At 42.4% G+C, this 576,716-nt stretch overlaps 4 protein-coding genes and 1 long non-coding RNA gene across 8 annotated transcripts; 2 read left to right on the forward strand and 3 right to left on the reverse strand.

Moving 5' to 3' along the window:
* Positions 1 to 9,498: 9,498 nt before the first annotated feature.
* On the reverse strand, positions 9,499 to 404,907 carry LOC141144255 (LIM zinc-binding domain-containing Nebulette). The gene is made up of 7 exons (XM_073629752.1): positions 404,572 to 404,907; positions 355,142 to 355,236; positions 262,414 to 262,498; positions 190,885 to 190,992; positions 36,929 to 37,100; positions 18,919 to 19,043; positions 9,499 to 13,969 (listed from the first exon to the last, which is right to left on the reverse strand). The coding sequence occupies exons 1-7, from the start codon at positions 404,638 to 404,640 to the stop codon at positions 13,793 to 13,795; spliced, it is 831 nt and encodes a 276-aa protein (XP_073485853.1). The 5' UTR covers positions 404,641 to 404,907; the 3' UTR covers positions 9,499 to 13,792.
* Positions 37,113 to 184,556, reverse strand: LOC141144254 (uncharacterized). 2 transcript variants are annotated; one of them, XM_073629751.1, is made up of 23 exons: positions 161,199 to 161,548; positions 161,053 to 161,124; positions 134,238 to 134,333; positions 123,347 to 123,457; positions 113,479 to 113,589; positions 94,969 to 95,070; positions 93,905 to 94,006; positions 87,489 to 87,602; positions 79,317 to 79,418; positions 75,928 to 76,032; positions 75,113 to 75,220; positions 69,490 to 69,600; positions 69,281 to 69,391; positions 65,689 to 65,799; positions 55,837 to 55,947; positions 52,492 to 52,602; positions 44,490 to 44,600; positions 44,152 to 44,256; positions 42,123 to 42,215; positions 41,256 to 41,348; positions 41,071 to 41,163; positions 40,402 to 40,494; positions 37,113 to 38,640 (listed from the first exon to the last, which is right to left on the reverse strand). In XM_073629751.1, exons 1-23 carry the CDS (start codon positions 161,253 to 161,255, stop codon positions 38,422 to 38,424), a joined length of 2,442 nt encoding a protein of 813 aa, XP_073485852.1. In that variant the 5' UTR covers positions 161,256 to 161,548; the 3' UTR covers positions 37,113 to 38,421. The 2 variants fall into 2 exon arrangements, with proteins under 2 accessions (XP_073485852.1, XP_073485851.1); XM_073629750.1 differs by lacking the exons at positions 161,053 to 161,124; positions 161,199 to 161,548 and adding an exon at positions 182,775 to 184,556.
* LOC141145731 (uncharacterized) lies at positions 402,520 to 403,332 on the forward strand (the record flags this gene model as incomplete). The annotated part of the gene is given in 1 exon segment (XM_073632622.1): positions 402,520 to 403,332. A coding segment is annotated over 1 exon segment (813 nt), but the record flags the coding sequence as incomplete, so codon positions are not given.
* Positions 404,908 to 542,449: 137,542 nt separating the features above from the next.
* SKIDA1 (SKI/DACH domain containing 1) lies at positions 542,450 to 564,862 on the reverse strand. Of its 3 annotated transcripts, none has more exons than XR_012244369.1 (2): positions 563,638 to 564,862; positions 542,450 to 544,063 (listed from the first exon to the last, which is right to left on the reverse strand). XR_012244369.1 is itself a non-coding variant. In XM_073629753.1 (2 exons), exons 1-2 carry the CDS (start codon positions 562,754 to 562,756, stop codon positions 544,044 to 544,046), a joined length of 2,007 nt encoding a protein of 668 aa, XP_073485854.1. In that variant the 5' UTR covers positions 562,757 to 563,287; the 3' UTR covers positions 542,450 to 544,043. The 3 variants fall into 3 exon arrangements, 1 of the variants encoding a protein (XP_073485854.1); XR_012244368.1 differs by lacking the exon at positions 563,638 to 564,862 and adding an exon at positions 559,153 to 563,292; XM_073629753.1 differs by lacking the exon at positions 563,638 to 564,862 and adding an exon at positions 560,770 to 563,287.
* Positions 560,989 to 564,901, forward strand: LOC141144257 (uncharacterized). The gene is made up of 2 exons (XR_012244370.1): positions 560,989 to 562,012; positions 564,565 to 564,901. It is a non-coding gene; the product is annotated as an uncharacterized lncRNA (long non-coding RNA).
* The last annotated feature ends 11,815 nt before the right edge of the window (positions 564,902 to 576,716 follow it).

A 576,716-nucleotide genomic window follows, 5' to 3' on the forward strand; every position in this document is an offset into this window, starting at 1 on the left:
CCTGACAGAAAACTTCTAATCTAACAATAAAAGGGGCCCTTGAGTCTATGTGTCTGTCTGTCTCCAGTATTGCCATCCCCCTCAGCTCGGTCTGCAGGTCAGTCATAAACTGGTTAAACAGGGTCAAAGTCATTTTATGTCTGCATAAATCCTCCCCATCCTGCCAGGTTGCTTCATGTGTATTCATTAACTGTGTCACAAATCTACAGAAAACAGCTGGCTTTACTATAATGCATGTATCAGTGCGTACGGGAGCTACAGTTTCTGAATGAAATTCTTATACTCCACAAACCTGAAAAAAAAAAAAAAAAAAAACATTCTCTACCCTTAAGTACAGGATATATCTTGTGTGGTTTACGTTCTATGTCAGTATATGGGGGTGGGATGGTTGAACTAAGATTATTTAAAATTTCAACATTTTTTGTTCTTCTGTCTTTCATATCCCAACCATCACAATCTGGATTATGTTTCCACCCCTCTTCTTTTTCTCTATTTGAAACCTTAATTAAGCATTGAACCTGACGCATCCATTGCTTCTCTAACACCTCTCCTTGTCTGTCCCTTTTTATTTCACTTTTTTTTTTTTTTTTTTTCACTATTTCACTCCATACATCCGGGTCTAAACCCGCTGCTCCTTTCACCTTAAATTTACAAAGGACATCCTTTAAGTCCCGTGCTTCATCTTCTCCACAGATGTTTTTAATTATCTGTGGCACTGTGTAATGTGCTACAATTCCTTGACGGGGTTTTGTGTTCCTCTGGCCCATTCTAACAGTCCTGACTAGGTAGCGTGTGGGACACTTAGTGTACAATATAATGCGGCTACAACATATACAAGAATGAATAATTACTTTATATGCTAGCCCAATAGCAAACCAGCTAAGTTACACTAGTTCCTCGTTGCCTTCCTCCTAGGGTGCTAGAATTCTAGAAACCTCTCCGGAATGAGATTTCTGAAACCAAATTACTTTATATGCTAGCCCAAAAATAAATAATTACTTTATATGCTAGCCCAATAACAAACCAGAATGCGGCTACAACATATACAAAAATGCGGCTACAACATATACAAGCATTCCTTTAAGTGGCCAGGTATCCGACTAGATCTCGGGACTTTGTTGAGACCTTATTCCCCCCTCGTATCTGGGAATCCCTCTCATACACTCTTATCCCTGCTTTATGGAGCAGACAGGGCTTATACTCTCAACCCGTCTATGGTTTATGAGTTAGATGTGAGGTTAAGCATAAGCGTCAGACCCCCAAGCTCACAAGCCCTCAGGTTCCCAATCGTGTGAGGTAAGGCGCATTCTGTTGCTTAGTTCGGCAATCCCCTTCTAACTCATACCATCCTTGACAAGGCTCATTCACTTTCTCAACAAGACAGACAAGACTAACACAGATAACAAAAACAAACAAATAATTCCAGCAATATAAACTAAAATATGCAGTAATTCTAGACTCACCACTACAGAGGCTGGTGTTTTAAAACCAGGAGAACCGTAACTGACAGAACGGATAGGCACAAATCAGGGGAGCACAGAATATAAGAAAAATAAAGCTTTTTCTTACCTGCGCAGGTTTTTTGATCTGTGGTTCCCGGAATGCCTGCCTTTTGTTCCGTCAGCGTAGCTCATCCACCTCTTGTAGTATCATCGGTGAGTCCCTCGTCCGGGCGCCAAAATGTTAAATGCAACTGTTAAATAAGTTGCTTATAGTTTATATTGCTTTGCCAAATTATTGCTTCATATAGGAATTAAGACACAGAGTCAGAAATCCGTGTATCAGTTCTTGAGCATAATGGACTGCTGCTCTTTAATCTTTCCAAGGCCTTTTATACAAACAATAGCATTAGCACAACCCCCCACACAGGGCAAGGGTAAACAACAACAGGAGTCACCTGGGCTACGAACACAAGCTTCAACACCATGGCAATATAGTTACAGAAAACAAAAGCAGCTTCAACAGCCAAAAAGTGAAAAACAGATTTACATGTAGGCATCATATTAAGTGAGAACTCTAAATTAAATCCCTGACCTTATCAAAGCTTTAATGGCAGCACCAGCCATTCCTTTTATATTCTTGTGTATGGGTATGGATTGACCCACATTCTGTGTTTGCAGCAGTTGTTTGTATTTATATTCACATAATAGCTCAGGAATATATTTACTTTTTACCTACACTGACCTACCTACACTAACCTACACACACTGACCTACCTACACTGACCTACACACACTGACCTACCTGACCAGGAGACAGTCCAGACTTCATGTTGTGTCCTGCAGCAGCAGCTCAGCTGTGGTGTGCGAGGCAGCCAGAGGAGGAGAGCCGCCCACCCGAGCGCCGAGCGGGGATCGATGTGGCACAGCGTCCGCATTGTAATTCCCGCCTTCTGGAGGCTGCAGTGCCTATGATTGACGTCACACGTCCCGCAGTTCCGCCATTGGACCAGTGGGACGTCCATCATCATGCAGACTAAAGAAGGCGGGACCTGCTATGTGAATCGGCCGCACTCGGCGGTGCTCGGCGGCACTTGGGATTGGATCGGTCCCCGCTCGGCGGAGCTCGGGCCTAACTATTAAATTGTGCATGTCTGACACCCGGGGCTTTTCGGGGACCCATTTGGGGCTCCAGTCCCCCCCCCCGACGCCCCTGGTGGGTGGGTAAGAGGATGGGAGGGGTGGGGTGAGCCCATGCATCTGTTATGACCTCCTTAAATGCACCCCTCACATTTTTGTAAATATTTTATTATATCTTTTTATGTGACAACACTGAAGAAATGACAATTTGCTACAATGTAAAGTAGTGAATGTATAGCTTGTATAACAGTGTAAATTTGCAAAAAATTTGGCAAAAAAAAGTGAGTACACCCATAAGTGAAAATGTCCAAATTGGGCGCACTTAGCCATTTTCCCTCCCTGGTGTTATGTGACTCGTTAGTGTTACAAGATCTCAGGTGTGAATGGGGAGCAGGTTTGTTAAATTTGATGTTATCGCTCTCACTTTCTCATACTGGTCACTGGAAGTTCAACATGGCACCTCATGGCAGAGAACTCTCTGAGCATCTGAAAAAAAGAATTGTTGCTCTACATAAAGATGGCCTAGGCTATAAGAAGATTACCAAGACCCTGAAACTGAGCTACAGCACGCTGGCCAAGACCATACAGCAGTTTAACAGGACAGGTTTTACTCAGAACAGGCCTTGCCATGGTCGAACAAAAAAGTTGAGTGCACATGCTCAGTGTCATATCCAGAGGTTGTCTTTGGGAAATAGATGTATGAGTGCTGCCAGCATTGCTGCAGAGGTTGAAGGGGTGGGGGGTAAGCCTGTCAGTGCTCAGACCTTACTCCGCACACTGCATCAAATGGGTATGCATGTCTGTCGTCCCAGAAGGAAGCCTCTTCTGAAGATGATGCACAAGAAAGCCTGCAAACAGTTTGCTGAAGACAAGCAGACTAAGGACATGGATTACTGGAACCATGTCCTGTGGTCTGATGAGACCAAGATAAACTTATTTGGTTCAGATGGTGTCAAGTGTGTGTGGCGGCAACCAGGTGAGGAGTACAAAGACAAGCGTGTCTTGCCCACAGTCAAGCATGGTGGTGGGAGTGTCATGGTCTGGGGCTGCATGAATGCTGCTGGCACTGGGGAACTACAGTTCATTGAGGGAACCATGAATGCCAACATGTACTGTGACATACTGAAGCAGAGCATGATCCCCTCCCTTCGGAGACTGGGCCACAGGGCATTATTCCAACATGATAGCGACCCCAAACACACCTCCAAGATGACCACTGCCTTGCTAAAGAAGCTGAGGGTAAAGGTGATGGACTGGCCAAGCATGTCTCCAGACCTAAACCCTATTGAGCATAAGTGGGGCATCCTCAAACGGAAAATAGAGGAGCGCAAGGTCTCTAAAATCCACCAGCTCCGTGATGTCATCATGGAGGAGTGGAAGAGGATTCCAGTGGCAACCTGTGAAGTTCTGGCAGTGCTGGAAAATAATGGTGGCCACACAAAATATTGACATTTTGGGCCCAATTTGGACATTTTCACTTAGGGGTGTACTCACTTTTGTTGCCAGCGGTTTAGACATTAATGGCTGTGTGTTGAGTTATTTTGAGGGGACAGCAAATTTACACTGTTATACAAGCTGTACACTCACTACTTTACATTGTAGCAAAGTGTCATTTCTTCAGTGTTGTCACATGAAAATATATAATAAAATATTTACAAAAATATGAGGGCTGTACTCACTTTTGTGAGATACTGTATATATATAATATTTGTGTGTGTAATGATCTTTTTAAATGCACCTGTGCCAGCAATCTGGTTCCAATTTAGATGTAAGTCTTATGTCCATTCCATTATACTTTAATATTATCCTTTTTGAAAAGAATACTCAGTGGGTAAGCCTTTTGTGCACTAGGGTACACTTTTTGGCATCTACTCTATTGGCTAATAATTAAGCTCTCTTATTAGTATTGACTACTCTATTCACATTTCAGGTGCATATGTGGGCCCCATCTTACTTTCCTCCCACTCAGCAGATGTGATCTCTCGTAGGCTTAATTTGGGCCCCAGTGTGTCTCCTTGTTGGGTGACCGTTCTGAAACCCACCTGCTTGGGAGTTTTTTAGCATGCTCTGGTCACCTGTAACCTCTCCATTAAATGTATGATCATTGATGGTCACTGCATAAATGTTAATTGAATACAGTATGAACACATATGATGTTGGTTTCTCTGTGTTTAAACATATTTTTACTTTATATGTTTCATGATTTGGATGTCCTTATCCCCCTGAGGATGATTTAAAATAGCATAAATCGAAACAGGTTGGAAGTTCTTGAGCAGTATATCAAGTTTGATATATATATATATTATTGTTTATCTACAGTATGCCATTAGGACATCCTGTTTAGTATAGAGGATACATATACCAGAGCTCATGTTTTTATAATTGCACTTTCTTTTTGAAACTTTATGCAATTTTGTATCAATAAAATATATTTTTTATATATCCAATTAACTTATTTTGTTTTTTTTTGCTGCCTAAAAGTCCCTGGAAGTTTTTTGTCTCTGTTACATAATTTGGGATGAGCAGCACTTTTTCACCCATATGGATGGGCTCCTCTATCTATTAGTCTTACCTCTTCACCTATATTCCCCGCGCGACCAGGTTTTTCTGCACCACCAGGTACTCCAGGCTCTCTTTGCAAAGAATATATATATTTAGCTAACATGACCTCCTTTAGAGCATGCCAGGGTCCTCCATAGATCCCCCTTTAGAGCAGAGTCCCCATAGATCTCCCTTTAGAGCAGGCGGGGCTGCAGGTCCCCCATAGAATAGATCCCCTTTTAGTCTTTTTACACTTACCTTTTCACCTGTATATTGCCCAGGTTTTCCTGCACCACACTCCGGGCTCTCCCCCTGCAAAGAATATATACAGGCATACCCACTTTTAAGTACACAATGGGACCAGAGCTTGTATGTAAAACGAAAATGTACTTAAAGTGAAGCAATACCTTTTTTCACTTCTCAATGCATGTAAATACACTAGCTCGATGGGAAATCTTGGTCAGCTTGGCATGGCACTTCTCCCGATTCTTAAAGGAGTTGTAAAGGCAAGAGGTTTTTTTATCTTAATGCATTCTATGCATTAAGATATAAAACCTTCTGTGTGTAGCAGCCACCTCAGCACCCCCCTAATTACCTACCTGAGCCCCTTCTCTCTCCAGCGATGTCCAGGAAACTCCTCCTGATTGGCTGTGACAGGGAAGTGGTGCCCTTGGCTCCCACGGCTGTCAATCAAAGTCAGTCAGCCAGCCAGCCAGCCAGGGGGTGGGGCCAGGTCGGGGCTCCATGTCTGATTGGATACACGGAGCTCTGACTTGGCTTGGGTGTCCCCTGTAGCAAGCTGCTGGCAGAGGGGCACTCAAAGGAGGGAGGGGCTAGGAGCAGCAAAGAGGTACCTGAGAAGAGGAGGATCTGGGCTGCTCTGTGCAAAACCAACTGCACAGAGGAGGCAAGTATAACATGTTTATTATTAAAAAAAAAAAAAAAAAAAAAAAAAAAAAAGCCTTTACAATCTCTTTAACATTGACGTCTATGGGAAATCTTGGTCAGCTTGACATGGCACTGTTCCCGAACCATATGTGACAGGGACACCAAACTTGGGGAGCACGTTAAGGGGACCCAGGACTACAACATGATAGATAACCTAGGCAAGCTGGCCAGCCCCAAAATCGCATATGTTGTAGTCCCGGGCAGTCATGTACTGGCCATGGGGACTACCGGGAGTTTCCCGGTGGGCCGATGGCTCAGTGGGCCGGTTTTAGTGACAGAAATGCCTTCTTTTTTTTTGTGTAGCGGGTGCCTGTGGCCCCGCATCTTCCTCCGGCTGCCATGTAGCTGTCACAGGCACAAATTGGGTCTCTAAAGCGAGATTTCCAAACTGGTTGCTAGCCGCCTGCCGCCTAGCGTGTAGCAACCAGTGACATCAGGCACACAGACACAGGAGGAGGCTGAGACCTGCCCCAGCATTCATAACGGAGCAGGATTTAACTTTCTCCTCCGCGCTGAGTACTTAGCTCCACCCACCTCCTCCTCTGCTCCGGTGACATGCTCTCAGAGAGGAAGTGCTGTGTGTGATCCTCTTTTTCTGCTGCCCGTGCTTGACTTTTCTGCACTGCCTGAGTGTTGTCCGAGGGATCCGAGAGGGAGAGTAGACCTTCCTATGCCTGCTGTGTCCCCACTGCTCGTTTCCCTGCTACCTGTTGCTGTTCGGGATCTGCAGGCAGCTGTCACTATGTCAGGTGACATCAGGCATTCTAGCTCCCGAACTACAGCACTGTTTTGACCAATGGGGAAACAAGCAGAAAGTAGCAGGAAATATGACAAGTGAGCCTGAGGGGACATCAACAACAAGGTAATTGATCAGTGAAAAGTGTGAGAATGGTTTTAGTGGTAAGCTCTGTAACAATAAACAAAACTAGTTCTGAATGAAAGCTGTGAACCCATAGGGGTTAACTTAGTTACCCTCCATAGTGACTGAAGGGGTTAGTTTGTACCTCTCTGATTTAAGATAAGAGTCAGTGGCAGCTTCTCTCTCCCCTTATCTTAGTTTGCAAGTTTTGCTGTATTGCTGCTTCAACTTCAAGAGCTCTGGTGTGGCTGACCAAAGTGTCCAGAATCATTACCTGAGGGTCAGTATTCAGGATGTGTTTGAAATGTGGAGAGATAACATTATTTTATCACTATAGTAGAGCCACAGTATTTTATGCCATTGATAACAAACACATGGGGACTCTAGTCAAGTCACAAACAGCATTGCCTGGGTATCCATGGATGTGCTATATGTTTAAACCATTTATTTCTCCAATGATCTATTAGGGCCAGTTCACACTGCTGCGATGGGAGAACCTTGCGAATCCATTGCAGGTTCCCGCATCGCATGTTTCCATGTGGCAGTTCACACTGCCCTATGCCAACTGCTGGGAGTGTCAATTAAAGTTAAGGACACCCCCAAATCAGTTTGCAAATCGCAGTGTGGTCTGCAAACTTGGACAAGAATCAGATCGCATGGGTGTGAACACCCATGCGATCCGATTCTGCCGCGGACAAAAAAGGGTCCTGTGCGAGTTTGATGCAAATTCAGCAATACAATCTTTTTGGCTGAAATCGCATCGCACAGAGATTGCATGTGATTTTCACTGCAGTGCGAATCACATCCGATCTCTGACATTGCAGCAGTGTGAACCGGCCCTTACTCCATGCTGTCATGTTAGGTTGCAGTAGATTTATATAAGAACAGGAATAAAGTATCTGCTTTCTACTGAAAAGTCTAATAAGAGCAGTATTAGGATGCACTAATTTTCTTTTCCTCAGACCATGTACACTAACATGAGAGCATGTTCTTTTATTTACCCCCTGTAGATCCCATTTGCGAAAGAGGGTGGGGGGGTTAGGGCAGCCCAACATGCCCTAAAGGTTGAAGATCTGTTTAAAGTCTGGCAAATCATTGATTATTGCTGCTTCTTCCTGAGATAGCTGCTCAGTAGCAAAAATGTATAACTTTTACTGTTCTGACAGTTACAAGCCTGAACTCTCACAGACCAGTTATTAATCAGGGGAGTCCATTTTATACCTCCTGTGCATCTCGTGCTACCAAAGTAGTGACTACATGGGCCAAATCTGGATAGTGCAACTATAGACAATTCATAGACTGCAATACAGAGTTAGCCGCAGGACATGGGTGTCCACAGGTAGGGGCAAAGGGTGTCAATTGCCTCCCCTCGCCCAGAAACAGGGATCGGATCGGCACTGTTAAATTCAGCACAGTGGCTTAGCTATGGGGGTGCCGGCAGCCCGCACCTGGGTGCCACCCACCAGTCAGGTGATACCATCAAGGTGCTGTCAAGCCCCCCCCATCAGTGTAGTGTGACTGCGGGCTCTTTTCCCTGCTCAGTCCAGCAGAGAACTTGGCAGCGCTGTGACAGGAGAAAGGCAAGCTGCGGGCTGTCAAAGGTTTCCCCAGCTCGCCCCCCCTTTCTCCTGTCAGGGAGAAGAGGCGACGGCACCCATTAGGTTTCGCCGCCCAGCTTCCTGCCCACTCCTTTCCTTCCCCATTGGCCATAACTGAGAGACAATCAAAGGAGACTAGTAGAGGAGAGCATCATGGGACATGTAGTCCCGAAGATTGGCGGCTCCATTTTCCACAGGGAGGAGACTACAGCTCGATCAAGAGAGAGATTGAGAGACTGCAGCCTGGAAAAAAGCTGAGGGAGTGAGTGCTACAGGACAAAGAAAGAGGAGTGTGCTGGGTGGAAACCAGAGAGAGACATACACTGCCCAGCGCCACTAGAGCGAGAGCCACGCTGTCCAGCGCCACCAGAGAGAGAAAGACTGAGCCACTGCCAGGGTACAGACATGCTACACTACTGACTAGAGTGGCCCCGGGGAACCCAGAGTGAGCGATCGTCCAGCCGGAGGGATCACTGCTGTAGTTTCGCTGAGTCTGGTAAGAGGGTCTATCGGCCATTATCCATTACTTATCCCAGGGACTGTAGTACGTTTGCAGTCTCTGACCATGATAATGTGATAATGACATTGAAGAAAAGGGGCGGCGCATGGGTGACCCTAAAATGATGCCCCCCCCAAAAAAGTTCTGCGGACGCCCATGCCGCAGTAGACAGTGTTGGTGTGAAGGTTAGCAGAAGGAACAAATGAGCGCGGCTGGTGACCATGGAGCTTGACCTTTCCGGACGTTTCAATTTTCAAGCAGAATTCAGGGGACATTTTCTTAGGATCAGAGCAGTATTTGGCAGCAGGGAGATAATTCTTGTATATTTTCTCTACAGGTGCATGCGTGCTTCAGAGTTCTTAATCATGTGACAGGGTCTCTTTTTAAAGGATCCAACATGTTTTAAAATGGTTCTTAAATGATCATTTCCCGCCCAGTAAATATGCATATGTAAATAATGATAATGAAAACAACTTTAATTGCAGTTGGTTTACCAGTTTTTAATAATACACGTTAGCAAAAGATATAGATACCACAGTTTATTTCTTGTTTTTGAACTGCATATAAAGTGTCTTTAGTTTTATTAAAAATAATACATCATTTAACACCACCACCCAGATATAGTCTGTATAATAATATTTTCTGCCTAAAAGTCTAGTAGTGTCACTAACTGCTACATAGTCCATGGTGTATCATATACATGACATCTTCAGCATACAGCCCTCCGATGTCCATATATCAGCAATACTAATAACATGATAGAATAATCCGATACACATAATCTACTTCATCCAACTGGGACTTTCACGGAAGTATTCCAGTGTTTATTATCTTTGTTAGCTGCTAAGCAATTACACAGCCAGCCAGTAGTATCATTCAGGTATTAAAGCTTAAGTAAATTTAAAGCAGCACTGCAATAGAAAGTGGCTATTGAACTTTGGTGGGTATCCTACATATGCCTTGTGCTTTATTTTTCTATGTTTTTGAGAATAATTATTTAGAAAGAGGAATGGAATAAGTGTTTGTACCATATCATGCCAGCAACAGGTTCACTTTGCAGCAGTACATGCTCCTCTTCCCTTTGCATCTCCACCACACTGATTGAGAGCCAAGAAAAATACCTTGTACTTAACGGTATAGGGCAGTATGCCCTCATGTGAGTGATGGTGCTTGGTGACTGCACTCTCAGGCCCCAACTCTATCACATGGATTAAATGAGAGAATCCTGAGCCCTTTCAAAGCTTGGGCTAGGATCTACTTGAACCTTACACAAGATGTCTTTACTTTCCTTTCAACAACGAATGGTGTGGTGGGGTTGGAGGGGTGGGAGTGAAGAAAAGGTGAGTACAAATTGCTGCAGGGGTTAACTTTAGGGAAAACTTGATACATTGGCAAATCACAGATTTTAAGGAGTAATATAGCTACACACCTTACAATCTGATTGTAAAGTCTCCGTACAACATTAGTGGCATTTAACCAATAGGTATGTAGAGTAGTCTGAGGGCCTGTTTAAATAGTTAATTCAGTTTATGTCCAGTAATGTAGACCCTCAAAATGCATAATTGTTAACAAGTTTAAAGGAGACTGAATCAGTTCTAACATGAGTGGCCATCTCTAATCGCTTCAAAGTAAATTTGTACCTAGAAATTACCAGGGGCTTTGTGGAAGCACAAACCATGACAGCAGAACTTCTTGTAGTACCATTGGTACAAGTCCCACCATATATGAAACCCAGTACTGAGAGAAATACTGGGGCTACTATTGCAGACCATCATCATTTATGATCTGCAATAAGCATGGAATAAATGAAGTTACAACTCCTGATCTGCACATATGTTCCAGGTCAGTGGCTCAAAACGTATAGAAGCCATTGGATCAGCAGTGTATTTCCAAAAGGAGAGATTGGCAATGTCAGTCTCCTTTGTTATAATTGTTTTTGGTCAATCATTTGATTTTTTTTTGGTTAAAAAAAATTCTCATTTATCTAAAACTGGTCATACACTGTAAGAATTTTAGCCAGTTCCTGAGAAATTGGATGAAATTCGCTCAGTGGTTGATGTCGTTTACTGCCTCCTGCCCAACATCCCTTGATAGAAAAATCAGAACAGCCGGACGGAAAATTGCAACCACTATCCAGGTATTTTGGACAACTGGAGGAGCCATATGTAAAAAAAAAATAGCCACAGCTGGAGTTTTACCCATCTACGCTGTATCTACGCTGTATAGTGTCTAATGTCCAGCCTAATTCTCTTTTTTTTTAAAGGGGGCATTCAGTTTTTAATGCAAGCTGGGCTTTCTCATATCTGCAGTCTTTGGGGAAATGGCCGAGGTTGTACCTCAGCTAAGTGAGTAGTTTCTGGATATAGCGTTCTTTCCTCTGCTATATACAACACTTGGTAGCAGTTGGGAGTCTAGGAAGCCCAGCAATAACAGGCAAGCTCTGGTCTTATCAAGACTGTGGGGAGCATCTTGAAGCCATAGCCTGAACCCCTTCATACGTCCCTGTGAAGGTAAATGAAGGTATATTGTATTACATTATTGTTTAAGCATAATGCGTGTGCCTGATTCTGTAAAGAGAATCAAACCTCTCAGATGTATTAATTGACATAAAGTGACTTGGATAGAAAGGGGGAAAAAATTCTAAACAATATGCAAACATTTTGTTTTTCTCTGTGAACTCAGAGTACAACCCAATAAAGTATCAGCCCACGTTTTGTTTATAGTATTAATAATATAGTCAAAAATGCTAATGTGGATATTACAAGATGGTCCTACACACCCTGCTGTGTTTTAAAGACACTTCATGAAGAGAAATGGTATCTCCACAAGATGAATGGAAACACCAGAGCTACCTGGTAAGTAGACCTGGGAACTATGGCAGGGAGACTTACTGAGTAGTCCATGAACCAGAGGGTGACCACTCCTTCTAAACACTACCTGGAAAGGAAAAAAAAAAGTTGTACTAGCCCACTCGAAAGTACAACTTTTTATAGTACATTATTTATACAGTATATATATATATTTGTATGGGACATTTTGTTGGCACTCTTTCCTTTTTGTCTTGTTAGTTGCCTTACTGTCACACCTAACGTATATGAAAAATTCCTGGAGACAGACTGTCCTAGAAGGAACAAAATATTAGAAAATAGTATGTGTCACAAGAATTCATAAACTTGTGTTAATGGTAAAGTGGTTCTTTGCCTTTTAAAAAAAAAAAATCAACTTTGCTGGTCTTCGGCATGTTTAATGTGGGCAGCTGGCTGTTATCCCTCGCAGCTTCACAGTCAGCTGCCCACTGCACATGCGCAAGCTTCGCAGCTCATTGTGGATGGTCCCGCAATCTTTTGGCACATGTGGCGTGTCCCAGAAGGTTGCGGGAGGAGAACTTCCGGTGAATTGCCTCTGAGATCCAACCTGAAGTGGGAGCTGGTATCCGGCAAAACCAGGTACCTGTCCCCTCCAAAAAAGTGCCAAAAATAGAAGGGGGGGGGGACATACAGCAGAACTCCCCTCCAGTCTATTTTGGAGGAATTTTGGTAGAATTTGGTCACTAGCGTATTAGAGTTCTCCTGGATGCCAGCAAAGTGTACCCTTCTTCTCCCAGAGATCTCAGTTCTTACTAGGCAAAATAGATACTTAAAAAACCAATGCAATATGAGGAAGCCAGACAGATGATTACTTTTCTTATTGGATTATTCCACTGTTTTGGTTCTCATGATTAGCCAGAAATTATTCTTTAAAAGGGGTTTTTACTTTTCCTTTGGAGCCTTTCACTGTATTGATTGTTATAAAACAAGGATTGGAATTTTTGCTAGATATAAGGTTTTCGTACTATCACTGACCCCTTTCGTTTATGTTCTTCCCCTATAGTACTGGGCAAAAAACTTCAGCCTACTATCTCAAAAATGATTGCTTTTGCTTCCGAAGAATGTGGAAAAGTTGACAGTATCAATTTTTCCAATCAGTGGGCTGGGAACTCTCACACATCATTAACTGATCCAGGGAGTAACTTTTATATTTTTTTGGAAAAGTCCTATGTTGCCAGGCAGAGGAGTGAGGTAGGAGACCAAAGCTACAGATGACAATAACATATGTGTCCCTCTATCTCCCTCCATCTTTTTCTCATTCAGTCATGTGACGTCCTTTAAAAGGAAGTTAAAACACTAAAAAAAGTTATTCAAATCACATTTAAAAATATTATCAAACTATTTTTTTTCTTTAGTTTAATTAGAAGTAAAATAATTAAGAGGTTAGATTCCTTGTAATAGCAGTGACATGTTAAATGATGCACACCTTGCAAGTAGATCAGAATATAGCAAAAGCCGAAGGATAAGATTATCAATGCTTTCCCGTTTATATGATGACCCGGCTATAATCAAGATTGTCAGCACATAACAGCCCTCTGAGTTAAAAGTAGGAAAGTATTTCTGTTTGGTAGAAATAAAAATCCTCTAAAATCCCATTAAATAATTCAGTAGAACACTCCGCTACAGCTACAGGTATTTGTCTTTTTTTTTTTTTTTTTTTTTAGGTCCACTTCTCACGGGTTTATAAGCAGCACAGCTTTTATCTAAGTGCTTTTTTTGTAAGATTTTTATGCCGCCATTTGAACGTTTGTCCTAGAATTTTATGCTAGTGCTTAAAAAATAAGCATGTAAGCTTAAAGATAATTTTGAGAGTTTTAAAACAATGATCGTCAATAAACAATTCATGATCCTCACAAATAAAAGCGCTGCTCGGTGTTGGAACGTGCGTCAAGGCACAGCTCTCAGTTAACTGGCTCGATGTAATTGGCTGGAAGCATTCCCGTCTTCCCTGTTCTTTGCACAGTTCCATACATCCATCCTTCATCAATGGGCTGCACGTTAACAATATAGTCACCGTCCCTAAAGGAAACTTCGTCTTCATCTTGAGCGCTGTAGTCGTACATGGCTCTGTATGTTCTCTAAACGAGAGGCAATAAAAAAAAAATTTTAAACAGGAAACCTCATTAACCACAACAGTATATTAAAATAACAAGCTGCAGACTTCCTGAGTAAGATTGTTAGAGAGGAGCTCCAGGCAAACATAAAAAACATACAAAAGGTAATTCCACCAATGTATTAATTAGAAAAGTGTTACATGTATTTTTAAAGTTTATCTAGAAAAATGATCAGCATCAGTGACATAAAAATAACTTTTTTTTTTTAGGCCATATACAGACTAGAACAGTGTTTATAAAAACAAAGTTCCCTTTTGGGTCGATCATGAGCCTGCATTGTAGAAGCTGCCATTTAATCCATGAAGTCCCTAGCGTTCTGGTCATCTGGTGGTAATTACCAGGTTTTGATAGGCAGCTGAGGCACGTTAAAAAACACACAGCTTGTTTGCCACAGTGGCAAAACCTATGTGAAGGGGGTCTAATGCCCCGTACACACGATGGGATTTTCCACCAACAAAACCATGGATTTTTGTTCGAAGGTTGTTGGCTCAAACTTGTCTTACATACACACGGTCACACAAATGTTGGTCAACAATCCTGAACGTCAAGAACGCGGTGACGTATAAGATGTACGACAAGCCGAGAAAAAGGAAGTTCAATAGCCAGTGCGGCTCCTTCTGCTTGATTCCGAACATGCGTGCACTTTTGTGCGATGGACTTGTGTACAAAGTTTTGTTGGTGGAAAATTTGAGAACTTGCTAGCAAACATTTGAAAGTCCGACAGCAAATGTTCGATGGAGTATACACACGGTCGGACTTTCCGACAACAAGCTCACATCCAACATTTCCCTTAGGAAAATCCAACTGTGTGTACATGGCATTAGAGTTGTCAAAATGAGGAATGGACAGAAGTTAGTTCTGGCCATCTATTTAGATTCAAGGAAGAAAAAAGCCACCGCACACCAATGATGTCACATGGTTCCAGGCTTATTTGCACAAGCAGTCCCTGCCTTTGGGCGGCTCTTTTCTTCCTTCACTGTGTGTTTGGAGCTGCATCCAGATTTTGAGGCAGAGTGGAAGGTGGAAGGACTCAACTTAGGAGCGGAGGAGAAAATTACTACATACATCCTACATCTCTAGATTTTTTGAAAAACATATGGATGTTTTTCTAAATGCACAAATGGCGATTCATTTTTTGAAAAAACATTGTAGCCTGTTAATTCAGGAAATGTCCAACTGTCTTAGGGTATCAGGATATACACAATATGTTTTTACCCTAATCGAGAATTGGACCGTGTTTTATAAGGGAATTTTGCCTTCTCCTGGGACAACTGCAGGTTCTGAGGATGCATGTTTTTAATGTAGTTATTTTTGTCTTGTGGTTAAACCCGGTGGACATACACCATTCTTAAACTAAGCAGGTTACAATTTTTTTACAAACTGTTGCAGCATTTGCTTTAAGATAGATGATCCGTGCAAGGAAGAGGGATTGCAGCCAGTAACAATCAACAGATCTGTAATATATTCTTGATGGCCACTAGATGGTGTTAAAAACACGACAAGATGTTTTGCTTTGATGTATACTTTATGATTTTCTGCTTATGCTGAAGAGTATTTTATTTTATTTATTTATTATATATTACAGGTATTTATATAGTGCTGACAATTTAGGCAACACTTTACATACTGTATATATTGTACATTCACTTTTAAATAAATTACTTCCATTTCAGGTAAATACTTGGGAAAATGTGGTAAAGGAGAAGTACAGCCAAAGCTTGTTTGGCTGTACTTCTGTGCATCACAGAAGTGCAGTTCGTTCTGCACTCTGTGACCTGTTTTCAGCAGACAGCGGGGTGAAGCCTGCTGTCGGCTGAAGTCACAGAGCCAGTCCAGGCTTGGGCAAGTTCATGACAATGAAGTCGGGATCCGCCCATAAGCCTGGACCAGCACCCGACTCAGCCTCTCAGCGAGCCGTTGAGAGTCTGAGCTGGCCACCCCGCCCCCTCCACAGCCCAGTGCTTCAGTGAGCGCAGGGGGGCCCTGAGAATCGAATCGAGTGATGAGAGGTGTTAGATCGCTAGGTTCTCAGTGTTATGCCGTGTACACACGAGCGGACTTTCCGGCAGACTGGACACCGTCGGGTTATTCGATCGTGTGTGGGCTCCAGCAGACTTTTTTTTCCCAAAAGTCCAATGGTCCTAGAAATAAAACATGTTTCAAATCTTTCTGACGGACTCGAGTCCTGTCAAAAAATCCGCTCGCCTGTATGCTAGTCCGACGGACTAAAACCCATGCTAGGGCAGCTATTGGCTACTGGCTATCAACTTCCTTATTTTAGTCCGGTCGTACGTCATCAAGTACGAATCCGTCGGACTTTGGTGTGATCATGTGTGGGCAAGCCCGTTCGTTAGAAACTCCGTCAGACCAGTCCGGTCGAAAAGTCCACCCGTGTGTACGCGGCATTAGAGGCGCCGGGGGACAAATACAGCATCCACCTAGGTAAGTATAATATAAAAAACTCATACATCTCTTTTAAAGAACAATTATAGTGTATCCTCATTGAATATAGTACATTCATATTTATTATTATATTGTTAATGTTAATTCTCACCATAACCATTGTATTACAATGTAAACAGGCTGCGAAAGAGTTGCGTTCCACTGGATGTCACCTACTGTAAAACCCAGGCCTGGTATGTCTAAGAAAGGTTGCAAAAGACTTGGAGAAATGTTCCCAAACCAATTTTTTTTTGGCATGACGACCACCAAATCTAAAGCCTCGTAAACACGGTTGGCCAAGATTGTTGGTCAACCGAGCGTCTGATTTTTGTCAAAAGGGCATGTGCCAGGATCTTGTCTTGCATACTAATGGTACACAATTGTTGTGCCACAAACACGAACGTAGTGACGTACTACGAGGATTTCAGCTCTTGAGCGCCACCCTTTGGGCCCCTTCTGCTAATTTCGTGTTTGGTGAGCATTGATTCAGAGCATGCGTGTTTGTACTTTCGACTTTTGTGTGATGGATTTATGCACTGACCATATGAAAATCTGACATCAAATTTACAAAAAATTAAAAAAAAATTTACTAGCCTGTCATCCAACATTTGTTGGCAAAAATTGCACAACCATTATCAAAAGGAGCATGCTAATGGTAAGATTTTAGGATAACAGCCTGTCAACAGACAATCCCCTGCCAACAATCGTACTGTGTGTACGAGGCTTTAAACAGCAAGTTGTGAGAAATTTATAAAATAAATACTGCACTTACACTAATTTGCATGAGCTGCAACTAAAAAGTAGTAAACCATATAATCTAATAAAATTCAAAAAGTCGCGCTAAAAAACTGAGAGTGGCAACAAACAAGTGCCCAAAAGCCTCATAAAAATATGAGGATTAGTGGTCACTGAGCAAATATTTCAATGCTAGTCAGTGTATGAATGCACCATAATAAAAATAAATTTGTAGGGCACAGATAATGCTCCTACGTCCCGAGCTACGTCCCAACGACACCGCGATTCGAACACCCAGGAGACACGGGTTGCCTTGGAACCGGCCGGCTTTTCTATACGTTTTTTTATGCTACTGATTCTGTAAGTGCAATCTTTACTTTTTTATTCAATAAAACATTGGATTTTATGCTATGTGGAGCACTTTATTTCTTTCATGGGGACACATCCTATCCATGGTGATGTGATTGGTGGAGAGAGTTCCTGGATTCGGATGACAAGTGCCTGTTGTACAGATCCCTGGCTGGGGTTGTAGCCGTCCGCCCTTTCAGGTCTCCTATAACTAAGAGACCAATTTTTTCTGGTAAGAGGCAGCAGTTTTTGAGAGGTGGAGGTCTGTCTACGCACCTTATTTCACTACAGCAAGTTTTTGTTCCAGTATTCACTCAGCACTTGGGGACACTTATCATTTTGTTTTGCATGCGTGTTACAAAGCATGTACGGACTATAATCATTATCGTTTCTGTACAGCCATGGACTTTTTTTGGGTTTTATAATTTTGTTTATCTCTACACTGATTATTCATTTTATGTTTTGGCACAGATATATATTTGTCACATTATTATATTTTGCCTCAGTGTTTTGAGACATTCACTTGTTGTTTGCATCTAGTCACGCATTATTGAGTGTTTCTTTTTCTTTTTTCTGTTTTCTTTTTTTTTTTTTTCCTTTTTTTCACGGACATAGGAAGCATTATCTGTGTCCTACAAATTTATTTTTATTATGGTGCATTCATACACTGACTAGCATTGAAATATTTGCTCAGTGACCACTACTTATCCTCATATTTTTATGAGGCTTTTGGGCACTTGTTTGTTGCCAGTTTTTTAGCGCAACTTTTTGAATTTTATAAGTTGTGAGAAATTCCATGAACGACCCTGTCACAGAGCCATCAAAAGATACAACCAGGCAAATAAAGTTAATTATATCTAATAAAACCAAGCTCTCCCCCTGTCATGTAGACACCCAATGTGGCAGACAAAGCAAAATAATCGAATCAAAGTGATAAGACCTACCCTCCCACATGTCTGTGATACTTCATCAACACAACGGCGCAGTCCTCTAGGAAGAAGTTTGAACCAACCACGTAGCTAACAAGGAGAGGGCTGCAGTGATAGCCAGTGCCTGTCTCCTGCACCAAACACTTTCCCGACAGCAAGCTGTTTTTACTGTCCCCCAACTACAGGTGTAAACGTGACATAAGGTCCTCTGTTATGAAGTATGATGAATTACTCCACAGCACTTGCAGCTACAAAGGTCTATGACAGCATATGTAAAAGGTCATTTACTACTGGTACTTGCCAAACATATGCAAATACTTCAATGCCTATAGCTTGGCCACAAAGAAAACAACAAAAAGTTAAATTGCCAAATTTTGTAGACATTTAGTGGATAGTATAAAGATAGTATACAGTTTTCAAGAGAAGATAATTTTCTAGAAAAAAAAAAACAATACTCACCAGGCTCTGTGAAGGAGAATGTGCATGTGGAGAGTGCATTGACCTCATAGAGGACATACTTGCAGGCTGCATGTACCCATAGCCTTGAGTTGGAGAGGTGTGGTATGCACCAGGAAGCACTGGGGCTGCAGACAAAACACAAAGGTAAATACATGGCAAAGAGCATATAAACATCCCAATAATTTTTAACTTAATCCCTTTAGGGATTGTAGAGAACATAAGACTTGAACATTTTTCCAGACTTCCCTTTGTCCAGACTGAGTCACCAGCTGTTAATGGATCATAATAGAGAATTCCCTTTACTGTTGGGATGCATGGAACATCTTCTGGTGCAGCCTCCTGAATGAATGACTGAATTAATAACTTATATAGCACTACATATGCGAACTAAATCGCCTTAAGGCGATCCTAAGATCGTCTGTGTGAAATGCTCATACCATCTCAACCGGTATCTCTTGAACTTCCACAATCCACACCTTATTAAACAATAAACCAGCAATCCTGAACAGAAAAATCATTTTGGTTGCCTGCACCTATGACTTTTTTATTTTAGTCAATAGCCATAGCTTGGGACTATGGAGTATACAGACATACACTGAACAACAACAAGCAAGCTTTGTCTGCAATCCCAGCATACACTTCCTTACTGCAGACTGCTACAGGATCCACAAAACTGTAGCCATGGTCTAAACCCTCCTATCAGTCTTCAACTTTCTCTTTGCACCTATTGTAAGAAGTATTCCAAGGTACATGAACCCTCATAGAAGATGGAAACATATTCAGCCTTACATAAACGGAACCTGCGTATGCTTTGTGTAAACTGCCATTGCTGACTTGGTTTTCATGGTGCAAGCTCCAGGGCTTTCTTCCTAATCCAAGCTCTGCTATGTTAGAAGTCACCAATATATCCAGTGAAATATGAAAAGTTCTGAATTCCTGTCCTGAATTCTTGCTCTGTATGTATAATTACTTTGTATCTCTCAGTGCAAAGAGCAGGCAAACTGCAGTAACCCATAACTACTATTGTGTCTGAAGGTTCTCATTTATCCAGGTCATGGCTCAGTGGTGGTCAACTTGCTAGACATGGGGAGCCTCGAGAGCAGCCCCTGACATCACCAAAGGCCCACACATAAAATTCAGTAAATATTCATTATCAGAGACAGCAGACACACGACAGGATATAGTTAAAGACTATGGGCATGATACAAGAGATGGTCAGAGACTGTGGATCTAATACAGGAGATGGTCAGAGACTGTGGTCATGATACAAAGACTATGAGCATGATACAAGAGATGGTCAGAGACTGTGGATATAATACAGGAGATGGTCAGAGACTGTGGTCATGATATAAAATATGGTCAGAGACTGTGGATATGCTGCAGGAGACTGCCAGAGACTGTGAACATGCTATAAGAGTTGTTGGAGACAACTGGGGATATGCTTCAGGAGACAGTCATACATTGGAGAAATATTACATGAGGCCGATAGAAATCACTACTATAACAGGGCAATAAGGAAACACAGATTTGTGTCTCCAGAGGCTCCTGAGGGCCACACATAAAATGCCAAAGGGTCGTATGTGGCACCTGGGCCACAGGTTGGGCACCAGGGGTATAGCTAGTAGTAGTTAGTTCCATTTAACTGTTCTATAATGTTTAAGACTTCCAGTAGCTTATCCAAGCGAGTTTCCTCAGTTCAGAATAGCAACTATTCATCTTTTATTGATCTGAGTACAATAAAGTCATTGATTGCTAGGAGTCTTCTCACCATCACTGCTTTGGACTAACTTACTAAATAAACTAAGATATTCCAAAAGGTGAAAAATGGTTCAATCTAGGGGACTGAACCATCCTTACATTAGAGACTGTCCAGCTGCCACACACAGCGGGCTCAATTCACAAAGCTAGCCATACACACACACACATTTCTCCATCCATGCTAAACAGTGTGGGTGAAGGAATCCTCCCTGCCGGCTATTGGATTTAGGCAGCCACAGCACCCATTGATGTCTGAATATCTGAACACGATGCAGTCATTGTCTGGCCGACAATTTTCCACCCAGCTAAACTTACAATTGATGTCTGTCAAGCTGGCCACGCTGTGGACACGGCCATCCATGGTTCAGATTCTGGCTGACTGAGCAGGAATGGGATCAAATTCTAGCTGCATATGGCCAGCTTAACACCACAAGGAGAAGGATTTTAAAAAAGGGACAGTTATTTTCAGCTGAGTCCACTGCGAATTGAACATTTCACACACAATGCTGAAATAAGGATTCTTATCCTTGTGTTAGACTTTTGTGCATTCAGCATAATACAATTCCTGCTGCACACAATCTCTTTCTCTCTGTACTTCTATGGTCCATTAAATGAGCATCTAATCATCCTCACAGGCCCGCACCCCAGAGCCCAGTTGTCCAATGGGATCTGGGGAAGGGTTCCATGTGTAAGGAATCGCTCTCCTGACCAGTCTCAGCTATACTGCCCATATAAATGGGCACCTCACCTCTTGCCACTAGAGCTGCCTTTTCTGAGTAAGCACAAGGGAAATAGTGAAAAAAAAACCTACAACAATGTGCTATAAGCATTTGAAAAATGCAGTTCAAGACAGTAAAGGCAGCGCATCCATTTTCGGTGTGCTTTTATATGCACGGTGGTGTGTATAAGCTCTAAAGAGCAAAGCTGTCTGTATTCAGGGAACAAAACAGAACAAATCTATGACAATCAGTAGGATAAAACACACACTAAAACAGGAAAATGTGCAAAGTTAGGATTCATAGGTATAATTTCTGGTTAGTTTGCCTACTACACATTTTCAACTTTTTTTGCAGAGCAAAGCAATGGCGAATAACCAAATTCATGAGAGAGGATATTTTAAAAATACTTTAACATTGCAAGATGAATGAGGTTAAACCAAACCATATAATTTCAAAGGTTAGTCAAAATGTTAAAAAAGCAAACTGGAACTCACCTAATAAGTTCACACTTAAAAAACCACCAACCAACACAATTTCTTTTTTTTTTAATATTCAGAAACTAGGTACAGAACTGAAATCCATGGCAGTGAGCTTCTTGATATACAAAGGACCAATGATTTCTATAGGCACCTTCTTAAATAAAATAGTGATTGTAAAGAGAAGCCAGAACTATAGATGTCTGTGTGCACCTTCTCCTTTCCAAAAATGTTTATTTTCATGCCTGCAGCTACACCTCCAATATCTTCAGAAGGTTGGATGATGCCTAGCTCTGATGTCTTTAGCCAGCTTAGAAGTGTATTTTAAGTAGAACTCTAGGAAAAACGTTTTCTTTTTCATTTTGGATAGTGTAAGGGAGGATTATAACCCCTGTGATTTTTTTTTCACCATCTCTGTCCCATTGTGAAGATTTCCCTTTACTTTCTGTCCCATAGACACAACAGGAAGTGAGAGGAAATCCCTGTAAATCAAGGGAACTCCTTGGGGACCCCAAGGTCACCAGAACGAGTGTCCCCATTGGAAGATTTTCCCACTATTACTTTTCAGGGGACAACACAAAATTTGGGAATTTCTTTTACTTTCCCTTTTAATGATAATGGTAAGCATGAAAAATAGAGAGGGTGAATCTCTTTAATTGGGGGTGCAGATGGCAATAAAACCTGACAGGTGCTCTAATCCCTCTCCACAATGTCTAAAACGATATATATATAATAATACAAATAAAAACATTAAAAATATAACAATAAACAATTTAAAGTGTCCACTAAAGCAAAAACGGTAATTTTGCAGTAAAATCAGTTTAACCTAGACCACTCCACACATCTCTATAAGTGACTTTGCCCGCACTTAGATCCTACCCCAACCATCAATTCAGTCCCAGAAATAGCAGCAGATCCTGAAGGAAGCCTGAACTGGGTCAAAGGTAAGTATTTCAGCTGCATTTTTAATACTTTAAGGGGGTATAATTAGCATGGCTGTATTTTTGGGTCCAACTCTGAGTATTTGCATTATGGAGCACCACTATGGATTTTAAGGCATGCATGGTAGGTGAAAAACTAACTCCTTACACTCCTAGGTGCCTGCTATACATGTATGCTGCCAATGATATACTTTTAAAGGTCCCTGTTAGACCCCTTTCACACTGAGGCGGTTTTCAGGCATTTTAACGTTACAAATAGGCTTTTAAAGTGGAGTTCCACCCTAAAAAAGGAAATAGCATTAAAATTCATAAAAAAAAAAAAAAAAATTAACTTACCTGAAACCCCTGTTGCTAGGCATTCTTCCTAATCTGCATCTTCCTATTCTGCAGCGCTTCCTCCTCCTAAGGTGAGTGGCCCTGTTGCCTTCTGGGACATGTGTGTGTCCCAGGAAACAACGGGGCCATTCAAAGAGCGCCGTGCCACTCGCGCATGCGCAGTAGGAAAATGGCAGTGAAGCCGCAAGGCTCCACTGCCTGTCTCCCTTAGTTAGGATGGAGGAGCCGCCGGCCGATCCGATGGACGGATCGGCCTCGGGGGGGCCGACATCGCGGGCTCGCTGGACAGGTAAGTATCCTTATTAAAAGTCAGTAGCTACAGTGTTTGTAGCTGCTGACTTTAAAAAAAAAAAAAAACGTCCAGAACGCCCCTTTAAATAGCACTTGAAAACCACTTTTTATTCATTTTAGTGTGTCAATTCACACTCTGGCCGTGCACTTGCGGGATGTTAGGAAAAGTTGTGCAAGCAGCATCTTTGGAGCGGTTTGGGAGTGGGGTTAAAAGCATCCCGCTAGCAGGCAAAAAGGGCCACTTAACCGCTTTCAGACCAGCCGCCGCAGTAATACTGCTGTAGGTTGGCTCCCCTGCGTGAAAGCACGTAGCTGTACGGCGGCTCACGGGGCCTGGATAGCAGGCGTGCGCCGGCGGAGGCGCACGCACGCTCGCTGCACAGCGGGGATGCCGATGCGGTCATCACGTCCATCGGCCACAGGGCGATCGTGAGCAGGAGACACAGAACAGGGACGAGTGTATGTAAACACACACTTCCTTGTTCTGTTCTGACAGGAGTGATAGATCTTGTGTTCCTATCAGCTAGGAACCACGATCCGTCGCTTCCTCTAGTTGGTCCCCTCCCCCTTCAGTTAGAATCACCTCCCAGGGAACACAGTTAACCCCTTTACCGCCCCCTAGTGTTAACCCCTTCACTGAAAGTAACATTTTTACAGTAATCAATGCATTTTTAATCGCACTGATCGCTGTATTAATGCCAATGGTTCCAAAAATGTGTCAAAAGTATCCGATGTGTCCGCCATAATGTTGCAGTCACAATAAAAATCGCAGATCACCGCCATTACTAGTAAAAATAAATAAATAAATAAAAATGCTATAAATCTATCCCCTATTTTGTAGACGCTATAACTTTTGAGCAAACCAATAAATATACGCTTATTGCGATTTTTTTTTAACCAAAAATATGTAGAAGAATACATATTGGCCTAAACTGAGAAAAAAATGAGCTTTTTTAAAAAAAAAATGGGGATATTTATTATAGCAAAAAGTACAAAATATTGTGTTTTTTTCAAAATTGTCGCTCTATTTTTGTTTATAGCGCAAAAAATAAAAACCGCAGAGGCGATCAAATACCACCAAAAGAAAGCTCTATTTGTGGGAAAAAAAGGACATCAATTTTGTTTGGGTACAACGTCGCACGACCACGCTATTGTCAGTTAAAGCGACGCAGTGCCGAATCACAAAAAACTCTCTGGTCAGGAAGGGGGTAAATTCTTCCGAGGCTGAAGTGGTTAAAGAGCGCTAAAACGAGTGGCCCTTTAGCGCTAACAGGGCCACGGCTCAGTATGAAAGGGTCTTAAACTAGCAATTTTGTAGCAGAGATTTGTAGCAGTTCCTTCCTCTTATTTTCTATGTTGTTTTGTAGCTGGATAGAGTTGCAGCTTTAACTAGTGATAATCCTTTTATGTGTAGCTGCAAATGGCTGGGTGCCATGATGATCAGCAGCTGCCCTGGATAACATGAAGAGTTACTGAAGCTGGCGATTCTGTCGCTAAGCTCTGAATGCTGCAAAAAGTAAATTGCTCAGCTACAAATTGCTTGGAATTTCAATGACACAGGCCTTTCATTGATTACAATGCATTTTTCTCCTAGCAAACAAAAATTCTAAGGAGACTGATCATGTAGCTGCTACAAATCACTCTTATGAAATTACCAGTGTGACACGGGCCAAAGTGGAAACTGAATCAATTTAAATCCATATACTAGATCAATATTAATAGTACCCAACAAAAACAAGGCCCCCTAGAGTACTTGAAACAAGAAAAGGCAGCTCTGGCTGCAGTGCTCCTCTCCTCTCTGGCATTGTTCTTGCAGTGACTCCTGTTTCTTTTTTTTTTTTTTTTATAAACAGACAAAACAAACAGACAAAACAAGACATCATACACATTGGACCAAAATATTAGTGCAAATTCAAGTTTGTTTCACATTGCATAGCAGCCATCAATTCAGAAATAGAAGATAAAATAAAAAAAATAAAAGAAAATAAAATCGAATAATTAGCAAAAGAGAACCATACCGTTTATCAAATTAAAGCGGAGCTCCACCCTAAAGTGAAACTTCTGCTCATCGGATCCCCCCCCCCCCCCTCCGGTGTCACACTTGGCACCTTTCAGGGGGGAGGGGGGTGCAGATACCTGGCTAATACAGGTATCTGCACCAACTTCCGGGTATAGATAGCCGCAGAATATCCGCAGATGCTTACCCTCCCCGCCCCCTCGTTGTGTTCTGGGAAACACACCGTTCCCAGAACACAACAGGGACCAGTGAAGATGCGCAGCGCAACTCGCGCATGCGCAGTAGGGAACTGGGCAGTGAAGCCGCAACGCTTCACTTCCTGATTCCCTGACGGCGGATGCCGGTGGGGGCAGATGAGCGATCGAACGGCTTCAGCTGCCGACATCGCTGGACCCTGGGATAGGTAAGTGTCCATTTATTAAAAGTCAGAAGCTGCAGTATTTGTAGCTGCTGGCTTTTAATATTTTTTTTTAAGGTGGAGCTCCCCTTTAAATATCAGTTCACACCTGGTAAGAATAAACTTTGTTCCCTTCTATCCACAGTGGCCCTGAGCATGCTGTATATAGAAATATTATAATCCATAACCCCCATGGGCATTAAATGCCGTTTACGGCTTATCCAGCCACTTTGCCCAGAGTTTGTCGTACTTACCAGGACAACCCTTATTCATGTATGTATCTCTATACAGTGGGAGATTATTATTTACCAATTGTTTCCAGTATAAAAGTGTGGGAGAAAAGGATTTCTTCCAATGTAAAGCAATAGCTTTTCTCCCATAAAATAATGTAGTATTAGCAAACACTCACTCAGACACTGTGGGGAGAGTAGCCTCCACCAGTCCCAACAACGATACAGACATTGAGACCGGCAGAGGAGCGGAAGTAATAGAATTCAACAAATCCACCACTTCCACACAAAATATAACTATATATGGACAGGTCCAGAAGATGTGTGGGGAAGAATGAGGACTGAGACTGAGACTCAGTGTGAGGGGCAATATCTGCACTCACAGTGTAATGATGCAGAAGACTGAGGACACAGTGTGAGTGCAGGACATAATGGTCCACCACCATAGACCATTCTGCTCTCACAGGGTAATGATGCAGTAGACTGAGGGCACAGTGTGAGTGCAAGGTTTAATGAGACAACACCAACATTCTGTTCTCACATGGTAATAGCAGAGAGAGTGATATTGAAGGCATCACATTGGCAGCCCTCTAATTGAATATCGCTCACCACCAGAGAAGGGAAGAGGATCCTGCGTGTGACTGGTTTGAAGGCTTCTTCAAGAATGTAAATATTAAACAAAATTTCGTCCTTAATCACAGCACTTAAACCATCAACCCCAAACTATACCAAATGATACTAAATTATAAAAATTGGAAGAATGAGTGAGTGTTGGGCTTTAACACAAACCAGTTTAATATCTAACAAAACCCATAAACTGGAACGATCACCTTTCATGTTTTCTCATTAGGACCTACTGTTTACTGTGTTCTTAAAGTGGACATAAACCCGATTCATGGCATTTGAGCTGGGCACATATATCTGTAGTGTTTTCTTATCTCTCTTCAAAGCACTGAGCCCTGTAGCTTTCTCCTGCTCAGTAGCTCTGTTATCAGCCTGATAACTTCTGACAAGTTCTCGGAGATGGCAGCCTGAAGTGTGTGTCGTGGGAGGTTGCTATAAATAGATTAGCAGACAGCTTGCCATCTCAGAGCACAGCTCTGCACATTCCTTTCTTCCTTTCAGCTGTCTTGGCTGTATGCCAATAATCCACTCCCAGTGCTGACCAGGAAGAGAAAATCTGTAACACGAAGAGCACTTTCTAAATGATATATACAGCTGAAGACAGCAGATTTACATGTAAAACTTATGTAGGGAGATTTGTTTCATCTCTGTGTATCATCTGAGGCTGTTCACTTCACTGGGTATATGTGAGGGTTTACATCCACTTTAACGATCTACAGAACCACGGGCTTATCAAATTGTTTTTATATCACAAGTAACACTTTTAATCTGTAGCTTTTAGTAACTTTGTTATTTGTGTTAACCATGACTGGAGCGAGTTGTAACACAATGTTAGTGGTTGTTACAGGTGAAGCTCTGCACAGCATTCAGGTGCCACTCTTATTTAATGCAGCTGTCCTTGGTACATAACTCCTAAGAACTCAACAACTGTTACTTACAAGGTGAACTAGAACCTTAAATCTCTATATTGTTGTATATAGAAATGTGTGTCAGACATTTCCAATCAAAAGCACTTAAAGGGAACATCTACTGAGGAATACAAATGAGGTCAAGGTTCAGTCCGAATGTTTGTTTGTTTTTTTTGCTTGTTTAGCAGCAGGTGAACTTCATATATAGTAACGTATATCTACTGCTACTATAAATGACAGCTTCCTTCCCATCAATGGTTTCTAAGGAAGCAGTGGGTGCAGGCACCCACTGCATCCTTAGCAACTAGTGACATCATCTGAACCAGTGATGGCCCCACTCTTTGACTGACCAGGAATAGGGATCCCTGGCCATGTAAACAAAAGGGTGGGGATAGCATGCTATCACTGACCAAATATGGTCATATGGCCATATCTGAGCAATGACCTTAACCAAATATAGCCATGGCCCTGTTTTACCAATAATTTTCTAGCCAGCTACTTTGAATTTTTTTAATTATAAGAGCTCAGGCAGGAAGAGGCTGCAAGGGCCACCCACAAAGTGAATTTTGGAAGATTGGACAAATTACAGATTTAACCTAGTAAAGAAGGACAGCTGCTTTAAACTTGAAATGGTCAGTATCTGTTACCTCTTTCATCAGATGCCCTTGTTCCCTCACTGCAGTAAGAGAAACTAGGATTCATCTCAGACATCTCTGACCTGTCATCACCCTGACTCACTACAGCCGGGCCAGCAGAGTGACAGGAGTGCCTGGTGCCAAGGCTCGCTCTATCTAGAAATGAACAAATTCCATTGTGACTGCAACTAAAAAACACTGAGAAGCATGCAGTAATAAGAACTAAATAAAGTAGCAATACAAAGAAAAAAAGTGCCAGTTCATTTTGAATAGCTCCCCAGAGCACTAAATCAATGCATAGTTGCCAACACTCCCAAATTTCCCAGGACATTCCTGGTATTTAGACCCTTGTCCCGGTCTTACTGTCCTGGGAAATTTCACGGGATTTTTTGCCAGAGTCCACGCTAGAGGTCCGGTACTAGTGAATTGTCTCCGCCGCCATTTTACAGAATACCAGCTCTCGTGAGGAAGAAACAAGAGGCGAAGCCCGGGTGACAATGAAAGTGGCTGCCAATAGAAATAGAGCTGCTCCATTTCTATTGGCAGCCACTTTCATTGCCACCCAGGCTCCGCCTCTTTTTTCTTCCCTTCGGTCTCCACGAGAGCTGGTCTTCTGTAAATGGCACGGAGACCAAATCACCAATACAGAGCAGCATGGACTAACTGCATCTGTGGTGACAAAGTGAAAAGCTGTATCTGTTGTGACACACTGTATCTGTGGTGACAAGTGAGCGCTGTATCTGTGATGACAAGTGACAAGCTGTCTCTGTTGTGACAAGCTGTATCTGTGGTGACTAGTGAAAAGCTGTATCTGTACTGACAAGTGAGCGCTGTATCGGTGGTGACAAGTGAGCTCTGTATCTGTGGTGACAAGTGAGCGCTACACCCGGGGTGACAAGTGAACGCTACATCTGTGATGACAAGTGAGCGCTGTATCTGTGGTGACAAGTTAGCCCTACATCTGTGGTGACAAGTGAGCGCTGTATCTGTGGTGACAAGTGAGCGCTGTATCTGTGGTGACAAGTGACAAGCTGTATCTGTTGTGACAAGTGACAAGCTGTATCTGATGTGACAAGCTGTATCTGTGGTGACTAGTGAAAAGCTGTATCTGTACTGACAAGTGAGTGCTGTATCAGTGGTGACAAGTGAGCTCTGTATCTGTGGTGACAAGTGAGCGCTACACCCGGGGTGACAAGTGAATGCTACATCTGTGGTGACAAGTGAGCGCTACATCTGTGGTGACAAGTGAGCGCTGTATCTGTGATGACAAGTGAGCGCTGTATCTGTGGTGACAAGTGAGCGCTGTATCTGTGATGACAAGTGAGCGCTGTATCTGTGGTGACAAGTGAGCGCTGTATCTGTGGTGACAAGTGAGTGCTGTATCTGTGGTGACAAGTGAGCGCCACATCTGTGGTGACAAGTGAGCGCTACACCCGGGGTGACAAGTGATCGCTACATCTGTGGTGACAAGTGAGCGCTGCATCTGTGGTGACAAGTGAGCGCTACATCTGTGGTGACAAGTGAGCACTGTATGTGTGGTGACAAGTGACACGTTGTATCTGTGGTGACAAGTGAGCGCTGTATCTGTGATGACAAGTGAGCACTACACTCGGGGTGACAAGTGAGCGCTACATCTGTGGTGACAAGTGAGTGCTACATCTGTGGTGACAAGTGAGCGCTACATCTGTGGTGACAAGTGAGCACTGTATCTGTGGTGACAAGTGAGCACTGCATCTGTGGTGACAAGTGAGCGCTGCATCTGTGGTGACAAGTGAGCACTGTATGTGTGGTGACAAGTGACATGCTGTATCTGTGGTGACAAGTGAGTGCTGCATCTGTGGTGACAAGTGAGTGCTACATCTGTGGTGACAAGTGAGCGCTAGGGTGACAAGTGAGCGCTGTATGTGTGGTGACAACTGACATGCTGTATCTGTGGTGACAAGTGACACAAATTGCATCTAGTGACAAGTGAGCCAAGCTGCATCTGGTGGTAGGCTACAGTGGCAAGTGACACACTCAGGGCTCCCACCGATGCTGCATTATGGTGAGTTGAACTATTTCATTTTATATTACAATGTAATAATAGAAAGAATGCGCTTCAATCATCCTGACACCATAACAACCATGGTGCCGTGATGATTGAAGCACCAACACCAGATTTTTGCAGTTTCTTTATCTGCTAAATTTATTAAGCTGTATCTGTTGTGACAAGTGACAAGCTGTATCTGTTGTGACAAGCTGTATCTGTGGTGACTAGTGAAAAGCTGTATCTGTACTGACAAGTGAGTGCTGTATCAGTGGTGACAAGTGAGCTCTGTATCTGTGGTGACAAGTGAGCGCTACACCCGGGGTGACAAGTGAATGCTACATCTGTGGTGACAAGTGAGCGCTACATCTGTGGTGACAAGTGAGCACTGTATCTGTGATGACAAGTGAGCGCTGTATCTGTGGTGACAAGTTAGCGCTACATCTGTGGTGACAAGTGAGCGATGTATCTGTGGTGACAAGTGAGCGCTACATCTGTGGTAACAAGTGAGTGCTGTATCTGTGGTGACAAGTGAGCGCCACATCTGTGGTGACAAGTGAGCGCCACATCTGTGGTGACAAGTGAGCGCTACACCCGGGGTGACAAGTGATCGCTACATCTGTGGTGCCAAGTGAGCGCTGCATCTGTGGTGACAAGTGAGCGCTACATCTGTGGTGACAAGTGAGCACTGTATGTGTGGTGACAAGTGACACGTTGTATCTGTGGTGACAAGTGAGTGCTGTATCTGTGATGACAAGTGAGCGCTACACTCGGGGTGACAAGTGAGTGCTACATCTGTGGTGACAAGTGAGCGCTACATCTGTGGTGACAAGTGAGCACTGTATCTGTGGTGACAAGTGAGTGCTACATCTGTGGTGACAAGTGAGCGCTACATCTGTGATGACAAGTGAGCGCTACACTCGGGGTGACAAGTGAGCGCTACATCTGTGGTGACAAGTGAGCACTGTATCTGTGGTGACAAGTGAGCACTGTATCTGTGGTGACAAGTGAGCGCTGCATCTGTGGTGACAAGTGAGCGCTGCATCTGTGGTGACAAGTGAGCTCTGTATGTGTGGTGACAAGTGACATGCTGTATCTGTGGTGACAAGTGAGTGCTGCATCTGTGGTGACAAGTGAGTGCTACATCTGTGGTGACAAGTGAGCGCTAGGGTGACAAGTGAGCGATGTATGTGTGGTGACAACTGACACGCTGTATCTGTGGTGACAAGTGAGTGCTGCATCTGTGGTGACAAGTGAGCGCTGCATCTGTGGTGACAAGTGAGCGCTGCATCTGTGGTGACAAGTGAGCGCTGCATCTGTGGTGACAAGTGAGCGCTGCATCTGTGATGACAAGTGAGCGCTGTATCTTTGGTGACAAGTGAGCGCTACATCTGTGGTGACAAGTGAGCGATGTATCTGTGGTGACAAGTGAGCGCTACATCTGTGGTGACAAGTGAGTGCTGTATCTGTGGTGACAAGTGAGCGCCACATCTGTGGTGACAAGTGAGCGCCACATCTGTGGTGACAAGTGAGCGCTACATCTGTGGTGACAAGTGATCGCTACATCTGTGGTGACAAGTGAGCGCTGCATCTGTGGTGACAAGTGAGCGCTGCATCTGTGGTGACAAGTGAACACTGTATGTGTGGTAACAAGTGACACGTTGTATCTGTGGTGACAAGTGAGCTCTGTATCTGTGATGACAAGTGAGCGCTACACTCGGGGTGACAAGTGAGTGCTACATCTGTGGTGACAAGTGAGCGCTACATCTGTGGTGACAAGTGAGCACTGTATCTGTGGTGACAAGTGAGCGCTGCATCTGTGGTGACAATTGAGCGCTGCGTCTGTGGTGACAAGTGAGCGCTGTATGTGTGGTGACAACTGACACGCTGTATCTGTGGTGACAAGTGAGCGCTGCATCTGTGGTGGAAAGTGAGCGCTACATCTGTGGTGACAAGTGAGCGCTACACCCGGGGTGACAAGTGAGCGCTACATCTGTGGTGACAAGTGAGCGCTGCATCTGTGGTGGAAAGTGAGCGCTACATCTGTGGTGACAAGTGAGCGCTACATCTGTGGTGACAAGTGAGTACTACACCCGGGGTCACAAGTGAGCGCTACATCTGTGGTGACAAGTGAGCACTGTATGTGTGGTGACATGCTGTATCTGTGGTGACAAGTGAGTGCTGCATCTGTGGTGACAAGTGAGTGCTACATCTGTGGTGACAAGTGAGTGCTACATCTGTGGTGACAAGTGAGCGCTAGGGTGACAAGTGAGCGCTGTATGTGTGGTGACAACTGACACGCTGTATCTGTGGTGACAAGTGAGTGCTGCATCTGTGGTGACAAGTGAGTGCTGCATCTGTGGTGACAAGTGAGTGCTGCATCTGTGGTGACAAGTGAGTGCTGCATCTGTGGTGACAAGTGAGTGCTGCATCTGTGGTGACAAGTGAGCGCTACACCCGGGGTGACAAGTGAGTGCTACATCTGTGGCGACAAGTGAGTACTACACCCGGGGTCACAAGTGAGCGCTACATCTATGGTGACAAGTGAGCACTGTATCTGTGATGACAAGTGACACGCTGTATCTGTGGTGACAAGTGACACAAATTGCATCTAGTGACAAGTGAGCCAAGCTGCATCTGGTGGTAGGCTACAGTGGCAAGTGACACACTCAGGGCTCCCACCGATGCTGCATTATGGTGAGTTTAACTATTTCATTTTATATTACAATGTAATAATAGAAAGAATGCGCTTCAATCATCCTGACACCATAACAACCATGGTGCCGTGATGATTGAAGCACCAACACCAGATTTTTGCAGTTTCTTTATCTGCTAAATTTATTAAACTTTCTGGAGTACACATATTTCTATTGTGGTGTAGGATCTGGGTCTGCTGTCCCTCCACCCCTCTATCCTTCCTTCTTTCTTTCCTTCCTTCCTTCTCCCCTCCCTATATCTTTCTTTCTCTCTCCCTTTCTTTCTCCCTCCATCCCTCTCTACTTTCTCCCCCATCCCTCTTTCATCTCAGACCTAAACCACACCCCATTTTAGTCACACCCAATATTTAGTTTGGACCATGCCCCTTTTTTGCCCCTACGCATATTGTATCATTATTGGCCCATTCCCCAGCCCAGTCCTCCCTTAGGTCCACTTTACAGCTAAATCCTAAACATGTAATCTGCATTTAGGTAGCTACTTCCAATCATCTAGAAGTATTTCAAAGGAGCCCTAAGGGTGGCCATCTGTTGAACATGAGTTTGTACCACCCAAAGGTATCAAAGAGTGGTCAGATCTAACAAACCCTGCAAAGCATGCCAAAAATTGCATGGACAGCATATGACTATATAATATTATTAGTAATAATAATAATAATAATATTCTAAAGATCAAATATGCTGCAAAGAAATGTGACTTTCAACAGTTATTATTTCCCCTTGTACCTACAGTAAGTAGTATTTTTATGTACCTACAGTATATTACATATGCTCTAGCATCTATGTTGTAGCTGAATAACAGAACCAACCCTCAGAGGAAAAATGATTCACTATAAAATTATATACTACAATTGGCTATTCTTTTACTGTACCATATGATGGCCATAGACATTGAAATAATGTGTTTGCCTGTTTTGCCCTGGAATGAAAATAACAACAATGATTTGCTGTACCCGTTAACATACGGAGGCTCCGAGACTGAATATTGTCCTCCAGTGGGTCAATGTCGAAGATGGAGCCTGGGTCAGTGCGCCAAACTTTAAGGTCTTTTGATGAGAAAATGAAACATACAATGAAGGATAATAAAAGGAAGAAGAGAGAGAGAGAGATAGTGAAAGACAAAAATGAAAATACCAGTGGACAGGTACATATGAAATGTATAGAAGTTCATGGAAGAAGACAATCTCTGCAACTTTTGTGATATGTCAGAGAAAAAAACAAAGGGAGGGCACAGCAACCAGGATTCGAGTACATGTAATCACAGGCTTTGATAATCAAGCAAGGTATAGTAGATGGATAGGACAAAAGTAAAACATTTTAGAATTTCCAAAAATAAATGTCCACAGCACACTAGGACGTCACATGTCTCATTCCATCACATAACCCAAAAATTAAGGGACCATGCCTCATTTCCATATAACGAGCAGAGTCATGAATATCATTCCTTTTTATCCCTTGGCTTACTCTACATTTTGAACTGGGGTCTACAAATACAGCCTAACATTAAAGAGCTAATCATTCCACATTGCATACTACTGTTTCAGGTTTGTTGGCTATTATCAGTTCAGTGCATGGAAACAATGCTTTACATGAAAAAATGTTTGTGTGAGGCAGCCTTAAGCCAGCCATAGATGGTTTGAATCATAGCTGGTTCCGCGGGGACCAGCCAAAATTTCAACTATGGGCAGGCTGATTATACTCAAGTTAAGCGATCAATCAACTTGGGTACAAGCAGCATGTCGGATTTTTCACCATCACCTATAGCCACTAGCAATAATCACTGCATTCTCCTGGCACAGACGGCACCTCGCGCCCCCCTGCCAGGAGAACACAATAGTCCTGCAGGAGGGATTCCCCCATCAACACTGACTATGTTGATGGGGGAATCAAGTGGTTCCACTGTGGTGGAAGGAAAGAAAATCGTATCATCTATGGCCAGCCCTAGACCTTACCGGTGGTGTATAGGTCTGTGACCACCCACCTCATGGATGGTCCTCAGTGTGGTGTGAAGATTGGGAAGGTAGATGATGTAGCTCTGTGCATGAAAAGAAAGTCTTAAACTCCAGCTCAGTGTTTCTCAACTCCAGTCCTCAAGGCGCACCAACAGGTCATGTTTTCAGGATTTCCACTATTTTGCACAGGTGATTTGATCAGTTTTCACTGCCTTAGTAATTACCACAGTCGTTTCATCTGAGGGAAATCCTGAAAACATGACCTGTTGGTGCGCCTTGAGGACTGGAGTTGAGAAACACTGCTCCAGCTAGTTGGAGAACACTGATCTTTCTACTGGAGTATGACAAAAAACATATCTAACGTTTTAAGGGCTCTGGTAGGGTTAGATCAGTTAGTTGTGAGGACTGCAGTTTGTGTTCTAAAATCATATTGGTATTATATTATATTATATTGGTCTGTTGTGCCTGCAATGGCGGAAAAAAAAACACTCACAAGCCACCACAATGTTCTATAGAGAAGCAACAAGTTTACTTACACAAACTCCCATCACCATCTAGATCATGGGTGTCAAACTCAATTTCATAGTGGGGCGCATCAGCATTATGACCATTGACCAAATAGAAAAATTAGCTGCACGCCAACATCTGTCCAACAGGTTTATTGAAAGACTGCCACCAGGACTATGACAATGGACTAAGGAGTGATGACATTTCACACATACATTGAGCTTCTTCTCAGTCTCTGAGTCTCTTCCCTCCTCCTCCTAGGCATCCAATAGGATCGCCTGTCCTTTCAGGAAATCGGGTGATGGGTTTCCCTGCTTCCTGATTAGCTGGGAGAAGGATCAGTGTGAAAAACAACTGGGCGGGCTCTGAGCCCAGTGCTCTGCGCCACAAGCCCACCCTATTTTGAAGCCTATTAGAGCCTCTGGCTCTAATCACGTGCTTCACAAAAAACACCCCCCACCCCATTGGAATCCATGTATCTGGCATCCTGTATGTAGATCAGGGGGCTGGACGCATGCGCCCCTAGTGGGTGTGCCGCCACTGCTGGGGGGATATAAATAGTCTGGGGTCTGGAGCAGCCCTGTTCTTGTCCTGCTGGAGTAGTTCCTGCCCCCAGGGGCTGCTGCCCCTTTGAAACAGTTCTGCTGGAGTCTGCTGGTGTTCATCCAGGTCCCAGCTATAGCAGAGCTAGGGAACCTATTTCTAATTGCCTTTGGAGCTAACTAAGCAGTTTCATGTAAGAATCTGGTCTGGAGAACTCATTAATGAGTGCCTGATGGATGCTGGAAGGTGGGTAGCTGCCTACAGACATTGTAAGTACTGGCCTGAGCACAGGATCCTAGTGACTGTGAGCTGTTCTACTTTTGGGGTGCCAGCAGTAGCTCTCTCTGACACAGCTCTTACAGGACCTCTGTTCTGGCCTTCCCATTTGTTTCTGGCTTAAAGAGGTTTCACCTAGTGAAGTATGTCCTCCTGTTACAAGTCATCATTTTTGAAGTATCCCATATCACCCCAACCCCTCTCTTGTTACAAGTTCTACAAGCAATACATCTTAAAAAGACATCTCCTAGACCTAGACTGTTTAATGGAGCCAGAGTGAATGGAGTGTTGTCTGTGTTATTGGTAGCTTTTGCACTGTTTGGGGAAGAACCAATTAAAACCAGTGGCTTCTACTGGTTCATTTTACCTGCAGTTTACCTCCTTCTGACTTGCATTTGACCTCCTTCATTCCCCTGCTTTTGAGTTTCTTTTGCATTACCATTGACTTTTAGGGGTAGAGCAGAAATTCTGACAAAAACAAAAGCCCGTCAACACAATATCTTGCCTGTGCAAAATTCACATATCATGACCACCTTTTTTTCTTTCTTATATCATTAGCTCCCTGAAATATTTTAATTATTATTGGTTGTCCGCTTCCTACCTAGAAGACAGGTAAACAATAAACAATGTGAAAGGAGAAATTATTTTAATAAAACTCACCAACAATTACCCCCGGTCTCCTGTCCATCTCCACTACATGAGGGTGAACTCCTTTATAGGCAGCATCACTGACAATCTGTGTGTTTTTTCTTGCTCGCTCCAACACTGGATCATCTACAACTGGGGTAAAACCTCTGCCTTTTGTCTTCTCAAAATCTTCATGGTATTTTATCTAAAAACATATTAAAAAAAAAAAGATACATCTAACTACAGGCTGAAATGACTCCCAACATGCTTAACAAATATGGAATAACTTGTATATATTGTACAACTTCAGTTAGTTCAATAGTCAGTCCACCCAAACCTCAAGATTCGGTAACTAAGGGACAGGTGGGCTGAACCAACCACTGGCTTCTAGAGGCTCTACAAGTGATGACTCCCAGGTCTGCCCACAAAGACATGGAGTCCTCCTACTGTAGCAAGGTGAGCCTCATTGTTCCTAAAGAATTCTCAGTCATGCAAAAAAAATTATACAACAGGGTGAGTGAATGCTTCCAAATAAACAACGGGACAAGCAAGTGAGCCTCAGAACATCCTCACAGGACTCAACAGTGAAGTAGGGTTGGAGGATGGAACCACCATTAGACATAGATATCCAACAATCAAGAAAGAAGTGTCAAATGTCAAGGAGACTAGTTGAAGTGCTAGAGTGGACAGGATGTAGGAGACACGGCTAGCCAGACAGATGAGTACACTACCTAACAGTTACTGAATTACTAACTAGTTACTAACAGTTACTAAATTGGTAAGACCACAATGCTGATTTCCTGGGTCTGCACCTGCTGGGGGACCTGCTGTGGCTATTATATTTCCCCCTCTCCCTGATAGATTTTTGTAGTTATTTTATATTATGGAAAAGTAAAAGGAGGAGCTGGAACACACCAAGGTGAGCAGAACACCCACAACTCCCAGCTGGGCAGGAACGGTGTCGAGAATTATGAAAAGGAGAATTCACTATTGGGGTGTCCCAAGAAAATTTAGGAAGCCAAGGGCTGACTCAGAGTTCTACCTTCAACTGAAATACAGAATTGGGTGGACTGACCCTTTAATGTACAAGTAGTCTGCCTTATTTATCAATTTGTGCTCAATAATGAACCTAATTACCGTAGTTGCTTTGCTACTAATATTACATCACTTTGCTCACAACATATTAACAGCATATAAAAATGTTTTTGTTTTTTTTTTCAAAAGTGCAACAAGGCAAATGTTGTGCCGTAATCCATAGTAACTAGTCAGCTTTAATAGTTTAGCACAGTCACACTAGGGAAAAACATGCACTGATTGGAAAAGTGTATTTCTCTAATAAAATCAAAGCCAGTTTTACAGAATTGACAGACACTTATTCAGACTTGTGTCACACACCATGCAGCACGCTCACTCTGTGTCAGGTTCAGTCTTTTGGTGTTAATATAAAACGCACAGAAAGAAGTTAGTGAACACATTTTATTAGGTTTCAGTTGTCATATTCAGCATTCCTGTGCAGCTTACTAGTTTCAACATCGCAAGGCTGTGAACTTCTCCCAGTGAGGATAGTCAATGTGGTTTATGAGTATAAGGTGACGGTGATAAACATGCCCTGCTAACTGCACAAATATGCTGCTTCCTACCATGGATATTTTGTTTTGTGCTTCTTTCACATGTCTCAATTCTGGTGTATCTAGAATGAGACTAGGTCTACCTTTCTGTTGCTGCAAATCACTGCTGTACTTCACCTGTAAGAAAACACATATTAGATATGCTTTGTATTGTAATTGGCTTCACTATAGAAACAACCACTGTAATAAGCACATGAGGCTGCTTCATGTACACCCCTAATTTAAAAGCTCATCTGGTGGTACTTCCACCCTCAATGAAGGGTGACATAGGCACTTATGTCACATGAGCGATCCTGTAGCTATTGAAAACTCACCAGCAACATGGTTTCTAACAAATGACATACCTATTGCTATGGAGTGGATCCATTGCAAGCTTAACCAGAGAGATATTGCAAAGTTGCTGCTCCCTTACTAGCATGAAAGGTACAGCATTGCTCTAGGCCAGTGGTCTCCAAACTGCGGCTCTTAGCTTGCCTTTATCTGGTCCTTGGCGCACCATTCCATCCACTGACACCAACAATGGGGCATAATTCCTGTCAGAGCACAATTCCTCCCAATGACACCAACGATGGGACACACTTCCTTCCATTGATACCAACAATCGGGTACTATTCCTTCCATTGATACCAACGGTGGGCCACTATTCCTCCCACTAACACCAACGATGGGGCAGAATTCTTTCAATTGACACCAATGATGGGCACTATTCCTCCAACTGATATCAACAATGGGGCACGAGTCTTCTCACTGACATCAATGATAAGGCACTAGTCCTCCCACTGACACCAAATATAAGACATGGTTTATTCGCACTGGACGCCAGGACATTTTCTACTCCCACTGGCCCTTGACCGGCCCCCCTAAAGTCTGAAGGACAGTAAACTGGCCCTTTGTTTAGGGAGTGGGGCCAATGAGGGAGGGATCTTATTGAGGTAAGTGGAAGTTTATTTTCTGAGATACATCACATCACGTGACATGGACCTTAGAATGATAGTGATAACTCCCAGAATGTTGGTTTTCAGTGCTGCTATTTCTCAAACAGGGCATTGCTCTGGTCTGCCCTACATTTTTGCACTAATTTAATCATCCTGCTGGGCACCAACTTTATCAGGCTTTTCTATGCCAAAATTGCCACCAAAAGCTCTCCATCCTGCACTGAGAGCCACCAAATCAGGATCTCGGTGCTAAGAACAAATATCACTAATTTCATTACATCCCCCGCCAGACTTTAGCTAACAACACAATTAAAGAAGAATTAAACCTTTCATTAAATCAGCTAAATATATTTCAGGTGCATCAAAAAAAAGGTTTTCAATGTTTTATAGTTCACTTTCTTTCTAAAGCAGCCACAGTCTGAGTAGAAAAGTCTGTCCCCGCCTAGCAGCTACAGATTGGGACCCTTGCTTTCTGTGTAGAGGCAGTGGTCTCGCTGCTGAGGTCTGACAAACCCCATACTAAGTCAGACCTATAGCTCTGAAATCTGCTAAGCTCATACTCCCTGCTGATTGGAGAGCTCTAGCCCTGACTATGCAGGGGGCTTGTTGGACCTCTGCATATATATCACTGCCAGCAGGAAAATTGTTGGACCTCTGCAGAGAGATCACCACTTCCACATAAGGATAAAGGTCCCACTCTCCACAAAGCAGGCAGGGGACAGGCTTTCCTACTCAGGCTGTTGCTGCTTTCTAAAGAAACACCTTTTCATTTGATGCTCCTGAAATGTATTTATCTCAACTTCAGTTGGGCCTTAATTCTACGTAACAAAACACTTGTGACCTCCATAGTCCACTTAATGGATGTGCACATCTACACTACTATGATCCATTCTTGTCTACTGCTGGTCATCCTCTAATGTACAGTAAATCAACAGCAACTTGCCGAACTAATATTTTCTTGGTTCTTTTTAACTCTTTCCATCTCCGGAGTAAGACTGACTGCTGTGACCTTCCCAATTTTCTCTTTATAGTGAACCTGAAAAAAGGAAAGAAATTTAATTAAATTATAATTTCAGCTTTTCAGTGAGGCTGTAGATCGCATACAGCTCATTAATCCAGAACTCCAGGCAGATAAAAAACAAAACAAAACAAAACACAGATTAATGCAGGTATATGGTAATTAAAAAAAAATATTATTTTTTAAATGAACTAGTTTAATTAACTGAATCTGACCTGGTATTAGCCTATTGTAGTCCCTATACAGCAGAACTCAGACTGGAAGAATCAGAAAAAGGATAAGCAGCCAATCAGTAACAGCATAACAGATTGCCATGGTATTTTAGACTTTTTGCCCACTGTAAAAGATAACTTAAGGTCCTCTGTGTGATCGCATTTTCAGCTAAACTCCAAACAAACAGCTCATGGGTTGGTATATGTTGCTGGGGATGTGGGGAGGGGGAGTGTTAAAGCAAACCCATTGATTTTCCCTACATAAGTATAGGCTTGCTTTAAGGGTTTGTAGGTGACACACAGCAAAAGCCCTGTAGCTAAGTGAACTGTGTTGCAAGAATAAAGACTAATTGCAGTATCAATCTATGGCACACGCTCTTGCCGTGCTTAAATGCTCCTGGTTCTTCTTAGCAAGTTCCATTTCTGGCGTCATGCTGACTGGTGTAGCTTTTCTCAGAGGCTCTTTATATTGGACCTGTCAATCAGCAGAAAAGCACATGGGTCAGCATAGCACTAGGAAGCACTGAATACAAAACTTCTTAAATTAGATAGGTCAATTCCACTTACATTGCTAATGTTCTTTTGGGTTTCTTTTGCTCTCTGGATTTCTGGTAGGTCGGGTATGGCTGTAGCGGGTCCAATTTCATCTTTATACTTCACCTGCGACAATCCATGAAGGCACAAATGAGTAAATGTAACTCATATGACAAAGATTAGCCGACAAAGTGACGGTGTTACTCTATCTCTATAATAAAAAAAACAGATACCGTATATACTCGAGTATAAGCCGAGTTTTTCAGCACATTTTTTATACTATACTATATTTCTTATACTCGAGTCAAGCACTTTTCTGCAGCAGAGAATGACATTTTCCAAACTGACTTTGGGGCTAGGAACCCCAAATTTGGTGTGCAAACCCAGTGGAACTAGCACTACAACATATCCAAAAGATGGGGTTCCTAGCACCAAGTGGCGCCGAGATACAGGGCCCCAAAGTCGGTTTGGAAAATGTCATTCTCTGCTGCAAAGTGCTTGACATTTTCCTGGGTTCCTAGCACCAAGTGGCCCTGAGATACGGGTCAAGTCGGTCAACTGTGTCCATCTGGACCCTTTGGGTCCAGAGACCTCAAATTTTGGCTGCAGCTAGGGGGCATCTAGGAACCCTTAACTACCGAGTTTGAATTTCGGGGGACCTATGGCTGCAAACGGGCACAGTGAGGCTGCAAATGGGCATTGTTGACCCTCTTTTACACTTACAGTAGCTGCGCATTTCTCACTCTAGGCTTATACTCGAGTCAATACGTTTTCCCAGTTTTTTGTGCTAAAATTAGGTGCCTCGGCTTATATTCGGGTCGGCTTATACTTGAGTATATATGGCAATTAATAAATATAATCATTAGAAAAAAACGGATCACATTTTCTGACCCAACTTACCGCACTGATATTTTTCTGAGTGACCTTCGCTCTTTCCATTTCTGGCGTCTCTCTCACAGCTGTGCCAGCTCCCAATCCTTTTCTGTAGAATACCTGGAAAATGCCCAAAATGTACCAGTAAAAATAGTGCAGTTTATTGCATGTGCAAATTTGTTATAGCTTTGCAGGCATCATACTCATCTATGGCTGTATATTTTTTTAAGGTATAAGAAAAGATGGACAGGAATATTTTGTGTATAACGAAAAGAAATTAAGTATCTGGCGATATAGAGGTTGATTTACTAAGGCTGGAGAATGCAAAATCTGGTGCAGCTGTGCATGGTAGCCAATCAGCTTCTAACTTCAGCTTGTTCAATTAAGCTTCGACAAAACAATCTGGAAGCTGATTGGTTACTATGCAGAGCTGCACCACATTTTGCACTCTCCAGTTTTAGTAAATCAACCCCATAGTGACTGGCATTAGAATGGCAGAGGTAGTAGTAAGGCTTACTTCTTCTTCATGCCAGGTCACATGATCTTCTTATTTAAAGCCATTGTATGGGAACACTTTAAAGTGAGTCAAGGTGCACTTTAAAAGAAGTTTTCCATGCAAGTGTAAAAATGATACCTACCTATATGAGGCTCTAAACAATCCAAACCCTAAGGACCACAAATGTATTTTTGCCATTAGAATTCCCAACAAGTAACCCTTTGTGTAATTAAAAACAACATGGATTTGCTGTATGCTTGCAGTCTTACATAGGTATAAAATGTTTTAAGATAATGTAACCAGAGACAGGCAGAAACACTGTAATCTTAGACCGGGGTCTCTTAGGCTTTTCCACAGATCCAGGCCTGGTTGAGCACAGGCCGGCACCATGGATCCTATATGTGCTAAATACATAGGCAGCTATGGTGCATGACCTTCCACATAAGAGCTTCTGTAGTCAGACTTTTGTTTTTTGCCTCTGACATGACTTTGTAAACCTGTTAGTAAGGTCAGGACTCTGTGCAGACCAGTCAAGTTCCTCCACCCCAACCTCGCTCGTCCATATCTAGATGGGCTTTGCTTTGTACACTGGTCCAAATCATTTGGTGGTGGGGGGATTAGGGTGTGGGGTTGTTTTTCAGGGGTTGGGCTTGACCTCTTAGTCCCAGTGAAGGGAACTCTTAAGGCATCAGCACACCAAGACATTTTGGATAATTTAATGCTCCCAACTTTGTGGGAACAGTTTGGGGATGGCCCCTTTTTGTTCCAACATGACTGTGCACCAGTGCACAAAGCAAGGTCCATAAAGACATGGATGAGCAAGTTTGGGGTGAAGGAACTTGATTGGCCTGCATAGAGTCCTGACCTTAACCCAATAGAACACCTTTGGGATGAATTAGACCGAAGACTGAGAGCCAGGCCTTCTCGTCAACTTTAGAGCCTGACCTCACAAAATGCCCTTCTGGAAGAATGTTTAAACATGCCTATAGACACACTCCTAAACCTTCTGGACACTTCCCAGAAAAGTTGAAGCTGTTTTATAGCTGCAAAGGGTGGGCCAACTCAATATTGAACTCTACGGACTAAGACTGGGATGCCATTAAAGTTAATGTGCGTGTAAAGGCAGGTGTCCCAATACTTTTGACAATATAGTGAAGGTAGCCTTAGCTTCCACTTTGTTACTGCACCTGTAGAAGGAACATTAAAGCTCCAATAGCCACTAAAAGACATCACTGTGACAATATTTTTGTCTTCTCTGCCATTGCTTATATGGTGCATCCTTTTTTTGCCTTCTACCCTCTTTGTAAAGTAAAGTAAATATACTCTTTCACTACCACAGGTGTTACACAAATCCATTCATTCAACCTATAAATGATTGCATTTGTTAATCAGGAAAGAGAATATAAAGGAAAAGTAGTGTTACAAAAAGCGCCTATGTACTAAACCAATAATTTTTCACATAATAATTCTTTATGTCCCATGTTACTGAGGCAGTGTCCTTTGTCTAGAAAATGTTTGCTAGTATCCCAAAAAGTCGGGAGGTATGGTGGTTATACTTACAGCACTTATGGATTTCTGTGCATTCTTTACTCTTTCCATCTCAGGAGTATCAGCCCCTAAAGAATACATAGACATCATCTTCTCTGCTTCATCCTTGTATTTTTTCTGTAGATAACATAAAAAACAGAAAACAAAAAAAGCATAAGAATGTATTATAACTACTTCACTCCTAGCAGTCTTTCTAAAGTAAACCTTTGCCCATGACCATTCAGCAGCAAATATTTTGACTTTTCATGTAGAAAATGAAAAAATTGGCAGCTGCATGATATTTTTTCTTCTAAAATGTTATAAAAAAAATATCTGAAGCTTAGCAGAGAAAACAAGAATTTGCCACTTACCTGACTTGCAAACTCAGAGGCTCTTTTGGCTCTTTGTAGCTCAGGGATATCTGGGCCCACCTGCATCCCTTTCCCTTTTATCTCAGTTTCCAGATCCTTTTTATACCCTTTCTGTAAAGAAAATCACAATACAATAATATGCAGGCCAGTGGGTCTCATTTATCCCCACCCCTGAATGGCTCCATATTCCTGAACAGTGATGAGCACAGGTTTGGTCCGAACTTTTTCAGACGGAACCCAGAAGGAAGGAAGCTCCTCCCCACTGACATCCAATCAACTGCTGCCAAGGCATTCCTTACCCCGCAACTGCGCATACACAAAGCAGCAGGGATGCTCATGACATGATTGACTCATGATTGGCTACATGACCCAAACCCATGCTAATGCTTACTCCTGAACAGCATTTTAACATCTGGAAATGCAAACATTTACCTAGTTAGTCAGGTTGAAAAACACACATTTCCATCAAGTTCAGCCCATAGGAAAAAAATAAACAGAATAAATAAATAGAAAACAGAATCCTATTCCCACTGTTAATCCAGAGAAAGGCAAATAAAGCCATGGTCCAATTTGCTCCAGCGGGGGAAAAATAAATTCCTTCCTTATCCTCCAGAAGGCAATCACGTATTCCCTGTATCAACATTTTAACATTTATAACCTATAAATGTTAATATCCAGTTATATTTTGTGAATTTACAAATGCATCCAGCTCATTTTTAGAACAATCTATTGAGCTGGCCAGAACTAGTTCCTGAGGGAGTCTATTCCACATTTAACAGCTCTTACTCTAAAGAAGCCTTTCCATATGTGAAGGTTAAATCTCTTTTCCTCCAGACATAAAGAGTGCCCCATTGTCTTTTGTAATGACCTGAAAGTGCATAACTCTACACCAAGTTTATGTCTTGAGAACCTGTGTATTGCCTTGTTGAGTATTAGTGTCAGGAAGCTAGTTGTTAGGTAATTTGAACAGAATATAATCCCAAATCCTCATTAAATTAGTAGGTACGATGCCCGGTGGGTGTTGAGATGCGACTCGGTGTACATCTTGCGGCATGTATGTATTCTTTGATCATCCGTTCGAGGGCGAATACTGCTGTGCAAAATGTAAGCACATTGTTTCCCTGGAATCCCAGGTTCTGAATCTGGGGAAGCAACTGTCAACACTGAGAAGTCCCTCCATACTAAAGGAGAGCCAGGAACGTACACGGCAGGTGGCGGCAGGGGCCAGCACAGAGGCGGGTGTAGACAAAGAGGTGCAGGCACTAGGAAAGAGTAGATGGTTGACAGTCAGGAAGTGTAGAGGGGGAAGTGCAAGGGAGGTCGATCCAGGGCTGGAGCATCCCAATAAGTACGCTCCATTGAGTGACATTGGTGAAACCAGTCAGGGACCAGCACTGCTGGAGCTGAAGGACTCTCCTAGGTGCCGGGGGAAGAACTCCTCCAGTGAGAGTGGGGGGGAAGTGAATGGAAAGGAAAGACTTGTTCTGGTGGTAGGGGACTCAATTCTTAGGACAGAGAGGACAATCTGTAACAAAGACCTGAAGCGCCGAACTGTATGTTGTCTACCGGACGCTCGGGTTTGGCACATTATGGATCTGGTGGACAGATTACTGGGAGGGGCTGGGGAAGACCCGGCTGTCATGGTGCACATTGGCACCAATGACAAAGTCAGAGGCAGATGGAGTGTCCTAAAGAACAATTTTAGGGACTTGGGAGCTAAATTGAGGAAAGGGACCTGCAAGGTAGTATTCTCAGGAATACTACCGGTACATCGAGCCACACCAGAAAGGCAGAGGGAGATTAGGGAAGTAAACAAGTGGCTGAAGAGCTGGTGTAGTAAGGAGGGGTTTGGGTTCCTGGAGGACTGGGCCGACTTCTCAGTCGATCACCAGTACTATAGAAGGAACAGACTGCACCTAAATGAGGAGGGTGCAGATCAGCTGGGAGTAAAGATGCCCAAGAAGTTAGAGGGTTTTTTAAACTAGGTGAGGGGGGGGAATTAAAGCGTTACTGGGTCTACTGATTACCAACATACAGACCTAATCACGGATGTGGAAATACGAGGCAATTTAGGAAACAGCAATCACAGGTCAATTGGCTTTAGTATAAATCACACAAATAGGAAACATAAGGGGAATACAAAGACACTGAATTTCAAAAGAGCCAACTTCCCTAAACTACGAACCTTGTTAGAAGGCATGAATTGGGATAAAATCTTAGGAACAAAGAACAAGTAGGAGAGATGGGTTTGCTTTAAGAGCATATTAAATAAGAGCATTAGCCAATGCATCCCATTGTGTAATAAATTTAAAAGAGCGAACAAAAGTCCTGGATGGCTTAACTCCAATGTAAAAATGCATATAAAAGCAAAGGAGAAGGCCTTCAAAAAATACACGGTTGGGGGATCATCATCAGCATTCAGACTTTATAAAGAATGCAACAAGAAATGTAAGGGTGCAATTAGGGCGGCTAAGATAGAACACGAAAGACACATAGCGAAGGAGAGCAAAAAAAATTCCAAGAAATTCTTTAAGTATGTAAACAGTAAAAAAGGGGCGACAGACCATATTGGCCCCATAAAGAATGAGGAAGGACATCTGGTACAAAGGATGGGGAGAAAGCGAAGGTATTGAATTTATTCTTCTCCTCAGTCTTCACGAGGGACTCGGGGGGCTTCAGTAACCAAAACGGCAATGTTTATCCTTATGACACTGGGACAAGATGGCTTGCATCCGAGGGTACTTAGGGAACTCAGTCAAGTAATTGCCAGACCATTGTTCCTAATTTTTACTGATAGTCTACTGACTGGAATGGTACCAGGTGATTGGAGAAAAGCCAATGTAGCACCAATATTTAAAAAGGGCCCAAAATACATCCCTCGGAATTACAGATCAGTTAGCCTAACATCAATAGTATGCAAGCTCTTGGAGGGGGTGATAAGGGACTATATACAAGATTTTAGTAACGAGAACGGTATCATTAGCAGTAATCAGCATGGATTCATGAAAAATCGTTCTTGCCAAACCAATCTATTAACCTTCTATGAGGAGGTGAGTTACCATCTAGATAAAAGAAGGCCCGTAGTCATGGTGTATCTGGATTTTGCAAAAGCATTTGACACAGTTTCCCATAAACGTTTACTGTACAAAATAAGATCCGTTGGCATGGACCATAGGGTGAGTACATGGATTGAAATCTGGCTACAGGGGCAAGTTCAGAGGGTGGTGATAAATGGGGAGTACTCGGAATGGTCAAAGGTGGGTAGTGGGGGCCCCCCGGGTTCTGTCCTGGGACCAATCCTATTTATTTTGTTCATAAACAACCTGGAGGATGGGGTAAATAGTTCAATCTCTGTATTTGTGGACGATACTAAGCTAAGCAGGGCAATAACTTCTCTGCAGGATGTGGAAACCTTGCAAAAAGATCTGAACAAATTGATGGGGTGGGCAACTACATGGCAAATGAGGTTTAATGTAGAAAAATGTAAAATAATGCATTTGGGTGGCAAAAATATGAATGCAATCTATACACTGGGGGGAGAACCTCTGGGGGAATCTAGGATGCAAAAGGACCTGGGGGGCTCAGCAATGGCATGCAATGCAATGCCAAGATGCTGCTAACAAAGCAAACAGAATATTGGCATGCATTAAAAAGGGGATCAACTCCAGAGATAAAACGATAATTCTCCCACTCTACAAGACTCCGGACCAGCCGCACCGGGAGTATGATGTCCAGTTCTGGGCACCAGTCCTCAAGAAGGATGTACTGGAAATGGAGCGAGTACAAAGAAGGGCAACAAAGCTAATAAAGGGTCTGGAGGATCTTAGTTATGAAGAAAGGTTGCGAGCACTGAACTTGTTCTCTCTGGAGAAGAGACGCTTGAGAGGAGATATGATTTCAATTTACAAATACCATACTGGTGACCCAACAATAGGTATAAAAAAAAATTGCGGAAGGGAGCTTAACAAGACACGTGGCCACTCATTAAACTTAGAAGAAAAGAGGTTTAACCATAAACTACGTAAAGGGTTCTTTACTGTAAGAACGTTAAGGATGTGGAATTCCCTTCCACAGGCAGTGATCTCAGCAGGGGGCATCGATAGTTTCAAAAAACGGTTAGATAAGCACCTGAACGACCATATGATCATATGATGACATATAATCACACACATAGGTTGGACTTGATGGACTTGTGTCCTTTTTCAACCTCACCGACTATGTAACTATGTAAAGGCAAATGGACTGTGTACTTTGCAAACTGCAGTTGCACTTTGTTAGAGCAGTTGCTCAAGAGCTTAGTAAATGAGCTAAAGCTCTGCTAACTTCCATTATCCAATCATGTGCAAGCACAATTGCTGTTTTTTTTTATTTTCCTTTGCACGTGATTGAGTATTTTTTTCAAAGTGAAGCTTTACCTAATTTACTAAGTTCTGGAGCAACTGCACTTGCAGAGTCTATTTGCAATTAGTAAATTAACCCCTATACCTCTTTTCTGGTTCAATATTTTTTATTGCAGGAATATCCTTAACATATGTGGTAACACCAAAGCATCAAGTCTGCCCATACAGGGGCTATGATTGGTGACAGAAAGAACACAACATACACAGCGTAAACAAAGGAGGGAAGATCCCCAATTTAACGAGAACAGAAATCTTAAGTGGAACTTACATATAGCTAGGGATTAACCCATTGAGTGCAAAAGTAGACAGGACTGGTATCTTTAAAACTCTGTTTTGACCGCTTCTGGACTGCCCCACGTACATTTACTGCCCAGGTGTGCTAAATCATGTACCTGTAAGTGATTTCGTGCACTCGGTTTAGGGGGCCGGCGCGCCACTGCCACTATGATTGGACACAAGAGAGACGGAGCAGCGGTGAACAAAGCACACTGCCGATCTGTCAGGGAAGAAAAGTGAGAGATAAGGTGTTTCAGCTAAGCTGAATCGTCATCTCTCTTTTCCTCCAGTGAATCCACTCCCTCCACAGTTAGAAACTTGAAACTTCACCTCCCAGAGAACATATTTAACCCCTTGATTGCCCCCTACTGTTAACCCCTTCCCTGCCAGTGTCATCTACAGTATACAGGGATCGGTGCATTTTTACCACTGTATTGGTGTCACTGGTCCCCAAAAAGTGTCACTTAGTGTCAGATTTGTCCGCCGCAATGTCGCAGTCCCACTAAAAATCACAGATCGCCGCCATTACCAGTAAAAAATAAAAAAATAAAAGTCCCTAAATCTATCCTGCAGTTTTAGATGCTATAACTTTTGCGCAAACCAATCAATATACGCTTATTGGGATTTTTTTACTAAAAACTATGTAGCAGAATACATATTGGCCTAAATTGATGAAGACATTTTTTTTTTTACATTTTTATTTTTGGATATGTATTATAGCAGAAAGTAAAAGATATGTTTGTTTTTTTCAAAATTGACGGCCTTTTTTTGTTTATAGCGCAAAAAATAAAAACCGCAGAGGTGATCAAATACCACCAAAAGAAAGCTCTGTTTGTGGGAAAAATTGGGCATCAATTTTATTTGGGTACAGCGTCGCACAACCGCGTAATTGTGAAATTGTTAAATCGTTGCAGTGGCGTATCGCAAAAAATGGCCCGGTCAGGAAGTGGGTAAAACCCTCCGGGGCTGAAGTGGTTAAATAGTCCTGGGCATCTATAGACAACTAAGGTGGGCTTAAGAGCCCTATACGAGAAAAAGAACAGAGAGAAAAGAGAAGGATAAGGTAAAGATAAGATAAAAGAGAAAGTGAAAGAATAGGGGATCCGGGATTGCACAAGATACCAGTTGGAGCCAACCCACACTTGCCAGAGGGAGATCAGGGAAAGCATACGTCAACTATGGTTCCCAGACTTTAAGGAAGTGTGTTTTTAAGAATACTGGACATTTGTTCATTAACCATCATGGCCGTCAAGCGGTCTCTCACTCCCTGGAAAGGAACCGTAGATTTCTTCAATGCCTGGGCAAGCAAATAGGCCTGGGATGCGGCAATGTAGCAAATCAAATTTAGTCTCCTTTCGGATGTTCAAATGAAACAGGGAATACAGCAAACCAAACAATCGGAAAAGGAATCCCACCAACTGGGGGCAGGTCCACCAAGTATCTGGAACATCCCTGAGATGGCCACACCCCCGGAAACAGCGATCACTAGAAGCCGGGTTGGCATGAGCAATACGTGCTGGAACCCAGTACCATGGTAACAACACCTTGTATGCCGCCTCCAAGGTGGCAGTATTGAAGAAGCATTTAGCAATCGAAGGCCAAGCCCTGCTCCAGTCCGCTGCAGTATCAAAATCTCGTTCCCAATGGGCTAAATAGGAAAGTGAGGTGAAGGAAGACTGACCATTCAAGGACGCTTAGAGGGTGGAGATAAGACCCCGGGAACCCAGGGAATGCTCACAGATGTGTTCGAAAGTGGTTTTCTGAAACGGATAGGAGGAGGTACGCCGAAGTTATGCTAGCCAGTGTTGAAGCTGAAGAAAGCAAAAGAACTCTGACTGGGGAACTTCATGGGCCTCACAGAAGGCAGATCACATCGGTGGAGCCCGTGTGTTCAACAGATGTCCTACATGGGTATGTGTTGCGTTTCATATAAAATATGATTTTTTATTATAGGGCTGGAACAGCATTCTCGTTTCACAGACACAGAACTTCTCAAACAAATGCTGTTGGATACAATGGGAATGTAGATACCATTGTGGTATTCAATTGACAGTTTGAACATGCTATTGTCTCTATAGCTTCAGTAAACAGGTAAGAGAGGGTCTCTCAAACTGAAAGAATGACAGATTTCTTTCTGTTAGTCGGTTGTTATGGAAAACAACCTGAGCTATATAAAGGTTGCCAGGCATAAGCTGGAAGCCACTCATCATGCATTAACACCAAAACACTCTCATCTATAATAAGCGAACAAGAAGGTGCCTGATCTCCAGAAACCTCGTTGTCAGTAACTGGAGATAACTTTTAAGTGTATTTCTACTGTTACAGACCATAGGCTGTTTATTTGCTAGGCATTTTGCTTGTTATAGATATCTGTCATTCTTGTACTATATTCCTAATATTGTAATAGTTTTATATGTACAGCATTTTTGTTCAGTAAAAGCACATTTACACACTGTAGAGGTCTGAGTTTCCTTGCTTATACCGCAAAGTAACCTTGCTAGATAGACGCAAACAAAACAGGGTAAGACCCCAAGAGGTCCACCACACGACCGCCTGAGGTTGGTCAAGGCCAGGAGGAAATAGGGGGTTATTATTAATAGATAACAGGGGCAGAAAGGGAGACATAAGGGAACTTGCTATACCTCTTTTAATACAAGAAAGTTTTTTGCTCGCTTTAGAAGCGGCTTGGCATTGCATGCTATTATTAATTATTATTATTTATTATTATTAAGTCTATGATCTACCAGAACACCCAGATCTTCTCGACAATTTACTTTTCCAGTTGTTCTCCTCCTAGAATGTATTATGCATTCATGTTTTTAGTCGGTAAGTGCATAACTTTACAGTTATCAACATTAAACCTAATCAAACAGTGCATTAAGGTCAACTTGAAAGTTGAAGACATCCTGAATGGACATTCCACAGCATAGTTTGGTGTCATTTGTAAATTTTGAAATGGTACTTTTAATCCCAGACTCTATATCATTGATAAATTTGTTAAAAAGTTAATAGTTACTGAGTCAGTCATTAAAAAGTCTGTAAACTTTGACATAACAGAACTCAACTTTTTTTGCAGTGACTTTTTGATACAAAATAGCACAATAATGAGCACACACCAATGCATAAAGCGAAGTCATCTGATTTGTGTGATAAAACCTTAGTTAATCATTTTCAATGACTAAATATACAATTAATACACAATAATTAAAACAATGGATCATGCTTTAGTAAATTGATCCTTAAGTGGCTGATTTGGCTGTTTGGTGCTGATTGAGAATAACACAATAGATAACCTCTGATTTCCAATGCGGGCATCCAGTACCAACCTGGCTCATAAATTCTGTGACTTTCTTTGCATGCTGTATCTCTGGCAAGTCAGCATCTATTTGCATTCCCTTCCCTCTTATCTCTGTTTCAAAGTCTTTCTTGTATTCTTTCTAATGAAATGGGAAAAAAGAAGCTTCTTTACATTTGGAAAAAAAACCTCTACATCCAGCTTAGACATAACTTTGTTCTTTGGTGGGCATCTATAGGAAAGTTACTTGAATCTTCATATCTTTGTCTTTCTCACAATACATTCTATAACTAATAAGACTTTTAATACAAAAACATAACAGAATAACAGACTTTATTTTACAGACTCTCCAATGTCTATCTAATGTCGTTTTTACACACTGTAGAGGTCTGAGTTTCCTTGCTTATACCGCAAAGTAATCTTGCTAGATAGACGCAAACAAAACAGGGTAAGACCCCAAGAGGTCCACCACACGACCGCCTGAGGTTGGTCAAGACCAGGAGGAAATAGGGGGTTATTATTAATAGATAACAGGGGCAGAAAGGGAGACATAAGGGAACTTGCCCCTATACCTCTTTTAATACGAGAAAGTTTTTTGCTCGCTTTAGAAACCGCAGCTTGGCATTGCATGCTATTATTAATTATTATTATTAATTATTAAGTCTATGATCTACCAGAACACCCAGATCTTCTCGGCGATTTACTTTTCCAGTTGTTCTCCTCCTAGAATGTATTATGCATTCATGGTTTTAGTCGGCAAGTGCATAACTTTACAGTTATCAACATTAAACCTAATCAAACAGTGCATTAAGGTCAATTTGAAAGTTGAAGACATCCTGTATGGACATTCCACAGCATAGTTTGGTGTCATTTGTAAATTTTGAAATGGTACTTTTAATCCCAGACTCTATATCATTGATAAATTTGTTAAAAAGTAAGGGTCCCGACATTGAACCTTGGGGTACACCACTAATAACCTCAGACCATTCAGAGTATAAATCATTAAAGGACTGTGACCGCGCAATACCCCTGTAGGGGTGAGGCTATTCGGTGACTGTATGCACATTAGGAGCACGATTAAGCAGCACCATCACCGAGCCAGTACTGGAACAAGAAGATCCGCTTTTAACAATATTGTTTTCCTAGAGGGATTAATTCTTTCTAAGCACAAAACCATTTGTGCACACAGAAAGACTTTTTAAAGCAATATTGTTTTTCCAGCAAGCACTGGCTTTTATTGTTTTGAGCACAAGTCACTTTGTCCATCTGCTAATTAGCAACCCCCCCCCCTTTTTTCACTAAGAACTTTCCTGTATATGCACTTTGTTATCAGGTCCACTAATGTACTGTATGTTATATTGGGCATATGTTACATAATTTTTCATATATTTTTGTAGACATTAGTATTAATCAAATGTCTGGCTGTTATTCACATGGGATAATTCACACACGGAATATTAGTAACGAATTAGTCCCTTTATCTATTGTTACCACATTTCTAAATAGCCACCAGAGGTTGCAACACCACCCAGATACTATCACAACACACTGCCAGTCAATAGTGGTTTATCACTAATTATTCACCCTACCAGAACAGCGCCACACCTACATCCATTTTACTCTTACTTTTAGTAAAATGTTACACCTATATTAAGGGTGTAACATGTTACTAAGGCACCTGCCTGGTCCATGAACCGTTCCTCCATTGTGATCGGGGGAGGGGGGATCCTCTCCCCGCACCCGCTGTCACAACTCAAAAACAGCGTAGCCATTGGGGGCTCCATCTACACAACTGTGTCACTCATTCACAGAGTTCTGTTAATTAAAGTGGAGTTCCACCCAAAAAAAAAAATCATTAAATGTGCATGAAAAAAAAAAAAAAAATTTGGAGAAATTTTTTTTTTTTACTCACCTCTTTAATGCCTGTTGCTAGGGGGTCCCTCACTTCCCTCGGCGTGGGAAGGGAGTTCAGCTCTCCCTCCTCCCTCTAGGCAATTATCTGGGACACGTGACAGGTCCAAGATGATTGCGCGGCCAGTCACAGCGCGGGGCGCGGCTCGCGCATGCACAGTGGGTGCCCGGCTGTGAAGCCACAACCGGGCACCCACAGTTAAAATGTCGGCGCTGCTGAGCGGAGGGGGGAGACGAGCGGGGCTTCATTCCCCCGCATCGCTGGACCCTGGGACAGGTAAGTGTCCGATTATTAAAAGTCAGCAGCTGCAGTATTTGTAGCTGCTGACTTTTAATTTTTTTTTTTTAAGCGGAACCCCTGCCTTAATGAAATACAATTATCGTTGGCCACCACGGCAGACAGCTTGTAGTTCTCAATGAACTACGAGGGCACTGATGAGCGCTCTCGTAGTTCATTGATCTTCCCAGACTTCAATAACTGTCTGCCCCTACAGGCTACTTTACAGGCTCCTAAGAATAAAAACGCACTTTTTTTACCTGCAAAAAGTGTGCATTTATTTTTATTTTTTAAAGTTAATTTATCCTTTATGTGTCGGGGTGGGGCGAGCGCGAAAATACCATCCCTTCTACAGAGGCACTATTCCGTAAATATATGCAAATGTAAATAACTTATACTTTAATCACCACTCTCAGAATATGGTCTTTGAGCCAGTTTTCTATCTATCCACAAATTGAATTTTCTAAGCCTGTAGACTTTAATCTGCACATTAGCTGCATGTGGAGAACTGTGTCAAACACTTTTGAAAAGTCCAGCTATTCTATATCCTTTGTCTAAGGTTTTGATTACTGCCTCATAAAAAGAAATTAGATTTGTTTGATAACTTCTTTTGTGAATCCATGCTGACTATTGCTTAAAATATCGTTATCTAGCAAAATCTCTTCTATGTGGTCTTTTATCAAACTCTCAAGTATCTTTCTGACTACAGACAATAAACTAACTGGTCTATTACTATTTATTTCAGGTACTTATATAGCGCCATCAATTTACGCAGCGCTTTACATATACATTGTACATTCACATCATTACTAAAGTAAAGACTTTGATCCCTTTTTAAATATAGGCACCACATCAGCCTTACACCCATCTATAGTTACTGAGTCAGTCATTAAAAAAAAGTCTGTAAACTTTAACATAACAGAACTCAACTTTTTTTGCAGTGACTTTTTGATACAAAATAGCACAGTAATGAGTACACACCAGCGCATAAAGCGAAGTCATCTGATTTGTGTGATAAAACCTTAGTTAATCATTTTCAATGACTAAAAATATACAATTAATACACAATAATTAAAACACTGCATGGATCATGCTTTAGTAAATTGATCCTTAAGTGGCTGATTTGGCTGTTTGGTGAATAGCACAATAGATAACCTCTGATTTCCAATGCGGGCATCCAGTACCAACCTGGCTCATAAATTCTGTGACTTTCTTTGCATGCTGTATCTCCGGCAAGTCAGCATCTATTTGCATTCCCTTCCCTCTTATCTCTGTTTCAAAGTCTTTCTTGTATTCTTTCTAATGAAATGGGAAAAAAGAAGCATCTTTACATTTGGAAAAAAAACCTCTACAATACATCCAGCTTAGACATAACTTTGCTCTTTGGTGAGCATCTATAGGAAAGTTACTTGAATCTTCATATCTTTGTCTTTCTCACAATGCATTCTATAACTAAGACTTTTAATACAAAAACATAAGAGACTTTATTTTACAGACTCTCCAATGTCTATCTAATGTCGTTTTTAAAGCCAATTGAAAGCTGTCAACATGGATTTAATAGCATTCTTTCAATATTTTCCCATGCATGACTTTAAAACTGAATACCAGGCTCAAGACAATATTACCCTTGCAATTTGCTTCTTTCCACACTGCTAAGGTTAACTGCTCAGTTTGTCTAGAGAATGATGAATTATATACTTATTCCTTATTCCTCATCCTCCTGCAGTGAACACTCCTCTGCCACTGACTCTGCATTGTACGTGATTATATTGGAGAGCAGAGACCGTGGACCACAAAAAGGAGCAGCTTCGAGGAACTAGAAGGGGGCCCACATGTGGGAGGAATAAAATAAGGGAAGTATTTCACATAAATGTGGCCTCACACCTGTAGAAATTCATTAGGAAATTTTCATTCTCAGAATGTTCGTTCGATTATCTAAAATATAAAAGGGGATGATTCAAAAATCAGTTTCGACCAGAGCGTGGAAAAAAAAAATTGAAGGATAAGAATGGAAATTTTTTGGCAATCAAGTGGAAACAAACATTTCCAATCGTTGAATTCACTACCGGCTGAAAAAACTAGTAACTGTAACTAGTCTTATGCACTTGTCAAAGTTAATCTTACCAAAATCGAGACACTGACATGTTACTTGAATGAAAAGTCTTTTGAAATTAGTAGAAAGTACCATTAAATAGTAAGACAAGCATTTTTATACTTTCTCGTACGAACATTCAAATAAAATTCTACAGGTGTATGGCCGGCATTCCCCCAGACAAAATGAGCAGGTAACCCTTGCAGTCCATAAGGGAGCCATTGCAGGGATAACTTTTAATGCAGCCAGACTTCATTTTCTTGCCAAGATGCTCTACATGTTGAAAACCCTAAATGTAATCCTTAAGGCTCGGTTCACATATATCCGGGCATGGTTTTATATGATTTTTCAAAGGAGTATGGTGCAGTTTGGTTCATCGGTTCTGGTGTGATTCAGGTGTGAATTTGTATGACACTTGAAAATCGCGTCTGAAGCAGACCTAAAATCATACAGGACTCTTTTGAAAATCACACTGACACCGGCCTGCAGATATGTGAACCGGCTCCATAGAAAGCTGTTTTGGTTCATATGTCATGCAAATCGGATGCGGTTCAAAATGTATCCAATTCGCATATATGTGAACCGAGCATAATAACCAGTTAGCATATTAATATTTTTTTACTGGAAGTTACAGTTTTAATTACCCACCAAAGGCTGGCCATACATATCAAAATCTGTGTAGCTCACAGTTTGCAGTGAAATCAAAGTAAGCTATTTCAGTACAGGAGAGGAGACTGTACCACTCCACTGTGCAAGACTTGTTGTAAAGGCAGAAGGCTTTTCATCTTAATGCATTCTATGCATTAAGATAAAAAAACCTTCTGTGTGTAGCAGCCTCTCCAGCACCCCCCTAATTACCTACCCGACCTCCTTCTCTCTCCAGTGATGTCCACAATACCCTCAGCCATCCAGTACACTCCTCCTGATTGGCGGAGACAGAGCAGCGGCGCTATTGGCCCCCGCGGCTGTCAATCAAAGTCAGTCAGCCAATCAGGGGAGAGAGGGGGTGGGGCCAGGTTGGGGCTCCATGCCTGAATGGATACACGGAGCTATGACTCAGCTTGGGTGACATCCTGTAACAAGCTGCTGGCTGAGGGGCACTCTAAGGAGGGAGGGGCTAGGAGCAGCAAAGAGGGACCCGAGAAGAGGAGGGTCTGAGCTTTTCTGTGCAAAACCAACTGCACAGAGGAGGTAAGTACAGGCATTCCCCACTTTTAAGTACACAATGGGGTTTATTAACTAAAGCTGGAAAGTGCAAAATCAGGCTCACTTCTGCATAGAAACCAATCAGCTTCCAGGTTTTATTACCAAAGCTTAATTGAACAAGCTGGGGTTTGAAGCTCATTGGTTTCTATGCAGAAGTGAGCCTGATTTTGCACTTTTTAGCTTTAGTAAATAAACCCCATTGTGTACTTAAAAGTGGGGTATGCCTATATAACGTGTATATGTATATGTTTGGGTTTTTTTTAAAGCGAGCCTTTACAATCACTTTAAAATGTTACTAAACCCAGGACCCTGCATTTACTATACCTGGAGTCCCACAATACAGTACACAGAACATGGAAATACAATTATTTTAGTGAATATAAACTGCTAAATACCAGCAGTATATAGCAGTCTTGTGACTTCTATCAGTGTCAGGTTAAAGCTTGTAAGAGGAGTTTTCATTCTCCTCTGACTGTCCTATAAGGGTGCATGACCCCTGACCCTCTGTCTGGACAGTGCTGATCACATGCAACTTTCCCCAAAAAAGACTCTCTTGTAATACACACCAAACTGAGCATGTGCAGAGTGAAAGGCTCTTTATTAACAGCAGATGGATTGGGGACAGTAAAAGAAGCCTTTTTACACAATACGGAGGATTAACCCCTTAGGTTCCACAGTAAGTATAACAGGCATGCTTTACTGTATATACAGACAGATTTTACTGTTGTGGGTTTAGTAAGAATTTAAGGGAAGATTGGAATTTACCTATAAATCATATTTTACTCTGTGGCTCACAGTCTGTAAGAAGGAGGAATAAGTGGCTTGTGGCTATGCACAAGGAGCACTGATACATGTGTTGCCACTACCATGGCATATAAAATGCCACTTTCTAGCTTGTAGGTAAAGGCTGCCATGATGGCAGTACACTAGGCACAGTGATGTCATGTGTGAGCCGCCAAGTAATCATAGCTCCCAGCTGTCCCTGATTTGGAACAAAGTCCCTCTGTCTCTCTTTCCTCCTCATTTTGGTCTGATCTCTATATAGTTGTATATAAAATGCACTTTTTTATCTTTCAAAAAGTGTTTCTCAGTGCTAAACCTTTCATTCAATTTCTAAATTGCTGCATTTGTAAATTGCAAAAGCCAATATTAAGCAATAATAGTGCTAAAGAAAGAACTTGTGGGTTTAAATAATACTTTTTTTTTGTATATTTCATTATTAAGGGGGCGTGGCCGGGGGTGTGTCCTATGCCTGCATACTTTTTCTAATAGCTGTCCCTCGATCCCATCTCAAAAAGTTGGGAGGTATGTGTAATCCAGGAATTAATTGCCTGATGAGATCAAGATGCCAGCACAGAGACACTGGGGTTGATTTACTAAAACTGGAGAGTGCAAAATCTGGTGCAGCTGTATATGGCAGTCAATGAGCTTCTAACTTCAGCTTATTCAGTTAATCTCCCTGGCGGTATTCCTGAGTGTGGTCCGGGGCGAATTTTCATTACCAAAAGCGGTAACCCCGAACCACACTCGGGATCGCATCGCAGGATCCAGGCAAAGTTACCTTGTCCCCAGGATCCTGTGATGTCTCCCCACTGTGTGTGCGAGCCGTGTCCTCCGCTTGATCTATCACTGTGCCGGGCTCCGTTCCCTGCGAGCGTTGCAAGGCATGGGGACGGAGCCCGGCTCCAAATTCAAGAAGTCAAAAACACATAACACATACAGTAAACTGTAATCTTACAGATTACATTACTCTATGAAATCATTTCAGATCCATTTTGTCCCTAGTGCTTTATCCAGTGCCCTGCATGTAGTTTTATATTATATATACTGTTTTTCTGCCTGGAAACTTGAGACTGTCCATAACAACCAAAACTGTCCCTTTACGTCAAAAGCGATTTTAGACTAGCTAGAGAACAGCGATAATAAATTAGAATAACTTGCAGAATTGAGTAATAGTGATTTGTGGGGAAATTCGTCATCAAAACTGAAAGTAATGACAGCTATACAGTGCCTTGCAAAAGTATTCACCCCCCCCTTGGCATTTTTTGTGTTTTGTTGCCTCACAACCTGGAATTAACATGGATTGTTTGAGGATTTGCATCATTTAATTTACAGAACATGCCCACAACTTTGAAGATTTTTTTTTTATTATTGTGAAGCAAACAACAAATAGGACAAAATAACAGAAAAAGTCAATGTGCATAAATATTCATCCCCCTAAAGTCAATACTTTGTAGAGCCAACATTTGCAGCTATCACAGCTCCAAGTCGCTTTGGATAAGTCTCTATGAGCTTGCCACATCTTACCACTGGGATTTTTGCCCATTCCTCCTTGTAAAACTGCTCCAGCTCCTTCAAGTTGGATGGTTTGCGCTTTTGAACAGCAATCTTTAAGTCTGACCACAGATTTTCTATTGGATTGAGGTCTGGGCTTTGACTAGGCCATTCCAACACATTTGCATGTTTCCCCTTAAACCACTCAAGTGTTGCTTTAGCAGTGTGTTTGGGGTCATTGTCCTGCTGGAAGGTGAGCCTCCGTCCTAGCCTCAAATCACACACACAGTGGTACAGGTTTTGCTCAAGAATATCCCTGTATTTAGCACCATCCATCTTTCCCTCAACCCTGACCAGTTTCCCAGTCCCGACTTGGTATTTTTTGGGTGATGTGATGAGTTGGGTTTGCGCCAGACATAGCATTTTCTTTGATGGCCAAAATGTTCAATTTTAGTCTCATCAGACCAGAGCACCTTCCTCCATACATTTTGGGAGTCTCCCACATGCCTTTTCGCAAACTCAAAATATGCCATTTTGTTTTTTGTTGAAAGTAATGGCTTTCTTCTGGCCACTCTGCCATAAAGCCCAACTCTATCAAGCGTACGGCTTATTGTCTTCCTATGTAAAGATACTCCAGTCTCTGCTGTGGAACTCTGCAGCTCCTCCAGGGTTACCTTAGGTCTCTGTGCTGCCTCTCTGATTAATGCCCTCCTTGCCCGGTCCGTGAGTTTTGGTGTGCAGCCGTCTCTTAGCAGGTTTGCTGTTGTGCCATATTCTTTTCATATGGTTATGATAGATTTGATGGTGCTCCTAGGGATCATCAAAGATTTGGATATTTTTTTATAACCTAACCCTGACTTGTACTTCTCAACAACATTGTCCCTTACTTGTTTGGAGAGTTCCTTGGTCTTCATGGCAGTGTTTGGTTAGTGGTGCCTTTTGCTTAGGTGTTGCAGCCTCTGGGGCCTTTCAAAAAGGTGTGTATATGTAATGACAGATCATGTGACACTTAGATTGCACACAGGTGGACATTATTTCACTAATTATGTGACTTCTGAAGGTAATTGGTTGCACCTGAGCTTTTTATGGGTTTCATAACAAAGGGGGTGAATACATACGCACATGTCAATTATCATTTTTTTATTTCTGAAAAATAGTTTTATGTATATATGTTTCTAATTTTACTTCACCAACTTAGACTATTGTGTTCTGATCCATCACATATAATTCAGATTAAAAAAACATTGAACTAAAGGCTGTAATGTAACAAAATAGGTAAAAAGCCAAGGGGGGTGAATACTTTTGCAAGGCACTGTAATTCTGATACTGAGCAAATTTCATTTTTTTTTATTTGATTACATTATTGAATAAATTTTATTATTATTTGTTATAAATATTTATAGTTATTTATTATATTATAATTTATGATTTCGTGTTTTAAACTTTATCATACTCGGGATGTCTACTAGACTCTTGTTTGGACAGATTTAAGTGAGTGTTTCCTAAGAATTACAGGCCTACAATATAAAACGCCAAATTTCTATGCAAAAACATTGTACCGCTCTGAGCATCATAATAATCATACCGCCAGGGAGGTTAAGCTTTGACAAAAAAAAAACTGGAAGCTGATTGGTTTTCTATGCAGAGCTGCAATAGATGTTGCACACTTCAGTTTTAGTAAGTCAACCGCATATCTAAACAGACTGGAAAGTTAGTAGAAGAAAAAGTCTTTATTTTATTGACCATACTGCCCATGTATGTATATATTTTTGTAACACTGTTACGTTACGGTTCGACTTTCATTGAGAGAATAAAAGATCACCATTGGCATGTTGACTGGGAAGCAAACACATCTCTGAACCAGAAAGTTCAACTTGTACTTTTCTGCCACGGTTTCCTCCCAGTACCATATTTCCTGCCCAAACTTTCACAGTTTGTTCCCAGGGGCAAAAAGGTTCAAATGGATACCTTTTGAGCCTGCAGGCTCCGCTTTGTCCTTCTCTTCTCTCCTCAGCGGTGTGGAGCTCTAACAATGCATGTCTTCTCCGCTAGGCTCCGCCTCCTGCCCCTCTCAACTTGTACTTTTAAAGCCATTTTGTCTGCTATGAAATTTTTGACATCCTTAAGTGTTTATGGCAAAATTAGTTTCAATGTATATTGTAAAAGGCTTGTGTTTTGAGTGCGAGGAACATTGGTGCATTACATGTAATAAAGTCCAATGTAATGGTACAGAACGTATTTCCAGCATCAGATGGAACACACTGTTGCTCTCAGCGATAGATCCAAGCCGAGGACAGAGTAATTTCCTCTTAGGAAAAGCCTCATTTGTACCCATTAGTACGATTACAGTAATTACACATGGCCTTTATCTGAGTAGTATGAAGAGGAAATAATTAGAACAATTATTACAATGATCTATCTAACCTCCTACAACACTAATCTATTTTGGGTCCACGAAGAGGCACAAAAATGTAAAATAGTACATAGTTCATACGAGGACACCGAGCCACGGATGTTTTGTATTTGGATGATTCAAAAACCTTGATGAAAAAAGGTCATGACACACATGATCATGTCACCTCCAGCACACCTACACCTTTTGTCTACTGAATATTTGTTGCTTTGCTGAAATACTAGATCTTCTGTGCAAAAGTGTCTAAAGGAAAAAAAGTGCATATAGTTGCTGATCAGATTTTATCTACTGTGATTCCAGTGCAATATGATCATGTGAAAGTTTCTGCTTTGGGCAACTATTATTTCTTTAGACATGCATTAAAATACGTGTGACATGTTTTATGTAGGTTCATACAAATGTATATTGTTTTCTTTACCCACTTAAAGACCGAGCCTCTTTCTGAGATTTGTTGTTTACAAGTTAAAAGCATTTTTTTTTGCTAGAAAAGTACTTAGAACCCCCAAAAATTATACATTTTTTTTTCTAACATCCTAGAGAATAAAATGGCGGTCGTTGCAATACTTTGTCAGATCGTATTTGCGCAGTGGTCTTACAAGCGCACTTTTTTTGAAAAAATACACATTTTGAATTAAAAAATAAGACAACAATAAAGTTAGCCCAATTTTTTTTTTATATTGTGAAAGATAATGTTACGCCAAGTAAATTGATACCCAACATGTCACGCTTCAAAATTGCGCCCGCTCGTGGAATGGCGACAAACTTTTACCCTTAAAAATCTCCATAGGCGACAGTTAAAAAATTCTACAGGTTGCATGTTTTGAGTTACAGGGAGGTCTAGAATTATTGCTCTCACTCTACCGATCGCGGCGATACCCCACATGTGTGGTTTGAACACCGTTTTCATATTCGGGCGCTACTCACGTATGCGTTCGCTTCTGCACGCAAGCTCGGAACGGGGCGCATTTAAATTTTTTTTTTCTTATTTATTTTACCTTTTATTTTTACACTGTTACACTCTTTTTAAAAAGAAAAAAAAACATGTCACTTTTATTCCTGTTACAAGGAATGTAATAGTAAAAAAAGCATGACAGGACATCTTAAATATGAGATCTGGGGTCAAACAGACCTCAGATCTTAAATGTACACTAAAATGCAACAAAAAAAAAATGTCATTTAAAAAAATACAAAAAAAAAAGCGGGCCCTTTAAGAGCTATGGGCGAAAGTGAGGTTTTGACGTCGCTTCCGCCCTGCAATGATATGGAGACGGGTGGGGGCCATCTTCCCCTCACTCATCTCCATGTCACACTGGGGAGAACATGCAATCGCCTCCGCCGCTGCCGAAGGCTGCGGTAAGGGGCGGAGGGCACCGGAGCGCGTCGGGAAGGGGGGGACCCTCTCCCGCCCCCGATAAACGTGATTTCGCGGTGAATCCGCCGCAGAGGCCACTTTTATCTTGAACCGGACCGCCCGCTGAAGAGGAGGATACCGGGGTTATGGCAGATAGCTGCTGCCATAACAATGATACCCCTCTTCAAAGTACCAACATACAATGACGGTGGGCGGTCTGGAAGTGGTTAGCTCTTAAGCCTCGTACACACAATCAGTTTTTCCATCTGGAATTGTGTGTTAACAGACTGTTGGCCTAAAATCCGACCGTTTGTATGCTCCATCGGACAATTGTTGTCTAATTTTCCGCGGACAAATGTTGGATGGCAAGCTTATAAAATTTTCCAAAAACAATGGTCTGTTGTCAGATTTTCTGATCGTGTGTACACAAGTCCGTCAGACAAAAGTCCAAAGTACAAACACGCATGCTCGGAATCAATGCTCACCAAACACAAAATTAGCAGAAGGAGCCCAAAAAGTGGCGCTAAAGAGCTGAAAAGCCACGCAGTACGTCACTACATTCGTGTTTGTTAGCCGACAATTGTGTACCGTTTGTATGCAAGACAAGTTCATGGCCATCGCCCTTCGGGAAAAAGTCTGACGCTTTGTCTGTGGAAAATCCAATCGTGTGTACGAGGCTTTAGATACAGAAATACAGAACTGCTTCCACCAAAAAGAATACAAATAAAGAATACTTTAGGGACGTCAAGCACAAAATTCCCCAATGGGGTCACCCCAATCTAGTGGCAATTATTATTAATTAATCATTATCTACATTCCTACCCTTTTCAGTACTGGATGGCGCTAGTGCAAACTATTCCTAGTCTAAAATAACATGTAATAGAGGCTTCTCGTGTGACTTAATTAGAATGACACTATACCAACGATATGTCAAGTTATGTAATGAAGTCCGTTTTAATCTGTCATATCCCTACTGTGCCTAAAAGTATGCTGTAGTTGCTTCTCAGCTGCGCCTAAGAAACTGTTATATTTCATTGTGTGGCTGTATTTATGCTACAATCCTAAATAAAAACAGTCTTTAAAAAAAACAAAGAATTTAGAATATTGAACATTTTAAAATCTAGTATATTCCCTTATGTGCAGCCTATGTGATCATCCATTTTAGGCTAAAAAAGGCTAACAAGTGATAAAGAGTGGCATTTGTAGCAAACAATGAATTTCTCTGATTTGCCCCATTTGGTGTGCTAAATATACTATTAAAAGCAGCTTGTTGTATTTGTTCAATAAGTGCAAAAAAAAAACACCTGTTGACCTTGCAAGAAATCCAGTTAACTCATAACCTCATGTAGATTCAGCCTCTGTGTCACTGAAATCCCAAGTACTAATTAACAATACCCAGTTCTCCTCTATAAAGAGGGGGGATGTTCTGTAATCCTAATGCATTTCCTGTCCTAGGGTGACAACAGTGCCCCTCCACGAATACAGTACAATGAGTGAGTGCTGTCACCCTACAACAGGAAGTGTATTACTGGCAGGATCACTCTGTAAAAAATAAAGGGGGAAAAGCCTGGAAAAAAAAGGAAAGGAATGCAGCTACAACATCTAAAGACTGGTAAGCTTCAATATATCACATTTTTGCTGAATTTAGATATCCCAAAAAAGCAGTAAATTGATATTTGTTTATCATTTAAATTTTTTTCTTACTTGACTAAGGATTTCAGATGCCCGCTTAGCTCGGATCATATAAGGGATGTCTGCACTCAACTCCATGCCTTTTCCTTTAATGTCATTTTCCAGATCCTTACGGTATTCTTTCTTATAAGAAGAAAACACAACTTGTTACTCTGATGATTTTTATTCATTTATTTACTTCATTGAGTTCATTGGGAAACGCAGCATAACATAACAGCATTAGCTATACTCATGGTAGATTGAAAAAAACGTACCCCTATTGGCTAAAACCCCTGAAAGGCAAACAGTAGAAAATGGTGGGCAATTCAGGAGAGAAGACGCTCTATTCCAACATGAGACGTGCATAACTTAATCAACTACACTACAGAGAGAAAAAAAGTATATACAGTGTATATGTGTATATATATATATATATATATATATATATATATATATATATATATACACACACACTATATTACAAAAAGTATTGGGACACCTGCCTTTACACGCACATGAACTTTAATGACATCTCAGGTCCCAGTCTTAGTCCGTAGGGTTCAATATTGAGTTGGTCCACCCTTTGCAGCTATAACAGCTTCAACTCTTCTGGGAAGGCTGTCCACAAGGTTTAGTAGTGTGTCTATGGGAAAGTTTGACCATTCTTCCAGAAGTGCATTTGTGAGGGGAAGCACTAATGTTGGCTGAGAAGGCCTGGCTCGCAGTCTCCGCTCCAATTCATCCCAAAGGTGTTCAATTGGGTTGAGATTAGGTCTCTGTGCAGGCCAGTCAAGTTCCTCCACCCCAAATTTGCTCATCCATGTCTTTATGGACCTTGCTTTGTGCACTGGTCCAAATCATTTGGTGGAGGGGGGATTATGATGTGGGGTTGTTTTTCAGGGGTTGGGCTTGGCCCCTTAGTTCCAGTGAAGGGAACTCTTAAGGCGTCAGCATACCGAGACATTTTGGACAATTTCATGCTCCCAACTTTGTGGGAACAGTTTGGGGATGGCCCCTTCCTGTTCTAACATGAATGCACACCAGTGCACAAAGCAAGGTCCATTTTGATACTTTTGATAATCTAGTATATATGTATGTATGTATATATATGTATGGATGTATGTATGTATGTATGTATGTATGTATGTATGTATATATATATATATATATATATATATATATATATATATATATATATATATATATATATATATAAAAACAGCTGCACCTACTTGCAATGCCAAGCATCAGCATAGCCATGTGGGAGGAAGGGAAGTGATTCACACGCTCCTCCATACCTAGAAGTACCATGTGTTTCTCACCATTCTCTACATGGGCAAAGCACAAGTTCACGTTAATCCTGGATTAGACACAGAAAATTCAATAACTTGTTTTAGCTTCTGAGGCAACACGACCTTCACATGGAATCAGAAAAAAAGGCATCCACATTTCAAAAATAAGACATAGCCGAACAGCCCTGACAATGTCAAAATTGTGATTCAACTTCTAAAGTGTGAGATAGATGAAGGTAAGCCCAGGCAACAGGGCCCCCAGGAGGAAGATAGCTGGAGTACTCCAAATCAGGTAGTCACTTGGTGGGAAGCCTACAATGGCATGTCACAGATCCATAGTTTAGCTCAGAAGAGGATGTTTGCATCTTCTCTTTCTAGTATAGAGAGCACTATAAAATAAAAAACCACTGACATACCCAGTAAGCATCCAGTAGGAATAAAAAAAAGAAAGAAAAGAAACACAATAGTACAGGAAATGCACCTTGTACATTGGGCTAAAAAACAGACAGGTGCTGCTTTCCAGGGTGTTATAGCCCATAGAAGTGGAATTTTCCTTCATACCACCTATCCTTCTATACACAGGACTAATCACCCAGAAGTCTGTGTCTAACCCCAGATCTTGATGACCCACTCTAGTCCAACATAGTAATCTTGCATTTAAACTGAATGAGTGCAAACAATCAGAATGGTCTATATCGTATACAGCTGGCTGCCTACTAACTAATCTCTATCACTGCCTGTATATTCATCTCTCAAATTGCGCTCTTCTTTCAAAAATGTATTCTAGTGTTCTTATTGGTTCATATGCTTTCAGGGCTTGCAAAGCTACACTAACTGGAGCATAGAGAAGGTTGTATAATGCAAAAAGTCATATGTATGTAATTACTATAGTATGCATTTAAAGTGTATACAAACACTTACATTAAACCTCTCTTGTTCCGCTTTGGTCTGCTCAGTTTATCTACAGACTACAGAACACCCCTCCCCCAATGTTTTAGGGATGATGAGGATGGAGGGTGTTTCTGAAGTCCTAGTAAACTTCCTGTACTAAGGTGACAAATAAGTAAATGTTTTCACTCTTCAACAGGAAGTGTGTTATTGGCTCATCAGGTGAAACTAAATAAAAAAGAACTGGAAAAAACAAATGTATCCACCACATCTAAGCTGCAATATATTATGTTTTGTGCTCCTCACAATCACTGAATGTGCCCAAATAAAGTGCTAAATAAATTGCAATAACATAATAAATAATCAAAATATGACAACCAAAACGTGCTATGTAATGTCCTTAAAAAGTGCTTCGTGCAATACACAAAAAATTCCAAGTCCAAAAAAGTCCCCAATAAAGTGCTTGCCGTTCAATAAAGCGCTTGCCATTCAATAAAGTGCTTGCTGCAATTATTAATAAAAGTGCTTGCTGTTAATCTATACCAAAATGTTGACTTGGTGACAGATAAAATCCACCAATCTGTGCTCCCAGGTGACATCACTCCGCACTTACCAGAAGAATTTGACCCCTTTTCTCAAAGAAGGTCAAACAGCACTCTCAGGTAAGTGTGTCTTCAAATGGAGCTGAGGTCACTCATCCATCGATATCCTGGATAGTATAGGGCAATAGAACAGTCACCATTGGACCATATGATATTCCTCTCCCTTTGTTTAGTTCCACCATTGTCTCTCCCTGGTACAGCCCACTCTCTGCCCTCCCCCGGTCTTTCTCTGTGGTCTGGTTGCTCTGCCATGGGTTCAAATTTTTCTGGTAAGTGCCGAGTGATGTCACCTGGGAGCACAGATTGGCGGATTTTATCTGTCCCCAAGTCACCATTTTGGTATAGATTCACAGCAAGCACTTTTATTAATAATTGCAGCAAGCACTTTATTGAACAACAAGCACTTTATTGAGGACTTTATTGGACTTATGAATTATTTGTCTTTTGCACAAAGCAACTTTTAAGGACATTACATAGCACGTTTTGGTTGCCACATTTTGATTACTTATTATGTTATTGCAATTTACTTAGCACTTTATAGTTTGGGCACATTCAGTGATTGTGAGGAGCGAGATTCTTGTCTTTTTTTATGGTCAACATTACTCGGCTTTTATAGCTGTAAGTTAAACAGCTCTTCGGTAAGGGTGGTATTCTAATTTTGTGCAGGTACCTAACATTATTATATATTACATTTTGTACTTGGGTTTAGATAGTCTTTACATTACGGGGAGAAATTGGAATACCAAGAAAAAACCCTAAACACTGAGAACATACAACCACTCTGCAGAATGTGTCCTCATGGTTGCTGAACCCCTGAACTTTATAATTACTTTATCAGTTTACCTCATTTAGTATGTGTGCTGCATTTCTAACTCTTATCGAATCAGGAGTGTCTTCCAGACCAGTCAGTCCCTTTCCTTTGATGCTTTCTTCTAGATCTTTCCTGTATTCTTTCTAGAGATGAAAACAATAAAACAAAAATGAAAAGCTTATCAAACAGTCATTATGCACATATATGAAAAGATAACACTATAATGTTGTGTGAGTCATACCTCACTGAGCAGACTAGTAGCATGTTTTGCATGCAGGAAGCTGGGTGTAAGGTCCAGGTCCACTGACGCTTTCCCTTTTATGGCTTCCTCAAAGTCTTTCCGATATAATTTCTGATCACAAAATAAAATGCTGTTAAATCGCTCAATATCTTGCAGAGAAATGTAACTTTCCGTGTAAAACTCAAAAATGCATTCTATTTATTTAGTTTTAAAAAGGCTTCAGTGTTCCTCAATGACTTTAAAGGTCTCATTGACACCAGCAAGGAGATGTCCCTTCACCAACGTACAGCTGTGACAGACTATACTCTATTTCTAAACAATAATAGTCAATTTTTTTGCTAATCAGCTGATTCAATAAACAGATTATTGATATACAAAACCAGCAAATTTTTATTTGATATTTTATATATTTATGAGGGTAGCATGTAACATTCAAAGTGTGTATTTCAATAGTTAAAACAGTTTTTTTGTTTTGGATAGGGTAGAGATGGATTAGAATCCTTTCCAAGCTTTTATTTTTTTTGGCTTTCTGTGCCCATTAGGGAGATACAACAGGAACTGAGTGGAAATCACTCCAAAGTGAGGGCAAACACTCCTGTAGCACCCTGATGTTTATGTAGGGTTGCTAGTAAATTTATTTGCCAAGTGATAGTTGCCTTGGCCAATTGATAGGAGGTCAATTGATTTCACCCTAATTCTGGGATTGCTGTACTTCTCTCTTCTGTCACTAGATGGCCGGGTATCTGGTGGCTTTAGATAAGACAAGGGCATTGCAAGGACAGATTAGGAATGAATGGGGTGTCTCAGCCAATGGGCAGGGATTTTCTTGGTCCCTTGGCCTGCTGGGAGAGCCTATTTATTTGATGAGATCAGGTAATCGGGGTTCTGTGCCACATGGAAGGCTTTCTGGGAGGATGTGTGTTGTATTGCCCCAGGCTGCTAGGCCAGAGCCTGAGGCCTATCCTGGGGACATCTGGTTGCTAGGCTGTCTAAGGGCCTATCCAGAAGTAAGAGAGCAGCGCAGGGTTGGGACTGCGGCTTGCAGTCCAACCAAAAGTGACAGTTCTGCCGGTCAGAGAACCTGACGTGTTCAGAGGTAGAGGGGAAGCTGTTGCCACTGAGGGACCATCCAACTTGTTACCCGGGACCTCAGCGAGTAGCTGAAGCAAGTACTAGAGCAGAATTCTCACCAACCGGGGACGGTGAAGAATTGGGAAACTTCAGCAGTGGTCAAGCCAGGGACCCAGCCAGCGGAGGTGACACTTGCAGAGCAGTCTTGTGTGCCAAGCCAGGGACCAAGCAGGGACACGGGGGTGACGCTTGAGGAAGATACTGTGTGCGAAGGTTGGAAGAGCTCAGGAGATCCAGTGGCAGTGGATCAGCAAGTCTAATGAAAGAGAGACTGGGAGCTCAGTGGAATGAAGATCTACAAGAGGAGATTGTAGAAGAAGTAAAGGAGTTTGTTACAAATTGTGTTAGAAACTGTTGTAAGACTGTTGCCATAGGATACAGCGATCCTATTCATGCAGATGTGGTGTCTTGATGATGCTTTTCCATGCATGGCTTTCTGCCTATAGAAGTCTCTGAGTCATCCAAATCAACATAGCAACTACTAAAGGGTGTCCTGGCCCTAACCCTCTCTCCCCCAGGTCTGTTCAAGAGAAAATAAATCTCTTTTTGCATTCAAGAAGTGTCTGACACCCATGAATCTACCTTGCATTACACCCACCATGCCTCGTAACCCCTTCTACATATAAGGATGTCAGCTGTCCTTAACTCTGGAGGTCACCATTAGGCCCCAGGGGCCCTGGGACCTCGCTACACTCACTTAGAGTTAGACAGTTGTCATTATAACAGATGCCCCCATTAACATTTCCCCTCGCTTACTGTTTTGGTTACAACTGCAAAACTTTGGATTTTGCAGTCCCAATGACAGTGGTCAATAGGACAAATTGAAGGGGTGAATCTCTCCATTAGGGACATAGTAAAGACCAAACAGATATTCTAACCCTTTCCCTGATCTAAAACCAAAAAAACATTTTGACAAGAGATACACTATTTCTATCATGGCATATAGTAGTAATGGCTCACATTTTGGTGTAGCTAATATTCTATTAATTCAAATATTCTTTCTACATACTTCACATTTTTGCCCACCCATACCCGATTCAACTAAGTAAATAGCCAAGCTGTCTTATAAGTTTAAAGTCCTGAAGCGAGTCTTGCTCCAGTGGAGCAAACAGTTGTAACTAAAAGTGAGGAAGAAGTAGACAACTGTGGTCCATTATAGGTTTACAGCTGAACTCTAGGTATGACCCTTATTGCATACTGTAGTTACTTTGGTCCAGCCTAAACCAATGAGGGTATGTTTATCTCATACCTCATGGGCAGCTGGGGATGCAATCACTGTAGAAGATAGCATATTACAGTTATAGCCACTATCTTCTGGGACTTGTGCCGAGTAGCACAAGGACCACAGAGGGTCGATCTCCTGAGTCGCTTGCTGGACATTGCCACCATTTACAAAATGCCTTGAGTTTTTTTCATGAATACATGGCATTCTTTGATCAGAGAAGATGGAGAGGAGGTGCAATGATGTCACAATCTGCACCTCATTCAATCCTAAAACACCTTGTATCCATTGCAAAAGTCTAAGCAGCTCTGTGAATGAAGGCAGTGCCTAGTGGGCGACCCCCTGTGGTCAGTGTGAAGATGGGAAGATGCTCTGCACAGGTTTCATAAGCGGACAGCTATTGTCAGCTTCCCCAGCAGCCCATCTGGTATGAGATATGTATACTTAAATTGTGCCAAAATGGATCAAAGTAACTATGCAATTAAGATCTAACCTGGAGTTCAGCTTTAAATTTATGATAAATATGATGATATAAAGTATGAGTGTATATAAAAAGTTTGGTGAATGGTATCAGAAAACAAACAAAACAGAAGATGCAAACAAATGACCTTTATTTGCCTTCAAAACAATCGCCATCCTTCACAACACACTTTTGTCAACGTTCATAAAGCTTGCGGAAACTGTCAGCAAAGGCATCTTTAGGAATCGATTGCAGAACCGCTGTCACACATTCTTGGATTGCCGCCACGACCGCAAAACGTGCACCTTTCATAACGCTCTTCAGGCGGGGAAACAGAAAGGAGCCCACAGGCACCTCTTTTTGGGTCGCAGGGAAGACGGTAAATGCCATTCAATTGATTGCCGCTTGGTTTCCAAATCAAACTGTAGCACCAGGTCTCGTCCCTGTGACGATGGTTTGCATAAAGGATGGATCCTGGTCACACATGGTAATGAAATCTCCAGAGGTTTCCATCCGTTTTGCTTTCTGCTCATTTATCAGCTTGTGCGGAACAAACCAGGAACAGATCTTCCGCTTACCCAAATCTTTGCGGACTATGGTGCGCACCATGTCCTTGTTAATGCCCAATTCCTCCAAAATCAATCGTAGAGTCAGTCGCCAATCTCGTGCCAGCATTTGTTGCACTCGCTCGATCATGTCTGGGCTTCTGCATGTCGGCGGCCGACCCGAATGTGGCTCATCCTCAGTTATTTCTTTCCCATCGTGAAAATGCTTGAACTAGTAAACACATTTTCTACTTACGGCTTCCGTCCCGTACACTTGCACCAACATTTCATGCGTCTCGGTCGCCTTTTTCCCCAATTTGTAGCTGAACTTGATGTTAACCCATTGTTCCATTGCATTGTGACTCTACCTCTCACACTGACTACGTTCGACTGCCCACAGCGGGTTTACCCTGACGTGTCACATGTACTCAACACTAGGTGGTGCTTCCCAACGTGTCTCTGGATAGCCATGTGCATGCGCACGCACATGATCCATGTTGCCACTGAGATATCGGACCATTCACTGAAATGTTTAGACACACCTCGTATAGTATGGTAAAGTAACCTTTGTTATATGTGTAGCAAGGTCCCAGGCCTCCTTCGGTCTAATGAGAACCTCCAGGGCCAGAGATAGCTGACATCCTTCTGTATATAGTGGGTTGTGAGGCATGGTGGGTGCAAAATATTTAAAGTCATTGGGCGTCAGACACTTCTTGAATGCAAAAGAATTTTATTTCTCTTAAAAAAATTTTTTGGGGGGAAAGAGGATTAGGGACAGGACACCCTTAAGTAGTAGCAAGTTCAATTGGCAGACTACGAGACTTCAATAGGAGGACAGCCATGCAGGGAAAAGCATCCAGCAAGACGCCACATCTGCATGTGCGGGAATGCCATCTCCTACGGCAACAGTCTTTAACAGTTCCTAACACAAAGCTCAACAGTTCCTTTCACTTCCACAACAATCTCTCCTTCTTCAGCCCACTGAGCTCCTGGTCTCTTACTAGACCCGCTGATTCACTGCCACTGAATCCCGTGAGCTCCTCCAATCTTCACTGTAGTATCTTCCTCAAGCGTCACCCCCGCTTCTCTGCTGGGTCCCTAGCTTGCCACTCAAGATACCTCTCAAGCTTCACCCCACTGGCCTGCTCGTGGCTTGACACACAAGGCTGCTCTGCAAGCATCACCTCCGCTGGCTGGGTCCCTGGCTTGATACCCACTGAAGTTTCCAGAGTCTTCACCCTTTGGTGAGAATGCTGCTCCGGTACTTGCTTCAGTTACTCACTGTGGTCCCTGGTAATAAGGTGGTTGACCCCTTAGTGGTGACAGCTTCCCTTCTACCTCCGACCTTGACAGGTTCTCTGGCTGGCAGAACTGTCACTTTTCGTTGGACTGCAAACTGCAGTCCCAGCCCTGCGCTGCTCTCCTGCTTCTGGATAGGCCCTCAGACAGCCTAGCAGCCAGATGTGCCCGGGATAGGCCCAATCTCCAGCCTAGCAGCCCGGGCAATACAATACACGTTCACCCAGACAGCCGTCCAAGTGGCAGAGAACATAGATCACCTGACTCTACCTGAATATATAGGTTCTCCCAGCAGACCAAATGATTCAAGAAAACCCCTGCCCATTGGCTGAGATACCCCATATACCCATAACCTGACCTTGCGTTGCCCTTCTCGTATCTAGTACCACCAAGTACCCGGCCACCTAGTGGCAAAAAAGAAAAGTTCAACAAGGCCAAACTTAGGGAGAAATCAATAGATCTCTAACAATCAAACAGGATAATTATTCCTGGCAAGTAAATTTGTGAGGATCAACCCTGCCTAAACTCCACTGAATATGTACTACATATGTATTACACATGTACTGTATGTACATATGTAATAATCAGTATATTATATAGATAATTTGAATATCATTGAGGATTTCTTAGCCTTCAAAGTCTTACTATGGAGAATCCACGAAAGGACAACAGTTCACCTGTAGTGGGCTCACCCATGGATGCCAGCCACCTATACTACATAGTCTGTAGTTGCCAGTGGGATGTAACATTTCTCTGATGGTGGAGGAACAAATATTCCCACTCCATCCAAAACTTTAAAGTGTATTTAAAGTAGAATGCTATTCACAAACTAAAATATTTTTATTCTCTTGCAAAAAGTACATCCTGTCACTACCACAGATTCTTATTAAAGGTTACTGTATATTGCACCATTTTTCATATTGGTATCCCATATACTGTAAAACAAGGTCAGCACTATATACCAACCTCACTTTGCATTTTCTGAGCCTCCTTGGAGACGTAATATGATGGGGTGTCAACAAACTCCAGCATGGATTTACCCTTTGATTTTTCATAATTCTCCTTATATTTTACCTATAAATAACAAAAACATATAACACTGCTGGAAGAAATGACAATCACATTTGTGCTAGTTGTAATCAAAAAGTATTTTCTGTGAGCCTTTTAGAGGTCTGCGCTACGTCATCCGCGGGAGTGTGCCCGCAGGTCCCGCGTACTCAGTGTCTGCCGTTGGTCCGCGATCGTGGCACGGAGAGGCAGAACAGGGAGATGCCTATGTAAACAAGGCATTTCCCTGTTCTGCCTAGCAAAATGACAGGGATCTACAGCTCCCAGTGATCGGGAGCAGTGATCTCTGTCATGTTCTAGTGAGCCCATCCCCCCTACAGTTAGAACATGCTGAGGGAACACAGTTAACCCCTTAATCGCCCCCTAGTGTTTAACCCCTTCTCTGCCAGTGTCATTTACACAGTAATCAGTGCATTTTTATAGCACTGATCGCTGTATAAATGCCAATGGTCCCAAAATAGTGTCAAAAGTGTCCAATCTGTCCGCCGCAATGTCGCAGTTACAATAAAAATCACAGATCGCCGCCATTACTAATAAAAAAAAATCATTAATAAAAATGCCATAAATCTATCCCCTATTTTGTAAAAAAAAAAAAAAAGTCTGAAAATTGGTTAGAGGCCGGGGGGAGGAAATTGAAGGCCCACTTTAGTTTCAGGAAAGCTTGCAACCGTGCTAATTATTATTATTATCATCATCATCATTATTGCTATTACCTGGCTCTGGAGCACAGCATTTTCTTTATGATGAATTTGCTCTGCTGTACCCAAACCAAAATGGTAGTTCCCCTTGTTTTCTTCAAACTGTTTCTTGTAGGTGGTCTGTAAGGAATAACAAACAATATAGGAAAATGTTTAAAAACACAGCTAAAACAGAATTTGATTTGAAATTCTTCTATCTGCATGTTATAAGGAAATGTTTTTTCAAATAGCAAAACCCATTTACATTGCTGAAGAAATGGGGATCTCACAAAGAAGGCACTGAACTCATGATTCTTGCTAAGTCAATGAACTTTTGACTCTGACATAGTTTAAACAGTTATGCTGGCTGGTGCACTCGGCTGACTGTCAATACCCTGGGAGCCTTTATTAGAAATGAACTCTGGAAGATGTGCCCAAAATAAGGCAAGCAGAGGGCAAAGGACCAGTTGCCGACATTTCCTGTGGTCTCCTTGCAGGTGGTCTTTTCACATTACTGACTTACCAAGCCTTGTTCTGCACAGTGTCTCTGTATGGAGACAACCATCTTGGTAGAGGCAGGGCTTTGCTTCCTCATGTCAGAACCTCCAACGTGGAGAACAATGAGCAGCACAGTAATGACATCACCAAATCTCACTCCAAATCTCCTAAACTAGCAGTCAGAGGCAGCAGTGCCTTGGATCTGACACTTCAGATATATAGTCAGGGCTATTTTTTCAGTGGGAACGTGGGGGGATGACGTTCCGGCACCTCCAGCACTGAATGTATATAATGGCAAGGGGTGCTGGGGTGTGTGCTGAAGGGTCCATTGATGCTGGCTGCTGGGGGATCTTTTGATCCTGAAGAAGATCTATTTTTGCATGATGTTCTAATATTGCTGGGGAGGTCTATTATTGTTGCTGGTGAGGAATCTGTTGTTGCTGGTTAAGTTTATTTTGTTGAGGGGTCAATTGTTGCTGGAAGGAATCTACTGTTGACTGAGGGGGTCTATGGGGTCCATTGTTCCTGGGGGAATCTATTGTTGCTGGGAAGGGTCTATTGCTGCTGACTGTGGTAAATCTACTTTACTGCTTTTCTTGTCATTAACAAATTCCATACAAATTACTTAGCACCACAAAATCATACTTGGTTCTGTATAATCTAAAAGGGGCGATACTGGGAGGTGGGTAGGGGGTGGAACCAAGGGATGGTGCTTGGAGGTGGGTAGGGGGCGGAGAAAAGAAGTGACTCAGAAGGGGGGAGTTCCTACCCCTATTTTCTGAGGAAAAAAAGCCCTGTATATAGTTATGAGGTTAAAAACAGGATTGCCTAAGCACACTCATATACCAGCAATTGCATAGCTATTTTTCAAGAGAAAGTCCAGACTAAAGGTATTTTACAGGATAGGTAAAACATTTCTAGAAGTTCCCTATAACACAACAAGTCTTTTTGAGTTATTTTCCTCTTTACCAATGACCAATGATTCAGCAGTGGACACTTTTGGGATTCCCCTTTTTCAGTAAGAAGTACATTGATCAGTCCTATCAGAAGATATCGTTTTTTTAAACCAGTAGTTTAATGACACTGGATCTAAGGCCCCATGCACACAGGACATTTGCAAACTCTCCTAGAAGTCTTTTCCTCCTGGCAGCAGTCTTTGCAGGAAAAACACCTGACAGTTCTAAAAGTGTCTAACGCTTTTACAACCCTTTAGGCACATTTACAGCATCAAGTACTTGGGCATTAATTCAACAACAATGTATTCTGGCCATTAAAAGTGCTAAACGCGCCTAGCGTTAACAATCGTTTGCAAGCATCAAGCATTTTTTTCTGCCAAAACTCTGCTTCTCCTGTTTGCACTGGCAGAGGGTTTTTTTTTCCTGCTTCTGAACTCTCCTGCCACTAAATTCTGCTAAAAGTCTATGTGTGTATGGATACATAGGCTAATATGCAGGGGAGTTTAGAGGCAGGGGAACAAAAACACCAGATGCCACTAGGAGCAGCTGTTAAAATGCCCAGTGTGCATGAATAGAACCTATAATAAAAAGAAGTTTTATTTCATGCATCATAAAGGTAAATATTAAAGGATAGCTTAAAGTGATACTAAAGGTCCTTTTTCTTTATTATTGAAATAAAAAGAAATGATACCTCTTCTTTAACAGGCCCCTGCTGACACTGTCCGCATCCTCTCCCTGCAAGAGCCCCTATAGCAAGTGAACTGTTGTGGGGGCAATTGTTCAGGCATACTTCTGAGCCGGGCTGTGTGTGTCCATAGACACACACACACACAGCATGGCTCAGCCAACCCACCCTCTCCCCAGCCACGCCAATGGCTCCCACTACTAACAGTGAAGCCTGTGAGAGCAGGAAGGGGAGAGAGGAGACCTGAAGCTTAGCACAGCACTGAAGTAGGAGCCAGGTAAGTCTTTAGGGGCAGTGGGGGGGGCGGGAGCTAGCTGTTTTTTCCCTAAAATGTAAGGAAGGTAACAACAAGAAAAACGTTTAGATTTAAAGTGGACCTTCACCCTCACAAGGAAGATCCTTCCCCCCTTCCTCTGCAGCAATAGGGCTTTTTTTTTTCTTTTGTTTATGTCTTTTTTTTTGTTGAATGTCCACCCCGCCTCCCTATGCAGGTCACTCACCTAAGGCGAATGACGCACACGCTGCCCACTGTGCCTCCCGGGATAAGTACACCACATATCCCAGCAGGCTTAGCCTTTCATCGAAGAACAGGAGGAGGTTTCTGGCCTATCGGCGCATCATCGAGAAGCCCACCCACTGTACCCGGAAGAGCCCGCAGGCCTCTCAATGATGTCAGAAAGAACATGGCAGCACGGGACAGAGCTGTGGCCGGGCATGAAATGATCTCAGCGGGTCAACGCTGGATCCACTGGATGGGTGAGTATATGAAATGTGCAAATACCACCATCAGGTAAGCGGGGAAAAAGAAAAAGAAAATGGGGAGGTTGGCTGGAGTTCCTCTTTAAGAACCACTTTAATTAATTTTAAAAAATGTAGTGTTCTTTTTTTCAGGTTCCCCATCCTCCCTCATTTTCACTTGATTATCTTGCAAATAACACGCTTCCTGTTCTAGGGTGGCTATGCTCATTCCTCTACTGCTTCCATGGAGGATGCCATGGTTTATACAGCTGGACTTCTAAAATGTCTTCCTCTCTTTCTATTTTTATCCAGTAACGAGCGCTGTGTGTGCTGCACTGCTGAAATGCTTCATGCCTAATTTTTGCTCTGTTACATTAGACAGACCATTCAAATAAATGGCCTACCGTAATGCAATGCACAGTTAATGCAACACAGCGGACCAGATTTGTGTAAAAGGCCCTTTAATGTTATGTAAGCACACATTTTGAAAGCAGAAAGCACTTTTTAAACCCAAAGAAGAACACACATTTTAACTCAAATGCATTTACATTGCTCTGCATCTTGCTGGTCTTCAGGGTGTGTTCCAAATGAAGAAGGTTTGGGATGTCTACTGAAGGGTCATATAAGCTCTGCTTGTCCTTATATTTCACCTGAAAAATACAGCACATATAAGCAAATCAACAAATCAACCCAGGGCCAGTTAACAGTCCTTTTTTTTAATCTCTTAAAAGCATAAATTCTCAGCAAACTGCTACATACACATTTGAAATGTTTCTCTATTTTTATTTTATTATTTTTTCTCTTATCCATAATCGATCTGAGGTGGATATAAGAATGTATGTACCTTTTATGTTGCTTTTTCTCTTTTTATTATTTTCTTTGCATCCAAGCCTACCAAACAACATATTTTGGGATATTGATGGCACTTTATTATGGAGCATCGCTACTATTTTTGTTTTTCTTCTTTCCCCCTCTAATTTTCTTATTGTACTGATGAATATTGTACCATGTATATATAGCATCCCTTCGTTGGGATCCTCCCCTTTATCTCATGTCTGATGTAACCATCACTCTGTTGCACTTATTTGTTGTATTTATTTTTCTACCAATAAACCAGTAAAAGAAATGTTTCTCTATTTTACCTGCAAAAAGGATTTTAATCTCTGTCCAGCCAGTCCCTAGACTACAGCCAGGTTGGCGACCTGAGTTTACTGTGGGCAGCCGTCTGTAATTCCGAGCTGCACTGGGCTTTGTGAATGGTCCCACAGCCTTCTAGGACCTGTGATATGTCCCAGGGGAGAGAACTTATGGTGGATCAAAACCAGGTACCCCCCCCCCCAAAAAAAACCTGCCAAAGACAGAAGAGGGGGAGAAGATGTCACTGGTATCACTGGTCATATGAGATGGAAGCAGCGCTCTCCACGGGGGTGATCCAGTCCAAGCACGAGATCCTCTCACAGGTGCCATTGCTCGGTGTGTCCTTGCACACTAAATCAGCATACAGAAATAGAGAGAGCCAGCAACACTGTGATCCCTTAAAATGTACTTTATTGGTTACATCAGAGTGACAATAAAATGGTAGCGCTGATGTGTTTTGGCAAAGAGCCTTAGTCATAGCGTAGTCTGAGTTTTATTGTCACTCTGATGTAACCAATAAAATACATTTTAAAGCAGGGATCCTCAAACTACGGCCCTCCAGCTGTTGCGGAACTACACATCGCATGAGGCATTGTAAAACTCTGAAACTCTGACATTCACAGACATGACTAGGCATGATGGGAATTGTAGTTCCTGAAAGTGGGGTTCCACCCAAAAAACAAAAATACCTGTAAAAATTCTTAAAAAAAAAACAAAAAAACATTTGGATATTTTTTTTTTTTTCACTTACCTCTAAATGCCTGTTGCTAGGGTGTCCCTCGTAGTCTGCCTGTTCCTTTGCCTGGGCTGGTGACATCACTTCCCCCCAGGCACAAGAAGGGCTCCGCTCTGCTCCCTCCTTCCTGTCAATCATCTGGGACCCAATACAGGTCCCAGGTGATTGAGCCGCCAATCACGGTGCGCGCCGCCGCTCGAGCATGCGCAGTGGGTGCCAGGCTGTGAAGCCACAGCCCGGCGTCCACAGTTGAAATGCCGGCGCCGACGAGCGGAGGGGGGGGGACGAGCGGGGCTTCGATCCCCCACATCGCTGGACCCAGGGACAGGTAAGTGTCCAATTAAAAGTCAGCAGCTGCAGTATTTGTAGCTGCTGACTTTTAATTTTTTTTTTTTTTTGACGGCCCCCCTGGGTGGAACTCCTCTTGACCAACTGGAGGGCCATAGTTTGAAGACCCCTGTTTTAAAGGAACACAGTGTTGCCGACTCTCTCCATTTCTGTATCACTGGTCATAGTAGGAGATTTCACAAACAAAATTAAGTTATGAATATTTAGATTTTCTTTAGCCAATCAAGTAGGAGGTTTATGCCACTGATATATGCTGGGGGGGGAGATATAAATATTTGGGAGAGGCTCTCTTCCACCGGGCTGAGGTCTAGGGGGTTGCTGCTGAATGGAGCTCTGCTGTTAGGCCCAATAGCCTGTTTTGGGGCCTAATGTGTGCTGAAGTGGTCCTGAAGCTGTTCTGCCTGGTCTGGAGGAAGCTGTGCCAAGGGGAGACCCAGGGGAGGCCCCTTGCTGGAGAGAGCCAGGAAGAGGGTTGGCCTCTCAGAAGAGCCTGGTGACTTGGAGGAAGCCATGAAATTAGGGAATGTGCTTACAGTGTTGCCGAGTTGGCTTAAAGGTTCTGACACTGTGAAGCTGGACAGTCTGATCTGGAGTCTAGTCTGTAAGTGATTTGCTACGGTATCTGGAACCCCCAACCCTTACCTCCTTAACCATTCTGCAATAAAACTTTAAAAAGACAAAAGTGACTGGCACACAATATCCTTGCTCAGTTCCCCATTTTAGCCATGGACTCAGTCCTGGCTCAAAATGCTAGCTTGCCCCTGGTCTCTGGAGGTGCCAGGTATCAGAGGGGTGCTACACTAAAAAATCAACTAAATTATAAATCTGAACTACTGATATAAAGACCCAAATGAATGCATCTATGTATTCATTAAAACATCAATAAAAGTATTTTTTGTGTGTAAGTACCTAGATTTGACTTGGTATCAGTCTCCTGCGATCCCTTTAGAACAGAGCTTGGAATCGGAGAGGGAGAAGCAGTACAAGTAGTCCTTCAGTTGTGTTGCAGTGAGTGCTCATGTGCTAACAAGGTATGTGTTGATAAGAGGAGAGAACAGAGTGACAGAATGATGAACTCATAGGTCTGCTGCTTCTTTTTTACAGTCCAGTTACAAGCTGGGGGGGGGGGGGGGGTGACAAGACCTGTAAGTGATATGCAACTGCAGCAGACAAAAAAATCAGGTCTTCTGTCCAACTGTTTGCCCGGAGCTCAGTCTTAAGCCTGGTACACACGATGAGATTTTTGGACAAATGGTTGTTCGTTTTTTTTTTTTTTTGCATGCTAATATCATATTGAAAATGAAGAGTTTACTAAAGTTACGAAAATTCTCGTTAAAAAATTTGTAAGTGATGTAATGTATTGTATTTTCTATGTTTTTTTGAAAGACAACTGTACTGATTAAATGAAAATCGTACAATCTGGGATCATACAATCTGGTATCATATGAGAAAAATTTTCGTGCTTGTCCCATCGGATAATTTCACATGAATTGTCGTGATCGTCTCTCGCATGCTGTGTACTAACAATCAGATTTTGATACAATCGTTTTGAAAGCGCCATTTTTCGTGCGATTTTCTGATTGTGTGTACAGGCTATCAGCAGATAACACTGCACTATTATAGCAGTTCAAGAGTGGAGATTCAGATTACAAAAAATGCCCATAGGTGACTGGTTCTCTTTAACATCAGAGCCACCTCAATGTGAATAATATTTTTTCTTTTATTGTAGTTTGATTTTGCTTGGAAAAATTTGACAACAGCTGATGAGTCATTTTCCATCCAGCAGCTTCTCAAGGTTGAGCACTAAACGCACCCTATCATTTCCATTTTAACAAGCATTCAAAAACGAACACAACCATACCTTGTAAACACATGAATGTTTTTATTATGTTGGCATACACTGTTATTTCTTTCACACTCACCTAGGGAGGCCAATTGGCTGAAAGAACAAATTAAGGCATTTTCTTTAGAATCCAGCTTCTATAAAGACATGCCTGGAGCTGAGAAGGAACATAGTCAGCATAGGGCATACATGACAGGGTGGAAGGGGAACCAGGCATAAGGGGGGTTAAATAATTCAGGATGGCATGGCTAGTACGGACTCTTACCTGATTGGCCCATGAGACGGGTGATGGGGAGGAGCGGTAAGATATGTTGCTGGGTAGGAGGGGTCAGGGCAGGAGCAGAGCAAAAATCGGTGGATAAACATCCCTTCCTCCTGCCCTTATTGTTTTTCTATTACTGTTGTGGGTGTTAATTGCCATTTGGCGGTTTGGGGTCCTTGATGGCAGTCTAAAATCTGGTCATTGGGTAAACGGTGGGGAACCATCTGAGGTGTGGTATCCTCAAGTTCGTATGGTTCACTGCAAAGTGACCGGGTAGTGGTAAGAACCCTGGGTGGCTGAGGTCAGCTGGGTTGGGCCCCAAGCCAGTTTTTGCTGCTGGGGTCGCAACTCAGCTATCTGGTGCCTCAGACACACGTTATTGATAGGTGGTACGGTCAAGGATCTCAAAGCGTTGTTTCAGGTTTAAAGCATTAATTATGTTCTGTTATGTATATAAAGTTTATGTGAATAAAAGGCCGTCTCCGGTCATTTTACCCCACTTAAGAGTTGTGTTTTTTTTCTATAAGTGGGGTAAGGTGGAACGTGGGGAATACTGGGGGGGAGTATATGTTAGTTTGGGGTGGTGAGCTCTGATCTACCCTAGTCATGTTACGTAATGATCTCCAGCAGCCACAAATTGACCCACTTTACCATTATGAAACATTATATGCAGGCATTTCAAATGCTTTTTATTTTTTGGTCTTGTTAACATGCCTGAATTTCCATGTCTCTCAAAAACCTCACTATAGATGGACAGATTAACACCTGATCCAAAAGTTTTCTGTGAAGCTGTGTGATAATTTATTGTGGGCAAATAATTATACTGGCTGACTGCAGAGACTAAAGATGGCGGTGTGAACAGGCCAGCCTAGAAGAAGAGAATATTTTGTTTGATATTATAGTATATTATAGCCATGTTAACTAATAAAGCAGAGAGAAAAGAGATAACATGTCGCCCTTCATTATTGCTGTATAGGCAGGAAACCCAACCTGTACTGAATAGTGGATGCATTAAAGACTTACTATGGAGAAAAATATTGGTATGAATTGTTTTTTTATGACCTCTATTGATCCATCGGACTGGAACAAAGCCTGGTCCTCCAATGTAAAGTGCTCCTTCAGCACGACTACCCTTGAAGCTACATATAAGGTTCTTCTACGATGGTACTGGTTCCCGGTTTGAATAGCGAGTTCAAACCCATCCTATAGTGACAGGTGCTTCAGGGGTTGTGGCCAACGAGGGGATGTTGTACACATTTGGTGCTCCTGTCCCTGTCTCACAGGGTTCTGATCCAGGGTGTTCCATATACCCATGCACAATGATGCCAAAATTGCCTTGCTGCACTGCCCGATCCAGGGATTGTTCCCACACCAACAAAGCTGGCGTCTTATCTGTTCATAGCTGCTAAACAGGCGATATCCAGAGCTTGTGAGAAACCCCCTGTCTTATGATTAATGAAAAAATGTCTAGCATCTTACATGGTTTCCACTCTAAATTCTTTAAAATATGGTCGCCCTGGTGGGCTTACCCTCTCCCCACCTTGGATCCAAAAAGTCTGGGTCCCCCCTCCTTTTTTAATTCTTCTCTTCTTTTGTCTCTCTCCTTCTTTTCCTCTCTCTCTGTTGCCGATACTGAGCTTATGGCAGCCCTCCATCTCCCCCTTTTTTAAGGGAGACCCTGAATCCCGGACCTTTTTTGCTGACTTGCAGCTAACACCTCTAGGTCTAAAATCCATTTTGCACTTTTTCAACTAACTATTCACCCTGACCCCGTCGGTAGCATCCTGTGGTCCTGCACACATATTACCTCTGATGCAAACTAGTGCACCTGCAACACGGACTCTCCTTGTTGACCCTGGGGCCTAGGCGACATATGTGGACCTTTGGTTTGTTCCCCTAGGTCGCTCAGTGGACATTTAGTATTTATAAAAGTTACCTGCTCATGTTCTTTCAGCCCATGCCTTTCCGTTGTGTTTGTGTGAAAGGGGTCTTAGTAAGCACTCCCAGTGAACACATTTAACCCTTTGATCGCCCCTGATGTTAACCCCTTCTCTGCCAGTGTCATTAGTGCAGTGATGGTGCATTTTTTTTAGCACTGATCACTGTATTAGTGTCACTGATCCCCAAAAAGTGTCACTTAGTGTCAGATTTATCCGTCACAATTTCGCAGTCCTGCTAAAAATCACTGATCGTCGCCATTACTACTAAAAAATATAAAAAAATAAAAATTCCATAAATCTATCCCATAGTTTGTAGATGCAACTTTTGTGCAAACCAATCAATATACGCTTATTGGGATTTTTTTTTACCAAAAATATGTAGCAGAATACAGATTGGCCTAAATTGATGAAGAAATTCGATTTTTTACTGCTTAAAAGGAGCTAGCTGGAGTTATGGCCCGTACACGTGATCCGAAAATCGGAGGAAAAATACCGCTTTCTAAGCGATCGTGCGATAATCGGATCCTTAGTACAGAGCTTTCGAGAGCCAATCACGACCGTTTATCAGATATCATCCGATCGTACAAACACAAAAAAATTTCTTATATGATACCAGATCGTTAGATTTTCGTTTAATCAGTACAGTTGTCGTCCAAAAATACAATAGAAAAACACTACAACATATGACATCACTTCCGACTTTTTTATTTTGTCGTACCTTAATTTTTGTCACTTTAGTAACCTCTCCATTTTTGATATGCGACTAGCATGCAAAAAAAAAAAAAAAAACGTACGATCTGTTGTCCGATTTTCGGATCTTGTTTACGGGCCATTAGGCTTCAATTTCAACATTATTCAACCAGGGTTCCACCACAGGTACCTAGGGGCAGACTGATCCCCCGCCAACACCCCAAACAGCAGAATTTTACACTTCCATTGGTCACTTCTACATTGATCATCAATGCAAGGGGCACGTTTCTATTGATCCACAATGTAATGCCCCGTAAACACAATTCGATTATCGGACGAATGATCGCCTGTTTTTTTTTGCTTGCTGATCTCACGTCAAATCTGATGAGTTTACTAAAGTCACGTAAATTCCCGTACGACAGCATAAAAATTCGGAAGTGATGTCATGTGTTGTAATGCATTTGTATTGCATTTTCGAACGATAGGTGTACTGATGAAACGAAAATCGTACGATCTGGCATCGTACGAAAAAAATTTCCGTGCATGTCCGATAGAATAATATCAGATGAACTGTCCTGATCGGCTCTCGAAAGCTCTGTACTAACGATCCGATTATCGTACGATCGATTCGAATGCGGCATTTTTCGTACGATTTTCGGATCGTGTGTACGGGGCATAAGCGAGTCACTTCTCAACTGACCGCCAATGGTTGTGTTTATCTACAGACCTTCAAAGTAAATAGGGTGATTAGCTTCCCTAGGCCCAACGAGAGCCGTGCCACATCCAATAATTACATATATATGAGAAAAGACAGTTCCCCTGGGTGGACTTTACCGGCACTTGCTAACAAATATCAAATAGTGAGTAGGTGTAACGAGATATATAAAGTAAAAAGATTTTTATTTTAACATAGCATAGATTAAAAACATATTACAACATAAATTCAACGGAACATAGTACAGAAGCAATAGATAACAATATTGTTACATATTTTGTTACATATTTTGTACATATTCTGTAACAATATTGTTATCTATTGCTTCACTATGTTCCGTTGAATTTATGTTGTAATATGTTTTTTATCTATGCTATGTTAAAATAAAAATCTTTTTACTTTATATATCTCGTTACACCTACTCGCTATTTGATATTTGTTAGCAAGTGCCGGTAAAGTCCAACCAGGGGAACTGTCTTTTCTCATATATAGACCTTCAAAGTAAGGAGGCATTTCTCTATGACTAGTGTAGGGGAACACTACATTTTTCATTGTCAGTGTTTATTATTTTTTCATTACATTATTTTACAGGAAGTTATTTTGTTGTATAGAGCAGGAGAGTGTTACCAAATTATCTCTAGTGGTAGTCAAATATTCTGCATATGTCACATTTTTCTTTACAACTTTGCAATCACTCTTATGTACTTTGAGCTGCAGATAAAAATAATTTTCTCCCGGGATTCCCAAAAAATTATTTCCAGCATTCCTCTGGTGTAAAAAGGTTGATAAAGACTGATCTAAGATTACCCTGTCCAGGGTGAGAATGGTGCTGTGAAATTTTACTGGAAAACTAACAGCATTGTCACCCTGTTAATAGAAGTGGTAAATCAAGGATCTACTGACAGGATCACCAGGTAAAAAAGCTATATTTCAGGGAGACTCATAATAACAAAAACAGCTGCATTAACTCAGACTGCACCATATACATCAATTTTTATATTGCCCATAGTTGCACTTTAAATAGGATTTTAACCTATTTAAATACTTACATCACTAGCCAGTGCTGAAGCAATCTGAGCCTGCTTGAAGGCAGCGCTATCTGATGGGTTATAACAAGACTTTTTACTCTTCATTTCTTTATCAAATTTTTCTTTGTATTTAACCTAAAAAAAAAAAAAAAAAAGAGATTAATAATTATTGTTAGTATTGAATATTCAAATACAATGGAATGCAAATTGTTAATTTAAAGAAAACTGTAATGTTTTAGGGCCTAGCTTTACTCAAAATGTATTTTATGATTTATATTAGGAGATATCAGTGGTGGCCAGTGCTTAAACAATCAAGGACCGAGCCTCTTTCTGAGATTTGTTGTTTACAAATTAAAAACAGGTTTTTTTGCTAGAAAATTACTTAGAACCCCCAAACATTATACATTTTTTTTTCTAACACCCTAGAGGATAAAATGGCGGTCGTTGCAATACTTTCTGTCACACCGTATTTGCGCAGTGGTCTTACAATCGCACTTTTTTTGGAAAAAATACACTTTTTTTTAATTAAAAAATAAGACAACAGTAAAGTTAGCCCAATTTTTTTTTATGTTGTGAAAGATAAATGTTATGCCGAGTAGACTGATACCCAACATGTCACGCTTCAAAATTGCGCCCGCTCGTGGAATCGCGACAAACTTTTACCCTTAAAAATTTCCAAAAGCAACATTTAAAAAATTCTACAGGTTGTATGTTTTGAGTTACAGAGGAGGTCTAGGGCTAGAATTATTGCTCTCGCTCTACCGATCACATCAACACCTCACCTGTGTGGTTTGGACACCGTTTTCATAAGCGGGCACGTATGCGTTCGCTTCCGCACGCGAGCTCGGCAGGACGGGGTGCGTTTAAAAAATTTTTGGTTATTTATTTTACCTTTAGTTTTTTATTTTTACACTGTTCTTAAAAAAAAAAAATGTGTCACTTTTATTCCTATTACAAGGGATGTAAACATCCCTTGTAATAGAAAAAAACCATGACAGGACCTCTTAAATATGAGATCTGGGGTCAAAAAGACCTCAGATCTCACATCTACACTAAAAAGCAATAAAAAAATGTAATTTGAAAAAAAAATGGCCCTTTAAGAGCTATGGGCGGAAGTCGCTTCTGCCCTACAATGGTATGGAGACGAATGGGGGCCATCTTCCCCTTACTCATCTCCATGCCTCTTCTGATGGCTCTGGTAAGCGGCAGTGGGCAACGTAGCGCGGCTGGAGGGGGGGGGGCCCTCTCCCGCAGCCGATAAAAATGATCTTGCAGCGAATCTACCGCAGAGACCACAATTTTCTGGAATCTGGACCGCCAGCCAAAGAAGAATATACCGGGGTTATGGCAGCTATCAGAAGATACCGGCCTCCCGCGATCACTCGTGACAGAGTGAGAACCGGGATCTGTGTATGTAAACTTTCAGGGGAGAGGAGACAGATCGTGTGTTCATACTATGTATGAACACCGATCTCTCTCTCCTCCTAGACAGTCCCATCCCCTCACAGTTAGAAACACACATAGGGAACACAGTTAACCCCTTGATCGTCCCCTAGTGTTAACCCTTTCTCTGCCAGTGACATTTACTCAGTAATCAGTGCATTTTTATAGCACTGATCGCTGTATGATTATCAATGGTTTAAAAAATGTGTCAAAAGTGTTCGATGTGTCCGATGTGTTCGATGCGTAGCAGATCGCCACCATTACTAGTAAAGAAAAAAAAAATAATAATAATAATATCATCCAATCATGTGCAAGCTAAAATGCTGTTTTTTATTTTCCTTGCATGTCCCCCTCGGATCTACAGAGACTGCACTTCCAAGTGCACTTGTCGTGCAAAGTGGATTTGGCTTTCGCAAATAACCCCCACTGTGTTTTTTTCAAAATTGTCGCTCTTCTTTTGTTTATAGCGCAAAAAATAAAAACCGAAGAGGTGATCTAATGCCAACAAAAGAAAGCTCTATTTGTGGGAAAAAAATTATGTCAATTTTGTTTGGGTACAGCGTTGCATGACCGCGCAATTGTCAGTTAACGCAACGCAGTGCCAAATCGCAAAAAATGGCCTGGTCATTGAGCAGCCAAATCTTCCGGGGCTGAAGCGGTTAATAACTCCTTACAACAAATAAGGATAGGTAAGAAAAAACAGTAAATTTGTGAAGTAAAAGCTCCAGTTCTGAACAGGATATAAGAAAGTTAAATATTCACATGCAAAGATACAGTACAGAATATTAACATGTTTTACTCCTGAATATAAAAAAATACAATATATACAAAACATCTACAAAAGCACCTTTAAATATATTCCTAACTGGTCTATTTTAGGGCAATTTGTGACAAGAGGTGGTATCATCTAGGGGCTATCCCAAGAAAAGTGTCAGTAGGGGACATTAAGAAGTGATCAGTGAAGCAGCAGCATACAACAAGCATGCAGTGCCTCATATGTGTAGTTAAAGTAGAACTATAGGCAAAACTTCCATTTTGGATAGAGTAAGGGAGGGTTACAACCCCTGCAAGGTTTATTTTTGCTATTTTTGTCGCATTGGGGAGATTTACCTTCACTTTCTGGGCCATAAGCAAACAGGAAGTGGGAGGAAATCCCTGCAAATTAAGGGAATCCCTTGGGGTCCCTCAGGTCACCAAAACTAGTGTCCCTAAGAAAATTTCCCCTCTTTACTTTTTCTTTTGACAACCCAAATTTTGGGATCTTCTATTACTTTCTCTTTCAGCGATAATGATAAACAGGAAAAATAGAGAGGGTGAATCTCCTTAATAGGGACACAGACAGCGATTAAAAACTGGCAGGTGTTCTACCCTTTTTCCCCTCTTTCCTCTATCCAAAACAGAAAAAAAACTTTTGCCTTTAGTTATACTTTAATTTACTTTTAGAAACAAGAGCAGATTTACTGCAGCAGATGACATGGCTCCCTAAATCATCACGGACTGTGGAAAATTTTGCATTTCATTTGGAAATCAAGGTCCTAGAGTCTGGAGGAAGAGTGGAGAGGCACAGAATCCAAGTTGCATGAGTCCAGTGTGAAGTTTTCGCAGCCAGTGATGATTTGGGGAGCCATGTCATCTGCTGGTGTTGGTCCACTGTGTTTTATCAAGTCCAAAGTCAGCGCAGCCCTCTACCAGGAAATTCTAGAACACTTCATGCTTCCCTCTGCTGACCAGCTTTATGGAGATGCTGATTTCATTTTCCAGCAAGACTTGGCACCTGCCCACACTGCCAAATGTACCAATACCTGGTTTAATGATCATGGCATCACTGTGCTTGATTGGCCAGCAAAGTCACCTGACCTAAACCCCATAGAGAATCTGTGGGGTATTGCCAAGAGGAAGATGAGGGACACCAGACCCAACAATGCAGATGAGCTGAAGGCCGCTATCAAAGCAACCTGGGCTTCCATAACACCTCAGCAGAGCCACAGGCCACAGGTGGATCGCCTCCATGCCACGCTGCATTGATGCAGTAATTCATGCAAAAGGAGCCTAGACCAAGTGTTGAGTGCATACTATACTGTACATACTTTTCAGTAAGCCAATATTTCTGTATTAAAAATCATTTTTTTTATTGGTCTTATGTAATATTCTAATTTTCTGAGATACAGAATTTGGGGTTTTCACTAGCTGTAAGCCATAATCATCAAAATTAAAATAAAGAAATGTTTGAAATATACCACTCTGTGTGTAACACATATATATAAAATATATGAGTTCACTTTTTGAATTGGATTACTGAAATAAATAAAATTTTTGATGATATTCTAATTTTATGAGTTGCACCTGTATACAGTTGAGCTCATAAGGTTACTTACCCTGGCAGAATTTATTTTCTTGGCCATTTTTTCAGAGAATATGAATGAAAAAAACAACTTTTCTATCACTCATGGTTAGTGTTTGGCTGAAGCCATTTATTATCAATCCACTGTGTTTACTCTTTTTAAATCATAATGACAACAGAAGCTAGCCAAATGACCCTGATCAAAAGTTTACATACCCCAGTTCTTAATACCGTGTATTGCCCCCTTTAACCTCCCTGGCGGTATGATTATTTCAGATTTTAGGTGCTGAAAGTAGTACAATTATTTTGCAAGGAAATTTGGCATTTTATATTGTAGGCCTGTAATTCTTAGAAATAACTCACTTAAATCTGTCCAAACAAGAGTCTAGTAGACATGCCGTGTATGATAACGTTTGTAAAATTAAATAAAAAATTATAATATAATAAATAACTATAAATAATTATAAAAAATAATAATAAAATAATAATAAAAATTATTCAATAATGTAATCAAATCAAAAACACTGAAATTTGCTCAGTTGCAGAATTGTTGCTGTCATTACTTTTAGTGTTTGATGACGAATTTCCCCACGAATCACTATCGCTCAATTCTGCAAGTGATTCTAATTTATTATCGCTGTTTTATAGCTGGTCTAAAAGCACTTTTGACGTAAACTGACATTTTTTGGTTGCTATGGACAATCTCCAGTTTCCTGGCAGAAAGAATAGTATTTATAATATAAAACTGCATGCAGGACACTGGACAGAGCACTAGGGACAAAGGGGATGTGTAATTATTTGATACAGTACTGTAATCTGTAAGATTACAGTATACTGTATTTATACAGTGTTTTTTACTGTTTGAATTTGGCACCGAACTTCGTCCCCGTGCGTCGCAACGCTCGCAGGGAATGGAGCTTGGCACTGTAAATCGAGCGAGACACGGTGGCTCGCAGATCACAGCGGAGAGACATCGCAGGATCCAGGGGACAAGGTAAGTGAGCTCTACATGGATCCTGCAATGCGATCCCGAGTCTGGCTCGGGGTTACTGCTTTTGGTACTGAAAATCCACCCCGAGCCAGACTCGGGAATACCGCCAGGGAGGTTAACATCAATGACAGCTTAAAGTCTTTTGTGGTCTTTGTGGATGAGGCTCTTTATCTTCTCAGATGGTAAAGCTACCCATTCCTCTTGGCAAAAAGCCTCCAGTTCCTGTAAATTTTTGGGCTGTCTTGCATGAACTGCACGTTTGAGATCTCCCCAGAGTGGCTCAATGATATTGAGGTCAGGAGACTGAGATGGCCACTCTAGAACCTTCACTTTATTCTGCTAATGACAGCCAATGACAGGTCGACTTGGCCTTGTGTTTTGGATCATTGTCATGTTGGAATGTCCAAGTATGTCCCATGCACAGCTTCCTGGCTGATGAATGCAAATGTTTCTCCAGTATTTTTTGATAACATACTGCATTCATCTTGCCATCAACTTTGACCAAATTTCCTGTGCCTTTGTAGCTCACACATCTCCAAAACATCAGTCATCCACCTCTGTTTTTCACAGTAGGAACGGTGTACCTTTCATCATAGGCCTTGTTGACTCCTCTCCAAATGTAGTGTTTATGGTTTTGGCCAAAAGATAAATTTTGGTCTCATCACTCCAAATGACTTTGTGCCAGAAGGTTTGAGGCTTGTCTCTGAAACAGCCACACCACATGTTTTCAGTCCTGTATTTCATCTGAAGTTATTTGTGGGTTTTTTCTTTGCATCCCGAACAATCTTCCTGGCAGTTGTGGCTGAAATTTTAGTTGGTCTACCTGACCGTGTTAGGTTTCAACAGAACCCCTCATTTTCCACTTCTTGATCTTAAGTTTGAACACTACTGATTGGCATTCTCAATTTCTTGGATATCTTTTTATGTGCCTTTCCTGTTTCATACGGTTCAACTACCTTTTCCCACAGATCCTTTGACAAGTCTTTTGCTTTCCCCATGACTCATAATCCCGAAACGTCAGTGCAGCACTAGATGCAAGATGCAAGGGTCTGTCAGAAGTCCAGAAACTCATTGACCTTTTATACATACTAAATACAAGCAAACAGATCACAGGTGAGGATGGTTACCTTTAATAGCCATTCAAACCCTCTTGTGTCAACTTGTGTGCATCTTATCAGGCCAAAATCACCAGGGTATGTAAACTTTTGATCAGGGTCATTTGGCTAGTCTCTGTTGTGATTTAAAAAGAGTAAACACAGTTGATTGATAATAAAGGGCTTCAGCCAAACACTAACCATGAGTGAAAGAAATGTGTTTGTGCTATCATTCATATTTTCTGAAAAATGGCCAAGAAATCATAAATTCTGCTAGGGTATGTAAACTTATGGGCACAACTGTATGTGCCTGACAGCTAGACTGTATTGTTGGGACAGGTATCAAAACCTATATACACCTTCAGTATATGAAAGATTTGCCTGTGAGGTCTACAATCTTTCTCTGACCAAGAAAGCACAAATTAAATATATTCACAGATGCAGGAACTGAATGCTCAGTGTCCCAACTACAAGAAGGGACCTGTATATTGTCTACTTTGTTAAATGCAGTTTAATATCTTAGCAGGGAGTGGAGGAGTCATTACAGAACATTAAGATATTATCTTACCTGGCTGGTGATCTTTGACACTTCCTTTGCATGTTCAAAATCAGGTCTTCCTAAAACCATAGACTTCTTGGTCAGATCCCCTCTGCCTTTCTTATAATCAGCCTACAATTAAAAGCAGACACACTCAATGTTATAGTAAACTTCAAACATGGAATGGCAAAGGGTGTCCGTGCAAATACCCACTGGCCACTTTTTAAGGACCTGTCAAGACTGACAAGGTGTCCTTCAGTGCAGAATATGCTTAGTTAACCCTGCATTAGCTGGCCATTGCACAAAATGCCTATGTGGCTGTCTTATTGAAGTCACTAGCCCCAAATAAACAATTAGCTCATGGATATCACCACAGTTTTGCAGGATTAACAGTCACCATCAGTCATATGCTGAGCTCTCTCAGCTGCTTTGTGTGCATGGTTTCCCAAAATCCATAGACTCTTTTGACTATTTATTGCCCTCTAATCTAAAGAATCCAGCTCTTCACTGATGACATTTTACATGTTGCATTTCCCAACCTTTGGGAATCTATGGGACTTATGACTGCTGGAGATGCCACAAGTATGGATTCTTGGTTTGGGCAAGCATACATGGTTAGGAAAAGCAAAGGACACCTTCTGTATTGGCTTATCACTAGGTAAACAATAACCCGTCCAATTGTTTTTCTTCATGGAAAGTGTCTAGCTGCCATGTCCATAGGCACCCAGTGGGGCTCATGAGAGGTAAACTCAGATCCAAGAAATGCCTGATAATCACCCACTACATGTTTAGTTCTGTATTCATGCAAATATACAAAACCATTTGAATACATTTTTAATTTTATGGAAAATGGAAATCTTCTAACTGGAACCCTCACCTCATGAAGGAACCCACATCCTTTTCTGTAAATAATATTGGGAGCTCTAGTTATACAGTGCTTGGCAAACAAAAGTCAAACCATAGAAAATATAATCGTTCCCATAGAGAACCATTGTATAGGTCAGGTTATTCCACTTTACTTGTAAATCCCCTTTCAGAGATCATATACTCTATCCAATATGCACAGTAAGATGTAAAACAAGGTCAGTAATTACATTGCTGATGAACTTTGAATTCTCTGTAGCCTTCTGAATGTCTAGTCTGTTCACCACTTCGGTGTATTTGTGAGTATCTTGTACATCTTTTTTATAGGATACCTAAAATCAAAAATATAACCCAAAATTAATATACATATTTCAAGACATACAACAAATCAAGGATTGAAGCAACCCATCAGGTCCACATATCAAAAAAATTTCACTTTTCCGTGGACTCAAAGCCATTTTACAATAACAATTATCAATTCTAATGCCTATTGTTCTGGTAACAAATTCATTCTTTTCCATGCATTTATTACTCTCTCCTGGCTGAAAAGATTTCTGCTGATCCTGCCAGAAATCTTATAAGCTGGTACCTTCCCGTGCTCGTCGCCTTTGTAGCATTGTTTTCAGCTACATTGTTCCCAGCTATTCCTGTGGACCACAAAACAGCTCCCTTATGCTATAAATAAAAGAAGAGGAGGTGTTCTGCAGTCCTAACATACTGTCTGCCCTAGGGTAACTATGCTGCTTTCTTAAAGATGCATTGACATGTTTTCTCTTTAAGACAGAAAGTGTGTCACCGGCAGGATCAGGAGGTAAAAATAAAGAAACAAATCCTGATAATAAAAAACAAAACTGATGCAGCCAGCACATCTTACCAGCGCATGACTGGTAAGTTGCAATATATTAAATTTTGGTTGTGGGTTTGGATAGGTTTTAACGGTAAAAAGTCAGACTGAGAAGTGAATGGTTGTACTCGATTTTAAACTTTGTGGTGGCCTAGTGAATTAGTCCATTTCACTTTCCATTGCAGAGTTTGGGTGCAAGTAGCTGTGTTTCTGAAGATTAAAAGAATAATGCCCTGTACACACGACAGGTTTTGCCGTCGGAATAAACTCCGAAGGTTTCTCCGAGGAACTCTGACGGAATTCCATTCAAGCGGTCTTGCCTACACACGGTCAAACCAAAGTCTGACCAAAGTCCGACCATCCAGAACGCGGTGACGTACAGCGCGTACGACGGGACTAGAAAAAGGAATTTCAAAAGCCCGTAGCCAATAGCTTCCGTCTCGTACTTGCTTCAGAGCATGCGTCGTTTTTGGTCCATCAGAACAGCATACAGACGATCGGTTTTCCTGATAGGAATTGGTTCAATCGGAAATATTTAGAACATGTTCCATTTCTAGGTCCGTCAGAATTTTCAGAAAAAAAAAAGTCCGATGAGGCCTACACACGATCAGAATAGACGATAAAAAGCTTCTGTTGGACTTTTTCTGTCGGACATTCCGCTCGTGTGTACGCAGCTTAAGGTCCATCATAAAATACTCCAAATCTTCACATTATAAACGTGCATGAATTCATCACGCGATTGTCCCTTTAAAAGATTGCTGCGCCAGTGCTCAAAAAATACCACGTGACAATCTACCATCCATGCCCCCCACTAGGGTATGCACTCACCCGCAGGAGTTGACCCCTTAAACATATACTGGGGTGGGTCACACAAGCTTTAATGCAATATATCCCTCAACGTGGTGTCACATTCCAGTTAGCCCATATATAAAAAAAAACCATGGGGAACATCATAGCGCATCAACTTGACTTTAGCGAAACAAATAAGCCCATAAAAACAAATGCACTCACAAGAATAGTGCCATACCCAGTGTCCTGACAAAATAGGCAACTCAGCAGAAAATCGAACCACGTCATTTCCGCTTTCTTTAAACCATCAGTAATTGCTGATTTGGACAAATTGGTGTTTGGACCAATTCAGCGGATACCCCCACGGATAGCTGCTTTCCACGGGTGAAAAACCTTAAGGCTTTAGAACCACTTTAACTACCTGTACCCCCTCCCTCCCATCCCTAAGCACTTACCTGAGTCCTGTCACTAATCAAGCACTGTCCCAGTTGCAGCCCTGCTCTCCTCTCTTTCAAGTCCCACAGGAGACACTGCGAGCTGCAGGAGTTATAGGCTCCTGCTGCTATCAGTCAAACGTCTGTGAAGATGGAGAGGGGGCGTGGCTTTCTGACACTTTGTGTTCCTATCAACGCGTGCAGCCCACACGGGAGCCCCTTTAGCATCCAGCTTGCTGAGGGGGCACTCTGAGGAAGAAGGAGTGGACAGTGCCAGTGGGGGACTGCCAAAGAGGTAAGGGGCCGTTCTGCGTGATATCATTGCCCAGACCAGGTAAGTATAACACCTTAAAATTGCCTTTAATATCACTTTAAGATGAACAGTTCCAGGCAATCGGAGGGAGATCTCTTTAGGATCATATCGTCAAACTATGAGCTCAAGCCCCATAGCACTACAGGCATTGTGACAAAGCGCAAAGCGAAGGTAACATCTCTAAGCTCTGTTGTGCACAAAAATGGGGGGGTCCTTGGCAGCTCTTAGGATTGCATTCAGAGTATTCCTTTAATGCCTATGTGAACAAGGCCTAACTGTGTTAAAGTGTCTCAGCTCGTAATATACAGTAATGAATAAAACAAACATAAATCTTTTCAAAACTAATTAAGTGAGTCTCGCTAATGACCAGGGAAGATTAGACATGCTGCTCAGAGCTGAATGAACTTACTAGAAAAGTTCCTATTATCCACTGAAATTACATATTACGTGCTGAACAGCCTGTGCTGTACTCCCCATTAAAATGCTAATTGAAACTATAGTTAACTTATTCAATGTGATCCTTATGGGAAATTTAGAATGGCAGAGTGGGAACACTGGGGCTTTATGTGCACCATTTAATGTTTTTTTTATGTTGTCCATGGTGTAACAACAGCACATGCGGCTGCTATGGGGCCTGAGGGTGGGGGAGGGCCCCATTAGAGGGGCTGTTGAGACATTTACAATGCAGAAAATCTGTGAGCATGGAGGTAACAAGTCCAGTCATCAATAAGTCGATCATTAAGGACTGCAAATGAGTCAGCTGACCCTGACTCCACTCCGTGACATTTAAAGCATAGAAGAGCTGAAATCAGACATACAATTTCAAATCCTCTTTGTAGACTATGTAGTAAGATTAACGTGTTTAGTGGTCTTAGTAGTGAAGATTTATTGCCCTCAGATCTTCTGGTCATCCTGACCAGCACTGAAATGAGTCCTATCCTGGCTGCATCATACTCTCTACCATTCCTTTATGTCAGGGGTGTCCAAACTTTTTTCAAAGAGGGCCAGATTTGATGAAGTGAACATGCGTGAGGGCCGACCATTTGTCTGACACTCTTTAAACCATTAAAATTAGGTCTAAAGCCTCGTACACATGATCGGATTGTTGGCCAACAAAATCGTGGACTTTTTTCCGAAGGGCGTTGGCCCAAACTTGTCTTGCATACAAACGGCAAGGAATTGTCGGCCAATAAATACGAACATAGTGACGTACTACATTGTTTTTCAGACCTTTAGTGCTACCCTTTGGGCTCCTTCTGCTGATTTCGTGTTAGTAGAAGTTTGGTGAGTGTTGATTCGTGCTTTTCATTTTGCACTTTTCATTTCGCACTTTTCATTTTGCGCTTTTCAGTTAGTTTCTGAACGGCCGTTTGACAATCAGACATGTTGCGGAATCGGAGGAGATAACATGTTATTTATTATTGGCCTTGGAGTTATTGCTTTGACATTATTTTTTTGGTTGGATAATGATTTGATTTGGTATATTTTCTATATTTTTGGATGCATAGAATGCACTTATTGGTTAAGTTCTGTTGGCAGATAGCATGTCTAATTTTATTTGTTTTCTTTTTTTAATGCACAATAAAAAAATTGTGGAGAATAATACTTGCCTATGTGTTTTACTTCAAATGACAGTTTGGGAGTAGGCAGTTACATTTAAAAAAATACAATGTAAAATTGACAAGGGATACCAACATAGTTGTAACTTTGATCTTAAAAACTACGGGATAATGGTGTTGTGGTAACTTGCACAAATAAAAAAAAAAAAAAAAAACATAATATTATTCTTGATATCACTAGAAAAAAAAGTCTTTGAAAATTAATTTGCAATAACTCCATCAGTATCACCAGCAAAGCAGCTTCATTATTATCCCATTAAAGAAGAAGAGAATTGTGCGCTGCAGTTCTGGCTTCCGAGCATGCGTGTTTGTACTTTGGACTTTTGTCTGATGGACTTGTGTACACACGCTTGGAAAATCCAACAACACACATTTGTCCGCGGAAAATCCAACAACAATTGTCCGATGGAGCATACACACGGTCGGATTTTCCGCCAACAGCATGTCATCCAACATTTCCCGCCGGAAAATTTGACCGTGTGTACGAGGCTTAAGTGTGTTCGTCCGAGCACTAATACACCGCCCAACAATTCTCTTGCCTTTGTGACTGTGTGTGGTGAAGAGATGAGCTTGGGTGTGTTATTTGGATATACCGTATTTATCTTCTTCTAACAGGCACCTTCACTTTAAAAAGAAAGTTTCAGGAAAAAATCTTAAATTTTAAATAAAGACCTGTGAAGCAAAATAAGGGTCAGTGCCCATCAATGCAGCCCAATGATTGCCCATCTGCAGCCTCACAAGTGCCATGAATGCAGCACCCACATTGCCATGAATGCAAACTCACCAATGCCATCAGTGCAGCCTGAATCATGCCCATCTGCAGCCTTGGAGTAGACAGGGAGGGGGGCGGGACTAGCGCCAAAAGATTTGGCGGCCTCTTTAATAGAAAGTCCCGCCTCCTATTATGGACAGAACAGTCGTCCAATGGCAGCGCAGGAAACGGGACTTCCTTTTACAGAGGCCGCTGAGTAAACAGGAAATTCTCCTGTATGTACAGCACTCATCACTCCCCATCCCCTCCAAGGCAGCCAGCATATATATATCTTTTGTGGCCCCCTGGCGCTCGGGGATTTGTTGGGGGCCACATAAGATATACATGTCAAAATTAGCAGGCGGCTCGTCCGAAACCGGAACCCAGGCCGCGATTGGCCCGTGGGCTGGAATTTGGACATGCCTGCTCTATGTCATCCCCTTCTTTTCTTGATCTCCCTCTCTACCCTCCTGCCTCCACATTGAGATGTTACTGCCCTTTGTGATTCTGCCACAAACTCACTGTTTAACCACTTAAGGACCGGAAAGGATTTGCCCCCTTAATGACCAGGCCATTTTTTGCGATACGGCACTGCGTTGCTTTAACTGACAATTGCGTGGTCGTGCGACGATGTACCCAAACAAAATGTATGTCGTTTTTTTCCCATAAATAGAGCTTTCTTTTGGTGGTATGTGATCACCTCTGCGTTTTTTTTTGCGCTATAAACAAAAAAGACAGACAATTTTGAAGAAAAAAACCTATATTTTTAAAATTTTGCTCTAAGGCCCCTTACACTGGGGTGGTGGGTGCGTCGGCGGTAAAGCGCCGCTATTTTTAGTGGCGCTTTACTGTCAATTTTGTGGCCTTATTCAGTGCTTTACAGGCGCTACAGTGCTAAAAATAGCGCCTGCATAGCGCCTGTAAAGAGGCGCTCCTGTCTCTCCAGTGTGAAAGCCCGAGTGCTTTCACACTGGAGCGGTGCAAGCAGCATCTTTGGCGCTGTGTATACACACCGCTTAATCCTTTCTGGGCCGCTAGCGGGGGTAAAAGCGCCCCGCTAGTGGCCCAGAAAGGGTTAAAACCACCGCAAAGCACTACTGCAGCGGCGCTATGCCAGCGGTATAGCTGCGCTGCTCATTCATTTCAGTGGGCAGGAGCGGTGTGTATACATCGCTCCAAAGATGCTGCTTGCACCGCTCCAGTGTGAAAGCACAGGAGAGCCTCTTTACAGGCGCTATGCAAGCGCTATTTTTAGTACTGTAGCGCCTGTAAAGCGCTTCAGTGTGAAAGGGGTCTAATAAATATCCCCCCAAAAAATATAAAAAAACGAATTTCTTCATCAGTTCAGGCCAATACCTATTTTTCTACATATTTTTGTAAAAAAAATCGCAATATGCGTATATTAATAGGTTTGCGCAAAAGTTATAGCGTCTACAAAATAGGGGATATATTTGCCACGGAACGTCCCACACTCTGCTTGAGTGCTTCCGTCATATACCGCTTCCTAAGTTCTGGAACACGAGTCCAATGGATCTGGCTATAGGAACCCCAAGAACTAGACAACACCAGTCTTGGAGTACATCAGAACTAACTCTTTATTTGAGATCTCACACACATTTATACACCAGGCTGACTCAAAGCTAACCTAATTAACCTAATTAACATGAGCTCCAATAGGAGTCGTCCCGTCTCCTACATTGTATAGAGGACAATGTGATCAGCTCATTCAATTAACATACATTACCATAAACATCAACACAGGGTTAATTAGAACAAACAACAATGAGTTGAATACCCTTAGAACCTAGACTAAACTTATTTACATTAAACCCATTATAGCTGACATCAGACAGGTGAGTGGAGTTGATGACATTAGCATCTCCTCACAGGATGTGTCCCAACAGTATAATTCAGTCTTATCATTCTAATATGGCATATAACGGGTTCCAGAGTCTGTGTGTTTTGGGGGGACATGGAGCTGAAACCAAAGTAACACCAACCCCAGGGTCCCCAGGCATACAGCTCACAGAGAGCACCATTCCCCCAAATGCTAGGGCCCATAATCGGTGGGCAAGAGGCTTGCGTTCAGTCCCCTCACAATATTTATGGCATTTTTATTATTATTATTTTTTTTTACTAGTAATGGTGATGATCTGCGATTTTTAGTGGGATTTCGACATTGCGGCGGACAGATCGGACACTTTTCACACTTTTTTGGGACCACTGACATTTATACAGCGATCAGAGCTAAAATAGCCACTGATTACTGTATAAATGTCACTGGCAGGGAAGGGGTTAACTGGAGGAGGAGAGAGATTGATGTTCCTAATTACTAGCAACAGCAGATCTGTCTCTCCTCCCGTCAGAACAGAGATCTGTCTGTTTAGATTGACAGATCCCCGTTCTGTCTCTCTCAGGAGTGATTGCGGGTGGCCAGGAGACATCTCAGCCTCCAGTGTCACGTCGCGGCCACCCACACGCCCCTTAGAGAGCTTAAAGCGGCCGACATACAATGAGGCCGTTTCGCCCAGGAGATCCAATCTTCCGCAGTACAACTGCGGCAGCTGGTCTTAAAGTGGTTTAGGAAAGGTTAACTCAGCAAGGCAAGGAGAAAAAGTGTAGTTGCTATGGGTAACCAAGTTGAAGAACAGGCTACAAGCAATCAGTCATCAGGCATTGTACCCGGTAAGGTGAACTGTCCTCCAGTAGTGAGGGGTCGTTGACCCTTCCTAGCTCTTGGTTACAGAGATCTATGGCCTGGTCACGAGGTACGGGGAGTGAAGGAGTTAATATGAGGATGCATGAGGTCCGTGCTATGTGCTAGTTGGGACCCTATTCTGAAGCTGGGAGTGAGGTAACAGAGGTACGCTGGACTGGTGGAGGGGGCGCAGACTTGGCACATCCCTCCTAATGCAACTTACAAGTCACAGGGTGTAATGATATGGGACAAGTCGCTTTTCAGAGGAACTCTGTACATTTATTACTGCACACATTGTAAAGCTCATCTCTAGGCCAGTGAATTGCCTTAATGTTAGATTCTTCACATGACCGCACTCTCAGCCTGGTCCCAGGCACTGATGAGTGCTCTCTGCACGAAGGGTACCCCCATGTGCACGTGTGCAAATGACCCTGCCCACATTTACATGAATGGCTGTGCACAGCTGTATTGGTGTATACACCGGTGCTTGCATAAACATGAGTAAAGTGTACAGGCATATGCAAAAAATATCACTGTCAGGAAAGTCCCAACTGGGCTTTCTTGGCAGTGGCAAATACTGTACACTGGAGCTGACGTTTCACAGGCTCAGAGGGCTTGTATGCGAGAGGCCTATACAGAAGCACATGTAGCGGTACCCCCCTGGGGCTGCTGGTAGATGTGGTCCGCATCTCACCCTGCCCAGCCAGGCACACAAATCTTCAGACACTCAGTAGTCAAGAAGCAGTCCTTGTACTTTGTTTTTTTATGTTTTATTGAGGGGATTGTAACTTGAATGGGGATAGGGTAAATACGGGATGCCCAACTGATCGAAACAGATAATGTAGGGACTGAGAACTATATTCACCTCCGGTATATACAACGTCCTCTCTTCCTCCAGCACAAACTTGCCTGCATACTATCACTCCCAGGACCAGCTAGCACTGAATTACAGGCCTGACACTGGCTCAGCCAGGCCCAAAGCAGAAGTGCCCTTTGCAGGCAGGGACCGCGTGCCCCTATGGTGTAGCAAAACTGGTAGTCCCAGTGCTAGCTGTCCCACATGGCTACTGATCCCAGCACCACCTCTTCAGGCCCTGCCAGCCCTCCTTGCTGCAGCTGCCTCTTTCCACTGCCCATGCCACCGCAGTCCTCTCCACTGGCTCTGCACCCATCCCAGACTGTTTGCTCCTAGTCCTCCCAGGCGTGCTTCCCCAGTCCTTCCTGACTGTGTGTCACTCACCAGCCCTCCTGACTGGAACTTGTTGTTCCTCCTGGAGACTTGCCTGGCAGTGTTCTCCTGCTGTGCTCTCCTTGCTCCCTTGCCACCTGTCCAGGTGTCTTTAAAGGGTCCTGTCCACACCTGAACCCAGGCCCAAGATCACCCCCAGACTGGGGAGCTCCCTCAAAGGCCATGACAGCCTAACACTCCATCTCCAGCTTCCACCCGAACAACTCCTCCTCCAGCTGGGCTGACCCTGAGTATTTGAGGAAGCCTGCCCCTGCCAATCCATGTTGGGGATTGGTCAGGGCCCTCAGAATACTCCAGGCAGCTCCACCTCACTTCTCCTCCTTTCTTTCCAGAAGGTTCCAACACGTTCTGGAAATAAGTGGGAGGTCCCGGTGATGCTGCCTGTGAGTCACCCAGCCCTCCCTGAGTCATTCAAACCCTGACCCAGAAACAAAAACAAGCAGGCCTGACTGCCAGCCAAGCCAGCATAAATTTGCCTACACTGACAAAAACCTATCTCTCACACCTAGCACACTGCACTTTCTAAAGAATATATAAAGCTAAAGACAGCAGATATACAAGTAAAACTTATGTAGGGAGATTTGTTTCACCCCTCTGTATCATCTGAGGCTGTTCACTTCACTGAGTATATTATTATTATTATACAGAATTTATATAGCGCCAACAGTTTACGCAGCACTTTACAATATAAAAGGGAGACAATACAGTTATAATACAATAAAATACAAGAGGATTAAGAGGGCCCTGCTCAGAAGAGCTTACAATCTAATAGGGTGGGGCAGGTGGTACAAAAGGTTGTAACTGTGGGGAATGAGCTGTTGGAAGTGGTAGGAGATTAGTTGGAGACGTGATAGGCTTTCCTAAAGAGATGAGTTTTCAGGGATCGCCTGAAGGTAGCAAGAGTAGGGGATAGCCGGATAGATGGAGGTAGCGAGTTCCAGAGGATGGGAGAGGCTCTGGAGAAATCCTGGAGATGAGCATGGGAGGAGGAGATGAGAGAGCTTGAAAGCAGGAGGTCTTGAGAAGAGCTGAGAGGTCGATTTGGGTGATATTTGGAGACAAAATTGGTGATGTAGCTCGGGGCAGAGTTGTGAATGGCTTTGTATGTTGTGGTTAGTATTTTTAATTTAATTCGCTGGGTGATTGGGAGCCAGTGTAGGGATTGGAGTAGAGGGTTGGCAGACACTGACCGGTTGGTAAGGTGGATAAGTCTGGCAGCAGCATTCATGACTGAAGAGGGGATAGCCTATGGACAGGTAGGCCAATGAGAAGGGAGTTGCAATAGTCAAGGCGAGAGATAACAAGGGAATGAATGAGGAGCTTGGTGGTTTCATTTGTTAAAAAGGGGCAAATTTTAGAGATGTTACGGAGGTGAATTCCACAAACTTTTGACAACGATTGAATTTGAGGCTGAAATGACAAGTCAGAGTCTAGGATTACACCTAGTACCCTGGCGTGAGAGGAGGGACTGATGGTTGCATTGTTGATTTTAATGGAAAAGTCATGGAGGGGGGAAACGGGGGAATATTAATAGCTCAGTTTTACAGAGATTTAGTTTAGGGAATGGTGTGACATCCATGCTGATATGTCAGTTAGTAAGTTAGTAATGCGAGAGGAGACTGAAGGAGTGACTTGAGGAGTAGACAGATAGATTTGGGTGTCATCAGTGTATAAGTGGTATTGGAAGCCGTGGGCGGTTATTAAGTGACCAAGGGAGGAGGTGTAGATAGAGAAGAGAAGGGGTCCAAGAACAGAGCCTTGGGGGACCACCACAGAAAGGGGCAATGGAGAGGAGGAGACAGAGTTGTAGGTGACACTGAAGGAGCGCTGTGATAAATAGGCAGAGAACCAGGATAGAGCAGAATCTTGCCAAGGGAATGTAGTTTATTGAGAAGGAGCGGGTGGTCAACAGTATCAAAGGCTGCAGAGAGGTCAAGTAGTAGGAGTATGGAGTACTGGCTGTTGGTTTTAGCAGTTAGTAAATCGTTAGTGAGTTTTAATAAGGCAGTTTCCGTGGAGTGCTGCGAGCGAAAGCCAGACTGTAAGGGGTCAAGAAGGTTATTTTTACCGAGGTAGGAGCTAAGACAGTTGTAGACTAAGCGTTCTTGAAGTTTAGAGGTGAATGGGAGCAATGAGATGGGTCTTAAGTTGTTCAGGTCGGTAGGGTCCAGTGAGGGCTTTTTAAGAATGGGAGTGATCTGCGCATGTTTTAGAGGGGAGGGGAAGATGCCACTAGAGAGGGAGAGATTGAAGATGTGGGTGAGGGAGCATAGGATAGAAGAAGAGGGTGACCATAGTAGTTGTGAGGGAACAGGATCCAAGGGACAATTGGTTAGGTGGGCATCCGAGAAAAGTTTTGTAACCTCTTCAGTAGTAGCCAATTCAAAAGAGGAGAGTGTTGAATGTGCTGCTAGGCAAGGTATGTTGGGTGGGGAAGATGTACGCACAGTGGAGGTATCCTCACGAATTGCATCGATTTTGTCTTTGAAGTGATTGGCAATCTCTTGGGCAGTGAGTGAGTTAGTGGGTAGAGGGGGTGGGGGACGAAGCAGAGAGTTAAAGGTTGAGAAGAACCGATAGGGACTGGATGACAAGGAATTAATAAGATAGACAAAGTATGCTTGTTTGGCAGCATGGAGGCATGAATTGTATTTTAGAAGGGCAGATTTATATAGGGTGAAGTCTTGCAGGCATTTGGTTTTACGCCACAGTCCTTCAAGAGCACGGCAATGTCTCTTGAGATTTCTAGTGTTGTCAGTTTGCCAGGGTTGTAACGGTCGGGGCCTGATTCTGCATGTGGTTAGAGGAGCAAGTGCATCTAGTGATGATGAGAGTGAACTGTTGTAGACAGAGGGGGCCAGGTCAGGACAGGATTATGTCATATAGGTGGTCAGTAGCAGAATAGAGAAGAGAAGGGTTAAAGTGGCAAAGGTTTCTACAAGTAATTGTTTGCTGCTTGGAGGGATGGGTGGTTGGAGGCAAGGATACAGTGAAAGTAATGAGGTTGTGATCAGAGAGAGGAAAGGGGGAGTTGGTGAGGTTGCCAGGGTTGCAGAGATGGGAGAATACAAGGTCAAGGGTATTACCATTGGAGTGATTGGAAGTATGTGTCCATTGGGTTAGGTCAAAAGATGAGGTTAAATTGAGAAGTTTAGCTGTGGTTGGGCTGTTAACATTAACAGGAATGTTGAAGTCACCAAGAATAATGGTGGGTATTTCAGAGGAGAGAAAGTAGGGTAGCCAGGCAGCAAAGTCATCAAGAAAGCGCGATACCGGTCCCGGAGGCCGATAAATTGCTGCAATCCTCAGAGAAATGGGAGAAAACAGACGAATACAGTGCATCTCGAAAAAAGAGAGGGATAGAGAGGGAGGGACAGGAAGGACTTGGAAGGTGCTTTGTGGGGATAGAAGGAAGCCAACTCCACCTCCTTTCTGTCTGTTGGGTCTGGTGGAGTGAGTCCAATGGAGACCACCATGGGAGAGGGCAGCAGGAGAAGCTGAGTCAAAAATATAAAAGTATATGTGAGGGTTTACATCCACTTTAAGGCCCGTTCACACGGGCGGACCGATTGGGTTCGCATGTCAGTTTTTTTTGGTGGATACGATTGGACCACCCATTGCCCTCTATAGAGCGGCGGATATCAATGGACATGTGTCCGTGGACACATCCGATCCTATTAACAAAAAACAAACGGTGGGGGGATCCGTTTCCCATCTGTCTGGTGGATCGGATGACAGTCAGATGGAAACAGACAGGTGATCTGTTTCCATCTGACTGCCCATAGAGGAAAGCGGGCTGCGTCTATGTCTGCTCTGCATCAGTGTAGCGGACACGGACCGGTCATCCACCTGCTCAGCAGACGGATCCGCTGGCGGACTCAGTCAGTGTGAAAGGAGCCTTACCCTCCTCAACCCTAACACTTGCCCAGCCCAAGGAACTTCTGTGGCAGCAGCAAGCAGATTTATTGCCCAAAGCATTCTAATTTCAGCTTGTTTAATTAAGGTTGGCCATACATTATACAACTTTCTTGTACAATTTTCCTTTAGATTTACCAAAACCATATAATAAGAGATCAAACCTAAACACTTTCAATTTGTGTGAAGTCAGGCAGACCCTTACACTACATAGTTGAAGGTAAATCTAATGGAAATTGAACAAGAAAGTTGTTTAATGTATGGCCAGCTTAACTGGAAGCTGTATGGTTTTTATGCAAAGCTGCACTATTTTACACTCTCCAGTTTTAGTAAATCATTACCTTTGTGTTAATGCAGGTTGTTTCACGGATGCTGTCAAATATTTTTGCATATACTCCATCGCACTATTGATCGTCTTTACATTGAATTGGAAACTGAAGGTCAATGTATTCTAAGTGCATCATGCAGGGCTTCAGCACAAAAGCATCACAACTCGACAAATTAGCGAAAAGGCGTGCTACAGAAGACGACGCATGTCCTCCCCTCCATAAATGTCAACAGAGTTCTTTGATTAGTCACGGAGTTGGGAGTGGGTACACAACTTGGGAGGAATTACACATTCCTTTAAAGCCTAATTAAACTTTCAGTATAAATATATTCAGCTTCATACATTCCGGGTGCATTAAAAAACAGGTGTTCAATATCTCACGGTTGGTTTTCTTTGGTTTTCAATACTTTTTATTAGGAATTTAAAAAAAAATATGTATTGTATGATGATTCACAAAAGTTACAAAGCCACAAATCTTCCAGATGCATAAGGCATTTACATAAGATAATACGAGGAGGTCTTCCCTGTCCAGAGTCTCAGAAAACCTAATTGCATATGCATAGAAAGTATAGTGCTGGTAATGAGACCACTGCTTTCCCATAGAGAGCAGGGGCCCCACTCTGCACCTGCTGACAAGGGCAGGCTTTTCTACTCAAGCTGTAGCTGACTTAGAAATAAAATGAACTGTAATGCCGCGTACACACGGTCGGACTTTTCGTCTACAAAAGTCCGACAGCCTGTCCGACAGACTTCCGGCGGACTTTCGGCGGACTTGCAGCAGACTTTCTAACGAACGGACTTGCCTACACACGACCACACAAAAGTCCGACGGATTTGTACGTGATGACGTACACCGGACTAAAATAAGGAAGTTCATAGCCAGTAGCCAATAGCTGCCCTAGCATGGGTTTTTGTCCGTCGGACTAGCACACAGACGAGCGGATTTCGGGTCCGTCGTAGTTACGACATAAAGATTTGAAGCATGTTTCAAATCTAAAGTCCGTCGGATTTGAGGCTGAAAAAGTCTGCTGAAAGTCCGGGGAAGCCCACACACGAACGGATTACCAGCCAGCTTTAGTCCGTTGGCGTCCGTTGGACTTTTGTAGACGAAAAGTCCGACCGTGTGTACGCGGCATAAGTCATTGAGCAACTTTTGTTTTAATCTACCTGGGAATGTATTTAGCTGATTTAAATTGGGGGGATCAATTGGACATTGGCAAATGTCATGACTAGGATTAACATGTCGGAGGAGATGCAGGAAGGAAAAAAAAGACACCGCACTCCAATGACATCACATACATCCTGGTTTATTAGAAATAAATGCCAAAAGACAGTCCCAGCCCATGAGACCTCCCCCCTCTAATGCCCCGTACACACGATCGGATTTTCCGACAATAAAACCGTGGATTTTTTTCTGAAGGATATTGGCTCAAACTTGTCTTGCACACACACGGTCACACAAATGTTGGCCAAAAATTCAGAACGTGAGAATGTGGTGACGTACAACACGTACGACGAGTCGAGAAAAAAGAAGTTCAATAGCCAGTGCGGCTCCTTCTGCTTGATTCGGAGCATGCGTGGAACTTTTGTGCGACGGACTTGTGTACACACGATCGGACTTTCCGACAACAAGTTTTTTTGACGGAAAATTTGAGAACCTGCTCTCAAACATTTGTGTGCAGAAATTCTGACAGCAAATGTTCAATGGAGCATACACACGGTCTGACTTTCCGACAAAAAGCTCATATCGAATATTTCCCTTCGGAAAGTCCGATTGTGTGTATGCGGCATAACACTTTTCACCCAACAGGGCCAAAGCAAAGTAGAGCAAAGTAACTCAGAGCAAACTAAGGAAACGCGTTAAAGGGAAGGTCCCATCGGGGGACTGTCTTTGTCTCTCTGCTCTCTTCACACAATCCTCTCAGTTTGACAAAGTAAGGTGCCCAGTGTGTGTGCTTTATAAAACAAATGCCTTTCTTTACTTTATTTCAGAGCACTCACGTGACTGGCCGCCTCTCTCCTCTTAATCTGACAGCTGCATGGGGAGGGGCCGAGAATCCCCCGCTGACGTCAGTCGGGAGGAGAGAGGCGGCCAGTCACGCGTGCGCCGACCGGAACTCCAAAATAAGGTATAGAATGGCATTATATTTATAAAGCACACACACGGAGACACCTTACTTCATCAAACACAGAGGATTGTGTAAAAGTAATTTCAGCAGCAAGAGGGGAATGGGTGGGCACTGTCACTAGCTGACAGGCAGGGAGGGAGGGGGAGAGTAGGGTAGAGGAGGACAGAGGAGAGCTGCGGATGTCGGAGGCACGTAAAATGACCACAGTGTCAGGGCTCAGCAGCCATGATAAACCGTGGTCAGTTTAAAGGGGGGAGGTGAGAGCCAGGCAGGGTCAGCCAGATATTTCAGGTGAGACAAAGGGCCAACTGACACAGCACAAGCACTGTGCGGTGTAACATGCTTTAAAGGAACAAGATCCTTTTTTTTAGGGTAACAAACACTTTAAGAACAAGAATTATCAAATAATTACTTTGATATGGTAATATAGGTCCTTCCCATGTGTTTGACTTGGAAGTATGGAAAGGGAGGGTTGCATCATGGCTCTTCTTGCCTGTCCCCTTATCACTACTGAGTCCCTTATTGATTGAGGGGCAGACTGTAGGATCCAGAGCCCACAGTAGAAGATGTTTGGAGGTAGGAGGTATTCTTCAATGCTAAAGGCCTTCCAGAGACAGTAACCCCTGTAAGGTTTATTTTTGCCAAATGTGCCCCATTGGGGAGATTTACCTTCACTTCCTGTCCTATATCCAAAACAGGAAGTGAGGAAATCCCTGCAAATTAAGGGAATCTTTTGGGGTCCCTCAGGTCACCAGAATTAGTGTCCCCATTGGAAGATTTCCCCTCTATTACTTTTCTGGGGACAAGCCAAAATTTGTGATTTTCTTTTACTTTCAATGATAATGGTAAACAGGACAAATAGAGAGGGTGAATCTCCCTAACAGGGACACAGACAGCAATAGGAACTGACAAGTGCTCTAATCCCTCTCCACTCCATCCCAAACAAAAAAATCCAACAGAAACGAAAATGAAACTGGCCAATGAGCTTTGAGTGATTATTAAGGTAAAATAGGCTTGATGTCCAGTTGGGTTATATTTATATGAATCTTGGTTCTCACATAAGACTTAAAGAGGTTCTAAAGGCACAAGTTTTTTTTTTTTTTTTTTTACCTTCATGCATTCTATGCACAAAGGTAGAAAAAACTTCTGTGCGCTGCTCCACCCCACAGCCCCCCTAATACTTACCTGAGCCCCCTCTCGATCCGGCGATGTGCACGAGAGCTGCTTGCTCTTGGGGCACTTGTCAGGAGGGAGGGTCAGGAGTGCCGAGAAGAGGAGGATCGGGGCTGCTCTGTGCAAAACCACTGCACAGAGCAAATTAGTATGACATGTTATTTTTAAAAAAATATATTGATTTAAATATATTGTTATTTATGTATTCGTATGTTAATGTAGAGCCACCTTTTTAGCAATTGTGGCTCATATCACATTGTGTACAATATACATTTTTTGTATATACAGTTATTGCGTGTTCTTTCTCTGACAAGCCACCTCTGAACTTGGAGGAGAACTTTATTCTAATATAAATTTGCTGTGCCTGTTATCTATAATTCTCACAAAACTAGAAATGCTACACAATGCATGAGGACACAATCACCGGGTACAAGCACTGATGCAGCAGTTTTTTAATTCACAGTTAAATAAACTCCTGTTTATTCTGTAAATTCCCCCCTGAAATGTAGGCTCTAATTAGACGTATAAATATCGAGGACAAATGTGCTCCTTCCGTGCCCGTCAGAGATGAGCGGTAAAAATAGCTGATTGCGTCTCTGTCAATTCACGCCGATGTTTTTCACAGCAGGTGTTAGCACCTCACCACATCTGACTGGAAGAATGGATGTGCACATGATGCTCTGCCTGATAAAAACGCCTTTATATTTTCCCATGGCTCAGTACATTAAGCAGAATATATTACACTGCGGTGGCAACACCCCAGCAGGGCCATGTTTAGAAATCGCCCTGCACCCAGTACATTCCTTATAAAAACAGGCCGCTTGTTATTTGCATTAAAGGATTAGTGCCAGAAATATCAGTACACACAATAAAAATTTCTGTTGCATGTGTAATATACTTATCACACTCAAAAAACTATTTCTCATGGGCAAAAAGTCACTTTGTTAATGTCGGTGTTGATTTCTTTTCCCCATACAAGTCATTGAGAATGCAGAAGCAGCTTAATGCAGCTTAGGAGGTGGTCAGATGCCCCTGTGAAGGAACTCAGGAGTCTCACTGATCTTAAGCCCTGGTTCACATTGGAGTGATTTGGCATGTCAAATCGCATGCCAAATCGATGACAATTGACAGCAATGGCAACGTCCGAATCGGTGGGACGCCGCATTTGCAGCACTGCACTGATTCCCAAAAGTAGTTTTTGTACTACTTTTGGTGACTTGTGGGTGCAATTTCCATAGACATCTATCGGAGTTATGGGCTGTGATCGTGCCTCGGCAGCTTTGCTACACACAGCTGGTAAAAAGGAGCTGGCAGGCTGTGGGAAGGTGAGAGTCTGGTGTAGTTTTTTAGTTGGGGGGGTGTCGTTTTTTATTGGGGGGGTTGGGAGAGTCTCCTGGTGTAGTATGGGAGGGATAGGGGAGCCCCCCTTTCTCTCACCACCACCTTTCAACCCTCCCTCTCTCTCCCTCCATCACTTTTCCTCCTCCATCTCTAACCCCCGCTCTCTCCCCCCATCTCTTCCCCCCTTCCTCTCTCACCCCCTCTCGCTTTCTTACCCTGCCTCTCTCTCAACCCCCTCTCTCCCACCCCCCTCTCTCCCACCCCCCTCTCTCCCCCTATCTCTTCCCCCTTCCTCTCTCACCCCACCTCTCCCCCCCTTTCTCTTTCTCCCCCTCTCACTTTCTCACCCTGCTTCTCTCCCTCACCCTCTCTCTCCCAGCCGTCTCTCTCTCACCCCCTTCTCTCTCTCACCCCCTCTCGCTTTCTCACCCTGCCTCTCTCCCTCACCCCCTCTCTCTCACCCCCTTCTCTCTCTCATTCCCCCTATCACGCCCCTCTCTCTCACCCCCTTCTCTCTCTCACCCCCTTCTCTCTCACCCCCCTCTCTCTCACCCCCTTCTCTCTCTCACCCCCCTCTCTCTCACCCCCTTCTCTCTCACCCCCCCTCTCTCTCACCCCCTTCTCTCTCACCCCCTCTCTCTCACCCCCTCTCTCTCACCCCCTTCTCTCTCTCACCCCCCTCTCTCTCACCCCCTTCTCTCTCACCCCCCTCTCTCTCACCCCCTTCTCTCTCACCCCCCCTCACCCCCTTCTCTCTCTCACCCCCATCTCTCTCACCCCCTTCTCTCTCACCCCCCTCTCTCTCACCCCCTTCTCTCTCACCCCCCTCTCTCTCACCCCCTTCTCTCTCTCACGCGTCCCTGAACACAGACAGTGTGCGTTCCGGGACGCGCACCCCCACATCTGTCAAACTGGGACCAGCGGCTGTCTCTGTGCAGCAACTACGTCCCAATAGACGCGAACGGGACTATAGATGTGCACGACAGAAAAATTTGTTTAGTTTAATTTCAGATTAATTTGTTATGTTAATCATTTCCCTTCGTCATATTTGTTATGTTAGAATGATTTGTTCTTTTCATTTCATTTATTCTGATTCGTTTTGTATATTAGTTGTTCTAAAATTTCAGATTTGTGAAATAAAAATTGTAGTTACTCACATTGCTCTGGTGTTTGTTTACTTCTTTTGCATGCTTCAAATCAGGAGGCTCGAGCATTTGCGCATAATTCGATTTCCCCTTTTCTGCATCATGTTTCTGCTTGTATAGAAACTGCACAAAAAAAAAAAAAAAAAGATAAGTCATCTCAAGCCCAAACTACAAGAGCTACTTTACACAATCTTCAGCTCCAATACTACAAATGTGAGTGATTAATCGAAGATAATCATGGAGTGATTGCAGCTAAATTTAATTCTCTTTTAATTGCAGCAGAAGTATTTTTTGATCAGGTTGGAGCTTTCTCAGAGCAAGGAATGACTTGAAACACATACCTCCCAACGTTTTGACATGGGAATGAGGGACACCTACTAACAAATGTATGTAGGCATAGGACACACCCCTGCCACACCCCCTTAAAGGAGAATTAACCCAAAAAAATGTTAATTAAATCCACAAGGGCTTTTTTGTACCACTACTATTCCTTTATATTGGCTTTTAAAATGTACAAATGCAGCAATTTATAAGTTGGGTGAAAGGTTTAGCACTGGGAAACACTTTTTGAAAGATAAAAAGTGCATTTTATATACAACTATATAGATCAGACCAAAATGAGTGACAAATGAGGAGGAAAGAGGGACAGAGGGACATTGCTCCAAATCAGGGACAGTTGGGAGCTATGAAAATGGACTAGTGTTAGAGATATTATTTTATGTTAAGTGTGTGTGTGCTAAGTAATGTGTTAGGGCCCTTTTACATTGATCAGTTTTTGATGCAATTTTGGTGTTTAAACAGCAGCACAAAAATGCATAAAAAATGTATCTCTGTAAATCCTATGGAATGTTTCACATCAATGCGCTGCGGGTTTTTAAAAGTCCTGCATGCTGTATATTTGGTGCATGTTTAAAAAGCGCTCCAAAAATGCACCTCCCTATTGAAATGAATGGAAAAAGCATTGAAAAAGTACCTGCAGTGCATTTTTGGTGCATTTTTTCAGTGACATGTTCACGTTTTACAGGTGCATGCTGGGAGTCAGGAATTCAGATAACGCACCAAAAATGCATTAAAAATATATAAAAACACATAAGCTTTTTATTTTAGGTTTTTTAGAGTAAAATTACTATATGTATTACAATTTATGATGTTTGATATGCAGCTATGAGATTGTAAATGTCTCCTTTCCTTATGGTTTTAAACAAGGAAAATCTATATGTGTCTTCCACTCTTCTTTTTGTGCAAAAAACTAAAATTTAGATACTTTTATATACCGTGTGTGTCATTGAGTTGGGTGGTTATCACAAATATTCCCATTTTTCTTTGTGATTTGAGTACTAGAGGGCTAGAACATTTGCCTGGTTTTTACTGCTGCCTGTGTCCCTGTTCTGGAGATCCGCCCTAACTTCCTGTCCCGATGACACCTGAAACATCCTGTCACTGAGACAGGAAACAAGAGGAGATCTCAACAAGAAGAACACAGGTAGCAATAAAAACATGACTGATGTTCGAACACTAAACCACTCTATTGAAAACTAAAACAAACGTTTTGGCTGGATTGGCTTTTATTGGTTCAATGTTGCTACTGTATTTCTGGCCCTTTAAGAAGCACAGCAGAGCATCTCCACCATGATCATGACAGAGTGCAGGGAGACAGGAGACCAAGAAGGATGCTGAATGGCCGCAGCCTTGGACTGGAGCCCATCTGACCTACAGAGCAGAGCGACCAGAGAGAGAGAAAAGGGGGCCTACCGGGAGCCAGGGGAGTGGCTGTGTGTGTTGGGGACCCTGTGGGGAGAGGAGGGAAAATGGACAGCAAAAGTGCAGCCAGCCAGCACGGAAATGGCTTGCTAGGCACCAGGGAGAGCCAGGTATTGTGTGCTCTCCACAGATCCATGTGGACCACTAGAGAAGCCAGCCAGAGAAGAGGAAAAGTGAAGGCTTGAGGAGGGAGACCCAGGGTATTACAGGCTGCCTTTGGCCTGGCCCATTCCCCAAAGGCATTCCTAGAGTGCGAAGATGCACTAGAAAAAGTGCAGACTACAAATCGTCATCCATCATCATCCTGCAAGAAAGTAGTGCCACCTACTGCCATCCATCTTCACATTGACTGTAGGAGTGGCCATTTAGTAGCATTCTGTACCCAGGAGGACCTCACCAGAGCATCAATGTGGTGAAAGGCCTATTAACCCCCACTTTGTATTTAGTTGTCTGCTGTTTGCTAACACTTTGCTACTATTAGAGAAGTTCTACCAAAGGGGATAACATCATTGTTACTTTTTTCTGTGGATTACAAGTGCTCTCATTGTAGAGTGAGCACTCCACAAAGCGTTAAAGGGGTCCAGTGCCCTGTAGCTAATCCTTTACTTGCCATTGGTTTAGGCAGGGCCATATAGCAATAGATAAGCCACTCTACATCATGTTTATTTTGTCTTAATTTATCCTGCCTGGAAATTGCTTGTGCTAAAGTTGTGTTAATGCTGTATTATTTGGTGCCTTTGCTCAACTGAACTTCGTTGCGGGCCTTGTTCCTGCTTTAATAAAGCCCATTCGATTGGTACTGTTGTGTCGGCGGTTGAGTCCAGGTATTGGGCTGGTCATCACTGGAAATGGTAGGAGAACCCAAAGATTCCAGCGGCTCCTTAAGTAGTCAAAGCCACATTACATAAGCAACAAGCAAAATTCTTCCCAAGCTATGAGCCATTATCATACCCTGCACCTTTTATTCAGCACAGCCTCTCTGTGAATCTTCTGATTATCCTTTCCCTCAATCTACATAAACCTATAAACTCTGCATATTTAGGGATGCAATATTTCAGCCAGGGCTTTTTTTTTTTTTAATGCTAACGTGGGGGGAACACAGTTCCGGCACCTCCAGCACTGACTGTATGTAATGGTAAAGGGTGCTAGGGTGTGCTGCATTGTCTATTGATGCCAGCTGCTGAGGGATCTATTCTAGCTGGAGGGGATCTATTTTTGCAGGGGGGTCTATTGTTGCTGGTAGACCTTCAGTGTCAGGACAAGGCTATCCAGCGCCCAGGGCGAAATGCACCTCCTACTTTCCCTTAGGGTCAGGGCACCCACATCCCTGCAATAAACCATTGTACCCAGGGCAGCCGTCCCTCTTGCCCACCCTTTGTCCTGAACCTAGGTGCCTTATATTGCTGGGGGGTCAGTTATTGCTAGGAGAGATCTACTGTTGAGAGAGAGGTCTATTGTTGCTGGCGGCCTGAGAGTCTATTGATTCTGGCTGTGGGGAGATCTGTTGTTGCTGCCGGGGGTCTATTGTTGCTACCAGGGGGATTTTGTTTAGTCCATTGTTGTTGGGGGGGGTGTTGTTGCTGGAAGGGGCTCTATTGTTACTCAGGGTTCTATTTTTACTGCTTTTCTTGTTATCATAAACAAATTCCATACCACCACAAAATTAAACTTGGTTCTGTATTCTCTAAAAGGGCAGTAATGGGAGGTGGGTAGAGGGGTGGAACCAAGAAACGGTGATCAGAGATGGGTAGGGGCGGAAAAAAGGGGTGATTTAGAAAGGATGAGTTCCTGCACCTGATTACAGCTAGTGAAAAAAAAATTTACCATTAGATCAAGTTATGGGAAAATTACTTTCACCGCCAGAGCCATCATTTAAGCCAATTCCAGCTGAACTTTATTTCAGTGATGTCATGTGAGTGTGAAATAAGTAATATAGTGTCCATTTCATGACTAATTGTATGCCAGCGCTTTATACACACAATCCTTATTTATGACAGAGAAAATATTCGCATTGCCAAAAGTATCCTTCATTTTTACAATGACAAAGAGAAAGCTCTTCTATCGACGTAGTTGTCTGTGGTTCATTTTTCTTCAGCAGATGGCTTTCCCGTGAAATGTGCCTGCCACATTTGTCTGAAGCCTTGTAAATTAATGTAGCATTTAAAAAAGAAAACCCTGTGTGTCATATTGGAGGGGACAGAAGACAAAGCATGTGCTATAATACATCACAAGGAGTTGACTTTTAGTCTTTCGTTTTAATATTTGGCAGGACAAGAGACTCAACCTCCCTGAGGCTTCCAGGAACCTCTTATGGATACGGAGACATGTCCAGGTTCAAAGTTCTCGAGCCCAAACACTTTGAAACTTTAAACTAGGATAATTCTAAGACAGGGTGTTCAGAGTAAGATTCTTGTTAGAAAATGTAATAAAAAAAAATGTGTCTAATCTTCCATTGACATAGGCAAAAGTTAACAGAACCTCTCTTTCATAAAGTAACTTTTAGTTTACTCACCCGTTAAAGTGAACCTGTCAGGTTTGGAAAACTAGTAATACGGCTTTGTGCCTTTGAAAACCTCCAGATCATGTTGGGTGCGCTGAGGGGGGTATTCAAAGCTGCCACACTGTCCTGTTGCATGCATTATTGTGTAGCTAAACCCAAGAACAAAAATTTAACATATTGAAGCCATCAACATCGCCCTCCCGGGCCACCAGTAGTCCATCACCACCTAAGCTTGTCTGACCCCACTCGGCGTATGCCCTGTTGGGTCCACCGATTCTGGTAAGCCTCTTCACTTTTGGGTGGTGTGGTGCATGTTTCTACTCCAGATGGTTTACATACTTGATGTGTTCAGTTCCTGAAGATTTCTCATCTCTTCCCTAAGGATGTCCTTCCTTTGGCAACTATATTTTGAACTGTCAGTTTAAAGATTTTTACATTGGACCTTTTTTTTCATAGCGCTACACTTATTTTGTCTCTGTATTGTTTACATCTTGTTGGTTGTGTTAGCTGCTTGTTTCTCCTCTGGCAGCGCAGAATTATTTTGTATATATAACATATTGAAGCCTACCAGGACTTAGATGTGGTGGCTGCATTCGTTTTCTTGTTTCAAGCTTTTTTATTTTTTGATTATTATTTGGAGATCCTACCAGTAACACATTTTTTGTGTGGGGAGGTGCAGCACGGTGTGGCGGCAGTAATTACACAGACACCGCACAGAACTTGCACTAATGCAGAACCCAGTAATTCACAACAGACCCGGCGGGAAGGCACCCAACCGGGAACGAACTCTCATGGCAAGTAATGGCAACGTGTAGCAGAGCAGGTCTCAGATGTGCCGACAGCATCTGTCTCGAGGAGCGGAATGAGACCTAGCCGGTCCGGACTCAAATAAGGAGTGTTCCAGGTAGGATGGTGTGTCCCTATCCTTTCCCTACTTGTCAGGAACCTCTCCCTGCTGCTAATCACTGTCCCTGTCAGATGGATGATCTGTCCCTAGACTACTCACACCCAAAATGCATGCGATACGATGCCTGGGAGCCAGGGCCTTAAATAGGCTCTGTCTGACCCAAGATGCCTGCTAGAGTCACATGGGGTGGAAGCATCCAATCGGATAGTTTCCCCAGTGACCCTGTAAACCATAGAGGAACCATGTTCCTCTTGACTTCCTCTCCCCTGCATTGCCGCTGCAGTTGAGCGCCACCTGCAGTGGAGAAAGTAGCCTGCACCTGCCTACACCAGTCCCAGTCCTGTACTACACTCATACACTGTGAGTGTCTATGGACTTACAGGGTAGTCACCCTAGTACAGAAAGTGTGTTAGGACCATAGTAAGTAAGGATTATAATGAGGAAAGGTTCTGTATTCCACAGGGAGAACTGGGAACAATATTTACTGATAAGAGTCAACGTCCACAGGAAGTTTTTTGTTGACTGGATTTTTAGAATGATCAACTGGTATTTTTTTATTATTCACTTTGTTTATTGGTTTTACAAAGGGAATCTGCAACAATTTTCATTGTCAAAAGAGATTATAGATATTTCCATGACATAGAAGATTTTACATTTTGTAATGTTTGGAAAATAGTTCACAGAAAAAGGGTGCATAAAAGATATGTTGAACTTGCCACAAGCAGATGGTATGAGTGTATGGGTACAATGTGGAGTGAAAAGAGGGAGATAGAAATCAGCTTATAATATATGAGTTATTTGGAGGGATGTGATGAGGAAGGGAATGCAGATAGATGGTTTTGTTGAATCAACTTGGGATAGGGGGAAACATTGGTGGTAAAGAGTGTAGAGCTGGGGCAGGATTGAATGGGTATTCCCAACTGACACACTACCCCCTAGAGTACTTAGGGGGTCTAGGTTGAATCCAATGGGCATTTTTTGTATTTGTTGAACAGATATAACAAAATGTTGTTTGTTGTTAGGATTTACATACACTCAGGGCTTTTTTTCTCAGAGAATAGGTGCAGGAACTCCCCCTTTTGGGAGTTACCCATTGTCTTTGCCCCTACCTACCTCTGAGCACCAGTCCTTGGTTCCATCCCCTACCCACCTCCCAGCACTGCCCCTTTTAGAGAATACAGAACCAAGTAACATTTGTGGTACTAAGTAATTTGTATGGAATTTGTTATTGATAACAAGAAAACCCCCACAGCCAACAACAATAGATCCACCAGCAACAATATCCCCCCCCCCCACTGCAACAATGGACCTCCTACAACAAAATACCACTCAGCAACAATAGACCCTCTAGCAGCCAGCTATAATAGACTGCTCCCTCAACAGTAAATCCCTCCCAGCGATAACTGACCCCCCAGGAACATAAGACTCACCCCAGAAACAATAGATCCCCCACCAGCAACAATAGACCTTCCTAGCAGCAATCAACCCTTCTGCAGAAATAGATCCCCTCCAGCAACAATAGATCCATCAGCAGCCAGCATCAATAGACACTGTAGAACAACCCAGCACTCCTTGCCATTACATACATTCAGTGGTGGAGGTGCCGGAACTGCGTTCCCCCGCGTTCCCGCTGAAAAAAATCCCTGTATACACTATTATACTACACTGAAAACCAAGAATCAAAGGGCTCTTCAAAGTACTTCTATAAACCAACAAATACATTTCAGTGCACCTAACGAAGTCTCCTGCAGAACAAAGCCACCAACCAAATCATTACACCGGACACACATCCAGGAACGTTGGATGCCTGTGGCCCTCACCACTCTGTGGTTCTATCCCCTGTCCCCTCCATCAATGCAGGACACAGTAGTGATGTACGGGCCAATGCATGGCTCCATAGCGGTGGACACAGGAATCCAGCAGACCCGAAAGGGTGTTGTATGTGAAAATTATCCCGATGCTCCAAAATGTGGCAACTAGACTTCCAAGACCTCTGGGCATGAAAGGATTAAAGAAGAGATTCTTCTCTATATGCTCATTATTTCTAAAACCCTGATTAAACCGAACAAAAAAAAAAAAAAAATCATGCTTTAACCTAACAGGAAACATAAATCCTAGACACAGCTACAAAACCTTTTCAGGCCTAATTAATGATCTTTTCTCCCCCAAATTATAAAAATCCAAGAAACACTTAAAGTTTAATTTATAAACTCTTAAAAATATATATTTTTTAATGCAGTTTTGAATGGTCACTAGGGGGGATTTAGCTTATGACATAAGGCCAGTATTTATTAATCGTGTATAGACTTTTTTTTTCAGGTGTTGCCTGAGAAACCTGGCAGAAGTACAACATGCAGCTATCCGTAACAAAGATTCTTCTGTGGCTGAGAGCCGTGCCACAGTCCGCCAACTGACTCCGCAAGGTGTCTGCCAGTGTTTGTTTTTGCCACTTGAGTTGTTAGCCAACAAGTAAAATAAAAGTCAACATTCCGTAAGTAATACAGACTATATATATATATATATATATATATATATATATATATATATATATATATATATATATATATATATATATATATTATATATATATATATATATATATATATATATATATATATATATATATATATATTTTTTTTTTTTTTTTTTTTTTTAAAGCAAACCTAAATCTCAATATTATTTTCAAGCTACAGTAACAGTTTTGCTGGGATGAACAAATGAATAATAATATGTAGATTGAAATGCCTTTCCTAGAGAACATGTTGTTCTAGACTCAATTCGACACAGACCAAAGCATAGGTATTCCATCATGTGATCTCTTTTGAAGATGAGGATCACAGATCGAAGCAAACCCACCCATCCATCCATGTCTCCATGCTTTATTTTGTTAAGAAATCACTTTGAAAAACACCCCCCCTTACATTTCTAGCCGTGGCCATCTTGGGTAAGGGTAGCGTTTACTTCCTGTATTCCATCAGCCCTTAGCTCAGACATGCAGACATGAGGGTGTGCTTAGCTGAGAAAGTCACTCCTCCAGATGAAGGAAAAAAAATGCCCATGAAAGACTCCTGGGATATACAGTAAAACCTTGGATTGCGAGCATAATTCGTTCCAGAAACATGCTTGTAATCCAAAGCACTTGTATATTAAAGCAAATTTCCCCATAAGAAATAATGGAAACTCAAATGGTTTGTTCTACAACCATTTATTCATAAGTCCTTCAGTTTATAGTCCATAAAAAAAGATTATAGCAATGTGATAGGTTGTGTAACCATAAAATGTCCATCCACAAATGGAAGCTTCCACAAGGGGATTAGAAGCAAAATCCAGCAGGAGCTACAGAGTATAAAAGAGAAGAGAGGCGCCTCTAAGTGTACATCTAAATATGCAGGCATCCAGTGTAAAGCTGTCCACACAGACCATCCTCCTCACCGTCGGCTCTCACCGCTGTCAGTCTGCAATCGTGACCGGAAAGACTACCCTGCAGTACAGCGATGTGAAAGCAAAGCTTGGAGCACTTGTGGAGCGCAGCATGGAAGGGATGACGTTGATGGTGGTGCGGAGGATGGTCTATGTGGACCGCTTTACCCTGGATGCCTGCATACTTAGATGTGCCTCTTTTAATCATCAACCATGTGAGTTGCTAAATGTTGTGCCTTCATTAAATGTAACCATGTTGCTACACTTAGAGGCGCCTCTCTTCTTTTTCATACTCAGTTGTGACATGCCGCTACTTGTATATCAAGTCAAAATTTATTTAAACATTTTGCTTGTCTTGCAAAACGCTCTCAAACCAAGTTATTCTTAAACCAAGGTTTTACTGTATATGACATCATTTTGGCCTAGAATGAAAACCAGGAAGCAACTGAAGAAATTTAAAAAAAAGTTTAAAGACAAGTAAATATAATCTACCTTCCTATTTATTTAGTAAAGCTAACAGCATAAGGATTAAAAAAAATGGTTCCTCTTTCAGCAGAGATCATGTGATTAAATTCCTGGGCATTTTACAAATGGGCAATACATCAGAAAAATATTTCAGCCCTTTTGTTACACTTTATGTATCCACCTCAAGAAGACTGGTAATCTCGCTTTAAAGAGACAATGGGGTTGATTTACTAAAGTCAAATAGACTTTACAAAGTACAGTTGTACTCTGCAAGTGCAGTTGCTCCAGAGCTTAGTAAATGAGTTAAAGTTTCACTTTACAAAGAATACCCAATCACATGCTTCCACATGATTGGATGATGAGAGCAACTGCTCTTGCAACTGCATTTTGCAAAGTGCACAGTATATTTGCCTTTAGTAAATCATCCCCTATGGGTTAGGTTCACTAAAGACAAACAGATTGTTCATTTTGCAAGTAAAGTTGCACTTTGCACTCAGAATTTTCCCCAGAGCTAAGTGAAAGAGATGAAGCTCTGCTGACTTCCATCATCCAATCATGTGCAAGCAAAAATGCAGTTTTTATTTTCCTTGCACATAAATGGGTATTCTTTACTGGGTGTAATTTCACCACATTCGCTAAGCTCTGGGGAAAATTCCCTTGCAAAGAGCAATTTCCCTTGCAAAGTGAACAGCCTAATTTCCTTTCCAACGCCACTTCATTGGATATGTATGTTTCAGGCCAGTTGCACATGGACGTAAGAATTTACTGTTTATACTCTGGATCTTGTTGACAGAAAGATCCGGATTAAAATATTTTGTTGATGATACCTCGCTCTGGAGCTGGGATACTTGTTTTGCGAAGACGCTGTCCAATGTTGCTGGCATCTGCATGTACAGGGGGTTGGACAATCCTTTCTTTCCAGCTTCTTTGTATTTCGTCTTGAAGAAAAAAAAAATGGTAAATATTACAGATGCTGTGAAGATTTAAACTAAAAAGATTCAAAGAAATGAACCATGGACTTCAGTTCATTTATTAAAGTGGTTCTAAAGGCTGAAGGTTTTTTACCTTCACGCATTCTATGCATGGAGGTAAAAACCTTCTGTGTGCAGCAGCCCCCCCCCCAATACTTACCTGAGCTCCAATCTCGATCCAGCGATGTGCACCAGAGCATTGGCTCTCCAGGGACTCTGCCTCCTCATTGGCTCCTGCTGCTGTCAATCACAGCCAGTGAGCCAATGAGGAGAGAGGGGGCGGGGCCAAGCCACAGCTTCACGTCTGATGTAAACTGAATCAGTTTTTTCTTTGAAAAAATGTGACAAAACAGATAATGCCTATGTGAAGGGGCCTAAGTGCACTCCTATGACCCACAAGAGAAGTATGGCCAAAAAAACTTCTGATTTGGGGGGAGTGTCTGTTACTTATCTATGCCAACACAGACCACTGGAACGGGAGAAAAGGAAGTGCATTTGCATTAAAAGGAAAAGGTATTTGAAGGCATTTCCAAATAAAAATCATTTAAAAAACATAACAAGTAGCAGTACAGGACTATAATTGAAGAAAAAAAGTGTGAGACTTTAATCGGGCTTTAACCACTTGCCGACCGCGCTATAGCAAAATGACGGCTACAGTGCAGTCGGCCAGTTCTGGGAGGGCATCATATGACATCCTCCTGTGTTCGCGCCCGCTGCGGTCCTCCAGACAGCTGATCACAGCTCGGGGTAAAGAGCCAATCACAGCGGCTCTTTACTATGTGATCAGCTGTGTCAAAATAACAGTGGATCATGATGTAAAAACACACTTGCCGGTTATCAGCATTCCTTTCCTCAGGCTGTCACAGCGTGAGGAGAGGAGAGAGCCGATAACCAGCTAGCGTGAAAGTGTCCTGATGATCAGTGCAGCCCCAACAGTGCCCATCAGGGCCGCCTATCAGTGCCAATCAGTGCCCATCAGTGATGCCAGTGTTGCCTATCAGTGCCCATCAGTGTTGCCTATCAGTGCCCATCAGTGCCACATATCAGTGCCCATCAGTGCAGCCTATCAGTGCCCATCAGTGCCCATCAGTGCAGCCTATCAGTGCCCATCAGTGCAGCCTCATCAAGGCACATCAGTGAAGGAGAAAAATTACCCGCTAGCACAATTTTATAACAGAAACTAAGAAAAACTTTTTTTTTGTTTTTTTTCTCAAAATTTTCAGGTTTTTTTTTGTTTGTTTAGCAAAAAATAAAAAGTCGAGTGGTGATTGAATACCACCAGAAGATTACATTGTACAAATATATCAAAGGTGATTTCAGTAACTCTTAAAAATTGTTTACTCTAAGGTCCCTAAAAAGGACACGCAGACACAATTTGAGGTTAGAAGAAAGGAGATTTAACCTTGGATTGCGGAAAGGGTTCTTTACTGTTAGAGCAGTAAAAAAGTGACCCCCCCCAGGAAGTGGTACTAGCTGAGAGTGTCGACAACTTCAAAAAACTTTTAGATGTCTTTCTCAGGAAGCAGAATATACAGGGCTATGAGAATTGTTGGAGAATAAAAATCACACGCTCATACACACATGTATTGGATTGGACCTGTGTCTTTTTTTCAACCTTATTTAAATGATGTTACCCACTACTTTGGTTATAAAATCCAAAACTTTTTTATTCAATAGATTTTTGTTAGTTTTGTGAAGTTTTCAAAGAGAAACCATACAAATAGATTAAACATAAGTAAGTGGCAATAGTAGAAAGAACATTACCATCTGAAAGCATTGTTACATCTCAATACATGGCATAAGGTCACATTTCATTTAAAAGAGCAAAAGGAACAAGGAATGTTCTGTGAAGCAGTGTAGGTCCAAATGGGCCATCTATGGTGTATGGGAAGAATGACTTAATTTTACACTCAAGGTGTGTGAAGTAGTGCTTGGGGAAAAACAAATGTATTTTGGCAGTAAAGAAAGAAGACGAAGGGGAACTAAAAAAAAGAGGCGGAGAAGAAAAAGGATTGGGGGTAGGAAGGGATACAAAGGGTGGAGGGAGGGAAGGGTAGGGACAATGAGAAAAGAGATGAAGCCTAGGTAAGTAGGAGATTCCTGACTGGGAATGGACAATGGAGGCATAGAACAATACTCCACCCCATTTCCCCCCAGTCATATGTGGAGAGCACAGGGTTGGAATGGGCTCATAGGGGTTGATTTACTATGGGAAAATAGACTGTGCACTTTACAAAGTGCAGTTGCTCCAGAGCTAAGTAAATGGGGTAAATCTTCACTTTGCAAAGAATATCCAATCATATGCAAGGAAAACAAAAAAAACAAAAAAACAAAAATTTTTGCTTGCACATGATTGGATAATGGAAATCAGCAGAGCTTCTGATTCTCATTTACTAAGCTCTGGGGCAACTGCACTTGCAGAGTGCACAGTCTATTTGCCTTTAGTAAATCAACCCCATAGTGTCAAAAAGGGGTTGATTTAAGGGTAAATAGACTGTGCACAGTTGCTCCAGAGCTTAGTAAATGAGCAGAAGCTCTGCTGACTTCCATTATCCAATCATGTGAAAGCAAAAATACTGGGTTTTTAAAATTTCCTTGCATCTGATTGGGTATTCTTTGTAAAGTGAAGCTTTACCTCATTTACTAAGCTTCGGAGCAATTGCACTTTGCAAAGCGCAAACTCAGTCTATTTGCTATTAGTAAATCAACCCTACAGACTCTACTGATCTATCCATGTCCAGATACTCCTGAATTTGTTCATAGAATCATTCCGTTGTGCTGTAAGTTTCTAAAAAAAAAAAACTATAGTGTGCAACATTAACCACTAGCCGACCAGCGCATGACGATGTACGTCGGCACAATGGCACGGCTGGGTAAACGGGAGTACAGGTACGTCCCCTTTAAATCGTGGCATTGTGGGCACGCGTCCGCCGCGTTCATCCGTGACCGTGCCCGCAGACTTGATGCCCGCCGGGAGCCCGCAGTCGTGTCACGGTGCGGGAGAACGGGGAGATGCCTTTGTAAACAAGACATTTCCCCGTTCTGCCTAGTGACATGACAGAGATCACTGCTCACTGTCATCGGGAGCAGTGATCGCTGTCATGTCAGTGGTAGCCCACCCCCCCCCCCCCACAGTTAGAACACCTCCCTAAGACACACTTAACCCCTTGATCGCCCCCTAGTGTTTAACTCCTTCCCTGCCAGTGTTATTTACACAGTAATCAGTGCATTTTAATAGCACTGATCGCTGTATAAATGACAATGGTCCCAAAATGGTGTCAAAAGTGTCCGACGTGTCCGCCATAATGTTGCAGTCATGATAAAAATCACAGATCACCGCCATTACTAATAAAAAAAAAAATGAATAATAAAAATGCCATAAAACTATCCCCTATTTTGTAGACGCTATAACTTTTGCGCAAACCAATCAATATACGCTTATTGGGATTTTTTTTTACCAAAAATATGTAGAAGAATACATATCGCCTAAACTGAGAAAGAAAATAGTTTTTTTTATATATTTTTTGGGGATATTTATTATAGCAAAAAGTAAAAAATATTGCTTTTCTTTCAAAATTGTCGCTCTTTTTTTGTTTATAGCGCAAAAAATAAAAAACGCAGAGGTGATCAAATACCACCAAAAGAAAGCTCTGTTTGTGGGAAAAAAAGGACGTTAATTTTGTTTGGGTGCAACGTCGCATGACTGCGCAATTGTCAGTTAAAGCGACGCAGTGCCGAACCGCAAAATGTGCTCTGGTCAGGAAGGGGGTAAATCCTTCCGGGGCTGAAGTAGTTAAAGCGGAGCGCCGCCGAAAAATTTTTTTTAAAAAGTCAGCAGCTACAAATACTGCAGCTGCTGACTTTTAAAACATGGACACTTACCTGTCCAGGGCGCCCGCGATGTCGGCACCCGAGGCCGAACCGTCTCTCCGTCCTCGGGTGCTGCCGCCTCCATCTTCGGTAAGGGAATCAGGAAATGAAGCCGTGCGGCTTCACTTCCCGGTTCCCTACTGCGCATGCGCGAGTCGCGCAGCGCAATACGGATGGTCCCTGCTGCCTCTGGGACCCGTGTGTTTCCCAGCAGGCAGCGGGGAGGGAGCAGAAAGTGGCGTAAATAACCGCAGATTCTGCAGCTATCTGCACCCCCCTCCCCCCTGAAAGGTGCCAACTGTGACACCGGAGGGGGGGAGGAATCTGATGAGTGGAAGTTCCACTTTTGGGTGGAACTCCACTTTAAATATTTGAAATGCCAGCAAGCACTTGGGCAAAAAACTTTTTCTTTTTCATTTTTAATAGAGCAGGGATGGGTTATTAACCATTTCAGGTTTTAGATTTTCCTTTCTTTTTTTTCTCTGTCTGCATCCTCACTAGGAACCCTCTCTATGTGTCCAGGTGACCATTCGGACTAAAAGAGGGAGAAAATCATACATTTTTAGTTGTCACTGGAACATGAATAGGGCAGAAATCTTCCACTGGGGACAATTTATAAGGTGACATCTATATAAGGAGAATTCTCTTCACTTTGGAGATATTTCCACTGTCAATGGGACAGAAAGTAAAGTGGGACACGGATAGCAAAAACAAAAAAAACCTAAGGGGGGTTTTAAGGCCTTCCTTGCTCTATCCAAAACTGAAAAAAAAAGGTTTCGTTTAAGGAGCTTCAAATAATACAAATTCATTTTCTACCTCTCTCTCTCCTTATGAAGCACAAGCAGCTCTAATGAACTCCTGTCAAGTGATCACAAGCAACATGTAATCGTCAAATCCTTAATGGAAACATAATTTGTTGTATAATGGGAAGGCAGATAAATCAGACAAGGTACATTAAATGAGAGTGTGACTACCCAACATCAAGAAAATTAAATCAAAGCCTTGTCCGTGCATGACTTGGTTTTCTGGTATATTGGATGTAAACCCCACAATACACAAAACTCTTGTCTCACCATTAAGGCAAAACTCTGCAAAGCACTAGGTCTATCTAGGTAATATTTTTGCCACTCATACTATGTTCACACTATGAGCTTTTTTGTGCATTTCTGTTTTGCGGAAAGGCACTACAGTCCATTTAACATATTTTCCTATGGTACATGTTCACATCTATGCGTTTTTCAACCAGTGCGTTTTTGGAAAGGGTCAGGGACTTATTTTCACGCAGCAGATTGCGTTTTGTGTGTAATAGAGTTCAATGGAGTTGCACTAGAAATGCAAGTGTTGCATTTTTGATGCATTTTTTTTTAATGCGTTTTGCATTTTGTGGTTTTTTTTTTCCCCCTTTAAAAACATATTATATAGCTGGTTGCTAAGAAGCAGGCCTGGGAAGCCAGCCTCCTTAAAGAGGAACTGCAGTCTGCTCACATAATTTGTAATAACAACATCTTTGCCATTCTGAAGCTTCCTTCCAACCACTTTGCATATTATTTAATATATACTGTGATTCTGTACTTGCCAAATTTGCTGCATAAATCTCTCTCCACTAAGTTTGGCTGCATCCATTTTAACTGTAGGCAGTTGAAACTTCTGCCTGTTCACTTCCTGGATTTACACAGACACACCTCCAGCTCTGCAGCTCTCATTGGTCCTCTTATGACTCATCCCCCCTCCCTTCCCCTCCCTTCCTGGCATACTCTCACTAATGACCATACAAGAAACAGGAAGTGGGCTGTATAAGGTATTTACTGGCAGAAAAAAAAAAGTACTACCCAAAATTAAAACAAGGGCAGAAGATTTTATAGATGGAAAGATGAAAAAATTACTGAAGTTACGCTTTAACAACTGATCAGTCAATGTAAAAAAAGTATTTGCGACTACAAAATTCAAGAAAAAAGAGGCGTGGGGTCTTTGGGGTCTGGTATGGATTTGGAGGGGAAACCCACGCCAAAATAGTTAAAAAAATGGCGTGGGGTCCCCCCAAATCCATACCAGACCTTATCTGAGCATGCAGCCCAGCAGGTCAGGAAAGGGAGGGGGAGAGGGGGAGTAGGGGGGAGCGGGCCAAAAAAAAGTGTCACATAGAAAAAAATATTTTAGTAAAAATCAAAAAACAATGCCCTCCGAAGTAGATCCAATGGTAATTACGTTGTCTGTCGCACCCGAAAAAATAAGGCTAACCGCCGACTGCCCATTCCTCCATCTGACAGTTCTTGAACAGGTAAGAGGCAGGGCCACCCAGCAACATCACCTGGTGACCCCCGCCCCCTTGTGACACCACTGCCCGGAGCAGCCCCCCACTCGCAGACCCCAACAACCACAGCCTAGGGTTGTGGGGAAGATCAACATGGGGAAAAGGTGCTGTGGGCGAAGCGGGGGTGGCAGAGCCCATGTTGAGGGCATGCGGCCTGGTATGGTTTCGGGGGGGGGCGCTCGCCTGAAAAACGCATCAACCGCATAGATGTGAACCTAGACTGAATCATGTTTTCTTGGACACCATGACTGCATGATAAAGGCGCATCTCTGCACAGTTGCTTCATCTGGTCTCTGTATTCAAAATATAACACAAAGGGGTTGATTTACTAAAACTAGAGAGTGCAAAATCTGGTGCAGCTCTGCATAGAAACCAATCAGCTTCCATTTTTTTTTTTGTTTTTTTTGTCAAAGCTTAATTGAACAAGCTGAAGTTAGAAGTTGATTGGCTACCATGCACAGTTGCACCAGATTTTTCACTCTCCAGTTTTAGTAAATCAACCCCACAGTAGCTTTTTTTACAGCTTCATAGGTTTTGTATTTCCTTTGAAGCAACCTAGAAGACAGGGAAACCTTATGCCGCGTACACACGATCAGAATTTCCGTCAGGAAATGTTCGATGTGAGCTTGTTGTCAGAAAGTCAGACCGTGTGTATGCTCCATCGAACATTTGTTGTCGGAAATCCGCACACAAATGTTTGAGAGCAGGTTCTCAAACTTTCCCACAACAAAACTTGTTTGTCGGAAATTCCGAGCGTGTGTACACAAAAGTCCGACGCACAAAATTCCACGCATGCTCAGAATCAAGTATGAGTGGCGCACTGGCTATTGAACTTCCTTTTTATAGTCCCGTCGTACGTGTTGTTCGTCACGGCGTTCTTGGCGATCGGAATTTCCGAAAACATTTGTGTGACCGTGTGTATGCAAGACAAGTTTGAGCCAACATCGTTCGGGAAAAAATCCACGGTTTTGTTGTCAGAATGTCCGATCGTGTGTACGCGGCATAAGACTAAAGGCCAAACAAAACCAACTAACCCTCTTTTATGCAGTGCCAGGAGAAGGTCCTGTGGCCCCCAAGGCAAAATTCGCCCCCATCCAGGGAGCTGAAAAGGATGAGGCTTGCACGTGTGAATCAATAGGGTTGCTAAAGGCAAATAGTCTGTTCATTTTGCAAGGAAAATTTCCCTTAGCTTAGTAAATGAGGCGAAGCTCCGCTGACTTCCTTCACTCGATCATGTAAATGTTCACCAAAATTACTAAGCTAAGGGAAAATTCTCTTGCAAAGTAAACAGCTTACTTGCCTTTAGTAAATCAACCCCAAAGTATCGAAATTCCTTTTTTTTTTTTAATCTTCCTATACATAGGAGAAGTAAGGATTAACATGTCAAAACAGAAGAAAACAGAAAAACAGATGAAAGGTTTCCTATTACCATCATTTATGGGAAAATAGCAAAAAAAATGTTCTCTCTAAGTTTCACATTGCTGTCATCAATCAGAGTTTAGTAAGTAATATAATGATTCCCGTCTACCATCATCAGGCCTTAAAATCAATTACTCGACTCGGCAAGAGATGTTGTTAAAATCCTAAACACATCGATGCCATTACCAAAACTACCTGCAGTTGTTCGGCATAAATCAGAATTATATACCGCTCATATGGTTACTATTGTCCGGTGTGTGTGTGGCCTATTCTACATTTTCTACTTTGCTTCAATGAACAGCTGACCCTAAAATATATGTCAAAAGCATCAACATTTTTATTAGAACCAATATATAACTCTTTCTTAAGGCACAGCTGCATCTGCTCAGCAAATTCAGCTTTTTATTTAGTTGATCGTATAATGAAATATAAACCCCTTAGTAACACAAGGCATCTTAGTGACAAACAAAAAGTACATTGCCTATATGGAAAGAATCCCGCGTGCAAGGAGTTACAAATGTCTTCTTTATATGAGGCACGAATAAAGATATTATACTTGAGAACATATTGAAATCGATATTTTATAAGGTGGAAAATTAGCAGATAAGCATACAAGTACACACATGTGCAGCTGTGAGGATTTTGTTTGTCATTCCTCTGTATCACCAAGCCACAATTAACTGATTTATTAGGCGAATATATGTGCCTCCATGCAGTCACTTAAATGGACCTGTCAACGTACTTCTGAAAGAACCAATAAATTCAGGGTTGAACACTGGGGAACTAAAGAGACTACGCTTGCAGTGATATTAGACCTTTAATAACAGCCATGTACTCTTTTGAAACTGATGGAGCACAGATTGTGGGGAGGCCAGAAATTGACAGTTACGAACCAGGAAGTGATCAGAGCTGATCGCTTCTGGGTTCATACCACCCAGAGGAGATAGGCCGGTGATTGGATGTTCGCTCATCTCCTTTCATGGTGACTGCATTGAATAGAGAGGAACCACATGGGATGTTACAGGGGCCCCTTTAACTGGTTGGGCTTTTTTGCAGTTCTAGCAACTTCTCATTGGCTATGATGGCTCAACTTTTAACTAACTCAAATCTCCACGTGCTTACTTGTCATTTACATAGATTGAGCTACTGACTGTTATTTCATTCTGGAGGAGCAGTAGAGAAGGAAGGTCTTTTCATGTTTGTTTGTTTTTTTGGTGTTTTTTTATCGGCCTGAGCTGGCTAGCTAGGCCATTGCTTATGTATTTTAATTATTCAATACATTTTTAAAGTTGATAATTTATTTGGGTAGACCCTTTATAAAGCATCATGGACTTTTGGCCACTTTGAACCAAATTTATAGTGACTGTGTATTTTATTTATTTGTAATAATTCTTGTTATTGCACATCTGATGTACCAATCCAGGAGGCTAATGCCCCGTACACACGATCGGAAATGCCGCCAGCAAAAGACCAATGTGAGCTTTTGGTCAGAAAATGCAACCGTGTGTATGCTCCATCAGACTTTTGCTGGCGGAATTCCAGCCAGCAAAAGATTGAGAGCATGTTCTCTATTTTTCCGTCGGAAAAAGTTCCTATCCGAAAATGCGATTGTCTGTATGCAATTCCGACGTGCAAAAAACCACGCATGCTCCGAAACAATTTGACGCATGCTCGGAAGCACTGAACTTCGTTTTCTCAGCTCGTCGTAGTGTTGCGTTCTTGACGGTCGAAAGTTCAGAGAACTTTTGTGTGACCGTGTGTATGCAAGACAAGCTTGAGCGGAATTCCGTCGAAAAAACCATCCAAGATTGTTCCAACGGAAATTCCGCTCGTGTGTACAGGGCATTAGAATATTAAATCAATGGCATTGAAACCTTAGAATTTTGGTATGTGAAGCTAAAGTGCCGGAAGATTATTGTATCAATGGTATGCTGATAGTGTCCCTGTAAAGCTCCTGAGTGACATACAGGCTGTTCTCTCCATTGAGAAACTACCATGAAGACCCAGAGATGAAAAGACAACAATTTAAAGTGGAGTTCCCATTTAAAAAAAAAAATGAAAAGTCAGCAGCTACAAATACTGCTGCTGACTTTTAATCGGACACTTACCTGTCCCAGGGCCCAGCGATGCGGGGGATCGAAGCCCTGCTCGTCCCCCCCTCCGCTCGGCGGCACCGGCATTTTAACTGTGGGTGCCCGGCTGTGGCTTCACAGCCAGGCACCCACTGCGCATGTGTGATCCGCGCCGCACGCTGTCACTGGCCCCGTAATCATCTGGGACTGGTCACGTGTCCCAGATGATTGACAAGAGGGAGGGTGGAGAGGCGATCTCCCTTCCTGTGCCGAGGGAAGTGATGTCACTAGCCCAGGCACTGAAGGAGGCAGACTACAAGGGACCCCCTAGCAACAGCCATTTAGAGGTGAGTAAAAAAAAAAAAAAAATGTCTCCAAATGTTTTTTTTTAATTTTTTTTAAGCACGTTACTAATTTTTTTTTTTTTTTGGAATGGAACTCCACTTTAATCTGAAATCGAAGTGCCACATTGGAATGTTAGAGTCCAAAGTAAGAATAGTTACTTTGAATAGTTTCAAACCAGCTGCTGAACTTTACCAAGTTCTTTTTTTTGACAACAAACCACAGTCACAGTATAAACCACTGTCCATACAAATAGATCATAAGCCCCAATGAAGGGGTAAATGTGTGGCCCCCAAAACACATTGGTTCTTGTACCAAAATTATGTTTGGAATAATACCTTACTTTGGACTCTAACATTATTGAGTGACCCACCCAGGAGGGACAGGGAAGCCTGAGATGCATGGGAGTCAGGGATGGGGGCTGCGTATAAAAGTGATTGGGTGGCTACTAGAAAGCTGACAGCTCCCTGTAAAAAGGTAAACAACCTCACTTCAGCGGCAGCATAAAGGGAAAGAGCATGTAATGAGTAAATATACCAAGTAGGGACACAAACAGCAATCAAAACTGGTCTAACTATTTTCTTTTCCATCCAGAAGCCAACCAAAAAAAAGCTTTTGGCTTCACATACACTATAATTACTGACACAGATACCAAAGCTTGCAGCCAATGCTGAACGCAGGAGGTTAGCCTGGAGGGCAAACATTCATACAAATAAGGAGAGCTTTATCTTACCTCTGAGATGAAGTCTGTTACAGCTTTCAGTTTTGCTGTGTCAGGGACAAACTCACTCTTGCCCTTGGATTTTTTATATTGCTCTTTATAGCTTATCTGTAAAATAAAAAACACAGTCATTTTTAGCTGTGTGCCTTAAATTAGGCACAGTTGTGGTAAAGACTTTTTTTTTAAAGACTCAATTCAACCAAAAACTGATACTACAGTTGTGTGAAAAAGTATTTGCCCCCTTCCTGTTTTTTTTTTTTTTTTTTTCATATTTCTCACATTTAAATGATACAGATCATCAAACGAATTTTAAGATTATACAAAGATAACCCAAGTAAATCCAAGATGCAGTTTTCACATTATTATTTCATTTATTAAGGGAAAAAAGCTTTTCAAACCTGCCTGGCCCTATGTGAAAAAGTAATTGCCCCCTCCCATGCTGAATCGTGAATGAACTGTGATTAACCACTTTTTTTGGAAAGCTGAGTTAAATTTCACTTGCCACACCCAGGTCTGATTACTGCCAGACTTGTTGAATCAAGAAATCACATATATAAAAGCTGTCTGACAAAGTGAAGCATGTTAACAGATCACAAAAAGCCACACATCATGCCACAATCCAAAAAAATTCAAGAACAGATTAGAAACAGTAAGGTACATGTAACAGTCTAGGAAGGGTTTCAAAGCCATTTCTAAGGCTTTGGAACTCCAGTGAACCGCGGGGAGAGCCATTATACACAAACGGAGAAAACTTGGAACAGTGGTGAACCTTCCCAGGAGTGGCCGGCCTACAAAAATTACTCCAAGAGCATGACGACGACCCATCCAGAAGGTCATAAAAGAACTCAGAACAACATTTAAAGAACTGCAGGCCTCACTTGCCTCGGGTAAGATCAGTGTTCATGATTCAACAATAAGAAAGAGACTGGGCAAAAATGGCATCCATGTGAGAGTTTCAAGGCCAAAGCCACTGCTGACCAAAAAGAACACAAAGGCTCATCTCACATTTACCAAAAAAGATCTTGATTAGCGCCAAGACTTTTGGCAAATATTCTGTGGACTGATGAGACAAACATTTTTTGGAAGGTGTGCGTCCCGTTACATCTAGCATAAAACAAATACAGCATTTCATAACAAGAACATCATACCAACAGGCAGACATAGCGGTGGTAGCGTGATGGTCTAGTACTGCGTTACAGCTTCAGGACCTGGACAACTTACCATAATTGATGGAACCATGAATTCTGAGCTCTACCAGAAAATCCTAAAGGAGAAAGACTGGCCATCAGTTTGTGACCTCAAGCTCAAGTGCACTTGGGTTATGCAGTAGGACAATGATACGAAACACAACAGCAAGTCCACCTCCAAATGGTTCAAACAAAGCACAATTTAGGTTTTGTAGTGGCGTAGTCAAAGCCCAGACTTAAATCCAATTGAGATGCTGTATCATGACCTTAAAAAAACGATCAAGGGGTTAATATGGCGCACAATGGAGGTAGCCGAGTACATATAACTAAAAATGGTGGGGGGAAGGGGGTGGGTTGGGGGTTCCTGAGAGGGGGAACTTGATGGTGGTAGTTAATGTTTCACAACAAGTTCGGGTATTAGTCCATGTAAGGATAAAATGATGCTGAATAAATGGAAGGCAGCCAGTCTATAAAAGCTAGAAGAAGCTCTGGAACAAATAAAAAAGAAAGAAGGACGGCGCCCTCTAAGTGCAGCATGTATGTTAAAAATATTTATTACAATAGATAAAAACACTCACATTTGAGTTGCTAAAAACCAGCATGTAAAGTAGTTTCATCCGCGTGCTCTCGGGGGATGTGGGTGTCACGGGCCAGTTCAGGGGTTCCTGGGATGTGAGTCCTGTAACCTGGGTCCTGGTAGCTGTTCCGGTGGTGCCAAGGGTCCTCAGAGCCTCCGGGCGGCCAGGATATCGGTCATGGATCCTCCGTGGAGCGCCGTGCTGACCTGCGTCTTCACTTCCGGGAGCGGGGTGAGGCGGGCGGTGCTTCGCGTTCGGAGCATGCGTGCTCCTTCATCAGGCTATGCTGGTGGCCATATTCAGTGTGGGAATTTATACCATAGGCAATGGGAGGGGTGGAGAGGTAATTGAGAGGAGGGCGGGACTATGTATAATGATTGGGCACGTAGGTAACCATGGAGATGGGGTGTACACAATGTGGAAGGGGAGTGGAGGGAGACGGGGAGTGGGCGGGGCGGGGAGTGAGGAGGGGGGGGAAAAAAAAAAAAAAAGGAGATATGCAAATGAGTGTGTTGTGGTAAGAACATATATGTGTGTATATGGAATGTGGGGTAAGGAGAAGGCGGTCTATAGGAAGAGGAATGTTGTATTAATCATAGTGGACGGGAACAAAATATATATACATATATACACGTATACATATATACATACATATACATACACATACATACACACATATCTACATATATACATACACGTCAACATATATGGGAAGGGAATACAAAAATGCAGAAAATGGTATATAATTAAATAGGTATACAATTATAGGGAGAGATTGGTGGTATATATGAGAAGAAATGACGCAATGATGGAAAAGGGATAAAACATGTACAATGTATATACGTGTGTAAACACAAAGAACCGTTTAAAAAGGATCCCTTCACACACACATACACATATATACACATTTAAATGACGCGTAAGATTGGGACAAAAGAAGGGGGGGAGTGTGTTTCCAGACGGGTATTTGGGAATGAGAGGAATGTTATGGGAAATACAGGGAAATAAATAAATAAAAGTAAAAATAATAAAAATAATAAAAATATATAGAAATATAAATAAAAATAAAGATAAATATAAATATATATATATATGTAAAAATACAAGTACAAATAAATAAAAAATAAATAAAATTAAAAAATATATAAAAAAATAAGGAAATTAAAAATAAAATATTTTTTAATAAGAATAAAAATAAAAATAAAAAATAAAGATAGGAATAAAAATAAAAATGGTATGTGTTATATACTAGGGCTATGTGGATAGGGGTAATGGGTGGGAGACGGGTATACCCATACACGTGCTCCACGTGGACTGTAAGTTAATGGGGTAGTGACTAGATGATGGATAAAACAATAAATGAGACAACAGGTAGGACAAAGGATGAAACAATACGTGGTGAATTGGGATGAGATGATGTGATGAGGCAGGGATATGGTTGGGGTCACAGCAAAATGTTAATTTCAATGCCTTCATTGAGGCCTCCTGGCGATAAAGTGTCCAGTGTGTATATCCAGTAGTTTTCTCTTTCACACAACCTTTTGTAGCGTTCAGCGGTAGGGAGGGTGGGTGGGATAGACTCAATAACCCACACGCGTAGCCCTGAAGATGTTTGTCCATGATGTTCTTTAAAATGTCTTGGTACACTATGCTTGTCAATGCCCTTCTCTACAAGGTTACGATGCTCACCAAACCTTTTGCGGAGTGGGCGTATAGTGCGGCCTACGTATAGTAGGCCGCAGGGGCATGTGAGGCAATAGACCACATAATCTGAACCACAATTGAAGAAGTCGGGGATGACATATAGTTTACCCTTATGGTGGAAGTCTTTTTGCCTATGTGTAACATGGGCGCATGTGAGGCAGAGGGGCTTCCTACATTGATACATGCCTTTGATGTTAAAGAAGGTTAAGGGGGCACTGACGGTGGGGCGTGCTGTTTTCACTTTGCTTGGTGCTATTTGGGCCTTTATATTCTTAGCCCGTCTGTAGGTGACCAGTGGTTTATCACTTATGGTGGGTTTTAGATGCGGATCCTCACGCAGAATGGACCAGTGTTTGGTGAAGATCTTTTCCATTTGCTTAAATCTGTTGTGGTATTGTGTCACAAATCTGACGGGTTGGGTAGTGTCGTCTGTACTGGTTTGTCTCTTGTCCTTCGCGTTTTCACTGAGATAGTATTGGAAGGCATCTTCTATGATGTGGTCTGGATAACCCTTGTCTTTGAATTTGGCTTTGAGTAGTAGGCCGTGTGTTTCATAGTCCTGTAGGCGCGTGCAATTGTGTTTCAGGCGGCAGAACTGGCTTTTTGGGATGTTTTTAACCCATCGTGGGTGATGGCAACTGTTAAAGTGTAGGTAAGAATTTCCTGAGGTGGATTTTGTATAATTCTGGGCACAGATGGTGTTTTCATAGTGGAAGAGTTCCAGATCCAAAAAGGCCAGTTTGTTATTGTCTGTGACTGATGTGAATGATAGACCCATGGAGTTGTTGTTGCAGTGTTGGACGAAGGGTAGGATGGTGGTTTCTGGACCATCCCAGATAATGACTACGTCATCTATGTAGCGCCCGTAATAGACTATGTGGGGCGCATATGGGTTATTGTTGTGTATATATTGTAGCTCCCAGTAACCCATGGTAAGGTTCGCGTAGCTGGGAGCAAAATTGGCCCCCATGGCAGTTCCTTTTGTTTGAATATAGAAGTCTCCGTGGGATTCAAAATAATTATGGGTTAGGCAGAATTCTAATATTTCCAGTAAGAATTGGTTCTGACGTGGGTTGAGTGATGGGTCATTGTTGAGGTAGTGTCGTACAGCTTGTAAACCAATGTTATGGGGAATGGACGTGTATAGTGAGACCACATCTAGCGAGAGCCAGCGGTATGTCGGTTCCCAGGAGTAGTATCGTAGCATGTTCAGAAGGTGGATGCTGTCTTTAATGTAGGAAGGTAGGTTCTGTACTATACCTTGTAGAAAATGATCAATGTAGATAGAGAAGTAGCTGGTTACGCTTTCCATGGCCGCCACTATTGGTCTACCAGGAGGGTGTGTGGGGTCTTTGTGCACCTTCGGAAGGTGGTAAAAGTAGGGCCTTTTGTAAAAGTCGTGTTTAAGAAATGAGGCTTCGGATGCAGTAACTATACCATCTGCTTGTGCTCGATCTATTAAGTTGTGAGCTTCAATAGAGAATTTGGGTAAGGGATCTCCGGAAAGTTTTTTGTATGTGGATGTGTCCGATAGGAGTCTAGTTGTTTCCAGCATGTAGTCTGCACGGTTCTGGACTACGATACCACCTCCTTTATCTGCGGGCTTAATAACCAGTTGTCTGTTGTTGGTGAGTGATTTAAGAGCCGTGCGTTCTGCTGGGGTTAAGTTAGATGGTGGATTGGAACGTGAGTTGGACATTTGACACATTCGTAGTATATCAGCATATACAACCTGATAGAAGGTCTGGACGTAAGGTCCTTTGGCAAATGTGGGATAAAAGATAGATTTCGGTTTGAAATTAGTGTGTAAGATGGGTGGAGAGGTAGGTGGATGTTGAGTTAGAGATTCAATCTGGTCGTCAATGTAGAGATCTTCCAACTGGTCTAGGGCTATGAGTTCTGCGGGTCCTAGGGTGGAGGAGTCTTCTGTAGTAGTACTGCATTCAGCGTGGTCATTAGTAGTATATGGAGTAGTGTTTGGGGTAATGTTTGGGGTACCATTACCCTTCTTAGTGTCTTGAATGTTGAAATATCGTTTGATGGTGATATTTCTAATGAACCTATTGAGATCCAAGAAGAGAGTGAAAGGGTTGGGAGATGCTGTGGGGGCGAAGGTGAGCCCGCGTGCTAGTAGAGATTTTTCAGGCATGGATAAAGTGTGATCAGAGAGGTTGAAGATTTTTACAGTCTGCGCAATTTCTCCCTCCTTTTTGTGTCTGTGTCTCCCCCCTCTCCTGCCTCGTCGGTGAGCTTTCTTTTTGGGCAGGGTTGGGGGGTGATCACTAAAAAAGAGGGGGTAGGGGTGGGAGATATATGTTTGTTGGTCGGACTGTAAATGGGGGGTGATGAGATGGCGTGGATACTGGGGTGGTCCATGGTGGGCCCAGATGCTTGAGTGATCTTGGGCTGTGCGGTGTGTAGATTCCCAATACCAAAATCCAGAGTGGATGACTGGGGGTCCTCATAAGTGCTGTGATCTGATATGGCACTGCCGGTCTGTGTTTCTTTGAGGGTAACCGGTATGGGAGGGATTGAGGTAAGGATGCCAGTGTGGGGTTTCTTCTTTATACTCTTGGAAGTTTTGGGTGTACTGGAGGAAGAAACTGGCACGGGGGGTGGTGGACGATGATGGTCCTCTTTTGGTGTGGGTGTGGGCTGTGGCCGTCTGGAAGGTGCCGGTGGCCTATGTGGTTTATAAGGCTTGGTGGAGGGGCCTTGAAAGGATAAGAGGGCCGTGGTGGGCCTAGGTACACATTCCATCAGGGGGACTGGGGCGTGGTTCTCTTGCCCTGATGGGGTGTGGAGATTGGGGTGGTTGTTAACTTTGGGGGGGTGTGTATTGCGTCTGGGTTTTTTCCAACAGTGGATCCTGTTGGAGTTGTAATCGTCAAAGTCTCTGCGTATCTTCTGTAATTTACATTTGATGAGGCAATCCTCTTGGTACTTAGTGTTAAGTTTCAGTTTTTTGTACCATGAGGTGGGTAGGGGTGTAATGTATGATCTTAGTTCATCTATAAGATTGGTTAATTTGGACGATAATGAGTTGAATAGGGTATCCCTTTGCTTGATGATGATTTCCATCCATTTTTGAGTGCAGAATTCGGATATGGTGGACCATTCAGCAGCTAAATCTGCGCCCAGGAATGAGCAAGTCTTTTGGTTTCTGAGACCTCTGGGAGAAATTTTGTAGTTCAAATACAGTTCCAAGAAGAACTTATCCCACCATTGTTGGTTGATGTTATTGATGGTGTCCTCTATTTTGCGAAACTTCGCACATATGTGTCTGTATTCCAGACGGGGGATATTTGCTGATGGGAGGAAGTATCCATCTGGGAAGTGTGCGTATAAGTCATCTAATATGGTGTACTTGACTGATTCTATTTTTTGTATAATTTCCATGGTTACTATACAGCATAGGCTTGAAGTATTAGGTATGTAAACTGGGGGGGAAGTAAATCACATAAACATGATGGGGCTGAAGATGAATGTACAATAATAATAATTGGCATAGATCCAGAGGCTGCGCATATATGTGAACTTCTTAAGAGGAGATAAAAAAACGATCAAGGGGTTAATATGGCGCACAATGGAGGTAGCCGAGTACATATAACTAAAAATGGTGGGGGGAAGGGGGTGGGTTGGGGGTTCCTGAGAGGGGGAACTTGATGGTGGTAGTTAATGTTTCACAACAAGTTCGGGTATTAGTCCATGTAAGGATAAAATGATGCTGAATAAATGGAAGGCAGCCAGTCTATAAAAGCTAGAAGAAGCTCTGGAACAAATAAAAAAGAAAGAAGGACGGCGCCCTCTAAGTGCAGCATGTATGTTAAAAATATTTATTACAATAGATAAAAACACTCACATTTGAGTTGCTAAAAACCAGCATGTAAAGTAGTTTCATCCGCGTGCTCTCGGGGGATGTGGGTGTCACGGGCCAGTTCAGGGGTTCCTGGGATGTGAGTCCTGTAACCTGGGTCCTGGTAGCTGTTCCGGTGGTGCCAAGGGTCCTCAGAGCCTCCGGGCGGCCAGGATATCGGTCATGGATCCTCCGTGGAGCGCCGTGCTGACCTGCGTCTTCACTTCCGGGAGCGGGGTGAGGCGGGCGGTGCTTCGCGTTCGGAGCATGCGTGCTCCTTCATCAGGCTATGCTGGTGGCCATATTCAGTGTGGGAATTTATACCATAGGCAATGGGAGGGGTGGAGAGGTAATTGAGAGGAGGGCGGGACTATGTATAATGATTGGGCACGTAGGTAACCATGGAGATGGGGTGTACACAATGTGGAAGGGGAGTGGAGGGAGACGGGGAGTGGGCGGGGCGGGGAGTGAGGAGGGGGGGGAAAAAAAAAAAAAAGGAGATATGCAAATGAGTGTGTTGTGGTAAGAACATATATGTGTGTATATGGAATGTGGGGTAAGGAGAAGGCGGTCTATAGGAAGAGGAATGTTGTATTAATCATAGTGGACGGGAACAAAATATATATACATATATACACGTATACATATATACATACATATACATACACATACATACACACATATCTACATATATACATACACGTCAACATATATGGGAAGGGAATACAAAAATGCAGAAAATGGTATATAATTAAATAGGTATACAATTATAGGGAGAGATTGGTGGTATATATGAGAAGAAATGACGCAATGATGGAAAAGGGATAAAACATGTACAATGTATATACGTGTGTAAACACAAAGAACCGTTTAAAAAGGATCCCTTCACACACACATACACATATATACACATTTAAATGACGCGTAAGATTGGGACAAAAGAAGGGGGGGAGTGTGTTTCCAGACGGGTATTTGGGAATGAGAGGAATGTTATGGGAAATACAGGGAAATAAATAAATAAAAGTAAAAATAATAAAAATAATAAAAATATATAGAAATATAAATAAAAATAAAGATAAATATAAATATATATATATATGTAAAAATACAAGTACAAATAAATAAAAAATAAATAAAATTAAAAAATATATAAAAAAATAAGGAAATTAAAAATAAAATATTTTTTAATAAGAATAAAAATAAAAATAAAAAATAAAGATAGGAATAAAAATAAAAATGGTATGTGTTATATACTAGGGCTATGTGGATAGGGGTAATGGGTGGGAGACGGGTATACCCATACACGTGCTCCACGTGGACTGTAAGTTAATGGGGTAGTGACTAGATGATGGATAAAACAATAAATGAGACAACAGGTAGGACAAAGGATGAAACAATACGTGGTGAATTGGGATGAGATGATGTGATGAGGCAGGGATATGGTTGGGGTCACAGCAAAATGTTAATTTCAATGCCTTCATTGAGGCCTCCTGGCGATAAAGTGTCCAGTGTGTATATCCAGTAGTTTTCTCTTTCACACAACCTTTTGTAGCGTTCAGCGGTAGGGAGGGTGGGTGGGATAGACTCAATAACCCACACGCGTAGCCCTGAAGATGTTTGTCCATGATGTTCTTTAAAATGTCTTGGTACACTATGCTTGTCAATGCCCTTCTCTACAAGGTTACGATGCTCACCAAACCTTTTGCGGAGTGGGCGTATAGTGCGGCCTACGTATAGTAGGCCGCAGGGGCATGTGAGGCAATAGACCACATAATCTGAACCACAATTGAAGAAGTCGGGGATGACATATAGTTTACCCTTATGGTGGAAGTCTTTTTGCCTATGTGTAACATGGGCGCATGTGAGGCAGAGGGGCTTCCTACATTGATACATGCCTTTGATGTTAAAGAAGGTTAAGGGGGCACTGACGGTGGGGCGTGCTGTTTTCACTTTGCTTGGTGCTATTTGGGCCTTTATATTCTTAGCCCGTCTGTAGGTGACCAGTGGTTTATCACTTATGGTGGGTTTTAGATGCGGATCCTCACGCAGAATGGACCAGTGTTTGGTGAAGATCTTTTCCATTTGCTTAAATCTGTTGTGGTATTGTGTCACAAATCTGACGGGTTGGGTAGTGTCGTCTGTACTGGTTTGTCTCTTGTCCTTCGCGTTTTCACTGAGATAGTATTGGAAGGCATCTTCTATGATGTGGTCTGGATAACCCTTGTCTTTGAATTTGGCTTTGAGTAGTAGGCCGTGTGTTTCATAGTCCTGTAGGCGCGTGCAATTGTGTTTCAGGCGGCAGAACTGGCTTTTTGGGATGTTTTTAACCCATCGTGGGTGATGGCAACTGTTAAAGTGTAGGTAAGAATTTCCTGAGGTGGATTTTGTATAATTCTGGGCACAGATGGTGTTTTCATAGTGGAAGAGTTCCAGATCCAAAAAGGCCAGTTTGTTATTGTCTGTGACTGATGTGAATGATAGACCCATGGAGTTGTTGTTGCAGTGTTGGACGAAGGGTAGGATGGTGGTTTCTGGACCATCCCAGATAATGACTACGTCATCTATGTAGCGCCCGTAATAGACTATGTGGGGCGCATATGGGTTATTGTTGTGTATATATTGTAGCTCCCAGTAACCCATGGTAAGGTTCGCGTAGCTGGGAGCAAATTTAGGTTTTGTAGTGGCGTAGTCAAAGCCCAGACTTAAATCCAATTGAGATGCTGTATCATGACCTTACACAGGCCGTTCATGCTTGAAAACCCTTCAATGTGGCTGAATTAAAACAATTCTGCAAAGACGAGTGGGCCAAAACTGCTCCACAGCAATGTGAAAGACTCATTGGCAGTTATCGCAAAAGCTTGATTGCCGCCAAGGGTAGCACAACCAGTTATTAGGTTCAGGGAGCAATTACTTTTTCCACATAAAGATAGGCAGGTTTGGACAGCTTTTTTGCCTTAATAAATGAAAAAATCATTTAAAAAAGGCATTTTGTATTTACTCGGGTTATCTTTGTGTAATAATACTTGATTTGATTGTAGCCGTATTAGTGCAATTGTGACAGAGAAAATTGAGTACTGTCCGTACTGTCCTTTGTATGCACTAACATACAATTTTTCAGGACAAGCTTTCGGGGTATGTCCCCTTCTTCAAGGTCCAAGCAGTACTGCTTGGACCTTGAAGAAGGGGACATACCCCGAAAGCTTGTCCTGAAAAATTGTATGTTAGTGCAAATAAAAAAAGTATCACGGACAGTACTCAATTTTCTTTGTGTAATAATAAAATTTGTTTGATGATCTGAGTCATTTAAGTGTGACAAATATGCAAAAAAAATCAGAAAGGGGGCAAATACTTTTTCACACAACTGTATATGGCCAAAAGTTTATGAACACCCAGCCATCATAGCTTTATGAGCACAATGGACATTCCATTCCAAAATCACATGCATCAATATGGGTTTGGCCCTCGATTTGAGGCTATATGGGCCTCCACTCTTCCTGTAAAGCTTTCCACAACATTTTTGAGTGTCTGTAGGGATTTATCTCCATTCAGTCTAAAGAGCATTTGTGAGGTCAGATACTGATGTTGGACAACTAGTCCTCGATCACAGTTGGGGTTGATTTACTGAAGTAAAATAGACTGTGCACTTTGCAAAGTGCAGATGCATTCTACAAATGCAGTTACTCCTAGGCTTAGTAAATGAGCAGAAGCTCTGCTGACTTTCATCACCCAATCACACCACGTGATTTGGTATTCTATGCAAAATTAAGCTTTACCTCATTTACTCTACTAAGCTCTGGAGCAACTTTGCAAAGTGCACAGTCTATTTGCCTTTAGTAAATAAAACCCCTAGGTGTTTAAATTCATTTCAGTTATTAAGTAGGATTGAGGTTAGGGGTCTGTGAAAGACACTTGAGTTCCTTCCCACCACCACTGGGGCGGGTGTCAGCGGATTTAAGCTGTAATGGCGACGCTTTTCGGTCATTAGCAGGGCGCTTTTAGTGGTTTTAAAAGGGTTTAAAGCGCCGCTGCCAAAGTGTTTTGCAGGCACTTCGTCAGCGGTGCCCATTGGTTCCAATGGCAGGGGCGGTGGAGGAGTGGTGTGTACACTGCTCCCGCACCGCCCGAAAGATGCTGCTTGCAGGACTTTTCCTAACGTCGGGCTTTCACACTGGGGCTGCAGGGGAGGCGTTTTTCAGGCACTTTACAGGCGCTATTTTTTAGCCCAAAAGCGCCTGAAAAACGCCCCAATGTGAAAGGGGTCTTAAAGAGGAGGTCCGCCCACCCCTGCAAAAATTAAAAGCCAGCAGCTAAACATACTGCAGGTGCTCACTTTTAATAATAGGACACTTACCTTCCCTCCTGCTCACCCCTTGTCCCGGCCTTGTGTGGAGCAGCTGCACTCGCAGAGTGCAACTGCACTTTACAAAGTGCACAGTCTTTGCCTTTAGTAAATTTGTGTCCTTCTCTAGCCACCCACTAGGAGCTATGTTACCAGTGGTGCATGCTGGGGAAAGATATAAATATTTGGGTTAACCTTTAGAGCCCTTTCACACTGGGGCGGTTTGCAGGCGCTATTGCGCTAATAATAGCGCCTGCAAACCGACCCAAAAGTGCCGCTGCATGTATTCCTGTGTGAAAGCCCCGAGGGCTTTCACACTGGAGCGATGCGCTGGCAGGACGGTAAAAAAAGTCCTGCCAGCAGCATCTTCGGAGCGGTGAAGGAGCGGTGTGTATACCGCTCCTTTACCGCTCCTGCCCATTGAAATCAATAGGACAGCGCGGCTATACCGCCGGCAAAGCGCCTCTGCAGAGGCACTTTGCGGTGGTATTTAACCCTTTCTCGGTCGCTAACGGGGGGTAAAACCGCCCCGCTAGCGGCCGCATACCGACGGTAAAACGCCGCTAATAATAGCGGCGTTTTACCGCCGACGCCGCCCCCCGCCCCAGTGTGAAAGGGCTCTTAGAAAATTATTGTTTACATCCAGACTTAGGACTGGGTTGGAGTGGCATCGGTCAGGCCTGCTTCCTAGGAGGGCTACAAGTGTTTGAAGGTGAAGCCTGTGTCAAGGTCTGGAGTTGTCCTGCCTGGAATGGTGGAAGCTATACTCAAGCAGCTGGAGCCTCTCAGAGGACTGGTAACTTGCTTGAAGAATGGTTAGAGCCCTCCGCTCATCAGCCAAGGTACTGCTAAATTACAGAAATGCCAGAGTAGGCTTAAAGGCACATATTCTAAAAAGCTGGAAGTGGATTGTACAATCTGTGCAGAACTGTGTTCTGGATATCTGGAGGCCTAAACCCTCCCTTCTTTTGATCAAAGTGATCAAACATCCCCTACTATTCACCTTGGACTCAGCCCTGGGTTAAAATAATAGCCCAAACTGTCTCTGGGGGTCCCTAATATGCCTGTGGGGGTCAGGAGGGTGCTACATTTGAGAGGTCTTTGTATGGTGAAACATTAATAGTGCCCTTCACTGGAAACACCTGCATTGAATCGTTTAGTGGGGTGTTAACACACTCTTTGTCGTATAGCATATTGTTTTGATTTGAGTGGGCATTTTGACCTGAATCACTGGCTGGCTTTCTTTTTGTCCCAACGCATTTCTATAGAAAGCACCATTTCAATGCATATTGTCAAATGCAACATCTTCAAGGTCAAACCAAATCTCACATCTTAGACAGTACATAGAGATCTGAATAACAATTGTTCTATGCATCTTGCTTCACTATGTTTCCAGTGACTGGCCTGGACGAGGTCTCTAGCAAGCAAAGTAAGAACTCTTTATTTACATATGTGTTCTACAGCACTGAGGCCGAAGGATCAGCATGACAGACTAGCAGCAATTCTTTTTAGAAAAAAAAAGCTTGTCAATGATAGCATCTCATTTCTCCCATGGCAGGTTTTCTTGGACATTCTTAAGCCTCATACGCACGATCAGATTGTTGGCCAACAAAACCGTGGAATTTTGTCCGAAGGGCGTTGGCCCAAACTTGTCTTGCATACACACGGTCACACAAATGTTGGCCAACAATTACGAACATAGTGACGTACTACGTTGTTTTTCAGCTCTTTAGCGCCACCCTTTGGGCTCCTTCTGCTAATTTCGTGTTAGTAGAAGTTTGGTGAGTGTTGATTCGCACTTTTCATTTTGCACTTTTTATTTCACACTTTTAATTTTGCACTTTTCAGTTCGTTTCTGAAAATACAATGTAAAATTGACAAAGAACACCAACATAGCTATATCTTTGATCTTAAAAACTACGGGATAATGGTGTGTTGGTAACTTGCCCAAATAAAAAAAAAAAAGCATAATAATATTATTCTTGATATCACTAGAAAAAAAAAGCCTTTGAAAATTTGCAATAACTCCATCAGTATCATTAGCAAAGCAGCTTCATTATTATCCCATTAGAGAAGAAGAGAATTGTGCGCTGCATTTGGAGATTTCATAATTTGCTGCGTCACGAATGTGAATTCTCCATTACAAATGCTAGTTTACAAGACCAACCGCTTCTGGCTCGTCCTTGCTACTGAGCATGCGTGTTTGTACTTTGGACTTTTGTCCGACAGACTTGTGTACACACGCTCGGAAAATCCAACAACAGACATTTGTCCGCTGAAAATTTATAAACCTGCCATCCAACATTTGTCCGCGGAAAGTCGGCCAACAATTGTCCGATGGAGTGTACAAACGGACGGATTTTCCGCCAACAGCCTGACATCTAACATTTCCCGTCAGAAAATAAGATCGTGTGTATGAGGCTTTAGTGCCATTTGGTGTTTGAACTTTATATTCCCTGTAAAATGAATTAGACAACTAGTAATATAGCAAACTCAGTGGTAAGTATTAGATAATGCACAGAACAGCAATCTATATTAGGGTGACCAGATGTCCCCGGGTTTCTGGGACCAATCCCCAATTTTACAGAGCTATCCCTAGTGGAAAAATGTTCATGATTTTGTGAATGTGTCCCCAATTTCTTTCCAGTTCTGATAATGGTGTCCCAGGCCCAGGCAATTGCAGGGCAATCCACCTTAGCAACATGTCACTTATTGGCCTAGTGCAGGAGGAGGGAGGTAAGGGGTGTGTCTGTTCCCGGCTATGTCCTGGTTTATTGATGATGCCACATGCCAACATTACATGGTCGTCACAGTCCCTTTCCTATCAGCTTGTGCAAACTTGTGGGAGGTAAAGATGTGGATCATTTGCTGCCTTGCCCTTGCTTGTGATGGTGACTTTGCAGGGCACACCTGAGCCTGCACTCTTGACCCAGAGCAAAGTGGGTTCAGGTGTTGCCTTCCAATGCTGCTTGCAGCAATGGCCAGTTATTGGTGGGGACAGTGGCTTTCTTTTTTGTATTACTGTTATATTGGTCAGGCAACGCACTGACATCTTTGCAGCCATTGCACTGGGTGCTCAATGTGCCCCTGTACCTTTAAGAAGGGGTAGGATCCCTTGAGTCCATCTGCCCTCCATCTATCCATCAGAATGCATGTGCTTTCATTGTGGAGTCACTCATAAGCTAGTGATAGGACTACAGATACCAGGGTGCCTTGGGGGGGGGGGGGGGGGGGGCTCTGTAGCTTACGCATTTATTTGCAAATGTGTGCAGACTAAACCCCTGTTTTTAACGCATACTGTTAGACAGGTTAGTTTGGTTGTCTGCAGGCTGGTCGGTAAGTAAGCTTGGAGTTTTCCTTGGTTTTATCCTTGGCCTTTTTTTCTAACATATGTTGCCTTCCAATGCTGCTTGGTGCAATGGCCAGGTATAGGTGGGGGCAGTGATACTTTTTTGTATCAAGTGTTATTAAATCATACTCCTTTAAACCCCTCCCACTGTTAGCATAATTTCACTACAGCCAACATTTAATGTGGTACACTTCACATGCCACTATTACCCCCTGCTTTGCCCCTGTCTGATCCCCAATAACAGTGGATGTGGAGAGTAGAATGTCCCGGGACTTCATTTTGAAATTCTGGTCACCTCAATCTATATACCATTTGGGAATGAGCAGTGCGCACTTGTGCACAATGGCAGTTCTGTGTCTGTACGGTCTCTGACAGACTAGCAATCAGAAATCAGCGTGGTTGCTGATCATGTGATCACCATATTGGCTATGACAAGGTGATCACACGGTTTTGTTTGTAAAAAGCTGTCACTGACAGTGCAGAGTTTTTCTTTCCATGTTTTAATTAAAAAAACAATAAAGTGTTGTCACCCGGGTGATTCCGCTATTGGCAACACATCAGCAGCAGATTAATCCGGGGAGAGGTTTGCACTACCGTTATGGATGCTTCCTCACTGGCCTCAAACACTACCGAATCTCAGTGAGGAAGTGACATCTCATTGGTTGATATAGCAAGGGATAAATGTATAAAAATTCCTTTAACCACTTCAGCCCCGGAAGAATTTACCCCCTTACTGACCAGAGCACTTTTTGCGAATCGGCACTGCGTCGCTTTAACTGAGAATTGCGCGGTCATGCGACGTTACACCAAAACAAAATTGACGTCCTTTTTTTCCCACAAATAGAGCTTTCTTTTGGTGGTATTTGATCACCTCTGCGGTTTTTATTTTTTTTGCGCTATAAACAAAAAAAGCGACAATTTTGAAAAAAAAAGCACTATTTTTTACTTTTTGCTATAATAAATATCCCCCAAAAATATATAAAAAAAACAATTTTTTTCCTCAGTTGAGGCCAATATGTATTCTACATATTTCTGGTTAAAAAAAACAAAAAACGCAATAAGCATATATTGATTGGTTTGCGCAAAAGTTATAGCGTCTACAAAATAGGGAATAGTTTTATGGCATTTTTATTATAATTTTTTTTTATTAGTAATGGCAGCGATCTGCGATTTTTATCGTGACTGCGACATTATGGCAGACACGTTTGACACTATTTTGGGACCATTGTCATTTATACAGCAATCAGTGCTATAAAAAAGGCACTGATTACTGTGTAAATGACACTGGCACTGAAGGGGTTATCACTAGGGGGTGATCAAGGGCTTGTGTGTCCTAGGGAGTGATTCTAACTGTATGGGGGGGGGCTACCACTGACATGACAGCGATCACTGCTCCTGATGACAGGGAGCAGTAGATCTCTGTCATGTCACTAGACAGAACAGGGAAATGCCTTGTTTACATAGGCATCTCCCCGTTCTGCAGCACGATCACGGGATGCCAGCGAACATTGAGTCAGCGGAACCCACTGCCACAGTCACACTGTACGCGGCAGGCACGCGTGCCCGCTAGCCCCGCCAATTAAAAGGGGACGTACAGCTACACTCATTTGCCCACCGCTGCCATTCTGCCGACGTATATCGGCGTGCAGCGGTCAGCAAGTGGTTAAAAAAGTTAAGTGGTTTGTTAGCGATCCTGCCACTGTCGAGTTGTTGTCAGTGGTGATATGACTCATAATTAATAAAGTTAGAAAAAAAAATAATGGGGTTGATTTACTAAAGGCAGACAGACTGTGCATTTTGTAAGTGTAGTTGCCCCAGAGCTTATTAAATGAGGTGAAGCTTCACTTTGTCAAAAATACCCAATCACATGCAAAATAAATTTAAAAAAAACAGCATTTTTGTTGCACATGATTGGATGATGGAAGACAACAGAATTTCACCTTATTTACTAAGCTCCGGAGCAACTGCACTTGCAAAGTGCACAGTCTTTTTGCCTTTAGCAAATCAACCCCATTGCTTCCTTTTTTCCTCATTTGTCAGCTTATAATAATAATAATAATAATAAATCTTAGGTACTTATAAAAAAAAAAAAAAAATGTACAAAAGCTTTAAATGTCAATGCACGACAATATAAAAAATTCTTAGGAAGGCAAATTAGTCATCATTGTTGTCAAGTTAACTCATGTTGCTAAATTTGGTCTGAGTATGAAAAATGTTTTGTGTTCAGCTATAGGTTTAACCGAACGCAACACAACTACTGACCACTAGAGGGGGGAGTCCACAAGGAAAGATGAGAGCTGATGGTCTATTTATTAGAACCAATCCCATCCTCTCTTTATTGTACAGCATGGGGTCACTCTGCATCCAGCTCAGCAAATCTGCCCTGATGTAGGATATCTACATACTGGCTGGGAGTTATCCTAGGGATTTTCTGTTTTCCTGTTATATGTACTAACATTATGACTTCACAGGTGACTTTCCTGCCCAAATGGCTGTGCGTTCTGTCTATGGATCCATTCATACCCACTTAGATTTAGAGAACACAATGGGTGGAGTTACAAATGAAAAGACAACACTTTTGGCAACAAAAAAAAAAACTAAAAAAGGGTTATAACCCTCCTTTCTTTACTCTCCAACAGGGCACAGACAGCAATAAAGACCTGGCATGGGTTTTAACCCCCTCATTCCAACCAGATCTAAAAAAAAAAATGCCTTTAGTTGTAACTTAAGGGCCCATTGTGGCTTCTCCATTGCAAGGTTCTGCAGCAGAGAAATGTCTGCCCCGTGTCAGCCCCGTGCACACTGTAGAGCTGCGGTGATTCTGGTCACATAACTGCACCTAATCCTCCAGCCTGTCTGTTGCCAAAGCACAGGGTGCTGGAGAGTCCAGAGGGCTGGTGTACATTTATATCTGAGTGCAGATGCCTATTCACCCATCTGATTGAAGCCTTAAAATAGAATTAAATTCAAAACCTGTTGAGTCTGCAGGACAGGAAGTGAAGGGAAATCTCTCTAATGAGACACAGATGGTAAACAGAACCCAACAGCAATTTTAACCCTTCCCTATTCAATACAAAATAAAAAAATAAAAAAAGTTTGGGCTTAGATATACAGGGAGATAAAATACACACATTACTGCCATACTTTTTCATTAAAGTGGAATTCCAGCTTAACCTTAAGTACTCTTAAAACTGTTCTGTATCCCCCTCTTAACACCTATACTTACTAACCTGTGTAAGAAAGATGTATATATTTACCACTCAGGTCTGATCAAGTGATCTCCTCTGTGTCAACCAGCGGCAGCTGCAGGGGAGAGGAGAGAGCGCTCTGACAACAGCTGGTAAAGCCTGGAGTGGTGGCACCCATAAGCTTCAAAGGCCCATCCATCATAGATGCTCCCTCCTATCAACTGCAGCGGCGCTGGCTGACACAGGAAAGCTGTATCTTGTGACAGGACCAGAGAGGCCTAAACATTGGTAAGTATGTACATATCTTTTACACAGGTTAGTGAGTACAGGAGTTAGGAGGGGAATACGGAACCCACTTTAATACAGCATTAAAAGTTAAAGTGTTACTAAACCCAGTAAGATAAAAAATAGTTCATATGCCCCCCCTCCACAGTGCCCACAGCTTATAAATCTTCTTTTTACATTAAAATATTGCCAGTATATACCTTTATGGCGGATCTGTATACCACGGTCAGTGATAAACTACAGAGTATATCCAGTGCTGAGAGTTCAGGTAGGAGGAGATATTCACTGCAGCCTGTATACACGCCCACATGTGTGATGTCAATATCATGTGACCTGGCTATCGCTGAGAACAAGTAAATGTTCTCTCCAGCATAAAAGACACAACTGAGCATGTGCAGGTTGGCTACTCTGCCTGCATTAGCTGGGCTTCCCCAGATAGACAGTGCAGGGAGGGGAGGATCTATGCATACAGGATAAAACAGCCTTTTTACACAATGCAGAGGATTAACCCCTTAAGTTCCACAGTGAGTATAACAAGCATGCTATGCTGCATAGCATGCTGATTTTACTGCTGTGGGTTTAGTTCATGCATGCTATGTTCAATGTGCATTTATTTTATTTTTTCTTGGGAGCCTGTAAAGCATTCCACCCACAATCAGCAGATGCAATGTCAGGCTCTCAGTACACTGTCTGCCTGTACTTCCAATATGAGAAGTTACTGAAGTCCAGGAAGCTCAATGGACTACAAGAGCGCTCACTGGCACCCTTGCAGTTCATTGAGAACTACAAGCCATCATGCGCAATGGCTGATGGTAGTTGTAGTTCATTTGTTCATAGAACTCTGTGAGTGAATGATATACTGTTTTCAAATTGTGACAGCGGGTGTGGGGAGAAAGTTTCCCACCCGCTGTCACAGAAAGGGGGCGGATTGGAGGTGAGGTGGTGGATGCTCAACAAGTTACAAGCTACACCCCAAATACAGGTGTATCATGTAGAAAGGTAAACTTATCCTTAAAGTGGATGTAAACCCTCACATATACCCAGTGAAGTAAACAGCCTCAGATGATACACGGGGATGAAACAAATCTCCCTACATACGTTTTACATGTATATCTTCTGTCTTGAGCTTTATAAACTTTTTAGAAAGTGCATATCCTATTAGAATTTTCTCTTCCTGATTCACCTTTGGGTATGGATTCTTGCCATACACCGGGAGACAGCTGACTGGAGGAAAGGCAGAGCTGTGCTGTGAATAGGCCAGCTCTCTGCTAGTCTATTTATAGCACCCTCCCTGACACAAAATTCATGGTTTTATCACAGTTGACGGAGAACTTGTCAGAAGTTATCTGTCATGGTTATGCAATAGAGTTTTGTCTGTCAGCTTACCTGTCTCCATATGTTCATCTCTAGAGACCAACTGACTCTCACCTGACTGCTTTTATAATCTCTCCTCTAGCATGGCTCCACCCCAGCTCCTATTAGAGAACTCTATATTATTATATACCTTGGTGTGTTCTCAACTATTCCTGTCTGCTCGTGACCCTGACCTTTGACGTGTCCCCAACTATCCCTGTTTGCCTGTGACCCTGAACCTTTGGCGTGAACTCTGTTGTCCTTGTCTGCTTGTGGCCCCAACCTTGGCTTATTCCCTTACTATCCCTATTCTTAAACCTCCTGTTGCCTACTGTGGGTGTGAGCTGGGGGACCCTGGGGGTCACGACCTGGAGCCAGTTGCAGCCCAGTCCATCCTCACCACTAGAGGCTCTGGTGAACACCTGTTGGCTCTTAGACTCCGCGCCCTAGGGAATCTTACGCTCTAACCCCGGTGGGATCCGTGTTGGTGTTCCAGTAGCCCTGCCTTCCTTACCACCCTGACTCCCATCCGCAGCAGTCAGCCGTAGGGTCCACTACCTTGCGGTGCACTCCTGATGTGGTGTGCATCTGTCACCTAGCCTCAAGGTGACCTGACAGTTTGATCAGCCATGGACCCGGCTGATGTGCCGCTTCCTGCAGCCAATCCATTGCAGGGCATAGTTTGCAGACTCGAGATCCAGGAATCTAATCAGACTCAGTTGATGCGATTCCTTCAAAATCTGGCTTCCCGCTTCAAGCAGCTCCAGGCCTCCTTGGGAAACCCAAACCTGCAGCCTCAAGTACAATCAGTAGCTGCACCTATAACACCAGTCACAGCCACGCATTCATTATTACTGCCAGCTCCGGCCTGTTTCTCTGGGGACTCCAAGGCCTGCAGGGGCTTCCTCAGCCAATGCACCATTCATTTTGAGTTCCAGCCTCAAAACTTTCTGTCTGATCGGGCTAAGGTAGCCTATATCATTTCCCTCCTCTCCGGTGAAGCTTTAGACTGGGCTGCCCCCCGTGGTAGAAGAATGACCCGGTGGTTTCCAGTCTGTCCGACTTCTTGAAGCTCTTTCATAATATCTTCGAAGAGCCAGCTTGGGTGTCTTCGCGGCTAGTGCCCTTTTACGCCTTCGCCAAGAATCTTGTTCAGTGGGACAATATGCGCTTCAGTTCCGTATCCTCACAGTTGAATTGAGCTGGAACACTGAGGCCCTGGTCGCAACCTTTTTACATGGCCTCTCTGACCAAGTGAAGGATGAATTAGCAGGAAGAGCCATCCCCGCCAGTTTGGACAATGTAATTTCCTTGTGCATTCAGATTGACATTCGTTTCCAGGAGAGGTCCCTAGAAAAAAGAGCCAGCAGGTGTTCACCAGAACCTCTAGGTGAGGATGGACTGGGCTGCAACTGGCTCCAGGTCGCGACCCCCAGGGTCCCCCAGCTGACACCCACAGTAGGCAACAGGAGAATAGGGATAGTAAGGGAATAAGCCAAGGTTGGGGCCACAAGCAGACAAGGACAACAGAGTTCACGCCAAAGGTTCAGGGTCACAGGCAAACAGGGATAGTCAGGGACACGTCAAAGGTCAGGGTCACGAGCAGACAGGAATAGTTGAGAACACGCCAAGGTCGGTAACAGAAACAAACGTAGAGCACACGGCAGGCAGGAAACTGGAAGCAAACATACAAAGGTTGCTCAGCAAGGCTGGCCTGCAGTGCAGAGGTTAATATAGAGTTCTCTGATAGGAGCTGGGCTGGAGCCATGCTAGAGGAGAGATTATAAAAGCAGTCAGGTGAGAGTCAGCTGGTCTCTAGAGATGAACACATGGAGACAGGTAAGCTGACAGACAAAACTCTATTGCATAACCATGAAATAATCATGCTGACAACAGAACGGAGCAGCAGAAAGACACTGGACTTAGGGCTTTGAAGAGAGATAAAAAAAACACTGCAGATATATGTGCCCAGCTCAAATTTCATGAATGGGGTTTACATCCACTTTAATGTTTTTGTTTAACCACTTAAGGACCGCCCGCCGTGGTTATACGTCGGTACTTTGAAGAGGGATATCGTTGTTATGGCAGCAGCTAGCTACCATAACCCCGGTATCCTCTTCTTCATAGGACGGTCCACTTTCAGATAAAAAACAACATGTAAGTGTGAGCGCTGGGTTCAACACAATTAAAACAATTAAAACCCCCCAACCTTATCCTTCCTAATAAGGAGCGGGTGTTCAGAAAAATAATAAACAACTACAAACATGAATAAAAGGCTGGGGCTAAGACAATGTAATGGGTAATATAGGCAAAACAGGCTATTATCTGCTTAACGTCCATGTAAGCTGAAATATAGTCCATTGCCTGTGGAAGCAACTATAGAAGGCAGCCCCGTTTGTATGGAAGAAGCAGTCCTCTGGGTGCTTAGAGTGGCGCCTCTGTTCTTCTTCTCCGCTTTCAGATAAAAGTGGTCTCTGAGGCTGATTTGCCGCGAGATCACTTCTATCGGCGGCGGGAGAGGGCCTCCTCTCCTGCCGCGCTCCGGCGCCCTTTGCCACTTATCGGAGCCGCCAGCAGCGGCGGAGGCGATCGGGTTCTTCTCTCTGTTCAGTATGCAGACGAGTGAGGGGAAGATGGCCCCCACCCGTCTCCATACCATTGCAGGGAGGAAACGACGTCAAAACGTCACTTCCATCCATAGCTCTTAAAGAGACTTTTTTTTTTTTAAACAACATTTATTTTTTATTTTTTTTTTATTGCATTTTAGTGTAAATATGAGATCTGAGGTCTTTTTGCCCACAGATCTCATATTCAAGAGGTCCTGTCATGCTTTTTTTCTATTATAAGGGATGTTTACATTGTAACACAACAATGTAAAAATAAAAAATAAAAGGTAAAATAAATAAGAAAAAACAAAAAATTATTTTTAAACGTGCCCCATCCCACCAAGCTCGCGTGAAGAAGCGAACGCATACGTGAGCAGCGCCTGCTTATGAAAACAGTATTTAAACCACACATGTGAGGTATCGTTGTGATCTTTAGAGCGAGAGAAATAATTCTAGCCCTAGATCTCCTCTGTAACTCAAAACATGCAACCTCCTTTAGAATTTTTTAAACTCCGCCTATGGAGAGTTTTAGGGGAAAAGTATGTCGCTATTCCACAGGCGGGAGCAATTTTGAAGCGTGACATGTTGGATATCAATTTACTCGGCATAACATTATCTTTCACAATATAAAAAAAATTTGGCTAACTTTACTGTTGTCTTATTTTTTTAATTCAAAAAAGTGTATTTTTTCCCAAAAAAGTGCGCTTGTAAGACCGCTGCGCAACTACAGTGTGACAGAAAGTATTGCAATGACTGCCATTTTATTCTCTAGGGTGTTGTAAATATATATATATAATGTTTGGGGGTTCTAAGTAATTTTATAAACATCAAATCTCAGAAAGAGTTTGAGCACCTGAATCTGACCTGGTATCTGCCTCTTGCAGTCCCTGTACAGCAGACCTCAGACTGAGGGAGGGAGAAACAGCACAAGGAGTAAAGCTGTTGTGCTGCATGGCAAGGAGCCTGCTGACAAAGCAGAGTGACAAGGAGATGAGCTCAGTATGCTGCTTCTCTATTCATTGTCCAATCACAAGCTGAGGGAGGGACAAGACCTGTAATTGTTACTAAACTGGAGCAGAGAAAAAAACAGCACTGTACGGAGTGGCAGAGCTGTGTAATTCTCAAAATTGGATGGAAACAAATACAAATCCTTTGTCAGGTAAATCAGCTCCCCTAAATGTGTTCCAGCTGTGTATATTCTTTCCTGGAGTTCATTTATAAGAAACTTTTACATTCAGCCCTGGTTCACATTGATACGATATGGCATGTCAAATCAGTGGCAATTGCCGGCAATGACACCGTCCGAACCGGTGTAACGCAACATTTGCGGCGCCGCACCGATTACCAAAAGTAGTTTCTGTACTAATTTTGGTGATTTTCGGGGTGCGATTTCCATTGACATCTGTGCAGAAAGCCGCACAGATGTCTCTGAAATCGACCAACCCGAAATCGGAACTGACGTGCGGGAATGAAATCGTGCGAATTCCCCGGAACTTGCGCAATTTCATTCCCGCAGTCAGTGTGAACCAGGGCTCAAAGCGGTAGTAAAGCCCGCTTTGTGATTTTTAGCTGAAGGTTATGCCTATAATAAGACTTACCTGCAGGTAAAATGAATATCTGCACAGTTTAGGAGATTTTCACCCTGCATGCAGCCGCTGGCGTCAGCGGAGCTTCTTGAACTTCTGAGCTTCTTGCCGGAACCGAGGGCTTCTGCGCACATGCCCGGGAGTGACGGCATCACGGCTCCGGCCAATCACAGCGCCGGAGCCCGCGATCCCAGAAGAAAGGACGGGGGAAGAGGTCAGCCCTCTCAGCGGTGACTGGGCACCGCTGAGAAGGCTTCATTCTAAGGTGAGTATTTCATAATGTGCTAGTATGCAATGCATACTAGCACATTATGCCTTTGTCTTACAGGTTTTTTTTCCTAGGTTTACAACTGCTTTAAGTGCTTGCTATGCCATACACTTTCTTTATCTAACAGCCATCTGTATGTCACTAAAGTAATTCAGCCTCACTGGTTAACAACTGCTCCTTGGCCACAAAAGGAGTGCATTGCTTTCAGTCCGTCAGATCTGACTGTAAAGCCTCGTACATACGATCGGATTATTGGCCAACAAAACCGTGGAAATTTGTCTGAAGGGCGTTGGCCCAAACTTGTCTTGCATACACACGGCCACACAATTGTTGGCCAACAAATATGAATGTAGTGACGTACTACGTGGTTTTTCAGCTCTTTAGCGTCACCCTTTGGGCTCCTTCTGCTAATTACGTGTTAGTAGAAGTTTGGTGAGTGTTGATTTGCGCTTTTCTTTTCACGTTTTTCATTTAACGCTTTTCAGTTAGTTTTTGAACGGCCGTTCGTCAACCAGCCATGTTGCAGAATCAGAGGAGGTAACGTGTTATTTATTATTGGCCTTGGAGTTATTGCTTTGACATTATTTTTTTGGATGAATAATAATGATTTGATTTAGTATATTTTCTATATTTTTGGATGCAACTATTTGGTTAAGTTCTATTGGCAGATAGCATGTCTAATTTTATTTGTTTTCTTTTTTTAATGCACAATAACAAAAATTGTGGAGAATAATACTTGGCTATGTGTTTTACTTCAAATGACAGTTTGGGAGTAGGCAGTTACTTTTAAAAAATACAATGTAAAATTGACAAGGGACACCAACATAGTTGTATCTTTGATCTTAAAAACTACAGGATAATGGTGTTGTGGTAACTTGCCCAAATTTAAAAAAAAAGCATAATAATATTATTCTTGACATCACTAGAAAAAAAAGCCTTTGAAAATTTGTTTGCAATAACTCCATCAGTATCACCAGCAAAGCAGCTTCATTATTATCCCATTAACCTCCCTGGCGGTATTCCCGAGTGTGGCTCGGGGTTAAAATTCAGTACCATTAGCGGTAACCCCGAGCCACACTCGGGATCGCATTGCAGGATCCTGGGGCGGCTTTACTTACCTTGTCCCCGGGATCCTGCGATGTCCCCCGCAGTGTCCGAGGGCTCCGTCCTCCTCCGAAGCCTCTCCGTGCCAGGCTCCGTTCCCTGCGAGCGGCGCGACACACGGGGGCGGAGCCTGGCGGCAAATTCAAAAAAATGTCAAAATCATAACACATACAGTACTGTAATCTTACAGATTACAGTACTGTATGAAATGATTTCACATCCCTTTTGTCCCCAGTGCTCTGGCCCATGCCCTGCATGCAGTTTTACATGATATACACTGTTCTTTCTGCCTGGAAACTGGAGATTGTCCATAGCAACCAAAAAGTGTCCCTTTACGTCAAAAGTGGCTTTAGACCAGCTAGAAAACAGCGATAGTAAATTAGAACACTTGCAGAATTGAGCGATAGTGAATTGTGGGGAAATTTATTTTATTACTATTTTTTTTAATTTTTTTTAATTATTTATTTTTATTTATTATATTATAATTTATGTTTTTGTGTTTCAAACTTTATCATACCCGGGATATCTACTAGACTCTGGTTTGGACAGATTTAAGTGTGTTATTGTTAAGAATTACAGGCCTACAATATAAAACGCCAAATTTCCATGCAAAATAATTGTACCGCTTTCAGCACCTAAAATCCGAAAGAATCATACCGCCAGGGAGGTTAAAGAAGAAGAGAATTGTGCGCTGCATTTCGAGATTTCATAATTTGCCGCATCACAAATGTTAATTCTCCATTACGAACGCTAGTTTACAAGACTGACCGCTTCTGGCTCGTCCTTGCTTCCGAGCATGCATTTTTGTACTTTGGACTTGTGTGACGGACTTGTGTACACACGCTTGGAAAATCCGACAACACACATTTGTCCGCGGAAAATTTGAAAACCTGCCATCCAACATTTGTCTGCGGAAAATCCGACAACAATTGTCTGATGGAGCGTACACATGGTTGAATTTACCGACAACAGCCTGTCATCACACATTTCCCGTCAGAAAGTCTGATCGTGTGTACGCGGCTGTAGACTTGTACAGGCAGTGAAGAATAGTAAAGCACAGCCACCATGCCAAGTTGGAAACGGGGAGATGAGTAGAAATGGTGTTTCCCATGTGCATGTCTAATTACAAATGAAGTTCACAAAATATTAACATGTCATACATTTTTTTTACAGAACGCAGATTTATATATATATATATATATATATATATATATATATATATATATATATATATATATCTATCTACAGTTTATACTACATATAATGAAAAAATACAAAGTCTGCTTTCCTATATATTAGAGATAAATGATGGACAGCTGTAGAAAGCTGAGGATTGAGGGATTTGGATCAGAACAGTCAGGGACTAGAGTCAAGGTTTTGCTTTCATATGAGGCTTTAAAAAAAAGTCAATGCCTTCTACTTACGTCACTGATGAATTCGCTGCATTTCTTAGCAAATTCAACATTTCTGTCTTCCAGGACGGGCTTGGGGAAGAACTGAAAAAGAAAAATCGCAGATTATTTTTCCAGCTAATGACAACGCTAAGATCCAGGAAAAGTCAGACAATTACCCTTTCCTCGCCATCGCTGTCATCTGCCCCCGAGTCGATAATAATTGGGATTTTCATCTCTAAAGATTAAGTCCTGAATATAGGTATCTGTATGATACAGAAGCGGGATGGAGGTGCAGAGCAGTGCGGCAGGCTGGAACAATGGGCTAAGTAATGACTGGTGTCTGGTTAGTTGGGCTTATCAAGCGCCCGGCCCCTATATGGTGCTGGATGGTCTTATCACAGCAGCTCCATGATAGTGAGCAGGACAGGGTACGTGTCAGCCTGGTAGAATGCAGTCAGTTATTTTCTACTGATAATTTATATTTAGATGGTCGATTACAGCACAATGGTCTCCTACATAGATCCGTACTATAAAATTCTCAATCGTACTATCTTTTTAACCCCCCCAATATAAAAATAATCAGTGCACATGCATCTCATTCACCCTTTTTAATATCACTTCTTATTAAAGTATATGTAAAAACAGAATGAATGGTATTTCATTTGATAAAAACACTTTGTGTAATAGACAATTGTAATAAGGAGAGCTGGCAAAACTGTAATCCTTGAAGTGTCGTTTATTGGTACATCAGAGTGACAATAAAACAATAAAGCTGACGCGTTTCGGCAATAGCCTTAGTCGTAGCTACGACTAAGGCTATTGCCGAAACGCATCAGCTTTATTGTTTTATTGTCACTCTGATGTACCAATAAACGACACTTCAAGGATTACAGTTTTGCCGGCTCTCCGGCTCTCCTTATTACTGTTGCATTGGAGTGTGTTGGGACACATTGAGCCTCGGCACCTGTGAATGGACCTGGTGTATGGATTGAGTTTTTCCTGCAGAGAGCGCTGTTACTTTTCTTCTTTTCCATGCTTTTTTTTCATAAACACTTTTTTTATTTTATTTTTATCCTTTTTTGTATTTCAGCATTACTGATTTTCTCCAGCCTCCTTTACCCACTTCCTATCTAGATACTCTCACTCCAGCATAAGTATTACCTGGTACACACTTGACTACAGTGTGTACACAGCTCCGGTCAGAGCCACTGTACTAACTATGTGAGGATAGTCCAGCGATCTCCCCGCTGAGCTGTTGTGTTACCCTGCCCCCCCGTCAGAACACTCCGAGATCAGCGATCTCTGCCTTTGGCTAAGTCGGCTGCTTGTTTTCCAGCATGCACATCCGACAGAGGCCAGCCGAATGTCAGAATGTCGGGCGGTATTTTTTGTACCAGCAAATGTCTCCCGACATTCTGTCCATGTGTACGGGGCTTAAAGTGCTTGTAAAGGTTTGTTTTTTGTTAATAACAAACATGTCATACATACCTCCTCTGTGCAGTTTGTTTTGCACAGAGTGGCCCCGATCCTCCTCTTCTGGGGTCCCCCGGCGGCGCTATCAGCTTCTCCCTGCATTGTATAACCCCCTAGGAGAAGCACTCTCTCGGGGGTTACCTTGCGGGCACGCTCCTAAGTAAAGCATTTGCGTGCATAGACACAGAATGCCGGGCTCGGCTCCGCCCCCCAGGTCATTGGATTTGATTGACAGCAGCGGGAGCCAATGGCTGCGCTGCTATCAATCTATCCAATCAAGAGCCGAGAACCCCAGGCAGAGAGGTCCAGCGCGTCTCCGCCTAGGGATTGAAGGGCTCAGGTGAGTAAAACGGGGGGGGCTGGGGGCTGCTGCACTACAGAAGTTTTTTCACCTTAACCACTTCAGCCCGGGAGGATTTTACCCCCTTCCTGACCATAGCACTTTTTGCGATTCGGCACCGCATCGCTTTAACTAACAATTGCGCGGGCGTGCGACGTTGTACTCAAACATAATTGACATCCTTTTTTTCCCACAAATAGAGCTTTCTTTTGGTGGCATTTGATCGCCTCTGCGGTTTTTATTTTTTGCGCTATAAACAAAAAAAGAGCAACAATTTTGTAAAAACACAATATTTTTTTACATTTTGCTATAATAAATATCCCCCAAAAATATATAAAAAAAAATATATTTTTTCTTCAGTTTAGGCCGATACGTATTCTTCTACATAATTTTGGTAAAAAAAAAAAAAAAAAATCGCAATAAGCGTATATTGATTGGTTTGCGCAAAATTTAGGTCGTCTACAAAATAGGGGATAGTTTTATGGCATTTTTTTTTTTTATTAGTAATGCCGGCGAACTGCGTTTTTTTCGAGACTGCGACATTATGGCGGACATTTTTTACACTATTTTTGGACCATTGTCATTTATACAGCGATCGATGCTATAAAATTGCATTGATTACTGTGTAAATGACACTGGCAGTGAAGGGGTTAACTACTAGGGGGCAGTGAAGGGGTTAAGTGTGTCCTAGGGAGTGATTCTAACAGTGAGGGGGCTGGGCTTCAACAAAGAGGATGGTGATCACTACTCTCGATGAGAGAGAGCTGTGATCACTGTCCTGTCACTAGGCAGAATGGGAAATGCTTTGTTTACAAAAGCATCTCCCCGTTCTTCCTCTCCGGGACACGATCGCGGGCACCCAGCGGACATCAAGTCCACGGGACCCACGGTCACAGAGACTGCGGCGCGTGCCCGCCACACCGCTTCTTAAAGGGGACGTACCTGTACACCCTTTTGTCTACCAGCGCCATTCTGCCGACGTACATCGGCGAGCCCTGGTCGGCAAGCGGTTAAAGCGGAGTTCCGCTTAAAAAAAAAATTAAAAGTCAGCAGCTACAAATACTGCAGCTGCTGACTTTTAATAATCGGACAATTACCTGTCCCAGGGTCCAGCAATGTGGGGGAGCGAAACCCCGCTCGTCTCCCCCTCCTCTCCGTGGCGCCGGCATTGTCATCAGTGTGGTCGAAAACAAACACTGATTTGACTCCACTAATGACTCAAAGTTTGAACAAATGCTCTTAAAATTTAAATTTTTGAATGAAATTCTACTGGTGGATGGTCAGCTTTACACAGCCTTGGACCAGCTTCCCGATAGTGACAATAGTAAGCCATGCCTGTGTCAGAACAGCGACCATTGACGCATGATACAGGGTGACAACACAGGTGCTCAGTAGGGAGATGGGGAGAGAATGTTGTCATCCTATAAACAGGAAATATCCTGAACAAGGCCTTTCATGGCCGCGTCACCGAGTGTGGGCTGCCAAACACATGGAACCACGCAAAAATGAGTGCACGTCTATATTATTTAGACACAACTCTTTAGGAATGAGAAAAGGAAGCACAGCAGAAAGCAGCATTGTCAGTCCGGGGAAAGGGTAGTGTTAACTGTATTAGCAAATTTAGATACACTAACAAATTGAAGCCAAAATCCAACTTACACTTTATAATCTGTTATACCAAACAGTTTTTTTTTCCTTTTGGGATAAAGGTTTTTACATGAATAAATAAAAGCTGATCATTTTATTCACCACTGTCAGTGTTAAGTGGTTGGACTCATCCATGTAAACTGACACATTCTGCTGGAGAGCTTGAGCTTGTGAAACACAACAGACTTGCTGGCTGGATCACCGGATGAAAATAGAAGAAAGAAAGACTAAAAAGGAAACTAATGCAGCTGTTACACAAGTATTGGTAAGCTGCAATATAATAAATGTTTGCTTTTGGGTTTAATACCGCTTAAATGGCACCTACGCATGTCTCTCAAAAATGTGTTTAAAATGAAGATTGAGTAAGAACATTAAGGGGTTGATTTACTAAAACTAGAGAGTACAAAATGTGGTGCAGCTCTGCATAGAAACCAACCAGCTTCCAGGTTCTTTTGTCAAAGCTTAGATGAATAAGCCAAAGTTAGAAACTGATTGGGTACTTTGCACAGCTGCACCAGACTTTGCACTCCCCTTTTAGTAAATCAACCCCTAAATGTTTATTAATTATGCAGTCTTTAAAAAAAAAGGATTCAAATTACTATATATTAGCAGTTATACTGTGAGCCTAAAGCAGACCTCTCAGTAACGTTACAATTTTTTAATAAAAAAGAAGTATGGGTCTAACAAAAAAAAAACATTTATACTCACCTAGGTGAATGCAGCATCGATTTTATACTGCATCTATCCACTGCCGCTTCTAAGACTGAGAACTGAGAACTGTCAGTTACCGCTCTGCACTCTGCCCCTCCAGTGCTCACTGGAGCTCCAGGCTGTGGAGGGGCCTGGAGGGGGGCTGTGGAGGGGGCAGGTGCAGCTGGCTCAGTCTCTCAGCGGCTTGCCGATAGGCTGAGCCAGCTACCGGTCCAGGCATCTGGATGGATCCCGATTGTAAAGTCAGGATCGATCAAGAGCCTGAACCGGCTATGGAGTGCATAATATACTGCACTTCTGTGATCCCCAGGAGAAGTACCGCCAAAATAGCTTTGGCTATACCTCTCCTTTATTAAATTCATGTCATCATTTTTCATAAAAACCACACCTTTTTTAAAAAAGCTCCAGTCAAGTGATTTTGTCTAGACTAAGATGATGTCATCAGTCTGCTGCAGGCAGGAAAAAGCATTTTCTCAGTCTCCTCTCTCCCAGTCTTCACTGAGCCTGATCTGATCCAGCGATGTGCATGAGCACAGCAGCTGCAGCTGCCGTCGCTCTCCTCATTGGACAAATTAATAGCAGCAGGAGCCATTGGCTACCACTGCTGTCAATCAAAAGCTGTGACACGGGGGCAGTGCCGAGTTCTGCTGTCGGTATCAATGGACGCAGCAGGACGACCGCACGGATGCCCCCATGGGCACCCAATGAAGAGGAGGGCCCTGGAGCGCTAGCGGGGGACCCCAAAAGAAGAGGATCGGGGTTGCACTGTGCAAAACCATTGCACAGAGCAGGTAAGTATAGGCATGTTTGTTATTTAAAAAAAAATTAAAGTTTACAACCACTTTAACACCAAGTCACAAGACGATAGGATGAATCAGGGGCTGATCTATGTCAGACATTTGTGAACAAAGCCCCAAGCTACACAGACACAAAGGAATTACAAGACTGATCCACCCTTAAGCCAGCATCTCAGTTTAGGTATAAATGCCTGAACAAAGATGGCTCTGTCTTTCTGGAGAGAAAATAAGATGAAGGCATTGTCGGGGGGAGCACTGTGATCTCTGTGAGAGATAATAAGTACGCTTACAAATAATATGCATGCCCTAAACATAAAAGATATGTCTCCTGTTACCTCCACCAGGTTCTTGTTTGTCTTGAGTGTCACTAATCCAGTATGAGCTTTAGCAAGAAAAAAAAAAGATTAAAAGTTGTGAATTGCCCAGAAAATGGCGGAGCGGGCACAGCAGCAGGCATGAATGATATCAAGGAACGCAGCGGCTCTTTCCGAGATAAACTTGGCATGGAAGGAAGGACAGAGGCCATTCAAATGAAGCATGTACTGCAGAAAAACAGAGTACTTGAACAGTGCATAACTCATCCTCCGAGTGGCCAGCAGCACTTCAAAGTAGGTTAATATTTAATATGGTAAATAAATTTTCCGCCTAGCCAGAACATTTCCAGAGAACCAATTTAAAGGCTCTGCTTTTTTTATCCACTTTTTATAGTAGTAGAATTTTGTAGAAAGAAAAAAATCTAATAATGCATAGAACGAACATAATTTATAAACAAAAACAAAGCACTGAAAGGGCTCCTTCACACATGCGGCCTGGGGAAGGGGGGGACGATTTTACCACCACCCACTTGAACACAGACACGCAGCCGCTCAGAGCTGTACATATGCCACGGCAAAAATTAAACAGCATGTCACATTCAGCAGAGTTACCTCCCACCAAACGCGGTTGCCGTGCAATGGTGTGGCATTTACAGGGTTAAATCGTGCAGCGAGGAGGTGACATATCATCTCCCTACTACCTGTCAAATGCCTCTGAGAAGCGATGCATCGCAGGCGCGCTTTTCAGATTGGTGGCAAGGGCTGCCGCACTTGGGAACAAGCTCCAGTGGCGTATCATCCATTGGTGTAATGTGTGCGGTGCACACTGGTTCCAAGGGAGGGGGCCAGTGTGCCCTCAAACACTGCACATCATTGTCTGGGCAAGGAAGCAGGCTGCACATAACAGTTAACCCTCTGCCTGGTGGGGCCTAGGGGAGCCGAATTTACTAATCCCCGATCTCTGTTTCACCTCCTACTGATAATATCTACTATGAGCACTCACCCTTGTCAGGAACCATGAATCAGACGAAGACAGAAAATGCAGTATAAATCACACCTTTTAATATAATGGTAAAAAATGTACAGTAGCCAAAGCGGGTAGTCAGAACAAGCCAGTAAATCAGGAAGCCAGAGATCAGCATACTCGGTGGCAGCAGACAGGATCAGGAACCAGAAGGAACGTCAGCCAGGCAAGTCTTCAACAGGAACACAGCAGAAAGTTTCCAGATATGTTTGACTAAAGGCGAAGGAACGAAAGGAATGAACCAGGCAGTTTAAATAGCCAGAAGGGGCTGGCTGATGAGCAGGAAATGATCACCAGGTGAACCACTGTGGAACGATGGATGCTGGTAATTAACCGACAGCTGACCAACCTGAGCACTGAGAAGGGAGAGCTGAGCCCAGCCCTGACAGTACCCCTCCTCAAGGACCCCTCCCCCCTCGGAGGGCCTCCAGGTTTGAGGGGAAAATCTCTATGGAAAGCACAGAGGAGGACAGGAGCATGTATGTCCGAGGATGAGACCCAAGAGCATTCCTCCGGACCATACCCTTTCCAATGAATCAGGTACTGTATGCACCCACGGAACCTACGGGATTCAATGATCGATTGTATCTCATACTCCTCATGGTTCTCAACCTGAACCCGGCGAGGATGTGGTACCAAGATGATGAAGCGGCTGCACACCAAAGGTTTTAAAAAGGAGACATGGAATACATTCGAAATACACATGTGAGAAGGAATGTCTAATGCGTAATCCACTGGGTTGATCTTACGGAGAATACAGAAAGGCCCAATAAACCGTGGTGCCAGTTTCAGTGAGGGACTCTTGGACCTCCACCCAAGTGGAACAAAGATCATGGAGATGCTCCTCTAATGCAGGAATTCTTTGAGGAACAAATGAGTCAGGCAACATGCATGGTTGGAAACCATAATTCGCCATAAACGGAGACAACCGGGAAGCTGTATTGACAGCACTATTGTGAGCAAACTCCACCCAAGGTAAGAGGTCTGACCAGTTCTTATGGTGATCAGAAATATAGCAATTTAAAAACTGCTCAAAGGCTTGGTTGGCTCGTTCTGCGGCCCCATTGGACTGCGGGTGATACGCAGAGGAGAAGGAAAGCTGAATTCCCAACTGTGCACAAAAGGCTCGCCAAAACCTGAAGACAAACTGGCTACCCCTGTCCGAGATGATAACCTTGGGTAGCCCATGTAATCGAAAGATCTCCTGAGGAAAAATGGATGCCAGTTCTTTGGATGTATGCAACTTCTTAAGTGAAATACAATGTGACATTTTTAAGAACCAGTGAACCACCATAAGAACATTTGTGTTGCTCTGAGAGTTGGGTAACTCCACAATAAAATCCATAGATGGGTGGGTCCAAGGCCTCTCTCCATTGGGTGTGGGTTGAAGGATGCCCACTGGATAGTGTTGCTGTGTCTTACTCTGAGCACACAGGGAACAAGCCGCTACGAAGGCGGCTACATCAGCACGGAGACTAGACCACCAGAATTGTTGAGAAATAGCCGTAATAAGTTGATTCTTGTCTGGGTGGCCAGTTGCTTTGGGAGAGTAGTAAGACTGGAACAAAGCAGTGTGGAGATTCTCAGGGACAAAGCAGCGGTCACAAGGTTTCTCGGGAAGAGAATGGATCTGAGTGGCAAGAATTCTGTCACCAAAAGGTGATGTGAGACTAATACGAACAGTGGCCAGAATACGATCGGTAGGTATCACAGGAGCAGGAACCGACTCCATCTTGGAAGCGGAGGAAAACTGTTGCGACAATGCATCAGCCATTACATTCTTAGTACCGGGTAAGAATGAGACTATGTAATTGAAGCTTGACAGAAAAAGAGCCCATTGTGCCCTTCTGGGGGATAAGGGTTTTGCCTCAGACAAGATTTGTCTACCATTTTGGGTGAAAGAACCTTTTAAATGAGGGAAACCACATAATTTTAGGGACAGCACTTAGTGTAGAGAGAGGTTCCAGACGAGCAGGGATAACTTAGGGAAGACTCCCCCAACATGTCATTCACTTTGGTGATCGGTACGGGATCGTCTCGACATTGCAGGTTGCTGAAACCACTCTTCAGGGACTCTTTCAAGGGACATTACTGTAACTAAAGCCATCCTTCGGTAACACATCTTGCTGATGCAAATGTTGAAGTTTCACTGAACTATTGTATCACGTGCCAAGGGCTTGCCTATTGGTAATACTAATAAGCCAGTTCAAGGTCAATACAGAATATATCAGTGCACTATATACTGTGTGTGTTATTCCTCCCAAAACCTCACTTAGACATCGCCTACATGTATCCTGGCCAATCAACTCTGCCTGAAATGATTCATAGCAACATGTTTCATTCCCCTGGTACAACACCACTGGTTGCCATAGACAACCACAGATTTTTTGCCAGTCTGATATATCACAGATTGGTGACAAGCCATTGCAGCCTGCAGCAAAAACAGGCAAGGTGGCCGTTCCAACATCAGGCACTGCTTTAAAGAAAACTGACACTTTGGAGTAGAATGAACCCTGAATTAATAGCCTCTTTACAAGCGCACACAGAGAGTTATCGTAAGCCGCTATGTTGGTCCCTGGGCGGAGTGAGCTCTTTTTCCTTATGTGAGGCCTGCTGGGTTTCTGATTGCCTGCAGCAGCCTTAATCTAAACAACGACTGTAACCAATTTAGAGCGGAGAACGTGGAGGTCATTCCAAGCCAGCAGGTAGAGCGTATAACAAGAGCAGAGAGACAAATGCTGCCAAGAGTGAGGTAATGTTCTGGGCTGCATGACAAATTTACTGGATTTATGGGATGGAGATATCGTGCTGGTGCGAAATGGATCAGACTGTGAATATAAGAGATATTAAATATTAACAATTCAAAATAAATTCATAATACTGTATTTTATCAGGATAATTAAAATTGGGCTAAGGGGCAACTCTACCCAAACCTTTGTTTCAGTTTCAGGTGGGATCTGGTTGCCTATATTCTTAGCTCCTTATGTTTCTTTCCAGTGGAGAGATTTTCCCCAGTAGTCTGTGATTCTCATAGGGCTTATTTACATGTGCGGCTATACTGCCGCCCCCTTGAAAAGCGATCAGCAGTGGATTGCTTTTTGGAGGTTGTTTGACAGGCAGAAAGAAGGGGATATGTTTCTCCCTCACCACCTGCTTTAACTCTCAATGCCGCACCACTGCACTGCAACCATGTGCATTGCAAGCAGTTGCAGAGTAGCGCCCCCCCCTATCGCATGTAAACAAGCCCTTAATCTGGACCTTTACAAAGCCCAGATTCTTATTATTGGGTTGCAAAAACACACAGCTTGTAGGCAGGTGCATTATGTACTCCCCACTGCAGGTGGTGCTCAACTGAAGCGGCAATGCAGAAGGGGAAGGAAGTTGTAAGGAACTTGGTTCCTCTATGACCTCCTGCGGTCACAAGGAGACAGCTGTCCGATTGGACACTAATGCCCCATGTGACTCCAGCGGCCATCTTGGATCAGGCAGAGTCCTGGGTTTGGCATGCTTTATGCAAATGACTAGTGTAGGTACAGGTTCCCCATCTTGCAGGGATAGTACTTAGAGGTAGGGAAAGGTTCCGGAAGAGTAGGGACAGTGTTAGGGACTGCGTCTATCTCGCTCCAGGAAGCCTTTCCTTTAGGGGTGTGGACCAGCCAGGCCACATTCTGCTCTTCATTGCAGACACTGCTGGCATCTTCAAGTCTTCAAACCGCTGTCACAGTTCCTAAGTGGCTCCGAACGGGTGTGCCTACCCACCGGGCCTAATAGAGTTGTGCTGAACTTTTCTACAATATAATGCTATTGCCTAAATTGGACTCTGTGTGTTCACTGCCTGCCACACCACGTTGCACCTTGCTCACAAGCTGAAGGCACTCCTATGCACAAAGGGTGAAGTTATAGCAAGATGTCAGCTCGGGGCAGGAGTGGTGGTGGTCAGCAGTGGAGGGCTCTGAGGGGGGATGGTCCACAGGGTCAAGACGCATCTCTTCTGGGCAGCTGGGTTACTGTAACCAGTACCCGGCTTCACTGCAAAGCATGGCCCAGGGACCTATCTAAAACCTCAATATAGTGAGGCCTCACAAGTGTCCATAGGGATGTGTGTGCTCCTGCCTTGCCTTACGGTCTATAGTTGTCATGGACCCTGTATGTGAGGAAGAGAGCTGATAGGAAGGCTTGGGCTATGCTCTTCTCCTATTGAAATGCATAAATGACAAAAAGCCGGTTCCATGCTTTGCAACCTGGCTTGAAGATTATAATGTATTGTATACTGGTGGTTCCATCCCCATGTAAGGCCCCCCTTCCATGACACTGCAAGCCACAGTGCTAAATACTTAGAATACTCATAGCTGGATTGATTACTGCAATCAGTGCTTCCGATCTAACCATGAATTATAATTAGGCTAACTGTGACCTTCCTGGGAATGATAAACTGCTTCCAGCTGTCTATGCAGAAGACACAAAGGTCACAGTAGCACACATATGATAAAAGTAGTGGGTCATAGTGATAAGTGGTCCATTCAAGGGCAGGAAGACATCTCCCAGCATGTTGCCCTTATTAAGATATCTGCCTATCCGTCACCTACCTTATCTCCCATACCTGCCCATTTTACAAGCAATAATGCTTACATCTGTAGAAATCAATTTAAAAGGGTCAGTCCAACCAAAAGTGATATGTTAGTAATCAGTGGAATCTGGTGGGCTAAGCCCCTTAGTGCAGTGCTGATTTCTTTTACAAGATCTACCTGTCGCATAGGTGTGTGTACGGGGTGTACCAGTTGTGCCTGGGCACACCCTAATAACCCAGTGTGGCACAAATTCCCCTGCTGCCTGGGCTCCTGTGTCCATTCATAAATGAAGCATAGTAAACTCTGTTTACTATGCTTCAGTGTGTGAATGAGCAGGAAACAGCTCAGCACGGAGCACTTCCTATTCATTCATTGTCCAGTGCAGCTGCGACTGCAGGGAAAGGGACTGGGGAATCTCTGTCCTCAGTATCTTTCTCTTTATCTTTCTCTGTCTCAAAAGTGATACATCTGGGGTCTGTTTAGACGGGGATCCTAAATTTTTTTTTTAAATACTAACAAATAATAATAATAAAAAAAAAATACTGACACCATCACGTTTGTAAAATGCTGCGCAAACTGTGGGCGCTATATAAATCCTATATTATAATAATAATAATCTACTGCCCGACTGACACCGTCCACTGCTCTACTGACTGACACCATCCATTGTCCTACTGACACCAACCTCAGCTCTTCTGACACCATACACTGCTCTGTTGACACTGTTCATGTTTTAATTAATTTTAAAATGTTTGTTTACATTTATTTATAAGGGTGTGTGTGTACAGTATATATATATATATATATATATATATATATATATATATATATATACCGTATTTATTGGCATATAACACGCACTTTTCCCCCATAAAATAGGGGGGAAATCGTATGTGCGTGTTATACTGCTGCCACCGAGGGGAAGGAGGGGACGAGCGCAGCCGAAATAGACAGAGCCGGATCTCCTGTGTACTCGGCTCAGCTCGCAGTCACACTCAGTCCCGGCCCCTGGATGGCTCCTAGCATTGACGTCCCGGCATTGGACTGGCATTATGTCCATCATAGGATCCGGACGAAGGGGCGGGACTAGGTGTGACGCCGAGCCGAGTACACAGGAGATCCGGCTCTGTCTATTTCGGCAAGGCTGCAGATGGACTTTGAGCAGGCTGCATTAAGGGGCAATGCTGCAGATGGGCACTAATCAGGCTGCAGTGAGGAGCAAGGCTGCAGATGGGCACTGATTAGGCTGCAGATGGGCACTGATTAGGCTGCAGATGGGCACTGATTAGGCTGCAGATGGGCACTGATTAGACTGCAGTGAGGAGCAAGGCTGCAGATGGGTACAGATCAGGCTGCACTGAAGCTGCAGATGGGCACTAATCAGGCTGCATTGATGCTCACTGATCATTATTTTGCTTCAAAGTGGTTTATTTAAAAAAAAAAAAAAGTTTTTTAGCCTGAAACTTCCCTCTTAAATTGGGGTGTGTGTTATACACCGGCGTGTGTTATAAATACGGTATATTATATATATATATATATATATATATATATATATATATGTACACATACATTGAAATATCAGTTTTGGGTGGACTTACCCTTTAAAACAAATACTATGTGTAAATGAAGGCACAAGATATGTGTAAATGGATAACACTGCAAATTTAGCCTCATTAGTACTCATCGAGCAGTATATTCATTAATGCAGTACTTACTTTTTACAGGCCTATTGACCCCTGTTGAGATGAACATATATTGTGTTATTCCAATTACACTGAGGATAAGGGAGATGCTGGTTCTTGGCTTAGATCTGGCACAGTGCATGATAGCTGGAAATAGCTCACTTAATGACATCTGAGCTTGTCACCTTTAGAGGTGTTGTAGCAGAATAGGGGAAATATTCCAAGATTTTGTTGCTAAAAATACATTTGTCAGAATTAATGTTGCTGCGGATTTCTGCATTATACGTTTATCTAAACTTACACAAAAATGACATCCTAACAGCAGCCAATGTGCGCTCATTCATGCTTCTGATCTATTTGCAGCTTTCACCTTTATCTCCTTCTATCCCACTGGGGGAGCATGAAATTCTTTAGATACCATTCCCAGTGGTAGTCACAGGGTTTCCTCTCTTCCTCACTCTAGGTTAAAGAGACCCTGTCACCAACTTGAAAAAACTCCAAGTAAAGGCTCATAAAAATCAAGTATTTTAAGGCTTCATTCACATGGTCTTAAAATTAATGCGTATACAAGTGTTTTTTTTTTTTTTTCATTATGAATCTGAATGGAGCTGCATTGTTTTCAATGGAGCTATTCACACAGGTGCCGTAAGCATGAGCTTCTTTCAGATCCATGACACAGAATAGAAAAATCTGCATCTAAGAACACGTGCTTTACTTACTTACATGTATAAATTCATGTATACACATTTGTAAACATGTAAATTAAGTCTAATCAGAAATAAAGTATCATAAAAACAAATTATGTATGCATACGCCTGTTTACATTTGTAGCACCCCCTAGCATTTCTAGAGTGCTAGAGGTGAGATTTTTGTTTGAGTGTAGGTAAATTTGTGCAGGCTTGGCTGTGTTTTTCCTGGGTTTCTAGAATGTAGAATGTACTTCAACCTTCTAGAAAGATGGGAGGGGAAGTAAGGTGGAGCTGCCTGGAGTATTCTGAGGGCCCTGACCAATCCCCAACTTGGGCTGGCAGGCCCCCTCAAATACTCTGGGTCAGCCCAGATTGGGGGGGGGAGTTCAAGTGGAAGCTGGAGATGGAGTGTTAGACTGTCAGGGCCTTGGAGGAAGCTCCCCAGTCTAAGGGGGGTGACCTTGGGCCTGGGCTCTGGTGCAGATCAGACCTTCTCAAAACCCACGGAGGTGTCCTGGCCAGGGGGCACTGGGAACAAGGAGAGGACAGAGGGAGAACACTGTCGGGCAAGTCTCCAGGAGGAACAGAAACAGCCAAGAAGGCTGGTGAGTGACAGACAGTCAGAAGGACTGGGAGGCATGCCTGAGAAAACTGGGATGGAGAAGTTTGGGATGAGTGCAGAGCCATTCGGGAGGACTGTGGTGACACGGGCAGTGGAAAGGGGCAGCTGCAGCCAGGAGGGCTGGCAGTGCCTGAAGAGGTGGTGCTGGGAGCAGTAGCCACAGATATGACAGCTAGAAACAAAGATTTCCATTTTTGCTACACCATAGTCCCTGCCTGCAAATGGCACTTGCCTGGGTCTGAGTGAATCAATATCAGATCCTCACATCAGTGCTAGCTGGTCATGGGAGTGATAGTTTGCAAGCAAGTGTGTGCTGGAGGTAGAAGAGGAAAGAGTGCATATACTGTACTATATATATAGTTGAGTCCCTATAAGTTTTCTTCAATCAAGCGGGCATCCCATATGTACCATATCCCCATCCAAGTTCTATTCTCCTAAATAAAACAAAAAAACAAAAGTTGCAAGGACTGCTGCTTGACTCTGAGTGGTTGGAAATTCATGTGGGGAGATGAACTACTTTCACCAGCAGCCCCTAGGGGGGTAGCACTACACGTGTGTATATGTGTATATGTGTATGTGTTTGTAAGTGCGTCGGGACCCTACGGGTAAAGGACCGCGCTATATCAAGATGCAACTCAACTCAATTCAACGTGTTTAAATGCATTTATACTTAGAGTGATTGTAAACGATCACCTTGTAAAACCACCCATTCAGTTTAAAACTAAAATGAAAGGCAAAACATTTGTTTATAAACATAAAAAAAACAAACATTATAAATATCTTATTTTCCTTTTTTATAGGTAATCAAATAATCTCTGTTCTCACCTGCATAAATGCTGGGGGAGGAGAAGCAACAGCACACTGAACTCTACAGTGAATGACTGTGCAGGAGAGGGGGTGTCAGGACAAGTCTTATCATTGGAGGAGAGCAGGATGAGTTCCCAGCATAGCTAAAGACCACAGTGTGTTCTCCTGCTTAGTGTGGTCAGTTTTAATAAGAAAGCAGGGGGACTGGAAGGAACACCAGAGATTTTACACAAAGGAAGCAATATAAATAGAACAGGATACTTTTCCCAAGTACAGGCAGTCCCCGAGTTACGAACACAATAGGGACTATAGGTTTGTTCGTAAGTCGAAGTTGTTCGTAGGTCGCAACACTGCATTTGTAAGTGTAACTTCCGGTCGGAACACTGCATTCATAAGTGTAACTGCCACCTGTGCATGGATTTGGGATGTTCCGGGCGCTTGTTATGTTATCTGGGGCATAGTACAGCAGTGTGGGATTTGTTCAGAAGTGCTCGAAAGGTATCCAGGACCCGCGTGGAGCAAAAGTGGCGGGCATTTGAGGCCATTCATAAGTAGGAGTCGTTCGTAACTCGGGGACTGCCTGTACATGGTACAGCAGGCACATATCAGGAATATGAAATGCTGGGGTAACAAACACTTTAAAGTGGTTGTTAAGCAACTCTAACCTGAATACACCATCAGCACTGCCTCATATTGTAGTATCCCCCTCTGTGTGTGAGTTATAAAAATACACGCTGCAAATACCTAATTTCACTGCCGAGATTGTGTTCACATGACTGGCCAGCTTTCACCTTTCCTCCTCTGAGAGATTCAGTGGGCGGGGCTGAGATTCCTCTGCTGTCAGTCTGGAGGGGAGGAGGGGAGGAGAGGAGGTGGAGAGGAAGAGAAAGCTGGCTGGTCATGTGATTGCAATCTTGGCTCTTAAGTGAGGTATTTACAGCATTTATATTTATAATTAATCTACAGAGGGGGACACTGGAATAGGAGGCAGTGCTGATGGTGTATACAGGTTTGTGTTATGAGAGCAGCAGGAGGGGGGGAGCGGCGGCTAACACATAGACAGAGAGGGGAGGGTGAGGAGGACACAAGAGCAGATAGCAGGCTGCTGATGACAGAGGCGCGTAAACTGACCACGGTGTCTGGTCTCAGCAGCCATGATTACCGTGGTCAGTTTACAGTGAGGTAGGGAGAAACTGGCTGGATCAGCCAGGTTTTTTAGGGGTTACGGGGGAGCAAAGGACACAGGACAAGCACTGTGTCATATAGCACGCTTTAAAGGAGCAGGATCCATTTTTTTTTTTTTTGGGGTTAGCAAACACTTTAGGAACTTTTCTCCCAGAAAACACACGTGTAATAACATCAGTAGATTTTTTACAGCCATGTGAATGAGGCCAAAATGTTTTCTAGCAGTGTTATCCCCTCCCACAAGGCTCGGTTCACACTGTAGACCGCATTTGAATTGCACAGGAACCGCACCGCATTTCTGCGCAATACACATGTGTTTCAGTATTGTGCAATTTGAGCCCATTAATTTTGAAGAAGTGTATGCACCTTTTTTGGAGCCGCACCAAACCAGATCACATGGTCGTTCAGTACTATGCGCTCCAGTGCATGCAAACACACAGCATTTGCGACCTGTGTTTACTTTGAAGTGTCATCACCTTTGTATTGACACCCGCAAAAGATCGCAAGGGCAGCGCGATTGCAATGCGGTCCGGGAAATGTGTGCGGGCCACAGCATTTCCTGCACCACATAGGTGTTAAGCTAGCCCAAATGTTTTTTTTTCACTTGCAATGTGCCTTTGAACTTGCTAGAACTTATGACAACTCTAGGAAGAGTCATTTCCTAGAACAGTCCCTTCCTCCTTGCATTCTACCCTCTTCTGGGAGTGGATTGGTTGGATAAAGACAAGAACAAGAACTCTCACAGAATATCAAACATTTCAAGATGGAGGATTTTAGAGCCCTTCGATAGCTCATGCTTCTCTTAGATGAGAATGATGGCTCTAACACCTCCAATATAACAGCATGTATGATGTAACACCAATTCCCTTAAACAAATTCAAATTAAAATAAAAAAAACTTTCCAGATCTTACTACCAATACCCAGGCCTGGCATTTCTACGAAATGCAGTGAGTGACATCAAACACCTTGATGTCATCCCCAAAGAGACTAACTTGACACAGACACAATGACAGACTATTTTGAAGCTACAGAACCACCCTGATCTAGTGATCAAAGTGGCAGATAAGAGAGGAAACATCATGCTCATGACCAAATCCAACTATGAAAAAATGTGTTTCAATATTTTGTCTAATTCCCAATGGTATCGTTGAATACCCACATCCATACCTCCTCGTTTAAAAATAAATACTTTGCCATTATCAATTATGCCTTTCATGAGGGCCTTATCGATCAAGACCTATATAATTACCTGGATGTTTGATCTCCCAGGGTGGAGACATTCTATGCATATCCTAAAGTGCATAAGAATCCCTTGTTGCCCCCTTGTAGACCGATAATTTCGGGTATCGGTTCACTTACAGAGAACGCCAGCAAGCTAGTGGACTCAGTGCTATTGCCTCACGTTATTTGTTTACCATCCTATAAAAAATATACACTTGCCCTCCTCAAACAGATTGAGGGGATGGTCATTCCTCCCAATGCCCTGCTCGTGACTTTGGATGTGGAAGCTTTATATTCTAGCATCCCACACGAGCAGGGTGTCAGGACAATTCGGACCTTCCTCTATGAGGAGGACCATCACAGATGGAAATTCAATGAATTCATCCTGAATCTCCTCCGTTTCATACTGACCCACAATTGGCCCAGTTTTAAAGACTCCCACTACCTCAAGATACAGGGTGTGGCTAGGAGTACGTGCTATGCACCTGCCTATGGAAACCTGTATCTGGGGGGGTGGGGGGGTGGAAGCATGATCTCTTTGCCAATGAACATCTGTCCAATAATATTAATATAATATTAATATAATATATAATATTTTGTGCTGGATGCGCTACATTGATGACGTATATTTATCATTTGGACAGACACCAAAGCCTCATTGGATGCTTTCATTGAGTCACTGAAACAAAATCTGTATAATCTCAAATGTACTCATAATTGTGATAGTCAAATCAAGAAAAGTAGTTTTTTGCCTATTTTTATAGATGAGGACAATTATCTAGCAACCGATTTATTACATAAAACAACGGCTGGAAATACGCTGCTACGCGCCTCAAGCGCACATCCACCAGCTTTAATACGAAGCATAACTTACGCTCAGTATATTAGGTTGCGGCATAACTGCACACACTTAGATGTAGATTTTCAAAACCAGGCAAAACTATTATGAGCATGTTTACTATCCAGAGGATATAGCAAGTCCTTATTACAGAAAGCCTATAACAAAGCAGTACGACAAACACGAAATGAGCTTCTATTTAAATCAAAAATTCCCACTACAAAATCTACAGTTAAATACATTACGAGATTTTCCTCCCACCATGCTGAATTTAGAAACATTATGGCCACCCATTGGCACCTTCTACAGGAGCATCCGATCTTAAACAAATACATTGGCCAACAGCCAGAGATAGTTTTTAGACAAGCCAAATCACTTCGCGATAAACTTGTCTCTAGCCATTACACTGGGGGTACTCACCCTCCCAAATTATCTAAAGGTGTATCGAGATGTGGGAGGTGCACGTTCTGCCCCTGGGTTCACCCGGGCTGAAGGTTCACACTCCCCAATGGTGATATCTTTTATCCCAAATTCTCTGCTAATTGTGGAACACAGGGCCTAGTATATCTTACGGTCTGTAAATGTGGGGCCTTCTATGTGGGGAAGACAGCCAGACAACTGAGACAGAGGATAAACGACCATATTTACTATTCGAGTAACGGTAAAATGCTTACCCCTGTTAGCCGGGACTTAGACCTTTAACATAAGTTTGATACTTCCTCTGTTTCTTTCTTTGTTCTGGCTGTCATCCCAAAGAATCCAAGAGGGGGTGAATAGGACAAACGCATTCTCCAACAAGAAACCCTATGGATTGAACACCTTGCCACCATTTATTCTCCAGGATTGAATGAGACTCAATCCTACAAACTTTTTTTATAAGATGTTGTCATAATGTTATCTTAGTTCAGCTAATTGTTGGGTCCTTTTCCCTCCCACCACCCAAATCCTCCGCCTCCCCCCCTTCTTCTTTCCCTTCCATCCCTTCTTTTTCTCTCCTTGTTTTTTCTTTTTCTTCTTTCCTCCCCTTCCCAATTTTCCACCCCCACCTCCCTCATTGTTCAGACTGGACCCATTGTTTCATTTCCATCCTGTAGTGCATATAATAATGTTATCAATGCTATGCCTGCAGGATGTGCCACAAACTGGAGCTTACTGCATTTGAGAGCCAAGGTGCTCACTTAGTATGAGGAAATCATTCCTGTGTATGCATTTTGTCCCATTGGTTTGTACATCTCATTGTACCTACAACAAAAAGACACAGGGGTTGATTTACTAAAGGCAAATTCACTTTGCACTACAAGTACAGTGCAAATGCACTTGGAAGTGCAGTCACTGTAGATCTGAGGGGAGGATCTAAAAATCATGGGAAGCTCTGCTGATTTTATCCTCCAATCATGCAGTTGATTTCCTTCTGACCTGCATTTGATCTGCTTCAAGCAGGTTTTGCATCACCATAGACTTATATGCAAATGCAAGACCCACTTAACACAAATAAAAAACCCATCAACTGAGTTCTTAAGCAGTTTGAGGAGCACAAGGAAGGGGAGTACGTGCAGATGATGGGGCCAGACAGGCACAGCACAAGATCACTTTAACTGTGCAGACTTTAGTGCATCTTCCCACAAATAAAAACTTGACATCATTGTAATTCCCCCCCTTCCTTAATTACAAGCAGACACTTTTTGTGTGTTTGTGTTTTTATTTATCCACAGTCCACCCCACCCCCACCTCACTTAGGCGAGCATTACCTGCATGACATGATCCCTGCTCCTGCAGCCTCCTGGGTTATTATGTCACGTATCCCTGGGGGGCACCACCTGAGGCATCAGGTTCCATGCAGCACTAAAGGAACGACCTGGCACTGTGTCATCAGGGGGGCTGTTGTAGGAAACTGGAGGTGACGGCTCACAATGTTGAAAAAAAGGAATATGGCAGTGCAGGGCCAGGTGTAAAATAGTGGAGCTGTAGATCAAAGCAGTAGAACGCTGGATTCACTGAATATGTGAGTATATTTATTAAGGATAACCCAGCAAAACATGTAAAACAGGATTGTAAAAAAAGAATTGAAAACGGGGGTGAAGTTCCTATTTAACCCAGTCCCTAAATCTAATACTTTAACACTGACCTACCTGTAAATGTAAACCGAACTTCAGGCAGATAAAAAATTATCCCTTGCAGTGGGGCTGTGCCCCCACTGCAAGGTCAACAACTTGTTTTGTCTAGGGAAGAGGAGATACAGTTTTACTTAACTGATCCTCCACTCCCCTGACAGGTAGTGCTCCTCCACGTTCCAGCGATGGACTGTCCCTCAGCATCCTCACATCCAGAGCAGGGTTATGGACACTGCTCTGGGCTTGATGATGTCAGGACCCTAGAGTGTGAGGGTGCAGAAGCTGGGGGGGACCGGTCTAGCAGTGGGGAGGAGCTGAGGATTGGGTAAGTATATCTCTATTTCTTGTTACCCTAAATATAAATAAGCGATTAACCCTTGCAGTGCAGGCACAACCCCACTGCAAGGGATCATTTTTTTATTTGCCCGGAGTTGGGCTTTAATGCTTAAAGATTTTAAAAGAGAAAACTGTCGCTGCAACTGCTAAAAAGTGCCATCTGGAATTAGGATTTTTTTGTTGGTTACTTAATGTAGTTCTAAAGGCTGAATGTTTTTCAGTGCAGCTCCCCCCCAGCCCTCCTTGTACTTACCTGAGGCCGATCTCAATCCAGTAATGTGCATGAAAGCAGAATCTCTCGCAGCTCTCTCCCACCTCATAGGCTCAGAGACAGCAGTGGTAGCCATTGGTTTCCTCCTCTCCCTCTTCACAGCCAATGAGGAGAGTGTGGGTGGCAGGGCCGAAACACAATCTGTGTGTCTATGGACACAAAGGGGTGTGTTTACTACAGCTAGAAAGGGCAAAATTAGTTACAATTCTGCAGAGAAACCAATCAGCTTCCGGGTTTTGTTGCTAAAGCTTAATTAAACAAACTGAGGTTAGACGCTGGTTGGTTTCTCTGCAGAATTGTAACAAATTTTGCCCTTTCTAGCTTTAGTAAATAAACCCCACAGAGACAGCTTGGGAGCGAACCCGCATAGCAAGCGGCTTGCTATGGTGGGCACTTGGCGGGAAGGAGGAGCCAAAAGGACCAGCGAGGGACCCGAGAAGAGGAAGATTGGGGCTGCTCTTTGCAATACCACTGCACAGAGCAGGTAAGTATACCATGTTTGTTATTTTTTTTTTTAATTAAGGGTTTACAATCACTTTAAAATACACCTAAAACTACATGTTTATCAACAATACAGTGATTTCCTGTTACAGAAAGTTGCAAAATACCAAATCGGCTGGCAGGATAACATTTGTAAAATTATGACACAAGAGAAAAAGGACAGAAAGACAAAAATGCTCTTTTATTGCTAGTGACAGTCTGCAGCATATGTCTATTTTGATTTTGCTCAGAGTCCCACTTTCGTTTTTAACTATAACAGGAATATAGGACTATACCTTTAAATTGAGTTGCTGAGCAACCCTGACCAGTTATCACTGTGATGGTAATTATGGTACCTTGACGTGCTATGACAGTCGTCCATTTCTAGTTTATCCCCCACAGAAACAAGAGAAACATACAAAGTGCAAATGACACAGCCAAGGCCTTTCAAAGCCCCTGTTTGCCAGATTGAGAAAATAAGACACCACATCTTAAAATTCAGAGGAGCTCCCGGGCCTGCAGAAAGGACACTGATGGCACAAAAGGCCCATTTAGCTCATGAGAGTCTGCTTTCAGCATTAGCATTCCCCTGGAAACCATCCACTGATTTTCTCAAGTAGATCCCATTTCCTTACCTCAGAAACCTTGCCAGGTGTCCCTTTTGAGTTTGACCATATCGCAGAGGGGACAGGACAATTATTTCCTTTTAGTCCTCAGCTTTCCACTTGTTAAACTCTTTCTGATGTCTTTTTCACTGGAGGGGTAGTCTGAAATATGGAGTGAGATATGTTAGAGTGGATAATGATTCAGTTAGTGCAATGTACATGAAAACATTTTTTTATTTTATTCAAGAAATTAAAGCAAATTTTGTTTTTTGTTTTTTTTTTTGTTTTTTTTATCTTTTTGTTACTACAGTGTTTTCAAAATGTGATTTACTAATAGTCACAATCAGATGGCAACCTTAATAGAAAAGTACTAGCTGGCTCTACAAATTTCAGAAAAGTGGTTAGATCAACTTTTCCCAGGCCTTTTAACATAGATGAACCCTTAAAATAGCTTTTAGGTCTCAAAGAACGACTGCTGATAATAATTTTCAATAATAATAATAAAATTAAACTAATAACATTCATGGCCCAAAAAGAAATACAAATCATGAAAATTGTAGTGGTCACTCATAATGATGGTCACTGGAGAAATGCACACTCATGTTGATGGTTAGTTGAGATGTGCCCCCTTTTATTAGTGGTCATTGAAATGCCCTATTATATTATTGGTCAGGGAAATGCACCTATAAATTGGTGGTCAGTGGGAGAAGGACCTCCTTACACTGCTTACACTCGTAATCAGTGGTTGAAAGTCCCCTGGTGGTCTGTGGGAAAAATTATCAGTGGGAAGAATGCTTTCAACATTGATGATCAGTGGGAAGAATGCCTCCTTACCTATCAGAAATTGCTCATTACTCAAGGAACCCCTAGCAATCTCCAGAGGAACCCTAGGGTTCCATGAAATCCTGGTTGAGAAAGGCTGGCTTCAATAATAAGCATTGATTGGAAAACTCTCACAACTGACTTCAACCAATCAGGGTACTCAAAGTCAGACTTGAAATCTGACATTTGTTGCCCTGTACTCTGCCTGAAACCACCACTGTCTCCTAGCTCCCTGGAGTACATATCAGTATCAAATACCTGAGCCCTGTAATTCAGTGATGGCCAATTTACATGATATAGGGCTTCTGACTTCAAAGTGCCACATATAAAATCCAGTTAATGTAATGCTACAGAAAGCTGTCAGGGACTATAGACACACAATAGGAGATGTTCAGAGACAATGGGTATGCTACAAGTACATTTTAGAAACTACAAACATGTTATAGGATATGAGCATGGACTTTGAACATGTTACAGGAGCTTTTGGAGACAAGGAACATCCTTTAGGAGACACTCATAGACTGGAAATACGTTACATGTGATTACTAGAAACTATTGCGATTAAAGTTACTTTTCAAATCATTGCTTCCACAGTTGTGCCCCATACAGCCCCCTAAAGCTAATCTGTGAGGAAAAAAAAAAAAAAGAACCTTGTAGTGGTGCTCTCCGCACTGCAAAGGTTATCTGCTCTTTAAGTTTAGGCATAGAAGAATAAACTGTAATACCTTGTCATCATAGGTATACCTCAACTATGAGAGACAAAATGTGGAAACAAGTCCAGACAATCACATTGTCTGATTTTTGAAAGAATTTATTTGCAAATTATGGTGGAAAATAAGTGTTTGGTCAATATCAAAAGTTCATCTCAATACTTTGTTATATAATATGTTCCAAGTCTCTGATCATATCATGTAGCATGTTTGCAGTCTCAAATATTTACCTGTAGCTAGGGCTAGGGAAAAAATCGATTTGAATCTTGAATCGAGTTGAGAGGTCAAATCGATTCAAATTTTCAGCAAATCGATTTTTTAGATTTTTTTTTTTTTCACTAGGACCGGCGTTGACACCGCTCCGGTCCTGTGGAGCTGCGGGCAGGAGTTTTTAGGCGAGGCCGCAGCTTCGGCCTAGTCCGCGAGGCTAGACGCCACTGACTAGGCCGAAGCCGCGGCCTTGCCTAAAAACTCCTGCCTGCAGTTCCCCAGGACCGGTGTTCTGCCGAGAAAGTTCCGCTCGGCGGATAAGAACCTCTAGCGGGGAGGGGCCCAGATTGACACTCAGGGAGGAGTGTTCAGGGGCAGTGGCGGCTGGTGTTTTTTTTGGGGGGCTGCAAACAATCCACCCACTGATCCTCCCATCACGGATGGGACAAAGCCCCCCCATTGGTCAGTGAGTCAATCAGGGCCCGCAGCGGTATTTCCTCCCTCGGTTCCCCCAGCATCTACTCCCTCCTCCTCGTGGAGGCCAATCCGATCTTATCTCCTTTCATGACCCGCTTCCTAATTGGGAGGAGGATCAGTGTGAGAATAGCAAATATTCACTCGCTATTGTCACACAACTGGGTGGGCTCGGGGCGCATTGCTCTGCGCCCCAAGCCCACCCTTTTTTGAAGCCTATTAGAGCCTCTGGCTCTAATCACATGCTTCAACCCCCCCCCCCCATTGGAATCCATGGTTCGGCACCCTGTATGTAAATCAGGGGGCCAGACGCCCCTAATGGAGGGGCCGCCACTGTTCAGGGGCCACACCACAACCAACCATTGGCTGCAGCCTGCAGAGAGACTACACATGGCCGGGGGAGAGCCAGAACCACATTACTGAGGTACAGAGAGAGCTCCAGGGGGTCCAGAGAGAGGGAGATACAATATAGGGAGAGAGAGAGATACAGCATATAGAGGGAGATACAGTATATGGAGAGAGAGAAATACAGTATATAGAGAGGGATATACAGTATACAGAGAAGGAAATACAGTATAAAGAGAAAGAGAGATACAGTATATATAGAGAGAGAAATACAGTATATATATATAGAGAGAGAGATAAAGTATATAGAGAATGGAAAATACAGTATATATAGAGAGAGGGAGATACATTATATAGTGAGAGGGAGATACAGTATAGAGAGGGAGAGATACAGTATATAGAGAGAGGGAGATACAGTATATAGAGAGAGGGAGATAACGTATATAGAGAGATGGAAATACAGTATATAGAGAAATATTTGGAAGTCATATCCCCAAAAATTCTAAGTAGTATCTTTTTTTTAACCTCCCTGGCGGTAATCCCGAGTCTGACTCGGGGTGGATTTTCAAAACCAAAAGCGGTAACCCAGAGCCAGACTCAGGATCGCATCGCAGGATCCATGTAGAGGTTACTTACCTTGTCCCCTGGATCCTGCGATGTCTCCCCGCTGTGATCTGCAAGCCGCCGTGTCTCGCTCGATTCACAGTGTCGAGCTCCGTTCCCTGCGACCGTTGCGACGCACGGGGACAGAGTTCGGCGCCAAATTCAAAAATTAAAAAACACAGTATAGATACAGTATACTGTAATCTTACAGATTACAGTACTGTATCAAATAATTACACATCCCCTTTGTCCCTAGTGGTTTCTCCAGTGCCCTGCATGCAGTTTTATATTATAAATGCTGTTCTTTCTGCCAGGAAACTGGAGATTGTCCATAGCAACCAAAAAAGTCAGTTTACGTCAAAAGGGGTTTTAGACCAGCTAGAAAACAGCGATGATAAATTAGAATCACTTGCAGAATTGAGCGATAGTGATTTGTGGGGAAATCCGTCATCAAACACTGAAAGTAACAAAAGCGACAATTCTGAAACTGAGCAAATTTCAGTGTTTTTGATTTGATTACATTATTGAATAATTTTTATTATTATTATTTGTTATAATTATTTATAGTTATTTATTATATTATAATTTTTGATTTTGTTTTTCAAACTTTATCATACCCAGGATGTCTACTAGACTCTTGTTTGGACAGGTTTAAGTGAGTTATTCCTAAGAATTACAGGCCTACAATATATAAATGCCAAATTTCTGTGCAAAATAATTATACCGCTTTCAGCATCAAAAATCTGAAATAATCATACCGCCAAGGAGGTTAAATCTCATTGACGAACTGTGAGAAATAACGTATATATCATACAATCATTCCATAAACACATACCACATACACTGCATATATAATTTGAGAAAAATATGCTCATAAAATAGTTTACCATTTGCCAATAAAAAAAAAATATGCCCTCGGATTTCATTTTAAAAATCTGGTCACCTTTAGCATAAGGGGAACTGTAAGTATCACTCTCAGCTGAAAGCTGCTGTAGGGCTGGATAAATCACCAAGTGCTACTAACATTAGTGTGCACCCAGCGACGGATGCTTGAAATGCAAGTAGTCTTTCACCCACCAGAGTCTCATTCACCACGGCTAAATATCCAGTGTGCATGAGGCCTAACACATTAAGACCTCTATTTTATTAGATTAGGGAAGCGTCAGGTCTTTATTGCTGTCTGTATCTTCATGTCCCCCCTACTTCCTGTCTCAGCGACAACCATGTAACAGGGAGTTAGGAGAAATGTTTCCATGGGGATACAGACAATAAAAAAAAACAACTTACAGAGGTTTTAACTCTTCTCCACAGTTTCCAAAACTAAAACAAAGTTAGGCTTTAAATTGAGCCTGTGCTCTTTTTACAATTCTTCAACTCTAAAGTCTAACCTAACAACAAGCACCACAAGATGCTGGCTATCACTTTTATTAGCCAATAAAACTCCTTCTGTGCCCTCGTGCTCTATACAATATGTTTGTGAAATCTTTGGTTCCAGCTTCAAAGCAGATTATAAAAGGTGTATGGCCAGCTAATGTTTCCTCTGTTACTAGTGCCTGACTCTCGTTAACTTCGTGGTTAAGTAATGTCATCTGCCATGGCAGCTGGTACCTCTAACACCTACCTTTGGATCACCCATCAAGGCCACAAGCTTCATTTGAGACCAAGCTGGTTCATTCATCTGGAGCCACTGCTTATCAGAGCTGTGGTGGATTGTCGGGAAGTGGGAGTTCAGTTTTCTGGATGCGTCAGTGTTCTTAACAGTGGGGCGTCGTCTTGTAGTTTACCACAGGAGTGCGAGTTAAGCATGACAACGCTGTTGTGTAAATGTATAGAAAACCAGTATTGTCACTCTTACACAGAAAGTCCCGGATTCATTTTATAATTTTTTAAGACAAACCTCCAGCCAGAAGGCAGAAAATAAATAAAAAGTTAGATATACCACACAGTATTTAACAATAAATATATTTTTTAACATAAGATATACTTTAAGATTGCAATGGAAAGGCCAAATGCATAATTACAGATCTTTGTTGTTTGAGAAAACCTGGGACCCCTTTGGCTTACCAGACAGAACTTTCCTGCAATTTGAACATGGAAAATAGCATTATATAGCTTTTAAAACATTTTAAAAATTAGGTTCAATAATCAGGTTAAAATTAAAGCCACTATCCAAAAATCTGGAAAGTATTACCTTGTCATTCTCCATCTCCAACTCCCTGGCTCCTCTTCTGTGGTCCTGTAGACACAAGTCTGGTGTTGATGCAGGAGCAATGCTGGGACCTTGCCCTGCTAAGTCACATACTTCAGCCACAATTTTCCATGTTTGATCCAGCAGATTATTCAATTCTTGATAACTGTAATGTTAATCCAGACCTCTGGAACTCTGACAATAGCTGACATTTCCTTAAAGTCAAACAAATCTTTTTTATATAATTATCACAGGTAAATTATTGTGGCCCTTGGAGAGGTGTTAGAAATGGAGGTGCAAAGGACTTTCTGCTAGCAAGCCAAAACTTACTACAACAGATATACCACAAGGAACAAATAAAAGCACTCTCCGTCAGTGTTTATGCACAACAAAGGATAATCTCTTTTAACTTCATGCCAAGTTCTCTATTCTAGCTGAGAATACAGAAATAGGATCTGTTAGGAGTGGACTACAATGGTATAATAGATTTAAAAAAAAAAAGCCTTTACATGCCCATTAGCTAGAAGGATGCTCTTTTAGCATTCAGCATCTGCACTCAAATATTACTTACTATCTTCAAAAGCAAAGGAAACAGCTTAGACAACAGAAAAGAAAAGATAAAATGCACACATCTCATTTTACATTTATTAAAACATACTTCTGAACCATCTATATAGAGTAGACTATATTGTGCATAAGTGAGAGTTATGAAAAGTTTGGCCTATTTATTCCCTAGCACTTATTCAGAAACTGTGCCAGCAATGGTTGCCAGCTCATTCCAGACTTCTCTTTTCCTGGCCATTACCTTTGGCTGTTTCTGGAGGATTCTAGAGTGTTTCTGGGCTTACTGATAAGCACAGCCCTTTGGGTCTAACCCAGGACCTCCTTACGAGACATGTAGTGACCAAACCACCTATATAGTCAACTTTAGAGATTAATGTGGCAGCAGCTTTGCTTTAACCTCCCAAGGCTGTCTCACTCTGTTTCCTATCATGGAAAGCATGAATATTAATGCTAAGAGAATCTTTTGGTCAGTACTCATCACTCTTGACTTGAGATTTGCATAGTAATGTTGGTTAACCAGTAATTTTCAAGCCTTGTTCAAAAAATTAGCTCACGCTCCCATACCACAGACAAGTACTGAACCTGTAAAACTGCAGGCTCTGAGATAATCCATTCACTTTTCTGCTACTTTATGCTCATTATGTAATCCTAGAGATGTAAATACATGCATGCACTGCTAGAATTGTTTTAGACTTTAAATATACTCATCACGCTATTTTTGAAAGAGGTTTTGCTGTCTTTGTCTAATAACCAGTGCTTGGAAACCTATGAATCTATTGGAAACCAAGGTCTTTTGGTCTTTATTTAGGGGGCTGGTCAACCTAAAACTGATCTGTCAGTTTTGGATAGTTGGTGGCAGAAACTCTGACAATTGGTTCACTACATCAGAATGCCCAGGTCCACCCACCTACAACAGCCATTACTTTTATTATTATTTAGTGGTCTGATCTGGTTGCTGAATGATTATTCCCAAAGTTATGTTTGCATGGGCATACAACCTTCTAAAGCACAAGCTTGCACATCTATAAAATGAGAAAACAGCCCAAATGTCAACTTTATGTTGGTCAGGAATATCCAATTTGGCCAACCGAACCTTTCCTCAAGATGAATAATCAGTGTATCTGCTCATGTCAGAGGGTGATGATAACTATATTTACGTATATGATACAGCTGACAATTACTTTACTAGGTAACAATCATTGAATGTCTACAGATACCTTTAGTGTTGGACTTTTTATTTGTTTTATTTTCCTGGCATCACATCAGAAGGTGTGAAAATCCACGGAGGGTAGCATAGCTGTTAACTCTAGAGGGGAGATCTTGGTATTAGAATCTCTGATATATAGCAGAAACCAATGGGTGATTCATCCCAGCAGCATCCACTCATAACTAAAAATTACATTTTAGTGTTTGGTGGAACACCTTACTCCCACTGTGGCAGAACGTATGTTGGCTAGTCTACTTCTTTTTTACGCTACAAAAGCTATAGAGTTATACTGGAAGAAGTCTTCACACTCTCAATTTCATTTTGGAAACAATTGGTGAATAGCTGTCTGCCTCTCTATATAGATACCTACACTAATAGAGGGTGCCCTAGAAAATATGATAGAGTCTGGTCCAAATGGTTGGCTGATCCCTCCACAGCTTCAGAGATGACCGTCTTATAGTTTGAATGTCTTAGCCTCAGATTTACATGTGTGTATCTGCCATGGGGACCCCTCTTTTCTTTACTGCATTTCCTCTGAGCTATACCTTGTTGACTCTAAGGTACCATTGTTTCTGTGTGCCGCACCACCTTTGACACCTTAGGTGTACGCCCACACATTATCTCCCTTAAGTTATGCCACTCCTCTGTTGTTGCCCCTTGCACTACTGTGAATTGATATATTTTGTTATTGTATGTGATGTGTCTGTTGAAACTCAATAAAGTTTTCAAAAAAATAAATAAAAAAATGACATTTTAGACAGACTGACTCTTTAATAAGGCAAATAGCAGTAATGGGCAAAATAATTTATCTACCAGTACCTACCAGTTGGCCTTTTCTTGAGCTCACAAAGGACCACAAACCTTTATCATTTATAGGCAAACCTGTTGATTAAATGACACCAAGTGAACCTGACACACATTCACACAGCCATACACATCCAATCAGTGGATCTCATCAAACACATAGTCTGGAAAAACAATACTTTGCATTCTTTTGGAGTTGAAAATGCCCCATACATTACTGATCTGTTCCTGGGTTTTTTTGAGTCTCTGTAGCTCAGGCGTGTCTGTGACGATGCTGAAGCCTTTTCCTTTACTTTCTTCAAAGTCTCTCTTGTATTTTACCTGAAATAACACATTTATATATTAGCTCAAACCCAGAATTTTCAATGTGAGAATAACATTTTCAAATAGCTAAAGTTAGTGACTAATATACAGTATTTGTCATGTCTGATTTATGGTACAGAGTCTGAGATTTCTAACCTTGTATTTACCTTTTTCCCAGACAGCCCAGTACAGCCTACTGTTCAATGTTGGCAGTCATATTAGACCAGAGAGACAGTTTCTGCCTCCTTTTGGCATTTTAGCAGGAAGTAGATGTGTATTTCAGCATTTTTATTTTTTTGGACAGGTTTTTTTCCTCTGCCAGAATTGTAGCCTGCCCATTGGTTCGGAATTATTCGGAATCAAGGCAGTGCTATATCCCAAGTATACAGTAATAAACAATGAAAATATCACCTAATAAGTGTCCATATAAATCTGTGAATAATAACATACACAATACAATTTGATAAAAAGTGCAGCTTAAAAAAGTAGTGAAAAGAGATCCAGGAATAAAGTGCATACAGCTATGGAGACGTATAATGCTTCACAGAAAAGCCACAACTTCCACCATTCCACCTCTTGTAAATAAAGGCTCCAAAAAGGCTTACCAGAGCCCCACGACCCTCCAGATATGAGTGGTCATGAAAGGCATATGTGTAATATTCTGAGTTTTGGCTGTACTACCATCCACCCAGCTAATATACACCAAGGCTCAAGGTATCATCCAGACTTCTACTACAGTTGGATGTAACAGTATCTTGTGCAAAAAACAAAAGTGCTTGCAATAGTGTAAAAATCTCTTATTAAAATGTATCATTTCATAAGGTTACACTCACCTAATAATGTCAGTTTATGATGGAACACTATGCAATGAAAAGGAACATCACCCAGGGGGTGCAGGCACAGCAGCCAGGGAGTGAAATAAAACTTTCCCTGTGGGGTACAGACAAAATAGCAAGGAAGTGAAAGGAAATATCCCCAAAGGGATATATTCACAAATGCGAGGAAATGTAAAGAAAAAAAATCCAGGGAGAACAAGCACAACAACCAGGGAGTGAAAGAAAATATCCCCGGTGCTGCCGGCACAACAGCCAGGCAATAAAAGGAAATATTCCCAAAGACGTACAGGCACAAGTGCCAGCAAATGAAGGAGATACCCCCAGGGGGAACAAGGACAACAGCCAAGGTATGAAAAAAAAAATTCCCCAAGGGGGCACAGACACAACAGTAAGGGAGTGAAAGGAAATATTCCCAAGGGAGTGAAAGAAATTATTCCTAAGGGAGTGAAAGGAAATATTCCCAAGGGGGTATAGGTACAAAAGCCAGGTAGTAAGGAAAAATATATGGTAATACACGCACAAAGCGGGAAAGTGAAAAGAAATATCCCTGAGGGTTATAGGCACAGCAGCCAGGGCGTAATAGGTATGGACTAGGGATAAACCCGCATTTCTAGTCGAACATAAGTTCGACTCGAACATCGGGTGTTCGTTTGTTCTAAAACGAACCAAGCATATGGGGCGTTCGCGGGAAATTCGAGCGCCACGGAATGCCCTATAATGGACTGAGGCTCTCTCAGCAGAGTGCGCTATGATTGGCCAAAGCATGCAGGTCAGGTGCATGCTATGGCCAATCACAGCGCACTCTGCTGAGAAAGCCATAATTGGCCAAAGGCAGGGTGCCTTTAGTCAATCATGGCTCAGGGGAACTAAGTCCATGCCCCACACTATATAAGGCTACTTACATAGCGGCCATGTATAGTATGTGGACGGAGATAGCTTGAGCTAGATTAAGCAGGCAAGTTAGGTAGTGGTAGATATTCAGTGTAGACTCTATATTCAAGTCAGTGCCAGCAGTGTATTTGATATATATATATATATATATATATATATATATATATATATATATATAAACACAGTCTAATATATATATATATATATATATATATATATATATATATATATATTCTGCATTCAGGGTAGCAGCCTTTTCACAGTGACAGCCGTTATATAGCCAAGGGCGGGGCCACCCGGTGATGTAACCGGGTGACCCCGCCCCTTCTGACATCATGTGATGTCAGATGGGGTGGGTTCAACCATTTTCATCACCGGGTGGCCCCGCCCTTGGCTATTTAACAGCTGTCAAAGCAAAAAAACGGCAGTGGGTGGGACGGCTCCCATGGAGGCTGACTGTTTTTTTTTTCTTTTTTTTTTTTTTTCTTTTTTTTTTCGGGACTGTCAGGGTCGTGATTGAGGATGGATTTACATCGTGGGACACTTTTTTTTTTTTAATAAAGGAATTGTCAAAAACTGTCTGCTGTTGTTTTTACCTTTTTGACACTTTTTTGGTTAATGGGTAGGGGTATTTTTATTTTTTTATTTATTTATTTATTTTATTTTATTTATTTTATTTATTTTATTTTTATTTAATTATTTTATTTATTTTATTTTATTTTATTTTATTTTATTTTTTTCTTTACTTTTGTTTTTAGTATTTTTTTGTCATTTTTAATTTTGGAAATTTTCCTTCATAATACCAGCGCTGCTGGTGTAGATGTGTTTTTTAAATAAAGTGGCCATACGTTATTACGCTATGGAAGCTCTCCTTTTTTTCCTAAATATATGAGTGGAAGCAATATCCTCAAGGATTCAAGAGCACAGGAGACATCCAGCATAATACCTGGCAGCAAGGCGATCCATTTCCCAAACACAGGTGAATTACCCTGCTGGGGGGCTTGGGGAGCTGATTACCACATAAGGATCTATCAGACGGAAGTAACCCAGCGTATCATACCATAAGCGTTATACCCCTGCTGGGGTTTTGGGAGCTGGTGAGTAAGCAACCAAAGGGGGAGCACGAGAGTCACCTGACAAATTATTGCAGCACCAAGTCACCTGTGGGAATCTACACAAATCATTTAACATCAATATATGGGACTGTTACAATATTTGTTGAAAATCTAATTGCTGTTGTTTCCTGGGCTATTGAGTAGTTTTTGGTCTATGTAATTGTAACCTAGGATGATTATATGTAACGTATCAGATTAGGATACATCACCGTATTGCTATATGGTTCCTAGTAAATGCACTATATGGAATCCAGTTTCTGGTCCCTTTTCCAGATACAGTAGGATCCAGTAAGCTGTGCGACACCTGTTGCCCATTATAATCGCTTGAACATTTGAGCATTAGAAACGTACCTACTTAGCGGTTGTGGCACTACCCATATTGTAAATAAGGGGGGCTTTTATAAACTGCATACCTCTTAGATTTACAACTAAAAGTAGGAGGTGCCACATTATAGGCTATCTCAGTATTTAATTATATTGGTCAATTTATGACTCTCTTTAGGTAGCGCCAATATACCCAATCCTTTATTTTCAATGGGTAGGGGTACGGTTCAGGAGGGGGGGCACTCTCTCGTCCCCCCCCTTTTCCTATTGGAATCTGGAAGCCCCCTTTAACAAGGGGACCCCCAGATCTCACCTCCCCATGTGAATGGGTAGGGGTACAATGTACCCCTACCCATTCACCAAAAAAGTGTCAAAAAGTAAAAACAATAGAAGTTTATGACAGTTTTTGACAATTCCTTTATTAAAAAATAAAAAAGTGTCCTGAGATGTAAATCCATCGTCAATCACGGCGCCGACAGTCCAGAGGAAAAAAAAACACGTGACCCCCGACATGAGATCAGAAGGGGCGTGGTCACCTGGTTATGCCCTTGGCTTTATAACAGCTGTCACTGCGAAAAGGCTGCAGTTGGCGCGACGCCTCCTATAGAGGTGGAGTTTTATTTTTTTTGTTTTATTTTTCTCGGGATCGTCGGCGCCATGATTGAAGATGGGTGGACATCGCGGGCCTTTTTTTTTTTTTCTTTAATAAAGGAATTATCAAAATGTACCTGATACCCATACACATGGGGGGGTGCTTGTTAAAGGGGGCTTCCAGATTCCGATAAGCCCTCCGCCCGCAGACCCCCACAACCACCAGGCAAGGGCTGTGGGGATGAGGCCCTTGTCCCCATCAACATAGGGACAAGGTGCTTTGGGGGATCCCAAAGCACCCTCCCCATGTTGAGGGCATGTGGCCTGTTATGGTTCAGGAGGGGGGGGCGCTCTCTCGTCCGCCCCCCTTTTCCTGCGGCCTGCCAGGTTGCATGCTCAGATAAGGGTCTGGTATGGATTTTGGGGGGGGGACTCCCACACCATTTTGGCGTGGGGTTCCCCTTAAAACCTACACCAGACCTGAAGGGCCTGGTATGAATTTTGGGGGGGACCACACGCCATTTTTTATTAATTTTGATTCGGGGTTCCTCTTAAAAGGGCCTGGTATGGATTTTGGGGGGGAACCCCACCAATTTATTTTTTTTGGCATAGGGTTCCCCTTAACCACTTCAATACACTGTATTATATAAACTACACTGCCTGCATTGACTGAATATAGAGTCTACACTGAATATATAGGCTACCCTGAATGCAGAGTATATATCAAATACACTGCCACTAACTAACCTGCCTGCCTAATCTAGCTCAAACTATCTCTGTCCACACACTATACACGGCCGCTATGTAAGCAGCCTTATCTAGTGTGGGGCATGGTGGACTTAGTCCCCCTGAGCCATGATTGGCCAAAGGCACCCTGCCTTTGGCCAATTATGGCTCTCTCAGCAGAGCACTCTGTGATTGGCCAAAGCATGCATGCGTGCACACTGTGGCCAATCATCATACAGCAATGCACTGCGGTCCCGCAGTGCATTATGGGGCGTTCCGCAACGCTCTAATTTCCAGAGAACGCCCCATTTGTTCGATTTGTTTTAGAACAAACGAACACCCGATGTTCGAGTCAAATTTACATTTGACTCGAACCGCGGGCTCATCCCTAATAGAAGCCACACCATAGAAGCCACACCAAGGTTCTAAACCTTCCAAAAACATTTTCACAGAATACAGTTTATTTAAACAGTTTGGACTTCTTAGAAAAACTACCTGAAACTATTTATTGCTTATTAATGTCTTGTTCTATTAATGTTTGTCATTCCAAAATAGGAAAGAGAATATACACAGCTTTTCTGTAATCTCTAAATTTCCTTTGAGAATCACCTTAATAAAAGTCTTTCACATTAAATGAATAATTACAGAGCAGTTGTAATATGTTCAAGCTACAGGCAGCTCATTTGTTGGTAAGGGATTACTTAAACACAGTATACGCCTGATCTCTTGTTGGAAAGATACAGTACACAGGTTTTGAAAAGCATTCAATGTTATCTGGAAAAATATGTAAAAAACAAAAACAAAAAACTCTACAAAAGTCCACAAGTACTAAACAAAAAAAAAAACAAAAAACTGTGACTTTCACACCTATGCAGCTTGCTTTTGATCTGTTTCTGCAGTGCTTTTTACGATGCATTTTGCATTTTTGCATGCATGTTTTTCACGCGTTTTTGATCCATTTTTCGTTTTGCATCTTTTATGCTTTTTTTGGCCAATTTGTTGTTGGGCAGATTGGGCAAACTGCAGTAAACTTGCAGCAAAATCATGACAAAAACGCACTACCTGCTTTCCTGCAGCTTCTCTATTGAAGTCTATAGAACCAAAAATGCACTGTTTTGCTTCCCTGACACTTTCCAAAAATGCAGCGGCTGAAAAAAAGATGTGAATGTGTACCATAGGAAACCATGTTAAATGGACTGGAGTGCATTTATGTAAAAAGCGTTAAAAAATGCATAGGTTTGAACCTAGCCTTAAATAATAACTTCAGGAAAGGAAGCTGTGCATGTTTGCATAGCATGTACAATATTCTGCTCTCCTGGTCTTGTCACTCCACCACCTTCATTTCAGGGCTCATCTGTCAGTCATCCTGCTTATTCCACCCACCATCACCATCTTTGTTAACACATGAGTGCTGTAAGACAACTCACTGTGCTGCTTCTCTCTCTCAGTCTAAGCTCCATTGCACTGGGGATAGTTAGAGGCTGAAACTAAGCCAAATATAGGTGCTCACCCTGCTTGCATTTAAAGTGAACACCCTGCTTGCATTTAAAGTGAACACCCTGCTTGTATTTAAAGTGAACTTTTAAGGTTCACTTTAAAAAACAAAAATAGATAAATACACTTTTTGTTTGCAGAGCATTGCATTTGCGATCAGCAGATTGCGGGTGCAATGTCAGGCTCCTGCAGACTCTCAGTACAGTGAGGTATGGGCAGGCAGTTACTGATGTCCAGGAAGAATCACTGAACTAGGAGGATGCTCACCAGCACCCTCGCAGTTCATTGAGAACAACAAGCCCTCTGCCACGGTGGAAGATGGGACTTGTAGTTCATTCATCCACAGAACTCTGTGAATGAATGTTGCGGCTGTGTTGGTGGAGCCCTGCACAGCCACACTGTTTTTAAATTGTGTTAATGGGTACAGAGAGGGGATCCCCCATCTGCTGTCATGGGGAAGGGGGGGGTTGCACCCTAAAAAGGGGTGTAACATGTTCAGAGTGTTCTAGAGTGAGGATTTTTCTATAGGGTAGGATAATTTAGGTAGGTCTAGCTGGTGGCTTGGCCTGTTTGTTTTCATTCTTGGCTGGGAGTGGCTCAGGGCAGGGCTGGGTGACTCACAGGTAGCATCACTGTCACCTTCCTCTTATTTATAGAAGGTGCTAGAAAGAGAGGAGGAGAGGAGAGGTGGAGTTGCCTGGGGTATTATTAAGGAGCCTTGACCAATCCCCAACTTGGATTGGCAGGGGGCAGGCATCCTTAAATACCTAGGGTCAGAAGAGCTGGAGTGAGAGAGTGTGGAGGCTGTCGGGGCCCACTGGGAGCTCCCCAATTTGGGGGGGGGGGGGGGGGTTGGTGACTTTGGGCCTGGGCTCGAGTGCATCCATAAGGAGAGAAGAAATCCTGGGAAAGAGGCACATTAGAGAGCAAGGAGAGGACAGCGGGAGAGAACACTACTAACAGGTTCCAGGGAGGACAACTAGTCGCAGCCAGGAGGGCTGGTGAGTGAGCATAGTTGGGAGGACTGGGGAGGCACGCCTGAGAGAACTGGAAGTTTGCAGTTTGAGATGGATGCAGAACCAGAAGAGTGGACTGTGGGAAGGGCAGTGGAGAGAGGTTGTTGCAGATATGCTGGCTGGCAGAGCCTGAAGGGAGCTTTCTGGGATTAGTAGCTGGATAGAGAACAGTTAGCACCTGAACTATTTCTATTTTCTTTCTTTCTATAACTATTTCTATGCCATAGGGGTCCATAAGTGAAGTGCTGGAGAAGTAACGGTCTGCAGCAAGTGAAGTGCTGGAGGAGTGAAAGGAAAGAGGTCTTAAGCAAGAGTTCTGCTGGGGAGAAGACTGGAGTGTATATACAGGAGTGTATATAGTAGTCACAAGTAGGGATGAGCCGAACACCCCCCCGGTTCGGTTCGTGGCAGAACATGCGAACAGGCAAAAAATTTGTACAAACACGCGAACACCGTTAAAGTCTATGGGACTCGAACGCGAAAAATCAAAAGTGCTAATTTTAAAGGCTAATATGCAAGTTATTGTCATAAAAAGTGTTTGGGGACCCGGGTCCTGCCCCAGGGGACATGTATCAATGCAAAAAAGTTTTTAAAACAGATGTTCATTCGGGAGCAGTGATTTAAATAATGCATAAAGTGGAACAAGAAAAGTGAAATATTCCTTTAAATATAGTGTCTGGGGGGCAGCTATAGTACGCCTGTAAAGTGGCACATTTTTCCCGTGTTTAGAACAGTCCCTGCACAAAATGACATTTCTAAAGGAATAAAAGTCATTTAAAACTGCTTGCGGCTGTAATGTAATGACGGGTCCCGGCAATATAGATGAAAATCATTGAGAGAAACGGCATGGGTACCCCCCCCCCCCCAGCCCATTACCAGGCCCTTTGGGTCTGGTATTGATATAAGGGGAACCCTGCACCCAAAAAAAAAAGGCGTGGGGCACCCAGGACCTATATACTCTGAACAGTAGTATACAGGTGGTACCCGGGTTACAAACAAGATAGGGACTGTAGGTTTGTTCTTAAGTTGAATCTGTTTGTAATGTGGAACAGGTACATTTTTAAAGTGTAGCTCCAGCCAAAAAATCTATTTTTAAGCTTTTTGGATAACATAGGGAAGGGTTATCACCCCTGTAACTTTTGTTTTGCTGTCTGTGCCCCTGTTCAGAAGATTTCACCTCACTTTCTGTCCCAATGAGAATTGGATTTTGAAAATTTGGGGTTATTAGGGAAACTAGGATTTGTGATAAAGCATCAGTGGAGACACCTTTTTCCCATATTAACTCTTACAGGAGAAAAAATTCCCTTCCTAGGGGTAGATTTCCTCTCACTTCCTGTTTTCTCCCTCCGTGTGTAAGTAGGAGTCGTTTGTAAGTCGGATGTTTGAAAATAGGGGATCGCCTGTATATACTATACGGCCTGCCTCAGGTGTTGGTGGTACCAGAACACTGTAAGCCCTCACAGTTACTTATGGTGGGCGCTGGAACGGGCCCTGCTGTGAAATATTATATCAAGAATTGTAATTACATGTCCCTGTTAAACAGGGGCAGAAAAATTGGGCCTTAGGCGGTGGTGGTGGTGGCACAACACTGTGAAGCCTCACAGATACTCTTGTTGAGCGCAGCAATGGACCCTGCTGTGAAATATTAGAACAAAAATTTTAATTACATGCCCCTGTTAAACAGGGGCAGAAAAATTGGGCCTTAGGTGGTGGTGGTGGCACAACACTGTAAAGCCTCACAAATACTTTTGTTGAGCGCAAGAACGGGCCCTGCTGCGAAATATTAGATCAAGAATTGTAATTACGCGCCCCTGTTAAACAGGGGCAGAAAAATTGGGCCTTGGGCAGTGGTGGTGGTGCCACAACACTGTAACCCCTCACAGGTTCTCTTGTTGAGCGCAGGAACCGGCCCTGCTGTGAAATATTAAGAGCAAAAATTTTAATTACACGCCCCTGTTAAACAGGGCCAGAAAAATTGGGCCTTAGGCAGTGGTGGTGGTGCCCTGAACCAAAAATATTCTTAGAAGCTATCATCATGAAGATAGAGGAGGAATAGGATAGTCACTCAGCATAATAGGATAGTCACTCAGCATATGCAGTCTTCAAGGGATCCCACATCCATAGAATAATCAATTGGTTACATCAGCATCAGGTGCTTGGTAGCTGGTGATCCAAGACTGATTCATTTTTCTGAATGTGAGTTAATCAACAGAGTCTGTGGACAGGCATACTCTGTGATCGGTTACAAAGCCTCCAGCAGCACTGAATGTGCGTTCAGAAAGAATGCTGGATGCAGGACAGGCCAGTAGCTCAATTGCATATTGAGCAAGCTCTGGACAGTGGTCCATCCTCAAGACCCAGTAACCCAGGGGATGTTCTGTTGGAAAGGTCTCCAAGTCTGATCTCGCACCTAGATATTCCTGCACCATGTAATTCAGACGCTGGCAATGGTTGCTGGAACCGATCAGACCTTGGTGCTGAGGACTGAAGAATTGTCTGAAGGCATCAGTCAGCCGGCCACCTTCTCCACCGATCTTTCTGTGACTGAACGAAGCCTCAGCAACACGTTGTCCAGCACCAGGAAATTGTAACCTCCCAGGCTCTGGAAACGCATTGTACAAACTTTTCTGCAAGACCTCCCGAAGATGTTTCATCCTCTGCTCCCTCTGCGAAGGCTGGATAAGTTCTGCAAACTTACCCTTGTAACGTGGATCAAGAAGGGTTGCCAGCCAGTAATGATCCCTCTCCTTGATACCATGAATCCTAGGGTCCTTTATCAGGCTTTGCAGGATCAGGGAGATCATACAGCGTAAGTTTGCAGAGGCATTCGATCCTGAGTTCTCTGGGTCACTAAGGATCACATTATCCTCAACCACCTCCTCCCAGCTACGTACAACTCCATGGGTTTCTGGGGACTGAAAACGATCCCTTGAAGACTGCTGCTGAGTGTTATCCTCGACCTCCATGCTGACACAATCCTCCTCCTCCTCTTCTTTCTGTGTGATCGGCAGGCCCACAGGAATACTATCTGGATAAAGGGGCCTTGAGAGGTAAGGAAGTCCTCCTCCTACTCCAGCTGTTCTGACTTAAGTGCCCTGTCCATTATTCCACGAAGACTAGAGGGACAGTATCACTGATGCATGCACTGTCACTGCTCACCATCCTCGTGGCCTCCTCAAATGGTGACAGGACAGTGCATGCATCCTTGATCAGTAGCCACTGGCATGGCGAAAAAAAGCCAAGCTTCCCTGTCCTGGTGCCATACTCACACAGGTACTCATTGATGGCCCTCTGCTGCGTGTGCAGCTACTGCAGCATTGCCAACGTTGAGTTCCACCTGGTGGGCATGTCACAAATGAGGCGGTTCTTGGGCAGGTTGCATTCTCTTTGAATGTCAGCCAGCCGAGCACTGGCATTATATGACGGGCGGAAATCATCCTCATCATCCCCTCCCTCCTCGTCACTGGAGCAAACTTGGCAGTATGCTGCAGCTGGGGGAAAATGACTGCCAGTTTCTTGACCTTCTTGGGCACCCCTCTCTCTAGGCTCACGTTACTCCCTTCCTCAACCTAGGTGCCATCATCGGAGCCTTCAAGTCACTGCGCATCCTCCTGCAGCATGAACCTGACACTGTGGTCGAATAGTTCGGGGGACTCCTCCGTGCATGATGGTGGGGCTAGGGAAGGAGTGACTGTTGACATGGAGCCGATGGAATAGGCCGCTTTGGCAGCTGCATTGGCAGGCAAACTACTCTGAGCCTGGGTGACAGAGGATGAGGACAGCTTTGTTATCCATTCCACCAACTCTTCTGCATGTTGTGGCTCAATAACATGGCCAGCTGCAGAAAAAAAGGACAAGCGTGCCTCACGGTCACGTGCTGAGGATGCACCGTGTCCATGACCAGCACTGTTGACTGAAGACACAGAGCTTGCTTTCCCTCTTTTAGTGGCCTGTGAGCATCTGCCTCTCCTTGGTGGCCTTCCGGACATGCTGTAAATTTTGTTTAGCAAAATCACACTACACTGTATTGTGTACTGTGTACACCACCAGAAAAGTAGTAGCAACTGCACTAGGGGTGCAGAGTACTGTGTACACCAACAGAAGTGTAATAACAACTATTGGTGTACTGTATGTATTGTGTACACCACCAGAAAAGTAGTAGCAACTGCACTATGGGTGCACGGTATTGTGTACACCAACAGAAGTGTAATAACAACTATGGGTGCACTGTATGTATTGTGTACACCACCAGAAAAGTAGTAGCAACTGCACTAGGGGTGAACGGTATTGTGTACACCACCAGAAGTCTAATAGCAACTATGGGTGCACTGTATGTATTGTGTACACCACCAGAAAAGTAGTAGCAACTGCACTAGCGGTGAACTGTATTGTGTACACCACCAGAAATCTAATAGCAACTACTGGTGCACTGTATTTATTGTGTACTGTGTACACCACCAGAAAAGTAGTAGCAACTGCACTAGCGGTACACAGTACTGTGCACACTGTACATCAGGGATATGCAATTAGCGGACCTCCAGCTGTTGCAAAACCACAAGTCCCATCATGCCTCTGCCTCTGGGTGTCATGCTTGTGGCTGTCAGAAACTTGCTAGGCCTCATGGGACTTGTAGTTCTGCAACAGCTGGAGGTCTGCTAATTGCATATCCCTGCTGTACACCAACAGAAGTGTAATAACAACTATGGGTGTACTGTATTGTGTATACCACCAGAAAAGTAGTGGCAACTGCACTATGGATGCACGGTACTGTGTACTGTGTACACCGCCTGAAGTATATTAGAAAAAGTACACAAGGAATGGCCTGCAGTCAGATATAGGCTTGGCTACACTGGATATATATATATATCTATAGATATATAGATATCTATAGATATAGATATAGATATATATACATATATATATATATTAAATACACTGCAGCTAACTGAATAACCTGCCTGCCTGAAGTATATTAGAAAAAGCACACCAGGAATGGCCTGCAGTCAGATGTAGCTAAACTGGATGCAGTGGATATATATATATATATATATATATATATATATATATATATATATATATACACACACACACACACACACAAGACTGTCTGTATATATATATATATATATATATATATATATATATATATATATATATATATATACAGTGGCTTGCGAAAGTATTCGGCCCCCTTGAACTTTTCAACCTTTTGCCACATTTCAGGCTTCAAACATAAAGATATAAAATTTTTATTTTTTGTGAAGAATCACCAACAAGTGGGACACAATTGTGAAGTGGAACGAAATCTTTTGGATTTTTGAAACTTTTTTAACTAATAAAAAAATGAAAAGTGGGGCATGCAAAATTATTTGGCCCCCTTGCGTTAATACTTTGTAGAGCTACCTTTTGCTGCGATTACAGCTGCAAGTCGTTTGGGGTATGTCTCTATCACTTTTGCACATCGAGAGACTGAAATTCTTGCCCATTCTTCCTTGCAAAACAGCTCGAGCTCAGTGAGATGGATGGAGAGCATTTGTGAACAGCAGTTTTCAGCTCTTTCCACAGATTCTCGATTGGATTCAGGTCTGGACTTTGACTTGGCCATTCTAACACCTGGATACGTTTATTTGTGAACCATTCCTTTGTAGATTTTGCTGTATGTTTGGGATCATTGTCTTGTTGGAAGATAAATCTCCGTCCCAGTTTCAGGTCTTTTGCAGACTCCAACAGGTTTTCATCCAGAATGGTCCTGTATTTGGCTGCATCCATCTTCCCCTCAATTTTAACCATCTTCCCTGTCCCTGCTGAAGAAAAGCAGGCCCAAACCATGATGCTGCCACCACCATGTTTGACAGTGGGGATGGTGTGTTGAGTGTGATGAGCTGTGTTGCTTTTACGCCAAACATATTGTTTTGCATTGTGGCCAAAAAGTTCGATTTTGGTTTCATCGGACCAGAGCACCTTCTTCCACGTGTTTGGTGTGTCTCCCAGGTGGCTTGTGGCAAACTTTAGACAAGACTTTTTTATGGATATCTTTGAGAAATGGCTTTCTTCTTGCCACTCTTCCATAAAGGCCAGATTTGTGCAGTGTACGACTGATTGTTGTCCTATGGACAGACTCTCCCACCTCAGCTGTAGTTCTCTGCAGTTCATCCAGAGTGATCATGGGCCTCTTGGCTGCATCTCTGATCAGTCTTCTCCTTGTCTGAGCTGAAAGTTTAGAGGGACAGCCAGGTCTTGGTAGATTTGCAGTGGTCTGATACTCCTTCCATTTCAAAATGATCGCTTGCACAGTGCTCCTTGGGATGTTTAAAGCTTGGGAAATCTTTTTGTATCCAAATCCGGCTTTAAACTTCTCCACAACAGTATTACGGACCTGCCTGGTGTGTTCCTTGGTCTTCATAATGCTCTCTGCGCTTTCAACAGAACCCTGAGACTATCACAGAGCAGGTGCATTTATACAGAGACTTGATTACACACAGGTGGATTCTATTTATCACCATCTGTCATTTAGGACAACATTGGATCATTCAGAGATCCTCGCTGAACTTCTGGAGTGAGTTTTCTGCACTGAAAGTAAAGGGGCCGAATAATTTTGCACGCACCACTTTTCAGTTTTTTAATTGCTAAAAAAGTTTAAAATATCCAAAAGATTTCGTTCCACTTCACAATTGTGTCCAACTTGTTGGTGATTCTTCACAAAAAATTAAAATTTTATATCTTTATGTTTGAAGCCTGAAATGTGGCAAAAGGTTGAAAAGTTCAAGGGGGCCGAATACTTTCGCAAGCCACTGTATATTAAATACACTGCAGCTAACTGAATAACCTGTCTGCCTGCTCAATCTAAATGACACTCTCTCTTCGTCCACACCAACAACACACTACACAACACACTACACGGGGCCGATGTGCAGGCAGCCTTATATAGTGTGGGGCGTGGACTTAGTCCCCCTGAGCCATGATTGGCCAAAGGCACCCTGCCTTTGGCCAATTATGGCTCTCTTAGCTGAGGGCGCTGGGATTGGCCATGCAGGTCATGGTGCATGCTTTGGCCAATCATCATACAGCAATGCACTGCGTTCCTGCAGTGCATTATGGGGTGTTACGTGGAGCACGAATGCCCCATAATGTTCGGTTTTCGACGAACGGGCGAACAGCCAATGTTCGAGTTGAACTCATGTTCGACCCGAACATAAAGCTCATTCCTAGTCCCAAGCAAGTTGCACTAAATCTTTCCGGGAACCCCATAATTTCCCATTCCCATTCGAGTTCAATCCGGTCAATAAATAAAAAAAAACAAAGCTTATGGACTGGTCTATGTCTCTGAGCACCTAAGAGATGGATGTCCGACTGGGCAGGGTGACAGGTGAACCACAATATTCAGCAACCCCTACGGAGGGCATGGCTACACATGAAACAAGACAGAGCTTTGCTATACTATTCAATTAAACCTGTCAATCATTTTTAGGTAGATGAGGCAATAAATCAATCAGTGTGCTGTATAATTCTCTATAAGTACAAGATACGAGCAACCGCCCTAAACATTAACAGTGAACAAAGCACATACTTTACCCTTTGATGAACATTATACCTCCTATTCTGAATTTCAGGAATTTCTTGTGTAACTTTTATCTCAAGGGTTATTCACCCTTGAAGAAAATGAGGATAACAAAAATATGTCATGTTAAAGCCTAAGCAGTCATACGCAGTCATAGGCAATGCAATGCATATCGACAGCTATGAAATATGCCAGACTATTCTCAGAACTTGCAGACTATAAAATTACACAGTTTATTTATTTAATATTTTGCACTTTGCATTTGAATTAGTTTGTTACTTATAGGTATTAGATATATTCACCTATAATAATGTATTCATGTATTGGCTGAATTATCTAGCACTGTTATTACATATACTTTTGTTAATATCTGATATTTTACAGCTGCTCTAAGAACACTTAAAGTGGTTCTAAAGGCAGAAGTTTTTTTTTTTTTTTTTACCTTAAAGTGGTAATAAAGGTTCAACTTTAAAAAAAAAAAAAAAAAAAAAAAAACATGTTATACTCCTACTGCTTTCTCAGCCAATAAGGAGAGGGACAGCTGAGGCTCTTGTGCACATTACTAGATCGAGTGAGAGCTCAGGTGAGTATTGGGGGCCTGTGGGTGGAGCAGCACATGGAAGTTTTTTTAGCTTCATGTACAGAAAAGAGTCCAAATTAATTTATTGGTTTACACTGAAAAAAAATGTAGCAAGGTCTCCGGCCTCCTTCAGTCTAATGAGAACCCCCAGAGCCAAAGATGGCTCACATCCTTTTGTATGTAGTGGGTTGTGAGGCATAGTGGGTGCAAGGTGGAAGTTATTGGGCACCAGACACTTCTTGAATGCAAAAGAGATGTTTATTTCTCTTACAAACTTTTATGGGGGAAAGAGGGTTAGGGCCAGGACACCCTTAAGTAGTTGCAAGTTCAGTTAGCAGACTCTGAGACTTCAACAGGAGGACAGCCATGCAGGGAAAAGCCTCCAGCAAGAAGCCACATCTGTATGTGCAGGAATGCTGTCTCCTATGGCAACAGTCTTTAACAGTTCCTAACGCAAAGTGTAACAGTTCTTTCACCTTCACCTTCTTTCACCTTCACTACAACTTCTTTCACTGTTCCTACAACAAGGAGTTGCAATTCTTCAGCCCAATGAGCTACCGGTCTCTCACTAGACCCTCTGATTCACTGCCACTGAACCCCTTGAGCTCCTCCAATCTTCACGGTGGTATCTCCCTCAAGCGTCACCCCCGCCTCTCTGCTGGGTCCCTAGCTTGGCATTCCTGATACTTCTCAAGCTTCACCCCACTGACCTGCTCAGACCCTGGCTTCACACACAAGGCTGCTCTGCAAGCGTCACCTCCGCTGGCTACGTCCCAGACTGTTCAGTGAGAATACTGCTTCGGTACTTGCTTCAGTTACTCACTGTGGTCCCCAGTAATAAGGTGGTTAGTCCCTTAGTGGCGACAGCTTTCCTTCTACCTCTGACCACTGACAAGTTCTCCGGCCGGCAGAACTGTCACTTCTGGTTGGACTGCAAGTTACAATCACAACCCTGCGCTGCTCTCTTGCTTCTTGACAGGCCCTCAGACAGCCTAGCAGCCAGATGCCCCCGGAATAGGCCCAATCTCTGGCCTAGCAGCCCGGAGAAACACGACACATGTCCACCCAGACAGCTGTCCAGGTGGCACAGAACATAGATCACCTGTCTCCACCCTTATATATGGGCTCTCCCAGCATGCCAAGGAATTTAAGAAAACCCCTGCCCATTGGCTGAGATACCCCATAACCTGACCTAGAGTTGCCCTTCTCGTATCTAGTACCACCAAGTACCCGGCCTTGGTGGTACTAGATACGAGAAGGGCAAATCTAGGTCAGGTTATGGGTATATGGGGTATCTCAGCCAATGGGCAGGGGTTTTCTTAAATTCCTTATTATAGGGTTACCTATAAGTAAAAGTTGTAGAGGAACGTTTACTTCCTCTTTAAAAAATAGAAATTAACAATAAAGCTGCCCTGCCCCCCCCCTGTTTAGCTGATGAGGCCTGGGCCCAGTACAACAGGACCAGTTGTTTTGCCTTATCAGCGACCCTATCTGAGACACTGCTACAGCTCCCAAATCAGCAGGGAGCTTGAACTTTGTTGACCGGAAAGCTCTATCTATAATTCAGCAAGGAGTGTACCAGACTTCTGCAGACAAACCACTGCTTTCACCAAGATGCAACAGTCCTTCACTAAAGCATGCTGACAGGGTAGGTGCGCTTGTAACCTTTGGGCTAGTTTAAAAAAAAATGAGCTAAAAGACTTTGCACACTTTTTGTTTTGATGCCCCAGGAACGTATTAACCTAATTTAAACTAAAAGTTGTCTTTAAGGCCTCATTTACATGGCGGTAAAAAAAACCATCGGTTTTACCCCCCGCTAGTGGCCGAGAAAGGGTTAAAAACCACCGCAAAGCACCTCTGCAGAGGCGCTTTGCCGGCGGTATAGCCGCGCCGTCCCATTGATTTCAATGGGCAGGAGTGGTGAAGGAGCAGTATACACTCCGCTCCTTCACCGCTCCGAAGATGCTGCTAGCAGGACTTTTTCTCTCGTCCTGCTAGCGCACCGCTCCAGTGTGAAAGCCGCACAGCAGCAGCCGTTTCGGGTCGGTTTGCAGATCCCCCCAGTGTGAAAGGGGCCTTAGGTACAGTAGGTAAGTGTCTAGGAGCATCAAAGACAAAGAGCCTTCTTTTCTCGTATAATTTATGGGCGCACATTTTTTTTTTTTATCATCAGTAGAAATAATCATCTCACATAAACTCATTGAAAGATTATAACAAGATTCCAAGCCAGGATAGGGCCAGAAAAATGTCAATGTTATTGTCTTCATTACTGGCTGATTTATTCTACTGTATAGTCATAATATAATCCAAAGAATATTAGTGAACATTGGTGAATGAGCATCACAAGATTGGCTTACATCTAATAAATCCCACATTGAAGCTAGAAAGGACTGTACACTGTTGCTGCTGATCGGTAATCCATTTTTTTTTTTTTTTGGTTTTCCATGGAAGATCTTTTTAATATATTTTCATAAAGAACTTTTCATTTCAAACTGACAGACAACCAACATGGTAACGCACACCAAAAATGTTAAAAATGGCCTATCAGTAAATTTACAAAGCTGTGCGAATAAATTGTTGATGCTTCGCAATATATGCCCCCCATTATGTCACTTCTGACGAAACATGTAGGTCTGAACTAACCACACCATCCGAGCTTGTATACAAGTCATTTTTAACCTAGGAACAACTATTTTAACTGCTGACTTTTTACTGGATTATGTGTTTAATAACCTTTTTTCATAATAAAGTGCTTTACGGTTTTACATTATGTGGACCCCTTTTTCTTCCTTATTTGGTCATGTCTGAGGAACACTGGGGGATTGGTTTTTGGATCACTGTCCAAATGCTTGTCTCTAGACTCCTATAACGTAGAGTCTAGAGATCTGGTAAGCCTACGTATTTATCACGGTGGAGGTGCACCTGGTGGGTATTTATCTAAACCATCACTTTTATTTAGTTTTTACTTCAATGGACTTTTTTATTAATTTGTCACTACTCACTTCAATGTTTAAAGCACCTTATGGACTATTTAATTTTTGAATATTTTTTATTTTGTTCGCATTATATGGCAACAGTTTATTTTTCAAAAAAGTTAATTCTCAATTCACAATTCTTAGTAAAAGAAAATGTAACAATCCATTGCTCTCACTGCAATCCTCACCCTATCTCCAGTGCTGTCCCCACACAGACCACTGCTCTTGGGCTCCCAGCATCATTCAAAGCACTTAGGCTCGGTTCACACTAGTGAGATTTCTGATGCGACTTGAGTCCCACAGAATCGCATGACAATAGAAATAGCATTGTCTTCAATAGTGGCCGTTCACATCAATACAACGCAACTATGATGTGAGTTTGGGTAAGGGTCCTGTGCTACTTTGGTGCAAAGCAGTGTGATTTTGTAGCAACCCAAGCCATAAAATCATATCCAAAATCAGACAACAGTAAAATTGCATCAAAATCGCAAAACACACACACACTACCCACACTGCATAATCGCACCTCTAATCGTATTTAAAACTCATGGCGCATCATCATGTGGCCCAGGACTTACTGTGACACCAGGCAGTCAAGAACATGCCTCCTGGTGTGCATCATCAAGCCATCCTGGGGTTTACAGGAGAATGCTACAGTTAATGGCGCCACATAATCCTACCGCTCTCTGCAGTATTTGGGACCCACCCATCACTGGAGTAAGGGGTCACATGATTGGGCCAAAAAGTGCATAGAGTGTTCTAAGGAAGGAGGGACAGGAAACCAAGGGGTTAGGGAACCTGGAGTTGGGTTTGAAAACAGGCCTACCATAAATTTTTACAGATTATGTGTGTGTAAAAGATGTAACTGTGTGTAACAGATGTAACTACAAATAATGGCACCACGAAGAAAAATTTAGATGGGGTCCGCTGGCAACCTCCCTATTGTCATTATTTCTATACTGGCGAGAGGTAGCAGGAGAGCTGTCAGTGTGGTCAGACTACTAAAGACCAGTGCTGTAGATAGAAGTTGTCAGGGAATAGGAGGGTGCAGTACAGCAAATTAAAGCATATGTAAACCCAACATATCACATTCCTGATATATGCCTGCTGTACCATGTACTTGTATGAAAATGTATCCTGTTCTCTTTGTATTGCTTTCCTCATGTGAAATCCCTGGTGTTCCTGCCAGTCCCTCTGCTTTCCTATTAAAAACTGACCACACTAAGCAGGACAATACACCTTGGCCAGTTCTCTAGCTATGCTGGGAACTTGGTGGGCTCCCCTCCAATAATCAGACTTGTCCTGATATGCCCCCCCCCACACAGTCATTCACTGGGAAGATCAATGTGCTGCTGATTCTCCTCCCCCAGCTCTTATGCAGCTGAGAAAAGGGGGAATGTGATCCCATATAAAAAAATAGGGGAAAAAAAGGTATTTATAATGTTTTTATTTCTATTGTGGCAGGTCTAGCACATGCCACTGGTTACAATGGTGGTCTAGGACAGATTTTGTAGGCACACTAATGTGCTGCATTAATGTTAGAGCCAGAGTTAGAGGTCAGTGACCTCCCCCTCCCGAGGGGGTCAGTGTGTGAAGGGAGCTGTGAAAGGTGCTGGTGTGCACCATGGTGTCTAGGTCGGGATAGGTCGATGCCTGAGCAAGAGTCCATGAGGGACAGAGCAGCTAAGAAGCTGTAAGGAAGACCCAGAGCTGAAGTGCAGTGTCTGCGCATAAACACTGGGATGTGTTTCATGGTCAGGAGGACCCTGAAGAGGTACTCAGAGCAGTAAAGCTGCCACAAGAATGACACAGGGGAAAAGTATTGAATACATGAAGAACGGGAGGTGCAAAAAGGCATGGAAAGCCAAGACACCAGCTTAAATTCATCAGTAATTAGAAAGCAATCCTGCCCCTTGTCAGTGTAAATTAATATCAGCTGGTTAAGCCGCAGCTGATGGCCTATAAAAAGGTGTCTTATTACCAAGGTGTCACCCAAGAAACATCTCATGATGGGTAAAAGCTATCTCAAGACCTTTGCAACCTTATTGTTGCAAAACATACTGATGGCATTGGTTACAGAAGGATTTCTAAATTTCTGAACGTTCCAGTGAGCACTCTTGGGGCCATAATCTGGAAGTGGAAAGAACTTAATTTCACCATAAACCAGCCACAACCAGGTGCTCCTTGCAATATTTCTAACAGAGGAATGAACAGAATTATCAGAAGAGTTGTCCAAGAGCCAAGGACCACGTGGAGAGCTTCACAAAGACCTGGAATTAGCAGGTACATTGTTTCAAAGAAAACAATAAGTAATGCACTCAACCGCCATGGCCTGTATGCACGCTTAACACACAAGACTCCATTGCTGCAAAAAAAGCATATTGAAGCTCGTTTAAAGTTTGCTACACAACATTTAGACAATCCTGTGAAATACTGGGAGAATATAGTCTGGTCAGATGAGAACAAAATGTAATTCTTTGGATACCATAATACACACCATGTTTGGAGGTCAAATGCCACTGCACATCACCCCAAAAACACTCCATACCAACAGTGAAGTTTGGCGGTGGGAACATCATGGTGTGGGGCTGTTTTTCAGCATACGATAATGACAAACTTAATTTCATTAAAGGAAGGATATATAGAAAAATGTATCAAGACATTCTTAATAAACATCTGCTGCCATCTACCAGGATGATGAAGATGAAACAAGGGTGGACATTTCAGCAAGACAATGGGGGTGATTTATGAAAGCCGTGCACCATCAGTGGAGGTGCAACGCACTTTTCCATATTTACAAAATGGTGCGCCGGTAACATCACTCGAATCCCCAATTTACTATAGCGGTCTCGGTGCACGGGAGAATGCAATCTGTGCTCCACTATGCACTTTTTCAAAGAAAGCCTGCTGTGCCTGCAAGTATGTTTAGAACTGCGTGAGATCAATGTAAGCCAGTGGTTCTCAACTCCAGTCCTCGGGACCCACCAACAGGCCAGATTGTAAGTATTACCTTGGGGAGATGCAGACTAGAATACTGCAATCACTGAGCAGCAAATTATATCACCTGTGATGTATTTCAGTTATCTTGCAAACCTGGCCTGTTAGTGGGTCCTGAGGACAGAAGTTGAGAACCACTGATGTAAGCAGTGTGCATGAGCAAGCAGCTCTTGCGCTTGTTCACCTGAGTTTGTTCACTGAGTGGCCAAAATCTTAGTAAATGTTAAGCAACATGCATGCAATTGCATGGGTTGAACGGGCACACCTCTAAACTTGACAATTTTTTTTTTTACGCTGGTTCACCTTTATGTATTTTAAGGAGATTTGCACACAGGTCATGTTAGCATGTTACCTTGCCAACATGTGACATGTACCTTGTTAAAATTATGTAAAAAGACTCTCGCCCCTCTAGCTCCTTCTAAAAGGGCATTTAACCTTCCCCCTCTAATGCATATGATTTCCTTGGGCTAGCTTTTGCTTTTAAAGGGGAACTCCACATTCCATTCTCCAATGCTCTTGTCTCCCCCTCTAATCCCTTGGATTTCCATGAGCTAACTTTTGCTTTTAAAGCGGAACTCCACACTCCACTCCATTCTCAAAAGGCTGTGAGCTGCTTTCACCAATCCAAAGCACATCCTTTTTCAGAGCATACAACAGGGCCAGCTAGGAAAGAGGCGAGAAGAGCGATCGCCCAACCCTCTCCTGAACCATACAAGGCCACATGCACTCAACATAGCTGGCTGCCTTTGGGGCATGTTGGGCTCAGCCCAATACCAACCACAAAGCACCTTGTACCCACTAGTTTAACCTCCCTGGCGGTATGATTCTTTCGGATTTTAGGTGCTGAAAGCGGTACAATTATTTTGCATGGAAATTTGGCGTTTTATATTGTAGGTCTGTAAATCTTAACAATAACACACTTAAATCTGTCCAAACCAGAGTCTAGTAGATATCCCGGGTATGATAAAGTTTGAAACACAAAAACATAAATTATAATATAATAAATAAAAATAATTAATTTAAAAAAATAAAAAAAAATAGTAATAAAATAAATTTCCCCACAATTCACTATCGCTCAATTCTGCAAGTGTTCTAATTTACTATAGCTGTTTTCTAACTGGTCTAAAGCCACTTTTGACGTAAAGGGACACTTTTTGGTTGCTATGGACAATCTCCAGTTTCCAGGCAGAAAGAACAGTGTATATCATGTAAAACTGCATGCAGGGCATAGGACAAAGCACTGGGGACAAAAGGGATGTGAAATCATTTCATACAGTACTGTAATCTGTAAGATTACAGTACTGTATGTGTTATGATTTTTTACTTTTTTTGAATTTGCCGCCAGGCTCCGCCCCCGTGCGTCGCGCCGCTCGCAGGGAACGGAGCCTGGCACGGAGAGGCTTCGGAGGAGGACGGAGCCCTCGGACAGTGCGGGGGACATCGCAGGATCCCGGGGACAAGGTAAGTAAAGCCGCCCCAGGATCCTGCAATGCGATCCCGAGTGTGGCTCGGGGTTACCGCTAATAGTACTGAATTTTAACCCCGAGCCACACTCGGGAATACCGCCAGGGAGGCTACAGGGCTTTCCACATTCCGTAAAGCCCCCTGTCTGCAGAACCCCCCCCCCCCCAACCCCAGCCTAGGGTTGTGTGGAAGAGAATATGGGAAAAGGTGGATGACTTTTAAGGTAATTTTTAACTTTCATTTTCTAGCTAACTTCTCTGTTCTCACTAGCTCACCATCTCATACCTTAGAATTCTAGTACTTCCTTCCCAATCCCCTACCACAGCAAGCAAGAAAGAGTTTTAGCAATAATATTAATAATCATTCTAATATTTTATATTATGACACAATTGTTAGCACTACTCCACACAATAAGTCTATAACTCTAATACAAACTTCTTAAAATAATAGTAAATGCCGCATTTTGATTTTTACCTACAGGTAAGCTTATGATATACAGCGGCTAGATGACCCTGCTGTGCCAGATTACGTACCTAGTATGTAATCCAGTACTTCCAGGTAGGGGGTGCGTGCGCACCGCCAGTGACCCGGCCATGCTGTGATTAGACACAGCATATGTCGATCAGCGGGTGCCAGCCAATAGCTCACCGCCGGCACCCACTGATCGTCCAAAAAACACACAGGACAGGGCTCTGCCTATGTAAATATAGCAAGGTCTCCGGCCTTGTCCAGTCTAATGAGGACCTCCAAGGCCAAATATAGCTGACATCCTTCAATATGTAGTGGGTTGTAAGGCATAGTGAGTGCAAAGATAGTGAAAGTCATTGGGCGCCAGACACTTCTTGGATGTAAAAGAGGTTTTGTTTCTTTTGACAGTCCTTTTTGTATTTTTGGGGGAAAGTAGGGTTAGGGCCAGGACACCCTTAAGTAGTTACAGATTCAATTAGCAGACTCCGAGACTTCAATAGGAGGACAGCCGTGCAGGGAAAGGCCCCAGCAAGGCGCCACTTCTGCACATGCAGGAATGCTGTCTCCTATGGCAACAGTCCTTTAACAGTTCCTAACTCAAACGTAACAGTTCTTTCAGCTCCACTACAACTGTCTCTTGTAGTTCTTCAACACTGAGTTCCAGGTCTCTCACTAGACCCTTTGATTCACTGGCTCTGAATCCCTTGAGCTCCTCCAAGGTTGGCGGTGGTATCTCCCTCAAGCATCACCCAAGCTTCCCTGCTGGGTCCCTAGCTTGGCACTCCAGATACTTCTCAAGCTTCACCCCTGCTAACTAGTGAGGTCCTTGGCTAGACTCACAAGGCTGCTCTGCAAGCATCTCCTCCGCAGGTTGGGTCGCTGACTTGATCACCGCCTGAAGTTTCCCGATTCTCCACCGTACCCATTCGGTGAGAATATGGTTCCGGTACTTTCTTCAGTTACTCACTGTGGTCCCTGGTAAAGGTGGTTAGTCCCTTTGTGGCGACAGCTTCCCCTCTCCAACCACTGACAGGTTCTCTGGTCAACAGAACAGAACCGTACAAGCTGCAGTCCCAACCCTATGCTACCCTCTTACTTCTGGATAGGCCCTCACACAGCCTGGCAGACAGATACCCCCGGAATAGGCCCAATCGCTGGCCTAGCAGCCCAGGGCAACACACAACACCGATCATCTGACCTCACCCGAATATACAGGTTCTCCCAGCAGGCCAAGGGATTCAAGAAAACCCCTGCCCATTGACCAAGATGACTACTCTTAGCAAATAAAATTGTGATAAACTCCCTGACTAAACCCCAGGGTGCTATATAAACAAAGCAGAGCCCTGTCCTGTCAGTGGGGAAGTGCTGGATTTCTTTTTCCCCGCAAAACAGGGAAAGAAATCCGTTACTTCCCTCAGTGAAAGCACCACACACAGTGTACACAAACACTGGCTAGGCACACATTTAACCTTTTAATTGCCTTAGTACAGTACAGTGACAGTGCATATTTATAGCACTGATCACTATATTAGTGTCACTGGTTCCCACAAAGTGTCAGAATGTCCGTCACAATATTGCAGTCTAGGGATCGACCGTTATCGTTTTTTCGGTGCCGATACGATACCAATATTTCGGCTACCTATCCTGCCTATAGCCGATATTATTTGACGATATTTTGTAAATTAAAATTTTTTCAAAAATAATACAAATTTTATGCACAAATCTGTTATAAATTGAACATATTAATGTTTATTAAAAATTAAACATTAAGGGCTTGTTGTTCACACCATACCTGCATGAAAACTGATGGAAAAAAAACAGTAAAACACAGATTTCAAAACTGACATCTCTGTCTGCAGTGCACCATGGTGTGATGATTTGAACAAGGTCTAAAAGTAAACTGGGAAAAATAAAGTGCTTGAAAAACAATAACTTCTTAAATGTCTTCCCAAAACATAGAAAAAATATAATGTTACTGCAATGCACTGCACTGCACTGATTAAATTTAAATCATTACAGTCTCTGATGAGTCCAAGGCAGCGGTGATCCTGGAAGCAGCACGTTTGGGGTCTTATGAGGCGCTACGGAACCTACTTTACTGGGGCCCTAGAGCTCCCTTCCCTCTTACATTGGCAATGAGGACGGTCATATGGGCATGGTCAGTGGCAAATTCACTACGCCCCATACCTTCCCGGGCACATTTCCCCCTATAGCCCTCTTTGGTTTAACCCGAAATTGCCAGAATTCGGGTCCATTCCCGACCCTGGGGTATGGGCATGCAAGGGCATCAAATAAATAAATCAAATTTGTCTTGAGGGCAGAATACAAACCTTTGACAGGTTGAAGCAACAGTATAATTTACCTAACTCACACCTGTTTAGATTCCTGCAGCTTAGGCATGCCTTCAACACTCAGTTTGAAAATGCTCCTGTGGCCTTTTACACCTAGAATCTGGAGACTCTGCTCAGAGATGAAGCTCTATCTAAGCCCTTATCTACCATATATAAAGCACTACTCCCTAACGTCAGCGCGGGGCTAGAAAACCTTAAGGCACAGTGGGAGGTAGATTTCCCTACACTAGATACAGAAGATTGGGAAGAAATATGGGAATACCCCTTTTCACAACTAGTATCAGCTAGAGATAAATTGGTGCAATTTAAAATAGTACATAAGGTGTATTACACACCCGTGCGCTTACATAGAATCTATCCATCTATCTCCGCCTCTTGTTGGAGATGCAACTCAGCCTCAGCGGATTTCACTCATATTTTTTGGAACTGTCCTCATATTGAATTTTTTTGGGTTGAGGTAACCAAATTTATTTTGACTGTCACCACCGTCCCCGTGCCATTGTCTATAGAGGTATGTCTGCTGTGACTGGTTGAACCACTGGCCCCACGCCGGGCAATCAGAACCCTGCTAGGATTATTACTTTACTACGCCCGTAAATCTATAGTACTCAGATGGAAGGCCTCATCTGCACCTTCATTAAATTTCTGGAAGAAGTTAGTGAATGCGGCTCTACCATTGTACAAAGCTACTTACCTGTCACGTGGCTGTGGCAAAAAATTCCACAAAATATGGGATATTTGGATGGAATCCCTGTCCACTAACGCAGATTCGATTGATGATTAGTTCACTCTATTAGTACCGGGAATGGCACAAGTGGCACCCCTGATCTCATGAACGTCATTGGGCTGCTCAGTCGATAGTTTATGGGGAGGGGGGGAATATGGATATGAATATGCTATTGTAATGTGCATCTCATTTCATGAATGACTAAAGTGGGCATTACAGGATATACATGGAATTAGAGAACTACTTTGAATATTCTGTGCAGGTGGTTGAGCGTACAGTGGTTTAGTTAGAATATATATTTCTCTATATATATGTTTTGTTTTTTTCTCTTCTTTTTGTATTAGTGTGTAGTTCTTATGACCAAGCCTCTTATGACCAAGCCTGGGTATGCCCAATAGGCTCCGTTTTGTTTTTGTATTTACCTTGAAATTACAATAAAAACAACTTTAAAAAAAAAAAAAAAAATTTAAATCACTACTGCAGTGCAAAAAACTAGACAGTGGACAGGACACACTGACACTACACTTTCTTTAATACTCCTAGTTAAGGAGAACAATATTATAGTGCAGAAAGCACAACATTTCAGTATGTTCACCTGTTAAACGGGTTCTTTTTTTTCAAACGGTATATTGCTGACACTTCACTGAAAACACGCTTACTTGGTACAGATGAAGGAGGAGCAGAGAGGTATCTTCTAGCATGAGAGGCAAGTCTTTTGTAGCGTGCCTCATTTTCTTTCCACCACTGAAGAGGATCACCACTTCTGTCAATTATTGGTTCCTTCAAATAGAGATGAAGTTCATCATCCAGGCTGATTATTGATGCACGTTCAGAAGAATCCTCCACATGAGGCCCCAATAACCCGCTGAACATGGCATCAATTTGACCACGATGAAGATTCTCTTCTGCTCGTTGTCTTTTTTGACGATTGTCTGTTTTTGCAGCATCCTGCTCTTCCACATTAGTAACATCATGCTCTTCCAAACTTGACCTTTCTGCAGGAACTTCCAGCAGCATGTGTTGATCTTCTGTCAGCCATTGTTTTGAACTGGCTAATACATCATCAGAAGCGAAAGCATGATTCTTGTATCGAGGATCCAAGACATGCCAGCACAACATTTTTATTCTCTTCATGCTTCTCAAAGCGTTTGGTGAGGCTGTCCCTCATGACCTGCCTGAATGTTTTAATGACACGTGTTGGGTCCTTCATTCTCTTGAAGAAGCATCTTCAGCACTCTCACACATGGGATGACAGATGACACAGATGAGTCGTAATGACTCACCTCTAGTGTCACTTCCTCTATGTCGAAGAGGGTCTCAATTACATTGGCTACAATGTCCCACTGATCAGCAGTAGGACAATTATATGCTCCATGTTCGCCTGAATAGATGCTCAGAGCTCGCTTCTGTTCCAGCATTCTTTGCAGCATGTGAAGTGTTGAATTCCAACGTGTTGGAACAGCCTGAATTAGGCTGTTTTTGGGTAAGCCAAGGTCTGCCTGAATGCACCTCAGTCGCTGCCTGGCAAGGACTGAATGGTGGAAATGGCATGCGCACCTCTTCAGCATGCCAATTATATCTATCAAAGCTCTTTGGCTTGACAGACCATCATTTTTCTCAAGTTGCAGGGTGTGTGCCATGCAACTGAGGTCGGACACTTCAGCAAGCCTCATTCCTTTCACCATCTTTGAGCCGCTGTCACGCAGCACAAGCATCACTCGGTCTTTGTTTATTCCCCAGTCTTTAAGCATGCCTAGAAACATTTCCCTAATGTACTCCTAGTGTGGGATCCTTGCATCACCTTTGTATTCAACACCAATTGTCTTTTTGTCCAACCGCTGTCAATGAAGTGGCATGTAAGACTCATTAGTGACTCCGTTGGTCCTGACCAGCAGTCAGTCATGAATGTGAGTGGCTTGCCAGCATGCTCTGGTTGCAGAGTAGCCTTTACTTTCTCAAATACCTTTTGGTAAATTTTTCCCAGCATTTCGGTTCAGTAATACTTTTCACTCTTCAGTGGGTACCTTGGCTCAGCTATGGACATCAACCACTGAAATCCAGAGTCAGAAACCATTGTAAATGGCTGGTTATCCGTAACCATCATCTCTGTGATTGCTTTGCCCAGCTGTTGGGATCTTCCACCCGAATTTAGCCACTTAGCTTTTTTTTTTAAACATATCTTTTATTGTTGTTTGGTGGGATTGTGATTCACTTTGTTTTCTCTGTGCTTCATTATATAATTCAACATGATGAACTCTTATGCCCCGTACACATGGTCGGACATTGATCGGACATTCCGACAACAAAATCCTAGGATTTTTTCCGAAGGATGTTGGCTCAAACTTGTCTTGCATACACACGGTCACACAAAGTTGTCGAAAAATCCGATCATTCTGAACGCGGTGACGTAAAACACGTACGTCGGGACTATAAACGGGGCAGTAGCCAATAGCTTTCATCTCTTTATTGATTCTGAGCATGCGTGGCACTTTGTGTACACTCGATCGGAAATTCCGACAACGGATTTTGTTGTCGGAAAATTTTATAGCCTGCTCTCAAACTTTGTGTGTCGGAAAATCCGATGAAAAATGTGTGATGGAGCCCACACACGGTCGGAATTTCCGACAACAAGGTCCTATCACACATTTTCCGTAGGAAAATCTGACCGTGTGTACGGGGCATTAGATGGGACGTATTTTTGTTTTTTGCAGTTGTTGATCCCATGCTCACATTGTTTGTGCATGTGTTGAACACTGCTGCTTTTCCTGGAGATGGTTGAGAAGACAAATAGTCCCAGACCACACTTTTACCTTTTCTCTCTGCATCCATCTGCATTGAAATTTGAAACTGAAAGAATAAGGTTAAAAATGCTGGCACCCTGCTGTGAGTGGGCTTGCTGACTGGAACCCTGCTGTGGATGGCTGGCTAGCACCCTGCTGTCTGTGGGTGGCTTGCTGGCTGGCACCCTGCTGTGGGTGGGCTTGCTGGCACCCTGCTGTGGGTGGCTGGCTAGCACCCTACTGTCTGTGGGTTGCTTGCTGGCTGGCACCCTGCTGTGGGTGACTTACTGGCTGGCACCTTGCTGTGGGTGGCTGCTGGCTGGCACCTTGCTGTGGGTGGGTGGCCTCTTGCTGTGGGCAGGTGGGTGGCTGCTGGCTGGCACCTTGTTTTTGGTGGCTGTTGGCTGGCACCTTGCTGTGGTTGGCTGCTGGCTGGCACCTTGCTGTGGGTGGGTGGCTAGCACCTTGCTGTGGGCAGGTGGCTGGCACTTTGCTGTGGGTGGGTGGCTGCTGGCCTGGCACCTTGCTGTGTGTGGGTGGCTGCTGGCTGGCCTAGGTGGCCTGGCACTTTGCTGTGGGTGGGTGAGTGGCTGCTGGCTGGCCTGGCACCTTGCTGTGGGTGGGTGGCTGTTGGCTGGCCTCAGTGGCCTGGCACCTTGCTGTGGGTGGGTTGCTGCTGGCTGGACTCAGTGGCCTGGCACCTTACTGTGGGTAGGTGGCTGGCATGTCCGTCCGAGTGTCAAGGCGAGGCGACTCGATGGGTCCAGTGCACGGATGGGTAATGACGTCATGTGCCTGTCCCTCGCGCCCCTGCACACTGGGTTTGCACTCTCCAGGCTTCTGGACCCCAAAAACATGGCCGCGGCCCTTGGAGACCAATATTGGTAATTTCGGTCTAGTTTGCGATCAATGCCGATTTTCTTGAAAATGCTGATATCAGCCTGCAATTATCGGCCGTACCGATAATCGGTCGATCCCTATTGCTGTCCTACTATAAGTTGCTAAATGCCGCCATTACTAGTTTAAAAAAATAAAAATTCCGGGGACAGGAGGCGGAGCCTAGCGGAGCAGACATGCATTGTTAGAGCTCCGCACCGCTGAGGAGAGAAGAGAAGGACAAAGCGGAGCCTGCAGGCTCAAAAGGTATCCATTTGAACCTTTTTGCCCCAGGGAACAAACTGTGAAAGTTTGGGCAGGAAATATGGTACTGGGAGGAAACCGTGGCAGAAATAAAAATCACCTCACAAAGAGCTCACAGGCACTCACTGCAACTAAAGCAGCTCCAGTCACCTCACAATATACAGCATCAGGGCGCTCTCACAGACAGAAAATGTCACAGCAGGACTCTCCATTTGAGTCAGATACAGAACAAATCCTCTCACAAACTTCTCCACAAGCCTCCTCAGCATCCCCAGTAATATTATTACAATTTGAAAAGATGCTTCATAAGGCTTTAAAACAAACCTCAGACCAAATAACAAAAAGCCTAACCAAAGAAATAAGAGAGCTGGGAAACCGCACCGCAGCCTTAGAAATAAAAATGGATGAAATTGAAATTACAACCCAAGAAAATATAACAGAATTGGAACAATTAAAAGAAGAGAATTTAATACTTCAAACTAAGCTCGAAGATTATGAAAATAGAGCCAGACGTTCAAACTTGCGCATAAGGGGAATACCTGAAACTGTGACAGACCTGCAATCTACTATTACTGCTCTATTACAAGAACTAAAACCAGATATCCCTATTGAACGTTTAGAACTGGACAGAGTACACAGAGCCCTCACAGCCAAAAAGAAAGATGGACCCCCACGTGATATAATCACAAAATTTCATTATTACAGAAAGAAAGAACAAATACTAATTGCTGCAAGAGAAAAAAAGGAACTTAATTTTCAAGGACACAATTATCAAATTTTTGCTGACCTATCCCAACTTACTATTACAAAAAGATGATCCATGAAACCCCAACTAATGGAACTGCAACGCCACAACATTATGTATCAATGGGGCTTCCCCTTTTCAGTCAGATTTAACTACCAAGGTACAATTTACAGAAGCAGATCAGCAGATGAACTACAACAAACCCTTTTAAAATTAAATCTGACAGAACCCACAAGCAGCAACTCTCCCACACGCAGAAGAATGGCATCATCTTCACCTTCAGGCAGCACCCAGAAAATTTCAGAACAAAATGGGAATCATCATTCTCACAAAAGAGGCCGTTATGCCACATCATCCATGGACCAAGAAGATTCAATGGACTGAAATCCTATTTCCTGATATGTCTTCATTTATTATACTAAGAGATGGTTCTCTATAAAAAAAACTGTATTTATAACTGAATGTAACTGCATTCTGATAGTCACACACTGTATGGGATCATGTTACATTCCAGTTATATTTCTTATTACTTCTGATTCATATAGCCTTAGAATATATAAGTGAAATAAGGAAATTCTTGTTCAGTTATATATTTTCAGTTAATAACAATAGATTTATTACTTTTTAGGACAAATATGTTCAATAATCCAGAAGTAATGGAAGCTTTTTCTTTCTTTTCTTAAAACAAATATATTATTACCTAACTAGTTCCTAGAACTATGTTTTTGTTTATTCTAATCTGAAGCAATACAACCTCAATTTTATGAGTTAACATATCTAAACAGTTACATATGAATAAAATATGTAATTGTTTACTCTAAAAGGGTTAAAATCCCCAAATAATTCAAACTATCTTCATCAATACCAAAGTTATTAACAGTACCTTTCTAACTGAATTATTTAGCCTAGGGCAAGACTAACCATATACAACCACCCTGCAATAAATAATTTCAACAAAAACTATATTCTGCACTCCAATTAATGAATCATCATTTTGATGTCTTTTGACATAGCACTTCTCTCCTGTAAGCGGAAGATCCGTGTACCCCCATTAGCCCTCCTCATTCTCCCAACCATATTATGTGGGAGTGTGACGAAGGCACTTATTCCCCTGAGAGAGATATTTATTCTCTTTCACGGGTAAATTGTGATTACTTGCAAAAAATAATTTATACAATGTATCATCTAATCTCATATGTTTTTTGTTTACTCTTTACTCCAGAATTCACTGGTTTCTTTTCTATCTTTTCATCTCTTCAGTCCACACAGGTTGATCTACGCAGTCAGCTCTGCATAACAAAAAGTAAGTCAAAACTATTTGATCTGTTACCATGGCACCACTGAATATACTTTCCCTGAATGTTCAGGGAATAAATGTCCCTCAAAAAAGGACCAAAGCCTTCCGTACTTTCCATAACAAGAAGGCTCACATAGTATGCCTCCAAGAAACACACTTCACCAAAGATTCTACTCCAAAATATATTTCTCCTTTTTATCAACAAATTTACACGGCTTCTGCCTGTACCAAACAAAGGGGTACTCTAATTGCATTTCACCGATCCACACCATTCACCTTATCATCAGAAATTAAAGACCCAGCAGGTAGATACCCGATACTCATGGGTTATATAATGGATACAGCAATCACGGTGATTTCCTAGTACACTCCTAACAAACAACCTACACCATTCCTCTCACATATATTACAAGTGATTAATACACACAAAATAGGAACAGTGATAATGTGCGGGGATTCGAACCAGGTCCTCCTCCCATTTCTAGATAAATCACCTTTTACACCATCCAAAATAACCTCTAGATTACCTTTTTCTCAACTTCTTTCCAAATACAATCTGGTAGATTCGTGGAGAGAAAGTAACCCAATGAAAAAGAAATTCACTTATTTCTCGCACCCTCATCAAACCTTCACCAGAATAGAGCATATTTTTCTAACAATAGGAATGATACCAGAAATTATTGCATCAGATATAATTCCGATTCCGTGGTCTGACCATAATGCAGTATACACTACTATAGCCTCAGCCATACCAAAAGCGCATGACCCAACGTGGTACTTACCGGACATAATGCTCAAACACCCACTACATCAGATGGCCATTGAACAAGCTTTAAAGGAATACATATCAATTAATAATACAACAGACATTTCCCCAATAACACTGTGGGAAGCTCATAAGCCTGTCTTGCGTGGTACAATACAAAGACAAATGGCACTATTTAAACGGGAACGCAAAAATCTAGCAAAAAAACTAGAATTCAATTTTAATGCAGCCTACATATCATTCCAAGATAATCCATCTCAGAGTACAAAATCTCATCTGGTAAAAACTAGATTGGAATACGATCTATTTCTCACTGAGTCAGTTGATAAATCCCTCAAACGCACCAAACACAATTTCTACATGAATACAAACAAACCAGGTACATATTTGGCTCGGGCATTAAATTCAACTAACAAATCTTTCAAACCAATACGTTTGAAATTATCAAAAAATGTTTATACTTGTAATCCAGTTAAAATAGTCCATAAATTTCACTCACATCTCGCAACTTTATACAAGACAAACAATGAATTTAATCCTACAGAGGCTGAATCCTTCTTGTCAAAAATAACCTTACCTGAGTTGTCTCAGAATCAAAAAAGCAGTTTGGATGAGCCTATAACTATAGATGAAGTTGCTAATGCCATAAAAGACCTAAAACTTAACTAAAGACCAGGCACAGACGGCTACTCGGCTTTATACTATAAAACATTCTCAGAAATACCCTCTCCCATTCTCACTGAAACTTTTAACAAACTTCTAGAAGGACATTCTTTTCGGCAAGAAACACTAATGGCAATTGTTTGTATGATCCCAAAACCCCTTTCTGATGGTACTTCCTGTGTGAATTATCGGCCTATCTCTCTGTTAAACCTTGATATTAAATTATTAGCAAAAATAATAGCAAAACGCCTCAATAGCATTATAGGAAAATTAATACATAGAGATCAAGTAGGCTTCATGCCAAATAGACAGGCAGGCGATAATATACGCAGGGCAGTGTTATTGGCACATATTGCTAAAAAACGGAAAATCCCTTTATGTTTTCTATCTCTCGATATTAAGAGGGCATTTGACACAGTATCCTGGCAATATATGCAATATTCATTACAAAAATGGGGTTTTGGACCCCACTTTTTAACATGGATCAAAGCATTATATAATAAACCCAAAGCCTATATAAAATACGCTGGATACAAATCTGATGCCTTTAATATCGAAAGAGGTACCCGACAGGGTTGCCCATTATCTCCCTTATTATTTGCCCTTATACTCGAACCCATGGCCCAATACATCAGAACAAACCAAACTATAACTGGCATTGAAGTAGGAGGTATTACACACAAATTATGTATATTTGCAGACGATATATTACTTTTTCTATCATCACCACAGGTCTCTGGTCCTAACTTAATACCAGCTCTTGATGGATTTGCAGCCCTATCCGGCCTTATGATTAATCCTAAGAAATGCCTAGTGCTTAATATTTCGCTCACAAACATGGAATTGATCCCGGCTAGGGCTGCACTCCCATTCACATGGGCAGAAAAATCAATCCCATATCTTGGAATTCATTTAACAGCATCTCATTCTGACTTATTCTCAACCAATTATCCTCCTGTATTAAGACAGATCACAAATCTAATAAAACAATGGTCGCAACTTCCTTTATCCTGGATAGGGAAGATTAATGCAATCAAAATGACTATTCTACCCAAATTGCTTTATCTATTCAGAGTCCTCCCTATTCCAATTCCTTCCTATTTTTTGAGAATAGTACAAAAAAGAGCAACTTCATTTATATGGGGCTCTTCTAAACCACGTATACCTATACACACACTACATCTTCCCAAAAATAAAGGAGGCCTGGGATACCCTAATTTTACTAACTACTACAGAGCAGCACATTTGGCCAGTCTGTCCAAATACCATGCAAAACAGGAAATCCCATTATGGGTATTTATAGAGGCTTCAGAAAATGACCCTCTATTAATATCAAACTTGTTATGGCTTGATCCTAAAGACCGCTTTAAAATTCATAATCCCATAACTAAACACTTCTTATCTCTCTGGGATAAACTAAAAACCAAATATCAGTTACAATCTCCACACAATCCTCTCCTTTCTTTTATCAGAAATCCGGCCTTTTATCCGGCATGGATCTACCCAAATTCTTTTAAAGCTTGGACAACATCAGGCATTCAGACACTAAATGACTTCATAGCATCTTAATCATTCCTTTCATTCCCATCGCTTAGAGAAAAATATGATCTACCAAACTCTGAGATATTTAGATATCTCCAAATCAAAAATTTCTATACACCATTCCTAAAGGGGGATACACCATTATCCCAATTATCCATTTTTGAATCAACCTGTACAAAAGATCCATTTGCTAAAGGTACAATTTCATCACTTTATAATCAATTATATGGAGTAGTAAATCTTAATAGACCCTCTTACGTTCAGAGGTGGGAGGAGGACCTGGGACGAACTTTAGAAGACACGGACTGGTCTAACATATGGCTCACATCTAAGTCATCTTCACCCAACATCTTAGCACTGGAGACAAATTATAAAGTCCTAACTCGCTGGTACCTTGTACCCCCTAGAGTGGCAAAATATTCACCTAATACCTCAGCTCTTTGTTTTCGAGGATGCCCAGAAATAGGCACATATTTACACATATGGTGGACGTGCCCAGCAATCCAAACCTTCTGGAAGGAAGTCTTCGTGATTGCATCTAAAATATTTTAAAAAATAATACAACCAGATCCATATATAACTTTACTTAATCTAAAACTGGAATGGTTAACACTCTCTCAATTCAAACTTATGATCCAACTAATAACGGCTGCAAAACAAACAGTGGCCAAGGCATGGAAATCTCCTACGTTGGTACTAGCAGAAACAATTCACAGAATGAATAATACAATGTCCCATGCTAAGATGGTAGCCATCGATCAAAATCAAATTCCAAAATTTGAAAAACTTTGGCATCCTTGGATAAAACAACAGTTCCTGTCAAATTTTAATGACTCTGTCCTGTTGCCATGGTAACAGATTAAATGACTTACAGAGACACCCATTCTAAGGCTTCAAAGAGAACTAAAAAGAATAATAAACTGACTAGCGGGACAACCTTGTGGACCATACCTCTGCCTTTCTACCCTTTTTCTTCTTTCTCTTTCCTTTTCTCCACCTTACGATTAAAGCTCATTATCAGAATTTATTTGACCTATATACACTCTACCTGTAAACAATATGTATAGTAGGTATAAATCATTTAAATACCCACAAAAGTAACTAAGGAAATGATATATATCTTTAATTTAGGTTTACGTGAACCCAATGTTTAATATTTGAAATTTCATGATATTTACCTATATAATCCCTACTGTAAAACAATGAGCTTACTTTATAGATCCTTGTAAACTTACTTTATGTATCTTTATAATATTGTATACTCAATAAACTTCTTTTGACAAGGAAAAAAATAAAAATTCCAGTATATATGCGTTCTTTGTAGACACTATAACTTTTGCATAAACCAATTAATATATGCATAAATATGTAGCAGAATACATATTGGCCTAAATTCATGCCGACATTTTTTTTTTTTTTACATTTTTTATTGGGTATGTTTTATAGCAGAAGGTAAACAATACTGTTTTAAAAAAAAAAATTGATCTTTTTTTTGTTTATGGCACAAAAATAAAAAATGCAGTGGCGATCAAATACCACCAAAAGAAGGCTCTATTTGAGGGAAAAAAAGGACATAAATATAATTTATGTACAGCGTTGCATTACTGCGCAATTCTCGGTTAAAGTAACGCAGTGCCGTATTGCAAAAAATGTCCTGGTCATGAAAGGGGGTAAATCTTCTGGCGGTCAAGTGAACATGTAAACCCAACATTTCACATTCCTGATACATACCTCCCAACAGTCCTGGATTGGGGAAGACATTCCCGCATCTTCACCTTTGTCCCGGGGTCCCGCTGTGCAGGAGGCTTGTCCCCCATCATTGTTTTGCAGCCTCGATTAGCTGTGTGCACAGCTCAGCGCTTTCACTTTAAAACACAGAAGCCTGGCTTCTGTGTTAGAAAGTGAAAATAAAAACTCTCCCGTGATTCCTACAGCAGCCTGCCTATTCTGCACAGGGGACAAGTGCTGCTATGGCAGTGTTCAGAATGTTCAATGGCAGGAGGGAGGAAAGCGTTTGGTGAGCTGCAACATGATCACCATTCTCCTATCTGGTAGGGGAAGCTCTGGAGCCGACAATTAGTGTGCACTTAGTGCACTGAAAGGGAAGATTATGCTGCAGTGGATGGAAGAGCCAGAAAGGTAACCATGGGGACGATGGTATAGCTTTGGTGGGGGGGGGGCTAAAGATTAGGGGAGAGGAGAGGAGCTGTGTTGGGGGGTGCAGAGGTTATTGCTGAGCAGGGGTGTAGTAATAAGATGTGGATGGACTCTGTACCAAGGCATACTGTAGCTCATCCAGAACCCTGCATTCTATATGTAGCTCATGCCAGAACCCTGCACTCTGTATGTAGCTCATCCCAGAACCCTGTAACCTGAAAATAGCTCATCCCAGAACCCTGGACCCTGTTCACAAGTTCCTCCTTGACTGTAAGGTTGAGATCAGCAATAGAAGCTTTGAAGGTTGATCTCAAAGCTCTATAGGTTCTCTGGACAGTCGTCGAACCTTGAGAGGCTTATGTTAATGAGCTTGCTTTGAATCATATATCTGGCAAAGTCAGACAGGTCTGATCTCTCACTCTTTGTGACTTGTGGGAACCCTTGGGCGTGGAAGTTCTCTGGTGAATAAGGGTGAATAAGGGTGAGGTTTACCAGGATAAAATGATGTTCAAGAGCATTTAGCTGTGGTTTAGTCTCTAAGGTTTCTGTTGGCTGTTGCTTAAACTGTGGCTTGTTGTTAGGAGCCACCTTGTCATTGGCAGGAGGTGATGTGGTTCGCTGTATAAATGCACTTGCTTTGTGGACTTGAAGAGGCTCAAGCTTGTGCAGGTTGGAGGTCTCTGTGTTGAAAGTCCTAACAGTAATGTTAGTAGGCGGTACAGGAGATGATTCTGTATCATTGCAAACACTATGCCTTAGCACATATTCACTGGTGAGTTCAATTGGATCTTCCACTTCTGCTGGAATAGAATAGTCTGAGTTAGTCCTTTCTCCCATAGCTTGTTCAAGGACCTTTAGGCCTCATGTACAATGCTGCTGGTGAACGGACATTTAGGAGCAGTTGGGCGTTTTTTTCAGCTGCCCCTGAACTCTCCTCTATGTTATCTTATCGGTACATGTACACAGGATCGTTTATAGTTGTTTCTAGGCAGTTAAGTTTAGAAGCATTTTTTGGAACGCAAAAAGACGATCTAGAAGAACAGGCTGTGAGCTTAGTAGATATGGATTTGTGAGATCTGGTCTCCTGCAGTTGAGCAATGCGGAGTTCCGCCTTATCCTTGGCATCTTGCACTAAGAGATCTTCTTGTTGGTTTAGTTCATCTGTCTTAGTCAGTTCTGCTAAAGAGCCCTCTATATTAGAGTCCTTTAAGAAAGCTGTGTATTTTGCAGACAACCGCTGGTAGCGTTTGTACGCTGTACAAGCTTGATTGAAGCGTGGCAAAACTGACATGCAGTATGTAATTTTGTCCCACAGTTCTGACAGATTGCTAGAAAACTCATCTCTAGTGGTTTTCTCTAAGTTTCTGTGTTGCTATCATTGTATGTTTGGGTCTTACACTTTGCTCTGCGATATCTGCAGAATCTGCTCCCTGTACATCTGTGTGGTCAGAGGCATATTGTATCTGTGTTGATTCAGCGATAAGAGTGCTCAGAGGCTTGTCTAGACATTTTTTCAAGTTTTGCAGAAAATAGTTACTGTCTCTTTAAGAAGATGAACAGCAGCTTAGACAAGTGGGATACCCAGTTCAATGCAGAAAACAGTTTTCAACATTCAGAGATAATGTGCAGTAAGCTTTTGCGACCATGTGCTTTCACAAGATGGCACTGAGCTTGATTGCAGATTAAACTTACACATCTACACAGCAGGCTGTAGGATTTCTACCACATTTTGACTATTCTGACTCTAACTGTTGTAATAGTGACTTATCCCTTGCTGAGACCTCTATGCCTGGCCTGTATAAGCAGTTGTAATCACAGCTGACAGTCTTTATTAGATAGCTTGAACTCACCAGACACCGTTCTTCCATAAGCGTGGGTTTTATTGCAAGCAGCAGTTATAGCAGACAACAAAATGTGGCAGATGATTGAAAGACGGCATCTGCAGGTCAGAACATGGTAATGTGTTCCCAGATGCGAGCAAATGGCATGAGGCCTATACTAGGGTTGCCACCTCATCCCTTTAAACCCGAACACATATTAATTACACAGGTTCTGTGGCTGATTAAGATGGTAATTAAAGGGGTTGTAAAGATGTTTTTTTTTTTTTTTTTAAATAACAAACATGTTATACTTACCTTCACTGTGCAGCTCGTTCTGCACAGAGTGGCCCCGAACCTGGTCTTCTGGGGTCCCTCGGCGGCTGTTTCAGCTCCTCCCCGCAAGCATTTACCACCTTCATGCGAGCTCCCTCGCACGGTGGTGAGTGCTTGCGGGCGCGCTCCCGTGATACAGCCGGCGGCTATAGCCGCTCGCTGTATCACTCGGCCCCGCCCCCCGGCGCGCCGCGTCATCGGATGTGATTGACAGCAGCGCGAGCCAATGGCTGCGCTGCTTTCAATCCATCCACTGCAGCCAATCAGCGACCAGGCTGAGCTGCAATGAAGATGACGAGGACGAGGAGCGAAGATTCGAGGCGTCAGGTAAGTAAAACGGGGGGGCTGGGGGCGGCGGTACTGTCAAAAGTTTTTTCACCTTAATGCATAGAATGCATTAAGGTGAAAAAATTTTTACCTTTACAACCCCTTTAAACTCAATTGGTGCCTTATCTGCATTTAATTAGCCTCAGAACCTGTGTAATTCAAAGGTGTTCGGGTTTAAAGGGATGAGGTGGCAACTCTAGCCTATACAGAAGTGGCCATCTCTTCTTCACAAGACAGAGTGAAGAAACAGGAAAGGGAAGTACATCATAATGTGGGAGGGGACACGCATAATAAACAGAAAAGGATGGTGCTATAAGCAAAATAACCACAAGATGGCAGTATAATAACCAATTATGTAAACATTACCAAGACTTTAAATAGCATACATTTTACTCAACAGGTGTAACAGCACACACGTTTTATATGTATACACAAAGTTTTGCCTTTAATTTCTATTTTAAGCTGAATGGGTTGTTTTACAAGGTGATCGTTTACATATACTTTAAGGAAAATTTTATTTTCTTCATAAAAGAGGGAGTGATCCTTTCATTGCAGTTATGCTGAGACATTTTGTTAGTAAGTGTCCACCCGCAATAAATTATATATTGCAAAAAGAGTCTTTGATCCATGTCAATTTCAGGAACTTATTAGAACCTGAGTTGGCTAAAATGAAGGAGAACAAGGAAAGGCATTTTCCATTGGAATCCCATAAAAAATTACTCACTACTTCAACACTTGTTAAACACTCAACAATGATTAACCACTTGCTTACTGGGAACTTTTACCTCCTTCCTGACCAGGCCAATTTCCAGCTTTCACGCTTTGAATGACGATTGTGCGGTCATGCTACACTGTACCCAAATCACATTTTTAGAATTTTTTTCACACAAATATAGCTTTCTTTTGTTGGTGGCATTTAATCACCACTGGGTTTTTTTTTTTTGCTAAACAAACAAAAAAAGACCGAAAATAGTTTTTCATATTTTGTTATAAAATTTTGCAAACAGGTAATTTTTCTCCTTCACTGATGGACACTGATGAGGTGGCACTGATGGGCACTGATAGGGTGCACTGATGGGCACTGATGATGCAGAACTGATGGGCACTGATAGGTGGCACTGATTGGACAGCAGTGGTGGGCACTGATCAGGAGGCACTGATGAGGCTGCACTGATAGGTGGCACTGATGGGCACTGATAGGGGCACTTATAGGTGGCATTGACAGGCGGCAATGATTGGAACTGATAGGTGGCACTGATGGGCACTGATCAGGGGGCGCTGATGATGAGGCACTGATTGGCAGCACTGATGGGCACTGAATAGCAGTACTGATGGGCACTGATAGATGGGACTGGTGGGCACGGATTTGCAGCACTGGAGGGCACTGATTAGCAGCACTGGTTGGCACTTAGGGGACCAATGTCCCTCTAACAGAAGCCGGTAACTGATAGCGTGAAAGAAAAAAACGGCGCAGACGGTGTGAAAACGGGAGGATGTACGTGGACGCAATCCTGTCATTTGACGTCCACACTATAGCTGTCTTTCGGCTATAGCCCGGACGTCAAGTGGTTAACATGGATTCTAGTGGCCCTAGTTCACACCAGTGCTGTGCGTTCTGCAGTCAACAAAAGTAGAACATGTTGCATTTTTTCAGTATGGAACAGAGCAAAAGCATCAAAAATGTACTAGAACGCACATGTTCTCAATTATTCTCAACTGAGATGAAGAAAAAAAAGGGGGAAAACGCACTGGAAGGCTTATAAAAATGCATCAAAAGATGTACCAGAATGAAACAAACGTGCATGCACAAATATATTCATCAATTGGCCCACATGATACACTGTAAGCCCCCATTCACACTAGTGAGACTTGTCATGCGATTTGACAGTTCAAAATTGCATGACAAGTCGCAACTTCTTTGTGCCTATAAAACCATTCAAATAGGTGCAACTCTGCCTTGATTTGACCGATTTGAAAACGGTTCTATCTTTGGCAATTTCATATGCGACTTGCATTGAGATCTGTGCATGAAATCACACAGATGTTGGCAACCCGCACATGAAACTGCACTAACCGGCGGCAGTAGCGTGATTTCAAAGCTGCATTAAATGTGAAAGGGGGCTTAATCCATTCTCTGTGCACAAAGTGCCTTACCTTGAAAAAGTTGCAGTAACGTCATTACTGTTCTGTACATAGCCTGTGCAGAACGCACAGCTGTGGGAGGGGCCCAGCAGGCTCCACCCACTACAGGCTACCTGCAGAAAACTATAGGAGGGGGCGGAGACAAGACCAGTCACCCTGCACAAGGAGAGAGAGCAGCAGTGACCAGTCTTTATTACAGGAAGCGCTTACACTGGTGAGAAGTTTCACACTGGATTACAGGTCTGGAAGAAATACACAATCACACCAAAATTTAAGAAGAATACACACGATGAATGTATTTAGAGAATATCTGCTTATCCCAGAGTTCAGATGTAGGGGTGCTTTTTTTTTTTTTTTTTCCTTTCCACTGTGTAGTGCTGCAGTTCATTGCTGCATGCACTTTAACATATGGCGTTTCACACATTACTACAGTAGCATACCTCCCAACATTTTGAGATGAGAATGAGGGACACCTACTAACAAACGTATGTAGGCATAAGACACGCCCCCTGTCACACCCCCTTAAAGGAGAGTTAACCAAAAAAAAAAAGGTTAATTAAATCCACAAGTGCTTTTTTTTACCACTACTATTCCTTTATATTGGCTTTTACATTTACAAATACAGCTATTTAGAAATCGGATGAAAGGTTTAGCACCAGGAAACAATTTTTGAAAGATAAAAAGTGCATTTTATATACAACTATATGGATCAGATCAAAATTAGGGACAAATGAGGGGGGAAGAGGGACAGAGGGACATTGCTCCAAATCAGGGACAGTCCCTCGAAATCAGGGACAATTGGGAGCTATGCAGTAGGTGTTGTGGTAGGGCGGCTCATTCAATTTGAATGGGCTATTAATACACCACTTCTAAGGTATTAAAGAGCCTGCACCATTTTTGTAATGCAACGCACCACAATGCACAGCATATGTACAGTACTGTGTTGCAGTGCAGGTGCATTGCCAACACCTGTTCTTGTGTGTTGGGGTGCCATTCTAAATGAAAGGTACAGCGCAACTTATGCGTTATGTGATACCACACAGCACTTTGAGTTTTGCATTGCGGTGCATGCGCTCAGGTATGAAGCCAACCTTTTAAAGAGCAACTGTCATGCCTTAGCTGGAAGCTGCCTGGATGCATCTGGCTTCAATACTGCTAAGGCTTAGTTCAGTCTATGTGTGGCGTGGGGCACAGTAGGGGGTCCAGTGCGTCCCTGTTCACCTCTTCAGGTCCAAATTTGGTATGAATTTTTGCCTGCATTCGGACCTGAAATGGAGCCAAAGACGTACTGGACCCTTCTGATGTGCGCTCCGCGCCCCACCCCACCCCCCCGGAGCTGTGTGAACCGGCTTCATTGAGAGCCGGTCACACTCTCCTGTCATGTGAAGTGGATGCGCAGAAACCCACATCCAATTCGCATCAGTGCGAACCCAGCCTAAGGCTTTGGTCTGGGGTTGCCACCTTTTCTTCCAGTCAAACCCGAAAACTTTAGCAGCGCACAGCAATTTTTTTATGGTATAAACTATAGATATACTTTGCGATTAAATAACATTTCCAATCATATAAAGTTAATCACAAGAGTCCCCCTTTACATCAGAGTCCACAGAGTTCCCCCTTTATATCAGTGTCCACAGAGTTCCCCCTTTATTTCAGAGTCCACAGAGTTCCCCCTTTACATCAGAGTCCACAGAGTTCCCCCTTTACATCAGAGTCCACAGAGTTCCCCCTTTACATCAGAGTCCACAGAGTTCCCCCTTTACATCAGAGTCCACAGAGTTCCCCCTTTACATCAGAGTCCACAGAGTTCCCCCTTTACATCAGAGTCCACAGAGTTCCCCTTTACATCAGAGTCCACAGAGATCCCCTTTACATCAGAGTCCACAGAGATCCCCTTTACATCAGAGTCCACAGAGATCCCCCTTTACATCAGAGTCCACAGAGATCCCCTTTACATCAGAGTCCACAGAGATTCCCCTTTACATCAGAGTCCACAGACATTCCCCTTTACATCAGAGTCCACAGAGATTCCCCTTTACATCAGAGTCCACAGAGATCCCCCTTTACATGAAAGTCCACGGAGTCCCCCTTTTACATCTGAATCCACAAAGTCCCCCTTTACATCTGAACCTGCAGATTTCCCTTACACTGTAGATTCTGATGTAAGGGAGAACTCTGGGGACTCTGATATAAGGGATGCTCTGGGAACCCTGATTTAAGGGGGAACACTGAGAAGTCTGATGTATGGAGAGGACTCTGATGTAAGGGGGAACATTGCTGCCTCTGGTGTAAAGGGGAACTCTGATGTAAGGGGTGCTCTGAGAACCCTGATTTACCTTAGTGTACTCACTCAGAGGCAGGAGAGAAAACGGGGGAGGGAGGGGGAGACTTCAGTCACAGACAGGGACTCTCATCTAGATGTATCTGCGGCTGAGAGGGGTTTGGTTGGGAGGAAGAGGTGCAGATCAATCCCTCTCTCCTCTCCCATCTGTATGTGCGGGGGGGTGTTAGTGCTGGGCAGTGTGGGAGAGAGTGTAACAGACACTTCTGGCTTAGACAACTGCAGCCAGCAACCCTGCTGGGTGGTCATAGTCCAGTGTGAATAATGTGTCCGGGTTCCAGGCAGTTTGAAACCCGGACACATGATTCCAAACCTGAACTGTCCGGGTGAATCCCGGACAGGTGGCAACCCTACTTTGGTCACACCAGTGTATTACAGCGTTCGCCTGTGCTGGGCCATGCTTGCCCACACAGGGATGCACAGGTGTTCCATGCATCTCCATGCAGGCAGTCCTATTCATGTCAATTGAGACGCAGAGGCTACAGAGATACAGCCTCTGCACCCACTTTGACATCCATGCAGGTGGACATAGCCGCTGCTCCCAATCTGGCATCTGTTTGGGTGCACGGCCCTGAATGCAGCCACACAGATGCCAGATTGGGAGGAGCAGCGATGGTGTCTATGCAGCCGCTGCTTACGAACTGACAAAAATGGGACTGTCTGCACAGGGATGTATGGAACCCCTGTGCATTCCCCTGTGGGTAAGCCATCGCCCGGGTACACACTGCGGTACACCCATGTGATTGAGGCCTAAATTACCAACCCAAAACAGCAGGCACACTTTAAAGGTTTGCTTATCCTTTAAAAATATGTTAAAACCATTTTCTGGGTTTCTACATGAAGAGGTCGTAAATGTATTCGGATCTTTTTCTTCATCACATGAATAAATAAATACAGTTTTATTTAACAAATGGCCATTTCAGTTGCCATGTTTTTATTGAACAAATTCATAAATCACAAGCTAACGGCATAGTAAATATGTCTGTTTTCACGACTAGCAGACTGCATCCGGAATGATGTGTTACTCGGCTACTTGTGCCGTCTTGAATATGAAGCAGAATCTTTGCAGGAGGTAAAATTCATCCTGGGATAAGCTATGCTTTGATGAGAAGCTGAATTTCGAGCTGTGGATGCGTGCTGAATTTATAACACAGCTAAATATATAATGTGAGCAGCCAGCACTACATTGTCATGGATATGAGTCACCACGATTGTCAAGCATGATCGTTTTCTTTCAACTAATATCCAAAACTGATTCATACATATGTATCACCTTAGAGAAAGTCATGTTCCAAAAGGAATTCAGCATGGAAGGAATACAGAGGCTGTCATTGCTGACTCTTCTTCTGAACATGCCCGTTCTCTGGCTCTTATGCTGATCCAGTGACTTCAGTACTCTCTAAAGCCGCGTACACACGAGCGGAATGTCCGACAGAAAAAGTCCGATGGAAGCTTTTCATCGTCTATTTCGATCGTGTGTAGGCCTCATCAGACTTTTCTTTTCGAAAATTCTGACGGACCTAGAAATGGAACATGTTCTAAATATTTCCGACGGAACCAATTCCTATCGGGAAAACCGATCGTCTGTATGCTGTTCCGACGGACCAAAAACGACGCATGCTCTGAAGCAAGTACGAGACGGAAGCTATTGGCTACTGGCTATTGAACTTCCTTTTTCTAGTCCCGTCGTAAGTGTTGTACGTCACCGCGTTCTTGACGGTCGGACTTTGGTTTGACTGTGTGTAGGCAAGACCGCTTGAATGGAATTCCATCGGAGAAACCTTCAGAGTTTATTCCGACAGCAAAACCGGTTGTGTGTACAGGCCATAAGGCTCCATTCACACCTATGCATGTTGCTTTTGAGCGTTTCTGCAGTGCCTTTTGCTGTGCTTTTCGCATTTTTGGACATGCGTTTTTGATGTGTTTTTGATTTTTTTTTCTTTTTATTTGGCAAATTTGTTGATGGGCAGATTAACCACGGCACTGATGGGTGGCACTGGTGGGCACTGATAGGTGGCACTGATAGGTGGCACTGATGGACATTGATAGGTGGCACTGGTCGGCGGCACTGATGGGCATTGATGGGTGGCACTGATGGGCATTGATGGGCAGCAATGATGGGCATTGATGGGTAGCACTGATAACCAGCACTGATAGCCAGCACTGACTAGCATCACTAATGGGCACTGATTGCTGGCACTGGTGGAGTGTTATTGTAATCAGGACACTGATGATCAGTGCCCTGATTACATGTCTTGATGTTCCCTGGGAGGAGATGCCGCTGATCGGCTCTCCTCGCCACACACTCTGTCAGTGTGAGGCGATAAGAGCCGATTACCAGCATCTCTGTGTTTACATTTGGCCGGCTATGATTGGACACATGCGTCCTAGCAACACGGCACGGCCATATGTCGTCGTCCCAGAACGAGAGCTGTACCACCCCTCCATCATTTGACGGTGGGCGCGCAGCAAGCGGTTAAATAATGCAAAACACATCAAAAACGCACTACATGCTTTTCTGCAGCATCTCCATTGAAGTCTATTGAACCAAAAAAAAAAAAAAAAAGGCAGCATTTCACATTTTAAAAATTCCCTGACCCTTTCCAAAAATGCAGAGGCACAAAAATGTATTGACGTGAACGTGTTCCATAGGAACCCATGTTAAAAAACATGTCCTCTGTTTCTGCAAAAAGCATTAAAAAACATATTGGTGTGAATGGAGCCTAAGTCCCTGACTCAGAAAATGTACATGGGTGAGTCAATAATTATCTGTACTCGATCTCTATAATATATTAGAACATTAGAAAACACAGAGTTACATTTTTCCTTGTCAAAAGAAGTTTATTGAGTATACAATGTTATAAAGATACATAAAGTAAGTTTACAAGGATCTATAAACTAAGCTCATTGTTTTACAGTAGGGTTTATATAGGTAAATATCATGAAATTTCAAATATTAAACATTGGGTTCACATAAACCTAAATTAAAGATATATATCATTTCCTTAGTTACTTTTGTAGGTATTTAAATGATTTATACCTACTATACATATTGTTTACAAGTAGAGTGTATATAGGTCAAATAAATTCTGATAATGAGCTTTAATCGTAAGGTGGAGAAAAGGAAAGAGAAAGAAGAAAAAGGGTTGAAAGGTAGAGGTATGGTCCACAAGGTTGTCCCGCTCGTCAGTTTATTATTCTTTTTAGTTCTCTTTGAAGCCTTAGAATGGGTGTCTCTGTAAGTCATTTAATCTGTTACCATGGCAACAGGACAGAGTCATTGAAGTTTGACAGGAACTGTTGTTTTATCCAAGGATGCCAAAGTTTTTCAAATTTTGGAATTTGATTTTGATCGATGGCTACCATCTTAGCATGGGACATTGTATTATTCATTCTGTGAATTGTTTCTGCTAGTACCAATGTAGGAGATTTCCATGCCTTGGCCACTGTTTGTTTTGCAGCCGTTATTAGTTGGATCATAAGTTTGAATTGAGAGAGTGTTAACCATTCCGGTTTTAGATTAAGTAAAGTTAAATATGGATCTGGTTGTATTATTTTTTTATATATTTTAGATGCAATCACGAAGACTTCCTTCCAGAAGGTTTGGATTACTGGGCACGTCCACCATATGTGTAAATATGTGCCTATTTCTGGGCATCCTCGAAAACAAAGAGCTGAGGTATTAGGTGAATATTTTGCCACTCTAGCGGGTACAAGGTACCAGCGAGTTAGGACTTTATAATTTGTCTCCAGTGCTAAGATGTTGGGTGAAGATGACTTAGATGTGAGCTATATGTTAGACCAGTCCGTGTCTTCTAAAGTTCGTCCCAGGTCCTCCTCCCACCTCTGAACGTAAGAGGGTCTATTAAAATTTGCTACTCCATATAATTGATTATAAAGTGATGAAATTGTACCTTTAGCAAATGGATCTTTTGTACAGATTGATTCAAAAATGGATAATTGGGATAATGGTGTATCCCACTTTACGAATGGTGTATAGAAATTTTTGATTTGATTTGGAGATATCTAAATATCTCAGAGTTTGGTAGATCATATTTTTCTCTAAGCGATGGGAATGAAAGGAATGATTTAGATGCTATGAATCATTTAGTGTCTGAATGCCTGATGTTGTCCAAGCTTTAAAAGAATTTGGGTAGATCCATGCCGGATAAAAGGCCGGATTTCTGATAAAAGAAAGGAGAGGATTGTGTGGAGATTGTAACTGATATTTGGTTTTTAGTTTATCCCAGAGAGATAAGAAGTGTTTAGTTATGGGATTATGAATTTTAAAGCAGTCTTTAGGATCAAGCCATAATAAATTTGATATTAATAGAGGGTCATTTTCTGAAGCCTCTATAAATACCCATAATGGGATTTCCTGTTTTGCATGGCATTTGGACAGACTGGCCAAATGTGCTGCTCTGTAGTAGTTAGTAAAATTAGGGTATCCCAGGCCTCCTTTATTTTTGGGAAGATGTAGTGTGTGTATAGGTATACGTGGTTTAGAAGAGCCCCATATAAACGAAGTTGCTCTTTTTTGTACTATTCTCAAAAAATAGGAAGGAATTGGAATAGGGAGGACTCTGAATAGATAAAGCAATTTGGGTAGAATAGTCATTTTGATTGCATTAATCTTCCCTATCCAGGATAAAGGAAGTTGCGACCATTGTTTTATTAGATTTGTGATCTGTCTTAATACAGGAGGATAATTGGTTGAGAATAAGTCAGAATGGGATGCTGTTAAATGAATTCCAAGATATGGGATTGATTTTTCTGCCCATGTGAATGGGAGTGCAGCCCTAGCCGGGATCAATTCCATGTTTGTGAGTGAAATATTAAGCACTAGGCATTTCTTAGGATTAATCATAAGGCCGGATAGGGCTGCAAATCCATCAAGAGCTGGTATTAAGTTAGGACCAGAGACCTGTGGTGATGATAGAAAAAGTAATATATCGTCTGCAAATATACATAATTTGTGTGTAATACCTCCTACTTCAATGCCAGTTATAGTTTGGTTTGTTCTGATGTATTGGGCCATGGGTTCGAGTATAAGGGCAAATAATAAGGGAGATAATGGGCAACCCTGTCGGGTACCTCTTTCGATATTAAAGGCTTCAGATTTGTATCCAGCATATTTTATATAGGCTTTGGGTTTATTATATAATGCTTTGATCCATGTTAAAAAGTGGGGTCCAAAACCCCATTTTTGTAATGAATATTGCATATATTGCCAGGATACTGTGTCAAATGCCCTCTTAATATCGAGAGATAGAAAACATAAAGGGATTTTCCGTTTTTTAGCAATATGTGCCAATAACACTGCCCTGCGTAAATTATCGCCTGCCTGTCTATTTGGCATGAAGCCTACTTGATCTCTATGTATTAATTTTCCTATAATGCTATTGAGGCGTTTTGCTATTATTTTTGCTAATAATTTAATATCGAGGTTTAACAGAGAGATAGGCCGATAATTCACACAGGAAGTATCATCAGAAAGGGGTTTTGGGATCATACAAACAATTGCCATTAGTGTTTCTTGCCGAAAAGAATGTCCATCTAGAAGTTTGTTAAAAGTTTCAGTGAGAATGGGAGAGAGTATTTCTGAGAATGTTTTATAGTATAAAGCCGAGTAGCCGTCTGGGCCTGGTCTTTTGTTAAGTTTTAGGTCTTTTATGGCGTTAGCAACTTCATCTATAGTTATAGGCTCATCCAAACTGCTTTTTTGATTCTGAGATAACTCAGGTAAGGTTATTTTTGAGAAGAAGGATTCAGTCTCTGTAGGATTAAATTCATTGTTTGTCTTGTATAAAGTTGCGAGATGTGAGTGAAATTTATGGACTATTTTAACTGGATTACAAGTGTAAACATTTTTTGATAATTTCAAACGTATTGGTTTGAAAGATTTGTTAGTTGAATTTAATGCCCGAGCCAAATATGTACCTGGTTTGTTTGTATTCATGTAGAAATTGTGTTTGGAGCGTTTGAGGGATTTATCAACTGACTCAGTGAGAAATAGATCGTATTCCAATCTAGATTTTTCCAGATGAGATTTTGTACTCTGAGATGGATTATCTTGAAATGATATGTAGGCTGCATTAAAATTGAGTTCTAGTTTTTTTGCTAGATTTTTGCGTTCTCGTTTAAATAGTGCCATTTGTCTTTGTATTGTACCACGCAAGACAGGCTTATGAGCTTCCCACAGTGTTATTGGGGAGATGTCTGTTGTATTATTAATTGATATGTATTCCTTTAAAGCTTGTTCAATGGCCATCTGATGTAGTGGGTGTTTGAGCATTATGTCCGGTAAGTACCACGTTGGGTCATGCGCTTTTGGTATGGCTGAGGCTATAGTAGTGTATACTGCATTATGGTCAGACCACGGAATCGGAATTATATCTGATGCAATAATTTCTGGTATCATTCCTATTGTTAGAAAAATATGCTCTATTCTGGTGAAGGTTTGATGAGGGTGCGAGAAATAAGTGAATTTCTTTTTCATTGGGTTACTTTCTCTCCACGAATCCACCAGATTGTATTTGGAAAGAAGTTGAGAAAACGGTAATCTAGAGGTTATTTTGGATGGTGTAAAAGGTGATTTATCTAGAAATGGGAGGAGGACCTGGTTCGAATCCCCACACATTATCACTGTTCCTATTTTGTGTGTATTAATCACTTGTAATATATGTGAGAGGAATGGTGTAGGTTGTTTGTTAGGAGCGTAGTAGGAAATCACCGTGATTGCTGTATCCATTATATAACCCATGAGTATCAGGTATCTACCTTCTGGGTCTTTAATTTCTGATGATAAGGTGAATGGTGTGGATCGGTGAAATGCAATTAGAGTTCCCCTTTGCTTGGTACAGGCAGAAGCCGTGTAAATTTGTTGATAAAAAGAAGAAATATATTTTGGAGTAGAATCTTTGGTGAAGTGTGTTTCTTGGAGGCATACTATGTGAGCCTTCTTGTTATGGAAAGTACGGAAGGCTTTGGTCCTTTTTTGAGGGACATTTATTCCCTGAACATTCAGGGAAAGTATATTCAGTGGTGCCATGGCAACAGATCAAATAGTTTTGACTTACTTTTTGTTATGCAGAGCTGACTGTGCAGATCAACCTGTGTGGACTGAAGAGATGAAAAGATAGAAAAGAAACCAGTGAATTCTGGAGTAAAGAGTAAACAAAAAACATATGAGATTAGATGATACATTGTATAAATTATTTTTTGCAAGTAATCACAATTTACCCGTGAAAGAGAATAAATATCTCTCTCAGGGGAATAAGTGCCTTCGTCACACTCCCACATACTATGGTTGGGAGAATGAGGAGGGCTAATGGGGGTACACAGATCTTTCGCTTACAGGAGAGAAGTGCTATGTCAAAAGACATCAAAATGATGTTTCATTAATTGGAGTGCAGAATATAGTTTTTGTTAAAATTATTTATTCCAGGGTGGTTGTATATGGTTAGTCTTGCCCTAGGCTAAATAATTCAGTTAGAAAGGTACTGTTAATAACTTTGGTATTGATGAAGATAGTTTGAATTATTTTGGGATTTTAACCCTTTTAGAGTAAACAATTACATATTTTATTCATATGTAACTGTTTAGATATGTTAACTCATAAAATTGAGGTTGTATTGCTTCAGATTAGAATAAACAAAAACATAATTCTAGGAACTAGTTAGGTAATAATATATTTGTTTTAAGAAAAGAAAGAAAAAGCTTCCATTACTTCTGGATTATTGAACATATTTGTCCTAAAAAGTAATAAATCTATTGTTATTACCTGATAATATATAACTGAACAAGAATTTCCTTATTTCACTTATATATTCTAAGGATATATGAATCAGAAGTAATAAGAAATATAACTGGAATGCAGTTACATTCAGTTATAAATACAGGTTTTTTATAGAGAACCATCTCTTAGTATAATAAATGAAGAGATATCAGGAATTAGGATGTCAGTCCATTGAATCTTCTTGGTCCATGGATGATGTGGCATAACGGCCTCTTTTGTGAGAATGATGATTCCCATTTTGTTCTGATATTTTCTGGGTGCTGCCTGAAGGTGAAGATGACGCCATTCTTCTGCGTGTGGGAGTGTTGCTGCTTGTGGGTTCTGTCAGATTTAATTTTAAAAGGGTTTGTTGTAGTTCATCTGCTGATCTGCTTCTGTAAATTGTATCTTGGTAGTTAAATCTGACTGAAAAGGGGAAGCCCCATTGATACATAATGTTGTGGCGTTGCAGTTCCATTAGTTGGGGTTTCATGGATCGTCTTTTAGTAATAGTAAGTTGGGATAGGTCAGCAAAAATTTGATAATTGTGTCCTTGAAAATTAAGTTCCTTTTTTTCTCTTGCAGCAATTAGTATTTGTTCTTTCGTTCTGTAATAATGAAATTTTGTGATTATATCACGTGGGGGTCCATCTTTCTTTTTGGCTGTGAGGGCTCTGTGTACTCTGTCCAGTTCTAAACGTTCAATAGGGATATCTGGCTTTAGTTCTTGTAATAGAGCAGTAATAGTAGATTGCAGGTCTGTCACAGTTTCAGGTATTCCCCTTATGCGCAAGTTTGAACGTCTGGCTCTATTTTCGTAATCTTCGAGCTTAGTTTGAAGTATTAAATTCTCTTCTTTTAATTGTTCCAATTCTGTTATATTTACTTGGGTTGTAATTTCAATTTCAGCCATTTTTATTTCTAAGGCTGCAGTGCTGTTTCCCAGCTCTCTTATTTCTTTGGTTAGGCTTTTTGTTATTTGGTCTGAGGTTTGTTTTAAAGCCTTATGAAGCATCTTTTCAAATTGTAATAATATTACTGGGGATGCTGAGGAGGCTTGTGGAGAAGTTTGTGAGAGGATTTGTTCTGTATCTGACTCAAATGGAGAGTCTTGCTGTGACATTTTCTGTCTGTGAGAGCGCCCTGATGCTGTATCTTGTGAGGTGACTGGAGCTGCTTCAGCTGCAGTGAGTGCCTGTGAGCTCTTTGTGAGGCGATTTTTATTTCTGCCACGGTTTCCTCCCAGTACCATATTTCCTGCCCAAACTTTCACAGTTTGTTCCCTGGGGCAAAAAGGCTCAAATGGATACCTTTTGAGCCTGCAGGCTCCGCTTTGTCCTTCTCTTCTCTCCTCAGTGGTGCGGAGCTCTAACAATGCATGTCTGCTCCGCTAGGCTCCGCCCATCTCCCTCACAGTTACATTTTTCAACATAGTCCCTTTGCTTTACAATGCACTAGTTTTAAAAATGTTTTGGTCATCCCTCAGCCACGCAGGCACTGCTTCTTGCACATGCTGGTCTATGACAAATCAATGACCTCTTGGCATTTGGTTCAAATGATGAATCCATGTTTCAGCACCAGTGACTATTCTTTTCAAAAAAGCTCCACCTTAAAGTAGAACTATATGCAAAAGTTTTTATTTTATTTTTTTCATTTTGCATAGCGTAAGGGAGGGTCATAACCCTTGTCAGTTTTTTTGTTTTTTTTTGCCATCTGTGTCCCATTGGGGAGATTTACCTTCACTTCCTGTCCCATAGCCAAAACAGCAATAGAATGGAAATCCTTGCAAATTATGGAAATTCCTTGGGGACCCCCAGGTCATCAGAACTAGTGTCCCCATTGGAATATTTCCCCTCTAATACTTTTCTGGGGACAACCCAAAATCTGGGATTTTCTTTTACTTTTACTTTCACTTTCGACGATAATGGTAAACAGGACAAATAGAGAGAGTAAATACCCTTAACAGGGGCACATATAGCAATAACAACTTCATGGGTTTTCAAATCCATCACCACTCCATCCAAAACTAAAAAAAAGTTTTGCCTATAGTTATATTTTAATTAGCATAGTGGTCCAGTATGGGTTGACAGATGGCCAAACAATTGGGCTGTGCTCTTCGGTAAGCTGTTTCGGAACCCATCTTGTACAAACCTTATGAAAGTAAAGCCTGTTAAGGATAATCTCTAAGGCAAAACCATGGATAACTTGCATATGATTTCTTTACACTTCATCAATAGTCACTAGTTGTGTGTTACCTACTCTTGACCCCTGCACTCTCTGCGTAACTCATTCCTAAATCTCTGCAATCTGTGTCTCTTATTTTTTGAAATTTTTGTTTTACTTACTCGTGACCTCAGACATCTGCGTGTTACTTACTCCTGACACCGGCACCCTGTGCATTACCTATTCCTGACTCCTGTGCTCCCTTTGTTATTTACTTCTGATTCCTGCACTCCGTGCATTAACTACCCCTGATCCCTGCACTCCTGGGCCCCATACACTGTATGTTACTTACCTCTGACTCCTCCACTCTGTGTGTCACAAACTCCTGACTAGGGATGAGCCGAACACCCCCCGGTTCGGTTCGCACCAGAACCTGCGAACGGACCGAAAGTTCGCACGAACGTTAGAACCCCATTGACGTCTATGGGACTCGAACGTTCGAAATCAAAAGTGCTCATTTTAAAGGCTAATTTGCATGGTATTGTCCTAAAAAGGGTTTGGGGACCCGGGTCCTACCCCAGGGGACATGTATCAATGCAAAAAAAACTTTTAAAAACGGCCGTTTTTTCGGGAGCAGTGATTTTAATGATGCTTAAAGTAAAAAAAAAAAGTGAAATATTCCTTTAAATATCGTACCTGAGGGGTGTCTATAGTATGCCTGTAAAGTGACGCGTGTTTCCCGTGTTTAGAACAGTCCCTGCACCAAATGTCATTTTTAAAGGAAAAAATCTCATTTAAAACTGCTTGCGGGTTTAATGTAATGTCGGGTCCTGGCAATATGGATGAAAATCAGTGAGACAAACGGCATGGGTACCCCCCAGTCCATTACCAGGCCCTTTGGGTCTTGTATGGATATTAAGGGGAACCCCGCACCCAAATTAAAATAAGGAAAGGTGTGGGGCCACCAGGCCCTATATACTCTGAACAGCAGTATACAGGCTGTAGGTTTGTTGTTAAGTAGAATCTCTTTGTAATTTTGAACGGGTACATTTTTAACGTGTTTAGCTCCAGCCAAAAAATCTTTTTTAAGCTTTTTGGAAAACATAGGGAAGGGTTATCACCCCTGTGACATTTGTTTTGCTGTCTTTCCTCCTCTTCAGAAGATTTCACCTCACTTTTTGTCCCAATGGATTGGAAAGCATCAGTGGAAAGGAGAAATGTTTTTCCCATATTAACTCTTACAGGAGAGAATTTCCCTTCCTAGGGGTAGATTTATTCTCACTTCCTGTTGTCTCCTTCCGTTTGCAAGTAGGAGTCGTTTGTAAGTTAGTTGTTTGAAAGTAGGGTCCTGCCCTATATACTCAGCAGAAATTTGGGCCTTAGGTGTTGCTGTGGCCACAACACTGTAAGCCCTCACAGGGCTCTGCTGTGAAATATTAGATCAAGAATTGTAATTACATGCCCCTGTTGAACAGGAGCTGAAAAATTAGGCCTTAGGCACTGGTGCTGGTGCCACAACACTGCAACCCCTCACAGACACTCTAGTTGGAATGCAGGAACGAGCCCTGCTGCAAAGTATTGCATCAAAAATTGTAATTACACGCCCCTGTTAAACAAGGGCTGAAAAATTGGGCCTTAGGCACTGGTGCTGGTGCCACAACACTGCAACCCCTCACAGACACTCTAGTTGGAATGCAGGAACGAGCCCTGCTGCAAAGTATTACATCAAAAATCGTAATTACACGCCCCTGTTAAACAGGGGCTGAAAAATTGTGCCTTAGGCACTGGTGGTGGCACCCAGAACCAAAAATGTTCTTACAAGCTATCAGCGTGATGATTGAGGAGGAAGAGGATAATTACTCAGGGATAGTCACTCAGCATCAGCATAGGCAGTCTTTGAAGGGATCTGAGATTTCAAAAAAAATTATTCGGTTACATCAGCATCAGGTGCTTGGTAGCTGGTGGTGATCCAAGACTCATTCATTTTTATGAAGGTCAGTCGATCGACCGAGTCAGTGGACAGACGCACCCTGTGATCGGTTACCACGCCTCCAGCAGCACTGAATGTGCGTTCCGAAAGAACGCTGGATGCAGGACAGGCCAGTAGCTCAATTGCATACTGTGCAAGCTCTGGCCAGTGATCCATCCTCAAGACCCAGTAACCCAGAGGATTTTCGGTGGGAAAGGTGTCCAAGTCTGATCTTGCCCCTAGGTATTCCTGCACCATGTAAAACAGACGCTGGCGATGGTTGCTGGAACCGATCATACCTTGGGGCTGCGGACCAAAAAATTGTCTGAACGCATCGGTCAGACGGCCACCTTCTCCACCGCTCCTTCTTTGACTGACCGAAGCCTCAGCAACACGTTGTCCAGAAACAGGAGTTTGTAACCTCCCAGTCTCTGGGAACGCGTTGCACAGACCTTTCTGCAAGGCCTCCCGAAGATGTTTCATCCTCTGCTCCCTCTGCGATGGCAAGATAAGGTCCGCAACCTTACCCTTGTAACGTGGATCAAGGAGGGTTGCCAGCCAGTATTGGTCCTTCTCCTTGATACCACGAATACGAGGATCCTTACGCAGGCTTTGCAGGATCAGGGAGGCCATGCAGCGTAGGTTTGCTGAGGCATTCGGTCCGGAGTCCTCTGGGTCACTAAGGACGACATGGTCCGCAGCCACCTCCTCCCAGCCACGTACAAGTCCATGTGTTTCTTGGGACTGATCCCTTAAAGACTGCTGCTGATGCTGAGTGCCAGGCTCCACCTCCATACTGACACAATCTTCCTCCTCCTCCTCCTCCTCTTCCTCCTCGTCCTCTTCCTGTGTGATCTGCGGGCACGCAGGAACACTGTCTGGATAAAGGGGGCCTTGAGAGCTAAGGAAGTCCTCCTCTTCCTGCCTCTGTTCTGCCTCAAGTGCCCTGTCCATTATTCCACGCAGCGTGTGCTCCAACAGGTGGACAAGGGGGACAGTGTCACTGATGCATGCACTGTCACTGCTCACCATCCTCGTGGCCTCCTCAAATGGTGACAGGACAGTGCATGCATCCCTGATCATGGCCCACTGGCGTGGGGAAAAAAAACAAGCTCCCCTGACCCTGTCCTGGTGCCATAGTCGCACAGGCACTCATTGATGGCCCTCTGCTGCGTGTGCAGCCGCTGCAGCATGGCCAACGTTGAGTTCCACCTGGTGGGCATGTCACAGATTAGGCGGTTCTTGGGCAGGTTAAACTCCTTTTGGAGGTCCGTCAGCCGAGCACTGGCATTATATGACCGGCGGAAATGCACACAGACTTTCCTGGCCTGCCTCAGGACATCCTGTAAGCCCGGGTACCTGCCCAAGAACCGCTGCACCACCAAGTTAAGGACGTGAGCCAAACAGGGCACATGGGTCATTTGTCCCTGTCGGAGGGCAGAGAGGAGGTTGGTGCCATTGTCGCAAACCACCATTCCTGCCTTAAGTTGGCGTGGCGTCAACCACCTCTGAACCTGCCCCTGCAGAGCTGACAGAACCTCTGCCCCAGTGTGGCTCCTGTCCCCCAAGCACACCAGCTCAAGCACCGCATGGCATCTTTTGGCCTGCGTACTTGCGTAGCCCCTTGAACGACTACGGAGCACCGCTGGTTCCGAGGAAGAGGCCATGGAGGAAGAAGAAGAGGAGGGGGTGGAGGAGAGAGGTGTGTCACAATCATTAGCATTTTGGAGGCGTGGTGGCGGAACAACCTCCAACACTACTGCACCTTGTCCTGCATCCTTCCCAGCTGCCAGCAGAGTCACCCAATGCGCCGTGAAACTTAGGTAACGTCCCTGTCCATGCCTGCTGGACCATGAGTCAGCGGTAATATGCACCTTACCGCTGACCGCCCTGTCCAGCGAGGCATGGACATTGCCTTCCACATGCTGGTAGAGAGCCGGAATCGCCTTCCGTGAGAAAAAGTGGCGTTTGGGTACCTGCCACTGAGGAACCGCACATTCCACAAACTCACGGAAGGGGGCAGAGTCTACCAACTGAAAAGGCAGCAGTTGAAGTGCTAGCAATTTTGCCAAGCTAGCATTCAACCGTTGGGCATGTGGATGGCTGGGAGCAAACTTCTTTCGGCGGTGCAGCAGCTGGGGCAGGGAAATTTGCCTGGTACAATCTGATGTCGGTGTACCAAAATCAGATTGCCCACAAGTACGTGGCTGTGACACACCTAATTCTACACCTTCATTCCTCTCAGTGCAGGTCTCAGAGAGGACTGAAGGTCTAGTGGGGTTGGAAATCTCAGCTGATGAGGAGCAAGCAGAGGTCCTCTTTGTTCTTTGGTGTGGGTCTTTTAGATACGCTTGCCAATGAACTGCATGGCAGGTCAACATATGTCTGGTCAAGCATGTGGTACCCAAGCGGGAGATGTTTTGGCCACGCGAGATACGCTTGAGACATATGTTGCAAATAGCAGCGGTGCGATCTGATGCACTCATCTCAAAAAAGGCCCACACCAAAGAACTTTTTGAATAACGCGCAGAGACTGCAGCGCCCTGCACATGTGGAGCTTTGGGGTGTGATGCAGTCAATGTGCTGCCCTTAGGCTGGCCCCTGGAGGGCATCCTGCCTTGTTGGTGATGTGCCGCCTCCTCCTCCTCCTCCTCTCTCCTATCAGGCACCACGTTGAGTCAGTGACCTCATCATCCCCTCCCTCCTCATCACTGGAGCAAACCTGGCAGTATGCTGCAGCAGGGGGAGCATGACTGCCAGATTGCTGTCCTTCTTGGGCACCCCCTCTGTCCGTGCTCGTGTTACTGCCTTCATCGAGCTCAGTATCATCATCAGAGCCTTCCAAACGCTGGGCATCCTCCTGGAGCATGTACCCAACACTGTGGTCAAACAGTTCGAGGGACTCCTCAGGAGGACATGGTGGGGCTAGGGAAGGAGTCACTGATGACATTGAGCCGAGGGAAGAGGCCGCTGCTTTGCCAGACAAAGTACCCTGGGCATGGGTGAGAGAGGATGAGGAGGATGAGGACGGCTTGGTCATCCACTCGACCAAGTCTTCCGCATGTTGCGGCTCAACATGGCCAGCTGCCGAAAAAAAGGCCAAGCATGTCCCATGGCCACGTGCTGATGAGGATGCACCGTCTCCACGACCAGCACTAGACACAGAGCCTGCTTGCCCTCTCTTATTGGCTTGTGACTGACTGCCTCTCCTTCTTGGCCTTCCAGACATACTAATGGCCTGTAGCTGCACTAAGCTGGGATATATATATATATATATATATGTACTGATACTGCAGCTAGCAAAATCAACTGCCTGCCTGTAGTATGAGAACACCACCAACCTTCTACAGGTAGCTTTAGCTGAACACTGTGAGGTGGACGCACCCCACTAACTTGTAGGTTTAGCAGAACACTGTGAGCAGGACGCACTGCACTAACTGTAAATAATCTAGCTGCCTGACTGTGATACTAATAGGATCAAAAGAACACCAGCAATTTTCTTCAGGTAGCTGTATTTACTGTAACAAGACAAGCCTGCCTGTCAGTAAGAAGATAACAGAAACGGATCTAGCTGAACACTGTGAGCAGGACGCACCCCACTAGCTTGTAGGTTTAGCTGAACACTGTGAGGTGGACGCACCCCACTAACTTGTAGGTTTAGCTGAACACTGTGAGCAGGACGCACCCCACTAACTTGTAGGTTTAGCAGAACACTGTGAGCAGGACGCACTGCACTAACTGTAAATAGTCTAGCTGCCTGACTGTGGTACTAATAGGATCAAAAGAACATCAGTAATTTTCTTTAAAATACTGTAACAAGACAAGCCTGCCTGTCAGTAAGAAGATAACAGGAACGGATCTAGCTGAACACTGTGAGCAGGACGCACCCCACTAGCTTGTAGGTTTAGCTGAACACTGTGAGGTGGACGCACCCCACTAACTTGTAGGTTTAGCTGAACACTGTGAGCAGGATGCACCCCACTAACTTGTAGGTTTAGCAGAACACTGTGAGCAGGACGCACTGCACTAACTGTAAATAGTCTAGCTGCCTGACTGTGGTACTAATAGGATCAAAAGAACACCAGCAATTTTCTTTAAAATACTGTAACAAGACAAGCCTGCCTGTCAGTAAGAAGATAACAGGAACGGATCTAGCTGAACACTGTGAGCAGGACGCACCCCACTAACTTGTAGGTTTAGCAGAACACTGTGAGCAGGACGCACTGCACTAACTGTAAATAGTCTAGCTGCCTGACTGTGGTACTAATAGGATCAAAAGAACACCAGCAATTTTCTTCAGGTAGCTGTATTTACTGTAACAAGACAAGCCTGCCTGTCAGTAAGAAGATAACAGAAACGGATCTAGCTGAACACTGTGAGCAGGACGCACCCCACTAGCTTGTAGGTTTAGCTGAACACTGTGAGGTGGACGCACCCCACTAACTTGTAGGTTTAGCTGAACACTGTGAGCAGGACGCACCCCACTAACTTGTAGGTTTAGCAGAACACTGTGAGCAGGGCGCACTGCACTAACTGTAAATAGTCTAGCTGCCTGACTGTGGTACTAATAGGATCAAAAGAACACCAGCAATTTTCTTCAGGTAGCTGTATTTGCTGTAACAAGACAAGCCTGCCTGTCAGTAAGAAGATAACAGGAACGGATCTAGCTGAACACTGTGAGCAGGACGCACCCCGCTAGCTTGTAGGTTTAGCTGAACACTGTGAGGTGGACGCACCCCACTAACTTGTAGGTTTAGCTGAACACTGTGAGCAGGACGCACCCCACTAACTTGTAGGTTTAGCAGAACACTGTGAGCAGGACGCACTGCACTAACTGTAAATAGTCTAGCTGCCTGACTGTGGTACTAATAGGATCAAAAGAACACCAGCAATTTTCTTCAGGTAGCTGTATTTACTGTAACAAGACAAGCCTGCCTGTTAGTAAGAAGATAACAGAAACGGATCTAGCTGAACACTGTGAGCAGGACGCACCCCACTAGCTTGTAGGTTTAGCTGAACACTGTGAGCAGGACGCACCCCACTTACTTGTAGGTTTAGCAGAACACTGTGGGCAGGACGCACTGCACTAACTGTAAATAGTCTAGCTGCCTGACTGTGGTACTAATAGGATCAAAAGAACACCAGTAATTTTCTTTAAAATACTGTAACAAGACAAGCCTGCCTGTCAGTAAGAAGATAACAGGAACGGATCTAGCTGAACACTGTGAGCAGGACGCACTGCACTAAATGTAAATAGTCTAGCTGCCTGACTGTGGTACTAATAGGATCAAAAGAACACCAGTAATTTTCTTCAAAATACTGTAACAAGACAAGCCTGCCTGTCAGTAGGAATATAACAGGAACGGATCTAGCTGAACACTGTGAGCAGGACGCACTGCACTAAATGTAAATAGTCTAGAAGATAACAGGAACGGATCTAGCTAAACTGAATACAGTGTATATATATATATATATATGCAACACCTGGGATGCATATATATACACAATACACTTTAAGTGCAGCTAACTGACTGACTGTCCTGCCTAATCTAGCTAACTCAAATGAAATGACACTGTCTCTCTCTCTCTAAGCACACCGGAACACACTGCACAGGGCCGCCGTGCAGGCGGCCTTATATAGTGTGGGGCGTGTACTAAATCCCCTGAGCCATAATTGGCCAAAGCCTCCTTGGCTTTGGCCAATTATGGCTCTCTGTTAAGGCGGCGCTGTGATTGGCCAAGCATGCGGGTCATAGTGCATGCTTGGCCAATCATCAGCAAGCAATGCACTGCGATGCCGCAGTGAATTATGGGCCGTGACGCGCCACACGAATTTGGCGCGAACGGCCCATATCGTTCGCAATTCGGCGAACGATCGAACAGCCGATGTTCGAGTCGAACATGGGTTCGACTCGAACACGAAGCTCATCCCTACTCCTGACCCCTGTATTCTATGTGGCTTGTGTTACTTGCTCCTGACTTCTGCATCCTGTGCATTATTTACTTCTGATCTCTGCACTCTTTGCATTACTTACCTCTGCACTCTGTAGCCAATCAGCTGCAGTCACTATTTAAGTATTCTAACAGCCACAGAGCAGGCTCAGGTTTTATTTAACCATGTCTTTTAAGTTCCTCTAACTGTTACTGCAACTTGGAAAAAGTTGTAGCCTCTGGGGGTATAGATTAGGTATAAACAAAATATGGAGTACTATTGTCAAATTAAGGCAAATTGAAGAAGCCCCCTTCCTTTCCCTCCCTCCTCTGTTCCCCCTCCCCCCTCCTCCCTTTACCTACCCCCCCCCTCCCCTTCTATCCCCATTTTCCATCCCCTTCCTCCTTCCCTCCCCCCTCCCTCCCATTTCCCTCCTTTTCACTCTCTTCTTCCCATTCCCCCTTTTTTTCTTTCCCTCTTTATGGCTGTTTTACGGTTGTATAATATTTATACATTATTACCATTGAATTTACATAGATGTCCATTGTTTGCACGTCCCCCTTAGCCGCCGTGGGGGAACCCTGGTGGGTTCTGGGTTGCGGGTAGGTAACAGTGCTCTATTCCCCTTTTTCCCTTATGCTTTATTAAACAAACCTTTCACATTTTACAATTTTCAGATTTTTTGCCCAATATTCTATCGATCAATTACAGATATTCTCCTGATGAAGTGGTAATAAGACCGCGAAAGAATTGCAATATCCATGAATACTCATCATAATGTGACTCTCCCTTCCGGGGGACCATAATGTTGGTGATACACATGGATTGCTATCAAGCATTTTTATGTTGTACATAAATGATGTGTTTTTTAATTGTGTATTAATAAATATTATCCATTTGATTATTGCAAACTGTGTTTATTCTGCCTAAGTCAGTACTGAGATAGTCCTTTGTTCTCCTTTTCGGTGATCGGCTGGGGACCGATCTCCCAGCTTCTTCAATATTATTGCAACTTGGCTAGACCCACAGTTTCCCATGCCATGCTATCAGTGGCGCATTATTTTTTTGCTTTGGGTGCCAGGAGAATTTAGTCTTTATAAAGAATAAAGTACAGCGCTGTGTTTAAACTGAAAAAAAGGGAAAAAAATAGCAGCCAACACACCTATAGACTAAAGGTAAGTAATATATAAAAATAATAATAAAAGTGTAGCGCTATAATTCACATTTACAAACGTGTGTATCACAATACGTATGTGCGTACAAAAATAGTGATTGCTACCAAAACATGTATGACCATGATATGGATAAATGACAAATAATTAAACCGTGTTAATCGCATGAAAAATTAAAAATTAAGATGAGCAATAATAAAGGTTAGTGATCAAATGTGCCAGTGGTAAGAAACTAATACTGGTTACATAAAACAAACATCAAACAAAGTAAAATCATAAATAGTAACTGTCCATATTGTGTAGAAAAAATAGTGAAGAAAACATCAGCATAGTTCTATGGGGGTGATGAGTGGCCAGATGGTGGAAAAAACTCCCAAATTCACAGATGGATGATTGCACCAGATCTGACGAATAGGTAGAAAGAAGACCACAAGTGTGTATGGATTGTACATCAGTGCCGGGACCAACACCAGAAGTAGAGGAGGTTTACCGGAACTAGTTGACCTGTAATGGCGTACGCCAGACAAGTCAAAAAGGCTTAGTAACCACTGGTTCTGAAAGATGTGTCTTGTCAGATGTCACCAACACATGGTGGGGAAGGGGACATCAGCACGGCTTCCTCGCCCAAGGATAATCCAGCTCCTTTCTCACATGTTACTTCAGAATGTTAGCATTCTCACATGTTACTTCAGAATGTTAGCATTCTGAAGTAACATGTGAGAAAGGAGCTGGATTATCCTTGGGCGAGGAAGCCGTGCTGATGTCCCCTTCCCCACCATGTGTTGGTGACATCTGACAAGACACATCTTTCAGAACCAGTGGTTACTAAGCCTTTTTGACTTGTCTGGCGTACGCCATTACAGGTCAACTAGTTCCGGTAAGCCTCCTCTACTTCTGAATTTTGTCTTTATGCATTAAAGGTCTACCTCTTATTCCAAAATTCTGTGACAAATTGTTTGAGGGCATGTTAAAAGTGATGTCATGATTCTGTGGGCGTAGTTAAAAGCGAGCATGGTCAGTAGGTCATCCCCAGACGATCTTCATTTTGAAAATCTGGTAGCCTTAGACAAGCAGAAGAATAGGATGTGGAAAGTCCAATGCCTAAAGTATTGTTGTGCCATGGTTGCAATAAAAAAAAAAAATGGCAGGTTTAGAAAATGATATCTGGCTACAGATTGAACAGGAAAGTGACATTTTAATAACATTAAATTTCGAAATAATTTTTGTAGTGATTATATGTTTTATACCAATGTTTTACTTAAAGTAACATTTTCCTTTAAGCTCTACAGCTGAGGTGCACATTTCCTTCTAAATGAACATCAACGCCCAAGATAAATTACTTCAGGGTGGAGTACAGTCCTTGTGAAGCATTACGCAGTGATGTACAGGATATCTTAAATTCTAAAACTCATAATAAAATATGTACAGTAGTCACCAGGAGGGAAGGGAGGTGTTTCCTTTTCTATTTATAAAGTTAGTGGGTGAGTCGGAATGACTTCAGCACTTGGATAGTTACAGTCAGGCTTAACTATAAAGCAGTGCACAAAGTGCATAGAAAGCAATTGGAATTTGCTTTACATAAGTCAGACTAGTATAAAATAGATTTGGATTGGTTATTGTGAGTTGTACTGTACTATGAGCCTAATGGCCCGTACACACGATCCGAATATCATACGACACATCGTCCGACCTTTTCCGCTTAATAGTCGCAAGTAGAAATTGAATAGGTAAATAAAGTCACGAAAATTCTCGTACGACAGAAAAAAAAATAGGAAGTGATGTCATGTGTTGTAATGTATTTGTGTTGGATTTTCGGACGACAACTATACTGACTAAACGAAAATTGTACGATCTAGTATAGTACGAGGAAAATTTTCATGCTTGTCCAATTGAATAATATTGGATGAACTGTCGTGATCGGCTCTCGAAAGTAGTGTACACATGATCCGAAAATCGTATGATTCTTCCTCGGACGACAGTTTTCGTACGATAATTGGATCGTGTGTACGGGCCATTACTTTAGACCCCTTTCACACTGGGGCGGTATGCAGGCACTATTGCGCTAAAAACAGCGCCTGCAAACCGACCTGAAACAGCCGCTGCTGTGTCTCGGCTTTCACACTGGAGCGGTGCTCTAGCAGGACGGGAAAAAAAAGTCCTGCTAGCAGAAACCTCGGAGCGGTGAAGGAGCGGTGTATACACCGCTCCTTCACCGCTCCTGCCCATTGAAATCAATGGGGCAGCGCGGCTATACCGCCGGCAAAGCGCCTCTGCAGAGACACTTTGCAGTGGTTTTTAACCCTTTCTCGGCCGCTAGCGGGGGGTAAAACCCTCCCGCTAGCGGGCAAATACCGCTACAGTATACCGCTACTGAACGACAGTAAAGCGCCGCTAATAATAGCGGCACTTTACCACCAACGCACCTTCCGCCCCAGTGTGAAAGGGCCTTAGTGCTGGAAAGTTAAACCAGCTGACAGTTTCTTCTTGAGGATTTTATTTGTGACATCTCTGTGCTGGATTCCCCAGTCTGCACACCTGCTATGGCCATTAGGAGAGGTTCCCATTCTTCCATTTAGATTTTTTAAAATGTATTTTGTACTATGGAGATACTGCAGTAGATAATGGAACACACACAAAGGTGGAAGGAAACACTCAAAATTCCCAGGTATGGTGGAACATAGTTACATAGTCAGTTGGTTTGAAAAAAAGACCATACAATTCAACCAATAGAAAAAATAAATAATTAAAAAAAAAACCCTCCATATGCACAATCGTGGACCCTGAAGCTTGATTCAATTTGCTCGAGCAGGGAAATCACAACAGAGAGCTCTTGCTGTTGAATCCAGTCTACTGTGCTCCACTGAGAATTACAGTGGGACTGAGCATGCAAGAAAAATGTAGACAATCAATCATAGGGCTTTGATATTAGATACCATTATGGAAATGGAACACTATCCAGGTGTCTTTGCTGTCTATAGCAACTAATCAGGTTTCCCTTGTCACATATCCAGTGAAGATTAAAGTGTTTGTCTTTTCCTCATGAATCCTTCAAGGTCTACCCACCCAGGTGCCCAAGGTGTCTTTTACCTGAATAATGATTTCATCTTTCTTGTCTTTGAAAGTTGGGAGATACTGTATATGATTTTCCACTATGTAACCTCCAAACAAGCGAGCAAGGAAACTAATAAGGATTTTCACAAGCTGACACTCAGGGCTATTTGAAAGATAAGACCCATTTTTAGGTTATTCCATGGCAAGAAGCCTTTGTGACCACACAATTCCCATGCCATTCATATAAAATAATGATGTATAATTTCCATTTAGTTATATATACAGACTTAGTATTGTTTTATCCTTGAAGGCAAATGCATACCACTTGCAAATCCTGATCTTCAGGTTTTAGTAATTGGGTGGGGTTAATCAAAGATAAGTATGGCCTGCCCAAACATAGTGCAATTGGTGGTAGAACCTGTACATACGAGGGGTGGCGATTAATGTATCCCAGATTTTCATTTTTGAACAGCAGGGGGTGGGAATATATTAAGATAAGGACATTTTTACACTGGTACAAGATACTTTTTTGCAAATCCAATGTGTAAAGTCCAAACATAGAGTCCATACAAGCAATCAAAAGTCAATTGAAACAATAACATTCTGATAACAAAAATCAATGCACTTTAAGGATTATAGGTTTTAAGGGCTGCAGGTCAAGAGAATATTCTGACTGCTTAGCGACTGTTGCAAGTTTTCGATCAGTTATATCTATACATTAAACTGCAGTCCAAATCATATCCTACTTAATAGCCTGCAGCCATGATAACGAGGGAATTTCTATGCAAAAAGTGTTTGTTTTTTTTTATTCAGGATGTTTTTGATTACTAAACAGACTTTTATGTTTGAACTTGAAATTTAGTTTGATGTTCTTTTTTCCTGGATGCAAATGTTTCTGCTTGAAGCACCATCTTATGACCATTTTCAGAGTAAGAGCATTCTTGCCAAGATTCTTTTCGGTTTCAGAAATCGACTACATAACCACATTTATGGAGCATTTCATTTGCATTTGACATCAGTTTGAGATGCTTCTGAGAGCATTCACAGTTCAATGACTGGTGCATTTGACCTGCAGTTGTCCTCCATCCAACCTACATTTGACCTGATTTAAAGAGGTTGTAAACCTCAGAAAAATGATGCCCTGAATCGGAGTCGGCACTCTGAGTACAGGGTGGACATCTTAAACCGGAGTTACTTCCGGGTTTCCAGGCTCCGGCGCTATGATTGGCCGGAGCCGCGATGACATCACTCCCGCGTATGCACAGTACGGCTACTGAAGAAACGGCACCAGCGCCCCGTTTCTTCAGTGCGCATGCCCCAATGATGTCGGCAGCAGCGCATATACGGAATATCTCCTAAACTGTGCAAATTTAGGAGATATTCACAGGACCTACAGGTAAGTCTTGTTATAGGATTACCTGTAGGTAAAAGTGGTGTAACAAAATTTACAACCACTTTAAAGCTTCATTAGCCTGCGTCTTCAGTTCTAAGTTCTTAAGTAGGGATGAGCTCAGGATTGTTCAGATCCTAGTCTACTTGAGCTGTCTACTGGAGCTATCCCACCAGTAAGGTGCCACAGCTTAAAGTGGTTGTAAACCCTGTTACACCACTATTACATACAGGTAAGCCTATAACAAGGCTTAACTATAGGTACCGTGAATATATCCAAAACCTCCACAGTTTAGGAGATATTCAGTATACGCCTTGCTGCCGACGTCATTGGCGCATGTGCACTGAAGAAACGGGCCGCTGGTGGCGTTTCTTCAGGACTCGTGCCATGACCAGCGGTGACGTCATTGCGGCTCCGGGCTAATCACAGCGCCGGAGCCGCGAACCCGGAAGTAACTCCAGTGGGAGATGTCTGCCGTGTACTCGGAGTGCCGACGCCGATTCAGGCCATCGTTCTGAGGTAAGTATTTCATAAAGAGCTAGTATGCAATGCATACTAGCTCATTATGCATTTGTCTTGCAGGGTTTTTTTTTTTTGAGGTTTACAACCTCTTTAAAGCCAATTGTACTGTATATGTGCAGCTGCAGGGCAAGACTGCAGACTGCAATGAAAGCTCGCTGGCTAGCTTTCTGGCTAGCTAGCTAGGATAGCTCAGGTGGGTTCAGACTAGGATCCAAACACGCATTAGCTCATGCCTATTATCAAGATCCAGCAGCACCCAACCTGCATACATTTCCACAAATTCAGGCTTGGTACTGTTGAGATTTTTGTTTTTGTAGTATGGGTAGAGGTAGACCCCTGTCAGGTTTTTACTGCTGTCTGTGATCCTGTTGAGGAACTTCACTTCCTTTTTTTCCCCCACAAAGGAATAGAGAGAATAGCTCCCTAATACCAATACACCTCAACAAACCTCATTTAAAGTCCCAAGCCTTTCCATTTATACAAATAAATCTCAAGATGGACTACTGATGATCCTACAGAAATCTACCTCAACATTGCAGCAGGCAGTGGCTGTGGAAGGTATTCATCCAGGCTCTGGAAGGTTGGTTTTATATCAGGGTAGTTAGGTAAATAGAATGAGAGTACTTTATATGAAAGTACACCTATCTTTTAGCCATCATAACTTTTAATTTCCTTTGGGCTCTTGCTGACTACCAGGAGGCACGTCTGCAGTGGGAGCTCACACAGATTCTGTCATAGGGCAAAACTCAGTGAGCAGGCAGAGCCACAGATTGGCTATTCTTGCAGAAACATAATCATTCGTTTTGCCAGCAGACAGATCTAGCATTGAAGTAAGGATTTTTTTCACTTTGAAGGAAATCCATCATGTAAAAACAAAAAACGCAGCTAATACTAGCCCCCATGTGGCTTTCATTGTAAATACATTGTCTTCATTGCAGCCAGGAAGCCTCCAAACCTGGGTGCACTCAGCAGTCAGGCCTTGACTTAGCTCCAAGATGGGACTCTAGCACAACCAGTGGGAGTATATTTGTGTTAACCAGTGGAATAACTACAAGATGCCTACTGGAATACCTAGTGTTTATTGGGCAGGTGTACAATATGGCCAAATGTTTGTAGAAACCTGACCATCATACCTAATAAGGTGTACAATATGGCCAAATGTTTGTAGAAACCTGACCATCATACCTAATTGTATTTTGTGCAACAACTACTGTACATCAGTATTTAGTAGAAATATATTTTTCATCCAGTAGATGGCAGTGTTTCTAAGTTTGTAGCTGCATCTATGGTATGCTCTATGTCTTATCTCTGTAATAAAGTTTCCTGTCTGCAGTTAAGCAGCAAAGCCCATGTGGACTGTGCATTGTCCGTTTTGAAGGGATATATACAGAATCTCCAACAGGTTATGGGTCCAGGCATAGCCCAGACACCCACCCAGAGAAAAGCTGAGAACCCAGTCATAACGTAATCACATCCAGCTACAGCAGATAAGTATAAGATACAAAAAGAATGACTGTGCAAGTGGAATAAAAATTAGTCCATGTGATCAAACAATGAAATGCGCCAGCTGTATAAAAGGAAAAACAACAAGAAAAGTCTTTCCAAAGCAGAGTAACAGCAGAGCAAAGAAACCTCTGGACTTAATTCATTCAGATCTTTGCAGTCCAATGGAAAAATTGACTCCAGGAAAGAAGACTTTTTTCTCACGTTTATAGATGATTACTCCAGGTATACCACACTATATCTGTTACACAACAAACGCGAAGTACCAGAGAAACTTGAACAGTATTTGGCTCAAGTAAGCAACAAATTTGGCAAAATGCAGAGTGTATTGCGTACAGACAATGGAACTGAATATACAGGTGATAACACACAGGCGATTCTCAGAAAGCATATCATAATATTTCAAACTAGTGTACCATACAACCCAGAACTAAACCGGGTTGCAGAAAGAATGAACCATGCCATATGTGGGAGTGGAAGAACCACACTGTTTGACATTGACATGCCAACCACATACTGGGGGGGAGGCAATTATGACCACATGCTATCTCCAAAATCAACTAACAATACCTATATGAGCTTGTTGTACAAAATCATTGTCAATTAGTTGTGGCCACACACACACAAATGGCCGTACAGCCTCCACTCTTCTGGGAAACCTTCCTACAAGGTTTTTGATGTATGTCTCTATGGAAAGTTGCGCCCATTCTGCTTAAAGTGGTTGTAAAGGCACAAGGTTTTTTTCCTTCATGCATTCTATGCATGAAGGTAAAAAACCTTCTGTGTGCAGCCAACCTCCCCCCATACTTAAGCCCAATCTCCATCCAGCGATGTCCAGGAGAGCCTTGCCTCTCCAGGAACTCGCACTCCTGATCGGCTCCTGATCTGCTGTCAATCACAACCAGTGAGGCAATCAGCAGACTGAGGGGGTGGGGCCGAGCCACAGCTCCGTATCTGAAGCGAGACACAGAGCACCGGCTCGGCTCGGGTGTTCTCATAGCAAGTTAAGCTCCTTGCTGTGGGGGCACTCGGCAGGAGGGAGGGGCCAGGAGCACCGACATGGGATCCGAGAAGGATCTGGACTGCTCTGTGCAAAATCACTGCACAGGGCAGGTAAGTATTACATGTTTGTTTGTTTTTTTATTAAAAAAGGAGACTTTAATATAACTTTAAAGAACATTTATGAAGTCAGGTGCGGTGCAAATGTTGTATGAGATGCCCTGGCTCAAAATTGACGTTCCAATTCATCCCAAAGATATTCGGTAGGGTCGGGTCAGGACTGTGTGCAGATTACTCCAGGTCCTCTACACCAAACTCATCAAACGATGTCTTTATAGTCCTGGTTTTGTGCACATGGGCGCAGTTACGTCATGCTGGGACAAAAAAAAAAAAAAAAGGGTTTTCCCCAAACTGGTGCCACAAAAAGCGCACAATTGCTCAATTTTTCACATACAGTACTTTTGGCCATATAGGTAGGTGTGAAGGTCAGGTGTCCACAAACACAACTGCAATTTTAATGTGGAAGTTCCCTTTAAAAACCTGAGGTTCACACGAAAACAAAAGAATAGAAGAGGATAACATGACCCTTTAAGAAAGCCTGGGGCTTAGTATTCCACACGGAGAAAGCTGTACCTCCATTTGCCTTGCAGTGCAGGCAGGACTCATAATTCCTTTCTATAGGGTAACATATGGCAAGTGAACCAGTAATAATCAGATGTGCGGGGTAACACTATCCTTTGGCAGGACTGTACTAAACATTGTCTGGTTGGTGATAGAAGTGTTCAGTGCTAGAATTACCTGGCTCTGAAGTTCACTCTGTTGTTTCAGTCGTAGATTTTCTGGAGTATCCGCCACTGTGGTAAACGACTGTTTTGGATAGTGTCTGCAATAAAAATAATTCTATATGTTATAAACTGGATATGTAATTAGCAGTAACCATTTTTTAGCTGTCCATGTGATTGTGTACTGTGAAATAACCCATCGCTCCCACGTATGCTGTCCCTATTCAGGACCCATATTTCTTTTTATCTTTTTCCTTTTTGTATCTCCCACGCAGTTGACAATTTCCTGAATGCTGTCAGTAATATTATTATACTACAAGAGGTTCTGTTAGGATTAAAAAAAAAAAAAAAAACATTTTATATAAGCTTCTGGGTTGTTTCAGACTGTATTTTGTATCAAATAGTTGAAGTCTATAGCAGCAGTTCTCAACCATTTTTTAGGCATGACACCTTTTAAAGTGGAAATACACATCTGAGCACCACAAACCATAAACTGCTATTTAATTTATTTTTAATATTCAAAGATATCTCCCCCATCCATCAATGTGTCCAACTCTCCATGCTTTATTTTGCTGAGAAACCACTTTGAAAAACCCCCCCTTGAGTAAGGGCAAATGATTCGTGTAACATTTACTTCCTGGAATCCATCTTCCCTTAGCTCAGGCATGCAGGTTGGAGTTTGTGCTAAGCTGAGAAAACACATCATCCCCTCCTGAAAACTCCTGGGATGTATGACATCATTTGCATAAGGCTTGGAAACCAGGGAATAGCTGAAGAAACGTAAAAAAAAAAAAAAACTGTAAAACAAGTATGATATTCTTTTCTATCTATTTACTAATGCTAGCAGCATAAGGATTAAAAATAGCCAATGCTGAGTTCCACTTTTAGGGCTGATTTACACGGGCACAGAGGCCTATACTGCCATTTGTTTATGCGTCCGGAGCATGGTGGAGTTGCACGCAGGTAGCCTGTGTTAGTTATTAGAGACACAGCAGCTGTACAGACTACTAACAGACATACGGACCATTACCTAACACAGCCTGCCTCCCTGTGAGACCAGCTACATTAACCACTTGACGACCAGCCGCCGCGGTCTTACTGCGGCAGAATGGCACGGCTGGACGAAACGAGGTTATGTTACGTTGCTTCGCTCTGTGGCCACTAGGGGCATGCGTCCGCTGCCCTCCCCCGGAGCCGATGCGAGTGGCTCCCGCCAGGCTCCCGCGATCGCTGCTGACACACTGAGAACCGGGATCTGTGTGTGTAAACACACACTTTCCGGTTCTCTGAGGGGAGAACAGACGGATCGTCTGTTCATACAGAGTATGAACAGCGATCTGTCATCTCCCCTACACAGTCCCCTCCCCCTTCAGTTAGCACACACACTAGGGAACAAAATTAACCCCTTGATCGCCCCCTAGTGTTAACCTCTTCCCTGCCAGTGACATTTTTACAGTAATCAATGCATTTTTATAGCACTGATCGCTGTATAAATGCCAATGGTCCCAAAAATGTGTCAAAAGTGTCTGATGTGTCCACCATAATGTTGCAGCCCCGATAAAAATCGCAGATCGCCGCCATTACTAGTAAAAAAAGAAATAATAATAAAAATGCCATAAAACTATCCCCTATTTTGTAGCCGCTATAACTTTTGCGCAAACCAATCAATATACTCTTATTACGATTTTTTTACCAAAAATATGTAGAAGAATACATATTGGCCTAAACTGAGGAAAAAATTGTTTTATATATATATATATATATATATATATATATATATATATATATATATATATATATATATATTTTTTTTTTTTTTTTTTGGGGGGGGATATTTTTTTTTTTTTTAATTGTCGCTCTTTTTTTGTTTATAGCGTAAAAAATAAAACCGCAGAGGTGATCAAATGCCACCAAAAGAAAGCTCTATTTGTGGGGAAAAAAGCATGTCAATTTTCTTTGGGTACAAAGTCGCACGACCGCGCAATTTTCAGTTAACGCAGTGCCGAATCGCAAAAAGTGCTCTGGTCAGGAAGGGGGGAAAATCTTCCGAGACTGAAGCGGTTAAATTTAAAGAATTGAAAGAAATGGCTGCACACCACAGTAATGATCCAAGATCCTTTATTGGACATCCCAAGTGACACCACAGGACCAGAATGCCTGGTAGATGCGTTTCACACAGTTCAGATGTGCTTAATCATAGGAATGATTGGTAATGATTAAGCACATCTGAACTGTGTGAAACGCGTCTACCAGGCATTCTGGTCCAGTGGTGTCATTTGGGATGTCTAATAAAGGACCTTGGATCATTACTGTGGTGTGCAGCCATTTCCTTTACTGGCGAGCCGGGTGGGCACCCACCATTTCCATTAGGCTTCTTCATCTCACCTGGAGCGGCGAGTCTTTCTTGTTGAGACCAGCTACATGCTGCCCTGAATGCATGGCTGTACAGGCCTCTGCACCCCTGTGAATGAGCTCTAAAAGTATGCAAAATCTCAAGGAACAACAGGGGAATTATACCCTGTTTTTTCAGGACAAATCAGGCCTTTTATTTGGTGGTAAGTGTTAATGGATATCTCCTGATTTTTTTTTGTTTGTTATCAAAGGAAAACTGCCCCAAAATAGTACAAAAATATAATTTTGTAGGGCCAATAGTGTGCATTTTGCTTTTTAATCCTACCTTGACACACTGACGCTAAAAATAAAACATTTTTTCCATATTTTAAAACACTAATGCCTCGTACACACGGTCGGACTTTGTTCGGACATTCCGACAACAAAATCCTAGGATTTTTTCAGACGGATGTTGGCTCAAACTTGTCTTGCATACACACGGTCACACAAAGTTGTCGGAAAATCCGATCGTTCTAAACGCGGTGACGTAAAACACGTACATCGGGACTATAAACGGGGCAGTGGCCAATAGCTTTCATCTCTTTATTTATTCTGAGCATGCGTGGCACTTTGTCCGTCGGATTTGTGTACACACGATCGGAATTTCCGACAACGGATTTTGTTGTCGGAAAATTTTATCTCCTGCTCTCCAACTTTGTGTGTCGGAAAATCCGATGGAAAATGTCCGATGGAGCCCACACACGGTCGGAATTTCCGACAACACGCTCCGATCGGACATTTTCCATCGGAAAATCCGACCGTGTGTACGGGGCATAACACTTATGCCCTGTACACACGACCGGTTTTCCCGTCGGAATAAACTCTGAAGGTTTTTCCGACGGAGTTCGGCTCAAGCAGTCTTGCATACACACGGTCACACCAAATTCCGACCATCCAGAACAACACGTACAACGGGACTAGAAAACGGAAGTTCAATAGCCAGTAGCCAATAGCTTCCATCTCGTACTTGCTTCAGAGCATGCATATTTTTTGGTACATCGGAACAGCATACAGACGATCGTTTTCCTGATAGGAATTGGTTCCATCGGAAAAATTTAGAACATGTTTTCTTTCTAGGTCCATCAGAATTTTCAACGTAAAAAGTCCGATGGGGCATACACACGGTCGGAATATACGATGAAAAGCTCCCATCGGACTTTTTCTGTCGGACATTCCGCTCGTGTGTACACGGCATAACTCTGACTTTGACACTATCGCTAACACCAACAATAACCTAGATCAAGCCCAGACCTAACTATTTTTTTTGTAACCACTTCAGCCCCGGAAGGATTTACTCATTTCCTGACCATATATTAAATATATATATTAAAAAATGTATTTATCAGTTTAGGCCAATATGTATTCTGCTACATATTTTTGGTAAAAAAGAGGATGATTCTTTTTTATACCCATTGTATATATCTGTACATACCAATATACAGGTATATTTCACATCGGTCAAACATCAATAATGTATCAAGAATACTATACCAAGTCCAAAGCTTGCAAAAGTACAGATTCAAAAATTAACAATATACTAGATCATCTGATTTTTATGGAATGCTGTCACCCTAGGATAGTAAGTGTGTTACTAGCAGGATCATCAGGTGAAAATAAAGAAAAAAAACCTGAAAAAAAGAAAGCTAATGCAGCCACCACATCTAATGACTGTTAAGGCAAAGTTCCAGCCTGTAAATAAAATAAAATAGAAGTCAGGAGCTACAAATACTGAAGCTGTTGACTTTTAATATAAGGACACTTGCCTGTCCAGGTATCCCACGATATCGGCACCCCTAGCCGATTCGTCAAGTGGCATCTTCACTAAGGGAAACAGGAAGTTATGCATTGCGGCTTCACAGCCAGTTTCCTACTTTTCATTCGCCAGTCACGCTCCTCTTTCTGAATGGTCCCGCTGTCTTCTGGGAGCCATGTGTTTCCCAGAAGGTAGCAGGGAGGAAGGGCCGGAAATGTTGTAGATTGCTGCGATCATTGTGCGGCAATCTTACCTGGAAGTGGGAGCGGGTATTTGGTTTTGACAGGTATCCGCTCCCTCTCCCCCCCCAAAAAAAGTGCCAAATGTGGCAGTGTAGGGGGAGCAGAGGGTGCGAACAAGCGGAGCTTCCTCTTTTGGGTGGAGCTCCGCTTTAAGTTGCATTAAATTAAAAAATGCAGTTCTTATGTTTAGAAACACTTGATAGCAAACCCCTCATCTACATACAGTATGTGTTTCAGGTCAGTACGTCAGATGATACTAAAGCCATTGGATCAGCATAGCAGTCAGGTACACAGCATTAGAATTCTCACATAGCACCAGAAATAGAAACAGAAATACACACAAAATCACATAGAGAATTAAAATGGTCATTTTTAAGACAAGATAATGAGAACTTCATAATAACACACAAGAAACACCCAAATTTTTTTCATGGGGATAAAGATGGCGCGCCACTTTAAATAGTACATGGCTATGCGCCATGCTTGCAGGAACCTGCAGTCTGCACAGAGAGGGGTAGAAGCATAAGGCACAGGACATTTTTGGCCATATGCTTCCTAGCAGCTGGGAGGAACGCCAAGCAATGTGGCGCAGCAGGATTTATTTGTTTTCTATTTTGTATATTTTGTGACACAGAACACAGATGGTCAGATATTACATGTGATGAGAAGTGACAGCTCCGCGGTGTCATTGCCCAGCATTTTCATATCATGCAGTGCTGTACCGTCGCTGCAAGCTAATAGCAGAGAAAAGTCACACTGAGCCAATGTGGGAATGACAAACAATGGCACACAGTCTCTCTGGCTTATTCGGAGCAAGGAGTTATGATACTTTCCAAAGTATAGGAACCCAAAGCGACTGGATTTCACTTCTTCTGTCAGATCGGTGACAAGTACGGTACTTTCCTATTGGTTGCTAATGTTATTCTGCACACTGCTTTGTACTGCCTTTTGGCAGGGCTGTCTTAATAGAACCATGGGCCCCTGGGCAAAGTAATGCACTGGGACCCCTACCATTCCGCCCAATTTATGCACCTACTCTCAAAAATGTAAGTATAAATAGTTGATAGAATTAAACATATATTTATTAGTACTTTCAGTAAAATCAATTTTAAACCATAAGAAAACATGCCATAAATCAAAGACTAATCATTACAGGGGTGGAGACAGGAGGGCACAGTACAAGAAGGGTCAGGAGGGCACAGTACTGAGATCAGGAGGGCACAGTACAAGGGTGGAGGCAGGAGGGCACAGTACAAGGAGGGTCAGGAGGGCACAGTACTGGGATCGGGAGGGCACAGTACAGGGGTGGAGGTAGAAGGGCACAGTACAGGGAGGGTCAGGGGGGCACAGTACTGGGATCAGGAGGGCACAGTACAGGGGTGGAGGCAGGAGGGCACAGTACTGGGATCAGGAGGGCACAGTACAAGGAGGGTCAGGAGGGCACAGTACTGGGATCAGGAGGGCACAGTACAAGGAGGGTCAGGAGGGCACAGTACTGGGATCAGGAGGGCATAGTACAGGGGTGGAGGCAGAAGGGCACAGAACAGGGAGGGTCAGGAGGGCACAGTACAGGAAGACTCAAGAGGGCACAGTACTGGGATAAGGTGGGCACAGTACAGGGGTGGAGCCAGGAGAGCACAGTATAGGGAGGGTCAGGAGGGCACAGTACAGGGGTGGAGGCAGGAGGGCACAGTACTGGGATCAGGAGGGCACAGTACAGGGGTGGAGGCAGAAGGGCACAGAACAGGGAGGGTCAGGAGGGCACAGTACAGGAAGACTCAAGAGGGCACAGTACTGGGATAAGGTGGGCACAGTACAGGGGTGGAGCCAGGAGAGCACAGTATAGGGAGGGTCAGGAGGGCACAGTACAGGGGTGGAGGCAGGAGGGCACTGTACAGGGAGGGTCATGAGAGCACAGTACTGGGATCAGGAGGGCACAGTACAGGGGGGAAAGCAGATGGGCATAGTACAGGGAGGGTCAGGAGGGCACAATACTGGGATCAGGAGGGCACAGTACATGTTCTGGGATGGTTACTGGGACACAGCCATTTAGTAAAATGCATGAGTGTCCCGACAAACCTGGGACAGCTGGCAAGTATGAGGCAATGCAGGATTATCATGGGGACAACATGCACCTGGGACCCCTAGGCATTGCTCAGGGATGCCCATTAAGACAGCCCTACCTTATGGAACATATTATTATCACTGCAGTCTCAAAACCGCGCTCCATCTCCGAAGCCAAACACAAAGTAGGTGTAAAGGTCGGTGCTACAGCCCAGGGTGCTGATCTCCAACAAACAAAACCAGTCCAAGACACACACACTACATGTGTCCTTTCTATGACATTCCTTTTATAAGCACAACTGATAAAACTGCAGAAGCTTACATGTGTCGGCAAACAGTCTTAATATGCCAACATAGCATAGTTGCCCTTGGAAAACAGACAAGCAGATATCTGTGTGTCTTGTAGCTTGTTTAGATGTTGATCATGGCAGTCTCTTGGCTGCTGATCAGACCAGACAGCTAAATGTCACAAAGATCAGTGCAATAAGCCTTTAAACTGAGAGTAAACTCCCATGGTTGACATTTATCTATAGGTAAGGCTTACCTATAGGTACAGTAAATATCTTGTTTCTCGTCACTATCTCGTCACTGGCCCCTTTACTTGTAAAGGGGCCAGTGACATCACTGGCACATGCCCTCCTTCAGAGCAGAGGCCTGTGCCCTAAAAAGATTTTCCTGCGTGCATGTGCGTGAGTGACATAATCACAGCGTGGCCAATCAGACGGCCGGAGGACGCAAACCGGAAGGAAGACCGGGTGCCCGGGTGTGATGCATACTAGCACATTATAACTTTACCTTGCAGGTTTAAAAAAAAAAAGGCATGGTGGTTTACTACCGCTTTAAAGCCGAACACCAGCTTTCTGTCACTTTAAAATAGTTTGGACCAAGCTAATCCAAACAAACTATTTCCCTCACTAACGCATGCACCAGGTGTGAGCACCGTATAAACTGTATATAGCATCAGCAACCTACAGTATACAGTGTTGTGTTCCAGCAGCAGAACAAGGACCTTCCGTCCCACTTCCAGAACAAAACCGTGTTAGGTTGAGCGTTGCTCAGCCATTCACAGGAAGCTTTGCAGTTTCTGAATAAGTACAAGTCTTCCTCTGATTGGCTGGGGTGGAGATTGTGATATCATTCAACCGTCTCTCCAGCTCAGCCAATCAGAAAAATCTTTATATTCAGTGTCCGCCACCCCTCTCTGCAAATTCCTTCCACTGGCTTTCATTCACCAAATGAATACAATTCAGAATACAAACAATGACATGCAAAGCCATTCACAACTATGCCCTGAGCTACACCATTACGTCAGTTGTACATCAGCTACAAACTTCTCCACTTCGCTCCTTCCAAGGCCTCCTGCTTTTCAGCCCCCTCATCACCAACCCCATGCTCACCCCCAGGACTTTTTCAGAGCCTCTCCTATCCTCTGGAACTTCCTGTTCTGCTATCTCCTAATCTGTCCTCCTTTAGGTGATCCCTGAAAACTCTTCTATTCGGGGAGGCCTATCCTACCTCCACCTAATAAACTGTTCTTTTTTTTCTCAGTCAGCTCTTCCCTCACAGTTATTACCTTTTCTAGACTCTCCTTCTATCACTTGAGATTGTACATTTTCAAGAGCAGGTTGATTACTCTTGTATTGAATTGTACTGTAACTGTACGGTCTCTCTTTATTTTGTAAAACACTGCACAAACTGTTATTTAAAGTGGAGTTCCACCCAAAAATGTAAGCTCCGCTTATCTGACTCCTTCCCCCTTCCAGGGCCACATTTGGCACCTTTTTGGGGGGTGCGGGTACCTGTTTTTGACAGGTACCTGTCCCCACTGCCGGGAGATCGCGCCGTGGTGCGATCACCCGGAGGTTTGGCCCCACTTCTTCTACCCCGGCCGCCGGGCCATTCAGAAAGTGCAGCGCGCTTCACGCATTCGTAGTAGGGAGCCAGCTGTGAAGCCGCAAGGCTTCACTGCTGGGCTCCCATACTACAAATAGCAGCGGCAGCACCCAAGAGCCAATGGATACATCGGCTGGGTTGCCGACATTGCTGGATTCCAGGACAGGTAAGTGTCCTAATATTAAAAGTCAGCAGCTACAGTATGTGTAGCTGCTGACTTTAAATGTTTCGCTTGGGGGGAGACGGAACTCCACTTTAAAGCGGAAGTAAACCCATCGATTTAACAGTTTCAAAAAACTGTTACATTCCTGGCACGTGCTGGGAATGTAACTGTCACATTGGTTGTGCTCTCAACCAAATTGTCAAACCATCCAATGTCTGGTGTCATAACTGATCACATGTGCAGCATTATGGCAGTTGAAGATTAAACAGAGGCCAAGATGGCAGTTTCCTTGGCTGAAAACAATAGGAGGGTTTACTTCCACTTTAACATTTCAATACTAGGCACTTCCTGCCCAGGCCAATTTTCAGCTTTCAGTGCTGTCGCACTTTGAATGACAATTGCGCGGTCATCCAACACTGTACCCAAACCAAATTTGTATCATTTTGTTCACACAAGTAGTGCTTTCTTTTGGTGGTATTTAATCGCCACTGGACTTTTCCTTTCTTTTTTTTTGATAAACAAATAAAAAAAGACAGAAAATTTTGAAAAAAAACTTTTTCTTTGTTTCTGTTATAAAACTGTGTAAATAAGTAAGTTTTCTCCTTCACTGATGGGCACTGATGAGGCTGCACTGACAGGCACTGATAAGGCATCACTAATGGGCACCAATGAGGTGGCACCAATGAGTTGGCACTGATAAGGTGGCAATGATGGGAACTAATATGCAGCACTGATGGGACTGATAGGTGGCACTGATATGCAGCACTGATGGGCACTCATAGGCGGCACTGATGGGAACTCATAGGTAGCACTGATTGGCACTGATAGGCGACACCGATGGACACTGAAAGGTGACACTGATGGGTACTTATGGGTGGCACTAATGGGCACTTATAGGTGGCACTGATGGACACTGATAGATGGCACTGATGGGCATCACTGATAAGCAGGCACTGACAGGCATTACTGATGCATCATTTATGGGTGCTGATTGGCATCCCTGGTGGTCATGGGTGGCATACCTGGTGGTCATCAGTGGTGGGCATCCCTGGTGGTCCTGGGTGGGCATCCTGGGGGGGCTGCGCTGATAATCAATCAGCGCAGCCCCCCCTCCCTCAGGAGAGCCACCAATCGGCTTTCCTCTACTCGCGTCTGTCAGACTGAGTGAGGAAAAGCTGATACACAGTTCTTTCTGTTTACCCTGAGATCAGCTGTGATTGGACACAGCTGATCACGTGGTAAAGAGTCTCTTACCGAGATCGGGGTTTCAGTGTGTCAGACTGACACGCAGCACCACCAATCGCCACGATGCACGCCCCTGCGGGTGCACACTGGCTGTTAGCCTGAAAGACGTCATATGATGTCCATTGACGTCATATGACGATGTCATTTTGCTATAGGCTGGGCGAGAAGTGATTAAAGTGGTTGTACACCCTTACATATACCCAGTAACGTGAATGGCAGAGATACACAGAGATTAAACAAATCCTCCTACATAAGTTGTACCTGTTTTGCAGCAGCCGTTTTTCTCTACATTCGTTCAAAGTGCTCAATATTAAAGCTTGTCTGAGAGTTCAAAAAAAAAGTGGAGGAAAGCTGTCACACACTGCTGAGCTCAGTAAGGAGAGCTCCGACAACTGATTGGAGGGAAGAGACACACCAGCTTCCACGCAGCACACAGGAACAAAGCTGATGCTGTCGATCAGCTGGAGGTCCCTCCTCTGTCACCATTTTTCTCTTGGTGTCAGGAAACCACTGGTGTCAGGATTCATGCTGGTAGCAGAGGAACAAAGCACCAGACACACTATAGAGGGATATGCTTTGTTTATATTTCACATCTGAGGTTTACAACCACTTTAACTTTATAGCAATAATTAAAAACAGAAAAAAAAGGGTGCAAACGCCTAGTGCATTACCTTAGACACCTTAAAAAAAAAAATATTTACAAAATGCCAAAAGCATACTCACAAACATAAAAGGATAAAACGCATTTCATGTACAACCCCAGTGTCTTTGCAGTTGGACAGCTGATGCGTTTCAGGAGACAAGCTCCCTTCCTCAGAGATGTGTAATCCTTGACATGGAGTTGTACATGAAATGCGTTTTATCCTTTTATGTCTGTGAGTATGCTTTTGGCGTTTTGTAAATAAAATTTTTTAAGGTGTGTAAGGTAATGCACTAGGCGTTTGCTTTTTTCCTGTTTTTCTGTTTTTTAGTGATTTGGAGTTTGCCTACTCAAGGAGAGCAGCATCGCTAACAACACCATCCTTAACAGAGCGAGCGCTGAGGTTTGATTTTCTTATAGCAATAATTACCTTGGACTTTGGGGGAGGCATTTTAGGTACCTAGATAAGCTGACTGTTGTGCTCTATTTTTTTTTTTTTTTTAATACTGAATAAAATGCAGAACTGAATTATTACAAATTAGTGGTTAATGTGTTCAGACTACAAATGCCTGTATACAAATCCGTTGGCAAGCAATTATGAAAATCTTATATAATAAGCTAGTCCTGTAGAAAAACACAAAACAGAAGATGACTCATCTCAGCTTATTTTGCAAATTACCAAAAATGTAAATTCTGATTCTAACGTAGTCACCTCCCTCAGAAAATCATACCTGGAGATACCCGAACCAGATAAATGCTATGTTGAGAAAGTGGGTGTGTGTTTAAGGGGGTTGATCAAAGATAAATAATGTGTGAGGACATTAGATACTAAAGTGCTGCTAATTGAAAGTGCATCTTGAATTGTGTAGGAAGTGGTTAAAACCCCTATCAGATTATCTCCTCTTAGACAATTGTCACAGAAACAGATTTCCCCATTGAAAGATTTTCCCTCTATTCCTGTTGTGGTAACAATTCAAAATTTAACATTTTCCCTCACTTATAGTTCCTTTTAGATTGGTTACCAGTAGGGATGAGCTAAGGTTTGAGCCAAATTCAGCTGAGACCAAACCTTTGGTAGACTGTGGTCGCAACTGTAGACTTGGCCCAATCAGCCGTAGAATTCCCCACCCCACCTCCGCATGTAAAAATGGGCTGGGCTGCTCATGACTCCATTGACCTAACACGGCAACATGACCATATTTGAACAATGTCACTGGCAAAATATGGTCATGTGGTAATATTAGGTCATCTATGTCACCAGCATCCCTGCCCCTTGCAAAAGTAGCAGTAATACAGCATAAAAGGATGCCAGGGGCCCATTCACAACAGGGAGAATCAAAGGTAAGAGGAGACCACTGGCTGTTGGGGGAGCAAAGGGTAAGGTAAGTAAAACTGCTTTACAAAAGGTACCCCACTGCAAGGGTAATTTGGAATTTTTCACAGAGCTCAGCTTTAAAAGGATAAAACAAAAGGAAATTGAACATATTAATAGCACTCCTTATCTTTCACAAAGGACGTCCAGTAAAGACCTATCATCTCACTATAGAATACACAAGACTTCTATAGTATCAGATACATCAAGAAACATGGCCAGATGAACTTACAAAATAGCCTTTTCCCCAAGATTTACCATCATGTAGTCCATGAATTGTTTAGATGGTGTTAGGTTGTACAAAAAGACACACTGATCAGGAGATGCAGTCAAAGATGTCACTCTATAATACAAATATATTATACCAAACCATGCCCTTAACTGAGCCACACATGAAACCAAACAAGCCCCATTTGTAATAACATATACTGATTTACATGAGAAAAAAACACTTGGAGGAAACCATTTTTCATACATCCTCTGTTCAAGCCTGTAGAACTTACTGCCCTTCCAGGTAGGAACATCACACGTGTAATTCTTGTAGCTCATACACATATATTGCCCAGTCTGGTGGCTAGTGATTATGCATCCCCTTTCCCAGTCTTCTATTTCTTTGGTGGGTGTTTGTACATGAATATAAACGGAATCTATTGTATACTTGGTTCTGCGAAGAAAAAGTCCAACTCCTAGCCAAGGGCAGACCCCACAAAAACCTTTATCAGGAGACTCACACCTACTTGTCACATATTCTTTTCTGAAGCCCTAGTTCTCCCACAAGGGCCCAGGTCACACTTCTCATTCTGTGAACTACTCTCTCCCCTACTCTGCTCCTCCTTACTATTTTATACCTCTAACTGAAAGGGCAGTGAGGAACCCTAGAAGGAACTAAATAGAATACACCCCTAATCATATAACAGAGCTTCAGCCCACTGTCTGCTAAAAACAGGTCAAAGGAGTGCAGAACAAACTGAAGTCCTGTGATCCACAGGAGAAGTACATCCAAACAAGCTTTGGCTGTACTTCTCCTTTAAGTTTAAGTATGTGAAGCACTAGCAGTGATGAAGTACAATCAAAGACTTTGTCTAAGTCCAGAGAACAAAGCATATCATAATGGCCATACTGCTATATTGTACGATAAAAGATATATCTAAATGAGTACTTCTCACTGTTTACACAATGTTAGCACTGCATACCACAGCATACGCTGCTCTCCGTATTGGGTTTGTCCCTCACATGACCTCCTTCAAGGACATCATTCCAATTGTCAAGACAGCCCCTGGAACCAGTTCAGTATACAGTATATACTGTATGTGTGTTGCAGAGGTTTCTTTAAACCCAGACACATGGCATTTTCAGCATTCTTCCACTGGCTCTATAATGAGTCTAGGGGTTTTGGTTTTGTGTTTTTATTGGGGAACAAGAAACATGCATGTGGATGGGGAACGTGAGATACCCCAAACTGTAGAAAGTGAAGAACTTTGAGGGCTGCTAGGTCCCTGGCCGTCTTGCACTGCTCCTGGCTGTACTAAGCACTGTCTCTGAATGCCGTGCTCCTGATTGTCTTGCACAACTTCTGGCTGCACCCGGTATTGACTTGTAGAGTCAATCACCCCACATTCACTTCTCCAATGAGAAGCTGGATCAATTAGTCATCCAATCCCAGGAAATGATCGGGTATGAAAAGAGCTTCTTCATATATTCACCGTGTGGTGACAGTAATGAATATTTTCAATATGCTAATGTCTCATTGAATACAATGTGTACAATGTTTTAATACAATTTGTCTTTAAATAAAAATTTGTTAATTTTTAATACTCTGCTATACTCCTTTAATACATGTAATTTCTTAAAAGTGCCTTAAAAGTCCGCTTAGGGGAACCCATCTCTATATGAATCCCAGAAAATGGAGCTTCCTCGCTCCTGATCTCCTGGCTCTTTATCCAAGCGCTGACCCAGTCTCTCTCTTCCTCTCTAGTAGGGTCCCCAGCTAGTCCTAACTGGGACATTAAAGGGGTTGTAAACCCTCAAGTTTTTTCACCTTAATGCATCCTATGCATTAAGGTGAAAAAACTTCTGACACTGACCGGCCCCCTAGCCCCCCCGTTTTACTCACCTAAGCTTGTTCATTCCCTCGGCAGAGACGCGTTGTACCTCTCTGCCCGGGGGTTCATGGCTCTTGATTGGATAGATTGATAGCAGCGCGTGGGCGCCAGAGGGCGGAGCCGAGTCCAGCATTCTGTGTCTAAGGATGCAAATGCTGGACTCGGGAGTGTGCCTGCAAGGTAACCCCCAGGGGAAGCGATTCTCCTAGGGGGTTTACCGATGCGAGGAGGAGCCGCGAGCGCCGTTGGGGGACCCCAGAAGACGATGATCAGGGCCACACTGTGCAAAACAAACTGCACAGTGGAGGTAAGTATGATATGTTTGTTATTTATTTAAAAAAAAACATAGGGTTTACAACCCCTTTAAGGGCTGCACCAGACTCCTGAGGCACCTCGTCCTTCTCCCTGCCCCAGGGGCAGCGCCCCCAGCACAGGGGTCTCCTCCAGATAGCTGGACCCTGGAACTCTGCACCCTGGCTGCCAGGCCTCAGAATATTTATAGACTCCCCAGCAACCTACTGGACCACCCTCACCAGGTGTTGGCTAGGGATCCACAAACATTCAGGCTGCTGGTTCTACCCTACCTCCCACTATACTTCTGGAAACATTTAAGAAGACAGGAGGAAGTAGTAGAACAGCAACCTGTGAGACACTGACCAGTCCAAAACAATCAATCCCTGCTCCTCTGCTTGCAGAGGAGCTAACTATATGTACCTTTACTGCCTGCTCTAAACTAGGAGGTTGCTACATCATCTTACAGGAAGTACATGGACACTGCATTTCAAAATCAACAGGTATTTTCTGCATTTGCCAAACAAATTCCTAGCCTTAAAAGAAAATTAATGCAGCCATGACATTGAAGACTGTTAAGATGCAATTAATTACATTTTTGTTCTTGGGTTTAGTTATCCTTTAAGCACATCTGTAGAATCCCTGTTGACCAGGTATTACCAGAAATGTATCGGAACAATGACTTCACTCTTATTTACAACAGTGAGAGATTGTTTAAAAAGCGATTCAGCTTTTGACTCCCACTGCTCTCTCACACCTCCATACGTGGGTCATAAATATAAGAGATGCCATGGTAACTAAGTCATTAGCAGGTGGCATCACTTTGAAAGAATTGCACACATTGCGTGGCAAGAGGTATTAGCACCAGGTAACAATAGCAAACTGCAAAATCCCAAAGCGAGCCGATATAGTTCATCGCAGTGAAGATGTAGAAAGTGACATTGAACTTGAAGAAATTATGGAAGGCTCTCTTTCTCTCTCTCTCTCTCTCTCTATATATATATATATATATATACACAGGACCATAACAGGGATGGTTGCTGCCACCTGAGGCAGCCATTTTTAAAACCTGCTAAAAGTGGAGGCTCAGTGCCCAGCCGCTGTGCCTGTCATACATGATGCTGAACCTGCAAAGGCTCCACGTCACTAAAGAGGCTCAGCCTGTGTATCTAGCTAAGTGATTAGGCCAGTAACACTGCAATGTGGCCTCAATGCCACCCCGCACTGTACCTTCATGAGTCCCACCTCAACTGGCCTCATGGGTGGCATGGTCCTCTATATAAATATTTAGTTGATTCATTTAAATTGTATTATGTGCACACATACCAAGTCTTTGTCATACTTTTGTATCTAAAGGGTTAGATCAGAAAAAATGAAAGGGTGAACTAACACCCTCCCCACCCAGTCCCCACTGTACATTCCTCCATGGGTGATGAGCTGTCATTGTCCCCACAGCTGGTGCAGTGGTCCGGGGCTTTGGAATCCCCACTCTTCTTCCTCTTCTTTCAGAGCAATTCTGATCCATCTTGGAAGCACTGATCAAAGAAGAGGGGGAAGAGCGGGGATTTTAAATCCATGGACTGCTGCACTGGCTGCATGGACACCGACAGCTCATTACCCATGGGGGTAAGTATAGCAGGCACCGGGGGATGGTTATACAGTGTTAGTTTACCTTTTTATTTTTTCTGAATAAGTTGAACTTACACTTTAATTGCAATGGCTTTTTTTACTTCTGAGATTTGATAATGAAATAAAAAAAGGTACCTTTTCCCTAAAAACACCAGCCTAGCACACCAGGCATACAGGCTGGTATCCTGACCAGGGCCGGATTTGCCACAAGGCCACCGAGGCCAGGCCTCGGGGCGGCAGTGGTGTAGGGGCGGCGCCGCTCCTGCAGCGACTTCGCGGCCGCCCCCCCTTTCGTGCTGCCCATTAAAGTCTATTATGGGCACCAGTGCCCATAGAAAAGATGGCCGCGAGCCGACCACGCAACTGCGCATGCGCCGTTCCGAAGCCGGCCGGGCTCAGGAAAGCTCGTAAGCGCTTGGCTGGGCGGCGCATGCGCAGTAGCGCCATTTTTGAAAAAATCGAGAGTAGCTAGTAATGTTAGCGGTGCAGCAGCGGGGGAGAGAGATGATATCTCTCATTGCCCGCACCGCTGTTCCGCCCTCCTCCTTCTGATGGCAGGCAGCATGGCAAGGGACATCCCAATCTGGTGGCAAGTGACATCCCCATCTGGTGGCAGGCATAGTGGCAAGTGACATCCCCATCTGGTGGCAGGCATGGTGGCAAGTGACATCCCCATCTGGTGGCAGGCATGGTGGCAAGTGACATCCCCATCTGGTGGCAGGCATGGTGGCAAGTGACATCCCCATCTTCTGGCAGGCAGCGTGGCAAGTGACATCCCCATCTGGTGGCAGGCATGGTGGCAAGTGACATCCCCATCTGGTGGCAGGCATGGTGGCAAGTGACATCCCCATCTGGTGGCAGGCAGCGTGGCAAGTGACATCCCCATCTGGTGGCAGGCATGGTGGCAAGTGACATCCCCATCTGGTGGCAGGCATGGTGGCAAGTGACATCCCCATCTTCTGGCAGGCAGCGTGGCAAGTGACATCCCCATCTGGTGGCAGGCAGCGTGGCAAGTGACATCCCCATCTGGTGGCAGGCAGCGTGGCAAGTGACATCCCCATCTGGTGGCAGGCAGCGTGGCAAGTGACATCCCCATCTGGTGGCAGGCAGTGTGTGTCAGGGAAGACAGGCTTTCCATGTAGGCACCCGGCGTGCACGCATGCGTACTAGCACTTTAAGACACACACCTGTCACTAATACTGAAGTCAGGCGGGCTATTTAAACAGGGCTCCTACAGAGGTTCATTGCTGCCTTGTCTGCCAGCTCAGCTCATATCGCTCTGCCTGTTTCCTTCCAACTACCGGGAAGAACCGTATCTGCGATCCGCTAAACGCCTCAAACCAGGCCAAGCTCGCTGGGCACTCTTTTTCTCAAGATTCTCATTCCATATTACGTACAGGCCCGGATCAAAGAACACTAAGCCTGATGCGTTGTCGCGCATGTTCGAAGATCCAAGAAACATCCTAATACCAGACACCATTTTACCAGCTGGAAATTTCCTACTATTACACACTGACCTTATGTCTCAGTTACAGCAAGCTTCTGCAGAAACACCCAGTCCTCCAGGGGTCACACTACAAGCAAAGAATGGGCTATTATGGAGGGGTAAGCAGATTTTTGTACCTAAAAAGGTTCGAGCAATGATCTTGGGGGTTTGTCATGACCACCCTTTGGCAGGCCATTTTGGGGTTCATAAGACTGTCGAACTTGTACAACGCTCATTTTGGTGGCCAGGTTTGGAGAAAGACTGCAGAGCCTATGTAAATGCATGCACCACCTGCACCCGGAGTAAAAATTCCCGTAACAAAGCTTGGGGATTACTCAGACCTTTGCCTATACCTGACAGACAGTGGAAGATGATTGCTATGGATTTTATAGTTGAACTTCCACCTTCTGAAGAATGTACCGCTATCTTTGTGGTAGTGGATCGCTTAACTAAGATGGCTCATTTCATTCATCTAAAGAGTACACCATCAGCTGCAGAAACCGCCCGGGTGTTTATAAAAGAAATTGTCAGACTCCATGGAGTCCCCGCAAATATTGTGTCTGATCGCGGAGTCCAGTTCACATCCAGATTTTGGAAGGCCTTGTGTGAGACCCTACAGATTGAACTCTCATTCTCTTCTGCTTACCACCCACAAACTAATGGGCAGACGGAGAGGACTAATCAAACCCTAGAACAATACATCCGTTGTTTTACTTCTTTTGTCCAGGATGATTGGGTATCATTATTACCACTGGCGGAATTTGCCTATAATAATGCCACCCATTCTGCCACCAAGCAATCTCCGTTCTTTGCTAATTATGGATTCCATCCCACCTTCTTACCTAATCTTGTCACAGAATCTTTCGTTCCAGCCATCCAGGATACTGTGGACTTTTTCTCTCGCAATAATAGGTTGTTACAGGAAACCATCGCGAAAGCGCAGGAGGACAGCAAGAAATCATTTGACAAGAAAAGAAGGGGAGAACTGATCTTGCAACCAGGAGATCAAGTATGGCTTTCAACAACAAATTTGAAGATGCTATGTCCTTCAAGGAAGCTGGCACCAAGGTTCATAGGACCATTTCCGGTAAGGAGAAAAATGAATGATGTTTCTTTTGAATTAACCTTACCTGAGTCTTTTAAAATCCACCCAGTGTTTCATGTATCCTTGCTAAAGCCTGTTGTGCCAGATCCATTTCCGGATCATAGACCAGGTCCTCCCGCACCTATTATTATTGATGGGGATGAGGAATTTGAGGTTGAGGCTGTTTTAGACTGCAGGAAAAGAAGGGGGCAGACACAATATTTAATCAAGTGGAAGGGTTATGGTCCAGAGGAAAATTCCTGGGAACCCGCACGAAATGTACATGCCACAGACTTGATCCGTGTCTTCTTCCGCAGGAACCCGCAAAAGAGGAACCGGTTGGGCACCCGGAGGTTGCCCGTAGGGAGGGGGCAATGTCAGGGAAGACAGGCTTTCCATGTAAGCACCCGGCGTGCACGCATGCGTACTAGCACTTTAAGACACACACCTGTCACTAATACTGAAGTCAGGCGGGCTATTTAAACAGGGCTCCTACAGAGGTTCATTGCGGTTTGGTCTGCAGCTCCTGTGTTGTATCCTGTTTCCTGTGTGACCTCTGATTCTGATCCAGCTTGTTGTTACCTGTGATTGCCTGCTGCCTGTTCTGATCCCGGCTTCCCATAGACTCTGATCCTGCCTGCTGATTCTGTCTGCTGATCTTCTGGTACTACTTGGCTTGTGACCTGACCTCTCTTCTGCCTACCGTCTATGCCTGATCTGCCTGATTATTACCGACCCGGCCTGTCTGACCCTGCATCTCACTCATCCAGCCTGCTACAGCTCCCAGCCCTGCAAGCCTGCATCTGGTACTGCTCTGTGGTTCATCCCAGCCTGCCACCAGTCAAGCATCGTGTCAGCTCATCTACTATCTGCCTGCTGATCACCGCTACTACATGGACTATTAAACTGTTTACAGGCACTCATACCCCACCGTGCTCCTGTGGCTGCTGTATCACTACCAGTGTTTCGCGAGCCGGAGTTGTGCGAGAGGCCTTCCTCTACACGTCAGGCTCACATCCCAGGTACGTAACAGTGTGGCAAGTGACATCCCCATCTGGTGGCAGGCAGTGTGGCAAGTGACATCCCCATCTGGTGGCAGGCATGGTGGCAAGTGACATCCCCATCTGGTGGCAGGCAGCGTGGCAAGTGACATCCCCATCTGGTGGCGGGCATGGTGGCAAGTGACATCCCCATCTGGTGGCAGGCATGGTGGCAAGTGACATCCCCATCTGGTGGCAGGCAGCGTGGCAAGTGACATCCCCATCTGGTGGCAGGCAGCGTGGCAAGTGACATCCCCATCTAGTGGCAGGCATGGTGGCAAGTGACATCCCCATCTGGTGGCAGGCAGCGTGGCAAGAGACATCCCCATCTGGTGGCAGGCAGCGTGGCAAGGGACATCCCCATCTGGTGGCAGGCATGGTGGCAAGTGACATCCCCATCTGGTGGCAGGCAGCGTGGCAAGAGACATCCCCATCTGGTGGCAGGCAGCGTGGCAAGGGACATCCCCATCTGGTGGCAGGCAGCGTGGCAAGTGACATCCCCATCTGGTGGCAGGCAGCGTGGCAAGAGACATCCCCATCTGATGGAAGGCAGCGTAGCAAGTGACATCTCCATCTGGTGGCAGGCAGCGTGGCAAGTGACATCCCCATCTGGTGGCAGGCAGCGTAGCAAGTGACATCTCCATCTGGTGGCAGGCATGGTGGCAAGTGACATCCCCATCTGGTGGCAGGCATGGTGGCAAGTGACATCCCCATCTGGTGGCAGGCAGCGTGGCAAGTGACATCCCCATCTGGTGGCAGGCATGGTGGCAAGTGACATCCCCATCTGGTGGCAGGCAGTGTGGCAAGTGACATCCCCATCTGGTGGCAGGCAGCGTGGCAAGTGACATCCCCATCTGGTGGCAGGCAGCGTAGCAAGTGACATCTCCATCTGGTGGCAGGGAGCGTGGCAAGTGACATCCCCATCTGGTGGCAGGCAGTGTGGCAAGTGACATCCCCATTTGGTGGCAGGCATGGTGGCAAGTGACATCTCCATCTGGTGGCAGGCAGCGTAGCAAGTGACATCTCCATCTGGTGGCAGGCATAGTGGCAAGTGACAAGAGATGGTGGCAAGTGACACGCTCAGGGCTCCCAATGATTCTGCATTATGGTGAGTTGAACTATTTCAGTTTATATTACAATGTAATGATAGAAATAATGTGTTTCAATCATCCTGACACCATAACAACCATGGTGCCGGGGATGATTGAAGCACTAACACCAGCCATTGCCTTGAAAATTTGCCTGCGAAAAATCCTTACCCCTCGAGCGCTTACCCTGAAGTATTTTTAGTCTGTACAATTAAAGCCAGTTATTTTCAGTGTTCTCGTGTATGGAGATATGTTTTTAATTGATCTATTGTAGAAATCATCGATAAAGGACGTGGTGTGTGTATGTGTGTGTGTGTGTGTGGGGGGGGGGGGGGGGGCGGCATTGAAGGACCCGGCCTTGGGGCGGCAAAGGGAGAAAATCCGGGCCTGATCCTGACGTCTGATGGGTTGTAAAGGTGTCAACGCCCATGCTAGTTTAAGCCCATATATTTACATGCAACTTAATCACCTTAAGCTTCACAATGACTGATTTTAGCTGGTTTTAACTCTGAAGAATTATGGTAGCAACCAAAATATAGGACTGTGGGCAAAAAGTCCAGTTACTTATCACCAATGGATTGGTTCATCCATTCAATGTGAACCATCGTGGTCACATTGTTTTCAGTTCAGCCATAAAAGATTATGTAACGGGCTGTGTGAACAGGCTTTTGTTCATTTCAAGCAGGTATTGCATCCCTATACAAGTCTACAGGAATGCAAAACGCACTTGAAGCCAATAAAATGGAGGTCAGAAGGATGTTAACTTCAGGCCGAATGCATCTTTCAATGAATTCTGAATGATTTTGGAAGAGTCTCAGTCTGATGTCAAACTGATGCCATCAACACAAGTCCAAAGCTGATCTATATAGGCCTTTACTGCACTTTGTGGTATATCCTTAAATATATCATGCAGTAGATTATGGATGAGATGTGGGCTCCTGCAGACATGTCCTCTGGCTTTCAGCTTGTACCTCTGTATGGGCTTTCTGTTTGAAAGCTGGCGGACATGTCAGTGGACTACGAGAGTGCTCATCAGTGTCCTCGCAGCCTATTAAAACTACAGGTCGGTCTGCTGAAGTGGAAGACAGTACCTGTAGTTTATTGATTCACAGGAATCTCTGAATGAATGACACAGCTGTGTGGGTGGAACCGCACTGTTTTAAAATTGTGACAGCAGGTGCTGGGAAGAAGAACCCCCACCCACTGTCACAGGTTGTGGGGGATCAGGGGAGAGAGGGCAGGAGCATGTTGCATGTTCCACCCTACATACACATGGAATATATACATAACATGTTCCAAAGGTGACCTAAGGTATAAATCCAGCCCAAATTGGTTTGGGCTTTTAATTAGGGGCGAAGGTTTAGAACCACTGTCAAGTTTTTACTGCTACCTGTGTCTCCATAAGGAAGGCTAGAGCCCCCACCACCTTTTTTTTTTTTTTTTTGCTGGCTGTGTCCTTGTTGGAGATTTCTTTGCCCAGTAGCACTGCTGTCAGGAAGTGAAGGTAAATCTCCCCAGTGAGTCCTTAGATGGTAATAATAATAACCAGGCAGCAGATCTATCCTTTCCTCACACTATCTACAACTAAAATGTATTATTAACCACTTCAGCCCCGTAAGATTTGGCTGCTCAATGACCAGGCCATTTTTTGCGATACGGCATTGCGTCACTTTAACTTACAATTGCGTGGTCATGCGACGCTGTACCCAAACAAAATTGACGTAATTTTTTTCCAACAAATAGAGCTTTCTTTTGGTGACCTCTGTGTTTTATTTTTTTTTTTTTTTCATACATTTTTATTTTTTGCACTATTAACAAAAGAAGAGCAACAATTTTGAAAAAAAAAAAACACAATATCTTTTACTTTTTGCTATAATAAATATCCCACATTTAAAAAAAAAAAAAAACCAACAAATTTTTTTCCTCAGTTTAGGCCAATACGTATTCTTCTACATATTTTTGGTAAAAAAAAAAAATCGCAATAAGCGTATATTGATTGGTTTGTGCAAAAGTTATCGCGTCTACAAAATAGGGGATAGATTTATGGTATTTTTATTAATATTATTTTTTTTTTTACTAGTAATGGCGGTGATCTTTATTGCGAACTGCGATATTGTGGCAGACAGATTGGACACTTTTGACACATTTTTGGGACCATTGACAATTATACAGCGATCAGTGCTATAAAAATACACTGATTGCTGTATAAATGTCACTGGCAGTGAAGATGTTAACACTAGAGGGCGATCAGGGGTTTAACTGTGTTCCCTGGGTGTGTTCTAACTGTGGGGGGGATGGGACTGACTAGGGGAGAGAGAGATCGGTGTTCATACTTAGTATGAACACACGGTCTCTCTCCTCTCCCCTGAGAGAACAGGGATTTGTGTGTTTACACACACAGATCACGGTTCACGCTCGGTCACGAGCGATCACGGGTGCCTGGCGATCATCGCGCCGTACAGTGTCTTAAAGGGCCGACGTACAGCTACGATTGCTCGCCCATAGGAGCCATTCTGCCGCAGTATAACTGCGGCGGCCGGTCGGGAAGCGGTTAAAAAACATGCTATCAAAGGCACATGATAATGCAGTTTTTTAATCACTAATACATCATCAAATGTTCATTTTAAATGCAAGCATTGCACGGTAAGTACCTGAATGTGACCTGATATCAGTTTCTTGCAGGCTTATGTACAACAGAGCTCAGAGAGCTGGGCTACAGTACAGGGAGCAGGGTGACAGAGAGATGAGCTCATTAGTATACTGCTTCTCATTTCAATGTCCAGTCCCATGGTGGAGAAGACTTGTAAGTAAAAGTGAAACTGCAGCATATTCACCATCTAGACAGATCTGTGCTAAGGGGCAGAGCTATGTAAATCCCAAGACTGCATGGACACAAATACAAAACCTCTGACAGGTTAAACTGCTCTCATATATGTATTTTGATCTGGTTTTTTTTTTTTAGGGGATTGCCTGCAGTTCACCTTTCACATTCAGCAAGGAGCGATGAAAGATGTCTGACCTGTCATTCACTGGGGATACCAACTATGCACAGGAGAAATGCATTCACCCTTAATCGCAACCTTATCTCAAAGGCTTTCATTTCCGATAAGCTCCTAAAATTCTTTGTGTACGTTTAACAGCCATATTAGCCTTCTTATAAGGCAGCTTGTACATTAGGTTTAGTGGGACTGGTAAATCCTAGGAATGCCACCCACCGCTTTCATAAATACAGTTTGCCTTTCCGTAATCCCATTTACAATAAAAAGTTCATATTCTCAGTTGTTAGTTATGTGAAACAGGTCACAGAGCCTGAACAAAAACTGTGTAACTATTATCATTTGTATCTTCCTATAAACTGCTACCGGTCATGTATGACCGTGTAATCTCTATTTGCTTATTCATGCTTATAACAAGTGATGTGCTGAAAGGGCAAAAAAAAAAAAGGAACACAGTGAACCATTGTAGGAACTAATAGTTTGCTAAAAGAACCATGCAGGAAACTGGCCTGACCAATAACAAAAAATAATAACACATCTATAGGAACTCGATCTCTACACAAAAAGTAGTGGCAAAGAGTTGCAAGGTTCCTGGAGCAAGGCACGTATTGTGACCCCTGACCCATGCACGCAACTGTTAAAAACGTCCTTTCGATCAAAAGAAGCGACACTAAAACTGCACTCCTATAATCATTAGCTGGATGTATAGCTAACAGCCACCAGCCCATCCAAGGTGCACCTTTCATAAAGCATTCTGCAGCACATGGGATGTTACAAACAGTGTCGGGACAAGGTCTTCTAGAGCCCAGGGCGAACAACTGCCCCCTCCCCCCCCCCCCCCCCCCAGATGTATAAGCATTATGTGTCAGCAAAATTCCCCCCACAAAAAACACTGAGCACTAATCTGTATGCTTACCCTCTAAGCATAAATTCCCCCTCCTCCCAGTACAAATCCTCCCCCTTGCTGAAATCCCCCCTCTCAGCACAAATGTTGCCTCCCCATCCCCAACCCCCCCCCCCCCCCAGCTCTAATGCCCACCTCCCCAAAATAAAAAAGAACTACCACCCCTTCTGGCACAAAGCCTCTACCCCTAACATCCTCACTCCTAACACCAAGCACCTTAGATAACCATTCTTAGCACCCTTCCCCAAATTTCCCTTTCTAAAACAATACTTACCCCCTGATGCCCCCAAATTCCCCCTTCCAACACAACCCCCCCCCCTCAATCTCCTTGTGGTGCCCCACCCCCCACCCCCACCTCACTTGATACCATAGTACCCAGGGTTGCCACCCCTCCTGCCCACCCCTTGCCCTTGCCCTGGCCTGGTTACAACTGAATTTAAATGGGCAACAGCATGGTCACTGTCAGTGCAATGGGCAGAGCAGCTGTCACTTATCAGGGACAATGGCTGTACAAGTTGTAATGCAGAGAGAATCCCCAATTGACTATAAACTCTATACTTGCATCACTTATTTAAAATACAGATCTACTGCAGAGCTGCAGAACTAGAAGAATACAGCTACAAAAATAGAATCAGCCCCCCTTCCCTTTTTCCAACGACCACGGCAGCAAAAAACTTTTCAGCAGCCCATGTTCCTATCATCCCTAGACAGCAAAAATATGTCATTATCAGGATGGACTTATTGCAGCCCATATTGCCACAAGAATGATCAGGCAGAATGCACAGAGCTTGTGCTTTATAAGTGCTGGCACTCACCTCAAAGAAACTGATTCTGCTGCTCATGATATTCCATGGGGAAGTCCTCGCCAGCAGGCCATGTGTATCCAGCTGGTGCAGGCAGCGCCCAGCCCAGAGAGTACGCTGCCAAAGGTGACAACAGAGCAAGGGGATCCCTGCCTGGACAAGCCAGGGCTTATATTGCAGCAGTCCTCGTGTTCTGTATCGGAAAGTGATAAACATCAGTAGCACTGTGCCTTATCCCTGGAAAACCCACCCAACCTATATTTTTTAAAAGATTTTGAGCCCCTAAGAATTTTGCGCCCTGGGCACCTCCCCTGTGGCCCCACCCATGCTACGCCACTGACATTATGTGACCAAATGTTTGTAAACACCTGACCATCACACCTATATACTGTATGCTTGTTGGATATCCTAATTTAAAACCATGAGCAATAATATGGAAATGGTCCCCACTTTGCAGTTATAGCAACCTTCACTACAAGGTTTTGGAATGTACAGTGCCTTGAAAAAGTATTCACACCCCTTGAAATTTTCCACAGTTTGTCATGTTACAACCAAAAACATAAATGTATTTTATTGGGATTTGATGTGATAGACCAACACGAAGTGGCACATAATTGTGAAGTGGGAGGAAAATTATTTTACAAATAAATATCTGGAAAGTAATATGGCGTGCATTTGTATTCAGCCCCCCGAGTCAATACTTTGTAGAACCACCTTTCGCTGCAATTATTATTACTATTATACAGGCTTTATATAGCGCCAACATTTTGCGCAGCACTTTACAACATCGGGGAAGACAGTACAATTACAATACAACTCAATACAGGAGGGATCAGAGGGCCCTGCTCGTTAGAGCTTACAATCTAGAAAGGAGGGTCAAGTGGAACAAAGGGTAGTAGCTGTGGGGGATGATCAGATGGACAAAATTAAAATACAGTTGTTTTCAGGGATCATCTAAAAGCTAATAGAGTAGGAGATAGACGGACAGATTGGGGTAAGGAGTTCCATAGGGTTAGAGAGGCTACAGAAAAGTCCTGGAGACGAGCATGGGAGGAGGTGATGAAAGAGCTAGAGAGCAGGAGGTCTTGAGAAGAACGAAGAGAACGATTAGGTTGGTATTTTGAGACTAGGTCAGTGATGTAGCTGGGGCAGAGTTGTGGATTGCTTTGTAGGTAGTTGTTAGTATTTTGAATTTAATTTGTTGTGTGAGTGGAAGCCAGTGGAGAGATTGACAGAGAAGAGTAGCAGAGACAGAGCAGTTGGTAAGGTGGACGAGTCTGGCAGCAGCATTCATGATGGACTGAAGGGGGATAGAGTATGCAGAGGTGGGCCAATGAGGAGGGAGCTGCAGTAATCGAGGCGAGAGATGACCAGGGAGTGAATTAAGAGCAATTACAGCTGCAAGTCTTTTTGGGGATGTGTCTACCAGCTTTGCTCATCTAGAGAGTGACATTTTTGCCCATTCTTCTTTGCAAAATAGCTCAAGCTCTGTCAGAGCAATTTTCAAGTCTTGCCACAGATTCTCAAGTGTATTTAGGTCTGGACTTTGACTGGGCCATTCTAACATATGAATATGCTTTGATATAAACCATTCCATTGTAGCTCTGGCTGTATGTTTAGGGTTGTTGTTCTGCTGGAAGGTGACCCTCTGCTCCAGTTTCAAGTCTTTTGCAGACTCTTAACAGGTTTTCTTCTAAGATTTCCCTGTATTTAGCTCCATTCATCTTCCTATCAACTCTGACCAGCTTCCTTGTCCCTGCTGAAGAAAACTATCCCCACAACACGATGCTGTCACCACCGTGTTTCACGGTGAGGATGGTGTGTTGAGGGTGATGTGCAGTGTTAGTTTTCCACCACACATAGCGTTTTGCTTATAGGCCAAAAAGTTCAATTTTGGTCTCATCTGACCAGAGCACCTTCATCCACGTGTTTGCTGTGTCCTCCACATGACTTCTCGCAAACTGCAAACAGGACTTCTCATGGCTCTCTTCAACAAAGGCTTTGTTCTTGCTACTCTTTCATAAAGGCCAGATTTGTGGAGTGCATCAATAGTTGTCCTGTGGACAGACTCTCCCACCTGAATTGTGGATCTCTGCAGCTCCCCCAGAGTTACCATGGACCTCTTTTTTTGATTCTCTGATCAATGCTCTCCTTGCCTGGCCTGTCAGTTTAGGTGGACGGCCATGTTTTGGTAGGTTTGCAGTTGTGCCATACTCTTTACATTTTCAGATGATGGACTGAACAGTGCCCCATGAGATGTTCAAAGCTTGGGATATTTTTTTTATAACCTAACCCTGCTTTAAACCTCTCCAAAAAATATCCCTGACCTATCTGGTGTATTCCTTGGCCTTCATGATGCTGTTTGTCCACTAAGGTTCTCTAACAAACCTCTGAGGGCTTCACAGAACAGCTGTATTTAGACTGAGATTAAATTACACACAGGTGGACTCTATTTACTAACTAGGTGACTTCTGAAGGCAATCGGTTCCACTAGATTTAAGTTAGGAGTATAAGAGTAAAGGGGGCTGAATACAAACGCACGTCAATATTTTTCAGATATTTATTTGTAAAAACTTTTGAAAACTATTTATCATTTTCCTTTCATTTTACAATTGAGTGCCACTTTGTGTTGGTCTATCACATCAAATCCCAATAGAATACATTCACATTTTTGGTTGTAACATGACAAAATGTGGAAAATTTCAAGGGGTATGAATACTTTTTCAAGGCACTGTCCATTCCAAAACCTTGTAGTGAAGGTTGCTATAACTGCAAAGTGGGGGCCATTTCCATATTATTGCTCATGGTTTTAAATTAGGATATCCAACAAGCATACAGTATATAGGTGTGATGGTCAGGTGTTTACAAACATACTTTTTCAAGGCACTGTATTTGTAGGTAATTGTGCCCATTCTGAACGTTTGTGAGGTCGGGTACTGATGTTGGATGAGAAGACCTGGTTTATAATCAGCATTCAAGTTCATACCAGGTTGAGGTTAAGTTGGGGCCTCTTGAGTTCCTCCACACCTATGAATCCCTGTGCGGATAAACACGGCCCTAGCACAGGTGTATATTGTAGTATGCCCATGTCAATAACGTCTAATTGTGTTTTTTAATGTATTCAGGACTAGTAAAAGTTCTGAGATATCTACATCGACTGTGTTGTAAACCTTATCTGCTGGCTGAGAGTCATTCATATTGCAAACCATAAGGCTTGCCTTGCCTTAAGCCCCGTACACACGGGCCGAATGTAAGGCACCTGGTCCGAAAGAAGCCGGCCAAACCAGCAGCCGACTGACTCCCGATCAGTCCTCTCGGCCAATGGCAGACAGCACTGATCTGAGTGTTCTAGCTGAGGCCGTCCCCCTATCAGAACACAATATTGTTACTACAACTTTATATATTGTGATACTTTCAACACCTTCTAAACAGTAATATCCCTGCAGCCCTAGCCCAACAAGAACAACCTGCAATTATAATATTTTCTTAATTCTCAGGCGTGCCCGATTAATTCCCACACTCGTGCAGAATCAGTTCCAACCAAACCCATTAAGAAAAACAAATGCGAGTTAGTCATAGAACAGACATAGGGGTTTTATTGTGGAGCACCATTTCTACCTGATGTTTATGTATCTGTCACAGCTAGAGTTGTATGTGTGCAGATGACTCCTTAGGGAATGAGGTACACTTGAGTTGGTAATTATGATTTTCGGTGCGCAATGGACTGGGCTCCCACTGTATAATGCATCTGGCAAAAGCAATTAGTACAAATGCAGTAGTACAAATGGTTTTCGGAGATCTGATTATATTTCTCCAGGGTTCACTTAACCATAATGTCTTGGTAATAACGGCTTTGTTACTGCAATGGCTTTGACGGTCTTTTATGGTAACAGTTTAAAGCATTTTGTCAACATAGACTTTTAATGTAGTCACTTTTCTGCACTGCATGCTTAAAAAAACCTTGTCAACGAGAAAATAATCCTTGGATGTGTAACACTTGACAAAGGAATCTAAAATGTTTCTGCTGTGTTCACATTTACATCACACTGTAAATAATTAAAATGATTTAGGGGACAGATATTTTGAATAGTTACAAAGAGTGTATAGGAAGCTCTGGTTTGGAGTTATATGAGCACATGCAGTTTATTGTAATCACTCTTGGCATGCTTTTTTTTACAAAGGGGGGAAGAGCAGAATAATATAACTGATAGTCATCAATAAACCCCATGTACTAACCTGTGCCAACCTTCTATAATAATTTTGATGTTTGACAGCACTTCAAAATGCAGGCATGTCCCCCCTGAGCATTTATTAAAATGGAACAAAAGCCATGTATGTAACCAGTGACCCAAAGTCCACCATGCCCATCAACTATATATATATATATATATATATATATATATATATATATATATATTTATATGTATATACAGGACATTTTCTCAAACAATAGGTGTTGGAACTTAACCACGTCCCAGCAAAACCCCTCCCCCTACACACACCCTCGAAATCACACCATATAGTGGGTGTGTTCAGTCAAATTTCATGAAAACAGTAGGAGGGTCTTAAAGGGGCATTAATTACCAGGTTTGCATTACATACAGAGCGCAGAGCTGTCACTTGTAAACACAGAAACCAGACTTGATTGAAGTGAAGTGATTGTGGTGAGCAGGCACCAAAGGGTCTGAGCCAGAGGTGGTGGAACTGAGTTCCACCAAGTTCCCCCTGAAAAAAAGCCCTGTATATATATATATATATATATATATATATATATATATTAATTACACAGTTGTGCTCAGAAGTTTACATACCCTGGCAGAATTTATAATTTCTAGGCCATTTTTTAGAGAATATGAATGATAAAACAAAAACTTTTTTTTCACTGATGGTTAGTGTTTGACTGAAGCCATTTATTATCAATCAGCTGTGTTTACTCTTTTTAAATCATAATGACAACAGACAATACCCAAATGACCCTGATCAAAAGTTTACATACCCTGGTGATTTTGGCCTGATAACATGCACACAAGTTGACACAAAGCGGTTTGAATAGCTTTTAACCACTTGACAACTGGGCACTTAAACCCCCTTTCTAACCAGATCAATTTTCAGTTTTCAGTGCTCTCACACTTTTAATGACAATTACTCAGTCATGCAACACTGTACCCATATGCAATTTTTGTCCTTTTTTTCACACAAATTGAGCTTTCTTTTGGCGCCATTTAATCACCGATGGGTTTTTTATTTTTTGCATTATAAATGAAAAAAGAACGAAAATTCTGTAAAAAAAAAAAAAAAAATTTCTTTGTTTCTGTTATACAATTTTGCAAATTAAGAATTTTTCTTCATACATTTTGGCCAAGTTTTTTTTACTGCTACATATCTTTGGTAAAAATAATCCAAATCAGTGTATATTATTTGGTCTGTGCAAAAGTTATAGAGTCCACAAGCTATGGTGCAAATCACTGAAAATTGATCACACCTGATGTACTGACGGCCTATTTCTTGAGACCCTAACAAGCCAGGACAGTACAAACACCCCCCAAAGGTCCCCTTTTTGGAAAGTAGACATTCCAAGGTATTTCGAAGGAGGCATGGTGAGTTTTTTGAAGTTGTATTTTTTTCCCACAATTCCTTGCAAAATCAATTTTTTTTTTCTTTTTCTTTTTTTTTTCACAAAAGTGTCATAATATCAGGTTATTTCTCACACACAGCATATGCATACCACAAATTACACCCCAAAATACATTCTACTACTCCTCCTGAATATGGCAATACCACATGTGTGAGACTTTTACGCAGCCTGGTCACATACAGAGGCCCAACATGCAGGGAGCACCATCAGGCATTCTAGGAGCATAAATTACACATCTAATTTCTTGACTACCTCTTACACTTTTGAAGGCCCTGGAGCACCAGGACAATAAAAACGGCCAAAAAATGACCCCATTATGGAAAGAAAACACCCCAACGTATAAATTATGAGGCATATTGAGTCTTTTGAACATGTCATTTTTTTCTAGAAGTTTTTGGAAAATGTGGAAAGAAAGTGAAAATGCATTTTTTTTCAACAAAGTTGTCCATTTTTTGCAATATTTGTAACAGATAGCATGTAAATACAAAAAATTACACCCCAAAATAGATTCTCCTACACCTCCTGAGTACGGCGATACCACATGTGGGAGACTTTTACACAGTCTGGTCACATACAGAGGCCCAACATGCAGGGAGCACCATCAAGCGTTCTAGGGACATACATTTCAAATCTAATTTGACTACCTATTACAGTTTGAGGCACTGTAGTGGCATGGATGAGCCGTGGATGGGGATGGCTAAGCATGTTTGAGCCATGAATGCGGGTGGCTGGGTATGGCTGAGTATGAATGGAATGGCTGAGTATAGCTGAGTGTGGATGGGATGGCTGGGTATGGATGGGATGGCTGGGTATGGCTGAGTGTGGCTGGGTGGGTATGGCTGAGTATGTATGGGATGGCTGGGTATGGATGGAATGGCTGGGTATAGCTGAGTATTGCTAAGTGGGTATGGCTGAGTTGGGTATGGCTGAGTATGGCTGGGTGGGTATGTCTGAGTATGGATGGATGGATGAGTATTGCTGAGTATGGCTGGATATAGATGGCTGAGCATGGATGGATGGATGAGTATTGCTGAGTATGGATTGATGCATGGATGGATGGATGAGTATTGCTGAGCATGAATGGATGGATGAGTATTGCTGAGAATGGATGGATGGATGAGTATTTATGAGCATAGATGAGTATGGATGGGGTGGATGGATGGATATTTCTGAGCATGGATGGGATGGATGAGTATTTCTGAGCATGGATAGGATGGATAAATGAGTATTTCTGAGCATGGATGGGAGAGTATTTCTGAGCATGGATGGGATGGATGGATGAGTGTTTCTGAGCATGGATGGGATGGATGAGTATTTCTGAGCATGGATGGGAGAGTATTTTTGAGCATGGATGGGATGGATGGATGGCTGGAATGGGCACAGATAAGCGCTGCGCTGGACCACAGATACCATGGTGCCGTGACGAGGCTCTGTGGCTTACGCATGCATTTGCAAATGCGTGCGGACTAAACCCCTGTTTTTTAACGCATACTGTTAGACAGGTTAATTCGGTTGTCTGCGAGCTGGTTGGTAAGTAGGCTTGGGTTTTTTCCTGGGCATTCCCCAGGCTTTGTTGTTACAGATAAGCGCTGTGGGCAGTACACATCCAGCCCACAGCGCTGCTGCACCAGATCTCTCCCCTCTCCCCTCGCACTGTACCAATAGGTACGGGGAGGGGAGAGGGGAACCAGACGTGATGCCGGTTTGTTTACAAGTGATCACTCCGTCATTTGACGGAGTGATCACGTGGTAAACGGCCGCTGTCAGCGGCCATTTACCGTGATTCGTGATGCGACGGGTCCTCTGGACCTGGCGGTCACGGATATTCCCAGGTGCGTGCCCCAGGGGGCGCGCGGGAACAAAATTCTGGGAGGATGTCCATGGACGCCCTCCCAGAATAAGCCTACCGCGCTGTAGCCGTCTTTCGGCTGTGGCCCAATCAGCATGTGGTTAAAGGTAACCATCCTCACCTATGATCTGTTTACTTGTAATTAGTGTGTGTGTATAAAAGGTCAATGAGTTTCTGGACTCCTGACAGACGCTTGCATCTTTCATCTAGTGCTGCGCTGACATTTCGGGATTCTGAGTCATGGAGAAAGCAAAAAAATTGTCAAAGAATCTGCAGGAAAAGGTTGTTGAACATAAAACAGGAAAGAGATATAAAAAGATATCCAAGGAATTGAGAATGCCAATCAGCAGTGTTCAAACTCTAATCAAGAAGTGGAAAATGAGGGGTGGGTTCTGTTGAAACTAAACCACGGTCAGATAGACCAACTAAAATTTCAGCCACAACTGCCAGGAAAATTGTTCGGGATGCAAAGAAAAACCCACAAATAACTTCAGGTGAAATACAGGTCTTTCTGAAAACATGTGGTGTGGCTTTTTCAAGATGCACAATAAGGAGGCACTTGAAGAAAGATGGGCTGCATGGTCGAGTCACAAGAAGAAAGCCATTACTATGCAAATGCCACAAAGTATCCCACTTACAATACGCCAAACAGCACAGGGACAAGCCTCAAACCTTCTGGCACAAAGTCATTTGGAGTGATGAGACCAAAATTGAGCTTTTTGGCCACAACCATAAACGCTTCATTTGGAGAGGAGTCAGCAAGGCCTACGATGAAAGGTACACCATTCCTACTGTGAAACATGGAAGTGAATTGCTGATGTTTTGGGGATGTGTGAGCTACAAAGGCACAGGAAATTTGGTCAAAATTGATGGCAAGATGAATGCAGTATGTTATCAAATACTGGAGGAACATTTGCATTCATCAGCCAGAAAGCTGAGCATGGGGCGTACTTGGACATTCCAACATGACAATGGTTTAAAACACAAGGCCAAGTCGACCTGTGATTGGCTACAGCAGAATAAAGTGAAGGTTCTGGAGTGGCCATCCCAGTCTCCTGACCTCAATATCATTGAGCCACTCTGGGGAGATCTCAAACGTGCAGTTCATGCAAGACAGCCCAAAAATTTACAGGAACTGGAGGCTTTTTGCCAAGAGGATTGGGCAGCTTTACCATCTAAAAAGGAAAAGAGCCTCATCCATAAATACCACAAAAGACTGGGGTATGTAAACTTTTGATCAGGGTCCTTTGGGTAGTTTCTGTTGTCATTATGATTTAAAAAAAGAGTAAACAGCTGATTGATAATAAATGGCTTCAGTCAAACACTAACCATGAGTGAAAGAAAAGTGATTGTGTTATCATTCATATTCTCTGAACAATGGCCAACTTATGTAAAGGGTATGTAAACTTATGAGCACACTGTTTATATATATATATATATATATATATATATATATATATATATATATATATACACTGAGCAAATTTATGAATGCAACACCTTTGTGTTTACCCCTATTTATCATGAGCTGAACTCAAAGATCTACGACTTTTTCTATGTACACAAAAGGCCTATTTCTCTCAAATATTCTTCACAAATCTGTCTAAATCTGTATTAGTGAGCACTTCTCCTTTGACGAGATAATCCATCCACCTTACAGGTGTGGCATATCAAGATGCTGATTCGACAGCATAATTATTGCACAGGTGTGCCTTAGACTGGCCACAATAAAAGGCCACTCTAAAATGTGCAGTTTTATCACACAGCACAATGCCACAAATGTCGCAAGTTTTGAGGGAGTTTTGAGGGAGAGTGCAATTGGCATGCTGACTGCAGGAATGTCCACCAGAGCTGTTGCCCTTGAATTGAATGTTCATTTCTCTACCATAAGCCGTCTCCAAAGGCGTTGCAGAGAATTTGGCAGTACATCCAACCGACCTCACAACCGCAGACGACGTGTAACCACATGAGCCCAGGACCTCCACATCCAGCATCTTCACCTCCAAGATCGTTTAAGACCAGCCACCCGGACAGCTGCTGCAACAATCAGTTTGCATAACCAAAGAATTTCTGCACAAACTGTAAGAAACCGTCTCAGGGAAGCTCTTCTGCATGCTCATCGTCCTCATCTGGGTCTCGACCTTACTGCAGTTATTCATCGACTTGAGTGGGCAAATGTTCACATTCAATGGTGTCTGGCACTTTGGAGAGGTGTTCTCTTCACGGACAAATCCCAGTTTTTACTGTACAGGGCAGATGCAAGACAGCGTGTATGGTGTTGTGTGGGCGAGCGGTTTGCTGATGTCAATGTTGTGGATCGAGTGGCCCATGGTGGGGGTGTGGTTATGGTATGGGCAGGCGTATGCTTTGAACACTGAACACAGGTGCATTTTATTGATGGCATTTTGAATGCACAGAGATACCGTGACATGAACCTGAGGCTCATTGTTGTGCCATTTATCCACGACCATCACCTCATGTTGCAGCATGATAATGCATGGCCCCATATTGCAAGGATCTGTACACAATTCCTGGAAGCTGAAAACATCCCAGTTCTTGCATGGCCAGCATAGTCACCGGACATGTCACCCATTGAGCATGTTTGGGATGCTCTGGATCGGCGTATACAACAGCGTGTTCCAGTTCCTGCCAATATCCAGCAACTTTGCACAGCCATTGAAGAGGAATGGGCCAACATTCCACAGACCACAATCAACAACCTGATCAACTCTATGCGAAGGAGATGTGCTGCACTGCGTGAGGCAAATGGTAGTCACACCAGATACTGACTGGTTTTTGGACCCCCGGACTCCCGACCCCCCAATACAGTAAAACTGCATGTTTTAGAGTGGCCTTTTATTGTGGCCAGCCTAAGGCACACCTGTGCAATAATCATTCTGTCTAATCAGCATCTTGATATGCCACACCTGTGAGGTGGATGGATTATCTCGGCAAAGGAGAAGTGCTCATTAACACAGTTAAGTCTGATGCTTCACTGACTGCTTCACTGTCTTTTTCTCAAACACATGAAACTCTAACCGTGAATGTGCCTTTCATTAGTATTGTATTGAAACCTGTTTATTATGTCTGGGATTTCATTCAAATACTAGGTCTGGCCAAAATTTTAGGAGCTTTGGAACAAAACTGGTGACTCAGTGATGCCAAGAAAGAATGTTCTGACAAACAATTTTTCCACGAACGTTTGAATGAAAATCTAGCCATGTAGTGTCAGCATTTTTTTTACATCCTGGAGTTTAAGTGGTTAAATCTCAATGATGCCTGCAGCTGCAGGAATCATTCAGATATCATATTTTTCTGCTGGAGATTCCCTATAACGTAAAAACAATCATAGCAGCTCCGGTGCTTCTACAGGCTCGCCCGAGCAATCGGCGAGCCGGAGAATGAAGCGGCGGCCTCGGCAGTCTCTTTGACCTTCGGAGGCCGGGCCAGGCGCGACATTATGATGCCATGATCGGCCTTGGCAGATGTAAACACTACTGTTTCCTCGGCTGGGAAGCCGAGATTGTTTTTTATTAGGGCTGTTACTGATTAAAATTTTTGTGTTCGATGAATTGATTTTTTTTTTTTAATCGATTAATCGACTAATTTGAATTAATTATAATGCATATACAGATCCAACTACTTTTAGCTGATTTAGCACCGTTGTTATGGCAACAGCCAAATCCGGACATAGCGGGGCATGGCTAGGACGTCACACACCATAAACTCAGCCTCACCGTGCCCATAATATCAGCCTTACCGTGCCCATAATCGCAGCCTTACCATGCCCTTAATGCAGTCTCACCTTGCCCATAATCTCTGACTTACCTTCCCATAATCGCAGCCCCCCCTGTCCCCATAATGCAGTCTTACCATGCCCATAATCGCAGCCTCACCGTGCCCATAATGCTGTCTCACCATGCCCATAATCGCAGCCTCGCCGTGCCCATAATCGCAGCCTCGCCGTGCCCATAATCACAGCCTCACCGTGCCCATAATCGCAGTCTCCCCGTGCCCATAATGCTGTCTCACCGTGCCCATAATCAAAGCCTCACTGTAGTCAGTGCCTGTGCCTGGATTACACAGTCTGCGGGCATCTCCCGCTGTGTGTCTCGGAGCTGAGTGTGAAAACTTTGAACGCGCTGTGAGAAAAGTCCCGCCTTCCTCCTAGATCAGCTCGTGTGATAGACAAAACACTGCATCTATCACACGAGCTGATCTAGGAGGAGGGCGGGACTTTTCTCACAGCGCGGCCAAAGTTTTCACACTCAGCTCCGAGACAGACAGCGGGAGATGCCCGCAGACTGTGTATGACATATAGTGGAGGAGGAGGAGGGAGCAGAGCACTGCGCTGCAGCCACAGCTTGGCCCAAAGCGGCCCCAGGGCAGGCAGCCTACCGATCAAAAAATTTTGATCGATAAAAAAAATTAACGATTAATCGAGGAATTAATCGTTAATTTCCACAGCCCTATTTTTTATTTCTGGCTTTCCAGCCTAGAGGCGAGATCTGGGGACTTATAAACCCCAGATCTTGCTGTAAAGAGGACCTGTCATGCCCTACTCCTATTACAAGGGATGTTTACATTCTTTCTAATAGGAATAAAAGTGATCAAGAAAAAAAATGAAAGGGAAAGTGTCAAAATAAAAAACTAAAACTAAAATAAACAATAAAAAAAAAAAAATTTGAAGCGCCCCCATCCCCACATGCTCGCACGCAGAAGCAAACACATACGTACATCGCGCCCGCATATGTAAACCGCATTCAAACTACACATGTGAGGTATCACTGTGAACGTTAGAGCAAGAGCAATAATTCTAGCCCAAGAACTCCTCTGTAAATTTAAACAGGTAACATGTACAAAATTTTAATTCGTCGCCTATGGAGATTTTTAAGTACCGAAGTTTGGCGCCATTCCACAAGTGTGTGCAATTTTAAAGCGTGACATGTTAGGTATCTATTTACTCTGCGTAACATCATCTTTCACATTATACAAAAAATCAGGCTAACTTTAGTGTTTTGTTTTTTTTTAAATTCATAAAACAGTTTTTTTCCAAAAAACAAAACACGTTCAAAAAATTGCTGTGCAAATACTGTGTGACATAAAAAGTTGCAATGACCACCAATTTATTTCCTAGGGTCTCTGCTAAAAAAAAACATATATAATGTTTGGGGGTTCTGAGTAATTTTCTAGCAAAAAAAAATATGATTTTTACAGGTAGGGAAGGAGTGCCCGAATAGGCCCAGTATGGAAGTGGTTAAACTGCAACAAATAGGGGTTGATTTACTAAAGGCCAATAGACTGTGCACCTTGGAAAGTGCAATTGCACTCTGCAAGTGCAGTTGTTCCAGAGCTTAGTAAATGAGGTAAAGTTTCACTTTGCAAAGAATACCCAATAACATGCAAGGAAAATAAAAAAAACAGCATTTTTGCTTGCACATGATTGGATGATGAAAGTCAGCAGAGCTTCTGCTCATTTACTAAACTATGGAGCAACTGCTCTTGCCGTGTGCAACTGCACTTTCCAAAGTGCACAGTCTTTTTGCCTTTAGTAAATCAACCCCATTGCTGTTACTAGTGTAGAGTGCTACACAGTCAGTTTGTAGTGTAGGAAAATCTAGGCTAAGAGCCAGGCTGGGTTGAATCTGGGCCAGGGTATGTGACACAGGGAGGCTGGATGACTCATTAGGCAGCACTTCTGATACCTCTCCCTACTTGCTGGAACCTTTTAGAAGCTTCCAGGTGAATGGGAGGGAGGTTGGGAAGATCTGCCTGGAGTATTGAGTAGGGCCCCAGCCAAATCCCAGCAAGTGGGCTGGCGGGGGGTGGGCACCTCTAAAATACTCTGGGTCATGCCAGCAGGGGGCAGTCAGGTGGAAGCTGGAGATGAGTGCTAAGGAGGCTGTCGGAGGCCCTTGAGGGAGCCCCCTAGTCTGGGGGTGGGTGACTTCGGGCCTGGGGCTCGGGTGCTGGAGGGATCCTCTACAACACATGGAGGAGTCCTGCCCTGGATGCATGGGAGCAGGAGTGAGGACATCGGGGAGATCTCCAGAAGACAGCTGGGTGGCTGGTGAGTGAGCAGTCAGAGAGGACTATGGAGAAGTAGCCAGGCTAGTAAAAGGGGCAGCTGCAGCCAGGTGGACTGGCAGTGCCTGAAGAGGTGGTGCTGGGATCACTAGCCACAGGCATGTAGCTGGACACTGGACTTTTTCTCTACACACCAAAGGGGCCTGGGTCCCTGCCTCTAAAGGGCTTTTGCTAATCTGCTTTTTGTAAGATTTACTAAAGTGTCTCAGCTGAGTCTGTGTTTTCTGCAAGCAAGTGCATGCTGGAGGAAGAGGAGTGTATATAGCCTTATATAGGAAGAATTGTCCCTGAAGTTTCTGAAGTCAAGTAGGCATCCCATAATATCCTTATTCCCTATCCATGTTTTATCCACTCAGAAAAATACAAAAAGCAAGCACTGGACTGTTTCTTGACTCTGGGAGGTCGTGAAGATTTGGTGTGCCTGGCTGTGTAGGGTGGGGGTCTCTATTCACCAGCCGCTCTTATGTGGGGTGCTCTACACTAGCAGGATCTCCAGGTAAGAAACTTTGCAACAGATTCACAAAAAATCACCACATACAGATAGGCATTATGCCAAACATACTAAGAAATAGTATTAGAGTTTATTATCCACTTGAATGTCCCCAACATTTCTACTAAAGCAAAGAAAATGAATGAGTTTATCATCAATGACACTTTTCTGTGCCCACACTAAAAAATGGTGGAAGTTATAATAACAGTAAGTGGGAGGACTTGAAGGCGTAATTAAAAACATAACAAAGGTGTGCAAAACAAGCATCTTATCTGTCCTAGGTGTGGACTAACCATCATTGCATCATTTTTTCTGCGCCTATATTGAAAGACACTAATTATCAGTCTGTATCATTAGTTCTTAGGATTCTGTGTAATCATCTTGGGTAGGGCATGTTTTTTTGTTTATTTGTTTTGTTTTTCAAACTTTTTTTTTAAATAAAAAGAGGAAATGATCTCATTTTGTGATAATTACAGACCTTAACCATTGTTCAGTGAGTCATTTCAACAATCAACAATACTTTGCGATACCACAAGGTGCAAAGTGGGGCTTAGTAAAAATAGCATTTTTAATCCCACTACTGGGAACAATATTACAAATTGTTCCTTAATGCTGTAAAACATAATCAATCATGTTTTTTTTCCTCAGTCGTGGCATTTTTGTTATAGTGGGGATTTTAGTTCATCAAGAATGAATCATGTGAAGAGGAATCATCATTTACAATATACTAATTTTTGTAGCTAAAGCGAACCTTCACTCAAAAGTGAAAGTGCCGCTATTCCTCCCTACTGTCCCTAACACTTTGGATTTTTTTTTTTAATGGGGAGCAGGTACCTTTTTTTCAGGTTCCTGCTCCCACTTCCTCGGTTCTCACCTAGGCAAGAAGGATGTGCGCTTAGGCATGCCCCCACCTGCAGCTTCCTGCGACAGGTCACACATCCTAGCAGTGGCGACTGGTGCTCAATATTTTGCTGGGGCCGCAAACGAACCCCCCCTTACTCGGACGGCCTTACCTTAGGAGATGACAAAGATCGAGGACGAGGGGTAGGGCCACTGCCCCTCGCTCCAGCCGAAGGAAGAGCCAGGGCTTACCCTCCCGGTCGACCAGGTGTTGCTTCTTCTCCTGGCCGAACAGGAAGTGGGTCCTGGGACTTGATTGGCCAATCAGGCCTCAGGACCCGCTTCCTGATTGACTGGGAGGAAAATCAGGAAGACAATAGCGACTATTCATTTGTTATTGTCACACAACTGGGTGGGCTCAGTGCGCAGTGCTTTGCACCCCAAGCCCACCCTTTTTTGAGGCCAATTAGATGCTCATGCTCTAATCACATGCTTCAAAAAAAAAAAACCCATTGGAATCCATGCATCCGGCGCCCTGCATGGAGATTAGGGGCCGGGCGCAAGGATTAGAGAGGGCCTGCGCCTCTAATGGACAGGCCGCCACTGCATCTTAGAAAGCTGCAAGACCCAGTTCTGCAGAGCCACGCTATCTCATACATGTGCAGTGGGGAGCCGGCTATAATTTCTTAAGAAGTCACAGCCCGCTCCCATATTCACGTTGGCTGTGCTGGGGACCCACAACAGTAAGAACCGGCTGCAGGAAGACAGGGCTGGACTCCAGGCGCAGGTAAGTACATGATTTTTAAAAGTCAGCAATACTACAATATTTGGTAGCTGCTGACTTTTCATTTTTTAAAAGAAGACTGAATTTCCTTTTTAAAGTAAACCTGTGACAGAGCTTTTTGCTCTGATGAAGAGGGAATACACCTCAAAACACGTAAGCCGAATAGATCCAGGTAGCGTCTTCACAAGCTAAGGAGCACGGGCAGTGGAATAAGCAATATGGTCTTTGATGACTTTGATGAACTTGTGGTTCACAGTTGTTTGTGAGTATAAATCCATTTGCTTTTATCAATAAATGGTCTATTAAGGTAATGTGCACCCTCTCTTTTTTTGCTTTGGTTGTATTATGATATCGGGGCATCCCCAGTCCTAAAGGGCAGCAAAGCACGGTGTTCTCTTTTTCAATATTTGGAGAAGTGGACGAGTGAGAAGCATCGAGATCCAAACATCAAACTTGTGCACAGGAGGTTGTAGCTATTGTCTAAACCTGTGACAAACCTGGAGAATTCAAATTGGGAATACAATTAGGAATGCATAAAGTGAAATAATGTTCCTTCCCTTCCATATTCAAAATCCCTCTTAAAAATTGAAGTAAAAGTGTCATAAATCTGGGAAAAACATTTGTCAAAACCATCAGTAGATTTAGATACAGGCAGCTGAAATGATATCCAAGTAACTACCTTCCCTGTAAAAGTTGAACTTGGCCCTTCACCTCCTTGCCTAATCATCTCATTATGTGATGTGTAGTCTGGAAGCATGGGGCCAAGCTCAACTATTACAGGTGGTAAAGTTAAGATTTGTGTGCAAAATTAGCTGTTTTTTCCCATAAAAGTTCAGCTTGGTCTCACCCATTCTGCCTCCAGAACCTTCACAAAAAGGGACCAAAAGGGAGGTCCCAAGAAGTGAAGATGACAAGGCCAGATTTTGACTAAAGGGGAAGTCAAGATCTCCATATAATTCCAGCTGCCTGTATCTATCTGCAGATGATTTTGATAGTTTTCTTTAAAGGCACATACGTTTCTGCTTATGTACTTAGTTTTTCAGGCTTTTGAAACATCAACTTTAACTTTTAAAAGGTACCTGGTAAAACAATAACTCTAATGCCCCGTACACACGGTCGGACATTGATCGGACATTCCGACAACAAAATCCTAGGATTTTTTCCGACGGATGTTGGCTCAAACTTGTCTTGCATACACACGGTCACACAAAGTTGTCGGAAAATCCGATCATTCTGAACGCAGTGACGTAAAACACGTACGTCGGGACTATAAACAGGGCAGTAGCCAATAGCTTTCATCTCTTAATTTATTCTGATCACGCGTGGCACTTTGTCGGTCGGATTTGTGTACACACGATCGGAAATTCCGACAACGGATTTTGTTGTCGGAAAATTTTATAGCCTGCTCTCAAACTTTGTGTGTCGGAAAATCCGATGGAAAATGTGTGATGGAGCCTACACACGGTCGGAATTTCCGACAACAAGGTCCTATCACACATTTTCCATCGGAAAATCCGACCGTGTGTACGGGGCATTACTATTAGGACTAAAAAGGTGGGGACTTTCAATTTTGGCATATACAACTATACAAACACATGTATTTGAAATACTTGGTGTAACAACCTTAATATAAAATATGTAATAGAGTTTATGTCATACAAAAAAAGCTATGCTACAAACATATCTGACAACGAGGAATATATCAATCTCCCATTCAAACGTACATACGGTAATCATAAATAGATCATGATCCAACACAGACCTCCCATTTTCAAACTCATTCATAAAAACAGGTCCGTAGCAGCTCACTTGTCTGTGGGTCTATGCATTTCAAGGCTGGTTCACAGCAGACCGCACTTCGCAATGTACCTTTTCCGCACTATGTTCTGGTGTGAATTAGCCTTGAAATGCACAGACAAGTAGGTGAACAGACTGCCCTTGCGATCTGCATGTGGATGCCAGTGTATTGTTAATGGCACTCCATATGCAGTAGTGTGCGGTTTGGTGCAGTGCATTTTTAAAGGTAGTGGAAACACTACTTTTTTCTACGGTACAGTGCGATTTGCTAACCTGTTTATGAATGAGCTGTCAAAACACACCGCATGGGAATGCGTGAGATTTGCACAGGAACTTGTGCGTTTCTGTGCCATCCTTGTGTGGACTAAACCTCAAAGAAACAAGTCTGCTTCTTCAGGACCTCAGAACTTGCATTCAATATGCTTTGTTGATTAGGTTTCATCAGCAGGTGGCCTTAGATTTGGACATATATATCAGTTAAAACCATGAAACAAATAAACTCTCAAGATACATAAAAACAGAGGGCGCACTGGCCTAGTGCAATATCCAACACAATTTTATTAAAAGTAGGGCTGTTACTGATTAAAATTTTTGTGTTCGATTAATCGTTTTTTTTTAATCAATTAATCGACTAATTTCGATTAATTATAACGCACATACAGATCCAACTACTTTTAGCTGATCTCCTTGCATTGCAACTCTGCATTAGTCAGTGATAAATGTGGTATACACTATATACAATCACCCGACACTAGTTAGTTTCCACAATCCATGACTTAACTTCACACTTCACACAAATACGTTTTAAATTCAAACTGTAGCACTGACGTAAGTAATTTTTTTTTATTAAACTTTAAGAAAAACGTAGAAAGTTAGTTTAACTTTAATTATAAAACTTATCTAGTATATTGCAATGGCCGAAGCCGGACATAGCGGGGCATGGCTAGGACGTCACAATCAAAAGCAAGCACCGCCGTCATGGCAACAGCAGAAGCCGATCCACACGGCAAAAATATCACAGCTTATCAGCCTCTAAGGACAACAATGTTAAAAACGGAGGTTATCAAATTTGCCTACACTTAGCTCACTGAATGATCCCAGTTAACCACATCCATATTTACCATCACTGTCCAGGCTATCCGGTGATGTCACGGACATCGACGTCACCGGACTCCTCCCCCCTTCCCTTCGTTAGCAGACGGAGGCACAGCCTGGACAGTGATGGTAAATATGGACGGACAGCGACATCACCGGATCTCCGATGGAACTCCCTGAAGACTCGGAAGCCGGCGGAGAGGTGAGTACCGATCAAAAGAATTTTGATCGATCAAAAAAATTAAACGGTGACATGTCCGATGACATCCGACCCGCTCTGATCCGAAAAAGTGTAACGGAGGAAAAACTTACTTTTCCATTCGTTTTCGGATCGGATCGAGTGACGACAGACTCTACGGTCCGTCGTCATCCGATCCCCCATAGGGGAGAGCAACGGACCTGTCATCTGCCTGCTCAGCGGGGACCCACGGAGCGATCCCCGCTGAGCAAGCGGATGTTCACAGGGCGGATCATCACTGATCCGTCCCGTGTGAAAGGACCCTTACAGTTATTTTGTACATTACTGAAATACCTACTGGCAGGTGATAAATAATGATAAATAAGTGATGCGTGATAAATAATGAATGTGTGTGTTCTTTAATAAATTGACTTTAATGATTTATCTTTTTTTTTTTGCTGTATTTACCTCACATTCGATATTTTATTTTTATGAATTGACACTTTTATTATCTCATGCAATATTTCAGAAAAATGGGTCACGTGACCTTCATATCGCATGCTGTAACCTTTAGTGAATTGCGTCTTTTGATACAGACGTATGCTCCTCTGTTCAATTTAGTATCAATATGTTTTGGTATCTTACTACTACCAAAGTGAAAATAAGCAAACAGATTTGCTGAATGGGTAGGTATGCAATTTTTATATAAGTAGACCCCCAGAGCAATCTTAACAGACCTACCAGTATTATTCGCTTTCCCCCACTGTATATGTCTGCTGCAGCTAGAGAGTCCAGTCACTGTGCTACAATGAACTTGCTAAGCATTGCTCCTCCACTGATGACAGCTTAAGCTATCAGCGCTTGGCACACATTTACTTAGAGAAATCTGGATCCAATAATAACTCGTACAGTTATTGCTAAATCCCATTATTCATAAACCAGTCTCCTGACTCCAGTTTGTAAGATATAAATGAATTTTGCTGTTACTATGTATGAAGTTCTCTTGCCTCCAACTGTCATAATAAAGAATCAAAAAAAGAACCTGTGTATGACTTCTTCTCTACATCATATCCATCAAGGGCTGACACAGACGGGAAGACATTGACAACAGTCTTTAACCACTTCAGCTCCGGAAGGTTTACCCCCCTTCATGACAAGGCCACATTTTACGATACGGCACTGCGTAACTGGCAATTGCGTTGGGCGTGTGACACTGTACCCAAATAAAATTTATGTCCTTTTTTTTCCCACAAATAGAGCTTTTTTTTTTTTTCTTTTTTTTTTTGGTGGTATTTGATTACCTCTGCATTTTTTATATTTTGTGCTATATACAAAAAATGACTGACAATTTCCCAATAGAAACATTTTTTATAAAAATGAATATAATAAAAAAAATGTAAAAAAATATTTTTTTCATCAATTTAGGCCAATATGTATTCTGCTACATATATTTGGTAAAAAAAAAATCCCAATACGTGTATATTGATTGGTTTACGCAAAAGTTATAGTGGCTACAAACTATGGTATAATTTTGTTAATTTTTCTTTTATTATTAGTAATGTCGGTGATCAGCGACTTGGATATTGCGGCGGACAAATCGGACACCTAATTGACACTTTTGACACTTTTTGGGGACCAGTGACACAGTGCCACAGTGCTAAAAAAATATGCACTGTTACTGTACTAATGACACTGGCAGGGAAGGGATTAACATCAGGGGCTAAGGGTTAAATGTGTTCCCTGGGTGTGCTTACTAACTGTGGGAGATGTGCTTAGACTGGGGGAATGTAAAGATCCCTGATTAGCAGGAACCAGGGCTTTTTTTCAGCAGGAACTAGGGGGAACTCAGTTCCACCACCTCTGGCTCGGGTGTTCTGCTCCCTGCTCACCACTATCACTTGGTAACACTGAAGTCCAGCTTCTGCATTTACAAGTGATAGCTTATCTCCCAGTAGCTCCCACAGGTCATATCTCCTGCGCAGATCCCACTGAGTGCCAGACAGGGACAAGGGAGATACAGAACAGGTGCCCAGGGTTCAGTGCAGTCATGGGCAGGAGAGGGTGTGTGGTAGGCTGCACCCTCTGTGGTCTCCATTTTTTCCCCTGGTGACCAGTTGTTGATGCTTCTACTGCATGATCTCCCTTGCAAGTGACTGTAGTATAGTATAGTATGCTGGGAGGTACTACAGCCGAATAGGTGCTTCAGCTTAATATTGCAACAAAGGTAAGACATATGACAGATGGTGGAGCTTTTAAGGAGGGGGGAGAAGATGAGGGCAGTGGAGAGAGGAGTTGTATGCAGAGGGAAGAGCTACTATTTGATGCCATTTGGCAGGTATGTAGGTTTGGCAGGCATGGTTGAGTTCCTGCACCTTTTCTCTGAGAAAAAAAGCCCTGGCAGGAACACAGGATCAGTACATTCCCCTGTCACAAAACGGCCTTTCTTCTGACACAGCAGGAGCCAATCAGCAGGTCCGGTGGACGCGATGTCCGCTGGGACCCACCGATCATTCAGAAGAAAAGCCATTCTGAGGGTCACCGGCGGTGGGCGTGCCCCAGACCCGGAAGTGTCAGATCACGTACTAAGTACGTGGTCTGGCACAGAGCGGCCGCCCTGTTGCAGTAACTGTATGTGGGGCAGCCGCTAAGCGACCATGCTAGTTGCATAAAAAAATCCAACGGAAGCTTCCCTGCATTAGAAGAGGTATTATACTCACCTCAATATAACATATAGAGGTTGATTTACTAAAGGCAATCAGCCTGTGCACTTTGCAGTTGCACTCATTTTTCTCTGTGAATGTAGATGTGCCAAAAGGTTCACTTTGTAAAGAATACCCAATCACACGCAAGAAAAACTTAAAAACAAAAAACATTTTTGCTTGCACATGATTGGATGATGTATATCAGCAGAGCTTCACACTTTTACTAAGCTCCTGGAACAATGAGTGCAACTGCATCTCTAAGTGAGTTTTTCTTTGGATGCTTATCATATAAAGTGATCAGTGTTTGTTGCAATATTGCACAGAGTGCCTCTAATTCAGAAAACACATTGCTTCAAGCATGGCATAAAGAAAAGTCAGCCAAGGACAGCCTTTGCTTGCAGTCTGTACTCTATTTACGATGGGAGAGAACAGTAGACCGTTTTATATTTAATTTAATGTCATAAGCTGGGTGTGTACCCATCAGATTTCAGCATTTTCTGCCATCTGACTGAAATACCAACTATTTAAAGTCTGCTAAGTGCTTTTTGCAACTAAAGTAACCACAGGCAGCCACCGGTAGAAAAATAAACCCGCATTCAATAATAACTCATAAACCAAAGATCGGAAGACTGAAGCAAGCAGCTACCACGGGGATCCAGTATTGGCTCTGCCAGGCACTTCTGAAACCCAAGAGGACAAGCAGACAGCATGCCTGCCACTGACTTAAAGGACCGGTTACACTCCCTAAGCTGGGTGGCTTACTTATCTTAGTTGCAGAACTTTGCACACTTAGTGCCCTTAGGTTTTAAATGGACTTGTACTGTATACCAAGTCTTACTTTATAGCCTATTCAAGCATATGCACCATTGCAGAGTTGAATCTGAAATTCAGTCACTATGGCCCTAAATGCAACTTAACCCGAGCGTACGCAGATGTGCGTACTCGGCTTTCTGGGGCTATACCGGGATAATGGCCGCAGCTGCAGGCATTATCCCGGTACTGTTTTTTAGAGCGATCGGCGATCGGCTATCCAGTTATATCAACCGATGCGGCTGAAAGCCGCTCGGCTGTTATACCGGAGGAGTGGGAGGGGATGTTTCCCCCCCTCCCGCCGCCTCCCGCCGCTCTTACCGGGCCCCCCATTCCATCGGGAGGCCCGATGACCAATCGGCCCGGACTGGAACGAAGCTGTGAATGGCTTCGTTCCAGCCTCCTAATAGTAAACATGGAAGCGACATCATGACGTCACTTCCCGCTTACTCGGCTGCCAATGGCGCTGGTTTTAAAAAAATACACAGTATTCAGAATCGCCGTTTTCGGCGATCTGAATACTTTGAAGTGCAAAGGAGGGATCGGGGGTCTTTTAGACCCCCGATCCCTCCATAAAGAGTACCTGTCACCACCTATTACTGTCATAAGGGATGTTTACATTGCTTGTGACAGCAATAAAAGTGATCATTTTAAAAAAAAAAAACACAATTAATAAATATAAAATTAAATCAAATAAATAAGAAAATTTTTTTTTTTAAAGCGCCCCCATCCCCGCGAGCTCGTGCAGCAAAGAAAAACGCATACGGAAGTCGCACCTGCATATGTAACATGTGTTCAAATCACACATGTAAGGTATTGCCGCGATCGTCAGAGCAAGAGCAATAATTCTAGAACTAGACCTCCTCTGTAACTCTAACCTGGTAACCGTAAAAAAATTTAAAGCGTCGCCTATGGAGATTTTTAGGTACCATAGTTTGTCACCATTCCACGAGTGCGTGCAATTATAAAGCGTGACATGTTTGGTATCTATTTACTCGGCGTAACATCATCTTTCACATTATACAAAAAAATTGGGGTAACTTTACTGTTTGTTTTTTTTTTAATTCATGAAAGTGTCCCTTTTCCCAAAAAGTTGCGTTTAAAACACCGCTGCACAAATACCGTGTGACATAAAATATTGCAACAATCGCCATTTTAGTCTCTAGATTCTCTGCTAAAAATATATATATATATATATATAATGTTTGAGGACTCTAAGTAATTTTCTAGCAAAAAATACGGGTTTTAAATTGTAAACACCAAATTTCAAAAATAGGCTTAGTCATGAAAGGGTTAAGATCTATGCTCAGGCTTCCCAAGTCCCGTTTAGTGGGTTCAGCTGAATGGTGCAGGCTGGAACCGAGTCCATCCCGACTCAGAACATACTATAGAGGCATAGAAAATGTTCTAGTAACTGCACACCATACCAAGCCCTATGTCAGAGAGATGGCAGCAGCCTCAGCTCACTTGGTCTAGACCACATCGCTGACGCATTTTGGCTTGCCCCCACGGCTTAGCCATGGAGGTCAAAAATCCAATCAGCACCCTTTTTAACTTTTTAATAGGGTAGAGAAGGGTTTGAACTTTTGTCAGGTTCTTATTGTTTTTTTGAGCAATCAGAAAGTTTTTCCTTATTTTTTTAGATAAAAGGGGTCAGCTGGACAGGAAGGCAGTAGTAAAAAAACCTTACAGAGATTTCAACGTTTCCCTACTCTACTAAAGTGATGTCTCCTAAGCAGGAGAGGAAGTGACAAGAAATAATCCACAATGGAGACCCAGGCAGAAATAAAAGCCTAAGGCCCCTTGCACACGGGGTCGTCGAGCTGCTGTGCATTCCTCTCTCAGGTCTTCTGTATTCTGGGAATTTGTCCTTGAACACATAGGGCTGTAAACACAAGTACCACAAGTACCACTGGGTACAGAGATTAGCTCTGTGATGGATTGCCCAGCATCCAGCTTGGGTGCCTTCATCAGGATAGAGCTTCCTCCAGTCTGGAACCAGGTATTATAGCTGAGTACCCAAGGACTAGACAACACTAGGTGCACACTGGAGCTCTCTTTATTGTAAACTCACACAGAATGTATAGTACATAAGCTCAGGTAAGGGCCTGATCACCTTATCCTAAGCAATTAGCACATCTAAGGAACATCCAACATAAATAGTATGCTAATCCACATCTAGCAACTAATAGCTGACAGTGATCTAATTAAAGTGAACGAATAACCAAACTGGTCACCTAGACAAGCCTAGGTGACTCGAGTCATTGACCACCCAGACAGTTCTGCACCAATATTCAAGAAGACCCAGGCCTGTCCAAATCTCATTAACCAGCTTTCTTTTCACATACATCTTCTCACTGAGTTTCAAGTTGGCAGAGACCATGATGGCTTCCTTGACTGTTAAATGTAACAATTGTCCTCTTGCATTATATAACAGGACATTTTCCTAAATGCTTGTAGCTCCCTCAAATGCCAGGGCCCATAGTCAGTAGGTAAGAGGCTACCCTGCAGTCTCCTCTAAAAGCCCCTATCCCGGTTGGGTCTGTCACAAGCCCCATCCAGCTACAATTTGCCATAGACTGACAAACTGCAGTTAGCAGTATTCAACACTGCACTTTTCCCTCCTAGGCACACTAAAATGCTGGGAGGAACGCACAGCAGCTGGATGTGTAACGGTCACAATGTAAAATCATATATTAATTTCCACATTGGATTTCAATTATTTCTAGCCGACTCCTATTAATCTGAATGATCTTGAAGTTTGTAAACTCACTTTGTGACATCCTGGGTTGTGGCCGGCCAAGACAGGAAATAATGACAAAAATAAATTTAGCAAACTTCTGTTTTCATTGCTGTCTGCATCTTCCTGTCTCTGTGACAACTGCACCCCACCCCCACCCCCTTTTTCTGCTTTTTGACGCCACAGAGACAGGAAGTGAGGAGAAAATCTCCCCAATGGAGTCACAGACAGAAATAAAAAATGACAAAACTGTATGATTTTTCTATTTGATCCAACAGTATATTTTAAAGATGGCTGGAATCAGGCTTTAGCTGTATGAAGGAGGAGATTAGTACTTGATAGGAACTGAATGTAACATGCAGGATAACATTTGTTTGTTTTTTTAATATAACACAGGGTCAATAATGGCCATCAAGAATGTCCATCTGGCTTCAAAACAGCCAACCAAAAATTCTAGTGGTCAGCATTCCACTTCCTATTCTTCCAATTTTGATGCCAGGGTTACATTACGGTCAGTACAATACAATACTGCTTATTTGCACCTGGATCTGTAGGACTTTTTCATACTATTTCCTGAGTCCCTGCTATAAACTGCTGATCGCCTATTGTTGGAGGGACATGGATTTTGGCACAGATTTTTCTGCTGTAATTTGCTGAAGCACACATTGGCCAGTGCACAGCCCGGCTGGTAACACAATACTATCAGCTGCTGAAAGGTCAATAAGCTGGAAGAATTAAACTGACTGTTAGTTGTGTCATTGATCATACCAGAGCATTCACTCACTGAATCCATTATTCTACAGTACAGGTTAGAAAGTTCCTTTCAGTGGAACAAAGAGCTACAGAATTAAAAGCATATAGAACAGCAGAATTTTCTATACTTCCAACATCAATTTAACTTTATATAGTCATGCACTCGTGCATACCGAAATCCTATAACTGTCCCTTGCTTTATCAGTGTAAAGAACTGAATAATACTGCAACCATTTACATTTTTTTTTCTCCGTTAATGGCCACACAATTGCTATTAACATAAAAACAGCTTCACCTTGACTTTACATTGTGAAACTCCACAGAAAAGATTAGCGTGTATCATCTTTGGTCAAAATGTAAAATTATATATTTATTTCCATTTCAATTATTTCTAGTCCACTCCTTTTAATTTGAACAATCTTGAAGTTGTTAACTTCCTTTGTGAAGATCCCCACATATTTACTTCCTGGAATTCTGTGACACATAGGGGTTGATTTACTAAAGGCAAATAGACTGTGCATTTTTGGAAAGTGCAGTTCCACTCTGCTCCAGAATTTAGTAAATAAACAGAAGCTCTGCTGCGTTCCATCATCCAATCACGTGCAAGCAAATATGCAGTTTTTTTTTTTATTTTCCTTGCACGTGATTGGGTATTCTTTGCAAAGTAAAGCTTTACCTTATTACTAAGCTCTAGAGAACAACTGCACTTGCAGTCTACCTTTAGTAAGTCAACCCCATAGTCTCAATCCCTTGTGAGAAAGCACTGCTGTGTCACACATTTCTCAGAGCCTGCTACTGATCTACAGAATAGGGCGACCATGTGTCCCGGATTGCCCGGGACAGTCCTGCATTTTTCATGCCGGTTCTGGCACCTTCATTCCAGGATAATACCATGTCCTGGAATGAAACTGACACAGCCACCCTGCACAGTGTATTCTGCGCCCTGATTGGGCAGAGCTTTGCCAATCAGGGTGCAGTAACAGCTGGTTGTTAAAGCGGAAGTCCCGCGAATTTTTTTTTTTTTTTAAGTCAGCAGCTACACTTACTGCAGCTGCTGATTTTTAAAGAAAGGACACTTACCTGTCCAGGATGCACCTGCCCTATTTGGAGTGCTTACTCTGTTATAAATATCAGTTTTTAAATCAAAGATGTATGCTTTGATGAAGACTTCTTAGCCGAAACGCGTCAACGTAGCCTGTTCCCGTGTACCCATTTAACCCATTAAAGGACTTCTACTCAAGAGCATCCGAGTCGCCAGCCCTTTTCTGATTCAAGTACGGCATTTTGGGGCCTGAACGTCCTGGCTAGAGCACCAGATCACAGTTCATAGATTATCATATTGGCAGTGGAGCTGGGGTATCATTTTGTTTCACTTACCTGTCCAGGGCGCCCGCGATGTCGGCACCCGAGGCCGAACCGTCCCTCGGTCCTCGGATGCTGCCGCTGCCATCTTCGGTAAGGGAATCAGGAAATGAAGCCTTGCGGCTTCACTTCCCGGTTCCCTACTGCGCATGCGCGAGTTGTGCTGCACAATCCGAATGGTTTCTGCTGTCTCTGGGACCCGTGTGTGTCCCAGCAGACAGCGGGGGGGGGGACAGAAAGAGGTGTATACTCTGCGGGAGTCTATGCCCGGAAGTGGGTGCAAATACCTGTCTTAGACAGGTATCTGCACCCCCCTCCCCCCTGAAAGGTGCCAAATGTGACACCGGAGGGGGGGGGGAGGGTTCCAAAAAGCGAAAGTTCAATTTTTGTGTGAACCTCCGCTTTAAGAAGCAGGGTCGGGAAGCCAGCCTGAGCGTTCTTAACAACCGATGAGTCATTAGCTGTCAATGGGTTTCCCCCCTGACAGCTGATTTATAAAAAATTGCAGGTTAAAAAAGAAAAAAAAAAACGGTGTAGGGTCTGCCTGCTCCGCCGTGTGACAGTTCTTATATAGGGAAGGGGCGGCACCACCCAGCAATGTCATCTGGTGGTCCTGCCCCTTGTGATGTCACCGACTGGTGCATGCTGCATCCCTTCCCTATATAAGAACTGTCACATGGCGGACCCCTGATATCTCACCAAAGCCATCCTCAACAGGGCTGATAAAAAAAAAAAATTAAAGGGTAAATTGTAAAAATAATAAATAATAACACCGTTCACCCCCCCCCCCCCAAGAAGGAAGGCATTGTAAAAAAAAAAATAATAATAATAATAATAAATATAAAAAAATATATATTAATTGTAAAAGATAATGAAAAAATTAATTGTAAAAAATGTAAGTATAAAAAAATAATGAAATAAAAATTAAAAAACTACTGACACCATCCATGACTATACCCTCATTTTCAATATACTGTCATTGAGACTGGAAGTGATGGGAATCTCCCCAAAAGGGAACATATATGGTTAAAAGGATCTGATAGATGTTATCGTGGATGATTTACTAAAGGGGCAGAGTGTTCACATTTCAAAGTGAATGTTCACTAATCTTTTTCAAAAAGGGCGAAGCTGTGCTAGGTTTGAACAACCAATCATGTACAAGGAAAGTTTTTGCTTGACATGACGGGATGATTAAAGTGAACAAAGCTTCACCTGATCTCTTAAGAGAAGTGAAAATGTACTTTGCATAATGTACATTCTCTCCTTTAGTAAACCACCCCCATAGTCCTCCAGCATTCTGATAAAAGTGCTTTTTTAAGAGAGACGCAGAAAAGAAAAAAACTGACAGTAGGTCTTATGCCGTGTACACACGGTCGGACTTGCAACGGGATAACCTCCGTCGGCATTTCCAACGGAAAAATTTAGAACATGTTTTCTATCTAAGTCTGTCAGAAATGCCGACAGAAAAAGTCCGGTGGGGCATACACACTGTCGGAATATCCGACCAAAAGCTCCCATCGGACTTTTTCTGTTGGAAATTCCGACCGTGTGTACGGGGCATAACCCTACTAAATCTATTTCTAAATCAATTTCTGAAGAGTAGTGATCAAATAAAACTACTACTAACCAATTATCTCAAACCTAAGGTGGACCTTGCACTAAAAAGGAAGGTCTGCCTATTATATCATGGGTGCCGTACCTTAACAATATAGACACATTAAAATGTAAAAAGTAAAACCTGCAGGGAAAATGTTAGTAAATATACTTGCCTTCTACCCTGCTCCCACTTGTGGTGCCTAGGAGAGGATAACATCACAATCCTTCTGGCAAGATCCTAAAATCACTATAAATCCCAAACCTCATGTGAAGATGCTTCTGCACTATGCTGGAGAAATAAAGAATCTTGTTATGAGATTTTAGATACTTGTCATTCCTTGGACCGCCTCGGAAGGATGGTGACGTCACCATTTAGAGTGCAGAAGGCAGGTGTCTACATTAATGTGGTGATTTGTTTTGGTGAATGGGGGCTCTGATGTAAGAAGTATACCTTGCCGTTGAGTGCAATGTCCGCTTTAGGCCATACCCAGCCCTTTAAAGGCAATTGAAGTGACAAATTGGGGTTTATTTACTGAAGCTAGAGAGGGCAAAAGTAGTCACACTTCTGCAGAGAAACCAATCAGCTTCTAACCTCAGGTTGTTTTATTAGGCTTTATCAATAAAACCTGGAAGCTGATTGGTTTCTCTGCAAAATTGTGACTACTTTTGCCCTCTCTAGCTTCAGTAAATAAACCCCAATGAGTTTTGGAACAGTAAATGATCATGGTCACACCAAAGATATCTTTAGAGTTGACAATAAATTCTTTCTTTTTCTGAGAAAAAGCAAATTAAGCTTTCACTGTGTATGCGACACATATCTGCTGACCGGGTCATGTAAAGTGTTGTTCCTAAAGCTTGTTCCTCTCTCTGTTCCCATGTCACTGATCACTTTCAGGACATCTTTGAATCACATTCGTAAACTTCTCAGTACTGGTGTTTTTTCTACATCAGGTTTCTATTATATGAGCCGCAGCAAGAAACCTGTAGTGGGTGTAGCACTGTCCCCGTAGGGCTTGCTGAATGTTGACTTCATAGGTCTCTCTCTGGTTACCTGCAGCTGGTTGCCAATGGTTCCCACTTAGGTGCAGAGGGTTCCTATTTAGGTGCAGAGAGTTTCCACTTAGGTACAGAGGGCTCCCGCTATGTTGCTGAGGGTCCACGCTTGGTTGCTAAGGATTTCCCACTATGTTGCTATGGGTACCCGCTTGGTTGCTGAGGATTACCCACTATGTTGCTACGGGTTCCCTCTTGGTTGCTGAGAGCTCCTGTTTGTTTGCTAGAAGCTCTCACTTATTACACCCTTACTCCCGCTTGCTCGTTACTCCAAGACCAGTCAAGGGTATTTGGGTTTTTGTGTATTATTTGGAACTTGGATGGGAGAAGGGATGAGTGAGACACTCCAACTTGAACTATTCACAATAGATGATAACAACTCTTACTTGGCCTCGCTGGATTATCTGTGGAAGCAGACACACTGCTTGAACCATACAGCCACATGTATGGAAGGGTTAAGTCTTCTTGCTCTCACTAGCAGCAGACTTGATGCACTAAATTATCTTCAGGGTAGTCTCTAGCATCCCCTTTATTGACACCCTTCCACTGACTCTTCTAGCTGAAGGGGGCGGCCCTCACTCGATAGGCCCCAAAGACATAGATCTGTACTCACAGTAGGCAGAATCAGATCCTTCCTGGTGTCTACCTTACAGTCAACTCTGCAGGACCTCTGGGTTCAGCTTCTCTCTCTCTAGGCCCCTGGGTCGACCACCCAGGGCTGCACAACTGCCTCCCCGGAGGAGAGGGCAGCCACACCTTTCCCTCCTGAGCTTTGTTCCCCAGCTCAACGAACTTTCAGCACATGTACCCTGAGCTTTTATACAGTATCCCACAATGCAATGCAGCACTTCTGCCAACTGCCAGGGCTGTAACAAACCCAGTGCACTCACTTGCCAAGCCCACTCCCACTGTCCAATATGCCTCCCTATTGGACCAATGGGGGACAGTCAGAACAAGCTGAGCTGCACCTGAGTACAATGAGCAGACCTAAGTAACGGATCCTGCTCCCTGGTAGGCAGAGAGCACACTACGTTTTACCGGACCATCTTCCTGGTAAGCAGAAAGACCAAAAAACTATACACTCTTCTAGCACCTACCTAGGAAGGTACTACATGGGTGTGTTTGGGAATAACTCTCCTGCTTCACAAGCTGGGGGTTTCTAGATCATTAAACCAAACTGGAGCATTACAGCAATACCTGGATGACAAAATGAAGTAGTGAGCTCTTAGCCTGTGCAACCCGTATGCATCTCAAAGTTTCATTTTCTATGTCATTCGAAATTTCAAATGAAATTGCCTACTTTAAATTGTATCCATCTTGCATGTCTGCTCTTGTATGATGAGAAGGGAAGTGTGTATTATAACTATATTACATGATAAAAACTACAACACAAGAGGGAAATGTTAAATATTTCTGCAGTTTGAGAGGGACCTTCCAGCTCCTTGAAGGAAAGAAAGTGTTTTTTTCTTTCATATTTTGATGGATGAGTCATGATGATTTTAATAAACATAATAACATAATCGCTTTTTTTCTCCTATTCATGAATATGCTCCAAAGAATCCAATACTAAGATGGAGCGTCGGCAGCGGAGAAAAGACTGAACACAATGGGGTGACTCAGTTTCCTAAATCTTTACAGTTTCATCGAGGCCTGTCATATGAAACATGACAAAAGTAATGGTCAGTAGCTTCAATGAGTCACACTGTTCCAGAAATCTGGCCTGCTTTATTAGAAAGTGTTTCAAATTAGACAGATATGTCATTGTTAAAGGGGATTTTCAAGAAAAATGGAATAGCAGTAATATGGTAGGGTTTCCACTTTCCATAGCTGTCTTGTAAAAAGCATTTGGTAAATGGAAATTTGTCTAGATTTGATCCAGTGTTGAGATTATCACACTTGGAAAATTCTGAATTGGTCCGCAATTGGGAAGGAGAAATGTGCACCTCTAAATTAAAGATGTAGCCCAACTGTTTAAAGCTCTTCTCTAGGCAAATTTGTTCCCCCACTCAATCTCTCTGTCCCCTTCACCAATTCACTATGCTTTTTTTTAAACCCTCTAAAAGGTTTTCTGTTCACCACCATACCACCCTCTACAGTGTCACTTTCAATAGTAAAGTCCAGTGATCTGCCACTACATCACATCATCATGTACCTGCTGGAGTCTTCCAGGCCCCTAAGGCCCCTTTCACATGAAGGGTCTGATAAAGTCCACCTGTCAGTTTTTCAGGCGGACCTGATCGGGCGATCCATTCACCTCTATGGACTGGCGGGTGGAAACAGACTTGTGTTCATTTACAACCGCCTACCTCCAATCTGATCCGATCCACTAAAAAACAGAAGAGGATCCATCCCCCTCCATCTACACAGATCTGATTGGAGGGCAGATCAGCAGACAGATCCCCTGCTGATCTAATCAGAGCCTGCCCTGTGTGAAAGGGGACTAACTCTTTCAGTACAGGATCTCTCGATTTTGCAAGCCTGGGAGGCACAGACCTTTAACACTTGCTCATTTTCTTTAACCGTCCAGGAGGTAAGGACCCTTCCCAAGGTCACACCACAAATTTATATCCTTCCGCAGCATGCGCCAATGGCAATACACCTTGTAGGGATTTGCCAGAGAGACATAAATAATCATCTTAGTAATATTGCTTCTTCTTGCTCTATCTGCTAGGTAAAGTCCAATGCAACCGGCAGAAGCAAACCATAGTGTGGAGGTATGGAAAACCCAACAAACACAGGAACAGTAACAATTTCAGACTGACCACAGCCCAGCTTCCCAATGAAATTTGAACTAGGGACACACCAGTTTAAGGCAGGTTCCTTATATTTACACATTCTGTGCTGTGTTTGTGGGTATCAGTGAGTTAATAGGGTCAGGTGGCAGTCTTCTCATTCCCAGCAATGTGGCAGGTTTCAGTGTGAAATATAACAGTCCATTTTTTCCCCAACGCTCGCTGATTTTTGAAAGTGTAGAATATGAGGCAGTGTTATTTTTTCCCAGAAAAGGTCTTGAGCCGGCTCTGCCTGCTGGCAGTGATATTATTGTGGGTCTTGTGCACTGGCTGGTGTGAAACTATCAGTTCTATTTATACTGTTTCAGTAGCATTGGTTTCTTAAAATAAGATGCATTTTAAATGGCAAAATTTCTATCAATGGGTTTTGTTCCTAAATTAAGAGTACTGTAGTTGGTGGAATCATGCAAATCCTTCTGAGCAAATTGTCCAACTGTGCATCGGGAGCCATGATGATGTCACTCCCACGCATACATGCGGGAGTCATGCCCATGGCACAGCGCTCTGAAGGAACAGCATGGGCATTCTGTTCCTTCAGAGCACATGTGCTGGTGACATCACTGCCTGCCAAAAGAGCGAATATCTCCTAAACGCGCATTTAGGAGGTACTCATTTTACCTAGAGCTGCACGATTAACCGTCACAAATTTGAGATCACGATTCAACCCCCCTCGCTATCTTAACCAATTGCCGACCACTGTACATCGATATACGTCTGCACAATGGCAGCAGTGAGCAAATGGGCCTACCTGTACATCCTCTTTAATTGGCGGGGCTAGCGGGCATGCGCACGTCCGCGGGATACAGCGTGACCGTATCCGCGGAACCCGCGGATTCGATGTCAGCCGGTGTCCCGGCGATCGTGTCATGGAGCCTCAGAACGGGGAAGTGCCTATGTAAACAAGATGTTTCCCCATTTTGCCTTGTGACATGACAGAGATCACTTGTCCCTGTCATCAGGAGCAGTGATCGCTGTCATGTCATGAGTGGAAGCCCATCCCCCCCAAGTTGGAATCACTCCCTAGGACACACTTAACCCCTTGCTCGCCCCCTAGTGTTTAACCCCTTCCCTGCCAGTGTCATTTACACAGTAATCAGTACATTTTTATAACACTGATCGCTGTATATATGACAATGGTCCCAAAATAGTGTTAAAAGTGTCCGATGTGTCCGCCATAATGTCGCAGTCACGATAAAAATCGCAGATCGCCGCCATTACTAATAAAAAAAAAATAATAATAAAAATGCCATAAAACTATCCCCTATTTTGTAGACGCTTTAACTTTTGCACAAACCAATCAATATATGCTTATTGCGATTTTTTTACTAAAAATATGTAGAAGAATACGTATCGACCTAAACTGAGGAAAAAATGTGTTTTTTTATATATTTTTGTGGGATATTTATTATAGCAAAAAGTAAAAAATATTGCTTTTTTTCCTAAATTGCTGCTCATTTTTTGTTTTTAGCGCAAAAAATAAAAACCGCAGAGGTGATCAAATACCACCAAAAGAAAGCTCTATTTGTGGGAAAAAAAGGACGTCAATTTTGTTTGGGTGCAACGTCGCACGACAACGCAATTGTCAGTTAAAGCAACGCAGTGCCGAATCGCAAAAAGTGCTCTGGTCAGAAAGGGGGTTAAATCTTCCAGGGCTGAAGTGGTTAACACAGCATTTCCTCAATTCAGTGCAGAGAGTTCTCTGCTCATGCCGACAGCTGTAAAAAAAGAACAAAAAAAAAAAACAGGTAGCATGCCAAGTTTATCACAACATTGCTTAGGTGGAGATACAGTGCCTTGCAAAAGTATTCACCCCCTTGGCATTTTTCTTGTTTTGTTGCCTCACAATCTGGAATTAACACGGATTGTTTGAGGATTTGCATCATTTAATTTAGAGAACATGCCACAACTTTGAAGACTTTTTTTATTGTGAAGCAAACAAATAGGACATAATAAGTCAAAGTCAATGTGCATAACTATTCACACCCCTAAAGTCAATACTTTGTAGAGCCACCTTTTGCGGCTATCACAGCTCCAAGTCCATTTGGATAAGTCTCTATGAGCTTGCCACATCTTACCACTGGGATTTTTGCCCATTCCTCCTTGCAAAACTGCTCCAGCTCCTTCAAGTTGGATGGTTTGCGCTTGTGAACAGCAATCTTTAAGTCTGACCACAGATTTTCTACTGGATTGAGGTCTGGGCTTTGACTAGGCCATTCCAACACATTTACATGTTTCCCCTTAAACCACTCAAGTATTACTTTAGCAGTGTGTTTGGGGTCATTGTCCTGCTGGAAGGTGAACCTCCATTCTAGCCTCAAATCACACACAGAGTGGTACAGGTTTTGCTCAAGAATATCCCTGTATTTAGCACCATCCATCTTTCCCTCAACTCTGACCAGTTTTCCAGTCCCGACTGCTGAAAAACATCCCCAGAGCATGATGCTGCCACCACCATGTTTCACTGTGGGGATGGTGTTCTTTGGGTGATGTGATGTGTTGGGTTTGTGCCAGACATAGCATTTACTTTGATGGCCAAAGAGTTAAATTTTAGTCTCATCAGACCAGAGCACCTTCCTCCATACATTTTGGGAGTCTCCCACGTGCCTTTTCGCAAACTCAAAATGTGCCATTTTGTTTTTTGCTGAAAGTAATGGCTTTCTTCTGGCCACTCTGCCATAAAGCCCAACTCTATGGAGCGTACAACTTATTGTCATCCTTTGTACAGATACTCCAGTCTCTGCTGTGGAACTCTGCAGCTCCTCCAGGGTTACCTTAGGTCTCTGTGCTGCCTCTCTGATTAATGCCCTCCTTGCCCGGTCTGTGAGTTTTGGTGTGCGGCCGTCTCTTGGCAGGTTTGCTATTGTGCCATGTTTTTTCCATTTGGTTATGACAGATTTGCTGGTGTTCCTAGGGATCATCAAAGAATTTGATATTTTTTTATAACCTAACCCTGACTTGTACTTCTCAACAACATTGTCCCTTACTTGTTTGGAGAGTTCCTTGGTCTTTATGGCAGTGTTTGGTTAGTGGTGCCTCTTGCTTAGGTGTTGCAGCCTCTGGGGCCTTTCAAAAAGGTATGTATATGTAATGACAGATCATGTGAAACTTAGATTGCACACAGGTGGACATCATTTCCCTAATTATGTGACTTCTGAAGGTAATTGGTTGCACCAGAGCTTTTTATGGGTTTCATAACAAAGGGGATGAATACAGGCAGGTCCATAAATATTGGGACATCGACACAAATCTAATCTCTTTTTCCCTCATTATCCCATTGACAAGAGCAGATAAAAGGTCCAGAGTTCATTTCAATTGTGCTATTTGTATTTGGAATCTGTTGCTGTCAACTCTCAATATGAGATCCAAAGAGCTGTCACTATCAGTAAAGCAAGCCATCATTAGGCTGAAAAAACAAAACAAACCCATCAGAGAGATAGCAAAAACATTAGGTGTGGCCAAATCAACTGTTTGGAACATCCTTAAAAAGAAAGAACGCACCGGTGAGCTCAGCAACACCAAAAGACCTGGAAGACCACGGAAAACAACTGTGGTGGATGAATAAAAGAATTCTTTCCCTGGTGAATAAAACACCCTTCACAACAGTTGGTCAGATCAAGAACACTCTCCAGGAGGTAGGTGTATGTGTGTCAAAGTCAACAATCAAGAGAAGACTTCACCAGAGTGAATACAGAGGGTTCACCACAAGGTGTAAACCATTGGTGAGCCTCAAAAACAGGAAGGCCAGATTAGAGTTTGCCAAACAACATCTAAAAAATCCTTCACAGTTCTGGAACAACATCCTATGGACAGATGAGACCAAGATCAACTTGTACCAGAGTGATAGAAAGAGAAGAGTATGGAGAAGGAAAGGAACTGCTCATGATCCAAAGCATACCACCTCATCAGTGAAGCATGGTGGTTGTAGTGTCATGGCGTGGGCATGTATGGCTGCCAATGGAACTGGTTCTCTTGTATTTATTGATGATGTGACTGCTGACAAAAGCAGCAGGATGAATTCTGAAGTGTTTTGGTCAATATTATCTGCTCATATTTAGCAAAATGCTTCAGAACTCATTGGACGGCGCTTCACAGTGCAGATGGACAATGACCCGAAGCATACTGCAAAAGCAACCAAAGACTTTTTTAAGGGAAAGAAGTGGAATGTTATGCAATGGCCAAGTCAATCATCTGACCTGAATTCGATTGAGCATGAATTTTGCTTGCTGAAGACAAAACTGAAGGGAAAATGCCCCAAGAACAAGCAGGAACTGAAGACAGTTGCAGTAGAGGCCTGGCAGAGCATCACCAGGTATGAAACCCAGCGTCTGGTGATGTCTATGCGTTCCAGACCTCAGACTGTAATTGACTGCAAAGGATTTGCAACCAAGTATTAAAAAGTGAAAGTTTGATGGATGTTTGTTAATCTGTCCCATTACTTTTGGTCCCTTAAAAAGTGAGAGGCACATATACATGTTGTAATTCCTACACCGTTCACCTGATTTGGATGTAAATACCCTCAAATTAAAGCTGAAAGTCTGCAGTTAAAGCACATCTTGTTCATTTCATTTCAAATCCATTGTGGTGGTGTATAGAGCCAAAAAGATTAGAATTGTGTTGATGTCCCAGTATTTATGGACCTGACTGTACATACGCACATGCCAATTATCAGTTTTTAATTTCTGAAAAATAGTTTTATGTATATATTTTTCTAATTTTATTTCACCAACTTAGACTATTGTGTTCTGATCCATCACATATAATTCAGATTAAAAAAACATTGAACTAAAGGCTGTAATGTAACAAAATAGGTAAAAAGCCAAGGGGGGTGAATACTTTTGCAAGGCACTGTATAGAGAAACATTGTAACATTTAGTTCTTAGATCAAAGGAATGAACTTCTGTCTGTAGATGAGGGCAGTTTAACCACTTAAAGACTAAATCTTTTGCTGACACTTGTTGCTTACAAGTTAAAATCAGTACTTTTTGCTAGAAAATTACTTAGAACCCCCAAACATTATATATATATTTTAGGAGAGACCCTACAGAATAAAATGGCACCTGTTGCAATATTTTATGTCACAATGTATTTGCTCAGCGGTCTTTCAAATGCAATATTTTTGGAAAAAATATACTTTATTGAATTTAAAAAAACTAAACAGTAAAGTTAGCCCAATTGTTTTGTATAATGTGAACGATGATGTTAGAGAATCGTGATCTTTATTCTAAGCAAAAAAATTGTCATTCTCATTTAAGCCAGAATCGTGCAGCTCTACCCACAGGTAAACTTTATTATAAGCTTACATGTAGGTAAAAATCACAATGAGGACTTTACTACCGCTTTAAGAAAATGCAGATGCCTTATGAATGTCAGATTATGGCTGCACATCTAAACACTGAGTGGGAAGATTTTCCCTTTAAAGTATAGTTACTTCTTAAGCATGTGGTGCTTAGAGGTCCCATCATTAGATAAAGTAGCACATCAGAGATCACTAAAGAACAGGCAGCCATATAGCAGAGAGAGCTGGAGAGCCTTTCCCCCTTTAGGAGTTGCCGGAAGGTCTAGAGCAGGGATCTTCAAACTACAGCCCTCCAGCTGTTGCAGAACTACACATCCCATGAGGCATTGTAAAACTCTGACATTCACAGACATGACTAGGCATGATGGGAATTGTAGTTCCTGAACAACTGGAGGGCCGTAGTTTGAAGACCCCTGGTCTAGAGCCTAAAGATGACATGAGTAAGTGAGCACCACAATACTTCCTCCTGCATAGTGCTAATGGGTCAACTTCAAACTATTTAGCCAACTTTTGGGAAGTTTATGCCAATAACTTTAGGACTTATGCCAACATGCGGACTGCGTTGGACTTTATGTAAACATATGCCTGTAGTTTATCTTAAGCATTGCACAATACAGTTTACAAAAATAAGCTACTGCAATGCCTCGTAACTGACCATAGATGCAAGATAAAGGGAGTGATGTGTCCATAAAAGAGAACAGATGCACTACGATGAAAAGGTGAATAAGGTGCAATGGTGAAGACATTTTTTAAAGTGTGAAGGGTAAACATGATCTATCAAAGAGCTGGGGATGGCTAGCTGGATTGGGGTTAACCCTCATGGGGATTGGTTAGGACCCCTGATGTTGTGTCATGCACCAGGTGGCTTAGGCCCCATGTCACACGAGCCTCATGCATTGGAAATAACCAATAAAAATACTATCACCATACACAGTAATGGAGAAGTAATGGTAATACAGGACTGCTAGTTAGGGTTGCCACCTCAGCCCTTTAAAACCAAACACATAATAATTACACAGGTTCTGGGGCTAGTTTAATGCAGATAAGGCACTATGTGAGTTTAATTACCACCTTAATCAGCCACAGAACCTTTGTAATTAATATGATGTGTTCGGTTTTAAAGGGATAAGGTGGCAGCCCTACTACTAATTCGGGACTAACCTCGTAGCCCAAGCTTGAACCAAGGAATATGCACAGTGTGCTCCAGATGTAAAAACAGGATGTGGACCAGGACTGCACGATACATTCCATTGATGTGTGTTTTGAGCACCTGGACTGGTTTACAAACCAGTTCCAGGGTGACTCATTTTACTGTAGGGTTCAGTCATGTGGAGCAGCTAGGGACCACATACAACTGTTCACTGCTACAGTCTCCAATGTTAAGTTGTTATACAAATACAGCCTTATTATATTCAGCTGTTTGTACTGGTATTCAGATGTAGTTTGACCCTCTCAGAGCAGAAATATTAGCCCAGTGTCAGGCTGCTGAGCCACAATGAAGACTTACCAGTCAGATGAGGGCTAATAAATGATATTCGTGGCTTTTGGAGGATGATAAAACTATCAGTTATCAAAGCCTATATATAGTTTTCCTTAATGCAAACCAACAGACAGTGTTTTATGAGTATCTGTTATCTGAGCTGTGGCAAGAGATAGGATGGTTCTACATCTGGACTCTCAGGCTGGCACTTCAGAAAGAGAATACAAGTAGGCACTCCAAAGTCAGGCAATCCCTGTCACTAATTTAACAATTTAAGTTTGAACATTTACATTATTACAAATATCTATTAATGGTGGGTTTTGTTTAAGCGATAGAGACCATAAGTAACATATCTTTAGTAGGTAGACTGAAACCTCCTTTGCGAGCCACCAGCTAGAAAGGGTCACATTGCAGTTATGTATAGGATTATTAAATAAGTTATTTGCTGTAAAATTATTTGCAGATCACACAGACGTGGTGCATGGGTTTACACATGTAACACTAACTAACGTACCAGAGTGTGCTTGTTACCAGGCAACTGTCTCTTGGGGCTTGTGTAATGAATGTGACATTTCTTACCACTTTACAAATTAAATTCCTCATCTGTCATCATCATGTTAAGGAAGGCATGTGTATACCTCACTCATATTCCTTCAACGGCCTTAAAGTACTTTTTCAGCTTGGCTGGTGTAATTTCCTGAAATCCTGGTTTCTGCTGAGTTGTTCTCGTGCAGAATGTTAAATTCGGACCGGCAATTGCTGTTCTGTGAGCTGATGGGCAGACGGGTGGAAGGTACTTAGATACGTTTACTAAAGGGACTGAGGTCAGGGCAGGTGTCACAAATGATGATGCAAACCAGAAGATCGAAGAGACTGTAGGGGAAAGGGCAAGCATGTATTTTTATAAACCCACAGGAACTTATAAGTGTTGTCCTATTTCTTTTACTATACAGCAGGGGTGTCCAAGCTTTTGACTTTCCTGAGCCACATTTGAAGAAGAGGAATTGTCTTGGGCCACACATAAAATACACTAACAATAAGGATAGCATATGAGCAGAAAAAGTTGGGCAGATCACATGTTAATGATCAAAGATATATATTATGTATTTACATATATATATATATATATATATATATATATATACACACACAGTACCTCACAAAAGTGAGTACACTTCTCACATTTTTGTAGATATTTTATTATAACTTTTTATGTGACAAGAAATGACACTTTGCTACAATGTAAAGTAGTGAGTGTACAGCTTGTATAACAGTGTAAATTTGCTGTCCCCTCAAAATAACTCAACACACAGCCAATAAGGTCTGGCAACAAAAGTGAGTACACCTCTAAGTAAAAATGTCCAAATTGGGCCCAAAGTGTCAATATTTTGTGTGGCCGTAAAATAAAACCAAAGAGTTTCCAAGCTCAACTTACCAACCAGCCTGCGACCAACCGAATTAACCTGCCTAACAGTATGCATTAAAAACAGGGGTTTAGCTGCACACATTTGCAAATACATGCATAAGCTACAGGCCACGGCAAGGCACCCTGTATCCTGCAGACCCTAACTGTAACTTTGAAGAGTCTCCACAGTGGGAGCACATGTATTCTAATGGATAGATGAAGGGTAGATGACTGGAAGGAGCCCAACCCTGCTTAAAGGCGCAGGAGCACACTGAACACCCAGCACATTGCACAATGGCAGCAAAGGTGTCAGTGCGTTGCCTGACCAATATGTCAACAGTACAAAAAAAGGTCACTGCCCCCACCTATAACTGGTCTTCACAGCAAGGAGCATTGGTGAGGCAACGCACTGACACCTTTGCTGCCATTGTGCAATGTGCTATCTTCTTCCAGCTCTTTTGCTAGCGGGGGCCCGGTCTGCTGCCGCTGTCTGGTTCATCTCTGGTATCTTCTGCCGGACTCCCCCGCTATCGTCTTCCAGCTCTTTTGCTAGGTGGGGCCCGGTCTGCTGCTGCTGTCTTGTCGCCTCTTCTCTTCTTCTCTTCTCTTCTTCCGATGTTGACACGACGCTCTCTCCTGCTGGAATGCTGTGTGCGAGCTGCCCAGCCATTTATATAAGCAGTGACCCAGCCCCCTTGTGACGTCACAGTCCCAGCATGCGCAGGGACTCTGGGGTCATGCCCCCTTATGACACCACGCTCATGAACTTTAATGGCATCCCAGTCTTAGTCAGTAGGGTTCAATATTGAGTTGGCCCACCCTTTGCAGCTATAACAGCTTCAACTCTTCTGGGAAGGCTGTCCACAAGGTTTGGGAGTGTTTCTATGGAAATGTTTAACCATTCTTCCAGAAGCGCATTTGTGAGGTCAGGCACTGATGTGGACGAGAAGGCCTGGCTCGCAGTCTCGGCTCTAATTCATGCCAAAGGTGTTCTATCGGATTGAGGTCAGGACTCTCTGCAGGCCAGTCAAGTTCCTCCACTCCACACTCGCTCATCCATGTCTTTATGGACCTTGCTTTGTTCACTGGTCCAAATGATTTGGTGGAGGCGGGATTGTGGTGTGAGGTTGTTTTTCACAACTTCAGTCAGCCAATCAGTGGTCTGGAATTCTAAGAGCCCAACACAGAAATCTGGTAGGCTTGCAGAAAAATCTGGAACCTTCAGGTAAAAATCAGAGAGTTTAGAAGTGTGCTGATTTGTGTTAGACAATACATACATATATGCGAAAACAAAAGTGCAGCGCCTAAGGGATCAAGAATGAATATAACAATCTTATAATCAAAAACCAAAGTGTAAATAATATACTGTACGTATGACAAAAATAACCATCAAAAACTTGACTTTAAAAAGTGCATAAAAAGTCCCACAAACACGTGACTCTTCTTAGTGGTAAATACGGTAATAATTCCAGCAGTTGTCCATGTATATTGTCCATTCAACAGTCCAAATATATCACCATGTGCTGCTCCAAACCACCACCTCTGCAAAATCACCAGCTATTAAGCTGCATAAGAAAGGCAGCAAAAAGCGCATCACAGTATCCATCCGCATTGTGATCCTCCACTCGCACAGGGGGCCACCAGCATCACCAATATATCAAGTCTAGGAGGAACACTAACCACACAGGAATCACAAAAAAGGGAATTGAGTGTAGTAATTTGTGCATAAAATCAGCTTAAATCCATCCATTAAATCTATACACCAAAGTTTATAGGTATAGCAGAGTGTAAATCCACCATGTGGGGACATTCACTGACTAAGATGGTCGCCGGAAGTTGCGGCGTGACGTCAGCACACGTTTTTTGCGCATGCACGTCTTTGGGGGATACTAGAGACATGTACATATAAACATAGCCAGAACATAAAGGCTACGGTATAGGGTACCAGGATTTACATGACTGTATCATGTCTGCATGAACATTTTCAACGTAGACACTGATGCTGCACGATTTCTAAACACAGATGGCACTGGCCTTCTGGGGGGGGGGGGGGGGAGAAAGATGAAGGCATAGCCAACAAAGAGGTAGTAATGTTATTAATAATTATAGGTGCAACACTTACACATAACATGCATACTTTGAACGTAAAAAATATACCTGTATGTCTAGTGAAAAGCATGCTTTATGCAGTTAGGCTAGAGTTTCCTTTAATACCTTGCTGCTGTGTAGCACACAACTCTTTCATGATAAGATAGATTACATGCTACACAGCTGACAATTTGTTATTGCCCTAATAAGCTACCCATACATGAGCAGATCAAGCCACCATGCACAATTTCTTTTGTTACAATTTGTAACAGATGGACCATCCGCAATCAAAAATGTTGTGCATTTTTATCATACATACAGTTGCTCTGTGTCACTTTCTGTATTTGAATGTGGCTCATGAAGAAGGCGGAGGTCCTCCATACTGGGTTTGCTTTAAAGTACTCTACTCTGCTCTCTTGGGATTAGCGGATAAAATGGTGACATGGCATTATTGGGACACTTGCCGCTAAAGCAAGGGCTGCCGGATAAAATCATTAGCGCGGTTTGGAGGGCTTTGATTTCCACAAATATGTTTAGATACAAGACCATATTGTAATGAATATTTATAAATTTGTCAGCATGTTGTCCTTGGGTTTCCCGACAGGATGGAAGTCTAATCCAGAATTTATTATTAGGATGTGTCACCAAGAGTAATACAAACATTTATCAAGCTTATGCTGAAATCACTTCACTTCCAAGAGATTTGGATAATATTAGGCAGAACCATTGACAGTTAGGTCTATTTCTGAACATCTGAAGATTTTATAAATGGTTACTGTACCATCTACTTCAGTGGTTCTTAACCTCAGTCCTCAAGTACTCCGAACAGGCCATGTTTTTAGATTTTCCCTTATCTTGCACAGGTGCTTTAAATCAGAGTCAATGGCTTGGTATTTCAGACAGCTATTTTATCTAATGCCCTGTACACACAACCGGCTTTGCCGTCGGAATAAACTCTGAAGGTTTTTACGACGGAGTTCCGACCGAATTCCGCTCAAGCTGTCTTGCATACACACGATCACACCAAATTCCGACCATCCAGAACGCGGTGATGTACAACACGTACGACAGGACTAGAAAAAGGAAGTTCAATAGCCAGTAGCCAATAGCTTCCGTCTCGTACTTGCTTCAGAGCATGCGTCGTTTTTGGTGCATCGGAACAGCATACAGACGATCGTTTTTTCCGATAGTAATTTGTTCCATCGGAAAAATATAGAACATGTTCTCCATCTAAGTCCGTCTGAATTTTAGACGGAAAAAGTCCGATGGGGCATACACACGGTTGGAATATACGATGAAGAGCTCCCATCTGACTCTTTCTGTCGGAAATTGTGTGTACGCGGCATAAGCGAAATTCCCAAAACATGGCCTGGTACTTGAGGACCGAGGTTGAGAACCACTGGTCTACTTGACATAGTGATACTTTAATTTTTAGATCCTACAATTATTTCTTTAAAGAAGCTCTGTCATATTGCCCATTTAATCAAAGTGGCAGAGCCTTTTTAAAGCCCTTTTTTGCAACCTCCTCTAAGGATGCAGTGCTTGGGCCTGAGTGGGCAATCACTAGGCCCAAACACTGTCACAAGGCAAAGAGGACATCATTAACCCCCTGAAACACCATACAACATTTAGCTTTCACTGTGTGTGAAGTCCTCGCTCAGAATGAGCAAAAGATTAGTGGTGAGGCAGGATAACGGTTAGTTGAACAGGGTCAGGGTTGTGGGTAGGTACAGCTTGATGCGGCAGGCAGAAAACACATGGAGTCCAAGTGCAGCAATAATAATATATTGAAACAGAGGTTCAGCAATACACAACAGACCCAGCAAGAAGGTAACCTGTCTGGGAGAACTCACAAGTTGTACAGCAATTCGACAGCAGATTGGTGGCTCAGAGGTGTCAACAGCATCTGTCTTGGGGAGCAGAATGCGGCCTGACCGATCTGTACCCAAATGGGAGCCTTCCAGGAAGGATGGCATGTCCCTGCACTTTCCCTCCCTGCACCTTTCCCTGACACAAAGCACTGACCCTGATAAATAAATGACCTATCCCTAAACTAGCCACTCGCAAAATGTGCGCCAAACCCAGGAGCCAGGGTCTGAGGCTTAATTTAACTCAGCTTAATCCAAGATGGCCACCAAAGTCACCTGGGATGCCAGTATCCAATCGAATAGCTGCCTCCCTGTGATTGAGGAAACCATAGAGAAACCTGTTTCCTCTCGCCTTCCTCCCCCAACTGTGTTGTTGCTGCGGACAGCACCACCTGCAGTGGAGAAAATACACTGCGCCTGCCTAACGGGAATTGTCCTGAATGGGTAAAGTCTCAGGCATCATAAAAATGATTTGGTGTAAATTCTACATTTACTATTTCTTTATTATCTGACTGTAACTCAGTTAAAATTATAATTTAAAAAATAATGAACAAGAAAAAAAAAACATTAGTATATGCTATGCACAGACATGCAAAATTTTCAGTTTTTTTTAAAAAACCTTAAAACCTATTCTACATACACAACCATTTCTCAGCCACTCCTAACATACTATACATGGAAAATCATCATGCTCATTGCTCAATGAACGGGCATATCTCTGATCACTGAAGAGGAGACTCTTTTGCATTCAGATATGACATTGCTATTAAGGATCACAACATACTTAATATTGTAGACTGCGGGGGAGATGGCACCAGAGAAAATTAGGAAAGAGTGTGAGTTTATTGGACCTAACTATATTAGCTGTTTAAAACTGTAATTTTATGGTTACAGTTCCACTTTAAGGACTTTCAACAGCATTATAACTTGCTAACACATGTTCAAATTCTGAGCTTTCGCCATTGGCATGGCCACCATATTATTTTCCATATTTTATGCACAGCAAAGTATATTTTAGATGCTAGGCTTGTCACTTCTCTACTCACGTCAAACTCTTGTATTTGTGTAATACCCTTTACCTTAGGTAGGTAGGTTGCTAGAGTAGTGTTTTTGTTTGTACTGCCAGAGCAGGTAAATTTAGGCAGGCCTAGCTGTGAGCTAGGCCTGTTTGTTTTTGATCTGGGGGCTGGTGAGTGGTTTAGTGTAGCAGCAGGTGACTGACATGTACTAAAATCTCTCTGGCGCCTCTTCTGTTTCCAGAGGGTTCTGGAAAAGAGGCAGGGCAGAGGATGAGAGTGGCATGGAGTATATCTGGGAGCCCTGACCAATCCCCAACTAGGCTTGGCGGGGGGCAGGCCTCCTATATATACTCATGGAGTTGTCAGGTGGAAAAACTGAATGATGGAGTGTTAGACTGTCGTGGCCCTTGAGGGAACCCCTTTCTGGGGGGGGCGGGGGGGGTGAACTTGGGTCTGGAGCTTGGGAGCTGGTAGGGAGCCTCTCTCTACATGGTCATTGAGAGGTGTCCTGGAACAGGAGCAGGAGGAGGACAGTGGGGAGTACGGTCATCGGGCAAGTCATACAGAAGGGATCCAAGTTTAATCCCCTAAATAAAACAACAACAAAAAACAAGCTAAAGACTGTTCACTGACTGGCAAAGTGTGTCTGAAATGAAAGTGTGGCCAAGCAGGGTGACGCGTGGAACTAGAACACGCAGCGACCCCACGGGGGCACCACTACATTTGTTTAGCCTTTGTTTAAAACACAGAGCTGCACAATAGGTTGGTGCTTTGTAAATAGAGGATCGAAGAAGTGAAAGTTCAACCTTGTCATCAGTGACCACGCATTGCTCTGGATCCTGATGAATTAGTACCTTATTTTTAGAACAGACAAACACCTGTCCATTCAGTGTTCTCAAGGAGATATCTGCCCACATAAAGCTGGCCATTCACTGAGTAGATGTCAACAGTGCCTGAACCTGCTGAAATTCACTCAGTGGGTGGCCTTGTCGACACCCTCCCGCCCAACCACAAAAAAAATCTAAGGAGCCAGACAGAAATACAGTGCCCTTAAAAGTATTCATACCCCTTGAAATTTTCAACATTTTGTCATATTACAACCCAAAATGTAAATGTATTTTATTGGGATTTTTTGTGATAGATCAACACAAAGTGGCACATAATTGTGAAGTAGAAGTAAAATAAAAAATGGTTTTCATTTTTTTTTTTATAAATAAACATATGAAAAGTGTGGCGTGCATTTGTATTCTAAACGGAGTCAATTCTTTGTAGAAACACCTTTTGTTGCAATTTCAGCTGCAAGTCTTTTTGGGGATGTCTCTACCAGCTTTGCACATCTAGAGAGTGACATTTTTGCCCATTCTTCTTTGCAACATAGCTCAAGCTCTATCAGATTGGATGGAGAGTGTCTGAACAATTTTCAAGTGGCACATCAGGCAGGGGGACAGACTGCGGCAGGCATCTTGCAGCGTCTTCCGTGTCCTTCCGAGATCACGGCGGCTTCCGCCGTGCCTCTCCTCCCCTCCTTGCAGGCGTCCAATAGGATCGCCTAACTTTTCAGCCAATTGGGAAAAAGGTAACAGATGCTTCCCGACTGGCGGAGAGGCGATTCAGTGTTAGAAAAGCAAATATTCTAACACATCTGGATGGACTCCAAGCGCAATGCCTCTCCGAGGCCACCTTTTTTGAAGACTATTAGAGCCTATGGCTTTAATTAGGTGCTTCAAAAGAAAAATCCCCGCCACTGTAATTCATGCACCCGGCATCCAAAAAGGGGCCGGACACCTGAATAGAGGGTAGCATGAATCTATCCATTATGCATATAGGGGGGTGGCGAGGATAGAGGGGGCAGCGCTGGTGCATTTTCCACAGAATCTCAATTGGATTTAGGTCTGGACTTTGACTGGGCCATTCTAACACATGAATATGCTTTGATCTAAACCATTCCATTGTAGCTCTGGCTGTATGTTTAGGGTCGCTGTCCTGCTGGAAGGTGAACCTCTGCCCCAGTCTCAAGTCTTTGACAGGCTCTTCTAGAAGAAACAGGTTTTCTTCTAAGATTGCCCTGTATTTGGCTTCATTCATCTTCCCATCAACTCTGACCAGTTTCCCTGTCAGTGCTGAAGAAAAGCATCCCCACAACATGATGCTGCCACCACCATGTTTCACAGTGGGGATGGTGTGTTCAGGGTGATGTGCAGTGTTAGTTTTCTGCCACACAATTTGCGTGGCAAGTCTCTAGCAAGAGCAAAGTTGCAGTGGTGGGTCTACAGCAAGAGCTCGGCAAGTCAACAGCATGAAAATTTAGCCAGAGTGACCCCTGTAGTGGGATGACTATATCACAACATAATTGAATCAGAACATGCAGCAGACATGCAGAATGTTTGCAAAGAAAGTTGAGCTGGAATCATGCAGTGCGGACTTGCTGCAATTGTGCAACAAACCTGTGAAGCCTGGCAAGTCTAGCAATAGCTTAGCAAGTCATTTTCCTTGTCAAAAGAAGTTTATTGAGTATACAATGTTATAAAGATACATAAAGTAAGTTTACAAGGATCTATAAAGTAAGCTCATTGTTTTACAGTAGGGTTTATATAGGTAAATATCATGAAATTTCAAATATTAAACATTGGGTTCACGTAAACCTAAATTAAAGATATATATCATTTCCTTAGTTGCTTTTGTAGGTATTTAAATGATTTATACCTACTATACATATTGTTTACAAGTAGAGTGTATATAGGTCAAATAAATTCTGATAATGAGCTTTAATCGTAAGGTGGAGAAAAGGAAAGAGAAAGAAGAAAAAGGGTTGAAAGGTAGAGGTATGGTCCACAAGGTTGTCCCGCTCGTCAGTTTATTATTCTTTTTAGTTCTCTTTGAAGCCTTAGAATGGGTGTCTCTGTAAGTCATTTAATCTGTTACCATGGCAACAGGACAGAGTCATTGAAGTTTGACAGGAACTTTTGTTTTATCCAAGGATGCCAAAGTTTTTCAAATTTTGGAATTTGATTTTGATCGATGGCTAGCATCTTAGCATGGGACATTGTATTATTCATTCTGTGAATTGTTTCTGCTAGTACCAATGTAGGAGATTTCCATGACTTGGCCACTGTTTGTTTTGCAGCCGTTGTTAGTTGGATCATAAGTTTGAATTGAGAGAGTGTTAACCATTCCGGTTTTAGATTAAGTAAAGTTAAATATGGATCTGGTTGTATTATTTTTTTTAAATATTTTAGATGCAATCACGAAGACTTCCTTCCAGAAGGTTTGGATTACTGGGCACGTCCACCATATGTGTAAATATGTGCCTATTTCTGGGCATCCTCGAAAACAAAGAGCTGAGGTATTAGGTGAATATTTTGCCACTCTAGCGGGTACAAGGTACCAGCGAGTTAGGACTTTATAATTTGTCTCCTGTGATAAGATGTTGGGTGAAGATGACTTAGATGTGAGCCATATGTTAGACCAGTCCGTGTCTTCTAAAGTTCGTCCCAGGTCCTCCTCCCACCTCTGAACGTAAGAGGGTCTATTAAGATTTGCTACTCCATATAATTGATTATAAAGTGATGAAATTGTACCTTTAGCAAATGGATCTTTTGTACAGATTGATTCAAAAATGGATAATTGGGATAATGGTGTATTCCCCTTTAGGAATGGTGTATAGAAATTTTTGATTTGGAGATATCTAAATATCTCAGAGTTTGGTAGATCATATTTTTCTCTAAGCGATGGGAATGAAAGGAATGATTTAGATGCTATGAAGTCATTTAGTGTCTGAATGCCTGATGTTGTCCAAGCTTTAAAAGAATTTGGGTAGATCCATGCCGGATAAAAGGCCGGATTTCTGATAAAAGAAAGGAGAGGATTGTGTGGAGATTGTAACTGATATTTGGTTTTTAGTTTATCCCAGAGAGATAAGAAGTGTTTAGTTATGGGATTATGAATTTTAAAGCGGTCTTTAGGATCAAGCCATAATAAATTTGATATTAATAGAGGGTCATTTTCTGAAGCCTCTATAAATACCCATAATGGGATTTCCTGTTTTGCATGGTATTTGGACAGACTGGCCAAATGTGCTGCTCTGTAGTAGTTAGTAAAATTAGGGTATCCCAGGCCTCCTTTATTTTTGGGAAGATGTAGTGTGTGTATAGGTATACGTGGTTTAGAAGAGCCCCATATAAACGAAGTTGCTCTTTTTTGTACTATTCTCAAAAAATAGGAAGGAATTGGAATAGGGAGGACTCTGAATAGATAAAGCAATTTGGGTAGAATAGTCATTTTGATTGCATTAATCTTCCCTATCCAGGATAAAGGAAGTTGCGACCATTGTTTTATTAGATTTGTGATCTGTCTTAATACAGGAGGATAATTGGTTGAGAATAAGTCAGAATGAGATGCTGTTAAATGAATTCCAAGATATGGGATTGATTTTTCTGCCCATGTGAATGGGAGTGCAGCCCTAGCCGGGATCAATTCCATGTTTGTGAGTGAAATATTAAGCACTAGGCATTTCTTAGGATTAATCATAAGGCCGGATAGGGCTGCAAATCCATCAAGAGCTGGTATTAAGTTAGGACCAGAGACCTGTGGTGATGATAGAAAAAGTAATATATCGTCTGCAAATATACATAATTTGTAGCAAGTCATTTTCAAACTTGCAGCGCAATTGCTTGGGTTACAATCTTAGGTCCCTAACTCACATTCATACATACACTTACCAGGGCCAATTTAGACAGGATCCAATTAACCTACTAGCAAGTCTTTGGAGTGTGGGAGGAAACTGAAGTTTCCAGAGGGAACCCACGCAGGCACAGGGAGAAAATGCAAAGTTATCATTGAAAGTGAAAGTAAATGAAATTCCAAAATTTTGAGTTGTCCCCTGAAAAGTAATTGAGGGGAAATCTTCCAATAGGGACACTCGTTCTGGTGACCTTGGGGACCCCAAGGAATTCCCTTCATTTTCAGGGATTTTCTCTCACTTCCTGTTTGGCTATGGGACCGGAAGTAAACTGAAATCTCTGCAATGGGACACAGATGGTGAAAAAAAAAAATTGATATCTAACAACCCTCATTTGCTCTATATAAAATAAAAAAAAAGCAGGGAAAGTGCTCCAAAAAGGATCAGGAAAGGGGGATAGTGTGTCTGCCTTTCAAACCTGGAGTTGGCCTTTAAACTATTCTTGAAATCCTGCACCTTCTTTTCTAATTAACTTTCTTTGCAGGAGGAAAATCCTGGACTGTAGGTAATTTCTGTAATGCCTAATTTATTACATTCCGGTTTAGAAGAAATAGGTTGTGCCAGCATGTGCCACTACCCTTCCTTAGAGTGAAAACTCAACTCTGCTGAGGTCAGCATATCATATCGCACAGTGCCAAAATTTTTATCCAACGATCTTTATGGTGATCAGAGTGTATGAGGTTAGAAAAAAGAAAAAAAAACTATTAGTATTTAGAATGAACAAATACTTAAACTTCAAGGTGTGTTAAAGCTAAACTCCTGGAATCATTTGTATTTCATACTTACATTGGTCCAGCTTGGTACAATGTAAGTATGTAATACTCACACGATAGACTGGTTGGGAAGCTGGAAATCACTGCAGTAGTCGCTACAACTACAGTGATAGCCACAATCTTCCAGGTCCTGCTTAGATTCTGCACAAGCGGCTTTGCAATGCATAAAAGGCAGTTCTCAGATTGGTTGAGGTGGAGATCTTGAAGCAACCACGGACTAAATAAAATCCGTATGCAAAGGGATGGAAGCATAGATGCCAAAAATATTGAGCATTCACGTCAACTTTAACTCTTTCAATACCTATTAGATACAGTTATTTAAAAATTATGACTGCTCTTCAAGGTAAAAAAACATTCAACACTCTTGACAGAAGGATGTATTGTGTAACTTGTAACATTAATTGGAAATTTACGAGATACGTTTTTGATAATACAGCAGCACACAATGAGCAAAATTCCATCAAAGTCAATTGCTCTTGGAGCCCTGTGATTCATCCATAGACAGAATGATGGTTCCATTAATCAAAGCAGTAAAAGCATAAAATCCAATTTGCATACTGATGCTCATTACTTTGGCATGCAGCTTGACTGGAAGATACTACTATGGTGATTGGTGAATATTTATATATGCAGGTGCAGCTGAGAAAATTCCTCTAAAAAAAAAAAAAAAAATGTGCATCACTTTCATGAGCCAAACCTTAAAGCGACCCTGACAAATAAATAAAACTGGCTACAAAGCTCTACCTGAAAAAGAAGAAAGTAAATATTTACCTGCTCATGCTGCCAAAACAAACACTTATGTCCTGTAATAAGTGGAAGCCGGCAGGAGGAACCAGTGAGTGGTATGGAGGCCTAGGAGATCAACATTCCCAGATGTTTCCGTTTCTGAGGAAAGTTCAACTGAGGATTACTCATCAAAACAGTGATTGGAAGCACCTGGGCCAGAGTTTGGGCACTAGGTCATTAGGTCCATAGCAGTCCTCTAGTATGGGGTACCTTATACGGTTTATTGAACTGCTGCACTCTGGACGTTGGACTTAAAAGTTGGAGACTCCTTTGAGATTTATTCTAAGACAACACTGCAATGCAGTATGTGAATTACAAATTATATAAACCCATATACCATATTATCTTAATGTTCCATATTTGCTAAGTGCGTATTGGTTATTTTTCTGCGGACTTGGTAAACATCTATGAATGGTAACATTGTTTGGGCACCTGTACACTCAATGACTGCTTGTCTGGAGATATTCTATGAATCTGGGTCATACTGGAAATGAATTACAACCTTGGTGTGTAAAGTATATCAATCATTATTAGGTATTTGGCAAGACTTTGCCAATAATGGTGTAGTGCTAATGTGTCTGTTTCAACACCGATACAAGTTCAGCACAATTGTGGGACTCCGGGACAGAACTGCTGCATTGTGACCACAAAAGATTTGACAGGACGTTGGAAGCTTCAATTGCACCCCTCTATGCACAATTCTGTAACCAGATATCTAGGGCCATGAGAGTATGTTTTAACAAAACCACAGCATGGAACAAAAGCTACCATTACATTGAACATCTAAATGTACATAATAAATTGAGCAACCAACCCTTTGCCCACAAGGTGCTAAATGGTACATTCATATGTCCCCTTCTTGACAGCACAATAAGAACAGACTAGCTCCTATCCATTTCCTCAATGTGACAGCACTGGGTGATGAATGAACCTATAGCCAAGAGCCATCACGTGGGGGTGCATGGGGCACGCCTATGCAAATATCAGCTTTCAGAAAGTCCTTAGGCTTCAATGATTGCTTCTATTAGTGCCTACTATACTGGGGGCTCCGTTTGTTATTTTTGTTAGATGTCATGTTTGCTGTGAAGTTAACTGTTAGTTTTGGGCAGACTGTTTTATTATCGATCGTGCTCCAAATGATTATTCACTTCCAGTTTGTACTGTAGTTCTAAGTAATATCAAAAACATATTTCCATAGATAATTGCTTCCCTGTAGTACAGATAAATGATTATTTTGTTAGGTCAGTGTAAAGTGCAACCAACAAAAATTAACAACTTTGCATACTGGTGCTGAACATAATAGATTACCATGGAACTGGAAAGAACATTGATGAAAGTGTCATTTCTTCAGTGTTGTCACATGAAAAGATATAATAAAATATTTACAAAATTGTGAGGGGTGTACTCACTTTGTGAGATACTGTATGTAAAGTAAATACATAGATACATGCTGGCAAAACTCCAAGCAGATCAATTTTCCTTGGTAATCGATTTTTCTCACTAACTAATCAATAACTATAGAATCGGTTTAATTTCTCAATGACTATTACACATTTTAAAAATGCATGACACATCATTATTATGGGGTCCACATGTAATCGTAGGCTAACTTCCCTAAAGGCATAAGTGCTATATGCATGCTGATACAATATACCAGAATAAAAACTTTTACAAATTATTGCAGGGAAAAATATTAGATCCCAAGATACATTTTTTTAAAAAGAAATGCCACATACACACAAGCGGACTTTTCGACCAGACTGGTCGAACGGACTATCCGACGGACTTTCGGCGGACTTCCAACGGACTTTCCCAATGAACAGACTTGCCTACACACGATCACACCAAAGTTCGACGGATTTGTACGTGATGACGTATGACCGGACTAAAATAGGGAAGTTGATAGCCAGTAGCCAATAGCTGCCCTAGCGTCGGTTTTCGTCCGTCGGATTAGCATACAGATGAGCGGACTTTTCGATAGGAACTGGGTCCAGCGGAGTTCCAACGTAAAGATTTGAAATATGTTCCAAATCTAAAGTCCGTCAGATTTTCGACCGAAAAAGTCCGCTGCAGGTCCGATGAAACCCACACACACTCCGTCAGACCAGTCTGGTCGAAAAGTCCGCTCGTGTGTACGCGGCATAATTGTTTTAATTCAGTATAGAGGGGACCCATAGGACAGGAGGCTAGGGGCAATTGCCCCTTTTGACCCTTATAAATTTAGCACCGAGTTAATAGATTTTTTTAGCAAAATAGAAATAATTTCCCAAAAGCAACGGAAATTTTGAGACGCAGCTCCCATGTACCTAGCACTGCCTTCGGCTCAGGTTTTACCAGGAGGGGGGTTTGGCCAGGGGAGCATAGAAGTGAAAGAGGACTGCAGTAACAAAGAAGAGCAGTGTTTCATTGCTTGAGCTCATATTAACTACTTAAGGACCGAAAGATATTCCCCCTTAATGACCAGGCCATTTTTTACGATACGACACTGCGTTGCTTTAACTGACAATGGTGCGGTCGTGCAACGATGTACCCAAACAAAATTGACATCCTTTTTTCCCCACAAATAGAGCTTTCTTTTTTTGGTATTTGATCACCTCTGCGGTTTTTATTTTTTGAGCTATAAACAAAAAAAGAGCGCCAATTTTGAAAAAAAAGCAATATTTTTTACTTCCTGCTATAATAAATATCCCAAAAAAAATATAAAAAAACAAATTTCTTACTCAGTTTAGGCCAATATATATTCTTCTACCTATTTTTGGTAAAAAAATTGCAATAAGCATATATTGATTGGTTTGCGCAAAAGTTATAGTGCCTACAAAATAAGGAATAGATTTATGGCACTTTTATTTTTTTACTAGTATTGGCGGTGATCTGCGATTTTCAGCGGAACTGCAACATTGCGGCGGACAGATCGGACACCTAACTGACATTTTTGACACTTTTTTGGGAATCAGTGACACTATTACAGTAATCAGTGCTAAAAATATGCACTGTTATGTACTAATGACACTGGCAGGGAAGGGGTTAACATCAGGGGCAATCAAGGGGTTCCTGCATAGCAGAAAGACAGGATCTGTGTGATCTCCCCTGTCAGAATGGAGATTTGCCTTGTTTACACAGGAAGATCCCCGTTCTGTCACTGTGGGGAACGATCGTGGGTGGCCGGCGGACATTGAGTCCGCCGGATCCTGCTGATCAGCTTCCTTGCTGGCCAGTGTGCCTCCGGCGGCACGCGCACGCCCACAAACTAGAGTTCCTGAGCCGACGTACAATGGCGGCGATTCGCGGGAACAAGCCAACCTGCCACAGTACAATGGCGGCGGCTGGTCAGCAAGTGGTTAAAGCAAAACCATACCCATCAATTTAACGGTTTCAAAAAACAGTCCCATTCCCGGCATGCCGGGATGCTAACTGTCACATTTGCTTGTGCTCTCAACAAAACTGTTAAACCATCCAATGGTTGGTGTCATAACTGATCACATGTGCAGCACCATGGCAGTTGCAGATTAAACAGAGGCCAAGATGGCAGCTTCCTCAGCTGAAAAGGATAGGAGGGTTTAATTCCAATTTAAAGAGAAGTTTCCAAGGTCCAGCACAGATCATCTTACAGGTGGGTGTTTTATCAAAATTCCTACCATTGGGGTTTGTATAATACAGTTCTTTTAACCTCTGACCTATCCCTAACTGCCAAGCAGATCCCAAAACCGATCTTCCACTTCCTCCATACCTGAACATTAACGCTAAACCTGATCCTTGGGATGAATTACTAAAGCTAAACCGCAGGCAGATATAAAAGGCACAAATTCATATAACTCAGTAACCATTATTACATCTTTAAAGTGTAACTAAATGCAAAACTTTTTTTTTTTAGTTTTGGGAAAAATTAGAACCCCTGTCAGGTTTTATTGCTGTCTGTGTCCCCGTTAGGGAGATTCACCCTCTCTATTTGTACTGTTTAGCTTTATAATCAAAAGTGAAAGTAAATTTGTAGGCATTCCCTCTCACTTCCTGCTTTGGCTACGGGATAGGAAGTGAAAGTAACTCTCCCCAATAGGACATAGATATGCAAAAAAATGTTGCCTTTAGTTAGACTTTAAACATATTTTATTTAATGAAAGCAGTGTGACTACCTGAATTTAACTTGGAATCAGCCTCTTGAAGGCCCCATACAGCGCCTGCTGGATGAAGAAGCAACACATCAAGCTTTTGTCGTGGAAGAACCACTATACTCTTGCGCTATTAAGCGCCCTTTCAGTATAATGCATCTTTAAACTACCAGTGTCTCTCGCATTTCCCCCAGTAAACAGACATTGTCACCATCTTAGCTCCATCGCTCCTCTGCCTCTCCTGAGCACAGGCTCTTGGCTTTTATTCATGGACAACAAAAGGAAGTGACAAACAGGAAGTCATGGCCCCAACAGCCAATCGCTTCCTCCATACAGAATGACAACACAGGAAATGACCACACAGGAAATTACACTAAGACCCCTTTCACACTGGGGCGTTTTTCAAGCGTTTTTCAGAGACGCTTTAGCATTAAAAAAGCGCCCGTAAAGCGCCTGAAAGAAGCCTCATCTGCAATCCCAATGTGAAAGCCCAAGTCCTTTCACATTGCCAGCACTCGAAAAAAGCTGGTAAAGCCCCCTTTCACACTGGGGCGTTTTTCAGGCGTTTTTCGGGCGCTGGCAGTGTGAAAGGGCTCCGGCCATCGGCACACCCAGCCCGGTGGCAAAAACACGAAAGTGTTGCAAAGAAGCTGCTAGCAGGAATTTTTTTGACGCCCTGCCAGCGCAGCACCCCAGTGTGAAAGCACTCGGGCTTTCACATTGGGATTGCAGATGAGGCTTCTTTCAAGCGCTTTTTTTAATGCTAAAGCGCCTGAAAACGCATGAAAAACACCCCAGTGTGAAAGGGGTCTAAAGGGGAGGGCATCCACAGGAGTGGGAGGGAGAAGTGTACATGTCTCATCCACTTGAGGCATGTACACTGCTCTCCGCCCAGCCACATCCACCTTCTTGGTCAGCATAGAGCCCACTCAATACTGCTCAGAGTAACCAGTATCTAGTAAGATCATTCTACTTGTTCTTACAGGTTTGAGAAGATCTGTGGGGACATTGCTACTGCTGTTGTCAATATAGGGTACGAGTATACCAACAAGGCAGATATCAATGTCCTCTTATAAAAGCAGATATGTATCCAAAAGGGATAGCGTAGCCAAAACAGAGATACAATAATATGTTTCTCTCGTTATGCGGACTCTGCTTCTCTAATGTCTATAGACATTTGAAGGCAAGAAGCCCGGCGCATTGCGCTTCATACTTACAAACCAGCAAACAGCTAACAGATACAGAACACGTCTCCAAGCCCATGAGAAGGTTTTCATACTGACGGTTTTACCGCTGGTCCCGATTCAACCCAAGCACATTTTTTATTAATCACTATGGGTGCATTTATTACTATGGAACTGGCCCATGGCATATAAAGAGACAGTGATAGTGAGCGAGTGATAACATTGATGTGGCCACGCAGAGTGAGATTATTTGAGATCATGCAAATTATAATTTGCAAATGTGATGAGCTCAGAGAGGAGCTGAATGGGGAGGACAATAGATGTAGAAATCCAGACAAAAGCCATATTTATACAATGTTTAATGATTTGGCTGTAACTCAATATCTCTTCAGAGGATGTAAATGCTCATAAGATGCACAACGAGCCATTGTTGGGTTATCAGCGCATATCTGGGTGTTGTCCACCTGGCGTTCGTACAAATTACCTCATATCGTTTCATTTAACGGCTTGCTTGATGGACAAGGTTACAAATACACTTCTGCTGTGCTCAGCCAGGGCTGCCAGCTCGTCCCCTAAAATGACTGACATGTCTAAGCTATAGAGGTTCCCTCTTTAATTAGATTCAGCGCCCTGGCTGCATTTCATCAGTCACATGGCATTCCTATGTGTCAGTAATAAAAGGGAAGAGCTAGCATCCTTTTCCTTATCATTCTTTTATTTTTGTCATATTCCTACAAAAACAATTCCAGACAACTAATCAAATAATTCAGAGAATTAGTAATACTACACAGGAAACATTTCAGCTATGTTGCAGTCATGAAATCTGCTCAGTTTATCCTAATTTGAGTTTGATATAATTAAAGAATTGAAAATAGATTTACATCCAGGACAACGGTACCTTTAACCACTTGTCTACCAGTGCCGTTTATAAACTGTGGCAAGAATTTTAGACTGCTCGATCACTTCCACCACCTGCCAAAATTACCACTACCCCTGCCCAACTGAACCCCTATCCTGGGCTCTGCTGTCCTACCTGCAGACCCCGGACTGGCATGGCTGGTGTCAGTGGGTGGAACAGAGGGAGACCAGCAAATATCCATTGACTGATCTCCCCTGCAGTGAATGGTGTTGAGTTATTCACTTTAAGGTCATCACAGAGGACAAGGGGGCACTCTTTACATCTGAAGGAAAAGAGATTTAATCTCCAAATATGGAAAGGTTTCTTCCAGAGGTGGTTCTGACCAGCTCAGTAGATCGCTTTAAAAAAAGGCCTGGATTCTTTCCTAAATGTACATAATAAAACTGGATACTGACAAGTTGATCTGGGGAATATCCGATTGCCTCTCGAGGGATCAGGAAGGAATTTTTTCCCCTGCTGAAGCAAATTGTATCATGCTTTGCTGTTTTTTTTTTCTTGCCTTCCTGGATCAACTGTGGGTATAGAATTGTGTAAACTTTTATTGGTTGAACTAGATGGTCTTTTTTTGACCAGATTAATGAATAATGTGTATTACATTACTACCAGGTTCAGCTGTAACTTTCCCCAGCTGCTGTAGCCAAGGAAGAAGCTAAAGGAGCACAAACTATACTCCAGTGGAAGGCAGGGGAGACATAATAACATATCACATATCACAGCAAAATGCAATCACAAAATAAATAAAGTAACATGTAAACAATAAAAGAACACAAGAAAAAGTGTTAAAGTCACCTGCCCCCAGATACATGCATGTGAGACTACATATGGAAGCAATGTTTGGGCTACATATGTTACATATCGCCAGGAACTTCAAATGAGAGTAACAATTCTGAGGCCATAATTCACAGTTAACTCTAAACTGATGACCTGTAAAAGCTTTTAGAGCCCTTTCACACCGAGCCGCGGGGGGCGTCTGTCGTTTTAGTGGCGCTATGCGGCCATTAGCGTGGGCGTTTTTAACCCCCCGCGCGCTAGCGGACGAAAAGGGGTTAAATCCGCCCGCAAAACGCCGCCAGTATTGAAGCGCTGCCCCATTGATTTCAATGGGGAGCAGCGGTGGAGGAAGGGTGAGGTCACCGCTCCTTCACCGCTCCAAAGAAGATGCTGGCAGGACTTTTTGTGACGCCCTGCCAGCGCAACGCTCCAGTGTCAAAGCCCCTGGGCTTTGACACTGGAGTGAAAGGAGCTGCTTTTTTCAGGCGCTATACAGGTGTTATTTTTAGCCCTGTAGCACCTGAAAAACGCTGGCAGTGTGAAAGGGGTCTTAAAGCAGTTTTGAATACCAACATTTGTCTCTGTTTTATGGGTGTGCACAAATTTAAAGTGGAAGTAAAGACAAAACCTAACTAACTCTAAACCTACTAAACCTACTGCCACCCCCATTCTAAACCTAATCTATCTAACCCTGTAAAGAAACGACAGCTATACTTGTCTATTTTGAAGCCGCTCCGATCCAGTCTCCAGCGGCGCCTTCTGTGTGCAGGAGAAAGCTGACAATGGCTGTGAAATATCTTGGAAGTAACGTCACCCATAGAATTATTATGGAGCTTCGGCTGTCGGCTGCCTCTCCTGCACACTGAAGCCACCACTGACAGCTCAGCCTGGGACCAGAACGGCTTCAGAATTGGTAAGTATAGCGATCTTTTCTTTACAGGGTTAGATTACGTTTAGAAAGGGAGTGGGAGTAGGTTTACAGTTAGTTCGGTTTTGCCTTTACTTCCACTTTAAGGCTTCATATGTTGAGTATCTATATACTTGTCACAACCTCATCTTTTATATTTTATAAAAAAAAAAAAAAAAAACACTATTGGGTAGTATATTGTGCTTCTGTGCAATAAATTAACTTTAGCATATTCTCGATAAATTTGTGTTTGATAAACATGTCCACTAATATCATGTGACATAAAAAATTGCAAGTACCACTATTTTTGTGGTTTGTGGTTAAAACGCAACTCCAGACTCATTGGTGGTGTTTTCTTTAAATGGGTCTTTTATCCAGTCTAGTTTAAAAAGGGCACCAACTGGACTGAAGACCTGCAAAAAATGGTAGCTGGTAAAAAAAAAAAAAAAGGTAAGCAGAACTCCAGCCTTTATTCAGTCTTGCACAGTTGTTCAGGCTCCTCTCCTGTACTAAAATGATTCTGAATTCACTGCACATTGTGAGCTTCTCATAGTGGGAACTAGAAGCTGTAGCATGCCAGTACGTTTCTGGCTGGAGGACAGAGCATATGCTCATTATATGCATACAAATAATCAGTAACTTTGCAAGTCTGTAAAAATACATTGACATCATGCAACCGTATATTTAAAATGTTTCTACAATAAAAAGCTATCTTTAAACTCTGTTCACGTGACTGTGCCTAGTACTGCAGTAATGAAGAATGATGTCATCAGTCTTATAGAGGCATCATACAGCCACCTCCCACATCTGTCAACGCACAATAAACTTTAATGTTCATTAAGGCATGCACACCCTGCCAGACTCCTTTACTCCGATGCATTTTCTTCTTTTATAGGACTTAATCATAGATGGAGGAGATGGAAAGGGGTGGATGTACATATACTAACATTCTTCTCATTACCCAAAGCTCTTCATACTCAGACTCTTATATATTGTGCAACCAAAGTGTATTTCCACTTTTGCAGCCTAATTTGAGCGACTCCCACTATGTTTGTTATGTGTTTCTGTTCACACATCATACCTAAAAATAATTGTAAAACATATTTCTTAAGTTCTAGTTATTTCTTAGTAGCAGGTTTATACATTGGACTGTAATGCTTCAGAATAGTTTGCAATGTACAATTAGGGGACAGATTGTGGGGACAGTTTTTTTTTTAAAGTACATTAAAATACAATGTACCACCCAAGCCCTGGGATCTTTAGCCTTTTGCTAGGACAGGCTATGAAAATCTAGTTTACAACTGATAATGAAGCCAGCACAGTACAGATATTGTTAGTTATGGCAGCTCCCTTCTTAAAGCGGAGTTCCACCCATTTAAAAGTCAGCAGCTACAAAAATTGTAGCTGCTGACTTTTAATAAACAGACACTCACATAGTTACATAGTAGGTGAGGTTGAAAAAGGACACAAGTCCATCAAGTCCAACCTATGTGTGTGATTATATGTCAGTATTACATTGTATATCTCTGTATGTTGTGGTCGTTCAGGTGCTTATCTAATAGTTTTATGAAACTATCGATGCTCCCCGCTGAGACCACTGCCTGTGGAAGGGAATTCCACATCCTTGCCGCTCTTACAGTAAAGAACCCTCTACGTAGTTTAAGGTTAAACCTCTTTTCTTCTAATTTTATTGAGTGGCCACGTGTCTTGTTAAACTCCCTTCCACGAAAAAGTTTTATCCCTATTGTGGGGTCACCAGTATGGTATCTATAAATTGAAATCATATCCCCTCTCAAGCGTCTCTTCTCCAGAGAGAACAAGTTCAGTGCTCGCAACCTTTCCTCATAACTAAGATCCTCCAGACCCTTTATTAGCTTTGTTGCCCTTCTTTGTACTCGCTCCATTTCCACTACATCCTTCCTGAGGACTGGTGCCCAGAACTGGACAGCATACTCTAGGTGCGGCCGGACCAGAGTCTTGTAGAGCGGGAGAATTATTGTTTTATCTCTATTATCTTTATTTTATCTAGTGATTTCCTTTTTACAGCTTATCCAATGGAAGAACCCATTCCACCAATTATTGCCTCCCATGGGACTTTATATGGCAAATAAACCAAAAATATAATCCGCAACGGGGGAGATTTACTAAAACTGGTGCACACAGAATCGTGTGCAGCTGTGTATAGCAATCAATCAACTTCTAGGTTTTATAGGCAAAGCTTAAACAGGTTCTTCACCCTAGGAACATAAAATTTAAAGTCAGCAGCTACTAATACTGTACCTGCTGACTTTTAAAAAAAGGACACTTGCTTGTACAAGGCTCCAGCGCCATTCTCACCTGAGCCAGTAATTCACCGGTCTTCAGTCCCCAGCACATTTTAACTGTGGGCAGCCGGATGTGACTCCTTACAGCTTCATAGCCAGCTGCACACTGTGCATGCATGAGCTGCCCTGTGCTTTGTGAATGGCCACATAGCCTTCTGAGACCTGTGACAAGTCCCAGAAGGCTGCGGGCAGGGAGGGAGAAGGAGAACTTCCGGTGGAGCCGGAAGTAACGGGCACACAGAGCCTACAGTTCAGGTCATTAGACACATTGGGGTCTGAAGATAACAGTACAACAGTTAACACAGTGTGAAGTACAAGCAAGTGGTTACTAAGGGTAACAACGGTTTCACTAGCAGCCTGTGGTAAGCGTGTACGTGTGGCAGGTGGGACAGCCTCTTGCAGCAAGGTAGATGTTGACAGCACTCCTTCGGCAGTGATTTGTCTCCTGTAGCAACGTAAACAGATTTGCACCACCAGGGCCCTCAGCCTGAACAAATTTGTCCTAACACCCCCCCCCCAACAGCCTTTCACTGGGAAGCTCAGTGTGCTGTTGCTTCTCCTTCTCCCAGCTCTTATGCAGCTAAGAACAGTAGGAACAGAGTAGTGTGATCACATAAAAAAGGGAAAAAAAGGTATTTATAATGTATTTTTATATCTATACACAAATCTTTTGCCTTTCATTTCAATTTTAAACTGAATGGGTTGTTTTACAAGGTGATCGTTTACAATCACTTTAAAGCGGAGTTCCACCCATATTTTTTTTTTGTCACCTGTTCTCCTGCTAGGGATTAAATACTGTAAAGCATGTAATTAATAAAATCGCTGTTCAATTACATGTTTTTTTATTTGACTTACGTTTTTTTTGTGTATTCCTGAGTGCTTCCATCTTCACTGTGGGCATGTGAAGCCCACTAGGACGCTGTTCCGGGATAAGATGCTGCTGGCTAACCAGCATGCACCTCCCGATCTCCCACGTGTGCATTCTACATAGGAGTATTATCTACAGCGATGCCCACTGACTCCTGGGAACGATGACACACATCTCCCAAGAGCCAAGGCGCCGCAGAATATGACATCCATCGCCACGGCCCGGAAGAGGAAGATTACAAGGGACACCTTAGCAACAAGCCACAAACAGTAAGACAAACAAATTTTATATGCCAAATGTTGTTATACTTGCAGCAAGGGACTGATTCATATAAAGATTAAAATGAGGGGGGAACTCCACTTTAAGTGAAGAGCATGCATGAAGTCCATGCTAGAGGCAGGGCAAAACTCCACACCGTTACTGGGAGTGAGGTAGCGATGATACGCTGGACAGGTGGAGAAGACAAGGTCTCTGCATATCCCTCTTAAATGCTTAGTACATGAAGAGAGTTTATTCCAGTTCAGTCGTCTCTTCCAGTAAAGGTACCCCCTGTGTATGCAGTCCAAAGTGTCTAGCATAATCCAGAAGAACCCACCCCATGGTAGACCTCCCACATGACCTTTACTTGGTGCCCAATGAGGAGGGAATCATGGAGGCCATGATGACCACCCCATCACTCTACCCCACGTTCATAGCTGAATATTGTGTTCTGTTATTTTGTACTGTACAGAAAAAAAACCTGGCAACATAATTTTTCCTTTTCTTCCACTCAATAATCATTTACAACTATTTATTCTATGTCCACTTTGAATATTGGCCAGCCATATAATGCACTGTAGAAAAGCTGTTCAAACATACTTTTCTATGATTACTGATACCGGACTGCAGAAACATCTGCAAGAAAGAGTGGATATCACCAGATAAAAATAAAACTAAAGCAATGTATAGATGTGATGACCACAGATAGAAGTAGAAGAGGCTTCAATCAGACCACAGAATGAGAGTTCTAAATATATCAAGCACATTTTATCATGGAGGGGATAATAACATTCTACAGAATGTAGAAGCAAGGGCTACAAACTCATCCAATAAATGGCTGGTGTAGCTACATTTTGTAGGTTGCATGGTGAATTAGATTCAATAAGTGCCTTGCCAGTATCTTTAGCCAGTCTTTGGACCTGTGTAATTCATATGTCATGAAATGTGTCAGTAATTAAAGAGATGAGTTGTCAAACCCCAAATAGGTTTTGAAATGTTCTATTTCTTTCTAGAGACACTTAAAGGCTGAATTCACACCTAAGCCTAGGGGGAACTTGTTTCCTTGCCTGTATATTTTGAGCGTTTTCACTTGCCATGCAAATGGAAGCTTATTCACTTGAATGGGTTGCCCTATGCGCAACAAACTCTCCCAGAAACTTTTTTGGAGTGGAACGTGGCTTGTTATTTCATTGCGCGTCTTAGTGCGTTTGTAGTGCGTTTGCCATGTGGCAAAACGCACAGCAAAATGCACGTCTGCTACCCGTGCTTGGAATGCTATTAACAATTAATGGCAGAGCAAATACAACGCACCTTTGCAGCACATTTTCAAAATGTGTGTTTTCTGTGCGCTTTGTTATTCCAAAAACACCAAGTGTGAATGGAGCCTAAAAGTTTTGCTATGGTTAAGGGGAACATTTAAAGATGTTATGTGCTTAGGCATTACCCTGAAAAATGTATATTATGTTTGGAATTCCACCTGAAAAAAAGCAGTGTACTTCCTAGTATGTGAGTGTGCCTAGGCACTCCTGCGTCTACAGCCTTGTATCTACAGTATATATCTGCAGTATAAGATCTAAGGCACTGCTGCATTTGACTGATAGTCTCAGGAGATTTGGAGTGAGATTTAGTGATGCTCAATGTTCTCCTTGCTGGAGCTCTGATTTCACAAAATGAAGCGCTGCCTCCACTAATATGGTTATTACCATACAGAGACAAAGTTCAAAACAAAGCATGGTAAGTCAGTAATGGGGAAATATCTTCTGCAGGGAGACCACAGGCAATACTGGTGATTAGTTCTTTGCCCTCTGCCTTCCTTTTTATGGGCACAGCTTCCAAAGTACTGTTCTGCCTTTACTAGGGCTGAGACTGCCTTTGTCTGCCTGCTATGTTTAAATCTAAGATAAGCAACCCTCTAGGTCCAATAGGTCCTATATTCTTTACTACCTCCACAAGGAAACACAATACTAGTCAGAAACGAAGAATAATCCACTTATTTATAAGATTTGTTATTGAATGAGATACATAGATACCTTTGGTTCTCAGCAGGCTCTACTTCGCTATGCGCAGATTTAGTAGATGTTTTTTTTGTTTGTTTTGTCCTACCACACCATAACCCGCATGGTTGGATGTTTTTGTTGCTCCCCAAGCCCTACCCCATAGAAGCCACCTTTTTCTTGCACTGTATTGATGGCCAATGAGTCTGAAACCATTGCCCTTTGAAAGGTTACTCCACTAAAAGTTGATATTTTACTTTTTGGTAGCTGCTGAAGAAATTTGTGTGTGGGCCGCTCAGGCTGTACGGGAATAAAGTCCTGTGCCCACCACTGTAAGACCCCTTTCACACTGGGGCGGTGCAGGCGTAAGCGGTAAAGCACCGATAGTGGGGAGCTTTTAACCCTCACTAGCGGCCGAAGAAAGGGTTAATAGTGCCTATGTTGCGGCGCTGCCGAAGCGCTTTGCAAGCGCTTTGGCAGCGCCGCCTATTCATTTCAATGGGCAGGGTGTTTTGGGAGCTGTGTATATACCTGCCTCACCACCCCAAAGATGCTGCTTGCAGGACTTTTTTCCCCCGTCCTGCAAGCGCGCCGCCCCAGTGTGAAAGCACCAAGGCTTTCACACTGGGGTGGCTTGAGAGGCGTTTTTCAGGTGCTTTACAGGCATTATTTTTAGCGCTAAAATGCCGGAAAAGCGCCCCAGTGTGAAAGGGCTTTAAGTGCAGGCCAGGAAGGGAGCTTGTCTATGCTCCAGGCTATATAATGTTAGGTGTCCCGGGAGCCACACATCAAGCCAAAGCCTGCTGTGTGATAGTGAATGGCAATCTCAGCCTGGACCCCTGCCAGGCCACGCCCCCCAATGTGTTTCACTCTGCCCACCGGAGCTTACTCATGGGGATGTGTGGATGCGGGACACATATCACTCTATTCTATTTATAATATTATATAACACTATACTAGGGTTGTCCCGATACCACTTTTTTAGGACCGAGTACAAGTACCGATACTTTTTTTCAAGTACTCGCCGATACCGATTACCGATACTTTTTTTTTAATGTCACGTGACAGTGTTTTTTTTTTCATTTTTTTTTTTTTTTTTAACAGTGCTTGCTTTTTTTGGGGGGGGGGGGGAGGGGGTGAACGTTGTATGTGTGTGTTATTTTTTTTTTTTTTACAATTTTTATTTTTTACAATAATATTTCTTTTATTCTTTATTGTTTTTTTTTTTTTTTTTAATCAGCCCTTTTGGGGGGCTTTGGTGAGATATCAGGGGTCTTAACAGACCTCTGATATCTCCCCTTGAGACAGAGAAAGAGACAGAGGATAGAGAATCCCCAGTCCCTTTCTCTGCAGCGTCAGCTGCACTGACAATGAATGGAGAGAAGACCGCAGCTTCTCTCCATTCATAAACTGACACATCGTAATCACAGAAGATTACAATGTTTCAGTTATGTGAATGGACAGAGTCAGCTGACTCTATCCATACACAAAGGAAGGAGGGGGAGGACGGAGGAACTGAAGGGGAGAACGGAGGGGACAGATAAGAGCAGAATGGAGGGGACAGATAAGAGCAGAACGAGGGGACAGCGGAGAGGGACAGATAAGGACAGATAAGAGCAGAACGGAGGGGACAGCTGAGAGGGACAGATAAGAGCAGAACGGAGGGGACAGCTGAGAGGGACAGAGGAACGGAGGGGGCACGGAGGAGGATGCAGTGACAGTCAGCTGTGAGCGATCACCGCTGTCTGTCACTAAAGCTGGTGAAAGCCGCTGGGGGAGAATCTTGTAACTCCCCCACGCGCCGATCACAGCTGACAGTCAAGGTATCGGGGGAGGCATCGGGAGCATTTGCCCGAGTACAAGTACTTGGGCAAATGCTCGGTATCGGTGCCGATACCGATACTAGTATCGGTATCGGGACAACCCTACACTATACTAAGGCATACTATACTAATATACGAATGTCAAACTCTATATTTAAATAAAAGAGTCATACACCAAGGGGTCTATTTCACATAAGATTTACATAGCTATCACCCAAGATTGACATATTTGGATTCAATGGGAAAAATGTGTGAATCCTAGGTGAAAATTGTAAAAACGTTATGTGAAAACATTTATAGCTTCATCCCCCCAATTACAACATACTATTTGTGATTTAAAAAATTGCATTGCACTTATTCCTTTTTGTTCTGCTCATAGAGTACTTACGAGTTGCAGTATGGCTTTTTGTCGTATCCCTTGTAGTTATTCATATTTAGAGTCATTTTACAAACTTCGCAGTGGAAGCATCCTTTATGCCAATACTAGAAAAAAAAAAAAACAACAGAGAGTTAGTCACAAAATAGTAATCAGCTCAATCAATCAAAAAAAAAACCTAAACAATGATAAAAGCTTGTTAATTCCAATAACTGCTCATGCCCATAAATCAAAAGTTGAAGAGACAAAGGGCTAATTGTTTAACGCTTTTGACGAGTGGTGAATAAAAGCAATTATATGCTACAGGCTATGTGAGTCTTTATGATATCGTGAGGTGTGAAAATGATGTGCGCAGAAGATTAGCACAAGACGCTCGCAGTAATTTACACCCGCTGCAGCAGGTGTGCTCTCAGGAACTGTCAGTGATGCAGAAGATTGCTTAGAGAGCTGATAGGCATGCCAATGGAAAAGCTATGGGGCTTATCTACTAGAGTTTCCAAGCACCAGCAACCTGGGCACAACAATTTTCAGTCAAATATTTTCCTCAATAGCCACAAAGGATAAATCTACTTGTGTACACCAAATGCCTTTGTAAACCCACTTTATAAAGGTTAAAAGTAGCAATGACATCACCCCTGTGCAGAGAACAGAGCTGTGGGAGGGGTCCAGCAGGCTCCACCCACTACAGGCTGCCTGCAAACAATGCAGGAGGGGGTGGAGACAAGACCAGTCACCCTGCACAGGGAGAGGGAGCAGCAGTGACCAGTCTTTATAACAGGAAGCTCCTGAAAAAAGGCAAAGTTTTATCTGGATTACTGTACAGATCTGGAAGAAATGCACAAAGCACACCAATATATTATATTTTTGTTCTTGGGTATAAATACACTTAATTTAAGTGAACCTGTACTTTACTGATAGTAATGGGTATATTTTATTATGTGAAACAGGTATTCCTATACATGTCTATTGGGATGCAGCCACCGGTCCCAATTTAACAGCTTTGCAGGTCCAGGTGTGTGGCCCTGAATTCACATTGTCTGCAGTTTGGGGCCATGCACCTGCATGCATGGCTGACACTGTGTCCATATAGCCACTGTGTCCCAATAGACATGAATGGGACTGCCTGCACACAGATGCACTTGTACTATCCACTGCAGGTGAATACGGCCCTTCACATGGGTGTATGGCTTTATTTACTTTATTTATTTATTTATGGTACTTATATTTCATTTTTTTTATTACATTTTATCTTATTTTCAGTTCGCTTATATTACTTTGTAATTTCTTGGGGGAAAAAAAGGTACTTATATAGTGCCGTCAATTTACACAATGCTTTACACTCCAGATAGCATACAATTGTGCTGCAAGTTTGAAAATGACTTGCTAAGCTATTGCGAGACTTGCCAGGCTTCACAAGTTTGTTGCACAATTGCAGCAAGTCCAGATTAACTTTCTTTGCAAACATTCTGCAAGTCTGCTGCAAGTTCTGGTTCAGTTATGTTGTACAATAGTCCTCCGACCACAGGGGTCACTGTGGCTGAATTTTTATGCTGTAGACTTCCAGAGTTCTTGCTGTAGACTCACAACTGCAACTTTTTTCTTGCTAGAGACTTGCCACGCTAATATGCTACAAACTGGAAAAATGTCAACTAGAATTTGTCCTTCAAGTGCTCTGCAAATGTACAACTTGCCAGTGAAAATGTGAGGCAGGTTAACAGACTCACAATTCGAAACTGCCACAATTTGTGGCAAGTTATCCTTGCTATCTGGGATATATGTTATACATTCACATCAGTTCCTACCATCATGAAGCTTACAATCTAAGGTCCCTAACTCACATTCATACATATACATACTATGGGCAATTTAGACAGGAGCCAATTAACCTTCCAGCATGTCTTTGGAATGTGGGAAGAAACCGGAGTACCCGGAGGAGACCCACGCAGGCACAGGGAGAACATGCAGACTTCAGCCAGGTAGTGCCGTAGTTGGGATTCAAACAAATGACTCTAGTGATGCCAGGTGGAAGTGCTAACTCAGATAGCAAAGATAACTTGCCACAAATTTTGTAGCAGTGTTGAATTTTAAGGTCTGTTAACTTGCTGCACATTTTCACTAGCAAGTTGTACGCTTGCAGAGCACTTGAAGCACAAGTTCTAGTTGACACTTGTAGCAATATTGCGTGGCAAGTCTCTAGCAAGAGCAAAGTTGCAGTGGTGAGTCTACAGCAAGAGCTCTGCAAGTCAACAGCATGAAAATTCAGCCACAGTGACCCCTGTGGTGGGATGACTATTGCACAATATAATTGAACCAGAGCTTGCTGCAGATATGCAAAATGTTTGCAAAGAAAGTTGATCTGGAGTCATGCAGTGCAGACTTGCTGCAATGTACAACAAACTTGTGAAGCCTGGCAAGTCTAGCAATAGCTTAGCAAATCATTATCAAACTTGCAGCACAATTGCTTGCTATCTGGGAACCGGTACGTCCTTGTGAATGAGGCCTATCCAGCATATACCTGCCTTCCTCTCATTCCCCATCAGTTTGGTCCAGGTCACTTGAACATTATAACAAAATTGTGTCCAAAATAAATATTTAAACACTAATAGCGCTTATATATCCTGAAAGTCTTTCAAACTTGATACACAGTCCACTTTTGAGAAAATAGGCAGCCAAAATGTGAGAAAAATGAAGGAAAATCTGCTCCAAAAGAGAAATGTTCAGGGTAAATTATAATTAATTACTCCAGACGATTAACCATCACCGCGATACCTTTTGGAAAATTGGATTACGCTATGTGCACCTTTATTTTCTTGCTTGTCATGAGCAACATACAGATGGAAAGATGCAGTGATTGCTGATTTTAGCCACCTGACATCCACACACCTTCCCACTAAGAGCCCATTCACACGGGCAACACGACTTCCAGCGCGACTTTGGGAGGCAACTTGGACACGACTTGAGTATGAATCACAGCACGACTTGGGGCAACTTACAACACAACCTGAAGTCGCCTCCAGGACAGGGAACTTTACAAGTGGCCAATCAGAGCTTATCAGCTGTGTGTGAGAAGGAGGGGGCTGGCTGTTTAGTGGAGGAAATTACTTTCTGTTTCCTTTCTGCTTCCTGTAAAGTTGCCTCAGTATGAACAGTGATCAGACTTGGAGGCAACTTCCATTGAAATCAATGGGTACAAGTCGCTTTCAAGTCGGATTGAAGTAGTACAGGAACCTTTTCTGAAGTTGGAGCGACTGCAGTAGTGTGCATTAAGACGGATCCATTCACTTACATTGATTTTTTCATGTAGCGCGACTTGAGGCGACTAGGGGCGACCTGGGGCGACTTGAAGTCGGATCCAAAGTTGCCCCTGTGTGAATGGGCTCTTTGGCTCCATTCACACTAATGCGTTATTTGATGCATTTTGCATTTTGCAGAAATGCATGGGAATTTTTTTAACATGGGTTCCTATAGAACATGTTCCCATCAATGCATTTTTGTGCCTCTGCGTTTTTGGAAAGGGTCGGGGACTTTTTTTCATGCAAAATGCAGCTTTTGCATGTAATAGAATTCAATGGACCCGCATCCAAAAATGCAAGCACTGCATTTTTGATGCGTTTTTGACGCGTTTTGCGTTTTGCATTTTTTGCTTTCTTTTTTCTTACACTGTATACAGTATACAAAAAAACACTGTAAAAACGCAAAACGTGGCAAAAATGCGCTAAAACGCGTCAAAAACGCATGTTCAAAAACGCGTTTTTGACGTGTTTTTAACACATTTTTGCCACATTTTGCGTTTTTTTTTTTTTTTTTTTACAGTGTTTTTTTTAATACTGTATACAGTGTAAGAAAAAAGAAAGAAAAAAACACGTCAAAAACGTGGTATTTGCATTTTTGAATGCGGGTCCATTGAATTCTATTACATGCAAAATGCTGCATTTTGCATGAAAAAAAGTCCCCGCCCCTTTCCAAAAACGTAGAGGCACAAAAATGCATTGGTGTGAACATGTTCCATAGGAACGCATGTTAAAAAATTCCCATGCATTACTGCAAAATGCAAAATGCATCAAAAAACGCGCTAGTGTGAATGGAGCCTAAGGCTCCATTCACACCTATGCATGTTGCTTTTGAGCGTTTTTGGAGGTTTTTTTTTCATGCTTGCCACGTTTTTGAGCCGCGTTTTTGCCGCGTTTTTGCAGCGTTTTTGCCGCGTTTTTGCCGCGATTTGCGTTTTGCGTTTTTTTTTTTTTTTTTTCATTTTTTTTTACAGTCTTAAAAAAAAATTACAAAAAAAAAAAAAATAAAAAAACGTCAAAAACGCACCAAAAACGCATCAAAAACGCTGCAAAAACGGTGCACTTGCGTTTTTGATGCTTGTCCATTGAAAACCATTACATGCAAAACGCTGCTTTTTGCATGAAAAAAAGTCCCCGACCCTTTCCAAAAACGCAGAGATACAAAAAAGCATTGATGTGAACATGTTCCATAGGAACCCATGTTAAAAAATTCCCGTGCATTTCTGCAAAATGCAAAATGCATCAAAAAACGCGCTAGTGTGAATGGAGCCTAAGGCTGGATTCACACCTATGCAGTTTTAGTGCTTTTTGCATTTTGCAGATTTGCACTACAGTCCATTGTACATGGTTTCCTATGGAACACGTTACTGTAGTGCAAATCTGCAAAATGCGAAAAGCACTAAAAATGCCTAGGTGTGAATCCAGCCTAAGGCTGGATTCACACCTATGCATGTTGCTTTTGAGCATTTTTGGAGGGTTTTTTTCATGCTTGCCACGTTTTTGAGCAGCGTTTTTGCGGCGTTTTTGCCACGATTTTGCCGCGATTTGCGTTTTGCGTTTTTTTTTTGTTTTTTTTACAGTTTTTTTTTACAGTCTAAAAAAAAAAAATAAAAAAAATTTTAAAAAACCGGCAAAACGCATCAAAAACGCTGCAAAAACGGTGCACTTGCGTTTTTGATGCTTGTCCATTGAATTCTATTACATGCAAAACGCTGCATTTTGCATGAAAAAAGTCCCTGACCCTTTCCAAAAATGCAGAGAAACAAAAAGGCATTAATGTGAACATGTTCCATAGGAACCCATGTTAAAACATTCCCGTGCATTTCTGCAAAATGCAAAATGCATCAAAAAACGCGCTAGTGTGAATGGAACCTAAGGCTGGATTCACACCTATGCATGTTGCTTTTGAGCGTTTTTGGAGTTTTTTTGTGATGCTTGCCACGTTTTTGAGCAGCGTTTTTGTAGCGTTTTTGCTGCGTTTTGGCCGCATTTTGCATTTTTTTTTTCAGTTTTTTTTTTTTATACTGTCTTAAAAAAAAACCCGCCAAAAACACAAAACGCATCAAAAACGCTGCAAAAACACTGCAAAAACACTGCACTTGCGTTTTTGATGCTGGTCCATTGAATTCTATTACATGCAAAACGCTGCATTTTGCATGAAAAAAAGCCCCTGACCCTTTCCAAAAATGCAGAGAAACAAAAAGGCATTGATGTGAACATGTTCCATAGGAACCCATGTTAAAAAAATTCCCATGCATTTCTGCAAAATGCAAAATGCATCAAAAAACGCGCTAGTGTGAATGGAGCCTAAGGCTCCATTCACATCTATGCATGTTGCTTTTGAGCGTTTCTGCAGTGTTTTTTGTGGTGCTTGTCACGTTTTTGAGCAGCGTTTTTGCAGCGTTTTTACAGCGTTTTTGCAGCGTTTTTGCCACGTTTTGTGTTTTTTTTTGTTTACAGTTTTTTTAGACTGTATACAGTCTTAAAAAAAAAACGCAAAATGCGTCAAAACGCAGCAAAAACGCTGTACTTGCATTTTTGCTGCTGGTCCATTGAATTCAATTACATGCAAAACGCTGCATTTTGCATGAAAAAAAAGTCCCTGACCCTTTCCAAAAATGCAGAGGTACAAAAAAGCATTGATGTGAACATGTTCCTTAGGAACCCATGTAAAAAAATTCCCATGCATTTCTGCAAAATGCATCAAAAAACGCGTTAGTGTTAATGGAGCCTAATATTGGATGAAGATTCACAGAGGCTTACTGATAACAATATACCCAGAGATATGCAATAAATCCAGTAATATCTGGTAAGTAAATTTCTTTTGGGGGATTGTCATTCAAGCGTTGCGGAGATGGTTAATCGTCTGGAGTAATTAATTCTAATTTACCCTGAACATTTCTCTTTTGGAGAGGATTTTCCTTCATCTTTCTCACATCTTGGCTGCCTATTTTGTCAAAAGAGGACTGTGTATCAAGTTTGAAAGACTTTCAGAATATATAAGCGCTTTTAGTGTTTAAATATTTATTTTGGACACATCTTTGTTACATTGTTTTTTATTATAGTAGCAGCTTGGTTGATATTGTATCTTCACTGTGAGCGCCGAGGGAGAGATATCTATAGTTGTTTGATTATTTCTCAATTTTTGTCACTTGCACATTATACCTTTTAGCAGTTTTTTTTTTTCTGTTAAAGCAACAGAGGCACTTTACAGCAGGACAAGCACAGACAAGATATACTATTCTGGGTGTGTGACTTAGCAGACCATTTAATATTCAAATTATCAGCCCTTGCAGCTTCAGAAAGAAATAGCGATTAGTAGGTTATGTTTAGCGATCTGAACAGCTCTGTCAATACAAACCATATAAATGTTTGCGTTACACCAGAGTTCATCTTTAAACCAATTCAAACAGTTATTGAAGCATTCGGTAATTATTTGATTTTGTACAGCAGCTATCCCTGAACACCTGACATCAAACAGCACAACAGAGTCCCCAGACTAAGCAAATTTCAAGGTCTACTTACAAATGCAGATTAAAAAGAAGAATTCTAAAGTTGCACGAAGCAATTAGATTACACGTTGGGATGTCCCATATTTTGAAATGCGTGTCACATCTACTCCGGCAAAGAACTGAATGTGACGGGTGGGAAGTTATTACTTGTTGCAAAAACAACCTCATTGTTTTATCTACCTCACTTATAATGCAACAAATTATCAATTTGCCAGCATCTGCTGAAAAATGGCCCTCAGATGATTTGCCGCATTTATAAAGCACACAGATTTGTTCACATTCATCCATGGGAAATCCAGGGTTCAGTTATATACTCCTTAAGGCCTGATTCACACCTATGCATTTTTAGTGCTTTTTGCATTTTGCAGATCTGCACTACAGTCCATTTAACATGGTTTCCCATGGAACACGTTCTGTAGTGCAAATCTGCAAAATGCTAAAAGCAATAAAAATGCATAGGCATGAATCAGGCCTAAAGCAGGGGTAGGTAACCTTGGAGAGATGGAGATCTGCTTGAACAATAATGATAAAGTCAAAGATCACCGGGCACAGTGTCCTGTTGTTAGGGCCGGTTCACACCAGAACGCGATGCCAGAAAGGCATGTTCCATGTGTGCTTCCTGTATAGTGTTCAAAATGCACTGTGGCCTTTGTGAACACAGTGAACACAGTGAACACAGTGGACACATAAAAAAAGTATTACAAGAGAGTGCAGGGTTTGGGAGTACGTTACTCTCAGAATGCAGTATCCAGGAGTGCGTTATTCTCAGAATGCAGGGATCAGGAGTGCATTATTCTCAGAATGCAGGGATCAGGAGTGCGTTACACTCAGAGTGCAGGGATCAGGAGGGTGCTATGCTCAGAATGCAGAGATCAGGAGTGCATTGCACTCAGAATGCAGGGATCAGGAGTGCATTGCACTCAGAATGCAGGGATCAGGAGTGTGTTATGCTCAGAGTGCAGGGATCAGAAGGTGTGTTATGCTCAGAATGCAGGGATCAGGAGTGTGTTATGCTCAGAATGCAGGGATCAGGTGTGTGTTACACTCAGAATGCAGGGATCAGGAGTGCGTTATGCTCAGAGTGCAGGGATCAGGAGTGCGTTGCCCTCAGAATGCAGGGATCAGGAGTGTGTTATGCTCAGAGTGCAGGGATCAGGAGTATGTTATGCTCAGAATGCAGGGATCAGGAGTGCGTTACACTCATAGTGCAGGGATCAGGAGTGCGCTATGCTCAGAATGCAGGGATCAGGAGTGCATGGCGCTCAGAATGCACTGATCAGGTGTGTGTTATGCTCAGAATGCAGGGATCAGGAGTGTGTTACACTCAGAATGCAGGGATCAGGAGTGCATTGCACTCATAATGCAGGGATCAGGAGTGTGTTACGCTCAGAGTGCAGGGATCAGGAGTGTGTTACGCTCAGGGTGCAGGGATCAGGAGTGTGTTATGCTCAGAATGCAGGGTTTAGGAGTGTGTTACGCTCAGGGTGCAGGGATCAGGAGTGCATTACGTTCAGAGTCCAGGAATCAGGAGTGTGTTATGCTCAGAATGCAAGGATCAGGAGTGCATTACGTTCAGAGTCCAGGGATCAGGAGTGTGTTATGCTCAGTATGCAGGGATCAGGAGTGCATTACGTTCAGAGTCCAGGGATCAGGAGTGTGTTATGCTCAGAATGCAGGGATCAGGAGTGCATTACGTTCAGAGTCCAGGGATCAGGAGTGTGTTATGCTCAGAATGCAGGGATCAGGAGTGCATTACGTTCAGAGTCCAGGGATCAGGAGTGTGTTATGCTCAGAATGCAGGGATCAGGAGTGCATTACGTTCAGAGTCCAGGGATCAGGAGTGTGTTATGCTCAGAATGCAGGGATCAGGAGTGCATTACGTTCAGAGTCCAGGGATCAGGAGTGTGTTATGCTCAGAATGCAGGGATCAGGAGTGCATTACGTTCAGAGTCCAGGGATCAGGAGTGTGTTATGCTCAGAATGCAGGGATCAGGAGTGCATTACGTTCAGAGTCCAGGGTTTAGGAGTGTGTTACGCTCAGTATGCAGGGATCAGGAGTGCATTATGTTCAGAGTGCAGGGATCAGGAGTGTGTTACACTCAGAATGCAGGGATCAGGAGTGTGTTATGCTCAGAGTGCAGGGATCAGAAGGTGTGTTATGCTCAGAATGCAGGGATCAGGAGTGTGTTATGCTCAGAATGCAGGGATCAGGTGTGTGTTACGCTCAGTGAACACAGTGGACACATAAAAAAAGTATTACAAGAGAGTGCAGGGTTTGGGAGTACGTTACTCAGAATGCAGGGATCAGGAGTGCATTATTCTCAGAATGCAGGGATCAGGAGTGCGTTACACTCAGAATGCAGGGATCAGGAGGGCGCTATGCTCAGAATGCAGAGATCAGGAGTGCATTGCACTCAGAATGCAGGGATCAGGAGTGCATTGCACTCAGAATGCAGGGATCAGGAGTGTGTTATGCTCAGAGTGCAGGGATCAGAAGGTGTGTTATGCTCAGAATGCAGGGATCAGGAGTGTGTTATGCTCAGAATGCAGGGATCAGGTGTGTGTTACGCTCAGAATGCAGGGATCAGGAGTGCGTTATGCTCAGAGTGCAGGGATCAGGAGTGCGTTGCGCTCAGAATGCAGGGATCAGGAGTGTGTTATGCTCAGAGTGCAGGGATCAGGAGTATGTTATTCTCAGAATGCAGGGATCAGGAGTGCGTTACACTCATAGTGCAGGGATCAGGAGTGCGCTATGCTCAGAATGCAGGGATCAGGAGTGCATGGCGCTCAGAATGCACTGATCAGGTGTGTGTTATGCTCAGAATGCAGGGATCAGGAGTGTGTTACACTCAGAATGCAGGGATCAGGAGTGCATTGCACTCATAATGCAGGGATCAGGAGTGTGTTATGCTCAGAGTGCAGGGATCAGGAGTGTGTTACGCTCAGAGTGCAGGGATCAGGAGTGTGTTATGCTCAGAATGCAGGGATCAGGAGTGTGTTATGCTCAGAATGCAAGGATCAGGAGTGCATTACGTTCAGAGTCCAGGAATCAGGAGTGTGTTATGCTCAGAATGCAGGGATCAGGAGTGCATTACGTTCAGAGTCCAGGGATCAGGAGTGTGTTATGCTCACTATGCAGGGATCAGGAGTGCATTACGTTCAGAGTCCAGGGATCAGGAGTGTGTTATGCTCAGTATGCAGGAATCATGAGTGCATTACGTTCAGAGTGCAGGGATCAGGAGTGTGTTACACTCAGAATGCAGGGATCAGGAGTGCGTTACACTCAGTATGCAGGGATCAGGAGGGCGCTATGCTCAGAATGCAGAGATCAGGAGTGCATTGCACTCAGAATGCAGGGATCAGGAGTGCATTGCACTCAGAATGCAGGGATCAGGAGTGTGTTATGCTCAGAGTGCAGGGATCAGAAGGTGTGTTATGCTCAGAATGCAGGGATCAGGAGTGTGTTATGCTCAGAATGCAGGGATCAGGTGTGTGTTACGCTCAGAATGCAGGGATCAGGAGTGCGTTATGCTCAGAGTGCAGGGATCAGGAGTGCGTTGCGCTCAGAATGCAGGGATCAGGAGTGTGTTATGCTCAGAGTGCAGGGATCAGGAGTATGTTATGCTCAGAATGCAGGGATCAGGAATGCGTTACACTCATAGTGCAGGGATCAGGAGTGCGCTATGCTCAGAATGCAGGGATCAGGAGTGTGTTACACTCAGAATGCAGGGATCAGGAGTGCGTTGCACAAATAAGCAGGGATCAGGAGTGTGTTACGCTCAGAGTGCAGGGATCAGGAGTGTGTTACGCTCAGAGTGCAGGGATCAGGAGTGTGTTATGCTCAGAATGCAGGGATCAGGAGTGTGTTACGCTCAGGGTGCAGGGATCAGGAGTGCATTACGTTCAGAGTCCAGGGATCAGGAGTGTGTTATGCTCAGAATGCAGGGATCAGGAGTGCATTGCACTCAGAATGCAGGGATCAGGAGTGTGTTATGCTCAGAGTGCAGGGATCAGAAGGTGTGTTATGCTCAGAATGCAGGGATCAGGAGTGTGTTATGCTCAGAATGCAGGGATCAGGTGTGTGTTACGCTCAGAATGCAGGGATCAGGAGTGCGTTATGCTCAGAGTGCAGGGATCAGGAGTGCGTTGCGCTCAGAATGCAGGGATCAGGAGTGTGTTATGCTCAGAGTGCAGGGATCAGGAGTATGTTATTCTCAGAATGCAGGGATCAGGAGTGCGTTACACTCATAGTGCAGGGATCAGGAGTGCGCTATGCTCAGAATGCAGGGATCAGGAGTGCATGGCGCTCAGAATGCACTGATCAGGTGTGTGTTATGCTCAGAATGCAGGGATCAGGAGTGTGTTACACTCAGAATGCAGGGATCAGGAGTGCATTGCACTCATAATGCAGGGATCAGGAGTGTGTTACGCTCAGAGTGCAGGGATCAGGAGTGTGTTACGCTCAGAGTGCAGGGATCAGGAGTGTGTTATGCTCAGAATGCAGGGATCAGGAGTGTGTTATGCTCAGAATGCAAGGATCAGGAGTGCATTACGTTCAGAGTCCAGGAATCAGGAGTGTGTTATGCTCAGAATGCAGGGATCAGGAGTGCATTACGTTCAGAGTCCAGGGATCAGGAGTGTGTTATGCTCACTATGCAGGGATCAGGAGTGCATTACGTTCAGAGTCCAGGGATCAGGAGTGTGTTATGCTCAGTATGCAGGGATCATGAGTGCATTACGTTCAGAGTGCAGGGATCAGGAGTGTGTTACACTCAGAATGCAGGGATCAGGAGTGCGTTACACTCAGTATGCAGGGATCAGGAGGGCGCTATGCTCAGAATGCAGAGATCAGGAGTGCATTGCACTCAGAATGCAGGGATCAGGAGTGCATTGCACTCAGAATGCAGGGATCAGGAGTGTGTTATGCTCAGAGTGCAGGGATCAGAAGGTGTGTTATGCTCAGAATGCAGGGATCAGGAGTGTGTTATGCTCAGAATGCAGGGATCAGGTGTGTGTTACGCTCAGAATGCAGGGATCAGGAGTGCGTTATGCTCAGAGTGCAGGGATCAGGAGTGCGTTGCGCTCAGAATGCAGGGATCAGGAGTGTGTTATGCTCAGAGTGCAGGGATCAGGAGTATGTTATGCTCAGAATGCAGGGATCAGGAATGCGTTACACTCATAGTGCAGGGATCAGGAGTGCGCTATGCTCAGAATGCAGGGATCAGGAGTGTGTTACACTCAGAATGCAGGGATCAGGAGTGCGTTGCACAAATAAGCAGGGATCAGGAGTGTGTTACGCTCAGAGTGCAGGGATCAGGAGTGTGTTACGCTCAGAGTGCAGGGATCAGGAGTGTGTTATGCTCAGAATGCAGGGATCAGGAGTGTGTTACGCTCAGGGTGCAGGGATCAGGAGTGCATTACGTTCAGAGTCCAGGGATCAGGAGTGTGTTATGCTCAGAATGCAGGGATCAGGAGTGCATTACGTTCAGAGTCCAGGAATCAGGAGTGTGTTATGCTCAGAATGCAGGGATCAGGAGTGCATTACGTTCAGAGTCCAGGGATCAGGAGTGTGTTATGCTCAGTATGCAGGGATCAGGAGTGCATTACGTTCAGATTCCAGGGATCAGGAGTGTGTTATGCTCAGTATGCAGGGATCATGAGTGCATTACGTTCAGAGTGCAGGGATCAGGAGTGTGTTACACTCAGAATGCAGGGATCAGGAGTGCGTTGCACTCAGAATGCAGGGATCAGGAGTGTGTTACGCTCAGAGTGCAGGGATCAGGAGTGTGTTATGCTCAGAATGCAGGGATCAGGAGTGTGTTACGCTCAGGGTGCAGGGATCAGGAGTGCATTACGTTCAGAGTCCAGGGATCAGGAGTGTGTTATGCTCAGAATGCAGGGATCAGGAGTGCATTACGTTCAGAGTCCAGGGATCAGGAGTGTGTTATGCTCAGAATGCAGGGATCAGGAGTGCATTACGTTCAGAGTCCAGGGATCAGGAGTGTGTTATGCTCAGAATGCAGGGATCAGGAGTGCATTACGTTCAGAGTCCAGGGATCAGGAGTGTGTTATGCTCAGAATGCAGGGATCAGGAGTGCATTACGTTCAGAGTCCAGGGATCAGGAGTGTGTTATGCTCAGAATGCAGGGATCAGGAGTGCATTACGTTCAGAGTCCAGGGATCAGGAGTGTGTTATGCTCAGAATGCAGGGATCAGGAGTGCATTACATTCAGAGTCCAGGGATCAGGAGTGTGTTGCGCTCAGGGTGCAGGGATCAGGAGTGCATTACGTTCAGAGTCCAGGGATCAGGAGTGTGTTATTCTCAGAATGCAGGGATCAGGAGTGCATTGCGCTCACAATACAGTCCGCCCTGAGCTGTGCTGGCTCTCGCTCCCCACTGTTCACTGATGGCAGAGGCGTGGGTGGGAGAGGGAGGAGGACCGAAGGCGCCGCAAGGGAGGCTGAAGGCAGAGAGAGAAGGCAGGGGTCGGTGGCGCAGACCCAATCTGGGTCTACCTGTCACCTATCCGCAGTCAACAGGTAGCCCGTGATTGACGGTTGCCGACCCCGGCCTTAAAGTATAACTAAAGGCAAAACTTTTGTTGGATTTGATTATAGTGGTTACGGGTTAGAACCCCTGTCAGGTATTAGGGATGTATGTGGACGTGTTAGGGATTCACTCTCTCTAACTGTCCTGATTATCAATGTGACCGGTAAAAAAAAAATAAGATAAATTTAAATATTTTTCTTTGCCACCAGAACTAGAACAAAGGAGAATACTTATTAAGAGGGGATTTCCCTCACTTCCTGTTGACTCTACAGAACAGGAAGTGAAGAGAGATCTCCCCGATGCTATAAAATGCAAGAAATGATCAGAGATTTAACCCTCCCTTACTCTATTTAGGTTACAAAACAGTTGTGTGGCCTTGCAAATCAAGGTTTTAGTCTAAAACATTCTTAAAGCTGAACTCCAGGCACAGACACGTTTATTCATATATATTCCTCAATAGCTACAAAGGATATAAATCCAATTTCTGTGCATTAAATGTCTTTGCAAACCCAGATTTTACTTTGCAAACATAGTAGTGTACAGTCTGCCTGCAGAAAATGATAGGAGGGGGCGGAGACAAGACCAGTCACTCTTCACAAGGAGAGAGAGTAGTGACTGGTCTTTATTACAGGAAACTCCTAGGCAGAGGTAACGTTTTTTCTGGATTACGTCACAGATCTGGAAGAAATACACAAAGCACACGAAGATTCAAATAACAATACATATAACTCGACAATATTTGCTTATCCAACTTTAAACACAGAGTATTGTCGGAGTCATTGTGTACTCCTGGTGGCGGTTGGGGGGGGGGGGTCAGGGGAAATCAGTGATTATTGCTAGCGGCTGTTACATATAAAATCCAGCAGGCTAGTTGTACCCAAGCTGATTGAACGATTACCCTGAGTACAATCAGCCTGCCCATACATGGTTCGAATCTCGGCTGGTCCCTTGCTGAACCAGCTGTGATTTGAACCGTCTATGGCCGGCTTCACACTCCTGTGAATAATTGGAACAAATACCCCATAGAATGTGATGTGCTTTTCTGAATGTATTTTCTTTTTGCTTTCAAATTCAGAAGAACTATCTACATATGCAAAATGACTTATATGATGCAGTCTGTCACTAGTATCAACACAGCAAATTATGTTTTTCTAAGTCTGCCCTGTAACATACTGTAATTGTCTGTTGATCCTGCCAGAAGATCCATTCATTTTTCACTTCCTGTAATATGATGGCAATGCTGATCATCGTGCAGTTAAATCATTGCAGCGTTGTCACACTGTGGACAGAAAAGTCTAAGATGGACATCGATCAGCGATGTCCACGAGAGTCTCAGTGGGGACTCACACTCCTGACTGGCTTTTGGTAGTAGTGGGAGCCATTGACTCCCGCTGCTGTCAAGCACAGCCAGTGAGCCAATCAGGAGACGGAGGAGGTGGGGTGGGGATGAGCCGTGGCTCCGTGCGTGAATGGACACTCGGAGCTGTGGCTCGGGAGCCTGCCTGCTTGGGTGCCCCCACAGCAAGCTGCTTGTTGTAGGGGCACCTGACAGGAGGGAGGAGACCCAGAAAAAATGGCACGGCTGCGCAAATCGCCATAGGTGTTCATCGGCCTCTTTAAGAGCTATAAGGGGCGCAAAACAGGAGCCAATACGGGTGGCCAGCGGCCGCCAAGTCCACCGGCGATTAGCGATTGCTCCTCAGAGAGTAGGAACGGGAATCTGTTAATGTAAACAGACAGATCCCCGGTCTGTCAGGGAAGTAGCAAGAGTTCTGCTGGTCCTAGTGATCAGGAACAGTGATCTCTCTCTACTCCCTGTCAGTACCCTCCCCCCACTGTTAGAAACACCTCCCTAGGGAACACTTAACCCCTTGATCGCCCCCTAGTGTTAACCCTCTTCCCTGCCAGTGACATTTATACAGTAATCAGTGGCTAGTTTTAGCTCTGATCGCTGTATAAATGTCACTGGTCCCAAAAGAGTGTCAAATGTGTCCAATCTGTCCGCTGCAATGTCGCAGTCCCTCTAAAAATCGCTGATCACCGCCATTACTAGTAAAAAAAAAATAATAATAATAAACATGCCATAAATATAGCCCCTATTTTGTAGACGCTATAAATTTTGCGCAAACCAATCACTATACGCTTATTGCAATTTTTTTACCAAAAGAATATGTAGAAGAATACATATTGGCCTAAACTGATGAAGAATTTTTTTTTTGGATATTTATTATAGCAGAAAGTAAAAAAATATTCGTTTTTTTTTTTTTTTCCAAAATTGTTGCTCTTTTTTGTTTATGGTGGAAAAAATAAAAACCGCAGAGGTGATCAAATACCACCAAAAGAAAGCTCTATTTGTGGGAAAAAAAAGGACAGCAATTTTGTTTGGGTACAATGTCGCACGACCGCGCAATTGTCAGTTAAAGCGACGCAGTGCTGTATTGCAAAAAATGGCCTGGCCAAGGGGGTAAATCCTTCCGGTCCTTAAACCACTTTAGCCCCGGAAGATTTTACCCCCTTCCTGACCAGAGCACTTTTTACAATTTGGCACTGCGTTGTTTTAACTGACAATTGCGCGGTCATGCAATGCTGTACCCAAACGAAATTTGCGTACTTTTTTTCCCACAAATAGAGCTTTCTTTTGGTGGTATTTGATCACCTCTGCGTTTTTTATTTTTTGCGCTATAAACAAAAAAATAGAGACAATTTTGAAAAAAATAATATGTTTTACTTTTTGCTATAATAAATCTCCCAAATTTTTTTAATAAAAACAAATTTATTCATCAGTTTAGGCCGATATATATTCTTCTACATACATAAAAAATACATACATAAAAAACCCCGCAATAAGCGTATATTGATTGGTTTGCGCAAAAGTTATAGCGTCTACAAAATAGGGGAAAGATTTATGTCCTTTTTATGGCATTTTTATTATTTATTTATTTTTTACTAGTAATGGCGGTGATCTGCGATTTTTAGCAGTATTGCGACGGTGCGATGGACAGATCGGACACTTTTGACACATTTTTGGGACCATTGACAATTATACAGCGATCAGTGCTATAAAAATGCACTGATTACTGTGTAAATGTCACTGGCAGGGAAGGGGTTAGCACTAGGGGGCCATCAAGGAGTTAAATGTGTGTTCCCTCAGTGTGGTTTCCCCGCATCCAATTCGCATAGCAGGAGAATATGACCGGCTCTCTCTATGGAGCCGGTTCACATGTCTCCGGGGCGGCTGCGGAGGGCCGAAATCAGGCATAGATTCCGCCCTGATTTGTCCCTGAAACGGAGAACAGGGACAGACAGCGTTGCTGTGCGATCCGCGGCTGGTTTAGGTGTGAACCGAGCCTCAAACTGCTATAGGGTGGTCAGCAAGTGGTTAATTTGCAGGGATTTTCTCTCACTTCCTGTTTGGCTACTGTATGGTACAGGAAGTGAATAGAAATCTTTGTAATAGGACATGTTATAAAGGGATTATAACCCTCCCTTACTCTACCCAAAATGAAAAAAAAAAAAAGTTTACCTATGGGTCTACTTTAATATTAAAATGTAACATATCACAGCTGGTAATTCTGCCAGTAACACACTTTCTGTTTTAACCACTTGCCGCCCGCCCTATTACAAAATGATGGTGGCAAAGTGGTTTGATATTCCTGACCGGACGTCATATGACGTGATCAGGATATCGAGCCGCTGCGCGCCCCTATTTACGATGTAAATAGGAAGAGCCAGTGATCGGCTTTTCCTCACTCACGTCTGACAGACGCGAGTAGAGGAGAGCCGATCGGCTGCTCTCCTGACGGGGGGGTCTGTGCTGATTGTTTATCAGCACGGCCCCCCCTCGGATCCTACCCAGGACCACCAGGGAAGCCGCCCAGGACCACCAGGATGGCCACCATACTGGACCACCAGAGAAATACCAATATGTGCCCAGGCAGCTGCCAATCTGTGCCCACTCCAATGCCTACCACTGCCAGTGCCACCAGGGATGCCTATCAGTGCCGCATATCAGTGCTGCGTATCAGTGCCCATCAGTGCCACGTATCAGTGCCCATCAGTGCCACGTATCAGTGCCCATCAGTGCCACGTATCAGTGCCCATCAGTGCCGCCTATAAGTGCTGCCTATCAGTGCCACCCTATCAGTGCCCATCAGTGCCCAGCAGTGCCGCCTTTCAGTGCCCATCAGTGTCGCCTATCAGTGCCCATCAGTGCCAACCAGTGCCAACCAGTGCCACCCATGAGTGCCCATCAGTGCTGCCTATCAATGCCCATCAGTGCTGCATTTCAGTGCCGCCTACCAGTGCCCATCAGTGCCGCATATCAGTGCCCATCGTCAGTGCCCGCTCATTGGTGCCACCTCATCGGTGCCACTGTATCAGTGCCTGTCAGTGCCGCCTTATCAGTGCCCATCGGTGAAAGAGAAAACTTACTTATTTACAAATTTTTTTAACAGAAACAAAAGCAAAACTTTTATTTTTTTTCAAAATTTTCAGTCTTTTTTTATTTGTTTAGCAAAAAATAAAAACCGCAGAGGTGATCAAATACCACCAAAAGAAAGCTCTATTTGTGGGAACAAAATGATAAAAATGTATTTTGGGTACAGTGTTGTACGACCGCGCAATTGTCTGTCAAACTGCGACAGCACTGAAAGCTGAAAATCGGTATGGGCAGGAAGGTGTCTAAGTGCCCTGTATTGAAGTGGTTAAGGTGACAACGCTCATTCACAGTACTATTGAGAATCGTCAATATCCGGAAATTAAGGATGAGCTCAGGCAAACACGCCAGAACTCATCCTTACCGGAAATGTATCTGATAAAATTATAGCACAAAAAGCACAGCAAGTTATCAGCTAATAAGAATACTGACAAGATCAATGGGTTTTTTTTTGGGGTTTTTTTTTTACTTAGGGCCGGTTCACACAGGGGCAACTTGTCAGGCGACCTAGTCGCCTGACAAGTCGCCTCCCGTTCTGTGCTACGGAACCGTTCTAATAGGAGCGACGCAAGTCGCTCCGACTTAGAAAAAGGTTCCTGTACTACTTTGGGGGCGACTTGCATAGACTTCTATACAGAAGTCGTCTTGCAAGTCGCCCCGGCAGTCGTGTGCAGGTCGCCTCGGTGAGGCGACCTGCAAGTCGTGCCGCGTCTAGTGTGAACCGGCACTTACTGAACAGATGTAAGAAAATGCTTTCAAATGTATATTTAATAAACCAATTACAAGTTCGTTGTTATGCCCTGTACACACGATAGGATTTTCCGACAACAAATGTTGGATGTGAGCTTGTTGTCGGAAAGTGCGACCGTGTGTATGCGCCATAGAACATTAGTTGTCTGAATTTCCGCCAACAAATGTTTGGGAGCAGGTTCTCAAATTTTCCAACAACAAAACTTGTCAGAAATTCTGATCGTGTGTACACAATTCTGACGCACAAAAGTCCACGCATGCTCGGAATCAAGCAGAAGAGTCGCACTGGCTATTGAACTTCATTTTTCTCTGCGCTTCGTACGTGTTGTACGTCACCGCGTTCTTGACGTTCGGAATTTCCGACAACATTTGTGTGACCGTGTGTATGCAAGACAAGTTTGAGCCAACATCCTTCGGAAAAAAATCCATGGATTTGTTGTCAGAAAATCCTATTGTGTGTACATAGCCTTATGCCGTGTACACACGAGCGGACTTTTTGACCGGAACAATTCCGTCAGACAATCCGGCCGTGTGTTGGGCTTCATCGGACCTTCAGCGGACTTTTTCTGTTGAAAATCAGACGGACTTTAGATTTGGAACATGTTTCAAATCTTTCCGCCGAAACTCCGCTGGACCCAGTTCCTATCGAGAAATCCGCTCGTCTGTATGCTAGTCCGACAAAAACCGAAGCTAGGGCAGCTATTGGCTACTGGCTATCAACTTCATTATTTTAGTCCAGTCGTACGTCATCACATACTAATCTGTCGGACTTTAGTGTGATCATGTGTAGGCAAGTCCGTTCGTGAGAAAGTCCGTCGAAAGTCTGTCGGAAAGACCGTCGGACCTTTGATGCCAAAAAGTCTGCCCCTGTGTACACGGCATTAGGGTTTACATACACATTAATATATCATTAAATGTATGCTAATATGTAGCCGTGTATGTACATGAATATGACCTAGTATCAGCCACTTGCAGCCCCTGTACAGCAGAGCTCAGACTGGGAGAGGGAGAAGCAGCACAAGTTGCCAGTTGCACTAACAATGAACATACTGATTGCATAAAAGAGAAATGTGATAGATGACAGGGAGAAGAGAGCTTCAGTGTTCAGATTCTCCTTTTACTGTCCATCTCTGGCTAGGGAAGGACAAGACTTGTAATTGTTTTTGAACTCAAACAGAGAAAAGTTAGATCCCCTGTCCTGCCAAACAGGGCTGTGCTGTATTATAGATTAGATATAAATCACAGGGCTGGACAGTTCTCTTATATGTATTCATCTGTATATTAACTGTTTGCCTGTAATTCAGCCTTAACAGTTATTGCTGGGCTGCTTTAACCTTGACAGGCAATCTGGCCAGCTCTAGAAGATACCAGACTGACTGGTCTCTGAAACAAGGTGAGAGCAAGGTCCCTATTCCACACCACCTTATTCCATAGGCCATGCTGTATGTTCATTATTCCACAGAGCCTCTCTCCATAGGCCATGCTGTATGTTCCCTATTCCACACCACTTCATTCCATATTGTTGCTGCTGGGGGATTTATTGAAGCTGCTGGAGGATTTTTTGATGCTGCTGTGGGATCTATTGTTGCTGCTGGGGAGGTTTATTGTTGCTGCTGATGGGGGATTTATTGATGCTACTGGAGGATGTGTTGTTGCTTCTGCTGGGGGATTTATTGTTGCTGCTGGAGGATTTATTACTAGGTACTAAACTAAAACTAAACCTATAGTCAAAACCTTTTTTTTTTTCATTTTGGATAGAGCAACAGAGGATTATATCCCCTGTCAGATATTTGCCATCTGTGTCCCATGCAGAGATTTCCCTTCACTTCCTGTGCCATAGCCAAACAGGAAGTGAGCAGAAATCCATGAAAATTAAGGGAATCCCTTGGGGTCCCCCAGGTCACCAGAACTAGTGCCCCCGTTGGAAGATTTCCCCTCTATTACTTTTCTGGATTCAACCCAAAAGTTGGGATTTACTCTTAATATCACTTTCAATGATAATGGTAAACAGGATAAATGGAGAGGGTGAATATCTACCTAATGGGGACACAGACAGCAATAGAAACTTAGAAGCGTTCTAATCCCTTTCCACTCTATCCAAAACAAAAAGAAGCAAAAAAAAAAAAGGTTTTGCTATTAGTTACACTTTATACAGATAAGATACGTCATTCAAATATTTGGGGTTTTGAATTGAAGGAGTGATGGCTTAATCAATAAAGACTACCAGGGATTGGGGAGTCTTTTAAGGTGAAGGTTTTATGAATGATGGGAGAAATTACATAAAAAAAAACACCTGTACTAAGCAAAATTTGGATGTTATCATTGATTATCTCTCCTTCTAAAATGCTTTTTGCCTGGCAGTCACACTAGGCCAGCAGGTTTAATACTTTAAGTCAGGGACGCGCAGTCAGGGGAGGCAGGGCCATGAACATTAAAAAGAAAAAAAAAATTGAGCTTCGAGGGTCATAGCTCGGCGACCTGGGGTCACAGAAATTGGGGGGGGGGGGGGGGTATGTAGCCTAAGTCCTACCCCACCACTGGTAAAAAATTTGGGGCTCCTAGAGACCTATGGTTCCAGAGATATGGGGCTCCTTGCGCAGCCTGTCAGAAGCTAGATACAAAGAGGCCACTTTAAATACAAGCTGACACACTCTGTTTACAGCAGACTGAAAGGATGAGCTCACAGTGCCTTGGCCATAAAAGGTGTATGGGAGTCTGCGTACTGCCCTGGGGGACATGTATCAATAAAAAAACAAAAAAGTGCAAAAATGAAAAATTACTTTAAATATCATGCCTGGGGGCCCCCCTTAACGTGCCTGTAAAGTGACGCATTTGTAGAATATACAGAACATGCTACAGCAAAACTGACATTTCTAAAGAAAAAAGTCCCATGTAAAATGATTTGTGGTTACAATTGTCAAGCCCCAGCTAATAAAAAAATAAAGAAATAAACGATGTGCCCCCCCCCCCCAGTCCCTTCAGGTCTGGTATGGATTTTAAGGGGAACCCCATGGCAAAATAAAAAAAAAAAAAACAGCGTGCAGTCCCCCCAAAACCCATACCAGACCCTTATCAGAGCATGCAGCCCGGCAGGTCAGGAAAAGGGGGGACTAGCGAATGCCCTCAACATAGGGGGGTGGGTGCTTTGGGGCAGGGGGGCTCTGCATCCCCCACACCAAATCACCTTGTCCCCATGTTGATGGGGACAAGGGCCTATTTCCGAGAACCCTGGGCTGTGGTTGTTGGGGTCTGCGGGTGGGGGGCTTATCGGAATCTGGAAGCCCCCTTTAACAAGGGGGCCCTCAGATCCCGGTCCCCCCATGTAAATGAGTATGGGGTACCCATACCCATTCACCAAATAAATGTCAAAAAGTTAGACAGTTTTTGACAAATCCTTTATTAAAAAAGAAAAAAAATGTCCCTCGATGTAAATCTATCATCAATCACGACACCCACCGACCCGAAAAATAAAGAAAAAAATGCTTTCGCCTCCTGGGAGGCCTCCCGCTGACTGCTCGTCCTGCACTTAGGTCTTATATAGGCAATGGGCGGGTTATGTCACCTGGTGACTACGCCCCCTTCGGACATCACGTGACTTTTTTTCTTTATTTTTTAATAGCCGGGTGTCGGCAATTGTAACCATGAGTCATTTTAAATGGGATTTTTTTTCTTTAGAAATGTCAGTTTTGCTATAACATGTTCTGTATATGCTTCAAATGCGCCACTTTACAGGCACATTAAGGGGGGCGCCCCAGGCACGATACTTAAAGGAATTTTTCATTTTCATTTTTGCACTTTAAGCATCAATAAAATCACTGCTCCTGAAAAAACAATGTTTTTTTTTTTTTTTTTTCTGGCAACTTGACCATGCAGTTTTTTTTTGTTCAAGTATCATCGTATTGTGCTCCTTAAAAACAACCACGCCATCTTTTTCCAGAGCAGCCTGTATTTCTCCTGAGGTTACCTGTGGGGTTTTCCTTTGTATCCCGAACAATTCCTCTGGCAGTTGTGGCTGAAATCTTTTTCTTGATCTACCTGACCTTGGCTTGGTATCAAGAGATCCCCAAATATTCCACTTCTTATTAAGTGATTGAACAGTACTGACTGGCATATTCAATGCTTTTTATATCTTTTTAAATCCTTTTCCATCTTTGTAAAGTTTCATTTTATTTGATTGAAAAAAGAGGTATCGTCATGAATGTCAGAGGGAGAGAAATAATTCTTGCACCGGTCTTCCCGTTTAATTCTAAGCTGGTAACCTCTAAAGGCTTTTAAAGCGTCGCCTATGGATAATTTAATGTACTCTAATTTGTCACCATTCCATGGGCATGTGTAGTTTTAAAGTGTGACGGTATCTCTTTACTCGAGTGAAATCACCTTTTTTATTTTACCAAAAAATTTGGGTATCGTACTGTGTTTGTGTGCACTAAAATTCATCAAACTGTATTTTTTACTGAACATTTACCTTTTAAAAATGTCTGCACAAATATCGGGTGACTTCACAAAATTGCGACAACCATTATTTTATTCTCCAGGGCCTCTGCTTAAAAAAAAAAAAAAATATATATATATAATGTTTCGGGGTTCTAGGTAATTTTCAAGCAAACAAATGCTGATTTCTATATGTACAGCATGTGAGAAATGCCAAAATTGGCCCGGTTTTGAAGTGGGTAAAGTAGGTCACCACTCTGCACTAGAAGCTACCAGCAAATGAGCCAGCAATAAATGCTAATGTATCCGTTTTAGCTAACTTTTTTTTAAATAAAAAAGGAACATTTTGTAACATCCACTGGACGGTAATTATCAGTATGCATTCATATTTAATATGAGACAGAACAGAAAGTGTTTGCATATTATATTTTGAGACTAAAAATAAATTAACAGAATAAATTTGCAACATTTTTATATACTGTATAACTTTATTTTTCTGGTGCAGGACGAAGTGAGCACCCTTCAGCTGGCAAACCACCAGCATTTCCCTAATCAATAGACTAATGCTTTTTACGAACGCTGACATTACTTTGGTTGTCAACCTTCACCAACATCTAAAGGAACCTGTCCAACTGACCTTGGTGTTAGAGAGAAACAGTGTTTAGTTTTTCTGGGAAATTTACTGTTTTTGGTTAATGATTTATAAAGCTTGGCTGTTTCATGAATGCAGAAACCTGCTAGGCAGCCCCATACATCTCTAACTGTCCAGCCGTAAACCAGAAGCATACAGTATATAGCAAAGACCCTTTCTGGCACCTAAGGGTATTTTGCACACGTGTACAGTAGTATTGAATTTATTCCTCCGCAGGCAGGGTCAGACTGGACTTTTAGAACACTCCTTATACTGGCTCATCAGTTTCTTGACTCCTTCTGCAACAGCAGATGACTTGAATTATGTAACAGGGCATCAGAGCAGTGCCTCTGAAGGTCTCTGAAGGTCATTTCATAAGGATGATGAACACAGGACAGACAGCTAAAACACACAGCTGACATCAAGGCTCCTTTTAAGGCAAAATGGGACCTTAGGAAAAAATTAAAGCGAGGCCCCATCTGCTGAAATGCCATAGTGGATGGCAGGGGCATCTCCACACAGTAGGGTTGACTTAAAGCAGAAGTAAACTTGTTGTTGGGGCTGAGCTTTTGCCAAAATCTGCAAGTGGGTACAGCACTGTGGCACACACTTACCTCTTACAACTGTGTCCCCCACCACCACCACCACCATCTCCACTGCCGATACTTCCAGGTTCACGGAACTTCTCTACAGCCATCGGATGGTCATTGATGATGTCTCCAGCATCTAACTCTATTTTCGATATGCCGAGAATAGAGTTGGATGATACACTGCATGAGACAAGTGTCCTGCAGTGTAAACAGAAAACAAAAACTCACCAAAAGCTGGCAAAAGGGTTTTTTTTTTGTCTCTTCTACCAAAAACTCCTGGTGACTTTTTGTTAAAGCATGCTCAGTTGCACTTTGGGAAGTAAAGACTCTTGAATGAGCTTAGTAAATAAGTTAAAGCTGTGTTCACTTTGAATACCCAGTCATGAGCAGAATAAATTAAAAAACTGAATTTTTGTCTGCACATAATTGGATAGCTAATATCAATATATCTTCATCGTCTTTCAAGACGTCTCATCATAGTTACATAGTTAGTCTGGTTGAAAAAAAACACAAGTCCATCTAGTTCAACCAATAAAAGGGAGTCTCCAAACTTTCTAAACAAAGGACCAGTTTACTGTCCTTCAGACTTTAGGGGGCTGGATTGTGGCCAGTCGGAGTAAATAATGCCCCATCTTTGGTGTTAGAGGGAGAAATAGTGTCCCATCATGTCTCATTGGGATGAATTATGCTCCATTGGTGGTGTCGGTGGGAAAAATAGTGCCCGTCATGGTGGCAGTGTGAGGAATAGTGTTCCATTGATGGTGTCAGTGGGAAGAATAGTGCCCCATTGTTGGTGACAGCGTGAGGAATCGTGTTCCCTTGTTGGTGTCAGTGGCAGGAGTTATGCTCCATTGTTGATGGCAGTGAAAGGAATAATACCTCAAGGGCCAGATAATGGCTAGCAAAAGGCCACATCTGGCCCCCCGGGCCACAGTTTGGAGACCACTGATCCAGAGAAAGGTATTGTGACTGAAACATTAAGGTGGTTCTAAAGGCTGAAGTTTTTTTACCTTAATGCATTCTCTGCAGCTACCCCCCCTTTGCCTACGTGAACCTGATCTCAATCAAGCAATGTGCATGAGAAATGCAGCTCTCCCAGCTCTCTCCCTCCTCATAGGCTCAGAGGCAGCAGCAGGAGCCATTGCCTCGCTGTCAATTACAAATTCTTTGAACACACAAAGCCGACTAGGGTGTGAGCCTGTCAGTACTAGGACCCCTTTAAGACCCAGCAAAACTCACCTGACACAGCCTTTGCCTGAGAAACAACGGTGATCGGCCAGCTCACCTTTAGTTACCTGTATCAGCATGCCACCAGTGCTTGTGATATCGTTGTTACCTTGTGTACTCCTGCTTGACCCAGCTGATATCTGCTCTGTATATATCGTGTATGACCCAGCTAGTTTTGACCCTGCTTTGTTTGCTTCTGATTTAGTACCGTTTGGACTCTGATCTACCTGTTTATGACCCAGCTTGTCTAGACTAAGCTTTGCCTGATTCTACTGTAGTGCCAGACTCAGCATTACTACTTGGCTGCCCAGCCAACCTCCTGTTACATCTGCAGCGGTGAACCACAAGCACCAGCCAACCTCCTGTTACATCTGCAGCAGTGAACCACAAGCACCAGCCAACCTCTACCTTCATCTGCAGTGGTGAACTACAAGTTCCAGCTGACCTGCTCTGCTTAGACCTGCTCATGGTATGGGCTCTTGTTTATTGAACTCTTTACATAATCAACATATCTGAACTGTTACCTGCTATCTGCTCCTAGTTAGACAGAGCCCACACGAGTGCTCCGCTAGTAAGTAGCTTGCTATGGGGGCATTGGGCGGGGGAGAGGAGCCAGAAGAGGGGCCTGAGAAGAGGAGAATCAGGGCTGCTCCGTGCAAAAGCATTGCACAGAGCAGGTAAGTATAACAAAAAAAAAGATATCAAACAGTAATAATAAATAAGGGCTTACAATCACTTTAACCACTTTAATACAGGGCACTTTCGCACCTTCCTGCCCAAGCCAATTTCAGCTTTCAGAGCTGTCACTTTTTAAATGACAATTGTACGGTCATGCTACACTGTACCCAAACTAAGTTTTTATCATTTTGTTCCCACAAATAGAGCTTTCTTTTGGTGGTATTTGATCACCTCTACGGTTTTTATTTTTTGCTAAACGGAAAAAAAAAAACGAAAATTTTGAAAAAAAAAAACGTTTTTCTTTGTTTTTGCTATAAAATTTTGTAAATAAGTAAGTTTTCTCCTTCACTGATGGGCACTGATAAGCTGCACTGATGGGCACTGATGGGCACTGATGGGCACTGATAAGGCGGCACCGATGAGATGGCACCAATGAGATGGCACCGATGAGGTGGCACTGATGGGTACTGACGATGGGCACTAATAGGCGGCACTGATAGGTGGCACTGATATGCGGCACTGATGGGCATTGATAGGTGGCACTGATGGGCAATCATAGGTGGCACTGGTGGGCACTGATGGGCACTGATAGGTGGCACTGATGGGCACTGAAAGGCTGCACTGATGGATACTTATGGGTGGCACTGATAGACGGCACTGCTGGGCACTGATAGGCGGCACTGATGGGCACTGAAAGGCAGCATTTATGGGCACTGATGACTGGCATTGGCACTGGATTTCACTGATAGGCATTACTGGCACTTGCAGGCATTTTTAAATGGCACTGATAGGCATCTGCCAGGGCACTGGTTGGCAGCTGCCAGGGCACTGATTGGCATTTTCCTGGTGGTCTAGGGTGGCATACCTGGTGGTCTAGTGTGGTGGCCATCCCTGGTGGTCCTGGCAGCATCCTGGTGGTCCTGGGTGGCATCCTGGTGGTCCTGGGCGGGCATCCGAGGGGGGGCTGCCCTGAAAAACAATCAGCACAGACCCCCCTGTCAGGAGAGTAGCCGAGCGTCTCTCCTCTACTCATGTCTGTCAGATGCGGTCAACGGCTCTTCCTGTTTACATCATGATCAGCCGTGATTGGACACAGCTGATCATGTGGTAAAGACTCTCTGTCAGAGACTCTTTACCTAGATCGGAGTTGCGGTGTGTCAGATAGACACACCGCAACAATGATCGCCGCGCCCCCGGGGGCACGCAGTGGCTTGATATCCTGGCAACATCATATGACGTCCGGTCAGGGTATCGCAACCACTTTGCTGATGTCATTTTGTTATATGGCGGGCGGCATATGGTTAAGTATTGGTCTTTACAAGCATGTAGGCATACCTTTCTTTGCTTCTCATAGAAACACTACAGGATTGCACAGAAAATCCCCTCTTTACTTTTTGCATTCCTACCTGTCATCTCCTCCCCAGCCAGAAGCCCAATTTGCAGGATTCCTAGTGTTGGGTTGCAACTGTCCCCTGTTCACTTAGTGCACTTGTCTTTGCTATAGTACACTGAATGTACAGGCAAGGAAGGCTTAGTATTTTATTTTGGGAATCTATATGCAAATCCTTTACTGAAATGCAAATCTAGTATGTACCAAGGCCTGAGACGAAGGGAGATGGCAGGAGACAGCCTCCCAGAAGTGTATGGGGCTATAATGCTCAGGTGAGACTAGGATGTGAACAAGCAGTGGAGGCTGCTGCTGTCAGATTTAGGTAAGTATTCATCATTGGGGGGATGGGGGTAGTTCAGATCAGGGCAAAGAGGAAAAAGGGCAAAACTTTGTCCTAAAGTGCACTTATCCCTTATGCCCAATACAAACTAGTATTTTTGCAGAAAGACATTTCATAGCACAGATCACTCAATTGTTGAGTCGTGCATTCAAAGTCTGCTGTTGCCTAATGTTTGCAGTAAGCTTTAGAAATGAATTGTATAAAAGAAGACTTTTTCTGATAGTTCATGTCAAGCAAACATGCCATGAAAAAAAAGTGATTACTACTCTTCACTGTACACTTATTTTGATTGCTCATTGATAAGAACTGACTTCTGGGTTGTGATAGAATATTCATGAGTATTTGTGGGAACACGCTTTTTTCTGTCACTGTCAGATTCGTTCCTCAGAAACCCACTGTGACATCAGCGATATGTCAGGCGTGTTGGAATACGATTGTAAGGAAATGCATAGGGTCACGCAGGGGCTAATTCATGAACACAGATGGGAAGAAAATGGAAGCACAAGCAATCCAGCCATTTAGGTTTCAGTTTTTATTCACTGGCAAATTGATAGAGAGATCTGGGCCTTATTTTTATTTCTGATTTCTGAAAGGGTCTGTCTACATGGGCTAATGTTCCCTGCAGAACTGCTCTTCTCACCATACAAGTCAATAGGAATGTGAAAGTAGCTTAGGAAGTTAAAAGCGGGTCAGAAAGAGGTCAACTGCATGCTCAGATCTCCGCTGGTTTGGTCTCCCACTGGCAGGCGAACATCCCGACACAGGTACTCTCTCTCCAACTACCTCAGGGCTAAGAGGAAGAACTTTCCAGGGCAGTCCAACAAAAATCATCTCTCCACTCCCTTTACTGCACAGTGCATACTGGGATCTGTAGTGCAACGTGTCCACTCATCCCACTACATGATTGCCTTCCCAAACCACAACTCTCAGGAATCCCAACACCCTGCACAAAAGTCCATGGGCTTGCCCGACCTCAACATTCCCCCTGCTGTCTGGAGGAGAATGGCGCAGCACAGTACCGGGCAATGTCTCTATCGCCATATTCCTGCAGCCCAGCACCTGGCCACACTAAATTACACAACTTTAACCACATCACAATACCATCCCCATCCTGTTCCTTTTTCTTTTTTTTTTCATAAAGATTTTTATTTAAGAGAAAAAGTAACATACAGAGATTTAGGACAGTAGTTGTATGGTTAATCATTGGTAAAACATATTTGCGTTACAAGTGAGAGTCGTGTAACAATGCATAAACCTTGAGAACATTGGTCCCTTTCCGAGTCATTCTACGGGTCCATGGGGACAACAGCTATGAGCAGCAAGTGGCTCAAACAAAAAGCTTGTTCAAAGGTCTATTTGTTTATGGATAAAGTGGTTTTGGTCATCGATTTCTAAGAGGTAAGTGAGCGTAGAGGAATCAGTTGTGGTGTAGGTTAGGTCCCCTGCCGGGGTATATTTGTAATATGTCGGGGTTATGGTGAATGCGATGGAATGGGCATAAGTGGTGTATGCATGTTGTTCTTTTGAGAGAGGCTTGATTAGGGGAGATGGGGAAGGATGAAAGCATGAGGTAGGGGAGTGTAGGGGGTGGGAGGGAAGAAAAAAAAGGGGGGGTGAGGGGGGTGGGAAGGGATATTGGCCGTCTCCTGCTTCCCTCTCTGTCAGCTAATTTAAACTTGTGTCACTCCTAAGAGTTCGTAAGTGTCTCAGAGGGGGGCGGCCTTTAGTGGAAAAGGGTCAAGGGAACAGTTTATGTGGCATAAGGGGGGTATTATAATTATTGGGAGTCAATAAGTTGAGTAGTGTGGTTTTATGATTGGCTGGGCGTATTATGCACCCGAGAGAATTCTGTGGTTGACTTGAAGTGTTTCCAGCATGCCCCCTGTTCCTTTTTCTATGAACCAAATGATGGTAACCAAGGGACGGCCAACTAAAGATGCCATTCCCTCCCCCATTACTTTTGCAAGCTCCCTCTGTCTCAGCTCAGTAAGAGGTCAGGGGATCGCATTTTGGCATCTTTACCCTGGGTGGCAGAGGACCTTGTCCCGGCATTGGGAGGGTCCACAACGTGAAAGCAAGATTTGATCTCATAACTTGTAAAAAAGTAACCTTTCTCCCTCTTCATTTCTAACATCTCTAGCATTTGTTATGCTCTTGCATCCAGGCAGTCAATGGTGTAGGCGGAGGAGTTTCTGATGATGGAATGGAGTTGTACAAGGAGGGAGGATGTCACAAAGTTATTAAGTTATTCTAGGAAATTCCAAGTTCACTTCATGTACAAACACAAAGTCCCAAATGACAGCATCTCTGCCACATGCAGTATATGTCCAGAACCATCAGTTAAGTGTCTCTCTTTGAGAAGTAAATCGCTCTGTCTCTACTTATTTATATATGAGAAAACATAAATGTACTGTTTAATAAAAACTTAAATATTGCCTATTACGTTGATGTCCACCTTATAAATAAATTTACAACTAAAGGCCCCCGTATGACAGTCTAAATGTATCAAATCCAGTTACTATATGATGTGCAGGCCTTATAAACAAACATTTTCCTTTTCCTCCTTCATTTGCGTCTCACCCACTCCCACTCCCAGACGCTGCAGCTCACAGTGGGAGGGTTTATTAACAGAGGTAGTGTTCCCAATTCAGACATAACTGGACAGGACTGGGTACAGCCAGGTGATGATTGACAAGTTACAGGCCTATTAATCAACAGTGATAGCTGATAGCCACACCCTCTTCCAGGCCCATCTTAAAGAGGTTGTAAACCTCTCTGTGTAAGTTGTACCTATAGGTAAGCCTAGAATAATGCTTACCTATAGATACTGTAAATATCTCCTGAACATGCGTAGTTTAGGAGATAATTACGGTGTTCTGCACCGATGATGTAATCGGCGCATGCGCTGTGAAGAAATGCCCCCCCATGCCGTTTCTTCACAAGCAAGTGCCGTGACTGGCAGCTCCCATTCGCATGCGCGGGAGTGAAGTCACGTGGCTCCGGCCAGTCACAGACCCGGGGTCTATGGCCCTGGAAGAAAGACAGGCAAACATGGATGCAGCCTGCAGCGGGGACGGCGAGGGCTTGGTTTGCAGGTAAGTGTCACATAATGTGTTAGTATGCGATGCATACTAGCACATTATGCTTTTACTTTGCAGGAGCAAAGGAAGGAAGTAAAACCCATCAGGGTTTACTTCCTTGTTAATAGCATCATGAGCCCCTGGGAAAAGTAATGCCCTGGGGCCCTTACCAGCCTGCCCCAGTTTACGCACCTACTCTCAAGAATTAAAGTATTAATAGTTGATTGAATTAAACATACAATATTTTTTAGTACTTTAAATAAAATTGATTTTAAACAGAAAATATGCCATAAATCAAAGCCTAATCAACAAAAAAGGGCACAGAAAGGGGGGTGGGGGGTGCAGAAGATCACCATACAGGAGTCCAACTGGCACAATACTGGGATCAGGAGGGCACAATACAGGTTCTGGGACAGCTTAGTAAAAAACATGACTGTCCCAGCAAATCAGGGAAAGTTGGCATGTATGATGTAATGCAAGAATATAATGGGGCCCCCATGCACCTGGAACCCCTGGGCAGTGCCCAGGGGTGCCCATGCATTAAGACAGCCCTGCCCCCTTCAACGTCTTCTCATCCAACTGTAGTGAAAGCAGACACAGCCCGCGTGAGAGTGATAACTACATGAGAGTGCAGCATTGTTGTCAGACCATCACAGGAAGCTTCTTTAGGTGGACTTCACTGTCAGGCTCAACAGGCATTTGGGAACTAAGGCCCACGTCACATCTATGCGGCTCTGTGTGCCGCATTTGCGTGGGCATGGCAGCCAATTCATTTAAATGGACTGCTGTGCCTGCATTTTCTGCAAAGAAAAGGCACCATTTTTAAAAGGCAGGACCATGCATTACGTGCCATGCATTTCCGCATGTGGGAAACCACACCATGTTTTTCAGTGTGTGTGAGGGTACCATTACGAATGAATGGCAGCCCCGTGCATTTTATTTAAAGCACCACATTTTGGGAGCGGCTTCATGTCGGTGCGGGAATGTGTGAGATTTACACCTGCACAGATGTGAACCTAGCATAAGAAAAAACTGTAAGTGAAGATGCAGTTATAGTTACATAGTTAGTAAGGTTGAATAAAGACACCAGTCCACCCTGAGTGAGTGTGGGTGTGTGTCTACAATTGCCCTTTTTTGTCCCTATCCCTGTACATTGTGTCTCATTAAGATGCTCATCTATTATTATTATTTATTTAAGGTACCCATATAGTGCTGTCAATTTATGCAGTGCTCCACACATACATCGCACACCCACATCAGTCTCTACCCTCAAGGAGCCCAAAATCCAAGGTCCCTAACTCACATTCATATACTAGGGCCAATTTTTTTATTTTGGATAGAAGCCAATTAACCTACCAGCATGTCTTTGGAGTGTGGGAGAAAACCGGAGTACCCGGAGGAAACCCACACAGGCACAGGGAGAACATGCAAACTCCAGGCAGGTAGTGTCGTGGTTGGGATTCAAACCAGCGACCCTTTTCACAGCTAGCCACTACACCACTGTGCTCCCGACAAATATTATAATTAAGTACTGCAGCACATATATTTATTTTATATTAGGGGATCATAGTTATACTTTAAAACCTAAGGAAATCTGAATGCTCTTCCTTACAGTCTCAATCCAAGTAAAAGCAAAAGCACATTTACTTACCTGATCCTCTGCTCCCCAGCAGTGGACTGTCCCTCGGTGTCATCACATCCAACTCAGGGCTATGGTCCCTGCATCATTCTTGATGATGTCAGGACCATGGAGCACTGGAACATGAAGGGGGAAGACACTGGAGATCGGTCTAGCAGTGCAGAGGATTAGGTAAGTAAACCTGCTTTTCAATGCCCCCTAGACCTAACCTTTGCAGTGTGGGCAGGAGAATAAGGTTTGGTTTTACATAGACATTGAGCATTTTTCTCCATCTTTTCCATCTCAAAAAGTTGTGATGTACGGTTCGTCTCTGCCAATCATTACCCAGCATTTACATTCAGGATTTTTTTTTTCTGTTTAGCAACTGAGAGCATTCTGACACAGACACGCTAGTCATATTAATTCTGCCAGTTTGCATACACTTGCTGAGTAAACACAACTGTCTCAATGAATTAGAAAAGTGTCACCTGGTTTCCCTGCAGCTCTCAGACTCCCTCCTCAAAGTCTGTCGCTGCTGGGTACACGCCAGATACTGAAAACCATTTCTGGGGGCATGCTGCAGATGGGCATCTGTTTAGTGACCACATATCAACAACATGACCTTGGCATGGATGAGGTCCCAATACAATTCTGATAAACTCTATATGAATGTAGAGCACTGTGCCCTCCAACATCACCTGCCCCTCAGATACGACTATAAGGCCTAAATGACACTTGCGGTTGGGGTTGGAGCAGTAAAAACAGGCGGTTGGTTGAGTCCCTGGAATGTGGTTAAATGACAGCAGTTAAAAAAATTAAATAAACAATACCACTAATTTATAAGTGTGCAGATTGTGAATTTCCTTTTATCCTTTTACTACAGTATGTAAAATTTCAATACACATTTAAGATGTTTCAGTGAACTTAATACCAATCATTAGATATGGTGGCTGCATTCGTTTTATTTTTTTTAAGGCTTTTTTCCCTCTGTTCTCACCCGGGGATCAGTCCAGTAACACACCTCCTGTATTATAGTGCATCCGCTCTGGATGAAGGAGCACAGGGGGCACCTTTGGACAGCAGCATTTTCAGTCAGGGGGGAGAGGAGTGTTAGATGTACTAACTGCACGAGTACCGGCAGGGGTCCCCAGAAGAGGAAGTAAAGGGCCACTCTGTGCCATACTATGGCACAGAGCATGTAAGTATAAACCTCTTTTTTTTTTTTTTTTTTTTAGGAAAAAAATTACCTTAAAGTGGAGCTCCACCCAAGAGGGGAAGTTCTGCTTGTCTGCCTCCCCATTAGCTGCCACATTTAGCAACTTTTTTTGGGGGGGAGCGGGTACCTGGCTTTGAAAGGTACTCGCTCCCACTTCCGGCTCACTTCGTTGCGAAAAAGTGAGCTGGAAGTTCCACCCCCTCCTCCTTGCTCTCTGCAGCTGGCCCATTGAGAAAGCGCAGCACTATTTGTGCAGGAGCAGTAGGAAACCAGCTTTGAAGATTTCACTGCCGGTTTCCATTAGCCAAGATGCAGGTGGCACCTGAGAGTCGATTCAAGAATGAGGACACCACTGGATGCCTGGACAGGTCAGAATGCCTCTTTAAGAACCACATTATTAAATAGAGAGCCACTTTAATTTTTGTCTTATAGATATCTGCCTGGAATTCATGTTGAATGTGAACCTGTACTCTACCTATTCATGGCAAAGTAATGGATTTGTATAACAGTCTGCTGATACCCTCCCAGTGCTCCCCTGCTGCCCTGTTCACCCCCCAAAAATTAGAACAGTGACTGATAAGAGAGCGTATTTGCTATATTTTAACATGAAATACAAGTTGGTATTAGTTTTATAATTTTGCACTTTGTAAATTATCAATAAAAATGTATTTATGTGATAGACCAACACAAAGTGGCACATAATTGTGAAGTGGAAGGAAAATGATCAATTGTTTTCAAAATGTATTACAAATAAATATCTGAAAAGTGTGGCGTGCATTTGTATTCAGCCCCCTTTACTCTGATACCCCTAACTAAAATCTAGTGGAACCAATTGCCTTCAGATGTCACCTAATTAGTAAATAGAGTCCACCTGTGTGTAATTTTATCTCAGTATAAATACAACTGTTCTGTGAAGCCCTCAGAAGTTTGTTAGAGAATCTTAGTGAACAAACAGCATCATGAAGGCCAAGGAACACACCAGACAGGTCAGGGATAAAGTTGTGGAGAAGTTTAAAGCAGGGTTAGGTTATAAAAAAAATATCCCAAGCTTTGAACATTTCACGGAGCACTGTTCAATCCATCATCTGAAAATGGAAAGAGTATGGTATAACTGCAAACCTACCAAGACATGGCCGTCCACCTAAACTGACAGGCCGGGCAAGGAGAGCATTCATCAGAGAAGCAGCCAAGAGGCCCATGGTAACTCTGGAGGAGCTGCAGAGATCCACAGCTCAGGTAGGAGAATCTGTCCACAGGACAACCATTAGTCGTGCACTCCACAAATCTGCCCTTTATGGAAGAGTGGCAAGAAGAAAGCCTTTGTTGAAGAAAAGACATAAGAAGTCCGGTTTGCAGTTTGCAAGGAGCCATGTGGGGGACACAGCAAACATGTGAAAGAAGGTGCTCTGGTCGGTTGAGACCAAAATGTAACTTTGTGGCCTAAAAGAAAAATGCTATGTGTGGTGGAAAACTAACACTGCACATCACTCTCAACACACCATCCCCACTGTGAAACATGGTGGTGGCAGCATTATGTTATGGGGATGTTTTTCTTCAGCAGGGATAAGAAAACTGGTCAGAGTTGATGGGAAGATGGATAGAGCCAAATACAGAACTTAGAATAAAACCTGTTATGCTGCGTACACACGAGCGGACTTTTTGACCGAACTGGTGCGACGGACCGTGTGTGGGCTTCATTGGACCTGCAGCTGACTTTTTTGGTCGAAAATCTGACAGACTTTAGATGTGGAACATGCTTCAAATCTTTCCAACGGACTCGAGTCCGGTCGAAAAATCAGCTCGTCTGTATGCTAGTCCGACGGACAAAAACCGTCACTAGGGCAACTATTGGCTACTGGCTTTGAACTTCCTTATTCAAGTCTGGTCATACGTCATCACGTACGAATCCGTCAGACTTTAGTGTGATCGTGTGTAGGCAAGTCCGGTCGTTAGAAAGTCCGTTGTAACTCCGTCGGAAAGACCGTCGGACCTTTGTTGTCGAAAAGTCCAACCATGTGTACACAACATTAGAGTCTGCAAAAGACTTGAGACTGGGGTGGAGGTTCACCTTCCAGCAAGACAACGACCCTAAACATACAGCCAGAGCTCCAATGGAATGGTTTAGATCAAAGCATATTCATGTGCTACAATGGCCCAGTCAGAGTCCAGACCTAAATCCAATTGAGAATCTGTGGCAAGACTTGAAAATCGCTGTTCACAGACACTCTCCATCCAATCTGAAAGAGCTTGAGCTATTTTTCAAAGAAGAATGGGCAAAAATGTCACTCTCCAGATGTGCAAAGCTGGTAGAGACATCCCCAAAAAGACTTGCAGCTGTAATTGCAGCGAAAGGTGGTTCTACAAAGTATTGAATCAGGGGGGCTGAATACAAATACACGCCACACTTTTCACATATTTATTTGTAAACAACTTTAAAAACCATTTATCATTTTTTCTCTCACTTCACAATGATGTGCCACTTTGTGTTGGTCTGTCACATCAAATCCCCATAAAATACATTTACGTTTTTGGTTGTAACATGACAAAATGTGGAAAATTTCAAGAGGTGTGAATACATTTTTAAGGAAGTGGAAGTGTTTTTTCTTCTTCTGAGAAAAACTGTCAAAGTAAAAATGTTTTAGGTATTTAGTTGTCCTAAGGCTACTAAGGCTAAGGTAGATTCAGCTGAATGTGACCTCCTGAAATAGCTGAAATAGCTGGTGGGTGACAGAATTTAATGAATTCTGACGATTGGAGAACCACCTGGTTGCAGCCTTTGTGTGGCCAATCAGGCCAGTGCTGGCAATCCAGAAAGAAGGGAGCGGGACTGGGTGTAGCCAGGGGATGATTGACAAAATACAGGCTTGTGAATTCGCAGTGACAATGCTGATAGCCATGCCCCCTGCAACATCTTCTCATCCCACTGTAGTTCAAGCAGACACATCCTACATGAGAGCAACAACTCTTCTCTGAATGCAGGAGCAGGGCAGCATGGTTGCCACACCATCAAATGCCACTGCATTAGGTAAACTACACTGGCTGTATTATTATTATTATTATTATTATTATTATACAGGATTTATATATAGTGCCAACAGTTTAAGCAGCGCTAATTTAGCAGGTATTGGCAGGTATTCACAAGGGGACAGAAAACTGTAAGTGCAGATTCACTCATAATTAAAGTATAACTAAAAGCAAAATCCTTTTTTTTAAGTTTTGAACAGCGTAGACAGGGATTAGAACTTTTTTCAGGTGTTTATTGCTGTCTGTGGCCCCCGAAAGTCAGATTCACTCCCTCCATCGGTCCTGTTTACCACCATCATCGAGAGTGAAAGTGAAAGAAAATCTCAAGTTATAGTGCCTTGAAAAAGTATTCATACCCCTTGAAATCCACATTTAGTCATGTTACAACCAAAAACTTTAATGTATTTTATTGGGATTTGATGTGATAGACCAACACAAAATGACACATAATTGTGAAGTGGAAGGAAAATGATAAATGGTTTTCAATTTTTTTTTTACAGATACATTTGTGAAAAGTGTGGGGGGCATTTGTATTCAGCCCCCCTGAGTCAATAGTTTGTAGAACCACCTTTTGCTGCAATTGCAGCTGCAAATCTTTTTGAGGATGTCTCTACCAGCTTTGCACATCTAGAGAGCGACATTTTCACCCATTCTTCTTTGCAAAATAGCTCAAGCTCTGTCAGATTGAATGGAGAGCGTCTGTGAACAGCAAATTTCAAGTCTTGCCACAGATTCTTAATTGGATTTAGGTCTGGACATTGACTGGGCCATTCTAACACATGAATATGCTTTGATCTAAACCATTCTATTGTAGCTCTGGCTATATGTTTAGGGTCGTTGTCCTGCTGGAAGGGGAATCTCCGTCCCAGTCTCAAGTCTTTTGCAGACTCTAATGCCGCGTACACACGGTCGGACTTTTCGTCTACAAAAGTCCAACGGACGCTGACGGACTAAAGCTGGCTGGTAATCCGATCGTGTGTGGGCTTCTCCGGACTTTCAACGGACTTTTTTAGCCTCAAATCCGACGGACTTTAGATTTGAAACATGCTTCAAATCTTTACGTCGTAAGTACGACGGACCCCGAAATCCGCTCGTCTGTGTGCTAGTCCGACGGACAAAAACCCATGCTAGGGCAGCTATTGGCTACTGGCTATGAACTTCCTTATTTTAGTCCGGTGTACGTCATCACGTACGAATCCGTCGGACTTTTGTGTGGTCGTGTGTAGGCAAGTCCGTTCGTAAGAAAGTCTGCCGCAAGTCCGCCGAAGGTACGTCGGAAGTCTGTTGGACAGGCTGTCGGACTTTTGTAGACGAAAAGTCCGACCGTGTGTACGCGGCATAACAGGTTTTCCTCTAAGATTGCCCTGAATTAGGCTCCAACCCTGCTGAAGAAAAACATCCTAACAACATGATGCTGCCACCATCATGTTTCACAGTGGGGATGGTGTGTTGAGGGTGATGTGCAGTGTTAGTTTTCTGCCACACATAGCGTTTTGCTTTTAGGTCAAAAAGTTAAATTTTGGTCTCATCTGACCGGAGCATCTTCTTCCACATGTTTGCTGTGTTTCCCACATGGCTTCTTACAAACTGCAAATGGGATTTCTTATGGCTTTCTTTCAACAATGGCTTTCTTCATTCCACTCTTCTATAAAGGCCAGATTTGTGGAATGCACGACTAATAGTTGTCCTGTGGACAGATTCTCCCACCTGAGCTGTGGATCTCTGTAGCTTTTCCAGAGTTACCATGGACCTCTTGGCCGCTTCTCTGATGAATGTTCTCCTTGCCTGGCCTGTCAGTTTAGGTGGACGGCCATGTCTTGGTAGATTTGCAGCTGTGCCATACTCTTTCTATTTTCGGTTGATGGATTGAACAGTGCTCAGTGAGATGTTCAAAGCTTGGGATATTATTTTATAACCTCACCCTGCTTTAAACTTTTCCACAACTTTATCCCTGACCTGTCTGGTGTGTTCCTTGGCCTTCATGATGCTGTTTGTTCACTAAGGTTCTCCATCAAACCTCTGGGGGCTTCACAGAACAGCTATAGTTATACTGAGATTAAATTACACACAGGTGGACTCTATTTACTAATTAGGTGACATCTGAAGGCAATTGGTTCCACAAGATTTTAGTTCAGTATATCAGAGTAAAAATTTGTAGAATTTGTACCTACCATAAAATGGCCATTTGGTTGTGTTTGCCTCTCAGGTCAAAGGTTCCCAGTCCTCCCCTGATCAATATATACTTATTTTGCATTCTATACAGACTTATGGCACTACACCTTTCACATGACCTTATCATAATATATATTTAGCATACTCAATGCAGAAGTGCAATTCTATACCCTCCACTTGACCTCACCATCAGACACTATCACACTGCAATTCTATTACACTCCCTACAGACATGGAGTATTGTAACTACAGAAAGATTAAATTACTGATCATGATACAAATCTAAAATACAGAAATAAAACATTGCACCTTCACCATGACCTGACCATTGAACACAATATTGTATTTAATAGAGACACATAGCACTAAACTTCCTACATGACCTTGCCATTGGATATAACATAATGTAATAAAGTCCGTACAGATTGTGGACACAATACCTCCACAATGACCATAATATAATTCTATTATTACAGTATATATATATATATATAACTGTGCACATCCAAATGTGACCACTGGCCTTAATAAAACTAACATTTATCCTGGATATCATTAGGTCAAATTTTGTTTGCTCATTCTGGAAAAAAATATTTAACCTCTAAAGCAAATTAGATATAAATGGGGCCTGCAGTTACTTGTGAAAGCCTTTTAAATCCATCCCTGGGTCCCCGTGAAGGTCCCTTTGAATCTGAGCGAAAATATTATTTTTAGTTTTGGATAAAGTGGGGAAAGGTTCGACCCTCTGTCAAGTTTTTAATGCTGTCTGTGTCTTCATTGGGGAGGTCCGCCCATCTATTTGTACTGGTAACCAACTGGAGAAAGAAAATGAGGGGAAATCCAAAACCTTGTTAAAATTGTCCCCAAAAAAGAGTTGAGGAGAAATTCTCTAATGGGGACACTTGTTTCAGTGAACAGCCGTCTAAAAGGGACATTTACCTAATTTCCTCTCTGGGACAGGAAGTGAAGAAACATTCTGCAATGGTACACAGATGGCAAAAAAAATAACCTGATAGGGGTTTTAACCCTTCCCTATTCTACCCAATAGAGAGGGCTGCCTCGATCAGTTAGATCTAGAGGTAGGGCCGGGTACCACCACCCTTGAAGTCAACTATTGGAGAAAAACTCCTGGGGCTGCTCCAAGCATGCCCCTGGTTTAGAAAGGAATTAGGACCATCACGGTACCCATAGATAAAGTAGGGAATTGTAATAAAATTAACAATTTATTTAAGAAAAGGACATGATTAAAAGCAATTGTACATAAATTGATAAACAGTTAATTACAACTGTACATGGTAGATACAAATGGTTCCAAAGGAACAGGTGAACCCCATTGGTAGTAAGGGGAGCTGAGGTGTATGTCTTGACGTGGTCCTCTACATGTTTCGCGACAATAGTCGCTTCCTCAGGAGGAGTCAATCAGACAATCTATAAGGTAAGTACATTCTCATAATTACATATTCAAAAATCATTTAAATATTTAATGACAAAAAGAATAAAAATGAACAAAACAATATACAGTATAACACACACAGTATGAATGTTGAGGTTCCTATTTGTTCGTGTGTTGCTTACCAGTGGGGACCAGCGGAGCACAAAGCAGCATCTATTGAGGCACCCGAAGGTAATCCCCCGGACGTGACGGTCATGCAACGCGTCAGGGAGGAGAGGCGGGTCCTGTCTTGTTCGGCTTTTCCCGATCACGGCCGGGATCGGGAATTAGCTGCAGTGTGTGCTCATTTTCCTTATACTAATGTAAGTGGATACTTTTTAATAAATTCGGTTGTATTTGATACTACACTATGGAGTATTCCTTCCCTTCTTTTGGATTGCCTGGCTGACCTACTGGGGTGCCGTGGGAGCAGAGAGCATTATCTTAACAGGAGATCCTGGAGCTGCCCGTCCATCTGGACTATATTTACTGGGCTGTTATCGATCAGCCTTAAGGTGAGAGGCTGGGGGGAGTGCACTGGGAAGCTGTTACCGGTACTACTATTTTCACTATTTCCTGGAGATTGCTACAATCCAGATTGTACAGTGTATGGGACTTGTGATCGGGTGCACGATTTATTGCATGAATTTAAAACATTTTTATTATTTTTTTGGACTGCTACTTTATATACACTGATTATAATTATTTATTACACAGAATTTATTTGTCACTATTTTTCACAGATTTTCTATATTTTGCATTTTAATTCTACTTTATTTATATTGGGTCCTGGTGGGATTCAGTCACTTTTTGGATATATCGGTGTGGATAGGTGATTCATTAGTGATTTACAAATAGGGATATTTACACCTATTTTTGTTGTAGCGATGGTTCATCATAACCTTTGGTACACATTATGATGGTAGATTAATTGCTGTTGACACAATTATTATTGGGATTTTTCGTGTAGAATCTCCATTTACATGGTTGTTTCACAATATATTTTTACTGTTTTTTCACATCATTGTTGTTTTACTATTTTTTGGATTCAGCGCCACATTACCTTTATTTATCATTACTTTTTTTTTATTCCTCTTCTTTAAAATCAGAATATCCACGCCCTCAAGAGTCTCCCGTGTCCGCCGTGGGGGAATTACTTTCGGATGCCTCAATAGGTGCTGCTTTGTGCTCCGCTGGTCACCATTGGTAAGCAACACACGAACAAATAGGAACCTCAACATTCATACTATGTGTGTTCTACTGTATATAGTTTTGTCTATTTTTACATTTTTTTGTCATTAAATATTTAAATGATTTTTGAATATGTAACAATGAGAATGTACTTACCTTATAGATGGTGTGATTGCCTTCTCCTGAGGAAGCGACTATTGTCACGAAACATGTAGAGGATCACGTCAAGACATACATCTCAGATCCCCTTACTACCAATGGGGTTCACCTGTTCCTTTGGAACCATTTGTATCTACCATGTACAGTTGCAATTAATTGTTTATCAATTTATGTACAATTGCTTTTTATCATATCCTTTTCTTAAATAAATTGTTAATTTTATTACAATTCCCTGCTTTATACAGTGATAGTCCTAATTCCTTTCTAAACCAGGGTCATGCTTGGAGCAGCCCCGGGTGTTTTTCTCCCTATTCTACCCAAAACTTTAAAAGAAAAAAAGTTTTGGCTTTACATGCTCTTTAGTGTGTATGTAAACCCTAAAAATGAACTTGTCTTATAAATCTACTATCAAAGGTGTTTTGTTGTTATATCTGTATTCTGTATATCTATTTAATAAGTGCAATAAAATGCCAATACTCTCTGCCTGTATACGAGAAGGAGTTATGAAGATGAGGAGGGCTTGGGAAGATGGGAGAGAGGAGGGAGGACATGAGGAAGAGAGATTATGGAGATGGGGAGGGGTATAGAGATCAGGATCGGTAATCCTTTAGAAATGAAGTAGGCAGGGCCGACACCATGTACTTAGCAATTCAGAGCTGTGTTGTCATGTCAAAGAGGAAGGCAGGAACAAATATTTATTTCTTGCATATCAACAATCATACATGCAGTGTGTTTAAAAGTGGAATGTTCAAGTATTCCAAAGATGTACTAAGAGATGTATGTTTTATTTTTTTTAATTTTGTCTTTAGTTATAATTTAATAAGACAGCAATTATACTTAGGATGCATATACAGTCCATGCTCCACCCAACTGCTGAGAATTAGTTTATATGCTTATACAGTGCCTTAAAAAAGTATTCATACCCCTTGAAATTTTTTACATTTTGCCATGTTACAACCAAAAAACGTAAATGTATTTTATTGGGATTGTACAGTATGTGATAGACCAACACAAAGTGGCACATAATGTGAAGTGGAAGGAAAATTATAAATGGTTTTCAATTTTTTTCCAAATAAATATCTGAAAAGTGTGGCGTGCATTTGTATTCAGCCCCCTTTACTCTGATACCCCTAACTAAAATCTAGTGGAACCAATTGCCTTCAGAAGTCACCTAATTAGTAAATAGAGTCCACCTGTGTTTAATTTAATCTCAGTATAAATACAGCTGTTCTGTGAAGCCCCCAGAAGCTTGTTAGAGAACCTTAGTGAACAAACAGCATCATGAAGGCCAAGGAACACACCAGACAGGTCAGGGATAAAGTTGTGGAGAAGTTTAAAGCAGGGTTAGGTTATAAAAAAATATCCCAAGGTTTAAACATTTCACTGAACACTGTTCAATCCATCATCCAAAAATTAAAAGAGTATGGCACAACTGCAAACCTACCAAGACATGGCAGTCCACCTAAACTGGCAGGCCGGGCAAGGAGAGCATTAATCAGAGAAGCAGCCAAGAGGCCCATGGTAACTCTGGAGGAGCTGCAGAGATCCACAGTTCAGGTGGGAGAATCTGTCCACAGGACAACTATTAGTTGTGCACTCCACAAATCTGGCCTTTATGGAAGAGTAGCAAGAAGAAAGCCATTGTTGAAGAAAAGCCATTAGAAGTCCCATTTGCAGTTTGCAAGAAGCCATGTGGGGGACACAGCAAACATGTGGATGAAGGTGCTCTGGTCAAACGAGACCAAAATTGAAAATGTGGCCTAAAAGCAAAACGCTATGTGTGGCAGAAAACCAACACTGCACATCACCCTGAACACACCATCCCCACCGTGAAATATGGTGGTGGCAGCATCATGTTGTTGGGATGTTTTTCTTCAGCAGGGACCGGGAAGCTGGTCAGAGTTGATGGGAAGATGGATGGAGCCAAATACAGAACACTCTTAGAAGAAAACCTGTTATGTCCTGTACACATGGTCGGACATTGATCGGACATTCCGACAACAAAATCCATGGATTTTTTCCGATGTATGTTGGTTCAAACTTGTCTTGCATACACACGGTCGCACAAAGTTGTTGGAAAATCCGATCGTTCTGAACGCGGTGGCGTAAAACACGTACGTCGGGACTATAAACGGGGCAGTAGCCAATAGCTTTCATCTCTTAATTTATTCTGAGCATGCGTGGCACCTTGTGCGTCGGATTTGTGTACGCACGATCGGAATTTCCGACTACGGATTTTGTTGTCGGAAAATTTTATAGCCTGCTCTCAAACTTTGTGTGTCGGAAATTCCGATGGAAAATGTGTGATGGAGCCTACACATGGTCGGAATTTCCGACAACGCCTTTCCTATCACACATTTTCCGTCGGAAAATCCGACCGTGTGTACAGGGCATTAGAGTCTGCAAAAGACTTGAGACTGGGGCAGAGGTTGAGGTTCCCCTACCAGCAGGACAACGACCCTAAACATACAGCCAGAGCTACATTGGAATGGTTTAGATCAAAGCATCTTCATGTGCTAGAATGGCCCAGTCAAAGTCCAGACCTAAATTGAATTGAGAATCTGTGGCAAGACTTGAAAATTGGTGTTCACAGATGCTCTGCATCCATTCTGACAGAGCTTGAGCTATTTTGAAAAGAAGAATGGGCAAAAATGTCACTTTCTAGATGTGCAAAGCTGGTAGAGACATCCTCAAAAAGACTTGCAGCTGTAATTGCAGTGAAAGGAGGTTCTACAAAGTATCGACTCATTTATTTTCCTTCCACTTCACAATTATGTGCCACTTTGTGTTGGTCCATCACATAAAATCCCAATAAAATAAATTTACATTTTTGGTTGTAACATGACAAAATGTGGAAAATTTCAAGGGGTGTGAATACTTTTTCAAGGTACTGTATGTATGGTTTTATGCAGTGCCTTGTATAGAGTTTAGTGGGGAAATAATATTTGTAAAACTTTTTTCACTGATTGATTTCCTAACAAATTTTTAACCATTCTGTTTTTTATATAACATAGATATGTTTATTGATAAATTCATTTTCAGCTCCAGGAGCTCGTGTGCTGTAGTTGCTGGCTTACCCTAACTATAACCCTAAGTCTAATACTCACCCTCACACTGACACTCCCTGTAACCCTAGTACAGGGTTGTCAAACTCAATTTCATCAGGGGTCACATCAGCATTTTGGTTGCCCTCAAAGGGGCAGTTGTATCTGTAAGACTACATAAACGTATCTACTCTTTACCATATTACATAATTGCCTCTGCATTCGATTGTTACAGGTTTTAGTAATAATTAGCTCTGAAAGTAGAAGTCTGGGAAAAATAATGGCAAGCAGATATTCAATTGTACAACTATTGTACAATTTCTTGAAAAATTGGTTTTGGAAGCAAAGTTTATTTTTTTAATCATTAGACAAATTTAACCTAGCACAGCTTATTACATTAACTTTGTTTAACTTTTTGGTCCCAGTTGAGACAGGCAAACCTATGAACAAACAAATAATTGTGCCCTGATCAAATGTGCAATCTGTTACATATGAAGGTGATAAGGTGCAGGGTCTAGAGGAGGATCAGAGGAGGGCCAGAATCGGCTGAATGTAGAAACCAGGGGAGGCTGAGATGAAGGGGTTCTGCAGCTGTACAGAGAGGTACAGAATCTCTATGAGGAGGAGTTCTGTCTTCCTCTCTGCTACCGCCTGCTGAGATTGGGGGGCAGAGATGAGCCTCTCCATGGCTGTATGGAGGTGCACAGGCTCTGGTGGAGGAGTTCCATCCTCCTCATTGCTGCCAATGGCTGAGACAAGGTAAAGGCAGAGACGGGGGGGTACCACAGTTGCAGGAGAGGTGTGATGACCACATGAAATGGCTTGGTGGGCAGATTCAGCCCACAGGCCTTATGTTTGACACATGTGCCCTAGTACTTAGCCTCACACTGACTCTTCCTGTAACCATAACCCTAGCATTCACCCTCCACTGACCCTTCCTGTAACCCTTAGGCTAGTACTCAGCCTCACACTGACCCTTCCTGTAACTAAAACCCTAAAATTCACCCCACACTGACCCTTCCTGTAACCCTGTCCCTAGTACTCACCCTCACATTGACCCTTCCTGTAATCATAACCTTAATATTCACCCCACACTGACACTTCCTGTACCCCTGTCCCTAGTACTCACCCTCACAGTTACACTCCCTGTAACCTTATCCCTAGTACTCACCCTAACAGTGACCCTCCCTGTGAGCCTATCCCTAGTGCTCATCCTTATAGTGACCCTCCCTGTAACCCTATCCCTATTATATACTCTCACGCTGACCTTCCCTCTAACTCTATCCCTAGTATTCATTCCCACACTGACCCTCCATCTAACTTTAACCCCAGTATTCACACTCACGCTGAATCTCCCTCTAAACCTAGTGCTCACCCTCACACTGACCCTCACTATAACCCAAACCCTAGTTCTCACCCTCATACTGACCATCTTTGAAACCCTAACCCTAGTACTCACTAACAGTGTTCCTTTCTGTAACCCTAACCCTTCCTGTAACCACTAACCTTTCCTGTAAACCTATCCCTAGTATTTAACCTCACACTGACCCTTCCTGTAACCCTATCACTAGTACTCACCCTCACAATGACCCTCCCTGAAACTCTATCCCTAGTACTCACCCTCACACTGACAGTTCCTGTAACCTTAACCCTAGTACTCACCCTCAAACTGACTGCCTCTCTAACCCTAATATTCACCCTCACACTGACCCTCCTCATAACTCTAACCCTAGTATTCATCCTAACACTGACCCTCCCTGTAACCCTATCCCTAGTATACATCCTAACACTGACCTTCCCTCTAACCCTAGTATTCACCCTCACACTTACCGTCCCCGTAACTCTAAACCTAGCACTCATCAACAGTGTTATTCTCTGTAACCCTAACCCTTCCTGTAACCATAATTTTAGTATTCAACTCCACACTGACTTTGTCTGTAAACCTATCCCTTTTATTCACTCTCACCCTGACACTTCCTGTAACCTTAACCCTAGTACTCACCCTCACACTAAATCTCCCTCTAAACCTAGTACTCACCCTCACACTGACCCTAACCCTTCCTGTAACCATAACTTTAGTAATTATCCCCACACTGACCTTTCCTGTGACCCTAACCCTATGCCCACCTTCATACTGACTATCGGTAAAGCCCTAACCCTAGTACTCACCCTCACACTAAATCTCCCTCTAAACCTAGTACTCACCCTCACACTGACCCTAACCCTTCCTGTAACCATAACTTTAGTATTCATCCCCACACTGACTTTTCCTGTGACCCTATCCCTATGCCCACCCTCATTCTGAATATCGGTAAAGCCCTAACCCTAGTACTCACCCTAACACTGTTCCTCGCTGAAACCCTAAACCTAGTACTCACCCTCACACTGACATCCCCTGTTAACCAAACCCTTGTGCTCACCCTCACAACAACTCTCCCTGAAACCATAACCCTAGTATTCACCTTCAGAATTACTCTTCCTAAAACCATAGCCCTAGCACTCACCTTTACCTTTCCTGTTACCCTATCCCTAGTACTCACATTCACATCTACCCTCCCTGTAACCCCATCTCTAGCACCCACTCTCAAACTGACTTTTTCCTTTGATGCTAATACTCACCCTAAAACTTACCCTTCTCTGTAACCCTAACCCAGGTACCTACATTTACCTATCCTGTGACTCTAAACCTAGTACTCATCTAATCTATGCTGCTACCCTAATCCCTTTATTCCACCCCCATGCTGACTCTTACTTTATCCCTAGCTTTACTATACACCCTGACCCTTCCTGTAACCTTAACCCTAGTACTCACCCTGACCCTTCCTGTAACCTTAGCCCTAGTACTCACCCTGACCCTTCCTGTAACCTTAACCCTAGTACTCACCCTGACACTTCCTGTAACCTTAACCCTAATTCTCACCCTGACCCTTCCTGTAACCTTAACCCTAGTTCTTACCTTGACCCTTCCTGTAACCCTAACCCTAGTTCTCACCCTGACCCTTCCTGTAACACTAACCCTAGTTCTAACCCTGACCCTTCCTGCAACCTTAACGCTTGTACTCACCCTGACCCTTCCTGTAACCTTAACCCTAGTTCTTACCCTGACCCTTCCTGTAACACTAACCCTAGTTCTAACCCTGACCCTTCCTGCAACCTTAACGCTTGTACTCACCCTGACCCTTCCTGTAACCTTAACCCTAGTTCTTACCCTGACCCTTCCTGTAACCCTAACCCTAATTCTCACCCTGACCCTTCCTGTAACCTTAACCCTAGTTCTCACCCTGACCCTTCCTATAGCCTTAACCCTAGTTCTTACCCCGACCACTAATGTAACCTTAACACTAGTTCTCACCCTGACCCTTCCTGTAACCCTAACCCTAGGTCTCACCCTGACCTTTCCTGTAACACTTACTTTTAGCGCTCACTCTTCCCTTTCTATTTAACCCTAACTCTTATGGTTGTGTTATGGTTGTGGTAACTAAACCTCACCTTCACACTGACCCTTCCTTTGACCCCTATCCTAACACTAACTCCCATTCTTACTCTTGTTAACCTAACCTTCACCCTGCCTAATGTAAACTTAATCCCTTGCTTTGCATACTTACCTTTCCTGAACTAGGATCCTCTGTGCCAAAGCACTGAAAGATACCAAAACCATGATTCCGATATTGGAATCTACTGTTTCATACATAATATATAAGGGTGTCATGATGGAATCATAAAAGTACCATGATCCTTCAGCTATTTGGTACCTTGGGAACTATTTGGCTATGACACATATACAAGTAATTAAACTGCATGGTGTAGGAAGCTAAATTCTCACTGCTTCCCCACCATGCTATGTCATCATTACTTTAACAGCATTCTATGCCCCAGCCTGCGGATTGCCTGCATGAGGTCCTACTAGCTAACATTGCTGAAACCCAGTCACTCAGCAGCACGCCTGTCTTCCACGGATTATGGTGATTGCGATGATTGCACTTCTTTCTCTGGCTAAGTCACTGCTCCACTGCCTTCTCTCACTCGTACAAAGGACATGGGTCTGTCACAGAAAAACACGACCTTGCACAATAGATTACCATTCGAATGCCCAACTATGCACGCCCAGCTTTTGACATTACAAGGTGCATTCTTTCTATCCCAGCTCACTGATGCACCTTTAAAAACAAACAGCAAGTTGTGCTCTGTCACTGTATATTTCACGGTCTCGCTACTGCATGGGGAGCTTCCAACTAAAAAGCATTCCTGCCATAGTCACTCCTTAAGCCTCCAGGTATTGTCTGCGCTAGCATCATCCCTGCTTAACCCCTTCGCCTTCAATGGCTTTGCAGCAAAACAGGAGCGCACTGAATTGTCTCTGCTTAACACATGCTCAGCCAGTGTAAAGTGTGACCAGTCAGCACCCAGCTTTCACCATCTGTCTTCTCTCAGCTTATAAAAGGTGAAATCTAATTGGTGGCTACTGGTTCCTGCGTTTAGTGCACCATCATTTCTCCCTGGACTACCTTATTAAACAAGCCCGATCGTATAGCTCATAGCCTAAAGCTCTACAGTTCTGTGCACCTGCTCCCTTCCAGAAGTAGTTTAGGACAGCCGAAGAAAGAATTTAGTCTATTCATTTTGATTTGTGATCAGTTCAATTAGACTTTTAAATTGGTTCAAAAAAAAAAAAAGCCATTTACCTTGTCCAGACAGTTGACTTTTTCCGTGGGATAGACGACCCTGCCACAGCGGGCACATTGCGGGTTCATTTTCCCAGAGTCCTCAGGGTAGCTGGCACAGAGCAATACTGTATGAAAAAAAAGAGGATTAAAAAGAAGATCCCAGCTTCCTCTGGGCAAAGGGAATGTGTTCAGAGTATCCAAAGGCACAGGCAGCTGTCAGGGAGCAGGCAGAGCTCTGATCAGCTGTACACAGAATACATCACACTGCAGTCCCAAGGCAGATGTGTGCGTGTGTATGTGTGTGTGTGTGTGTGAGTGAGTGAGTGCGTGTGTGTGTGTGTGTGTATGCCTCCCCTTAGCCCGCCCTGCCTGCTTTTTTTTCCTCTTTTTTTCTTTGATGCTTTATTGAAAAGTACAACTGAAACAATTTAAGCATAATAATACAGAACGGAAATAAGTATATATTGTTTTTGTTACTTCCTTTCCTGCTTAGAAAAAATAATATTACACCATAAAAAAAAAAAAAAAAAAGGAAATGTTTGTTTTACTTAAAGAGGAACTGCAGTCTGCTCATATAATTTGTAATAAAAACATCTTTGCCATTCTGAAGCTTCCCTCCAACCACTTTGCATATTATTTTATATATACTGTGATTCTGTACTTGCCAAATATGCTGCAGAAATCTCCCTCCACTGAGTCTGGCTGCAGTCATTTTAACTGTGGGCAGCTGAAGCTGCTGCCTGTTCACTTCCTGGATTTACACAGACACCTCAAGCTCTACAGCTCTCATTGGTCCCCTTATGACTCATCCCCCCTCCCTTCCTGGCAAACTCTCAGGAGAATGAGAGAGCTGTGTATGATGTCATAAACCTAGGCTTTTTTCCAGACGAGAAACAGGAAGTGGGCTGTATAAGGTGTTTACTGGCAGAAAAAAAATGTTTTACTATCCAAAGTTAAAACAACAAGGGCAGAGGATTTAATAGATGGAAAGATGAAAAAATGACTAAAGTTCCGCTTTAAAGTGACACTAAACTCTGGTTTAAAAAAAAAAAATCTATTAAAGTGGTAGTAAAGCCCGCTTTCTGATATTTACCTACAGGTATGCCTCTAATAAGGCTTACCTGTAGGTAAAATGAATATCTCCTAAACAAGCACCCTGGGTGCAGCCAGTGACACCACCGGTGCTTGCGCTCTGAAGGTCCGGCACCATACCTTGCTGAAACTTCAGAGCTTCATTACGGAAACGAGGGCTCCCGTGCGCAGGCACGGGAATGACGTCTTCGCGGCTCCAGCCAATCACACAGCTAGAGCGTGCAAACCCAGAAGAAACTAGCCACAGTTTACAACCCCTTTAAATGATGTAATCTGTTGTGGAAATTTTATTAAGATGTATTTAATATGTATTGTCACAGTGTCTCCTAGTGTTAGTTCTCCTGCAGCCAGCTCTAAAGAGCAGAGTGGGGCAGACTGACACCAGTTGAGACCAGTGGCGGCTGGTGAAGTTTTAGGATGGGGAGGTGCCAGACCCCGCCCTTCCTTTTTGACCCCTCCCACCTGGTGAAAATGAGTGTGGTTTCAGAATAAAATTCAAAATAGTGGGCGTGGCTCTAAGGTGGTGTGGTTAGCGTCTGAGATGAACGAGGGATGGAGGGAGAGGGAGAGAGGGATGGAGGGACAGCAGGCCCAGATCCTACACAACAATAGAAGAAGGTGTATTCTACAAAGTTTAACAATCAGCAGATAAAGATATTCCAAAAACCTGGTGTTAGCACTTCAATCATCCCGGCACCATGGTTGTTATGGTGTCAGGATGATTCAAGCGCATTATTTCTATTATTACATTGTATTATAAAATGAAATCAGAATCATTGGGAGCCCTGAGCGTGTCCCTAGCCACGTCGCCTGCCACCAGATGCCATCAGGTGTCCCCAGTGGAGTCCGTCCTTACATGCAGCCTGTGTCACACAAAATGCAGCCTGCGTCACACCAAATGCAGCCTGTGTCCCCCAAATGCAGCATCCTGTGTCTCCCAAATGCAGCTTCCTGTGTCCCCCAAATGCAGCCTGCTGTGTCCCCCAAATGCAGCCTGCTGTGTCCCCCAAATGCAGCCTCCTGTGTCCCCCAAATGCAGCCTCCTGTGTCCCCCAAATGCAGCCTTGCCTGTACTACTTACCTTGCTGTGTGTTGTCCTCTATTGTCCTGCGGTGTCCTCTTCCACAGCGGGCGGTCCGTCCGCTCCTCTCATACTTCCTGTTTCCTTTCTCCGGGCGCAATGGGAGAAAGAAAACAGGAAGTGACATCAAACTGAGATGACAATCAAACCGCCCAGCCGTAGTAATATATGCTACAATCGCCGGGCGGAAGCTACTCAGTGCTTCGGAAAGCGCCGCAAGGCGGGCTACACGCCCGCAAATGAAGCGCCGCGTCTGTAATCTTGTGATTGCATAGACGTGGCACTTCCCATAAGTGCACTGTGTCCGGCGTCGCACTGTGTCCGGCGTCCGAACACAGTGCACTTAAGGCCCTTTTTTTGTATTTTTTTTTTAAAGGGCCAGTATTTTTTTAAAGGGCCAGTATAATTTAAAAAAAAAAAATTTTTTGACATTTTTTTTTTTCTGACTGCCTGGAGGGGGGCGGTGCCCATGCTCCCCCTATGGCTGGGCCGCCACTGGTTGAGACCAGTTTTGGTAGTGAAAAGCTTCCTGTAAGTTGTGTAGAAGTGTTTGCAGAGTGGGGATATAGCGAAGGGCCCCTGTGCAATGCACAGACGATCGTCTGGGGGGATGTGTTCACTCTGCGAAGACATTATCATTTATAGGGGGATGTACGCTTGTGTGTCTGATCAGCACATGGAGGGGCTATGGCGTGACCCTGCAAATAATCTCCCATCAGCAGGAATGGTAGAATAATCTGGGTATGCGTTGTTCTTTGAACAATGCAGAATAAGGATTCATGCCAACGGTAAAAACGGGAGTCTTTGTGTGCTTTTTGGTTGGAGACAGCGTTCATGAATTCTAAGGCCAGCCATGTGGTTTCTATCTGTTGCCAAAGAGCACAGACAGGGAGCAGGAAATCATACACACACTGCCCCTGCCCAGACATGCCCATACACTCCCCTAGTCATTGTTTATTGGTTGAGATTTGTATAACACCTCCTGTTTGAAGGAATGCCTGTGCTTGATTGGCCGATTGTGAAGCCATCAAATTGTATTGTCATCGCTATTATAAATAAACAACACAGGCTCTCCAGTAGGAAGTCTGCCTGTGGTGCAAAGGATGTGAGGACGGTGGTTATGTCTGTTTTACTCGGGAAACAGGGTTGTACTAAGATGCATTATACCAAAAGGCTGAAATAGTGCTTATTAGCGCAGGAGACATGGATTACGTGCAGCGTATAGAGAAATTTCCACATAAATTACTAGCTTTAAAAATACTTTCTGTTGATCTCAGCCACCTCCAAATCTGCAATGTTTTTTTTTTTTTGCTGCTTTCTAACTTTCCATTAGAAGGTGATTATGTTTGTTCTCCACCTTCTCTTGCTCAGTACTGAGATGGGACTATGGGATGTGTAGTGTGCATAGAGCAGTGCACATTATCGCAACTAAAGTGCGCTGCTCATTCCACCTGTTTTTAGGGTGGAACATGTAACATGTTTCAGCATTTGTAGACTCTGCCCCCTTATCTCCCTGTGACAGTTGGCGGGGGACCCTCTCCCCGCATCGGCTTCAAATCACAATATGAAGATAGCGTGCCCCTGGGGGGGCTCCGCCCATTCGGTTGTGTCATTCATTCACAGTTTCCTGTGAAAGTGAGGCCCGGAGCAATAGAAATGAAATGGAAAGTAGTGAAGGGCCGGCATGACAGGGTGATAAGGGGAGGCAACGATGGGGTTAAGGAAGTAAAGTTGGAAAAGCAGGGGTTAGATATGATTGGCTTGGAGAAGCAGGTTAAGGAGAATTTTGGTAGTTTACTTAAGGGGGAGGCGGGTCTCTCGGGCAGTATTGGAGGGTCAGTAGAGAGGAAATAAAGCAGGCAGTTTACACGCTGCTGCCGAGGCGTGCTTTCATTATGGCAAAGGTGGACAGGATTTTAGCCCAGCTGCGGGCAGCTGCCGCCACGAAGGGACCCGAGTGGCTGCACAGTCAGGTGGCATTCCTTATAGAAGACCAGGCATCCGGGTCGATAGCGAGAGGGCGGGAACTCTCATGTGTTCGGAGGTCTCGGCCCCCAGAGCGTTTTTCACTGGGATCCTCTCCCAGAGCTTTGCGCCATGTCAAGAGCCCCTCCCGGGACCCGTCAGGCACACCTGCGGAGCAAACATCGGCTGCTGCAGGTAGATCGCCTGGACAAAATCCTCGTCATAGGTGGAGCTCGGCGAGCGAGGCTGCGGGTCACGTGCACACACGCCCCCACCTGCTCAGCGTCACTGTTGGGAGCCGGTGGACTCTGCCTCTCTGATGCTCCTGCAAGGGGGTGGTCCCTGTGAGGGAGATGATCAGTCACGGCAGCCAGGCCGTTACCAGCTCCGGTATCAGGGCAGGTCCCCCTGTGGGCGGTAAAAGAGGCGGAAGTGGCAGACAATCGCAGGCAGACACAAGAGGCACCAGACAGGCGGACCATCAGAGAGGCTGTTCGTGCTGAGAGGAGGGGCCAGCAACGGCACGGATCCTCAGCATCCAGGCCCTCTCCACCTGTGAAGATAGTTACAGATGATCAGCAGATTCCGGGTGAGCGGTCTGAAGGAGAGCTGTCATGCTCGGAAGAGGAGGAGTCGCAGAACCAGCAGGCATCGGTGGATTCGGTAGCGACGGCTGTTGGGGTCACCCTGGGTTAGCCCGGTAAGTCTTCCTCCTTAACGCTTAGCTCTTTTAATACAGCATTAGGTGGGTTGTTGGGTGATTCGGTGGATACCAGGGCCACGCCACCAGGGCCACACCTGCCACTTCCGGTACGGATGCGCAGTTTCGCGATTTACTAGGAGGTTTACAGGATTTGGTACAGTGATTTGTGGGGGGAAAAGGGGTAAGCCCCCTCAGGTGTCGCCATGGTTGGGGGGTCGGTTGTGAACGGGGTCCAGTGCGGTGCCCTCCCCCCTCCCTCCGGTCCCGGTAGTGGCCCCTGTCGCCACAGGAATTTCAGTATTGCCCCCAGCATCTGGGGGGCAATTGCGATGCCAGAGAAGGCCAGAGCGTCACAGGAGGTCTCGAGAAAAACAGATGCTGTGCGGTTAGCCGACACTGCAAAATGCAAAGTTTATGTATGCTTTGAAGGGCCGTTAGCGGCACATTTAAAACAGGAAGTCGGAGCAAAGATTTGCAAGGGTGAGTATGTGGAAATCTTCTCCTTGCTGCCTATAGAGAAATTTAACCTGGACAGGCTCAAGCCCGACGACACTAAGAAGGAGGACGAGGAGAAGATTGATTCTGCAGACTTTCGCGGACTGGCTGCAAGCGTTTGCCATTATGGCAAGTGTCATTGGGGAGAAGAATCCAAAACATTGTTTGGCACCTTTTTGTTACATGGATGCCATCAGCGAGGCTCACAAAGTTTATGGGGGATCTGCTTGGCTACGTTACGAAGAGCAGTTTCGGCAGCATAGGGCCATCTGGCTCTCCCTCCGTTGAGACCACAAGGATATTAGCCTCTGGATGCGGCTTATGTCCTCGGTGCAGGCCCCGAATCAGTTTTTTCCAGGAGGGGCTGGTGGTACAGCCTCCCCCGGACAACCGGACAATAAAAAATTGGGTCTCTGTTGGCAGTACAACGAGGGATCATGTAAGTTTGGGGATCATGCCATTTTAAACATGAGTGCTCCAGCTACGGAGGTTCGCATCCCGTGTCCCACTGCTTTAAAAAGGGCCATGCCAGAGATTTTGCAAACAAGGGGAATGATGCCAGTGAAGCGGGAAAGGATGCAACCTTTCCTAAGTAGATATCCAGACCAGGATGCTGCGCGGCTATTAAGGGAGGGATTCTTGGAAGGTTTTCGCATCCCATGGTCCTTGGCTGCCGTGCCGCCTATGGCGCAGAATTTGCGGTCTGCTGTGCAGCACCCGGGGGTGATCGCTGGCAAATTAGCTAAGGAGGTGGCGCTGGGTCGCATGGGTGGGCCTTTCCTGTGAAACCTTTTACAGATCTGGTGATCTTGCCACTAGGGGTGGTGCCTAAGAAGGAACCACACAAGTTCCGCCTGATCCATCACCTGTCCTTCCCAAAGGGAGGTTTTGTCAATGATGCCATAGATCTGGAAGTGTGTGCGGTGTCATATACGTCCTTTGACGCAGCAGTGAGCTGGGTTTTCCGCTACGGCAAAGAGGCTCTAATGGCTAAATCTGACATTGAGTCGGCTTTTCGTTTGCTCCCAGTTCACCGAGACAGTTTCTGCTTGCTGGGGTGCTGTTGGCAGGACAAATTTTATTTCCATTGCTGCTTGCCCATGGGCTGTTCCATTTCCTGCGCTCTGTTCCAGACATTAAATTCCTTTGTTGAATGGGTGGTTCAGGATGTGTCAGGGGTGAATTCAGTCATTCATTATTTGGATGATTTCCCTTGCGTGGGGCCGCCTTCTTCTAATGCGTGTGCGATACTTCTATCCACGTTGCAACACATTGCAGGAAGTTTTGGTATTCCTTTGGCTAAGGACAAGACGGAGGGTCTGACGACCATGCTCAGTTTCCTGGGCATAGTTGCTGACTCTGACGCCATGGAGTGTCGCTTACCGGAGGATAAATTGTTGGCACTCAAGATGGAGATTCGTGGGATATTGGGACTACGCAAGGTTCAGCTTCGGAGGCTACAATCCCTGTTGGGTAAGTTTAACTTTGCATGTCGCATTATTCCCATGGGTAGGGTGTTTTGCCAATGGCTCTAGGCGGCTACAGCGGGGGTTAGGTCAACTACCCATTTTATCCGCCTCACTAGGGAACATCAGGAGGATTTGCGGGTGTGGCACACGTTTCTGGAAAGCTATAATGGGAGATCAGTTTGGATGTTTGGACCGGTGAGCAATTTTGACTTGGAGCTGTTTACGAATGCAGCAGGGTCGTCAGGTTATGGGGTATTCTACCAGGGTCACTGGAGCGCGGAACCTTGGCGAAGTTCCTGGTCAGACACGGGTTCCTCTGTAACCTGGTGCTCCTGGAGCCTTTTCTGGTAGTGCTGGCGATGGAAATCTGGGGTGAATAATTTCGGAATTTGAAACTTCGGTTGAATTTGCGACAATATGGGTGTGGTTCAAGTCATTAACCGCATCTCAGCGTCGTCACAACCTGTTATACGGCTGCTGCGCCACATAGTGCTACGCTGCCTGCAGATTAATATTTTTCCGTATACTGTACACCTCACGGGGGTCGACAATACTTTGGCTGACTCCCTGTCTCGATTTCAGTGGGACAGGTTCCGAGAGCTGGCACCAGCGGCTGAACAATGGGGGGGTTCCTTGTCCTGGATGGCTGTGGGAGATTGCCTTGGAGCCATCGCTGGATGGATCAGAAGGTCGGTGAGTGAGGCCACATGGGCGGCATACACCAAGGTATGGCGGGAATGGTTTGAGATGGTGCGCCAAGCTGAGGGGGATCAGGAAGATTCAGAGGTAAGGCTAATGGTCCTTTACTTCGTTTCCAGGAACCTGGAGCAGGGTGTGTTGGTGTCTGCCATTGAGCGGAAACTGGCTGGCTTGGCCTTTTTCTTTAAATTGCAGGGCTGGGTGGATTTTACGAAATAATTTTGGGTTCAGCAGGCTTTAAAAGGGTATCGGAAGTTGCATAAGTGCAAGGATGCTAGGCGGCCTGAGTCCTTTGCTATTTTACAGGCCATTTTTGTGCAGCTGGGCACCCTATGTACATCCTTGTTTAAAGCAGCCTATTCTTTGGCCTTTTTTGGGGAGTTCCGGATCAGCGAGCTGGTCAGTCCCTCTAGGAAGGTTCCGGGGGGAATATTGGTACAGGATGTGATTTGGAGGAGGGACAGGGTGCAGGTAATTAAGACAGACCAGGCGGGCAAGGGGACGTGGGTGCATCTGTTTCCACTGCTGAGTTCCACGGTGTGTCCGGTGGGGGTTGTGCTGAAAGTTTTTTTGGATGTTCGCCCGGCAGTGGAGGGGCCGTTTCTGTTACATGGGTCTTTGTTGTCCAAGTTTCAGTTCGTCGCCATTTTTCAGAATAGTCTTTGGGCAGCGGGTTTTGAAGAAAAACAGTATGCCTCACACTCTTTCCATATCAGGGCGGCCATGGAGGCCGCTCGGTGTAGGCTGGACGAGGCGGCTGTGAGGAGGATTGGTAGATGGGACTACAGGAAATTCCGTACCTACGTTGGCCCGCATTTGTTGGCTGATTAGCCGATAGTAGGGGGGGAGAGGTGACTGATGGAGGCTAGGTCTCTGTGGTGCTTGCATGTGGGGTTAGTAGGCATGGTGGTCTTGGTGTTATCCTGTGTTTTCATTTTCTTTTCTTTCAGATGGAGTGCAGCTGCGCCTCGTCTGGATTATGGGCCACTCATACGTGTTTTAGGGGCCAGGCAAGCTGATGTTAGGCTGGATGGCAGGCAGCTAGGTATTTCAAGGAGGGAGGCGTGTGTTCATTGGTTGGGATTATCAGGGGTGATGTGGAACAGGGTTGTGCAGGAGCATCATTTTGCATGCCTTTTCAGGCCACCTGACATTCTCATACTCCATGTTGGAGGGAACGATCTGGGGATTCGTTCCAGTAGAGAGCTCATTAAGGATGTCAAGTTAGATTTCCTGCGGCACCATACGGCCTTCCCCGATATGCTGGTCTTGTGGTCCGACATGGTGGCTTGGACGACTTGGAGCATGGCGAGGTCGGGTTGCAAGACTCAACAAGAGTACTTGCCTACAAGTACCATCAGCCATTGCGGCTGACGACTTATAGTTTTCAATGAGCTGTGGGGGCGCTGGTGAGCGTTCTCATAGTCCATTAATCTTCCTGATAAGGTAACTGACAGCTATCCTGAGAGGAGCCTGAGATTGCACCCATCATCTGCTGATCGTGGGTGTAATGCTCTGCAAGCTCTTTAGGGGAAAAAAAATGCAAATTTTTTTACCTGCAAAAACAATATGCATTTATTTATTTTTTTCAAAAGGTGAACTTATTGTTTAAGTAGTGAATGTCTATGGATTATTTTTGGAGAATAAGGATATAATTTAGTGTCAATTTAAAGTATATCTATAGCCATTTTTTTGGGTTTTGTATGAAGTAGGTAAGGATTAGGTTGCAGGGATCAGTCTAGTAGTGCAGAAGTAAGTAAAACTGCTGTACACAGTCTACCTAGGCACAAAGGATCACTGTGGGCTCATTTACACTGCAAGGAACGACTTTTACTTTTCCCAGAGTTCAGCTGTTAAATTAAGCAGGAGAATGTTAAAACCTCTGTCAGCTTTTTATTGTTGTCTGTTTCCCTGATGCAAATTTTCCCTTACTTTGTAATGGTTCACATGTGTGCGGATGTGTTTGCGTGTACACGTTGCGGGTAGAGCAGCCTATTAATTTCAGTGGGCTTCCCCTACCTGTGGGAAACGCAGGGAAAGAAGTCCTAGACTCTGTTTTGAAATCGCTTTGCACTAAACTGGAGCCATCTTAGGTAAGGGCAAATGATTCATGTAGAATTTACATGAAACCAGGAAGCATCCAAAGAAATGAAAAAAAAAAATTAATATAATGTACTTTTATATCTATTTACTAATGCTAGCAGCATAAGGATTAAAAATAGTTAGTGATGGTTGAGAGAATGAGGCTGGGTTACCCGCATCTAGATCGCAATAGCAGGAGATTTTGACCGTCTCTCTATATCTTCGCTGCGGCTCTGGGGCGAATTTGCACAGGAGCGCTGTGTGTCTTTTGGTCCATTTCAGGTCCAAATTCAGCCAAAAATTCGGGCGGAAATTGGACCTGAAACAGTGAATAGGACGCATCAAACCCCTGCTGTGAGCCGCATGCGAAGATAGTGTGAACCCAGCCTAAAGGTCTACTTGTTGGGAGGTGTAGTTCTCACTCCATTCAGCAGGTGGCATCTTTCTGCTGTGTGGATTGAGTGGAATGATGTACCTTTGCAGTCTTCATAGGTGCCACAGGGAGGGCTGCTGTCCAACTGGGTGCTTCAAGCCCCAGCGACCATCCAAGGCCATCTTGGATGTGGCAGCCCTTATAAATAAGGAACCCTGCTGGGATTTGGAGCACATTTTCAAATGGATGGAGTAGGAACAAGAACCTGCCTGTCAGGGATAGAGATTTAGTATCAGGGAAAGATTACAGTATTAGAAGGGCAAGCGTATGGATACCACTGGATGGTCCTCAAGAAGCTAAGTTTGCCTCCTAGCTAGTCAGCAACCCACCTGCAGTAGCTGTCCCGGTAAAGTTGGCCTTGCTGAAAGTGTGCCTAACAGTGTCTGAAATACCTCTATATATACACCGATCAGCCATAATATTATGACCACTGACATGGTAAAGTGGATAACATTGATTTTCTAATTACAGTGGCAACTGAAAGTGGGTGGTATACAGTATATATTAGGCAGCAAGTGAACAGGTTGTCCCTAAAGTTGATGTGTTGAAAGCACAAAAACATGGGCAATCATAAGGATTTGAACGACTTTGACAAGGGCCAAATTGTAATGCCCCGTACACACGGTCGGATTTTCCAATGGAAAATGTCCGATCGGAGCGTGTTGTCGGATATTCCGACTGTGTGTGGGCTCCATCGGACATTTTCCATCGGATTTTCCGACACACAAAGTTGGAGAGCAGGAGATAAAATTTTCCGACAACAAAATCCGTTGTCGGAAATTCCGATCGTGTGTACACAAATCCGACGGACAAAGTGCCACGCATGCTCAGAATAAATAAAGAGATGAAAGCTATTGGCCACTGCCCTGTTTATAGTCCCGACGTACATGTTTTACGTCACTGCGTTTAAAACGATCGGATTTTCCGACAACTTTGTGTGACCGTGTGTATGCAAGACAAGTTTGAGCCAACATCCATCGGAAAAAATCCTAGGATTTTGTTGTCGGAATGTCCGAACAAAGTCCGACCGTGTGTACAGGGCATTATAGCTAGACAACTGGGTCAGAGCAACTCCAAACCTGTAGGTCTTATGATATTTCCCAGTCTGCAGTGCTTAGGATCTACCAAAAATGACACAAGGAAGGAAAACCAGCAAACTGGTAACAGGGTCTTAAAACCGCCAAGACACATTGATGCACATTGGGATCGAAGGCTGGCCCATGTAGTCTATACCAAAAGAAGATCAACTGTGGCTTAAATTGCTGAAATAGTTAATGCTGGTTCCACATAGTGTATCACAGTTTCTTGTGTATGGGGCTGCATTACCATGGACTGGTTAGGGTGCCCAGTCTTACCCATGTCCACAGTCAATAGTACCTCAGAACTGGACCATACAATGACCTGGCATAATGAATTCAAGAATGGTTTGAGGAAAACTAGAACAAGTTTCAGGTGTTGACTTAGCTTCCAAATTCTCCAGATCTCAATCTGGTCGAGCAATTGTGGTATGTACGGAAAAAAATGTACGATCCATGGAGGCGCCAAAAATACTGTAGCTGCTGACTTTTTTTTTAACATTGAACATAGGTTTTTATTGATCAAATAGTGCATACATATTATGTTCACTTTCCATATGTACTTGGTAATCATTACATTCAAGGCTATACATTCTTGTGGGTACAATGAAGATTACAATATTTTGCTATGTGAGTACATTCTGTGGGTGTATACATTACAATAAAGAATATTCAATAAGACATGCATCTGGGTGTTTATTTCAAGCAGATGTGCTGTTTTCATGTGCAGGTATCAGATTCTAGCAGCCAGCGGTCCCATACCTTGTTGTATTTGGCTGAGCAACCTCTATTAATATATATACGTTTCTTGTATGGTAAGGTATTATTTACTTCTATCTTCCACTCCACTATCCTGGGAGGTGAATGCCTTTTCCTAGCCGAAAACAACGCCTCATGAAGAAATATTTTCGTATGTTTATCTATTGTGTCTGGGAATATCCCCAGAAGGCATTGTGTCGGGTCTAGTGCCAAAGGTGAGCCCATGGTATCATGTAGGAATGTTACAATTTGCATCCATAGGCCTTGTATTTTAGGACATGCCCAAATCAGGTGGAAGAACGTGCCTGCTTCTTGTCCGCACATCAAACTCTGTGGACTGAGTGCGTTTATTTCTAGCTGTAGGACCTGGACACTCATCTGTCCAGGTCCAGCACCGCCCTTACCTGAACAGCTTCTTCGCAGGTCTTTTGTCCCCAGCACTGTGCATGTTAACTGTGGGCAGCCAGCTGTGACTCCATGGGCTTCAAAGCCAGCTGCCCATTTGTGCAAGCCACTTGTGCTTTGTGAATAGTTCCACAGCCTTCTGGGACCTGTGATGTGTCCCCAAATGTCGTGGAGGAGAACTTCCAGTGGAACACCATGGTGATCTGTCTGGGAATTGGGAGAGGGTAGCTGTCAAAACCAGGTACAGGGTACTGGTCAAGAACCCTAAATTTGAAAGAGGCAGCAAGTTGGAACCCAGGTAGGAGGCTTGTTCATACAGAGTGGAGAAACAACCTTTTTGGCCCTCTCCAGCTGACGGAATGACTTTATCCAGTGCCATTCATAAATGGTGCTGTTAATAATTGGCACTGGGTAAATAACTGTCTACCACTTTGCCATTTTCATGCTTACAGTGGTAGAAAAGTGGTTAAAGTGGTTCTAAAGTCAAAACATTTTTTACCTTAAGGGATTGTAAAGTCAGAAGGTTTTTTTATCTTAATGCATTCTATGTATTAAGATAAAAAGCCTTCTGTGTGCAGCAGCCCCCCTTAGCCCCCCTAACACTTACCTAAGGTCCCTTTCTGTCCAGCGATGTCCACGAGTGTCTCAGCTGTCCGAGATTTTCTGTCCTGATTGGCTGAGACACAGCAGCGGCACCATTGGCTGCAGGTGCTGTTAATCAAAGTGAGCTAGCCAATCGGGAGAGAGTGGATGTGGGCCTGGGTCGAGGCTCTGTGTCTGAATGGACACAAGGAGCTGTGACTTGGCTTGGATGACCCCCAAAGCAAGCTGCTTGCTATGGGGGCACTGAACAGGAGGGAGGGGCCAGAATCACAGAAGAGGGACCTGAGAAGAGAAGGATCCGGGCTGCTCTGTGCAAATCCACTACAACAGAGCAGGTAAGTACATGTTTCTTATTTTTATAGGAAAAATACAGAGACTTAACAATCAAGATAATGCTTTCCCATAAAGGTAGAAAATGGTCCACTACTTGTTCCTTACCCCTATCCCTCCTCTTCCCTAAACACTTACCTGAGTCCTCCAGCACTGTGCCTATCTGCAGAAATGCTACTCTTCTTTTCCTCTTCTCGCAGATGACACAGGGGGCAGCGGGAGCCACTGGGAAGAGGAGGAGCGGATAGGACCGATGAGGGACTCCAGAAGTGGAAGTAAGGGACCATTTCACAGAGCAGGTAGATATATTATGTTCATCGCATGTGATCGGCATCTGTGGTGTGGGTGCGAATCACATGCGAAGTCTGAGATCGCACTAGTCTGAACCTAGGCTTATTATTTTTTCACACACTGTAATGATTTCTAGGACTGTACCTATTCGTACATTGCTGTGCACAGAGCATGAGCTCATGAGAACAGTGCCATCTACAGGCTGGAAAGGTTTATAAACAATTTTGAACAGCATGATTGGCTGTCATGGCGGGTACATTGTTAGAAAAGATGCTGATTGGTTCCCAATCGTTAGTCTGAGACATGCATACGGCATGAGGCTCTGTGCCTGGGGATGTTAACCTATAGACTTCGGTGGTCTAGTGATTAGTTCAGGTAAAGCACAACTTACATTTTAAAAACAATTTAAGTTTACCAAAAGCTGTTATGGCTTTTCTTTAGTAACGCTATGTTTCAAGGACAGCATGATTAATAAATACACTGGAAAAAAGAAGTTGTTAGAAAATGCTCTTTTTGTATTGTGTGGGAGATGTAAATACAGAATGACAATAAGTAAAATGATTAAAAGCTTGTATTTTTTCATTTCATGCAGCATTTTAATCTGTGCCCAGATGGGTGAGTACAGGACTTCTGCAATCAGTTCGAGGATTGCAAGTAACCTGCAGACCGCTGATTGAGAAACATTTATCCCCAGACTAATCCACATACTACTTTCTTATGATGTCTTGTTCATAAAGCAGCTATTTCTTTGCTGCTGTTCCCAGCTACTATTTTATTTTTATGTGGTCTAACTGCTTACTTTCACAGAAAAGGAATATTTTAGAACAGTAGGGCACTTGTTCACATATTATCAAGGCAGATGATTGGCTAGCACTATAATCTTGCAGGACCTTGACCTTGGCGTAAATTCCCACCAAGGATCTGTAGCGCTACCCCCTAAGGGACTGCTGAGTTTTTGGATCACCCTATAGTCAGCACAGTCAGGAAACACGCATTTTCCAACTTGCATCCAAAGTCAGTAACCAGGCCATAAACTTGTTTTTGTTCTTATTATTTGGGGTAAACAATTTGGAGAGGGTCTAGGGGTTTGGGGTCCAACTTCTTTTGAAACTAACTTTGAGGACAAAGCTTCCTATGTCTGTACAAAAATACTCAAAGATGGATACTGGACATTCTACTCCCTCCGGAGTGGCTTTGGTCTCTTAATAGATCAGTAAGGAGCACTTGGTGCCCCTTAAATGAACCCCTTCAGACCCCAGCTAGAGACTACTAAGAGTATCCCAGAGCAAAGGATTCCAGAAAGACTTGAAGCACTGTCCCAGGGAGAACTGGTTGGGTATGGCACCTAGCAGCCCTCTTCCTCATAGGCCCTGGGGGGTATAGAGGTGCTCACACTGTCCTTGTCCTGCAGCTGTATGTAAAAGTGCTTTCAGGCCTTTTGCTGGGCTAGTTTCTTTCCTGGGTAACAGGCTTTCCCTCCCCGGTGGACTGCAGGGTTGTGAGGATCCTTCTTCCAACCTCCAGCCCGAAGGCAGTTCCCCCTTCTCTGGGGGCCCTGCCCAGGCTACACACAGCAGCACTTCAACACTCCATCTTCCACCTGGCTCCCCTGCTGGCCAGGCTCCTCAATATTTCTGGGCTGGTTTAGCCTCTCTGCCAGGCCTCCTGCCTGGGTATTGGCTAGATTCCCATAAATATTCAGATCCCCGCCCCTATATCCCCACCCACTAGCTTTTAGAAGTTTCCATGAAAACTCCAGAACCAAAGGGGAGGTGATAGTGCACTGATCTGCAAAGTCTTCCACCCTGACCTGAATCTGAACTCTGACTCAATTAATAGACTCATTTAACTACCATGAGTCAAGTAAATTTTCCTACACCTATTCTAGCACTAGAGGGTGCTGCAGATCCTATGCCGTTGATTTACTGAAGGTTTAGAGACAGTTAAAGTGATTGTAAAGCCTAGTTTTTTCCCTATAAAAATAACACACATGTTATACTTACCTGCTCTGTTGCAGTGAATTTGCACAGAGCAGCCCAGATGCCCTTCTTCTTGGGTCCCTCTTCTGTGATCCTGGCCCCTCCCTCCTGTTCAGTGCCCCCACAGCAAGCAGCTTGCTATGGGGGCATCCGAGCCGAGTCACAGCTCCATGTGTCCATTCAGACATGGAGCCCCGGCCCCGCCCCCCCATCCCATGATTGGCTAGCTGACTTGGATTGACAGCAGCCGCAGCCAATGGTGCTGCTGCTGTGTCTCAATCAGGACGGAGAATCTCGGACGGCTGAGACACTCATGGACATTGCTGGGCAGAGAGGGACCTCAGTTAAGTATTAAAGGGGCTGAGGGGGGCTGCTGCACACAGAAGGCCTTTTATCTTAATGCATAGAATGCATTAGGATAAAAAAAAACCTTCTGACTTTACAACCACTTTAAAGCAATTATTCACTTCGTAAAGTGAACACTGAGTTTAGTAAATAAAAATTAAGCAGCATTAAATTTAATCACCTATGTTTTTTTCATTTTACTTGCATCTGATTGAGTATTCAGTGATTTAACCTCCACATACATAAAGGCTTCTTTACAGTAAGAGCGGTGAAAATGTGGACTAGACCCTCTCAAGAACTAGTTCTGGCAAGCTCAGAAAACAGTTTTAAAAAAGAGCTGAATACAATACAGTGGAACCTCAGATTGCGAGTAACACGGTTAACGAGCGTTTCGCAATACGAGCACTGTATTTTTAAAAATTGTAACTCGGTTTGCGAGTGTTGTCTCGCAAAACGAGCACGATTCAGGCCAAAGCGGTGTACAGTACCGCTTTTGGCCTGAGGTGGGGGGGCGCCGGAGCCGAGCAGAGCCGAACGTCCCGTTTGGAAATGCACGGAAAGGCCCGAATACAGCACAGCTGACCTCGGCAAATCTCGGGTAGGAAGTCTTTCTGAGGTTTGCCGAGGTCAGCCGAAGTGTCCTAGGGCCTTTTTGGCCGTTTCCGAGGCTCTCCGGCGCCCCCCCCCCCCCCCCGCCTCTGGCCGCATGCGGTATTGCATCCCATTGAAGTCAATGCGGAACAAATTATTTTTGTTTCCATTGACTTCAATGGGAAAACTCGCTTTGATATGCGAGTACTTTTGATTACAAGCATACTCCTGGAACGGACTATGCTCGTAATCTGAGGTTCCACTGTACATTCCCAAATACATAAAATATAACTGGATATTAACATGTATCAGTAATAACATCAGGGATAGTTGATCCAAGGAATATCTAATTATTTATTTGCCTCCTTGGGGATCAGGAAAGATTTATTTTCCCCCACTGGAGCAAATTGGATGATGCTTTATTGTTTTTGGGGGTTTTTTTGCCTTTCTCTTGATCAACTGTTGCTATAGGAGTCTGTATAAGGAGTTTTTCTATTTTTTTCTGCTGGTTGAAGTAGAGAGACTTGTGTTTTTTTTTTCAATCTAAGGCTCGGTTCACACTGGGGCGACTTGTCAGGCGACCTAGTCGCCTGACAAGTCGCCTCCCGTTCTGTGCTATGGAACCGTTCTAATTGGAGCGACGCAAGTCGCTCCGACTTAGAAAAAGGTTCCTGTATTACTTTGGGGGCGACTTGGGGCGACTTGCATAGACTTCTATGCAGAAGTCGTCTCGCAAGTCGCCCCGGCAGTCGTTTGCAGGTCGCCTCGCTGAGGCGACCTGCAAGTCGTGCCGCCCATGTGTGAACCGAGCCTGACTCTGTTGTGTATTTAAAGTGAACACTGTTTCAAATGATTTACTAGGATCAGTGAACATGTGCAAATTCTTTAGTAAATTTATCCGTATGTGTGTGAGTTTCTACATTCTGTCCATGTTTCAATGTGTGTTTCCACTGCATAATCCAGTTTCTTCCCACAACATGCTGGTAAGTTAAAGCAGAACTTCTGGAGAAAAAATTCAAATTTAAAGATTGTTCAATTAAAAAAAAAGAAAGAAAAGAAAAGAAGTCTGGAGTTGTCCTCCCAGTCATTTCTTTTCAACCACTACATGTCATCCTGTAAACTCAGGCTGTCAGACACAACCCCTGGACTTGGAAACTACCATACTGAGTGGTGCTCATACATCATTACATTCACTGCAGGAGTAAGGATCACCCACCACCAGAGGAAAAGAAGAAGGACCCGTGAAATCACAGGCCGTTTTTATATTTGTGTGTTAATGCATATAGCACCTTGAACAGTTGAGCATTATATGTTAGTACCCCGGATGAAGCCACAAATGCAGTGAAAAAAGTTGGGTCACATTGGTTTTGGGAATATGGGATTATCAGGTAAAATATAGATAAAAACTTTAGGGAACGTATCAGGAAAAGCCATGGGAAGAATTCTGTATATGAGAAGTAATGAACAGGTTTGAGAGGTAGAGTGGAACAACCGAGAACATGGGGAAGATACCCAAAATAAAATAATTTAGAGCTAGAACCGTATGTGATATAAAATGATGTATGAAAAGGTTCAATATTGAGTTGGCCCACCCTTTGCAGCTATAACAGCTTCAACTCTTCTGAGAAGGCTGTCCACAAGGTTTAGTAGTGTATCTATGGGAATGTTTGATCATTCTTCCAGAAGCACATTTGTGAAGTCAGGCACTGATGTTGAAGAGAAGGCCTGGCTTGCAGCCACCGCTCAAATTCATCCCAAAGGTGTTCTATTGGGTTGAGGTCAGGACTCTGTGCAGGCCAGTCAAGTTCCTCCACCCCAAACTCGGTCATTCATGTCTTTATGGACCTTGATTTTTGCACTGGTCCAAATCATTTGGTGGAGGGGGGATTATAGTGTGGAGTTGTTTTTCAGGGGTTGGGGTTGGCCCCTTAGTTCCAGTGAAGGGAGCTCTTAAACCAAGGCATTATGGACAATTTCATGCTCCCAACTTTGTGGGAACAGTTTGTGGATGGCCCCTTTCTGTTCCAACATGAATGCGCACCAGTGCACAAAGCAGGGTTTATAAAGACATGGATGAGCGGGTTTGGGGTGGAGCAACTTGACTGGCCTGCACAGAGTCCTGACCTCAGTTGGCAAGTATGTATTACCAAAAGTATAAGAACGCCTGCCTTTACGGAGTCTTATTATAATTAGGGGGTGGGGCATGCGTTTGTAGGCATGGCATAGAAAAATAAACCGTGGCACGCAGCAACGAAAAATGGGCGTAGTTTACATGGAATAGAGGGCGTGGCTTAAATGGGCATGGCTTAAAAGGGGTGTGGTTAGAGTCTGAGATGAATGAGGGATGGAGGGAGAAAGAAAGGGGGAAAGAGGGAGAGAGAGAGGAGAGAAGGAAGGAAAGAAAGAAAGAGGGAGGGAAGGAGAGAGAAGGAAGGAAAGAGGGATGGAGGGACAGCAGGCCCAGATCCTACACCACAATAGAAATGTGTATTCCAGAATTTAACAAATCAGCAGATAAAGATGCTCCAATACCTGGTGTTAGCGCTTCAATCATCCCGGCACCATGGTTGTTATGGTGTCAGGAGGATTGAAGCACATTATTTCTATTATTACATGGTAATATAAAATGAAATCATTCAACTTACCATAATGCACAATCGGTGGGACCCCTGAGCGTGTCACCTGCCACAAGATGCCATCAGGTGCCCCCAGCAGAGTCCGTCCTTGCATCAGGTGCCCCCAGCAGAGTCCGTCCTTGCATCAGGTGCCCCCAGCAGAGTCCGTCCTTACATCAGGTGCTCCCAGCAGAGTCCGTCCTTACATCAGGTGCCCCCAGCAGAGTCCGGCCTTGCATCAGGTGCCCCCAGCAGAGTCCGTCCTTGCATCAGGTGCCCCCAGCAGAGTACGTCCTTGTATCAGGTGCCCTCAGCAGAGTCTGTCCTTACATCAGGTGCCCCCAGCAGAGTCCCTCTTTACATCAGGCATCCCCAGCGGAGTCCCTCCTTACATCAGGTGTCCCCAGAGGATTCCCTCCTTATATCAGGCATCCCCAGCGGAGTTCCTCCTTACATCAGGCGTCCCCAGAGGAGTCCCTCCTTACATCAGATGTCCCCCCATTGGAGCCCCCCTTACATCAGGTGTCCCCCTATTGGAGCCTCCCTTAATCAGGCATCCTCCTATTGGCGCCCCCCTTACATCGTGTCCCCCCATTGGAGCCCCCTTACATCAGGTGTCCCCCCATTGGAGCCCCCCTTAATCAGGCCCCCCCTATTGGAGCCCCCCTTACATCAGTCGTCCACCCATTGGAGCCCCCCTTACATCAGTCGTCCCCCCATTGGAGCCCCCTTACATCAGGTATAGCGGTGTCTCCCGAGGGTGAAAAAAATAGAGGCGGAGCCAGCCGCATGGCTACAATAGAAATTAAGCTTCAGCGCAGGTCAGTTCCATAACAGGTCAGAGACGGACCGGCAGTGGGGCAGGGCAGGGGGTGGGTGGCGCCGCAGCTTATTTTCTATTGTAGCCAATAGAAATTACTGTAGTTCTTCTTCTGGTCTTCTTAAAAATGGCGGCCAGCAGAGACATTGTCTCAGCCGGCCACGGACCTCTAGCGGCGGTGGTGAAAAATCAGATTTCCCGGGACACAATAAAATCGGGAAAAGGGTATAAATCCTGGGAATGTCCCGGGAATTTCGGGACAGTTGGCAAGTATGTATTACCAAAAGTATAGGAACGCCTGCCTTTACGTGCACATGAACTATAATGGTATCCCAGTCTTATCTTGGTCCGTAGGGTTCAATATTGAGTTGGCCCGCCCTTTGCAGCTATAACAGCTTCAACTCTTCTGGGAAGGCTGTCCACAAGGTTTAGGAGTGTGTCTATGGGAATGTTTGACCATTTTTCCAGAAGCACATTTGTGAAGTCAACCACTGATGTTGGAGAGAAGGCCTGGCTTGCAGCCACCACTCAAATTCATCTCAAAGGTGTTCTATTGGGTTGAGGTCAGGACTCTGTGCAGCCCAGTCAAGTTCCTCCACCCCAAACTCGCTAATTCATGTCTTTATGGACCTTGCTTTGTGCACTGGTCCAAATCATTTGGTGGAGGGGGGATTATAGTGTGGAGTTGTTTTTCAGGGGTTGGGGTTGGCCCCTTAGTTCCAGTACACACACACACTTTTTTTTTGTAGCCCATGGAGGTGTGTGGCTTTGTAAACTGAAACCGAGAAAAAAACCTGAAACTGAAACCTCTGTGAATGCTGAGCTCAGCTTCTGAAAATGCTAGTGGCCTATCTGGTGCTTATCCAAGAATGCAAATCTGGAGGTTTGTCTTGCTACCTGGTAAGTGACCCAGAAAGCATTTGAGTCACGTTTGTTACATTAGTTACAAGCTCCTTCTCTCACCCATCAAGTAAAGTCAGAAAGTCATGTGTATTGAAACAAGAGGTATAGGTTAGGACTTTATATGAGACCATGACCATCCGGTACACAGGTCTCCATCCAATTATATCTGAGAAAAATAAGGGGACTAGGGGAAAAAAGGGGGAACAATGGGGACTTTATATGAAACACATCACTAGGGCAGGCTGAGTCATCAGATGTAAAAAAATGTAAATTTATTGATACCACATGAGAAACAAGGTGCAATAGATGATGCTTGCATATAGTCAGTAAATAAGGTACAAAGTATGTAAAACATGGCAGTAGAACATATAATAATAGCATAGTAACATGTTATACATTGTAACATAGGTAGATTGCAGCATCGTCAAAATTACACCCCACATGTGTATACGTGATTCATATTGTATTAAAATCCAACTGATGGCTAAAACACTAAAATGCCCATAGTAGATACATATTCGTTGTGACATGTCAAGAAGTTATGAATGTTCAGTTGTATTGCTCAACGCGTTTCGTGGAAGTTTGTCCACTCATCAGGAGCAGCTATCTGGAAATATCTAGAGTAACGTATAAAGTAGTAATTAATAATATTTAATTACAACAGGAAGAGGGGAAGCAAAACCGCTAGTCCTAACACTCTTACCTGTAGATATATGGTAAAATAGTAGTAGGGCATATATAGGAAAGTTCATGATGGTAGGAGATAACCAGGGGTGGACACAACAACCCCACGGGAGCTGAGGAGGCAACCAAGAGGCGGCAGGGCGAGGCAGCTCAGGACGCCATAGAGTAATGGGTAGTGAAAAAGTTCACCTAGGTTTCCAACATGGTGTGTAAAATAGAGCATTGACCCACGGTAACTGTAGATAAATAAAATAAAATACGTATAGGTAAAAAACAAGTAATGTTGGATGACCACTAGGTGGAAGATCAAGTGTGGGACAAGGTGAAGTGACAGTGAAGTGAACATAGGAAAAACAGACAGATAGTGTCCGGGAGACCGGTGGAGTGAAGGAACAAAGAGAGCCCATCACAACACCAAGCGAACAAGGTGAAGGGATAGTGCAAGGCAGGTAGAGTGAGGACGGGTGTATAAAGGGGGATAAAGAAAGCAAGGTGCAAGGAGATCTACGGTTACCTAAGATGACAGAGTCTCAGCCCGCCAGCCAACGAGGTGAACCCCCAACGTCACGCTCAGACGTGCTAGGAGGGAGGAGAGGAGGCAGCCCACTAAGGCGACTAGCGCCTATATAGGAGACCTGTGTACCGGATGGTCATGGTCTCATATAAAGTCCTAACCTATACCTCTTGTTTCAATTAATATGGGATGGAAACACACACTAAATACTATATATACCATTGCTGTGGTCTTGTGTCATATGCCTAGTTACTATATTTACTTGCTATCACTGGAATATCTTTGTTTTACCCTAGTCATGTTATCTATCCAGGTTGATACTCGGGGGGTGGATCCTTTCCATCCTCGGGAGCTGCGACGCGCACCGTTGCTATCCCCCTATCCCCCTGATCCACCAGTCATGGGATTGGGGGCGTGTGTTCGCTGTGCGTCGACGCCACGCCCCGCACGTCGGCACGTTTGGCGTCAATTGACATCACGTGCCGTCGTGACGCTGTTTCCATCTGGCGTGCATACTGATGGAGGCCGGAGGTTGCCTATATAGGCGCTAGTCGCCTTAGTGGGCTGCCTCCTCTCCTCCCTCCTAGCACGTCTGAGCGTGACGTTGGGGGTTCACCTCGTTGGCTGGCGGGCTGAGACTCTGTCATCTTAGGTAACCGTAGATCTCCTTGCACCTTGCTTTCTTTATCCCCCTTTATACACCCGTCCTCACTCTACCTGCCTTGCACTATCCCTTCACCTTGTTCGCTTGGTGTTGTGATGGGCTCTCTTTGTTCCTTCACTCCACCGGTCTCCCGGACACTATCTGTCTGTTTTTCCTATGTTCACTTCACTGTCACTTCACCTTGTCCCACACTTGATCTTCCACCTAGTGGTCATCCAACATTACTTGTTTTTTACCTATACGTATTTTATTTTATTTATCTACAGTTACCGTGGGTCAATGCTCTATTTTACACACCATGTTGGAAACCTAGGTGAACTTTTTCACTACCCATTGCTCTATGGCGTCCTGAGCTGCCTCGCCCTGCCGCCTCTTGGTTGCCTCCTCAGCTCCCGTGGGGTTGTTGTGTCCACCCCTGGTTATCTCCTACCATCATGAACTTTCCTATATATGCCCTACTACTATTTTACCATATATCTACAGGTAAGAGTGTTAGGACTAGCGGTTTTGCTTCCCCTCTTCCTGTTGTAATTAAATATTATTAATTACTACTTTATACGTTACTCTAGATATTTCCAGATAGCTGCTCCTGATGAGTGGACAAACTTCCACGAAACGCGTTGAGCAATACAACTGAACATTCATAACTTCTTGACATGTCACAACGAATATGTATCTACTATGGGCATTTTAGTGTTTTAGCCATCAGTTGGATTTTAATACAATATGAATCACGTATACACATGTGGGGTGTAATTTTGACGATGCTGCAATCTACCTATGTTACAATGTATAACATGTTACTATGCTATTATTAAATGTTCTACTGCCATGTTTTACATACTTTGTACCTTATTTACTGACTATATGCAAGCATCATCTATTGCACCTTGTTTCTCATGTGGTATCAATAAATTTACATTTTTTTACATCTGATGACTCAGCCTGCCCTAGTGATGTGTTTCATATAAAGTCCCCATTGTTCCCCCTTTTTTTCCCCTAGTCCCCTTATTTTTCTCAGAAAGTCATGTGTGTTTAATTCATGTTGATATAAACGATATATGCGTATAAAATACAGTAATAACATAAATAACTAAAAGTGTAGTGCCCAATAGCAACCAATCAGATGAGTTATTGGATTAATCTATTTGTGTGTATCCATAACTTTACAGTACTAAATTAAAAGTCTGTCTTGCATAGAGTAGGACATACTAGGCACAAACCAGTGTTAATGAAGCCAAGTTTTCTTTTATGTGACTTTGATGTGGGCACCTCCCGGGTTGTATGCACAGTCCATACACTGCCTTTATTTGTACTTTGCTGTTTATGCATTGTGTGCCATAATTCCAATGTGCAAAAGGAAAACATAAAAGGGCTGAGATCTGCTCACATCAAAGAAAACCACGAGGAAGTGGCTTTATAGAAGTGGAACTCCAGTAGGCTATATTTTCAGTTAAAATGATTACATAACATAGGCAGGGAAATCAACTACCCTTCATAAAAAAAAATTTGTGGTATATTCATGGCTATAAGGTGACTGCCACACATGCAATCCCCCCCCCAGTGATACAACAGGGTAGAGGAAATAATATCCACATGTATCCATGCATTGGTATCCGAGCAAGACATCGCTACTTTACTGATTACTTGCATCCTGTAGTGTAGGTCATGCACCACTGTGCCCATATAAATTTTTTTTTGAGACAGATAGAGCTTTCTTTTGGTGGTATTTAATCACCACTGTTTTTTTTTTTTTTTTTTCTTACTAAACTAACCAAAAAACAAAACTGAAAATTTTGAAAAAAAACGTTTCTGTTATAAAATTTTGAAAATAGGTAATTTTTCTTCTTTACTGATGTGTGCTGATAAGGCTGCATGGATGGCCACTAATGAGGAGGCACTGATGAGAAATGATGATGAGGCAATGATATGCGGCACTAATGGGCACTAATAGGTGGCACTAATGGCACTGATAGGCGGCACCGATGGGCACTGATAGGCAGCACTAAGTGGCACTGATGAGGGGGCACTGATAGACGGCACTGATGGCCACTGCATGGATGGACACTGATGAGGCGGCATTAATGGGCACTAATGAGGAGGCACTGATGAGAAATGATGAGGAGGCAATAATATGCGGCACTGATGGGCACTGATGGGTACTAATAGGCGGCACTAATGGCACTGATAGACGGCACTGATGGGCACTGATAGGCGGCACTGATGAGGGGGCACTGATGATGATCAGTGCCCCGATTATCTGTGTGCATGTCCCCTGTCAGAATTGCCAGTTACTGGCTCTCCTCTCCTCACGCTGTGACAACGCAGGGGGAAAATACTGCCGATAACCTGCAACTCTGTTTACATTATGATGAGCTGTGATTGGCCACAGCTGATCGTGTGGTAAAGGACCGCTGTGATTGGCCCCCTTCACCGCGATCTGTGTTTGACTGTGTCCATGGACAACCTCCCTGAACTAGAGAGCCGTGTTGTAGCCGTCTTTCGGCTATAGTGCTGTAAGGAAGTGGTTAATTAAAATTAATTAAAAAGCAGTCTTAAGCATCCCCCAGTCTCCCCAGGTCATCTGCAGCCCTCCTTGACTTGCTGCCCTGTGCCTCCTCTCCTTTGTACTGATAAAAGACTAAGCCCACAAACTCTGCAGCCAGCAGCTAGTTCAGAGGGGATTTCTACGGTGGTAGCTGGTGGCTTGTGTAGTGAGTGACTGGGGAGAAGCAGCTGGAGAGGAGCACCGTCATTCACAAAAACACAAGCCCACAACTACACAAGCGGGCTACTACATTTGTCAGAGAGAGACTAGCATCTCTCCAGCCTGAGTTGTTGTGGTTTTGCTGCCTTTAGGATGCATGCACACCAACTCACATAGTAAAACCAGTTTTAATTTTGTCGACTAAAACGACTAAAACATTTTGGTCGACTAAATGAATACTATTTTAGATGACTAAAACTAAAACAATTGAGATGACTAAAATATGACTAAAACTAAAATGGAATTTTAGTCAAAAGGCTAAGACTAAAATTAAATTGAAATTTGACTTCAAAATTAACACTGGTCTGTAGTGCATGTTCATACCTCAATACCATAAATAATAACATATTCGATTTTTCACTCATGACGAGTTTGGAAATTGTAGAGAAATGTTTAATTAATGCATTACAATTTAATTACGCCCATTCGATTTTAGACGACTAAAATGAGTTTAATGCCGCGTACACACGGTCGGACTTTTCGTCTACAAAAGTCCAACGGACGCCGACGGACTAAAGCTGGCTGGTAATCCGATCGTGTGTGGGCTTCTCCGGACTTTCAGCAGACTTTTTCAGCCTCAAATCCGACGGACTTTAGATTTGAAACATGCTTCAAATCTTTACGTCGTAACTACGACGGACCCCGAAATCCGCTCGTCTGTGTGCTAGTCCGACGGACAAAAACCCATGCTAGGGCAGCTATTGGCTACTGGCTATGAACTTCCTTATTTTAGTCCGGTGTACGTCATCACGTACGAATCCGTCGGACTTTTGTGTGGTCGTGTGTAGGCAAGTCCGTTCGTTAGAAAGTCTGCTGCAAGTCCGCCGAAAGTCCGCAGGAAGTCTGTCGGACAGGCTGTCGGACTTTTGTAGACGAAAAGTCCGACCGTGTGTACGCGGCATTAGTCCACTAAAATGTACTGGAGATTTTAGTCGACTAAAATGTACTGGAGATTTAGTAGACTAAATACAACTAAAACAATTGCAGAAGACTGAAATGGGACTAAAACTAAAATGCCATTTTAGTCCCAAGACTAAGACTAAAACTAAATTGAAATTTGCTGCCAAAATTAACACTGAGTAAAACAATCTATTTTAACATGCTGACTGGCGTCCATTCTGTACAGGCTGTGTGGGGGTGTTTACCTTTTTATTTTTGACTTTATTGAAACCTCACAAAATTACATTTTATTTATTTCAATGCACCCATTGACATGAACCCTTACAGCTATCAGGGGCTTTCTGATGGCCTCCACCCCTACAAAGAGTTGAGGGCAGGGGCACCACATGTCTGGGCAAATCCGCAAATTTTCGCTGTTCGCCAGCTTTCCTTCATTGGACCACTTTTGGTGGATCCTGATGAGTGCAGACCGGAAACATCCCAAAAGAGCTGCACTTTTGGAGTTGCTCTGACCCAGTTGCCTAGCCATTACATTTTGACTCCTGTCAAAGTCGCTAAAATTCTAGCACCTGCCCCTTTTTTCTGCTTTCAACACATAACCTTCAGGGACATGTTTACTTACTAGCTAATATATCCCACCCACTTTCAGATGCCATTGTGACAAGATAATCAATTTTATCCACCACTTTATCTGTCAGTGGCCATAATGTTATGGCTGATCTGTGTGTGTATGTGTGCGTGTGTGTGTGTGTATATATATATATATATATATATATATATATGTGTGTGTATATATATATATATATATATATATATATATATATATATATGTGTGTGTATATATATATATATATATATATATATATTTATATATATATATATATATATATTTATATACACTTTTCTCATGGTCATTCTTACCCCATGAGGCAAAATCTTGCATGGAGCTCCAGACTGAGGGCGATTGATGGTTATTTTGTATTTCTTCCATTTGCGAATAATCGCTCCAACAGTTGTCTCCTTCTCACCAAACTTCTTGCTGATGGTCTTGTAGCCCATTCCAGCCTTGTGCAGGTTTACAATCTTGTCCCTGATGTCCTTTGACAGCTCTTTGGTCTTGCCCAAGATGGTGAGGTTTGAATGGAAGAAAGATTCTGTTGACGGGTGTCTTTTATACACATAACGAGTTGTCATTAGGAGCACCTTCTTAAATTGACAGGACTAATCTGTACCACATGAGCACATACTGTAGCCAGTCCATGGGAACCAGAATTATTGTAGGTTGGTAGGGGATCAAATACTTATTTTACCCACTGAACTTCAACTCAATTTATAACATTTGTATCGTGTTTTTTCTGGATTTTTGGTTGATATTCTTTCTCTATCATTTAAAATACACCTACCCTGTTTCCCCGAAAATAAGACCTAGCGTGATTGTCGGTGATGGCTGCAATATAAGCCCTACCCCCAAATAAGCCCTATCCTGTTTCCCTGACTTTAACTGGGGCTTATTTGGGGGGGTAGGGCTTATATTGCAGCCATCACCGACAATCACGTTAGGTCTTATTTTCGGGGAAACAGGGTATGATAAAAAAAATATAGATCCTTAATTTCTTTGTAAGTGGGCAAACTTACAAAATCTGCAGGGGATCAAATAATTATGTTTCCCACTGTGTATATATATATATATATATATATATATATATATATATATATATTTATTTATTTATTTATATATTTATTTATTCTTTTTTTTATGTAGCTCATGGAGGTGGGGGTTTTGTAAATCGAACCTTCTACTTTTGGAAGTATGTAAGCTGCCAATGCTGACCTCCATTTTTTAAAGTGTTGGTGGCCTATCATGCTGATTCAATGCAAAGTGTGCAACCAGCAGACCAAAAACTCTCAAGTTGGCATTCTCGGTCCAGGTCTGCTCCGACGTGCGGTAAGCCACGTGCTAACCCCCTTCATCAAAGAGATGATTGAAAACCCACAGATTGCAACTTCCAATCCTAGCTCATCAATCCTTTTTGGTTATCACCAACATTAGTTGTCGGTGAGTTCACATCTCAAAAACATGGACAGTTTGCATACCCATGAATATATATAATGTTCATAAATAATTACACACTATGGAGACAGAAGAAAAGGGTTTTATGAACACACAATAGTAAAATGACATATAATACACACAACATAACAGAGAACATTAAATAGGCTTTAGATTCCATTGAAATAAAGGCCACTGGGTAGTTTAAAGGCCATTGGGTAGTTTATTGGCAGTACTATAACAATGGAGCGGGAAACATTAGAAAAGGAAATGATATATGCTTATATAAAAATGTGTGACTCGCTGACATTTTTTTATTGCTCGTAACAGACTGTTTATGAAAATTGGATATACACTGGAGTAATTGAAGTGCAGATGTAACCTTTTGCTTACCAGCCCAGTGTAAGGTCACTGCAGAGGTGACGCTAAACACTCAATAATAGTTCCAGTTCATTGCCTGCCTTGTGTAGATTGTTAACAGACGGAGAGAATGGAAAGTCATCCATAGTAGTGTTCACTGTGTGTTATGGTCAGACAGAAGCTCCAGGAAGAGGAAAATGCTCAGCGGCGCTGTAACAGAGAAGTTTCAGGCCCCTCTGTGTACTACCTTGGAGTGGTGTCCCTCCACACGTCTCCTGGGGATTTTTGGGACAGGGAGATGCATTTACAGATTTAACTTGCGGTATGTTTTGAAGTGATATTAAACACTCAGTTTTTCTAATCACTTACTGAATATGCAGCTTCTTTATCTTTAACCACTTCAATACTGGGCACTTTCACCCCCTTCCTGCCCAGACCAATTTTGAGCTTTCAGCGCTGTCACACTTTGAATGACAATTGTGCGGTCATTCAACGCTGTACCTAATGTACATTTTTATCATTTTTTTGAGACTGATAAAGCTTTCTTCTGGTGGTATTTAATCACCACTGGGGTTTTTATTTTTTGCTAAACAAACTGGAAAAAGGCAGAAAATTGTGAAAAAAAAAGTTTTATATAGTTTCTGTTAAAAAAGAATCGTAAATAGGTAATTTTTCGCCTTCACTGATGTGCGCTGATGAGGCTGCACTAATGAGGCGGCACTGATGAGGTGACACTAATGGGCACTGATGAGGAGGCACTAATATGCAGCACTGATGGACACTGATAGGCGGCACTTATGGGCACTGAGAGGCGGCACTGATGGGCACTGATAGGCAACACTGATGAGATGGCAGTGATGGGCACTGACAGGCATTATTGATGGGCACTGAAAGGCAGCACTGATGGGCACTGGCATCACTGATGGGCACTGATAGGTGGCACTGATGGGCACTGATAGGTGGCACTGATGGGCACTGATAGGCAGCACTTATGGACACTGGTAGGCAGCACTGATGAGGAGGCAGTGGTGGGCACTGACAGGCATTACTGATGGGCACTGAAAGGCAGCACTGATGGGCACTGATTGGCATCACTAATGGGCACTGATTGTCATAACTGGTGGGCACTGACAGGCATCACTGATGGGGCTGCACTGATAATCATTGTAATGGCTAATGGCTTACTTAAGATATTAGGCTACTTATACACTGGGGCCACCGAGCATGAGCGCTAAAGCGCCGCTCGTTTTAGCGGTGCTTTAGCGGATCTTTTGCTGTGCTTTTCGTCCGCTAGCAGGGTACCTTTCTACCGCTAGCGGGGCGCTTTTAGCCCCCGCTAGCAGTCGAAGAAGGGGTTAAAAGTGCCCATGTTGCCCGCTTTTCAGGCGCTTTGGAAGCGCTGCCCATTCATTCCATTGGGTAGGCCTCTGATTATCCTTTGAGGCTGCAGGACACCAGGCCCTCTTACTGGACAGTGCTAATTGGCCCTGTGCTGATCACAAGCACCCTCCCAAGAAAAAATAAAACTCTCACTCTCTCATCTCTCGCATCTCTCGCATGTGCAGCTCTCTGTTCTATCAGCAGATAGATTGGGGACAGTGGAAGAAGAAAAGGATCAGAGAAGACAGGATCAAACAGCCTTTTTACACAATGGATTAACCCCTTAGGTTCCACAGTGAGTATAACAAGCATGATTTACTGCATATATAGACCGATTTTACTGTTGTGGGTTTAGTAACACTTTAAGTGAATGAATATAAAAAGTGAATACTTTTTATGCTTTAGGGCACATCTAGAAATGTAACTGCCTAATATGTTCCCTGAAACATCTACATTTTGTTTTGAATTTCTCCAAAGATAGAGCAGTAACCTTCCTGCTATGTGAGTGTGCCTAGGCGCTTTTGTGTATAGCCTCATACAGTGAGGGAAAAAAGTATTTGATCCCCTGCTGATTTTGTGCGTTTGCCCACTGACAAAGAAATGATCAGTCTAAAATTTTAATGGTAGGTTTATTTTAACAGTGAGAGACAGAATAACAACAAAAATATCCAGAAAAACGCATTTCAAAAAAGTTACAAATTGATTTGCATTTTAATGAGAGCAATAAGTATTTGATCCCCTATCAATCAGCAAGATTTTTGGCTCCCAGGTGTCTTCTATACAGGTAACAAGCTGAGGTTAGGAGCACTTTCTAAGTGAGTTCTCCTAATCTCAGCTTGTTACCTGTATAAAAGACACCTGTCCACAGAAGCAATCAGATTCCAATCTCTCCACCATGGCCAAGTCCAAAGAGCTGTCCAAGGATGTCAGGGACAAGATTGTAGACCTACACAAGGCTGGAATGGGCTACAAGACCATCGCCAAGCAGCTTGGTGAGAGGGTGACAACAGTTGGTGCGATTATTCGCAAATGGAAGAAACACAAACAAACTGTCAAGCCCCTCGGTCTGGAGCTCCAAGCAAGTTCTCACCTCGTGGAGTTTCAATAATCATGAGAACGGTGAGGAATCAGCCCAGAACTACATGGGAGAATCTTGTCAATGATCTCAAGGCAGCTGGACCATAGTCACCAAGAAAATAATTGGTAACACAACGCCGTGAAGGACTGAAATCCTTCAGCACCCGCAAGGTCCCCCTGCTCAAGAAAGCACATGTACAGGCTGGTCTGAAGTTTGCTAATGAACATATCAATGATTCAGAGGAGAAATGGGTGAAAGTATTGTGGTCAAATGAGACCAAAATCATGCTCTTTGGCTTCAACTCAACTCGCCATGTTTGGAGGAGGAGGAATGCTGCCTATGACCCCAAGAACACCATCCCCACTGTATAACATGGAGGGAAGCATTATACTTTCTGGGTGTTTCTGCTAAGGGGACAGGACAAAATACCCGCATCAAAGAGATGATTGACGGGGCCATGTACCTTCAAATCTTGGGTGAGAACCTCCTTCCCTCAGCCAGGGCATTGAAAATGGGTCGTGGATGGGTATTCCAGCATGACAATGACCCAAAACACACGGCCAAGGCAACAAAGAAGTGGCTCAAGAAGAAGCACATTAAGGCCCTGGTGTGGCCTAGCCAGTCTCCAGACCTTAATCCCATAGAAAATATGTGGAGGGAGCTGAAGGTTCGAGTTACCAAATGTCAGCCTCGAAACCTTAATGACTTGGAGAGGATCTGCAAAGAGGAGAGGGACAAAATCCCTCCTGAGATGTGTGCAAACCTGGTGGCCAACCACAAGAAACGTCTGACCTCTGTGATTGCCAACAAGGGTTTTGCCACTAAGTGTTTTGCGAAGGGGTCAAATACTTATTTCACTCATTAAAATGCAACTTTTTTCAAATGAGTTTTTCTGGATATTTTTGTTGTTATTCTGTCTCTCACTGTCAAAATAAACCAACCATTAAAATTATTTACTGATCATTTCTTTGTCAGTGGGCAAAATGTACAAAATCAGCAGGGGATCAAATACATTTTTTCCCTCACTGTTGTTGAATATCTGCAGTGTGAGATCTAAGGCACTGCTGCTTTGGACTGAGATTGTGCGATGTCACTACTGATACTGTTCTTCTTGTTGGAGACTCAGACATTAAGAAGCAAAACAAGCCATACTAAGTCAGTACTTGGCTCAGTACTCACCCGTTGTCTGCCCGGAACTTACCCCATTGTGGTGGCAGGTCAGGCAGTGGGACAGGCTGCGAGCTGTGGGACTGGTAGCGCGGGGATGGCTCCTGTGTCCTCCGTGTGAGTCTTCTTCCTGTTCTGCACGGCGGCCAATGGGATCGCCTCTGCCTTCAGCCAATCAGGTGACCGGTATTACATCTGTGCCTCCTGATTGGCTGAAAGGTAGTTCTGTGTTAGCAAAGCAAATATCCATTTGCTTTGCTAACAAACCAGGGTGAACTGCGAGCACAATGGACTGCGCTCTCAGTTCACCTTTTTTAAAGCCTAATAGCGCCTATGGCTCTAATTGGGTGCTTCAAAAACACCCCCCTGCCACTGTAATTCAGGTGCCCAGCATCCGAAATGGGGCCGGACACCTGAATAGGGGTTGGCTACAGCACCAATGGATAGATTCATGCAATGCAATGCATGAATCTATCCATACTACACAGAGGGGGTGGCTGAAGAGAGGGAGCGGCGCGTCCTTTAGGCTACTTTCACACTGGGGCGGGTGGGCGCCGGCAGTAAAACAGCGCTATTTTTAGCGCCGCTTTACCGTCGTTTTAGCGGCGCTATTCGGGGTTAAAACTGCCCCACTAGCGGCCAAAGAGGGGTTAAACCCTGCAGTTTGGCGGCGCTGCCCCATTGTTTTCAATGGGCAGGGGCGCTTTAGGAGCAGCGTATATACTGCTCCTACAGCGCTGCAAACATGTGGCTCAAAGGACTTTTTTGACCGTCCTGCAAGCGCACCGCTCCAGTGTGAAGGCCCTCAGGCTTTCACACTGGAGAGACAGGAGAGGCTCTTTACAGGCGCTATGCAGGCGCTATTTTTAGCACTGTAGTGCCTGTAAAGTGTGAAAGTGGCCTAATGGACCCACTGCCACGGCTTGTGGCTCCTATGTGGGGACTGCTACAATAGCATCCGAAAAGCCTGCTTATTGAGCCAAAGGAGTGACAATGACTGTGTGCTTTGGGGGGCAATTACTGGGAAAAGAACCCGGGCATCTATTCACCAGCCCCTGGGGGGGTTAGCATTACAATCACACAAATGCGGCAGCATAAAGGTTAGTATGTATCTTCCTCCTGTGATCACTCTCTACCCCCATCATCATAATCCTCCAGTGCAGGTTGGTAAATAGAGCCGAGGTCGCTGTGACAGGCACTAATTAAAAAGAAACGACAATGCCTGCCCCTTTCTCCTACTTCCTCCATTCATAGAGGCTGTACGTGGCTTCTATGAATGAAACACAATCTCCAAATGGAGTATGGCCGGCTAAATGAAAGGCCTTCCCCTCTATTCGTAGATCACGTTTCTTTCATAGAAGCTATCAGTGACGGACGCTCATCCAGGGCACAGGGACGTCGCCCCCCTAATCCATGTGCCAGTCCCTAATCTACATGCAGGGCGCCGGATGCATGGATTCCAATGGGTTTTTTTTTTTTTAAACACATGATTAGAGCCTGAGGCTCTAATTGGCCTCAAAAAGGGTGGGCTCGGGGCGCAGTGCTCTGTGCAATAGCGAATTAATATTCGCTAATGTCTTCCTGTTTCTCCTCAGGGACAATCAGGAAGCGGGTTCTGAGCCTCGAATGGCCAGGGAGTCTTAGGACTCCCTGTGGGTGAGGGGGCCAGGTTTGTTTGCCCCCCCCCCCCCAAAAAAAAAAACCATTGAGCACCAGCTGCCACTGGAAGCTATATCATAGAATAAATATGTCGCAACTGTAACATTGTTGGTCAACTTTTAATACAAAAATTTAAAAAAAAATGGTTGAACAAAAAAAGAGGAAGTGGGTGTATGTCATCATATGACCAGACAAAGGTCTTCAGGAAACAGGCTTGCATACACAATTTGAAAAGTAAAATGACAGGGGGGGTGGTAAGAAATGGAGAGGTGCCCAACTAAGAGTTGGGCTTACAGTTTAACCGCTTTGGCTTTTCTAAACGTATTACTAGCATTCAACCTATGGACAGAATTATAATTTCGGGATCACACAATGCCCAATTTAAAAATAGACAAATGCCCTAAAAACAAATGTTCATTTTTTTCACTCCTTTGTCCACACAAGAGATGGCTGTCATCATCATACTGAGTTCTTAGAACACGTAATAGAACATAATTATGTCTTCTGCATTTTAGAGACTTGAAAAGATAATGACGGGCTATTTTGCATATGTAAATTGCACATTTCTGAACATTGTTCAAAAATAAACTAGTATAGCAAATCTCAGTTGTCATCCAAAATATATGTTGTGCAAGGCAACATAATAACAACATTAGACTGGGGAATATGACTTTTTTGAAAGTTATCCATTAAAAAACCTAGACATGCGTTGCCGAAATTCTAAGAAAGGTTTTTAGTGATTACCAAAGACTTTTGCAGGCTAACTTAAAGCGGAACTTCAGTCATTTTTTCATCATTCCATCTATGAAATCTTCTGCCCTTGTTGTTTTAACTTTGGATAGTAAAACATTTTTTTTTCTGCCAGTAATTATCTTATACAGCCCACTTCCTGTTTCTTGGCTGGTAAAAAGCCTAGGCTTATGACATCATGCACAGCTCTCTCTCTCACTCTCCTGAGAGTTTGCCAGGAAGGGAGGGGGGATGAGTCATAGGAGGGCCAATAAGAGCTGCAGAGCTGGAGGCGTGCCTCTGTGTCTGTGTAAATCCAGGAAGTGAACAGGCAACAGCCATAGCTGCCCACAGTTAAAATGGTTGCCGCCAGACTTAGTGGAGGGAGATTTCTGCAGCATATTTGGCAAGTACAGAACCACAGTATATAGAAAATACTATGCAAAGTGGTAGGAGGGAAGCTTCAGAATGGCAAAGATATTTTTATTACAAATTATGTGAGCAGATTGCAGTTCCTCTTTAACCTCTTGATGACCGACATGTTAAAGCGGAGCTCCACCCAAAAGGGTAAGCTCCGCTTGTTTGCCTTCTCCCCCCTCCGCTGCCAGATTTGCCATCTTTCTGGGGGGAGTGGGGAGTGGGTACCTGTTTTTGACAGGTACCTGCCTCGACTTCCAGCTGACTTTGTGCAGCGACCTCAGCCAGAAGTTTGGTTTCCCTCCTCCTTCCCCCGCGCCGGGCCATTCACAAGGTGCAGCACACTTCGCACATGCTCAGTAGGCAACCGGCTGTGAAGACCACATAACAGGAATGGCAATTACTCAGTGATTCAACACAGTAGCCAAATTATTTTTTATTATTTTTTGAGACAGATAGAACTTTCTTTTGGTGGTATTTAATTACCCATTTTTTTTTTTTTTTTTTTTTTTTTACTATATAAAGGAAAAAAGACCAGAAATTTTGAGAAAAAACATTTTCTTAGTTTCTGTTATAAAAAAAACAAAAACAAATAGGTATATATTATTTAGTCTGTGTGGAAGGAGTCTAGAAACTATGGTATGTACTGTATATGTATGAAATTGATCAATCCTGATGTACTGACTTTATATCTAATTTCTTCAGGCCCTAAAATGCCAGTGCAGTACAAATACCCCCAAAATGACCCATTTTTGGAAGGTAGACAGTCAAAGGTATTTAGTAAGAGGCATGGTGTGTTTTTTTTAAAGCTGTAATTTTTTTGCCATATTTTTTTTCTTCTGATGTTATGTCTTAAAAGTATTCAATGGGGCAGGGTGAACATTTTTTCTTGAATGGTGATTAGCTTTAAACCCAGTTATGAGTTGGTAAATTTGCTAGGTTCTTACATACAATTACCGTAGAAAAGATAATAATGTATGGCATTTACTGTATTCGTTACAGGATACAACCTTTGTTGTTAAAACTTTGTGAGCTGTTGTGGTCACTAATAATGAAAAATGGTTTCTTGCTCTAACTTAAAGTGGAGGGCCACCCTGTAAAAAAAATGCCACCAAAAATCCTAAAAAAATAAAAAAATAAAAAACATTTGGAAAAAAAAACTATTTTTTATACTTACCTAAACCCTTGTTGCTAGGCAGTCTTCCTAATCTGCCTCTTCCAATTCCGCGGTGTGTTCTTCTCCTCGGTGAGTGGCCCTGTTGTCTTCTGGGAACTGTGTGTGTTCCCAGAACACCACGGGGCCATTCACAGATCACCGCTCCGCTCGCGCGTGCGGAGTAGGAAACTGGCAGTGAAGCCGCAAGGCTCCACTGCCTGTTTCCCTTTCCTAGGATGGCGGTGCCGGGACCCGAGAGCCGAGGGAGGGGTCGGCCTCGGGCAGCCGACATCGCGGGCACCCAGGACAGGTAAGTCTACTTATTTAAAGTCAGCAGCTACAGTGTTTGCAGCTGCTGACTTTAAATTTTTTTTTTTAGCTGGCCGGAATCCCGCTTTAAAATGTTTTCACAAAGATTTGCCTGTGGTTTGCCTAATAAAGCCCTTGTTTTTCAAAAGTATGTATGAAGCCAAAACTTTTTCTTCTTTTTTTTTCTTTTTTGAGTTGTGTTGAGATTCACAGGGACAGAATGTGATGGGAAATTCAAAATTTTGCAGTTGTCACTGGAGCATTACATGATTGGATATTCTCCAGCCTTTCTCCCGCTTCCTGTTGTACCTCCAGGAGAGGAAGAGAAGGAAAATATCTTCAATGGGACACAGATTTTAAAGTGGTTATAAACCCCATTCAAGAAATTTGACCTAAGCACATATATCTGTAGTGTTTACTTATCTCTCTCTAAAGCTCTAAGTGCTGTGTCTTTCTGCTGCTCAATTCCTCTGTTATCAGCATGATAACTTCTGACAACAACACATGAGATAACAGTAGCCTAAAATTTGTGTCGGGAGTGAGCTTAGAGGGAGTTAAGCAGAGAGCTTATCTATTCAGAATACAGCTCTGCATGTTCCTTCATTCCTCTGCCTATGTGGAGGGGGGGTGTCCCTTTCCTCCAATCAGCTCCCACACAGTGTAAGCCCAGACTCCACACCCACAGCTGAATGAGGAAACAAGATTTATAACATGATCTGCACTTTCTAAAGAGTGTAGAAAGGGAAAGACAGCAGATATACAGCAGATATACATGTAAAACTGTAGGGAGATTTGTTTCATTTCTGTATCACCTGAGGCTGTTCACGTCATTGGGTATAGGAGAGGGTTTACATCTACTTTAAGGCCTTGTTCACATCTGATCAATCCTTCAGTGTTGCGTTTTTGGCACAATTTTATGGCTCTTTTTTGGGCAGCACCATTCATTTAAATGGGGCTCTCTCCGCTCCAAAAACATGCTAAAGAAGCTCATGTACCAAATTTTTGGCACTGAGCCAAGCGCGTTTTGCACTGGGAATTTTTGCACTTTTTTTTGCGTGCTTTGAAGCTATGAATTTTAGTGCGTTTTGCAAACGTTTGCACAAACATGGGCAGAAACATGCCTTTCTGCCTGTGTTTTTGTTAATGTCCAGATGTGAACAAGGCTTAAAAAGCACCAGTCAGGCATTGTTGCTCGTTTTTTTAGGGTTTTTGGCATCTCAGGCTTGAGCGTTTTTTTTAATCATTATTTTTAGCCAATGGAAAGCTAGTTACTATTGTAGCCAAAAAGCTTGTAGCTTGTATGTCAAACGACGCTCATGTACTTTTTCGAGCCACAAGCTTCAAGAGACTCTGGGTGAACAGGCACAACTGAAAAGCGTGAGATCTTGAATTTTGAGCGTTTTGGAGCTTCAAGCTACAAAAGGTTCAAATGTGAAAGAGGACCTAATATTTCCTACACTATCCAAAACTAAACAACAAGTTTTGGCATAGATATAATTTAAAAATCAAGGCTTGTTGTTTCAAAGACAGACTTGATCACATCAAGGCATTGGAAGCCATTTAAAGAGCATGGGCTAAGGCAGTGTTTTTCAACCTTTATTTCAGTTAAGGCACCCCTCGGTGCTCAAGGCACCCTCGAGCATCATCGAGTCCGCAGAACCTGCGGGCACACTCCTGCGGCACACGGCGGGCACGTGCGCGCCCGATATCCTTCTTGTACGGACTGACATACAGGTACGTCAGTTCGCGCAGGAGAGCAGACGTGCCCGCAGTATATCTGCATGAGCAGATTGGCAAGTGGTCAAACATTATGTACAGTCTTGAGGCACCCCATTCTAAAATGTAAAAATTATTTCTAATAGTTTTATATAATGCAGTAACAACCACACAAGTAGGACACCCGACGTTAGAGGTGATTTAGTCTTCCAAAGCAAATACTGTACACTTTTGAAAACTGGTGCTGACTAGTATTCCAACATTTCTCTTCTGCCTCATTTTATCTCCATCACTCAGCTAATATGACCCCAGCACTGAGGGAGAAGGGCAGGGTAGGATCAATCAAGGATGCCGTGCAGGCAACTGACATCCTCCTTATCAACTAATTATAAGGAGGATGTCAGCTAGAAGGTAGTAACGGTGTACAACAGGGATATGCAATTAGCGGACCTCCAGCTGTTGCAGAACTACAACTCCCATGAGGCATAGCAAGATTCTGACAGCCACAAGCAAGACACCCAGAGGCAGAGGCATGATGGGACTTGTAGTTTTGCAACAGCTGGAGGTCCGCTAATTGCATATCCCTGGTGTACAATGAAAACCTGTGACTTTGTGTAACTAAAAGGAAGGCTCCATCCACATGCTGGCTTGGATACAATTTTATGGGCAATTTTTAGGCATTTTGCCAAGGCACCCCTGAAAAAGCCTCAAGGCACCCCAGTTGAAAAAGGCTGAGCTAAGGTAACTCACAGCTCCACAACAAACAATTAAGCATGCTTCAGTGCAGGTGTTACTGTGGCACAGTATACTTGCCTGTCTCATTGGTTCAAATCCCAACCACAACACTACCTGCCTGGAGTTTGCATGTTCTCCCGATGCCTGCGTGGGTTTTCTCCGGGAAACACTCCTCCCACAGTCCAAAGACATGCTGGTAGGCTAATGGGATCCAGTATATACATGTATGCAGGGCTTTTTTCTCAGAGAATAGGTGCAGAAACTCCTGCCTTTCTGTCCTCTACCCACCTCTGAGCCCTGTCCCTTGCTTCCACCTCCTTTCTCCCTCCCAGTACCACCCCTTTTAGAGAATACAGAACCAAGTATCATTTTGTGCTACCAAGTAGCAAACATTAGGTAGTCTGCCTCAAGGTTAAAATCCCATCGCGGGGGTTAGGAATTTATACAAAATGGGTACCTTCAACCTAGTATATTGTATATGGGGGGGGGTTGGAGACAGTTCCTAAAGCTGTTCTCCACTATAGAGGAAAAAAATTGACTATCTCGGTACCAAAAGGCAAAGTACACTTGGAAGTAAAAGAATCGTATTTTATTGTATAAAAGACTGAACATGATCTACAAAAAATCAATACATAAAATAAAGAAGATGTCGATACAATATGTGGGTACTTGTAAGCTCCTGGGTGGGGTCAGAGTTAATTTGAAGGTCCTCACGGGACATATGGTCCTCTACATGTTTTGCTATTAAAGGACCGATTCATCAGGAGGATGAATCCGAGAGTCCAAAGCTAGAAGCACAGTCAGAACACCATAGGGTCTCCCTACGGTGGATATGGGAGATGTATGCGGATGAGTGGTATATCTAGTACAACACACCGTAGAGTGTGTAAAAAGTGTGTCAGCACAAACACTGATCAGTCAATCCAGGTCTGGAGAAGTGGTAGGCAGGGTATCCCCCCTTGGAGAAGACATGAGCGTCTACCACTTGTCCAGACCTGGATTGACCTGGACCATGGGTTGCAGGAAAGAAATTTGCATGATTCCCCCATCAACACAGACAGTGGTAACAGGGGAATCCATCCTGCTGAGCCATTTTCTGCTCCCAGCAAGGGGGCGGGGGAAGCCGTCCCCGCTGGGAGAAGACAATGATTATAGCCAGCGGCTATAGCAGCCGCTAGTGATAATCGTAAGGGAATCCGGCAGGCTGGTTGTCCCCAAGTTGATCGATCGACCATCTTGTTACATGCAGCCTGCACATTAATGCCCTGTACACACGGTCGGACATTGATCGGACATTCCGACAACAAAATCCATGGATTTTTTCCGACGGATGTTGGCTCAAACTTGTCTTGCATACACACGGTCACACAAAGTTGTCGGAAAATCCAATCGTTCTGAACGTGGTGACGTAAAACACGTACGTCGGGACTATAAACGGGGCAGTAGCCAATAGCTTTCGTCTCTTAATTTATTCTGAGCATGCATGGCACTTTGTGCGTTGGATTTGTGTACACACGATCGGAATTTCCGACAACGGATTTTGTTGTCGGAAAATTTTATAGCCTGCTCTCAAACTTTGTGTGTCGGAAATTCCGATGGAAAATGTGTGATGGAGCCTACACACAGTCGGAATTTCTGACAACAAGGTCCTATCACACATTTTCCGTCAGAAAATCCGATCATGTGTACAGGGCATAACAGTTGTATGGCCGGCCTAAGCTTTGACAAAGAAAAACCTGGAAGCTGATTTGTTTCTATGCAGAGCTGCACCAGATTTTGCACTCCAGTTTTAGCAAATCAACACCATGGTGTCAGCCCTGCTTACTCTATGATGCATTACACAGAAAACAAACCTCTCCTCATTTTTCTTCTTCCTCAGCTCCATAACTCCTATTTGTACACTAGCATATAGCAGAAGCATTATCAGCTCACAAGATTTCTGCAAAATCAACAGGTATATTCTGCACTTATTGAACAGATATATAAAAAAAAACTTAAATGGTATATTTAAAAGACCAGGGAACAATTAAGAAAAGTTGATTGTTTGTGTTTACATACATTTTAAGAAAAGGAAAATGTTCTATAAGAGACATGGAAATAATACATTTACAACAAGATTTCTTGTGCAGAAAAGAAATACAGTAAATAGGTTGTAATTGGATTTTTGCTTTATGAGTAAGTGGTAAAATTTTCAATATGTCACTAATAAGCGCTCATATCCCACCAGACTTGGAGAAGAAATGAAAGATAATTTTTATGAACAGCTGGAAAGAGTGTAGAACAATTTGCCAAACGATGGTAAAGTATTGCTAGAGGACAAGGACTGCTGAAATAAGAAAATAGGAAGTATATTACGCAACAATAGGATGCTGAAGTTTAATAAATGCAGCACCCTCTAGTTAGTGAGATGCTAGAGTGAGGTTTTTCTCTGGCAGTGTAGGTAAATTTAGGCAGGCCTAGCTGCTAGGCCTCTTTGTTTTCATTCTGGGCTGGGAGTGGCTCAGGGCAGCGGCTGGTGACTCACATGCAGTGTCACTTCTCGGTTACTTCCCTCTTCTTTCTGCCATTTTCTAGAAGGAGAGGAGGGAAGAGAGGTGGAGCTGCTTGTGGTATCTTAAGCAGTCCTGACCAATCCCCAACTTGGATTGGCAGGGGGCAGGCCTCCTTAAATACCTGGGGTCAGCCCAGCTGGGGAGGAGTTGTCGGGTGGAAGAGATGGAGTGAGAGAGGTATGGAGGCTGTTGGGGCCCACGGGGAGCTCCCCAGTCTAGGGGAGGGGGACCCTTGGCTGGGTTCGGGTGCATCCAAGAGGAGTGTCGAGATCCTGGAAGGTGAGGCACATGAGAGAGCAAGTAGAGGACAGCCGGAGAGTCTCTATGAAGGATTACTGGTCGCAGCCAGGAGGGCTGGTGAGTGAGCACAGTCGGGAGGACTGGGGAGGCACGCCTGAGAGAACTGGGAGATTGCAGTTTGAGAGATGGTTGCAGAACCAGTGGAGAGAGGACTGTGGAAAAAGGGTAGTGGAAAAAGGTCTTTGCAGCCAGGCTGACTGGTTTCTGTTTCTGAGTGACTGGGATGGGTGTCTGACTGGGCAGGGTGACAGGTAAACCACTACACACAGCAATCCCTAAGGGGGCATGGCTACATAAACATACAGTGATAGACAATATGTACAGCGCATTGAAAAAGTATTCATAACCCTTGAAATTTTCCAAATTTTGTCATGTTTGTTACAACCAAAAACGTAAATGTATTTTATTGGGATTTTATGTGATAGACCAAAGTGGGACATAATTCTGAAGTGGCAGGAAAATGATAAATGGTTTTCAAATTTCTTTACAAATAAATATCTGAAAAGTGTGGCGTGCATTTGTATTCAGCCCCCTTTACTCTGATACCCCTAACTAAAGCTTAGTAGAACCAATTGCCTTCAGAAGTCACCTAATTAGTAAATAGAGTCCACCTGTGTTTAATTTAATCTCAGTATAAATATATAAATATAAATCTCCATGAAGCCCTCAGAGATTTGTTAAAGAACCTTAGTGAACAAACAGCATCATGAAGGCCAAGGAACACACCAGACAAGTCAGGGATAAAGTTGTGGAGAAGTTTAAAGCAGGGTTAGGTTATAAAAAAGTATCCAAAGCTTTGAACATCTCACGGAGCACTGTTCTATCCATCATCTGAAAATGGAAAGTATGGCACAACTGCAAACCTACAAAGACATGGCCATCCACCTAAACTGATAGGCTGGGCAAGGAAATCATTAATCAGAGAAGCAGCCAAGAGGCCCATGGTAACTCTGGAGGAGCTGCAGAGATCCACAGCTCAGGTGGGAGAATCTGTCCACAGGACAATTATTACTCGGGTACTCCACAAGAAGAAAGCCATTGTTGGAAAAAAAAACATAAGAAGTCCCGTTTGCAGTTTGCGAGAAGCCATGTGGGGGACACAGCAAATATGTGAAAGAAAACTAACACTAACACTGCTCATCACCTTGAACACACCATCCCCACACCATCCCCACTGTGAAACATGGTGGTGGCAGCATCATGTTGTGGGGATGCTTTTCTTCAGCAAGGACAGGGAAGCTGGTCAGAGTTGATGGGAAGATGGAGGAAGCCAAATACACGGCAATCTTATAAGAAAACATGTTAGAGTCTGCAAATAACTTGAGACTGGGGCGGAGGTTCACCTTCCAGCAGGACAACGACCCTAAATATACAGCCAGAGCTACAATGGAATAGTTTAGATCAAAGCATATTCATGTGTTAGAATGGCCCAGTCAAAGTCCAGACCTGAATCCAATTGAGAATCTGCGGCAAGACTTGAAAATTGTTATTCACAGACGCTCTCCATCCAATCTGACAGAGCTTGAGCTATTTTGCAAAGAAGAATGGGCAAAAATGTCACTCTCTAGATGTGCAAAGCTGGTAGAGACATCCCCAAAAAGTCTTGCAGCTGTAATTACAGAGAAAGGGGGTTCTACAAAGTATTGAATCAGGGGGGCTGAATACAAATGCACACCACACTTTTCACATATTTATTTGTAAAACATTTTGAAAACCATTTATCATTTTCCTTCCACTTCACAATTATGTGCCACTTTGTGTTGGTCTATCACATAAAATCCCAATAAAATACATTTACGTTTTTGTTTGTAACATGACAAAATGTGGAAAATTTCAAGGGATAGGAATACTTTTTCAAGGCACTGTATTTTGGAAGTAAAAGTATTCATTAAGAAAGATAAATATAAAATGGTAAAACACTAAAGCAAACAGATCAATGTCAGCTTGAAAGAATCACATTTGTGCTATCCAACGCACATAGAGACATGGATTAAGATTCAGGACATTTATGGTACTTATGTTTTAAAGTGTTTGTTAACCCACTTCTACTAAATCCTTCCATCCCCTCTGTACCATAATAATAAGTGTCCCTGTGCCTGAAATATGTAAAAAAAAAATCTGCCGGATTGTACCTATATGAGCGCGGCTCCCTGGTGCTCAGCTGACTGTGAGCTCTCTTCTCTCTCCGGCTCACAGCTCCCGTGGGTGGGGCCGAGCCCTCCTGCTAACATCAGTCAGAGGGGAAGGGGAGTGAGAGAGAGCCGACAGTCAGCACAGTGGGGATTACAGGATTTAGTAGCAGATATGAAAGCACCAGGAGCGGGGGGGGGGGGGGCTGGTATGAGCAGACAGACAGAGAGGGGAGGGGGGAGAAGGACAGAGGAGACAGAGACACAGGAAAGCAGGACTGTGGATGAAGGAGGCATGTACTCTGACCACGGTGTCAGGACTCAGCAGCTCTGAGATATTATGGTCAATGTACAGAGGGGAGGGTTTTTCCAGGCAGGATCAGCCCGTTTTTTTTAGGTGATACGGGGGGGGCCAAATTACACAGCACAAGCACTGTGCTGTATAACATGCTTTAAGGGAACAGAATCTGGTTTTTTGTTTTTTTTTCAATGTGGAAATGTGGATAGAGAACAAGAAAGAGGAAAGATAGCAGAGCATTGAAAAGTAATAGAATCTGGATATCAAACTATACAAAAGGAAGGTTGGTTTGATGAGCAGTGTAGAAAAGCTATAGAAGAAAGGAATAAGTGCCAGGTCTAATATGCTAAAGGTAAAAAGAAGAGCAAGTATAGAAAAATGAACTGAAAAGAATTAATTATAATATGCAAACTGAGGCTGATGAAGACATGAAATACTACGGAGTGTGTGCCTACAACCTGACATGCACAATTCACATATTTAAGGGGATATAAGTCTTTGCAAAAGTGATATTTTACATATAAGTGAACCCTCGTAGGCTGACTTAACCCATGACTTCTTATGTGTTTCTGATGCTCCATCACTAATGCCGCGTACACACGGTCGGACTTTTCGTCTACAAAAGTCCGACAGCCTGTCCGACAGACTTCCGGCGGACTTTCGGCGGACTTGCAGCAGACTTTCTAACGAACGGACTTGCCTACACACGACCACACAAAAGTCCGACGGATTCGTACGTGATGACGTACACCGGACTAAAATAAGGAAGTTCATAGCCAGTAGCCAATAGCTGCCCTAGCATGGGTTTTTGTCCGTCGGACTAGCACACAGACGAGCGGATTTCGGGGTCCGTCGTAGTTACGACGTAAAGATTTGAAGCATGTTTCAAATCTAAAGTCCGTCGGATTTGAGGCTGAAAAAGTCTGCTGAAAGTCCGGAGAAGCCCACACACGATCGGATTACCAGCCAGCTTTAGTCCGTCGGCGTCCGTTGGACTTTTGTAGATGAAAAGTCCGACCGTGTGTACGCGGCATTAGAGCTTCTCCTCACCTTTATGTGTTCATGCATCTACTGTAGTATCTGCATAGTATTAAATGCTAGTGATTGCCAAACGCTTGACTAAATGTTCACCGGACATTCATCAAACACTTTAAAAAATTTGCTAACCCTGAATATAATGCCTAAACCCCAAGCCGAATCTTCTTTTTTTGTTTGTTTTTTTGGAATTTTTCAAGGTTAGTTTCCAAGATTTAGTAAAAAAAAAAGGCATTGGAAGCCAAGCACTACCATGGGAGTCATGTACCAACGAAAAAAAAAGTTTTAGGCTAGGTTCACACTTATTCGAATTGGATGCGGTTTTTCTGCATCCAATTCGCATGACAGGAGAGTGTGACCGTCTCTCAATGGAGCCGGTTTACACATCTCCGGGGGGGGGGCCGTGGAGCGCACAGCAGAAGGGTCCTGTACATCTTTGGCTCCGTTTCAGGTTTGATTTCAGGCAAAAATACAGACCTATTTTGGACCTGAAAAAAATGAGGGGGGACGGACTGAACCCCCTGCTGTGCCCCACGCCACACAGAGTGTGAACCCAGCCACTCAGAGAGGAGCAGGCCTTTTATTGCAGCTTGAAGGGCACATACTGTACATAATTACTAAACCTGCATATGAAGCAGTTCACGTGTAGGATGTACTACAGTAGAAGTGACAAAAAAAAAAAAACTACCGCTGCTAAATGATAGTTCTGATCCCTGCCTGGCCTGCTTCTGTTTTTGTCTCGCACGGTCATCGCGACTGATGATGGATCTACATCACTGAATGTGATTGAGATCGAATTTACAATTTTTTTTTTTCATGAATGAAACAAGGGTACTATATACCCCATACTGATTTACATGGGGGTGTAGCTATAACTTGGGCCCCCTTTATTTAAAGGGGCTTCCAGATTTCATAAATTCTCCTCCGCAGAACCCCACATACACTGTGCCAGGGATGTGGGGATGAGGCCCTTGTCTCCATCAACATGGTAACAAAGTGCCTTGGCAGGGTGGCTCTCCCTGATAAGATATCCTCCCCCTATTGAGGGCATGTGGCCTGGTATGGTTTGGGAAAGGGGCATACACTCATTGCCCCTTCCTTTCCTGGCCAGACAGGCTGCATGCCTGGGAAAAGGATCATGTATAGATTTGGTGGGTTTCACGTAATTTGTTTTTTTTTTGTGCCTGTGAGGTCCTCCTCTAAATTCTTTTTGCTGATACTCCATTGCAAATAAATGTTCCTACTGAAAAAATTTAAGCAAACCGGCCGGGAAGCGGGCTGATATCATTGACCATATTCAGTACGGCCACCATGACCATATGTGGTCAATGATGTTTCCTAGGATGCTCATTAGCTTGTTTGCAGTTTGAAACAAGCCAGTAGGTGGCAGAAAGCTGTCATCATTAATGAAGGTAGTGACAGGGCTGGTGCAAGAATTTTCAATACCCTAGGCCAGGGATATGCAATTAGCAGACCTCCAGCTGTTGCAAAACTACCCATCATGCCTCTTCCTCTGGGTGTCATGCTTGTGGCTGTCAGAGTCTTGCTATGCCTCATGGGACTTGAAGTTCTACAACAGCTGGAGGTCCGCTAATTGCATATCCATGCCCTAGGTGAAACCTCATTTTGCGGCCCCCCTTGGCTCCGCCCAGACTCCACCCCCTTTGCCCTGCCCATGTATACGGTGGAGGTGGCGGTGGAGATTTTTTGTAATCCCCCAAATGTAATCCCCTCAGTGTAATGCCCCCAATGTAACCCCCCTGTGTAATACGCTCTGTTTAATACTCACTGTGTAACGCCCCTAATGTACAGTATACAGGTGGGGTGTACAGTATACGGGGGGGCAGGGTGTACAGTATACAGGTAGGGGTGTACAGTATACAGGTGGGGATGTACAGTATACAGATGGGGTGTATACAGGTGGGGGCGGGGTAAACAGGTGTGTGTGTGGGGGGTGTACAGTATACAGACAGGTGGTTACAGTATACAGGTGGAGGGCGGGGGTATACAGGTGGGGTGTACAGTATACAGGTGGGGGCAGGGGTGTACAGTATACAGGTGTGTGGGGGTGTACAGTATACAGGTGTGTGTGGGGGTGTACAGTATACAGGTGTGTGTGTGGGGGGATGTACAGTATACAGGTGAGGGTGTACAGTATACAGACAGGTGGTTACAGTATACAGGTGGAGGGCGGGGGTATACAGGTGGGTTGTACAGTATACAGATGGGGCAGGGGTGTACAGTATACAGGTATGTGGGGGTGTACAGTATACAGGTGTGTGTGTGGGGGTGTACAGTATACAGGTGGGGGGTGTACAATACACCCCCCTGGGCACAGTCGGTATGCAGACAGCTGTGTAGGGAGGCCGGTATCCCCCTGGCAGTAGGTCCTCTAACACACACAAGGCAGTCAGGGTGTGTGAAGAGGTGACTCACCATCAGGCAGATAACGAGCAGTGTGATGAGTACGGAGCCCCATTCCGGCTCCTCACATCACCGGACACCGAATTCGCTCTCCCGCTCTCCTCCATTAACAACCATACACTCCACCCTCTTCCTCACTCCAGATCCAACCCTGCCTCCTCAGCGACGTCCTACAACTCTGCCCTTCAGAGTTCATCCTCCCTGCTAATCTGGACGGAACAGGACTCCGCCCCCCAGATTGCCTTCTGAAGAGTTATTAAGCAATCTGAGGGAGCCGCGGCACGAACGAGAGGGAAAGAGAGGGTTGGTGTGTTTGACTGAAGGAGGGGGATGGGAAGACGCCAGGAGAGGCAGGGCAAGCCATTGCGATTCAGATGCTCTGAAGCCAATTATTTCAACACTCCTAGTGGCCGTGGCTGCGCCCTAGGTGGCTGCCTAGTTTGCCTAGTGGTAGCACTGGCCCTGGGTAGTGATACTGTGGCTAAATGAATGTTATGGCATGGAAACTGGGAACGTATGGACATTTAGTTTGCCCATTCAGTAAACTGCAAACAGTTTGGGTTCAGGTCAACTTATGGTCAATTAATACCCAAAGCTCATCCCTGTTAAACTTGTGTAAAAAATTATCAGGCAGAGTGGGTACCCCTCATAATGGCCCCAAAAGTGTGGATGTCCGGAAACTCAGCACAGATAATTAAGCAACATAGTCCCTGATAAATGTAAGAAATTGTCAGGTAATTTAACTCTCACAACATCTACCTGAATTAAAAGGAGAAGTATAGCCAAAGCTCATTTGGCTGCACTTCTTCTATAGATCACAGGAGTGCAGTTCGTTTTGCACTCCTGTGACCCGTTTTCAGCAGACAGTGGGCTGAATTCCACTCTCTGCTGACGTGAGAGTCGGTCCAGGCTCAGCGTCATCACGACAATGGAGTTGGGATCCACATAGATTCCTGGACTGACACCCAGCTCAGCCTCTCAGCTAGCCACTGAGAGCCTAAGCCAGCCACTCCCAGCCCCTCCACAGCCTAGCACTCCAGTGAGCGAAGAGATATGGAAATGGTAGCTAATGGAGTACCAACATCCAGTGGTGGCTGGTGCTCAAAATTTTGGGGGGGGGCCCAAACAAACTGAAAAATACTGAAAAAATAGACCCATCAATTGCAGCCTCACTGCGCCCATCAAATGCAGTAATTGTGCCCATCAAATGCAGCCACTGTGCTATCAGTTGCAGCCATTGTGTCCATTATATGCAGCCATTGTGCCCATCAAATGCAGCCACTTGTGTCCATCATATGCAGCCATTGTGCCCATCAAATGCAGCCACTTGTGTCCATCATATGCAGCCACTTGTGCCCATCATATGCAGCCACTTGTGCCCATCATATGCAGCCACTTGTGCCCATCATATGCAGCCACTTGTGCCCATCAAATGCAGCCACTTGTGTCCATCATATGCAGCCACTTGTGCCCATCAAAGGCGGTTCAGTGTTAGAAAAGCAAATATTAATTTGCTTTTCTAACAAATCTGGGTGGACGGCGAGCACAATGCTCTGCACTCGCAATCCACCTTTTTAAAGCCTTTTATAGCCTATGACTCTAATCAGGTGGTTAAAAAAAAACCTGCCTCTGGAATTCAGGTGCCCGGCGTCCGAAAAAAGGCCAGATGCCTGAATAGGGGGTGGCAGCGGCGGCCACGGATAGATTCATGCAATGCATGAATCTATCCATTAGTCATAGAGGAGGTGGCTGGAGAGAGGGGGCGGTGTCCATGCGCCCTTAATGGACGGGTCGCCCCTGACAACATCCCTGAATTATATGTATTAAGAAAAACCCTCAAAATGGGACTTTAACGGTACTGGGTTATTATAGTGTCAAGTGAATGAACAGTATTTCTAGGTAGTATAAAAGTTGACAAATCTTTATTAATACAAATTGTGTAAAACATTACAATACATCTTACAAATGATGGGAAACAATAGAGAACAAAGGATGGGAATTGCTGAACATCCAACACATTTCGAATTAGATTTTCTTCTTCAGGGATGCATACACATTATAGAAAGGAAATTACTTTCTTAATATGCTATAAGTACATCTTGAAGAACCAAAATTAAAATATTAGTTGCAATTATCCTCCAGTGTCAACAGAGGGCATCTAGACCAGTGCCTGAACAATGTGTCTAAAAGGTTTTTCCCAGTCATTCACCACAGACTAGTGGAGATATGTGCTAAACAAACAAGGGAGTCCATGCATCACCAACAGCTCTTAAATGCATTGTCACCAGGGACCATGAAGGGACGTGTTTTGTGACATATATATAGTGTATTACCTGTATATCTTTATATGTGAATATCATTCATGACAATCCATTCAATATCCATTTTGGTCAATATTTAAGGATAGGAAAGTCACTAAAAAGGGGAAGGGAGTCTATCCCACAGACTGCATTAAGCTGTGGTGTTTGAATTAAGCTGTGTGGATGGTCATCAAGTCAGAGGACAAATGGAGCAAAGAGGAGGCAGAGAAGACAGCTGTGACTGACAGTCTCTAGCTCTCTGCTCAGAACCGAGCAATCGGTGGTGTTCGATCGCTCGATTCTCAGTGCAGAGGCTCCAGGGGACAAATGCAGCATGGGACCGATACTGCATCCACCTAGGTAAGTATGAATCTGCAATAGCCCTGATTCCCATACTTCATTTTTACATATCCGTTTTGGGATGGAATAACTCTTTAACCGGTTCCCGACCGCTGCATGTAGATGTACGTCGCTAGAATGGCACGGCTGCACAAATGGGCGTACCTGTACATCCCTTTGAATTGTCCGCCGTGCCATTGCGTGCGCACCGCTGGTGGCGTGCGCGCACCCACTGCGAGCTCTGTGAGTAGGATCGCTGGTCCCGCGGACTCGATGTCCGCGGGGATACCCGCGATCGTCTCACGGAGAGGAAGAACAGGGAAATGCTAATGTAAACAAGCATTTCCCCGTTCTGCCTAATGACACTGTCACTGATCTCTGCTCCCTGTAATCGGGAGCAGTGATCAGTGATGTGTCACACATAGCCCACCCCCCCACAGTTAGAATCACTCCCTAGGACACACTTAACCCCCTACAGCGCCACCTAGTGTTAACCCCTTTACTGACAGTCACATTTACACAGTAATCAGTGCATTTTTAATCGCACTGATCACTGTATAAATGTGAATGGTCCCAAAAATGTGTCAAAATTGTCCGATGTGTCCCCATAATGTTACAGTCACGATAAAAATCGCTGATCGCCGCCATTACTAGTAAAAAAAAAAAAAATGATTAATAAAAAATGCCATAAAACTATCCCCTATGTTGTAGACGCTATAACTTTTGCGCAAACTAATCAATAAACACTTATTGCGATTTTTTTTTAACCAAAAATATGTAGAAGAATACGTATCGGCCTAAACTGAGGAAAAAAAAAAGTTTTTTATATATTTTTGGGGGATATTTATTATAGCAAAAAGTAAAAAATAATGCGTTTTTTTCAAAATTGTCGCTCTTTTTTTGTTTATAGCACAAAAAATAAAAACCGCAGAGGTGATCAAATACCACCAAAAGAAAGCTCTATTTGTGGGGGAAAAAAGGATGTCAGTTTTGTTTGGGAGCCACGTTGCATGACTGCGCAGTTATCAGTTAGAGCGACGCAGTGCCGAATCGCAAAAAGTGCTCTGGTCTTTGGCCAGCCAAATGGTCCGGGGCTGAAGTGGTTAAGAAATATTTTAGAAAAGAAAGTGAATTATAATCGGGTTTTTGCTCAGAGGCTCTCTATTTATCAATGTTTTCACCAAAGATCCACACAGTTTTCACAACGTTACTAAATCTTATGTGAAAGTTGAATCTTGCCTGAACATTGATAAATAGACTCCATAGTGGCCAATCAGGTTTTATCTTTTAATGTTTGTCAAAATTAGGTTTGTTTTGTCATTTTCAGCAATTGCTTTACTTTTGTCTTTTATTTTCTTTCTCTAATATTCGTAAGTGATTATCTGTTATCTATGTCATGCCATGAATTCAGCCAGAAGCAAAATACAACACTGGTCCAGTTTACTCACATTAGAGAAGAAGGAATACAAAACACCATGCATGGAATGTTACAGAATAGTGGTGCCACCTGCTGGATGTTTTTAACATCCCTGGATTCTTTCCTAACTTATGTAGGTTGTAATGTTTTAAAACAATTCAGCCCACACGTGTTTATGTTTTTAAAAATCTTATTTCTATTGGGCACACACATGTTTATTGTACACACACACACACACACACGCATATATATATATATATATATATATATATATATATATATATATATATATATATATATATATATTATATATAAATTGTTATTATTATACAGGATTTATATAGCGTCAGCAGTCTGCACTACACTTACATATATATAATATATATAGATAGATCTATCTATATCTCGTATTTATCAGCGTATAACACACACAGGCGTATAACACGCACCTTTATTTTAAGAGGGAAGTTTAAGGAAAAAAACATATTTTTTAAATAAATTTTATTTAAATAATAAGCAAAATAAGGGTCAGTGCCCATCAATGTAGCCTTATCAGTGCTCATCTGCAGCCTCAAAATCTCCCATCAATGCAACCTAATCGATGCCCATCTACAGCCACACTGCAGCCTGATTGATGCCCATCTGCAGCCTGATCAATGCCCATCTGCAGGCTGAATGCAGCCTGATCAATGCCCATCTGCAGCCTCAATGCAACCTGATCAATGCCCATCTGCAGCCTCACCATCGCCTTTCCGCCACTGCCTCCCAGTCCTTTAAGAGCTTCTAAATTCCGGGAGCGGAAGCAGGCATTCAGGTCATGTGACTGGAGTTATTGGCTGTCACAGCGGTCACATTTCTGAATACAAATATGCATTGGGAGCTTTCTGATCCCCGCCGGTACACATTCTCAGCACAGAAAAGTGTAGCACCCTCTACCAGAAGGTAGGTGCTAGGAAGGGTTATTTTACTAGGTTGTTCAGCTCAGGCAAATTTACGTAGGCCTATGCTGCAAGCTAGGCTTGTCTGTTTTGATCTGAGGTCTGGGAGTGGTCAGAGTAGCAGTGGGTGTGACCACCTGTGCTCTAGCTCTGAGGCCCCTCCCCTGCTTCCAAGGAGAATGTTCTGGAGGAGAGGCTGGGCCTAGAGCTGGAGTGGCAGGCAGCACATATGGGAGCTCTGACCAATCCCTAACCGGAAACAATGGGAGGATAAGGCGCACTCTCACTGAAGCCTGAGGAAGGGACGCGCATGTCCCGCCCGAACGCGAAGCACCGTCCGCAGACCCGATGTCATCCATGTAAGCCGTGTGCGCCACCAATCATAGCACTGACTATCCGGAAGGCATTGTAAACCAGCAGTGCGACTGGACGTAGGACAACACCGCGGAGACAAAGCTACCATTACATCAATATCGGACTCCCCCTTTTTCACCCGGTTGTCGGAGGGGATGACATTATATGCCTACTTATACCATACCTTTGTGAGTGGATTTCAACCTTACTACTTATATTAAAATGATTTGCTTACTGCACTTAGTGGGCGCTGTTCTTCTGTCCTTTGCCAATCCCTAACTGGTGTTGGCAGGGGGCGGGCCTCCTATATGAGCTGAGGTCACATGCTGCTGGGGAGGAGTAGCCGGCTGGGTGACATGAGGAATGGAGTGCTAGGCAGCAACAGGAGAACACCCCCATCTGGGGGGGGGTGTATAGATTGCAGGAGGGGGCCTGGGGAGAACTGTGAGGGAACATTGCCTCTACACGGTCATTGGCAATGTCTCTGTCATCACACGGTCGGTGACAGGGAACTCCTGGAGCAGAGGGGCAGGAGAAGCTGTCGGAACGCATGGTCCGGACAAGTTCCTCATCAAGGACTCAGGGCTGGAAGGTCGGTGAGTGTTACCACAGTGGATGGCTGGAGGTGCCAGGGAATCTGTAAGGGAACTCTGCTTCTACGCGATCACTAGCAGAGTCTTTATCATGCACACGGTGGATGGTGAAGAGTCTTGGATCAGAGAAGAGACTGTGAGGATCTGTGTCAAATCAGTGTGGCTGGCTGGTACATGGTTTGCAAGTTGGGCTGGCTGGGAGCAGTAGTCCATTTCCTAGAAGATAGACTTTAACCTACTAGGCCTCCAGGGAGAGGTTCTGCAGGCCCCAGGCCTAGTAGCAGCGAGTCTCCAGAGCCAGTAGAGGGGCTTATTCAGAGTGAGTTCTTCATACCCATTAGAAGAGGATGTGTCATACTTTAATTAGCAACTACAAGATTGTACAGGAGGAATCAAGTTTGTACAAGAGGAAGCATGTTTGGGCAGAAGGTGAAGAGATCTAAGACCACTGCTTTTACATGGTCAAAAGTCATGTTTCTGTCCCTCACACGGTGACGGATGGAGAACTCTTAGGAACAGTTGTCTGCATGGAGATGCAGAGGGAGTAACAGTCTGCAGGGAGATGCAGGAGAAGATTTATACTTAGTCAAACATGCACATTCAATCTTCAGGCTCTAACTTTGTTCAAAGTATATTGAATTCTTTAAATATCATGGCAATGATTAATTCCATGGGCATCCCATATCCCAATCCCTATCCAAGTTGTACCCCCCAATAAAACAACAAAAACAAAGCTCGCAAAAGACTGTTCATTGTCTCTGGAAAGGATGCATGAAGTCTGGCAGTGGGGTGATTTGGCGGATTGTTTGTCAGTAGTGCTAACACCATGGCTACACTTACATAGGGCCACATATATGGGGCCTCTCAGCGTTAAAGCCCACCCACCGAGAGGCACACCATCGATGGGAAGAGGTTAAAGTAAACATAGTTTTATGTATTTCACTATACTAAATAAATATTCACTTTGCAAAACATACATTCTCTATTACTTTAGTAAATCAACCCCAAAATTAAAGAGGAACTGCAATCTGCTCACATAATTTGTAATAAAAACATCTTTGCCATTCTGAAGCTTCTCTCCAACCACTTTGCATATTATTTTATATATACTGTGATTCTGTACTTGCCAAATATGCTGCAGAAATCTCCCTCCAGTAAGTCTGGTTGCAACCATTTTAACTGTGGGCAGCTGAAGCTGCTGCCTGTTCACTTTCTGGATTTAAACAGACACACAGAGGCACAGTTCCAGCTCTGCAGCTCTCATTGGCCCTCTTATGACTCATTCCCCCCTCCCTTCCTGGTAAACTCTCAGGAGAGTAAGAGAGAGAGCTGAGCATAATGTCATAAGTCTAGGCTTTTTACCAGACAAGAAACAGGAATTGGGCTGTATAAGGTATTTACTGGCAGAAAAAAAATGTTTTACTATCCAAAGTTAAAACAACAAGGGCAGAAGATTTAATAGATGGAAAGATGAAAAAATGACTGAAGTTCCGCTAAAAGTAATTACACATAGATTAGGTTGGCAGCCCCAAGCTTCAACTTTAAAAAAATCAGCTCCTTGTTTTACCCTAAAATGTGAGTGTTTTGTTCTTAACTCAGGTCAGATCTGACCCACTGATCTGAACTAAGTAATAGAAGCAGACAGACAAGCACAGTCATTGTGCAGCACTACCAAGCAGTGAATGCAATGAGCAAATATTGATTCCCTCCTGCACATATATATTTACAATTTTTAAAGATAAACATATTTTTTTCAAAATGCTAGCAGTCATTGATTTATTTTATATTATATTTTATAATTTTATTAAGCAGATCATGTTCATGTATGAACTAAGCAGGGTTTATATCCACTTTAACACAGGGCTGATAAAAGGAGCAGGAGGGTTGGGGCTTTATTTGAAGCATGTGGTTGCAAATGAATATATTGAATACACATATATTAACAGAGGGTTGTCGGTCACCGCTCTCCACTCACTGGAGCACCAGGCAGCGCAGGGGGCGGGAGCGGCTGGCTTAGGCTCTCAGCAGCGAGCTGAGAGGCTGAGCCAGCTGCCAATCAGGCATCTGGGTGGATCTTGATCATATGCTTGGGTTCCTTCCAGAGCCTGGACTGGCTCTGTGATGTCAGCTGATAGTGGACTTTAGTCTGCTGTCAGCTGCATCTGGGTCACAGGAGAGTACTAGTAAATACACTCTTGTGACCCATATGAGAAATATGACAAAAAAAAAGCTTCTCCCAGCTGCCACAGTATGCAATCCGGGGTCCTCAATTTATTTGGAGTATAGTAAGTGTTGGGTTGGTGCTTTTATGACATAATGTCAGCTCCACTTTATTTTCAAATTTTTTGTACTCTCTATCAAATGTAGGTCTCATTAAGGCCTCATTCACATGGGCCATGTTTACCCACATGGGGTGTACAGGTGTTCCATGCATCCCCATGCAGGGAGTTCCTGCAGGCAGTTACTAGGTGCTTAGCACTTCTGCCTAGCAGCACTAGGGTCATTGGTTCGAATCTCAACCACGGCACAACTAGACTAGAGTTTGAATGTTCTCCTTTTGCCTGTGTTGGTTTCTTCTGGGTACCCCTGTGTAGCACAGCCAGGCACACCAAATCTTCACAGGCACTCTTGTGTCAGAGAGCAGTCCGTGACTTTGTTTTTGTTATTTATTGAGAGATATAACTTGGATAGGGATGGGACATTATGGGATGCCCATTTGATTTCAACAATAACTTCAGGGACATTCTTCCTATATACATTCTCTAGATACAGCTCTTCTTCTTCCTCCAGCACACACTTGCTTGCAGAACCCAGCTGGAACACTGTGAGTACCTAACAGTCACTCAGTCAGATGAAGCAATGGCCCATTATAGGCAGGAACCCAAGGCTCCTTAGGTGTGTAGCAGAATTTCAGCGTCCAGCTTACATCACTCCTGTGACTACTGATCCCAGCACCACCTCTTCAGGCACTGCCAACCCACCAGGCTGCAGCTGCCCCTTTCACTAGCCCTCCAGGCTAACTTCTCCCCACAGTCCTCCAGACTGACACCAGCCCACCTGGCTGACTCTCAGGAGATCTCCCAGATGTACTGACCTTCTCCCGCTGTCCTCTCTCCTTGCTCTTGGAGAGGGCTGGAAGAGGGCTTCCTCTGTGTGTTTTGTCAGGATCCTTCCAGGACCAAAGACCTAGCCCAAGGTCACACATCCCCCCCCCAGACAAGGGGGCACCCTCAAGGGCCACAAACAGCCTCCGCAGCACCCCATCTCAATCTTCCACCTGACTACCCCTGCTGGAATGACTCATGCCTATTTCTGAGGCGGCCTGCCCCCTGCTAGCCCTCTCACTGAGGATTGGCTGAGGCCCTCATAAATATTCCAAATAGCCCCTCCTCACCTCCATCCACCAGCGCTAGAAGTTTCTACCACCTTCTAGACCAGAGGGAGGCATCAGAAGAGCTGTTAGGATGAGTCATCCAGCCTGACTCATTCAACCCTGACCCAGATTCAGCAGCTCAGGCTTAGCCCTGAGCCAAAGATAACTTTTCATACACTAACAACAAACATACATCTACATTTATCACACTAGAGGGCACTGTTTCCTCCCACACTCCAAAGACATGCTGGAAGGTTAATTGGCTCCTGTCTAAAACTGGCCCTAGTATGTGTATGAATGTGAGTGAGGGATCTTAGATCGCAAGCTCCTTGAGGGCAGGGACTGATGTAAATGTACAATATATGTGTAAAGCTCTGAGTAAGCTGACAGTGCTACATAAGTACCCATATTAAATAAATGTAAATTGGGACACAGCGGCTGCACGGACATGGCCCATGCCCCCAATATGAGTGTGGGTTATGGTTGCCACCTCATCCCTTTAAACCCGAACACATATGAATTACACAGGTTCTGAGGCTAATTTAATGCAGATAAGGCACCAAATGAGTTTAATTATCACCTTAACCGCTTGCCGACCAGCCGCCGCAGTTGTACTGCGGCAACATGGCCGGGATGCGTGAATCGCCGTTATCTTGCGTCGCTTCCTTTTTTTGGCCACTAGGGGCGCGCGCCCCCTGCTTGCCCACGGAGCCGATTCGAGTGCCCGTTGGTCGCGATCACTGCAGGGCTCCCGCGATCGCTCGGGGGCACACCGAGAACCAGAATCTGTGTGTGTAAACACACAGTTTCCAGTTCTCTGAGGGGAGAAGAGACAGATCGTCTTTTCATACAGAGTATGAACAGTGATCTGCCATCTCCCCTACACAGTCCCCTCCCCCTTCAGTTAGAACACACACTAGGGAACACAATTAACCCCTTGATCGCCCCGTTGTGTAACCCCTTCCCTGCCAGTGACATTTTTACAGTAATCAATGCATTTTTATAGCCCTGATCGCCGTATAAATGCCAATGGTCCCAAAAATGTGTCAAAATTGTCTGACGTGTCCGCCATAATGTCGCAGTCCCGATAAAATCGCAGATTGCCACCATTACTATTAAAAAAAAAATGAATAATAAAAATGCCATAAAACCATACCCTATTTTGTAGACGCTATAACTTTTGCGCAAACCAATCAGTATACGCTTATTGCGATTTTTTTTTACCAAAAATATGTAGAAGAATACATATCGGCCTAAACTGATGCAAAAAATTGTCTTTTTTATATTTTTGGGGGATATTTATTATAGCAAAAAGTAAAAAATTTTGCTTTTTTTTCAAAATTGTCGCTCTGTTTTTGTTTATAGCGCAAAAAATAAAAACCGCAGAGGTGATCAAATACCACCAAAAGAAAGCTCTATTTGTAGGAAAAAAAGGACGTCAATTTTGTTCGGGTATAGCATTGCATGACCGTGCAATTGTCAGTTAAACCGACGCAGTGCTGAATCGCAAAAAGTGCTCTGGTCAGGAAGGGGGTAAAATCTTCCGGGGCTGAAGCGGTTAATCAGCCACAGAACCTGTGTAATTAATATGTGTTCGGTTTTAAAGGGATGAGGTGGCAACCCTAGACTGTGGGTGTCCCTAAAGCCAACAGCAGAAGTTTACATGTGTGCACTCGCTCCTGCCCACGTGTCTGATTTTGCATCCACTTCTATGGGCTGCCTGCACAAAGCTCCAAGGTGGATGCAGACACACAGCAAAACGGCACAGAGAACAGGTCTCATCACCCATCTGAATGACCCCTAATGCCGTGTACACACGAGCGGACTTTGACAGCAAAAGTCCGACGGAACGAATCCACCAGACAATTCGATCGTGTGTGGGCTTCATCGGACCTTTGCTGTTGAAAAATCAGACGGACTTTAGAAATAGAACATGTTTCAAATCTTCCCGACGGAATAGAGTCCGGTCGAAAAATCTGTACGTCTGTATGCTAGTCCGACGGACAAAAAGGGACGCAAGGGCAGCTATTGGCTACTGGCTATGAACTTCCTTATTCTAGTCCGGTCGTACGTCATCACGTTCAAATCAGTCGGACTTTGGTGTGATCGTGTGTAGGCAAGTCTGTTGCGTCAGAACTCCGTCGAAAGTCCGTCAAAAAGTCCTCCGGAGTTCAGTCTGTTGAAAGTCCGCTCGTGTGTACACGGCATTAGAGACTGATGACCTGTTCTCCATAATAACCCCTAAATCAGAGAGCGGACTGTTTCGCAGCAAAAAATAATAACCGTACTTCAGACACAGAAAAATAAGTCTTAACGCCGAACAACACCCACATTACCATCCTACCGCTAATCCCCCGTCTTACATTTTACAGGTGCACGGTGAGCACAGAGCCGCCATTGCTGGCGTCTAGAAACATGTTAACCTACCAATTTGAGGAATAGCTGCTGTCTGGAGGATAGTAAATGATCACTAAAAGGCTGCTTAATGTGACCCTGCAGACTGTTTTATTCTGGTGTGTGCAGGGCTCTGAAATGTGAGGCCTACGTGTTTACAGACTAGTTAAACATTTTTGTGGCCGAGCTATATACAGACGGTAAGGCTTTGTTGGTTTAAAGGCACTTTATGGGCTTTGGGAAGCAGTGAATTGAGAATAATGACAAAACCTGCACCTTTCCTGGCTCACAATGGACAAACAAGACTATTGTGTTACTAGAAAGACCCAACACCATTCTAGTCACTGGAAACATTTTATATATATTATTTCCAGGGACTTGTCATGTATTAGCCAGGGAATCTCAGGCAGTCCTGTGCCCTATTGTCTCAGAGGGTCACAATGCATCCTTCAATATAATATATCTGTTGAATTAAGTTATAAAACATGTTTCTTTAACCACTTAAAGACCCAGCCTTTTCTGACACCTTTTGTTTACATTTAAAATCAGTATTTTTTTATAGAAAATTACCTGGAACCCCCAAACATTATATATCATTTTTGTAGCAGAGGCCCTAGAGAATAAAATGGTGGGTTTTGCATTTTTTTTATGTCACATGGTATCTGCTCAATGGTTTTTCAAATGCCATTTTTTGGGAAAAAATACATATTAATTAATTTTTAATGCACAAACACAATACAAATACCCAATTTTTTGATAAAATATAAAATATGGTATTAAACATGTCACACTTGCAAATTGCGCATGCTTGTGGAATGATGCCACACTATGGTATTTAAAAATCTCCAATGGGGACGCTTTATAAGCCTTAACAGTTTACCAGTTTAGAGTTACACAGGAGGACTGGTGCTAGAATTATTGCTCGCATGCGTAAACGTTGCTATCACCGTTGAGGTATGCATGCATTCACCTTTGCACGCAAGCACGGGGGGACAGGAGCACTTTTAAAACATTTTTACAGTTTGTTATTTACTTTTTTATTTTTACACTGTTTGTCTCAAAAAAATTGTATCAACTTTTATTGCTGTCACACAAGGAAGGTAAACATCACTTTTGACAACAATAGGCAGTGACAGGAGTGGCGGTAAGGGCATAAGGGTGCACGGGCGCTGCCCTCTCTCCCCAGTCACCCCCTCTATCACCAATAGATAGATTCATGAATTACAGCGGCAGGGGGTGTTTTTGAAGCACCTGATTAGAGCCATAGGCTCTAATAGGCGTCAAAAAAGGTGAACTGCGAGCGCCATGTTTGACGCTTGCAGTTCACCCAGGTGTGTTAGAAAAGCTAATGAATATTCGCTTTCCTAACACTGAACCGCCTCTCTGCCAATCAGGTGCTCGGGTCTGTTACTCATCACCTGATTGGCTGAAACGACAGGCGCTGTGATTGGACGCCTATCAGGTGTCCAATCATAGGAGAGGACGGGAAGAGAGGATGGGACATCGAGGACATGGAGGAACATAGAGGACACCGCTCACCTCCCACCACCATCACTCGCTGCCCCACAGAGACAGGGAAAGCGCTGGGCAGACGGTGAGCGGGCGGGGGGGCACAGTGGCAACATCCGATGGGCACAGTGATTGCATTCGATGGGCACAGTGACAGCATTCGATGGGCACAGTGGCATCACTCGATGGGCACAATGGCAGCATTTGATGGCACAGTGGGAGCATTTGATTGGGCACAATGGGAAAATTTGATGGGCCCAGTGGGAGAATTTGATAGCACAGTGGCAGCATTCGATGGGCACAGTGGCAGCGTTTGATGGCACAGTGGCAGTGTTTGATGGGCACAGTGGCTGCGTTTGATGGAACAGTGGCTGCGTTTGATGGGCACAGTGACGGCATTTGATGGCACAGTGCCTGCAATTGATGGCACAGTGGCTGCGTTTGATGGGCACAGTAGCGGCAATTGATGGGCACAGTGGCTGTGTTTGATGGGCACAGTGGCAGCAATTGATGGGCACAGTGGCTGCGTTTGATGGAACAGTGGCTGCGTTTGATGGGCACAGTGACGGCATTTGATGGCACAGTGCCTGCAATTGATGGCACAGTGGCTGCGTTTGATGGGCACAGTAGCGGCAATTGATGGGCACAGTGGCTGTGTTTGATGGCACAGTGAGGCTGCAATTGATGTTTTTTTTTTTTTTTCAGAATTTTTCAGTTTGTTTGCGCCCCCCCAAAAAAATTTGGGTCATTTGGGGGGGTTTTGTGCCACCTGGGCATTCCATGGCCTCCGAAACTGTGATAGGCAGTGAAGAGTGAAATCAAAAATTTACGCCCTTAGAAAGCCTGAAGGCGGTGCTTGGTTTTCGGGGTCCCGTATGAGGCTAGGCTCCAAAAAAGTCTCACACATGTGGTATCCCCGTACTCAGGAGAAGCAACAAAATGTATTTTGGGGTGTAATGTCACATATTCCCATGCCATGTTTGAGCAATATATCATTTAGTGACAACTTTGTGCAAAAAAAAAAAATTTATCTCTTTCCCGCAACTTGTGTCACAATATAAAATATTCCATGGACTCGACATGCCTCTCAGCAAATAGCTTGGGGTGTCTACTTTCCAAAATGGGGTCATTTGGGGGGGTTTTGAACTGTCCTGGCATTTTATGCACAACATTTAGAAGCTTATGTCACACATCACCCACTCTTCTAACCACTTGAAGACAAAGCCCTTTCTGACACTTTTTGTTTACATGAAAAAATTATTTTTTTTTGCAAGAAAATTACTTTGAACCCCCAAGCATTATATATTTTTTTAAAGCAAATGCCCTACAGATTAAAATGGTGGGTGTTTCATTTTTTTTTTCACACAGTATTTGCGCAGCGATTTTTCAAACGCATTTTTTGGGGAAAAAACACACTTTTTAAAATTTTAATGCACTAAAACACACTATATTGCCCAAATGTTTGATGAAATAAAAAAGATGATCTTAGGCCGAGTACATGGATACCAAACATGACATGCTTTAAAATTGCGCACAAATGTGCAGTGGCAACAAAATAAATACATTTTTAAAAGCCTTTAAAAGCCTTTACAGGTTACCACTTTAGATTTACAGAGGAGGCCTACTGCTAAAATTACTGCCCTCGATCTGACCTTCGTGGTGATACCTCACATGCATGGTGCAATTGCTGTTTACATTTGACGCCAGACCGACGCTTGTGTTCGCCTTAGCGCGAGAGCAGGGGGGGACAGGGGTGCTTTTTTTTTTTTTTTTTTATTATTTTTTTGCTTTTTTATCTTATTTTTAAACTGTTCCTTTCATTTTTTTTTTTAAATCATTTTTATTGTTATCTCAGGGAATGTAAATATCCCCTATGATAGCAATAGGTAGTGACAGGTACTCTTTTTTGAAAAAATTGGGGTCTATTAGACCCTAGACTTCTCCTCTGCCCTCAAAGCATCTGACCACACCAAGATCGGTGTGATAAAATGCTTCCCCAATTTCCCAATGGCGCTGTTTACATTCAGCGAAATCTAAGTCATATATACGTGATTCTGCCTGCCCGTGCCATTCTGCCGACGTATATTGGCGTAAGGCGGTCGTCAAGTGGTTAACGCTTGCCTGTGTTGTGGGTTTCCAAGGTTTCTGTTTGAACGCATCTCATATACGCTGAGCATTTTCATCTGAGGTGCAAGAATGACCAGTGCTTTTCCGTTTGCATATACAACCATCTTAAACTATCTTGTTATGGCACTTGTAAATTTGCTTATGAGGAAGCGGCTGTTTGTTGAACCGACAGCGGAATTCAGTGTTGCACTAGAACAATGGATTCACAATTCGCAACCTGCAGCACACAAAACAACTTCTCCTGTGATGTCACCTTTTTCCTATAAACAAGAAAAAGCGCCACTGAATTCCGACCGTGTGTATGCTCCATTGGACATTTGCTGTCAGAATTTCCAACAACAACTGTTTGAGAGCAGGTTCTCAAATTTTCCGACAAAAAACGTTGTCGGAAATTCCGAGCATGTGTACACAAGTCCGAGGCACAAAATTCAACGCATGCCCAGAATCAAGTACGAGACGGAAGCGCTCGTTCTGGTAAAACTAGCGCTCGTAATGGAGATAGCACATTCGTCACGCTGCAAATTTTGAAATATTTCAATGCAGTGCATTCTCTTCTTCTTTATAAAGGTAGAATAAGGAAGTTGCTTTGCTGCTGATATTCACACACAGTTCTGACAAACTGATTTCTTTATTATTTCTCGTGATCTCCTGAGTAATCTTTATTTTTTTTTTCGCCAGATCTCCAGAACAATGTTTATTTTTTTTTTTTTTGGGTGATCTACTTTTTTTTTATCAAGATCTCCTGAATTTTTTTTTGTTTTTTTTTCTATAGTGATCTCCATACTATTTTTTGTCGTTTTGTGTGTCAAGTTACCACAACACCATTATTATCTTGTTTTTTTTACCCTCAAACTGTCCCTTTTGAACTAAAACACATAGCCAAGTATTTGTAAAAAAAATTGTAATTTATTAGGGGTCATAAAAAACGAAAGAGGAAGGCAACGCTGTGTAAACTGTTGAAATTGGCGAAGCCTTTGTACCCCATGGCAGACATCAATTATTTGACAGGCAAAAATTGGTAGCCCGAGGAGTCCATTTAATAGGGTGCACAATCCGGTCCAGGACTCTGTGAGATCGGGAGCAGCAGCAGGAGATGATGTATATCCCCAGGCTGTGGTCTTACAACAGCCTGCATTTTTTGCCAGACCAGACTGAACCCAGGCCATCACTCTCTTGACTTCCTTCCATGCTTCCTTCCAGGCTGTGGCTGTGGTGTTAGAGTTGTTGTAGGAGGTGGAGGAGGAGTATGGTCCAACTCACATACATGACTTTTATTGGTGAGTTGGCCCCTCACCCCCTTATTTAGAGCCTGAAATATGACCTCCTCACGGATGAGGTGTTGGCCCTCCTCCGTTTCTTGCATCTTACTGGCCGTCATACAGGCAAAGGCCTCCTGGACGTTAGGGGTAGTTGGGAGGACTGCAGTAGCCTGCCGAATCAAACCAAGCGCTGATTCCTCCACGTTCCTCCCCTTCCTGGGCCTTTTTGTTGGAAGGTAAAGGGGAGGAACCTGGGATTCGGTCAGGCTACTGGGCACAGCCACCTCCTGGCTACCACTTTCCACGGCCATCTTCTGGCTGCCACTTTCCACGGCCTCCTCCTGGCTGAGAGTTTCCTGTGTATGAAAATGGGACATAGTTTTAGTTTTTTGGTGATCAATCACACACAATTTAGAGCTCATGACTGTTGCAAATTGAATGTTAACAACTAGAAAAGACTATCATTCTGACCCCAGCATTTTTCATTCTTGTCCCAATCATTTTTGGCTACTACTGTCTATTGATATGTAAACCACTTTGTTAAATCAGAAATTAGTGATCAATAATAACATCTAGTTAACATCATTACAATTTTAACCAGAAATATGTTTAACAATGCTATACCTGGCTCAAGCTGGAGTCCTCCACATCTTGGTGGAAGGAAGAGTGGAAGGAAGTGTGGAAGGAAGGGTTGAAAGTGATGGCTTGGGTTCACTCTGGTCTGACAAAAACCGCAGTCTATCATAGTACCACAGCCTGGGGACATAAATGTCATCTGCTGCTGCTCCTGATCTCATGGAATCCTGGACCTTTTTGCGCTCCCTATTATATGTGCTCCTCAGGCCACCAATTTTGCACTTCAAATAGGTGATGTCTGCCGTGGGAATCACCGGCTTCACCAAAGCCAACGGTTAATCCAGCGCTGCCTTCCTCTTTAGCTTGTTGTTGTCAATGAAGTTGGAGAGGAAGTCATGGTCATTAAATGTATCCATTTTTATCTGCAAGACACAACACAAGACAAACCCAAATGCCAGGCTAAACTCTCCTAATCTTGCCCCAAAATAGGCCTCAATCTCTAAAAGCAGTATAAGCCACTAACCACTGATGCCCCAAGTTAAAATGGTACGTTCGTTTGCACGATCAGTGCTTATGCTACTCCGTCCTCCGCTCACAGATAGTACGAATGACGCACGCGTGTTACGCTTTATCTACACTGCGCATGCATGAAACTCCGCCCCTGACCTTCTTTCTAGTATGTTTCTCGCCCCCTCTCTTTTGGCACAGTGGGAGAGCACATGGCGGAGAGACAACAGGTGCATGATAATCTCAGCAACTAGGAGGATGACGAAAGCCCGGAGCCACAAACGTCCCGATCGAGGAGGAGATTTAAGGCATCAAATATGTCCTTTGTAGAGATGCTGCACATCTTGAAGAGGGCCGACTATGATGGGAAGTATGGACCGTAAAGCAACCCAAATGTGAGAAAGGCCAAAATCATGACTATAGTTGTGAGAAGTCTGCAGAAGTATTTTGGGGTCTGACCATCCAAGGAGCAATTGAGGAAACGCTGGTCAGACCTCAAATTGAGGGAGCAGGATGAGTACAGAAGGATCAAGAGAGTTCTACAAAAAAGTAAGTATTTTGTCGTGTGTTCCAATTATTATTACTTGCATGCTGCTTCATGTGCTTTTCTTTACTGTTGTACATTTTAAAATGGCGTGGGGACAGTAATTGTCGTTCACAGTAAACATCGTTCGTTCACAGTAAACATTGTTCAATCAGAGTAAAGATCGTTCGGTCACACTAAATATCATTCGACCCTTAATACGATGTTTTTGACAGATGCAGGTTGACTACATTTGCTCAGGCCTATTTGTATGAAAAGAAGTTTAGTACATTGTTGTCCAGATGTGTTTGTAACTAGAATGAAATACAAACTTGATTCAATATAAAGGAGAGGACACTCAGCAGCTGTTTACACATCTGGACGCAGGAGCTCTAGTGTGGGACACCAGAACACCCTTTGTGAAACTTTAATAACAAAAAAGGTAAGTATTAAAGCTTTAGAAAGGGAAAAAAACATGTTTTCAGCTTGGAACTCTGCCAAAACTGACAATTGTACGACACTTCCAAGCAATGTTTTATATTCCTATTTCTTGCCTCAAATATCTGTGTGCTAAGTATACCTTATTTTTTCTTTACATAGGGGAGAAAAGACTCGGAACATCTGAGGACACCAAGGACACCACACCTCTCAAAGAAGGGGAAATCCCCACACACCCTGAAGAGGATTTGGAGGGAGGAGAGCTTCAGGAAGTGGACAAAATAGTGACCACAACAGTTCTTTGTCTGAGACCACAGCTTCAGGTAATAGATGTATGTCTGCATATTTATAATACATGGTGTGTTTTTTTATTTTTAGGTGATGTAGTGGATGTTGTAGAAGAAGAAACTCATTTCACCAGTGCAAGTGCACACATCCTCATTGGGGAGATCATGGTGCACATAACGTTGCAAGCAGATTAGACACAAACATTCTTGCATTCTTGGCCAACATAAGTATAACTTTTTTTAAGGAATATTTAAAGACAAAAGTATAAGGTCCACTTATCAGATTACCCCCCCCCCCCCCCCTCTGATGGCCCATTGTAAATGATTATTTCAGATTTTTGATGCTGAAAGCGGTACAATTATTTTGCATGAAAATTTGGCATTTTATATTGTAGGCCTGTAATTCTTAGGAATAACTCACTTAAATCTGTCCAAACAAGAGTCTACAACCCCTGGCAAAAATTTTGGAATCACCAGTCCCTGAGGATGTTCCTTCAGTTGTTTATTGTTGTAGAAAAAAAGCAGATCACAGACATGCCCAAAAACTAAAGGCATTTCAGATGGCAACTTTCTGGCTTTAAGAAACACTAAAAGAAATCAATAAAAATAATTGTGGTGGCCAATAACAGTTAGATTTATAGAACAAGCACAGGGAATAAATTATGGAATCACTCAATTCTGAGGAAAAAATTATGGAATCGCCCTGTAAATTTTCATTACAAACACTAACACCTGCATCAGATTAAATCTGCTTGTTAGTATGTAGATAAAAAGGGTAAATCATCATGCAGTGTTGCACAAGATGTTGGTTGTTCACAGTCGGCTGTGTCTAAAACATGGACCAAATACAAACAACATGGGAAGGTGGTTAAAGGCAAGCATACTGGTAGACCAAGGAAGACATCAAAGCGTCAAGACAGAAAACTTAAAGCAATATGCCTTGAAAACAGAAAATGTACAACAAAACAAATGAGGAACAAATGGGAGGAAACTGGAGTCAACATCTGTGACCGAACTGTACGAAACCGCCTAAAGGAAATGGGATTTACATACAGAAAAGCTAAAAGAAAGCCATCTCTAACACCTAAACACAAAAAACAAGGTTACAATGGGCTAAGGAAAGGCAATCGTGGACTGTGGATGATTGGATGAAAGTCATATTCAGTGATGAATCTCAAATCTGCATTGGGCAAGGTGATGATGCTGGAACTTTTGTTTGGTGCCGTTCCAATGAGATTTATGCAGACGACTGTCTGAAGAAAACATGCAAATTTCCACAGTCAATTATGATATGGGGCTGCATGTCAGGTAAAGGCACTGGGGAGATGGCTGTCATTAAATCTTCAATAAATGCACAGGTTTACATTGAAATTTTGGACACTTTTCTTATCCCATCTATTGAAAGGATGTTTGGGGATGATGAAATCATCTATCAAGATGATAATGCATCTTGCCATAGAGCAAAACTGGGAAAAAATTCCTTGAAGAAAGACACATAAGGTCAATGTCATGGCCTGCAAACAGTCTGGATCTCAATCCAATTGAAAATCTGTGGTCGAAGTTAAAGAAAATGGTCCATGACAAGGCTCCAACCTGCAAAGATGATTTGGCAACAGCAATCAGAGAAGGCTAGAGCCAGATTGATGAAGAGTACTGTTTATCACTCATTAAGTCAATGCCTCAGAGACTGCAAGCAGTTATAAAAGCCAAAGGTGGTGCAACAAAGTACTAGTGATGTGTTGGAGTGTTATTTTGTTTGTTTGTTTTTCATGATTCCATAATTTTTTCCTCAGAATTGAGTGATTCCATAATTTATTCCCTGTGCTTGTTCTATAAATCTAACTGTTACTGGCCACCACAATTATTTTTCTTGATTTCTTTTAGTGTTTCTTAAAGCCAGAAAGTTGCCATTTGAAATGCCTTTAGTTTTTGGCCATGTCTATGATCAGGTTTTTTTCTACAACAATAAACAACTGAAGGAACATCCTCAGGGACTGGTGATTCCATAATTTTTGCCAGGGGTTGTAATAGACATCCCGGGTATGATAAAGTTTGAAACACGAAATCATAAATTATAATATAATAAATAACTATAAATAATTATAACAAATAATAATATAATAATAATAAAAATGATTCAATAATGTAATCAAATCAAAAACACTGAAATTTGCTTAGCTGCAGAATTGTCACTGTCATTACTTTCAGTGTTTGATGACGGATTTCCCCACAAAACACTATCGCTCAATTCTGCGAGTGATTCTAATTTATTATCGCTGTTTTTTAGCTGGTCTAAAACTGCTTTTGATGTAAAGGGACGGTTTTGGTTGCTATGGACAATCTCCAGTTTCCAGGCAGAAAGAACAGTATTTTTTAATATAAAACTGCATGCAGGGGACTGGACAAACCACTAGGGACAAAAAGGAGGTGAAATAAATTGATACAGTAATGTAATCTGTAAGATTACAGTGTACTGTATATGTATTGTGTGTTTTACTTTTTGAATTTGGCGCCGTTCTCCATCCCTGTGCGTCGCAAGGCTCGCAGGGAACGGAGCTCGGCGCTGTGATGAATCGAGCGGAGGACTGTTCGCACACAGAGCTGGGAGGACATCTCAGGATCCTGGGGACAAGGTAAGTTTGCTGTACCTCGATCCTGTGATGCAATCCCAAGTGTGGCTCACACTCGGGAATACCGTCAGGGAGGTTAAACAGTACCATTTGAAAGTATACAGGCAGGCCCTTGCACTACATGCTTTGGTGAATTCATCCATAAATCTGAACACAAAAGAGGTAGGTATAGTGTGTATGGGTTTGGCAAAGTCAGCAGATAGAGGATTGGTATCAGTTGACTTAGCGGTTGGGGGGGAGGGAGGGTTCCAAATGAGTTTTGGCTCAAAAAAAAAAAAAAAAAAGCCTTTTGCACTATGTGTTAATTTAAGGACAAAAAAAACATTTGGACACATTTTAGGGGGTGTTTACGGTAAGCACTACAGTGGAGCTGACAAAATACATTGTTAAGTGACTAGGCTAGGTGTATATGGGCCCATGATAGCATTCTGGGGAGGTTAGTGAAGGCAAATATGCATGAAGGACAAAAAAGGAGCATTAAAAGCTTCCAGCATGCATGAGGACAAAGAGGACATTCACAGCATATTACAATCATGGTAATTAGGGAATGATGAAATAAATACAATACATTAGCAAACATTAAATACATAGAATGTGATGTTAAAGGATAAAACTTACCCTAATATAGTCCTTCTGCAGGACCTGTATGATGGCAGAACAGGTCTCTGGAATAATAATTCCCAGATCCTGGGGGGAGATGCTTGTCGAGAACTTGATGTCCTGCAGACTTCTCCCCGTCGCCAAGTACCACAAGGTGGCGACGAGCCTCTGCTCGGACGTGACAGCTTGCCACATGCAGGTGTTCTGCTTGGTAATATAAAGGGACAGCAAAGCCAACAGTCGGTGAAAGAGGGGGTCCGTCACCTGGAGATAATTACTGAAATCATTAGGATTATTCTCCCGGATCTCCCGCAACAAACGCATGTGCGAGAATTGGTCATGCTGGAGCAACCAATTCTTCGTCCATGAACTCCTCCTCACCCTGTTCATTGACTGGACTTGGGTCAAAGAAAGAACTCCAAGACCAAGCCCTTGCACAGCACGAACTCTACGACGAGTACGTACCCGCAACATGGCTAGAAAACGGTCAGCTGGTCAGAATGAACTAACAGAACGCACTGAAAATCAGAAAGAACCTGAGAAGAACAATCTGAAAATCAGAAACGAGAGGACAAGAACGCACTGGAAAACAGATACCAACTGACAACATGCATTGAAGATCAGGTACGAACCCACAATCACAAACTGAAGAACAGATACGAACTGAAAAGCGCGAATCGTCTCCCACCAAACTTCTACTAACACGAGATTAGCAGAAGGAGCCCAAAGGGTGGCGCACTGGCTATTGAACTTCCTTTTTATGGTCCCCTCGTACGTGTTGTACATCAGCGCGTTCTTGCCGATCGGAATTTCCGACAACATTTATGTGACCGTGTGTATGCAAGACAAGTTTGAGCCAAAGTCCATCGGAAAAAAATCCATGGTTTTGATGTCGGAATGTCTGATCGTGTGTACGAGGCATAACAGTTTGTTTGAAATAAAAAACTGAAATCTGCTCTATCTTTTTGAATAACCCCGTATTTGACATCTTTATTTTATTTCCTTTAATTAATACCCTACTTAAATTTTTTTTCTATTGCCTATGTCTGGTTTATAATACAATTTTATTTATTTTTGGATTATTTTTGCAGAATAAGGATAGACAAATTAAAGCCCAAATCCAACTAACACCGCTAAGCCTTGTACACACGATCGTTTTTTCCGAGGGGAAATGTATGATGACAGGTTGTTGGCAGAAAATCTGATCGTGTGTATGCTGCATCAGACAATTGTTGGTCAACTTTCCGTGGACAAATGTTGGATGGCAGGTTTATAAATTTTCCCCAGACAAATGTCTGTTGTCGGATTTTCCGAGCGTGTGTACACAAGTCCGTCGGACAAATTCCAAAGTACAAACACGCATGCTCGGAAGCAAGGACGAGCGGTCGATCTTGTAAACTAGCGTTCGTAATGGAGAATTAACATTCGTGACGCAGCAAATTAGGAAATCTCGAAATGCAGCGCACAATTCTCTTCTTCTTTAATGGGATAATAATGAAGCTGCTTTGCTGGTGTTACTGATGGGGTTATGGCAAACAGTTTTTCAAAGGCTTTTTTTATTATTATTATTTATTACACAGTATTTATATAGCGCCAACAGTTTACGCAGCGCTTTACAATATAAAAGGGAGACAATACAGTTATAATACAATAAGATACAGGAGGATTAAGATGGCCCTGCTCAGAAGAGCTTACACCATTACACCATTATCCCATAGTTTTTAAGATCAAAGATACAACTTTGTTGGTGTCCCTTGTTAATTTTACCCCCCTTGAAACGTGTTAGCATCTGCAGACCTGTGTGTATCTTTCCAGGATACAAGTATGCTCAGCGGTTGGCAACACCGTATTTAGATATTGGTGATGACCTTGTCCTGTTTATTGGTTTCACCTCTTTCCTCTTTTTTAATAAACAGTGTCTAAGGATAATGCATTAGGCTGATGTGCCCTCTCTTTGTTCTTCTATGCAAAGTTCCACACTATTAAAGCTAATGTCTTTTAATTCTTTTACAAAGTAGGCATTATGTTTGGCAATGGGCATGGGTGAAGTTTGCACAGCTGCCGGGAAGCATAGTCAGTGCATTTTTCCAAATAATATGTTGTGTGTATACTGTGAGTAAATTTCTTTATGAGTAATCTATTTATGTATCCGATAATCCACCACTTTTCCATAGGGCTACATTCTGTAATCACCAAAAAACCTGAACGTGTGCAACCTCACACACGCACACCCAGATAAATCAAGAAACGTGTGCAGCTGCTGAAAGACGTTTTTCACATTTCATGTATATTATTCCATGTTATACTTTTTACACTGGGAGTAGCTCGTCAAATATCAAGCACTTGGCACAGGAAACATCAATTATATACTAGTGAAATCAGGGCATCATCTATCAATGAAGTGGAAGATAATTAAAATAGTTCTATGTATAGTTATCATTTGCATCTACTCGTTTATATAATTGATTGAATAAATCATTTTCTAATGAGGTTAAATTGCGAGACCTTGATGGTGCGGAGATGTATGGCTCCTTTATTAATGCCAGGTGAACGTATCTTATGGATGAATGTATTTAAGACGAGGGTTACAGGGGCAATTTTAATCTCTTGCTGATGAGAATTTTAACCACTTGTTGACAGTCATCTCATAAGGTGAACATTGATTTTGATGTGTTGCAAATGAGGTGACGGCGAACATGTGGTTATATCTCTTATTAAAACTATCAGTGTAACTCTAGGTACAAGCTACATTGAAGGTACACTTTAGGTAAAGTTGAAAGCTAAACTGTGAGATGCATATAGGGACCACTGTGTACCTGCTCTATAGTTCATCTTCTTAGGTACATGTCCCCCCACCTCCTTGCCAGCTTTCTATTCACCTCAGTAGCACAATTGTGGTCTGCTCTGATGCTTACTCCCTCTACATCTAAAATATATGCAACTCTGGCCATGTTGAAGAGGGACCAATATACACGCACATAAGCTTTAGCAAATTAGTCCATAGGATTAAACACTATGGAAAAGTGCATGCCTGGAAGGAACCTGACTCATGCCCCTTGTCTCCCACATGACCTCTGGGAACTGCCCCTACAAACCTCACCTTTTACTACCCACACATTGAACCTATGGGACACCATGAACAAAGATAGTTCCCTGGAACCCAATATTCGCTCCTTCTCCCCCATTCCTATGGTACCCTCCAGGGGAACACCTTTCTTTTTTTAGATCTTGAGCCAAAAATGGAAATACTCACCTAAAGTTCTCAAAGTGGGAGCCCCATTTTCATTAGAAGAAATGAGGAAGTCCTGAGGGAACTTTCTTATGGATGAGTGGAGACATTTTTTTCAAGACATGGTCTATAGCAGGGGTCTCAAACTGGCGGCCCTCCAGCTGTTGCAAAACTACAAGTCCCATGAGGCATTGCAAGGCTGACAGTTACAAGCATGACTCCCACAGGCAGAGGAATGATGGGACTTGTAGTTTCACAACAGCTTGAGGGCCGCCAGTTTGAGACCCCTGGTCTATAGGGTCACTAATCCCATCTGAAACTCAAATGTCACTCCCCTATCAGGACAGTGTCCCTTATGTATTAAATACTTTTACAGGGGGACTTCCAAGAAAGTAGATTTTTTTATTAAAGAACGGGAGCAAGAGCTATGGGCAAAAATGTTTATTTTTTTAAAATTTTAGAGTAAGGGAAATTTATAACCCTGTCAGATTTTTTTTTTTTTCCATCTGTGTCCCATTGGGGAGGTTTACCTTCATTTCCTGTCCCATAGCCAAACAGGAAGTGAGAGTAAACAGGACAAATAGAGAAGGAGATTCTCCCTAATGGGGGCACATTAAAAAAAAAATCGAATTGGTGTCCCAATCTATCTCCATTTTATCCATTCTATTAAAAAAAAATTTAGGTTCACAGAATCCCAAGTATTGCCTACTAAGTTTTACCTGCTGATATAGCATGCCTTCTAAAGTCGGGCTTCAACCTGAACTCATGCAAAGACTATCTATTTTTTAGAGAAGTGTCATCTTCTTACTTTACTGATGTATTAATTTCTTGTGGTGAATCTCATTCCATTGCTGAAGAATATTTCCTTAGAATTGACCAATTGATCTGCATTTCCTAGGTTTAATGGCTCATTTTTATGTTTTAACTCCCTATCTTTCTTCCTTCCCTTCTCTTTCTTCCATCCTTGTCCTCTCACAAACAACCTCCTAACCAATACCCCCCTTCTTTTCCATCTAAGTTGGCGAAGTCTTCTCCTGCAAGGTTATGACAATACAAATGACAGTGTAAAGGAAGTTAACACCATCTCAATTGTACTACATTTACAGGTACTTTTTATAAGAATGATTTGTGTTAAGAAAATCCACTGCAAACAGATTACTTTATCTGTATTATTTGTACAAATCTGAAATAAAAAAATAAAAATTATATTTAAAAATACCATCAGCCTTCTTATTAGTGGTAATAAGACAAAAGTATGTTCAGTCATTTCTTTTTAACACTTGGTAGGACTTGTCAGTGTGCTTGAAGTGCTATCTTAACCACTTTAGCTCCGGAAGGTTTACCCCCCTTCATGACAAGGCCATTTTTTGTGATACGTCACTGTGTTACTTTAACTGACAATTGTGCGGTCATGCGACGCTGTACCCAAATAAAATGTTTGTCCTTTTTTTCCCACAAATAGAGCCTACTTTTGGCAGAACGCCAAAAGTCTTAACAAATCACGAAATGCGTCGTCATGGCAACAAGCTCCTCCTGCGTTCCACACTGGTTTGACTGACAGGTGCCTTGTGTCCGGCCCTTCCGCCCTGACATTGCAGTGACGTAACATGGGAGCGCCAGCGGTCTCCGGCTCAGCTCCCAGTATCCACCATCTTACACCATTGGTGTGCTGTGTGGTAACGGTGGATCATTTCCTTCATTCTGCCCACCGGACCCAACGAACATTAGCCCATCTTCATCCATCTATACCGGCCTGGTATCGCATGTACTGAAAAATATTTTCTCAATAAACTGTTTAGCCTTTACATCGACTTGGCATTGTTTTGACTGGAGGCTCCACATACTAATTGAGTTTCGGATAGCACTGTCTGTATCCCTTCTACCATATGTTATTAAGTGATTGTGACATACATGTGGAAAATAATATAACATCTTAATAAGCAAATTAACTCACTTAGATGGAAATATGAGAAAGGGGGGAGAAGGGAGTTGGGACTTTATATGCGGCAATGAGTGGGTAGGTTTATCTGCCTCCATCCCTGGTAATGTATTAAAAACAGGAAGGGTTTGTGGGACTTTATATGAAGCATAACAGCAAAGTAAGTATGCAAAGACATGTTTAATGATTCCTTGTCCATATACAGAGATTCATAGTAAATTATGTAACATTGGTAACAATAGATATCATCTTAATATTTGTAGTGTGATGAACATATTGATATAGAATACATTCTTCGGGTTAGAGGTAAACATAAATGATCTTAAAATTGATAAAGATAAAATGTTTGATGAAATGCAAAGTCCTAGGAGAATCTCAAGCACATGATTGCAAGGTGTAGCATATAATGGCTCTACGCGTTTCGTGGAGTTTATCCACTCATCAGGAGCAATTCAAGGTACAGTATCTCACAAAAGTGAGTACACCCCTCACATTTTTATAAACATTTTATTATATCTTTTCATGTGACAACACTGAAGAAATGACACTTTGCTACAATGTAAAGTAGTGAGTGTATAGCTTGTATAGCAGTGTAAATTTGCTGTTCCCTTAAAATAACCCAACACACAGCCATTAATTTCTAAACCGCTGGCAACAAAAATGAGTACACCCCTAAGTGAAAATGTTCAAATTGGGCCCAATTAGCTATTTTCCCGCCCCAGTGTCATGTGACTGCTTTGGTGTTATCGTTCTCACTCTCTCATACTGGTCACTGGAATTTCAACATGGCACCTCATGGCAAAGAACTCTCTGAGGATCTAAAAAAAAAGAATTGTTGCTCTACATAAAAATGGCCTAGGCTATATAAGAAGATTGCCAAGACCCTGAAACTGAGCTGCAGCAGGGTGGTCAAGACCATACAGAGGTTTAACAGGACAGGTTCCACTCAGAACAGGCCTTGCCATGGTTGACTAAAGAAGTTGAGTGCATGTGCTCAGCATCATATCCAGAGGTTGTCTTTGAAAAATAGACAAATTGGTCTGCCTGGCTGTCCTCCCAGAAGGAAGCTTCTTCTAAAGATGATGCGCAAGAAAGCCCACAAACACGTTGCTGAAGACAAGCGGACTAAGGTCATGGACTACTGGAACCATGTCCTGTGGTCTGATGAGACCAAGATAAACTTATTTGGTTCAGATGGTATCAAGCGTGTGTGACGGCAACCAGGTGAGGAGTACAAAGACAAGTGTGTCTTGCCTACAGTCAAGCATGATGGTGGGAGTGTCATGGTCTGGGGCTGCATGAGTGCTGCCGACACTGGGGAGCTACAGTTCATTGAGGAAACCATGAATGCCAACATGTACTGTGACATACTGAAGCAGAGCATGATCCCCTCCCTTCAGAGACTGGGATGCAGGGCAGTATTCCAACATGATAACAACCCCAAACACACCTCCAAGATGACCACTGCCTTGCTAAAGAAGCTGAGGATAAAGGTGATGGACTGACCAAGCATGTCTCCAGACCTAAACCCTATTGAGCCTCCAAGGGACATCCTCAAATGGAAGGTGGAGGAGTGCAAGGTCTCTAATCATCACAAGCTCCGTGATGTCCTCATGGAGGAGTGGAAGAGGACTCCAGTGGCAACCTGTGAAGCTCTGGTGAACTCCATGCCCAAGAGGGTTAAGCTAGTGTTGGAAAATAATGGTGGCCACACAAAATATAGGCACTTTGGGCCCAATTTGGACATTTTCACTTTTGTAGCCAGCAGTTTAGACATTCATGGCTGTGTGTTGAGTTATTTTGAAGGGACAGCAAATTTACACTTTTATACAAGCTGTACACTCACTACTTTACATTGTAGCAAAGTGTAATTTCTTCAGTGTTGTCACATGAAAAGATATAATAAAATATTTACAAAAATGTGAGGGGTGTACTCACTTTTGTGAGATACTGTAAAAATATCTATAAAGAGATAAATGAATGCAAAAGGATCAGATAGTTGGCACAAGGGGGCAGAAGGAAGAGGAGAGACATAAATTCACCAGTCACTCTTACCTACAGGTAAGCTAAATCTTCAAGAGGTAATGTTGACATCTGAGGGCACCATGGGAACAAACATCCCCGGGAGCTGAGGCAATAGTCTCCACGGCTATAAGGTGGCACAAACAGCAGGAAGTGAAACATCTATAGGACTGTAATCCCCAAAAGCAATTGTGTAGTATATACTGAGTGATGATTCCAGAGTACTTCTGTGAAAAATTAACAGTGTGTAAGTATGTGAACCTGCACAAGAGCAGACGGTAAGACTACAGCCCATAAGGGCATGTGAAAGTGTGGAAGACTAGGTGGAGAATAGAACCACTAAGTGGAAGAAGCCACATAGCTAACCAGGGCCATGTCTGGCCCTGGTTAACCATGTCTGGTGAAATGTAAGTGTTCTGAACTTTGTAATAAATTGTCCTACCTTATGGTTTTACACTATGTGGAGGTGTTTTGTCCCTCTTTTCTGGATATATACATCGATCGAGTGTTATAGAGAAGAAGTTATCCATGCCTGACTCCGAGGTTGATGGTCCTGCATAGTCGCTTCCTATTAGGCTGTTGAATTGACGGTGGAAGTTGATTGTCCCTCCAAATCGTTTAAGGAGAGTGTTGCAGAGAGTGGTGTGGAAATTCCCCCTTATCAGGTGTTTATACACCCCTGCCTGTTTAGATCTTTTAGGCATATGCTGACTGGGTCCACATGTTCCAGTAAGCCTCCTTATTGCTTGGTGGTGGTGGAACCCTTTACAGTGTTGACCCCTAGTTGTGGTTCTTGGATTAATCTACCATCCTCGGATCACTATTCTGACAACTTGCATCATTACACCAGTCTCGACTTCTTCACAACCTTTTTTTGATAGAGTGCATATTTTCCTAGCATAATTCATATATTGTGGATACGGGACGTTTATTAAAATTTTAAGTTTTAGGTATTTAATCATATTTCCACCAAGTGAGTTAATTTGTTTATTAAGATATTATATTATTTTCCACATGAATGTCACAATCACTTAAAAACATAGGGGTGTTTCTAATACTCAATATCAATACATGGATTCTTCAAACATCTTTTTGCACTGAACATTTTTATTTGTTATTTGGTTTTAACAATAACACATGAATTTTTTTGAGTTATCAACCACTTGAACTTTAGTTGTATCCTTTTTATAGGGTCCTCATATATATATATTAACTTGATTAGCGCTGCACTTATTTTCTACGAGTTTTTCCACAATGCCTGCCTCTGATGAGATAAGTGAGGATATGTTTTAATGCTAACTCATTGCTTGTTAAGAATATCTAAATACATGAATGTCCATAGCTTTGTCACAGGATCACTTTAAAAGTGATTATACAATCAGATTCTAGTATTATAGTGACAACAGAGGCCAGCGATACATTTCTCAAATCTCTGGCATTCTGCCTCATAATAAATAAATCTCTCTTCTCTTCTAAGTAGATTAAGTGATTAACCCTTCCAATTTCTAACAAGTCTCAGCAATCCCTTTGTGCTGGGCATGTTCTGTTAAAATCTCAACATATGTACTCTTCAAGGAAAGAGGAAAAATCAATACAAACCTCTAAAAGACAAGAACAAAAACCTTGTGTCTACAAAGCTGACATTGCTTGTACGTAGCAGGAGAGGCAGGGACAGCTACAATCCCCACACTCATTATCTTACATGGGCGATGTCAGCCTTGCCTTGGCATCGGAAACAACTTGGTTTTTCTACATGTGAAGTGTGTATGTGTGCGTTATTACACACTTTTGTCAACATGCACCAGAGGTGTCCTTTCAGTGCCAGGTAACAACCATCTTTTTCATTGAAGGAATAGAATGAGTGTAAGCCAAATGATTTTAAAAAGCTGGTACTTTTTATCTCAGCATCAGATATCGGTGATAGTGACAATAAAATAAACTTTTTTTTTGTTTGTTTTTGGTCTCAATGTCACATTAACCTGACATTGCTTGAAAGCCACCTAAGCCAACAATGCTGCTGAAATGCAGGTGCTAAGCCCTGTTTTTGGCATTCTTTTACCACTTACCACCAACAGGGGGCAGGATTTCATATCCCCTTGGCAAGAAACTGAGTCTCCATTTATAGCCTGGGCCTAAAATCCAGGGGTTTCATAAGGATACAGGAATTGATTTACAAATTAAACTGTATGTATAGCCAAAACTTTTTTTTTATTATTTTGGATAGAGTAGGGAAGAGTTAGGACCCCTGTCAGGTTTTTCTTGCTGTCTGTGACTAGAAGCTGTAGGTTTGTGTTTAACCACTTTAGCTCCAGAGGATTTACCCCCCTTCATGACCAGGCCATTTGTTTGCGATATGGCACTGTTACTTTTACTGACAATTGCGCGGTCGTGCGACGCTGTACCCAAATAAAATTTATGTCCTTTTTTTTCCCCCACAAATAGAGAATTGTGGCGATCAGCGACTTATAGCGGGACTGCGATATTGCAGCAGACAAACACCTAACTGACACTTTTGACACTTTTTGGGAACCAGTGACACCATGACAGTGATCAGAGCTAAAAATATGCACTGCCACTGTACTAATGACACTGACAGGGAAAGGGTTAACATCTTGGGGGATAAAGGGGTTAAATGTATGCCTAACAAGTGTTACTGTGTGTGCTGTCTTTACTAAGCAATGTGCTGCTTCGCAGAAAGAAAAAAACAGCACATTGCTGCTGTCAGAAGAGAGCCCTTTGTGTGTTTAATTACACAGGGCTCTCTTTTATAATGTCTGATGCCAATCATCGGGCTTTAGCAACCAATTAGTGGCCAGCATCTGCTGATTTGTTGGTGCTGCAGCCAATTGCAAGTACAGTACGTGATTCGGCACAGAGCGGCCGCCCTGTCACAGTATGCCTGAGGTGGGCGGTCATTAAGCGGTTAAAGTGTCACTAAACTCTAAAAGAAAAAAGGAGGTCCTGATCGGCACACCGAACAAATCTGACTGTTATGGGGGTATTAGCAGCCTCAGCCTAGCTGCATCAAAGCCATGCACCCGATGTGCTTCACCCCTCCCACAGGGTTGTCCTGCTGCATCAGCCAACTTCTACTAAGCTTCAGCTGTTGGCCATCCACCCTGACATTATCCTGAAGGATATATTGGTAAACTTAGGAATTAATTTTCCCTTTGATGATGGCAAGTGGTCCAGGCTCTGAGACAGCAAAGCAAGCCAGATTAGGTTTTGATGTTGGTAAGCGGTTCACTTTTTGCACCATACATGATGCTGAGTATTCTTCCCCAAAAAATCCACGTTTGTTTCATCAGTCCACAAAACATTTTCCCAGTAATGCCGCAGTTTGCAATGGTACCCATCGGCAAACCTTAGGCACACAACAATGTTTTTGTCTTGGAGAGCAGCAGCCTCGTCTGTGGTGTTCTGCCATGGACAGCCTGCCCTTACGTATGGTAAACTCATGAACAGGGATGTTTGCCAGTTCCAGTGATGTCTTCAAGCCTTTATCTGTTACTCGTGGCGGGTCCTTCTTTACCTCACTGAGGATTCTGCATTATGCCTTGTGAGTCACCTTGGCTGAGCGCCCATTTCTAAGAAGAGTAGACACAGTACTAAACTATCTCCATTTATAGACAATTTGTCTAACTGTCGACTGATAGATGCCTAAACACTTTGAGATTGTTTTGTATCCCTTTCTATCTGTAGCATCCTGATGTTTAGGCAGGGTTGCTCTTAAATTTATTTGCCAAGTGATAATTGCCTTGGCCAATTGCTAGGGGGTCAACTGACTTTGTCCTAATTCTGGAATTGCTGCACGTCTCTCTTCTGTCATTAGGTGGCTGGGTACCTGGCAACATTAGAAAAGACAAGGGCATTGCAATGACAGATTAGGAGTATATGGGTTATCTCGGCCATTGGTCAGGGATTTTCTAGAACCCCTTGGCCTGCTGGGAGAACCTATTTATTTGGGTGGAGTCAGGTGATCAGGGTTCTGTGCCACCTGGATGGCTATCTGGGTAGACATGTCTTGTACTGCCCCAGGCTGCTAGGACAGAGCCTGAGGCCTATCCCAGGGACATCTGGCTGCTGGGCTGTGTGAGGGCCTATCCAAAAGCTAGAGAGCAGCGTAGGATTGGGACTGCGGCTTGCAGTCCAACCAAAAGTGACGGTTCTGCCGGCCAGAGAACCGGTCGTGGTCAGAGGTAGAGGGGAAGCTGTTGCCACTAAGGGACCATCCACCTTGTTACCAGTGACCACCGTGAGTAGCTGAAGCAAGTACTAGAGCAGTATTCCCATCAATCGGGGATGGTGAAGATTTGGGAAACTTCAGCATTTGTCAAGCCAGGGACCCAGCCAGCGGAGGTGACGCTTGTAGATCAATCTTGTGTGCCAAGCCAGGGACTGAGCAGGCCAGTGGGGTGACGCTTGAGGGGTATCTATGAGTGCCAAGTTGGGGACCAAGCAGGGATGTGGGGGTGACGCTTGAGGAAGATACTGTGTGCGAAGGTTGGAAGAACTCAGGGGATCCAGTCACAGTGGATCAGCAAGTCTAGTGAGAGAGACTGGGAGCTCAGTGGAGTGAAGATCTGCATGAGAAGATTGTAAAATAAGTAAATGAGTTTGTTACAACTTGTGTTAGAATCTGTTATAAAAGAAGAAAAATATTACTTCGCACACATGCAAAAAAACATTCACTTCCAGCAAAGCTAGTTTAACCACTTGCCGACCGCCGCACGGCGATGTACGTCGGCAGAATGGCACGGACAAGCAAAAGGACTTACAGGTACGTCCTTGCCTTCCTGCGGGCGGGGGGTCTAATCGGACACCCCCCCAGTGCCTGCGGCGGTCGGATTCTCGTCAGGAGCGATGAGAGGTGAGGGGGAGGCCACTCATTCGTGGCTCCCCCTCGCGATCGCTCCTGGCGAATGACAGGCTTCTGCATAGTAAACAGAAGCGGAGGAAGTGATGTCATCTCTCCTCGGCTCGGTATTTTCCGTTCCAGCGCCGAGGAGAGAAGACATCGATATGTGTGCACAAACACACACAGTAGAACATGCCAGGCATACTGTACACCCCCCTTTACCCCCCGATCCCCCCCTAATCACACCTCCCCACCCCCCCCCACCCCCCCGTCACACTGACACCAACCAGTTTTTTTTTTTTTTCTGATTACTGCATTGGTGTCAGTTTGTGACAGTTAGTGTGGTAGGGTAGTTAGTGTTAGCCCCCTTTAGGTCTAGGTAACCCCCCCTAATAAAGTTTTAACCCCTTGATCACTCCCCGTCACCAATGTCACTAAGCGATCATTTTTCTGATCGCTGTATTAGTGTCACTGGTGACGCTAGTTAGGGTGGTAAATATTTAGGTCAGGGACCCCCATATACTACCCAATAAAGGTTTTAACCCCTTGATTGCCCCCTAGTTAACCCTTTCACCAGTGATCACCGTATAACTGTTACGGGTGACGCTGGTTAGTTCGTTTATTCTTTATAGTGTCAGGGCACCCGCCGTTTATTACCGAATAAAGGTTTAGCCCCCTAATCGCCCGGCGGTGATATAACTTAGGTTTTAAGGTCAGATAAGGTCTGCGTCGCCCCAGGCAGCGTCAGGTTAGCGGCAGTACCGCTAACACCCACGCACGCAGCATACACCTCCCTTAGTGGTATAGTATCTGAACGGATCAATATCTGATCCGATCAGATCTATACTAGTGTCCCCAGCAGTTTAGGGTTCCCAAAAACACAGTGTTAGCTGGATCAGCCCATATACCTGCTAGCACCTGCCTTTTTCCCCTCCGCCCGGCCCACCCAAGTGCAGTATCAATCGGTTACTGTCACTTACAAAACACTAAACACATAACTGCAGCGTTCACAGAGTCAGGCCTGATCCCTGCGATCGCTAACAGTTTTTTTGGTAGCGTTTTGGGGAACTGGCAAGCACCAGCGGCCTAGTACACCCCGGTCGTAGTCAAACCAGCACTTCGTGACGTGGCGAGTCCCATAAGTGCAGTTCAAGCTAGTGAGGTGGCAAGCACAAGTAGTGTCCCGCTGTCACCAAGACGAAGGACAAACAAAGGCCCGTCGTGCCCATAATGCCCTTCCTGCTGCATTCGCCAATCCTAATTGGGAACCCACCACTTCTGCAGCACCTGTACTTCCCCCATTCACATCCCCAACCAAATGCAGTTGGCTGCATGAGAGGCATTTTCTTTATGTCCTCCCGAGTACCCCTACCTAACGAACCCCCCCAAAAAAGATGTTGTGTCTGCAGCAAGCGCGGATATAGGCATGACACCCGCTATTATTGTCCCTCCTGTCCTGACAATCCTGGTCTTTGCATTGGTGAATGTTTTGAACGCTACCATACACTAGTTGAGTATTAGCGTAGGGTACAGCATTGCACAGACTAGGCACACTAACACAGGGTTTCACAAGATGCCATCGCATTTTGAGAGACCCGAACCTGGAACCGGTTACAGTTACAAAAGTTACAGTTACAAAAAAACGTGTAAAAAAAAAATAAAACACAAAAAAATATAAAATAAAAAAAAAAAATAGTTGTCGTTTTATTGTTCTCTCTCTATATTCACTCTCTATTGTTCTGCTCTTTTTTACTGTATTCTATTCTGCAATGTTTTATTGTTATTATGTTTTATCATGATTGCTTTTCAGGTATGCGATTTTTTATACTTTACCATTTACTGTGCTTTATTGTTAACCATTTTTTTGTCTTCAGGTATGCCATTCAGCTGCAGCGCGTATTTATTTATCTTGACAGCAACAGCGTTTGGTCCCACGATATATAAAGCCGTGACTCCAGCGGAGGTGATATATGCCGAAGCATGGGGGCAGCAGAGGGCGGAGGAGCGATTTGCTCCTACCTTTTGCGGGAGGATGCCCCCATGCTTCGGCATATATAAACGGTGCATGTATGCCCATCATTAGAAGTGGGTGGATGAAGGGAGGTATTCTAATGGTGGGCATACCCACCGATCAATCTCTTTTTTTCGTTCAGCCCACAGGCTGCATGAAAAAAAAAAAGATTACAATATATGCCCAACAAGGACCAGCAACGTACTGGTATGTTGCTGGACTTTGAGTGGTTATACCACAATGATGCCTGCAGGTTTAGGTATCATCTTGGTATCATTCTTTTCAGCCAGCAGTCGGCTTTCTTGTAAAAGCAATCCTAGTGGCTAATTAGACTCTAGACTGCTTTTACAAGCACTGGGAGGGAATGCCCCCCACTGTCTTCCATGTTTTTCTCTGGCTCTCCTGTCCCAACAGGGAACCTGAGAATGCAGCCGGTGATTCAGCCAGCTGACCATAGAGCTGATCAGAGACCAGAGTGGCTCCAAACATCTCTATGGCCTAAGAAACCGGAAGCTATGAGCATTTCATGACTTAGATTTCGCCGGATGTAAACAGCGCCATTGGGAAATTGGGAAAGCATTTTATCATACCGATCTTGGTGTGGTCAGATGCTTTGAGGGCAGAGGAGAGATCTAGGGTCTAATAGACCCCCAATTTTTTCAAAAAAGAGTACCTCTCACTACCTATTGCTATCATAGGGGATATTTACATTCCCTGAGATAACAATAAAAATGATTTAAAAAAAAAAAAAGAAAGGAACAATTTAAAAATAAGAAAAAAAAGCAAAAAAAAAAAGCAAAAAAAAAAAGCACCCCTGTCCTCCCCTGCTCTCGCGCAAAGGCGAACGCAAGCGTCGGTCTGGCGTCAAATGTAAACAGCAATTGCACTATGCATGTGAGGTATCACGTCAAAGGTCAGATCGAGGGCAGTAATTTTAGCAGTAGACCTCCCCTGTAAATCTAAAGTGGTAACCTGTAAAGGCTTTTAAAGGCTTTTAAAAATGTATTTAGTTTGTCGCCACTGCACGTTTGTGCGCAATTTTAAAGCATGGCATGTTTGGTATCCATGTACTCGGCCTAAGATCATCTTTTTTATTCCATCAAACATTTGGGCAATATAGTGTGTTTTAGTGCATTAAAATTTAAAAAAGTGTGTTTTTCCCCAAAAAATGCGTTTGAAAAATCGCTGCGCAAATACTGTGTGAAAAAAAAAATGAAACACTCACCATTTTATTCTGTAGAGCATTTGCTTTTAAAAAAATATATAATGTTTGGGGTTAACACTAATTTTCTTGCAAAAAAAAAAAAATTATTTTTTCATGTAAACAAAAAGTGTCAGAAAGGGCTTTGTCTTCAAGTGGTTAGAAGAGTGGGTGATATGTGACATAAGCTTCTAAATGTTGTGCATAAAATGCCAGGACAGTTCAACCCCCCCCCTCAATGACCTCATTTTGGAAAGTAGACACCCCAAGCTATTTGCTGAGAGGCATGTCGAGTCCATGGAATATTTTATATTGTGACACAAGTTGCGGGAAAGAGACAAATTTTTTTTTTTTTTTTTTTTGCACAAAGTTGTCACTAAATGATATATTGCTCAAACATGCCATGGGAATATGTGACATTACACCCCAAAATACATTCTGTTGCTTCTCCTGAGTATGGGGATACCACTTTTTGGGAGCCTAGCCGTGCATGGGACCCCGAAAAACAAGCACCGCCTTCAGGCTTTCTAAGGGCGTACATTTTTTATTTCATTCTTCACTGCCTATCAAAGTTTCTGGAGGCCATGGAATGCCCAGGTGGCACAAACCCCCCCCCCCCCAAATGACCCCATTTTGGAAAGTAGACACCCCAAGCTATTTGCTGAGAGGTATAGTGAGTATTTTGCAGACCTCACTTTTTGACCTCACTTTCAAAGTTTTGAAAATTGAAAAAAAAAAATTTTTTTTTTCTTGTCTTTCTTCATTTTCAAAAACAAATGAGAGCTGTAAAATACTCACCATACCTCTCAGCAAATAGCTTGGGGTGTCTACTTTCCAAAATTGGGTCATTTGGGGGGGGGGGGTTGTTCCATCTGGGCATTCCATGGCCTCCGAAACTGTGATAGGCAGTGAAGAGTGAAATCAAAAATTTACGCCCTTAGAAATCCTGAAGGCGGTGATTGGTTTTCGGAGCCCCGTACGCGGCTAGACTCCCAAAAAGTCCCACACATGTGGTATCCCCATACTCAGGAGAAGCAGCTAAATGTATTTTGGGGTGCAATTCCACATATGCCCATGGCCTGTGTGAGCAATATATCATTTAGTGACAACTTTGAGCAAAAAAAAAAAAAAAAAAAATTGTCACTTTCCCGCAACTTGTGTCAAAATATAAAATATTCCATGGACTCAACATGCCTCCCAGCAAATAGCTTGGGGTGTCTACTTTCCAAAATGGGGTCATTTGGGGGGGGGGGTTGTGCCATCTGGGCATTTTATGGCCTTCAAAACTGTGATAGGTAGTGAGGAGTGAAATCAAAAATTTACGCCCTTAGAAATCCTGAAGGTGGTGATTGGTTTTCGGGGCCCCGTACGCGGATAGGCTCCCAAAAAGTCCCACATATGTGGTATCCCCATACTCTGGAAAAGCAGCTGGATGTATTTTGGGGTGCAATTCCACATATGCCCATGGCCTGTGTGAGCAATATATATCATTTAGTGACAACTTTTTGTAATTTTTTTTTTTTTTGTCATTATTCAATCACTTGGGACAAAAAAAAATAATATTCAATGGGCTCAACATGCCTCTCAGCAATTTCCTTGGGGTGTCTACTTTCCAAAATGAGGTCATTTGGGGGGGTTTTGTACTGCCATGCCATTTTAGCACCTCAAGAAATGACATAGGCAGTCATAAATTAAAGGCTGTGTAAATTCCAGAAAATGTACCCTAGTTTGTAGGCGCTATAACTTTTGCGCATACCAATAAATATACGCTTATTGACTTTTTTTTACCAAAGACATGTGGCCGAATACATTTTGGCCTAAATGTATGACTAAAATTGAGTTTATTGGATTTTTTTTATAACAAAAAGTAGAAAATATCATTTTTTTTCAAAATTTTCGGTCTTTTTCCGTTTATAGCATAAAAAATAAAAATGGCAGAGGTGATCAAATACCATCAAAAGAAAGCTCTACTTGTGGGAAGAAAAGGACGCAAATTTCGTTTGGGAATAGCATTGTATGACCGCGCAATTAGCAGTTAAAGCGACGCAGTGCCAAATTGTAAAAAGTGCTCTGGTCAGGAAGGGGGTAAATCCTTCCGGGGCTGAAGTGGTTAAAAACACCTAAACTAGCCTTGCTGGAGGTGAATTTTTTTTGCACGTGTGCGCTTTAATATTTTTCTTCTATTGTATGGTCTTATGGCTGCACCAGGTTTAATGAGAAGGTGTGCCCCCCAAATATCTCGTTTGTGTATTGTATGGATTCTGACCAAATCCTTTTGGGATAGGAGCACCCTACTCCCTCACTAAATACCTCTCATTAGTGTCCACTTGTGTCATGGGTGGAGACCTCAAGATTTTCCCATTTAGAAGAGTGTAGCTCTCATGGTTCAGAGAAGCAGGATCTCCCAAATCTATGGATAGTGTAGGACCCACTAATCATGGGGTACTTTGTCGCAGTAAGTGGGCTTAGCACCATATAGCAATATGGTGTGACCAAATCCCCATATTTTTTAAAATGTTTTTTTGAGAATGTTTAGGTGTTTTTAAACTAGCCTTGCTGGAGGTGAATGTTTTTTTGCAAGTGTGCGCTGTAATATTTTTCTTCTATTGTAGAATCTGTTATAAGGCTGTTGCCATAGGAGACAGTGGTCTTTCTCATGCAGATGTGGTGTCTTGCAGGATGCCTTTCCTGCACGGCTGTCTGCCTATAGAAGTCTCGGAGTCTGCCAAATTAACATTGCAACTACTAAAGGGTGTCCTGGCCCTAACCCTCTCTCCCCCCTGTTCAAGAGAAAATAAATCTCTTTGAACTCTGAGCCTGCCAAATTAGCATTGCAACTACTAAAGGGTGTCCTGGCCCTAACCCTCTCTCCCCCAGTTCTGTTCAAGAGAAAATAAATCTCTTTGCATTCAAGAAGTGTCTGGTGCCCATGAATCTACCTTGCATTACACCCACCATGCCATGTAACCCACTCTACATAAAAGGATGTCAGCTGTCCCTAACTCCGGAGGTCACCATTAGGCCCTAGGAGCCCCGGGGGTCTCATTACATATCCTAATGAAGATCAACAACTCTTGATTGTATGTCTTCAGAGAGTTCCTTTTTGAGAGGCATGGTTCACATCAGGAGATGCTTCTTATTAACAGCAATCTTAAAATGCTGGAGTGATTTATCAATCAAAGAAGCTCTAAGCCACACCTCCAAACTCATTTCATTTATTGGACTCCAGATGTGCAAACTACTGACTCAAATTAGCTTCCATTGAAGTAATTAGTCTATTGGTGCACCTACTTTTTCCTCCAGCACTCTGAATGTTTAATGGGTGTGTTAAAAAAAAAAGACACAAGAAATTAGAATTGTTTGTGTGCTATCAGCTTAAGCATATTATGTTTGTCTATTGATGTGACTTAGATGAGGATCACTATATGGCAGTGGTTCTCAACCTGGGGGTCGGGACCCCCTCGGGGGTCGAATGACGATTTGCCAGGGGTCACTGAATCCTGGGCTGTTCCTGAAGCCCGCACCACTCTCCCAGCCTTTTCGTGGCTGCCCAGCAGGGCTGTCCCTGGAGCCTGTGGTCGCTGAGCTGGGTTGTTCCTGGAGGCCGGCCACTAAGCCTCTACGCAGCCACCCATTCAGTTCACGGCATGGCTGGGGGGCAGAGACTAGAGGCCAGCTGACTGGTGTGGAATGTGAAGTGGGAGAGGCTGAAGGAGACCCTATCTCCTGATGCCGGTATTGGTGTCACTGCTACAAGACACCAAAAAGTCCAGCAGCACTGCCACTGATCCCCCACAGCACTGCCACTCATCCCAACTCCCCGCCAGCCCCGCCACTCATCCCATCCCCCCCCCCCCCACCAAGGAGTAAGAGAAGGAATAAAAATAGAGAATACATGGAAGGGAGAGGAAACAAGGGGGGGGACAAAGAAAAAGGGAGAGAAAGAATAAGAGAAAGAACAAGAAAGACGGCTAGAGAGAGGGATGGGAGAAAAAATAAGAAATTAGGATAGAGAGAGATAAAAGGGAAAGAAAGGAGAACAAAGAGAAAGAGTGGTACATCCTAAAATGTACTATAAGGGGTTTAATACTGTACGAGTGGAAGGGACTCAGGGAACGCTAAATGTCCATGGGTTAGGGGCGCAGATTACTTGTATTGCCTTGGGTGCTGACACCCCACCCTACGAGAATAATTTTACTGTTAGGGGTCCCCACAACTTGGGACATTTTATCAAGGGGTCACGGCACTAGGAAGGTTGAGAACCACTGCTATATGGTATATACTGTATGCCAGGGATCTGCAATTAGAGGACCTCCAGCTGTTGCAAAACTACAAGTTCCATCATGCCTCTGCCTCTGGATGTCATGCTTGTGGCTGTCAAAGTGTTGCTATGCCTCATGGGATTTGTAGTTCTGCAACAGCTGGAGGTCCGCTAATTGCATATCCCTGCTGTATGCTGTATATATAAATATATATATATATATATATATATATATTTATTTATTTTTGTAAACTACATGATCAAACGTTGACTGTAAAATAAAGATTTGATGAAAATAGTTAAAAAAATTAAATGTCAGTTTAAAAAACGTATACATTTAAAAATAAGAAAGTATTATATGTTTTGTCCCAAAACCCTGTAAGTTGCCCTTTTTGCTGGACAGCTGGGTCTACATGTACAGTGGGGACGGAAAGTATTCAGACCCCCTTACATTTTTCACTCTTTGTTATATTGCAGCCATTTGCTAAAATCATTTAAGTTAATTTTTTTTCCTCATTAATGTAAACACAGCACCCCATATTGACAGAAAAACACAGACTTGTTGACATTTTTGCAGATTTATTAAAAAAGAAAAACTGAAATATCACATGGTCCTAAGTATTCAGACCCTTTGCTCAGTATTTAGTAGAAGCACCCTTTTGATCTAATACAGCCATGAGTCTTTTTGGGAAAGATGCAACAAGTTTTTCACACCTAGATTTGGGGATCCTCTGCCATTCCTCCTTGTAGATCCTCTCCAGTTCTGTCAGGTTGGATGGTAAACGTTGGTGGACAGCCATTTTTAGGTCTCTCCAGAGATGCTCAATTGGGTTTAAGGCAGGGCTTTGGCTGGGCCATTCAAGAACAGTCACGGAGTTGTTGTGAAGCCACTCCTTCATTATTTTAGCTGTGTGCTTAGGGTCATTGTCTTATTGGAAGGTAAACCTTCGGCCCAGTCTGAGGTCCTGAGCACTCTGCAGAAGGTTTTCGTCCAGGATATCCCTGTACTTGGCCATATTCATCTATTCCTCGATTGCAACCAGTCGTCCTGTCCCTGCAGCTGAAAAACACCCCCACAGCATGATGCTGCCACCACCATGCTTCACTGTTGGGACTGTATTGGACAGGTGATGGTTTTCTCCACACATACCGCTTAGAATTAAGGCCAAAAAGTTCTATCTTGGTCTCGTCAGACCAGAGAATCTTATTTCTCACCATCTTGGAGTCCTTCAGGTGTTTTTTAGGAAACTCCATGCGGGCTTTCATGTGTCTTGCACTAAGGAGAGGCTTCCATCGGGCCACTCTGCCATAAAGCCCCGACTGGTGGAGGGCTGCAGTGATGGATGACTTTCTACAACTTTTTTCCATCTCTCAACTGCATCTCTTGGAGCTCAGCCACAGTGATCTTTGGGTTCTTCTTTACCTCTCTCACCAAGGCTCTTCTCCCCCGATAGCTCAGTTTGGCTGGACGACCAGCTCTAGGAAGGGTTCTGGTCATCCCAAACATCTTCCATTTAAGGATTATGGAGGCCACTGTACTCTTAGGAATCTTAAGTGCGGCAGAAATTTTTTTGTAACCTTGGCCAGATCTGTGCCTTTCCACAATTCTGTCTCTGAGCTCTTCAGGCAGTTCCTTTGACCTCATGATTCTCATTTGCTCTGACATGCACTGTGAGCTGTAAGGTCTTTTATAGACAGGTGTGTGGCTTTCCTAATCAAGTCCAATCGGTATAATCAAACAAAGCTGAATGAAGGTGTAGAACCATCTCAAGGATGATCAGAAGAAATGGACAGCACCTGAGTTAAATATATGAGTGTCACAGCAAAGGGTCTGAATACTTAGGACCATGTGATATTTCATGAACTTAAATGATTTTAACAAATGGCTGCAATATAATAAAGAGTGAAAAATGTAAGGGGGTCTGAATACTTTTCGTCCCCACTATATATGTGGCAAAAAAATAAAGGCACGAGAAATAAAAAACGGGTTCATATACTGAATGTTCAGGTATTAGGTTACAACAATATTTTTTGCTATAGCGTCCCCTTAATATTTACTAATGACTCCAATACTATCACAGTGCCACTTTAAGTTGCTGATTAGGAGTATCTATACCACAGTTTGTAGACACTATAATTTTCACGCAAACCATTAAATATACTTATTGGGATTTTTTAATGAAAGAACATGCAGCAGAATACATTTTGGCCAAAATGTATGAACAAACTTAAGGTTTTTTTTTTTTTTTGGATGTGTTTTATAGCAGAAAGTAGAAAATATTGTTTTGGGTTTTTTTTTTTCAAAATTATAGGTCTTCTTTGTTTTTATAATAACAAATAAAAAAAAAAATTGGTGATCAAATGCCACCAAGAGAAGGTTCTATTTGTGTGAAAAAAAATGATATAAATTTAGTTTGGGTATAGTGTTGCATGACCTGCGCAATTACCAGTTAAAATCGAGCAGTGCTAAATATCAAAAAATGGCCAGGTCATTAAGGGGGTAAAAACCTTCTGGTGGTTAATTAGATATTTACATTTAAAGGGATTATGTCCTCCAAATGTTTGTGGTCAGCTTTGGATCCTATTTCTACTGTTGCTTTTTTTTTATTTATGCTTTAAGATCACTAGAAAGCCCAGTTATGTCGCTGTATAGGACATCGGTTCTATATAAATCAATAATTATGTAGAAAGGGGGAACCCTATAACAGCAAAGCAGTAATAGCCCCAGGCTTTACAAAAGGCAAACATTATTTGAGATTTCAGTTCCTATTACTAGCCTGTGCACTGGTACAATGGAACGTTTTGTCATATGTCATATTCTTTAGATCTTTTACAAGGCATTGTACAGAACGGGCATTTTGATAAAGGAAGATGAAAGAATGGCGAGACTCTAATCTGCCTTTCACTGAGACAGAACTCCAGAGGTGGTGTCTTCAAATAGAGACACAATGAAAAAGGACACACCATTTTACTTCTCTCCCTATAGTAGCAAACTCAAATATATGTCTAAAACCCAAGGATTTACACAGCTGCAATGTTATTTTATGGCAAACGTGGTTTTACAAGTCAGATTAAATAAAAATGCCCCAAAAAAAGTTGAGACGGTGAAAGGATAGATCAAAATGCCCCATTTTTTTTACAAGGGTGAGCTGGTGCTTTGTTATTTAAAGGGGCTGAAAATATGGTGTCCATTACTGAGCTGGGATCAGCTGAAGGTGCCTGAAAATCACAAAATGACAAGGAAAATTTCCATTCCAATGGGAGAGATGGAGATAACATGATGAACAGAGATCTATCAAGAAGGTGACTGAAACATAAAGATTAAAAAAAAATTTTAAAAAAGGAAACACAAAAAAAAGAAATTGATTGATTCAGACAATGCACCTGCAACCTGGTATTTTCACTACTAAAAATTAATTTAAAAATGTATACTTAAAATATATCGTATCTACACCCAAGAATAACAAGATTTATTGAAGCTTACATGGCTTTAGATTTGGTGGCAGCATTCATTTTCTTTTTTTTTTCAGGCTAAATAAATTTTCTGATTGTACAGAGCAATATCTGTTGACCCGGGCAGAAATCTTGTATCCTGGGAGCTTCCTGGACACTGAACTGATATCTCAAACCAGGGCCATGGGTTGGCTGTATGGAGCCCCATGGTTTCTAACAGCAGCCCTGTCTGAATGTTATTAGCTTTCTCAGCTATCTTCTGTGAGCTATAAACAATGTCTATGTGATGGAGATGAGTAGAGGGGGAGATGTTTGTAGTCCAAATCAGGAGAGTTTTTAGGGAGACAACACTGCACCTTCAAAGATACAATGAAGTTAGGGAATGATGACCTCCTGGTGGAGGTAGTGTCTTACTTGAAGAATCATCAGATGAAAATAAGGCAAAAAATGTTAAAAAAAGGAAAATTACCGCTTGACGTCCAGGCGATTTTACCGCCTTCATGACCAGACCATTTTTTTGGTATTCAGCACTATGCTACTTTAACTGGCAATTTCTTCACCACTGTTTTTTTTTTGGGGGGGGGGTGTTTAATCAATATTTTCTATTTTTTGTTATAAAACATATCCAATAAAATTAAATGTCTTTATAAATTTAGGCCAAAATGTATTCTGCTACATGTCTTTGGTAAAGCAAAATTCTAATAAGTGAATATTAATTGGTTTGTATGAAAGTCATAGGGGTTGATTTACTAAAACTGGAGAGTGCAAAATTTGATGCTGTATAGAAACCAATCAGCTTCTATTTTTTTCTTTTGTCAAAGTTTGATTAGACAAGCTGCAGTTCAAAGCTGATTGGCTTCCATGCACAGCTGCACCAAATTTTGTACTCTCCAGTTGTAGTAAATCAGCCCCATAGTGTCTACAAACTATGGTATACAGTATATACTGGAATTTATGCAGCTTTAAAGCAGCTCTGACTTTCTGATGGCCTATCAAATTTCTTGAGGCGCTAATATACCAGGACAGTTCAAACACCCCCAAATGACCCCTTTTTTGGAAAGTAGACACCAAGGTTTTGAAAACTTGTGACAACAAATGAGAAAAATACTCGCCATGCTTCTTAGCAAATAACTTGGAATGTCTAGTTTCCAAAATGGGTCATTTGGGGGGTGTTTGTACTATGCTGACATTTTAGGTTCTCTGAAACTGTGATAGGTAGTCAGAAAATCAAATGTGCATGTTACACCCTTTGGAAGCCTAAGGGTGCTCATTGGATTTTGGGTCCCCATGCATTGCTATGCTACCTAAAAGTCTCATACATGTGGTATCCTCATACTCAGGAGTTGTAGCAGAATGTGTTTTGGGGTGTAATGCCACTCAACTCAACATGCCTCTCAGCAAATACCTTGGGGTGTCTGCTTTCCAAAAAGGGGTCATTTGGGGAGGTGTTTACACTGTCCTGCAATTTTAAGGACTCTGAAAATGTGATAGGTAGTCAGGAAATTCAATGCGTAATTAACACCCCTTGAAATCCTGAAGGTGCTCATTGGATTTTTAACCCCTGTATGTGGCTAGGCTCCCAAAAAGTCTCACACATGTGGTATCCCCATACTTGAGAGAAGTAGCAGAATGTGCTTTGGGGTGTAATTCCCTCATATACCCATGGCATATGTGAGAAATATCTAATTAAAGTGACAGTTTTGTGTTATTAAAAATAATTTTTTTTCTTTGCCTTTTCCAAAAGCTTGTGACAAAAATAAAATCTTCCATGAACTCAAAATACCTCTCAGTAAATACCTTGGGGTGTTTACTTTCCAAAAAGGGGGCATTTAGGGGATGTTGGAATTGTCTGGGCATTTTAGGGCCTCTTAAAACATTGCGTGTATGGACAGTATCAGGAGTTTCTGCCACACTTCTAATGTTGGGCATGCATGCAATGTTCTTTTTATCGCTCAGCCTGTGGCCTGAATAAAAAAAAAACAACCAAACAAATTCCTCCATTCACATCGATTGATGTGGATGATAAAAATCTCTGCCAGAAAAAAGTGAAAAAAAGTATATGCTGAACATAGGAGCTACCTGGGCATACACATTCTTGTTTTTGTAACTGTGGAAGGAGAAGTCTCCCCCTGCAGTGCTGCAGTCACTGACATATGTATCCTGAGAGCAGCACCTTGCTGCTCTCAGAATACACAGATCAGTGCTGCAGTTAATTGGCGTTCCTGCAAAGCAAATGTAGCACCCTCTAATGAGTGTGCTACTAGTGTTAGTGCAAGTAAATCAATGCTATTACTCATGGTTAACTTGTGAGTCTGAAATTGGGTCAGAGTTTACTGCAGGTCAGTCTGAATGATAGATGCAGATCTCTGATACCTCCCCCTGGATCTGGAAGTTTGTTGAAACTTCTTGACATTAGTGGGTGGAGGCCAGGAGTGCTGATTTGCATACTTGAGGCAACTTTGCCAATCCCCGGACAGAGAGCCTGGTGGCTGAGTCAGCCCTTAAATATGGGAAAGCCATGCCAGCAGGGGAGTCGGGTGAAAGATGGAGTGCTGAGGAGACTGTCGGTGGGGAGGAGGAGGGGACCCCTATAACTGGGCGGCTTTGCCATCTGCCTGGGTTTGGGCTGGCTTGGGAAGATCCTGACAGCGTTGTGGTTTGAAAGGACTCTTGCCTAAGGAGCAGCAGGGAGCAAGGAGGGCGGTGTGAGTACATCAGCACACCCAGGGATTCACGAGGTGAGAAACTGCCACATGTAGCAAGCCTTTCAGGAGGACAGCGTTGTTCTTTACCCATCCTCTTCGGATCAGCTGGGTAGGCTGGTGGAGGAGCAGCCAGGTGGGCTGGTAGTTCCTGTAGGCAGTAGTGCTGGGATCAGTGTCTACAGTGGAGTTCTAAATACTCCTGTATGCAGCCTACAACACACTGTCCTACATTTTAAAGGGACTGAGAGTTTCTAGTCCTTAACCTCCCTGGCGGTTTTCCAGAGTGTGGCTTGGAGTTAAATTTCCGTACCATTAGCGGTAACCCCAAGCCACACTCGGGATTGCATTGCAGGATCCTGGTGTAGTGTACTTACCTTGTCCCCAGGATCCTACGATTTCCCTCCACTGTATCCGCGGGCTCTGTCCTCCACCCGATGCCTCTGTGTGCCGGGCTCCATTCCCTGCGAGCGTCGCAACGCATGGGGGTGGAGCCTGGCGGCAAATTCAAAAAATTGAAAATTCATAACACATACAGTACTTACAGATTACATTACTGTATGAAATCATTTCACATCCCTTTTGTCCCAAGTTCTTTATCCAATGCCCTGCATGCAGTTTTATATTATATATATATATATGCTGTTCTTTCTGCCTGGAAACTTGAGATTGTCCATAGCAACTAAAAAGTGTCCCTTTACGTCAAAAGTGGTTTTAGACCAGCTAGAAAACAGCGATAGTAAATTAGAACACTTACAGAATTGAGGGATAGTGAATCGTGGGGAAATTCATTTTATTACTACTATATTATTATTTTTTTATAATTATTTATAGTTATTTATTATATTTTCATTTATGATTTTGTATTTCAAATTTTATCATACCCAGGATATCTACAAGACTCTTGTTTGAACAGATTTAAGTGTGTTATTGCTAAGAATTACAGGCCTACAATATAAAACGCCAAATTTCTATGCAAAACAATTGTACCACTTTGAGATGCAAAATCTGACATAATCATACCTCCAGGGAGGCTGCAAGAGAAGTATGGGGTTTGTTTTTTCTCTGAATCATACTTACCTATGTGGGTGCAGCATAATGCATCTGTCCCCCGCCGGCTCTGAGAACCGAGCGATCAAACTCTGCCGATTGCTCGGTTCTCAGAGCTCCCTGAGCGGAGAGCCGGTGACTGAAAGTCACCGGCTCTCTGCTCTGACACACTCCCCCGCACGCGTGCTCTCTGGAGTGCTGGGCTGTGGAAGGAGCAGCAGCGGCAAGCTCAGGCTCTCAGAGGCTCGCTGAGAGGCTGAGCTGGGTGCCGGACCAGGCATGTGGACGGCTCTGTGATGTCAGCCGACAATGGGCTTCAGCCTGCTGTCGGCTAAAAACAGGTCACAGGAGTGCAAAATGAACTGCACTCCTGTAATGCACAGGAGAAGTACAGCTGTAGAAGGAGCTTTTACATTTTTGATTTTCAGAGACTATCAATGTCCAGGAAGGAAGACAGTTCAGGCTCATGTACATACGAAGGAAGTTGTCCCTGTTTATTGTTGCAGTCAAGCTGGGCATCCCATAATTCCTATTCCCCATCCAATTTATTACCCCAATAAACAACAAAAACAAAGCTCAAAGACTGTTTGTAACTTAACTTTTCAGAACAATAACCTTTCCAGCCTTTGATTTTAGGGTCTCCCAAAAGATGATTGACAGTTTCCCCACTACCTAACATCTTTAGAGACCCTTCTTGTGTAGAATTGTGTGGACCCCTATACTTTGCCATACTGTACCTTAGACTAATAGTTGACTACGGTGTGGTAATGAAGGAGGCAGTCCTTGATGCATAGGTCTTGTTGTACAGGAGGAACAAAAAAATCGAGTGTCACATCTTATTACGCGTTTACCACAGACACAAAATCTTTTTTGTGTTGACCTTTGTGTTGGGGTGGGTTGAAAAATGCCTCTCATGCAGTCGGCTAACTGCATCTGGATTTGGGGTTTGGGCCACATTGCCTTCTGGATACAAAAGACAATTTCTTTTCTTGAAATTTTAGGAAGGGGGACAGGAGGCGGAGCCTAGCGGAGCAGACATGCATTGTTAGAGCTCCACACCGCTGAGGAGAGAAGAGAAGGACAAAGTGGAGCCTGCAGGCTCAAAAGGTATCCATTTGAACCTTTTTGCCCCAGGGAACAAACTGTGAAAGTTTGGGCAGGAAATATGGTACTGGGAGGAAACCGTGGCAGAAATAAAAATCACCTCACAAAGAGCTCACAGGCACTCACTGCAACTAAAGCAGCTCCAGTCACCTCACAATATACAGCACCAGGGCGCTCTCACAGACAGAAAATGTCACAGCAAGACTCTCCATTTGAGTCAGATACAGAACAAATCCTCTCACAAACTTCTCCACAAGCCTCCTCAGCATCCCCAGTAATATTATTACAATTTGAAAAGATGCTTCATAAGGCTTTAAAACAAACCTCAGACCAAATAACAAAAAGCCTAACCAAAGAAATAAGAGAGCTGGGAAACCGCACCGCTGCCTTAAAAATAAAAATTGATGAAATTGAAATTACAACCCAAGAAAATATAACAGAATTGGAACAATTAAAAGAAAAGAATTTAATACTTCAAACTAAGCTCGAAGATTACGAAAATAGAGCCAGACGTTCAAACTTGCGCATAAGGGGAATACCTGAAACTGTGACAGACCTGCAATCTACTATTACTGCTCTATTACAAGAACTAAAGCCAGATATTCCTATTGAACGTTTAGAACTGGACAGAGTACACAGAGCCCTCACAGCCAAAAAGAAAGACGGACCCCCACGTGATATAATCACAAAATTTCATTATTACAGAACGAAAGAACAAATACTAATTGCTGCAAGAGAAAAAAAGGAACTTAATTTTCAAGGACACAATTATCAAATTTTTGTTGACCTATCCCAGCTTACTATTGCTAAAAGACGATCCATGAAACCCCAACTAATGGAACTGCAACGCTACAACATTATGTATCAATGGGGCTTCCCCTTTTCAGTCAGATTTAACTACCAAGGTACAACTTACAGAAGCAGATCAGCAGATGAACTACAACAAACCCTTTTAAAATTAAATCTGACAGAACCCACAAGCAGCAACACCCCCACACGCAGAAGAATGGCATCATCTTCACCTTCAGGCAGCACCCAGAAAATTTCAGAACAAAATGGGAATCATCATTCTCACAAAAGAGGCCGTTATGCCACATCATCCATGGACCAAGAAGATTCAATGGACTGACATCCTAATTCCTGATATCTCTTCATTTATTATACTAAAAGATGGTTCTCTATAAAAAACCTGTATTTATAACTGAATGTATCTGTATGGGATCAAGTTACATTCCAGTTATATTTCTTATTACTTCTGATTCATATAGCCTTAGAATATATAAGTGAAATAAGGAAATTCGTGTTCAGTTATATATTTTCAGGTAATAACAATAGATTTATTACTTTTTAGGACAAATATGTTCAATAATCCAGAAGTAATGGAAGCTTTTTCTTTCTTTTCTTAAAACAAATATATTAGTACCTAACTAGTTCCTAGAACTATGTTTTTGTTTATTCTAATCTGAAGCAATGCAACCTCAATTTTATGAGTTAACATATCTAAACAGTTACATATGAATAAAATATGTAATTGTTTACTCTAAAAGGGTTAAAATCCCAAAATAATTCAAATTATCTTCATCAATACCAAAGTTATTAACAGTACCTTTCTAACTGAATTATTTAGCCTAGGGCAAGACTAACCATATACAACCACCCTGGAATAAATAATTTCAACAAAAACTATATTCTGCACTCCAATTAATGAATCATCATTTTGATGTCTTTTGACATAGCACTTCTCTCCTGTAAGCGGAAGATCCGTGTACCCCCATTAGCCCTCCTCATTCTCCCAACCATATTATGTGGGAGTGTGATGAGGGCACTTATTCCACTGAGAGAGATATTTATTCTCTTTCACGGGTAAATTGTGATTACTTGCAAAAAATAATTTATACAATGTATCATCTAATCTCATATGTTTTTTGTTTACTCTTTACTCCAGAATTCACTGGTTTCTTTTCTATCTATTCATCTCTTCAGTCCACACAGGTTGATCTGTGCAGTCAGCTCTGCATAACAAAAAGTAAGTCAAAACTATTTGATCTGTTGCCATGGCACCACTGAATATACTTTCCCTGAATGTTCAGGGAATAAATGTCCCTCAAAAAAGGACCAAAGCCTTCCGTACTTTCCATAACAAGAAGGCCCACATAGTATGCCTCCAAGAAACACACTTCACCAAAGATTCTACTCCAAAATATATTTCTCCTTTTTATCAACAAATTTACACGGCTTCTGCCTGTACCAAACAAAGGGGTACTCTAATTGCATTTCACCGATCCACACCATTCACCTTATCATCAGAAATTAAAGACCCAGAAGGTAGATACCTGATACTCATGGGTTATATAATGGATACAGCAATCACGGTGATTTCCTACTACGCTCCTAACAAACAACCTACACCATTCCTCTCACATATATTACAAGTGATTAATACACACAAAATAGGAACAGTGATAATGTGCGGGGATTCGAACCAGGTCCTCCTCCCATTTCTAGATAAATCACCTTTTACACCATCCAAAATAACCTCTAGATTACCTTTTTCTCAACTTCTTTCCAAATACAATCTGGTAGATTCGTGGAGAGAAAGTAACCCAATGAAAAAGAAATTCACTTATTTCTCACACCCTCATCAAACCTTCACCAGAATAGATCATATTTTTCTAACAATAGGAATGATACCAGAAATTATTGCATCAGATATAATTCCGATTCCGTGGTCTGACCATAATGCAGTATACACTACTATAGCCTCAGCCATACCAAAAACGCATGACCCAACGTGGTACTTACCGGACATAATGCTCAAACACCCACTACATCAGATGGCCATTGAACAAGCTTTAAAGGAATACATATCAATTAATAATACAACAGACATTTCCCCAATAACACTGTGGGAAGCTCATAAGCCTGTCTTGCGTGGTACAATACAAAGACAAATGGCACTATTTAAACGGGAACGCAAAAATCTAGCAAAAAAACTAGAACTCAATTTTAATGCAGCCTACATATCATTCCAAGATAATCCATCTCAGAGTACAAAATCTCATCTGCAAAAATCTAGATTGGAATACGATCTATTTCTCACTGAGTCAGTTGATAAATCCCTCAAACGCTCCAAACACAATTTCTACATGAATACAAACAAACCAGGTACATATTTGGCTCGGGCATTAAATTCAACTAACAAATCTTTCAAACCAATACGTTTGAAATTATCAAAAAATGTTTATACTTGTAATCCAGTTAAAATAGTCCATAAATTTCACTCACATCTCGCAACTTTATACAAGACAAACAATGAATTTAATCCTACAGAGGCTGAATCCTTCTTCTCAAAAATAACCTTACCTGAGTTGTCTCAGAATCAAAAAAGCAGTTTGGATGAGCCTATAACTATAGATGAAGTTGCTAACGCCATAAAAGACCTAAAACTTAACAAAAGACCAGGCCCAGACGGCTACTCGGCTTTATACTATAAAACATTCTCAGAAATACTCTCTCCCATTCTCACTGAAACTTTTAACAAACTTCTAGAAGGACATTCTTTTCGGCAAGAAACACTAATGGCAATTGTTTGTATGATCCCAAAACCCCTTTCTGATGATACTTCCTGTGTGAATTATCGGCCTATCTCTCTGTTAAACCTTGATATTAAATTATTAGCAAAAATAATAGCAAAACGCCTCAATAGCATTATAGGAAAATTAATACATAGAGATCAAGTAGGCTTCATGCCAAATAGACAGGCAGGCGATAATATACGCAGGGCAGTGTTATTGGCACATATTGCTAAAAAACGGAAAATCCCTTTATGTTTTCTATCTCTCGATATTAAGAGGGCATTTGACACAGTATCCTGGCAATATATGCAATATTCATTACAAAAATGGGGTTTTGGACCCCACTTTTTAACATGGATCAAAGCATTATATAATAAACCCAAAGCCTATATAAAATACGCTGGATACAAATCTGATGCCTTTAATATCGAAAGAGGTACCCGACAGGGTTGCCCATTATCTCCCTTATTATTTGCCCTTATACTCGAACCCATGGCCCAATACATCAGAACAAACCAAACTATAACTGGCATTGAAGTAGGAGGTATTACACACAAATTATGTATATTTGCAGACGATATATTACTTTTTCTATCATCACCACAGGTCTCTCGTCCTAACTTAATACCAGCTCTTGATGGATTTGCAGCCCTATCCGGCCTTATGATTAATCCTAAGAAATGCCTAGTGCTTAATATTTCGCTCACAAACATGGAATTGATCCCAGCTAGGGCTGCACTTATTCTCAACCAATTATCCTCCTGTATTAAGACAGATCACAAATCTAATAAAACAATGGTCTCAACTTCCTTTATCCTGGATAGGGAAGATTAATGCAATCAAAATGACTATTCTACCCAAATTGCTTTATCTATTCAGAGTCCTCCCTATTCCAATTCCTTCCTATTTTTTGAGAATAGTACAAAAAAGAACAACTTCATTTATATGGGGCTCTTCTAAACCACGTATACCTATACACACACTACATCTTCCCAAAAATAAAGGAGGCCTGGGATACCCTAATTTTACTAACTACTACAGAGCAGCACATTTGGCCAGTCTGTCCAAATACCATGCAAAACAGGAAATCCCATTATGGGTATTTATAGAGGCTTCAGAAAATGACCCTCTATTAATATCAAACTTGTTATGGCTTGATCCTAAAGACCGCTTTAAAATTCATAATCCCATAACTAAACACTTCTTATCTCTCTGGGATAAACTAAAAACCAAATATCAGTTACAATCTCCACACAATCCTCTCCTTTCTTTTATCAGAAATCTGGCCTTTTATCCAGCATGGATCTACCCAAATTCTTTTAAAGCTTGGACAACATCAGGCATTCAGACACTAAATGACTTCATAGCATCTAAATCATTCCTTCAATTCCCATCGCTTAGAGAAAAATATGATCTACCAAACTCTGAGATATTTAGATATCTCCAAATCAAAAATTTCTATACACCATTCCTAAAGTGGGATACACCATTATCCCAATTATCCATTTTTGAATCAATCTGTACAAAAGATCCATTTGCTAAAGGTACAATTTCATCACTTTATAGTCAATTATATGGAGTAGTAAATCTTAATAGACCCTCTTACGTTCAGAGGTGGGAGGAGGACCTGGGACGAACTTTAGAAGACACTGACTGGTCTAACATATGGCTCACATCTAAGTCATCCTCACCCAACATCTTAGCACTGGAGACAAATTATAAAGTCATAACTCGCTGGTACCTTGTACCCGCTAGAGTGGCAAAATATTCACCTAATACCTCAGCTCTTTGTTTTCGAGGATGCCCAGAAATAGGCACACATTTACACATATGGTGGATGTGCCCAGTAATCCAAACCTTCTGGAAGGAAGTCTTCGTGATTGCATCTAAAATATTTAAAAAAATAATACAACCAGATCCATATATAACTTTACTTAATCTAAAACCGGAATGGTTAACACTCTCTCAATTCAAACTTATGATCCAACTAACAACGGCTGCAAAACAAACAGTGGCCAAAGCATGGAAATCTCCTACGTTGGTACTAGCAGAAACAATTCACAGAATGAATAATGCAATGTCCCATGCTAAGATGGTAGCCATCGATCAAAATCAAATTCCAAAATTTGAAAAACTTTGGCATCCTTGGATAAAACAACAATTCCTGTCAAATTTCAATGACTTTGTCCTGTTGCCATGGTAACAGATTAAATGACTTACAGAGACACCCATTCTAAGGCTTCAAAGAGAACTAAAAAGAATAATAAACTGACGAGCGGGACAACCTTGTGGACCATACCTCTGCCTTTCTACCCTTTTTCTTCTTTCTCTTTCCTTTTCTCCACCTTACGATTAAAGCTCATTATCAGAATTTATTTGACCTATATACACTCTACCTGTAAACAATATATATAGTAGGTATAAATCATTTAAATACCTACAAAAGTAACTAAGGAAATGATATATATCTTTAATTTAGGTTTACGTGAACCCAATGTTTAATATTTGAAATTTCATGATATTTACCTATATAATCCCTACTGTAAAACAATGAGCTTACTTTATAGATCCTTGTAAACTTACTTTATGTATCTTTATAATATTGTATACTCAATAAACTTCTTTTGACAAGGAAATTTTAGGAAGGATCCAGTTCTTCCAGTAGCTTTGTAAATAATAAAAGCATTGTACAGAGCCAATTGAAATGAATATATAGACACTTTTGTGTACCAGTGTCTAGCTCTGCAGTAGGCTAAATACGGCCTCATCATTAGGTCATTGAAATCATCACCTCCAATACTTAGATTATAGTCATGGATGCAGAGAAGCTTTGTAGCAACAGACGTCGTGTGAATTTGGACTGCTGTGTCTGGGTCAATGGAAGACAGGATGAATACGGTACATCACATTTGTATTTTCATTTTACTGGTAATAGTTCTTCATTCTGCAAGAAGGTTTTCTCCCCCTTTCTAAGTGGGGTGTTAACGAGCCGCTGGGGGAAGCCTCTTTGATTATGTTGCATGGTGCCACAGCAGTAATTTTTTTGAAGGAACAAATGTCTAAAAAGTGGCAGGCTAAAAGTTGTTGAGGCACGTGATTATAGCCAGACACTCTAATAGGCTACAAAAAAGGGTGGGCTTGGGGCACAGAGCCCATTGGCCTAGGAGGAAGAGGATGATGGGAATGGAATGGCGGCAGGCTCTGGAGCTGCAGGAGAGTTTCCCAGCCATCGGGAGAGAGCGGAGCTGTATAGAGGAGGAGCTGCTGCCATGCAGAGTATGGGTAGTCATACGGGGGGGTGGGTGCGGCTGACCCACCGGCTGGCTGGCCGGCCAACCGATGAGGGAGTGCATTGTTTGCTGCCTCCCCCCCAAAATAGACCACCAGCCGCCACTGAATCCCATACTATCTTATCACTGCTCCCATGTAGTCTGGGCATCCGGGGGAGGCTCCACTTGACTGTCTTTTCCCTCATAAATTCTAGAATGTTATTTATAGCCTGTGGCCCTCTCACAGAGCTTATACATTATGACCCCATATCTGGTACACTTGCTGGGGAGATATTGCTTGATTGCAAGCCTGCCAATAAAATGTACAAGGGACTCGTCTATGCAGATGTTTTGTTGGGGCATATACACATCTGTAAATTTCTAGGACAGGTAATATTTTAGGGGCCGAATTTTGTGGAGCCGATTACAGTCAATGTCACCCCAGGGACGAGATTATTGTCATTGAAATGCATAAAATGCATTATTATCTTATATCTTTTCCTGGCCATTGCAGCAGAAAATACGGGCATATGATGAATCAGGTCTGTGGACCAATATGACCGCAATTCATTTTTTTTTGTAATACCCATGTTAAGGGTTGGGCCCACAAAAAGTTTTAAATTCAAACATGTGATAGGTTTCAACTTAAATTGCTTGGCAGGGTATGAATTTGGGTTGGCCGTGATGTACTGTAGGGAATAAACATTACTTTGGTCCACAATCAAACCATAGAGGTCTTCAGTCAAAAACAGCTCAAAAATGTCAAGAGGCGTTGTTGAGTTGGCCACCTGAACCCCGTGCTGGGCTGTGAATGTGGCGATAATGAGTGCTGCTGATAATAGGGGCAGTCAAATAGGGTTTGCAAGCACCTCTGGAAGGCTGCAATGGGCTCCATGGGCCTGTGCTCAAATTCTTGGTGGCTGCAGTTGCATTACGCTACTAGTGCGAGCCACCACACCAGCATGTACTGCACTGCTGATGCTCAATGCTTCACCATGAAATACTGCAGTGCAGGTGTCTAAAAGGCCAGGATCTATTACGCTGCTGGTGCTTGCCAGATCACCAAAAAGTAGTGCAGCGCTAGTGCTTGCACCCTGCTGCATCTGAGCATAGTTATGTGTTTCCAGCACTTCAGCAACATGTGGTAGGGTATACCGGATTTTAGCAGGGACCTCTGCATCATCATCCAATTTAGCTGTCGGGGTGCCGCTGCTCTCTACAGGTTCATATTCTGAGCCTGAATCTGACAGTGAGGTCTCCCCTTTGCTCTCATCTATCATACTCAGAATCCTGTACGCCTCCTCACTATTGTACTTTTTTTGGACATTTTGGGCACTAACTTTACAGATACCTAATGGCGACTATGGGAAAAAGAGCTCCTAGCTAGCAACCAGGGACTGCTTGCACACTAGAAATAAAATGACCTACTAATGCTAATCGCTAACACTGCAGTTTTGTGAACAATGTATCAGAGGTGGCATCCCCATCCCCAAGACCCCCCGAAAAAATATTGAAAAACAAATTGTAAAAAAAAATATAATAATAATATAAAAAAAAACACCATAGTGAGATCTTGTAAGATCTTGTTCACACAGGGCATACTGCAGCATACGCTCCTGTAGGGCTATGTTTACCTGTTCAGTGATGCACAGGTGTTCTGTGCATCCCTGTGCAGGCAGTCCCATTGATGTAATTTAGGATGTAGTTTCTGCACAAACACAGCCATTGCTCTCAAATTGACATCCATGTGGATCTGGATGCATGTCCCTGAGCTCAGAGGTCGTGCATCCACACCTATGTCAGAATGGGAGCAGCGGCTGTGCCGATGCAGCCACTGCATCCCAATTGACATGAATGAGACTGCCTGCATGGGGATGCACGAAACACCTGGGCATGCCCATATGGGTAAACACAGCCCTCTATAGGTATACATAGGCATACACTATAGTACGCCCCATGTGAATGCCATGTGAACGAGGCCTAGGAATTTATCCGGAATTTTGTAAGTTATGTTGTATGCACTAATAATGATTTTTGTGAAAATGGTGATTTGCTAAACATTTGCACAACTATTGCAGGGCCTGTTATTATTCTATAGGTCACGTGCTTTGAGAAAATGTATGGTTTGGGGGGTCTTTTACAAACTCCAAAAGGCGTATGTGAAAAATGATGACCTCAGATTTTTAGAGTAAATTGTTTTTATTTACAGTTAATGCATCTTCACCATTTCATAAAAAGGCGCAATTTAAAATGTACAAATATTTGTTGTTTATTAACTCAATATAGTTTTAGCTTTTATAATTAGTAGAAATTTAGCAGAAATGTTGTAAGTTTTGCCATGTATGTATCTACCGAAAAAGATTTTAATGTATTTTTAGTGAAAATAGCTAATTAATAAACATTTGTGCAACTATTGCGGTGCCTAAAAAAATCAGTAATGCCCCGTACACACGGTCGGATTTTCTGACGGAAAATGTGTGATAGGACCTTGTTGTCGGAGATTCCGACCGTGTGTAGGCTCCATCACACATTTTTCATCGGATTTTCCGACACACAAAGTTTGAGAGCAGGATATAAAATTTTCCGACAACATAATCCGTTGTCGGAAATTCCGTACGTGTGATCACAAATCCGACGGACAAAGTGCCACGCATGCTCAGAATAAATAAAGAGATGAAAGCTATTGGCCACTGCCCCGTTAATGGTCCCGACGTACGTGTTTTACGTCACCGTGTTTAGAACGATCGGATTTTCCAACAACTTTGTGTGACCGTGTGTATGCAAGACAAGTTTGAGCCAACATCCGTCGGAAAAAATCCTAGAATTTTGTTGTCGGAATGTCTGAACAAAGTCCGACCGTGTGTACAGGGCATAACACATTTTTTTATTCTTTGGGTCATATGCTTTCAGAAGATGTACAGTTTGGGGTGTCCTTTACAAACTGTGAAAGTTGTAAGTGAGATGTGGTAACCTCCGGATTTTGAGTAAATTGTTTTTATTAACAGTTTTGCACACCTACCGTTTTCACCATTTCATAAAAAGGCGCAATTTGGATTTTTCAAATATTATTTTTTATTAATTCAATAACGTTTAAGCTTTTATATTTTGTAGGAATTTTGCAGGAATTTTGTAAAAATGTGTTATGTTTGTATCTGCCAATAATGAATTTAGTGTATTTGTAACAAAAATATTGCTTTGATAAACATTTGCACAAATATCGTAGGGGTCTTACAAATATATAGCACCTTCTATTTAACCTACTGGTCATGTGTTTTCAGATAATCTATGGTTTGGGGAGTCTTTTACAAACTCTGAAAGCTGTAAGTGAAAAATAAAAATCTCCAGATTTTTACAGAAATGTTTGTGTAGTTCAATTTTCACAATTTTGCAAAATGGCACAACTTAAAATTTTCAAATATTTGTTATTTATTTACTCAATACAGATTTGGATTTTATATTTAGTAGTGATTTAGCAAAATCTATGTAAAATTTGCTGTTTGTATCTGCTAATAATGATTTTAGTGTATTTCTATTGAAAATATTGTTTTGATAAACATTTGCGCAAATATCCCGGAGCCTAAAAAATCTGTAGCACCTCCTTTTTATTCTACAGGCCATGTGCTTTCAGAAAATATATGGTTTGGGGGTCTTTTACAAACTCTGAAAGCTATAAGTGAAAAATCAAAACCTCCTGATTTTGAGAGAAATTTGGATATTTACATTTTTTGCATAAATCATAGAGATGTAGAATAAAAATAAGGTGTTACTGATATTTGCGCAAATGTATATCAAATAAAAATTTTCACTAAAAATACACTAAAACCATTATTAGTAGATAAAAAGTAAATTTACCTGTGTTGAGTTAATAAATAACAAATATTTGTTAATTTTAAATTGCACCTCTTTGCGAAATGATGAAAATTGAACGTATGCAAAAAATTTAAATATCCAAATTTCTCTCAAAATTGGGAGGTTTTGATTTTTCACTTATAGCTTTCAGAGTTTGTAAAAGACCCCCAAACCATATATTTTCTGAAAGCACATGGCCTGTAGAATAAAAGAAGGTGCTACAGATTTTTAAGGCTCCGGGATATTTGCGCAAATGTTTATCAAAACAATATTTTCGCTAGAAATACACTAAAATCATTATTAGCAGACACAAACAGCACATTTTACAAAGATTTTGCTAAATCCCTACTAAATATAAAATCTAAATCTGTATTGAGTTAATAAATAACAAATATTTGAGAATTTTAAGTTGTGCCTTTTTGCGAAATTGTGAAAATTGAACTACGCAAAAATTTCTCTAAAAATCTGGAGATTTTAATTTTTCACTTACAGCTTTCAGAGTTTGTAAAAGACCCCCCAAACCATATATTATCTGAAAACACATGACCAGTAGAATAAAAAGAAGGTGCTATTGATTTTTAAGGCCCCTGCGATATTTGTGCACATGTCTCTCAAAGCAATATTTTTGTTACAAATACACTAAATTCATTATTGGCTTATACAAACATAACAAATTTGTATCCACAAATACCACAAAAGACTTCAAGCTGTTATTGATGTTAAAGGGGGCAATACACAGTATTAAGAACTGGGGTATGTAAACTTTTAATCAGGGTCATTTGGGTAGTTTCTGTTGTGATTAAGATTTAAAAAGAGTAAACACTGTTGATTGATAATGAATGGCTTCAGCCAAACACTAACCACGAGTGAAAGAAATGTTTTTGTTTTATCATTCATATTCTCTGAAAAATGGCCAAGAAATCATAAATTCTGCCAGGGTATGTAAACTTATGAGCACAACTGTAGCTGGCAACACTGACCATTGTATTCTGCCAGTGGGGAGCAGAACAGAATAGCACTGTGGGAGTGATTCCCCCATACACATTGATTGTATAATGGCCTGCCTTACTTTTCCACTGTCTGTGCTTCACTTTTAGGCTAGGTTCACACTGCTGCGAATTCTATTGCGAATTTGAGCCGTTGCGATCGCTCAAATTCGCAAGTCATTTAAATTACATAGATTAACATTAGTGCCGTTCACATCGACGCGTTGCGAATATAACCTGCGTGAAAAAAAGGTCCTGTGCGAGTTTACTGCGTTGCGTTGCGAATTTAGTCTCCATAGACATCAATGTAAATCGTTCTTGAATCGCATTGATTGGTTCACATATGTGCGAATTCCACCACACTACTCTCCACAAAAACCAGGAAGTACACAGGAAGTTAAGACCCTTTTTTTTTTTACATTATGATTCCATTGGCTAGACTATCAATCGCAGCTATATCCAACTCCTGAAATTCGCGGTAAAATCGCGGTAAAATCGCGGTAAAATCGCGGTAAATTCGCGGTAAAATCGCGGTAAATTCGCACTGCAGCAGTGTGAACCCAGCCTTAAACTCAGCTGGCCAGACCATTTTTGCAAGGTCAAAATGTGTTTTTAGAAAATATATGGTTTGGAGGGTTTTTGGATGGACTATTGTCTTTATTCAACCTTACCTGCTATGTAACTATGTTTTACAAATCTGAAAGCTGTAAGGGAACATTTAAAACCTTTAGATTTTTAGTGAAATGTGGATATGTGGCCAGTCTCTGCTGAACCAGATGAATTTTAATCCATCTATAATTGGCTTTAGTCAAATAGGCAGAGTGCTGTTCACTTCAATCAACAAATGATGTGCCAGCAAAACTTTTTTTTATTTCTCTTACATGTGATTGGGTATTCAAAGTGAACACGTATTTGCTTTTCATTGATTATGCTAACTTAAAAGTTTTGGCTCTGCAATAAATTATTTCTATTGTATTATTTTGCTGTAAGGAGTGAAAAAAACACAAATAACCACTTGCCGGCCTCCTAACTGTAAATGTACCTCATGTTTTTGACGTTAAATACCGGGGTTATGGCTGTATCTTTATTTTCATTAGGCAGCCGGCTTTCCAATAAAAGTGATCCCAGCAGTGGATTCACCGTGAGATCCTACTCGTTTTCGAGCTTACCGGAGCCGTCAGTTAAGCCCGGAAGTGATCTGGTGCGAACGTTTGCTGGGCAGGAAGTCGAATGAGGGCAAGATGGCCCACACTCAGCTCTATGCCCTTGGAGGACCGGAGTGACCTCTGATGTCACTTCCAATTTCGGCATAGACAAAGGATTTTTTTTGCTTAAAGTCAATTTTTTTTTTTTTTTTTTTTGCTTTTAAAGGTAAATGAGAGATCTGGGGTCTTTTTGACCCCAGATCTCTCAATAAAGAGCACCTGGCATGCTTATTTCTATTACAAGGCAATGGATGTTTACATTCCTTGTAATAGGAATAAAAATGATAAAAAAAAATTAAAGGGACAGTGTAAAAATAAAATATAAAAAGTTAAATAAATATATATATATATTTTTTAACCACCTCAATACAGGGCACTTTCACCCCCTTCCTGCCCAAGCCATTTTTCAGCTTTCAGCGCTGTCGCACTTTGAATGACAATTGCGCGGTCATGCTACACTGCACCCTAATTAAATTTTTATAATTTTATTCCCCACAAATAGAGCTTTCTTTTGATGGTATTTGATCACGTCTGCGTTTTTTATTTATTGCGTTATAAACAAAAGAAGAGGGACAAGTTTGAAAAAACACAATATTTTTTACTTTTTGCTATAATAAATATCCAATTTTTTTTTTCTTTTAAACAAATTTTTTCCTCAGTTTAGGCCGATATGTATTCTTCTACATATTTTTGGTAAAAAAAAAAACAAATATTGTATATTGATTGGTTTGCGCAAAAGTTATAGCGTCTACAAAATAGGGGATAGATTTATAGCATTTTAATTTTTTTTTTTTTTTTACTAGCCATGGCGGCGATCTGTGATTTTTATTGTGACTGCGATATTGCGGAGGACATTTTTGACACATTTTTGGGACCATTCACATTTATACAGTGATCCGTGCTATAAAAATGCATTGATTACTGTGTAAATGTGACTGGTAGGGAAGGGGTTAACACTAGGGGGTGATCAAGGGGTTAATGTGTGTCCTAGGGAGGTGATTCTAACTGTGGGGGGGGAGGGGACTGACTGGGGGAGGTGACCGATCGGTGTCCCTATGTACAAGGGACACACCATCGGTCTCTTCTCCTCTGACAGGATGTAGATCTGTGTGTTTACACACAGAGCCACGGTCCTGCTCAGTTGCTGGGCAATCGCGGGTGCCCGGCGGACATCGCGGCCGCCAGGCACGCGCATTGGGTCCCCAGTGATGCAGCGTGCGCCCCCTAATAGCTCGGGAAGGCGATCACGTCATATGACGTCCGCCCAGAATGAGAGCTGCCTCGTCCCACCATCATATGACAGTGGGCAGGCAGCTAGTGGTTAAAGTGCCCCATCCCTCCGTGCTCCCTCTGTGCTTGCATGCAGAAGCAAATGCAAACATAAATCAGGCCAGCATATGTAAACGGTCTTCAAACTACACATGTGAGGTATCATCGCAATCGTTAGAGCAAGAGCAATAATTCTAGTTCAAGACCTCCTCTGTAACTCTAACAGCATCACTTATGGAGATTTTTAACTACCGCAGTTTGTCTCCATTCCACGAGCGTGTGCAATTTTAAAGTATGACATGTTAGGTGTCTATTTACTTGGCATAACAACATATTTCAAATTTATTTTAAAGCGTGACATGTTTAACACCATATTTTATATTTTACCTAAACATTGGGTTGTATTGTATTTGTGTGCATTAAAATTCATAAAGTGTATTTTTTCCCCAAAAAATTACGTTTGAAAAACCGCTGTGCAAATACAGTGTGACATAAAATATTGCAATGACCACCAAGTGGATAAAGATGTTTCCATGATGCAATGATATATTTTCTATGTTTCAATGCCTTGATGTGTAGGGAGACCAATAAAACCAGTGAAGAAGGATATTTGTAATTTAAGTTTCTTACAGGGGAAATTCTGTGCTGTTCTAATTTTCCAACTTACTTATGAAGAAGCAAAAAAATGTCATTCTTTTGTGTTTGTGAGGATAAAGCAATTTAGCACTGCGGCTAAATATAACTCATTTACTGAGCCCACAAATGTAGACATTCAAGAGTGCAATTATCTAAATGGCTTGCACCTTTGTCTCTGTTTGTAGGGGCACAGAGCGCTGACCCCTGATCTCGCTGAAGGCAGGCTTTTGTCACACAGAGGACCTGATTCTACACAGGTGCCTGCCTCTGCCACTTAATCCATGCACACCTGTTGCAGGGAGACAGTGGGCTTTCATGTGCTCATGTATTGGTCACATTGACTTGGGGGGGGGGGGAGGCTGTTCACTTGTCAATGTGAATTTTCCCTATCCAACGTAATTCTCAGCAAATAAAAACTGTGCTGAATATGAATAATCATTCAGATTTGAAATTTAAACAAAAATAAAATTAGGATTTTTACCAGAACAGTCAGTTGATTGAAGTGAACACAGCTTTACCTTATTTATTAAAGTCAGTGGAACAGCCTCTAATTCCTTAATTAATAAACACCATAGAGCACACTGGTTACCATATACAGTAGTTGTAGCTGACCATAACTGGATTTGTACACTTCAGGTTTGGTGGGCAGGAATTCAATACAGGACAAATCATCAAATTCAAATACATTTAAAAATCACAAACAAACATGACAAGGGCAACACGACAACCCATAAATCTATATCCACTGTCCACATAAATATATAAAACAGAGTTAGTCCAAGCCAGGGATCTCCAAACTATGGCCCATGGGCCGAATTAGGCCTGTTCCAGAACTTTACCGAGCTCACAGCAACCCTGGCTGGCTGGCAGTTAGACATGCTCGGTTTGTTTCATTCCGAATAAAAATTCAGACAAACTTTTTCATTATTCTGAGTTTCGGATGTATCTGAAACTCCGAATTACAGTACAAACGAATGTTATTGAATTCTCAGAATAACTAAATAAAATTTGTCAGAATATCCGAAATTCAAATCGCAATTCGAAACGATTTTCAAATCGAATTCTTTTCTAATTCCAAAGGGAACTCGAACTGTAAACATATTTCTGAAATCAAAGACTGTGGGGTTGATTCACTAAGAGTTAAAAACAGCAAATAAAATACAATAAAATAACACATGCAGTAATTCAGTTGTGAAAGTTCAATTCACTAAGAATTTAGCATTAATTAACGAATGCAGTAATTTTTCAATTGTTCGGTAACTACCACATTTTCTCATTTGGTAATTTTCCGCAAGTGTCAGTGGTTAAGGGTTGTTTAAAGTCATTTATAGTATTTTACTTTTTAACATGTTTGTTTTTTTTTTTTTTTTTTTGCAAAAAACTCTTTTAAGCTAACATTTTTTACAGTACTCTGTATTTGAAGGCCTTCTCAAATTTATGTCTCCTGATACTTGGTAATCCAAGCTCCTTTACTAAATCCATCATGCCATACATTCATAAAAATGTGTTTTTTTGTAAATGTATATGGCCCACTAGAGTTGTTGAAATTGCTCTTTTCTATGTTTTTGGCCCAATTCTGTGCTGCTGCCTGTGTTTATATTGTAGAAACTAAAGAAAACTGGATTATATTTATTTTACTTTTTTTTTTTAAACATTTTTATTTATTTTTTTATGTTCCTATCCAAGTTTAACTTTTTGTAATGGTGTATATAACCATAAGTATTACAGTGGCTACTTCAAGAGGTCATTTCTAGTTGGAGTAATACTCCATTGTTGCACTTTTGTAAAAGTTTACTTTAAAAAAAAAAAAATGTATTATTTATTTTAAGTAGTTCTTGATGTTAAATTTCAGCTGATGTTAGCATTCAATTTGCACTGCACGTCGTGCTGCAAAATCGTTATTTTTTATTATTTTTTTTAATGAATTGTACTTAACTTACCGCATGCAATAATTTATGCAAATGAGTAACATGATACCCTTATCGCATGCGGTAAACGTTAGTGAATCGACCCGTGTGTGTCTTATTAGTGTACCAATTCGAAATAATGCTGTTTTTTAACCTCCTTGGCGGTATGATTATTTCGGATTTTAGGTGCTGAAAGCGGTACAATTATTTTGCATGGAAATTTGGCGTTTTATATTGTAGGTCTGTAATTCTTAACAATAACACACTTAAATCTGTCCAAACAAGAGTCTAGTAGATACCCCGGGTATGATAAAGTTTGAAACACAAAAACATAAATTATAATATAATAAATTAAAAAAAAAATTAAAAAAAAAAAAATAATAATAAAATAAATTTCCCCACGATTCACTATCGCTCAATTCTGCAAGTGTTCTAATTTACTATCGCTGTTTTCTAGCTGGTCTAAAGCCACTTTTGATGTAAAGGGACACTTTTTGGTTGCTATGGACAATCTCCAGTTTCCAGGCAGAAAGAACAGTATATAGAACATAAAACTGCATGCAGGGCATAGGACAAAGCACTGGGGACAAAAGGGATGTGAAATAATTTCATACAGTACTGTAATCTGTAAGATTACAGTACTGTATGTTTTATGTTTTTACAATTTTTTGAATTTGCCGCCAGGCTCCGCCCCCGTGCGTCGCGCCGCTCGCAGGGAACGGAGCCTGGCACGGAGAGGCTTCGGAGGAGGACGGAGCCCGCAGACACAGCGGGGGACATCGCAGGATCCCGGGGACAAGGTAAGTAAAGCCACACCAGGATCCTGCGATGTAATCCCGAGTGTGGTTCGGGATTACCGCTAATGGTCCTGAATTTTAACCCCGAGCCACACTCGGGAAAACCGCCAGGGAGGCTACACCAAAAGGTGATTTGAAGATTGATTTTAATCTTTTAGGGAAGATTTTTCTTTTGTTTGTTCACTTTGCATGTGTAAAATTGATAAAAAGAAACCAGTAACATATATCTATTTGAAATCATTTGTACTTGACATTATTTTTTTTCAGCTGGCTAAAACTTCTGCACAGTATTGTACATAGTAAAATGTTGAAAGTAAAATATTACTTTTACTAATTAGAACCCTTCACATATTTTGAATAAATGTATTATTAATACAAACAAGATCAATAGTATAAATAACAACCAAATGTTTGGTCACTCTGACTGAGCTCCAGAGATCCTGTGTGGAGATGGGACAATTTTCGAGAAAGACAACCATCACTGCAGGCCTCCACTGATGTGGCCTTTCATTATGACAAAGTGGCTAGATGAAGATGGAAGCCTCTCGTCATTCCAAAACACATTAAAGCCTTCTTGGATTTTTCAAAAAAGCACCTGAAGGGCTCTTAGGCTGTGAGGAACAAGAATACTCTCTGGTCTGAAGAAAGAAATATAGAACTTTTTTTTTCCTCAATTGTAAATTTTATTTATGTAGAAAACCATTTCTGCAGCTGCATTTGAATGGAAAAATTAAAAATTTTTCAATTTAGCCGATTCAAAATGTTTTGGTTCGAATGTTGCGAATTGAAAAAAATTGGAAAAATCTAAGACAATTTTAAAATAAAAGAAACTAATTCCAAACACGAATTCTGAAAATGAATTCAACAAATCAACCGAATTTAATTAAACTAAATAAATAGTTTAACGAATCTAAATGAAACAAAACATTTTTTTTTAGTCATGCACATGTTTACTGGGTACTGGCAGTCAGTGTTGCCAACCGTCAGTATTTTTACTGGCAGCCAGTAAAAAACGTGCATTTTTCTCCTGCCAGTAAATGCCAGTGACATGAAAAGATTGGCAGTAAAAAATATGGTTGTGACACTCACTTCGGTATGGAGTCAGCCAAGACCATCTGAGTGCCTGCTACAGTGTGTGTTTGGGGGGCACCAGTGGGGGGGGGGTCTGGGAGAGCCGTGCCTGAGTGTGTTGTGTGATGTCATGGTGCAGAGGAGCAGAGTGGAGCCTCGTGTGCGGGTCTGTGGGACGAGAGCGAGGCAAGCTGGGAGCGGGACTGGCAGTGCTGTTTGGACTGGAGTGGACTGAAGGGACCACCTGGTGTGGAGAGAGACGGTCACTGGGACTCAAGAGGGGACGTGTCATGTCGGTGAGGTGTCATCATCATTATCTGTGTTGCTGTCAGTGTCACTGTGAGAGTCAATTCCCTGTGTGTGTCGCCCATTCTAATTTCTTTCCCTCCTGAGTCCTGTCCCGGAACTACTTACTTACTACAGTATATCGAAAAAAATAAAAGAAGAAATATGTTTTTTGTCTTAATATCTACCTTAAATCACATTGCTAATTGCATATTGTACTTGTTTGTAGCCTGAATACTGAAGTTTGCACTTAAAACTTTAATTTTGTAACTTTTGGAAATGGCAGTAAAAACGTGGCAGTGTCAGTAAATTTTGAGTGTTGTGTCAGTAAATTTCATTCTGGTAGGTAGGCAACATTGCTGGCAGCTGATGCACCAGTCTGTGCATCCACTGCCAGGCTCCCGTCTGGAGAGACCAGGGGCACTCTGCTGGGCACTCCTGGATGTAAGGGGGGGGCTGTTGGGCACTCCTGGATGTAAGGAGGGGGGTTTGCTGGCTACTCCTGGATGTAAGGAAGGGGGATGCTGGGCACTCCTGGATTTAAGGGGGGTTGCTGGGCACTCCTGGATGTAAGGAGGGGGGATGCTGGCTACTCCTGGATGTAAGGAAGGGGGATTCTGGGCACTCCTGGATTTAAGGGGGGTTGCTGGGCACTCCTGGATGTAAGGAGGGGGGATGCTGTGCACTCCTGGATGTAAGGAAGGGGGATGCTGGGCACTCCTGGACTCCTGCTGGGCACTCCTGCACTTCTGTATGTAAGGGGGTGGGGCTGTGCTGCATACTTCTGGCTGGATGTGGGGGGAGGGGACACTCCTATATATACGGGGGAGGAGTTTGCTGGGCACTCTTGAATGTAAGGGGGGACTCTGCTGGTCAATCCTGGAACATTCTGGCAGGCATTCCTGGATGTAAGGAAGGAGGACTCTGCAGGCATTCCTGGATTTAACTGATTATTGAATCTCCTATCACTTAGACAGGTAATTCTGCAGCTGCAGACAAATGGCCAGTGGCAGTATCACTATGGAATCGTTCCTCCTGTAGTCAGATGCAGCCAGAGGTCGCTCTGTCGCCGGCCCAACGACTGCTGAATCTTGAACACCAGTGACAGGATCGACATCCTACACTTCCATAGGGACAAAGAGGCAGCATCTTAGCAAGTCTGCCACTGGGGATTTCCATAACGGCCAGTAGCTTGATCGTTAGCGGCAGAGACGCTCATCAGCCTAAATTATTCTGTACACAGGTGCTAAAATAAAAATGATTGAATCAATTCTCATGTTAGTTTCCTTTTGTATGGAAAAAATAAACAATTGCAGCAGACTAATGCCAGCCATCGAGATATTGATCTGCCAGGAAGGAAATCATCAGATAATTCCTATTGTTTTATAATCCGGAGCCGTGTGTTTTCCCCTGTGGCCAGTTCATGAGATGTGGACGATCCATGGACATGCATGTTAATAAGGAACAGCGCTCGGAAGTCTGATCATTCCTGAAAGTGATCATTTCATGTGTGAGGGAGGATCTCAGTGTTTTAAAACAGAAAGAAAACGCCATCAGCAGCACGAAATCAGTGTTTTGAATTTTTTATTTAAATCCGCACATCCAGCCAGGGTTCCAAACTGCTCCGTGTCCTGACAGTGTGTCTAACTATTCAAGATGGCTGCACCCAGAATGAATTTAGTATCATAATGGGTTTTTGAAGCAGTATTAATTAAACCCAAAACCAAAAATGTAATATATTGCACCTTACCAATGCTTAGTTTTATTTTTTAAGGTTTTTCCCCTTGTGATCTGACCAGTAACACACCTTCTGTATTAGAATGTCCCCACTCTGGATAAAGAAGCACAGGGAGCACCTTTGACCAGCAGCATTGTCAGTCTGAGGGGAGGGGATGTTATATGTACTAGCAGATTTAAATACACTAACAAATTGAAGCCAAACTCAAGCTAACATTTTATAATTAGTTACAGCAAACACTTTTTTCCTATTGAGATAAAAGTTTTACATAAATAAATAAAAGCTGAAAATTGTAAGCACCCCTTTCAGAGGCTGTGGACATGGAGCAGGAGGAGATGTCAGAGGGTGCAGACATGGTACAGGAGGACATGTAATAACAATAATAATCCATGCGTCCGACACCCTGCATGTAGATTAGGGCCCAGATGCGTAGATTAGGGGGGGCAGTACCACTGCTCGCCATTGCACGGGGCTGCCATTAGTTTTGAATGGCACTCCCTCGCATCTCAGCCTGCAGCGGGCTTTCACAAAAAGACCATGTGATTTCCCTGGGGAACACATTTTTGAAAAGGTGCATACCTTTTTTTGCCAAAACGCAAGCACAGCAGCCCATTTAAATAAACGGGCCGCCGCGCCTGCACAAACGTGGGACGTACAGCCTGCACTGGTGTGAACCGAGGGTAAGGTGAGGTTGCGGATGACAGTTTCATGTCACAGGTCATACATTATGGCAAGACTGAACACACTTGCTTAAAACTATGCACAGTAGTGTACATAAATACACAATTTTTTCTGCAAATGTGGGCAGATTTTTAATTTTTTTTTTTTTTTTTTTTTGCATAAGGTGGAAGAGCCTTTGAGCTGGCCATACACTGTTGGAATTTCGGACAGTTTTATGTGTACCTAAACCAGTGGTTCTCAACCCTGTCCTCAAGTACCCCCAACAGGCCATGTTTGCAGGTTTTCCTTTATCTTGCACAGGTGCTTTAAATCAGAGTCAATGGCCTGGTAATTTGGACAGCTATTTTATCTAAGAGAAATTCCCAAAACATGGCCTGTTGGGGGTACTTGAGGACAGGGTTGAGAACCACTGCCATATACACCATACGGCCAGGGATGATCTGTATTGCACAGTTACATTGCTTCACTTTGGACCAATGTCAGGCTTCATTCACACTTGTGCATTGCAGAAATACGTACAAAATTGTGCACTTTTGTACAATTTACAAAAAAAGTGCTACTCTTTATAGATGTGTGGCAGTTAGGGTTGCCTCTTTTTCTTCAAGCCAAACCCGAACACTTTAGCGGCACACTGTCATTTTTTTTTGTGTTAGTATTCACTATAGGTTGGACTTGATGGACTTGTGTATTTTTTCAGCCTCACCTACTATGTAACTATAGGATTGTAACAGACCCGGGACACCTTTCGGCACTCCAAAGGGAATAGTAATGTGGCATGCATAGTGCCCCCTCACCCTCATGTCAGGCCCCACTCCGAGCGACATTCCTGTCTGAATAAGTGTCCGGGTTTCAGGTGGACTAGAACCCGGACATATGATTCAAAACCTGGACTGTCCGGGTGAATCCCGGATAGGTGGCAAACCTAGCTGCTTGTCAGAAGCAATTTTGTTTGATAGATTCCATTTGGTTAAAGGGAACTTGATAAGGGACTGGAGATGCTGTCATTGCTGAGATCTCCAGCTGAAAATGACAGTTATCTTTTTGTCATGCTGATCCAATGGCTTTAAATACTTCTGAGGTTCCCACCTGGAACAAGTATGTAGATCAGGGGCCATGACTTCACTCTGACTTCGTAATCTGCTTGATTATTCTTCCACAGAAAACATAAAGCCAGAGATAGCCAGGTAATTAGTATTTTCAGAAGGAAGACAGCAATGGCAGCCCCCCCCCCCCTGTTTTCTCTCAGGACAGGTTTCCTTTAACCACTTGCTGACCAGCCGGAATGGCATGGCTGGGCGAAGCGACGTTATGTAACGTCGCTTCGCCCTGTGTCCACTAGGGGCACGCACACGCTGCCGGAGGCGCGCACCCGCTGCTCGCCCCCCGGGCCGATGAGAATGCCGGCGGTCACAATCACCGCCAGGCTCCCGCGATCGCAGCTGACACACGGAGAACCGGGATCTGTGTGTAGACAGTTTCCGGTTCTCTGAGGGGAGAAGAGACAGATCATCTGTTCATACAGAGTATGAACAGCGATCTGTCATCTCCCCTACACATTCCCCTTCAGTTAGAATCACCTCCCAGGGAACAAAGTTAACCCCTTTATCGCCCCCTAGTGTTAACCCCTTCGCTGCCAGTGACATTTTTACAGTATTCAATGCATTTTTGTAGCACTGATCGCTGTATAAATGCCAATGGTCCCAAAAATGTGTCAAAATTGTTTGATGTTGTCCGCCATAATGTCGCAGTCCCAATAAAAATTGTAGATTGCCGCCATTACTAGAAAAAAAAATTATTATTAAAAATGCCATAAAACTATCCCCTATTTTGTAGACACTATAACTTTTGCGCAAACCAATCAATATACGCTTATTGCGTGTTTTGTTTACCAAAAATATGTAGAAGAATACATATCGGCCTAAACTGAGGAAAAAAAATGTTTTTTATATATTTTTGGGGGATATTTATTATAGCAAAAAGTAAAAAATGTTGCGTTTTTTTCAAAATTGTCGCTCTTTTTTTGTTTATAGCGCAAAAAATAAAAACCGCAGAGGTGATCAAATACCACCAAAAGAAAGCTCTATTTGTGGGAAAGAAGGAACGTCAAATTTGTTCGGGTACAGCGTCGCACGACCGCGCAATTGTCAGTTAAAGTGACACAGTGCTGAATCGCAAAAAGTGCTCTGGTCAGGAAAGGGATAAAATCTTCTGGGGCTGAAGCAGTTAAAGCACAAGTGCACCATAACAATGGACTTCTCTTATCTGCTCCCTTTTGGTCTGATAACTATATGTGAACCCTCACCTTGTAAAACAACCCATTCAGCTTAAAATATAAAAGTAAAGGCAAAACATTTGTGTATGGATATAAAAAAAAGATTATAAATACCTTTTTTTTTGCTTTTTTAATAAGTAATCACATGACCTCTGTTCTCAACTGCATAAGGCGCTTAGAGAGCTGGGAGTGGAGACTGCAGGGGGCATGTCCGCAGGAGGCAGAGAAACAGCAGTACACTGATCTCCCAAGTGATTAGCTGTGCAGGTGGGTATGTGATCACAAGTCTGACCATTGGAGGACAGACAGGCTGTGCTCCCAAGTAGAATGCAAACTAGAAATCTGACCACATTGGGAAGGATAGGCTTCCATGCCTAGTGTGTTAAGTCTGAAATAAGAAAGCAGAGGGACTGACAGGAACACCACATATTTCACACAAATTAAGCAATACAAAGAGAACAGGAGACTTTCTCATACAAGCACAACAGCAGGCACGTGTCGGGAATATGAAATGTTGGGGTAACATACACTTTAACCACTTCGGCTACGAATATTATTTTACTTTCTGCTATAAAACATATGCAATAAAAAAATATGACAAAAAATTTAATTTCTTCATAAATTTTGGCCAAAATGGATTCTGCTACATGTTTTTGATAAAAAAAAAAAATGGCAGTGGTCAGAGGCTTATATTGGGACTGCGATAGTGCGGCGGTCAATCTGACACCAACTGACCCAGGAGGGAAATGACTAACTGCCACTGACATCCCCAGTGATATTAAAGAGGAAGTAAACCCTGATGGGTGTTACTTCCTCTTTGTTTCCCTGCAAAGGTAAAGCATAATGGGCTACTATGCATCGCACAGTAGCCCATTATGTGTCACTTACCTGACACAGGAGCCTGCGATGTCACCGCTGTCCCCTCTGCTACAGAGCGTCCATCTTCTTTCCGGGTATCGTGGCTCCGGCGCTGTGATTGGCCGGAGCCGCGATGACGTCACTCCCGCGCATGTACCGTAGACAGCGCTGCCTGTCTTTTTGCAAATATCTCCTAAACCGTGTAGGTTTAGGAGATATTTCTTGGACCTACAGGTAAGCCTTAATCTATGCTTACCTGTAGGTCAAAGTGGTCTGTAAGGGTTTACAACCACTTTAATACAGTGTTCAGTGATAATAAAATAAATAATAATAATAATGAAATAAATAATAAGTACTATACACTGTCACTGTACTCACTGTACTAATGACACTGTCTGGGAAGGGGTTAACATCTAGAGTGATCAAGGGATTAAATGTGTGCCTAACTATGTGTAACTAAGTGTGCTGCGTTTTACTAAGGCTTGTGACCAAGCACCTTTGGGTGGGGTGAAATGCGTCAGTAGCATGGGCGGAGCAGCGCTGGCTGAGGCCACACACTTCCATTTGTTGTACTAGTACCGGCCCCGATAGAGAGGCATCCTGCACCCTACATGCTAGCACTATTGGAATAGTGAATCTGAGGCCTGATCTCATTTCCTGCACACCGGTACGGATATCTTTCAGCCTTGGCATTGACTTTAGGCCCTTTGTGTGGGGCAGGAGTAGAGTTATTGCTCATAGCAACACGTACTTTCTGGGGCTCTCTAAAGAAGTGAAATTTAATTGGCCGTTCCGGGAAATACCTCCATGTTTTCTCCAGTTTTCCTCAATCATTGTCTGCAGTGTGATTCTAAAACTGTTAACAGTGATAAACAAATTGATTCTCTAATCAGGCCAGAAATTGGTGAATTTCATCTTTTTTTTCCAAAAAAATGTTACATTTTTGCTGCCTGCTGGTTTGTTGCTAAGAAGACCTACCATCCGCTATGTAGTGCAAGAGCCTGGTTTGAAACAAATTGGATGCATTGCTTAGGAGTGTCCACACATTAAACAGTTTTGGTAAATCTCAAGGAGATTGTAAACAATTTATACAATCAAATGATATAGCTTTAGGTTGATCATACACTATACAATCTTATTGTACAATCTCCATTAGATCTACTTTCAACTTTGTACTATAAGGGCCTGCCTGATTTGATACGCAATAAAAAAGATTGTTCAGGTTTGTCTTCATATTATTATTATCGTTGTTGTTGTTATTATTATTATTATACAGGATTTATATAGTGCCAACAGTCTCCGTAGCGCTTTACAACATGAGGGCAGACAGTACAGTTACAATACAATTCAACACAGGAGGAATTAGAGGCCCCTGGTCGTTAGAGCTTACATATTGTGGTAAGAGTAAAGGAGACTGTACAGAGATTGTACAATCAGATTGTATAGTGTATGGCCAGCATAACTAGTTTGCAAAAAATGAATTTTTTAGCATAAATAAATTAGTATCACCTACAGTGCTCAATGGTTTTGTTAAAAGTGCGCTAATGTGCCTACAATCACTTTCTGGTACAGTAAAACCTTGATTTGAGAGTAGCTTGGTTTGAGAGCGTTTTGCAAGACAAGCAAAATTTTTAAATAAGTTTTGAGTTGATATACAAGCGACGTTTTGGTATACAAGTAGCGTCACATCACAACTGAGTATAAAAGAGAGGAGAGGTGCCTCTAAGTGTAGAAATATGGTTAGATTTAAGGCCCCTTTCACACTGTCGGACCGTTCAGGTCCAACTGTCAGTTTTGTCGGCGGACCTTAACGGGCGCTCCATGCTAGTCTATGGAGTGACAGATGTCAGCTGTGACATGTCCGCTGACATCCGACCCGGTCCGATCCGCTAAAATCAGACGCATGCCCTTAGGTTCGTATCCATCGCTGGCGGATCGGATCGGGTGAGATCTGATGAAAACGAACATGCTGTCCGTTTTTGTCCAATCTCTCCATAGTAACCAGCGGCGCTCGACAAGCCCCTCCCCGCTCAGTGAGCAGAGAGGGACCTGTCATCCGCCAGCTCAGCGGAGATCAACGGAGAGACAGCGGATCCGCCTTGTGGGAATGAAGCCTAATGAAGGTACAACATTTAGCAACATATTGCTATAATTAAGCAGGCCATACATGGTTGAATTTCTAACAAATTTTCTTTTCAAAATCAGAAAGTTCTTTTTTTGTGATCCGATGGTGCCACCATTGATTTTCGAAATTCGGCCAACTAAGCCTTCAATTTCACCTCATGTTGCTACAGAAAAGAATTTTCGTGGCCGGGAATCTTCTTTTCTCTCCGTAAATTTTCTTTTCTTGCACATGCGCATTTTTTTTTCTTATTGCATTTCTTGCACAATTCTCCCATCATTGATTAGAAAATTGTTTGTTTTTCAAAAATGTCCAACATGTCAGATTCCTCAAATTTGATTGCAGCATGAAAATCAGCCATTGCTGCAGCCCACTAATGGTGCGAAATTCGAACGAAAATTCTTAGATTCGATTTTCGAAAAAGAAAATTCTTTCGAAATTTGAACCGTGTATGGCCGGCATTAGAGGCTCCTCTCTTCTCTTTTTTACTCTGTAGCTCTTGATGGATTTTGCTTCTAATCCCCTTGTGGAAGCTTCCATTTGTGGATGGACATGTTATGGTTACACAACCTGGGCACATGGCTATAATCTTTTTATATGGACTATAAACTGAATGTCTTATGAATAAATGGTTGTGGAACGAATCATTTGCGTTTCCATTATTTCTTATGGGGAAATTCACTTTGATAAACAAGTGCTTTGTATTACAAGCATGTTTCTTGAACAAATTATGCTCGCAATCCAAGGTTTTACTTTAATTGGAAAATTTTGCACACGCATCGCCGCAGCTATTACCTTTTGTACCCCCCCCCCTTTAGATTGTAAGCCCTCCCATTCCTTCTATATTGAACTACTGTATTGTAATTATACTGTCCCCCCTCTACATTGTAAAATGCTGCACAAACTGTAGGCGCAATATAAATCCTGTATAATAATATAATAATAATTTTGGCGAACCGTAAATTCAGCTTTTACTGAAATTTGACAAACTTTTCAGAACCCATCACGATTTTCTCATTGGTTAGCGTATTGCCTGTTGTGTGCGTCGATCGTCTCACGAAGCAGCTAATATTATTTTAGGAGGCTAAAGACGAGTCGTGTGCGCAGAGTTCAATGGCAGTCAAGGATTGCAGGCACCCGGGTTATGAACCTTCCATCACATGTCTGCTCAGTGAACCCATAAGAAGCTCCTGGGGGGAATATCACCTTTAGCACAGGCAGAACAAAACACTTTTTATCCCAGCCTGGGCTGCACAAAAACCCCAGCACTGCTCCACGTTAAATAAATATTTAATTCAATGAAGGCTGGGGAGTTTTCCTGGCATAAATTGCTCTCCCCATGTCAGCTAGTAGGGGGAATGTCAATATTGTGGCCACTTTATGAGCCCTTTCTACTCTGTGTGTTCCTGGGACACCCTGGACTCATGCAAGGAACTGCTGATGGCTCTGCCTGCTTTCTGTAAATCACACCAGAACCAGTAATTAGGTCCTAATGTCTAAAGTATTATTTCACCAACACAAAAAAAAACAAAACAGAGCAAAAAGAATAGAGAGAGAGAGAGGGAGAGAGAGAGAGAGAGAGAGAGAGAGAGAGAGAGAGAGAGAGAGAGAGAGAGAGAGAGATAGATAGATAGATAGATAGATAGATAGATAGATAGATAGATAGATAGATAGATAGATAGATATACATTGTTAACTGTAGACAAGCATGCAATGAGGAATTTTAAAAACATTACTTGTTCTCAAGAAAAGTTTACAGACCAGTATAATTTGAGGGAGGGGTATTCAAGTTTTTATTTTATTTTATTTATTTCATTTTATTTATTTTATTGTATCTATTTTATTTATTATAAAATTATTTATTTCATCTATTATATATAATAGGTATATAGTATTTATGGATTGTATTTATTATTTATATTATGTATCAAATTGTTTATTTTATTTATTATTTATAATAAGTATAAAATTATTTATTTGTTTATATATAATAGGTATACAACTATTTATTTATTATATATATTAGGTAAAAAAATTATTTATTGTATTTATTATTTATATTATGTATAAAATTGTTTATTTTATCTAATATTTTTTTTAAATTATGTATTTTAATAGAAAAATTAAAACATAGTAGAGTGACTGCAGAAAAAAAGACCAAGTGGTCAAGCCAGTCTGCCCCATTTTTTATACACATTTTTTATTGGTTTATTTGTTTTGTTTTTTACTTTCTTTGTCTGGGTATAGATCTATATTTGCCCCAAGTATGTTTGAATGTATTTATTGTTGACTGACTCACTACCTCTGCTGGAAATCTATTCCAAGCATCAACTACTCTTTTGGTAAAATAAATTGTGTTCTATGTTTAGTTTAGTATATTGTACTTTATTGTTTTTATTTTATTATAAATTTTTTATTTTATATGCCAAGCAGCATAAACGGTTTGTAGAAAATTGATCACGTATTCGGAAATGTCTGATTTGTTTGTTTTTTTTTTATTGTGAATAACATCTGTACCTCGCTATCTAGATAGATAGATAGATAGATAGATAGATAGATAGATAGATAGATAGATAGATAGATAGATAGATATTTTATTTTTATTTGTTTTTTACTATTATTTTTAATTTTTTTTTATTGTAGTTTTTATTAGTTCATTTTTCTCGTTTTTGTTTTTTGTTTTTTTCAACTGAAATTTTTCCAAAGCCTCGAGATAGATAGATAGATAGATAGATAGATAGATAGATAGATAGATAGATACTTTTATTTTTTTATTAATATTATTGTTGTGGTTTTGTGAGTTTATTTTTTCTCATTTTTGTTGTGTTTTTTTGTTTTGTTTTTTGTTTTGTTTTTTCAACTGAAATCCAAAGCCTCGATTTGCAACAGAACTTCCCAAGGAGGATTGTAGAATTGTCCAGACATGTGTAGCAACAGCCCCAGGAGAACCACAAGTCCCAGCATGCTTTCCTTAACCTGCACGATCTCTGCAAAGCTCAGTAGTAGCAGACATGATTTGCTGTGCGATTATGATTGTCCTAAACTATCACAGTTTTTTGTTTTTTTAATAGAAACGATAAAACAAAGACTTGGAAATATGATTGCAAGATGAAACACACGTCTATGGATCTTTTCTTAGTTTCGGAATTATTTTAATAAATCCCCTTCGTTATAATTCAATATTTAGAAGAACCAGATTTAAAAAAAAGAGAAAAATAATACATTTTTTTCCGCTTCCTAACTCATCCGTTCCACCTTAAAAAAGGTCAGTCCCTTTAAACGTGGTGCGAACAAAGCGAAAGCCGCAGTCCCGCCTCTGGTCAGCAGGGGGCAGTGGCGTTACGTGGTTCGGGCTGAACCACGACGGTTGGTTAAAAAAAAAAATCTTGCAGCAGCCAGCACATCGCTATTTCACAATACACGCCTTATGGATGTCGTTAGGAGACCACAGGCTCATTATAAAAATTGATCTACACCTGTTAAGTATTGTCTGCATGCAAAAATGTATATAATATCATTGTTCTTCTCACAATGGTGCTAAAACAATCAACTGTTTTCTGAAAAAGAAATTCAGGTTATTATTTAACCAAGAAATCTATAAAGGTCATTGGATTGGGAGTAGAAGAATAATGGGGGAAAACATGTTTAATTAGAAAAAGAGGTGTCCTGGGGTGCTGTACCCTGTAAATGCTATTTATTCTATCATGTAACAATTATATTATTAGGTGTAATATTATTTCTAGATAACTTTTAACATTAATTCTTCCATTGTTTTATATACAGTTTAATGCACTCAGCACAATCTAACATTTGTATCTCTTATTATCTTTCATTTATCGTTTTTTTTATTTTTTTTTTATTTTAATACCCTTTTTTAAATGCCCAATTGTGTAGATATAATATATATTTATATATATTATTAATATTGTGTATAATATATTTTGGCTAAAGTGCATGCATCACAAATTTCTGATGATGTGAATGTTTGCCAAATTATTAATGCTTTTACTTATATGTCATGAATATATAGTTTATATAGTTTATAAAAATGCAATCCTAATGAATTTTATATGGTAAACCTTTAATTATACAAACACAGATATAGATAGATAGATAGATAGATAGATAGATAGATAGATAGATAGATAGATAGATAGATAGATAGATAGAACACAAAGGGCATAAAAGCAGAATCAGAGTATGTAGCAAAGAATATTATTTTATAGTTTTTTGGAAACAGGTAAGATAAAAAGGCCTCATTGAAAATAGCAGTGATTACTGAATATGGAAAGGTTATACTGTATATATATATATATATATATATATATATATATATATATATATATATATATAGTAATGCACACACAAACATAAATACATATAAACTGTATATTAAAACTGCCATAAAAACAAAATCAGAGTATGTGGCGAAGAATAACATTACACAGGTAAAATAAAAGGGCCTTATTTAAACTAGTAGGGATTACTGAGAGCAAAAAAGCAGTGTACTACCTCCTTAAAAATATATATATATAAAATTGTCTTTGTGTAAATTTTTGTAAATATGAATCTATAGAGATGTATTGTTTTTTAATTTCTGCGTTAACTTTTCTAAATCTTAATCTTTGGAGATGTATTTTTTGTATTTATTATTTTAAATTAGGCCTCATCATTTATTTATTTTTTAACTCTGATGTTATTGTTTGACATAATATATATACTATATATATATATATATATATATATATATATATATATATATATATATAAATTGTGTGTGCATTAATTATTGGAAATATTAATCTGTAGTTTTTTTTATTATTTTAAATTATGCCCTTTTTATTAAATATATTTTTTTAACTCTGATGTTATGTTTGCCAGAAAAACAGAAATATATATATATATATATATATATATATATATATATATATATATATATATATATGTATATATATATATATATATATGTATATATATATATATATATATATATATATATATATATATATATATATATATATATATATATATATATATATATTAACCGGTTGTGATTAATCCAATAAAGAATAAAAGGTGGTGCCTGGTTTTGTCTCGGTGTAATGAGGTAAGTGTGGTGTCAGTGTGTGGTCCGGACAGTGGCTGTGTATTGTGATGCAGTGTCGCCTCCCTCCTGCCCACTCTATGACACGTGTAGTCGCTGTTATAAACGGCCGAGTGTGTGTAATAGGGGACAATATTTATTAGTGTCCCTCCGCTCCCAGCCAGTGCCGGGACTATGAGCTCCCCTCCCCGGAGATCAGCAATATGCTAATATTTGTCTTCCCCACTCCACTGTCACCATTAATTGCTCTTTGTATCATTATGGGGAGAGGAGAAATGTCACATTCTTTATTTCAGCTAAATAGAAACAAGGCTGTCATTTTAATGAACTGAAGTCTTGTAGATCTATCTATGTGTTTATCCATGAGAGACAAAATCATGCATGATGTATATGAAGGAATATTTACTGCAATCCCACCCTGGTGAGCAATAATCCTACTACAGGGAGCTGGAGGAATGTATCCATCTCTCCACTCCATCCTTCTATCCCAGAGACACCTACCTAGATGACATCTATCTATCTATCTATCTATCTATCTATGTCACAATTATATACTATCTATCTCAAAATTATTGATCTATCTATTAATCTATGTCACAATTATCTATCTATCTATCTATCTATCTATCTATCTATCTATCTATCTATCCGTCGTTTTAATATTTATGCTCATTTATTAGCATATCATTATCTGTCTGTTTTTGTATCTAGTATCTATCCAATGTATCTGTAGATATTTATCTCATATCTTTCTTGTCTGCAAAGTTTACTACTTGTTAATCTGTGTTGTTTTTTTTTTTTTTGTTTGTTTGTTTGTTTGTTTTTCTGTCTGTGTATCTATTTATCTGTGATTCTTTATAACATTGCAAGCAATATCTATCTACAACGTTTCTATTTCATATCTATCTATCATCTATCTATCTATCTCTCGTTTTAAATTTGTTTGTTTTTATATTAGCAGTCCGTTTTCCTTTTAGCGTATCTGTCATGTATCTATCCCTCTCTCTCTCTCTCTCTCTCTCTCTCTCTCTCTCTTTCTTTCTTTCTTTCTTTCTTTCTTTCTTTCTTTTTCTTTTCTTATATATCAGTGCCCACTGACAGATCAGTTGCTCTGACCTTTTTTATAATTCTTTCTGGGATTCTGAGAAGGTTAGCAAAGTGGATAAAACAGCCCAGGTAAGCCCAGTAACCTACCTCTGCGCTTTCCATATACTGTCTCCAGTGAACTCTCAGAGTACTTTCGTTTAGGTGTTCTGGGTAAGAACCCCTTCGTATTAAAGTAACCCCCCACCCCCACCCCACATGCTTTACTGTTCACAGGAAGATTGCAGGTGGTGGGCAAGTACTAAGTTCTAATATAGGAGAAGCTGCTTTGTGTCACTGACCCACATCCACTTGTACTAACAGACCCACATCCACTTGTACTAACAGACCCAGGCCCACCTGTACTAACAGACCCACATCCACCTTTACTAACAGACTCACACCCACCTGTACTAACAGACCCACATTCATCTGTACTAACAGACCCACATCCACCTGTACTAACAGACTCATATCCACCTGTACTAATAGACCCACATCCACCTGTACTAACAGACCCACGTCCACCTGTACTAACAGACCCACGTCCACCTGTACTAACAGACCCAGGCCCACCTGTACTAACAGACCCACATCCACCTGTACAAACAGACTCACATCCACCTGTACTAACAGACCCACATCCATCTGTACTAACAGACCCACATCCATCTGTACTAACAGACCCACATCCATCTGTACTAACAGACCCACATCAGCCTGTAGTTATAATATAAAACTATTTGCCCTCTCCAGTGCAGAGGTGTCTCCTCTATGAGTTCATCGATCTGAGTCTCTAAAAACTAGTTTGCAGATCAATGCATAACCCTGATTATCAGTGCATGGAGCCACAGGCAGGGCTGTCCCAATGTGGGCACGCTTGGTAAGGGCTGGGGTTTGTAGTTCCACAGATCTTAATCCACATGTAGCTGCAGACAGACCCTCCTCTCCTGTGTCCTGTACAGGCTGCATTGTACAATCGTGTTGCCTCCATGCACCCCAGCCTCCTCCTCATCACTGAACTGCCTCTTCACATTGATTTTCTTTATCATGCAGATTTGCAAAGCCCTCAAAAGCTGCATCTAGTACTGGAACAGTTGCATGTTTTAAAAATAGACCATCACAGAACAAAGTCCATGGGATTTCTTTTATAAAGGGGTAGAGCCTGTTCACTTTGCACAGTGACTGTTAATAAATAAGGTGAACCTGTATTACCCCATCAGGAGTGAGAGAAATAAAAAATGCTAGCACATGATTGGTAGATTTAAGTGAGCACAGATTTATCCTATTACCAAGCTCAGTGATTATTCACTTTGCTGAGTGAACAATCTCTTATTTTTTAAGGCACCCACACTTCCATCGTATTTACTAAGATCAGAAAACGCTAATTTTGCCAAGTGAATTTTAATAATCCCCTATGGGAGCATTTATCAATACTGGAGCAGACCGAATCTGGAGCAGCTCTGCATAGTAAACAATTGGCTTCGAACTTCAGCTTGTTTAGTACACCTCAAGGCAATTTCTAAACATTTTGGATAGAGTGGGATTGGGACACCTGTCAGGCTTTATTGATGTGCCCCCATTAGGGGGATTCAACCTTTCTATTTGTCCTGTTTACTGATATCACCCAGAGTAAAAGCGAAAGAAATACCAAAATTTTGGTTGTCACCAGAACAGGAATAGATGAGATACCTTCAAAGGGGGACATTGGTTCTGGTGACATCCAGGGATTCCATCATATTGGAGGGATTTTCTTCCACTTTCAGTGGTGGCTATGGGACAAGAAGTGTAGGGAAATCTCCCCAACTGGACTCAAATGACAAAATTTAACAAGGGGCTAAAACTCTGCCTTCACCCCATCTAAAATTAAAAAATGTTGCCTTTAGTGCTACTTTAAGCTTTGAAAATGAGAGACAGAAGCTGATTGGTTGCCAGCTTTGATAAATCCCCCCACTTCTCCTGTATGCTTGTAAATGAGAAAATTAAACAAAAGCAGACCTGTTGACCCTAATAACTAGTTTTCAGCTTTCCCATAAAACAAGCAATCTGATTGGATGTTACAGCTCACAGCGGTATTAAACCCATAACCAAAAATGTAATATATAACAGCTTACCAATCAATGGATGCGGAGGCTGCATTCCTTTTTCTTTTTTTTTCTTTTTTTTAGGCTTTCCCCCTCTGTTTTAACCTGGTGATCTTGCCAGAAACACACCACCTGTATTGGAATGCCCTCACTCTGGATGAAGGAGCACAGGGGGCACCTTTGAACAGCAGCATTGTCAGTCTAACAAATTGAAGTTGAATTACAGATAATACCTTAAGCAGTTACAGCAAACTGTTTTTTTTTCTCCCCCTTTTGGTATAAAGGTTTTACATCAATAAATAAAAGGTGATCAAAACATATAATATGAAGTCAAACCTAAACGTGTATGCAATCAGGCAGGCCCTTGCACTATATAATTGAAGGTAAATCTAAAGGAAATTAAATTAAAAAAAAGTATATGGTATGGCCAGCTTTGTTGGCCAGATCACCAGGTGAAAATTAAGGAAAGGAAGACTTAAGGTGGCCATACATTATATAATTTTCTTGTTCAATTCCCTTTACATTTACCTTCAACTATGTAGTGCAAGGGCCTGCCTGATTGCATACAAATTGAAAGTGTTTAGGTTTGACCTCCTATTATATGGTTTTGGGAAGTCTCAAGGAAAATCTACAGGAAAATTGTATAATGTATGGCCAGCCTAAGACCCTATACACACTATTAGATTTTCTGCAGAATTTGGTCTTCAGATTTACCAAAACCATGTAGTGCAAGGGCCTGCCTGATTGCATACAAATTGAAACTCTTAAATCCCATACACACTATTGAATTTTCTGCAGATTTTTGTCTTCAGATTTACAAAAACCGTATAATATGAGGTCAAACCTTAAGACCTCATACATACTATTTGATTTTCTGCAGATTTTTGTCTTCAGATTTACCAAAACCATATAATATGAGGTCAAACCTTAAGAGTTTAAATTTGTATACAATCAGGCAGGCCCTTACACTACATGGTTTGGGTAAATCTGAAGACAAAAATCTGCAGAAAATCTAATAGTGTGTACGAGGTCTTAAGGTTTGACCTCATATTATATGTTTTTTGTAAATCTGAAGATAAAAATCTGCAGAAAATCTAATAGTGTGAATGGGGCCTAGGGCTGGCCATACATGTTCGATGCTCTTGTACAATTTTCCTTTAGATTTACCAAAAACCATATAATATGAGGCCAAAACAAAATAACTTTCAATTGTAACCAATAAGGCAGGCCCTTGCATTACATAGTTTAAGGTAAATCTAAAGGAAAATTGTACAAGAGAATCGAACATGTATGGCCAGTCTTAAACGAAGGCCCCATACACACTATTAGATTTTCTGCAGATTTTTGTCTTCAGATTTACCAAAACCATATAATATGAGGTCAAACCTTAAGAGTTTCAATTTGTATGCAATCAGGCAGGCCCTTGCACTACATGGTTTTGGTATCCAGTTAGGTAGGACTTTGCACTATATAGTTGAAGGTAAATCTAAAGAAAATTGTACAGAAAATGGTATAATGTATGGCCAGCCTTAGGCTGGCCATATACATTATACAATTATCTTATTCGATTTCTTTTAAATTTACTTTCAACTATGTAGTGCAAGGGCCTGCCTGATTGCATACACGTTTAGGTTTGACCTCATATTATATGGTTTTGGTAAATCTATAGGAAAATGGTACAAGCAAATTGTATAATGTATGGCCAGCCTCTGACAACTAATACAGCCATCCCATATAAGAATTGGTAAGCTGCAATATAAAAAAATGTTTGCTTTTGGGTTTAATATTGCTTTAATATGTGACACCCAGAATGGCAAGGATCCACATGCAGAATCCCACAGCAGCCAATCAGTTTCAGTTCTTTGACACCTGGTTGCTATGGGTTACTGTCCTATGACATCACTGCCTGGTTGAATAGGCCTGTTACCTAATTGCAGCAGAGATCCGAAGTAATGGAAGCTTTATGTAGACATGGACTACAGTGCCCTGTATTGTGTGTGGCTGTACATTGTTCAGGGTATAAAGCAAATTGTAATCGGCTTAAATCTTCTTTGACATCATCTGCTTTACCCTAATACTAAATGTATGGAGTGCTGCAATCCAGGTCATGTCTGTCCGACTTTATTAGCGACCTCCTGATAATGCTCCTACCGGTACATGTGGTGTAAAATCTCCGTTTTTATTTTCTTTTGCTCCCCACGTCCTGCAGAATAGAGGTTGGTTTAAAGGGGCAGCGCTCTTGTCATCCTAGTTGATGTCCTGGTGCAGTCCCTCTAATGAGTCCTATTCCCTGAGGTCAGGCAGCCCCCTGCTGTCAATCACACACACTGATTCAGAGATGCCATTGTCCCCCACCACGTCACTGGCCTTCTTCTCATTTGGTGGAACAATAGCACAGCCTATGATCATTCAGACGGAATTTGGTCATTATCTGGGGGGTAATGGGGGGGGGGATGCTCAGCGCTGATCATTCAGAGGAGATTCCCTATGGTGGATCCCAAATCTCTGGTTGCAACTAGTGCAAAGGGGGGGGGGGGGGGGGGCACTTCCACCCCAGCATGGGCACACATCCAATACCCAATCAGCTACAGGAGAAGTAGAAAATAGAATGTTTTCCTGTGAAGCTGATTGGGTATTGGAAGTGAATATGTTGACACTGGGGTTTATTTACTATAAATGGAGAGTGTAACATTAGGCTCACTTCTGCATAGAAACCAATCAGCTTATTGCCAAAGCTTAATTGAACAAGCTGAGGTTAGAAGCTGATTGGCTACCATGCACAGCTGCACCAGATTCTCTGAGTGCACCAGTTTTAGTAAATCAACCCCACTGTTCACTTAATACAATGTAGCTGCGTTCACCTTATGGTGTCCGTTTATGAAGCAGTGAAATCTATTCACTGCTTCGTTCTCCGGCATTCACAGTGAAGAATCTTCTCCTCTGTGTGCCAGTTTATGAAGCGGTGTAGATCGCTTCACCTTTGGAGGAGTGAAGTGATCTACAAATGCTTCAAACAGTGGAGAACGTCCCCTGATACTGGAATCTCGTGAGACTTTATGAGATTACAGCACCAGATGTCAGTTTATCAAGCAGTGATAAATTATCACTGCTCAACGGCGTGGATTAATGTTAATAAAATAATGTGTCCCCCTACATTATACACATATGTATACACACACACACATTATATATACATGTATATACACACACATGATATATATATACATATACACATTATATGTATATATGTATATATATGTATACACATAAATATGACAGGGGGACATGCTTACAGTGTTGGGGGGTCTGAACGAGGCATAAGGAAGTTAAAAATCTTCCTCCTTCCCCCTCAGATCCCCCCAGATTTCCTCTTCACTCCCCGATTCACCACCTCTGAGCTGGTGAACCTGGGAGTGTGAATTGTGACTCAGATCGCCAGTGAAGCGGTGAGATCACCGCTTCATAAACTGGCCCTTTCTGTGTCATTCAATGAGGATTCTCCGTGTGTAGAGATAATCGGCGGGAGAACAAGTTCAAACATGTTCTCCCCCGATTATCACTGTTTCATAAACTGTTTATGGACTGTGATCAGCGGTGATCCTCGGGATCACCGCTGATCACTGCTTCATATCCAGTCATGTGCAGTAAAATTAATTGAATTTGCTGTTCACATGATTGGTTAATTGAACTTAACATAGCTAGAATGTATTGTGTGGAGATTCTTAACTATTTAGTAAACTAGCCCAAATGACTCAGCTCTGCAAAATTGTATTTGCAATAACAAAACATGTTATCTATCATCTATCTATCTATCTATCTATCTATCTATCTATCTATCTATCTATCTATCTAGCTAGCTAGCTAGCTAGCTATCTTAGAAACATAGCCATCCTTCCATTTAGAGCAAAGAGCTCACATAAATATTATTCCTCAAAACTGTAGGTGGCTAATATCTTGAACCGTCTGAAAGTGTACACAACCATGTAAACCATGTGTGTCATTTGTTTTCCGAGGCTTAGTAAGGGTGGGGGGAAGGGGGGGTACAGATTGTTCTGTTCACCTAGAAAAATTACATTTTAATTAATTTTGAGTTTATTGCAAGAGAAATGAAGAAGGTTTTTTTTTTTTTTTTTTTTTTTTTTTTTGCATGTGATTGGGTGTATAAAGTGAGTACATCATTAACTAGATTGAACACTCATTTTGCAAAGTCAGCAGCCTCTACTCCTTTTGTAAATCAGAGTAGAGTGCAAAATCTGGTGCAGCTGTGCATGGTAGCCAATCAGCTTCTAACTTCAGCTTGTTCAATTAAGCTTTGAAAAAAAAAAAAAAATCTGGAAGCTAATTGGTTTCTATGCAGAGATGCACCAGATTTTGCACTCTCCAGTTTTAGTAAATCAAGTAATCTGGTGCAGCTGTGCATAGATACCAATACAGAAACCAATCAGCTTCCAGGTTTTTTTTTTTGTCAAAGCTTTTTTTGAACAAGCTAAAGTTAGCTGATTGGCTACCATGCACAGCTGCACCAGATTTTGCACTTTCCAGTTTTAGTAAATCAACCTCACAGGGGGAGATTTACTAAACCTGGTGCACACTAATCTGGTACAGCTGTGCATAGTAACCGATCAGCTTCTAAGTTTTATTGACAAAGCTTAATTAAACAAGCTGATTGGTTACTATGAACAGCTGCTCCAGATTCTATTTGCACCAGTTTTAGTAAATCCCCCTCCCCCACTCCTGTATCCATATGTATGCAATTTATTTAATATTAGCAATTGCAGTGTTCATTTACTAAAGGAGTAGAGACTGTTTACATAACAAAGGGGTCTGTGTTTCCTACATTTAACTAATCACGTGCAATACCAAATTCTGTTGTTTTTTTTTTTTTTTGTTTTGTTTTTTTGTTTTTTGTTTGTTTTTGTTTTATTCCCAGCATGTGATTAGGCATGTATAACGCGAACCCAATTTCACCTTGCAATTTATACCCTATTACCCACTTTTAGCAACTCCAACCCAATGTTGCACTTCAGCAGTTTTGGTGTAGGCTCAGCTATTAACTGGTTGCTGCTGTGACAGGCTGCTTATACTATAATATACTATATTATTGTCATGAATTTTCTCCATGGGTAACTGGATTATTTTGTTTTTTGTTTTTTTATTATTGTTTTGTTTTTTAGTCCTGTCATTAGAATCTTGATTAGTGACTTGCAGGGAATATTACAATTATGTCAAGTAACAGGACTGACAAAGGTAGTTATTTTACCCTTAAAAACAATAGCTTAAAAAATAACTTCTCATAGGATAAAACTAGTATAAACGTCTACATTATTTCTTTGTTATTATTTAACCAAACAATTAATTTGCAATCATGAGATTTTTATGGTTAAAAAAGGAAACAATTGTATCCGTTACTTGATCAGATGAAGCAAAGGCCACATCACACAATTACCTGCAGTGAAATCAGAGAAAAATCACAAAGTAGATGACTGAATATTTTAAACACAAGGGGTAGTCATTCGGATAGAAAATTGTTATTAAATTAATCCCATAGATGTTTTCATCAATGGATAATACTATAACATCTTCTAATATTAGGTGACACAACAGAATGACTGGTGATTAAAAATCACTTTGAAATGTAATTTTTGTTTGCAGTAAAAATAAAGACACGTGTAGCTAGTTGTCGATTGTAGTTTTTTTATCCTCAAAAGCTGGAAGTTTAACTCATTATTACTGTAATGTAGTGTTAAATTACTTAAATCCACAGGACAGGGGTTGCAAGGCACCAAGGAATCGTTTGAAAATTCTAGGAAAGGATAATTAGCATTGTGATTAAACTGATGTGATGGAGAGACTGAAGATAATATATAACAGCATCATAATAAGCATTCTAGGCATTTAGAAGATGTCATGAATATTTCTGTGATTTCCCTTAAATTTGCAATTGTCTGAAACATGTTTTTTTTTAAATATATCTGATAATTGTTCTGATACGTCATTGTAACAAGAAGGTTTTAAAATATCCCTTGAATTTCAGATATAGGAAATGTGAGCTGCAGAATGAGTAAGGTTAAGTAAAAACACAGATTCTTGGATAACTGTAGAAAGGAGACAACAGAAAGGGGTTTTTGCATTATTCGTAATTATAACAAAAAATAAATAAAAAATCTTAAGCAGCAAGGTCCAGGAACAATTTTCAGTGAAAAGATGAAAAAAAAAGCCATTTAAAGCTGGTATACACACAGCTGCTGAGTGTTTGTGTCAGGATTGGGGGGTTGAAAATTTTTGGGAAGTTTTCCAAAACAAGGAAAGTTGGGTCCTTGAAACGACTGTCTCTTTATATAGAGCTGGGGACTTGAAACTAAAGTTATGACAAGGAGATGGAGTGGGCAAAGGGGCTCAAGTGGCTTGTGGCTCTGGCTGAGCACTCTGTGCCGATTTAATTGGACATTCTTACAAAAGACCTTCAGTGTAACGGGGTCACCCCAATTCAAGTCCTTCGGGAAATGTTGGGTCTCAATATAATTCTATGGGGGCTCGGCCCTGCTCAAGATAGGGGACTGGTGCATTCAGTGTAAGGACTAGGCATTAGCAATGCATTAAGGAAGAATGTGGATGGAATCCTAAGAATAAAATGTACAGCATGCAAATGGACAGGTCTTAATTATCATGTTGCTTCTATCATTTTTTTTCTTTAATTGTACTTCTTTTTTTATTCTTTCTATTGCGTCGGTTTTTCTTTGCTTTTCATCCTGTATTTCTTTCCTTTTTATTGATTTAGTAATGTTTTGCTCCTGAAAAGGTTTTATTTTTGTTTTCTTTTTTGAAAAAGGCGATCAGAAATCAACTCTGCGGCCCAAAACAATCCAGCAGTGTATTTGTTCTCTCTTTGATGTTAATACTGGAAATGGTAGAAATAGTTCCTGTTCTCTGAATGTCCATTCCAGAATCAGGATGCTTCACAGGCATCTGGAATTAAAAGAACATTTTAGGATTATAACATGCAGTTCACTAAATGATATTCAATGGTGACGGTATTGACTGTCCATGTGCAGAGCTGGCAAATAAACACTCCTATTTTATATCTATATCTATTTATCTATATATTTATATATATGTGTGTGTCTGTATATATATCTATATAGATATATATAGTATAGATATCGATAGATAGATAGATAGATAGATAGATAGATAGATAGATAGATAGATAGATAGATACACACATAATAAATCAGGAAATCAGGGGGAAAAGCATTACAGGAATAATTTATATCACTTGTAAGGTACACACAAATATATATATATATATATATATATATATATATATATATATATATATATATATATATATATCTTTTTTTTTTTTTTTAATTTAGGCCTGGAACATGAGTTCTGCTCTAATGACAGGCTGGACATTGCAGTCCCACAATACCTATGTTCCCTTAGCACAACAGCAGGGTGAAGCCTCTCCCAATCTGTCATTAAAAAGCCCATTTGAAGAATTTCAAGCACATTAGCTTGGGGGAGATCCCGTGGAGGAAAATAAACATCACTCAGCTCTCTATTTACTAAGCTTTTCCAACTGCTGGCAGGAGAAATCCCCGTGCAAACACAATGGGAGGCTACCACCAAATGTATATTAAAGATAGAAGCTGAGGAGGAATTTAGCTGCACACTGCTAGGGCAAAATAATTAGGAGTAGGTCAGGGTAATAAAACCTATATATATATAAATATATATAAATATATATATATATATATATATATATATATGATATATAAGCAGGGCCTTCTGATTCCTCCTGTATTGCATTGTATAACTGTGCGGTCTGCCCTCCTTGTAAAGCAGTGTGCAAACTGTTGGCGCTATGTAAATCCTGTATATATATCTATCTATATATAGATAGATATATATCTATTACCCTACTGATCTGATTAGATTACCATAATAAAATATGTATGCGTATGTAAAATAAACCTGTTTGTGTTGTGCAGAATGTCACTGTTCTTTTTGAATTATTATTACTATTTGTCTCAAATGTATTTATTTAGATTTTTTTTCTCTATATGGTGTTGTTCTTCTAATATATGATGTTTTTTAATGTTCATGAATGTGTGTGTTGTCAGTAATCGGGAACCGTTGTATTTTACTATATTCTTACACACCTTCATACATACACACACAGATCGCCATACCAAAGGCCCCAGGAAATGAGATTGATGGAGGGTGGCGGGCCCGGCTCTTCCAGGCCTGTCCGGAGACAATAGCCTGCGCATAACATCAGATGATTTCTCCCTAATATCTGACTGGCTCCCGTTTTCGGCAGATCAAATAAATTAAATAAAATAGAACGATCCGCTAACAGTGAGCTCAGAGAAGATTGACACACACACAGACCGACACACACACACACACACACAGACCGACACACACACACAGAACGACACACACAGAACGACACACACACACACACAGAACGACACACACACACACAGAACGACACACACACACACACAGAACGACACACACACACACAGAACGACACACACACACACAGAACGACACACACACACAGAACGACACACACACACACACAGAACGACACACACACACACACACACACAGACTGACACACACATACAGACTGACACACACACACAAACTGATACCTACACACATAGACTGACACATACACACAGAGGCTGACACACAAACAAACAGAGACCGACACACACACAGTCACCTGACAGTGGATAGCCCAGTACAGGAGTTTTCCATGGATTTATCCCCATATATCCCACTCATCACTCCCACAATAATTAACAACATCACAGTCTGAGAATAGGAGAACAAAGAGAGACTATGGGGTGAGCAATCATTCCATAGACAGTTAGAACATTGCTGATACACATATAAGACATAGGATAATGAGAATAGTAATTTTTATTCATCACACCGAACATGTACCATATACTCCATGTATATGTCACTGCATTTCACAGTGTGTGTGTGTACTATAATTTATAATTATATAATAATGCCTACTATTATGAATATGTGTGTTGTTGAGCTTTCTTTTGTGTGTGTGTGTGTAAGAAATATATATTCCACAGCATGGTCATGCAGAAAGAAGGAAAGGAATAAATATATATCAACTAGGTTTGTTTTTATATATATATATATATATATATATATATATATATATATATATATATATATGTATATATTTACAAACAAAGATATATATTAATATTAGAAATGATCACAAGCCAAAATACTATGACGTAGTAGGTATGTGAATGTATAGATAGATATCAACTAGATGTACCATATATATATATATATATATATATATATATATATATATATATATATATATATATATACCCACAGACAGGGAGATAGATATTAATTTTATAAATGACCGCAAACTAGTACACTGGGGGTTATTTACTAAAACTGGAGAGTGCAAAATATGGTGCAACTCTGCATAGAAATCAGCTTGGGTTTTATTTCCAAAGCTTATTTGAACAAGGTGAAGCTAGAAGCTGATTGGTTTCTATGCAGAGTTGCACCAGATTTTGCACTCTCCAGTTTTAATAAATCAACCCCACTATGACTGTGTAAGTGTATAGAAATATGTATGATAGATAGATAGATAGATAGATAGATAGATAGATAGATAGATAGATAGATAGATAGATAGATAGATAGATAGATAGGTTAGTGTGGGTATAACAGTAAAATATGTTGTTGTTTTTTGTTGTTTATCTCCTCTAGCTGACATGTGGCTGTATTTGTATGTTGCACATTGTGGTGTTTGTGTTGCTGAGATTGATATTAAGGGGACAGAGCACAGGTCCCTGTGCAGTCCTGAACAAAGCCAGGCCCAGCATCCATGTAGAGCTCCCCTCCTCTCCCATCATATCGGACGGCCTCGTCTGCCTGGAAGTGCGGAGGGTGTCCCGGCACAATGGCTCCTGTCCTCCCGGGACTGAACACCCAGTCCTGACCTCCAGTCCATAGCCCAGCCTGGGAGCACCGAATGCAATCTCCTAAAACTGTGTGCACCCCTCTCCCTCCATGTATTCACATCCATCCACAAACATCTCATACATAACACCCGTCCTCATCATACATACATGAAATTTTATAAAGGGTCCTACACTGATCACTCCGCTTTCTAGAAATGCTCATTCTCCCTATTAGGGTTGCAATGGAATAGATTCGCCAATCACCACATTTATATATAGTAGTATGTTTAGTAAAGTACATTATTATATGTAGTAGTAATAGTAATAGTATATATAGCTATATGTTACCGTGGATTATTATATACAACAGTATTAGTATTTGTAGTATACTACATTACTATATGTAGCAGAATGGGTAGTAGTATAATCTATTAGTATATGTAGTATACTAGATTAGCATATGTAGTATAATAATATATAGGTATATGAATAGCATAATACAATAGAATATGTAGTAGCATAAAAATAGGTACAAATCATAGTATAATACATTAGAATATGTAGCAGTATAATATACGTGTAGGTACATGTAATGGCATTATACATGTGTATGTAGTAGTATAATGTATAGGCACATGTAGCATTCTATAGTATATGTAGAAGTATAATATATATGTAATATAATTCTATATTAGCAACATATGTGGTAGTATAATGTTAGTACATGTAGTTGTAGCAGTAGCAGTAGCAGTAGTAGTAGTATTGTAATCAAGGGACTAGTCTGTACACTGAATTGTTGTAAATAACAGTTACAGATTCAGGATTGTTTACAAAAAAAAGGACAAAGGGACAAACATTGTGGAGTATTTGACGTGGGCAGTGTAATTAGTCAAAATAATAATATATATATGTGTCCCAGTGTCGTGTGTGTGTGTGTGTGTGTATATATATATATATATATATATATATATATATATATATATATATATATATAATTTATTTATTTATTTATTTTTTATTTATTTTGACACTTCGGGGCAAAGGCATCACACTGGGAATTGGTTGTTTACTGTTAATTACTGGATTCCAAAATCTATCAGATTTCTCCTGATAGCCATCATACAGATTTTTCTTCCTTTCCAGTGCTGTTCATATTAATTATATTGCTTTTTCCCCTCTGGGTTACCCCTCTCTTATAGTCATCACGTTACCCCTGCTGAGGGCATTTGACAGAAGAGATTAGGGATTAAGGATACCAGGGGTTAATATAGTTTATCGTATAGGCAATTTTAGAACGCTGACACACACACACACATATATATATATATATATATATATATATATATATATATATATATATATATATATATATATATATATATATATATATATAACAAGTGATATAAATGACTCCTGTAACGCTTTTTTCCCCCGATTTCCTGCTTTCCCAATTCACAAAAGGGTATTTTCCTTGCAGCCAACCCCCCCCCCCCCCCCCTCAGCACTCCTTTATCGCCGAATGATAAATGATATCTAGATGGGAAGAGGAGCAGAACCAGGACAGGAATATCAGGATGTAAAAATAATAACACCCCCTTGGCATAAGTTGCATTTTGTCAAAAGTTCACTTTGTAGAGATGTTGCTGGCTGAACTGTTATTTGCCGAGATAATCAATATAGGATCTATAAATTCCCTTTCCCTCTTTTTGGTGCAGTCGGTTCCAGTATCTCTAATTAATATATTTTATAATTGAGTCATTTATATTTGGTCATTTGTATCCACTATTAAGGGAACAGGAAGCAGGGGCTTCGAGTTGGTAGGTATTACCATCGATCTGATTACAATTGTAGACAGAACACCGGTAAATAAAGGATATTATGAAAATAAAAAGAAAGAAAAAAAAGTAATTAAAGACGAATTCTATCAAATATATTGTGTAGCAAAGGCCTTCCAATGTTTTTTGGGGGTTTTTTTATGTTGGGATTTTTTTTTTTATAGCTAGCAAGTTAGGTGCTATTCTCACTGAAATCAATGCCTGGGAATTGTGACGAACGCCGACGTTGGGGTAAAAGTCGCGTATAAAACCGTCGCTTTTCTTTAGTAGGAAAGGCTCTCAGCTTTTGGTCAGCCGTGGCTGGGCTCTGCTATACTATACAGCTTGCTTTCACCCAAACTTCGCCTCTTTACATCGCCACTTCATATTTCCTATTATTTTTTTTCCCTATACATTTTTACTTAAATTCTCGGCATACACAAAACTGTGAGGGTTCACTGAAGGTTCACCATGCAGCAGGCTGTGAGTGCAAATACCTTCCCGATTACAACATATTCCCATACCAATGATCTCTATATATTGAAAAGCAGCGGAGTCGACGTAGGGAAAGCTGCATCATGGCGTTATAGAAAAAATCCCAGCTACGATAAATAGAGGTTATGAGGCTCTTCGGTGATATTATGCCACGAGCATATCACACGTTAAATACCAACCTCATTATCTGCAATATAAATTAGATACGCTTTGTAGCAATTCCCCCCCCCCCCCCTCAAAAAAAGTTCCCACGCCTTTGTGGGCCAGCCTGTAACTTTGCATAATTGTATTTCAACTTTGTTACTATTAAGCACTTATTTTTTTTTTTTTGTATGTACTCCGCCTAGTAGCTTCCTTCATATTCCTCCCCAGACCTCAGCCTTTTATCTAAAATGTGAACTAGGTATGTCGAAATGAATGACAGCAGCATCAAAAATGAGACAATTGTGTATGAAGAGGGCTAATTAAAGGGGTTGTTTTTATCCTGACCCTTGTTTATTTTAAATGCCCAACCTGGGTAGCCTTTTTAATACCCCCCCTTAAAGTGAACTCATGCCAGTGTACAATTTTCTTCTTCACCTAAATCGGCCTCCTAAGTTGTGATTTTCTATGTATCATCTTGTTTTATTTTGGGGAAGGTTGGAAAACAGGCTCTGGTGAACAGTGGTCCAATTTATAACCACTATTAGATTGTAAGCTCTTAGGAGCACGACCTTCCTAACCTTCTTGAATTGTAATCTCCCATTTATTGTAAAGAGCTGCTCAAACTGCCGGCACCCAACCCAATGTGATAAAATAACCAACCCACAATTGTATTTTAAATGTGAGAAGTATTTTCTGCCCACCCCCCATTACACACACACACATACACACACATATATATATATATATTATTATACAGGATATATGTTTGTAAGTTCTTTTGTGCAGGGCCCAATCCCCTCTTGTATCATATGGTATCGTAACTGTAGTGTCTCCCTTTTTACATTGTAAAGCACTGCGTAAACGATTATTAATATATATATATATATATATATATATATATATATATATATATATATATATACCAAAGAGAGAGCGGCATTTATGGGTCTTTAAAGGTGGACGCACAATGGCGGTTTATTTGAACGTTTCGACAAGGCGCTGGTCTTCTTCAGGAGCTTGTGTCTGGTGGAAATGTTGAATTAAACCGCCATTGTGCATCCACCTTTCAAGACCTGTGAGTTTCGCTCTCTCTTTTGGTTTATATGCACTACAGTCTTTTCTGTGCATCCAGGCCAATTTTATATCCCTGATTTGTGTGTGCGGGGGCGGCAACCATTGGATTTTATATATATATATATATATATATACATATATATATATATATATATATATATATATATATATATATATATACTCTTATTATTATTATTATTATTCTGTGTGTGTGTGTGTGAAGAGGTGAAAAACAATGGCCTATTTGAAGACCCAATAATACAACCCACAAGCAATGGGATAAAGCAAGAACCTACCCATAATGTTATACTAACATGAGTTGTATTTTTTGTATTTTTTTTTTTTTGTGAGTTTTTTTTTTTGTATTTAGAGTCTCAGTCTCTAAATCTGTACTTTCCTGAATTTGTTTTATTTAATTTAATTTAAAAAAAAATCTATTGGGAAAGGGTGACAACCAGTGACTGAGGCACAGTGGTCAAGACATAATAATACAACCAACCCAGAACTGTATTTTACCTGAGCTTTATTTTCTGATGACCCCCACAGACTTCAGGCTCTGTATTGTAACCTGTATTTCAGCTTCTTTTTTTAAGTTTTTTTTTTATTATTTGTGAATAGTCGGCCCTATTCTAGTTATGGTAATAATACAACCCACAAACACATGTATAATCAAACAACCAACCGAAAATTGTATTTTAACAGCTGTATTTTCTGATGCTCCCCAAGCTTAGTAACTTTCTGTACTTCATATTTTAAAAATGTTTTATTTTATGAATGGTTAGGGATCAGTGAACTTCATCTAGACTTCATATTACAACTCACAAACAAAAGCATAATCAAAGAAAACTACCCAAATTGTGATTGCTTTTTTGAGGCCCAAGCTCCAGTTTCTTATGTTATTTATTTCATATTTAAACATGTCTTATTTTATGAATGGTCAAGGAACAGTGATCTTCATACATATATATATTTAATAATAGAGCCCACAAACACAATAAAACAACGTACTCAAAATTGTATTTTTTGATGCTCCCCAAGCTTCATACTCTAGAGTAACTTTCTGTACTTTATATTTTTTCTACTTTGTGATTGGTTGAGAAGCATCTAGATACAACCCACAAACAAAAATATAATAAAACAACCTACTCAAAATTGTATTCTGACTTTGAGCTGTATGTTCTGATCTCAAGCCTCCTAGGCGTTTTTGTTTTGTCACAAAGGGGAAAACGGTGGGATTATTTTGAGAAGTCTATCTTTCTTCTTTTGGGGTGGAGAACACTCCCTTAGAAAGTTGGAAAACTTAAAGGAAACCATGGAATATTAGAAAACAATTATGGATGACCCTAAATAGGGTGAAGGATAAGGGTTCACGTGTAGGCTTTCCCAAATAAACCGAGCAGGGAACTCTTTGGGGAAAATCATACACTGCTTGATGGAAACATCCTGTTTTGAGGGAAGTGAGTCCCTCTCGGTCTCCCTGCATCGCCTGCATGTACGTTAATCAAAGTGGAAGGGAAGGGAAAAGGCTGGGGGTTAACCCTTTCTCTGCCAGGCCATCCCTTAGCATTGGAAGGGGGCTTATTTTATCTTTCGTAAAACAAAACAAAAAAACAAAAAAAACAAAAAGGAAGAAGAATCAGTTGCATGGGACAAAATAGCGAAATTAGCCAACACACATTAAAAAAATAAAAATAACACTAAATAAAAACAAAATAAATTAGGGCATATAAAGTGGATGGGAAGGCCAGGGGTTAACCTCTTCTCTGCCAGGTCATCAGGTAGGATTGTAGGGGGGCTTTTTTATCTCTCTTTTATCAATACAAAAAAAAAGAATCAGTTGCATGACACAAAATAGCAAAGGTAGCCAATACAAAAAAATAAAATAAATTAAATCAGGGCATATAAAGTAGAAGGGAAGCCATGGGTTAACCCCTTATCTGCCAGTCCATCATTTAGGATTGGAGGAGGGCTTATTTTATTCTCTTTTAACAGTATAAAATAAGAATCAGCTGCATGGCACAAAATAGCATAAACAGCCAACACACACGCACATAAAAAAAATAAAACAACATAAAATAAAATAAGGGAAAGCAATGAGGTAACCCTTTCTCTGCCAGCCCATCACTTAGGATTGGAGGAGGGCTTATTTTATTATCTTTTAACAACATAAAAAAAAGAAGAATCACTTGAATGGCACAAAATAATATGAGTAGCCAATACACAATAAAATATAAAACAGAATAAAATAAAATAGAATAAAATAAATCAGGGCACATACTGTGTAAAAGGAAGGAAAGGGAAAAGCAAGGGGTTAAGCCCTTCTATGCCAGTCCATCACTTAGGACTGGAGGGGGTGGGGGTATTTTATCTCACTTTTAACAACATAAAAAGAAGAATCAGCTGCTTGCAACACAATGGCATAAGTAGTCAACATAAAATAAAATAAATAAGAGCAGATTAAATGGAAGGGAATGGAATGAAGGATATAATAGGGTTAAAGTTTGCTGGATTCCTTCATTTATTTTCTACCTTCAGCTATTGACTAGCAAACTCCATTTTCAGACAGCGGGCCTGTCCTTATCAGTTTTCTCCTAGGCTATCTCTCTTTATTATTTGATCGATCCATAGTCAACATCTCTTCGAATTTCTGATGCCTTGAGAGAAGCGGTGGGGGAGGGACGCCTATGCGGACAATGGATGGTTAATAGTTAACGCTGCTTCTTAAAAACCGCGTACTTTGAACTCCAGAATCTCTCTAATCGCCCCCATTCAAGGAGATGTTCTTGAAGGTTCCAGTAAGATACAATTATTGAGGCTGATTGGCAAGAGAAGTTTAAGAATCTGCACTGGGAAAAAAAAAATGTGCAGGTATTATTTTACCAATCATGCAAAAAAAAGTTAAATCCTGATCACTTATACCCGATCGTTTCACATGATTGTATAATTGGAGTGCATATTCACCTTTTGGGGAGGAGTGAAGGTTCTAAGCTCTTAGTAAATCAGACTCAATATATGATGCTTGTTGTAATAAGTTGTCAGTGCCCCAGCAAGCACTGGGAGGCCTGACAATTCCTACTCTAAATTCCTCCATTCTAATTAAGACTTCTTTGTTATGATTGAGGAGGAGTGATAATGTCGTGTTTTCACTACTTTATTATGTTCATAATTATACAAAGTTGCCAAGTCCCCACTGTGACTTCTGCTTATGATTAGAATTATATTTTACTAGCCCCGTTGTATGTAAACATAACAATGGCTATGGCTTTTTTTCCTGCCTTCAATGATGTGTTTGAACTTGTATGACATGGGGATATTTTTTTGGGGGTGATGGATAGAAATGAGAGCTATCTCCTGATTAGGCTGACAATTAGGCTTTTGTTCCCGGACCCTGGAGAGGATTCGCACCCTTTCACACTGACAGCAGTCAGCTGAGACCCTCCTGCTGCTGAGGAACTACAAAACCCAACGTGCCATGGCAGTCTGCGGTGCATGCTGGGAAATAATGGTTACACCACATTGGCCGTTTGCTTCAATGAAGAAACTACCTTCTGAGCTCCTGTATAGTATCTGAGGCTGATCTGTGCAAAGTGGACTTGTTGCCTATATAAACCATTCCAGCTGCAGTGGGGAAATTATTGTCAGGGGGGTTTGGTTTGCTATAAGCGATAAATGCAATCTTGCTCCAATTTTCAGCAAACAGCCCTAATGAAACACATCATAAAAAATAGTGATTTGACTCATCAGGCTTATTGTGATTTCAGATGCACAGTTTTGCGCACAACTGCGTTCTCTTTTGCGTCATTTTCAGCAGCAAGCCTACGTAGGTGTACAGTCTACCAGTGAGTGGCATGAGGGACAAAGGGAGGCTGTATGTTTATTTTTCTCAAGGCACTGAACATTTTAATTTCCAGGAGGGCGCATCCCACTCAGGAGAGTCAGCAAAGCTCATCAGTTAACACATATATAATCCCATTTTTTAAAGCATTTTACAGTGGTCATTTAATGGCCTCCTGATTACTGCAAGGGACCACGGTGGACTCTAAAGCCATTCAGGGCCAACAATGGGGATTTTCTCAACAATTAACAGGGAACAACATCATAAAGCCATTTACAAAGCCAGGCCTATTTATTAGAAATTAGGTGCTCTTTAAGACACCAGTGAGTAATTTCACACAACTTTACAGCCTTGCAGTGGACATACATAAACAAGATCTGCTGTTTTTTTTTATAAACCCCCCATGAGCCTTCCACGACCCCTCTACTGTAAATGGTGCAATATGAAAAGCATACCTCTTTTTATGTGTATGTGTATATACATTCATTATTATTGCGTTTAATCCACAACAGTGAAAATGACAAAAGACACCCTCCATATGTCACAGATTAAGACAATAGCCCTGAATTACCAGGGAGTCCGTTTTACACTTGCCTTTGTTCACTTCAAAAATAAAACCAGGGACAAAGTTGTTGTAATTTCCTAAACATGACTGATGCACAATGCTCTTTATAAAAATGACCTTTTCTAGTATGTGTGTATGTGTGTTCATTTTTCAGTGTGCGGCCTGCTTAAAGCCTATACCACAAACGCTATACTTATCGCTATAATAGTACTATATATATATATATATATATATATATATATATATATATATATATATATATATATATATATATATATATATAAGAACTGGTTAACAATAAATCTCTTTATACATGGCATATGTATGTATAGTGTGTGGATAATAGTAATTCATTATATATATATATATATATATATATATATATATATATATATATATATATATATATATACATATATATATATAGAATATTGAATTACTATTATCCACACACTATACATACATATGCCATGTATAAAGAGATTTATTGTTAACCAGTTCTTATAAATGCTATAATTCTTGTTTTGATTTTTGCTAAATGAACTCTGGAATATAGTGCCAGCAGTGTGTTTTGCTTATGTATGTATATATATAACAAATACACAACTTACAATACATACTATAAATATGTGCTTGTCTATTAACTCGCTTGTTTACGAAAAGTGGAGCAAAACGACTTGACAAGCCTGGAGCCATTGCCTATAACAATCAAGCTTTATCTATCACATCAGAAAGCAATATGATGGGGCGACGTGGTTTACAATGTTTCAGCCATCTTTGCTGCACTTTTTTTATACTTTAGCATCTAGCAGCCTGAAGTCGACATGGGGTCGTTGGACTTAATGTAAAGATCAACCCTTTAGTAAATCAGCCACAGTCATCTCTACTATCTATGGCAGCGACTCTTCACAGCCTGGTATTAAATAGCCAATGCTGTTAGCTGTCGTTTTCTTGCAAAATGTATTTATTTTCTTGATCATAAAACAAAGTTTAGAGCCGATAGACTGGAAGAGAAGAGAGGAAATAGTAGTTTTGGAGGTAAGCAGTGTTGGTGATGGGCAGGATGAGAGTAACCATGTTTGTAATGAAACAGGCGGTGTGTATACAGCTTGTCATACTCTTCCTCTATCGGCCCTCTACATCAAATCATAAGCAGGCTGCAGAATGCAGAGGGGAAGAAAAGGAGGTATGTGATGGACAGGATATTAGACCTTATCAGAGAGGATATATAGGAGAGAGCAGCCTGCATTCCAGGGCCAGGCCTGGGTTGTTTTCCTTTGTATGGCTGAAGCTGCTGCTGGGGAAGGGGAGATGGAACAAGCAATAGATATCTGCCCTGCAGCGGACACACAAGCCTGTCAGTCCCCCCAACCCCTATTGTGAGGCTCCATGCAAAACATCTTAGGCCTTTTAAAGCTGGTGAGTCTGAAAAGGAAAGAGACAGAGAGGCCTAGTGTTAGGAAAACCATTCTATGTGGGATGGTGGTTGTTTCAGGGCTCTGGACACCTACACAAGTCCACAAATCATCCACAAATACCCACCAGGATTGTGTTCCAGCATTTTATATATAGAAGTCACATTTTCTGCTGTTGTAAAACGTGTTATTCCTGCTAATTTTCTCCTAACAATTAAGAGGCTTGTGTTTTAATTCCCCCAATTTCAGGCTCCCTGACAGATGGTAAACTACAGGTCCCAGCCAGCCCCTGGGGAACAGCACATACCCTGCAATACAATGCTCAGGTGTGTACACCATTGTGGGGGTGTGCCTTGACCTCCATTCCCCTGTCATCTGTCTGCAATTCACAGGTAACCATCTAGAGGTTTCATGGCAAAAACAGCCCTAAAATCTGTTTTATTTGTTATTAGCACAATAGTGCAGAACCAGTCTGAACATACATCCTGCTCGCCATATACTTGCAACAATGTATATTGTGCGTTGCAACAATTTGTTGCAATGTACAATACAGCCAAATATATATCAAATGGCATTGATATGAAGCTAAATAAAGACTGTATCAAATCAATGCATATAACTCAAACTATCATGGAGAAAAGAGAATATACATATTCATATGTGTATGTGTGTTTATGTAGACATATTTATCTATCTATAGATCTACCACTCTATCTATCTCATATTTATATTTCTACACACACACTCACATAACTACTATGTAATGTATAGTAGTTTGTGATATATGCTTAAATGAATATCTATCTATCTGAATGTATGCATGTATATATTATAACAGCAAAGCTTCCCCACTGTCTAAACATATATATGTGTATATATATATATATATATATATATATATATATATATATATATATATATATATATATATATATATATAAAATGTATGTATACAGATAGATGTATACATACACACATAATACTATATACATATATATCTATATACATTAATACATAGATAGATAGATAGATAGATAGATAGATAGATAGATAGATAGATAGATAGATAGATAGATAGATAGCTGTATTGTTTGCAGTGTCTGACTGATCATATCTATCATCTCATTCTATGCAGTCTATGCATTTGATAAAAAACCAACAGTATATGTAAATAATAAACTATATTATCCCTCCCCTGCCTTTGGATTTTTGACTTCTCTTTATTTATCTGCAGATTAATTACTAAAAAGTGATACACTTACAATGACCAGTTTCTCTCCCCCTCTTTTTCTCTCTCTCTCTATATTTCACATATATAAATTAATTAATTTGCATGCTTTTAAAGTGTTATTTCTGAATTTAGAAATACTTTAGGCAACATGCATAAATTCGTGCTGACTAAGCAAGCCTTCCCCTCCATGTAGGTGAATAGAAAGCTCCATATAGCGAGGAATGCATGCATGTATATAGCACACGAGGCCTGCTCATTGCTATGCATTCAGAAACTGAAACCACAGGCCAGTACTGTGCCTGGGCCAAAACTCCTATCCCCAAGTTTATTAATGGTGAGAGCTATTTGTGTCCCCAAGTCTTCCCTGTGCATTGCCACCATGCCTGTGTTGTCAGCCTTTTGCATAAGTTTGGAACTGATTAGGCTTCTTGCCTGGCCATGCCTTCCTTTTAATCTTGTGTGCTCTCAATAATCTCTAAGCTACATGTGCATACATAAATACTGGGCCATTCGCACGCTGGTGACCTGAAGCTTGTTAAAATATGTTACCAACACAGGTTTAAGCACTGGCATGATGGTCTACAATAATTTGCATAAAAATACCCCTGGCCGCTACATATTTTATTATCATTGGCATTCATTAATATTGATACTTTGAACCCAAGATTTAGCACCCTTAAGTCAGACTTCTATTTCTCTGGGAGAGCTCAGCAAACTTCTGGCTTTACCTTATTTTGAGGAATTGCAGACACGTGGTCACTGTAAACTGACACCAGTTCATGTCTGAATATTCCCAGACAAAGAAACCTACACGGCCAAAGAGGTATATTAGGACCCTCAAATAACAGCTGCTGGAGTCCACAGAGCTTGCTAGGCCTTGTAGCCAAAAAAAAGGTAAACTCGCCATATTGATCAATGTATCATGATTATAGATTCCTTATAAGACAATGCAACTCAATAGCAGCAGACAGGCTGACCTCTCATGTAGCCAAACACATGGTTTTCATTAGGAAATACCTTGTATGTTACCATTCTTTTTATAAGCCACAAGCATTTAAAGGGACCTTGACAATTGTGCAATGTTTATTATTATTATTTTTTTTTTTTTTAATTCCACTGAGAAAATTAGCCTGCATAAAAACACGCTTCAGAATTGAATACCAACACAGTTTAATACAAAATGATTACATCTCCCTTCTTCAGGTATTAAAAGTCGACTTCACCCCTCCCCCCCTGCAACAAAAAAATGCCAGACAAAAACATCTCCCCCCCCCCCTTCCTGTTAGCAATCAATGCTGCAATAATTCAGGGTTACTGAATCGTGTTTTTTTTTCTTTTTTTTTTTTTTAAGAAAACAGTGTTCTTTTCTCTTTTTAATTTAAAAAAAGAAGGTGAAACATGCTTTTCAACAGTGCAAATTTCCATCGCATTTTTTTGATTTACTGCTGTCAACACAACATTACACAAGAAAAAAAAAGTACACAGTGACTGCTCCCTACAGTATTTACCTAGTTCAGTTTTATAAGTGCAAAAGGCAAGAGAGCCGTCTCTGATTGTCATGTGCAGTAATGCTCCTGTTTTTTAATCAGGTTTGTGGTGACCATTCAAGTTTAGAGCTACAATGTATAATGTTGCGTATCACAACGTTAATGGCTGGGGTTTTCTAGCAAAAAAATAAAAAATAAAAAAAACAACAAAGACATAATAATAAAAAATAATCAATCACAATATCAACACAAACAGTCGCTCTGTCACATTTACAGCTGTGTCTATCCCTTCATCTGCAGTTATATATATATATATATATATATATATATATATATATATATATATATTCTTTCAACAAAGTCACATATATTTTATCTTTTGCAGATTTTTTTTCTATGAGTGGACTTCTCTCAGGCCAAGTCACAAGATTATTTTACTATAGTGACATGGTACAGAGAGACCTTTGGATACAATTGGTGGAATTCAGCTACTCAAGTCTTAAATTGTGCAGCTAAAAAATAAAAATAAAAAAATAAAAAGACAGCGTTTAACAAAATACAAAAGACATTATTTATTTCACCAGTTGATGAGGCAGCTTATTTTCCCAAGGCCTAGACTCAGGCCTTAAAAATGTTCCAGTCCAGAAAACGAGAGATAAGTGCAACTGCTATTGGATTTTTTTTAAAAATCGGATTATAAAAAAAAAACTGCCACAATATAATTAAGGGATGTCCCCTGCTGTGCAACCAATTAAAACAGTTAGATTGCGACAAAATCTAGTGCAGAAAATGCAATGGCTCATATTTCTGGTACTTCTAGGCTTATTTACTAAGGAAGTCATTTTAACCCCAGCATGGGTTAACTTAAAATATCCAATCAGATTTACATGTTACTATTTTCTTTTTATTGTTGTTTAATTTCCCAGAATTTAACAGGATATTTAAAGCCAACGCAGCACAAAGGTGAAAATGTCTCCTGTAGTAAATTAAATCCTCTTTTATTGTGGAGACACTTTTTTTTAACAGTTGTGTGCTGTAGATAGATTGAGGTACCGGCTGTTTTCTAAACTGGTACAAAATGAATTATAATAAGCACCTTCCATTCAAAACCAGGGGTTCATTTGTGTATCTAAGCACTGAGTAGTCTGAGGAATGTAACCAGAAAAAAAATCCATATTGCAAGTGAAAATCATTCAATTTCCTTCTCCACGAGATGTCAAGTCAAATAATTCCAAAAAATAAAAAATAATAATAATTAATAATAATAATAGATATTAAAAAAAAAACAGGCTGATACAACCATTTGTTTAACAATAAATTCCCCACAGAATAAAAAAAAGTGTTATGATTGAAATGTCCTGAATTTGTGACTAGGAGGAAGAGGTATAGCAGTTCCACCCAAATGCCATTTCCAGATAGGATGGGCCTTGTGGGGTGGGAAGCAGTCCTTTGTGTTTTTTAAGGAGTAGGCAGGGACTAGATCTCCGTCTTTGCCAATAATCAATGATGGTGGACTGGGGAAATTTGCCATGAAATTAAAAGGTCTCTTAAGTGTAGATGCTACATTGTTGGCTAACCTTTTGCGTCTATTGGTCACTGTAAAAGCATCCAGTGTCCCTTGATAAAATGCACTTTTACCTGGGGGTCGGGGGCTCCTGGCTGTTTTCAGATTTGGCTTGTCGGTGGTTGGAGGTGGTGACTGCAAAGCAGCTCTTTTTCCTAGCACCAGTGTCCTGTAATTTTTCCTGACCTTAGCACCATATTTGTAATCTCCGTCCTCAGGCTTCTTGGCTGTGCCTAAAGTGCATGGAGGGGCCTGACTGGGAGTCAGCAGATTCTGCGAAGTGGTTTGGGGGTCGTCATCAGTGCACTCGGCTTCCAGCAAAGCCCCCTGCCTTTTAGACTCGCTCCCATCGCTGTCATCCTCATCCTTGGCGACATTGCACTGGTAGGTGAGCTCAGGCTGGGCGGCGAGCTCGTACTCCTCGCTGCTGTCCTCTATTTTAATCTTGACGTTGTGCAGGAAAGGGAGATCAGTGCATGGGTCCCCCTGGTCCGGAGCCGGTCCGGAGTCTGCAGGGAGGTCCGCTGGCGTCGGCGCCCGGGCGCAGGCGTCTGTTGCCTCTGCGGAGGAGCTGGGGGGGCTGGGGGGCGGCTGAAGGCATGGCTTGGCCTCCTTGTGTACTCTTTGTTGTGGTGGGAATGCATTGTTTTTCTTTGGGCTAGGTGCAAAGCCCCCCTCTGCCTGCTCAGTCCTTTTTGCATGAGGAGTGGAGAATCCAGAGGAAGAGGAGAATCCAGGGGATGGGTACGGGGCTCTGAGTTCAGGGAGGGGGTCTGCATGGGCTCTGCTCCCCCAGCCCTGCTGGCTCCAGTCTTGGCTTTCAGTTTTGATGTCACAGTGAGCAGCAGCAGCAGCTCTGGGGCTGGGGGACCTGGGTTCCTGGCATGGGGGCTGCTGAGGGGGCTTGCTGGAAAAATTGGTCCTGCGGAAACGAATGCTCTCCACCGACACCTGGCTGGACACCGAGCTGCTGTCCGACTCAGAGGAGCTCTCCTCGTCTGAGCTGACCTCAGTAGAGTCAGACAGGCTGCCCTCTTCCTCCTCCTCCTCCTCCTCTTCTTCCTCCTCCTCGTCCGAGGAGTTGTTGCTGCTGCTGGACAGGCTGGAGCCGAAGTCTGAGTCGTTGGCCGAGCTGGACTCTGAGTCGCTGGTGTAGACGTCCTGCAGGGCGGCCAGGTGCTGAGGGCAGAAGCCATTGACCAGGTGGACCCTCTCCAGGCACACCGGGGTCCCTTTCGATCTGTAGGGCTTGGGGATGAAGAAGAGCTCGCCCTGGAACGGATCCTTGCCCGCAGAAGTCCTTTTCCTCTTGTACCTGTAAGTGAAGCCTCCTAGCTTGGTGTGGGCAATGGCCGACTGGTGGTGGTGGTGGTGGTGGTGATGGTGGTAGTAATAGGCAGGGTGCTTGCTGCACAGCACCCCCCTGATATAAGGCAGGCTGTTGGGGTAGGCTCCTACACAGTCCCCGGGGATCTGGGCAGTTTTATAGTCTAGGGGGCTTTTGCAAGGTGACCCAGGCAGCCCCGAATAGCCGCGGCCAGTGTATTGACTTAAAAAGTGAGGTAGATCGGCCGCCGGTAGCAAGTCCCGAGCAGCGAAAGCTTTTCTCTTCATTGGCTGGCCGGTCTCATTCAACCCCAGCCAAACTTTGTTCTCCTTCCAAAATCCAGAGTAGGGGTCGGGGGATGGGGGCTCCCCAGGCAGCAGCTTCTTTGTTGGCAGGGCTCTGCTCCTCCTTTTGGTCTTCAGGACCCTCTCAGTCTTGCAGGAGGTGTATAGGGCTTCCACGTCCTCCCTGGAGATCAGAGTGCACTTGGCCGCATGGAAGGCAATGGAGTTGATGGCTTTCAGCTTCCTGAGCTCCTCCAGGTCGCAGTGGTGCTTCTTCACCTTTAAATGGTCCATGCGCTTGTGCACTGTGGTCCTAGGGATGTTCTTCAAGAGATCAGTGAAGACCTGGGACAGGGCGAACATCTGCTTGCCTTTGATGACCAGGTAGCCCAACCTGACTCCATCTACTACTTCATACCCAGATTCCAGGTCTTCCATGGCTTGGGTCATAGCATCCCCAACATTGGCAGAGCAAGAAAAAAAATCCTACACGTAGATTGCAGGAAAAAAAAATCCAGAAGGATGGGGTGGGGGGTGGGGGGATTTGAGGCTTGTAGTCTCAAGGCATCCTGCTAGAAAAAAAATATAACAAAAGGCTATTATTGCTCCTTAAACTCTGTAGTCACCTCTGTCTCTCTGTATTCGTATATATCCAAGAATAGGCAATGCATACTGATCTTAAAGCCACAGAAATGAGCTTCTCCAGTGTATTGAGGGTGGGGAGGAAAAAAAAAAAAGAAAAAAAACTAGATCTCTATTGTTCAAGGCAGAGCTTGCGATGCCCAGTACCTGGGTCCCTTTAAAGCCCCCGGTTCCATTGGTGTAGGGGGGCCCCTGCGAATAAAGGAATGTTCGCAGGGACCAAGCGACACACCAAGCTGCACTTCCCGCCGCTGCTTTAGCTCCAAATAAAATGACACAGTATAGTGAGTCCGTCCGGAGACACCTTCATCAATTAATTCCCCTAAAGCCAACGCTGATTGGACACTCCTGACAGGTGATGCAATAAAAATTGATATTCCACCCCTTATCCCCCCCCCTCCAAAAAAATCTCCGGCTAATTAGCATACTCTTATAATGCCACCTCCCCTTCTAAAGTAAATAACGTATTTTCGCATCTTACTATATAAATCTTTCCAAGCTATGTGCCTTTTATTTGCCAATTTTAGTTTTCCTTTTCATATATATATATATATATATATATATATATATATATATATATATATATATATATATATATATATGAGAGAGACAAAGGTGGAGTATATAACATATAATATTAACCCAAAGTTGCCAAAATACCACCATTATAATCAGAAGAGACTACTTACCTCTTTTTTGCCGTGCTTTATTCTTTGATTTTCCCCTCTGCAGCAGCTCAGCAGCGGCGCCCGGCAGCGGCAGCGCTCAGCATTTGCGGAGAGTTGTCTGCAGGGTCGGTCTCCTTTAGAAGCTCCGGAAAAAGACACAAATATGCACAATTTCGAAAATGAAACGAGCCGGATGACAAAAAAAAAGAAACTTCAAGGCACCCAATGCAACCCTCTTCCCTTTCCCCTGGTCTGCTTGCTGCTACGCTGTTGCTGCAGGCGTCAGGATTGCCGCGGCGGAGAGCAGCTGCTGCATGCTCCGGTTGCGGCACAATGGAAGGCTGGAAGGCGTCGGGGAAGTTCTTCTTTTTTGCGGAAGGTAGCATCTTTTTTTTTTTTTCAAGCTCTGAACTTCCCACTGTACTCATCTGGCCCCAACACAACTACTTTTTTTTCTTTTTTTTTTAAATGAGATTCTCTATGACTCACACCCAACACATACATATAAAATTATATATATATATATATATATATATATATATATATATATATATATATATATATATATATATAATTTGTGACCAGTGAATTTTAATTGTGATCAGTGTTGCAAAAGGAGTTTTTTTGTCCGCTTGCAGAAAGAGAAAAGAAAGCTATGCCTTATAGAATGCACATTTACATTTTGGTTTCATTAAGGCATTTTTTTTTTACCCCAGCATGCTTTTTTTTTTTTTGTAAGCAGGTAATTAAGGTTCTACATATACAGTTGTGTTTTGCAGTCGCTTCTCTCTTGACATTTTAAATGGATTGGCAATTTTAATGAGGGGGGCATCAGGTAGGAAGGCTTGAGAGCAGATCTGATGCCTAGGAGCAGATGCAAAGACAAGCTGGCTTTGGGCTTTATATACACCGAGAGCTTTTTTTTTTTTTTTTTTTTTTCCGGATCAGACGGACAGACCGAACGCCTGGACCGATGGACGCCTCTGCACAGCAACGCAACGGCTCAGGTGGCGACATCCCAGACGTCAGTGAGAGCCCAAGATGAACAATGATCTTATAGAATGAACCCAGAACATCGTCTGCACGCTGTATCTCAACGTAATCTATACATCCAGCTGCCACATACAATGCAGAAGGGGGTGAAGGGGTTACTATCTCTTCAAGGAATTGTCCCTTCAAGTCCTGCAATTCACCATGTTCATTTTATTTTTTATGCATTACAGAAAAAAGGTAAATAAAGTGAAATGTCTCATGAATAATAAAATAAATGCTATACACCTGGGTATACGCTGTGTGTACGGTGCTGGTTTCCTGTCTGATTGTGACCTCTTTTTTTTTTGTTTCTTATTTTAGGAATTGTAGGTGGAGGGTAGGCTCAGTAGAGGGAATAGCAGTAGAGGGAATAGCAGCCTTTTAAAGCAGTCAGTAAAAAATAAAAAAATAAATAAAGGCCCTCAGATTGCAGGCTATAGTAGGCCCCAGAAAAGAATTTGGCCAATCTATAATGATTAAGGTTGGGGTAATTTGGGAGAGGATGGAGATGGCCTGGTCCCATAGTTTGGAGGTCCTATGGAATGTGACTGACCCTGACTTTCTGCTCTATATATCCCTTCCATATTCTCCACTTTACACCCAGACAGCTTTTGTTCCCGAGATCTGCCTATCATTTTGGGGGTAATGGTGACAGGCAGAACAGCCATCAGCACACTTTGCCTATATGGGATCCTTTTTCTTTTTTTAAGCAGACACATTGGGGGTCGAGCCCAATAGAGGGCCCCTGCTCCTGCCTACATGAAAGGCTGGGACTTCAAGATGGATTTGCATCGACACGGGGGATTTCGATCAATAGTTAGCAACATTTATGGTGCAGATTATTAATGTGAATACCGGACAACGGGATCAGCAGGAAAATTAAAGATGAATCTTATTATTTGGGATGAAAGTTAAAGCTGTGAGTAGCTTTGTTGCTGCATGTGCTAATCTCACCTAAAACTCTTCAAGAGGGGGACCCTCACTGTACAAAGCCTCAAAGCCCAGGCACTGATACCAGACTGCCCACTGTGTACACACACAGCCATCTACAGCTACATGCAATGTACTATATATAGATATAGATCTAGATATAGATATAGTATGTCTGTTTAGACAGTGGCCAGACAGTGTTGTATTATACTATATACAAGAATACATATTTGATAGTAAGATAGATAGATATATAGATAGATAGATAGATAGATAGATAGATAGATAGATAGATAGATATCATGCAAACTAATATACAGTTACATAATAGTTGTGTGAGTGTGTGTACAGCAGAAACCAATCAGCTTCCAGGTTTTATTGCCAAAGCCTAATTGAACAAGCTGAAGTTAGAAGCTGATTGGCTACAATGCACAGCTGCACCAGATTTTTCACTCTCCAGTTTTAGTAAATCAACCCCACTATGACCTATGTAAGTGTATAGAAATATGTAAATGGGATAGATAGATAGATAGATAGATAGATAGATAGATAGATAGATAGATAGATAGATCCATTATTATACATATAAATCATACAGTATTACATAATACATATGTAAATGTGGGTATAGCAATATGAATATAAGTAGATAGATAGACACCTATTATTATTAGTTTTTATTTAAACACTTCTATACTATTACATAGTAGATAAATACGTTTGTGAATAGTAATATAAATATGATATAGATAGACAGATAGCATGATACAGCTAGATGGATAGATAGATAGATAGATAGATAGATAGATAGATAGATAGATAGATAGATAGATAGATAGATAGATAGATAGATAGATAGATAGATAGATAGACCGTCTGAAACAGGCAGATTCTTTGATCGAAACAATCATTGTATTAGACAGTTGTACCATTATGTGAGATAGATAGATAGATAGATAGATAGATAGATAGATAGACAAATAGCAAATAGATAGATGCTATAATTGAGGGACATAATGACAAAGAAAAAACACACTGGGGAGAAAGCAGGACCATGCACAACAACCCTAATAAATACCACAATATGACTTCAATTGAATGGGACATTTGCCTATAGTATCAGTATGTCCCACACACCGATATATTAGTGTATAATAGATATTTGAGTGTGTATAGAAATCTGAACATGAGATAGATAGATAGATAGATAGATAGATAGATAGATAGATAGATAGATAGATAGATAGATAGATAGAGGAATATAAGGAAACAAGAAAAACCACACTTGTCCTGGAGACAAAGCGTGACCTTGCACAGCAGTCCCAAGTAAATAACACATTCGGTTAGGGGTTACTTTTTGCCCACTCCAAATACCCACAGAGGTTCTCGGTGTGAGTGTGTTCACTGTTCAGCGTAACGTCGAGCGCTTTAGTAAATAGCACCCCTTTCCCCATAGGTGTGCAGATAGCACGCGCTGGCTTTCCACTGTTCCAACCCCTCTCACACGTCTGTGGTTGCCCACTCCATAATATAAGCGACGCTAATAGGACAGACAAAAAAAAAGCAGCGATCATTTTTTTTTTTTATGAACTATTTCACATATACGTAGACACAAAGGAAATATGAAGAGACAAGCATGTGCTCTTTGCCATCGTCAGGACATTAACCTATGGCGTGGAATCATATTTGCTTGTCAAAATACCTTAGCCAAATGTACTATTTAAATGGTAAACTGTGCTGTGACTATCCAAATAATTCCCACCGTGTGTGCAATGCAGCAAAGAGTCCAGGGAAAGGGTAAATGCTTCATTGTTATTAGGCAGAAACTGACTACACTGACCCGTGTCAGCGATACATTACTACTATGCAAACACTTAACATATGATCCCTTAAACCATTTATATATATATATATATATATATATATATATATATATATATATATATATATGGATATAATGTCTGAAGCTTTCATTACTGCTCCTTCCTCATACTGGGGAATGCTTGCGTTGACTTTCTGACATGTGATGGGATCTCCTCTGGAGCTTCTCCCTCTCTCTTACTCTCTCTCTCTCTCTCTCTCTCTCTCTCTCTTTACAGCCCTGTTTGTTCTTACTGGTCTATTCGTGGCCAATAAAAAAATAGTAGTAAAAAAGATAAAATGCAAAAAGCCAACGTTGAATTCCTAAGTAGCAGTTTGCAATGGTGGCGGGGGGTGTGGACACATACTGCATGCCATGTTGTGTAGTGACCCTTGTTCACAATGCACTGACCTTTTACCCTCTTTTTGCCCCCTGACCCAACCAGAATTCAATGCAGGCTTTCTAAATTTGCAAATCCTTGTGTGTAAAGAGGATTTGCCTAGAAGGTGGGTGGGTGGGGTGGGGAGTGTTTCTGTAAAGTTTGCATTTTAAAAACAACAGACAATGGTGCAAGCACGAAATACCTAAAGTAAAAAAAAAAAATAGAAAAAAAAAAGCAAAAGACATAGAAAACACTATGAGAAATAAAAGCCGAATTCATGCCTGAGCAATCATTTTCACTGTACTGGTTTGGGTAAGATGAAAACCAGCAGCAGACTTGGTATTGGTTTATGAGAGTGGCACACAAGCCGCTGGTGACCAGGACAAAATACACCCCCCACCCCACCCCACACCCACATCATTCTGAGAGCCACAGGGAGACTGTGGTGCTGGCTGACCATTCCAAGAGCAATGAGTGGGGGAGGGGAAGGGAAGCAGGATCTAATCTAACGCCACAGGCACATCCCCTTATCTGTAATGGTATCAACTGGTCTAAAGGACGCCGTAATTATGGAGCTGATAAAACAATGCCTTCTTTTTGTGACTTAAATAAATAAATTATGCTTGCACAGAAATAATCTTTTAATTCCCATTAAATGTTGACCAGAACATTTTTTTACATAGGTGGGCCTATTTTTTTAATTGTACCCCCAGAAAGGTATTTTGCCCCCATTTTGAAAATTTGCATGTATTTGTAGATTCCACTGATATCCCCATATACTATTATAGGTGTAGTGTAGCCTGTGGCTATTGCATTGTCAGCCATCCAGTTTGACCACCTTCTGCTCCTCTTGTATTTTGTTTTTTTTTAATTTTAGGACTCTAGAAACTTTTTTCAGTACAACGCAAATCCTTATATCACAATCTAGTCCAAAATCTTGCAAATGTATCCGCCCATGGAAGGCCAAGACTATGAATAGCATTCGTCCAATCTGCAAGATCTAAATGAGTCCTGGGCTCATTATTATTAAACTATTATTCCCTGAATGGCTAATAAATAATAGGCAGATTGACCAATTTTGTGTGTTAAACAGTTTGTTAAGATCACATCAGGAGCAAAGACTTAAAAAAAGAAACGTTCCTAGTAAACGCAGCAAAACTACAACTGTATCAATTGCAATATGTATCAATGTAGCCGAATGCATCGATTGCTATATGTACCATATATAAGTCGAATATATCAACTGCTGTATGTATCAATATAGCCAAATATATACATTGAAATATGTATCATATATATCTAAATGTATAATTTGCTATATGTATCAATGTAGCTAAATGTATCAGATGCTTTATGTATCAATATAGCCAAATATATCAATTGCTGTATGTATCACTGTATCTAAGTGTATAATTTTCTATATGTATCAGTGTATCTAAATGTATCAATTGCCATATGTATCTAAATGTATCAGCTGCTATATGTATTAATATAGCCGAACGTATCAATTGCTATATGTATCAATGTATCGAAATGTATCATTTGCTATATGTATATAAATGTATAATTTGTTATCTGTATCAATGTATCAATTGTCATATGTATCTAAATGTATCAATTGTCATATGTATCTAAATGTATCAGCTGCTATGTGTATCAATATAGCTGAACGTCTCAATTGCTATATGTATCAATGTATATAAATGTATCATTTGTTATATGTATCAATGTATTAGCTGCTTTACGTATCAATATAGCCAAATATATCAATTGCTATATGTATCTAAATGTATCAGCTGCTATGTGTGTTAATATAGCCGATTATATCAATTGCTATATGTATCAATATATAGCAACAGCTGCAGTAGTTACTATTATAGGAAACAAAAAATAAATAAAAATAAAGATAACAATGTTTATGAAAATTGGACGAAATGCTCAATTCACAAGGGTAAGGATCTTCATTTTTCTAGCGAGGTCACTATAATGTTCAAATCCACCGCTGAATGGAACACTCGTCATTTTTTAAAATGAGGAAAATAGGAGTCCTTATCTTTTGTCTTTTGAGCCTAAGGGGTTCATCATTCGTGTTAAAGGGTTAATTAATTTGTGAAATTCCTATTGCAAACAATGCACCGACCCAGTGTGATTTTTTATGTTAGTTTATACTATTTTTTTGTGGTATTGCTCTTGTGACTTTGCTGTTTTATTGTGTTTGCACACGTTTTCTTATCATTTTGTGCTGTTATTAGGTTATAGCAAAGTATTCACCGACCAGATGAATATTTTATGCTAATTTATTGTTGCTGTGACTTTTGTTTCCTCGTTTTATTTTGTTGCACACTTTTTCTTTTAATTATCATGTTTGCTGCTGTTGCACAGTAAAACAATGCATATTTTATGTTATTTTATCGTGTTGCTTTTGTTGTTGTCTTTTCTTTGCTTTATTTATTTTGGTGCACACTTTTTATTATCATTTGTTGGGTTGTTAGATTGTGTCAAAGTGTAAAAAATAAAAAAATAAAAATAAAAAAAATGTATATAGAGTCGATTTAGCAAGTTTGTAGAGAGGGAAAGAGGCAGAGAGGGATAAAGCAAGGCCCCTTCTTTTGAAAGTTCAGAGCCTCTCTGCTCGCCCTCTCTGGGTGGAATTGGAGGTCCTAAACGTGACACTTTCACAAGGCGGGGGTCTCCATCTTGCCACAACGTGCTCAGCAACTTAATCCTAAAAGAAAGTCAGCGATCTGGCGATTAATAAATGGGATGCGCGGTGTAACGTCCTCTGCCAGCCTGGATCTCCAACTTGCTGGATGGACAGCCCTGGATCTTGGATCAGATACAAGGCAAGGTAGACATTTCTCTGTATTTCTCTTGTTTCCTCTCCCCCGGGCTCCTGTGTGCAGACAATGGAGGAAACAAAGACGGTCACTTTTGGATCTTTCCCCCCCCCTCTTTGCGGTCTTATAAGGCATAGGAAGAAATGGATTTTTTCACCTTTCCTCTCCTTGTCCAGCTTCATAAATCTCCACCTTCACCTTTTTTTTTTTTTTTTTGTTTCATTAGCCCGAATGAAGCGATGTGCGGTTTGAATGCGGCGGGCTGCACTATCATTTGCCGCAACAGCCAGCAACGCGCCTAGGCGCGCCGAACTGTTTTTTTTTTACGCCACCGGGGTGTAGACAGTTCCCATCAACTGGCGGAATCGGGATTATAAACTGTGTGCTGACGGTGGGGGCATGTATTGGAAAGTCGTTTTATTTTATGTAGGACAACATAGGGTAAAATGATCAGAATGTGTCAAAGGAGGAGGAGGGGGGAGAGGAGGAGAAAGCAAATAGAGAGAGGAAAGGAAAGGGGGGATCGCTGAGTGTGTGCAGTGTGGTCCCAGCAGAGTCTATGCACCATGGAGCTGGGGTGGCACTGGGAATTAAAGGCTGAACGTCATAGCCCAACATGCCTGGGTCATGGGACAGCACGGTCGTTGGTCACACTTAACTGGATAAGCAGATAATATCTTGGTGGGACTCATAAAAATCATTGATGGGATTACACAGGACAGAACAGAGCATCATGGGCAGGCATTACACAGGCCATCATGGCAGACCGGCCAGATTACATTGGGCATCATGGCAAGCTGCTGTGACTGTACTTCTAAATGAGCTTACTTGATGACTATGTACTGGCAGACTCCAGGATCCCCCCTCCACCCTCACTCTTTACACTCCCCCTGCCAAACTGCTGGTAGGGCACAAGGTAGCATGGTACACTTTGGGGATTTCAAGAGCATGGCATTCCTTTAAATTTCCACAGTTCAGTTAGGCAGGCATCTTTCCAAAGGGCAGCACTTTAGGTAACTCTGCCTGGACAGGGCATCTTGCTTGACAGGGCACCAGTAGACACTTGATGTTTTAGCAAGTCTACAGGTTGCCCGGTTAGGGGGGTTTGAGTGTTATATCCTGGACCCTTAGATGGCATGAAGCAGAATGGCACAGGAAATTATTCAAAGGCCATATACCATATTATCAGTCATAAACCTGCAATTTCTACCCGGGCTGTGTATTATGCCATGATTGACCCCTGGTAAAAGACTTATAACTCCTTGAATGCCACACATCAACATTAGCAGCAGTTTTCTTCGAACTCCCAGCAATATATAGATTTATTTTTTAAATTGCACTATAATGCATAGAGGTGTATTATAGTTTAACTATATTGCACTGCAGCACTATACTAAGCACACAATTGCTAAAAAAATACACATTTTCTTGATAATAATAAACACTTAACAAGTCCTGTTCTGACTCTGACGTATAGGTTTTTGTTTGCCAATTTCCTACTTTTCTGCACACAATACACCTTCATGGAACTAGCTGGATACACATTATACAATTTTTGTTATTTAATTTCCTTTAGATTTACCTTCAACTGTGTAGTGCAAGGGCCTGCATGACTGCATACAATTTGAAAGTGTTTAGGTTTGACTTCATATTAAATAGTTTTGGTAAATCTAAAGGAAAGTTATACCATAAATTTGTATAGTGTGTAGCCAGCTTAAGGCTGGCCATACATTATACAATTTTCTTATTCAGTTTCCTTAAGGCTGGCCATACACTATGCCATTTTCTTATTCAATTTCCTTTAGATTTATCTTCAACTATGTAGTGCAAAGGCCTGCCTGACTGTGTGAAAATTGAAAGTGTTTAGGTTTGACCTCATATTATATGGTTTTGGTAAATCCAAAGGGAATTTGAATAAGAAAATTGTATAATGTATGGCCAGCCTTAGATTTACCTTCAACTATGTATGTAGTACAAGGGCCTGCCTGATTGCATACAAATGATATATGGTTGTATTTGGTTTTGTTAAATCTAAGGGAAAATTATACAAGAAAGTTGTATAATGCATGGCCAGCCTAAGAAATGTATCTTTATGAGCGATACAATTTATTGTATTATGCACTATAGTACATTAAATATTGCAAGCCCCTTACATATTAATTTGGTATTCTTGAAATGTAATACCCAAAATACTTTTCATGAAAAACAGCATCCACAGAATAGCATTTTGTTCTCCACTATGGCGCTCAAATATTTATTAACTCAGCAATCACAGAAATATTTCATTACCTAAATGAAAGGGGAAAGAGTATAATTGTCAAAGGAAAAAGAAAACAAGTACTGTAATGTACACAGTATACTCCAATATGTTCAGAAAGGAATAATGTTGCCACTGTTTTCTTGAGATATATGTCATTGATCTATATATATTGAATGTGGAAATTGGTTCTGAGTCCTTTGACACAAATGCAAAGGCAATACAACAGAATTGTATGCCAAACCCTCTGTTTGCATTATATTGCCAGTGTCCTACAATGCTTTTTGCATGTAAGGGGCCACATTTCCAGGCCCTGTTCAAATAAATTCAGGTTAACAGGTATTTCAGAGTATACAAAAAAATATCATTCCATTTGATTTGTTTTATGTGACTCCATTGACATGTTATACATTTATTCTCTAATAAATATTGTCACTCAAACCATCCTAATTTCCACACATTCCACATTTTATTTGGCCCTCTACACTACACTTGGCCTGCGCTTTAGGTTTTTCATCTATGAGCAAACATGTGTATCTTTCTCTCTCTCGCTCTCTTGTTCTTGGTGACGTTAAAGGAGTCATGGGCTCAGTGAACCTATGTTTATATCAGACACTTAATCAGCTTAAGCGAACACATGCTTACATTCATATATCCTTTTCCCCTTGCCTAATGATCATGTTTATAAAAAATCTAGTTATATAAGGCCATTTCGTATTACATAATATGTTTTAATTTTTTGTATGACTGAAGACCCAAGCTGAGCCTGTTTAACATGTGTTGGTCACTGGCTACCAAGTATTTTCTAAAAAAACACAAAAGTGTATCAAGTTGTGGAAAGTGTGAGCTGCAGCCTTATTTCCTATTGCCCTGATCTCTGTCGAAGCCTCCAAGCTATTTGGCTCATAAAGTGTTAACCACACATAAGGATGCTACCTTCCTGCTTACAGCCTGACACATGTATATATTCTATAATCCCCTTGTTTGTAGCATTGCCAAGAGCTGCAGCCAGGGCAAGGAGTAGAGAAAGGGGGAGATGATGTGGTTAGGTTGGGGTTAGAGGAGGGGGGCGGGGACAGTGACATTAATATAATCTATAGCTATCAATGTCCATAGACCCCAAAATAACAGAGGACCGAGCTTCTGTAGAACCAGACCTAGCAATTTATCTCAACAAAATTCAGTTATTAAAAAAAAATGATTTCACTTTTATCAGCCTCTCCAAACCCACCGTCTATAAAACAAGTGTATAATAATATTAGTAGAAAAATATTATTATAAATCATAATAATATTAATAAACATCATTATCAGTGTCATGGTGGAAGGGGTGTATTTACAGCCCTGTGCTTTTGTCATTACAGGATATACAAAATGTAAAAATAAACATAGAAATCATTAAAAACTTAAAGTGAATACAACACAAATTACATGTTCTAAAATTGCCTCATAAAACAATTCCGGTTTTATTATTTCCATTTTTTTGCAAGCTTGTATGTTTGGGCTTGTTCCCATTATTACCTTTGTCCTTACACAGAGGGTGTCTGAAACAGTTTATCCTTACATGTATGGCTTTCATAATATGTTAACAAAAAAAATGCGAGTCACGCATTCATAAAACAGCCCTAAACTAGTTACCCAGCTGTGTGACATGTAACTCATCCTATAGACAGGACATTTAACTTCTAAACATGGTCCACTGGCTATGCGGTTAGAAGAATTTCTGAATTGTGGTGCATCCAAAAACAAATTCATCAACACAACAAAGAGCATTTGTCTGAATCTCTCTCTCTTTCTCTTTTTTTTTTTTTCAAAAAATCCTAATTAATGATTTTAAGTTTTGCATTTCCCTTAGAACTGCATTTCTTTTGTCTGACATAGTCCATTGTGAGATACATTAATTTTGGCAGATCATTGCAGCTCAATGGACTTAAAATGGCCCAGGCAACAACGCCTGCATTAGAGAACCTTATTTCAGAAAAAAAAAGAGTAACAGGGTAACCCCCTCTTCTGCATTCTGTGTGGCCTAGGCTACTTCCTAAATTTGAACCTATTCTGAGCAAAGTCACTCATTGCAATACTTGTTGAATTTGTATTAGAATTTACAGAGATAAGATTTTATATTATATAGAGCAGAACAAGCTCTTTTTTTGTCTCAAGCTTGTTATGACATTGGTAACTGTACTACAGTAGATGATGACAATGTAAAGTTTGTCGATACATTTGAAAAGCAGAGTTTTGCAAGCAATCATAACAAATCACACAGTCAATACAGGCAGTGTAGGCAGGAAGGGTCAGTCTCCTTTTTATCTCGGTGATAAAAGCACAGCTGTGATAGACTTGTGCATTAAATATACATGCAGTAATAATGGTTTGTGCTGTAGGGGTTAAGCTTGAGGCTCTTTTGCACAGAGTGCATGCTCTCCATCACGTGGTAGGGACTGAGCTCCCGGGTTGACCTTTCACCTTTCCCCAGCTTTCCATTCAGAGCTCTTTCTCTTTCTCACCCCTGTGCCCCCCCCCATTCCCTTTCCCTGTGCCCCTCTGGAGAATCCCTGTTTGGGCCCCGTGACGTCATCAACGGTCAGGGGTTCCATTCACAGGATACCCCTCCAAACAGTCAGAGGCTCCAGAGCCACCTCTGGGAGAAGGAGCTCTCTCACATCCTATACACATTATGCTATCTAGGTTAAGTCAATAAATGACACCTCTAGCTATTGCTGCAATACATTTCTTTGTAAGACATGGAATGTGCACTGTTTTTTTTAATCCATATTAGTTATTTTAAATTTAAAATAAAACAGCGATATAGTAATTGGATAGTGTTTGGCTCAAAGTTAATAGATGGGACTTGTATGGGCCCAACAGGTGAAGGCCTAGTTCAGAACTAATACACATATAGTAGAAACTGGATCATAAACATAAGCCTCTATTTTTTTACATGTGCTATCATTGATGACTATGCTTGTGTGCTAAGAAAGTGCTGCGTGCATCTTTTTTTTTTTTTGAAAGCACACCGCTTGTAACACCATATATTTGAATTGTGCCATGAAAAAAAAAATTCGACAGTTTTCATATGTGACTTATTTTATTTAATTTCCAGGAAAAAGTTGCACTTAAAGGTCTGTTTGAGCAAGGCCTTAGAGGTTTTTAAGCATATAAGAATTTTTAAACAATGTAAAGAGCAAGTCATTTTTACCTACCTTTTTTTTTTAAATCATGTGGGTACCAATTAAATTGCTGGGAACATTTCTGTTCATTGTTTCATATATTCTAATAAGTATGTTAGTCTTTGAATGCAACTTTGTACTGGCAAAAATGTACTAATTTTTATCTGTAGCCTTATGCAGTTTTTCATCAGTTGTATACTGACACTACTACTACTACCACTAATAATAATTATAAAGATTATTATTATCATTATTATTAGAAGTAGCAGTAGTAGTTGTTGTTTTTGCTGTTAATATTATTATTATTATTATTATTACCATTACAACTCTACTAAAGTTTTATTATCACTAGTAGTTAGAGTTACAAATACCTAGGGGGTTATTTACTAAAGGCAAATCCACTTTGCACTACAAGTGCACTTGGAAGTAAAGTCGCTGTAGATCCGAGGGGGACATGCAAGGAAAATAAAAAAACAGCATTTTAGCTTGCAAATGATTGGATGATAAAATCAGCAGAGCTTCCACTCATTTCAGATCTACCCCTTAGATTCAGAACGACTGCACTTCTAAGTGCACTTGTAGTGCAAAGTTGATTTGCCTTTCGTAAATAACCCCCCCCTATCTAATATTTT

The sequence above is a fragment of the Aquarana catesbeiana genome, linkage group LG05, assembly GCF_042186555.1.
Source record: "Aquarana catesbeiana isolate 2022-GZ linkage group LG05, ASM4218655v1, whole genome shotgun sequence".
Lineage (NCBI taxonomy): Eukaryota > Metazoa > Chordata > Amphibia > Anura > Ranidae > Aquarana > Aquarana catesbeiana.

Excerpts from the sequence above, each read along its gene's own strand:
- LOC141144255 (XM_073629752.1), bottom strand. The coding sequence starts at position 404,640 with ATGAACCCGCAATGTGCCCGCTGTGGCAGGGTCGTCTATCCCACGGAA. Across the intron at positions 262,499-355,141 it reads AAAAAGCCATACTGCAACTC|ACACTATCCAAAACAGTCGT; the intron begins GTAAGTACTCTA and ends TTTTTATTGCAG. Across the intron at positions 13,970-18,918 it reads ATTCTCCTTCACAGAGCCTG|AGAACATACAGAGCCATGTA; the intron begins GTGAGTATTGTT and ends CCTCTCGTTTAG.
- LOC141144254 (XM_073629751.1), bottom strand. The coding sequence starts at position 161,255 with ATGAAAATCCCAATTATTATCGACTCGGGGGCAGATGACAGCGATGGC. Across the intron at positions 161,125-161,198 it reads ACAGCGATGGCGAGGAAAGG|TTCTTCCCCAAGCCCGTCCT; the intron begins GTAATTGTCTGA and ends TTTCTTTTTCAG. Across the intron at positions 75,221-75,927 it reads ATGCTGTGCTCCAGAGCCAG|GTAAAATATAAGGAGAATTA; the intron begins GTAATAGCAATA and ends TGTTATTTATAG.
- SKIDA1 (XM_073629753.1), bottom strand. The coding sequence starts at position 562,756 with ATGACCCAAGCCATGGAAGACCTGGAATCTGGGTATGAAGTAGTAGAT. Across the intron at positions 544,064-560,769 it reads CAGGAGCCCCCGACCCCCAG|ATGCCTGTGAAGCATCCTGA; the intron begins GTAAAAGTGCAT and ends TTTTAATTCCAG.